This window comes from Budorcas taxicolor, chromosome 25 (genome assembly GCF_023091745.1).
Source record: "Budorcas taxicolor isolate Tak-1 chromosome 25, Takin1.1, whole genome shotgun sequence".
Taxonomy (NCBI): Eukaryota; Metazoa; Chordata; class Mammalia; order Artiodactyla; family Bovidae; genus Budorcas; species Budorcas taxicolor.
In genome coordinates this window covers 17,979,115-18,406,315 of record NC_068934.1, presented here as the reverse complement: position 1 = coordinate 18,406,315, position 427,201 = coordinate 17,979,115, and the positions used below count along the sequence as shown (strand labels likewise).

The 427,201-nt window shown below is 42.9% G+C and overlaps 4 protein-coding genes and 1 long non-coding RNA gene across 7 annotated transcripts; 1 reads left to right on the top strand and 4 right to left on the bottom strand.

Annotated features, from left to right (window-relative positions):
- Positions 1 to 13,552: 13,552 nt before the first annotated feature.
- KCTD21 (potassium channel tetramerization domain containing 21) lies at positions 13,553 to 28,727 on the bottom strand. Its single transcript, XM_052662070.1, has 2 exons — positions 28,695 to 28,727; positions 13,553 to 16,661 (listed from the first exon to the last, which is right to left on the bottom strand). Exon 2 carries the CDS (start codon positions 16,628 to 16,630, stop codon positions 15,848 to 15,850), a length of 783 nt encoding a protein of 260 aa, XP_052518030.1. The 5' UTR covers positions 16,631 to 16,661; positions 28,695 to 28,727; the 3' UTR covers positions 13,553 to 15,847.
- A 6,971-nt stretch (positions 28,728 to 35,698) lies between these two features.
- Positions 35,699 to 93,471, top strand: USP35 (ubiquitin specific peptidase 35). The gene is made up of 12 exons (XM_052662002.1): positions 35,699 to 36,371; positions 37,317 to 37,449; positions 39,002 to 39,131; positions 39,548 to 39,649; positions 41,268 to 41,426; positions 46,098 to 46,291; positions 88,947 to 89,040; positions 89,942 to 90,048; positions 90,505 to 91,039; positions 91,169 to 91,219; positions 91,415 to 92,119; positions 93,304 to 93,471. Exons 1-12 carry the CDS (start codon positions 35,699 to 35,701, stop codon positions 93,469 to 93,471), a joined length of 3,051 nt encoding a protein of 1,016 aa, XP_052517962.1.
- LOC128068793 (uncharacterized) lies at positions 92,531 to 97,761 on the bottom strand. Its single transcript, XR_008201513.1, has 3 exons — positions 94,879 to 97,761; positions 94,143 to 94,293; positions 92,531 to 92,972 (listed from the first exon to the last, which is right to left on the bottom strand). It is a non-coding gene; the product is annotated as an uncharacterized LOC128068793 (long non-coding RNA).
- Positions 97,762 to 97,910: 149 nt separating this feature from the next.
- GAB2 (GRB2 associated binding protein 2) lies at positions 97,911 to 272,262 on the bottom strand. The gene is made up of 10 exons (XM_052662003.1): positions 272,131 to 272,262; positions 151,198 to 151,498; positions 120,002 to 120,245; positions 106,604 to 107,196; positions 105,540 to 105,634; positions 104,252 to 104,516; positions 102,463 to 102,553; positions 102,107 to 102,209; positions 99,738 to 99,863; positions 97,911 to 98,951 (listed from the first exon to the last, which is right to left on the bottom strand). Exons 1-10 carry the CDS (start codon positions 272,209 to 272,211, stop codon positions 98,808 to 98,810), a joined length of 2,043 nt encoding a protein of 680 aa, XP_052517963.1. The 5' UTR covers positions 272,212 to 272,262; the 3' UTR covers positions 97,911 to 98,807.
- A 19,833-nt stretch (positions 272,263 to 292,095) lies between these two features.
- Positions 292,096 to 424,378, bottom strand: NARS2 (asparaginyl-tRNA synthetase 2, mitochondrial). 3 transcript variants are annotated; one of them, XM_052662005.1, is made up of 15 exons: positions 424,033 to 424,378; positions 419,061 to 419,170; positions 418,580 to 418,700; positions 412,707 to 412,847; positions 406,107 to 406,187; positions 362,382 to 362,476; positions 320,295 to 320,427; positions 315,625 to 315,723; positions 315,488 to 315,525; positions 309,753 to 309,819; positions 308,167 to 308,304; positions 297,990 to 298,087; positions 295,987 to 296,013; positions 292,540 to 292,722; positions 292,096 to 292,256 (listed from the first exon to the last, which is right to left on the bottom strand). In XM_052662005.1, the coding sequence occupies exons 1-14, from the start codon at positions 424,171 to 424,173 to the stop codon at positions 292,578 to 292,580; spliced, it is 1,434 nt and encodes a 477-aa protein (XP_052517965.1). In that variant the 5' UTR covers positions 424,174 to 424,378; the 3' UTR covers positions 292,096 to 292,256; positions 292,540 to 292,577. The 3 variants fall into 3 exon arrangements, with proteins under 3 accessions (XP_052517965.1, XP_052517964.1, XP_052517966.1); XM_052662004.1 differs by having other exon boundaries at positions 292,096 to 292,722; XM_052662006.1 differs by lacking the exon at positions 406,107 to 406,187 and having other exon boundaries at positions 292,096 to 292,722.
- Between the last annotated feature and the right edge of the window lie 2,823 nt (positions 424,379 to 427,201).

The following is a 427,201-nucleotide window of genomic DNA, read 5'->3' as shown; positions in this document are numbered from 1 at the left end:
CAGGGCAGGCCCCTTTTCTGTTATGTGCTGGCTGCCTGATGATGAAAGGCACATACCAGCATGGATTGCTTCTATTGCATTCAACATCTGCTGCTTCCCTCCCTCAGCACTGCCTGGCATCCTTTCCCTGTGGCAAGGACTTAGACGTGGGGTATATCTTTAGTTTAACACTGACTCCCCAGAGCCAGATACGCAGGAAACACTTGGTAATTAAATCGAATGAACATAACACAGTAAACTCCGGGAGTTGGTGATGGACAGGGAGGCCTGGTGTGCTGCGGTTCATGGGGTCGCAAAGAGTCGGACACAGCTGAGCGACTGAACTGAACTGAACACACAGAACTCTTCACAGTCTGGTCCCAGCATATATTTTATTTATTTATTTTTAAAGAAGTAATGTTATCTTTTAAAAAAATATATTTGTGTATTTGGCTGTGCCAGGTCTTTGTTGTGGCATGTGGGGTCTGTGATACTCATTGCAGCAGGTGGGATCTTTTAGCTGCGGCATGTAGGATCTAGTTCCCTGATCAGGGATCAAACCTAGGTCCCCTGCATTGGGAGCGTGGAGTCTTAGCCACTGGAACACCAGGGAAGTCTCTTCCCTTAGCCTCGACTCTGGTTAGTCTCTGAAAGTGTTAGTTGCTCAGTCGTGTCTGACTCTGTGCAACCCCGTGGTTGCAAACCACGTAGCCTAACATGTAGCCTAAACCCCATGTAGCCTGACAGGCCCCTCTCTGTCCATGAAATTCTCCAAGCAAGAGTACTGGAGTGGGTCGCCAGTCGCTTCTCCAGGAGATCTTCCTGACCCAGGGGTCGAACCCAGATCTCCTGCATCGAAGGCAGATTCATTACTGTCTGAGCCCAGTTAGTCTCTAGCTTCAACTAATAAAAATAGCAATATTGATCATTATCATGCATTCAGTGTATATCAGGTGCCAGTCATTGTTCTTAACATCTTATGTGCATTGACTTTTATAATACTTATAGAGCCCTATCAGGTGAATATAATTATTATCTGCAGTTGTCTGATGAGGAAATTAGAGAAGTGAGATACTTTGCTGAAGGCCATGTAGCCAGCAAGTGGTAGAGCCAGGACTTGAAGTCAGGCAGTGTGCCCAGACCCTTAAGTATTCCCACTCACCCCTTTTCTAGTGCCTCTGTTTCAGAGGCAGCCTTGCTCTTTCCAGTCTCAGAGCTGGGCTCTGCTAGAATATCTTTCCGTAATCTCTGGCTCTAGCAAGCTCTGTTTACCTTTTAAAGTACTGCCCAGATTTCATCCCTATTTCCACCTGCCTCTCCAACTAGGGAGGAAAGCTTCCCCTCTCTCCTCTTTGCCCACTTTACTAGTTGCTCCCAACCCTGACCTGAAAGCTCTCCTGAAATTGGGACCGCATCTCACATCTCAGTATCCCCAACCTTCAGCATGGTACCTGTATATGGAAGGTCCTTCGTTCATGTTTGTTGAATAAGTAACTGATCCCACTCTTTCACACACGAGGAAACAAGTCCAGAGAGGTGGAGGGACCTGAACACATCACAAAGCAAGTGAGAGAAACAGCCAAGGCCAGATCCCAGGTCTCATGATTCTCAGTCCTGCCCTTGTACACAACCATGCTGTCTGTGCAAGGAATATTTGATAAAGCCTTCAGGCATTTTGAGCCTTTCTTCATTCTGTCTCACATCTCACCCCAAAGCACTTCTTTGAGAATGCTGGTGGGAGAGTGAGTTTTGGCAAATCTTGTCTGGAAGTCATGAGGCAATAGGGACAAACAGACAAACAATCTTGGGATGTATTTTGCTGACCCAGTCTTTAAAAACAGCAGAACAAAACACTCCAAACTGAAGCTGTGGCCTCTGGCCAGCAGGGCACCAAGTCAACTTGGACAGAATTCACTAAATGGGTCTTCCTCTTTTTTTTATTAAAATGGTGGGGCCATTGGATAGGAAATGTTTTCTGTTTTGTCCGGATTTTCTTCCAGACAAAGCAAAAAAATATTAAAAATTTCACAAGGTTCTAGAAACTTCCAAATGTAAACTAGCTCTGGGCACGTCTTATCTCGCCCCGTCTCATTGTCACATGAGTCCATGTGGCCCAAGACATGGAACTCCCCCCCATGCTGAGGTCAGAAAAGGCTAGAGGAAGAGCTGATAACCATTAATCACAGTTAGCAAAAAATCAGAGAAATGATTAAGAAAACATTACACTCCTTTTATTAACTCAATTCCAGATGATAACATGGTGGTAGTGAAAACACAGGCTTTTAAGAAAGTGGACCAGGGTAGGAATCCTGGTCCTACTACTTAACAGTTGTGTGACTTTGAGCAAATTAGTTGCCTTCTTTGAGCTTCAGTTTTATCATCTATAAAAATGATTATAGTACCTGTCTATCACATGGTGTTGTTGGACTGAATGAGATAAAGCAAGTACAGTGCCCAGCATCATGTCTGATATGTAATGAGTGTTTAATTGATATTAGCTATTATTATTACTTGTACATAATGTCCTTTATGACTAAAATGCCTTTCCTTGCCTAGGAAACTTCTACTCACCATTCAGCACCTACCATAAGGGTATTCTCCTAGGTGAGGTATCTTTGTCCCCTGTTTCTTCTCCAACATGGTCCCTAGTTCTCTCAGCTCTCCCTCACCCCTCTCACCTTTACTCTTCTAATAGAGCAATGATCTCACTATGTAGAAATTATCTGTTTCTTTGCCTGTTGTGGACAGTGCCAGCCAGGAGGACAGACTCGGGTCTGTGCCCCAGTCCTGACAGTGCCTATACATCCTTAGAATAGAAACACTCTGAGTTTGGAAAGTGGAGGGTGGCAAAGATGACAGGTTAGGAAGACCTTGAGCTCACCTCCTCTCACAGGCATACCAAAATTACAATTACTTCTAGAGTAACTATCGATCAGAAAGACTAAAAGACTGGCTGAAAAGATCTTTTGCAATTAAAGGTATAAAGAAAGGACGACAATGAGATGTGTAGGAGGGGTGGAGACATGGGATAGTCAAGACCCATACCCCTGGGTGAGTGACCCACTAATGAAGGGTAATTACAATTGCAGAGGTTGTTTCTGGGGACCGAGGGGGCCAAGCCCCACACTGGGCTTACCAGCGCAGGGTTCCTGCACCAGGAAGATAAGCCCCCAGAATGTTTGGCTTTGAAGGCATGCAGAGCTTTCTTTTGGAGAGCCAAAGGGCAGTGGGAAATAGAGACTACACTTTTAAAGGATGCTCACAAAATCTTACACATTTTGGGATCCAGAGCAGAAGCAGAAATTTAAAAGGATCCTGGATTAGACCCACTTTCTGATCTTGGAGAGCCTCCCAGAGAGTCAGGAGGCAACAGGAGCTCACGCTGGAAACACAAGTATTTGGGGGAGTTCATTCTACCATGAGAACCCTGGTACTGGCAAGTGCCTTTATGGGATCCTTCCTCTAACTTACTAGTGCTTGGGTCTACTCAACACACCAGCAGGCCACCACTGGCTCTGAGACATCTTGCATCGCTCAGCCAGCTGCCCTGGGATCTGACAGCACGCCCCAGTGGGCTGACAAAAGCTACAGGACACTTGCAGCCAGCTGTGTCAGGAACTGCCCAACAGTGGGCTCACACCAGCTCGGGAGCCCCAGGGCCCTGCAGCCAGAGACCTCGAGGATCTGGCTCTGCCTACTGGCACTAGCTCTAGGATTCCCCTGGGCATTGTCCCTGCCCATCAGCAGGCTCACACCAGCACTGAGACACCTTGTACCACTAAGACTGCTGCCCCAGTCAACATTAACTTTGGGACACCCTGGATCCAGCAGAAAGATGTCAGGAGCTGGCTCCATCTGCTTCTAAGCCAGATGTCCCCAGGATACAGCCGCACCCTCCAGTGGGCCAACAGTAAGTTTGGGACACCCTACATCCAACAGAAAAGCATGTCAGGAACTGGCCCCATCCGCCAGCAGACCAACACTAGATCTAGGACCCCTGGCCCTGCAGCTTCCCACACAGCACCTGGCTCTACCTACGAGTGGCCCAGCACTAGCCCTGGGGCCCCAGGGTATGTAGCCAGCTGCTTCATGACCTGGCTTTGCCCACCAGCAGCTGACAACCTGTACAAAAGGCAGGGCATGGCAACCAGCCAGACCAATGGTCAGCAACTTAAAAACAATCATGTTTGCGTATATATGATTGTATAGCTACACAAAAACCTCATGGTAACTGCAAAAGAAGATCTGTAATAGATATACACATAGAAAAGAAAAAGGAATTCAAGCATAACACTACAGGCAGACATCAAATCACAAGAGAACAAAAGAAAGGGGAAAAAAGACCTACAAAACAAATCCAAACGGTTACCAAAATGGCAATAAGAACATACATATTGATAATTATCTTAAATGTAAATGGACTAAATACTCCAACCAAAAGACACAGTCAGGCTGAATGGACACATAAACAAGACCCATATATTTGCTGCCTGCAAGAAAATCACTTCAGATCTAGACACATATACAGATTGAAAGTGAGGGGATGGAAAAAGGTATTGAACAGGATGTGGAGAAATGGGAATCCTTGTGCCCTGTTGGTGGGAGTGTACATTGGTGCATTCACTATGTAAAACAGTACCACTACAATATTGTAAAGTAATTAGCCTCCAATTAAAATAAATTAATTCAAAAAAAGAAATAAAGTAAGTGGTGAGAATTAGTTAAAAATGAATAAATAAATAAAAATAAAACTGCAGTATGATCCAGAAACTCCACTCCTGGTTATTGGAGTGGATTGCCATTTCCTTCTCCAATGCATGAAAGTGAAAAGTGAAAGGGAAGTCGCTCAGTCGTGTCCGACTCTTAGCGACCACATGGACTGCAGCCTACCAGGCTCCTCTGTCCATGGGATTTTCCAGGCAGGAGTACTGGAGTGGGGTGCCATTGCCTTCTCCAATCCAAAGAAAATGAAAATATTAATTAGAAAATATATATGCACCCCTATGTTTATTTATAATAACAAAGGTATGGAAACAACCTCAGTGCCCATCAATAGATGAATGAATAATGGAACAATGATCTACCTATCCATCTATATCTATATGCATGTATAACAGAATATTACTCAGCCATAAAAAGAATAAAATCTTGCCATTTATGACAACATGGATGGACCTGGAGGTTTTGCTAAATGAAATAAATCAGACAGAAAAAAACAAATACAGTATGATTTCACTTATATGTGGAATCTGAAAAGCAAAACAAATGAACAAACATAACAAACAGAGTTGTAGATACAGGGAACGAACAGGTGGTTGCCTGCAGGGAAAGGGGAGAAGCTGAAGGAAAGAAATAGGTAAGGTAGATTAAGAAATGTAAACTTTCAGTTGCAAAATAAGTGAGTCAGGGTATGAAATATACAGTGTGGGGAATACAGTCAATAACTCCATAATGGTGAAATACTGTAACTATGCTTGTTATTATTAGGCCATGCTACACGGCTTGTGGGATCTTCATTCCCAAACTAGGAATCGGACCCAAGCCCTTGGTAGTGAAACTGTGGAAGTCCTAATCATTTAACCATCAGGAAATTCCTGTAACTAAGCTTATTTTGGTGGTCATATAGGCATTCCCTGGCCATGGGGCCTTCTCACTGGTGGAGGTGGTGGTTTGGAGCATCAGTTATGAAGCCAACTGCCTGTGTGCAAAATCCTCCTTCAGCCTCTTCCATGCTGTTTTACTTCTCTGTGCCTCGGCTTCTTCACTGTCCTAATTCAGCTAAGGATACCATTACAATGTATCAAAAGCTAGGTGTCTCAAACAACAAAACCTTATTTTCTCATGGTTTTAGAGGTTAGAAGTCTAAAGGCATCAACAAGGTTGGATTCTTGAGAGACCCCCGTCCTAGGCTTGCAGACGGCCGTCTTCTCCCCGTGTCTTCACAAGGTTCCCCTCATATGTCTGCCTCTGTCCAACTTTCCTCTTCTTAAAAGAACATCTGGGCTTCGCTGGGCCAGTGGTTAAGACTCTGCCTACCAGTGCAGGGGACATGGGGTTGATCCCTGGTCAGGGAAGATCCCACACACTGCGGAGCAACTAAGCCCGTGCACCACCACCATGTCCGTGCACCGCAACTAGAGCTGGGGCTCCGGAAAGAGAGAAGCCAGCACAATGAGACATCCACACACTGCAATGAAGCGTAACTCTCTCTTGCCGCAACTAAAGAAAGCCCGTGTGCAGCAACAAACACCCGGCATAGCCAAAAACAAATACATAAAAACGAAGAAACAAATGAGGTAGGGAGGAGCAGATGCAGCCCGCAGGAAGTTGACCCAGCCCTGCCATGGATTGGCTTTGGGGCCCTGGCCATTTTCCCCTACCTGTAAAATAAGGATGGTGTGGCAGAAGGGAAGGAAGCGAGCTTCCAGGGTCGAATTAGCCCAGGGGGAAGGGTATGCAGACCTGCAGTGCCATTGCCTCTGCTGGTTAATGTTGGATTTCATTTACCTAAGACAATTTCAAGACACAAGTTTATTTTATATTTTACCACTTAAGAATAAATGCCACTGGGGACTTCCTTGGTGGTCCAATGGCTAAGACTTTTTGCTTCTAATACAGAGGTCCTGGGTTCAATTCCTGGTCAGGAGACTGGATCCCACATTCCTAAACTTAAAGATCCCACATGTCACAGCTAAGACCCGGTGCAACCAAACAAATAAATATTTTTAAAAATAAGAATAAAAAAGAATAAATATTGTCAATTATAATTGAAATATCCTATCAATTGTTAAGTCTCCCCCTGATTTCAGAAATGTTGGAATGTGAAAAAATGTCTTAGAATTGATGAAAGAGTATGTCTTGTTTCTCTCCTTTTGGAAAAATCTACTGAAGGGGAACAGGCAAGGCCACTTGGTCTTCAGCCTCAGATTTTGGCCATTATTCAATATCAGATTTATGTAGAGAAGTAGGGTGGTGAGACACCTTCCCAACCGGTGCTCATCATTTGCAGAACTAGCTGAATTCATGGCTGGGAAACAGATCTAAAAAGCAGCATAGGCCTCAAGCGTTTGGTGCACCTCAAATAGTGAGCTCATGGCTTTGGGGCCCGACAGACCTGGGTACTGATTCCAAGGTTGCTAACTCTCCAACCAAGATGTTGAAAGAAGAAACAATACCCCCAAAAAGCAACCACAAAAAAACCCCCAACAAAACAAAAAACAAAATAAAAGCCAAAAGAAAAAAAGAAGAAAGGCTCCCATGTGCAAAGAGGGCTTTGCAAGATGTGGTGTGGACATGGGAAAGAAAAGGGCTAGGAGGCCAGGGTCCTGGGTCCTCCCTGGCCATGTAATTGAAACAAGTCCCTCCACCACTCTGGACCCATGTCCTTATAGGTAAAGCAGTGGAGTTCAGGCATTTATTCAACAAATGTGACCTGAGGAGCCCCCCTTGGAGGCAGTATGCTGAAGGCTAGGGATCTAGAGGTAGAGAGGTGGTCCCCGCTTTGGGAGTGACCCCGCCATCCAGTGCTCCAGCGTGGGGAGCAAAGAATTCAGGGCCAAGATAAGGGAGCCAGGCGCTATCCATGCATTTTCTCATTTCATTCTTATAATCACTCTACGAGGTAGGTAGCAGGTATTTTTATCCTCACTTCCTAAATGAAGTCATTGAGACTGAGAGGGATGGTGTTGCTTGCCAAGGTCACACAGCAGGGCCCGTATTTGGACTGGTCTGCTTGACCCAAAGCCAATTCTCTTTCTTCTTCACCTCTGGTGGTCAGATATAAATTTCCTCCTGTCACAACCTTCTCAGATTCTATGCCCAAAACAGCCAATGAATGTCACGTTTTGACAGTCCGTTCTCTTAGCAGGCAAGTAAGGAAGCCTCTCAGGAATGCTGGTGGAGGGGGTGCTCAGCTTGTCTAATCTGCCTCTCCCTTTAAGGATGTGGGGGTGCCGTGTTTCAGTGGAATGAACCTCATCCTCACAAAAGCTTTAGGGCTTCACGCTTCACTCAAGGGAACATTGGACTTCCCTGGTGCTCAGATGGTAAAGAATCTGCCTGCAATGCAGGAGATCTGGGTTCAATCCCTGGGTTGGGGGGATCCCCTGGAGGAGAGCACGGCAACCCACTCCAGTGTTCTTGCCTGGAGAATCCCCACAGACAGAGGAGCCTGGTGGGCTACAGTCCATGGGGTCACAAATTCAGACACGACTAAGCGACCAAGCACAAGGGAATATTAGTAGTATGACGTGATATCTGAGTGATTCCCCTTTGCTTGGTTGTTTTAGCCCCAGAAACACTTAATTACGTCCAGCATTTCACACTGGAAGATACAAAAGTTCCAGGACTGCTCTATCACTGAGTGTGTTCACAGGATGAAAAGGTGGCAGAAGACAAGCAGGGCCAGTCCAGTGCCAGAAGCCCCCTGACCACCTCATCAAAGGATTTTTAACTCTTTGCTCACATAGCCCCAGAGCTAGGAGGATCATTCTTCCATCCAACTCTGGCTGGAAGAGACTTCTAGCTGGTAGAGCTGACCTCTACCTTTTTGTCTTCACCCAGGGATGCTTTCTGACCCAGGACTGGGTGTGATTTGCCCGAGGTCACCTGGAACATTAGTGGAAAAGCCTAGATCAGAGTCCTGGCACTTGGAAGCCTAGTTCTGTTTTTGGCTTCACAACTGAGGGGAATTAATCCTGAAGGAGGGTTCAGACTGGGTTTTTGTCTTGACTTGGCCACTTAACTTGAATGAAATGATGTAGAATTCAATTCCATAATTGGCCACCCTGTGGATGAGTCGGTAAAGAGTCTGCCTGCAATGCAGGAGACCAGAGTTTGATCCCTGGGTCAGGAAGATCCCCTGGAGGAGGAAATGGCAACCCACTCCAGTATTCTTGTTTAGAGAAGCCCATGGACAGAGAAGCCTGGCGGGCTACAGTCCATGGGGTCACAAAGAGTCAGACACAACTGAGCAACTAAACCTACCTACCTACTATGTGCTAGCACTGTTCTTACACACGATGTGTTCACAGGCAAGTCATTGCATCCTCATCTATTAAGAAAAAGTCCCTCCTTTGCTTCTTCTCTCAGAGCCTTGTGGTGAGGATTAAATGAATAAAAGAGAGCAAACTGCTTTGTAAACGGTAAAGCAGCATGGACACTGAGGCTATCCCAGCTCTGTGGCCTACTCCACCTGGAGCAGGCACCTTAGCATTGCCCACCCGATTAAAATTTGTTTACCTCTCCCCCACTGCACACCCTGAGGCAGGAATGTGCAGGGTTCATCTCTACTTTCTCAGAGGCCCAACCCTGGGGTCGCTATACATTAGGCATTTAAAAGAGTATGTGAAGAACCAGACCGTGTGATTTGAGAATCTGATTTTCAGACCCACACATATGCCAACCAGAGGGCACTGAAAGGCTAGAGGAGGAAGGGCTCAGTGAGAGGGTGGCGGGGGGCGAGACGGGCATTCACTGTGGATGGACAGGGTTTGGGTCACTGGAGAGGAAAGCTGGGATGCTTCAAGCAGTAGGAGTGCCTCGGGCAAAGGTCAGGAGTTAGAAATCCGTGCAGATTGCGCAGGGGACACTGAGGGCATGAGTGAGTAAGATAGCAATGAAAGATACGGACAAAAGAGATACGTGTACCCCAGTGTTCATCGCAGCACTGTTTACAATAGCTGGGACATGGAAGCAACCTAGATGTCCATCGGCAGACGAATGGATAAGAAAGCTGAGGTACATATACACAATGGAATATTACTCAGCTATTAAAAAGAATGCATTTGAATCAGTTCTAATGCAGTGGATGAAACTGGACCCTATTTTACAGAGTGAAGTAAGTCAGGAAGAAAAAAAATACAGTATATTAATGCATATATATGGAATTTAGAAAGATGGTAACAATGATCCTATATGTGAGACAGCAAAAGGGACACAGATGTAAAGAACAGACTTTTGGACTCTGTGGGAGAAGGCGAGGGTGGGATGATTAGAGAGAATGGCATTGAAACATGTATATTACCATATGTGAAATAGATCACCAGTCCAGGTTTGATGCATGAGGCACAGTGCTCAGGGCTGGTGCACTGGGATGACCCTGAGGGATGGGAGGTGGGAGGGGGGTTCAGGATGGGGAAAACATGTACACCCATGGCTGATTCATGTGAATGTATGGCAAAAACCACTACAATATTGTAATTAGCCTCCAATTAAAACAAATTAATTAATAAAAAATAAAACCAAAGCAGAAAATGAAAAAAAAAGATATGGACCAAAAATAATGATGATGATGATAGTAATGCTTACAGTCATGGTAGTTAGTAATGTAGTAAGTCAAGTGCTTACTATACTCCTGGCCCTATTCAAACAGCTGAAGATGTAGTCCTCATCAAACCCTTGGAACAACACTATCAGTTGTAGATACTATCACCATCACTTTACAGACAAGGAAACAGAGAAGTTAAGTAACTTGCTGAAAGCCATATAGGCAAAGTAGCAAAGCCAGGATTTGATTCCAGGCAGTCTAGTTCTAGAATCTGTGCTCTTAAATAGGTTGAAGCCTGTCTGTAAAGAGCCAGGGATCTTTGGACTTTTTCTTGTGTTATAGGAAAAAGTTTGAGCAAGACTTTTGAGCAAGATGGAGTTTGAATAAATTTATCTAACTGGAATAAGACATGGTAAAAATGTCTTATTTCACAGGTCCCTCAAACATAATTGAGCACTTTCTGTGTGCTGGGAACTGGTGATACAAAGAGCCAGGCAGAGTCCCTTCCCCCAGAAGCACAGGGTTCAGTGGGAGGCATGGACGTGCGCTGGAGCAGGCTCCCTCAGGCTCTCCAGAGCCCACTGTATGCCTCTGTCCCTCCATGATCAATGACTTCATGTTGATGCCTTGAAATTGACTATGGTGAGAGTATTTACACCACGAAAATTGGCTGATGCTACAGATCATTGCTTTTCCCTGAGAGCTAGTTGTTAAATATTTACCAGTATACCACTGCCTGTGAACAGCTGCAGTATGCTGATAAAAGTCCACACCAGATAAAGGGTGGTACAAAGCGGGCTGGAACTAATCCTACTTGGCGAGCCAAGGAGGCAAGGTTTATGCAGTGTTGAAGGATGAGCTGATATGGAAGCAGCAAAGTAACGGCAGCCCTGGTGAGGTGTGGAATGGCCTCGCACCATCATTCTTTTGCTTCGTGAAGGCAGACTGTGGGTGGCAAGAAGTTTGGCAACCTATGAGATGCCGAACAAAAGGGTGTTTATTAAGCAAATTCAGTACTGGGTTTATTAATTTTGTTTATTTCTGGTTGTGCTGGGTCTTATTTATTTACGTGTTGCTGCGCTGGCTGTTCTCTAGTTGCGGAGCGTGGGGGTGCGGTGGCTTCCCTTGTTGCAGGGCGTGGGCTCCAGGGCACACAGACTTCAGCAGCTGTAACACATAGGCTCAACAGTTGTGGCCCCCAGGCTCTGGAGCATGGGCGCAATAGTTGTGGCACATGGGCTTAGCTGCGCCTGGGCATGTGAGATCCTCCCAAATCAGAGATCGAATCTGTGTCTCCTGCATTGACAGGTGGATTCTTTACCACTGAGCCACTAGGGAAGCCCAATAATGGGCTTATCAAGTGAACTAATTGGGGTTGGAGAGGGAGAAACCACGTCGCAATGCAGCAGGATCTCTAGAGGATTTGTGAGTCCACTGGGCCGTCAGACACGACTGAGCGACTGAACTGACTGACTGACTCAGTAAAAGAGAACCAAGGCTTTTGGGAGGGACTTAAGAAAGGGCTTGAACACTCTAGGGCTGTCAATTAATTGGAATGTTAACAAAGCCTTTGAAGTACTACCAAATACATATATTGGGATGGGAGGGTCAGGGAAGTTGGTGGGAAAGAGGACCAGGAGAGGGAGCAGTGAGATCAGACACACCTGACTGGGCGTGTACTTCCTGCCCAGAAGTCCGAGCCAGGCAGCGGCACCACTGAGCTTGTTGTGTTGTAGGGCGGGGTGCCCTGGATGCTCCGGGTTGCTCAGTGATCCTCTGGCTTCCACAGGGCAACTCTTCTCCTCAGGGCCCCGCTTGGTCCCTTTGCCCCAGACTGGGTAAGCATGCCACCAGACTGTCTCCGTGGCTGTCTGCTTGAGGCCACACTGTCCTGAAGGTTCTGAAGGAGACTGAGGTCACGGCTGTCCTGACAGACGGAGCTGCCAGAGCCAAGACCCCACAAGGCCTGGAAAGGAGCCTGGGCCCCTCTCTTTGCTGGGCCAGTTGTCAAGGTGGTTTTGCTCTGCAAGATGATCACGGGGTCTCATTTCCCTGCCAAACGCCCCGCCAGCCCTGAGTCCCCTGGGACGCAGGCAGACTCAGGCGGTCAGTTTGAACAGACTGCAGTTCAGGAAATGGACGGGCTGTGAGACTGTGTGATTTGAACACATGAGAAATTGGCTCAAGGCTGACCTTGACTATGCCCCCACTTACAGTACCATGTTTTAGGAATAATTTGTGCGACAAAGCTGGAAGTTTGGGGCGAACAGAGGTGCAGTTACAAAAGTTCCATGCTTTAGGCCACAGAGCAGTTTACAAAGCAGAGTAACTGCATCTCAGCCTGGGGGCCTGTGTAGGGCACTGGGATGTGGGCAAGGGGGCTGGCTACCTCGGCACGGGGAGCTCTGGCCCAAGGGTGGCATCACGAGCTTGTCCTTCAATAAAGGCAAAGGGCTTCAGGTGGTCCTGAGGGTGTGAGGTCTCAGGGAGTGGTGCCTGAGGTGACAGCTCTGCTGGTCTTCCACAGGTAGGGGTCCTGTTTGGTGGCCTCACCAAATGGACACACCAAAATGCCCTAGGGTTCCCTTGAGCACCCTTCCTGACCATCCCTCTGCATGCCCAGGGAATGAACAGAGAGCTGACAATGTCGTGCATCCAGAAGTGCTCTTTAGTTGGGACAAAGCTCTCACCTGTGCAAAAGGCTAAAAAAACTGAGTCCAGTTGAGATCACTGATCATTATCGGGTCTTGCTCAGGGCAGTAAGGGGCTCAGACAAGCACATACGTGCCTCCCAGTCCACCCTGACTGGTCCTCTTGGATGTGGCCACCTGCAGGCTTATTATCTGTTGCACCAAGCAGGTGGCTGCACACACCAGAGTGAGATGTGTGCTCAGTGAGTGCCTTGCATGCGCTGCCTGTGGCTCCCCTTCTGCTATGGCCCCGAGTGGACACTCACCCACCCTGCCTGGCTCCCTGGCCTTGGCTCATGGTGTTTCCTGCTACAGTGCAGCCTACACTCAGAGGCCCAGCTCAACCATCCATTAAGCCCTTTCTGAGAACTAAGTTCGCTTTTCCCCAAGTTCCCAAGCCCAGGGTGTGGCCCCCTAATCCTTTCTACACTGAACTTATCTGTGACTGTTCCCATCCTCAGGGCCCATATACCAGGTACCCCAGAAGGCTTGTTAAACTGTTATATGCCTGTGGTGTCTCCGGCACAACAATCCATTGTTACTTCTAAGAGAGCAAACATTTATTGAGCTATGTGCCAGGCCTAGCTAGGAATTTTCACATACACAACCAGGTCACATAACACTGGGAGGTGGGGTTGTCATCAGATGAGGAAACAAATCAGGGAGGCCCAGGGACTTGTCCAAGTTTACACAGCACGCGATGGAGCCAGAATTGAGACTCAGGTCAGCCTGATTCCAAAGCCAAGGTTTTTCCCCTTATACACAGACACAAAATAATAACAACCATTTATCATTTATACTGTATTCTCATATACATTATTTCATTTGATCCTCACAACAGCCCTGTGAGGTAGATAGGGTTATGGGTTACTGTTATGCCCATTTCACAGATGAAGAAACAGAGGTGGCTTAGTGAGGTGAGTGACTTGCATAAAGTCACACAGCAAATTAGTGGCTTCACAGGTCCTGTGCCTTCTCTAAAGTCAAGCTGCTTGAATTAAGAAGCACCAAAAAGATGGAGAAATACTTTTTATGAAAAGGAGCATGGGACAGTAGTGATTTATGAGATTTCTTCCTTAAACTGTCCTGCCGTGGTCACAGCTTCTGCCGGCTGGTCTGAATTGTGTTCTCCTGAGTGGCTTTCCCGAATACCAATAATCTGGTGGCCTGGGACAGTTATGAGACTCAGGGGTCCCACTGTACGGGGGGAAAGACCTTTATTACTTAAGGAATGTGGCCTTTCCCACAGCTGAGCACACAAGCTCCTTCCTCGGCCCATCCCCTGGGGTACCTGTGGCACCAGGCGTCTCTGGCTTTGTCTGAGGGCCCCTGCCTAGTGGGGAAGACTGTGGGACTTCCAAGGTCACCCTCATTCCAGGGATGAATCATAACGTGCAGTTTTGCGACTTGCACTGCTTATCACCCCTGGGAAGTGGTGGCTCAGGGTGTCTTGCCCTGGGTCTCACCCCAAAGAAGTCAACAGACTGGTTATGCACGGAAACAGTACCACATCCCTCAGAGCAGTATTATAGGTGCTGGACACTTCCTCCAAGGGCAGTGTTATGGTTCAGACCACTCCTGGGCTCCTTGCTATACACTGCCGAGACCCTGGTCTCCTTCCTCTGGGGAAGCAATCTTCAAACTTACCAGAAGAGGGTCAAAAGCTACGTAGGGTCATGTCTGGTGAGTAGGGAGGGTCACAAACAAAGTGAAGCCGTAAAAAAACAGGGATGACTTACAGGGACAGGGATGACTTACAGGGAATGTCAGGGGGTTAACCTTGGTTTTTAAGACAAATCCCAAGGGGAATCCTAACCAAGTATTCATATTTTCAGAATAGGTATGTGGCCTCTCAAAGTGACTATTCTGAAAAAGAAAATACACATTTGGGCGAGAAGAAAGGTCTACCAGGAATAGAAAATGCCTGTGGGAGGACAGATTTCAGCTCAAGATAAGGAAGGACTTTCTAACAGCCGACCATGATGGGCTGGTCGTGGGGATGACGGATGTTCTGTTGCTGAGAGTACGCAGGCAGAGATGGTTATCTCCTGAAGGTACTGGGGAGAAGCCCTCAGCCCCAAATGTGCTGGGGTGTGCTTGGGGTGGGAGAGCACTAAATGACTGTTGAATTATTTTCCAACCCTGAGAGTGCATAATATATTTGTTTAGAAGAATCTGTTTCAATGACACTTCAAATTCTTGGAGAAAGAAGTCAGGGATCAGGCCACATTTATGAAGTGCCTTTCATTGTAGTGGCTCCAGATACTTTCAAATCTTCACAGGGATTAGCAGCTCATTTCTGAAGCAAGGAATCCCCAAATGCCTAGGTTTGGCCCTGTCAAGAGGGACAGCCCCATCTTCTGAACACTGCCTGGAGACTCACTCCTCTATGCCGGGCCAGCTCAAATCCCGCCCCCACTACCTACTTCATTTCCAAGCCAGCCAAGCAAGCCCCAGTTCCTGGCCACGTCCCAAGGATGGAGGGGCAGGCAGGATGGGAATCTCTGGGGACTTCCTGTCCTGAGAAACCAGAAGGAGCCTCTTATTCTCACTTCACCCCCTCTACCAAAGGAAGGGCTGCAGGCAGTGCCTCATGGTACAGAGAGAGCTGGAGTCCAAGGGAAAAGTGCTGTTCTCTATCTAGCCAGGAAGTCCTACGGCCTCCTGTAGGACATGACGGCAGACTTCACTTACAGCAAACTGCCCATCTCCAGCTCAAAGCGGCAAGGAAAAAGGTGGCTGTGTCAAGAGGACACACAGATTCCTACGGGTGGACTGCATCGTGGCGGGGAATCAAGTCCTGCTATGCGATTAATGCAGATTAGTATGGTACCCTGCCTCACACCACCGGTGAGACACTCTCCAACATCCTGGCTTTGGGAAGACCCCCTCCAGTGTGGCTGGGGTCCTTTTACCTGTACCGTATTAATCGAATAATCTTATTGTTCATAAAATCCACAGCGTGTGGGTGAGAAGAGTCGATGCAGAAGCCATCACTCAGCGCGATCTTGAGCACCTCCTCCACAAAGACCTGGAAGCTGTTGATCTGCTTGTTGGCTGGCACCACCCAGAGCCTCTTGAGGTTCTGCTTGGTGTACTCCTCCTCCGGCAGGCCCTCCACGTTGGCCACCCAGTCCAGAGTCAGGTGGTTGGGGTCTTGCAGGTGGCTGGTGATGGAGGAGAGGTTGCCACTGGAGCAGTAGAAGAGCTTGGAGCCGAGGAGCTTGAGGAAGAGGCAAGAGGTGCTGAAGATGTTGGCATTGAAGACCTCCATGCTGGAAGAGGAGAGGCTGTAGATCTGGGGTGCCTCACGCACGGTGAAATGGACCGTCTGCACACGCTGGTTCAGCGTGATGTTGAGCATGGCGTTCTTCTCGGCCTTGGACAGCTCCACCTCCTTCTCCTGCAGGGCCTCAATCAGGGGTTGCACCTGGTAGAAGTCGGCCTCCCTGCGCAGCAGGCCCATCTCCTGGAAGTCCTCGGGCAAGTCCAGGTGGGAGGTTCGGAGGAAGTTGAGGATGTAGCGGAACACTTTGCCGTCACGGTCGATGAAGCAGTTGCCCTGGCTGTCCCTCTTGGTGGGCATCTTCCCGCTGAACATGGCGCCCAGCATGGAGTCAGGGAAGCTGGTCAGGGTTGCCAGTGAGGTTGTATAGAGCTTCCCCCCGACATTGAGCGTGATGGGGTCAGACATGGCAGGAAGGCTGGGGTGCAGGAAAATAGTCCTACAGAGAGAAAAGAAAGAAATGACTATTACCCAACCATATCTGATGACTTTTGGGGCTGGTATAACAAAATACTGGAGACTGGGTGGCTTAAGTAACAAACATTTATTTCTCGTAGTTCTGGAGGCTGGGAAGTTGAAGGTCAAGGTAGGGGCAGATTTGGTGTCTGATGTGTTCTAATATGGAGAAAGGGCAAGAGAGATCTCTGGAGTCTCTTTTATAAGGACAGTAATCTCATTCATGAGGGTGGAGCCCTCATGACCTAATCTCTCAAAGGCTCTACCACCTTATACCACCCCATTGGAAGCTGGGATTTCAGTGGATGAATTCTGGGGGACACAAACATCCAATCTATATCATCTGGGTAGTCATGGTTCTCAATTTCTTATTGTATGTCCTTGGAATTGAAATGAATGAATAACTCAATGAACAACTGGATGGGTAATAATTGTCACACTGTCTAAAGCATGTTAGGTTCACTAAGGGAGTTAAAAAAGAAAGAAAGAAATGAAAAGAAAAAACAAAGCCTGGGTCCCACCCTCCAGAGGCTGTTTTAATTGGTGTGGCATGTAACCCAAGCATTGATGTATTTTAAAGCTGATTCTAAATGTTCAGTTAAGACAGGGAACTACTGGTCTAAGGAAAGGCAGAAAATGTGCCTGGACTGAATGCTATGCTGGCTGCTCTTACGTACATTTGCTTACACACTATCCTTTGACATACACAATATCACCAGTCATCCCCACTGTGAGGGAAACTGCCAGGATTCACTCCCCAGGCTTACAGTGGTAAAGGGTCCTGCAGGATTCAAGCCCAGCTGCCTTTATATGAGACAGAAAAATGTATTCGTGCTTACTAGCCAACTACTGGGCCATTCTCGGTACTTAACAGACATTCTGAGGTGTAGAACTCCAAGCCCCATTCTCCTTCTGCTGTATCAATGTTGCCTTATTTATTCTTCTATCTAAAAGAATGCACAACAAATGGCTGTGATTAGTACCATTTCCATCTATCTTCCAGCCCACAATGGGTCACTCGGTCCTCGGGACTCCCAGTGATGCTCCTTCTGGATTCTCATCCGTCCGTGATGACCTGCCTGGCCATGAAGATGCCCTTGGCTCCTGATGGCCTGCCCTTTCCTACCATGATGGAACCCCAGGCTCCTCTGAACCTTGTAGTGCGGATGAGGGCCTCTGCCACCAAGCACCCTTCCTGAGGGCTCTTTAGCCACTCCTTAACAACTCTCCCCCACTATCCCCCCACTGACCTCACAGCCTCTAGTGTCCATGGCTGGCAAGTCTCCATCAACCTGAAGTCTTGGATTCTAACTTTTCTTTAAGGGTCTAAAAATCAGGGGATGTACTTCTTTTGCTCCTAACATGATACTTTCCCAGGAGTCAACTTGTGCAGTGAATTCAGGAATCTTTCCCTAATGTTAGGTGTGGGGGCACAGGTAGGAATCAGTCCCAGTGCTGCCTCTGAGAAGAGCCCAGGCTGGCAGAGGAGACCACAACCACAGGCAGTGACAAGGAAAATGACCAGCTACAGCACAGCGAGTAGAGATAATATTTCATAATAATGTTAAATGGTGTATAATCTATAAAAACCCTGAGTTGCTACGCTGTAAGCCCAAAACTAATACTGTATATCAACTCTACCTCAATAATAAAGAAATAATGAAATAAAAGGAAGGAAGGATGGAAAAAAGGAAGACCAATGCACCAAGAGCTGCAGGAGTAGGCCTGGAATGGATTCTGGCACGTTTACTGTCCAGATGGGAAAACTGAGGTCCAAGCAGGGGACTTCTCTCAAAGTCACCCAGCAAGGGTAGCAAGCGGGCCAGGGCAGTTGTCACCAAGCATCTGCCTTCTGGGGAGGCTGACTGCACTGTGAACCTGTGAGTCACTCAGTCGTGTCGACCCCATGGACTATTTGCCTCACCAGGCTCCTCTGTCCATGGGGATTCTCTAGGCAAGAATACTGGACTGGGTGGCCATTCCCTTCTCCAGGGGATCTTTCGGATTCAGGTATCGAACCTGGGACTCCCATAGCGCAGGCAGATTCTTTACCATCTGAGCCACCAGGGAAGCCCTGACTACACCGAGACCCCTCTACTCCAGAGGGTGGTGGCCATGCTGGGTGTGGAGGACTCTTGGCTGCCCCACCCAATTCTTTGGCGGGGTGGGGGTGGGGTGGATTCTGTCCCTGTCCAATGGGGCACTTTGATATTGCAGAAAGGCATTAACCATCTGGAGTGTCTGAAGAGAAACAAGCTCATGATGAAGTTACAAAATCATCAACAGAAGCCTGGAGCAGATGGGCTGCGAGACGTCGGTGGTGGGTGGGGTTGGGGTGGGGGGAAGGGGGTGTCCAACAGAGAAGGGTTGGGGAGGGCTCCTAGGAAGGGGTGGTTACCACACTGCTGAGACTTGCAGCCGAGGTGTATGCTTGGCCTGGGGCCCGAATCTGACTAATTTTTCCTCCAGCGGGTGCAGGCAGGAGCTGGACCCAGGAGTGGGCCAGCTGCTTTCTCATTCCAGCATCTCCTTTTCTTTCTAGATAGTAATCTGCACTTTCTACTTTCCAGTCTTTCTTTCTCTTTAAGGCCCAGGCTCTGTGAAGTGGCTGAGCTCCACGGAAAGGAACGCACAGGCTTTGGCGTGGCAGAGAGGCTGGGCTCTTTCCCGACAATTCTCTGGGCTGCAAACCCCATATCTCCTAAGTACATCAGTTCTGAAGAGCTCAAAGCAGGTGGGGAGGACAATCAGGTGCCACGGGGCATACCAGGGCCATTGGATGGGCACCCAAAGTCCTATTTTTCTGCATGCAAAGCAACAGAGCACCTGCCTTCCTGCCCCCGCACCCTGCTGTGCGGCTCCTGGTCATTCACCCAGGGCAGCACCGGGAGTTGCAGTCTGGGCTGAGGCTGGTTAGAAGGAGGTCTCCTGACCCCTGGAATACATACTCAGACATAGAACAGACTTATGGACACACTGGGGGAAGGAGAGGGTGGGACGACTAGAGAGAGTGGCACTGAAATACATGGTACCATATGTAAAATAGATAGCTGCTGGGAAGTTTCTGTATTGCGCAGGGAGCTCAGCCTGGCACTCTGCGACAACCTCGAGGGGCAGCATGGGGTGGGAGGTGGGAGATTCAAGAGGGAGGGGATATGTGTATACCATGGCTGATTTGTGTTGCTATATGGCAGAGACCAACAGAATGTTGTAAAGCAATTATCCTCCAATTGAAAAAAAAAGAAGGTAGGTCTGACCCCAGACTAGGGGCTCCCTGTGCTCTTCACTACAGACTCAGGGATCACAGAAGTCAGCCCTTCCAGCCCCTATTTCCTAGTCACAGTGCCCAGTGCCCACCGTGGCAAGTCCACAGGCTCGGTCTGAGAGCCACAATGACACAAGGGGGCAGGAACTGGCGTCCCAAGGCTGAGCAGCTTCACTGAGGGGGGCGGGGGCTTTCACCACTGAGCTCCAGCCCCACTGTGTACCCAGCTGCCTCTTAGACAGCCCACCTGGATTTTCTGTGGATACCAGAAGCCTCACGAAGAGTTCTCTTCCCCAGATCCTGCTGTGACTTCTCAGCCACCCATCTGCGTGAGCCCACAAGGCAGCCCTGACTCAGCATCCCTAACATTTTTCTCGACTGTCTCCTTGAACCTGTCCCTGCAGGAACTCCTGGAGCTCAGGGCTCACCCCCACTCCCCCAGCATCCTCACGTGGCTCCCTGCCTCCTTTCTGTCCACCTGCCATTTGCAGGCTGATTTTCCTGAAGCAGTGCTGCCTGCTCTGACTACTGTGTGCAATCCAATCTCACCTTCGATCCCACCTCTCCCCACACTCTATGCTCCGGCCGTCCTGACACCACAGCATCCGCCCTCCCCTGCCTTTGCTCTCCTTATACCGCCCTTCTTCACTTTTTCCACTTTCTCTGCGTTCAACCTATGAGTCACTGCCTCTATCTATCCCCAAACCTCCACTTTGCCAGCTCTCCTCTTGGGGCTTCTGGTCCCTTGCACAGCCCACCATTCCATCATGTAATCAATCATGTAATGATCTGCTTTGCATTTGGCCCTCCTCCCTAGCACTCTAAAGGTGAAGATCACTGGACATCGATATGCATAAAAAGAACCTCAACTCATATCCCGCAACACAGATGAAAAATTAACTCAAAAGAGGTCACAGACAAATGGACTGTGACTCAGCAATACAAGCCAACTAGCTACTGACACACAACACAGAAGAATCCCAAAAGCATCCTATTAAGTGGAGGAAGCCGGCCTCAAAAGGTCACATGGTGTATGATTTTATTTATACAACATTCTGGAAAAGACAAAACTATAGATACAGAAGTCAGATCAGTAATTGGAGAGGCTGGAGATAAGACTGGCTACAAAGAGACTGGAGGAATATTCCAGACTGACAGAAATATTCAATATCTTGATGTAGTGGTAGTCAAATGACTGTATAAAGATTACAGAAACTCATGTAACTGTACACCTAAAAAGGGTGACTTTTACTGCACATAAATTATGCCTTCATAAACTGGAAAAAAACCAAGATTGTGATTGTGTCATGAATAATATAATACACTGGGTTATGACCAGTTTTATATATATATTGTTGTGAAACTTTTGTTTCATTTGTGTGTGTGTTTGGGGGGGGGGGACTGGAAGGTGATATAAAGTGTACCTTCATAACATGGGTTATGATGAAACTTGTTTGTGCAAACCGCTGCCTGGTGTGTGATCTCTGTGACAGCGGTGACCCAGCTCCTGTCCCTGTGTGTTCACTGCCGAGCACACTGAGGGTGCTGGGGGTACTGTGGAGGGGCTGAGGGAGGAAGGGATGAACACGTACTGAGCATTCTACTACATCCTGGGCCTGTACACCCACCAGCCCTTTTAGTTCATATAGCAGCTCTACAAAGCGGCCATCGTTCCGTTAGGCAGATAGGAAACAAGAGACCCAGGAGACTGAGGGCTTGCCCAGGACACACGGCCAGGGAGTGGAAAGCTCACTCTCTTTCCCCTGCACAGGCTGCTGAGAGCTGGAACGGCAACAAAAGGCTGTTTCATAGCTTCCACAAGTTTGAGAATCCCTGAAGCAGCCTTTTAAAATAGTGCTAGGCAGCTTGCTTGGCAAGACAGCACCTACCACCTGCTGAGCACACACCTCCTGCTTGTATAATGCTTTGGTTAACATACAGTAGCATTTTATTTATTTTTAACAAAAATATATAGAGAAGTATAGAGAATGATATTGCTGTGCTGATTCTTTACCTGCATTACCTCACTTGATGTCTATACAAGCACCCTGCCAGACAGATGCTATTATTTCTGTTTTACAGATGAGGAAACCGAGGCTCAGGAAGGTTTCGAGATTGCTCAAGGTTACAGAGCTAGTCACTGGAGGAGCTGTGACCTGAATCCAGGTCGGTACGAGTCCAACACCTCTCAGTTTCCCCTTCCCACCCTGAGGCCCTAACATGAGCGGAAGGTGCACATTCCCTTATTCTCTGCCCAGGTCGGACTGGGGTAGGTCTTTTGGCAGCTAGTCTGTGGCTGGCCTGGGACTCTGCCCACTCACATCTGAGGATACGGGGATTGGCTCCTGGATGGCCTGGAGCCCCTCCATAGCTGACACACTGCAAGTCTAAACCCTACTATTTCAATAGCAACCCATGATCCCTAATGACAAAGCAGCAAAACACAAAAAGCCAGGTTTTTTTTAAAAGCCAGATTAGAAAAGATGAATGAGAATTACAAACCGAACCATGAAACAGGAGATAAAAGAAACTCCACCACTGTGTCTGAACAAATAATGTGTCCTAAGCAGGAGAATTTCCAAGTCTGCCTCTTGACTCGAAAAGAACCAAGAAAAAAGATCAGCCCATTTCCCTTTCTGAGAAAACCAGGAAATTATGCCAGGCGGATCCTCGGACCATCTGCCTGGGCAGGGAAAGTCAGGGGGCCTGGGAACTTGGGAGGTGGCTGGAATTCTCTCCTCCCTGAAATGAGTCTGTGGCCCAAATGAGGGGTGATGGATCTTAAAGCCCGGCCTGGTACCATGTGGAGGGCAATCCCAGTCTAGAGCCTGAAAATCACCCTGCTGCAACCTTTAATTGTAACAAAGAAAATAGAATTCTTTTGAGAGTGGGTGTCCTATAAGGAAGGGCAGTTAAGACACTGCTCTAGAGTCCTTTAAAACTATGTTCTTTAAAACCATTCCCGCAGGTCTCACAAGAGACACAGCTACTGCCTGGTGAGTACTTCTTAGGTACTTGCTATTAGACACATTTGTTCAGTTAATCCTTGTAACTCCCTTTGAGGAAAGCATTATCTCCACTTCATAAATGAGAATCTGAGGCTCTAAGAGGCAGGTGACTTGCCCAGAGATTCAAGCAGAGCCAGGATTCAAGCCCAGGCCCGTCTAACTGCCATGCTCTGAATGACCTTGGGAATTCAGCAGTCAAACCCCTTGCAGAGGTTTGGCACTTGTCCTCTCCTACCTCTTACCAGGTGCTCTCATACCTGCCACCTCATTTTTATTCTGACATGCATGACCAGTGAGTGCACAGAGAATCAACATTTCCTGAGCACTGAGGACATGTTCCCAGCTATGTGAGGCATTTTCCTGTAGACCATTTCACTGCAACACCACACTGAGGCTGTGAGGTAGGTACAATTATTATCTCTATTTTCTGGATTATAAAACAAGCACAGAACAGTGAAGACAGCTGCTTAAGATCACACAGCTAGCGGTAGCAGAGCTAGAATTCCAAGTGAGGCCTCTCTTCAAAGCCTGTGCTGCCCAGGGACTTCCCTCGTGGTCCAGTGGTTAAGAATCCACCTTGCAGTGCAGGGGATGTGGGTTTGATCCCTGGTTGGGGAACTAAGATCCCATGTGCCACGGGGCAACTAGGAAGTCCGTGCACTGCAATGAAAGATCCCACGGGTCAGTCCTGCAGCCAGGTAAGTAAATATTTTTTAAAAAAATTACACCTATCTTAAAAAACCCTTGTGCTCCCTTCGAAAACAAAGAGGCATATGCTTCTTTATTAAGAAGCATAAACAGGACTTGAATAAACAGAGACCTGTGATGATTCTGAGAGGTAGTATCTTAAAGCTATTCTTCCCTGGTGGCTCAGGCAGGAGATCTGCCCACAAGGCGGGAGACCCAGGTTCAATCCCTTGTCTGGGAAGATCCCCTGAAAAAGGGAGTAGCAATCCACTCCAGTATTCTTGCCTGCAGAACTCCATGGGCAGAGGAGCCTGGCGGGCTACAGTCCATGGGGTTCCAAGGAGTTGGACACGACTGAGCAACTAACACTTTCACTTCACTTAAAAATTAATTACAGTTGTTATGCTATTCTAATCCCACTCCCAAAAGTATTTTTTAACAAGATTAAAAAAAAGGATTAAATTCTTATTTTGGAAAAATTGGTGAGTGATAACCTAAAAGAGTATTTGAAAAAGTATATCTTAGTATAATGTATGAAATCAAACTTAAGGCAAAGACATTTCAAACTGTGGTATTAAGACAATGAAAAGGGGAAGGAATTTTGTAGTACACATGCTGAAAAGACTGATTAGCAATTAAAAAAAAAAAAATTGATCCTTACAACAACTCTGGGATGCAGGCAAGACAGATCACATTATCTTTATTTCACAGAAGCAGTGAGAATGAATCCTTGGCCCGGGGCTTTGTGTCCATTCTTGACCTCTGAGTCATGGTCTCTGGGAGGTTCCAGGTTTGGACACTGCTCAGAGGACTAGTCCTTTGGAGGCAGCCTAGGGTCTTCTCTAACCCGGGTCCTGAACAAGAGACTGAACCCAGATGCAGAGGTCCTAGGTAACAGGCCACACACTAACAGAGCCTTAGAACAAGCAAGGGCTTTCTGTGCAGCTCCCTACATTATTGCCCACTAAGCCTCCATAATGAAGGTACTTCACATGCAACCTACTCCTTTTACACACCGAGGACCAGCTATTTTAACAATCAATCTACAAGGCACTGATAATTATTTATCTTTTTATCCATCTATCCATCTATACATCTATCATGTCTCAGCTCTGCTCAGAGCCTAGAAATGATACCCCAAGTAGTAATGAGCACACTTGTCCCTGGATCTTGGTTTTTAAACCTTAACTCCTACAAAAAGAAACCATGGTTTCCTGGCGAAACTGGTGACTCCGGGACTTTGACCGGAAAAGTTCAAGGTGAGCCTGGAATATCTCTTTCCAGACAGCAAAGAAGACATCAAAGATTAATGTGATCAAGTCAAAAGAACGCAGATCTCAAAAGCTGTCATCACAAGAAAAAAAATTTTTTCGTAACTATCTGATCATTCTGCAATATATACAAATATCAGATCATAATTTGCTGTTTTTCTTGTTTAGTTGTTAACTCGTGTCTGACTCTTTGCGACCCCCCAGACAGTAGCCTGCCTGTCCATGGGGTTATCCAGGCAAGAATACGGGAGTGGGTTGCCATTTCCTACTCAGGGAGGTCTTCCCAACCCAGGGATTGAACCCATGTCTCTTGTATTTTCTGCACTAGCAGGGGGATTCTTTACCACTGCGCAGCTGGGAAGCCCTCTTTACTTACAAGAGGGAAAAACTTAACCTTTTATGGAAATATCAGGCTGTTATGACCTTATCCAATAATCAAATTTAGCATTCATGGATAGAATAGTAGGATTCTGATATCATATGCCTCCTAATGTGATGCAATAATAAGTACGCAACATTGCCAGAAAAGAAATAAAAAAGCAATTTGAACCTAGTTATTGCTAAATAAATTTAAACAGGTAGAGGGGCTCTATCTAGATTAAATGAATTGCTTAAAGAGATATAATTAAATGCAATGAATGAATGAATCTTGACTGCATCTGATTAAAAAAATATGAGATAATTTTTGACAGTTGCAGAAATTTGAATCTCAACTATTTAGTAGATAATAATGAGCTCTTGCTATTTTTCTTAGGTATGATAATGGTCTTATTGTTATGGTGCAGAATGTTATAATTAGGAGATAACATGCTTTAGAATTTAGGGGTCAAGTGTCAAGACATCTGTAACTTTTCAATAGTTTAGCAAAAAGTGTACATGTGTAAAAACAAAATTGTCAATGTGAATCGGTGCGTTGGTGAAAGGCTACTCCTTCAATCTTTCTGTATGTTTAAAAATTCTAAGAATATTTTTATTTTGAAGGAAGAGGGAAGAAAACAGTACTTCTTTGCTGCGACTACAGATGTAAAGTTCCAGTCAGAGTGCCTGGCCCTAGTAAATAGCCAGATTCCATAAATATTAGATGTTATTTCTACTACTAAGAAGCATTAGCATCTCATGATCTTCTCCTGACATCTTGGTGCTCTGGAGGATGAAGAAGCCAATCAGGGCTAAGCTAAATTAGCCCACAATTGGTGGAGGGCCACTGACTGTACATCCAAGTAGTCTTCCTACCCAGACTAAACTGCCCACACGAACCACAAAATCAGGCCTGCCTGTCTCCATGCTGAGATCCAGGCTGGGAGAAGATGGCTGTTTAGGCCTTGTTTTTCCCGCTTCCTTCTGAACTCAGTCTCTACTACTACAGTAGAAAAGAAACTCCTGTGATGGTTTACCAAGAATGTTAACAAAGAGGGGCCACTTCTGGGCCTCACAGATGTTTGTGGGAAGAGGAAAGTGCATGGGCTTTGGTGTCACCTGGGCCTGCATTTGAATCAGGCTCTGCCACTTCATTAGCTGTGTGGCTCTAGACCAATTCCTGGGCACATGGTACTGATCGTAACAACAACAACAACAGTAATAATAACGGCTGACGTTTACTGAGCAGTTACTACTATGCTATGCACTTTGTGTGTGCTTAGTTGCTCAGTCCTGTCTGACTCTTTGCAGCCCCATGAACTGCAGCCCACCAGACTCCTCTGTCCATGGGGATTCTCCAGGCAAGAATACTGGGGTGGGTTGCCATGCCTTCCTCCAGGGGATCTCCCAATCCAGGGATCAAACCCAGGTCTCCCGCATTGCAGGTGGATTCTTTACCGACTGAGCCACCAGGGAAGCCCTTTATGCATGTTAATTTCATAGATGAAGATGCTTATTGTCATCCCTACTTTACAGACCAACCATATCATGCCCTCTCCTATCTCTGCAGTTTGGCATCTGCTATCCCTCTGCCTGCACTGCGAAGAAAATGCCATTCATCTGCCAGGCCCATTGGCTGCAATTCATTCCTTCCTTCTTCGCATCTCCAGAGCATTTTATTCTTACCCCTTACCAAGGCTCACTTTCCTTAAGTAGACAGTTGCTTGGCCACCCTGTCAGGTTGGGGATCCGTACCCCAGATCTGTACCCCAAGAAGTCGGCAGGCAGGGGGAGGGGGAAAACTTTCCTCCCGTTTAGTCAGATCCATTTTCCTAGTCCCAGACTGTTATCTACCAATAGGGAGGTTTACCAATCTCTCCTGAATTTTTAAAACTTTCTATTTTGAAACAGTCTCCTGAATTTTCAGTTTGGAAAGTAAATATAAGAACTCCCAAAGTGTAGGGGATGCACAGAACACAGCTAGGTAAACTTCAAGGATGACAGCACTCAAAGTGAGTTAATGTGTCTCCCAAAAAACTAGAGCAGTCTTCCCCACCTTACACAGCCCACCAGATAAAGAGTCTGGCTCACAGCCCTGTAGACTATCTGGGGATACCGCCCTCCACCTCCCCTTCCTGGCCTCCCCACACCCAACAGCTGTATCTGTAGCTCTGCTTTGCCCAGTTCCTATCTCTAAAAGGCCCAAATGCTGTTTGCTCCATTATGTGCTCACCAGACAGAGAAGGTGCTTCCCAACTCAGATGACTCACTTCCATCTTTGAAGGAGTCAACCAACAGGGAAAAGTCAACCAACAGGGCTGGAGAAGGGAAGTCACCTGACCTGACTTGCACAGCAAAGTATTCTCTCATCTGGTGTAGACTTCCAACAATCATCACCATCCTCTACCCTCTTTCAGAATCTTCCTTCATCGTTTTGGCTCATCCTGAGGCTTCACCTTCTGGTTTTTCTCAGGCCCAACCACTCTTCCACGGTCTTCCTGCTCCTCACAAGAAAGATAATTTATGAACAAACGGCTTTCAAACGTACCTCCTCATTTCATCCTAACAATAAGCCTCGGAGGTTGGCAGTGAGGAAGCTGGTCCTGTCACACAACCTGTGAAGGACTGGGACATTTGTCATCTATCCCCTGCCATTCACTACAGATTAAACCTCTACCTCCCTGCACTTCAGGGAGAAAAGCAGTGCCTTGAGAGTATGGAGTCCTTGGGTGGTTTGCGGCAAGTCATTTTACTTCTCTGAGCCTCAGGTTCCTCAACTGTAAACAGATATGGTGACGTCTTCACAGGGTGTGAGTTGAATGAACTCAAATGTGTGACGCCGGTTCAAAGGTTGGGCTCTTTATTTTCTAGTCACAAGGAAAAGATGCTCCGTGCATCCACAGACATTTGCCCATCTGGGCACCCTCTTCCTCAAGTCGTATCAGTGATGCTGACACTGGGCTTTTCCAGGGCCGAGAGGGATCCCTTTCATCCTTCCGTCTCCACCCCTCCCTTCCCAGCGCTTTTCGGCTCATTCCACCCAATCCAACTCAGGCTTGCTTCCTTGGCTTCCTCTGCACCCATTCCCCAGCCCCTTCTCGGATCTCACGCGCGTTCCACTTGTTATCTAGAGACCCCGCCCCTCCTTGACCCACCCACCGGACTCCTCCCACAGTCTCGGCCCTTATTATCCGGGCTTTTCAGACTATCGCCATCCACCCAGGCTCCTTCCAGCAGCTCCGCCCCTTCTTCCCCATAAACATCCCCTCCCCCGCAGCCACAGGCGTTGCTATTCCCATTGCACGGATGAGAATGGCGAGGCTAGGGTAGGCTAGATGACTTCTCACGGTAGGACAGGTGTCCAGATGGGTCCGTGACCCCTCGCCGGCAGTCCCTCCACCCCACGCCCCCGTCCGTGCCGCACCCACCTCCAGCCCTCGCTCAGCAACCTCCCCTCCGCGGGCGGCCTGCGCAGCTTTGCGAGGGGGGTGGAGGGCCGGAGCCCAGCCCAGGGGCGTGGCGGCCCGGGACCCGCCCGCTCCTCTCTGGGACTTGTAGTCCTCCAATAGGCTCTTTGTAGCTCCGCGCGTCGGGCGTCGAACTTCATCTCCCGGGAGGCATTGCAGTTAGCCGGCCCGCTCCCGCCCCGCCCCCACCCGCGCTCAGGCCGGCTGGTCTTAAAGGGGACGCAGCTTGAGTGGCGGTTCGCGGGGTGGCCCCCGCTCGGCTCCGCCCCTTTTCCCGCACCTCGCCCCTCCCCCCCACTTCGCCCCGCAGCCCTGTGGCTACGCCGTTGAGTCGAGCTCCCCAGTTACAGACTTGTGCAGGGCCGGGTGGAGAGGTTGGGCTTTGCAGTGGAAGCAGCATCCCTGCCGTCTGGGACTTGGCGGCGGGCGCCCCCACTCCGGGGAAAGCCAAGGACCCGCCCTGACCTCGCCTGGCCCAGCCTGGCTCCTTCCCGGCCAGAGCTCCCCTCCTTAGGAGCTGACTCCTGAGGCCGGGGCCATCAGGCTTCCGAAGGTAAGGGAGCTGGGGCGTGTGTGCGGGTTGGGGGAGGGAGTGTCTGAACCATCCTTCTGATGGTTCTAGAGCCCGGACACGCGCGTGGGGCTCTGAGAATCCGGGGCTGGAAGGCGGGAGGTCTGGGTGCATAATGGGCCTGGCTGTGTGACCTTGGGCGAGTAGCTGCCCCTCTCTGGGCCTCCATCTCCTCCTTCATCAATTGTGTACATAGAGACCCCGCCCCTGCCCCCGCCCCCCTCAGGGTTGAGGGCACCGGCGCCTAACATATCATGAAGCTCACCGGCCTTTCGTGAGATCCGCAGCCCCAGTCTGGGCTGGGAGCAGGTGCAGTGGTATAACTGGAGGGGGTGGGATGGGGCCGAGGTGGGTTACAAACTGGGGGCGCCCAAGAGGCCACCTGCGCTTGGAATGGGCTCTGCTGTTCTCTGCATTCTCGGCCAGGGCGTACTCCAGCTACAAGAAGCCTTGTGAACAGGAGACCCCGGATATGTCAGCCTGGTGCCCGCCCTTCCAGAAAGCCTGGGGTTGGGTGGGGATGGGGGCGCGGCCATCAGAAGTGTGTGAGGGGCCCATTGCTTATGTGTTTCTGAGAAGGGAATATATCCCACCTCCTTCTCTTCCCTTCCTTAGTTCCCCTTCGATAAAACTGTAGGTAGCTTTTACTGATAACCTCTCCCCACCTCCTTTTTTTCCCCCTTTATTTCGGGGTGACAGTTTGGTGGCCCAAATGAAGGTCTCCCGGTAGTATGGCAAGGGGATCCTTCCCGGGGCTGCCTTGCATAGAAGTTCAGTTAAAAAAATCCAGAGAGGAATGCTGCTGTCCAGAGGCCTGAGGGACCAGGGATGGAGAGCTTCTGGGTGTTAGGAAGGACAGCCTGGTGCTCCCCTCTCCCCTCCCACAGGCAGCTCCAGCACCCAGGGGAGCCAAAGGAGGGAGACTGGCTCTGAGGGTCAAAGAGGAAAGGAAATGGGCTTCTCAGTGCTGGGCTGCTGGGGTGGGGGTGGCAGGGGGTTGCTGTGCGCGCTCCGGCATGTGAAGAGATTGAGTGAGACCCTGAAGCACCCTTCCCTGTCCCAGGAGATTCTGTGAGCTTTCTACCTCAGAGTTAACCAGGAACAGTCTTCTTTGTTTTCTTTTTCTTCAGCTCTGGTTGTTGAAGTCATTTCTAGAATGGCCCATCCAGTGACCTCTGTAGGGGCTCTCTTGGCTGAGGTTTTCAGATTCTCAGGGTTGTGGATATACACGACTGGACCTGTCCAGGGGGCGGTGAATGGACCAAGGGTCAGGCCTGTCCCTGGAAGGAGCTTTTCTAGCGACATCCTTGGTTTTATCTCATCTTGCTGTCATGTCTTTTGGTCACTTGGCACTCCTTCACCTCTGTGCCCGGTCCTGTGCTGGACACTGGGCACAGATAGGGGAACTGGACCTACTTCCTCCCAAAAGAGATCCCCACCTGGTGGGGGAGATGGATATAAAATCAATCTGGTTCCACTGCCGAGGGATGAAAGCAGTGAAGACGGCCTTGGGAGGCCAAAGCCCAGAGACTTGAGTTGCAGGGGGGATTTGGAAAGGCTTCCCAGAGGAGGGGTCATGTGACCTGTGTATTGAAAAATGAGTCAGAATTTGCCAGGAGAGAAAAGAGAGAAGCCCTTTCCCAGCAGAGAAAACGTCCCCAAAGTGTCGAGCAGGAAAAAGCCCACTGCCCAAATTCCTGTAGATTTACCACCACCAAATGGAGTTTGTCAAGTTCATCTCTAACCCTGCCCCATATTAGCTTAGTGTCACAGAAAAGACTTGAATGACAGGCTCAGGAGTTTGGACTTTACCTTGAAAGGGTTGGGGAAACCTTGAGGGTTCTGGGCAGGGGCATGGCAGGATGGAGTTTATTATCTAATGAGGTTGATCTGCGGATATTTGCAGGGTGAGTGGGAGAGACCGGGGAGGGATGGGGAAGTCTGAGCTGGGGCCCAGGGAGAGAGTGAGGCAAGGCATTGTGCACACATGCACAACACACAGGGTGCTTTGGGATTGATGAGTGATGGACAGTGGGTACATTCAGTCTCTATCATGTAGGAACAGAGGTTGTCAATACACCTTGGAAAGGTGGAGGGTCACTTAAGAGGGACAGTTAAAGGGACCTGGGCTTTCCAGGGGAGGGGTCGTGATTTTCTTCTCCTGTGTTTCCCACTTCCTGGAGCAAGCTGGATGTTGCTGGAACTCCCAGGCTGCCCAGGTCAGCAGTGAGAGATACAAGCCAGGCATGTGGGGAGGAGCCGCAGCACTGGCTGGGAAAGGCTAAGGAGTGAGCAGGTGGTCATCTCCCATCTGGGGCTTCATAGGCTCGAGAGGTGAAAACACCAGCCGTGACGGTTGTGGCCACGGTAGGGGTAGTAGCTGGACTATTTCTGAAACCTGGACTCTGTGCTCCTACACATGGCTCTAGTGGAGGTTGGATTGGGGAAGGAAAAATGGGGATTGGTTGAGAGGCTACTGCACTAGTCCAGGCAAGAGGTGGAAAGGAGCTGATACTGGGCGGGGCTGGAGCTCAGGAGAAAGAATGGAAATGATGAGTTGGCAGTGAGGGTTAACAGATGAAATTCCTTCCAGAATCAGCTGGATAAGGAGTATGCATCTCCTTGTCTCCAGACAGTATCAGTTTTGCTTCTTAGTGCAGATTTCCCAAGAATAGACTCTTATTTTTTCTCATCTATTATCCAGCCCTTGGCTCATCTATTATCCTTCCCTAGTGGCTCAGATGGTAAAAGAGTCTGCCTGCAATGGAGGAGACCTGAGTTTGATCCCTGGGTTGGGAAGATCCCTTGGAGAAGGAAACGGCAACCCACTCTTGTCTGGAGAATTCCATGGATGGAGAAGCCTGACAGGCTACAGTCCATGAGGTCACAAAGAGTCGGACACGACTGAGCAGCTAACACTGTATCTAGGCCTTGATGTGCCTGGTGACTTGAGGGATCTCATTTCCCTGACCACGGGCTGAACCGAGGCCATGGCAGTGAAAGCACCGAATCCTAACCACTAGCCCACCAGGGACCTCCCTGCCCTCTCCACCTCATCAGCAGTAGGCTGAGAATGGTCCCCATTTCTAGATGAGAAGGTTGAGGAGTCTCAGGAGGGACTCACCCAAGGTCACCTGGTGATTCTGAGGCAGAGAACCCGAGTCTTCTACTCTGATGCAGGCTTTTTTGGGGGAGGGCATGGCTGCTGTTTGCTGCTGCATTTGGCATGGGGTAGGTGCCTCTTGGGTCAGAGCCAGTGTTGATAGGGCGTATCCTCCTCCATAGCCTAGAAGGAAGGTAGTTCCCCACTCTCCCTGCAGCCCCCCCACCACACCGAGGAGCACTGGCAGTCTGCTTCTTCCTCCCCAAGAGAGGCCGAGTGCAGGTTCTAATCCCACCCTGCCAAGGCACGTCTTTGTCCCTTTTGGTTCTCAGCTTCCCAACCCGTGCCATGGGGAGAGCAGGCATTATTCTGCCTCCCTTCTGTGGCCTGGAATGGGTCAGGTGAGGTCCATGCCTCTAAAAACCCCGTTGCATGAATGCTTCCAATATATTGCTCAGTGGGTTCGTTGGTGACCATGGTGACAGCTGACCTCAGACTGCCTGCGTGGGAGTAGGGGCAGGTAGACAGGGCTTGCCAGAGTGGTCAGGCCACAGACTGCACAGAGGCTGCACGGCTTGCCTTGGAGATCACACCCTCATAGAATGGCTCCACTGACCGAGCTCCCAGCAGCCAGGCACAGACCACCTTATGAGGCAGGTATCAAGTAGAACAATAGGAAATTGCCAGCCTCTGATCCCTCGCTTTTTATCCCCATTTTACAGAAAAGAGGCTCATGCTATTATGTGGTCAAGGTCACACAATGAGTTGCAGGACTGAATGGGATTTATTCCAGGTCACACTTGAATGCAGGACTCCTCGTTCCTAATTTGATTTTCTTTCTACTTCCAGAGCCTTCCTTAGCGCCAGAACTCTATTTATGCCTGCCCTAGGTCTTTTTCCTCCACACATGATGTCAATATCTCATTGATTAGGATTTCTCCTTTGTTGCCTGAACACCAGCATTTCTCAGCATTTTGGGTTGAAAGTATTAAGTCCACTAGTCTGGAGGGTAGGGGTTTGGGGGATGGTCCGCAAGAGACTGCCCAGGAAAGAGAGGACCAGAGCTGAAGGCAGACTCATTTTTAAAGACACTTTTAAAGGCCTTTTGAGAGCATACCTTACTTACATTGGCACTCCACCAATGCATCTGTCTCCACCACCAGACTGGAATCTCCTAAGGGCGAGGACTTTGCTTCTAAAGCAAAAAGCATTGACACTTTCTGAGCACTTTCTTGTGCCCAGCACCATGCTAAGGCCTTTATATTTGTCTTCACAACAGCCCTACAGGGTGGAAATAGAGGCTCAGAGAGCCTCTATCATTCTGGATGGTAAGCAGAATGGATCCCGGATGACTCTCAAAGAATAGGGTCTAACACCATTCCAGGCTTGGGGGGTATGAACTTGTACTAAATGCTCAGGTCATTCTGAAGCAGCGACGCCAGCATTCAGGAACTGCTATCTGTGCCCTAGCTACACCCTCTAACCACAGTAAACTCCTCAGGGGCACCTACTCTGCAGTGACTGGTCCCTACCTGGAGGAGCTCACAATCTGGTGAGAGAGAGAGAAGTGAGTCCATTGCATTGTAACACTTGTAGTAATGGAGGTTTGGTCTCAGTGGAGAGCTAGGACAGAGAAGGGAGTGTCTCCATAGGGCCTGGCACATGGCTGGGGGTCCCACAGTATCTGTGGTTTTGAATAAAAGTTTCTGGCCTATCATCTATGAAATTTCTGGCATGTCTTCATACCTACTCCAGGTCTTAAGAGAGTAGTTTTTACTGACCCAATAAATTTAATTAAACAATTACCATATACTGAGCCTTATACTGGGTCCTGCCCGGTATGAGATTAAACAAAAGAAGCAAAGAAATGATCCTGCCTTTTAGGACCTGAACCTGTGGGAACCAGCATGAGAGTCAGGAATCACAGTGGGTCAGTTTAGGATGAAGTCTTCCAGAAAACAGCCCAAATGGAGAAGGGCAGAGGTTTGGCTCAGGGGAATAAGGAATAACTCTCAACACACACTCCATCTGCTCATTCAGCAGATCCCTACTGTGTGCCAGGCACTGTGCTAGGTACTGGGGATACTGTGGTGAACAAAACCTGACTTGGTTCCTGCCCTCAGGAATCTATATATTAATATAGTGCAGGAGGATGACCCCAACCAAGAAATCATGATTAGTGCTCTATAGGAGGATAGGATGCTGTGAAACTGTTAACAGGGGTGTTTGACCCATACAAGGATGTCAGGCAGGCCCTCCGTGAGGAAGTTGGAGCTGAGGTTTGTAGTGTTAGCCAACCAGGGAGAGGTGGGACAAGCAAGTGCAAGCGCCCAGTGGCAGGGAGGATACAGTGAGCCCAGAGTGAGGGGCTGATGTGGGCTGAGGCTCGGGAGGTGACAGGGCCCCCTTGTGCAGGGCTGAGCACAAAGACAAGGTGCTCTGCCTTGGTGGAGGAGATTCGAATCCATACAACCCGGCACTGTGTGATCCCAGCTACAGTGGACGAAGTGGCCAATGGAGGTGGCTGTAGAAATCCAGTTGAGGGTTGAATTCAAGCCTGGAGGTCCAGGGAGTTCTAATTAAGGTCTGGGTGTTTTAAGTGGGCTTTAGAGGAAAAACTAAGTGGGCTTTAGAGGAAAAACAGGACTTTGCCTGGTTGTATGAATATGTGTTCATGGTGGAGGTCTTGGGAGATAGGATGTTTCAGGCGAAAGGCACAGTGAACACAAAGAGGAAAAGGGTAGGTCATTTGAGAAAGAGCAAGAAGCTGACTGGGGGCAGAATAAAGTGTGCAGGGATCTCTGGAAGCCCTGTCAGCCCTCCCTTCCTGGAGGAGTGATTTGTGTGTGCACACAGCTCATCTTCCCGCAGGACATGACTTGGCCAGGGCTCTGGACAGCAGCTTCTAGATCCAGCTCTTACCTGCCTTGCCAAGAATGGATTAGGCGGTCAGGGAGGCCCGTGGGTGGAGGTGGGAGTGGGTGGGGGAGAGGCAAAGGGACGGAGCAAACGGGAAGACTCAGATGTTGCCTTTGTGAGATGCATCAGCAATAATTACAATTCACTGGGGCTTATTATGTGCCAGGCATTGTGCTTTTACCTCATTAGGATACCTCCCAGGGACGAACGCATCCTTGCCCCATTTCACGGATGGGGAGCTGGGCCCCAGAAAGGTTGAGCTGCTCGCCCCCAAGTCTCAGCACGCAGGGGACCACGTTGGGGGTGGGGGTGGGGCTCGGTCCTGTCGGGCAGATTGTGACCCTGCTCCCTGTCCCCCGCAGCCTGGCCACCATGGACAAGATCCTGGAGGCCGTGGTGACATCATCATACCCGGCGAGCGTGAAGCAAGGGCTCGTGCGGCGCGTGCTGGAGGCGGCGCGGCAGCCGCTGGAGCGCGAGCAGTGCCTGGCGCTGCTGGCGCTGGGTACGCGCCTCTACGTGAGCGGCGCCGACGAGCTGCCCCGCCGCGTGGGCTGCCAGCTGCTGCACGTGGCCGGCCGCCACCACCCGGAGGTCTTCGCCGAGTTTTTCAGCGCGCGCCGCGTGCTGCGCCTCCTCCAGGGAGGCGCCGGGCCGCCGAGCGCCCGCGCGCTGGCCTGCGTGCAGCTCTGCCTGCAACTGCTGCCCGAGGGGCCCGGAGCCGACGAGGTGTTTGCGCTGCTGCGGCGCGAGGTGCTGCGCACGGTGTGCGAGCGCCCGGGCCCCGCGGTCTGCGCTCAGGTGGCGCGGCTGCTGGCTCGGCACCCGCGCTGCGCCCCTGACGGCCCTCACCGCCTGCTCTTCTGCCAGCAGCTTGTGCGCTGCCTCGGCCGCTTTCGCTGCCCGGCCGAGGGGGAGGAGGGCGCTGTGGAGTTCCTGGAGCAGGCCCAGCAGGTGAGCGGGCTCCTGGCGCAGCTGTGGCGCGCGCAGCCTGCCGCCATCCTGCCCTGCCTCAAGGAGCTGTTCGCCGTTATCTCCTGCACAGGTGCGTGTGCCCTGGGGCCGCAGTGGCGCCCGTGCGTGCAGTCTTCTGCGTGGCGCGCCCCCTTGGTGGTGTGGTGTATGTACAGGGGTGTGTGGGGGGATGTGCCTTTACTTAGCAGGCCCCTCCTGAGCTCCTGCGGGTGGAGGTGGGGGCTCCGATCCTGTGGTCCGCTCCTCTGGCCAGGAGGAGTCGGGGGAGGGGGGTGAGTGAGTCAACAGGAAGCGGGGGATGGTCATCATGCTCTGTGGGTCAGGTGAGTTTCCAAGTGATGATTTTTGAGGCTGGCCTTGAGAGCTGGGCAGCGCCAGGCAGCAGGGGTAGGGTGCTCAGGGCAGGCAGAGCGATAGATCCAGAGACGTGATGGAGCCTGTACCTGTCAACTGTGAACTGTAAATCTTGGCTGTTGACAGCTGTGGAAATTGGACTGTAGTTTAAATGACTAAAATAAAATTTGTACCTCCCCTGATTATAGGGTTGTTCATAGGAAAGGAAGGGAATGCACCTGGCAGGAGGAGGAACCACGGCTGGGTGTGTAAGGACCTAGGTCTTTCATACAATTGGGCAACACATTTTGATGACTAATTTTTTTTTTAATGTCTATTCGGTTCACCGGGAATGTCCTCCCTCCCCTCAAGTCACATTGCCCTCCTTCCTGTTCTTTCCAGCGCCACTGTTACTATCTAAGGGCCTGGCCTATACAGGCATAGTTAGGGGTTAGTACTTTTTTCTTTGCTCAGCTCAGGGCCAAAGCAGTGCCAGTGAAGGTCTGTTGAGTGAATGAGCTAAGATGAGATAGAGGCCAGGATGCCGTAGGAGGTGAGGAGGAGGCCCCAGTGTGCTCTTTGTAGAGGGCCCCTAGTTCCTTGGCAACATGAAAGATATGGGGTGCCAGGGGAGGGGTGGGGCCCATCTGTCCTCCAAGCTCAGCCTCTGCCCCTGTTCCAGAGGAGGAGCCACCGTCTAGTGCCCTCGCCAGTGTGGTCCAGCACCTCCCACTGGAGCTCATGGATGGTGTCGTCCGGAACCTCAGCAATGATGACAGTGTGACGGACTCCCAGATGCTGACTGCCATCAGCAGGTGGGCTGAGAGACGAGTGGTGGTCAGGTCTCTCTGTGTGTCCCAGAAGCCCCTTCCGCTGGGTGGGATTGCTGGGCTAGATTTAGTGTCAGAGGGCCCAGGCCCTCATGCTTGTTCAGTCCATCCATCCTTTGAGCCCTTCCTGTGCCAGGCCCAGGGCTGCAGGTGGGAGACACAGAGCTTTGCTCTAGTGATGCTCTCGGGCTGGATACCAACTCTGTGACCCTAGACCAGTCAGCGGACTCTCTGAGCTTCAGTTGTCCCATCTGTAATAGCAGAGGTAGTGTAAGAAGTTGTTAGGCCCCCATGGGGTCCATGATAGGAGATGAAAGCACTTCATGAAGTGCTTTCTGAGTTTGGCAAGTATGGTAAACAGAGTTTGGGTACTTTTCCGCTCACAGAGCTCTTGCACATCCCCCACCTCATGTGAACATCATCATACCTGTGATCTAGCCACACCTGCCTGGCCGGTGATCTCAGAATATGACACCTACCCTCCTGCCTGCAGGCCTTTGGCTCTGCAGACTCCATCCGCCTGGCATCCCGCCTCCCCCTACCATTCTTTCCATTCCTGTGTGCAGATCCACTGTCTCCTCCATTGGGCCTTCCCGGATTCCTTGTCTTTAGTAGGTGAGAGAGTGGGCTCTAGAAATAAACTGCCTGAGTTCAAGTCTTGGCTCTCCCACTTCTTGCCTGTGTGATTCTGGGCAAGTTACTCAACCCCTCTCTGCCTCAGCATCCTCATGTGTAATTTGTAGTATAATTGGACCCATCTTACAGGGTTGTTGTGAGGGTTGAATTAGGTAAAATGAGATGTTACATCGTGCCTAGAATAGTGCTGTGGTAGCTCTTACTACCATATTTACTACTTCTTTGCTTTTCTTTGTAGTAGGAGCTTCCGAGTATAAAAATAATGATATTAGTGCTTTTTTTTTTTCCTGAGTACCTACTGTGTGGCAGCTTCATGCTCCATGCATGCAGGTGTTATTTTGTGCGGAGGTCACATGGGTTAATACATGTAAGGCAGAGCAGTGCCTGTTGCAGAATGAATGAATGTCATTGGTTAGCCATTATCTCTTAATCCATACAACAGCCCTGTAAGGTAGGTGTCGTCTCTATTTGACAGAGGAAGAAACTGAGGCTAAAGAGAGTAAGTGACTTGCTCCAGGTCACAAGCGAAGGTTTGCGGGAGCCAGAGCTTCTGGCCTGGGGGCAGTATTTCTCCTGCCATTGGGCCGCACAGTCCAGGCAGAGGCAGCTGAAAGCCCTGCTCTGCCACTGCAGCGCAGTGTGTGTGGGGTGAGGTTTGGGACATTGAGAGGGCCTGGCTTCCCTCCTGCCGGGCTGGGAGCCCCAGTCTCTGCCGGATGCCTGTGCTTGGCTCGTTTGTAGTCCCCAGGGTGTCCTGTTCATCTCCAGACCCCAGGGCTGCTCTGTGTAGGTGTGAGTCAGTGTGGGGGGGTCTCAGGTCAGTATGGCTGGTCCCTGGGCTGCCCGCTCCCAGGCGTTTGGGACTCCCCGGTCCTTGCATCACTGTCACTCCCCTCACCAGGATGATCGACTGGGTGTCCTGGCCCCTGGGGAAGAATATTGACAAGTGGATCATTGCACTGCTGAAGGGTCTGGCCGCTGTTAAGAAGTTCAGCATCTTGATCGAGGTTTCACTCGCCAAAATTGAGAAGGTTGGTGGGCCCCTGTCCTAGCCCTGGCCTCTGGCCTTTCCCGCTGGTCTCTTGCCAGGGGCAGTGCAGGTCTGGGAGGCAGAGCACTGAGGCTCCCACCCACGCTCACTGTGACCTGGGACAATTCACTGCTTCCCCTGGGCCTCAGGTTTCCCCCGTTCACGCCTCTGACTCTTCATTCAAGTGTGTGCGTCTATCACTTTTGGTCCATCCATCCATCTGATATCTGACCGTCTTGCTGTGCATTTCACCGGCTGTCCATCCACCCGAGTCTGTGAGCACCTCTGGGTTCTTGCTCCCTCATGGATCTGCTGCTTCGACTGTGGAGTCTCTGGCCCCCTTTCAGGCCTGTGGCTACACTTGCCCCTGGGTGGCCCAGGTCTGTGGGACTCCTGACCAGGGCTTTTTTTTTCCAGGTTTTCTCCAAGCTTCTGTATCCCATTGTCCGGGGTGCTGCCTTGTCCGTCCTCAAGTACATGCTCCTGACCTTCCAGCACTCCCATGAGGCCTTCCACCTGGTAAGGGCCCCTGCATGTTGCCCCGAGGATGGGTGGGTGGCCCTGCATCCCCCACTGGTCTGGCTAGAGGCCAGACGTGTTGTCTCTGTTGGGGCTTAAGGGGTTGGGGCTTGAAGGCTAAGACCTCCAATACCTGGATGTTAGCACTGGAAGAGACTTGAGATCCAATTTTACAGATAGAAAACTGAGGCCAAAGAGTGCGTGTGACACTCCTCCTGGGCCCTGAGTAGAGTGCCAGGCCTAGAATGAACGGCAGCGGTGTTTCTTGGGTGCAAGCTCTGTGGCAGACATAGTGCTAAAGACATTACCCATGTTCATTCATTTTACTCCCAGAGTAGCCCCAAGACAGAGGTTTCTGTCATTTTCTCCATTTTTCAACTGAAGAATCTGCAGATTAGGGAGATTAGATTGCATGTCGCAGGCACACTGCTGGTGAGTGGTACAGGGAAGATTCCAGCTGAGTTGGTCTCACTGAGTTGGTCTGACCCAATATAGGTTAGGAGTCCATCAGGAGTCCCGTCTAAACTCTGCTGTCCATCAGCACCCAGGAGGCCTGGCCTCAGCTCCGGGCCCTCTCTGCTGCTTTCTGGGCCCTCCCTTGGGAAGAGCAGCCCGCAGCCCTGCAGAAGGGGCCCGGGATTCTTGTGGCCCTTGATCAGTGCTGAAACATGCTTCCTGACTTGCGCAGTGGGAAGAGCAGCGAACCAAGGATTGGGGTTGCGTGGGGTTGAGTCTCAGCTCTGCCATTGATCAGATGTGGTGGCCTTGGGCCAGACACTTACTCTCAGTGTGGGTTGGGGGTAAACCCTTAGGCTGGTGGAACAGGGTTAGATGAGGTCACATTTGTCATAGCCTATTAGATACAAGGGACTTGAGATATATATATATATATATATATTTTTTTTTTTTTTTTTTCTCCCCATCCTTCTCCTGGGCTCTCCTGCTTCCAGTTTCTGTAGCCTGACTCTTCCATCCCTGGTACATTATGGTGTGGCTTCCCTATAGGTTTGAAAGTTAACACTCTGTAGTACAGAGGGAAAAAATGGGCTTTGGGTTCATACAGACCTGGCTCAGACAGCAACTTCTGCCATAACCCTTGGTGAAGTCCTTGGCAAATTACATAACCTGTCTCATTTACTTTCTTCATCTATACAATGGGGAGAGTAATCGCCACATGTCACTGTGAGGAGGAAGTGCTTCACACGATAAACGTTTGCTGCCACTCATCTCTGGCAGGGCTGCCACCAGCTGACCACACTGTGGCCCCAGCATCGCTCCTGGGTGACAGAGTAACCCAGGTCACTCTGGCCTTCGGGCTCTTCAGGGAGATCCATTGGCTGATACTCAATAGCTGGGGCTCAGGCCTGCCCTCAGCTGTGAGCAGGGATCTATTTGTCCCATTAAACAGATGAAGAGAGTGAGGCAGAGTATCCAAGGTCGTGTGTTGTAAAGAGTCAGCTGCCTGCAGAGCGTAGAGCCCCATGCAGGTAAGGGGCACAGTGGTCAGGTGGGCACACCTCCCTGCTTTCAAGAATCTCTGGGTGCTTCCAGCATTGACCACTGCCCCACAACTCAGGCGGGGAAACTGGTGCTGACTAACCCTCCTTTGCTGTCACAGCTCCTCCCTCACATCCCCCCAATGGTGGCATCTCTGGTCAAGGAGGACTCCAACTCGGGGACCAGCTGCCTGGAGCAGCTGGCGGAGCTGGTCCACTGCATGGTGTTCCGGTTTCCCGGCTTCCCGGATCTGTATGAACCCGTCATGGAGGCCATCAAGGTGAGTGACGGTCCCCACTGTTCCTGTACCCCACTCGGGCAGAGGTGCCAGTTTGGGCTTTGCTCAAGACCACGCTGCAGATTGGTGGCAGCCGTCCATGCTTTAGCCCTTGACTGTCTCCCATCGTCTCCCCCGGCCCATCCTGTGCTTCAGGCACCCTGAGCCACCTGCCATTCCCCTAGATGGATCTTCCTGTCTTAATTGTTCTGAGCCTTTGTATGTGCCAATCACTCTAACTTAAACTCCTCTCTTGTTCTGCCTGGACAGCTCCTGCTCCTCCTCCTAAGCCTTCTTGAGGGCTCTGCTTAAGGGATACCTCCCTCAGGAAGCCTTCCCTGATGACTCTGAATGACCCCCCACCCCAGCCCTGCCCCTTGGCTGGATCATGGCCTCTTTGAGCTTCCACAGCCCTAGTCCATCCCTCTGCCACACATCGTCACTGTCTGTGTGTCGGTCTGCTCTTAGACTGAGCGCTCCAGGAGCAGACTTATGCCCCACTCTGTGCCAGGCCCAGGCTGGGAACTGGGGAAGCAGGCATGAGGCAGATCAAATCTCCCTTTGAGAAGCTCACAGCCTAGTGGGGTGACTGACGTGTTTACTCATAAATCTGATCTAAGCAGGTTATGAAATGCATGTGAGAATCAGCCCAAGAGCAGTGAGGAGGCAGAGGAGGGACAGATCTCCTCCAGTCAGAGGAGGAGGCTGCAAGGAAGAAAGGGCTTCTGAACCCAGCTTCATCTGAACAGCTAGGAGAATAACCAGTGTCGATAGCTAGAGTCACACTTGCCAGTGTCTTCCAATGCATTCTGTCTTCTCTTGCTCACTAGAAACCTATGAGGCAGGTACTGATGTTGTTGCACTTTCGTAGATGAGGAGACTCTGAGAGATGTGGTATTTTATTCACAGTCATGGAGATAGTGAGAGATGCAGCCAGGGCCCAGGGTTGCCGAGCCCTTTCCCACTGCGTGATGCAGAGGACAGGTTCAAATGTGGGTGACGGATGTCCAGGTACGTGATGATCCTTTGAGGACGTCTGATCTGACTTCCATTTCTGTAACATAGCAGAAAAGTAACCTGAGAAATGTCCCATTGCAAAACACCCAGAAATGCTTGTTAAAATATAACAAACATCTTTTTAAGTATATAGCTGAGCTTGCAAGAGAGTAAATAAGGATCCACAGGGGCCAAAAAGGAAGAGAAAATCAAATTCCAGAGTGGTGAATGAGAAGTGATATTCTTTAGCCATGAGGTGGGGAGGCAAGTTGGGTGAGATGGCCAACCTCAGCCCCCACGGGGCATGAGCTGGTGGGGACAGGAGTTGAGGTTAGGGCCTGCCCCCAGGAGGGAGTTAATATCAAGGGGCCCCTGTAATTCGGGACCCAAGAAAGGCTTTACTATTAGCAAATGGTGTTCTAGAAAAAATACACATGGTCCCAAATAGACATCAAGGAAAGTTCTCTGGCTTGGATTGGGAAAAAAGACATTTGTCATCACTGGACTGCTCTCATGTGGTTTTAGGGGTTCAGGTTCTTATCTTTTTTTGCAGTTATGGGACCCCCTTAAGCTCAGGTACTAACACTGAAAGTGGTCATAAACTTGTAATACCCAAGGGTTGCCTAATAAAAGCAGACAAGAAACCGCTTTCAAGCCACAAAGATAAAATTCTACTAAAGATGAGTTTATAATCCCCAGATTACAAAACACACAAGGGAACAATCCACCATGAATGAGAGTAGGTAAACACAACCTGTCATTTACTTGGATTTTCTCAGTTCTTCCAATTGAGCATGAGAAAGAGTTTTTTGTTTGTTTGTTTTTAAACAGTCAGAACTAACCAACAGTAGAAGCAGCTCCCTTATTAGATCATGAGCTCCTTGGCACTGGAGGTGGTTGAGCAGAGGAGACAGGACTCAAACTTGTTGAAAATGACTGTTCCTGTGAGCTTCTGATGGGCAGGGACCGTGTCGTTTTGATCTGTGTGTCTAATAAGTGAGTGAATGAACAGGACTGTGGTGTGACATATGGTATCATGGAGGTGTGAACAAAGAGGGAGCACGGCCCTGAACTGGGCTCCAGGGGAAACTGACATGGAGGGAGATCAGGTTTTGCACACTGGAGGCTATGGCCTGATCCAGAGGGGCAAGGTGAGTCTGCAAATACATATGCAACTGGCTGTAGGAAGTTAAGCTCTCTAAGACAGGTGTAGATAGTGTGAGGGCCCCCACTTGAGAAGATTATGGAAAGTCTTCTGGAGAGGGTATATAGGAGTTAGACCTTGAGGGACAGGAACTGGGAGGAGGAGGCCAGGGGATAAGGTGTGGGAGCAAGAACGTGCGCGTCCGGTTTGGTGGTCATGTGTGGTGGAAGAGAGGCGAGACGAGAAGATGGGCAGAAAGTGAGGCTGAGTGACTGCTTGGTCCCGCAGATCTGGGCTTCTCAACGTCTCCTCCGAAGTACTTGACCCCAGAAGAGGCGAGTTACCCCAAGCAGCCTGACACAAGCTCAGGTTCTGTAAAATCTCAAGTCGTATCAAAGATTCAAGTATATACTTCATAATTAGAAACATCTGTTTTAATAGAAACATATTTTTCTTCCTTGGATTTTAGCTAATATAGATCTAGGAAGATGTGTGATACTTGTTGTATGGCTTTGACTACCTTTTGGTACAAGCCAGGTTGAGAGGCAAGTCTGCAAAGTATTAATAGGATTTATTGTTCATAAAATTCTTCCACATTTTATTCATCCTTTGAATTGCTGTTTTTTAGTTGCTAAGTCATGTCAGACTCTCTGCAACCCCATTGACTGTGGCCTGCCAGTCTCCTCTGTCTGTGGGATTTTGCAGGCAAGGATACTGGCGTGGGTTGCCATTTCCTCCTCCAGGGAGTCTTCCCGACCTCTGTATACAGGCACCTTTATAAATTCTGGAAAGTTCTCTCACTTAGGCAGTTGTGTTAAGTTATGGCAGTTTCTCTGGGGGCTGTGGTCCTTGCTGAGGGAGCTACGTTTTATGTAGATTTCTAGTAACAGGAGGAGCTTGAAAGTTATTTGAAAGTTTTTGTTTTATTCTCTTTATTCTCCTGTGAGTACAAAGTTACTTTCTTTGGGGAAAATGACATTTGATTTTTTTTCTAGTGTGGATATTTTTGCATTTTGTGGTGTTGGGGGAGCAGGGAGTGTTGGTTCTGTCTTTTTGTCCCTATTTGTTTATGTTTTGTGTGGGGTGGGGTTGGATTGGGGATAGTAGGAAGAAAAAAGAAGGGACTACAAAGTTACTGAGCCCTTAGCTTCTTTTCTTTGGGTTTTTCTGGTGGCTCAGCTGGTAAAGAATCTGCCTGCCAGTGCAGCAGATGCAAGAGTGGGTTCGATCCCTGGGTCAGGAAGATCCCCTGGAGGAGGAAATGGCAGCCCACTCCAGTATTCTTGCCTGGAAAATTCCATGAACAGAGGAGCCTGGCTGGCTACAGTCCATGTGGTCGTAAAGAGTTGGACATGACTAAGCACACATGCCTAGCTTCTTACCTCAGACACCTCCTGTATTTTTACTATCTGTGGGAGGTGACTGACTAATCTGATAAATTATCTGATAAATGATCATGGGAAATGAGTGAGAAAATGTATTAAACCACTGCTTGAGCCCTACCTTTTGCATTGATGAGGGCTTTCAGTGCTAAGCTGGTTTGAAGCTCAGGAACCTTAGACAAATCTAGGATCTGTGCTAAGATCTGGAAATAAGAACGGGGCTAGAGGAACTGTCGTGAATACCACTTAAATCTAGTGAATAATATTGCATTATTATGCTAGGGCGTTTTTCTTTAGACTGTGTCATCCTTAGAGCCAGCGCTTTGGTTATACTCTCTTCAGTGCAGCTGTCCAGTGTGAAAAAGGGTAATGAATGGTCAAGTGTGCTAACCCTGCGCCTGTGACCAAGGACTCATACCTCAGACCCCCAGGATCCTCCCACCATCCTGACTGTGGGATCAGGTTCCCAGGGCTGTGTGTGTGTGTGCGTGTGCGTGCGTGTGTGCATGTGTGTGTGTGTGTGTTGGTGACTAATTTGAAAAAGCTGACTGTGTGAACTTAAACGTGAAGACGGTGTAAATAGGAGCAGGCCCCATGAAAGTATAGCGTGCTGAACTGACATACAGTAGGAGTGTCCTCATTTGACAGATGAGCAAACTGAGGTCCAGGGAGGTTAACTGGCTGAGTCAGGCTGGCTTACTGACCACAGCCAGAGAGCTGTGAGCACAGGAGTCAGGACCAGGGTTGAGAGCTCAGCACGGCTGGATTGGGCCAGGGGGCCGGTGCTGTCATTGCTTAAAGTGTGTCTCATCCTGGGCTCATCTTAACATGTAATAAAGTCTTCATTTATAGCCTCTTCAGAAAATCCTTTCTCTATCTGGGTCTTGGTTTTTTTCATCTACGTAGTGAAGATTTTACCCCTTTCTAAAGGCAGTTGTGGCATGAAAGATCATCTCGAAGGCCCACATGTCAAGATGAAAACCTAGAATATGTTTGAAAGCAGGGGACTGTTCACACACATCTCTGTGACATTTTTTGGGTGGTGTGCTTGACCCATGAGTGATGGGCTATACTCCAGGGTTTCCTGGAGGAGGCGGTATTCTTACAGCTAACCCTGGTGCTCAGCGTCCCTCTGGCTTGTTCCTCACTCAGGACCTCCATGTTCCCAGTGAGGACCGAATCAAGCAGCTGCTGGGGCAGGACGCCTGGACCTCACAGAAGAGTGAGTTGGCTGGCTTTTATCCCCGGCTCATGGCCAAGTCAGACACGGGCAAGATTGGTTTAATCAACCTGGGCAACACGTGCTACGTGAACAGCATCCTTCAGGCCTTGTTCATGGCTTCCGAGTAGGTGCTGCTTTTATCTTTCTTGTCTGCCTCTGCCTCTGTCTGCTGGGCTTCCTGGTGTGTGGGGGTAGGGCTGGGGGTTGGAGGTGGGGGGCTCCTGCTGTGTATCATGGGCACAGTTCCCTGAGGTCTGTGGGTATGTGAAGGGCAGGTGAGAGCTCCCAGAGGGCTGCAGGCCATTGTCTAGGCAATAGGTCAAGACTTGATGGGAACTTGAGGTGGGGATTTGCGGGCCAGGCTGCAGCGGGAAGTGGGTCTGCTGTGTTGGTCGACATCACTCACTTTTCTCCTAGAGTCTGAGAGGGTGGACAGTGTCTTCCACAGTAGAACTCCCACTTTCCTTGGCATTGCTGCTGCTGCTAAGTCACTTCAGTTGTGTCCAACTCTGTGCGACCCCAGAGACAGCAGCCCACCAGGCTCCCCCATCCCTGGGATTCTCCAGGCAAGAACACTGGAGTGGGTTGCCATTGCCTTCTCCAATGCATGAAAGTGAAAAGTGAAAGTGAAGTCACTCGGTCGTGTCCGACTCCTAGCGACCTCATTGACTGCAGCCCACCAGGCTCCTCCGTCCATGGGATTTTCCAGGCAAGAGTACTGTAGTGAAACAAAATTGTTGTTGTCAGTGGGTACCTATTCAACTGATGACTTGCTTAAAGATCAATCAAGGTTTCAGCCACAGAAGCAGACATACTTTCCTCCCTATTTTCCTTTTTTAATTAATTTATTTATGGCTGTGCTGGGTCTTAGTTGCTTCTCGCCGGCTTCCCCTAGTTAGGATGAGCGGGAGCCACTCTGGTTGTGGTGCGCAGGCTTCTTGCTGCGCAGGTTTCTCTTGCTGCGGAGCACAGGCTCCAGGTGCTCAGGTTCAGTAGTTGTGGCACGTGGGCTTGGTTGTCCCGAGGCGTGTGGGCCTTAGTACCCAGACCAGAGATCGAACCCGTGTCCCCTGCCTTGGCAGGCAGAATCCCAGTCACTGGACCACGAGGGGAGGCACCTCAATTTTCCTTTTCTGTGTGTGTGTGTTTAAAAATGCACATAACAAAATTTACCATGTTAACCGTTTTTAAGCATACAGTTCAGTGGTGTCAGATTGTGTTCACAGTTGTTGTACAGCCATCACTACCATCCATCTCTTTAACTCTTTCCCTGTTGTAAATCTGAAGCTCTATGCCTATTAAGTAATAACTCCCCATATTCCCATTCTCCCTTCCCCACAGCCTCTGGTAACCACCATTATACTTTCTGACTCTGTGATTGTTGTCTCTGCGTTAAGTACCTCATATACAGTATTTGTCTTTTTGCCTTATTTCACTTAGTAAATATCTTTGAGATTCATCCAAATACAGCCAGTGCTTTGGTTATACTCTGCGTATCGCAGAATTTCTTTCCTTTTTAAAGGCTGGGCAATATTCCATTGTGTGTATAAACCGCATTTTGGTAATCTGTTCATTGGCAAAATTATGTGTTTTACCTGTTATGAACATGGGAGCACAAGTATCTCTTAGAGACCCTGCTTATGATTCTTTCAGATACATACCCAGAAGTGGAATTACTGGATCATTTGGTAATTTTGTTTTTTAGACTTTTTGAGGAACCTCTGTCTTGTTCTTCACAGTGACAGCACCAGTTTACATTCCTACAAACAGTACATAAAGGTATAGATCTCTCTATATCTTTCCAACATTTCTGTTTTTTTTTGTTATTTGTTTTTTTAATAAGTCATCCGATATCAATAACCTTAGATATGCAGATGACACCACCCTTATGGCAGAAAGTGAAGAGGAACTCAAAAGCCTCTTGATGAAAGTGAAAGAGGAGAGTGGAAAAGTTGGCTTAAAGCTCAACATTCAGAAAATGAAGATTATGGCATCCAGTCCCATCACTTAATGGGAAATAGATGGGGAAACAGTGGAAACAGTGTCAGACTTTATTTTTGGGGGCTCCAAAATCACTGCAGATGATGACTGCAGCCATGAAATTAAAAGACGCTTACTCCTTGGAAGAAAAGTGATGACCAACCTAGATAGTATATTCAAAAGCAGAGACATTACTTTGCCGACTAAGGTCCGTCTAGTCAAGGCTATGGTTTTTCCAGTGGTCATGTATGGATGTGAGAGTTGGACTGTGAAGAAGGCTGAGCGCCAAAGATTTGATGCTTTTGAACTGTGGTGTTGGAAAAGACTCTTGAGAGTCCCTTGGACTGCAAGGAGATCCAACCAGTCCATTCTGAAGGAGATCAGCCCTGGGATTTCTTTGGAAGGAATGATGCTAAAGTTGAAGCTCCAGTACTTTGACCACCTCATGCGAAGAGTTGACTCATCTGAAAAGACTCTGATGCTGGGAGGGATTGGGGGCAGGAGGAGAAGCGGACGACCGAGGATGAGCTGGCTGGATGGCATCACGGACTCGATGGACGTGAGTTTGAGTGAACTCCAGGAGTTGGTGATGGACAGGGAGGCCTGGCGTGCTGCGATTCGTGGGGTCGCAAAGAGTCGGACACGACTGAGCGACTGAACTAACTAACTAACTAATAGGTGTAAGGGTTTCCCTGGTGGCTCAGTGGTAAGGACCCACCTACCAATGCAGGAAATGCGAGTTTGATCCCTGGAGAAGGAAATGGCAACTCACTCCAATATTCCTTCCTGGGAAATCCCATGGACAGAGGATCCTGACAGGCTATAGTCCATTGGGTCACAAAAGAGTCAGACATGACTTATCGATTAAACAACAACAGTAACAAATGGATGTGAGGTGGCATGTCATTATGGTTTTTAATTTGCCATTTCTGTAATGATTAGTGATGGAGAGCATCTTTTTATGTGCTTATTGGCCATTTGTATCTATTCTTCGGCAAAAAGTCAGTTTAAATCCATTGCCTATTTTTGAATCAGGTTGTTTTTGTTGAGGTTTAGGAGTTTTTTTTGTATGTTCTGAATATTAATCCCTTATCACATACATGATTGGCAAATTTTTTTTTTTCCCAGAGCCTTCTAGGGTTGTCTTTTTACTCTGTGGATAATCTTTTTTTAAAAAAATATGTACTGCAATATAGTTGATTTACAATGTTCTGTTAGTTTCTGCTATATAGCAAAATGAATCAGTTATACATAGGCATATATCCACTCTTTTTTAGATTCTATATAGGCCACTGCAGAATATTGAGTAGCGTTCCCAGTTCTATACAGTAGGTCCTTATTAGTTATCTATTTTGTATATAGTAGTGTGCCTATGTCAATCCCCATATCCCACTTTATCCCTCCTCCTCTCCTTTTCCCTCTGGTAACTGATAACCATGACCAGTGTTGTTGTTGTTGTTTTTTACATCTGTGACTATTTCTACTTTGTAAATAAGTTCATTTGTACCATTTTAAAAGATTCTCTGTGGAGTGGATAGTCTTTTTTTTTTGTTGTTGTTGAAAGAGGTTGCTTTTTAAAAAATTTACTTTTATTGAGATATAATTGACATATAACGACATTAATTTCAAGTGTATTGTGTAGTGATTCAGTATACCATTAGTTGACCCTTGAACAACGTAGGTTTGAATTGCATGGGGCCACTTACATGTGGATTTTTTTCTCATGTTGGGAAAAGTTTTGGAGATTTGTGACAATTTGAGAAAAAATTGAAGGCAAACCTTATAGCCTAGAAGGTATGTCATGAATATATGAAATATCTGTTGATATATAAATAACATAAAAAGTATGTGTTAACTGCTGTGTTATCCTTAAGGCTTCTAGTTGACAGTAGGCTATTAGCAGTTATGTTTTTGGGGAGTCAAAAGTTATGCATGGATTTTTGACAGCATGGGGGTTGGCATCCCTAATCTCTGCATTGTTCAAGGATCAACCATATGTCTATACTATGAAATGATCACCATAATAAGTCTACTTAACATCCATAACCACACATAGTTACAAATTTTTTTGTTCTGATAAGAAATTTAAGGATTTATTCTCTTAGCAACTTTCATATACGATACAGTATTACTAACTATAGGAACTATGCTGTACATTACATTCTCAGGACTTTTATTTATTTTGCAACTGAAACTTTGTTATCTTTTGACCACCTTCATCTATTTCACCCATACCCAATCCTCATCTCTGGCAACCATCGATCTGTATTCTATATCTATGAAATTGTCTTTTTAGATTCCACATATAATTGAGATCATACAGTTTGTTTTTGTCTGACTTATTTTACTCAGTGTAATGTCCTCAAGGTGTATCTAATTGTCATAAATGATAAGATTCCCTCATTTCTTGTGCCTGAATAATATTCCATTGCATGTATGTATACCACGTTTTCTTTTATCTGTTCATGTGTCAATGGACACTGAAGGCTGTTTCCATGTCTTGGCTGTCGTGAATAGTGCTGCTTTGAGCATAGGGGTGCGTGTGTCTTTTTGGATTATAGTTTTGTCAGGTGTGTGCCCAGCTGTGAGATTGCTGGATCATACGGTAATTCTGTTTTTAGTTTTCTGAGAAGCCTTCAAGCTGTTTTCCTTCGTGGCTGCACCAACTTACATTCCCACCAACAGTGTAGAAAGGTTTCCACTCCCTCCTCCAGCATTTGTTATTTGTAGACTTTTTAATGGCTTTTCTGGCTGGTGTGAGGTGATACCTCCTTGTAGTTTTGACTTGCATTTCTCTGATAGTGATGTTGGGCATCTTCTCATGTGCCTGCTGGCCATCTGTATGTCTTCCTTGGAGAAATGTCTATTAAGGTCTTCTGCCGATTTTTCAATTGGGTTGTTTGTTTTTTTTGTTGAATCGTATGACCTATTTGTATAGTTTGGAGATTAAGCCTTCTTTCTTGTTTTTTAATATAAGCATTTTTAGTTATAAATTTCCTCCTTTAGGAGCACCACTTTTGCTGTGTCACATAAGCTTTGGTATGTTGTATTTTTGTCTTTGTTCATATCTAAGTGTTGGGATTGGGGGCAGGAGGAGAAGGGGACGACAGAGGATGAGATGGCTGGATGGCATCACTGACTCGCACATGAGTTTAAGTGAACTCCGGGAGTTGGGGATGGACAGGGAGGCCTGGTGTGCTGCGATTCATGGGTTCGCAGAGTTGGACACGACTGAGCAACTGAACTGAAGTATTTTCTAACTTCCCCTTGTGATCTTCTTTGATCCATTGGTTGCTTACAAGTGTGTTGTTTAGTTTCAACGATTTTGTGAATTTTCCAGTTTTCTCTCTTACTGAATTCTAAGTTTATCTTGTGGTAGTCAGAGAAGATACTTTGTATGAGATTTATCTTTTAAATCTATTGAGACTTAATTTGTAGCCAAATTTATAGTCTTTTCTGGACAAAGGTCCCTGTGCACTTGAGAAAAATGTGTATGCTTTTGTTGCTGGGTGGAATGTTTTTTTAATATGTGTTAAGTTTCCCAGTTTCTCTGTTTATCTTCTGTCTGGTTGTTCTGTTTGTTATTGTGAGAGGGGTCGTGAGGTCCCCAACTATTAATGTAGAATTGTCTATTTCTCTTTTCAATTTTGTTAACTTTTGCATTATCTATTTTGATGGCCTGTAATTAGGTGTGTACATGTTTGTAATTGTTATGTCTTCTTGCTGTATTAAACCTTTTATTAATATATAATGTCCCTTTTTGTCTCTTACTACCTTTCTTGACTTAAAGTCTGTTTTGTCTTACATTAGTACAGCCACTTCTGTTCTCTTTTGGTTATTATTTGTGTGGCATTTCTTTTTCCATCCTTTCACTTTCGACTTCTTTGTGTCTTTCTATCTCAAATGAGTCTTTTATAGATGTATTATAATTGGATGTATTTTTATCCATTCTGCCACTGCCAGTCTCTCCGGGTGAGAGAGTTTAATACATTTGCTTTTATTAAAATATTTTATAGAGTTTTTTAAATTTATTTTTTGATCCGAGGATAATTGCTTTACAGTGTTGTGTTTTTGCTGTACAGCAGTGTGAAGTAGCTGTATGTATACATATACCGCCTCTCTCTTGAGCCTCCCTCCCACACCCCTCCCTTCTAGGCCATCACAGAGCGCAGAGCTGAGCTCCCTGTGCCGCACAGCAGCTTTCCGCTGTGTTACACGTGGTGGTGTGTGTGTCTCAGTTCTGCTCCCTTAATGCGTCCCATCCTCTCCTTCCCCCACTGTGTCCACACGCTCATTCTCTACGTCTGTGTCTCTTTTCCTGTCCTGCAGATAGGTTCATCAGTACCATTTTTCTAGAAGGGAACCGACTTCTGCCATTGGGCTCGTTATTTTCCATATGCCCTCTAGCTTTTTTATTGCATTCCTGTTTTCTTTTGTGTTCAGTTGATTTTTTTTTTTTTTTTTTTTGGTTCAGTCCCCAGGTTGGGAAGATCCCCTGGGGAAGGGAATGGCAACCCACTCCAGTATTCTTACCTGGAGAATCCATGGACAGTGGTGCCTGGCGGGCTACAGTCCATGGGGTTGGAAGGAGTTGGACACAACTGAGCAACTAACAGTGCTACTACTGCTACTACCTTTAATAACATACAAAAACTCTGCTCCTTCACAGCTCTATCCCATCTCACCTTGGTTGTTGATGTCACAGAATTACATCTGTGTAATTGTGTGCCCTAAAACATAAGCAAGTAATTCTTTTAGATGCATTAGTCCCCTGAATTATGTGGAAGAATTTTGAGTTTCAAACCAAAGTTATAGTAATACTAGCTATTGCATCAATAATTGTCTTTTTTCTTTACATATAATCAATCACTCATGTATTTACCTTTGTTGAGACCTGTATTTTTCTATGTGACTTTAAAAAGCTTATTTATTTTTAGTTGATCGGTGATTGCTTCGCAATATTGGTTTGATTTCAGTTATACATCAACATGAATTAACCACAGGCGTACACATGTCCCCGCCACCTTGAGTCTCCCTCCCGCCTCCCTCCCGTTCCTACCCCTCTAGGTTATTATAGAGCCCCAGTTTGAGTGTCCTGAGTCATACGGCAAATTCCCCTTGGCTGTCTGGTTGCATATGTTAGTGTATCTGCTTCCATGCTGCTCTCTCCATTCATCTCAGCCTCTCCCTCCTTTCCCTCATCCTTGTCCATAAATCTGTTCTCTATGTCTGCATCTTCACTGCTGCTCTGCGAATAAGTTCATCAGTACCATCTTTCTAGATTCTCTCTATATATGTTAATATATGATATTTGTTTTTTCTCTTTCTGACGTACTTCACTCTGTATAATAGGCTCTAGGTCCATCCACCTCTTTAGAATTAACTCAGATGTGTTCCGTTTTATGGCTGAGTAGCATTCCATTGTATATATGTACCACAGCTTCTTTATCCATTCCTCTGTTGATGGACATCTAGATTGCTTCCATGTCCTAGCTATTGTCAATAGTGCTGCAGTGAACATCGGAGAATGTGTGTTTTTCGGTTTTGGTTTCTTCAGGGTATATATCTAGAAGTGGTATTGCTGTATCCTCTGGTGGTTTTATTCCTAGTTTTTAAAGGACCGTTTTTACTGTCTTCCATAGTGGCTGTATCAATTTACATTCCCACCAGCAGGGCAAGAGGGCTCCTTTTTCTTCATACCTTCTCCAACAGTTATTGTTTGTAGATTTCTTGATAATGGCCATTCTGACTGGTGTATCTCATTGTAGTTTTGATTTGCATTTCTTTAATAATGAGTGATGTTGAGCATCTCTTTATCTGTTTATTAGACATCCATATGTCTTTGGAGAAATGTCTGTTTAAGTCTTTTGCCCACTTTTTGATTGGGTTGTTTGTTTTTGTGGTATTGAATTGTATGAGCTCCTTGTATATTTTGGAAATTAATCCTTTGTCAGTTGTTTCATTTGCTATTATTTTCTCCCATTCGGAGGGTTGGCTTTCACCTTATTTATAGTTGCATTTGCTGTGCAAAAATGTTTAAGTTTAATTAGGTCCCACTTATTTTTGTTTTTATTTCCATTATTCTAGGAGGTGGGTCATAAAAGACCTTGCTATGATTTATGTCATACAGTGTTATGCCTGTGCTTTCTTCTAAGGATTTTATAGATTCTGGTCTTACATTTAGGTCTTTAATCCATATCTTTAGTCCAGGTTTATCTTTCTTTGCTGTTAGAAGTGTTCTGATTTCATTCTTTTGCACGTAGTTGTCCAGTTCTCCCAGCGCCACTTATCGAAGAGCTCTTTTTCCCATTGTATATTCTTGCCTCCTTTATTAAAGATAAGGTGCCCATAAGTGCATGGATTTATCACTGGGCTTTCTATTTTGTTCCATTGGTGTGCACTTCTGTTTTTGTACCAGTACTTACTGTCTTGATGACTGTAGCTTTGCAGTATAGTCTAAAATCAGGTAAGTTGATTCCTCCAGCTCCATTCTTTTTCCTCAAGATTGCTTTGGCTCTTTGGGGTCTTTTGTGTCTCCATATGAATTGTGAAATTGTTTGTTCTAGCTCTGTGGAAAATGCCATTGGTAATTTGACAGGGATTGCATTGAATCTGTATATTGCTTTTGGTAGTATAGTCGTTTTCACAATATTGATTCTTCCCATCCAGAAACATGGAATATATTGCTCCATATGTTTATGTTGTCTTTGATTTCTTTCATCAGTGTCTTAAAGTTTTCTGCAGACAGATCTTTTGTCTCCTTAGGTAGGTTTATTCCTAGGTATTTTTTTTTTGTTGTTGTTGCAATGGTAAATTGGATTGATTCCTTAATTTCTCTTTCTGACTTTTCATTGTTAGTATATGGGAATGCAAGTGATTTCTGTGTATTGATTTTATATCCTGTGACTTTACTTTAAATTCACTGATTAGTTCTAGTAGTTTTCTGATAGTATCTTTATGGTTTTCTATGTACAGTATCATGTCATCTGCAAACAGTGAGAGTTTTACTCCTTCCTTTCCAATCTGGATTCCTTTTATTTCTTTCTCTTCTCTGATTGTTGTAGCTAGGACTTCCAAAACTATGTTTCATAATAGTGGTGAGAGTGGGGACCCTTGTCTTGTTTCTGATCTTAGAGGGAATGCTTTCAGTTTTTCACCTTTGAGAATGTTTGTTGTGGGTTTGTTGTATATGGCCTTTATTATGTTAAGGTAGGTTCCTTCTATGCCCATTTTTTGAAGAGTTTTTTTTTTTTTATCATAAATAGGTGCTGAATTTTATTGAAAGCTTTTTCTTTATCTATTGGGATAATCATATGGTTTTATCTTTCAGTTTGTTAATATGGTGTATCAGATTGATTGATTTGTATATATTGAAGAATCCTTGCATCCCAACTTGATCATGGTGTATGAGCTTTTTAATGTGTTGTTGAATTGTTTGCTAGAATTATTATTGCAGTTTTTGCATCTATGTTTATTGGTGATATTGGCCTGTAATTTTCTTTTTTTGTGATATCTTTGTCTGGTTTTGGTATCAGGGTGATTGTGGCCTCATAGAATGAGTTTGGAAGTGTTCCTTCCTCTGCAATTTTTTGGAAGAGTTTCAGAAGGATAATAGACATTAACTCTTCTCTGAATGTTTCATAGAATTCACCTGTGAAGCCATCCAGTGCTAGGGTTTTGTTTTTTGGGAGATTTTTGATCACAGTTTCAATTTCAGTGTTTGTAATTGGTTTGTTCATAATCTCTGTTTCTTCCCGGTTCAGTCTTAGAAGGTTGAACTTTTCAAAGAATCTGTCCATTTCCTTTAGGTTGTCCATTTTATTAGCATATACCTGCTCATAATAGTCTCTTATGATCTTTTGTATTTCTGCATTGTTGTAACCTCTCCTTTTTCATTCCTAATTTTGTTGATTTGATTTTTCTCCTTTTTTTTTTTTCTTGATGAGTCTGGCTAATGGTTTGTCAATTTTGTTTATCTTCTCAAAGAACCAGGTTTTAGTTTTATTAGTCTTTGCTATTGTTTCCTTCATTTCTTTCTCAGTGATTTCTGCTCTGATCTTCATGATTCATTACCTTCTAACTTTGCAGGTTTTTTGTTCTTCCTTTTCCAGCTGCTTTAGGTGTAGAGCTATGTTGTCCATTCAGTGTTTTTCTTATTTCTTGAAGCAGGATTGTATTGCTGTAAGCTTCCTTCTTTGAAGAACTGCTTTTGCCACATCCTGTAGGTTTTGTGTTGTTGAGTTTTCATTGTCATTTGTTTCCAGGAATCTTTTGATTTCCCTTCTTATTTCTTCAGTAACCTCTTTGTTACTTAGAAATGTGTTATTTACTCTCCATGTGTTTGTGTGTTTTGCAGTCTTTTCCCCCTGTAATTGATATCTAGTCTCATAGTGTTGTGGTCAGAGAAGATGCTTGATACAATTTTAACTTTCTTAATTTTACTAAGGCTTGATTTGTGACCCAAGATTTTCTATGTGACTTTGAGGTTCTGACTAGCGTGTTTTCTTTTCACCTTGTTTAAGACTCCTTTGAGCCTTTCTGAATGACAGGTCTAGTGGTCATGAATTCCTTCAGCTTTTGTTTATCTGGAAATGTCTTGATTCTCCCTCACTTTTGAAGAAGAATTTTGCCAGATGTAGGATTTTTGGTTGACAGTTTTTTTTTCTTTGAGCATTTAGAATATATCTGTCCACCTTCTTATGGCCTCCAAAGTTTCTGATCTGAAAATCTACTGATAATCTTATTAAGGATCCCTTGTATGTGATGATTTGCTCTGCAGTTGCTGCCTTCAAGATTTTGCTGTTTGTCTTTTGAAAGTTTGATTATAATCAGTCTCAGTGTGGGTCTCTTTGAATTCTTCTAATGGATTCTGTTGAACTTCTTGGACTTTTACATTTTTGTCTTTCATCAAATTTGAGGAGTTTCCAATCATTATTTGTTTCAGATGTTCTTTCTGCCCTTTTTTCACTCTCTCTCCTCCTCATGGGCCTCCCACAGTGTACTGGTGCTTCTGATGGTGTCCCGTGGACCTCTTAGATTCTGTTCACTCTTCTTCAGTCTTTTTTTTTTCTGTTCCTCAGCCTTGATAAATTCCATTGTCCTGTCTTGAAGGTCACTGAGTTGTTGTTCTGCCTGTTCAAACCTGAAAATTTACCTCTGTTAAGTTTTAAAGTTCATTTATTGTACTTTTCTGCTCTAGAATTTCTTTGTTGTTGTCTTTTTGTTTCTGTTTTAGTTTTTCTCTTTATTGATATTTCTATTTTGCCCACAAATCATTTTCTTGACTTTCTCTATTCTTCTTTTAGTTCTTTTATCACCTTGAAGACCGTTGCTTTAAAGTCTTTGTCTCATACATCTGCTGTTAAGTCTTTTTCAGGGACAGATTTTGTTGAATTTTTTTTTTCCCCTCTGAATGGGCTGTACTTTTCTGTTTCTTGGTATGGCTTGTGATTGTGGAGCTTTGGACATTTGTTTAATAATATAGGAACTCTGGAAATCAGATTCTCCCTCTTCCCCTGGGTTTTGTTTTCTTTTGTCTGTTTAATTTTTGGTTGCACTGGGTCTTCATTGCAGCACGTGGGCTCAGTAGTTGTGCTGTGTCGGCTTAGCTGCCCCGTAGCATGTGGGATCTTACTTCCCCAACCAGGGGATGAACTTGAGTTCCCTGCACTAGAAGACAGATTCTTAACCAAGGGACCACCAGGGAAGTCCCTGCTTTTGTTTTTTATTGTTATAGTCTGTCTCTGTGCTCCAGGTCAGCCTGAAGTACAAATTTAATGAATTCTTATGTCTTTTCTGAAGCTTTCAGATGGGCATGTGCAGTCACTTTCTAGTTTTCCCCATATGTGCAGTTGTTTTTTAATGCCCTAGTCACTAATGTTTAGCTCGTCAAAAGGAAGAAATGAAGTGGTGAAGTAGGAAAGTGGGGAGAGTGCTGGCCTTCTAAGTCTCCTGGAAGTCATAATTTAGCTTGAGGTGGAAGGATTTGTAGCAGTGGTGGAACCTGTGACAGTGACGGCTGCCCATGTCTCTGTCGGCATCCGTGTGATCAGGAGCAGCAGTTGGAGCAGGAGTCCTCCATCCTAGGGGATGGAGTCCTTTTTACCCACCACAGCTCCTGCAAGATGTGTGAAAAATGCTCCAGGGACATGTGCGCAGCCGTGCCGCTTCTATGCAGAGAACTGACAGTGACTCCAGCTTACCCTGGAAGCATTTGCCTGGAAGTTGCAAGCCTTTAACACACTTCAGAGTTCCAAAAATAGTTACATTAGACAGATTCTGCCAGTACAGTTATTGTCGAGGTGGCGAGACAGTTTCCTAATACATCCTACTCTGCTATCTTCCCAGAATCCTCTTTCTTCTTTAGAGTAGGTTTGGTGCCTCAGATGGTAAAGAATCTGCACGCAATGCAGGAGACCCAGGTGTGATCCCTGGATCAGGAAGATGCCCTGGAAAATGGTATGGCTACCCACTCCAGTATTCTTGCCTGGAGAATTCTGTGGACAGAGGAGCCTGGCAGGCTACAGTCCATGGGGTTGCAAAGAGTCGGACATGACTTAGTAGCTAACTCTTCACTTAGGTTTACAGAAAATTGAGAGGAAGATTGATTTTCCATGCCCTCTGTTCTCACAGTTGCATTGCTTCCTGTTATTAACATCACTAACCGGAGTGGTACTTTTTCTTTTCCTGCTGAGGAGAAACCTACACAAAGACAAATTATAATCACCCAGAGTCCATAATTAACATTATGTTCACTTTGTAGTGTACATTCAGTAGGTTTGGGAAAATGTATAGTGACATCTATCATTATGGTATCATATAGCGTCTTTTAAAATTTATATTGGAGTATAGTTGATTTACAGTGTTGTGTTAGTTTCAGGTGTACATCAAAGTGATTTAGTTACAAATATACATATATCCATTCTTGTTAAGATTGTTTTTCATATAGCTTATTATAGAATATTGCTGAGTTCCTTGTGCTATACAAGAGGACCTTGGTGGTTATCTGTTTTATGTATAGTGGTAGTATATACTAGTCTCCAACTCCTAATTTATTCCCCCACCTTTCCCCTTTGGTAAACATAAATTTGTTTTTTATGTCTGTGAGTCTGTTTCTGTTGTGTAAATAAATTCGTTCATGTCATCTTTTTTTAGATTTGACATAGAAGTGCTGTCAAATGTCTCTATCTGATGTACTTTACTAAGTATGATAACCTCTAGGTCCATCCATATTGCTGAAAATGGCATTAGTCCATCATTTTTATGGCTGAATAATATTCCATTATGTGTATTTACCATTCTTTATCCATTCATCTGTTTATGGACGTTTAGATTGCTTCCATGGCTTGGTTTTTTTAAAAAAATTAATTTATTTTAATTGGAAGGTAATTACTTTATAGTATTATAGTGGTTTTTGCCATCCATTGACATGAATCAGCCATGGGTGTACATGTGTCCCCCATCCTGAACCCCCCTCCCACATCCCTCCCCACCACATCCCTCAGGGTCATCCCAGTGCACCAGCTTTCAGTGCCCTGATTCATGCATCAAACGTGGACTGGTCATCTATTTCGCATATGCTAATATACATGTTTCGGTGCTATTCTCTCAGATCATCCCACCCTCGCCTCTCCCACAGAGTCCAAAAGTCTGTTCTTTATATCTGTGTCTCTTTTGCTGTCTTGCATAGAGGGTCATTGTTACCATCTTTCTAAATTCCATATGTATGCGTTAATATACTGTCTTGGTGTTTTTATTTCTGACTTACTTCATTCTGTATAGTAGGCTCCAGTTTCATCCACCTAAAAAATTAGGGTTAGGGTGGATTATATTACGCTTCAGTTTCATCACCTTCACTCAAATGCGTTCTTTTTAATCTGAGTTCATTTCAGTTGCTCAGTTGTGTCCAACTCTTTGTGACCCCATGGGCTGCAGCATGCCAGGCTTCCCTGTCCATCACCAACTCCTGGAGTTTACTCAAACTCATGTCCATTGAGTCGGTGATGCCATCCAACCATCTCATCCTCTGTCGTCCCCTTCTCCTCCTGCCTTCAATCTTTGCCAGCATCAGGGTCTTTTCCAATGAGTTGGTTCTTCGTATCAGGTGGCCAGAGTATTGGCATTTCAGCTTCAGCATCAGTCCTGCCAATGAATATTCAAGACTGATTTCCCTTAGGATGGACTGGTTGCATCTTCTTGCAGTCCAGGGGACTCTCAGGAGTCTTCTCCAATACCACAGTTCAAAAACATCAATTCTTCTACACTCAGCTTTGTTTATAGTCCGACTCTCACATCCATACATGACTACTGGAAAAACCATAGCTTTGACTAGACGGACCACTCCTCCTGTGTGGTGACTGCTTATTCCTAGGTATTTTATTGTTTTTGATGCAATGATAAATGGAATTGCTTCTTGATTTCTCTTTTTGATCTTTCATTGTTAATGTGTAGAAATGCAACCAATTTCTGTGCATTAATTTTGTAACCTGAAACTTTACCAAGTTCCTTGTTGAGTTCTAGTAGTTTTCTGGTACATCGAAGATATTAAGAGGTGGCAAGAATACACAGAAGAACTGTACAAAAAAGAGCTTCACGACTCAGATAATCATGACGGTGTTACCACTCACCTAGAGCCAGACATCCTGAAATGTGAAGTCAAGTGGGCCTAAGAAAGCATCACTAGGAACAAAGCTAGTGGAGGTGATGGAATTCCAGTTGAGCTATTTCAGATCCTGAAAGATGATGCTGTGAAAGTGCTGCCCTCAATATGCCAGCAAATTTGGAAAACTCAGCAGTGGCCACAGGACTGGAAAAGGTCAGTTTTCATTCTAGTCCCCAAGAAAGGCAATGCCAAAGAATGTTCAAACTACCACACAATTGCACTCATCTCACACGCTAGTAAAGTACTGCTCAAAATTCTCCAAGCCAGGCTTCAGCAATACGTGAACTGTGGACTTCCAGATGTTCAAGCTGGTTTTAGAACAGGCATAGGAACCAGAGATCAAATTGCCAACATCCGCTGGATCATGGAAAAAGCAAGAGAGTTCCAGAAAAACATCTATTTCTGCTTTATTGACTATGCCAAAGCCTTTGACTCTGTGGATCACAATAAACTGTGGAAAATTCTGAAAGAGATGGGACTACCAGACCACCTGACCTGCCTCTTGAGAAACCTGTATGTAGGTCAGGAAGCAACAGTTAGAACTGGCCATGGAACAACAGACTGGTTCCAAATAGGAAAAGGAGTACGTCAAGGCTGTATATTGTTACTCTGCTTATTTAACTTATATGCAGAGCACATCATGAGAAACACTGGCTGGAAGAAGCACAAGCTGGAATCAAGATTGCCGGGAGAAATATCAATCACCTCAGATATGCAGATGACACTGCCCTTATGGCAGAAAGTGAAGAGGAGCTAAAAAGCCTCTTGATGAAAGTGAAAGAGGAGAGTGAAAAAGTTGGCTTAAAGCTCAACATTCAGAAAACGAAGATCATGGCATCCGGTCCCATCACTTCATGGGAAATAGATGGAGAAACAGTGGAAACAGTGTCAGTGAGAGTTGGACTGTGAAGAAAGCTGAGCACCAAAGAATTGATGCTTTTGAACTGTGGTGCTGGAGAAGACTCTTGAGAGTCCCTTGGACTGCAAGGAGATCCAACCAGTCCATCCTGAAGCAGATCAGTCCTGGGTGTTCATTGGAAGGACTGATGCCTAAGCTGAAACTCCAATACTTTGGCCACCTCATGCGAAGAGTTGACTCGTTGGAAAAGACCTTGATGCTAGGAGGTATTGGGGGCAGGTGCAGAAGGGGACAACAGAGGATGAGATGGCTGGACGGCATCACCGACTTGATGGACATGAGTCTGAGTGAACTCTGGGAGTTGGTGATGGACAGGGAGGCCTGGCGTGCTGCGATTCACAGGGTTGCAGAGTCGGACATGACTGAGCGACTGAACTGAACTGATGTATGGTGTTTAACGTCTTTTGCAATTGGATTCAGCTTTTTACCATGGAGTATGATGCTAGCTGTGGGTTTGTCATATATTGACTTTATTATGTTGGAGTATGTACCCTCAATGCTCACTTTCTGGAGAGTTTTTTTTAATCATAAATTGGTGCTGAATTTTGGCAAAAGCCATTTCTTCATCTATTGAGAAGATCATATGGTTTTTATTCTTCAGTTTATTGATATCATGTATCACATTGATAGGTTTGTGGATGTTAAAAAAAAATCCTTGCATCCCTGGGATGAATTCCAGTTGATTAAGGTGTATGATCTTTTTAACATATTGTTGGATATGGATTGCTAGTGTATTGCTAAGAATTTTTGCATCTATATTCCTCAGCGATCTTGGCTTGTAATTTTCTTTTTTTGTGATATCTTTTTCTGGTTTTGTTATCAGGGCGATGGTGGCCTTGTAAAATGAGTTGCAAAGTTTTCCTTCCTCTGCAACTTTTTGGAACAGTTTCAGAAGAATAGGTGTGAACTCTTCTCTAAATGTTTGATAAAATTCGCCTGTGAAGCCATCAGGTCCTAGATTTTTCTTTGTTGGGAGGTTTTTAATCATAGTTTCAATTTCAGTGCTTGTGATTGGTCTGTTTATATTTTCTATTTCTCCATGGTTCAGTCTAGGGAGACTGCGCCTTTCTGAGAATTTGTCTATTTCTTCCAGGTTGTCCATTTTATGGGTATACAATTGTTCATAGTAGTCTCTTATATTTCTTGATATTTCTGTGGAGTCAGTTATAACTTTTCTTTTTTCGTTTCTAATTTGACTGATTGGAGTCCTCTCCCTTTTTTTCTTGATGAGTCTGGCTAAAGGTTTATCAATTTTGTTTATCTTTTCAAAGAACCAGCTTTTAGTTTCATTGATCTTTGCAATTTATTTCTTTGTGTCTGTTTTATTTATTTCTGCTTTGATCTTTATGATTTCTTTCTTTCTACCAACTTTAGGTTTTGTTTGTTCTTCTTTCTCTGGTTGTTTTAGGTGTGAGGTTAGGTTGTTCATCTGAGACTTTTCTTGATTCTTTAGGTAAGATTGTATTGTTATCCACCTCCATCTTAGAACTGCTTTTGCTGCGTCCTGTAAGGTTTGGACCATTGTACTTTCATTTTCATTTATCTCTAGGTGTATTTTAAATTTCTCCCTTGATTTCTTCAGTGATCCAATGGTTGTTTAGTAGCTTGTTGTTTAATCACCCTATGTTTGTGTTTCTTAGAGTTTTTTTTCCCTGTAGTTTATTTCTAATCTCATAGCACTGTAATCTGAAAATACCCTTTATATGATTTTGATTTTCTTAAATTTACCACGGCTAGTCTTATGGCCCGGTATGTAGTCAATCCTGGAGAATGTTCTGCATGCACTTGAGAAAAATGTGTGCTCTGCTGCTTTTGCATGGAATGCTCTAAAAATATTAAGTCCAACTCGTCTAAAGTGTCATTGAAGGCCTGCATTTCCTTATTGATTTTTTGTGTGGATGATCTGTCCTTTGATGAAAGTGGGGTATTAAAGTCTGCCATGATTATTGTGTTACTGTCAATCTCTTCCTTTATGTTTGTTAGTATTTGCTTTACATGTTGAGGCGCTTCTATGTTGGGTGCATATATATTTATAATTGTTAAATCTTCTTTTTGGATTGAACCCTTGATCATTATGTAGTGTCTCTGTCTCTTATAACAAACACTCTTTCATTTAAAGTCTATTTTGTCTGATACGAATATTGCTACTCCAGCTTTCTTATGATTTCCATTTGCATGAAATACCTTTTCCCATCCCCTTTCTTTCAGGGTATAAGTGATGGTAGGTATGAAGTGGGTCCCTTGTTGTTGTTCAATCACTCAGTCATGTCCAACTCTTTGCGACCGCATGGACTATAGCATGCCAGGTTCCCCTGTTCTTAACCATTTCCCGGAGTCTTCTCAATCTCATGTCCATTGACTCAGTGATGCCATCCAACTATCTCATTTTCTGTCGCCCCCTTCTCCTCTTGCCCTCAATCTTTTCCAGCATCAGCGTCTTTTCCAGTGAGTTGGCTTTTGGCATCAGATGGCCAAAGTATTGGAGCTTCAGCTTCAGCATCAGTCCTTCCAGTGAATATTCAGGTTTGATTTCTTTTAGGATTGACTGGTTTGATCTCCTTGCTATCCAAGGGACTCTCCAACACCATAGTTTGAAGGCATCAATTCTTCAGTGCTCAGCCTTTTTATTGTCCAGCTCTGACATCCATATGGGACTACTGGAAAAACCATAGCTTTGACTAGACGGACTTTTGTTGGCAAAGTAATGTCTCTGCTTTTTAATATGCTGTCTAGGTTTGCCATAGCTTTTGTTTCAAGGAGCAAGTGTCTTTTAATTTCATGGCAGCAGTCGCCATCTGCAGTGATCTTGGAGCCCACAAAAATAAAGTCTGACACTGTTCCATTGTTTCTCCATCTATTTGCCATGAAGTGATGCGCCCGGATGCCATGACCATCGTTTTTTGAATGTTGAGTTTTAAGCCAACTTTTTCACCTTCATCAAGAGGTTCTTTAGTTTCTCTTCACTTTCTGCCATAAGGGTGGTGTCAGCTGCATATCTGAGGTTATTTATTGATACTACTTCCTGTAAAATTGATTCCAGCTTGTGCTTCATTCAGCCTGGCATTTGGATGATGTACTCTGCATATAAGTTAAATAAGCAGGGTGACAATATACAGCCTTGACATACTCTTTTCCCCATTTTGAACTAGTCCTTTGTTCCGTGTCCAGTTCTAACTGTTGCTTCTTGACCTGCATACAGGTTTTGCATGAGGCAGGTAAGGTAGTCTGGTATTACCATCTCTCTAAGAATTTTCCACAGTTTGTTGTGATGTACACAGTCAAAGGCTTTAGCATAGTCAGTGAAGCAGAAGTAGATGTTTTTTGGAATTCTCTTGCTTTTTCTGTGATCCAGCAGAGGTTGATGTTGGCAGTTTGATCTCTGGTTCCTGTGCCTTTTTAAAATCCAGCTTGTACATCTAGAAGTTCTCAGTTCACATACTGTTGAAGCTTAGCTTGAAGGATTGTGAGTATTACTTTGCTAGCATGTGAAATTAGTGCAAATGTGAAGTAGTTTGAACATTCTTTGGCATTGCCCTTTTTTGAGATTGGAATGAAAACTGACCTTTTCCAGTCATGTGGCTGCTGCTGGGGGCAGTTTAGTCGATAAGTTGTGTCCAACTCTTGCAACCCCATGGACTGTAGCCTGCCAGGCTCCTCTGTCCATGGGGTTCTCCAAGCAAGAATACTGGAGTGGGTTGCCATTTCTTTCTCCAGGGGATCTTCCTGACCCAGGCATCAAACCGGGTCTCCTGCACTGCAGGCAGAGTCTGTACCAACTGAGCTACAAGGGAAGCCCAACCAAGTTTGCTGGTATATCGAGTGCAGCATTTTCACAGCATCATTTTCAAAGCATCATCTTTTAGGATTTGAAATAGCTCAACTAGAATTCCATCAGCTCCACTAGCTTTGTTCATAGTGATGCTTCCTAAGGTCCATTTGACTTCACATTCCAGGATATCTGGCTCTAGGTGAGTGATCACATCATTGTGGTTATCCAGGTCATCATGATCTTTTTTGTACAGTTCTGTGTATTTTTGCCACCTCTTCTTAATCTCTTCTGCTTCTGTTAGGTCCATACCGTTTCTGTCCTTTACTGTGCCCATCTTTGCATGAGATGTTGCCTTGATGTCGCTAACTTTCTTGAAGAGATCTCTAGTCTTTCCTGTTCCATTGCTTTCCTCTCTTTCTTTGCATTGTTCTCTAAAAGGGCTTTCTTATCTCTCCTTACTCTTCTCTAGAACTCTGCATTCAGATGGGTTTATCTTTCCTTTTCTCATTTCCTTTAGCTTCCCTTCTTTTCTCAGCTATTTGTAAGGCCTCCTCAGACAACCATTTTGCCTTTCTTTTTCTTGGGGATCGTTTCTTGTGTAGAAAGCATATATTGGTCTTGTTTTTGTATCCACCCAGCCAGTCTATGTCTTTTGGTTGGTACATTTAATCCATTTACCTTTAAGGTAATTACTGGTATATATGATCCTATTACCATTTTGTTCATTGTTTTAGGTTTATTTTGTATAGATCTTTACCTTCTGTTGTGTTTCTTGTCTAGAGAAGTTCCTTTACCATTTTTGCAAAACTGGTTTAGTGGTGCTGAATTCTCTTAATTTTTGCTTGTCTGGAAAGCTTTTGGTTTCTCCTTCAAATCTGAATGAGAGTCTTGCTGGGTATTCTTGGTTTTAGGTTCTTCCCTTTCATCATTTTGAATGTTTTGTGCCATTCCCTTCTGGCTTGCAGAATTTCCGTTGAGAAATCAGCTGATAACCTTATGAGTTTTCCCTTATGTGTTATTTGTCTTTTTTCCTTTGTTGTTTTTAATAGTTTATCTTTGTCTTTAATTTTTGTCAGTTTGATTATGTGTCTTGGTGTGTTCCTCACGGGGTTTATCCTGCCTGGAACTCTCTGTTCTTCCTGGACATGGTTGACAATTTCCTTTTCCATGTTTGAGAAGTTTTCAGCTATTATCTCTTCAAATATTTTCTTGGTTCCTTTGTCTCCCTCTTCTCCTTCTGTGACCCCCTACAATGTGAATATTGGTGCATTTAATGTTGTCCCAGAGGTCTTTTAGTTCAGTTCAGTAACTCAGTTGGGTCCAACTCTTTGCGACCCCATGAATAGCAGCACGCCAGGCCTCCCTGTCTATCACCATCTCCCAGAGTTCACTCAAACTCACATCCATCGAGTCAGTGATGCCATCCAGCCATCTCATCCTCTGTCGTCCCCTTCTCCTCCTGCCCCCAATCCCTCCCAGCATCAGAGTGTTTTCCAATGAGTCAACTCTTCTCATGAGGTGGCCAAAGTACTGGAGTTTCAGCTTTAACATCATTCCTTCCAAAGAACACCCAGGGCTGATCTCCTTTAGAATGGACTGGTTGGATCTCCTTGCAGTCTAGCGGACTCTCAAGAGTCTTCTCCAACACCACAGTTCAAAAGCATCAGTTCTTTGGCACTCAGCTTTCTTCAGGTGATGTTAAAGGTCTGTTCGGCTGTCTTCATTTCTTTTCACTCTTTTTTCTGTATTCTGCTTTGCAGCATTGATTTCCACTCTTCTCCCAGGTCACTCATCCATTCTTCTGCCTTAGTTATTCTGCAATTGACTCCTTCCAGTGTATTGCTTATCTCTGTTTATTCTTTACTTTTTCTAGGTCCTTTGTAAACATTTCTTACATTTTCTCAATCTTTGCCTTCATTCTTTCCCTAAGATCCTGAATCATCTTCACTATCATTATTCTGAATTCTTTTTCTGGGAGGTTGCCTATCTCTACTTTATTTAGTTGTTTTCCTAGGGATTTATCTTGTTTCTTCATCTGGGAAATAATCCTATTTCTTTTCATTTGAGGTAGCTTTCTGTGATTGTGATTTTAGGTCTGGAGGCTAATGGGATTGCAGCTCTTATTTCTTCGTCTGCCCTCTGGTGGATGATGATAAGAGGCTTGTGCAAGCTTCCTGATAGGATGGACTGGCTGTGAAGAAAACTGGGATTTGCTCTGGTGGGCAAGGCAGTGCTCAGCAAAACTTGAATCCAATTGTCTGCTGATGGGTGGGGTTGTGCTCCCTTCCTATTAGTTCTTTGGCCTGAGGCGACCCAGTCCTGAAGTCTATATACCTCTATAGTAGGGCTCAGGAAAATAAGGTCTGTCACTGTTTCCATTGTTTCCTTACTTGTTTGCCATGAAGTGATGGAACTGGATGCCATAATCTTAGTTTTCTGAATGTTGAGTTTTAAGCCAACTTTTTCACTCTCCTCTTTTACCTTCATCAAGAGGCTCTTTAGTTCCTCTTCACTTTCTGCCATAAGGACAGTGTCATCTGCGTATCTGAGGTTATTGATGTTTCTCCTGGCAGTCTTGATTTCAGCTTGTGCTTCATCCAGCCTGGCATTTTACATGAGGTACTCTGCATAGAAGTTCAATAAGCAGGTGACAGCTCTGGGAGATGGTGAAGGACATGGAAGCCTGGCTTGCTGCAGTCCTTGGAGTCACAAAGCGTTGGACACGACTGAGTGACTGAACAACAACAACAAAAGTAGGGCTATTGATGACCTGCAAGAGGACTTATGTGGAGACACGTCTCCTAGGACTGCTGCTGCCGGTGCCCCCATCCCCATGACAGACCACCATTGACCCACACCTCTACAGGAGACACTCAGATACTCACAGGCAGGCTCAGTCTCCTGTGGGGTCACTGCTCCTTCCCCTGGGTCCTGTTGAGCACAAGATTGTTTTTTGTGCCCTCCACGACTCTCTGTTTTCCCCAGTCCTATGGAAGCTCTGCAGTCAAATCCTGCTGGCCTTCCAGGTCAGATTCCCTGTGGATTCCCAGTCCCTTGGCTGGATCTTCTGGCTTGGAAACCTAATTTGAGGCCTAGAACCTTCACAGTAGTGCGAGAACTTCTTTGGTATTATTGTTCTCCGGTTTGTGAGTTGCTGGCAGGTATAGAGTTTGATTTTATTGTAATTGTGCCCCTCCGACTGTCTTGTCGTGGCTTCTCCTTGGTTCTTGGGTGTAGGGTATCTTTTTTTAGTGGGTTCCAGTGTCTTCCTGTCAATGGTGGTTTAAAAGGTAGTTGCAGTTTTGTGCTCTGGTAGGAGAAGATGAGCACACGTCCTTGTATCTGCCATCTTGCACCAATCCTTTCATTGTAGTTTGGATTTGCATTTCTCTAGTAATTAGCGATGTTGAACATCTTTTCATGTGCCTCTTGGCCACCTGTATGTCTTTTTTGGAGAAATGTCTGTCTGGGCCTTCTGCCCATTTTTTGATTGGGTGGTTTGCTTTGATGATATTAAGCCTTATGAGCTCTTTGTAAATTTTGTAGAACAATCCCTTGTCAGTCACATCATTTGCAAATATTTTCTCCCAATCTGTGGTTTGTCTTTTCATTTTATTTATAGTTTCTTTTGCTGTGCAAAACCCTTTTAGTTTAAGTAGGTCCAATTTGTTTATACATTCTTTTTTATATTCTTTTCCATTATCACAGGATATTGAATATAGTTCCCTGTGCTATACAGTAGGACCTTGTTTATCCATTACATATGTGACAGTTTCCATCTGCTGAACTCAAACTCTCAATCCACTCCTCTTCCACCACTGTCCCCCTTGGCAGTCACCAGTCTATTCTCTATGTCTGTGATTCCTTCTGTTTCATATATAAGTTCATTTGTGTTATATTTTAGATTCCACTTAAAAGTGGTATCTTGTGATACTTGTTTTTATCTTTCTGACTTATTTCACTTAGTATGATAACCTCCAGTTACATCCCTGTTGCTGCAAATGGCATCATTTCGTTCTTTTTATGGCTGATTAGTGTATTCCATTGTATATATGTACCACATTTTCTTATTCCATTCATTTGTTGATGGACATTTATGTTATTTCCATGTCCTGGCTATTGTGAATGGTGTTGCTATCCACTTAGGAGTACGTATATCTTTTTGAATTATAGTTTTGTCTGTATAGTTGCCCAGGATTACAATTGCTGGATCATATGAGTGAGTGAGTGAGTGAAGTCGCTCAGTCGTGTCTGACTCTTTGCGACTCCGTGGACTGTAGCCCACCAGGCTCCTCCGTCCATGGGATTCTCCAGGCAAGAGTACTGGAGTGGGTTGCCATTTCCTTCTCCAGGGGATCTTCCTGACCCAGGGATCAAACCCAGGTCTCCCACATTGCAGGCAGACGCTTTAACCTCTGAGCCAATCACATATAGTAATTCTATTTTAACTTTTCTGAGGAACCTCCATACTGGTTTCCACGGTGGCTGCAGCAACCTACATTCCCACCAACAGGGTAGGAGGATTCCCTTTTCTCCACACTCGCCGGCGTTTGTTCTATGAAGGCTTTTAAAAGAAAACTGATTATTTATTTATTTTTGACTGTGCTAGGTATTTGTTGCTATGCATGGGCTTTCTCCAGTTACATCAAGTAGGGGCTTTCTGCTGCGGTGTCTTCTTTTGTGGCACAGCACTGGCTCTGGGGTGCTAGGTTTCAGCAGTTTCAGCACTTGGGGTCTGGAGCTGTGGTTGTGGCATGTGGCCTCTAGCGTGTGTGGGCTTCAGTAGTCGTGGCCCATGGGCTTAGTTGCTCTGTGGTATGTGGAATGTTCCTGGAGCAGGATTTGAACCCGTGTCCTTTGCATCAGCAGGCAAATTCTTAACCACTGGACCATCACGGAAGTCCCTGTAGATTTTGTTAATGATGGCCATTCTGACTGGCATGTGGTGGTACCTTATTTGATTTGTGTTTTTCTAATCATGGGGTCGCAAAGAGACAGACACGACTGAGCGACTGAACTGAACTGAAGAATTAGTGATACTGAGCACCTGTTTTACCAAAAGTTTTCACTTTCATCTCAGATTCAAAGAATTTGTTAACAAAATAAGCTATTTGTTTTATACAAATAATACAAATATTTATTGGAGAATTATCTAGCTTACTTTCAATATACTAACATTAAAAGAAAAGAGAAATAGAAACAGCAGAGGATACATCACCAAATTGGATTTTGACCAACATCCAGACTCAAACAGTGCTGGGAAGTCCTGTGTCACAGCACGTATGGAGTCCCAATTGGGGAAATGTCCCAAGTAGCGTGTCCACTCCATGGGTGAGGCTTAAAAAATTGCAGTTTGTGGTTCACGCTTGAAATCCTTGGATGCAAACTGATGTCATCGTCAATCTGCATAAAAGTAGAAGAGCTGTCAAGGTGACTAGAAGAAAGGCCAGCCAGGAGAAACAGGACCAGACATTGGACCATGGTGTTAGTGTTTCTATGAAGAATTTGGGCTCATAAAAGATAAGTAACATTACCTGAAAACATCTGACTATCTGAAGGCCTGTTTTGTCTCTTTTTCCTGGAGCACAGAGTGAGCGCCTGCTTTCTGATATCCACCCTGAATTCCTTTCAGGGAATGTTGAAGGTCAGCAGTGTAGTGGCCCTGATTTAATCTTCGCAGAGGCAGTCTGCTAGTGCCAGTTTCCAGTCAGCAGGGCCCCTTCATAGCCACAGAAACGACTATGCTTTGAGGGCACTTCGTGGCCATTGTGTCCCGTGGTGCTAGAAAGGCTCATTCCCAGGTCTGGAGGGGATTTCATTGATGGGCCACTCAGTGTGCTGTCACTGGACTAGGCCCCATGAATACCAAGAAGTCTCCAGGCCATGCCTATCTTATTAGCCTCTCGAACCAGGAAAATATTCTCTCTTGTTGCTTCTTCCCACTTCTGAAGTTACATTATTAAAACCATTGATTTCATAGGGAACTAAATCTATCCTTTTATCAGTAGCTCAGTCATATACTTGGTAATATGAGAGACAACAGTTTTCTGGAACAAGTGACATAGGCTAATATCAGTTCAGTTCAGTTCAGTCGCTCAGTCGTGTCTGACTCTGCGACCCCATGAATCGCAGCACTCCAGGCCTCCCTGTCCATCACCATCTCCCGGAGTTCACTCAGATTCACGTCCATCGAGTCAGAGATGCCATCCAGCCAGCTCATCCTCTGTCGTCCCGTTCTCCTCCTGCCCCCAATTCCTACCAGCATCAAAGTCTTTTCCAATGAGTCAACTCTTCGCATGAGGTGGCCAAAGTACTGGAGTTTCAGCTTTAACATCATTCCTTCCAAAGAAATCCCAGGGCTGATCTCCCTCAGAATGGACTGGTTGGATCTCCTTGCAGTCCAAGGGACTCTCAAGAGTCTTCTCCAACACCACAGTTCAAAAGCATCAATTCTTCGGCGCTCAGCCTTCTTCACAGTCCAACTCTCACATCCATACATGACCACTGGAAAAACCATAGCCTTGACTAGATGGACCTTAGTTGGCAAAGTAATGTCTCTGCTTTTGAATATGCTATCTAGGTTGGTTATAACTTTTCTTCCAAGGAGTAAGTGTCTTTTAATTTCATGGCTGCAGTCATCATCTGCAGTGATTTTGGAGCCCCCCAAAATAAAGTCTGACACTGTTTCCACTGTTTCCCATCTATTTCCCATGAAGTGATGGGACCGGATGCCATGATCTTCATTTTCTGAATGTTGAGCTTTAAGCCAACTTTTCACTCTCCTCTTTTCACTTTCATCAAGAGGCTTTTGAGTTCCTCTTCACTTTCTGCCATAAGAGTGGTGTCATCTGCATATCTGAGGTGATTGATATTTCTCCCAGCAATCTTGATTCCAGCTTGTGTTTCTTCCACTCCAGCGTAGTGTTAATCTCCTGGTTGTAGATCATGGAGCATCTGATCTTTATCCAAAGATTGACTACTGATATAAGAAACAAACTTAAAGTGTCCTTTTAACAACTTAATTAAATTTTAAACAATATAACAACAAGGAACTATATCTTAGAAATGAGTAACAAAACTGGAATTTAATGTTCATTGAAACATAAACATTTTTCATTATTAAGGGTATTAACCCTACAGCCAGGGAAGGCTTTATCCCATCAAATAAAAGTAAGTTTGTCAGGGAGTAGAGAATAGCTAAGTAGATGTTTTGGGCTTCCTATAGCCCCTGACTGTTTGATTTACAGCTATTGCTTACCCATTTTAAACTCCCCAATTTAATTGCACTCATCTTACAAGCTGGTAAAGTAATGCTCAAAATTCTCCAAGCCAGGCTTCAACAGTACATGAACCGTGAACTTCCAGATGTTCAAGCTGGATTTAGAAAAGGCAGAGGAACCAGAGATCAAATTGTCAACATCCACTGAATCATTGAAAAAGCAAGAGAGTTCCAGAAAAACATTTACTTCTGCTTTATTGACTACACAAAAGCCTTTGACTGTGTTAATTCAGTTTAGTCGCTCAATTGTGTCCAACTCTTTGCGACTCCGTGAACCACAGCACTATGTGGATCACAACGAACTGTGGAAAATTCTTAAAGAGATGGGAATACCAGATCACCTGACCTGCTTCCTGAGAAATCTGTATGCAGATCAAGAAGCAACAGTTAGAACTGGACATGGAACAATAGACTGATTCCAGATCGGGAAAGGAAAACGTCAAGGCTGTATATTGTCACCCTGCTTGTTTACCTCATATGCAGAGTACATCATGAGAAACATCATGGGGAAATAATGGAAACAGTGACAAACTTTATTTTGGGGGGCTCCAAAATCACTGCAGATGGTGACTGCAGCCATGAAATTAAAAGACACTTGCTCCTTGGAAGAAAAGCTATGACCAACCTAGACAACATATTAAAAAGCAGAGACATTACTTTGCCAACAAAGGTGTGTCTAGTCAAGGCTGTGGTTTTTCCAGTAGTCATGTATAGATGTGAGAGTTGGACCATAAAGAAAGCTGAGCACTGAAGAATTGATGCTTTTGAACTGTGGTGTTGGAGAAGACTCTTGAGAGTCCCTTGGACTGCAAGGAGATCCAGCCAGTCCATCTTAAAGGAGATCAGTCCTGAATATTCATTGGAAGGACTGATGTTGACTGAAACTCCAATACTTGTGGCCACCTGATGTGAAGAACTGACTCAGTGGATGAGATAGTTGGATAGCATCACTGACTCAATGGACATGAGTTTAAGGAAGCTCTGGGAGTTGGTGATCGACAGGGAAGTCTGGTGTGCTGTAGTCCAGTGGGTTGCAAAGAGGCAGATACGACTGAGCAAGTGAACTGAACTGAATTTAGGAGTAGACTATTGCTGTGTTTTAAGGACATGAGAATAGCAGTAGTCTGAGAGTGCTGGGAAAGCTTGAAGGCAGGAGGAGAAGGGGATGACAGAGGATGAGATGGTTGGATGACATCAGTGACTCAATGGACATGAGTAGGAGCAAACTCCAGGAGATAGTGAAAGACAGGGAAGCCTGGTGTGCTGCAGTCCATGAGGTGGCAGAGAGTTGGACATGACTGAGCAACTGAACAACAGCAAAGCAGAATGAGCTTTATCTTCAGTGCTTTATCAGAGTACCATAATCTTCAGAGATCACTGTGAAATAATACTTATTTACTTTACCAAAGGGATAAGATATTTAAAAAAATAAGATTTTAAAAACAAATATAAATAACTTAAAGGCAAAGGAATTCACAATCTGTTATCAAAGCTGCATTCTAAGAAAACTTTGTTTTCTTAACAAATTTCAGTCTGGTACCATGTTACTGTTAATAACAAAATGTGTTTATCTGGTTTATTTTAGAAAGTCTTTTCTATAAATCTTGAAGAAGTAGCAGTATTTTTGCAAAGGCATCAGAATGAAACCATAGAAGGCATGTATAAAATCTGATTATGTTACACTTGACAAAGCAACCTGGTCATTGCTGTGACACATACACTGTTATATGAAAAGTAGATTTTAATTGACAGCATTTTATCAGAACATATCAGATCTTTATGAATTCCACATAATTGTAGGATATGTATATTAGTAAATCAGCCATACAGTATAACCTGAGATTTATCACTCCTCCAACAGTACTTCTCATGTAATTTAACATGTCAAATGAACCCAGGTAGTTTAATATCTCTCTTTGGGATGTCTCAGGGGCCCTCTAAAGCACCCCAAAGTCAGCTAGAGATCAGAAGAACTTCATTATATGCAGAGTACATCATGAGAAACACTGGGCTGGGTGAAGCACAAGTTGGAATCAAGATGGCCAAGAGAAATATCAATCACCTCAGATATGCAGATGACACCACCCTTATGGCAGAAAGTGAGGAGGAGCTAAAAAGCCTCTTGATGAAAGTGAAAGAGGAGAGTGAAAAAGTTGGCTTAAAGCTCAATATTCAGAAAACTAAGATCATGGCATCCGGTCCCATCATTTCATGTCAAATAGATGGAGAAACAATGGAAACAGTGTCAGACTTTATTTTGGGGGGCTCCAAAATCACTGCAGATGGTGACTGCAGCCATAAATAAAAAGACGCTTACTCCTTGGAAGAAAAGGTATGACCAACCTAGAGAGCATATTAAAAAGCAGAGACATTACTTTGCCAACAAAGGCCTGTCTAGTCAAGGCTCTGGTTTTTCCAGTAGTCATGTATGGATGTGAGAGTTGGACCATAAAGAAAGCTGAGCGCTGAAGAATTGATGCTTTTGAACTGTGGTGTTGGAGAAGACTCTTGAAAGTCCCTTTGACTGCAGGGAGATCCAACCAGTCCATCCTAAAGGAGATCAGTCCTGAATGTTCACTGGAAGGACTGATGCTGAAGCTGAAACTCCAATACTTTGGCCAGCTGATGCAAAGAGCTGATTCATTTGAAAAAACCCTGATGCTGGGAGGGATTAGGGGCAGGAGGAGAAGGGGATGACAGAGGATAAGATGGTTGGATGGCATCACCGACTCAATGGACATGGGTTTGGGTAGACTCTGGGAGTTGGTGATGGACAGGGAGGCCTGGCGTGCTGCAGTCCATGGGGTCGCAAAGAGTCGGACATGACTGAGCCACTGAACTAAACTAAGAATTTTAGGAAGTTTTGCCAAAACTACGAAAAGGGTTTATAACACTCAGTTAGATAGGATCATATAGGTCACTGTGAAACAGTTATTTACTTGGCCAAAGTAACAAAAGATTTTGAAGGTAAACATAGATCACTTTAGAGGTAAAGAAATTTAAAATCCATTATCAAAGGCAGTTTGATGTCTCAAAATTTGCACTATGCACAAAACTCTTTTCTTGGGGTCCATCTTCCATAAACCTCTGTTTAAAAAAAGAAAAATCACTTTGTTCATTTAGAAACAGATATCTGTAAGTCAGACCTTTTTATTTAATAAAATGTAATTTCATTTTTCATACTTTTCTTTTTAACTAAAAACACACATCCTACTATCCTTAAGCAACCCTGAACTGTCCTTTATATTAGAATACTGTAAATTGGTGAATGTAAATACCAGTGCTAATTTCTAAAAACATTTGCTTTCTTATAGAGAAAATCTCAGAGTGGCACCAAACATTAATAGTCCAGAATCTCTTTAGTTTCTCTGTAAGAGGAAGTTAGTGTGATTAATATTTTAAAATCTTATTTTATTTGGAAATGACCTAGCTATTCAGTAAACTTTCATCACTTAGTTTAGCACAACTCTAGAAATTCAAGTTACTCCAACCTGGAGAAACTATTTTAGACAGACATTCCTAAAGCATAATAAAGCATTCATAAATTAATAGAATTTATCTAAAAGCTCTTGTCTCATTTACATTTTTCTTTGTTTAAAAGTTTCTTCACTTGAGTTACTTTCCTTATGGACAAATTTAGCTTACATTAAATTACACAGTGTTGATGACTCAAGACATGCCTTAATTAGATTAGCAAATAAACATTAATGATGAGTCGCTTCAGTTGTGTCTGACTCTGTGACCCCGTGGACTGTAGCCCAACAGGTTCCTCAGTTCATGGGATTCTTCAGGCAAGAATACTAGAGTGGATTTCCATTTCCTCCGCTAGGGTATCTTCCTGACCAAGGAATAAAACCCATGTTTCTTATGTCTCCTGCACTGGCAGGCTTTATCACTAGAGCCACCTGGGAAGCCATGAAATATTTACTATTTCCCAGTTCATGGGAACCTGAAATTCATTTAGGTTGATTTCTCTTGTAACTGTTTGATTTGTAAACACTTACTTTGCTTTAAGTCAATTGAATTAGAGTTCATATGCAGATTAACTTCAGCAATATTATCCAAAACAAAGACACACTGAGACATACATAAATCCAGGCAGAGCTCTCATAGTTTTCCACTTGAGATTTAAAATGTCTCTTTGACCCCTCCCCCCAACCCTTTCTTTCTTAGCTTGAAGTTCTAATTTACCCAAGGCTGAGGTCTCAGGCAAAGTGGGCTGTGTATTTCAAAGACATACAAGCGTTAACTTCAAGCTTTTCCCTGTGTGAGTGCTTAGTCACTCAGTTGTGTCTGAGTGGCGGGCTTTAGCCCGCCAGGCTCCTCTGTCCATGGGATTCTCCAGGCAAGAATACTGGAGTGGGTTGCCATTCCTTTCTTCAGGGGATCTCCTGACCCAGGGATCGAACTCTGGTCTCCTGAATGGCAGGCAAATTCTTTACTGTCTGACACACCAAGCTATTTACTAGGCAGTGCTTTTTAACAGGCTAGCTGTTTTTTAACTGCATATGCAAAAAGAACCAGTTTTGCAGTTTCAAAGAGAAAAAAAATTTTAACCAGTTTTCTCCAGAGTCTAAAGAATATCATGGCCATCCTGTGTCAAAAAAAAAAAAAAAAAAGGTCATCTTTCTATAGTCACAGTTTTACAGCGGAAATATAGACCAAATAATGCTAAAATTGACTGTGATAACAAGGGCAGATGGGCTGATAAAAATCTTGGATTGCTCCCCTGGGGCGGTGAGGTCTTTGTTTGATCAGAAGAATCTGCAGGGGCAAAGAAACTTGCTAAAGTGGGGGAAGCTAGGCTCCTCATTCCCCTGATAGGGGAAGTTAGAAGGGAATTAGCTGATGGAGAGGGAGGCAGGGAGCTGGGGAGGTACAAGTCTGCAACTGGAAAAAGAAAAGAGAGAGGGCAGTGGGGGACACTGTTAGAGCTGTGGGCAGGTGCAAGGGAGAGCCTACTTAAAATGTGAAGATTTAATGCCAATTTTTTTTAATGCCAGTATAATTTTGGCATTGTACCATGGGCAATTGCCCTCACAAATCTCATAATTCCTTTCCCAGCTGTAACTTCTTAGACAATTTTAAATTAGCTTCATGTACCTTGCAGTAGGCAGAGAAAAGGATCCAGCGTCTCATCCAGAGTGTCACATTCTTATCCTTTTTCAGTCTGTGCGAGCCGCAAACATTCAGTAACTGCTAAGGGTTTGGACCACTTTTTAAGATTCCAGTTCTCACATAATCCAGTGAATATGTACCGTTCATTAGCTAATGAGCAATAAGGTGAATCTTGCCATCTGGGAATAAAAACTTCATCAACCTTAATCTCTTTCTTCTTGAAGAGAGGCATTTTGTTTCACAAATCCTACTCTGCACCAACTAGTGTCTTGTTTTCACTTTCCTCTCAGGTTCAAAGGATTTGTTAACAAAATAAGCCACTCCTTATATACAAATAAATAATACAAATATTTATTAGGGAATTATTTAGCTTGGTTTCAATATACTAACATTAAAAGAAAAGAGAAATGGAAACAGCAGAGGATACATCACCAAATAGGTAGGTTTTGGGGGGAAAGGTCCCAGCTAGTGCATCTGCTCCATGGGTGAGACTTTAAAAATTGCAGTTGTGGGTTCCTGCTTTTAATCCCTGGATGCAAACTGATACCATCAATATGTGAGCAAATTGCAGCTCTGGTTTCATGTTAATGCTATTTTTTTTGTCCTGTAAAACGTGGAATCTTGTTAAGCCTGGCGCTTGGTTGACCAGCACCCCTCCAGGGGCTCAACAATTTCAGAATTTGTCTCCAGTCTTATCTATGGTGCCTCAAGTCTTGCATTCACAGCAGGCAGTCAGGGCGCTCAAAGTCAGGGCAATGTCCAGGCAGGTGAAAAGCTAGGTCAGAGGCCTGCTCTGCTTTGTCTCTGAAGCCTAAACAAGACTATTGATTTAATTTCCCTAACAGCATTTTTCCATGCCACTGGCCATCTGTTTGTCTACTTTGGAGAAATGTTTGTTTTGGTCTTCTGCCTGTTTTTCTGTTAGGTTGTTTTTTTGGTTGTTGTTGAGTTGTATGAGCTATTTGTATATATTTTGGATATTAAGCCCTTGTTGGTCACATTGTATGCAAATATTTTCTTCCATTTTGTAGGTTATTATTTTCATTTTGTTTATTGTTTCCTTTGCTGTGCAAAAACTTTTAAGTTTGATTAGGTCTCATTTGATTTTGTTTTTGTTTCTATGGCCTTGGGAGTCTGTCCTAAGGAAACATTGGTACGTTTTGTATTCAGTTCCGTTCAGTTCAGTCGCTCAGTCGTGTCCGACTCTTTGCGACCCCATGAATCGCAGCTAGACAATGTTTCATGATCTTTGTTTTGAAGTCTGTTTTGTCTGATGAGAGTATTGACACCCCTGCTTTCTTTTCATTTCTATTTGCATGAAATATATTTTCCCATCACCTCGCTTTCAATCTTTGTGTGTCCTTTGCTCTAAAGTGGGTCACTTATAGGCAGCATATTGAAGGCTCTTGTTTTTTCATCCAGCCTTCCATTCTGTGTCTTTTGATTGGAGTATATTATTTTTGCCATTTAAACCTTGTTTTCCTGTTCATTTATTTACTTGGCTGTGCTGGGTCTTTGTTGCGGCAGGCTCTGTCTTTTAGTTGCGGCATGTAAACTGTTAGCTGTGGATGTGTGATTTAGCTCCCTGATCAGGGATCGAGCCCTGGCCTCTGCACTGGGAGCCTGGAGTCTCAGCCACTGGACCACCAGGGAAGTCTCCCTGTTGATTTATATTTCTTCTTTGTCCCTTTCTTTTTCCTGTTGTGGTTTGATGATTTTCTTTTGTATTATAGTTCCCTTCTGTGTGTGTGTGTGTGTGTGTGTGTGAATTTATTGTATGTTTTTGTGGTTACCCTGGTTTTCAAGCACGTTAACCCCTTGCTATATCTACTTGCCACAGACTGGTAGTCATACACCCCCAGGTGTAGTCACACTGGATTCCAGCCCCAGTCCTCTCCCCGCTTCTGATAGCGGAAGCCTGAGTTCCAGCACCCCGCCCCTGCCAGCCCCAGTGGACTTGCACGTCAGGCTGAGGAGTGCCTGGTGGTACTGCCTGTCTGTGCAGTTCTTCCTCTGCTCCGGCTGCCACGAACAGCCCGCTGCACTCTCCTCTGAGGCCACGAGGCTCCCCTTCCACCCTGGCTGATCTCCTTGCCAGTGAGGAGGCTTCCCAGGTTGCAGAAGTCTTTCCTCCTTTATAGCTCCCACCCAGTGGTAAACATCTCATCCCAATTCCTGTCTTGCTTGCTTGCTTTTTTCCCCTACCCAGTTACATGGAGGTTTGTGTGCTTTTTTTTTTTTTTTTTTTTTTGCCTTTTTAGCCAGTCTGAGGCCTTCTGTCAGTGTTCAGTAGATATTCTGTGAGAATGATTTCACATCTCTCCCTGTGGTCAGTACTTCTAATCCTGTAGTGTTGTTGTCAGAAAAGATGCTTGATATGATTCCAAGTTTTCTTAAATTTACCAAGGCTTGCCTTGTGGCCCAGCATGTGGTCAATCCTGGAGAAGTTCCACCTGCACTTAAAAAAGAATTTGTATTTTGCTTTTGGATACAATGCTCTCTGAATATCAGTTAAGTCCATTTTGTCTAATATGTCATGCAAGGCCATTATTTCTCTCTTAATTTTCTGTTTGGATGATCTGCCCTTTGATGAAAGTGTGTGGGGAGGGTTAGAGTCCCCTACTATTGTTGTACTACAGTTGGTTTCTCCTCTTATGGCTGTTAGCATTTGCCTAATATATTGAGGTGCTTCTATGTTGGGCACACATATTTACAGTTGTTGAATCTTGGATTGATCCTTTGATCATTATGCACTGTCCTTCTTTGTCTCTTATAACAGTCTTTATTCTGAAGTCTATTTTGTCTGATGAGCTACTCCAGCTTTCTTTTGATTTTTATTTGCATGGAATGCCTTTTTCCATCTCCTCATTTTCAGTCATATGTGTCCCTAGATCTGAAGTGAGTTTCTTGTAGACAAGGTATATATGGGACTCATTTTGTATCCATTCAGCCAGTCTGTGTCTTTTGGCTGGAGCATTTAATCCATTTATATTTAAGGTAATTATCAATATGAATGTTCTTATCGCCATTTTGTTGTTTTAACTTTGTTTTTGTAAGTCTTTTCCCTTCCCATCTTCTTTGCTTTCTTCTCTTGTGATTTGTTGACTATCTTTAGTGTAGAGTTTGGATTCCTTTTTCTTTTTTTATGTGTGTATGTAGTGTAGACTTGGTTTGCAGTTACTATGAGGTTTTTTTTTTCTTATTATTTTTTTCTAATTTTTATTTTTACTTTATTTTACTTTACAATACTGTATTGGTTTTGCCATACATTGACATGAATCCACCACGGGTGTACATGCGTTCCCAAACATGAACCCCTCTCCCACCTCCCTCCCCATAACATCTCTCTGGGTCATCACCGTGCACCAGCCCCAAGCATGCTGTATCCTGCGTCGGACATGGAAAGGCGATTCAATTCTTACATTACTATGAGGTTTTGATATAACAGTCTTTACAAGATTGTTTTTTAAGTTGCTAGTCTGTTAATTTCCCATGCATTTCCAATATGCTGCATTTCTGCTCTGCTCTTCTTAACGTTTGCTGGTCATGATATCATATTTGTGAGTAGATGATTTCTTACCTTTCTGTATGTTTGCCTTTACCAGTGAACTGTCCCATTCATAATTTTCTTATTTCTAGTTGTAGCCTTTTCTACTTAGAGAAATTCCTTTAACATTTGTTGTAAAGCTGGTTTGGTGGTGCTAGATTCTCCTAGTTCTTGCTTGTCTATAAAACTTTTGATTTCTCTGTCAAATCTGAACGAGAGCCTTGCTGGGTAGAGTATTCTTGGTTGCAGTTTTCTCCCTTTTATTACTTTAACTATACCATACCACTCCCTTCTGGCCTGCAGAGTTTCTGCTGAAAAATCAGCTGATAAAGTTATGGGGATCCCATTTTATGTCATTTGTTGCTTTCCCCTTGTTGTTTTTAATATTTTCTGTCTTTAACTTTTGTCAGTTTGATTAATATATGTCCCAGTCTGTTCCTCCTTGGGTTTATCCTGTATGGGACTTTCTCCTTTCCCATATTAGGGAAGTTTTCAGCTATTATCTCTTAAAATATTTTCTCGGGCCTTTTCTCTCTCCCCCTTCTGGGACCCTATAATGAAAATGTTGGTGTGTTTAGTGTTGTCCCAGAGGTTCATTTAGTGTATTTTCACTGCCTAAAAAATCCTCCGCTCTATCTGTTCATCCCCTTCCAACTCCTGGCAACCTTCTTACTGTTTTCATAGTTTTGCCTTTTTCAGAATCATACAATTGGAATCATATAGTATGTAGTCTTTTCAGATTGAGTTTTTTAACTCAGTAATATGCATTTAAAGTTCCTCCATTTCTTTTCATGGCTTGAGAGCTCATTTCTTTTTAGCACTGGAAACTGTCCAGTGTCAGGATGTACCACAGTTCCATTTATCCATTAACCTGTTGAAGGATATAGGGTATTTTGTTGCTTAACAGTTGGCAGTTATGAAGGAAGCTTGCATCAGCATACTTGTACAAGTTTTTGTGTGGACCTAAGGTTTCACCTTCTTAGGGTAGATACCAAAGAGTATGATTGCTGCATAGGATGGTGAGAGTGTATCTGGTTGTGTAAGAAACTGGAAAACTTTCTTCCAAAGTAGCTATACTATTTTACATTTCCACCAGCAATAAATGAGAATTCCTGTTGTTCCCCGTCCTTGCTAGCATTTGGTGTTGTCAGTGTTCAGGATTTTGGCCTTTCTTTTTTTAAAAAAATTAGTACTTACTGGAATATAGTTGCTTGCTGATGTTGCGTTAGTTCCTACTGTACAGCAGGGTGAGTCAACTCTATGTGTATATATACCCCCTCTCTTTTGGATTTCCTTCTCATGTAGGTCACCACAGAGCACTGAGTAGAGTTCCCTGAGCTATACAATAGGATCTAATTAGTTATCTTTTTTATACATAGTGTCTATAGTGTATGGATTTTGGCCTTTTTAATAGGTTGTTGTTGTTGTTCAGTGGCTCAGCTGTGTCTGACTCTTTGTGACCCCATTTACTGCAGCATACCAGCTTGCCCTGTCCTTCACCATCTCCCGGAGTTTCCTCAAACTCGTGTCCATTGAGTTGGTGATGCCATCCAATCATCTCATCCTCTGTTGTCCCCTTCTCCTCCTGCCTTCAGTCTTTCCCAGCATCAGTATCTTTTCTAATGAGTCAGCTCGTTGCATCAGGTGGCCAAAGTATTGGAGCTTCAGCATTAGTCCTTCCAACGAATATTCAGGGTTGATTTCCTTTAGGATTGATGTGGTTTCCTTGCTGTCCAAGGGACTCTCAAGAGTTCTCCAACACCACAGTTAGAAAGCATCAATTCTTCGGTGCTGAGCCTTCTTGGTGGTCCAACTCTCACATCTGTACATGACTGGGTGGAAAACCATAATTTGATTATATAGACCTTTGTCGGCGAAGTAATTTCGCTGCTTTTTAATACGCTGTCTAGGTTTGTCATAGCTTTTCTTCCAAGGAGCAAGTGTCTCTTAATTTCGAGGATGCAATCACTGTCTGTGGTGATTTTGGAGCCCAAGAAAATAAAGTCTGTCAGAGTTTCCATTGTTTCCCCAACTATTTGTCATGAAGTAATGGGACTGGATGCCATGATCTTAAGGTTTTTTTGAATGCTGAGTTTTAAGCCAGCTTTTTCACTCTCTTCTTTCACCTTCATCAAGAAGCTCTTTAGTTACTCTTTGCTTTCTGCCATAGGGATGGTGTCATCTGCATATCTGGGGTTATGGATACTTTTCTTGGCAATCTTCATTCCAGCTTGAGCTTCATCCAGCCCAGCATTTCACATGATGTAACTCTGAATAGAAGTTAAATAAGCAGGGTGACAATAAACAGCCTTGATGTACTTCTTTCCCAATTTTTAACCAGTCCATTGTTCCATGTCCAGTTCTAACAGTTGCTTCTTGACCAGCATGCACACAGGTTTCTCAGGCAGGTAAGGTGGTCTGTTATTTCCATCTCTTAAAGAATTTTCCACAGTTTGTTGTGGTCCACACAGTCAAAGCCTTCATTGGCTAGGCTTTATTGTAGTCAATGAATCAGAGGTAGATGTTTTTCTGGAATTCCCTTGCTTTCTGTACAATCCAGTGAATGTTGGCAATTTGATCTATGGTTCCTCTGCCTTTTCTAAATCCACCTTGTACATCTGGAAGTTCTTGGTTCACATATTGAAGCTAAGCTTGGAGGATTTTGAGCATGACCTTCCTAGCATGTGAAGTGAGTGCAATTGTATGGTAGTTTAAACAGTATTTGGCATTGCTTTTCTTTGAGATTGAAATGAAAACTGACCTTTTCCAGTCTTGCGGCCACTGCTGGTTTTCCAAATTTGCTGACATACTGAGTGCAGCACTTTCACAGCATCATCTTTTAGGATTTGAAATAGCTCAGCTAGAATTACATCACCTCCACTATCTTTGTTTGTAGTGATGATTCCTAAGGCCCACTTGACTTCACATTCCAGGATGTCTGGCTCTAGGTGAGTGATCACACTATCGTGGTTATCCAGGTCATCAGGATCTTTTTTGTACAGTTCTCCTGTGTATTCTTGCCCCCTCTTCCTAATATCTTCTGCTTCTGTTAGGTCCATACCATTTCTGTCCTTCATTGTACCCATCTTTGCATGAACTGTTTCCTTGGTATGTCTACTTTTCTTGAAGAGATCTCTAGTCTTTCCCATTCTATTGTTTTCTTCCATTTCTTTACACTGTTCATTTCAGAAGGCTTTCTTATCTCTCCTTGCTATTCTTTGGAACTCTGCATCCAGATGGGTATATCTTCCCTTTTCTCCCTTGCCTTTTGCGTCTCCTCTTTTCTCAGCTATTTGCAAGGCCTCCTCAAACGACCATTTTGCCTTTTTGCATGTCTTTTTCTTGGGGACGGTTTTGATCATCACCTCCTGTACAATGCTAAACCTCTGTCCATAGTTCTTCAGGCCCTCTGTCTATCAGATCTAACCCCTTGACTCTTATTTGTCACTTCCACTGTATAATCATAAGGGATTTGATTGAGGTCATACTTGTACGGCTTAGTGGTTTTCCCTACTTACTTCAATTTAAGTCTGAATTTTGCAATAACAAGTTCATGATCTGAGCCACAGTCAGCTCCCAGTCCTGTTTTTTGCTGACCGTATACAGCTTCTCCATCTTCAGCTGCAAAACATACAATCTAATCTGATTTCGGTATTGACCCTCTGGTGATGTCCATGTGTAAAGTCATCTCTTGTGTTGTTGGAAAAGGGTGTTTTCTATGACAGGTGTGTTCTCTTGGCAAAACTCTTGTTATTTAGCCTTTGCCCTGCTTCATTCCACACTCCCAGGCCAAACTTTCCTGTTACTCCAGGTGTTCCTTGACTTCCTACTTTTGCATTCCCGTCCCCTATGATGAAAAGGACGTCTTTTTTGGTGTTAGTTCTAGATGGCCTTGCAGGTCTTCTTAGAACCATTTGACTTCAGCTTCTTTGGCATTAGTGGTTGGGGCATAGACTTGGATTACTGTGATATTGAATGGTTTGCCTTGGAAATGAACTGAGATCATTCTGTCATCTTTGAGATTGCATCCAGGTACTGCATTTCAGACTCTTTTGTTGACTATGAGGGCTACTCCATTTCTTCTAAGTGATTGTTGCCCACAGTAGTAGATACAATGGTCATCTGAATTAAATTTGCCCATTCCCATCCATTTTAGTTCACTTATTTCTAAAATATCGATGTTCACTCTTGCTGTCTCCTGTTTGACCACTTCCAATTTACCTTGATTCATGGACCTAACATTCCAGGTTCCTATGCAGTATTGTTCTCAACAGCATGACTTTACTTTTACCATCAGACACATCCACAGCTGGGCATTGTTTCTGCTCTGGCCAGCCTCTTCATTCCTTCTGGAGTTATTTCTCCTCTCTTCTCCAGTAGCATATTGGACACCTGCCAACCTGGGGGGTTCATCTTTCAGTGTCATATATTTTTGCCTTTTCATACTTCTCATGGAGTTCTCAAAGCAAGAACGCTGGAGTGATTTGCCAATCCCTTCTCCAGTGGACCACGTTTTGTCAGAACTCTCCACCACGACCTGTCCATCTTGCCTTACACGGCAAGGCTCAGAGTTTTGTTGGGTTAGACAAAGCTGTGATCCACATGATAAGTTTGGTTAGTTTTCTGTGATTGTGGTTTTTATACTGTCTGCCGTCTGATGGATGAGGATGAGGGGCTTATGGAAGCTTCTGGATGGGAGGGACTGGCTATGGGGAAAACTGGGTCTTGCTCTGGTGGGAAAGCCATGATCAGTAAATCTTTAATCCAGTTTTCTGTTGATGGGTGGGGCTGTGTTTCCTCCTTGAAGTTTGGCCTGAGGCCAAGCTATGGTAGGTGTAATGGCAACCTCCTCCGAAAGGATTTATGCCAGCAAAGCTCCTCCCAGGACTGCTGCTGTCGGTACCCCTGACTTACCCTTCTGCCAGAGACTCTCAGAACCTCACAGACAGGTCTGGCTGGCTGTTGTGGGGTCACTGCTCCTTTCTCCTGGGTCCTGGTGGGACAAGGTTTTGTTTGTGCCTTTGAGGAGTCTGTTTCCCCAGTCCTCTGGAAGTTCTGTAATCAAATCCAGCTGACCTTCAAAGCCACATTCCCTGGGAAATCTCAGTCCCTTTGTTGGATCCCCTGCCTCCTGGTGGGTCAGATGGTAAAACATCTGCCTGCAATTCAGGAGACCCGGGGAATCCCTGGGTCGGGTAGATCCCCAGGAGAAGGAAATGGCAACCCACTCCGGTATTCTTGCCTGGACAGTTCCATGGACAGAGGAGCCTGGTGGGCTATGGTCTATGTGTTTGTGAAGAGTTGGACACAGCTGAGAAATTGACACTTGCCAGATCCCCAGGTTGGAAAGTCTGTGTTAGGGCCTAAAACTTTTGCAACAGTGTGAGAACTTCTTTGGTATAATTGTTCTCCAGTTTGTGGGTGGTCCACCTGGTGGCTCAATGGTGGGACAAATGGTGACCTCCTCCAAGAGGACTCATGCCACACGCTGTGCCTCCCAGGACTGCTGCTGCCAAAGCCCCTGTCCCTGCGGCTGGCCACTGCTGACCCATGTGTCTGCAGGAGACCCTCAAACACTCATAAGCAGGACTGTGGGAATCACTGCTCCTTTCTCTGAGTCCTCGTGCACACAAGGTTTTGTTTGCGCCCTCCACACGACTCTGGTGTGTATGAAGTTTGATTTTAAATGCAATTTCGTCCATCTTGCCGTCTTGTTGCAGCTTCTCCTTTGCCATTGGAGTTGGGGTATCTTCTTTGGTGGGTTCCAAAATTCTCCTGTTGATGGTTGTTCAGCAGCTAGTTGTGATTTTGTTCTCAAAGAACACGAGTGCACATCCTTCTACTCTGTCATCTTAATACAGTATGTAGTGGTATCTCGTTGTTTTAATATATATTTCCCTGACTGACATGATGTTGAGCATCTTTTCATTGCTTATTTGCTATTTATATGTTTGTGTGAGTGTGTGTATTTGTGTGTGTGTGTGTCTGTGTGTGATAGAGATGTCTGTTAAGATGTTTGGCTTATTTTTTTGATCAGGTTGTTTGTTTTCCTGTTGAATTTTAAGAGTTCTTTGTGTGTACTTATTTTTAACAGTCCTTTATGAGATGTGTTTTGTACAAATATTTTCTCCTAGTCTCTGGTTTGTCTTCTAATTCTCTTGATACTGTAACAATTATTTTAACTTTAATGAAATTTGGCTTATTATTCTGGTGATTTTTCTAAAAAGGTATTCACCACACTCAAGGTCACCAGGTTTTCTCTTGTTGTTTTCTAGGAGTTTTATACTTGAGCATTTTATGATCCATTTTGAGTTAACTTTTGTGATGGGTGTAGTGTTTGTGTTCAGATTAATTTTTTTTGGTGGAGGACGTTTACTTGTTCCGGTACCATTTTGTTGATCAGAGAGTGTCTCTGCCCCATTATATTGCCTTTGCTCCTTTATTAAAGATGACTTGACTGTGTATATGGGGGTCTGTTTCTGGGCTTTTTATTCTATTTATCGGTTTCCCTGTTCTTTGGCCAGTACCGCACTTCAGCATCTTTTTGACAAGTCTCAAAGTGAGGCTTGTCTTTGGCTGTGGGAGGAGCTCCAGGCAGTTTGTTCTCTCAGTTTCAGCTCTAGGGGATCGAGGTTGGAACTAAACTCCAGGACTTCTGACACCACTGCTGCTGTGCTTCTCAAGCTGCCTGGGGAAGGACTAGCTTTGTTTTGTTTTTGGATTTCCAGTCTGCTGTAGACTCCTACTTTTGTAGAATATAATGCAATGACTTACTAGGTGATGATCATGTGTCTGTATAACAGTGATGTCAAATCACTATGCAAGTTTCTAAATGCTCTCTCCGAACTTGCTTTGTCACAGCCTGCTAAGTGGACCACACTTTGATTACACTGCCCCGTACAGTGGGTGCAGGCGGGAGAGATGCCTGACCTGTATGCTCAGAGCTTTTTGTGAGAACAGGAACTCAGCTGGGGCCTGGGAATTGGCTTGCTCCAGGAGATGTGGTTGTCAGGAAGGGCTTCTTCTCATCTCCCGTAGGATCAGATGTGTCAAGAGCCCCAGCCTACTCCCACAGCGCCCTCTTTTTTTTCCAGCATATTCTTCACATTGACCCCTGCCTTGCTCATTCGAGGAAAGAGGAACAACTTGGGGGTGGTCCTAGGGGAAGGGACTCTGGTTGGAGTGGGGACCTGCTACTCTGGATGGTCTGAACACCATCACCCAGGGATGCAGGGCGGAGGGTGTGAGCGGCTGGTGGTGATATTGGCATGGACTCTGGAGCGTGTCTGAGAGTTCAAATATTAGAACCTTAGGACATTCAGATCTTGGAGTCAGGGGCTGTTAGAACTGGAGTTGTTCACCTGCCCCCCTGCCCGGCTTCTGGCCCAGAGTTGAGCTACAAGTGTCTGTCCTGCCTGTGGCCTGGAGGCCTTGGGTTGCCTCAGTGTGGGTGAGTTAGAGGCTCTTTGGGTGCCCCGGCTTAACTCTGGGTGCTCTGTTTTGAAGTTTCAGACACTGTGTGCTCCGTTTGACCGAAAACAACTCGCAGCCCTTGATGACGAAGCTGCAGTGGCTCTTCGCCTTCCTGGAGCACAGCCAGGTGAGTCCAGGGGGAGCAGGGTGTGGGAGGCGGGGGATGCTGGAGAGGAGGCCTGGTCTGATGCCTCGCCTTCATTGGAGCCTGCCTGCACCTGCCTCCGGGCCCCTGCTTGCTGTAAGCTGTTGGGCCCTCGTCCAGGCAGGCGTGGGTTCACGGGCAGACCCATGGGGCTGGCTCAGTGCCCTGACTGGGCAGGAGAGGGCTTGCCAGCGGAGCCCCCCGGTGTAGTGCTGCCCACATCGCTCCCGTCGGTGGTCCAGTCTGCCGTATGAGGTATTGCTCTGTTGGCCGGCTGTCATTTTGGAGCACTCACACTGCCAGGCACCCTGAGGGTTGTATGTTTTATTCACTGCTTCTGCCCTCATGGAACCTAAGGGCCTTGACCAGGCATCACACCAGGCCCTCTGCAGGGGCAGGGGCATGGAGGTGCGTCAGCCACAGTCATGCTTTCACAGGGCACAGTCTGGTGGGGAAGATGGACCTGTAGTTCTTAAGCCGAGAACGAGGCGTGTGTGGTTTCCACACAGGGTAGGGAGAGGTTGATCGTGAGGGGGATGGTAGCCCTTGGAGGACTGCATGGGACAGGGTCCCTGCATCTGGGACTTGAACTTTTAGCTAAGCTTCTGATAGGGGAAAGGGTGTTTCAGGCAGAGGGAAGGGCAACAAACAAGGGAAGAACAGACTCCTGGAGGACTGTTTCTCTACGTGGATGCCGTGCTCTTAGGCGGCATGGACTTGGTAGGATGGAAAAAGTCAGGGACGGACAGCTGGGAATGAATGGGGAGGCTGGGAATTTGGGGCAGTGACTCCCCAGAGCGACCCTCAGGCACGGCACGCTGTGGAGCTGGTTGGTGAGTGGCCCCCCAGCTCCTGACTCGTCTGTCTTCTGCTTTGGTTGCAGCGTCCTGCCATTTCTCCAGAGAACTTCCTGTCTGCATCCTGGACACCCTGGTTCAGCCCCGGCACCCAGCAGGACTGCTCGGAGTACCTGAAGTACCTGCTGGATCGGTAGGGGAGGCCGGGGCTCCGCGTCTGGAGAGGGTGCTGGGGGAAGCCCCGTGGCCCTGGGCGGCGCTGTCTCTTCCTGGAAACGGGTGTGGCCCGGCGCTTGTGGAAGGCTTGGAGAAGATGGGGACAGGAGCTGCGGGTGGGGGGACGTTCTGGAGGTGCTGACGTGAAGCATGATGGGGGAGGGTAAGTGTGTGTATGTACACTGTGCTGTGCCTGCCTGAGTGTGCACGTGTGTGTTTTCTCATCAGCACTCTGGGGGCACACATACAGCTTTTTGTGGCAGGTTTGTGAGCTTTATGAAGGTTAAGTATGTAGTGTGCATGCTTGTCCTGAGTACACGTGCACGGATGCCACCTAGTACACATGCAAGTGTGTTCCCTGTGCCGCCTGCTGCACGTGTGTAAACGTGTGTGACCCGTGCATGTGGACGAAAGCCTTTCCTCCCCGCACCAGGCTGCACGAAGAGGAGAAGACCGGGACGAGGATCTGCCAGAAGCTCAAGCAGTCGAGCTTGCCCTCGCCGCCCGAGGAGCCCCCCGTCCCGAGCGCCACCTCCGTGGAGAAGATGTTTGGGGGCAAGATCGTGACTCGGATATGCTGCCTCCGCTGCCTGAACGTCTCCTCCAGGGAGGAGGCCTTCACGGACCTCTCGCTCGCCTTCCCCCCGCCCGAGCGCTGCCGCCGCCACCACCACCATCACCACCACCACCGCCGCCGCCGCCTGGGCTCAGTGCTGCTCCCCGCGGAGGACGCCGGCGCCCAGGAGCCAGGCAGCGCCGGGCCTCCGCGGCAGAGGAAGCACTGCATCACGGGGGGCGTCCCCCCCACCATCCTGGACATGGAAGGCCTGGGCCCCCACGGCCTCGGGGGGCAGAGCGGGCAGGAGGAGAAGGTGGAGAGGGGGGAGAGCACAGAGGAGGCGGCGGCGGCGGGAGAGGAGCAGGGGGAGGAGGAGAAGGCGGAGGCAGAGGAGAAGGTGAAGGAGAAGGTGGAGGAGAAGGTGGAGGAGAAGGTGGAGGAGGAGAAGGTGGAGGAGAAGGTGGAGGCGGAGGAGAAGGTGGAGGAGAAGGTGGTGGAGGAGAAGGTGGAGGAGAAGGTGGAGGAGGAGAAGGTGGAGGAGGAGAAGGTGGAGGAGGAGAAGGTGGAGGAGAAGGTGGAGGAGGAGAAGGTGGAGGAGAGGGTGGAGGAGGAGAAGGTGGAGGAGGAGAAGGTGGAGGAGAAGGTGGAGGAGGAGAAGGTGGAGGAGAAGGTGGAGGAGAAGGTGGAGGAGGAGAAGGTGGAGGAGGAGAAGGTGGAGGAGGAGAAGGAGAAGGAGGTGGAGGAGGAGAGGGCGGCCCAGGACGACGAGGAGGAGAAGGTGGAGGAGAAGGAGGCCCAGGAGGAGAAGGAGGCGGCGGCCGGCCCGGGCCCAGGGACCCTGCAGAGTGCTGCGGCCCCCTCCGGGGACGGCTCCCGCTCGGTCCTGGACCTGGTCAACTACTTCCTGTCGCCTGAGAGGCTGACGTCGGAGAACCGCTACCACTGCGAGTCGTGCGCATCCCTGCAGGACGCCGAGAAGGTGGTGGAGCTGAGCCAGGGCCCGCGCTACCTCATCCTGACGCTGCTGCGCTTCTCCTTCGACCTGCGCACCATGCGGCGCCGCAAGATCCTGGATGACGTGTCCGTGCCCCTGCTGCTGCGCCTGCCGCTGGCCGGGGGCCGGGGCCAGGCCTATGACCTGTGCAGCGTGGTGGTGCACTCGGGACTGTCCTCCGAAAGCGGCCACTACTACTGCTACGCCCGCGAGGGCGCCGCCCGCCCCGCCCCGGCGCCGGGAGCCGCCGGGCGGCCGGAGCCCGACAACCAGTGGTACCTGTTCAACGACACCCGGGTGTCCTTCTCCTCCTTCGAGTCTGTCAGCAACGTCACCTCCTTCTTCCCCAAGGACACGGCCTACGTGCTCTTCTACCGGCAGCGACCCGAGGAGGGGTCCGAGGCCGAGCCTGGCTCCCCCCGCCCCCGGGCAGAGCCCACCCTCCACAAGGACTTGATGGAAGCCATTTCTAAAGACAACATTCTTTTCCTGCAGGTGAGCAGACCCCCACGGGCTTCCAGCAGCCCACTGGCTCCGATTAAGTGGCTGCTCCTTTCTCAGAGTCTTTGTCTTTTTCCTTTGATCCACTCACCTCACTCAGTGCTGGGGGGGAAAAAAAAATCAGTGGGCCAGACAGACCTCCTGCTCTAGAGGGACACACATTCAGTTCAGTTCAGTCGCTGTGTCTGACTCTTTGCGACCCCATGAACCCACAGCACGCCAGGCCTCCCTGTCCATCACCAACTCCCGGAGTTCACTCAAACTCCTGTCCATCGAGTCGGTGATGCCCTCCAGCCATCTCATCCTATGTCGTCCCCTTCTCCTCCTGCCTTCCATCTTTCCAGGCATCAGGGTCTTTTCAACACACATTAGGAACAACTGTTTCTTTATTAAGCTGTTGTGTGCTGGAGGGGCTCTGTGAGTAGTGGATACAAGCGGGTGGGGGAGGCCTTTGGGAGGGTTGCCCTCTCACTGTGCCAACTCCACTCCTAAGAGTCTAGGGTGGCATCAAAGTACTTAGCAACTGGAACAGCCAGGGCTCCGAGCAGCGTGAGGCATGCTGCCGTGAACAGCTGGGGTGGTCACACCTGGACCCTGGCCAGCGGCAGCTGGGTGGGGGACACTGGGCCTGCGGCCAGTGGTGAGGGGTCTCCAGGGCTGGCCCCAGTGCGGCAGGAGGGAGAGCTTTCTCCTCGGCAGAGTCTGTCCCTCCTGCTTTGAGAGGAAGGAAGCCCGCAGAGAGGTCCTGGTGGGGTAGGAGTTGACCTTTGAAGTCTCTGGACTGTCTTCTCCAGGTGCCACCTGAGGCCCCTGTCCGCTGTTCAGTCTAGTCAATAGAAGTGAGGTGCTGGGAGAAGTTCAGTCTAGTCAGTGGAAGTGAGTTCCTTTTCTCCAGGGTGCTGGGAGCTTATACTGGGAGGGGAGGAGGAATGGTTTCGAAACCTAGATACAGGATGGCTGTGGGTCCAGCCCTCCCATCCTCCGGCTGAGCAGGAGTATCCCTGGGGGGAAGCTGAGGTGCTCCCTCCCCAGGGGTGAAGCTCCGAAGGGCTGGGTGGCCGCAGCGGCGGGTAGGGACGGGGGGTGGGGGTGGGGGGGTAATGGTGGGTGGTGAAGGGAGCACTGTGGCTTTGGAGCCTACGTTTGAAACCTCCTGCTCCATCCCCATCTGTTTCCAGGAGCAGGAGAAGGAGGCGCGGAGCAGGGCGGCCTACATCTCCGCACTCCCCGCGTCCCCGCACTGGCGGAGGGGCTTTGACGACGACAAAGATGAGGACAAAGGCCCTCCCGGGGGCTGCAGCCCTGCAGGTGGCAGCGGTGGTGACTTCCACAGACTGGTCTTCTAATGGGAACCCTCGATCCACCCCCCCGGCCTGCTCGCGCTTGTGGGGTGCCACAGCCGACCTCGGGGTGGGGGGCCCAGGTCCCGGGCAGAGGCGCTCGGCCAGGTGGGGTCTGGGGGAGGCTGTGGAGGCAGCCCCTTCCAAGGCCGAGAGCGATGGAGTAGGGGCTGCCAGTCTCAGCCTGGCAGGCACAGAGACTCAGAGGCGGAGGTGAGACCCTCAGGCCCCGACGCTGGGATCAGCCCCCGTAAGACTTGCACCCGAGTTGTGGTCAGCTTGGATTAGCTGAGATGGACACTCTCTGGGCCTCACCCCCTGCCCCGTATTTGCCATCAAGCAGCAGTTCCCTTCCAGCTCCTTTCAGACAATCCTGTGTCTCTATAGTACAGACCCGAGGAGGGTCCCAGCCCCAGCATAAACAAGGGGCTGCGTGTCGCCCCTCCGGCCGCATCGTGCTTCTCCGAGGGGACTGAGGCGATGTGTGTGGGTGCTGACACTGTCCTCTTGTGAGGAGTGTAGGTGGGAAGCAGGCTGGCATGGGATCAGAGAGGCCCCCCCAGCCCCGCCGACACCGAGCCGCAATGCAGAGGGGACGGACGGCCCCTTAGCCCCATCTCCCGCCTCAGTGCCTGAGATCCCCCCCTTCTGGGTACGAGAGAGAGTCCTTATTTTACCGCAAGTATGTGTGTGTCTCACGACGTCTGTCCTGAGGGATGCTGGCTGGCTCAGCGCCTCAGCTATCGGTCACGGTCCCCGGGGCTGGTGGGGGCGGTCTGGTGAGGAGCAGATACTGCCCGCGTATCCCCTGACACTGCTGTACCCTTTCTAACCGGAGAGAGAACCAGGGTCTCAAACAGGAATAAAGAGAGGTTCTCTGAAGCCTTCAAAGCTGTTGTTCCCCCTGCTCTAGCCATGGCTTCTCGTGGTCTCTGGGCAGGAAGGCAGGGACACCCCCTTGCCCTGCTGACCTGCGTGCTGCACCGGGGAGGTGAGTGTGCCCTGCATGGAAGTGCTGTGTAAATGTGAGGCCTGGTGGGATGTGCCTGGAATGGGGGGTGGGGTTTGACTCTGGAGAGACGGGTGCACAGGCTGGGGCCGCCCGGACAGGACACTGTAGACAGATTCATCGATCAGCTCCGGGCTGCCTGGAGCTCGCGGCTGCTCCTACACTCCTTTCCTACCCCTGATAACCTGGGTGGGTGGGCTCAGGCCAGGAGCACAGCAGCCTGCAGCCCTCAGGGCCCGCCCATCTGGGAACCTGGCACAGCGACTGCCTGGCCGGGGGCTTCCTGGGCTACAGTGGAAGAGCTGAGCTTTGGCCCCAAAGCCCACGGAGCCCTGAGATTCAGGGACCAGTGCAGGTGGGCTGACAGGTCTGTCAGAGACCGAACGGTCATGCTTAGAACTCACCTTTGTGGTCCAGTGCGCCTTTGAAGAAAGATGAGCGGGCAGAGGTTGCTATTACTTCCATTTCACACACCAAGAATACAGATTCCAAGGTGAGGAGGATTCGCACTTGTTCTTACAGCCAGGAAAGGTCCCCAGTCGTCTCCTGTTGAGTGGAAGGTGGAGTGGCCGGGGATGGGGGCGGACTGTCTGGCCGAGGACCGGTGTCCTGTGAAGCCCGCTGCCCACCCCCCGGACGAGGCAGATGCCGCAGCCTCTCTGCTTGCTTCTCACGGACTTTATTGTCATCTAGCTCCGCCACTCCAGTAACAAGGGCCCTGCAAGCTCCAGGCCTGTACCATGTGTCCCCACCGCAAAAACAGGACGCCTGTGAACGCATTCCCATCCCACCCCAGACCTACTCACAGGATAAATACATGTTACAATTTTTTTTTAAAGAAAACAATAAATTAATAACTTAAGTGATTAGGCACCAACAGCAATTTGAAAAATTAAATGTCAATTTTAAATGGTAACAGGGCCAGAAACCTAAGAGCGGGCTTCTTCTAGCCCATTTTCTCTTCTTGATAAAGCAATGATTCCGTGAAAATGATTCTACATTTCAAGACACGTGTAACCAACAAACACGTAAGAACACACACCACCAAATACACGCCAGCCCCGCAGCAGGCGGCCCACTGGCCCCCCGAAGAGCTCTGAGTTTCGTAAGGCGGCAGCTTGAGCGCTCCTGTGCGCAGCCTCTGACCCTCGCTGTGTGCAGAAGGACAGACGGATGGAGAGGGGAAGGACACACCGACTTCCCTCCTGCCCTGCGCCCTCCTTCCAGTTTCTGGAGCTCCGTCAGAGGGCCGTGGGCAGGGCAGGGTGGGGTGGCCACAGCTGGGGGCCTTAGCCCCAGGGCAGGCTGAGAACCATTGTGCTTCTGTCCTAGGGATGGGATGCAGTTGAACAGTTTCGAATGTAAAAGTTACTGCAATCAGGTCTGGCCCTCGAGACAGGTCACAGAGCAGGCAGCAGCCACAGAAGAGGCCTCAGGGCCCAGCTGACCCCACCGAGGTGGGGAAGAGACACAGCTCCCTGCAGGCACTCCTTCCTGCCTTTGACCCCGCAGAGCGGGGGAGCTGGACCGGGAGGGGACAGCTGCTGCTCCTGGGAGCCCCAGGCAGGAGGGGGCTCTGCTGGCCGATGCAGGGCTTCCTGGGGTCTCCGTCCGCGCCAGGCCACTGCACTCAGAGGTGAACTCTGAGCCACCGACGGGAACGTCAGACACCTGGTACCTGGGGCTTTTGAGCCCCACGTCTCTGCCTTCAGCAGTCTCTGCTCCTCTTGTACTTCCTCTGGTCTCTGCTCCCACCTCCACCCTGAGGGTTTGGGGGTTGGAGGAACCAAGAGCTGGAGGGAGGCCTCCCTGGAGGTTAGATTTGAACACCTCCATCTCTCGGGACTCCAATCAGTCTCACTCACCTTATGGCAGATTCGGAAAGCACTGACATCATTAGGGCACCTGATGATCAATAGGGAGTGATACTGGGAACTGACGCATCCCTACCTGGGTCCACCTGTAGCCTCTGGGGTGGGGGTGGGGGTACCATTCAAAGCCCTGCCGTATGAGACTGTCTGCAGAGAGCCCTAAAGGGACACAGGGCTGGGCAGTGACCTACCAAACCCTGCCCAGGGTAGGCCACTGCCACCATCACCACTTCAGCTGTGCGAACACCAAGGCCTTGCTGCTGCTGAGGGTCTGGCCTGGGCCCATACTCCCAAAGGTCTCTTGTTTCCAAAGCACAAGTCTCTCCATCTTCCTCCACTGGTGCCCAGACCCACCCTCCTTCCTCTAAAAATCTGACCCTTCCTCCCCTCCGGCCAAGTCAGGCACCCGCTTTTCCTAGAAACCACATTCCCTGATCTGCACTCCTCCCCACTCCTGCCCACACACCAGCCTCCCGGAGAAGTGGCCTTGACTTCTCCGCACATCCCCAGCTTTGAGTCTCTCACGGCCATCACCAACGTGTCCTTGTCTTCTTCTTCTCATCGAGCGTGACCTTCTCAAACACAAAGTCTGACTAACTCCTGTGTCCTCAGTGTGCAGTCCAGACCTGGCCACAGCAGCCGCTGCCGTCACTTAACTGAGTTGATATGACTAGTGCTAGGAGGAGTTCTCACCTGTTGAGACCATATCTCCCAGGACGGAGTACAGTCAGGCCTCAGGCTGCCGAGGGTGTGAGTGTATGTGTACACACGCTCACAGGAGCAGAAAGGTGAGCAGTAGCCACCTCCCTTAGGCAGGGTCAGAACTCATTTCTTTCGGAGGAAAAGGCCGGTTCTCCCCAGGGTAGGATGAAACATCTGGTCTGCCCAGTTGCCTCTGAAACTTTTAAAAAATTTGGCCAAGAACTATAACATAAGTCTCCCTCCCCAGACTTGGGAGAAGGAGCCTGGGGTGATGCCCCCCTTCTGTCCTGGCAGAGGGTGACACCGACCTGGGGGCCTTTCCAGCCTTGCCGTCTCCTGTCCCTGTAGCCAGGCCTGAGCCCTACAGGGCACCTGGGACTCCACAGAGCAATGGGGGGTGACCTGAGCTGACCGTGCACCAGGCCAGGCCCCAACCTTTCCTGGGCCCTGCACAAACCTCAGTCGGAGGGCACAAGCCACCGGCCACCCTGCCACATCCTCGGGGCTCTGTTCTGTCCGTCAATCCTGGCAGCTGCCCTCTCCTGCCACCAGGCCAGCTGCTCCCCGACAGCGACGTCACCGCTCCCTCTCTGCTCAGCCTGCGTCTCCGCGGCCCTGCCGGGGGCTCTCTCCCAGCAGGTGCGCTGGGTGGACCTCCCAGAGCCCCTACAGCCCCCACCCCAATTCTCAGCCGCCCCCGCCGCGCCCCCAGTCTTACAGAAGCTCATTTGCTGCGCCGTCTCCATGCCAGTCCCAGGCACCCCCAGGTGCCTGCGCCCAGGCTGTCCCAGGGTGGCCCCTCGGTACTCCCACCCCCGCACGCCCACCCTGCACCCCGCGTCACCCCCCGCAGCTCCACCGGCCCTCCTCGCCATGCCGGCGCCCCCGCCCCCGCCCCCGCCCCCACCCCGTCGCCCAGCACGGTGCAAGCCTTGTCCAGAGCGGGGCCTCCGGGCGGGCGGGGTCCGGGGGGACGGCGCTCTGTCCCGGACGGCAGAGCCGGCCTGATGCTTTACGGCCCCAGGGGCCCAGCCCCACAGCGTCTGTCTCCCCATCTCCTGGGCTCTGAGCCCCGCTCCGTGTTCTCGGTGGCCGGCCGTCCCCAGCCTCTCCCTCCTTCCACTTCGCCCACTCCTGAGAGTGAGGGGCTGCCCCGCAACCCCTGCAGGGCTCCACTGCCCTTCCGTGTCTCGGGCTCCAACTCCTCTGTCCCTCAAGACGGCCTCTGACCTTCCTCCGCGGCTCCTCCGCCTTTAGGTGGCCTCGCCCCGCCTCTGCCAAGGAAGACAGGGACGAAGAGGTCCGCGTCCACACTGGCCTGCTGATCCTTGGGTGCCTGGTCAGCGGGACGATGTGGCCTCTTCTGGGACCGAGGCGGGGAGCCCAGTAGCTGGAGGCCGGACGGTGAGGTGCGGAATCGGCTCAGAGCCGTGGCCCCGCCCCCACACGTCCGGCAGATATTCGGGTCTGAATGGCAGGCGGACGCTTAAGGATGCTTTTTGGCAAGAGCTCTAACTAAGGTAGGATGGCCATTGCTGATAAAAATCAAAGGTGGACCCGGAGAGGGCAGAGGAGGTGCCTCGATCAGGCCCTCGCCTCCCAGGGGGAAGGGGTCAGGGTCCCTGATGCCAAGTGCTTTGAAGGCCAGAGTGGCAGAGGAGAGAGGAGGTGGGCAGGAGGGCGTGCTGGAGAGGCGAAGGGCGAGCAGCCAGGAGGCGGGCTCTGCAGAGTGGCCTCCGGGCCCCTCCCTGGCGCGGGCGTCACAGCTTGGCGCCCTTGGAGGGCTCCGAGGACTGCCGCACGTCTGTCCACTCCTGCATGGTATTCTGCAGGGCCTGGGTCTTCTCCTTGTCCACCTGAACGTAGTCCACCTTCTCGTCGGAAGCGACCGATGACGTGGATGGCTGGGGGACAGGCCAGGGAGGTGAAGGGGCTGTGAGTTACCGTGACGCGGGGAGCAACAGGTGGCTCTTCCCGAGTGGTGTCAGGGGCGAGGAGACGGGCTTCTACCTGCCTCTTCAACCTGTTTTTTCCCCCTCAAAGTGGCCTGTAGAGCCTGACCTCCGCCCTGCACCAGCCCTCCTCCTCCTCGATGCCACAGCCTCTGCCAACCCTCTTGCTGTTGCAGTTCTGAGGGAGCCCAGGCCCTTCCCTGGGTCCAGGCCTCCACCCACTCCCTGTGGCCCCTTGTCCAGGAGAAGGAATTGGCCGGGCGCCACCAAGTGCCAGCTGCAGGGCTCTGTGGGGGCACGTGAGCACGCACAGCCGCCCTGGGTGGGGGGACTGTGTCAGAGCTTCTGTCTGGACTGGGCAGCTAAGTGTGCTTCCGGGGGTGGGGGGCGGTGTGCTTTTCCCAGGCTGCACCCGGACAGCGCATTCTCAAAGAGCTCAGGACCGGGACACGCGACCCCCACATCTCAGCTCTGTCACGGGTTCACATGTGACCTTGAGCGGACTGTGACTGTGTGTGCCTGCATCTGTCCAATCGCACGGTGAGGGGAGGGACAGGTGGATGGAGGAGGGCCTGTGGGCTCAGGGTGCCTAGTGCTGAGGCTGAGGGCACATGGGCCCCGTGAGACTCAGATCTCAGCCCAGCCTGGCCGGACAAGGCCCCTGGCCTCCGGGACCCCTCCACCCAGGGCCCCAGGAGCTCGGCAGAACCATCCCCCCAACACTCCCACCCTAGGTACCTTGCGGTGGGGGCTCGGGGAGCTCGGCTGGAAGTCCAGGGCCAGATAATCCACACTGCCAGTGCTCTTCTTAGGCGCTGGGCTGTTGGTGCCGCTGGGAACGGGAGATGCAGACACGGGGTTTTGCTATCACAAAGGAGGGGAAAAACTGTTAGTAACTTCAGAAGTAGACTAACCCACCACCGGGGGAAAAACACACCTCTGGGAGTGAGAGCAGCTAGCTCAGCGAAGGCCTGCTCTGTGCCGGGGACAGCCCGTGTTCCTGTTTAGACCCTCACAGCAATCCTGTAGGCATTATTACTTCTCTTATTTTTTACAATGAATATAAAACTGGTTCAGAGAAGTTAAAGCAACTTGCCCATGGCTGCACAGCTGGTGGGCAGGGAGACGTTCCAGCCTGGGCTGCCCTCGCTGTGCCGCGCCGCCTCCTGCCTGGGCTGTCAGGCCGGGCCTCACCCTCCCTGCCTCCCAGACCGGCCCTTGCTCTCTGCCCTCAGAAGGGAGCCGTGCTCCCTGTGTGCTGGACCAGCCCTGCTTCTCTGGGGCTCCCACCACGGTCTGGAGCGGGGCAGTCACCCCGCAGCAGCCTGGCCCCCAGCCTGTCCCGGCTCCTCAGGGGTCACTAGAGAGGGCCCTCGTCAGCAGCTCTCGGATGACCCGCTGCAGGGCCAGTCTCCCCAGGCGCCGAGGCCAGCTTGTCTGGCTCTCTCCTGAGGACGCCTTCTCACGAGAAAGGCGACAGTCCTGTGCTGTGCTTCGGTTCCTTCACTTATTGGGTGGGTTCACGCTCTCACTGTGTGTCTCTCACATGTCTGTGTGTCCGTGTCTCTCACATGTCCGTGTCTTTCACATGTCCATGTGTCTGTGTCTCACGTCTATGTGTGTCTCTCACATGTCTGTGTCTGTATCTCTCACATGTCCGTGTCTGTGTCTTTCACATGTCTGTGTCTCTCACGTCCATGTGTCTATGTGTCTGTGTCTCTCACATGTGTCTCTCACGTCTGTGTGTCTGTGTCTCTCACATGTCTATGTGTCTGTCTCTTACAAGTCCATGTGTTGATGTGTCTCTCACGTTTGTGTCTATGTGTCTCTCACATGTCTGTGTCTGTGTCTCTCACATGTCTGTGTGTGTCTGTGTGTGTGTGTCTCACATATCCATGTGTCTGTCTCTCTCACATGTCCATGTGTCTATGTGTGTGTCTCTCTCACATGTCTGTGTCTCTCACATGTCCATGTGTCTGTCTCTCACATGTCTGTGTGTCTGTGTCTGTGTCTCACATGTCCATGTGTCTGTCTCTCTCACATGTCCATGTGTCTATGTGTGTGTGTCTCTCACATGTCTGTCTGTGTCTCTCACATGTCCATGTGTCTCTCACATGTCTGTGTCTGTGTGTCTGTGTCTCTCACATGTCCATGTGTCTGTCTCACATGTCCATGTGTCTCTCACATGTCTGTGTGTGTCTGTGTGTCTGTGTCTCTCACATGTCCATGTGTCTGTCTCTCACATGTCCGTGTGTCCATGTGTCTGTGTCTCTCACATGTCCACGTGTCTGTGTGTCTCTCGCATGTCCACGTGTCTGTGTGTCTCTCACATGTCCACGTGTCTGTGTGTCTCTCACATGTCTGTGCAGCTGCACCCTGGGGAATCCCTGTGGCCCACTCTGTGAGGCTCCCCCAACACGTGCGCTTTCCTGCCGCGGGGCAGACACTCAGTGGATGCTCATACTCCCATGCCTCCTCCCGGTCGTGGGGACAATGGGATGAGGAAATGAGGAGACCTTTTGCTTCTGAAAAGTTTTAACAGGACGGAACAAGGGGGTTAACTTGGGAAGCTGCCCCAGTTTTTCCCTGCAGGCGCCCCTGATGACGATTCTGAAACACCGTCTAACCGCCTGGCCTGTGGACCCTCGTGTGGTCCCCAGGGGACGAGCGCAGGCTTCCAGAGATAGCATTTGGGGTCCTTCGTGGTCTGACTTCTAGTCCAGCCTCCCCGCTGGCCGCCCCCACCTTCAGCCAGAGTTAATGACCGTGACTCTCCATGTCCCCATCCACACGGCCAGCTCTGCCCAAGGGCCCCTGTTTGCACACCCTGCTGTGATCGCCCATCCTGTGGGTGCGCCCCCATAACACCGCCTCTCCAGGGCACGGACCACACTGCCTGGGTCACAGTCGTGAGAGAGGCAGGCCTCCTCTCCTCCCTGAGGGCAGGGACTGCATCTTCCCTGCCTCTGATGGCAACTCCACAGTAACTGACACGTATGTGCTCCAGACAGACGAGTAGCAGGGCAGTGCCCTGGGGCCGGGGCGAGTCAGCGAGCTGGGAAGTGAGGAAGCGCTGGGTGGGCTCCAGGGGTCCCCAGAGGACTCACCATAGGGACGTAGTTCTCTTCACTGTCTCCAGAGTCGGTGCTGGTGATGCTCTGTGTGGAGATGGGGCGGCAGTACTGGGCGGAGCTGGGGCTGAAGGAGTGGCTGTTGGGGGGGAAGACAGGGAGTAAACCCTGGGTACGGCTGGCCTCCTGCCAGGCCCTGGACCCTACACCTCCGGACAGACCTCTGGCCTCCATTATCAGACTAAGATCTGACATGGAGAGGGGACTGTCTTCCCTTCGTCACAGAAGAGGCAGCCAAGCCCTGAGCTACCAGCAGCATCAGGAACGTGGTGACCTGTTCCACTCACCAACCCACTGCCCCGTTCCAAGCTCTCGCGTCCACAGACACTCACATGGCCCTGGACCAAGACCTGGTGACAGGGGACTTGAAGGGGAGCTCGTCGATGACGGTGTTGTTTCTCAGGTCAAGTGGTGTTGGCTTTGCTGCAGCAGGGACAGAAGGTCGATGCATTAGCCAATGATGACAAGGCCACACATACAGACCCTTACACGTAGCACACAAGTGTGTATAAAATCCTTCCTACTCATCCCAGTTATACATGGGGAGGCCCAGGCTATGTGAGGTTATATGATCTCTGCTCGTGAAGTCATGTCTTCAGATACCAAATTCTCTATTCCTCACACTGTTCTGACAGCAGCCATACTTTCAGATCTAAAATGGGCACATGGGCTGGGACAACATTTGTGACTGAGAATGAAAACAAGAGATGATATCTGAAACATCATGGAGAAGGCCACTGTGAGCCCCCCGCCACATCAGGGCCAGGACCGTGGAGCCTTCTACGGAAGAAGGTGAATGTCACAAGGCCCTGAAGGCTCCGATTCAAATGCTGAGCTCTTCATTCTCTGCTGACCAGACCCAAGGGGGCTTCTGTCTGCCCACTGACTCTGCTTCCCACCTTGAGTCCCTGCCCCTGATGCAGGCCTGCAGAATGAGGTCGAGGCAGACCTAGAACCTGAACTGCAGTTCTTCTTCCTGGTCTAAACGCACCAGTCAATGTCTTAGATGCTTTACTTCTGAACAAGCCCGGGAAGTAGGCATGACCATCCCCACTTCACAGATATGAAAACCAGAGGCTCAGGGAAGTCACATGATTTCCTCAGTCACACACCTAGGAAGCACATCTACCTGGTTGGAGAGCTCAGTCCTTCCTTTTATAGCAAAGTGTATCTTTTAATGGAATACTCTGTCAGTTCTACCTTTTCCAGCCCTAGAGCTAATAAAAATCTCTTATCCTTGAGTTGCACTTCATACACTATGAAGCATATTAAGATATATTATCTATGCCCTTCAGTGTCTCTAATAGGCATGTTTTTAAAAAATTAATTTATGTATTTTAATTGGAGGCTAATTACTTTACAATACTGTAGTGGGTTTTGCCATACGTTGACATGAATCAGCCACGGGTATACATGTGTCCCCCCGTCCCGCACCCTCCTCCCACCTCCCTCCCCATCCCATCCCTCAGGGTCATCCCACTGCACTGGCTTTGAGTCCCCTTTCTCGTGCATCAAACTTGCACTGGTCATCCATTTTACATGGTAATATACATGTCTCAATGCTATTCTCTCAAATCATCCTGCCCTAGTCTTCTCGCACAGAGTCCCAAAGTCTGTTCTTTATATCTGTGTCTCTTTTGCTGTCTTGCATATAGGGTCATCATTACCATCTTTCTAAATTCCATATATATGCGTTAATATACCGTATTGGTGTTTTTCTTTCTGACTTATTTCACCCTGTAAAATAGACTCCAGTTTCATCCACCTCATTGGAACTGACTCAGATGTTTTATACTTCCCACTTCACAGATGAGAAGCGAGGCACAGGGACAGAGAAGGATTCATTCACAATCACATGTTAGCAGGTGGAAGGGCTGCAACCTGAATCCATCCTTTAGATCCCTGCACTTCTGCATTCTGGTAGCTAGTCCCTATTGGGATGAATTTGGAGAGACAGTGTGTAATGTGTGTGTGTGCACACGTGTGTGTGTATTTGGGGTGGTTTAGGCTCCAGAGGCTGTTACTTCCTTGCAAGGCAAGTTTAGGATCCACGGGATCCCTAAATGAATGCACAGTCCCTGAAGAATGTCCAGAGCTGGGCTGGGGAAACCGTGGACTTACCCTTCCGGTCAGGTTTGAGGTTGCGGTTGACAGGGGGTGGCTGGATCTCACTCCCTCTGCTGGAGCCTCGGTGCAGAGAGAGGGCTGAGGAGGGGTAGCCGAGCGGGTCAAAGTGGTGTGGCCCCGGGCTCATGGGGATGTAGACACTCTGGGAGTTATCACCAGCTCGCTCCAAAGCCAGCAGGGTGGAGGAGCCTGGGTTCATGGGCACGTAGTTGTCCTCGGAATTGGTGCTGTCTGATCGACCCACGACTGCTTTCGCTGGCTAGGAGTGGAGAGAAATACTGCTGTAACCAGGGAGAGGAAGCAAGAGAGGGCAAGAGAAGACGGAGCTGGGTGCATTGTGAGGCTCTAAGGCAGACGCTGGGAAGACCAGGTAAGAGAGCAGGGAGTAGACAGGAAGAGACGAAGCCTGCGGGCCTCCTCTAGCTTCCACAGTCCCTTGGAGCTTGCTTATAATTTGTGATAAACCTTGTATAAAACATCCACAAGGCTTTCTGGCTGCCTGACCACATCAGAGGACAGCACAGGCCCTGGGTCACAGGTTTGGTTCAGGACCCGCCCCCTCCTCAGGTCCACCCTCATCACCGCAGGTCAGCGGCTCAGGCCCCGGGCAGGGCAAGGAGCCTCTGGGGGGCCTCGGCGCTGGCAGGCGAGGCCTGGGTGGGCATGCTTCCCCAGGGCAGCTTTCAGTGTGGCCGCCAGGCTGCAGTGTGGCCGCCAGGCTGCAGTGAGGCCATCCCCCTGGCCGCAGCCTTCCTCTACCTCCTGCCCTGTCTGCTGGACGCGCATACGCCTAAGCTGCTTTTGTGTACGATCTTCCCAGGGAGGCTGAAGACAGGCCCTTGTCGGTGTAGCTGGGCCCGACGCCCAGCAGGGCTGTCATCAACCCCCTCCTGAAGGCGGCCTGGGACGCCGCTCTGACACCATCCTTCTGTTGCTGAGCCCGACTCTGAGCGCCACCCCTGCCTGGGGTCTCATCCCCCGGTGGGACCTCACGGTTAGGGTGCTGCTGGACAGCCACATCCCAGCGCCTGCATTCCCTGCATTCTAGACCCTCCCTGCTCACCCTCGGTGATGAGCCTTCTTGTCTGGGGCACCTAAGTACACACATTTCTTCCAGACCAGGATACGTGCATCTTTCCAAACACTCAATCCAGGGGTTCTGAAGGAGGAAGCGAGGCAGGCTCCTAGGAGGTAGACGCCCAGGCTGTGGTTTCAGTTCCGTGGGCCTGAGCTTTGATCCACCTGAGCTGCCGAAAGGACCCCCTGATTAAACCCCACTCACCAGGAAAGCGCTGACTGCATCGCTCATGGACTCGGCAGACCGGCCGGCACTGTCTCCACCACGCTGCGGGTAGTCGTAGGACTCGCAGGAGGAAGCTACGGCAGAGGAAGGAAGACCCCTGAGAACTCAAGAGTTGGTCCCTGTGCTGACACTTTCCCACACCCTCCCCAGTGTTGCTCAGGATCGTAACTGCTACTCCAGGAGATACCGCTCTCAATTCCTAAGACAAGGTACTGCTTCTACCACATCACCCCTCAACTCACAAATTCCTCCGTTGCTAAGTATTGTCCAACTCTTTGTGACTCTATGGACTGTAGCCCACCAGGCTCTTCTGTCCATGGGATTTCCCAGGCAAGAATAGTGGAGTGGGCTGCCATTTCCTTCCCCAGGGGATCCTCCCGACCCAGGGATCAAATACATGTCTCCTGCACTGGCAAGGAAGCCCAGCTACAGGGTTATTAGCAAGACACAAAATGAAAGAGATTAATATTATTCTACTTTTTCATCAAACGGAGGTTACACGCAGAGTTGGAATACTCTCCGTGGGAAATAAGCGACAGTAGAATTTAAATACTTCAAATAGATGTTCAGACTTTAACCAGAGATGCAAATGTGGCTTAGAAAATATTTTGTAGATTTAATTTTAATAGCCTGTTGGTCCACAAAGGTTTGGCTCCAGTTTGGACTAGTCTTCTAAATTTATTTTTGAAATCTTTCATTTGATTTATAAATGAGTAAAAGACTATGATCCAGACCTCTAAACCCCTAATACATTGTAATGTGGTTAACCAAGAATGTTCTGTTTCCTTAGTGAAACAGTAACTTCTCTCAGGCAGGATCTGCTAAACTCTTGCCACTGTGGTGTTCACTAATAGCCTCCAGGGTTGGGGGCCCAACTAGGAAAGGTCTGGGGTGAGAAGATGCCTAAACCTGTGAGCATCCCTGACCTAGGTGGGCCTTAAGCCCCTGTGGCCTGGATGACTGAGAACTCGTACAATGCTGAGTCCCCTGTGCCCCCTCCCTTCCTCCCACCCGCTCTGGGTGCAGCCAGGGCTCACACTGACCTCGGTGAAGCCGGCTGTTGTCCATGGCTGGGAGGGTGTTACGCCTGGGGATGGTGGCGGCGGCAGAGACCGATCTGCTGCCTTCCCCGGCGGGAGGTCTCTGCTGAGGGCTGCCCCACCGAGGTGTGTCTGCCTGACTTGGCTTGGGGGGCCGGGGCGGGGGAGCTATGGCCGAGTTCCCAGGTGTGGCCACTGCCATGGCGTTGTGGTTCTTGTCCAGCGTGAACGTCCTAGGGATCTGGTAGGCCGAGAGCGGGGTGGCCGGAACGTCCACGTTGTCCACTAGGAGGTCCCCAAACTCCCGGCACAGGGTGCTGCTGGGCATCTTGAAGGTATACACGTCCTCGTTATCTGTTTCGGAGCCGGTGAGGCTGCCCTTGGTGTGGCCGTGGGCAGCCAGGCTCCGGGGGAGGTCGTAGGCACTGTCTCTGAACTCTGCGTTGTGCCGGCTTGGCTTCGGGAGGCTGTAGAAGCCGTGGACTTGACCGCCAACCCCGTTGACACAGTGCCCGTTGCCCTGGGCAAGTTTCTGCACGGCTGTGTCGCTCCTCATGAGGAACGAGGCCCTGGTGCCCTGAGAGAAGCTGGCACTCCTAAGAGACAGAAAGAGGGGGACGCAGGGGTTAGAGGAGGCTGGCAGGAGTGTCCACATCCCGCTGCAGTCACGTGGTGGGGAACAAACACAAGCTGAGGAGGCTGGAGGCCTGAGGCTTATCTGGACACAGTACATCTTCTCTCGGAGTTTCAGTAAATGCATCTGCAAGAATGGGGATTAAAATAATAACTTTGCAGCTTGTTTAGAAACTGGACTCTGGTGCATCTAGAAAGTATGTGTTCAGTGTTAGCCTTTGTCCCGTCCCCTACCCCCACATGGCTGTGATGAGCAGAGGTTGGTCTTACCTCCTCAATCAGACATCAACAAACTACTTGCATCAGCCACGTGTTCACCGCTTTAAGTGGCACCGAATATACGCATGTGTATACAAAGGCTGTGAGACAGTGGAAAGAACCCTTAAGTTGGTATCAGAAAACAGCAAACAAGTCATTTTACCCGAGTCTCAGTCTCCCCACTGTAGAACAAGTCAGCTGACATATTCTAAGTTAAATAGAAGTATTCAAATGTAAGCTATAGATTTATTTTCCATCGTGTTCACTGAGAGGCATTCAGAGGGGAAAATCTCTCTCCAGAAGACTAAAATACTATAGGAAAAATGTTTTCCAGTTTAGGAACTATACTCAGGAGAGGAAAGGTCTTCATTATTACTTTTTAAAATTCAGGTTTTGGGAAAACAAGGCAAGATTAAAAACGAAATGATTTGGGGGTGAAGGGTTTGTGAGTTCCATCCCCACCACTAATACATGCCGTGGGCTTCCCCAAGGAGGGACCTGGGAGGTCTTACACACTGAAGGCTTCTACAAGGTGGGACCTGGGGTTCTTATACACTGAAGGCTTCTACAGGTGGACCTGAGGGGTCTTATACACTGTGGGCTTCCCCAAGGCAGAACCTGTGGGGTTTTATACACTGTAGGCTTCCCCAAGGTGGGACCCGGCGCGGGGGGGGGGGGGGGGGTGTCTTACAGGCTGTGGGCATCCCCAAGGCAGGACTTGGGGGCCCTCCAGGGTCCTTTCAGGTCCATCTGGTTCTGAAAAGCCAGGACCCCTTGGCTGTACTAGCATGGCTTCCACACTGCGTTCTGTTCTGTGTAGGTCCCTCCAGAAATGAGGTGAAGTTCTGAGCAAGCAGAGATTCACGTCTGCTTTTCTCTCTCATAGGATGATTCTTCATAGGATTCCATTTGGGGAAAATAAAGGAATCAGAATTCTAGAATAATCCTGTACAGTGGTGATTCCCAGCTTTTGGGAGGCTATATGCCTCTTTAAGGATCTGATAAAAATCTCTTCTGGCACTTCTCACCAGAATAAGGCAGATCTCACACACATACAGATTTGCAGGCTAACAGAGGGATGGGCAGCCCTTAACCCACTGAGGCCAATCCATGGAGCCCCCGCCTTATACAAGCTCTCTCAGCTCATGGGGAGCTTGTTATTTGTGGATGTGGCCACCAGATGGTGATAGATATTAAGGCCCATCAGCTTAGAAAGCGGAAGGGAAACAGGTGTCTAGGCCAGGCTCTCTTTGTTAGTTAACCTGCATCCGTGACAGCCGGGACTGACATTGCCACACCGTTCACAACCCTCGTCCCTGGGCCTCCGTATTCTCTCCCTTTCTGTTCCATTTCACACACGTAAGCAAGCCAGCATCCCTGGCCTAGAGCACTGAACATCCAGCCTTCAGATCCTGGAGGGCCTGGGTCTGAGACCGGGGAGCCAATGGTAGACATCAGGGGCTCACATCTGTCTTTGATGCCTTTCATTGTGTCTTTTGGAGCTTCCAATTCTGGCAGATGCTCCCATCTGGATCTGTCCATTGAAAAAAACCTTTCCTGACATCTCACTTTCCATCTGGGCCAGGCCCAGTGGATACAGAGAAGCCTCCTGCCCTGGGGGAGGGGGCACCGTGGTAGAGGAGGTGACAAGCCTGCAAGCCTTAGTCAGGCCTGTGAATATGCGGCTGTTGACACATTTAGAGCAACCGTCCCCGGTGGTGGTGGTGGTGCAGTGTCAGGGAGGCTTCTTCAGCGATGTCACCCTGGACTGACTGGCAACTGGCCAGGCAAAAGCAAGAGAAGGGAAAAGGTGTTCCCGTAGAGGCAGAGGAGTAGAACGCCATCTGGCAAGTTCAAGAACCACAAGCTGTTCAGGCTAGAGCAGGAGCCTTAGGAGGTGGGGTTGAGGGACGACAGCGGAGGGCCAGTCCTGGGCTGAGGAGAACAGGAGTCCTTGAGAGTCTAGGGTGGTGAGGGGTGTGGAGAGCATCTCAGGGAGCCTGCAGTGTGGCCTTCAACACACTCAGCCGTGAGCTCATCTCTCTTCTGACTCTCCAGTTTGGGGAAAGGCACCAAGCCACTCAGGCCAAAGCTTGGGAAGAACCTTTCTCACTTCTCACTCCATAAGCACATCAGGTCCTATCAACTCCACCCCAGTTCAGGTCCTCCTGATTGTCTTCTGCGTTTAACAAAAGGGTTGGTAGCTAACTAGCCTCCATAATCATCTGCCCGGCTCTCTGGGCCTCTTTTCATCCCTCTCACGCTTCCTTTCCTAACTTCCCAGCTTAACAATTCTCAGTGCTGTCTCAGTGTCTTTAGGGTGATGGCATATCCCAGCTCCACCTTACCCGCCCAACCTCTTCTCCCCAGCTGCCCTCCTCAGGCTGGGATCTACGCAGTTGCCTCTCCAGGGTTCCGAGAAGACCCCAAGCAGCCAGGCCTCTGAGCTGTGTTTGTGTCTCTGGAAGGCCCCCTCTCCCATCTGGCAGCTCAAACTCAGCTCTGGCAGCACCTCTTTTGAAGCTGGTTCTCGCATTCCTCACCTCCCAGCACAATTACTTGCTCCCTCTCAGAGCAGGTAGCGACTGCTACCTGTGTTACACACCAGTTGCTTATTTCCTCCACCAGGCTGATTTCCTTGAGGAAAGAAACAGTGTTTTATTCATTTCCCTCTCATCAGCACCCAGATTAGTGCATGTCACATAGTGAATGGTGAATATGTGTTTGCTGAATGAACAAGCAAATAAACTTATAAACAGACACACAGGTAAAGAAAAGCCTTGGTGCTGCCAACCACTTTCCCCGAGCTTGGCCTGAACCCTTAGGAGCAGCAGATGGAAACTCTTTTCTCTTCAGAACATGGGAACCCCTGTCCCAGCCTCCTGCTGCCCCGGTGTCCCCTCTCCGGTTACAGAACTGCTCACTCATCCCTGAGCTCCTGGCCTGGGCTTGCATTATCTACCTTTTTCTGGAACGTTTCCTTGATGCATCACAATCTGACAAAGTGCCAAAGAAGCCTTCCTGCTCCTTCCTGCTTCAGTCCCTCAGACTTTCCTCGTGGCTTCACTCACTCTTCCCACTTTGCTCCCACAGCACACTTCGTGTTCCCTGCACACACTCACCTCACCCGTGTCTTGTGTGACAGTTATTTGGGTCTTGGTCCTTCTGCTTCTGTCTGGCCCTGTGTTTCCAGAAGGCAGGATACCACATCCCATCATCCCCAGGCACAGCCCCTGGCATGTGGTAGATGACACCCATGCCTGCTGAGGGGGCTGGTCATCACTCCAAGAATCGGGTCAGAGGAGCTGAACGAGGGAAACACACTTGCCCAAAGATAAGCACTCGGATGCAGTGCAGGTATTACCCTCATGCATCAGAAGAGAAAAACAGTAAATGGCAGAGATGGTGCAAGAAGATACTCGATCACAGGTGTATAGGGGAGCTCCCTGGGGACAGAGGGATGTTTGCCAGAAAATATTCCCCTGCGCCAGCAGCTTCCCTTTCCATTGCTGGCCCCCGCTGCTCTAGAGGCTGCTGGTGGGTGGGGCTATCCTGCCACCTCTGTCTGAAAGCAACTCCAAATTTCTCCCTCGGCTTTCAGAAATGCTTTCCCAGGTTTTCCCAGCCACTTTATTTTGCACTTTTTTTTTTTTTTTTACACATTTTCACACATTATGGAACATACAATTTCACTCTTTTCCACTCTGTGAGATACCAATTGCATTAACGATGAAAGACCCGGTTTGATTTTCTTTTACAACTTCTTCTTGTTCAGTCGGTAAGTTGGTCAAGTCATGTCTAACTCTTTGCGACCCTATGGACTACAGCATGCCAGGCTTCTCTGTCCGCCACTCTCTCTTGGAATTTGCTCAAGTTCATGTCCACTGAGTCGGTGATGACTGTGTTCCCATTTAAGGAAATCTTGTAAACACTTGTAAGTAAATTAGCCACCATTTTAGGGTTCTGTCCCTGTCACTGGCAATCTTGAAAGGTCATTTGGACCATCATTCTGCATCTGACTCATTCCAAATGGATCCTTCCAGTGAGGGAAGAAAGCTCAGAAAATTCTGTCTCACAATCTCTAAGAGGTGAGGTGGTCTTTGTATCTCAAACTTTTCTGGCTGCAATATTGAGCTTGCCTTCTCTCTGCAGTTACAGAAAAAAGCTGTATATGTGAAACTAACAAAGTAAAAGCTGTATATTCTGCCTTTGGTTAATCACAGCCACTAACGATCCATCACCAGTTAAATTCTCCACCGACATTTCTGATTTTGCTTTTTACCCACCATCTTTCTGTAGAAGAGTGCTACAGGGTCAGTGATGCTTCCATTTTGGAATTTCATCCCTTGAAATTTTGCTTCCCTCAACTCTTACCAGAATTATGGCTTTCCAGGACGTGTGACTTACTACATCACATCACTTGTTACAGGTTTAACAGCCTTAAGGTAGAGATTGGTTAATACTCACTAGAATCTAGAATGAGGTCCTAAGTGTGTGTGTGTGTGTGTGTGTTAAATCAGTTCAGTTGTGTCCAACTCTTTGTGACCCTATGAACTGCAGTCCGCCAGGCTCCTCTGTCCATGGGATTCTCCAGGCAAGAATACTGGAGTGGGTTGCCCTGCCCTCCTTCAGGGGATCTTCCCAACCCAGGGGTCGAACCCAGGTCTCCCGCATTGCAGGCGGATTCTTTGTTGTCTGAGCTACCAGGGAAGCCCGGAGGTCCCAAATACTAGAGGATAAAAATAAATCTAGTGAAACTAAATTGTTTCTAAAAACAAAAATGATTCTGCTTGCTTTGACAGCATCAGTTCAAAACTCCTTCCATTGCCAACAGTTACTATTTTGAATTATTACTTATTTTAGCTCAGTGGAAGAGCTGGATTTTTAGAACTGAAGTCATTTTAACCAGAATACATATTATCCAGTACTTAAAGAAACATTAGTGGCTAGTAGTGTAGTAAGAGTAATAAAAAATTCATGGTTTTATCTCTAGGATGCTTAATTTCTTGTAGCTGTTTATCAGGATCCCTCATAAATATAAAAGGGACAGAGAGAAGGCTGGTATTATTAGCCTCAGTAAATATGATTTCAGTACAGTAATCAATCAGGCATATTTACATCTGTGCTAGGCAGAGATGAATGAGCTGATAATCTCTCAAAGTCCCTACTCAAAAGTAATCCTGTGAGATTACTTTGGAGATCAAAAGAGGTAACTACTGGTAAAGTGCTTTGTAAACTGTTTGTCTCCAGAGTACCTAGTATGTAATGGAGCCGTGCATGACTAAAGCCCATCCACGCACTCGCCAACACCTGGCACTGCTCGTTTTTTGTTTTTTTTTTTTTACTGTAGTCATTCCAGTGGAGATTAAGCAAAACCTCACTGAGGTTTTAATTTGCATTTCTCTGATGGTTCAGCATGTTTTCATGTGCTTATTATTGGCCATTCCTATATCTTTTTTGTGAAGTGTCTCTTCAAATCTTTTGCCCATGCAAAAAACTTTGCTTGCTTGTCTTCTTATTAAGTTGTAATAGTTCTTTATGTATGCTAGAAATTAGTTCTCTGTCAGATATATGCTTTGAGCATTTTCTAGGATTTGTCGACTTGCTTTTTGTTGTTGTTTCACTTTTTTGTTTGCACTGCACAGCACGCAGGATCTTAGTTCCCTGACCAGGGATCATACCCTGTCCATTGTAATGCAAGGCAGATTCTTAACCATGGACCACCAGGAAAGTTCACTATTTTATTTTCCTAATGGGATCTTTTAAAGAGCAAAAGTTTTAATTTTGATAAAGACTATCAGTTTTTTCTGATTCCTGATTTTTAAATCCCATATAAAAATCTTTTCTTACCCCAAGATCACAGAGATATTTTCTTCTGTAAGTTTCAAAGTATTAAACTTTACATTCAGGTCTCCGATACTTTTTAGCTTTTGAGTAGTGTGATAGAAAGTAAAGGTTTTTAAAAATTCCTATATAGGTATCTATTTGTTGAAAAAACTTTCATTTCCCTATTGGCACCTTAGTTAAAAAAAATATATATATATATATATATATGTGTGTGTATATATATATATATGCATGCACACACACATACACACACATATATTCATTCTAACCCCTCCAGATTCACTAATTTGTTCCAGTGATTTATATGTTTACCCTTTCATTAATACAACTATCATGATTAACCTTAGTTTGATGGAAGGTCTTAAAATCAGGTAGTATAAGTCCTCTAACTTTGTGCTTTTTTTTTTTTTTTAAATCACTTTGGTTATTCACACTTTCACATACATTTTAGAACTAGTTTATCAATTTCTGTGAGAAAGCTTGCTTGGATTTTTATTTGGATTGCACTGAATCCACAGGTTAATTTGGGAAGAATTACCATTTTAATAATATTAACTCTTCCAATTCATAATTATAGTATATTATTTCCTCCATATTTAGGTCTTTAATTTCCCTCAGCAATGTTAGTGGTTTCAGTGAAGAGGTCTTGCCTGTCTTTTGTTAAATTTATTCCTAAGCAGTCCACTTCTTTGGGCATCATTATATAGATTTTTTAAGTTCTATTTTTTTTTTTTTTGTTGCTAGTAAGTAAAAGTTATTTTTGTATAGTGATCTGTTCTCCTGTGAATTTGCTAAATTAACTTATTAATTCTAGTACTTATTTTCTATATTCTTTAGGATTTTTAATATAAACAACCATGTTACTGGCAAACAGAAACTGTTACATCTTCCTTTCTGGTATTTGTGCCTTTTATATATTTCTTGTTCGCTTATTGAACTCACTAGGATCTCTAGTACAACTGTGAATAGAAATAGCGAGAGCAGGTATTGTTTTCTTGTCCCCAGTATTAGGGGAATATATTTAGTATTTTTCCGTGTAAGCTGTTCTTAGAAGTCTTAGTTTGAGATAATTCTCATCTATTTACAGTTTGCTAAGAAATATTTTTTATAAAGATGTATTATGTTTTGTCAAATCTTTCTTAGCATCTACTGAGGCGTATATATGCAATGAAATATTTACTTAGCCTTAAAAAGGAAGAAAATCCTGACACTTGCTACTATATAGATGAATTTTGAGGGCTTTATGCTAAGTGAAATAATTCAGTCACAAAAAACACTGTAATTCCACTGAGAGAAGCCTAATTCATACAGATAAAAAGTAGAATGGAGGTTGTTAGGGGCTGGGGGAAGGTGAAATGAGGCGTTAAGGGTACAGAGTTTAAATTTTGAGAGATGAAAAGAATTCCAAAGATTGGTTGCAGGAGTGTGAAAGTACTTAACACTACTGAACTGTACACTTAAAAACGGTTAAGATAGGACGTTTCCTATTATGCATATTTTAACACAATTTTTTGTTAAAGGAGAAAACAATCAGAGGAAGAAAGATACAATTACATCCAGGAGAATAAGAATAAAAAGAACAGTTGATCTCTCATCAAAAACAACGAAAGTCAAGAAGACCATAGCATGGCATCCTTTAGAATGCTGAAATAAAGCCATTTTTATACTCAGCAAAAATCTCTCTCAAAAATAAAGGTGATACTGTATGGCACAGGGAACTATATTCAATATTTTGTGATAAACCATAAGAGAAATATGAAAAAGTATGTGTATCATATTTGTGTATAACTGAACCACTCTGTACAGCAGAAATAACTCAACACTGTAAATCAATTGTATACTTCAATAAAATAAATCAAATAAAAGGTGAAATAAAGGTATTTTCAGATAAGTGAAAGCTGGGAAAATTGGTCACCAGGGGACTCACATGGCCATAAATGGTAAAGGAAGCTCTTCACGGGAGTCCAGTGTAAGGACTTGGCACTTTCACTGCCATGGGCCTAGGTTCAATCCCTGGTCAGGGACGATCCCCACAGACCATGCAGCATGGCCAAAATGAAATAAAATAAAGTTAAAAAAAAAAAAAAGGAACTTCAGGTTGAAGAGAAATAAAACCATGTAAAAACCCCACTAGATAATGTTTAGTATTTGTTTTCAATATACATATTTTTAGAAAAAAAACAATACTTTATAATTTTGAAGATATTTACTATTTCTGCTTGTCTTTCTTCATTCCTGCTCATAGTTTTCTTCTGGTAATACCTTGCTTCAGCCTTATTATTTCTTTAAATTAAATCTCCTAGAAATTCTCTTACTTCTTTTTCATCTAAGAATGTCTTGCTTTGTTTTCATTCCTGAAGGAATACTTTTGCAGAATTGAGACCTCTGGATTGATAAGAGTTTCTTTCCCTTTTCATTAATTTCAAGTGTGTTTTCTTTTCTCATATGGAATATTGTTATAATATGGGCTTTTAAATCTGTGTGTAGAAGCTCCAACATTTGTAATAATGAGGTTGGTCTCTGTGCTCGCCCTTGAGAATTAGTTATAGTTTGCTCATTTTCTGTATGCCCAGAAATTTTGGATTATATTCTGAATGCTGTGTAGACTGTGTTCTTTTATCATCCTCTGGAAAATACTGATGTGTTTGTTTTTGCAGGCAATCAACGTGGTTAGGTTTAGCCTCTTAAGTTCTGTTTCTCCTTTTGTGTGTGGTAGTAAAAAATCTCAGTTTAGTTCACAAAGCTCTTGTTATGCTGGTTTGAGTCTATCTCACACACGGGTTCCCTGGTGGGTCAGACAGTGGAGAGCCTGCCTGCAGTGTGGGAGACCTGGGTTCGATGCCTTGGGTTGGGAAAGATCTCCTGGAGAAGGAAATGGCAATCCACTCCAGTATTCCTGCCTGGAGAATTCCACAGGGCCTACAATCCATGGGGTCGCAAAGAGTCGGACACGACTGGGCACCGCACCGCTCGCACCGCTCCACGCCCACCCCCCCATCAAGATGAGCCTGAGACTTGAGTGGTTTTATATCCAGAATCAGGAAATCCCTTCTCTAGCTCTCTCCACTCTGGGATACTCCACTCTTCCCCAGCCCCCGAAGGGCTCCTTTTCTGGAGATTTCTGTTAGAGTTTCAGCAGCCTGCCCCACTGCACTGCTTTGGGAGGGGGCCCATACTCAGGACAAATCCACCAGAGACAGAAAATTCACTCTGTGTAGTTGCACCTTCAGAGTTTGCTCTGCTACATAAGCTGCTTCCTTTCATTTACAGAGTCTTTGGGTAATTATATTTTGCCTGGAGTTTTTAGTTGTAATTAGTGGGAGGGATAATCTATGGTGGCTTCTGCCACCATAGCGAAACTGAAACTTATATGTTCTTTTTCAAAGTTTCTTTGTCCTAAATTTCACCATCTCTTTACTCATTATCCATTTTCCCTCCCTGCCACAGATTAAAGCAATCAACACAACTATTTTAAAGTCTTTGTATGCTAACTCCAAAAACCGAGCTTATTTTGTTTCTATGACCTGAGTTCTCTTGACTACAGGTCAACTTTACAGTGTGTTCAAGTGTCCAGCAATTTCTCACTATCTACTGAACACTTGGGATGATATGTTATGGGAATTTCATTCAAAAGAAAAGTTATATAAATTGAATCTTGTTCAGTGTGGGTCCCTTTTTAAAAACAAATTTGTCCTGCTTTTTGATTGCTCTTCAGTGCCTTTATTTTTTTAAAATGTTTTGTCTGGAGTTTGTAATTGTTACAGTATGTTTGCTATCATGCACACCACTCTACTACCACCAGAAACTATATATCCCTCTAAAGATAGGTCCGTCTAGTCAAGGCTATGTCTTTCCAGTGGTCATGTATGGATGTGAGAGTTGGACTTTGAAGAAGGCTGAGCACCGAAGAATTGATGCTTTTGAACTGTGGTGTTGGAGAAGACTCTTGAGAGTCCCTTGGACTGCAAGGAGATCCAACCAGTCCATTCTGAAGGAGATCAGCCCTGGCTGTTCTTTGGAAGGAATGATGCTAAAGCTGAAACTCCAGTACTTTGGCCACCTCATGAGAAGAGTTGACTCATTGGAAAAGACTCTGATGCTGGGAGGGATTGGGGGCTGGAGGAGAAGGGGACGACCGAGGATGAGATGGCTGGATGGCATCACTGACTCGATGGACGTGAGTCTGAGTGAACTCTGGGAGTTGGTGATGGACAGGGAGGCCTGGCGTGCTGCGATTCATGGGGTCGCAGAGTTGGACACGACTGAGCAACTAAACTGAAATGACTGAAAGAAAGCGTCCTTCCCACCCTCCATTCCTGCTTGGAATCCTACAAACACTGTTTGAGTTTACTATTTTTAAAACTCTCCCTGAGATCCTACTCATCAACCTCTTGCTCCCTCACCCACACAAGTCAAAACAAAGACACAGAGAAAAGCATGACTTGGTCAAGGCCCCACAATCAAGTTGCTTCCCCAGATGTAGATAAGCTCTGTCTCATTCATTAATATCCACAGGCTATGGAGATAACATATTTCCATAACAGATTTGTTCAAATATTTATCATGCAACGATATGTGCTCTGAGTCCTGTCCCAAAGGATAGTAATGTATTAATATAAAAATGGAAGGGTGATTTGCAGTCTGCACTAGCATCATTTACAGTTTTGCAGAAAACCAGGATCTCAGGACCCACCGCAGGCCCACTGAATCAGAAGCAGCATTTCAACAAGATGCCTGGGTATTTCACGTGCACGTTCCTGTTTGAGAGACACTAATATAAAGTGCTCTGTCTTTCACTGAAACTATGAGTGTACAGCCTCTCATTCTTTACTCCCCTGTGATCCTATGTGTAGCTGAAGGGGTGGAGGCCGGGGAGAACATCTGGCAATATGTCCTGAGGACCTCCTACCTCATGGGTACCTCAGAAATGTTTTGCCATTTTATGTTCATTAATTATGCTCATGAGTTAATTATTCTCACTCTGCAGAGAAGGAAACTGAAGGTCAAGAAGGCTAAATAAATGGCCCCCAAGGTCACAAAGAAGTGGCCAGACCTGAATCTGAAACCATAACTGACTGAACTGCAGAGCCTGTAAAACACTTTGCATTCTACCTGGTCTGTGGTTCAGAAGAATTAGGTACTAACTAGTTCAGGGATCCTGGTTGATTCATTCTACCTCTGTAGAACTCAGGCCCTCATGCGTACACTGATGGAGGTCACCTGAACTAGCGAAAAGTTCACAAATGAATCATGCTGCTTGAGGAAAATGAGTTTTTTGAGGCAGATTTCAAACTGAGTATTGGCAGTGTGTGAAAATGACTCAGAAAACCAGAATCACAGAACAGCACAGTGTAGAGAAAAGAGTACATGACCAGGAAGGAGAAGCCTGGGTTCTGGTCCGACCTCTGTCATTCAGAAGTCGAGAGTCTCGGTTTCCTCACCCATGAAACAGGGAGAAATGATCGATCCTAGTGACCTCAGTGTATTTGACTGGTTTAAGTCTGATCATGCATGAAAATATCCTGTAATGTGATTTATCAATAAACCAGCTCTCTAACTGCCTTAATTCTCCTAACACAAATTAGTTATTTCTAAATTAATTAATACAGGAACGTGATTTGCAATCTGCTGGCCATGGTAGAATTGGGAACCAGTTCCGGCAAAGTCCATAAGCCCTGTGCTTTTGTTTATCCCAATGATGAGATAAAAGGTAATAAAAGTATACACAGGCTCTATGCCTGAGAGAGTTTTGCTGTCAGAAAAACGAAAACTTACTCTAGAGTGGGGAGTTCTTGCTATGACTTTCTGTGATGATGAAAATGTTTTGTATTTGCATGACCCTGTATGGTGGCCAGTGGCCACGTGTGGCCACTGAGCACGTGAAATATGGCTGGTGCAACTGAATAAGTTAATTTTCACTGCAATTTAATTGAAATAATTTTCTTTTACATTTATGCTGTTACAGACATCTTTGGCATCTATTTTCTTTCATCATTACCACAGTCACAACTGTTATTTATTTCACTGTGTCAGGTCTTAGCAGCATCATGTGGGACTTCTGTTGTGGCTCACAGACTCTCTAGTTGTGGCACGCAGACTTAGTTGCTCCACGGCTGCTGGGCTCTTAGTTCCCCGACCAGGGATCAAACGTGTCCCCTGCTCTGGCAGGCAGATTGTTATTCACTGGACCACCAGGGAAGTTCCCGAGTTTTATTTAATTTTAATTGACTCAAATTTGGATAGCCACATGTGGAGAGTGGCTGCCACATGGAACGCCACAGTGGTAGCAAAAGTGAGATACGGATTTACTCAACAATGTTAAGGTTTTATAGCTATACTGTTAGGGTCAACAAATGCACCGACTTTGTCTTTAATTCTGAAACTCTAGCTTCTTAACGCCTTTTTTCCAAATTAAACAAAATTTGTAAAGCAAGATTTTTGATAATAAAAGGATTCTTTGGAACCCACGTATCGTTATATAGCAACGTAGATGATACCCATAAAATGTGAAGGTTACCTAAACTAGAGCAGTGGTGTTTTTGTTTTATAATTATGTATCTGGTGACCTGGAAAGATGCAATGATAGTTTACTCCCGTGTCTTCAAAATTAAAAAGCCGAGGCTGGAAAGGGCTGGGCCCGCGAGCGGCGCTCGGGCAGCCTACCGTGTGCTCTCCGCCCTCCGGCTGATGCACTGGTGCAGGTACAGGTACTCCTGGGGCGCGCTGGCCGACAGGGCGGGCTGCACGTGGTTGGACAGCGCGGGCTCGAAGGTGAACAGGGTCGGCTGGCTGGAGTGCGACGGGGCCGAGGCTTTCCGTTCTCGGAGAAGGTGCTGGCTGGAGCTGCTGAGCTCCGCCGGAGAGGAGCGCGGCGCGTGCGGGGCCGAGGAGATGTTCCGCAGGGAGTCTGTGAAGAGAGCCAGGGCTGTGTGAGGGGAAGCGGAAGGGGAGGCGGCCCTCTCCCGGACCGGGGGGCGCAGCGCCCTCAGCACCTGCCCGCCCGCTGCCCCCTGCTGGCTCAGGCCCCCGGGGTCGCCCGGAGGCCACTATCGCCGGTCACCCCCTGCCCGCTCCGGGAGGCGAGGCCAGCCTCGCGCAAGGGAACGCCACTGCGCCCCCTCTCTCTGCGGGCTCCTGGGGCATCGCCTCCCTCTCAGCTACGCTGGCTTTACTAAATGAAGCTCGGCTTCCCGCAGACTTACGCGCCGAGGGGCCTGGGCCGTGTCGCCGCACTACCTGATCAAAGTGCGCGGAACGGAGCCGCCCGTCCCTCCAGACCGTCCGGGCCCCTCCGGCCTGCCCTTCCCCGTCCTCCCGGGACGATGCTGCCCGGCTCCCGTACTCGCCACTCTCTGTCTACGGGTTTTTTTTTCTTCTTAACTCTTATCTTTAACTCTCCCTGTTGTGTTAGAAAGGAAGCGAGGTATTAAAGACAGATAATAGTTTAGAGAGCTACACCCCAAGCCAAGGGCATTATTCATCTGGCTGGCTCTCTAGGCTTAGTCCAAACGCCTGAGCACGACATACAAGGCCTTTCACAGTCTGGCCTATTTCCTGCTTTCCTCCTCCCATACCCCAGGCATATGGAAGCTTCATCAGTCCGTGGGCACACCAGCCCCTTTTATGATTCTTTGTTTTGGTTTGTGCTGTTTCTTCCGCCTGGATTTTACTTCTTTAGCATTCATAGGCAAGCTTTTAAGACCCTACACAGATATCATATTCTCCCTGAAACCTTCCTGGACTCCATTGTTCTGGGTGCGAACAGCACGTGGCCCTCACTTCATTATATCCACTGTCAGCCTGCTTCCTTGCCTGGCCCATGGTGTCTAAGAGCAGTGACTGCTGATGTTACCTCTTCAGTGCCAACATTTACCTAATAAAGCCCAGGTACACAGAACAAGTTCTGAGTCTGTCTTTGCAGAATATGCAAGAAAAAAAAAAAAAAAGCATTCGGCATACAGTAATTCCATCAGCAAAACTTCTTGTTCAAAAGAAAGATTAAAGATGTCATTTCTGGCAGTGTGATGGCCAGTGGGGCTGATGTTTTAGTGGTGATGACAGGGGCTTTCCAGGGCTAGTGAACACTTCAGAGGGGACTTAGTTCTCTTTCTACCCCGTTATCTGACCTGTTTTAGCACCCTTCTCACGGCCCTCGGGGGGATCACCAGCTCTACAGCATTAGTGACTCTCCAGCCTTTTCTGATGCTGGACAGGTCAACTACTGCCAGCGTATAGCAGGAAACGCCATGGGCCTCTGGGGAAAAACTGTTCCATCGACAGCTCTGTCGACCTCCAAAGTGAATGCCCATTACAGGTCTTGTGAACTGGATGTCTGTTAACAGAATCGATGGCTTCGTTAATCCATTAGATGTGTGAGATGAGCTCTCTGATGGCAGAGGAGAGGGTTGACACCCAGGAGAGGGGAAGGCCCAGTGCCAGGGGAGACCCAGGGGAGGTGCCAGGGCAGCCTCTCGGGGGCATCCCACGCTGTCTGTGGTCTCTGGACCCCCCTCCCCCAACCAGCCCATCCAGGGGGCTTTCCTCAGCGCTCTGCCCACACCCTCCTACGACCTTACTCTCCCTCCAGAGACTCTCTGGGGCATCCTGTCCGCCCTCACAGCTTCAGCTATGTGACAACAATTCACAGATCTTAATCTCTGGCTTGGTTCTGTCTCCTGAGCTCTCTGTCCTATAACTGCTCCCCGTCCCTTCCTCCCCGCCAGTCCCCCAATCTGCCGGGCACCTCCATTCAGCTGTCCCACAAGCAGGTCAAGCTCAACCATCTCAATGGAACTCCTCCTGGATTCTGTATCTCAGTGAAGCACATCAACACTGCCACCCAGTCAGTTCTCCGAGACAGAAATCCAGGCATTATCTATCACCCTTCCCTGTTTCTCAATGACCACCTCATGTCATTATGCCTCTGCCCTGCTTAAAATGCATCAACAGATCCCTGCAATCCTCAGGATGACTTACAAAGATCTCTCTTTTTAAAACCACTTCCTGTTTATTTCTTCAACTATGCTTCTCACTTGAACTTTCTTGTGTTTCAAACAGAATTTCAGGAGAATACCAACCTCTTCTGCATCACTCCATACATTAGGCTATGAACTCAGTGACGGCAGATACTGTCCCTTCTGTAACAATTTTATTCCTAGAATGAAGCCCTGTCTATGACACAGCTCCACAATCATGTATTGACTGAATGTCTGAAGTACATAGCATAATAAGTCAAACCCCCTCAATACCATCCATGACTCCTCGTTACCTTCAGAATAAAGACCAGGTTCCTCAAACTGACAAGAATAGCCATTCTGTGACAAACAACTTATCCTGCCTTGTCACCCAATTCCTTTTTCATGTCCCCTGTGTTGAATGCTTGTGGGTCAAGCGTTCAAAGGAAGACGGACCCAGCCTCAATGCCTCCAGCTCAGGCTGGGGATTCAAAGGCGACCCAGTCTGTTTAGTCACAGAGGAGGAGAAATCATTTCACCCCAGTCTCAGTTTCCTTATTTACCAATCTCCAGAGTGTGGTTGTAAGGATGAAATGCAGAAAGGGTCAGAGAAAGGCTGCAAGCTGTGGTACTCAAAACGTGTTCCGTCGCCTCTGTTATCCCTGGTGCCTAGAACAGTCCCAGAACATAGTGGGTATTCATTACATATGTGCTGAATGAATAAAATAATTTTCTCTGGCACAAAAATCCATACATGCTTGTTTCTGGTGGTCAAAATCAAAGAGGTTTTTGAGGTCTGGTAATAAGATGGAGTAGGGGTTAGGATGAGTTGGGCCCAGAGACACTTGGAATTTCACTCTTCTGACGTAAAGCCACGTCTATGAAACCAGTTAGCTCCATAATGGTCTACAGCGCCAGGAAAGTTCTTCCAAAACTGTTTTGGCATGAAACCTTGCCAAAAATCCTACCTCAGCTTGCAACTTTAAACGACTTCTATCTGAACTCATGTGATTACTCCTTCATGTCTTTATGGGTTGAACAGTGTCCCCTCCAAAACTCATGGAACCTCAGAATGTGACCTTATTTGAAAATAGGGTCTTTGCAGATATAATGAATTAAAATGAAGTTACATGGGATTAGTGTGGGCCTTACTCCAGTGACTGGAGTCCTTATAAGAAAACAGAGACAGAGCCACACAGGGAGAACAACGGGATGTTCCCACACGATGGGATGACAGAGGTAGAGGCTGGATAAAAAAAAAAGGGGGCTATTCATACAAGGGAATATTATTCAGTCATATACATGAATGAAATACTAATAACATGCCACAATATGGACAAATCCCCAAACACTATGCTAAGTGAAAGAGACTAGTGACAACAGACCATGGATCACGTGACTTTGTTTATGTAAAATGTCTAGAGCAGGAAAATTCAGTCAGCAAGCAAACTAGTGGTTGCCTGGGAAGGAGGTGGGTTGGTAAGCAGGAATGGATAGTAACTGCTAATGAGAATGGTGTTTCTTTTTGAGGTTGATGAAAATTTTCTAAAATGAGACTGTGGTGATGGTTGCACAACCCTGGGAAATACTAAAACCACTGAACTGTACATTTAAATGGGTGACTTTTATGGTATGAGAAATTTTTGCTTAGAAGCTAAGCCGTGTTCGACTCTTTTGTGACCCATGGACTATAGCCCACCAGGCTCCTCTGTCCATGGAATTTCCTAGGCAAGGAAACTGCCATCCCCTTCTCCAGGGGATCTTCCTGACTCAGGGATCAAACCTTCATCTCTTGCACTGGCAGGCAGATTCTTTACCACCGAGCCACTAAAAAGCCCAATATGGGAAATATATCTCAGTAAATTTCTAAACACACACACAGTCGACAGCTCCTCAAAAAGTTAAACACAGAATCACCACATGACCCAGCAATTCCACTTGTAGGTATATCCTAGAAGTAAAGGAAACATACGTCCACAGAAAAACCCGTAAACAAATTTTCACAGCAGCTTTACTCATTATAGCCAAAGTGGAGACAACCCAAATGCCTATAAGCTGATGGATATACATAGAGAATGTGGCATATCATATAATGGAATATTATTCAGCAGTAGAAAGGAAAAAGTACAAATACATGTTACAAAATGTATAAACTGTGAAAGCATTGTGCTAAGTGAAAGGAAGCTAGATTCCACTTATATGAAATGTTAGAATTGGTAAATATTCAGAGACAGAAAATAGATTAGTAGTTGCTTAAGGCTGGGGGGATGATGGGAATAGGATGTGACTTCTAATGGGGACAAAATTTCTTTTGGGGGTCATAAAAATGTTCCTAAATTAGATTGTGAGGATGGTTGCGCAATCCTGTGAATATACTAAAAACACTGACGTGTATACTTTGAGTGATATATAGTATGTGAATTAAACACACACACAGGCAGAAGCCCTTTGCAACGTGTGCAGTGTAAAATATATGCAAGAGATTAACAGTCATCCAGTTAAACTTATGTGACCTTTAGTTTTTATTTCCTCTCTGAAAACTGAACACTCAGTAAATACCAAGCCCTTGCTAAACTCCCTTGAGAAAAAGACATTCCCTGCTTCCTACCTTCAGTTCCCTATACCTCCCTCCAACCCCACTGTAGAGGGTTCACCCCATAATCCTAGCAAGGCAGTGGGCAGCTCAGGTAAACAAAAAGCTAGCACTTACGGTTTGGGGTGAGAAGCCTCAAGCGGGTTGGAATGCCACCTCACAGTGTGTGGGCCTCATGCATGGGACAGGAGTCAGGAGACCAGGGACCCGGTTCCAACTCTGCCTTTATGAGATCGTGGGCAGGTCTCTGAGCTCTGGCTGCTTACCTGTGAGGTTGGGGGGATAAACCCGGGGCTGCCTACCCATCTCACTGGGCTGCTGTAAAGGGAAAATGACATAAGCTTGTGAAAACAAGTCTAAGCACTCATATAAAATGTTCGTTTAAAATTTGTTTTTATTGCCCTGGGTACCTTCTGAGCAAAGGAAAGAATGCTAAAAATAAAGGAAAACATTAGACAATATGTGGCTGGGCTGTTTTTGGTGTGTGCCTATCAGGCGGTTGTAATGATGTGTCTTGGGTCATTAGGAAGGTCAGTTACACAGCAAGAAGAAAATGGGCATTTCCAGACTTCTGGCCTGAGCTTCGATCTCCAAGTCTAGACGAAAGATAATGTCAGAAAACGCCTGAGTCAATTTGTTTTCTTTTCAACAGGGTTTTATTTTTTCCTCGTCTTCCTGGCTTCTTTTTAGGGCCCTACAAAATCACTCCCCTTCCTTTCCACAATCACTCATGGGAAGCCTGCCCAGCATAAAAACACTCCTCCCACCTTCTTGCAAAATTCTAGAACAGGAAAGCTCTGAAGGATTTCAGCAGAGGAGCCCAGCCCAGCCCAGCCCAGCCCAGCCATCCACTGGCTAGTGATAACAGGAGCAGGAAAGGGGCGGTTGGCGAGAGTTTCTGGAAAAGATGACTGGCCAAGTAATGACTGCTTCCCTTATCTCAATGCCCTTTTAAGCTTTATCCCCCTTCCCAAACCCTCACTCCAAGCCTCGGTGGGTCTCAGAACCCATAAAATGGCAGACCAAAGCTTATGCTGGAGCCCAGGCTGGACTCAAACCTGGCTCTGGCCTTGGACAGGTTACATAAATCTCTCAGAACCTCATTTGTTCAACAGGGAGAACACACAGTTTGCAGGGCTGCTGCAAGGATTGGAGATCATTTATACAAAGTATTTAGCAGAGCACCCCAGTATTCTTACTGCTCCGATTCCTAGGGGACACATGGAACTGACTGAGACCTTGACATTGGCCAAGGTATGGAATCGCTTTCCAAGTCACAATTATACCTTGTATAGATGTTATACGTGAAAGTAATAAGAACAAAAACATCTATATTGACTATAATAATTTCAGCTGCCATTTAGCAAGCACCTGCCATACGTCTCTAGTCCACCCTGTGAAGCAGATATTATTTCCTCCATTGTTTTTTGTTTGTTTTGTTTTATGGGGGGGACGGAGAAATTGAAGCGCAGAGACATTAATAATGAGTTCTGAGTCACAGACCTAGAAAGCGGCAGAGCCTAGATCTAAATGAGATCGCTTTGTCTTCAAAATCAATTCTTTTCAACCATGGAGAGAGAATTCCTACACAATCCTTATGTGGTGAATGGTGTTAGCTTTACGGGAGGCAGAGTCAAACAACAGAATGAGGGTCGAGGCCCAGCTCTGTCGTCAGCTGGCGGACGGACGTTCGGAACGCCATTTCACCTTTCTGAGCCCTGTTTTCTCTATTTATAAAAGCAAGGACTTGGATTAGATGAGGGATTCACATCAAAGTAATCTTTGGGAAACTTAAGAGAGCTGCTCCATGTAAGATCTAATGAGTTATATTTACACAGAGATTTAGATTCAGAACCAGTGGCTTGGTTTTTAATAATCTCTGGTTTTTAATTCTGGGGCAGGGGCAGAAGCATTAGGGTTGACTGAAAAATCAAGGGCAAAGCAAGCTCTGAAAGCCAAATGAAAGAGCAAATTCTTCCCCAAATCTTTCTTGGTATCATCAAACTTCCAAATTGGAAACCATCCACATTCTTCCTGGCCCTCCTTATCATCTGTTCATGGCCAATTCAAAAGGAACGGGTGAGCAACAGAAAGAGGCTAAAGTGGGTCAGAAACGTGGGAGTCCACATTCTCAGACGACTTTGCCGCAGGGCCTTGGACAAAATTTTTAATTTCTCTGCACCTCCTCTCCCACGCTGTCAAATGCCAAAGAGAAGGAACACTTTACAGGGTCCTTTGAAGGATTCAATGACATAAAATATGAGCAAATAGTAACTATTAAATACTAAGTAAATGGTTGTTGGTTGATACTTGTTACATTATGTCAATTGTTTCTAGAAGTAGAAAAGTGGTAAGATTCTGAGCGTTCTTACTGGGGAGAAGATGAGTAAGGAAAGAATTTTGCAAACAATGGTGTAGGATTTTATAGGATGAGTGATCCCTGGAGAAAGCTAAATGAAAGGCAAGAATCAGGTGGTGAGTTCTAAAAACAAAAGCCTTGGAGTTCTCCAGTGGTCTAGTGGCTAAGACTCTGCTCCCAATGCAGGGGGCCTGGGTTCAATCTCTAGTCAGGAAACTAGATCCCAAGAGCCACAAATAACAGGCTGCATGCCACAACTGAGGGTTTGTGGGGCACAAGGAAAGATCCTGTATGCTGCAATCAAGGCCTGGTGCAGCCAAATAAATAAGTAAATAAAAAAAAAAAAGGAAATAAAAACAAATAAAAACATCCTGTTGACAGGATGGCTGATGGCAAAATTGGATCAATAGATCCAGGTCATTTTAACTCACAATCACAAGCCTGAACTTATTTAGGAAGGAATAATCCTCAAAATCCTCTTGTAGACATCATTAAGAGAAGTTATTCTTACATTTACGGTCAAACACAATAAATCCCATAACACGGCAACTGAAAGGGATCCTGGTGTCCAGTCATTCATTTATCATCACTGCCCTCCTCTCTCACCCTCATATCTCTCATTTACAATTGGAGAAGCCATAGTCCAGAAAGGTGAGGCTACTTGTCCAAGGATATACAAGGGGTCAGATGTAAACTCTGAAATTAAAACTTAGCTCCTGTAGCCCAGGGGTCCTTCTGCAGTACCAGTAAAAAGATGTATCCATGTGAACAAAGATATATTCTCTATATTGGGGGGAGGGGGGCAGGGCAGAATCAAGTCAGGAGATCTGATGACCAAGACACTAGATAGCGGGATTACTGTTTTGTCACGAGTTTATATTACTCATATTTGCATGGAAAGTAAACATTTGCTGGATCAAACTACTGAAGACTAGTGTAAATAATTCCCCAAGTTCAAAAATATACGGCTCCTAATGTTTATAGAGACTATAAAGCGGAGGAAGAGAAAAGAGGATGCAGAGACAGGCAGAAACAGGGGACCCTGTGAGACCTTTCAGGGGCCAGACTTCCCCATCGCTCCCCCCTCCACCACTTCTGAGGAAGGATCTGGGAAAGAACACCATCCCAGAGATCCAAGAGCCAAGTCCGAGTGCCCTGACCTTGATGGATATGATCTCTCGGTCTCCCTTCGCAGAAATCGACCCTGTGCAGGGCCCGGGGTGAAGGCACTGAGTGGCTGCAGCTCACGGGCATGTCAGCCCGTCTCTGGCCACACATCCTTGCGTAAGGGGGATCTCATGTCAGAGACGGGAACCTAAGGCCCACAGCAAACGGCATGCTTTCTGGAAGGTCTCTGGTGAGAGCCAATCGTGCCTTCCTCTAAATCTTCGGCAGTGTTTCATTCTGCATTTCATGCTGGGAATTCACAATCTCTTGTCCAAAACTAGGCTGAGAGCTGTTAGAACTCAGGACCTAGACTGTTTTCTCCGACAGTGTTCAGCACAAAGCTGTGTGCCTACTCAACGTCCAGATCAGAACAAAGGGCTCAATAAACACATCACGGCAGCAAGTTTTGTCAGAAACTATCCTTTTTGGGTCAGAAGAAGGAATGAAGAGCTCCAGAATCCACAGGTCAGCTGCTGTTCGGGGTGAAGGAACTGTGATCACTTAGCGAGGCTGTCTGAGCTGTGCTTGCTTCTGGGTTGGGACTATATTTAGGCATGCATGCACTGTCCTGTCCACATCAGACAGATCAGGTTACGAGCTGCTTTCTCATCTTACCTGCCACGTGGACAGCACATCTCAGTTGTGACAGACCTTACTTGGTTGACTACTGACTGTGTTCCCCCCTCATCCCCAAATCTCTCATTTACAACTGGAGACACTGTGGTTCCTCCACAGAGTCAATCCATAAATGGAATGAAACACTCTGCTGTTTACTTAGGGTCATGAGGACTGATTGTGGGAACTCTGCTAAGAGCTGCAGGCCTGTCAGAAAAAGTGGCCCTGGTCCTTGCTCTAGGAGTTTATACTACAGTTGGGAAGAACAAATTTATGCTCAGGGCAGCACTTCTCCCTTCCCCCAAGGAACTTTGGGAACCCATTAGTATTCCCATGAGAATCAATCCATCTAGTGGGCGCCATAAGCTCCAACGTCAATGATGCATTTGACCTTTGTGACCTTTCCATTGAAATACTGAAACCGTATCGCTGTATTTTTAAACTAGCCAACTCCACAAGAGGCAAGTTTCCCCTTTCTCTGACAGTGGCTCTCACTAAGAGACAACTGGCCACCAGCATGAACCATGAGTGTCAGACGTTAATAATGGGAGTTTATCAAGAATCATTAGCAGTGGCAACAATCACAAGAACAATTCCTGGAACTGCTCAAGTCTGGATGGGGAGGCTGGGATTCTAAGAGCTCCAGCTTGCCGAGGGCATTCTCAGATCCACAGCATTACTTGACCCAGAACTGTGCCTTCAGGAGAGGCAGCGTGGTTCGGGGAAAGGAACATGGGTTCTGAAACGGGAATCTCAGCTGTGGAACCTAGGAACGGCATCTGAATCTGTGTCCTAACGGGTAGAATTGGTACTGACAGCTCCCTGTAGGTTTGGCCCAGGGACTCCAGAGGTGCCCCAGTGCCTGTGGGTCAGTGCTCTACAAAGGAGACCTCTCCCTCCACACTCCATTAGGGGGTCACCTGCTGTATGAACTGCGTGTGCAGACCTTCAGGGTTTGGTTATAGAGGCAGGACTGGTCCTCTGGCCTTCCCGTGGTGGCAGAGGGCAGCAGGCATAGAGCCTGGCAGGACTCAACTTCCCGCTGGCAGCTCTTTCTCAGCCACGGCCTCCAGTCCTGGGGTCATAACAATTTCCTAGCTTCGCCGCTTGAGCTTCCCTACTCATATTCCACTCTTGTGTCTTGATGCCTCAGCAATCCTCATTTTTTCCCCACTGGGATCCAAAAGGGAGAGTCATTTTTTTCTAACATCCCCAGGAGGGCCCACATACTACGACCATATGTACATGGATCTGAGTAGGCTTGCCAAGGCATATTATTATCACACTAGAACAGGAGTTGGCAAACTAAGGACCATAAGCCAAATCTGGTCCACTGCCTGACTTTATAAATAAAAGTTTTACCCCTATTCATGTACATATTGTTTATGGCTGCTTATATGCAAAGTGGAGTCCTTGTGACAAAGAACGTACAGGTGGTAAAGCCTACAATATTGACTATCTGGCCCTTCAGAGAAAGTCTGCCAGCCCCTAGACTAGTAATTCTCGGTCTGGTTTGTACAATCATGTCCTCTCTCAAAAATCTTAGTATCTAATTTAAGTTTGTCACTAAGGATACAGAAGTGGGTTGAAACCTAGACCAGTGAATCCTAAATTTATGCTTTGGAATAATCAAGAGAAAGAACCACAAGAAAAGCCAGTTTGGAGAGCTCATGAATATAATTATAAGAAATCATATTCATTTTCATTTTAGCACACCTTGGGGCACAAACAACAAGCTAGCTGCCAGTCAGCATACAGAATCAGAAGGTACAAGAGAATAACAGGAGTGATTTATGCTGCCAGACTTGGGAAAGAACACCAGTTGTTGTTTTTTTTTTTTTTCCTGATCCTTAACCATTTCTTCTTCCATATCACAGCTGCACAGATGTCATTTTCTGCATAGAGATCTTGTGTGTTTCTGGGGGTGCTGGGGAGGGGGGTTAGAGTTGCTTTACAATGTTGTGTCAGCTTCTGCTGTACACAGAAGCACATCAGCTATACATGAGTGTGTAGACATGCATATATATATCTCCCCTCCGTGGGTCTCCCCGCCCCCACCCCTGTAGGTCAGCACAGAGCACTGAGCTGAGCTCTCCGTGCTACACAGTAGCTTTCCACTAGATACCTATTTTGCACATGGTAGTTCCAGTCACTCTTTATCACATTACTTTGTCTCCTTTTCATCAAAGCACTTATTACTACGATTTCACCTCATGTGAGGCATCGCTGGTGCTTCAATATGGTGGCCATAAAAACACGCCTCTCAGACCTCCCGATGTGGGCAGCACACTCTCTAACAGCCCCAGCTGTTGGCCCTCCGCATCCCTTATCTCCCCCTGTGCTGTTCTCATCCACTGACAAAGAGTGGCCGGAGGACCAACACCAGCCTGTTCCCAGGAGGAAATGGGACTCCTTCCATGGGAAACCTTGGCTTGAGACTTTCCAGTGACCAGCCCGAAGCTGTCTTAGACCTGCACTATGCTCTAATCCTCCCTCCTTCCTTCTCTCCATCACAGGGGTCGGACCTGCAGCCCAGTGAGAGCCTCCTTCCTTTCTCAGTGTCATTCCCAGCATCCTTCACAGGCATCTCCCCCAGTAAGTCTCTTGCACATCTAAATGCATCTTGACAGCGGCTTCTTGGAGAACCTGAACCAACATACCCAGTGTCTAAAAGAGTTTGATGAACATCTGGTTGGCCCAGGTTCATTCTGCAAGTAAACCACAGACCCAGAATCACAGGCCAGTCCTCCACGCCAAAACCTTTTCTACCAAGAACAATCAGCTGAGAAGTATGCCCTTGGTACCTTTGTCCAGAGGGCCACTGCTCTGAGGAATCTGATGAGAAAATGTGTCCACCGATGACCAATCCCCATAGCTGGCCTCTGAGCTCTCTTTACAGTTATGTGGACTCTAGTGGGCATGAGGGAATGTCTTAGATTCAGAGAAAGCTGAAAATATGGTTTAGGACAATCAAGAAGAGCTGGCTTACGTTGAAAATAAAAGCAGTAAGAGCTCTGTGTGATACTCTCTTAAGGGAATGTAAGGGAAGACGCTACAAAGGCAAAGCCAGAGAAGGTCATCACAAAGGAGCAGAGACAGCAGTGGGTCTCCCCAGGTCATCATACGTGCGCTGAGGACCCCACCCAGGCCCTGTGACAGCATGAAGCAAGGAACAGTATCGGGAATTTCAGGGTACGGTTTAATTATTAGGAACATGCATTCTGGAGCCAGGTTGTCTGTGCCTGAATCCCAAGTTCTGTAATTAGTAGTTGTAAGAACCAGGGGAAGCTGAGCCTCTCTGTGCCTCAGTTTCTTCATCTGCAAAGTGAGACGAAGACAGTAAGGTCCCTACATATGAACCTTCAACCTCGAACTTTCAAAGGTGTGACTATGCATTCGTCTGTCCAATCCCGTAAGTTAGTTCCCCTGGCTGGTGTACGCCGTGAGCGAGTGCGTCCTCTACGAGTGGGGGTGCTTTTGTGTGCTTTACTGTACAGAGCACAGCAGCAGAGCAGCTTCATTTCCAGCTAGATCTGCAAGAGGATGACTCCACTGAACTGCTTGCTATGCAACCCGAGGAGCTTACTGATAAAGACCTGACGGAACTGGAGGCCCAGAGAAAGGATGAAGACAGACAAGAAGAATTAGTGAAGGGATTCACAATGCAGGAAATGGCAGGGGTTTTTCTTTGTCTGAGAAGGCACAGTCAGTTTTTGAGGCGCAAGACCCGAATATAGACCAGGCTGCGGCAGCTGTTCAGGACGCAACCCAGAACTACCGTGTCGTCTATGCTGAGAGAAAAAGAGCTACTACCCAGGCATCACTGTATCGTTTTTTTCAAGAGGGTTGACAGGGTTGACTCCAGCAAGGAACCAGAACCTGAGCCATCAACATCAGGCGTGAGTGATGCAGCCTGTCCCCGTCTCCTCCTGCGGACGATCCTACAGCTCTACCATCTCCCGCCTCCTCTGGTCAGTAACTCTTCTTGCCCGTTCACTTGATGCCAGCTCCTGTATGTCAGCTGCTGTACTGTAGCACTGTGCTTTTCAAGGTACTGGACTGTAAGATTAAAAATGTTTTATTTTTGTGTTTTTCTGGTATGTATTATTTGTGTGAAAACTATTACAGACTTATTAGACTATTATAGACTTATTATATAGACATAGTACAGCGCTATGTAGCCAATTGTGTTAGTTGGGTACCTAGGCTAACTTTGTTGCACTTATGCACAAACTGGACTTATTAATGTGCTCTCAGAATAGAACTCATTTGTATGGAGGAGACTTCACTGTAATAGATGTCTACCTCATAAGATTATGAGTTAAGATCTGTGAAATGCTTTGAACACTGCCTCCTACAAGGTAAACTCTATGTAAAGATCTCTCTTTGATAGTAGTCGTACATTTAAAGAGACACCTTTGTTTTCGAGCATCTCAGTAACTTAAGTATAATGCATTTCAAATTAAGAAAGTCAGCAAAGTTTGTATGGTAAACATATAAATCACACACAGTAAAAGTGTTTCTGAACTTAGGCAAAACAGAGATAGTGTTATTTAGAATGTTTTGTTTTTGGGGAGATAAGACTCTTCAGAGTCCTTTGGAGAACAAACCAGTCAATCCTAAAGGAAATAACCCTGAATATTCATTGGAAGGACTGATGCTGAAGTTGAAGCTCCAATACTTTGCCCACCTGATGCGAAGAGCTGACTCACTGGAAAAGACCCTGATGCTGGGAAAGATTGAGAGCAGGAGGAGAAGGGGGCAGCAGAGGATGAGATGGTTGGATGGCATCACCAACTTGATGGACATGAATTTCAGCAAACTTTGGGACACAGTGAAGGACAAGGGAGTCTGGTGTGCTGCAGTCCACGGGGTTGCAAAGAGTTGGACATGCCTGAGCGACTGAACAACAACAATGACAAAGAATAACATGCTATACACACTCAAAGGGCTGCTTTGAAGATCACAGAGAAGGCTGCAACAATTTATTAGCTATATACCCCACAGATATTTAATGTGTACTTATCATGTACCAATGGCTTCCCAGATGGCACCAGTGATAAAGAATCTGCCTGCCAATGCAGGAGACACAGGAGATGCAGGTTTGATCTCTGGGTCAGGAAGATCCCCTGGAGAAGGAAATGGCAACCCACTCCAGTATGCTTGCCTGGAGAATCCCATGGACGGAGGAGCCTGGCGGGCTATAAGCCATGGCATCTCAAAGAGTTGCAGACGACTGAGCACGGGCACAATACAGTGCTGTCAGGCACCAAACGCCACGCTGTATGGTTAAGTGGATTCTTATATAATCTTAAAGAGTGCTCAGAGATGGGAATACCAGACCACCTGACCTGCCTCCTGAGAAATCTGCATGCAGGTCAAGAAGCAACAGTTAGAACTGGACATGGAACAATGGACTGCTTCCAAATTGGGAAAGGAGTACGTCAAGGCTGCATATTGTCACCCTACTTATTTAACTTATATGCAGAGTACATCATGCGAAACATTGGGCTTGATGAAGCACAACCTGGAATCAAGATCACCAGGAGAAATATCAGAAGCCTCAGATATGCAGATGATACCACCCTTATGGCAGAAAGCGAAGAGGAACTAAAGAGTCTCTTGATGAAAGTGAAAGAGGAGAGTGACAAAGCTGGCTTAAAGCTCAACATTCAAAAAACAAAGATCATGGCATCCGGTCCCATCACTATGTGGCAAATAGATGGGGAAACAATGGAAACAGTGACAGATTTTATTTTCTTGGGCTCCAAAATCACTGCAGGTGGTGACTGCAGCCATGAAATTAAAAGACGCTTGCTCCTTGGAAGAAAAGCTATGACCAACCTAGACAGCATATAAAAAGCAGAGACATTACTTTGTTGACAAAGGTCCGTCTAGTCAAAGCTATGGTTTTTCCAGTAGTCATGTATGGATGTGAGAGTTGGACCATAAAGAAAGCTGAGCGCTGAAGAATTGATGCTTTTGAACTGTGGTGCTGTATAAGACCTGTGAGAATCCCTTGGACTGCAAGGAGATCAAACCAGTCAATCCTAAAGGAAATCAAACTTGAATATTCATTGGAAGGACTGATGCTAAAGCTGAAACTCCAGTACTTTGGCTACTTGATGTGAAGAACTGACTCACTGGAAAAGACCCTGATGCTGGGAAGATTGAAGGCAGGAGGAGAAAGGGATGACAGAGGATGAGAGGGTTGGATAGCGTCACTGACTTGATGGACATGAGTCTGAGTAAGCTCTGGAAGTTGGTGATGGACAGGGAAGCTTGGCATGTTGCAATCCATGGGGACCTGACTGAGCGGATGACTGTATGATCTTTATAATAGTCTTGTGAAGAATGACTTGTTTCTATTGTACTGATGTAGAAATTGAGGCTCAAAAAAGTAAACTGACTTGCCCAAGACCATGTTAAGACTGAACTCATCAGTGCTGTGGATTCATGTACTTATAATTCCAAGACCTGTGCTCTTTGCTCTTTACTAAATTGACCTTCCGAACTGGTGTGTATGGATGTATGTATATACACACAGATATGCATACATACATATATATTCATCACACAAGTGAGAGGTGAAGCCTGGGTTTCATTTCTAACCTTGCCAGTTAGCTGTATGATCTTGAGCAAATTAGCTCCCCTTTCCTGACCTCCAGACACTGTCATCTGAGGAGTGTGGAACTAAACACCCTCTAAGGGCCCTTTAAGAGCTCATATTCTAGAATTTTCTCAGTCTATGAAATCTACTCCCTTCTCTGTCCTGGCTGAGTGTTTTGGCTATTATGATTCACAAGTTATGAAGAATCTGTCCACTGATATCACCCACAAAAGGAGTGAGGAGGTGGGAAATAAACACAAACAATAAATAAGTGATAGGTTTATAAAATAAAGCTCAGGTCATTGGCATGTCCTGTCTTTTCAGATTAGCTAGAACATCATCCATTTCGAATTTTTCGCTTTTTTTTGCTGTCCTTTTTCATTGTATACCACTGTTTTATACAGAATTTTAGACTCTATGTACTGTTAATAAGGTTAGCATTTCTTGACGCTTCTTTTGGGCCACGCCCCCACCCCCAACAGGGAATTTCTCAAAACAACAATGTTTGGAAGTAAACTGTAATTTTCAAACTGTCATTTTATATAATTATAACTATTTAGAAAGTTATAAGCAAACGCTATAACCAAATCATTCATTCGAATCATCACTGGCCAGCTACTATGCGTCTCTACTGATGTGGTGACAGAAAGACAGAAGGGTCTCTCAGTCTCCCCTCATTCCCAGACTCTGTGCTCTAGCCTTGGCGAATTAGTTTCAGTTCCCTAAGCTCCTGGGAGCTTGAATATGCAGCCCACAGAGACAGCAAGAGAAAGCTGAACTTTGAGGTGGTAGATGTGTTAATTACCCTGATTGGTAGTCATTTTACAGTGTTTGCAATATATCAAATAGTCATGATGTACACTTTAAATATATACAGCTTTGTTAATTATAATTCAATAAAGAGATGGAAAAATAAATATCTGGTTATTTATTTCTATTTATGTGGGGAAAAAAAGAGAGAAACCTGAAGTAACTGAGAAAATCCTGTATTGATGGGTTTTAACCTAAGTTGATTAAAACTTCAATTTCTATCACTAGCCAGATAGGGGCTTGATATTGAAATTAAAGTCAGAAGTCTGAAAAAAACTTTTTCTTTTCACACTTGAGGTTAACCTCAATTAAAAAAAAAAAAATCTGTTAGTCATATTCTGGCATATAGCCAAGGCAGAGTTCAGTTAAAGTCTTCGTGAAGACTGAGGGCCCCAGAGTACCCCAGACTGTGGTACTACACACAGAGGAGGCAGGCAGTCACTAAGAAGGGCTCCAGGGGCAGTATGGCAGAAAGAACATAAGCTGGAGGACTTGATAAAGCTCGTGAGGTCACCGAGAGCGAGATCACGGCTTAAGCTCTTCTCTGGCACGTGACCCTAGAATGTGACCCAAAAACAGGTACTCAGCGTGCTGAGTGAGTGAACGTAGAACAGAAACTGGGTATCACCCAGCCACATGGGCAGTAGAGGCCAAGAGGAGGAGGAAGCATGTTTAGGGAAAGCAGAAGCGGATTTTCTTTAGAAATTCAGGCAGACCACTGGCCACCTGGAAGTCAGCCACTGGGTAGACGGGCTCCAGCCACTGGCTTACTGGTTCGGGTAAGAGAGGGGCTAAATAAAAGCAGGAGAGGGTACAGGCCTGGGTGGAATTCGAGATGACAGTCAGGCTAACAGGAAATGACTTAAGAATAGGAAAAGTAGACAAAATCCCAGGGCCGACCTTAGTTTGCATGCAAAATGAAGGTCAGAACTGAGCAAAAAGGATGAAGAATCCCAAAGCCCTGACTCCAGGCTGGGCTGCGGGGTGGGCCTCAATGGGAAGGCAGAGTCCGAAGGCCTCTGGCCGTGAGTACAGAAGCAGAGGCTGGGAGCTGGGTGATCCTGACACCACGTAACCTGTAGATCACCGCTCCCCAGACTTTTCCATCTTATGGAGGAGTGAAAACACTGCCTGTTTGTTTGTTTGTGCACTTTAAAAAACTGACACACAGGGTTCACAACTTTTTATTGTGAATATGGAAAAACCATTCTTTACTGCAACTATCATTTCACACACACACACACACACACACACAAGGACACTTTAACAAACACACACAGCCGTCAGAAGAGAATCTCTGAATAAAGGGAAGTTGTGAAATCTGACTACATTTAGTCTTATGAAAACTGACTACATTCTCAGTATGTTGTTTGTTTTTGTTGTGGACTGAGGACACTTTTCACAGCTCAGCACTGGTCTGTGGGACCTTGTTTGGCAATGTCTGCTGCAGACCAGTATTTCTGCACTGTGTTCCAGCCTTCCCAGGCCAAGGGCGAGAAGGAGGGGCAGGCCATCTGGGTCCAACGCCAGCTTACAGTGCTTGACTCCACCTCCCCTGCGACATTTAGAACAGCTCCTTCTTGGCTGTTTCACATACTGTGTCCACGTAAGATTTAGTTAACAAGCATTGCAAAAAAAAGGAAAAAAAGTTTGAAAATCACTGATACCCAAGCTCCTAGTGTACTGTTGAAGAAACCAAGAGCTACACACTGAATTCAATAACAAAGTTGAAATTAAAAACCAGGACTTTGACTCCCAATTCAGATCTCAGAGAAAGATGACTGTATCTACTGATTTTGCAGAGTTCAAAATCCTGGGCAGAACTCTACATAGCTGGATGTTTTAACCATAACCAAGAGCTTCGGAGGTCCAAGGTGACCTTACCACTAAATTCAAAGTCCTAATTCTACCTTTAGCCAAAAATTAGAGTTATGCTGGGCTTTGGAGTCTGATCTGGGACCAATTCCACAATAATTTATTACCCTCTTTTACTAAAGATAATTAGAAATATTCAAAGAACAGGAAAGGGGGGAGCATCTCATGGGATGTCTGGAAGTTATCCAAAGCTTCTGGTGTTGAGGAGCTGGGGTGAGGCGCTCTCATTTCTAACTGTCTGTGGGTTTGGCAGGTAACATTAGACTTAATCTAAGCTGGCTGGCTGGGGTGCTGAGGGGGAGTTTCTGGTACACAAGGGAAAGCAGGAAGGAGGATCAAGGCTTAGAACGAAGGGAAGAGGGTCAGGTTTCCTCTGTCTCCCTTTCCTCCTCCAGAGGGTCTGGACTTTGCTGCAAGTCAGGGCTGAAGCCTGTTCCAGGGCAATGCAAAAGTGTCTGTGTGGATTTTATGCAGTTCATGTCCCAGCTCAGAGCCTACTCTCAGGGTGACCAGACCCAGCTGTGGACAAAAAACAACAAACAAACAAAAAATCGAGGAAGGTCTGATATTTCAGGGTTATTTAGCATAACATTTTCTTTTTCAAAATAAGGCTTGAGGACTTCAGATCTGGCTGGAAACTGGTCTGGATGTTTATTTTCCTCATTGTCTCTGGAAAAAAAAGGGTGGGTGATTCAGACATCTGCCTCCGCCTCTGGGCTGGGGCCTGGGTCAGTCTTCACTCTGATCTTCGCTCCTCAAGGGACCTGTGTCAGTCTGGGAGGGAAGCTGCCTACCACCTCCCACATTTGCTCTAAGCTTCCCAAAAAGGTCCCCCAGAGGAGTGAGAGATCCGAACTCAGTTTAAACAGGCAAAATACAAAAGGTAGGGGAGGGAACAAGGGAGGAAAAGGTCCTCCCAGAAATGAGAAGAGAGACAGGGTGAGGTCTCCAAGAAAGGACCTCCCTTCTTCCCTCCCCAGCCTTGTCTACGCCCAGCTTTTCCCTCTAACCCCTGCTTCTCCCTTGGCACCACTCCCTGTGTGAGGGGGAAGGACCAAGGTCACCAGAAGGCATCTGAGTGGACTGCCTGACTCCATCACAGCCCTCCCTGCTGTGAGAATTCCAGCTGGAATAAGGGGGCCTGACCTTTCACGCACTAATCATTCTCCCTGGAGAGGAAGGAGCTGCTTGAAGACCCTGATAATATTCCTCCACTGGAGGTTGAAGACTTTCCCAAAAGCATATTGATGGGTATCACTTCATCTCAGAGGGAACCAGGACTTAAAATAATTCTGCTGTAGAGTTACTGGGAAAACTCACGGATCACTAGAAGTTTATGGCCCCTGCACAAGGATAACATGCAAATTCGTGAAACGTTTCCATATTTTATGGGGATTCCCTAGTGGCTCACACAGTGAAGAATCTGCCTGCAATACAGGAGACATGGGTTCGACCCCTGGATTGGGAAGATCCCCTGGAGAAGGAAATGGCAACCCACTCCAGTATTCTTGCCTGGAGAATTCCATGGACAAAGGAGGCTGCCAGGCTACAGTCTGTGGGGTCACAAAGAGTTGGACACAACTGAGTGATTAACACTTTCGCTTTTCAAATATTTACGAAATAATTAAAGGGGAGCAGGTTCACCCAAAATTTTAGTAGGGACAGAAGATAAAAGAACAGTTGGCTGGAAGGTCATCTTTCCATAGAGTTAGTCATGCAACTGTCATGAAATTCCTGCCAGGGAGTTTAAGAAGGGAAAAAGCTACAATAAGAGACAGGATATGGAGGAGGCTCTGGCCTTATTTCAAAATCTTCAAGAGTTGCAAAAGGGGCTCTGGCGATCTAAACTCCCTGAGCTTTAGTTCACAGTAGTTTGTTGGCTACTTTGAGATGGATCATGTTGTCTTGCTAATTTAGCCCTTTGAGATTAATATTAGTGCATAGATAGCACTTTGCATATGTATAGCTCTCAGTGATATATCAACTTCTTGCTTCTCTCTCTTGCTGGCTATTTTGTGATTTGCAAACAGCCACAATAGACAGGTCTGCGAGGCCAATATCACTGATGAACATAGATGCAAAAATCCTCAACAAAATACTAGCCATCTGTATCCACCAATACATCATCAAGATCATACACCATGATCAACTGAGATTCATCTCAGGTATGCAAGGATTTTTCAACATACGTAAATCAATCATTGAGATATACCACATTAAGAAATTCAAGAATAAAAATCATATGTTCATCTCAACAGATGCAGAAAAAGCTTCTGACAAAATTAAGCACCCATTTATGATAAAAACTCTCCAGAAAGTGGACATAAAGGGTACATAATAAAGGCCATATATGACAAACCTATACCTAACATAATACTCAATGGTGAAAAGCTGAGAGCATTCCCTCTAAGATCATGAACAAGACAAGGACGCCCACTCTCACCACTTCTATTCAGCATAGTTTTGGAAGACCTAGCTATAGCAATCAGAGAAGAACAAGAAGTAGAGGGAATCCAAACTGGAAAAGAAGTTAAACTGCCACTGTTTGCAGATGACATAATATTATACACAGAAGATCCGAAAGATGTACTATAAAACTACTAGAACCCATCAATGAACTTGGTGAAGCTGCAGGTTACAAAATTAATATACAGAAATCGATTGCATTTCTATACACTAACAACAAAAAATCTGAAAGAGAAGTTCAAGAAACAAACCCATTTACCATCACATCAAAAAAAAACCAAAAACAAAAACCTACTTAAGGAGGCAAAAGACCTGTATTCCGAAAACTAAAAGATGCTAATGAAAGAAACTGAAGAAGACATAAACAGATGGAAAGATATACCATGTTCACAGATTAGAAGAATCACTATTGCCCAAATGACAATACTACCCAAGGCAATGTATAGATTCAGTGAAATCCCTATCAAATTACCAATGGCATTTTTCACAGAACTATAACAAAAAAAATCTCAAAATCTGTACGGGGACACAAAGGACTTCAGATAGCCAAAGCATTCTCAAAAAAGAAAACTGAGCTGGACAAATCACGCTCCCTGACTTCAGACTATACTACAAAGCTACAGTCATCTAAACAGTATGGTACCAGCAAAAAGTATAAATCAATGGAATGGGACAGAAAACCTAGAAATAAGCTCATGCACCTATGGTACAGTAATTTATGACAAAGGATGCAAGACTACTCAATGCTGGAAAGAGAGTCTCTTCAACATTTGGTGCTGGGAAAACTGGATAGCCACATGTGAAAAAATGAAATTAGATCATTCTTTAACTCCATACACAAAAATAAGCTCAAAATGGGTTAAAGACCCAAATGTGAAACCCAACCCTATAAAATACCTAGAGGAAAACACAGGCAGAACATTCTCTGACATAAATCACAATAACATCTTTTTCAATCCATCTCCCAGAAAAATCGAAATAAACAAAACTAAACAAATGGGACCTACTTAAACTCAAAAGCATCTGCATAGCAAAGAAAACAATAAATGAAAAGACAATCCAAAGACTGGGAGAAAATATTTGCAGATGATGTGACCGATAAGGGATTAGTCTCCAAAATTTACAAACAGGTTATGACCCTTAACAGTATCAAAACAAACAACCCACTCTAAAAAATGGGCAGAAGATGTGAATAGACATTTCTCCAAAGAGGACATACTAATGGGCACAAGAAAAAGATGTTAAACTTTGCTAGTAATTCGAGAAATGTAAATCAAAACTACAATGAAATGACACCTCGTATCTGTCAGAATGGCTATCCTCAAAACACTCCACAAACAAAAAATGCCGGAGAGGGCATGGAGAGTAGGGAATCCTCTTACACTGTTGATGGGAATGTAAATTGGTACAGCGACTATAGAGAACAGTATAGATGTTCTTTAAAAAACTAAAAATCGAGCTGCCGTAGGACCCTGCGATCTCACTCCTGAGCATCTATCTGGAGAAAACCATGATCTGAGAGATCACACGCACCCCGGTGTTCACTACTACACGGTTTACAACAGCCAAGACGCAGGAGCAACCCACACGTCCACCAACAGAGCAATGGACAAAGCAGCTGTGGCGCGCATACAGAGCACTGTCACTCAGCCATTGAAAAGAATGGAATAATGCTATCTGCTGAAACAAGGATGGACCCAGAGGTTGTCATACTGAGTGCAGTCAGTCAGACAGAGAAGGAAAAGTATCATATATTCCTTACTGTGGAGTCTACAAATGATACAAAATAACTTACAAAACAGAAAGGGACTCAGAAAACCAACTTATGGTTGATGGGGAGGAGAAAGGATAGTTAGGGACTTTGGGAAGATCACGTACAGACTGCTATATTTAAAATGGATAACCAATGGGGACCTACTGTATAGTACGTGGAACGCCACTTAATGTTATGTACCAGTCGGGATGGGAGTGGGGTTTGGAGGAGGATGGATACACGTATATACAAGGCTGAGTCCCTTCGTGTTCACTTGAAACTATCACAGCATTGTTAATTGGCCATTCCTCAATACAAAACAAAAAGTTTAAAGTTTGATTTTAAAAAACAGGTCTGTGAAAAGGGATTCAGATCAATGAAAAGGAATCAGCGCACACAGTCCTGGGATGGAGTTAAAGCTCTTAAGATTCTAGACCCGGCGACACTGCTCCTTTGGGAATGTCAGTGCCTTTAAACCTGAGCTTTCTTACTTGTGCAACAGGGATCGTGCTAGCATCCCTGCCTCTCTTGTGTCTTTATGCTCAAAGGAGACTGCGTCTAAGTGTTTCTATAGGCTGTACAGTTCTCTAAAAACAACAGGGACTTAAACCATATTCTGTTCATCTTGACCTTCAGATATAAAAATCGTCACATTCACCAAAAGCCCTGCATGGAAAGCAGAGAAATACGCGGCTGCCACTCACACTGCACAGCTATGTACTTCCCAACTCCCCCCCAACCCCTCGGTGAGGGACAGTCGTCTCCACAGTACAGATGGTAGCACCTCCAACAGATGCTTATTCAACGTCTAGAGCACATGGGTAGCGGCAGCCAGTGTGCCTTTCAGAGCGCGCGTGAGAGTGAGGGGCTGGGCAGGAGTTAGAGGAAGGTGGGGACCACCGGGGACAAGAAGCTCTTGGCTCAGAGCATTTAAAGGGGTGCGGGCTTCCAAGCAGTCGATGACTCCTGAGCCCATGAATAATTCATCCAAGCTCTGCACTGGTAGCTGGTTCTTTTTGTGTGTGGGACATCTGGTCAGGGACAGCTGCCCATGACGGAGCCACAAACGTGAGGTCTCGGCTCCGCCTGCTCGTAAACACAGCTCAGAGCGGCTTTCTGCTCCGTGCTCGGGGGACTGAAGGCTGTTTTGATTCCCAGAGAAGGCAGGGTTCTCACTGTTGCTTGTGCATGCGTGTACACACACACGCACGCACGCACACATACACCCCCTCCTCAAACAAACAAAAAGCCAGCTCCACGTATATGACCTGAAACCCTGATATTCATTCTTGGAATTGTTTTTCCTTCCTGAGCGTCGTTCTTGGTTTCCTATCAGGAGGCTGTTTTCCCCACCCTTGGTTTGATATTCAGACTCTGCGTCACTCTTGGTTTGGTCTTGATACTAGGCAGGTTTTACCCTAAGCATTTTTGGCTGAAATATGTGAGGAATTGGAGAGTCGTAGCAGAAAGAAGCTGGGGGCGGCAAGAAGGATTAAAAAAAGACTCCATCTGCCACAGAACTCCTTCCAGCTTAAAGTGAAAAACACAAGTTTTTTTTTTTTAATGACAGGTCCCATCACAACTTTTTTTTTTTAAAGAAGCAAGGAATATGTACTTGAGGGAGGCTCTGTATGGGAAGGAATTTCTACAGGACCAACAGCAAGTGAGGGTATGGACTGCACGGGTCTTGGGGACACCTCTGCATAGAATACAATGTGAATCCTCCATTGGGAAATATGAAACTTGAGGGGCTGCCAGTGGTCTAAGGTCTGTGCTGATAAGCTCATAGAGAAACAGAACTGGTGGGTGAAAAGATTTTCTCTATTTGAAGAAAGGAAACTCAGACCTCAATCAAGTGACTTCTTCACATCATCCCAGAGTTGGGATGTGAGCTCAGGCACCCCCTCTCCCACCCACCACAGATTCACCAATAGAGATTGATGGCTGGATTAAAGCTCTACAAGTTACTAAATTCTTGGAATATTCCAGCCCAAGGATTTCAGCAATATGGACCGGTAAGGCAGGAAATGTAAGCCAGCTGCAGGACCCCAGTGGAAGGGGTCAAGGAGTGCTTTCAACCTAATATGTGGTATCCACAGGGGCGAAAACAACAGGGCTTGGTCTGGCTGATGTTCACATTCCAGGAGGTCCAGGGCAAAGAGACGGCGTGTGAGAATGCAGAGTCAGACTTGGGTTAGACTAGAATCCCGGCTCCATCATTTTCTAGCCGTGACCGTGAGTCAAGATCATTGCTACCTCAAAGGATTACTGTGCATTTCTAGTAAGAATGTATTTTACATACCCTGTTTTACAAAGGGCAGATGCGCAATACACAGCTCCTATTATTTCCGTTTGTGGTCACTGAGGGTTACCTATGAGTACAGGATGCGTCCCACATGAGGCAGGTGCGTAAGCCCCAGCAACAGGAGAGGTGCTGTGTTTAGGAGGAAGCTTAGGCAGATAAGGGTGCAGAGTCTGTCTGAAGCCGGCCAATGCATGGTTATGACAGACAAGAGCTTTAGTCCTGGAGTGTTAGGCATGGAAAAAGAAATAGCACTCAGGTTTTTTTTTTTTTTTTTTAATTTCAAAGAAATAGAAACACAGTTGATTAAATGAAATAAAGCACTTTAGCAAAAGTAGGTAGTCAAATGTTAACTTCCTTCCTGCTTTTCCTCATATCCTGATTCTAAAAGAAACACTGACTTAGATGATTAATCTTCCACTCCTTACCTGAGGGTTTTACAGATAAGATATACTTTGAGGAAAAGCTTCTAAGTTAAGTCAAAACCTATTATTTGGCTGAATCTTGTTACATACCAGATTCTACCCGAGGAAGAAAAGCCCATTTGGTTTCATCAGAAAGCTCTCACAAAGAATCCTAAACCTCTATCATGGACAACTAATATTCTTGCTCTGATAATTAACACACTAGATATCTATTAAATAACCCCTTATAAAAGAAGTTAAAAGTTAAAGGGAATATACTGTCTAACAGACAAAGCTGTTGAAAAATACTGACTTGATTACTTGTCGCCTCCTTAATATTCTCCCTCTTTTCCTTCCCTCACTGAGCTGGTGGTGTGTGGGCTGGTGCCTCCATCTGTGGCGATGCTTCTGTTACAGAACTTCCCTGGGACTGTCTGGTTATGTCTGTTCCCTCCACTAGACTCTGAGGTCCGAGTGTGGAACCCTGCTGTTCACCTTTATGGTCTGTAGCCTCAGTGGTTATGACGGGGACTGTCACGGAAGAAGTCTTCCATAAAGATCTGCTGAGTGAACGAACAATGTCTGAACGAACAAATGAATATGCCTACCAAAAGAAAGTAGGCCCAGATGATGCAGTTCTACATATCTGAATCTGAGTCGTACTTAAATTCTATATAGTAAAAGTAGGGATTCAGACAGTAACTGTTTTTAAAATATGTGATTTAAAAACAAGATATTTGTACCAGGAATAAATTTTGCTACATTTTAAGGATAAATTGTTTTTTTGTAGGGACACCTCTAATCCCACAAGAGAATAGTTCAAAGTAACTTGCTTTCTGGTTCCTCCCCAACCCCATTATACATATTTCCTAAAATCTGATGTATTCCTTGGACTTACTTCTCACATTTATGAAAGCTTTGAGACTAGAGGGTCTCTGGATTTTTTCTCCTGCTTTTTAAAAACCTCTTCCCTATTTTCTTCCTTTCTCTCTCTCTTTTTTTTTTTTTGCATAAGCATTTTATTCCTCCATCAAAAGTAAAATGAAAAACAAAATCCATAAAAGCTGTAATAACAAAGATTTGGTCAGGCAGAACCAAAAATTCCACCCAGGAAGCAAACATTATACCAAAGAATTTAAGAGTAAAATGGGGCTTCATAATCCTTCCTCAAGGAAGATCACAGAATTCCTGCATGCTAAGTCGCCTCAGCTGTGTCTGACTCTGTGCGACCCCATGGACAGCAGCCCACCAGGCTCCCCTGTCCACAGGACTCTCCAGGCAAGAATACTGGAGTGGGCTGCCATTTCCTTCTCCAGATACTTGATTAAATCCAATTAAAGATACGTACAACCTATATATTGAAAAATAGAAAATGTTGTCCAACGAAGTTAATGAAGGTCTAAAAGAACAGATTTACCATTTTATGTACTGGAAGGTTCAATATCTTCTCTAATTTGCCCTATGGGTTCAACACAATCCCTAACAAAATGAAACAGAATTTCTAGTAGAAATTGGTGAAAAAATTCAAAAACTCTTATGGAAATACAAAGAACCTATAAAATAATCTTTTAAAAATAGAACTATAAAAATTACAAGAATTGTTTTAGGGAAGCACATCTAGTCCGGGCACAATCAGCTACATAATTTGCAGAGCCCAGTGCAAAGTGACAAAGGCCCCTCGCTCAAAAATTAAGAACTGCAACACAAATAAATGTAAAGACAACTTGTGCTCATGGATTTTAAGAATCTGCACTGTTAAAATGTCTATACCACCCCGAACCATTTACAGATTCAGTGCAATCCTCATCAGGATTCCAATGGCACTTTTTACAAAAAGAGAAAAAACAATCCTAAAATTCATATGGAACCACAAATCATCCCACATAGCCAAAGAAATGTGGAGAAAGAACGAAATTGGAGGGGTCACACTTCTGGATGTCAAAGTATATTATAAAGCTATGGTAATCAAAACAGCATGGTACTGGCATATTAATAAAAAAACAGACACACAGACAAGTGGAACAGAATAAAAAACCCTAGTATATGGTCAATATTTCATAAAGGAGCCAAGAATACTCAAAGGAGAAAAGTCTCTTCAGTAAATGGCATTGGGAAAACCACATATTTACATGCAAAAAAAAATTAAATTAAAAACCAATCTCACACTATGCACAAAAATTAACTTGAAATGCATTAGACTTAAATGTAAGATCTGAAACTATAAACATCCTAATAGAAAACACAGAGGAAAAGTTCTTTGACATTGGTCTTGGCAACAATTTTTTTTTTTTTGTATGTGACACCAAAAGCACGAGTAGAAAAGGCAAAAATAGACAAGAAGGACTACATTAAACTACAAAGCTCTGCACAGTGAAGTCGAGTGGAGTGGCCCAGTCGTGTCCGACTCTTTGCAACCCTGTGGACTGTAGCCTACTGGGCTCCTCTGTCCACGGGATTTTCCAGGCAGGAATCCTGGAGTGGGTTGCCATTTCCTTCTCCAGGGGAACTTCCCGACCCAGGGCTTGAACCCAGGTCTCCCACATTGTAGGCAGATGCTTTGCCAAAACGAAAAAGCAGCCTCAGGAACGGGAGAGAAATACTTGCAAACCTCATATCTGAAAGGTGTTAATAACCAAAATACACAAAGAACTCATATCATTTGATAGCAAAATCTCAAATAATCTGATTAAAAAATGGGCAGAGGACCTGAATAGACCTTTTTCCAAAGAAGATATCTGAATAGTCAACAGGTACAGAAATGCAAATAAAGTCAAAACCACAATGAGATACCATCTCACACCTGTTAAATGGCTAGTGTCAAAAAGATTGTGGTAAGTGTGACCAGAGATATGGGAAAAGGGAACCCTTGTGGGCTGGAGGTGGCAATATAAATTGGTACAGCCACTATGCAAAACAGTATGGAGGTTTTACTCAGAAAATTAAAAGTGGAACCAAATAACCCAAGAATTCCACTTCTGGATATATCACTGAAGCAACTGAAATGACTGTCTGTAAGAGTTATCGGCCCCCTCATGTTCATTTCAGCATCATTCACTGTAGGAGTGACATGAAAACAACCAAAGGTCCACTGAGGAATGAATGGATAATGAAAATGTGACCATATATATGTATCACATTATATATACACACACACACAATTTTTTAAATTGGTGTATATTTGTTTTGTAATGTTGTGTTACTTTCTGCTGTACAGTGAATCAACTATCCATAATACACAAATCCACTCTCTTCTAGACTCCAAACCCATATAGATCACTGTAGAGTCCTGAACTGAGTTTCCTGTGCTATACCGCAGGTTCTTATTATCTTTTATATACAACAGTGGGCAGGTGTCAATCTCAGTCTCCAAACTTATCGCCCTTCTTTCCTCCATGGTAACCGTATGCTTGTTTTCTGTATCTGTGAATCAATTTCCGTTTTGTAAACAGGTTCATTTGTACCATTTTACATTCCTACCAGCAACAAATGAGGTGGGATGCATGAGCAAAGCATGCTTCTTCACATCCTTGCCAATACTGGTCACTGTCCATATTTTGATTACAGTCATCCTAGTGGGTGTGGAGTGTTATCTCATTGTGGTTTTGTTTCACATATCCCTAATGAGTAAGGATGTCCAACACCTTTGCATCTTCTCATGGGCTTACTGGTTATTTGTATATCTTCTCTGGAATAATGTCTATTCAGATCCTTTACCTATTTTTAAATGAGGTTCTTTTGTTGTTGAACTATTACTGAGATGTAATAGTTCTTTTTATATTCTAGATACTAGACCCTTATCAGATATGATTTGGAAATAATTCCTCCCATTCTATAGGAGTTTCTTAAAACTATTTTGCAGCCCTAAGTCAGACCTACTGAATCAGTACCCATAAATTTAAAAGATGAAAGTTTTCAGGGTGATTCTGATGACCCACCAGGTTTGTGAACAAATAATCCAGACCAGAGCTTCTCAAATTTCAATATGCCTACAAATCACGTAAGTATCTTAATACAATTCAGAGGGAGATAGACAATTTCCTTAGGATACCATGGTAATAACAGTTACAAACGTGATTCACTGATCAATGCTAAAATTAGTGGGCAAAATTTTAAGCAGAAATGGGGTATTTGCAGATCATTAAAATACTTCCTGCAAAATATTTATTAACTGTGAAAGCATAGGTAGCATCTTAACCAAGCGATGAAGGCAACACGACCAGCAATAAGGTATATTGATACCGTGTGTCTCCTGATACAACGTGCAGAGAAAAGCACACTACCTCTGTGGCAGTCTCCCCCAAACCTCAATCTAATCATGAAAAAACATCATACACATTCAAACTGAGGGAGGTTCTACAAAATATCTAGCCAGTATGCCTTAAAAGCGTCAAGGTCAAAGAAAAACAAAAGACTGAGAAACTGGCATCCCAGATTGGAGGCCCTAGAGGCAGAACCACCAAATCTAATATGCTATGCTGGACTGAATCCTGAACAGAATAAAGACACTGGTGAAAAACAAGTGAAATCCCAATACACTGCAACTGACTGTCTTGTACCAATCAACATTTTGACAAGTATACTCTGGTTAAGAAAGATGTTAAGGTTAGGGAAAGCTGGATGAAAGGTACATGGAAACTTGCTGTAGAATTTCTGCACCTCTTCTGTAAGTTCAACATTATTTCAGAATAAGAAACTTAAAAAAATATGCAGATTCTGATCCCGTAAGTCTGAGTAGAAGTCTTCTGTCTTCGTAACAAGTTCCCAGGAGAGGTTGATGCTGCTCGTCCATAAACTCCACTCTGATAGTAAGAGTCTAAATCAGTGGTTCTCAAACTTAACCATGTATCAGATTACCTGGCGGGCTGGTTAAAACACCTCCAGAGTTTCTGATTCATTAAGTCTGGGGTGGGGCTTAAGAATCTTCATTTCTAATGTGTTCCCAGAGGAGGCTGATGTTGCTGATGAGCTAGAAACAGTTTTCATGTTTTTAAAGGGTTCTAAGAAGTTTACAAAACAGGTATAGGAATCAGAGATTGTATGTGGCCTTCAATTATTTACAGAAAATGGATGCTGAGCCCCAGACCCTTGCCACTTGGTGTGAAGCCTTTAAAAGACTGATGCCTAGGTCCCACCCCTGACATTCTTAGCTAACTGATTTGATATGGATCCCTAGCATCAACATTTAAAAAATGTTCCTTTTTAATTCTGATATGTAACCAGGTTTAGGAAACTACTAACTTAGGCTTTCCATCTGCCACACACACAAAAAGAACCCTACTCCTCAATCACCCTAGAGTTGTGGATGAGTCCAAACAAATGGCAAAGAGCATTTCTGCAGCTGAAGCCTCACTTAAAAATGGGGAGCTACTCTTTCTGTGAAGGCTAACAAAATCTGAACACAAGTCAGAATTTCCCCCTTCTCCTGTGTCTGTTCCCAGGGAAATATAAAGAACAGCGGATTGTACATCAACAGTACTCAAGGAATCCCACACCTCCCCTTGCCAGAAAAGCGGCAAGTGTAACTGTGCACATTGTTCTGAAACAGGAGTGGATAGAGGATGGGTCAAAGAAGAGAGCAAGGTGCAAGCTGCCCGTGTGTGGGTGACAGGTTAACCAGGCACAGAGAGCTGGAGAGCTGAGGGGAGAAAGGGCAGGCCTGAGACACGGGGTGGCGCGGAGGTACCTGAAGAAATACCATCAAGCGCCTCGAGCTTCATCATAACCCCAACATGCCTGCTTTCCACATGAGCAGACTCAGGGCTAGGAGGACCTCTACCCTGTGGCCAAGCCCTTCAGACTCTTCCCCTCTGCCTACTTCTGCCCCACCTCAGAGGACAGCCTTTAGCTAAAGCCTGCCCTGCTGTTCAGGGAGTCTGAAGGCCGTCCCCTTGGCCCCAGGGGCCCAGCCACTGCCAGGAGGCACCTGGTTCCTGCTGAGAAGCATCTCGTACCTGTGCTCTCTTCTGCCTGGTTGAAGCCGCAGATCTGGCAGATGCTCTGGACCCACTTATTCATGTCCTCCTCCGTCTCGGCCACCAGGTAGAAGGTGCGCTCACTGGTCTTGATGTCGAACACGAAACTGTCCTGCAGCTCCTTCTTGTTGAAGGTCAGGCCTGCATCCACCTGCTCGCAGAAGTTCAGGTTGATGATGCGCAGGGGTTTCTTGGAGTGATCATTCTTGTAGTATTCCAGGACGTCGGGGTCACCACTCATCCGGCCGCTCCGCAGGATAAACCAGCGTTTCTTCCAGGCCTGAACGGGAAGGAGTGAGAGGAGGGGGAAAGTCATGAGTCAATTCAAAGCTTTTCACAGGTCCTCAGATATCACCAGGCTAAGGGTGGGGACTGGTGCACCTGCCAGCCGAGCGTGGCCTCTGTCTCCTTTTTGTGCTTTCCCAGAGTTTAAAAAACAGCAGATGACTTTAGTATACACATTAGTGCAGCATTTCATTACTGAAACGGGGTCTTATCACTATGAAATGAGATACGTCATTTCAAGAAGTCAGATGAGGACTAACACACTTTACACAATTATTCCATTAAGCTAGAATACAGCCTCAAACTCACAGGACTTTTAGTCAGGGTGGAACTTGCAAAGCCATAACATCTCAGTTTACGGATGGGGTCCCCCACTAAGACAGACTGAGTTGAAGCCACAACGTCACATACAGCAAGTAGCGGAGAAAAAAAGTTTCCAAGCTTTCAGTACCTGGTGCTTTTTACCCAATCATGATGCCTTGGAGGAACCACACAGAAACCCTTCTAAAACCTCCCTGAAGCACAAAACTTCAGAATTTCCCCCATCTCAGTCACTATATATAGTGGATAATACTATATCCCTAGTATTTATAATACAGCCCTGTACATAATAAGCACTCAATATATATTACTGAATGAATAAACTCCTTATGTCATGCCATATTATAGAATTTAACACTCAGTTACACATTTCCTTATGTTGTTTGTCTACATTCCCTGTCTTCAATGAGACCAAGTCATCTGTGAGCAGACATCACACAAAGTGGTAAAAAGATATCACAAATAAACAGAGCCTCGGGTGGAGTCTGTGCTTCACCACCGACTAGCTGTGTGATTTTCACATTAAGTTATTTACCTCTTTGGAGCTTGCTTTATCTATAGAATAGGATACCATCACCAACTGTCCTACCTACCTTATAGGGTTTATACTGCACACAAAGCACTATGATGCAACCCTGCTGCTAAGTCACTTCAGTCGTGTCCGACTCTGTGCGACCCCATAGGTGGCAGCTCACCAGGCTCCGCTGTCTCCAGGATTCTCCAGGCAAGAACACTGGAGTAGGTTGCCTTTTTCTTCTCCAACGCATGAAGGTGAAAAGTGAAAGTGAAGCCACTCAAGTCATGTCTGACCCTCAGCAACCCCATGGACTGCAGCCTTCCAGCTCCTCTGTCCTAAAGCGCCACTGATGCCAAGGATCTGACTGTCATCACGGTTCTTTAGACCTCACTGGGACTTCACTCCATGAATCCTGGCACCTTGCACTCTCACCTTCTGTCTCCATCCTCACTTCCTTCCACCTGCCTTGTTCCTGTGATCCATCATTATAATCCTTCTCTTGCTTCTCTTCCTCTCTTTATCTGGGAAACCATAACCTTTGACCAAGTCTAATGCTTAGCCTACTCTGCCTGTTTCCACTCAGCTGTTCAGAGCTGGAGAAAATCACACAACCACGCTGGCTCCTCTCACTTTAAGCTCAAGTGAGCCCTCCTGCTGCAGCAGCCTACTACACTTGTCTGCTCCCTGATTTTCTGTTGCTCTTGGCAGTCATCTGAACCTTGCCCTCTTTAAAGCTGTACCACCTCCACTCTTTGGTATGAGACTATATAGGCAAGCAGAAGAGAATCTACACATGTTCCATCCCCGTATTTACCAGTCCGCCTGCATTATAGCAAAGCAGTTTATTACTGTGCAGCATGAATGGTTCACCCAGTCTAAGGCCCACTTTCTTCCACCAGAGCATCACCCCCTCTCACTACATGGGGACAGCACATGGCAATCACTGCATCTTCCCTCCCTCCTAGGATCATTCCCACCAGGACACCAACTTGTCCCATCTCAGAAAAAAAGAAAAAAAAAGAAAAGTTTGACTTGATCCCACATTCCCTTCCAACTATGGCCCAGTTTTCTGCTCCTCTTTACAGAAAAACCTCAGAGATTTCTACAGTGTTAATCGTTGTTTCCTCTCCTCCCATTCTTTTCTTGGAAGCAATACAAGCAGGCTGCCCCCAACCCCCATCTCCTTCAACAGAGGTCTTAAAGACTTCAACACAAAGCAACGTTTGGATTTTACTTGATCTCTCAGCAACATCTGAGAATAGTTTACTATTCCATTCTCTTTGAAGCATTTTCCTCATTTGGCTTCAGTGCTCACTCTCAATTTTCCTACCTCCCAGCTTCTCTTTTTCAGCTTCCAGTTCTGGTTGCTCCTCGTCTCCCTGACTTCTAAAGGCTAGAACGCCCCCATGCTCAGTTCTTAGACTCTCCTCTTTCTATATCCACTTCTTAGGTTATTTTATTTCATTTCACAGCTTTAAAAGTCATCTAACTGCTGTAATTCGCAAATTTATAGCTCTAGCCCAAACCCATCTATAGAACTCTAGAGTCTCATACCTGCTCCTCACTAATAGGCATCTCAAATCTTTCTTTAAAAACATATTTTATTTGTCTGGCTGCATCAGGTCTTCGCTGGGGCATGAGGAAGCTTTGCTGTGTCACGTGGCATCTTTCATCAAGATACATGGACTCTCTAGTCGTGCGCGAGGGCTCAGGGGCAACACCGCTCAGGCTGGGCTGCTCCACGGCACATGGGATCGTAGCTACCCAACCAGGGCTCGAACCTGCGCCCCCTGCTTTGCAAGGCAGATTCTTAACCACTGAGCCATCTGGGAAGCCCTGGCATCACAAACTTCCTTTAAACCGAGCTCTTCCCATCCTCCGAGTCTGTTCTTCCCGCAATGTTTCCCATCTCAGTTACGAGCAGCTCCAATCTTCCAGTTGCTCAGGCCAAAAATCTGGATGTCAGTCATCAGCTCCCAAACCCAACAGCAAATCCTGTTGGTCTGAACAGTTTCAAAACACATTTACAACCCGGTCACTCCTCCACACCTCCACTGTTACGCACTTGGTCAAGTCCACTGTTCGGCCACCTTCCTGCTTCTATGTTTTCATCTGGCAATCTGTTCCCAACATGGAAGCTGGTGTCAATCAGAGCATAGCACTTCTCTGCATTAAGTGTCCTCTGGCTTTCCACTTCACTCAGAGCAGAAGCTGAAGTCCCCACAGTGGCCAGTGAGCCCTGGGCGACACCCCCTCACCCACAACTCTCACCTCAGCCCTGCCCCTCTCTGCCGCGCCCATTCTGCTTGAGCCACGCTGGCCATACACTCCTGCCTCAGGGTCTCTGCTCTGGCTGTTCCCTCTGCCTGGAATACTTCTTTGCCAGATATTCCCATTGCTTATGTACTCCATCAAGTCACTATTTAAATGTCACACTACTGGACAGACTGTTTTTCTGGCTGCCCAATCGTCACACTCTCTCCCCCTTACTCTGCTATGCTGATCTCACCAGCACGCACACCACCTACACCACCATATGGCTGCTGATTCTACCCAGCTCCTAGAATGGAAACTTCATGAGGGCAGGTATTGGTTCTTTTTATCCCATGCTACATTCTCCGTGTTTACAGTTGAGCCTGGCACATAGGTGGTTATCAATAAATAGGTACTGGATTAATTACTGAATCATTTTCTCCCATCCAAGTATTAAGCAGGCCCTTGCTTAATACTGATAACTGGTGTTGGAGAAGACTCTTGAGAGTCCCTTGGACTGCAAGGAGATCCAACCAGTCCATCCTAAAGGAGATCAGTCCTGGGTGTTCTTTGGAAGGACTGACTCTGAGGCTGAAACTCCAATACTTTGGCCACCTCATATGAACAGTTGACTCATTGGAAAAGACTCTGATGCTGGGAGGGATTGGGGGCAGGAGGAGAAGGGGATGACAGAGGATGAGATAGCTGGATGGCATCACTGACTCGATGGACAAGAGTTTGGGTGACCTCCAGGAGTTGGTGATGGACAGGGAGGCCTGGCGTGCTGCAATTCATGGGGTTGCAGAGAGTCGGACACGACTGAGCGATTGAACTGAACTGAAACCTGCTTAGCTTTCGCGATCAGATGAGATCAGGCACGTTTAGGGTGGTATGGCCGTAGACCGAATCATCTTCTTACATGAACTCCTGACAGAATCTAGAAGGTTAGGGGGATATAACTGGTGCCTAATAAGCTTTCAGTGGAAGTGAAGATTAAGGTATAGGACAGAGCTGAGGAAAATAGATGTAAGTTGCCTAAAATCTTGCCCAGGCCACTGTGTACAAAACTCCGTGTGCACTTGTGTGTGTGCAAGCCTCAGGTGCAAGTATATAATGTAAGTGTGTGGACAGCATGGTGAAGTTTTTTAAAGGTATTAAAGTGTGTGTTTCAGTTGATGTATCCTCCTGTAGGGCCTGGCTCTGTAGAAAGAACTGTCTCCAAATCACTGGGGTGCAGGTGCAAATGTAAACACACACACAGACACTGTCATAAACAAGAAAAAGGTGTTTGCTACAGATAACATCAGAGCCTGTCAGGTTCTGCTTGCAAGAAGTGGTGGAGGCTGATAAACGGCTGCATACAAAATGCAGATGAATTTATGACAGAGCAGGCAAAGCTATCTAGTCTGGTCCCAAATTCACATCCCTCTTCTGCCACAACACCCTCTGCTCCAACTTTCATGTATATATACATTTATTTTGGAAACCACATAATTCAGAAGCAAATATAAGCAACTCCCAAGAGTCTAGCTCAAAAGACAGCTTCTCCAGTGCCTCAGCTGCAATGGACCTCTACTTCCCCTGAACCTTCATGACACTTTTTATGAACTTCTCATGGCATGTCACTTTGTTTTACAACATATTACAGGTGTTTTAGTATTTGTTATTTCTTCCCAAGTAGACAATGAATAAAATCTCCTCCTGCTCCTCTCTGAATCTCCATGGTAGGTGTTTGCTAAACATTACTACCTTGAACTGCTCTTATCTCCTTGGCCTCATTTATGTTTATGTTTCCTCTCTGCCATCCATCTATCCATCCATCCATGCAACAAATATTTACTTAGTGCTTAATATGCTTCAGGGCCCTCCCAGGTGGCGCGGTGGTAAAGAATCTGCCTGCCAATGCAGGAGACACGAGAATGTGGGTTTGATCCCTGGGTCAGAATGATCCCCTGGAGTAGGAAATGGCAACCCACTCTAGTATTCTTGCCTGAAAAATTCCATGAACAGAGGAGACTTTACTAACTTCTCAAAGGAGGACAAAGGCATACAGATTGCTGCATTTACAGGGTATTATGTAAATGAAATAAAGCCAACAGAGAAGGACAAAACACCACATGGTATCACTTGCACGTGGAATCTAGAAAATAAACTAGTGAATATAACAAAAAGGAGACAGATTCACAGATACAGAGAACAAACTGGTGGTCACCAGTGCGAGAGGAAAGAGGGTAAGAGCGGTAGGGGATTAAGAGGTACAAACTATTACGTATAAAATAAACAAGCTACAAGGATATGTTGTACAACACAATGGCGTATAGCCAACATTTTATAGCTGTAAGTGGAACAGAACCTTTAAAAATCGTGAATCATTATGCTGTACACCTGTAAATTCTATAATATTGAACATTAACGAGATTGCAATTTTTAAAAAGGCATACAGATTAAAAAGGAAGGAAAACAATTGTCCCTATTTGGATGGCATGATTGTCCACATAAAATAATCCCAAGGAATTCAGGGGAAAAAACTCCTAGGACAAGTAAGCAAGTCTGGCAAGGTCACAAAATACAGGCGAACCTCACTGTGTTGAGCATTGCTTTATTATGGTTTGTGGGTGCTGCATATTATACGAATCGAAGGTCTGTGGCAACCCTGTGTCAAACAAACCTGTTGGTGCCACTTTGCAAACAGCATCTGCTCAATCTGTGCGTCTGTCTCACATTTTGGTAATTCTTGCAGTCATAGTGGTCTGTGATCAGTGATCTGATGAAGCTCAGGTGAGGGCATTTTTTAGCCATATTAAAAAAAAATAACTTGTATATGCACCAGGAAGTCAAAAACTTCAGATGACTGCAATATTTGCTTTATTGTGATGGTCTGGAATCTAATTTGTAATATCTTCAAGGTATGCATGACAAGATGAACATACAAAAATTGATTTGCTCTTGTATTCTATCAAATAAACACATGCCCGTAGAAAATGAAAACAATGCCATTTATTATCATAATCATTTAAAAAACACAAAAGAGGCATGAATCTAACAAAACATGTTCAATACATGTAGCTGAGAACTATACAATGTTGATAAAAGAAAGCTTAAAAACCTAAATGGAAAGGCACACCATGTTCATAGATTGAAAGACACAACGCAGTACGTCTCCCCAAATTGATGTTCAGATTTAACACAACTTTAATCAAAATCCCAGCATGAGTTTTTATGGATGTAGGTAAAAGTATTCTAAAATATACAGAGAAAGTACAATAGTTAAAACAACTTTGAAATAGTAGATAAAAGGGGAGAAACAAGCCCACTAGATTTGAAGATTTCAATAATTACAGTACAGCTACAGAAATCAAGACCATGTCTTACTGGCAGACCACAACCACACCGACACACACACACACACACACACACGGAACAATGGGATAGAATAGGAAACCCAGAGAAAGTGAAAGCCGCTCACTTGTGTCTGACTGTTTGCGACCCCATGGACTAGACGGTTCATGGAATTCTCCAGGTCAGAATACTGGAGTGGGTGGCCTTTTCCTTCGCCAAGGGATCTTCCCAACCCAGGGACTGAATCCAGGTCTCCCTCATTACAGGCGGAGTCTTTACCAGCTGAGCCACCAGGGAAGCCGACACAAGTATGTTCAACTGATTTCTGACAAAGGTGAAAAAGCGATTCACTGGAGGATAGCCTTTTCAATAAATGATGCTGAAGCAACCGGGCATCCATAGCGGGGGGGAAAAAGTGAATCTCAATCTAAGTCTCACACCTTATACAAACATGAACTCAAAAGGAATCATGAACTCAAATATAAAGTTATAAAACATTTAGAAAAAAACTGGAGGAAATCATTGGATCTAGTGCTAAGCAAAGAGTTCTTAAGACTTTTTAGAGCAGACACCAAAAGCATAGTCCATAAAAGGAGAAGTCTATAAATTAAGATTTCATTGAAATTCAAAACTTTTGCTCTGCAAAAGAAGAGGCTAAAAAGTAAGCTATAGAGTGGGAGAAAATATTTGCCAACCACATATTTGACAAAGCAGAGTATGGGGGACACATAAAAATTCTCAACACCCAACAGCTTAAAAAGGGAAATAGTCCAAGCAGGACATAAGCAGAACATGAAGAGACATTTCACTGACGAGCATATACAGATGGCAAATAGGCACGTGAGGAGTTCAACGTCATTAGCAATTCAGGAAACACAAAACCACAAAAAGATATTATCACAAATCTAACAATGGTTAAAAATTTAAAAACTTGTAACAACACAAAATGCTGGCAATAAGGCAGAGAAAATGCGTCACTCAAGCATTGCTGGTAGAATCTAAAAGGAGATAGCCACTCTGGAAAATAAGTTTGGCAGTTTCTTTTTTTAATTTTTATTGGAGCATAGTTGCTTTGCAATGTTGCGCTAGTTTCAGGTATACAGGAAAGTGAATCAATTATAGATACAGATATATCCACTTTAAAAAAGAATGGTCATTACAGGGTATTGGGTAGTTCCCTGTGCTACAGAGCAGGTGCTCATCAGTTATCTGTTTCCTATAGAGTGGTGTGTACATGCCAATCCAATCTCTCTGTTTATCCCTCCCTCCATTCCCTGGTAACCACAGTCTGCTTTCTACAGCAGTGCCCCTACTTCTCTTCTGTAAATAAGTTTACTTCCACCCTTTTTTTAGATTCCACATATAAGCGATATCATGAGACATTTGTCTTTCTGTGTCTTACTTCACTCAGTGTGACAACCTCTGGCTCCACTCACGCTGCTGCGAATGGCATTACTCTTTTATGGCTTAGTCATATTCCACGGTCTGCACTAACAGGCGTCACATCCTCTTTATCCACTCATCAGCCGGTGGCCCTCTAGGTTGTTCCCGTGTCCTGGCCATCATCAGTTCAGGCGCTCAGTCGTGTCCGACTCTTTGCGACCCCATGAATCGCAGCACGCTAGGCCTCCCTGTCCATCACCAACTCCCGGAGTTCACTCAGACTCACGTCCATCGAGTCAGTGATGCCATCCAGCCATCTCATCCTCTGTCGTCCCCTATTCCTGCCCCCAATCCCTCCCAGCATCAGAGTCTTATAAACAGTGCTAAAATGACCACTGGCATGCGTGTATCATTCTGAAACATGGTTTTCCCTGGCTATATACCCAGTAGTCAGACCGCTGGGTCACACAGTAGTTCTATGTTTAGGTTTTTAAGGAACTGTAACACTGTTTTCCATAGTGGTTGCACCAACTTACACTCCCACCAATAGTGTAGGAGGGCTCCCTTTCCTCCACACTTTCTCCAGCATTTACTATTTGTAGATTTTTTTTTGATGATGGCTATTCTTATTGGTGTGAGGTGATACCTCATTGTATTAACAGCTTTGACTTGCATTTTTCTAGTAATTAGTGATGTTGAACACCTTTTCATGTGCTTTTTGGTCATCTGTATGTCTTCTGTGGAGAGATGCTGGCAATTTCTTAAAAAAAAAAATAAGCATGCAACTGCTATATGACCTAGCAATTGTATATCTGGGCATTTATCCCAGAGAAATGAAGATCCATATTTATATAAAAACTTTCACATGAATGCTCATGTAAGTTTTATTATAATAACTCAAAACTGGAAAAATCTAGACTTCCTTCAGTGGGTAAGTGGTGAATAAACTGTGGTACTTCCCTACCACAGAATACTACTCAGCAATAAAAAAGAACAAAACATTGGCACATGCAAAATCCTGAATGAACTTCCAAAGAACTATGCTGGATTTTGTTAGAACCAGTCCCAGAAGGTTACATAATGTATCATTCCACTTAGAGAGCATTCTTCAAATAAGAGAATTTAGGAATGGATAGCAGACTAGTGGGGCTTCCCTGCTGGTTTAGTTGGTAAAGAATCCACCTGCAATGTAGGAGCCGCTGGTTTGATTCCTGGGTTGGGAAGACCTCTGGAGAAGGGATAGGTTACCCACTCCAGTATTCTTGGGCTTCCCTGGTGCCTCAGATGGTAAAGAATCATCCTGCAATGCGGGAGACCTGGGTTCAATCCCTGGATTGGGAAGATCCCCTGGAGAAGGGCATGGCAACCCACTCTAGTATTCTTGCCTGGAGAATCCCCATGGACACAAGGGCCTGGCAGACTATGGTCCATGGGGTCGCAAAGAGTTGGACACGACTAAGCAACTAAGCATAGCACAGCAGAACAGTGGTTATCACTGGTTAAGGAGAGGGCTGGAATGGGATGGAAGTGGGTGAGGCTACCATCATGTATAAATAGCTGGTGGGAACCACTGTACAGTGCAGGGAACTCAGCTCAGTGCTCTGTGATGACTTAGGTGGGGGTGGGTAAGAGCGAGGTTCCAGAGGGAGGGGATCTATGTATACATATTGCTGATTTGCTTTGTTGTACAGCAGAAACTAACAAAATATTGTAAAGCAATAATACTCCAATAATATTTTTTTTAAAGGAAAAAAGAATTGGCTGTGGCTTCCCTGGTGGTTCAGAGGTAAAGAATCCATCTGCAATGCAGGAAGCGCAGGAGTCACGGGTTCCTCTGTCGTCCTCTTCTCCTCCTGGCCCCAATCCCTCCCAGCAGCAGAGTCTCTTCCAATGAGTCCAGCCATCTCATCCTCAGTCGTCCCCTTCTCCTCCTGCCCCCAATCCCTCCCAGCATCAGAGTCTTTTCCAATGAGTCAACTCTTCGCATGAGGTGGCCAAAGCACTGGAGTTTCAGCTTTAGCATCATTCCTTCCAAAGAAATCTCAGGGCTGATCTCCTTCAGAATGGACTGGTTGGATCTCCTTGCAGTCCAAGGGACTCTCAAGAGTCTTCTCCAACACCACAGTTCAAAAGCATCAGTTCTTCGGTGCTCAGCCTTCTTCACAATCCAACTCTCACATCCATACATGACCACTGGAAAAACCATAGCCTTGGCTAGATGGACCTTTGTTGGCAAAGTAATGTCTCTGCTTTTCAATATGCTAACTTGCTTCAGTTGTGTCCAACTCTTTGCGGCCCCGTAGACTATAGCCCACCAGGCTCCTCTGTCCTTGGGATTCTCCAGGCAAGAATACTGGAGTGGGTTGCCATTTCCTCCTCCAGGGGATCTTCCCCACCCAGGGAAGGAGGAAAACGGGACGACAGAGGATGAGATGGCTGGATGGCATCACGGACTCGATGGACATGAGTCTGAGTGAATTCCGGGAGTTGGTGATGGACAGGGAGGCCTGGCATGCTGCGATTCATGGGGTCGCAAAGAGTCGGACACGACTGAGCGACTGAACTGAACTGAACTGAGAGCTTATTTGCTTTGCTGGACAGTAGAAATTAATAGAAGATTGTAAAGCAGTATGAAAGATTCTTTTGGTGATGGAAATGTTCTGGATCTTGACTGCAACAATACCAACATCTTTGTTGTCATACTGTAGCACGGTTTTGGAAAATGTTACCCCTGGGTGGAAAGTGGCACAGGTTACTTGGGCTATTATTTTTACAACTATATGTGAATCTAAAATTACCTCATAATTGAGAGTTTAATTTTAAAAACTTATCCACAAGAGAATTGGAATGTTCATAGGAGAAAAGTAAAGATCATGGGGAGAAAGGTTGTTCATACTTGGCGAATGATTATAACCAGACCTAGTTGTCCTCCATCTTTCCCACTCAAGGACAGAAATGGGCTCTTCAGGAATCACATGAAAATATGATTAAACTTTAGAGCACTCAGGGTCCTGAGCAGGAGTGAACTAAGAGTCACCAGCATTTCTAAACTTACTGAACCTCCTGCCAGATATAGAAAATCTTTGCTGCAATGGCACACATAATTCTCTGCCTTGGGGAAACATATTAAATAATGTACCAGCCAGCTTCTCCTATTTTCCTGTGTAGTAGCCAGGTTCCAAGACAGTCCTAATGAATCTCGTTTCCCAGTGCAGCCTTATGTGGTCCTCTTTCCCACTGAATGCGGATGAATAATAGGATACTGCTTAAATGAAAGTGTGTGACTTCCAAGGGTAAGGCATGAAGGACACTGTAGCTTCTTTCTTGCTCTCCTTTGGATCAGCTGCCATGTTGTAAGGACACTCAAGCAGTACAAAGGAGGAATGCACATGGTGAGGAACTAAGGCCTCCTGCCAGCTGTGAAAAAGAGTTATTCTTAGAAGCATATCTGTCAGTCCTAGTTAAGATCACAGCAACTAGAGGACCTTTTTGACTGCAATTTCATGAAAGACCCTGAGCCAAGTGCACCAAACTAAACTGCTCCTAAATTGCTGACTCACAAAATCACATTAAATAATAAATATTTATTTCTCCTTTAAGCCAGTAAGCTTTAGGGTAATTTGTTATCCTGCAATGAATAATGCATCTTACTTTAGGCTTCCCACGTGGCTCAGTGGTAAAGAATCTGCTGCCAATGCAGGAGTCGCAGGAGATGCGGGATTGATCCCTGTGTTGGGAAGATCCCCTGGAGGAGGAAGTGGCACCCCACTCCAGTATTCCTGCCTGGAGAATCCCATGGACAGAGGAGCCTGGTGGGCACAGGTCATGGGGTCGCAAAGAGTTGGACATGACTCAGCATGTATCATGAGAACAAGCACATTTTAATTTTCACTATGAGGGCCGTTTGGGTGTGACCAAAGGTATCCACTAGGGGGAAAGCCTCGTCTGTTTAGAAAACTAAAAGTAGAGCCTAAAAGATGGATTAATAGGCTAAAGGAACAGAAGAATCTAGAAAGAGACCCATACATACATCACCTCCAGATTTAAGAAAAAGATGATACTGCAGTGCTGTGGAGAAAAACAAAACGAAGCCAAACCTGTCTTTTCAATAAGTGGAATAGGTCAATTGGATAACGATGGGAAAAGATTCTTTATCCTTATATCATGCCATATGTGAAAATTAATCTCAGATCACTGTAAACCCAAATGTGAAAGATGAAATAACAAAGCATTTAGAGGAAAACAAAGGAAAATATGTTCATGACTTTGGGGTAGGCAATGATTTCTTGAATACCCAAAATGTACTAAGACAAGAGAAAAAGCGAGCAATTATACAACATTAAACTTAATTTCTGATCATCAAAAGATACTGCCAAGAGAGTGGGAGGAGATATTTGCAATACATATGTCTCATATTCAGAACACATCTAAAAAAGTGTACAAATTAGCAGGAGTAAGACCACTCAACAGAAAAACGAGCAGACACTATGCAAGTTTGAACAGACACTATACAAAAGAAGATATTCAAGTGGCAATAGACATAAAAGGATCTCAACTTCTTTACTCATTGGAAAATGTAAATCAATAACACTAACAAAACCACCAGAATGTTTATAATGAAAAAGACTGACAGCAGAAGTATGGTGAAGACTGTGGAGAAACTCTCACGCCCTGTTAGCAGGAATGTGAGTTGGTATAACCACTTTGGAAAACTACAGCAATGTTTACTCTAGCTGAACACACACCCCAGGGCCTTGGATCTACTCCCAGATGCCTACCTCAAATAACTGCATACACATATTCATTCAGACATATAAAAGTATGTTCACTGCAACATCATTCATAATAGCCCAGATCATGCCTGCCTTTCTGCATTCCTTATTTCAAGTGCTTGCTATCTATAGTCTGAACTATTTTCATAGCTTCCTAACCAGTTATTCTAATTTAATGCCTATAAATGGCTCCAGTTTAATCTTCCAATCAGAGAAAAAATCCAATCACATCATTTCTACTTCCCTATCCAAAAATCTAATGACTCCCTATCACTTGCATAGCAATGGCTAAGTCCTATGGCTTAGTTTTTTTTTTTTTTTAAGCTAAAATTTGAAAAAGATTTTCAATGTGGTAAAACATAACATAAATTTTACCATTTAAATGTATAGTTCTGTGGCATTAAGTATATATACACTGTTACAGTGTCACTGATATTATCCATCTCCAGAACTTTTTCATCTTCCCAACTGAAATTCTCTACCCATGAAACATTAACTTCCCATTCCTCCCTACACCCAATCCCTGAAAACCACTATCAGACTTTTGATATCTTTGAATCTAATTACTCATATATGTGGAATGACATAATATTTGTCCTTTTGTGACTGGCTTCTTTCAACTTAGCCAATTTGACTTACTTCACTTTATGGCTAATTCCTGGCATAACCCAGTCAGGTAGAAGAAACACTATTAATTCAGATCAACAAAAACTCAACCAAGGGGCACAAGTGCAGAGAAATAAGGAGAGCAATGAGAATGAGACAGTGAGGTAAGGAGAGAAGAAGATAGATGATTCAGACTGTGATAAGAAAAGCAAAGCTTGCGATTAGGGTGAAAGACTCTTGCTCTACAATCTTGGACAAACTTAACATCTCCCAAGCCTTAATAACCAAATATATAAAAGGGGAAATAACAAAACTAATAATATTGACTTGAGAATTAAATATGGTTATTAGGTGTGAAGGCAGCCAGGACCAAACTGCATGACACACGCCAAGAACACAGTTATTGAATCGAAAGCAGCCCAAGGACATTCTGAGGTCATGTAACTGGCAAAGGAGTTAACACCATGAACGATTCCCAGATTTCCAACTTATTTTTTCACCAGTAAGAGGCGTTATTTTGTCCTTTGTCTGGCCCCATACCACACAACAGCAACTCCTCTGAATTTCAGTTAGAAGTATCAGGATTCTTCCAGTCTGTTGGATTCAAAATCATCTACTTCCAATTCAAGTCTTCTTGCTACCTAACTGTTCTTGACAAGTCAATAGTTATATTCACTAAAACAAGCACAAATTCTCCTAAATGCTTCGAGGGATAAAGAAAGGAGGCAAGACCCAAACATTCCTTTCAAGTAACTTTCAATGTTTGCAACAATGCAGGGAGGTAAGACATGATCACATATCCCTAAAACAAAAAGCAGATTTTTATAAGCAACATAAAAGGAAATACAATACAAACTGGACCACTGAAGCAGAGAACCAAACCTTTAGGAATGGGCAGGAGAGGGAGCAGGAGAGAGAGAAAGAGAAATGAACATGGATGAATATGAACTGAAGAAGGCAGGGTTTGATATATGGTTTTGGGAAGGAAGGAAGGAGAAAAGGTCAGTTCTTATAGAGCACATAGTATGACCAAGACCTGGGTATGGGAAAATATAAGACAGGTTCAGAGAACATGGAATAGTCTTCTCTGAATGTGGAAAAGAAGGAGGAAAGGAAGAGTTTGGTGGTCCTGGAAAAGTCAACACCATCCTACAGATTTTTTTAAATTTAGTTTTTAATTGATACACCCTACGAATTTTTAATCTTTCCTTTATTGACAAGGGGGAGTCACTGAAGCGAACAGATCAGCAGAGAAATGATTACTACTGCTGTCCCCTTAACTGGCAGAATGAGGAAGACCGACAAGAGAAAGGAAAAACAAGAGGCAGGAAAACGAAGAAGTTGTTGCAACAGCCTGCAATAGTGAGAGACGATGGTAAGGGGGACAAGAACACAGAAGACAACGCAAGTCACTTTACTCAACAACAGGGCTCAAAGAAGTACATGGCATCAGGGTCCACCCTTGAGAAAGAACCTTCCATTTGCATCTATGATTTAGAGAACACCACCACCATCTCTGTTGAAATAGAAGTGACTGTTTTCCTTTTGTGCCCAAATTCAGTAAAACAAACAAAACAAAACTGTTTCACAACCACCCAGACCACAGATGTGCACCGTGGGTACACATGGCCCAGAAGTTGCATCATTCTGGCTTTAAGTGGAGAATTCATATCCCACATGAAGCTGTCTCTGTTCTTCAGATTAGATCCCAAGGTCTCCAACCGTGTAGAATGCAGCCATTACTTCTTCCTATTGAACTTGGCACCTAGAATACTTAGAGGGATCCCAATTTAGCTTCACACTGGCCAGGTCGCACGGAGCACTGTGCTCAGTTTCGGTGGTGTAAAGGGTCTTGAAATACAATGGTACCAGGATTTAGCGAGGTTCTGACTGGAGTCATGATTGTTATCTTTTGAGATACAAGGAGTTGATGCACAGCAGAATGGTTTGATGTGTTCTGGGTGATCCCACATACTAAAGCTCAACTAGGGTCAGCAGGGGCATGCTACAGAAAAGTAGATTTTTTTTTTTTACTCACTGTAAATAAGAACTTTCTAAAAGAGTGGTCCCAAGCAGGTCCTTTGGAAACTGAAGAACTACTCAGCATCAGAGATACTAAAGAGGATTTAGCCTAGAGCAAGGTTAGCAAACTTTCTCTGTAAAGAGCAGAGAGTAAGTATTTTAAGCCTCACAGATCAGACATTCTCTCACAACTACTCAGATCTATAGGGGCATGGAAGAAGTCATAGACAATTTGTAAGCAAACAAGAGTGGCTGTGTTCCAATAAAACAATTTAGAAAAAGAGGTGGTGGGCAAGATTCACTCGCTGTCCCCTGACCCAGACTAGAGGGAGGGAAGGAGATTCAAGCAGTATATCAGTAAACAGAAAGGACTAAGGTCTCTTCCCACCTGGAGAGCCTTATACATTTTTAACCGAGAAAATCTGACATGGTAACATCTCATTTAATCAGATTATTCAGATTCTTGGAACAGAGGGATATGTTCTTTCCCAAAACCAAGTATTAACTAGAACTCTCTTAGTTTCAGCCTTGACAGTTGAAAATATTTCTGAAACTCTAGAATCTTCTGCTTTGCCTTAAGTATTCTACCCAAGATAACAGAACTTTGATGACTAAGGACTTCTCAGAGCCTCAAACCATCTTTCCAGATACCAAATCTCACATGCCTTGTGGCTAAAGTTGTAGAAGGGTCAGGGCATTTCTTGGAAGAGGGTTTTGTGTAACTCCTGGAAATGGGCGTGTCCTTTCAACTTCCCTCTTTCTGATGAGGGTAAAGCCAAAAACTGCCAACAAACCAGGAGAACCCTGTTAAGTAATTAATTAGAATCTAACTGAGGTTACTGGTTGATGTCAATAAAATCAACTTACTAGTCAGGGACATTAAAAAAATAATACATCTTCAAAAAGCTCTTTGCTTTAAACACATTAAAAAAAAAAAACCACCTATAACACACGCACACAGTCATCACTCACACTTACCTCTTCCCTGGTGAAACTCCCAAGTGGTGATATGATTTGAGTTCCAGCTCAAACGTCACAAAGAGAGAAGAATTTGATCTGCCCTGTGAGTACATGATACACAACTATATCCCAACACACAGCAGATCACACTTATGCCCCATAACAGTTACGAGCAAACAGTTAAAGAGTCCAGCGGGTCCCATAACAGCCACACATTTCTAGAGGAACATTTCCTGAGAAAGAAGCTTCGTGCTATCCTTCCTCTAGGTATCCTTCAGCTCCTTTGGACTATGGTGACTTTTTTACACTCTGGAGGGGAAAAAAGGCACTGGCTGAGCTCCTGCTACATTCCATGTGCTTTCTATCCATTATCACATTTAATCCTCAAGCCTGTGCTACGAGGCAAATCCTTTTTCACAGGTGAGGAAAAAGAAGTTCATAGAATTTAAACAGTTTGCAGAGATAACAGCCCCAATCTTCTGGTTCAGTGGGTCAAGACTTAGGTCCAGAAAGAGAAGGAGAAGCTAATGCAGATGAAGTGCTGACTACATTTTCAGAAACACTGGCCACAGAGTTTATGAAAGGTCAAGTTCACAGTCAGTAGGTGATGGCTATAGAGAGATCAGAAAGAATCTAGCTCTCAGCTCTTAGTCCAAAGTTATTTCCAGTCCTCAAATCCAAATGCCTGAGGATCACAGTTATATGCTCTCAACTTGGACGGAGGAGCCTGGTGGGCTGCAGTCCATGGGGTCGCAAAGAGTCAGACACGACTGAGCAACTGCATTTTCAGTTTTCACTTTCATGCACTGGAGAAGGAAATGGCAACCCACTCCAGTGTTCTTGCCCGGAGAATCCCTGGGACGGTGGAGCCTGGTGGGCTGCCGTCTATGGGGTCGCACAGAGTGGGACACAACTGAAGCGACTTAGCAGCAGCAGCAGCATTCATCTGGGTAATAATGTTTCTGACTCTAACGAACCTTCTTTGCTTCTTTGGCACAGAATGAACTTTACCTTACTGTAAGATGGGTCCATTCCGAGGTCAGGGGCTTTTTTATCTCCAAAATTCAGCGCAGTGCTTGATAGATGTTATATACTATGTAACTCTCCAATGAAAGATACACCAAAGGGAAAAAAAAAAAGGGAAGAATGTCTATTTGCCCCCTCTTTTGGTGAAAACAAACAAAACCTCTCAGTTCTGTGGTATGCTCTGGGATTCTAACCTGGAGAAGGAAATGGCAACCTACTCCAGTATTCTTGCCTGGAGAACCCCGTGGACAGAGGAGCCAGTACGATCTGAGAGTAAGATTCAGCTCGAGGGCTTTTGTTCGTGTTATTCAGAGTGGGCGTTCTCTCTCACTGGGGAGAAGGTTGGGAGGACAGGAGCCCGAAGCTGCAGTGACCACCCTTTGGAGTCTAAGAACAACCGAGACACAGAGAGCAGAGTGAAATGGACCTGCGTTAAATGTGAGTCCTAAATCAAGATGATTTGGAAGCCAGGTTTCCTTTCTTGGCTTAGGTGTCTCCACAAACTCTTTGTTTACTTTAGGCAATTCAGGGCACTAGCTAATCAACACAGGTTTTAAGTATGTGAACTATTCTGGCACCCAGAACCAGTTTGTTATCAAAATGACAACTCAGGGGTCCTTTCCACATGCTCTTGTCAAATTCATTATTCAATCTATTTTTTACTTCCTTCGCTTTCAATTTCTTTTCCACTAGTATTTACTCCCCTTTTCCTTCCAGTTTTTCAATCAACACTTATTAGATGTGGACAAATGTTAGTACTTCCTAGCGCCAGCTAGCTCCTTTGAGATCCCATGGCCTGTGGGAAGGACAGGCAGGTACAGTACACAGGGCACTCAGTGGCTGAGGTCAGGGCTCCAACGGAGGGATGACAGAGCGCTCTCTGCGTGGAGGGGTCATGGCATGTTGCAGAGCGCAGATGCCGTCTGGATTGGGTTTCAAAGGATGAGAGGAGTTTTGCTAACTCTCTCCAGAAAAAATACTGGAGGAGGAACTTTCCAGGAAAAGAGAATAATACAAGTACAGTTAACTCTCATTATTCACCAAAGTTATGGTCTATAAAGTCACCACAAACACTGAATTACAAATACCGAATCATTTCTCCTCGAGGAAATTCAGGTTCCTGCAAGCCTCTGGCCACATCATCTTTACATAATCTTGTTTTATGCTTGTTTCTGTATAAAGGTGCCTTATTTAACATATACCGCTCATTTATTAATATTGAACTCGTGACTAACAGGACTGCAGCTCAAGTCTGATGAGTATCTAATATGTGTTTTCTCCATAAGGCACACGATGATCTTCTTGTGCTTAGGCCTCTGGAGAATAGTTCAGCACTCTGTTTGGGAGGCATTTTATTTTGGTTTAATTAATCAATTTTTTTTTTTTTTGCTAAGGAGCTCACATTTCTTTTTTAACATTTAAGTATAGTGGCTTCACAATGTTTTGTTAGCTTCTGCTGCAAAGCTAAGTGAATCAGTCACACACATATATATATTCCCTTTTCCTTGGATTTCCCTCCCATTTAGGCCACCACCGAGCACTGAGTTCTCTTGCTATATGGTAGGTTCTCATTAGTCATCTATTTTATTCATAGTAGCGTGCATATATATAGTGTGTATTTATAGTGTATACATAGTGAGTATGTGTGTGTATAAGCCACTCCCAGTCTTGATGATTTTAAATAGTAAAATCATCAAACAAAACAGTGAATAAAAATGGCAGGAAGAGGAAAAGGCATTAAAGTTATGTCTTTGAAGCTGAAGGATGAAGGACAAGAAACAGCATGGAAAGGTGACCACTGAAAGGAAGGCTAGAAGGCGATTTGTGGCTGCTTTAAGCAGGGTTTCACATGCTGGGCTTTACATATTTCCTGTAGGCCACTCATTTTCAAAATAAAATTTGATATAAAATTAAAAATTTGAGGGGCCTCTCCAGCGGTCCAGTGGCTGGACTCCGCCTTCCAGTGCAGGGGGTGCAAGTTTGATCCCTGGTTGGGGAACTAAGACCCCACATGCCTCCCAGCCAAAAAACCAAAACAAAAAACAGAATACTGTAACAAATTCAAAAAAGACGTTAAAAATGGTCCATATTAAAAAAAAAACAAACCTTAAAAAAAATTGAGAATTCCCCCACAGAACAATAACATACATTTTGTGTGCATATTCAGTCATGCCCAACTCTTTGCAACCCTATGGACTATAGCTTGCTAGGCTCCTCTGTCCATAGAATTTTCCAGGGAAGATTGGAGTGGGTTGCCATTTCCTGCTCCAGGGGATCTTCCCGACCCAGTGACCGAACCCATGTCTCTTGCATCTCCTGCATTGGCAGGTGGATTCTTTACCACTGAGCCACAGAGGAACCCCAATATACGTTTTAGTATTTATTAATAAACAAAAGCCACTAGGAATTCATTAACTCAATTATTTTACTAGCCACAGTATCTACATATTTTTTAAAAATACAAACATGCAAAACATTTATTCATTGCATAAGTAATGCATGGTGCCAGAGAACGTGTGTATTTTCAAGGACCCAGTCCATCGTGTTGGAATCACTGTCGTGCACCTAACGGAGCAGCCCAGGCAGAGGGAACAACATGTGCAACAGCCCTGAGGAGAAGGGAACGCTGGCTCATGGGAGGACCTGACCGCAGGGCACGGAGCAGAGAGACAGCCGTGGAGACCATCAGGAGGACGGTGCAGGGGCAGGGCGTGATGAAGCCCTGGAGGCCACTTTATGAAGTGCAGCTATTATCCTAAATAGGACAAGACTGGAACTTTTCCTGGTGGTCTGGCCAAGACTGTGCTCCCAATGCAGGGGGCCTGGGTTTGATCCCTGGTTAGGGAACTAGATCCCACATGCTGCGGCTAGGAGTTCACATGCTGCACCTGAAGATCCATGTGCCACAACTAAGACCCCAGCTAAGACCCAGTGCAGTCAAATAAATAAATATATAAATTAAGAAAAAAAGCCGATTTAAAAACAATACAGCAAGATCCCTCAATAGGGGTATATTAAGTAAACTGAATCATTAGAACTGAAGAAGCAAGAACAATGTGGTATGATCTGACTTTTATCAAAAACCCTGTATGTTTATGGATTCATATATGTGCATACCACCACATATACATGTGTGTACATATGGTTCACATATATAGTATATACACCTACACACTCAGTGTCTTACAAATGCTCAGAAAAGCATTCCAAACTGTTACCAATGGGTTCTTGGGGAGGAGAATGGGTATTCAAGAGACTAAGGGAACTTTCACACCCTAATCCATATACTTCTGTATTTTTAAATAAACAGACATGAGGCCACTGGATGGACTTTCATTTTTTTCGTATTTTACATTTCTTAAAGATCATTCTGGCTTGTAGCAAGTGAAGGGCAGGGTGGAAAGAGCATGAGTAGGGAGTTCAGACAGACAACTGGTGTCTGGATCAGGACCGTGACAAAGGATATATACCTTCAGGATTTATTTCAGAGGCTGAAATGGCTGACTCTGGTGATGGGCTGAATATGGGGGATATGGGAGAAAGAACAAGGGAAGTCTCTAAGACTTCCAGCTTGAGCAAGCAGGTTTTATGTTATGACTTACGGGGGAGAAGGGAGCCACAGCCACAATTCTCTATCCTCAGTGCATTCTATACATCCTATTTCTACCACATCCTCTACAAAGGAGTAAAATGAATTTGACACGTGTGAGAGGGAGAGGGTCGCAATCTGGAAAACCAAAGAGCCTTGTATCAGTGATTACATTGACTGAATTCTATGAGATTGATTCCCCAAAGACCAGGTCAGTCTTTTTGCAGAGGACTCAGGGAATCCATTAGTGAAATTACCTCTCCCATTGAGAAAACAGCAAATGAATCATTGCCAACCCTTTGCGTTTTGGAGGAACAAAGGTCATTTCATCGAAGGGTTTCCCTTTCATGTCCTTCAATGTTCTGATCTGAGTTGTATTCAAAGCTTTGAATTAAGCGAAAGTTGCCAGGGAAAACGAGGGCACAGATGGGGAAAGGGTAGACAAATAAGGCCCACAAATACAGTTAAACTGTTTCCTTTCCTCTAGGACAGAGGCTTCTCTCAGGCATCTCCCCTACTCCAAGTAAGAGAGAGAAGACAGCTTCACAGGTTTCTGCTTCCCTAAAGACCTGGTTTCGTGCTTTCTTAAGCAACAGTGGTATTTAAAACTCTCCTGGGTGTCAGGATCACTGAGACACCTGTTCATAGGTAGACACTCCCAGGTCCTAGTCTCAACAGAGATTCAGACTCGGTAGGTCTAGAGTGCGGTCCAGGGACACAAACTCCACACGACTCTATTCAACACTGCCCAAGGACCCCAGTTTGAGAAGCGCTGCACTACACTGTTCAAGACAGCCGGTTAAATGTCATAATTCGATGAGCTGTGCTGCAGAAAGCAGCGGGTCATGCAGCTCTGGGTTATACTTTGAACTCTGTAGTCAGTTAGCTGGGCATGGAGGGAACACTTCTATGCTGTGAGTCATGGTTTCCCCATTAATAAAGCACAAGTGTTGACTTTCTGGATCTCAGCTTACCTCCAGTCTCTGACATTTCAAGACCCCAGGAAAAGAGAAAGGGTTGGAAATGTCAAGTAGGGCTTCCTACTTGTACCAGAGTGACTCTCCCCAAGGTACTCGGACTGTGGATATACAAGAATAAGAGCGTAAGGTCCAGTGCTTTCTGGAACTGGCTGGTTATAAGCAAATATGGAAGAGCTACTCTTAAGGTACAAGATGAACCAGGCGTGGGGCCCTTCCGGAGCCTGGCTTCTGTTTCCTAATCGCAGCACTCAATATAAAAGCAGGGAAGTAATTCAAAGGATGGAAGGAGAGACTGAACCCAATTTCAAAGATTAACCCAGGTGTTCAAATAAACGCCCTGTCTACCCTCTGGGAGCCCTCACTTACATCAATCCAGCTGCCTGAACTATGTATATCTGAAAAGACACTCCCACACAGAGACTCCCCAAGGCGTCCATGTGATTTATTGGAAAGGCTTTTGTTTAATTTATAAGTCAGTATACACCATTAGAAGAATGACCTCTGGAGCTAACGTTTCTTTTTGTTTCCCCCCTTGTTTTAAATCGATATTACAGAGGTATATAATTTATATGCAATAAAATTCACTGATTTTAAGAGTTCAGGCCAATGGGCGGTGATGAATGTAAACACCATATAACTACCATCACAATCAAGACAGAACAATTCCATCATCCCAAGGATCTGTCTTCTCTAGCGTATCACAGTAATGGGACTATACAGTCAATATTCTTTTGTGCCTGTCTTCTTATGCACAACATAAAGTTTTATGACTCATCTAGACTGTTGCGTGAATCAGCTTTTAATTGCTGATTTTAACTGCTGATAGTATAACATCTTAAGGAGTTACCATATTTGTTTATCCATTCACCTGTTAACGGACAGTTACATTCCAGTTTGGGGCCACTGTGAATAAAGCAGCCAGGAATAATCACGTGTAAGTCTTTTTGTGAAAATGTCAATTCTCTTAGGTGAATACCTATAAGTGGAATGGCTGGGTCACATGGTAAGTACACACTTAATTTTATAAGAAAATGCCAAACTGTCTTACAAAGTGCTTGTCCATTATCAGTTTACACTAGTGATTTGTGAGCATTCTAGTTTTCCACAACGCTTGGCCATCAGAACCAATCTAGTGGGTAGGCAGTGGTGTCTCGTTGTGGTTTTAATTCGCATTTCCCTGATGACTAATGATGCTGAGCATTTTCCATGTGCTTATTGGTTGTTTATCTTCTTTTGTGATGTCTGTTCAAATCTTTGCCCATTTTTAAATTCACTTTTTGTTTATTATTGAGTTTTAAGAGTTCTTTATATATATTTTGGTTACGGTCCTTTGTCAGATATATATATGGAGAATATTTTCTCCCAGTTTATGACTTGAGTTTTATTTTTTATTTTTAAATAGTGTCTTTTAAAGAGTCAACGTCTTTAATTTTGTTCAATTTATCATTTTTTAAGTAGCTGAGGCTTTTTTGTGTCTTTTATTTTTTACCTAAGAAAGTCCTATCTCAAGGTCAGAAAGATTTTCTGCTTCGTTTTCTTGTAGAAGTTTTATAATTTTAGTTTTTATGTTTAGGTCTATGATCCATTTTGGGTCAGAGTGAGGTCCATGTCTTTCCACATGAATATATAGCTGTTCGAGCAGTGTTTGCTGAGAAGAAATATCCTTTCTTTATCAAGTTGCCTGAAGTATAAATGACATAAAATTTAAAATCTTTAAATTATACTTGATATACGTGAAAGTGAAAGTCACTCAGTCGTGTCTGACTCTCTGAGACTCTGTGAACTGTAGCCTGTCAGGTTCCTTTGTCCATGAGGATTCTCTGGGCCAGAATACTGCATGGGTAGCCCTTCCCTTCTCCAGAAGGGATCAAACCCAGGTTCCATCGAACCCAACCCAGGGATCGAACCCAGGCCTCCAGCATTGCGGGCGGATTCTTTACCATCTGAGCCACCAGGGAAGCCCTTGATATACACGGGGACCTGATAAATATATACATCATATCTCTTAATTTGCAAAAATTTCCTAGAAGTTGTCTACAACAACTTATCTTTACTTTAAGATGTGAGACTGTTATCAGATGGGAGAGATGGAGTTGAATGAATCCTGAATGTTGTACAGAGCATTTCACAGGGAAGGGGCAGAGACACAGTGGGGCTCTGGTGCCCTGAAGCTTTATTACTTTACAAGCTACTGTTGGCCACTTAGCTGATTCAGAGCTGTCTCTAGGTGTGGAAGTGTGTACTGACCACTTCAGAAAATAGAAGAACCAGGATCTTTCCATCTTAAGAGGTAGAAACCACTTATTCCATTTATTTCCAGGTATCCTCTCTTCCCGCATCTGTGTGAACAATGCAGCTGAATAAATATCAGAATCGAAAATTCAGCTCTCAGATAATTTTCCATCTCGAGGCAACCCGACTCTGTAATATAGGATCCTCTGGGGCCCTAGACTCTCCCAGAGTCTCAATCTCTTCCATGACTGCAGGACAAAAGTTTGCAGGTTCCTCAAGCACGTCTCAGGCTCAACCCTGGTTCCTTTCTAAATAAAGCTCTGTGATTGAAACCAACCATTTCTGACCTTAGCCCTTTTCTGAGAAAATAACGTTCCACTGTAGCAGTTAAAAATACAGAAGCAAGTCCAGCATTTTAATATCTAGACTGAATATTTCTATATTAAAAACCTTGCACCTATTCACCATGCCTGACCTCTACAGAAATTTGGTACTTTATTTTTGTTAGAACCTTCACCTTTTACTGTATCCTACACTGAAATGAGCTTTCCATAAACCTGGATATAACATGAGTCATTAATCTTAATAAATCAATCCCAACCAAATAAAAACCTACACACTTCCTAAAATAACACAGAGTGAAATTAGACAGGAAAATTTCTCTAAAAGGATTATAAGGAAGCAGTCTTTGTTTATAATAGCTCCAAGTTTCATCATGAACATTATTACTTCAGATGCAGAAGTATTTTGTAAGCTTCTTGAAGGTAGAGAAAAGATGCATGGTACAGTGGAAACTAGACAGGATTTAGAATCTGAAGATGTAGGTTCAAATTCCTGGCATCACTTACTAGTCATGTGACCCCAGTGAGTCACCTAACTTCTCCGAGCCTTAGTTTCCTCACCTGTAAAACAGAATGAAAGCCACCTTCTTAACATAGTTATGGAGAGAAAAAAATAAGGCAAGGTTTATGCTTTTAAATGCTATGTACAAATATAAACCTTATCTTCTAATTGTTTGGAACATGTGCTTATTATCCCTGTATTTGGCCATAATTCAGTGCAGGAGACCATCGTAGGTGAAAAAAGGATCTCCTGATGTCTATGTAGGAGATATAAGCGGCCAGTGAAATCACACACTCCTAAGAAAAGTTAGGTACAGCACCCCTATATAAACTCCTAACTTTGAAATGTTAACTTTCCAACTCGGTCACTAAGGATGCTTAGTGAACACCACCAACTCTCACATGCACCTGCAGTCCTGGAAAAACTACCCTTTTCCATACACGAAGCTGCAGCTATAACACATGGCACAAGGCTCGAGACAAGTGGTGGTTGAAGGCTACATGTCCTAAGCCACGGGCCTTCTCGGCTAACTTAGACTTGTCACTATTAATATCTTGGCTTCTATTAATACTCTCCCTTTCCCTGTGAGCTAATTTAAATCTGTTCTGTAAAGCTATTCTTAAACCGCACGTTCTGGAGCCTGGGCCTGGTTCCCAGCTACAGATCATAACTCTCCATTTTGGCTCTTCTACTTGCAGAAACATTAATAATAGGAATTTTGCCCCAGCTGATTCTCAGAGGAGAGGTGGCACTCTGTTGGAATTTGGGGAGGGACAAGTCTTTGTTATGCAGGACTGTCCCATGCCCCTCACACACACACACATTTCTACATCCCAAAGGGCGTGGTACTGCCACTGGCTGAAACCCACTATAACCTGACATCTACCTGTCTCTGCCACCTTGATCCCTGTTGACTTTAGTCTCTTCTCAAGTTAGAACGAGGACTGGGGACGTTCCCCTCTACATCTTGAGAAAAGGTTCTTAGCTTCTCCAGAGCTCCCATCTTTGTGGAGAGACAGATTAAGGCTCTGATACAAGATCTCCTGAGGATTGGGTTGCTGAGACCAACTGAAGGTCACTGTTGCTCTGCTGAGACAGTTTTAACCAACACAGGTTTTTATTCTCTTCAAGTCACATGAGGGTTGAGGGGCAGGGAGGCTCAGGTAATGGGGTGCATGCTAAGTCGCTTCAGTCGTGTCCAACTCTTTGCGACCCCATGGACTGTAGCCTGCCAGGCTCCTCTGTCCATGAGGATTCTCCAGGCAAGAATACTGGAGTGGGTTGCCATACCTTCCTCCAATGGGTCTTCCTGACCCAGGGATCAAACCCACATCTCTTATGTCTCCTGCATTGGCAGGTGGGTTCTTTACCATCTAGCACCACCTGGGAAGCTCCCAGGAAATGGGGAGCGACTGCTAATGAGTCAATGAGTATGGGACTCAGGGAGGTGGGTAACCAGAGAGTGGTGGGTCCTGAGAGAGGTCCCTACCATAGCTCAGTCACAGAAATCAGCTTCGTGCCATGCTGCCAATGACTAAGAATACTGACTTCCCTCCCAACTCCAGGCTTGGAAACACTTCTTTTTCCATGTCTACAAGGCAGAGGGTTATGCATCAACAAGATGGTCTCAACCCACTGAAGGCCACAATCAAATGAATGTCCCAGGTGTTTAATGTAAGCTCCGAGCCAGGCTGTCCCATGGAGGAGGAAGAAAAGCAGGAGGAGGAAACTGGAAAGGATAGATCATCTCCCTATAGTTCTTCAGTAAGAAAATACAGAAGGGCCAGCCTCTGCGGCTGAGGGGAGAGGGAGGGAGTTGAGGCGGTGGGAAGATGCTGCACTCTGGGGTAAACTGCAGTCGATGAGGGATCTTTCTCAGAACCAAGTCAGAAGTGAGTTCAGGCAAGTGTGGCTGCCGATGCGGCTTTGAACACCTCAGAAGGGAGGATGGATTTCTCAGGAGTGAAAAAGATGCGCTCTCTAGGAGTCAAAGAAAATGATAATAAGTTGAGCACTAGGCCTCCTTCTCCTACCAAACGCAAAGGGTGCTCTGATGAGAAGTCCAAGGATCACTCTAAAGAAAAAGGGGCCTCCAAAGAGTCAAGCGAGAAGGACGGCGGTGGGGATAAAACTCTCCAGGCACAGCGCTGCCAGTGGTAGCGGCAGCACCAGCTCTCCTCCAGCTCCTCTTCGGTACTGAGCCACCCAGGAAGTCCCAGCACACGCCCCAGCGCCAGCGCCATCAGCTCTGTGGCACCCTGAGCCGCACTCCTTCCCGGTATAGACAGGACAGAAGGAGGCATTCCCCTTCCAAATCGAAACCACCCAAGGGAGAAGGAAAGGACAGGAAAAGGGAGCCGTTCCCCTAAATCCACTAAGGTGCACACTGGTATGCTGACCAGGAATGTGCCCAGGGATCATGTTGAGACGATCCTCTCCAGCTTCAGGAAAATAAACATGATTGACATGCCTCCAGAAAGGATGCACCCTCATCTGTCTAAAGGCTACGCCTGTGCGCAGTTTGAGAATCCAGATGAAGCCCACAAGGCACTAAAGCACACAGACGAAGGACAAATGTGTGGCCAGGAGGATCATCGTCACCACTGGGCTGGGCCCCTGGCCTCGGCCACCTGCCAGGTGATTCAGCCTGCCAGAAGAATGCTGCCACCGCCTCCCAGGTGGCGCAGGTCACCTGAGGGTGCAGGAGGTCATGGTCCCCTCGGGCACGCAGGTCCCAGTGTGTGGTGATCCTACCCCCCACCTCGCTGCCAGGACATGAGCCCCTCCAGCTCCGACTCCGCCCCGACAAGCAGGGCTGCTGAAGCTCTGCCCCTGTGACTCACATCTCACTCGACTCACTTTTGTCACTTTTCCAGCCAACGGAGGATCGGTAGGAAAGAAATCCCTCACTTGGGCAGGCTTCAAAGGTGCGGGCAGCGACCGACACGTTTCCCCTGGCGTGGACTTCCAGCTGCAGCAGGGCTGTTGGTTTGGGGTCCTGCCTATTAAGACACCCCCTAGTTTTCTGTCTGGCCAGCTCCCACGCTTCTGGTGCCCGAGACTCAGCTTAGTGGCAAAGCCAGCAGGGATGAGCAGAGGGCTGCAGGTCGTGGTTCGGCCCCAGCCTGGGAGCGGGCTTTCCATCCCACAGATGACCCGGGGCCAATCTGGTGGCCCGGTCAGGCCCGAGCCTACGGGTCTGCAGGGTCCCTCAGGAAAGAGTGTGCTTTCACGCAGCTGCCCTTCCAGTTAGCCTGGCCCTGCTCAAGTCCTCTCCTGGCCTCTAGGGTCACATACCCACTGTTATCTGCCCCCAAATTACATGTGTCTTTTCACATGTACTCATGCGCACGGCATGCATGCACACATACCCCATGGCTCCCTTTCTCTCTCTGAAAATGGTGAGCGAGTTGAGAGCCAGCTCTGCCCCGTTGTCACGGAACCCCAGGCTGTGCTGGTATCCATGGGGATCTTACAGCTTACCTTGGCAGCCTTTTTGACTCTTATCATAGAGTCAGTACTACAAATTTTCTGTTCTGAGTTTTACAACTTTGTAGCATTCAACCATTCCAGTATTCTTGCCTGAAGAATCCCAGGGATGGCAGAGCCTGGTGGGCTGCTGTCTATGGGGTCGCACAGAGTCCGAGACGATGGAAGTGACTTAGCAGCAGCAGCATTTTAGATAATGTTGTGTTTGTACTTTATTGTGTAGAATAAAAGGGCTGTGTTTAATAAACCTAGGATTAGAGTGCAAAAAACAAGAAAAGAAAATACGGGAAAAGCAAGATGGAGACTATTTTCTGCTTTCTCTAAGCTGTGGGGTGTTCAGCTTAAGAATAATAACTAAATTCATTTACTCTATGTCAGGCACTGAACTATGCACTTTATTATATATATTTCATCCTTATAACCATCCTATGAGCAGCTACTATTTCTGATCCCATTTTAAAGATGAAGAAACTGGGGTATGAAGCAGCTAAGTAAACTTAAGAATAGATTAAAAGCTACAAAGTGTCAAAGCCAGGATTCCTGACTCTTGTCTTTGGGCCCTTCTTGTTAACCAAGGCTTCTTCTCTTAAACTCAGATCTCAGCTAGAGATGCCTACAACTTTTTCAGATCTGAAGTATTAAGACTCTCAGTGAGGGGGGCAGAAGCTAGAACTGAAAACAGGACATTCTGTGGTGGTTTAGTCTCTAAGTCACGTCCAACTCTTTGCAACCACGTGGACTGTAGCCTGCCAGGCTCCTCTGTCCATGGGGATTCTCCAGGCAAGAATACTGGAGTGGGCTACCATTTCCTTCTCCAGGGGATCTTTCTGACCCAGGAATCCAGCCCGGGTCTCCCACGGTGTGATAATACACTGCTCTGCGTGACATCTGTGTTTCTCGGCTGTGCTGGGTCCTGGCTGCCGTGTGCAGGCTCTTTGCTGTGGCACGCGGGCTCTTTAGTTCAGCCTGCAGGATCCTGACTCGCAGCACGTGGGCCCTTAGTGGTGGCATGCAGATCCTAGTTCCCTGACCAGGGACCACACACAGGCCGGGCTCCCTGCCCTGGCAGCACCACGTGTTCACCAGGAGTGTCCCTATGTCGAATCTTATAATGAGAGGAACTTTCAGTGGTGATTTGTCAGAAAAACTGGGTTCTATTCTTAGTCTACCTTTTATTGTGTAATCTCAGCAAAGTGCATGACCTCTCAAAGATGCATGAAGCTGTTTATCTCATGGAGTTGTAATGTTTATCTCACGAGGTTGTAAAGAGAATCAGGGGTGTGTAAGCATTAATGTGTCTGCTTTGGGACCATTTTGAAGGGTTTTTTTTTTAAGTTCTCCAAATGTTTGGATCAATACAGCTGCTGGATAAACTAAGTGTTACCCACCACAATAAAGCAGACAGTCCTGAGACCAGATCAGAATCCTGGATTGTTGGGAATATTAATAGCCACTCCGTTTTCTTTATACGTGAACCCTATGGAAAATATCCGATGCGACTCCTCTCTGACTCAGGTACTCAGGGAATGATTCCCTTCCTCACTTCTTCCCTGCACCGATCCCTCCCCTACTCCTACCCTGCGGCTTTGTGCTTTTATCATGAATTACAGGGGGCTTGTTACTCCAGAGGCTAAGGAATAATCCAGGTGCAAACAGAACAAGAACTGTCTGGGATTCCCCCATCTCAGGATCACTGAGGCTCACAAGCAGCACTAGCAGCCTCCCTATGGTTCAGTTCCCCATCCCCCAAACAGGCTGATTCATTTGTTCAGGGGACACCATGGAGTCCTGCCAAATGCAAATAGACTGACTATGGGGCATGTGCCAAGCTATGCTGGGAGCGGGCTCATTACTGCCATAGTCACTACAACAAATAACAACAAAAGCCTCTAGGTACAAATTAGCACACATAATAAACTTAATTCAAGAAACACTGAAGAGACCCTTAGTCACATTTTAATTCAAACAGCACTGTTGATCACAGAAGGGCCTGGTGGCCTCTACAAACTGAAAATAAGACACTGGTACAGATTAGCTTCTGCTATGCTTGGTGACCCTACCAAACTAAATTCACTTAGTACTACTACTGCTACACACACACACCCACACACACACAAATGTGAAAGGAGTGCCGGGAAGAGTGCAGAGTAAGTGAAAAGAACTCACAGTCTGGAAATTATGAACGGGGTCTGTGTTCTGTCCCAAACTGGATTATTCCTTACTTAGCCTCTGGACTTAGAAGTATCAAGTCCCATGTAATTTGTTCATAAAAGCACAAAGCCAGGAGGGAAGTAAAGGAATCATTCACTGAGCGCCTGAGTCAGACAGGAATCACATGAGGAACTTTACATAGGACTCACACGTGAACAGGAGTGGCTATTAATAGTTCCAACAAACCGAGACAAAACCACTGTGATGAGACTTGCAAACCTCTTTTCCAAAGTAATAAACATATAATGTGCTTCAACAGGGACGAAACACCAGCTGCAGAGACAAATAATAATAGCTAGCATTTGAGCACCTATACGATGTGCCAGTATTGTGCTAAACTCTTTACTCACGGACGCTGTCTGATTTTCAATACTCACAACCACCTAGGAAGTACATGATACTATCTTCAATTTGTGGATGAACAAACCGAGGTGCTTAAAGTGATTAAGCATCTTGTCTGGTCAGTCAACCAGGTTCAAGTCCCACCTCAATCATCTGCCTGTGAGACTTCAGCCAAATCCCTCAGCTTTGCTGGTGGCTCCAGAGGTAAAGAATCCGTCTGCCAATGCAGGAGACACAGGAGACGCAGGTTCGATCCCTGGATTGGGAAGATCCTTTGGCAAAGGAAATGGTAACCCACTCCAGTATTCTTGCCTGAGAAATCCCATGGACAGAAGAGCTTGCAGGCTACAGTCCATGGGGTTGCAAAAAAATTCAGACACAATTTAGGGACTGAACAACAGCAGCAGCAATATCCCAACAGTGAATGGAGATAAGACCAGTCCTCCCTGGCACTCACTGACTGCTGCAAGGACTACATATTACACAGAAGAGTGAAGTGTATATAAAAGTATTTCACCTTCTCTTAAGTGGACTGCAGTCAACGGCAGGCAGAGAGTATGGCACACGATCTTTTAAAAACCCTGGTGGCTCAGACGGTAAAGCGTCTGCCTACAATGTGGAAGACCTGGGTTCAGTCCCTGGGTCGGGAAGATCTCCCAGAGAAGGAAATGGCAACCCACTCCAGAAAAATCCCATGGACACAGAAGCCTGGTAGGCTACAGCCCATGGGGTTGCAAAGCGTCAGACATGACTGAGCGGCTTCACTTTCACTTTCAAGACACAGAGCACGAACTGAATGACTGTACATTCATCGTCACTACGAATGAGTAGATGCTACCAATGCAAATAGGAGTACAGTCATTGTGCACTCAAGATTTCAGATGAACAGAGTCTGCCTGCCTAGTCATCTTCTCAGCATATTCACTGAGCACCCACGTCTGCGGTCAGCGCTGTGCCGCCCCCCACGGAGGCACAGTGATGAGCATGAGGCCCTGGAGGAACCCAGCAGTGCGCTAAAGGGAGCAAAGGCGGCGGTGAGAGCCAGCACAGCTCGAGTGGGGACCCATCACGGCAGGCAAGGAGAGACTCAAGGAAAACAGGCTGGGGCAGACGGTGGAAAAGCTATAAATGACCCTCTAAGAAGAATTTCAAAAGAATCAGCCAACTGAAGGAGCTACCTTAGGAGAATCAGAGAAGCACAGTCACATGAGGAAGGAGGGGAAAAAAGGGCAGGTGTTGTTCATACCTCAGTCGTGGCTGACTCTGCGACCCATGGACTGCAGCGTGCCAGGCTTCCCTGCCCTTCACCATCTTTTGGAGTTTGCGCAAACTCATGCCCACCGAGTCAGTGATGCCATCCAACCATCCCATCCTCTGTGGCCCCCTTCTCCTCCTGCTCTCAGTCTTTCCCGGCATCAAAAGTCTCACGTGAACTTGAAGCCCACCGCTAAGTTCTGTTTAGGGCTGGCTGCTTATGCGATTTCTTCCCCTCTTACTCCATTCCTGTCGTCTTCTTAGCTTATACTGATATCATAAAAGTCTTCTTCTTCTTCTTTTATGCCTTTGGCCTACCTAGGTTACAAACGACCCTCATTTTAGAGGGTCTTCAGACAGGCATATTTCAACTTCTGTTTTCTTATCTGTTAGATCTTTATACCATCCCAAGAGTATCATGCACATAAAATGAGGTGTCATGTAACTGTTCAACAAGTAGATATCCACATGTAAAAGAATGAAGATGAAACTTTATACGGTATACAAAAATCAGCTAAAGATGGATTAAAGACTTAAGTGTAAGAGTTAGAACTATAAAACTCTTAGAAGGAAAACGCACAGGAAAAGCTCCGTGTCGGATCTAGCAATGATTTATTGGATATAACACCAAAAGCACAGGTAGCCAAAGGAACAAAACAGGTAAACTGGACTACAGAAAAAGTAAAGCTTCGGTGAGTCACAGGACATGGTCAAAAGAGTGAAAAGACAACCCAGGCTGGGAAAAAGAATTTTTGCACATCATATATCTGATAAGGGCTTAATGTCTAGAATATGTGAAGAACTGTTACAACTCAACAACAGCAAAAACTACCTCAGTAGAAAAGGGGCAGATGTGAACAGACATTGCTCCAAAGAAGATATGCAGATGGCCAATATGCGCGTCAAAAAATGTTCAACCTCACCAATCATTAGGGAAATGCAAATCAAAACCACAGTGAGATACCAACACACGTTCACTAGGATGGTTACAATCCAAAAAAAAAAAAAGAAGAAAATAACAAGTGAGTCAAGGATGTGAAGGAACTGGAACCCTTGTATTCTATGGTGGGAATGTGAAGTGGTGCAGCTGCTATAGAAAACAGTTTGGTGGTTCCTTAAAAAATTAAAAATAGAATTTCCATATGACCCAGCAATTCCACTTCTGGGTATATACCAAAAAAGAATTGAAAACAAGGCCTCAAACGATATTTGTATACCCATGTTCACAGCAGCATTATTCAAAGTAACCAAAGGGTGAGCGCAATCCACTGTCCATCTATGCATGAACGGAGAAACAAAATGCAGTCTATACATACAATGGAACATCATTCAGCCTTAAAAAGGAAGGGAATTCTGACACACGCAGCAACATGGATGAACCCTGCGAGCTGGAAGCGCAAAAAGACAACTCCTGTACAATTCCACAATTCTCTCTGAGTTTTGGATTTTTAACCATTAAAAAAAGAAGAAAAAAAGGATTAAACTATTCTACATTTCCTTTCAGCTGTGAAAATACGAACACACTGAAGGCTAAAAAGATTAAGAATAGGCTAGCAGAAAGGAAGCATTTTTGAGCACTTATTATGTGCAAAATACTGTGATGGGGCTGAGAGATTCACAAATACAAACCTAGAAAAGGAAGGCGATGATTTCTGATTTGAGAGAAACAAAGGTAGGCATCACCATGTAGGCTGTAGGTTACAGGAGAGCGTGATTAACTGCTAGGGGAAGTCCAGGAAAATCCACCAAAGAGGTGATAATTGAGGGGCCTTGATTTTTGAGGAGAGATGCGAGGGATTAGAAGGAATCAGTCAGGCAGAACAGAGGCAGAAGGACCAACCGGAGTCCTTACAGAGAACAGACGCACCAGCGAGGGCACAGTCCACAGCAGAGGTGGAAGCCAGTCTGGAAAAGCAGTCTGGGAGCTGATTGGTAAACACCCACAGAGTGGGAAAAGGAGCTCGGATTTTATGCAGTGAGGAAACACTGACAGCTGAAGCTGGAGAGAGACAAGATCGGACGTGCATGTCATAGAAACATCATTTTGGCAACAGTGTACAGGAGGGAAGGTTCAGGGCAACAGGAAGCTGCTGCGGTAGCACAGACAAAACAGGATGAGGGAAAGCAGCGGCAGAAGGAGAGGGAAGAAAGCTCTCTGCCCCACGCAGCTCCCACTGACACAGGCAGGGATGGTGCACGCACCCCAGGAGCTTGGCTCGTACACATATGGACCCTCAACCACATTCCTACTCTCTAAACGGTTTCTGACTATTTGCAAATGTCTCCAGGTCCAGGGCAATCACTCAAAGGGAGGAAACTGGCACAAAAGTTAATCTGTTTCAGCTGCGAGGCTACCCCTTCACCCCCTTCGGACGAGAAATAATGGAAGGCAGCAGTGAAAAAGAGCATCTGGCTGCAGCAAAGACCCATCCCTTCCCGCGCTGGAGCTGTTGCCTCATCCCTGGGAATCACGACAATCAAGAATGGAGAATCGTTCTTTTCATCCCTTCTCTCAGCATTATCCCTGCGACCTCACCCCTAACAATGGCAGGGTCTGTGTTATGTTTTCCCTCCATCGCCGCCCCCGCACCCCACCACGGTCCAGCGGAAAGGCTGTGCCCCAGGGACCCGTGAGGGTGAGGCTGCGAGCCTCACAGCCTCTGAAAGGGCTTCAGCCCTTCAGAAAGGGCTGCCTGAAGGAGCAGATTTTAAAAGACCCATCATTGGCTAGAGGGAATGGGGAAGACTGTCTCCCCTCCCTCTATGACATTAGCAAAAAAGATTTTCATGACGTTTCCCAGTGGTGGTAAGTGTGTGATTAAACAGACACCCCTGTCCATTGCTCAAAGCTATTTGCTGATATGATGTATTTGGAAAACAATTTGGCAGTATTTCAAGAGCCTTAAAATGGCTCATTCCCTTTTGTCCAATAATTCTCCTTTCTGGCAAGTGACTAAGGGAATAATTCAAAGGAAAGAGAACTGTACATGCGTGAAAACACACAGCATCAGAGGCCAAAAAAAGTGGCAGTTTCTTTTTATTGAGATTTTTTTTTTCTTCCCATGCCTACCTCTCTGACTTTCCCTTAGGCTCTGTAATGTTGATCTCTGCAAGAGAACCAGATATAATGACAGAAATTGCAACCTCTTACCTGAGTATACAACTTAAAGTAGACATGCTGTAAGAAAATTTACATGACTGACCAAACTCCGCAATGAGTTACATTAGAGGCTTTCTATTCATTTTTAAGGCAGGAAATTATTGTTAAAAATTCATTTAAGGTAATGAATTTATACATTCAGTATTCCGCCATGTACCCTTCCAGGCACTCTGCCAGGGGCTGAGGGACTGAATAAACAATAGAGACACAGTCCTTGATCTCAGAGCCTGGTGCCTAGCAGAAAGGTCAACAAGAAACAAGCAATGATAATAAAGCATGGTCAATATTATGATAAAGGTAGACATGGTGTGCTAGTGGGATGAATAGCAAGAGCGTCTTATCCTTACTGAAGGGATCAGAAAAAGCCAGGGGAAATAGTTAGGGAATTTGGACTTTATCCTCAGGACCAGAGAAGTATTGTAGTTTCCAAAAGAGGAGAGCTTATGGCTGGATTTCTGTTCTGGAAAGATCACTCTGGTTGCTGTGTGGAAAGCTGGAGAAGAGTAACTACGGTCAAGCACCATCAACTGGGAGGCTATTACAGTCCCAGTGAGGAGTGAGGGTGCCTTGGGCTGCTGTGGGGTAATGGAGAGAAAGAGGAGGCCACGCAAAGGACATATTTAATAGCTAGAATCAACTTCCTATTCATTGCTGGACTGTGAGGGGTGATACAGAAGAATGACTTCTAGGCTTCTGGCTTGAGCCAACTGAATGCAGCTTTCCCAGAGCACTAGGAAATTTGGTACTGGGTAGATGATACTGAGTATAATTTTAGACATTTACACCTGGAAGGTCTTCAAGACATTTTTGTGGCACTGAACTATGTAAGCCAAGGATTCAGTCCTCAAAGTGCTTACGTGGGCTGGAAATACAGATTTGGAAGTCATCAGCCTATAGGCCTGGTAACTGAGGCAATGGAAGTGGATATGATCATCCGTGTAACAAGGGTTTATTGAGCTCAGCACAGTACCAACTGCTATGAGACAGGGCAGAAGGGAAGAGTTTCCTTAGATCACTCCTTCCAGGATGCCTTCCCATGACCGTAGACTAATGGAAATACAACTGACCTCTGTTACTGCTTACATTTACCTATTTATGCTATACCACTCAAGAGGTAAGTCTTGGCTGGCTTATCTTGCCTATAGATTGTAAATGAGTTCTTTGCAAGCAGGAACCGCGTCTCACATCTCTTCACTTCCAGCCCACGGCAGCGTCTGGAGCAGAGTGTGTGTGTTTAGTGTTTGGAAACTGATGTTGTAATAAGGAAATTCAGCACAGATTACACTGCATTTCCTCTAACACCACTTGTTTTATAAACATTACACAGAAGGAGGGAGAAGACTATTTATCTGTTTTAACCAAACTTTTGCTTTTGGACAACTTTTCAAAAGTGTTCCGCTTGCTGAAAAAAACAGATGCGTTCTTAAATTGTGAAATTATTTCCACCTCCTGTCAAGTCTTTGGTCAGAGCATATACTAGGTGTCTGCTACTAAGCTCTGGACAGATCTGCAGCAGTCTTCCATGGTACCTGCCTAAGAGAAGCTCTTTTTCGCAGTACTCTTGACCCTGAGTGGTGCCTTATTAACACTTATTTATTCATGGTGTTGTGATGGAGGACAGTCTAAGAGACACAGAGCTGGCATCTGCCCACAAGTGTGCCTATAATCTCCAACAGCACAGATTACCAAGAGAGGTTTGGATAGAAGATACAGATAAAACATTCAGACTAGGTCAGATTAAATACTGACATTCCATTCAGACAGAATACTGAGTACATCAGAGCAGGGGAGAGAAAGGAAAAAGGAATGTTAAGGGAGTGTAATGGTTAGAAAAAGAGAAGGGCTGGACGGAAAGCAAAGACAAGTCTTTTGGGAGTCTGAGAAAGATAAAAGCACAATCAAACTCAGCAGCCTCCACACTGTTAAGGAGAGGGGAATGTCTGAGAGGTCACAGAAGGGGACAGGCTCTGTGCTAAGTGATTTCATGCAGTCTCTCACTACTGACTGCAATCCTATGAGGTAGGAATCCTTTGTCCCATTTTATGGATAGAGTAACTGAGGCCCAAGGAAGTAGAAGAACTTCATAAAGATCTCGTGACACTGAAGTATTTCCAAACCCGAAAGACGGTAAAGCCTCTGGATAAAATTCTGTAGGGTGGTTTTTCATTTTCACTTATGGTTGTAGCCAGTTAATTCAAAGTCATCCATTTTACAGCGATGTGCTGGAGTCAGCTCACGAAAGCTGATTGTTAAATTTTCAGTAATTCTGCAACTCAGCTGGCCTCATCTTAGTAATCTGAAATCAGTCGGTGGGAGTATTTACATCAAGGAAACCAGCAAATTCTGTAAATCAGGGTTATCTTTTTTTTTTTTTTTCTTTCTCAGAACTTGCTGTTAAACGTTGATCAGCACACTGCTGCTTGAGAACCTTAGAGATGGAAGGGAATGATTTTTATCTCACTTGCCAAGTCCCATCCAAGTCCTACCTATGGGTTCCAGTTGGACTGCGCTGAGAAGCGTTCTGAGACTTCTTTTGTGTTTATCTACCATAAAGAAACTGCTAAAACCGCAGAGATGTTTCTCATGGGCAGAGAGGGGGAAGTGGCAGCAGCCGTCCTTGTACCTTCCACCTCTGGCACAATCTAATGCTTTAAATCTAGAGATGGAGAAACAGAGACCTAGAGAGGGAAGGTCGTTTACCTGAAGCCACCTAGTGAACAGGGCAGAGTTGAGGCTAGACGTCAGATAACCCGATTTCTTGTCCAGTGATCTTTCTAGGCCAGCGCAGAGAGGGCGAAGTTGAGGCACTCTTACTTAGCTAGCATTAATCATACTGAGCAGCCTTTAGTAACGGTGGCCACCTAGCAGGAATGCCGCAGAGGGCACACAGGTATACAACAACGGGTGAACTGGACGGACTCCTGAAAGTCTATGATGCTAGGTTTCCAGGAACTCTATCTATCCTCATACACACCTTCTTCCTTACCACAGAAACTACTACCAACTTAAAGTGTGTGATTTCTAAGAATCTTACATGACTTAGCAACACCCTGACAACGACCACATTGTCAGCAGTCGAGAGATATAGAGATTATACTTAGAGGGTGATTTTACCAGAAAACATGAGCTGAATAATGCCATGAATAAAAAAGAAAATCCACCATTGCTTATTCCTGTGAGTTCCACTAGTAAATTATTCCTAAAGCATTTTTACCATTTAAACACTGTATTTTTTGAAGTAACAATGCTCAAGAATCAAGAGGTATAAAATGGCCAATAGAAAAACGTCTTCTTCCATCCTAACCCCAGCCACCCTGCTTTCTGCTTTGTAGAGATAATCACTGTTATGAGTTTCTTGTGTTTCAATCCAGAGACATTTTATGTATGCAACAGTGAATATGTATAATATTTCCTTTTTCATACAAATGGCTGTATACTATGATTCAGTATCATGACAGATAATGTAACTGAGGCTTCTTTTTTCCCACTTAAATTATATCTTGGAGCTCATTCCATATTAGCACCCAAAGAGAATGGAAGATGCTTCCTACCTTGTGAGACAGTCAGGTAAATGTCTTATCTAAAACCATCACAACTTGATGCCAGAGGAGGGCCAGCAAAAACAAACACCATTCAAATGAAAAAGCTACTTAAGCTCATGCTGATCAGCATTTCAGGGGATTTTGGTTTTACATTACTTTGGTTTTCCTTGTAAAAATGAAATGATACGTCATGGTCACAGGTCAACAAAATGAGAGTAGTAAACTCCATTGAATCAAATTTGTACAGTATCTTTTTCTGTGGGTTAAAAAATCTAAATGAAGAGCTAAAAGCTAAATTACGGTCATGAAAGTGTTCTGAAGGGCTTTCCTATAGGAAAGGAAATTATTACTTTAAATTAGCTTTGTCTTATTCCAAAAAAGATTCAGATTAATTATTTCATTATTTGCCTGTGAGGTGTCTACATTCTGCTCTGAGTTTCCTGAAGTGCTTGAGCTTCTCAAGAGTAACAGTTTGTTCATCTTTGTATTCTCAGATACAGACAGAGACACCAGCATAAACAGCGACCTCAGTGATTCTTGCTGAACAGATGAAATGATAGACGAGGCAATACTCAAGTCACTTGAGCACTGTTTGCTACCCTGAAACATGTCCAGAGAAGACACAGTTCTGACACAGTGAGACGAAGGCTAAGGAGAGACTGAACAGAAATGTATCTGGGCAGAGGACCCTGCCTATTTAACCACAGCCTATGCTCAGGATCATTCCTACTAAGCGCAAATCAAGTCTCGCTTCAGTCGTGTCCAGCTCTGTGACCCCATGGACTGTAGCCCGCCAGGCTCCTCTGCCCATGGGGGTTCTCCAGGCAAGAATACTGGAGTGGGTGGCCGTGCGCTCCTCCAGGGGATCTTCCCGACCCAGGGACTGAACCCGCATCTCCTATGTCTGCTGCATTGGCAGGTGAGCTTTTCATCACTAGTGCCACTTGGGAAACTACACCTCCTCTTATTATTCAATACAATTCTACAAGTATGTATTGAGCATCTGTGCTGGGTCCACAGTGGGAACTGGATACATCTATATCAGGGTCAATTTTTAATCCCTATATTATCATCACTTCTGTACACATCTAATTCCCACCACAGACTGAAACTCTAAAGGATCATGATTCAATCACCTTTGTATCTGAATATGGAATGGGATTGCTGGGCATTCGAAGTCTAATATATGAGCAGAATAGAGACCCATGTACCTCATGCTGGGAATCAGCAGAGAGGGGTGGGGGCAGGGGAAAGTGATTCAGGGATGTTTCTTGTGGAAGTAATAATATCAGAGACAAGTCTTAAAGGATTAAAAAAAAAAAAATTCCCAAAAGCAAATTCTAGGAACAAGAGATCAAAGATGGAAGAAAGAAAAAAAAATACTCTGAACATAAGGGGAAGCCATGATCATCAAAATGCATGGAGGTAGCAATACTCATGAAGTGTTCAGGAAACACTTTACTATTGAGTATTTCTAGAGCCAAGAGAGTCTCGGGAAAAGAAGAGAATGAAACAGTAGGTTGAGTCCCAATCACAAGGGGTCTCAGATCATTTAAGAAATAAAATGGTGAGGCCCCAAATTTTAAGTAGAAAAAATATGATATCAGGAGAAAAATTCAGGATTTAAGAGGAAGACAGAGCTGGGATTATATCCTAAACTCCTAATCAACAGCAGTGAGACTCTGGAGAAGTAGTTTAATTCCCTTGACATTTAGTATTTCCTTTATAAGGTGAGTATAATATATACCTTACTAAATTGAAATGAGGAAGAAATGGATGTTAATGAGCTTTATAAACTGGCAAGGGCAACATAAATATTAATTGTTGTTACAATCGTAAATTGTGCTTTGGGAAAAAGTCTTATAGCCTTGTTGAAGATTTGCTGGATATGAGAGGAAAGCCTAGAAGTGGAATAGATAGAAAATGGTGGTGGAGCACTCATTTGCTAGTGCAGATGCAGACAGAAACCCTGTTCCTTCACCTGCAGACCCAAGGCCCTGACCCCGAGCTCTTCCTGGAGCAAGACCCTCAGGAACAAAAGAATATACATATTAACCTCTAGACATTCATGATTCCAACAGACTGGACAAAATAAATCCTGGGTCAATGATTTCAATGGGATGACAAAATCAATTTCCTGTTGCAGAGTGTTTACTGGTAGCATTGCATCTTCAGTCTTTCCAAACATCAATCCATTAAGCAATCAGCCAAAAACACTAAGTCAGAGGGAGTCTTAAAAAGGACATTAAGTGTAAGATGTTAGTAACAGGGGAAATTGGGTATAGGTATGTGGGAACCCTCTGTACTATATTCTCGATTTTTCTATAAATCTAAACCTGTTTGAGGAAATAAAAGTCAATTTTTTGAAAGTACAAGTTCAGAGTTGTTCCCCCCACCCCCATAAGAGCCCCAAGCTGAAAACAATCCAGGAATCCATCCATAGGAAAACAGACAAACTATGGTGTGTACATGCAATGGAATACTAGTAAGCAAGAAAATGGAATGGGCTGTTAAAATAAACAACAACATGGTTGGTTTCAAAAGCATTATGCTGAGTGACAAAAGTCATGCACAAAAAAGTACATGCTGTAAGAGTCTATTTATATGAGATTCCAAAATAGGCAACAATAATTTACAGTGGGGGGGGGGGGAGAAAATATCAGAATGATGGTTGTTCCTGGAGGGTGGGGATAGGAACTATCCAGAAAGAGCATGAGAAAGCTCTCTGGAACAATGGTAATGTTTTATAGATTTACTGGTGCTTAAGTTAGTACATAGGTATATGTCTACCAATTCTCAGAGAACCACCACTTAAGATTTGGGCGTTTCACTCTGTAAACTTTCAGTTCAGTTCAGTCGCTCAGTCATGTCCGACTCTTTGCAACCCCAGGGACTGTTGCACACCAGGCCTCCCTGTCCATCACCAATTCCCAGAGCTTACTCAAACTATGTCCATAGAGTCGATGACGCCATCCAACCGTCTTATCCTCTGTCATCCCCTTCTCCTCCTGCCTTCAAACTTTCCCAGCATCAGGGTCTTTTCCAAGAATCAGTTCTTTGCATCAGGTGGCCAAAGTAAACCTTACCTTAAAGAAAAATACTGAACAAATCCTGGACTTTGGTTAATCAGTTAATGATATGCATGCTAAAATATTCAGGGAAAAATACAATGATTCCTGCAATTTATTTTAAATGCTTTAAAAAATAAGATGAATAATGGATCGACAAAGGGATTGATAGGGGGATAGATATGTAATGGTGGAATCTGGATGGTGGATATATGGGCATAAACTGTAAAATTCTTTGAACTTTGCTGTATGTTTGAAATTTTGCATTAAAAGGTTTTGGGAAAAATAAAGAACATTTTGGGGTCTTGTGTCTGGGTTGGGTGATTGAGAGAAAGAGATTATATCTAAGCTTATCAGACCACACTTATAGGCTCCTAAAATTAATAAAAATCCTTTACACTTAACTCTTTACATGAATACACAGTGTTTCTATATCTATCCTCATTTTATCCCCCAATTTGATTTATATATGTTTCATCTGTGATCCTTGAGAACTTCTTCATTTTAGCATTTGTCATGATTTCCTATTTTCATTCTGTGTCACTCTACTGGACTATCAAGAGCTCCTTAAAAGCAGCTCTGCCTTTCTTTTTTGACTTGGTGTTCCCTTTGCCTGGGACAATATCTGACATATATACAAGGCATTCACCCAACATTTTTCGGTTTATCCCATGAGTGACAAGGAGAGCCGACCAGGTCAATCAGTCCCCTTTGAAAGCCAGGTGGAAATATAGATTTCCCATAGAGACATGCATCCAAAACATATTCTATGGAAGTAATTCTGCACTTGGAAGGAATCAACTAGATGAAGAGGGACCTGTCTGTATTTCCTCTTTTAGTTTTCATCCTGACATATTGCTACCCAAAATACTTTCTAGACGACACCAGTGTGGCATATAACTGTAGCTTGGCTCACTCCACTGCCATCCCACTCTCCTCCTAGTTGAAAATAGTGGAAAACTAAAAAAAATCACTTTACAGACTGCTTGCAGTTAACCTACCAATTAGGCGCATTCACACAAGACAGGTAAGCTGGAAGTGGGATGACTGCCACTTGCCTCCTCTTGGCTATTTCTTGTGTCCTCTGGCAAGTAAGTACACAGATATTGATACTACAGTGTTTATGAAGCTGAGGCGTTTTTCAGTCTCCTGAGTGCCATGGGGCAGTTGCAGCAGGAGCTTCTCAAATGTGGCCTCCTAACTGCCAGATCACAGCAATGGAGCAAGGGAAGAGGGTTGGACTGATCACTTCAATGGTATTCTAGGGGTGGGCAAAGAGTGAGTATCATTTCTGGAGTCCTAGACCAGAACACACAGCTTTAGTTCTTGCTAACATTTGGTAAGCATCTAATACCTATGTTAAATTCCTTCCTGTTCAAAGTATCTGGAGTGGTTTCCATTTCTTGCACTGATCCCTGGGTATAAAAATCAAGAAATAAGTTTGAGTTTAAGGGCAGGCCCTGTGGATGGGAAAGGGATTGCACTTCAGGGTTTTTCCAAGTACCCATTCAAGTAAGTGTTGAACCCTACTTTGGGCTGAACACTTGGCTAGTGGCTGGCCCTCAAGAAACAGTGGTTTGCTTTAGGTAGAAGATCCATGCAATCACGTGAAAGAAGAGGTCATAGTGATGGACGTTTGAAAGAAGGAAGGAATGGTCAGAATGAGAGGTCAGATGAACTGGGTGGCTTTAAAGGAGAGAGAAAATGCTTATCCTGAGACCTCAACTCAAACACTAACTAAAACGGTTATTAGGATTTTATGCATAGCACAGATCTCCATTATCTCCTTTAACACTCCTTCCCCACCATCCAGTCCCTTTTCTGGGGCTTAATATTTGAGTGTTTCCTACGTGGCAGGAGCTCACATACATTTTCTCACTTAAACTCTGGAACACCCTACCAAGTGGGATCTGTTATTAGCTCCCTGACTTGCCTGAGGTCTCATAGTTATTAAAAGAGCAGAGCCAGCATTCAAACTCGTATCTTTTGATCCAAATCCTACATTCTTAAGGGATCACAAAGCCAGAATTTCACTTCCTCAGAAGACATAACATGTTTAAAAACGAACACTGTACAAATATGAGGAACTGTGATCCTTGTCACGGAAAACCTCTTTTTCCAAGTTTGAAGTCTTCAAGGTAAGAGGAACAGTGTCCAACTGGTTTGGGCCCTGGAAAGGGGCTGAGAGGTCCTCGGCTGGCTTAAATCAGACCGAACCCACGAAGGACAAAAGTGGTGAGGGGCAGAGAAGGAAGCCCTGTTGCTGCCACTACTGCGTCCTCACTAAGACAGCTCTTTCTCTCCCATATCACTGTTTACAGCCCGCAGGACACTATCCGGGCCTAATAAGTGAACGTGTCCATTGGGAAGGGGGAAACACACATGCCCCCTCCACGTACAAAGGGACATTTGTGTCAGGGAGTCTCACAGGCTGACACGCACCAAGGGTCTGCCCCTCCTCCCCGCACCCCTAGAAACAGACAAGAAAGGCAGCTTTCTGGTACCCACAATGGGGGGAGGCTGTGGCAGGGGAGAGAGCACACAGTCTCCAGAACTGCTGACTTGATTCATCCCCAACTGACACAATGCGGAGAGGAAGACTTCAGGAAATGGGCAGATTATGTCCAAGAAAAGATTTCCTGCAAGCAGTTAACGGGAAACTAACATGAAAAGCAAGGACTAAAAATACACAGGCTATTGGAAGCTAGCGGTGAGGCCCCAGGGCCCTGCAGTTCTTCAAGAAGTGTCTAAGGAAGCTACTGGCTAGAAACTCTCCCCGCCCACCAGCCTAGGAAGACCAACTTGCCTCTGGCTTTATTCCCTAGGAAAAGCTCATCAGGCCCCCAGTGTGATTTAAATTTCAGTCTAACATTCATCAAATCCTCATTGTATTCTAGGCTCTCTGTTCATTTAAGTCGTTACTACACAGAGGCAAGGGCCCTAGAGTCTTAGACACAGAGCCTGACTCAAATGACAGAGAAGGGGATAGGTAGTATAAATGATACCCGTTGTCTATGTGAATTTCGATTATCAAGGAATAAACCTAACAATGTAAGACTTAGGAAGATTTAAAGGGTTGGAAAACCTGCCGGAAGGTGGCTCTGGAATGCAGGAAATCTATTTGTACTTGAAGGCATTTGTAATGACAGATCAAAGCTTGGCTTGAACAGTGAGAAAACTAAAATGCAACTTGAGGAGACTAAAAATTAGCTATTACAGGGTGTTGTTTGTTTGATTTTTAAGAAAGAACGTTTCTGTAGATGTTTAAAGTCAGAGGCAGGCCCATGGAGTTCCCTCCGTGCCCTAGGGCCTGAGCAGAAATTTGAAGAGACGGAGTTTGTTTTCAGAGTCTTCTCTTTCTCCTTCTCTTGTTTTACTTCTAGAGGCCTAATTTTGCCAACTCTTTATTGAGCCCCAGCATCAGAGTACCCCCTGCAGCACTGAACAACAACAGATCAAGAATCTCAGTTTAAAAGGAAAAACACTTTCTACAAACATCAGAGGGAGGAGGGCAGTGCTGGGCGGCCTGCGACGCTAGCATAACTTTTGAAGGGTGTGTCACCCTGCTGCCTCAGGAATACACTCCTAACCGAGCAGTTTATAAGTTCTCACACCCAGAACCTTGGGGCCCCGACTACAAGAGGAAAATCTTATCACCAGTCATCTTTTAAACATGTATACTTTCAGGTTTATAATAAATACTCTGAGACCAAAAATCTTTCTGTGCCTTATTTTGGTACCCAATGGGAGCCAGATGTGAAGGTACACTGGAAAACAAAACGCAGGTGGTCCTACGTGATTAGAGTCTAGGGAGGCTGGGCAGGGAGAACAGAAAGTTGTTTTTGCCTTTTTTCTTTCTTTATTTTAACCAGGGATGATGATCTAAGACTTCTTTTGTTGTAAAAGCCCCTGGATGTCTTTGCTGTTGCTGCATTCGACGCCTCTGAGCGCTCCTTCTCTCCTAAATGCAGCCCCCAAATCCTTTGGATTATCTGACACCACCGCTTCCTGCATCTCTGTGCTCCTTTTCAGTCTTATGGGATCCTTTTAAGATCTACAATCCCCCAGGATTTCATCCTCAGCTTCCTCTTTTCTTACTCCCTATAGTCCTTGGTGGTTTAGATTCCACTCATTGCAGAGTTCTCCTAGACTTACCTTTCCAAACCACACTTAAGGAGCTCATGGGCGGCTGTGAGTAGAATTGGCACCTTTACCTCCATTTGATACCTTCTTCCTATTATCTGTATCAGAAGGAAAGGGGAGTTATTTTAACTGGCACCCTGAATCTCCTAAGCCTTGGTGAACTGCTTTCTTATATAAACAGATAATGAGGATTTTGTGTTTTGTCTCTGTGTGTCTGCACATCAAGTTTATTTTATAACTTGGAAATGTACGTACTGCACCTGTCATTTCATTGTGTGTGTATGCTCAGTCATGTACGACTCTTTGAGACCCCACGGGCTGTAGCTCACAGGCTCCTCTGTCCATGGAATTCTCCAGGCAAGAATACCGGAGTGGTTGCCATTTCCTTCTCTAGGGGATCTTCCTGACCCAAGGATCAAACCCTCATCTGTTGTATCTCCTGGGTTGGCAGGCAGATTCTTTTCTGCTTTGCCACCTAGGAAGGCCATATCTAAATAACAAGCATCATCAAAGAGTGAAAATTGGACAGGAATTAAAAATAGGGGAAAATCAAGTGGCCTAAGGGTGTGACAAACATGATGTTAAGAAATTCTTGGTTTTTGTACCATTGGAAATAAAGAACAAATTGGATCAGTGACTTAAGAAGTGATATAAATTAAACTAGAATATGTGAGCGACTACTCTCTGCTTCTAAAATCAGAGTCATGATGGAGAGAAGAGAGCCACTGGATCCACCTGCTCAGAGCCTGGCTGCAGCTCCCCTGGCATCACTTCTGAAGACTATGGCGCTAGCCAAGGGCGATGCTGGGAGAATCCTGGACCTGGCAACGGGGCTCTCCAATGACCTCTGCTACTAAACACTCCTGTGAAGCATTCACTTAATAGCTTCAAGTTCCAAGATCCCTACACATTCTTAGCATGTGGTCTCAGCAAGAGATCAGATAATGATTCATACCTCACTGCAGATTTCAGTCAATGGGTTTGATTTCCTTACCCGATACTATTTGCCTCTTAAGCCAACTCTCCAGAAAGTTGTAAGGACAGTGGTGGAATATACAAAAGGCACCAGAGAAGCAATCCTGCAATGGTTGCCTTTGGTTGCAGTCTCCCATGTGGCAGTGAGGGGGTAGGGCCTAACAGAAAGAAAAGGGCAAAATTCCTCTTAGCGAAGTCAGAGTCAAGACTTAGTTCAGAAGAGGCCAGAGAGGCATGACATAGAACATTGGGGAGAGATGATACACTTCACCCCCTGACAATTCATACTGCTCTCTGAGGAGGGAAACAGCAAGAAGGTGGAAGTTGGAGAAAACGGTGGAGGTCTGAGCAAAAGAAGATAAAATTCTTACCCATAGAAAAGCATAATTCAAATCATATTCCACCCCTATACTATATCAAATCCAGCTAATGGTTAGAAATAGGAAATGTTCTGTCAAAGAATAGCAATTGAGTTCCTCCCTACATTCCATTTCCTTCTCCAGAGGATCTTCCAGACCTAGGGATCAAACCCACATCTCCTGCATTGCATCTGACAGCTGAAAGGGAAGATATTTACCCCTGAACCTCCAGGGAATCCCCGCTTCGTACATTCCAGAGGGCGCATTCTATGAAAACTCTGAAATTTAGGAGCTCAAAATCTAGCTAAGAATCCATGTATATTTAAAAAACATAAGTAGCAGATAAACATTATAAGTCATAAGTGATATCAGGAGTTTAGAGCAGTGAGCAACTGCTGTGCTTCTGGGTGGTCTAGGAAGGCTTTATAAGCAACAAACCTGGAGCTGGGCCAGGTCAATGTCAAGGCTTGAACTATGCTGTCCTTCCTGATTGACCTTTATTCTTTGGATCAATCATCAAGGAACTTCTAAATATGCAATAACAACAGAAGCCACCAACAAGTTCATTACATGAGTAAGTAAAAGTACTTCGCAAAATGTAAAATATCGTATCACTTACATCTTTAAAAGAGTAAGATTATTTGTTACCGCCAGCATAATAATAGCATTTAACAGATGCACACTATTATACAAAGGATGGATAAAGAAGGTCTTATGGTAAAGCACCAAGAACTATTTTCAATATCCTATGATAAATCATAATGAAAAACAACATGAAAAAGTATATTTATATGTTTACCTGAATCACTTTGCTGTATAGCAGAAATTAACCTATACGTCAGTAAAATGTAAAAAACAAACAGCATTTAATGTTAATTGAATGTTGTGCCAGGCATTACATTATTGACTGGAAAACATAATACCTATTTACAACCTCTGTCTTCCTTTATTATAGTCTAGAAAAGCAGAAGGCTTGCTTTCCTAGCCTTCCTTCTAACTGTGGGTATCCATGTTTCACAGTTCTGGACAGAAAGACATAAGCAGATTATCTGCTGAGGGCTCCTGAGAAAGCCTTTGATTTTCATGCGACCATAAGGTTGAAAGCCAACACATGATGAATGTCTGAATGGGAAGATATACAGAATAAACATCCTTGATCACAACACTGAGTCTCTAAACCAAAGGCAGAAACTTCTTATTCTAGACCTGTAACGTGGTAATGCTATTTAACATTATTAAAGAACACAAGCAAACTCTGGGAGATGGTGAGGGACAGGGAAGCCTGGCGTGCTGCAGTCCATGGGGTCGTGAAGAGTCAGCCACGACTTGGCACCTGAACGGCACCACCACTATGTAAACCCCTATCAGTCAGCTAAATAAACTGAAAATATTCCTGACATACTTACCATATGCTTAGCGAAGGTTACAGAGTAGATAGGTGACAGAAACAAACTTCAAGCCCATGTCTGCCAGACCCAAACCCCTGACTCTCAACTACTGCACTAACAAGGGTGTAAGCAGTGTTAGGAAAACCTGGGTCTCCCAGTGACCAATCCTGTGTTTGTTTCAGTTGGAGGAAACTTTACATTTGAAAGAACAATGACACTAACTTCCTTGGCTCTCAGTTTAGGAGAAAAGGGACTCAACTTATTGATTTATACCAGTTATCGTCTCCTGATTCCCTTCTTGACAAGTCTATGACCTTCTTTCACTCTGATTTTCTTTCATGTTTGAAATCCAGAAAAACATTTACCTGCAAAAAATTTTCATGTCCCCTTTCTGCTTTTCTGCACCCATCTGGACTTTGGACATGGTCACAAATGAATTTTGTCCTTGTTTTCTATACAACAGACAAGTATCATTTCCACATGCATCTGATAACACTTAAAAATAAACAGCAGACTGTTTCTGGAGCATCTCTTATCATCCCCTTGCAACAGACCAAACTGGAAGATTATTCAGAGATATCTCAAAAAGCCTAAAACAACACTGAGCTGATGGGGACAGTGATCAGCTGTTGGCAGCTTGTTAGGGTTTTCATGGCTTCACTTGAGAGTGAAATGTACTCTTCCTCTGTGGTTATGACTGGTCATTAACAAGAGGATTAATGGGGCTGCTTTGGCTGTCATGGAAAGCTTAAGACATGTTCTTTATGTGGCTCCCTTCTCTGCAAAGTTGATGGGTCACCTCCCTCAGCCAATTAGCTAATTGTCTGAAATCACTCCTCATAGATCAAGAAACTCTGTCTGGTGAATGAACTTTGTTCACGCAAAAAGCAAGAGCCTTTTGTTTCCTTTAGAAGACCCTATTCAACTCTAAGGCCCCTTCCATCTACAAAATTCTAAATTCTACAAATGTGAACAATCAGTTCCAATGAATGAATCTTTCTGGCTTTATGACAAATGAATGTTTGTTTGTTTTTTTAAACTATGGGGGCTTTTTTTTTTTTTAAAGAAAAAATTGTTTTTTTAAATGCAGCTTCCTGACTGCCCCAGGTGTGAAACAGTCAATCAAAGCAGCAGCAGTGGTGTTGGGCATCATTGGTTGTTTCTCTCAAAGCCTGTCAGACTAACGTCATCCTGGATGCTTTCTATTCAGCAGACCAAGCAAGGTCTTCCCAGAAAAATCTAGACTGACTGCTCAATTCTAACCAAAATAAAGCATCAAATCCTAAAAGTTCAGGGCTATCTGGAAGACTGGTAGCTGACATAAACAAGAGTGAGTGGCCCCTTTTTTTGTGGCTAATTCTAGAAACTGGAGACAACTTCCATCTTTGGCCTGCTGGGAGAAGATGGGCTGAGAATCAGTCACTTTGCACTGGGGGGCAAGACACCCTTACTTACACCATTTACATACTGTCTCCCACTGACTCTTATTTTCTTCTTCCAAATACAGTGCTATTTTACTCAGATGCCATTCCCCCTGGTACTTAGATCTGTTTCTTCAAAAGACTAAAATCCCACAAGTACAGAAAAAAGGGAGAGCCCAAGTCTCCCGCAACTGAGAATATTGGAAAAACTTTACTGGAGATGTAATGTAAGAGCCAAATTAAGGATGGACAGAATTTTACTAAATATAGATGAGGGGAGGAGTAAAAGAAAGTTCCCCAGGGAAGAGATAACAGAAAGAGTACATATCATGTAACAGACACCATGCTTTCATATAAATTCTTACCTATACCTTATAATGACAATGCTGGAAAAGCCGGGTTCTCTCATAGCCTTTAAACACTTGACGAAATCTACCCCAGGTTACGAAGCAAAGAAGTGAATCCAGGTCTCAAACCCAGATCTGGCTCCCAATCATCTTTCCCACCACAGTACTGAGGAATGGAATGCAGAGGTGGCAAAGACGTGGCTCATTTAGGGGACGTGAGCTGAAATAACGTGGCGGGCAAGGTTACGGCAGCTTCTGAGTACCTGCTCTTTGGAAGTCACCCTTGGGGATTTGAAAAGAACCCCATAAGACAGACCCTACCAGTGCTTTCAGGTATAACCACAGTGAAACTGTTAAGCCCTTGACAAGAGAAATGAGACAGGTAGAGAGTAAGGTCGCGTCTTTTAGTAGTCATGGAGCTGATACTCTTGCTCAGGGCCATGATGGCTGCCTCTTTCACCGTCTCCATTTGGCAACATATTCAGATTGAACCTCAAAACTATCTGAGCCTTGATCCTACTGTGTACTAGCGGCGCAGGTCAGCATATGTCAGCATATACAAAAGGCAATGGTTATTCAAGGATATTCAAGACATCCTACATATCTACATTTTGAACTCTATATGGATTCTCCCCAAAATATCTCACAGTCTTTTTCCATTTACCAACATTATACCTTTTCCTGTTTCTCTATTCACAGGCTCTAAAATAAGGGCTAATTCATAGAAGTTGCTTATTAGAAGTTTACTGAAAAAATGATACATAATAGGCATTCAATAAGTGCTTGTTGAGTGAATAAATGAACTGGATGTTTCTGTTAGAAGTGGATGAGAGATGTTAAGCCACAGACTCAAGGTCAGAGGACTGGGGTACAATGTAAAGTAAAATGGTAAATGCAAGCTAGAGCCACCAGACAGGCTGGGTGCGCCCCAAATGCCAAGCATGGGAGTTTGACTCATTTTAGGCAACGACAAAGAGAATCCTGAATGTTGCTGAGGATGAAAACCTCACGCACGACTGTGGTGGGGTAAAACCCCAAAATGACTCCAGGTTTTCGGCTAACAGCCTGAAGGTACCAAACAGCTGTTGGGAAGACAGTGAACTCTCTGAAGGGAGAGGGTCAGCAAGATGGAATGAAAGCAGGATCCTTGTCTGTCTTTGCTTCACAAAGTTCCTCACCTTTCCATGATGATCGAGAAGATCTAAGTCCCGTGCTATTTTCTGATTGTCATCTTTACCTTTTGTCTCAGTCATTTTTCTCTTCGGAATCCTCTGACCACTCCTCACATTCCTGATGCAAGTTACTATTTGACTGGATAAGTGTAATAATGTGTCACAGCCTCAGAACTGTTTGAAATGCCTCAGAATTTCCAACCTCTGTGGGAGAGAAAGGCCAGTGTAAATATATTGTGTTCTTGTCCCTCTGGACAAGACAAACTTCGCCTACTCATTTCTGGCCAAGAGCCAAGGCTGAGTGAATTGCTTTCTTTCCGCCTACCCTACTAAAGCAAAGCAGAAATTAATACAGGGAGTATCTCACTGCGTGGCCCATGCGACTAAGAATGCACCTGCCTTTTGCTTTCCAGATGTGCCTACACACTAGCAAACACCATTAACTGTTCTGCTTGGAATACAGCCCAGTGCCTTTGCTTAAGCTCATCTTCACATCTCCAGGACCCTCACCTCACTCTCCCACTGTGCTGAAATTATACTCCTCCTTCAAGGCCTACCTTAAACTCTACCTCTATGAGGCTTTCTTTTATCTTTTAAATGAAATGCAAAACCTTCTCCACGTAAACCCCTTTGACACCCTGTCTGTTACAAATCACAACAAGACTTGTGAGATAGTTTCTCGTGAATGTCTTTTCTCTCACTCTATTCCATTCATAAGACATTAGTTTTGAGGCCAGGGGCTATGTAATTTGGACATCCCTTATGGTTCCAAATAGGAAAAGGAGTACATCAAGGCTGTATATTGTCATCCTGCTTATTTAACTTATATGCAGAGTACATCATGAGAAACGCTGGACTGGAAGAAACACAAGCTGGAATCAAGATTGCTGGGAGAAATATCAATAACCTCAGATATGCAGATAACACCACTCTTATGGCAGAAACTGAAGAGGAACTCAAAAGCCTCTTGATGAAAGTGAAAGAGAGTGAAAAAGTTGGCTTAAAGCTTAACATTCAGAAAACGAAGATCATGGCATCTGGTCCCATCACTTCATGGCAGATAGATGGGGAAACAGTGGAAACAGTGTCAGACTTTATTTTGGGGGGCTCCAAAATCACTGCAGATGGTGACTGCAGCCATGAAATTAAAAGATGCTTACTCCTTGGAAGGAAAGTTATGACCAACCTAGAGAGCATATTCAAAAGCAGAGACATTACTTTGCCAACAAAGGTCCATCTAGTCAAGGCTATGGTTTTCCCAGTAGTCATGTATGGATGTGAGAGTTGGACTGTGAAGAAAGCTGAGTGCTGAAGAATTGATGCTTTTGAACTGTGGTGTTGGAGAAGACTCCTGAGAGTCCCTTGGACTGCAAGGAGATCCAACCAGGCCATTCTGAAAGAGATCAGTCCTGTGTGTTCATTGGAAGGACTGACGCTGAAGCTGAAACTCCAATACTTTGGCCACCTCATGTGAAGAGTTGACTCATTGGAAAAGACCCTGATGTTGGGAGGGATTGGGGTTAGGCGGAGAAGGGGACGCCAGAGGATGAGACGGCTGGATGGCATCACCGACTCGATGGACGTGAGTCAGAGTGAACTCTGGGAGTTGGTGATGGACAGGGAGGCCTGGCGTGCTGCGATTCATGGGGTCGCAGAGTCGGACACGACTGAGCGACTGAACTGAACTGAGCTGTGGTTCCCAGTGCAGGGTTTGTACTTAGTACAAGCAGAAAGCTATCAAACACTTGCTGAAATGATGAAATTATTACTTTCAATGAACTTCCACACTTATTACTTCAAGGCATGATTATTCCTACTTTACAAATAAGAAAATGCAGGCCCCATAAAAGTGACCAAGAAAACCCGGTCAGAAAACAGATCAAGTTTTCTGCAGAAGCTGAGATAAAAGGCCCACGTAAGAGGATGCAGATTGACTCTGGACACTCTTTGGATAACTGCTCCCATCTTTTACTGAATAACCCATCGAGAACATAAACTGCTACATTTTTGGGGAATAAATTTGTTGATATGCATATCGAGCGAAGAAGAAATTCATGCAATCTGAACCAGTACGTCTATTTCCCAAAATTCATCTTAAGAAAATATCTAGAGATGTGGACAGATTTACACATGAAGAGGACCACTGCATCGTTGTTTAAGACAGTAATAAAATCTGTAAAATCCACTGCTTCCCAATTGACAGACAGAAAGTAAGTTTGTATCTCTTTCTTTCCAAATCCCAAAGAAGCACACAGGGAACAAATTACTACTTGTGGTTAGGGTAGAGAAAGAGAAATAAAGGGAGAAAAAGGAGCAGACCAGAATTTTTTAACACTTTCCAAAAGATGAAAAAATAGATGTACCTACATAAAACCCAAGTGACAAAAGGCCAGGCAAAGAAACATGGGGGAAAATTGCATGCAGTATTCAACGCTGCTCCTCAGTGAGGCTGGGAAAGGCTCCATGCTGAACCTTAGAGCATCACTGTCCAACAGAAATGTAATGCAGGCCACATACGTAACCCTGAAATTTACTGTTACGTTTAAAAAGTAAAAAGAAGTAGGTGAAATCAATTTTAATAACGTCAACTACAAATTGGCACTTGCCATCTACCTCTACAAGGATTAAATAATGTGCTGCTGTAGCCGCTGACTTTCAGTACCCTCTGAAAGGAGTTCAGGGTGCAGAAAAGAAATGAGGCACTCTTTGCTCTGGGAAAAACTGGTACAACAGGTCTTCAGATTTTTTAGTTAGGTATTTTCAGGAGCCAATTTTATGAGCCCAATTCATGTATTTCCTGTCTAGAAAAGCACTGAACTCCTTCATGGCGATGACTACTCCTCATTACCAGAGGAAGGAAACCTTCTGCAAAAAAAAAATGTGCTTGATTGCATGTACTCCCCGCGTCACCAAAATCACATATATACTGACCTGTACCTTACCTCCCTGGAGCAGTTTCTCAGAGCTATATGAGATGCTGTCTCCTGGGCTATAGTCCTTATTTTGCCCCAAATAAAACTTAACTTAAAAAAATGCACAATGTGAGAGCTGCAATTCAGCAGTAATATAGCCAAAATATCATCATTTTAACATATAATCAATATAAAATGAATTTTGAGTTTTTCTTTGAAATCCAATGTGCATTTTACACTTATAGCATATCTTAATTCAGATGAGCCAGATTTCAAATGCTCAACAGATCACACTTGGTTACTGGCTATTGCACTCCATAGTGCAGAATTAAGAGGTTCAGGAGAACAAGGTCAGGAAGAGGAGCAGAAATCAAAGTGATTAATTTCAGGGCTGCCTAAAAAACCATCTGGGCGAAGGTTTAACTCCTATGCCTTCTTTCTGAAAATACTACCAAGGATGCTTCAAGCAAAAAAAAAAAGATTTAAAAAGATGACATGGGGCGCAAGAAAGGAGATTTAACTCAGGACTTCAGGGAAATGGCAGCAGGCTTTGATAATAGAAATGAAACTCTCTGGACTTAAGAGAAGAATGTGTCAAGATGGAAGTCATTTCCCACAACAAACAGTATGAATAGGAGCTAAATGATGTGAGTAATCATAAGGTAAGGCAGATGCTTCTTTCTTCAGTCCACGAAAAAAAGGCAATTAGAAAATCCAAGGAAAACAAAAAGCAAAGACAAGGTATAAACATAAAGCAAAGAGAATGTGGCAAGTGATGTAATGTAGAAAAAGAATCTCTTTGATCTTGATGTTTGGAACATTCTGGTTTAAATGTCACAAGTTTGTATAGCTGAATCTTATTTTCTTCCTGTGAGTCAAACAATGCACTCAGTTCTGTTGTGATAAGTACGTAATTGTAATACTGCAAAATATACACACTAGTTAATTCTTAGAATCAAATCCACAGGTAAAACTTCAGACTTATTTTATAGATCTGAATGTAAATATTATTTAGCTACACAGTAGACACCTTAAGATAGGAATGGACTAATTTTCTCTTTTCACCCGTTGGAGAGTCGAAATATTCTATATACAGTAGGGAGGGAAAAACAGAATTTTAGGACTAAGTGGTAAGCTGCATAAGACAAGTTTGACTTACTGGCTTTAATGATTCAGTGATGCCTGTTTATGCAGGAAAACTAAGGTTCCAGTTATCTAGTGTTACAAACTGGGTTCATGCGTGAGCCACACTATGGCCATTAAATTATCCTCAGAATTTATAATAAGTGTTTTTAAGCTTAAAATGTTAAGTGAAACAAACTGTATCCAAATCTGTAGGGACAGAATGAAGCCTAGGCAAAAGGAATGAAATCTGAGCTACATTATGTATTAGGAGAGATTCAGGTTAGAGTTCAGTAACCAGGAAACTTCTAAGAGGCATGGGAATCTAGCTGAGACAAAAGTGCTACAAGTAGTCAAGGTTAAGAGTGAGGCACTGGCACCACCTCTGATCTAGCTCTGTCATTATTCCCTCTTTCCCAAAACACACAGTTTGCACTCACTAAATAGCCACAGATTTAGATCCTCAGGGGTACTTGAATGATTTAGGATGGCCAAGGAACCATCAAACGAGGCAGGGTAGTCAAGGGAGGCCTTTTAAATTTTTGTTTATCTATTTAATTATTTCTGGTTATACATTTTATTGCTTTATTGCTTAAACTTTTTATTCTGTTTTGAGGAATAGCCAATTAATGATGTTAATGCTAGTTTATTTATCATTTCGTTAGTAAATGGTAGCTTCAGGTGAACAGTGAAGGGATTCAGCCATACATATACATGTATCCATTCTCTCCCAAACTCTCCCCCCATCCCGGCTGCCACATAACATTGAGCAGAGTTCCCTGTGCTCTAGAGTAGGTCCCTGTTGGTTATGCATTTTAAATATAGCAGTGTGTGCATGTCCATCCCAAACTCCCCACCTGTCCCTTCCCGCTATACTTCCCACACCCACCTTCGCAACCATAAGTCCGTTCTCTGTTTCTATTTTGTAAGTAAGTTCATTTGCATCATCTCTTTTCTAGATTCCACATATAATGGATGTCATATGACATTTCTCTTCTGTCTGACTTACTTCACTCAGCTTTTTTTTTAATTCAAGTGTGCGCTTTCCTGGTGGCTCAGTGACAAAGAACCCACCTGCCAACGCAGGAGACACAGGTTCAATCCCTGGGTCGGGACGATCCCTTGGAGAAAGAAGTGGCAACCCACTCCAGTATTCTTGCTTGGCAAATCCCATGAATAGAGGAGCCTGGCGGGTTACAGTCCATGAGGTTGCAAGATTCAGACATGACTTAGCAACTAAACAACAACAGTTGCTGTACAATATTATACGTTCTAGGTATACACTATAGTGATTCACAATTTTTAAAGCCAGTATTATAAAATATTGGCTTTATTCCCTGTACTGTACTTGTAGCTTGTTTTATGCCTAACGGTTTGTACCTCTTAATCCCCTACTCCTATATTGCCCCTCCCCACTTCCCTTTCCCTACTGGTAACTACTGAGTTGTTCTCTATATCTGTGAGACCACTTCTCTTTTTGGTTATATTCACTAGTTTGTTGTACTTTTCAGATTCCACATATAAATGATAACATAAAGCACTTGTCTTTCCCGGTCTGATTTATTTCACTTGGCATAATGCCCTCCAAGTCCACCCACATCGCTGCAAATGGAAAATAATATTTTTTATGGCTAAGTAATAGTCTATTCTGTACACATCTTTTTTTATCTATTCATCTGTTGATGGACACTTAGGTTGCTTCCTTATCTTGGCAATGCTGCTATGAACTCTAGGGTACATGTATCATTTAGAATTAGTGGTTTTGTTTTTTTCATACATATACCCAGGAGGGCAATTGCTGGCTTATACGGTAGTTCTGTTTTTAGTTTTATTTAAGATACCTCCATCGTGTTTTCCACAGTGGCTGCACCAATTAACATTTCCACCAACAGTGTACAGGGGTCAAGGGAGATTTCTTGGAAGAGCTAAGCCCCAAACTGTAACCTCAAAGGATATGTAGGTTGGAACATGGTAACTGTGGATACCACAGAATCCTTAATGGACAAAGCGGAAGCAGAAACCAGCTCCCAGACTGAAGTGCTAAGGAGGCTCTCATGGAAGGGAAGGAATGAGGTCAGCTGGAAGACACGGTGACCAGAAGGTACTGGGAGACGCTGTCTTGTCCTCACCCCACCACCGACACAGAGATTGTTTTTCAGGACTGTATTTCAGAAGATGGAGGTGTAACTCACAAATGGGTAAACTGGGTTTCCGTTTTCCTCCCATCAGCCTATACTTGATCCTCTCTGTATGAGACCGACTGTCCTTTCTCCTCTACTTGTCTTACAACTCACATTTCTCCCCTTAAGTTTCTCACGAGCACATAATCACATCAACGACAGAACAGTTTGCTTCCAGGGACCAGGACAGTTTGCTTCCAGGGACCAGGACAGTCTACTTGGCAGCTGGTTGGACAATCCAGCAGGCACAATGACTACAGTGCTTTACTTCCCATGCTGGACTTTGAAATCTGACTGCCCCGCTCAGCCAAAGAGAAAGCAGTATATTTATTAAGGCACCTTAGATAGGTCTTTGTATTAAAAAAACATCCTGTATTAGTCTCAAACACCTTTTCTTTGCACTTTCCAGGAGCTGGGGTTTGAACCTAAAACTTCTCACTTCAAGTTCCATGCTCTTCTCTCTATACCATACTACCTCCTAGAAAGTAACGAAGAAGAGGGAGTGAATTTACCAAAGCTACATTGATGAAGAGCAAGAACTGAGCACTATAGCCTGTTATCTTCCCATTCCCTCCTGTATTTTTAAAAAGAAACAAAACAGTCCTGCTAAGCAAGACTCAGAGATTCTTCAAAGATGACAAAAGTGAACAGCCTTAAACAGACTTCTCTTTAAAGGGCAGGAGGGCACAGTAAATATCAGAGCACAGGGGACTTTTCTCCAACATGATTCTGTCCTGCCTAAAGGGAGGTTTTTGGGGAAAAGACTATTTCCCCAGTATGAGCACAGCATCTAAGAGATCCCACAAGGGGTAGTGAGTTAGAGAGGGAAAGGAGGGAGGCTGACTCACTGTTTGTTTTCCGAAAATAAAAACTCAAACCAAACACAGTGAGACTCAGCTATCCAGCTGGGTATTCGAAGGATTAACTGTCTGTGTGGCCAGGCACTCAACTTCATATTTCTGATGGACCAGCTGTAAAATGGGAAAAGAATTCAGAATATGGTTTCTGGTCAAGAGAGCACCAAGAGAGTTGTATTTATAGCTTCTGCAATACAAACCAATGCAAATGGCCTGACACAGAACCCTTGGCCCTAGGTCCCAACATCCTCACTGTGGATAAATATAAGTATGGGCTGGGGATATGAATGTCCTCAGGTAGTGTTACCTCACATTTTTACATCCTTTTCACAGGTTACAGCTGGGCATTTTATAATATAGATTCTACCTCAATGTTTAAAACAAAATGCCAGCATAATAGACTGGAAAGTATATGCATTTTGTTGTTGGGAAATTATGAGTTTGAATTGTGGTCGTATGACTTGAGCAAATTACTTAATCTTTCTGAGACTTCTTTTCCTCATCGTTAAAATGGGAACAATTATCTATCTTCAAATCTTTATTCAGAATTATAGTTTCTGATACATAAGACACTCAAAAGAGAATTTCCACATCAACCCTTATCTCACACCACATACAAAAATTAACTTGGACTGGATCGTAGATCTAAGTATAAAAGCTCCCAGAGGGAAACACAAGAGAAAAGTTTTTGTAAGACTGTGAGATTTAGATAAACAAACAAAAAATTATAAAAGAATAAAATAGACCATCAAAATCCAAAGCTTTTGCCGCTCAAATGGGATCATTAAGAAAATGAAAGGGCAAGCCAGCCCCAAGGAGAAAACACTCACATGTTTTCACAAAAAGAAACATTTCACATATTTCTAGCTTACAAAAACCTGGTACTCAGACTATGTTAAAAAACAAAAAAAAACTTACAACTTAATAACAAGAAGATAAATTATACCATTTTAAAAACAAGCGAAAGATCTGAACAAGGACAAAAGACCAGTTATCACCCCAAAATATGCTAAAGATTATTAGATATCAAGGAATGCAAATTAAAGCCACAATGAAATACTACTACTTGTAAAGCCATCAGAATGGCTAAAATTAAAAAGGCTGACCACACTAAGTGCTGGTGAGGGGGTAACACATCTGAAGTCACACACACACACAGTCGGTGGGAATGTAAAATGGAACAGACAACTTGGAAAACAGGCCGGCAGTTTTAGAAAAAAGTTTAACCAACAACTACCACATGACTCAGCCATTTGCAACCAGTCCATTCTAAAGGAGATCAGCCCTGGGATTTCTTTGGAAGGAATGATGCTAAAGCTGAAACTCCAGTACTTCAGCCACCTCATGCGAAGAGTTGGCTCATTGGAAAAGACTCTGATGCTGGGAGGGATTGGGGGCAGGAGGAGAAGGGGACAACAGAGGATGAGCTGGCTGGATGGCATCACTGACTCGATGGACGTAAGTTTGAGTGAACTCCGGGAGTTGGTGATGGACAGGGAGGCCTGGCGTGCTACAATTCATGGGGTCACCGAGTCGGACACAACTGAGTGACTGAACTGAACTGAACCCAGCAGAAGTAAATATATATGTCCACACACATGCAAATGAATGTTCATATCAGCTTCGTTTAAAATAGCCAGAAACTGCAAACGACCCAAATGTCCAGCCACAGGAGGTATAACCACGCAGTAGACTAGAACTCAGTGATAAAACAGACATAGGCAATGACATGGACGGGTCTAAAAAAGTCATGCTGAGAAAGACGACAAGCAAAAAACGCACACACTGTATCATTCTGTTCATAAAACGCAAACTAGATTATAGCGACAGGAGAACGCCTGCCGGGGGGCAGAGGGCAAATGAAAGGATAGAACACGAAGGGACCAGAGATGTCTTTGGGGGCTGACAGAGATATTCCGTATCTTGACTGTAGGAGTCACTTCATAGGTATTCACAACTGTTAACATTCAGTGAATTCATTCGGATGTCATTTATTGTGAGTAAATTACCCCTTGAAGTTGATAAGGAAAAAGTAAATTCTCTATGCTGCTACTCCTGCTACTAGAATCAAGGCAGAAAGTTACTATTGCCAATCTCACGGCCACACGGGACACAGAAAACGGTATACAAGTTGCTGAGGACAGGAACGGTACTGCAAAAACCTTTTTATTTACTGAGGATCAGTTCAGGTGTTGGGCAATGTGCTAGGCACTCTATACATACTCTATACACATTATTTAATACTCTGTAAATAATATTCAATATTGTGTAAAACTATCTTATTAATTCTAACAAGTTTGATGAGGTAGGCACTATTAGTTCTGTTACAGAAGAGGAAACAGGCTCAGAAGGAACTCATCAAATCTACCCCAGATGATAAATGGTTAGGTCTGGATTCAATGATGGATCTGGAATCAAACCAGGTAAGCTAGACTTCAAAAGACAATCATTTCCTACAGTGCATAAGGCATCCTCAGGAAGGCAAAGCCCTGATAGCCCACAGACAGGAAGGGTTCCTAGAGATTTTGTTCATCAGGACTGGCAGATCCTCTCAAGTCCTTCTCAAAGGGGCCTGAGAGGGTGGGAAGAGGGGTATGCCTCTGCTTGTGAGGCCAAGAAGAACCCTCTCACTGGGCTCCAGCATCTGCTGGTATTTTGTTAATTCTTGGCTCCTCCATACTCACCCACCCACTGGTTTCCCAGAGAAGAAAAGCCAAAATATCTTGGCTGAACAGGCGAATGGGTCACAGATGACAGAGGTAAAGAAAAAAAAAATCAAGAAGGTCTGTAATAAGCTTTTTAAAAGCAAAAACAAATTGCACACTTCCTCGTTCTGCATTTTCCTTATTCTCTTTGAGTTATCCGTCTTGTGAAACATTCTTCCGTCCACATTTTCGTTCATCACAATGGAAAATGTGAGGCCAATGGGTCATGCTGAAAGTTTAAATAAATTTACAGTCTTCCCATTTCAGATCAGCTATAACCCCAGTTCCCTCAAAGCCAGCCAATGGATCAAGAAGAAGGTGGCTTGAGCTGCAGAGAGTGGGCCATGGAGAGAAAACATGAGAAGCTCAGATCTAAAGGGGTATTTCAGTACAGGGACCAGCTCTGAGATGAGGGGGCAGAGACCTGAGTTCTGGGATTAGCACTGTCTAATCATCTGTGAGGCCCTGGCAAGTCACCCTCTCTCTCTGAGCCAATCTCAGAAGATTAGATTGGTCACATTTTTCAACTCAAAAACAAAGGCCCTCCATTTATAATCAGAAATAATCTTTCCCCTAAACCTTTTAAGATTCTCATGCACTTCCTCTTTGCGAATTGCTCTGTTGCCTCTTTAATTCCCCAGTAGCCAAGCTTTACTTTCTGAAATCTGTACTATAAAAACAGGCAGCTTTTCATTTATCAGCATACACTGTGACACCAAATAAAAAATCTTAAACTATATAGAGACATACAGTGAAATTCTGTGATAATCCTGAGTGTGTGTTAACTGATGGTCAGGGATTAAACGTGCTTATTAATGCAAATTGTGTTTGGGGTGGTTCCTCATTTCCATTCCTGACTTAGTGTGAGCTGCAATATTACCAAAGCTCTTTGCTCCCTCCTCACACAGGTTAAGAATTCATTCACACAGGGAGGTGTGCTTTTGTGATCATGTAACTGGCTTCTCCTCCCCCAGTCAGACTCTGCCAAATTGTTTCTGGTAAGTCAGCTTTGGAAAGTAAAAATTCCCTAGACGCTCTGGACGGGGTGTGAGAGGAAGACACATAGCCCAGCAGGGGAACTGAAACATTCCCCCTTGGGTTCATTTCTGTCCCAGGATGATGGGGGGAGGGAAGCTGCAGAAGAAGCTTTCAGAGGAAACAGACTTGCAGGACTTTTGCTGCAAACAGTCGGGTTCTGCATCCAGCTGTTGACTGAGGCAACTAAAACCACTGGAGAACAAGTGGGCCAGAGTTCTTGCTCCAAAAACAAGAAAGCAGCTCACTTCTGCTTCACATATTATAGCCTAAAACCTATATTCTAGGTGCCATCCCTGGAGCTCAATGCCAGTGTTGGAAGGCAACTTTGACATCATTAGGCCAGTGACCCGCCCACCCCCTTTTTAAAGAAGTAGAACTCTTCATTTGTACATCTAAAGTTTCATGCAGAACCATGATATATAAAAACAAAAACACAACTGCTCAGGGGTGAGGATGGGGGTACACACACGGGGAGAGTTCTGCCAGCTCAGCGGCCATCATTCCTTTCATCAGGCACCATTCTGGATTCCCAGGGCTGTAACCAACACTATTAAGTCTGCTGATGTATGCTGATTTGTGTGCGAATGGTAGGTCCACAGATTTGTGGAGTTTACAGATAAAAACATCGATGACCACACCTTTATTTTGACTCAGTAGGCTGGGGTGGGTGCTCTGTTTTCTTCCTTGGATCTTCTCCTTCAGTGATCTCATTAACTCTCAGTGCTTCACTTACCATTTCTACACGGAAGACTCAAACTGTACATTTTTAGACACAGAATCTCTCTACTGGGCAAAACAGTGTGTCTGTGACATACTGATGGGACGGGGCAAGCACAAATCCAGGGATCCATGTAGACAGGAATCTGGAAGTCTGGAGGCAGAATTCAAAATTCTGGACAGGTCTCTAGTTGTAAGAGAACTAGTGAGAGAAAAAGAAAAACAGGACTTTTTAAAGACTCCAGGTGCAAGGCAGGGACTCAGTCAAAGGAACAGATTTTGAGCAAGAGCCCTTTTTAAAATTGGGGGCCAAAGGCAGAGGGGGACTAGCTTTCAGGCTGACATGATGCCAACTTCTAGAGGTTCAGATCAGGTCCTTAAATTCTACCCCACCTCACTCCCATCGTGAGCAGAACTGCTTCACAGGTCTGTCATAAGCTCGGAGAGGACAGAGCCAAGCAAACCTTCACAGCTGAGAAAGTCCAGGTCCTACTTGTCCAGCGAGCTGGAAGCACGTGATGAGCTGAGAAGATGCAGGCCAGATGTCCCTAATCTTTTTTCAGGCTATTCAATGAGACAGATGCAGATCCCTATCAACCCTAGAGTCATTTCTCTCCTTATTGCTGCTATAAAACTGTTTTGTCCACAATACTGCTATGAGACCCTACGGTCCCAGGGAAGGTAAACCTCCTCCCATTCAGCCTTAGAAGTTGAATCCCAGTTGGTCTAAAGCAGTTATGCAAACCCATTCCCCTTTGCCAGGAGTGGGCCAAAGGTGGGCCTGTAACCTAGTTCTGACCAAAACAACAACAACAACAACATCAAAACCCAACTCCATAAGGGGTTTTTGAGGAGGGAAAGTACTTTTTTGGTGACATGCTTGAGCCACTGAAAGAACCCTGACACTTCCTGCCTCTCACTCTGCTAAATGAACACCAATGTCCTTGTGATTTAAGTCACTATTACTCAGATTTTCTGTTAACTGCTGCTAAAAGTTTTCCTGACTGATCTGCTGACCTACTTGAAAACCAGATGAGAACTATGAGCTCTGTATCCTGTAACCTTCATTATGCGGATATACAATGTTTTTTGCCTTCAGTTTTAGGAGGTTTACAGATTTTAGAATCCTTACTCTGGATTGATGGTTCTCAAAGTGTGCTCCCTGGACCAGCAGTATCAGCATCACCTGAGAACTTGTGATACTTGTTATTTCTTGATGATGATCCCAGACCTACTAAATCAGAAACCCATTCAATGGGGTCTTGCAATATGTATTTTACTAAGTGCTCTAAATGATCTGATTCATGCTGAACTTTGAAGAACGTTGTTCTGAGCCAAGCATTACTCAATTTTTGTGGATAGAAACGTTTATATCTGTACTGTCCAGTATGGTAGCTGCTAGCCACATGTGTCTATTGAGCAGTTACGATGTGGGCAGTGTAACTGAGAATTAGTTTTAATTTATCCTATAAATACCTGCCCACAGCTAGTGACACCTGTATTGACACTGCAGGTCTAAATAAACATAAGGGATTTTATATTTTCAAGTGGCTCCTAGTACCAAGTCACAAAATAAGCCGGCAGTTCTTACACTTTAGTGTGCATAGGTGGTCCCCCCTAACCTTTTTGGCAATAGGGACTGGTTTCATGGAAGGCCATTTTTCCATTGAATGGGGGGGTGGGGTGGTGGCGGTTTTAGGATGATTCAAGCACATTACATTTATTGTGCACTTTATTTCTATTATTATTACATCAGCTCTACCTCAGATCACCAGGCAAGATCCCAGAGACTGGGGAGCCCTGCATTAGAGGATTTTGTAGAACAGACTGTAGGTCCCAACATGTAGAACTGATGATTCAGGAGATTTTCCTAGGGCCTGAGAGTCTGTCTAGTTGGTTCCTAGGAGAAGGGCATGACAACCCACTCCAGTAATCTTGCCTGGGGAATCCCATGGACAGAGGAGCCTGGCTATGTGACGCTGATGGCGCCGACGCAGGGAGAGCACTTTGAGGCCCACTGGGCTTCTAGCGGCACTAGTGGTTGGGAACCCGCCTGTCAGTGCAGCGCGCATAAGAGACTCGGGTCCAACCCCTGGGTCAGGAGGTCCCCTGGCGGAGGACGTGGCAAGCCACTCCAGTATTCCTGCGTGGGGAATCCCATGGACAGAGGAGCCTGGTGGGCCACAGTCCATGGGGTCACAGAGAATCAGACACAACCGAAGCAGCTTAGCACACACGCAGCACGAGGTAATCAGACTTTCTTGTGCCTTCCTACAACCTGTATGAAAGCCACTTTTCTACCATTCTAACCAATGCTTTCCTTTGTGTTCATCAAAGTAACAAATTGGTAAAGTTCCCGGACAGTAGACGCTGGCATCTTCGAACTGTGTATATCCTACCGTGCACTCTGGCTCAATGCCCTGGGTCTAGCCGGCGCTTGATATTCTAAAAAAAATGACTGTCTCCTCAAAGAGGAAAAGTTCTGGAAGGGTCTACCATGTTCCAAAGACCATGATTATGTCCTTTTAATCAGGTGTCAGGCTGTAGGTTTCAAAAGAGATGCACAGAAAGGTTAAGTGACTAAGGTACTAGGCCCTATTTCTTATCTTTCTATATTTCAAATTATTATCTCATAAACTGTTTAAGTCTATTTGTAGAAATGATGTGTGTGTGTGTGTATGTGTGTGTAAATACTGAAAACTAAATTATTCCAGAATCAAAAATACTTCTGACGCTATAATGGTGGTATGAAAGGCAAAAGGACTGGTGATCTAGACAGGGTGCTCCACCTTCTCAAATAACACCACACAGAAAGCCGTCTCTGCCAAAGACCTGGCTGGCCAGCAATCCGGCTTTCAAGCAAGCATTAATGGGAAAGACAAGAATCAAGGACAAACACACAGGGGACTTTTCTGAAGGTCAGAAAAGCAACAATAAATACCATGCCCAGAAAAGCTTTTAAACCTGACCTTTTCCTCTGCCGAAGCCATTCGCCTTCCAGTATCTTCAATCTAATAGACTGAAGTGGGCTGAAATGGCTCTTAGGAGAGAGCTGGGGCTAGTCTGCTCCTTAATGCTGCCTCTCCAGCACTACTCCAGCAGCAGCATTCCGGGTAATTACATCATTACACCATAATGGAACACATGCAGTTCGAGTGAAACAGCCCAGCAGCTCCCCAGTTGAGGAGAGGAGAAAAAGGCTACCACTTCACCATCCAATTTCCATTAACCCTTCAGGTTCTGGATCATCCTCAAAGGCAAACCACCCTTACATAGGACTTTTACAACAGGGGCCATGGAGGTAGAGCTTAGCTGAAGACTAGGAGCCAAGTGTGTACATTCATGCCATGGAAATCTTTCACTAGAACAGCCATTAGGAGACTTGGCTACAGCTCTGGCTGTGCTATGAACATCTTATATAACCTTGGGGGAAATCATTTGCATCTTTTAGGTTTCAGTTTCCTTATCTATAAAGCACAGTAAAACTCTCAGAGGGTCCCAAACTGTCCTGGTAGGCAATTTGGGATTAGATCGAATGATCACAAGAGCTCTCCCAGCTCTAATCTATTATCTAAAAAGACTCCACCAATAGGGAAGGCAGAGAAGGAGTAAGAGATGAAAGGCCAACTCAATATGGTTTTCAAGCAGTTAATCAGATGAGGATTTCTTCCTCTACTCTGATCCATGTCATACTATCTTCATCAATATCCATAGCAACTTTTCAAAAGACCAAGGTCAGAACTCATTAATGTATCGTAAGACTGTCTCCCCAAAGAGAGAAAAGACACAAGAATACAAAGCATATTGGGACAGAAGCTAGGAAACCAAGGTCCTAGCTGTCACTGACTCCTTCTATAACCCCGAGTCAGTCGCTTAACCTTGGCCAACTCATCTTTAAGGCACCGTGGTGCAGGCGAGAGGGGTTAGAATTAGACCCTTTCAGTTCGAGCAGTCTACGATTTGAGATCTCTGAAGAAGTTTCAAATGTGCCTACTGGATACTGAGGCTGCAGGGGTGGGTCGGGGTTGGCACCAACAGCATGCTAAGAATGTCAAACCCTGCAAGACAGAAATGAGTTTTCTTATGATATTCTAAAGGTTTTCTCACAGACATGTCACAAATATTATCTAACAGATCCCAAGGAAAGCATTAAAACATACAAAGCTACATATTCATTGTATATCTGAGAATCTTCTCTTTCTAGGGTCCAAAAGGAAGAATATAAAAATGTGTTCTCTGCAGTTGTCTTCTGGACTTCATACAGAAGGGGAGACTTTGATTTTTAGTGGTAAGGTAATCTAGATATTCTGGAAGATCTTCCCAAGAAAACAATTTAAAAAGCTAAATAAATAGTCCTAAAAATTAGTTTTAAAAATGCGTCCCTGGCACTTCCCTGGTCCAGTGGCTAGGACTCCATGCTCCCAACGCATGGGGCCTGGGCTCGATCCCTGGCTGGGGAGCTAAAATCCAACTGCCACAATTGAGACCTGGTGCAGCTAAATAAATATTTTTTAATTAAAAAAGTAAACAAAAATGCAACATGCTGAGCTGTCAAGAATACTTGAGGGAATGAAAATTAAAGAAATCTGCACAGAGCAAAAATTAAATGAGATGAAAAGCAGGGGGAAACAACCCAGATGTCTGTTAATAAAGAAAGGATAAACAAAATGCATCTTACGCATATGATGGATTACTATCCAGCCTGAAAACAGGAAGATCTGACACATGCTATAGCATGGATGAACGCTGAAGATATTATACTATGTGAAATAAGCCAGAGACAGTGCAAATTTTCTATGGCTGCACTTATATGAGGTAACTAGAATAGTTACAATCAGAGACCAAAACTAGAACGGCAGTTGCTGGGGGCTGGAGGTGATGGAGTGTTACTGTTTAATGGGCACAGAATTTCAGCTTGGGAAGATGAAAATGTTATGGAGACGGATGGTGGTGGTGATTATATAACACTGTGAATTATCTAATGCCACTGAACTGCATACTTAAAGACTGTTTACATGGTTAAATTTATATTGTGTACCTTTTCACAATAAAAAATAATTAAATGAAAGCAGAAATCCTGGAAGGAAAGAGAACACTAAAGCCAACTTCTGCCCTGTGGCTATGTAACAAACACTAGTGACCACTGCAACGATCATTTATGGTATGGGCAACTGAAGATAAAGTCCGGGGCCCACCTTCATATAACAGTCTTACATGAAATCTCCTTTTAATTTGGGATACCAATGGACTATATACCCTCAATATAGAGATGAAGCATAAACAAATCCACAGCACTGAAAGGGACCACAAAGAAGCTAGCCTGTCTCAACCAGAAGAGGAGAAATGTCTCTCCTAAGGGTCCATAACCAAAAGCTGGCTCCGATGAAGATTTGTGATCAAATCCATGCAATCTCAAGTGAAGATCTACAAATAGTCCACTTAGCAATATTTTCAAGATACTGGCAAAAGCAACTCCTCATCCTTTCTAGTAGAATAAAGGTTTTACCCAGGCCTGAAATAATTCCCACAGATAAAAGTCCTAAGGAACATTAGATCTTAAAACAAAAGCAAAACAAAAACCACACATCCCAAAATAAGCCACATGAGGGACAGCCAAGAAAAGCAGAGCAAAATAAGATCCTCAAAGCCTTCAGATATTGAAACTAGAGACAAAACATGAAATATCTGTGATTTTTATATCTTAAGATTTAAGAGAAAGATTGGAAGAAACTTAGCAAGGAACAAGAGAGTATTGAAAAAGAACCATGCATATTTGAAAACATATCAAACAGAACTTCCAGAAATGAAAGTTATAGTTGAAATTAAAAAGTCAATGGCCAGGTTAAACAGCAGATTAGATACAGCTAAAGAATTAATTAGTAAATTAGAAGAGCAATCCAAAGAAATTCCATTGAATGTGACCAAGACATGAAGATTTTTTTTAAAAAATCAGAGTTTAATGGATGACAGTGCTAGAGGGGTCTAACATATATCTATTCTTTTCACTGAAGTTCAAGTAAAATTAGAAAGAATGGAGAAAGGCATTATTCAAACAGCTAGTGGCTGAGAATTTTTCCAGAATAACTGAAAGAACACCAAACTTCAGATCCAGCAAGCTCAACAAATGTCATGAAAGATAGATAAAAAACAACATATGATGATGAAATTTAAGAACATCAAGGACAAAAAAAGATATTAAAAGAGAAGCAGAGAGAGATCATCTACAAAAGAAGAGCAATTAGACCATCAATTGGCTTCTCAACAGCAAAAGGAAGATCTAGAAGACCACAGAAAAATATTTTCAATGTATTAAGGAAAAATAACTGTCAAGAGAATGAGGAGACAAGCCACAGACTGGGAGAAATTTTTGTAAAACAGAGATCTGATAATGGACTGCCGTCTAAAATATAAAAAGAATGCAAGACCTCACCAAAGAAGACACGTAGATGGCAGGTAAGCTATGACAAGATGCTCCACATCATATGTCATTAGGGAAATGCAAATTAAAACAATGAGATATCTCTACATATCTACTACAATGGCCCAAATCTAGAACACTGACAACACTAAATGTTGGTGAGGAGATGGTACCAATCAATAGGAACTCTCATTCATTGCTGCTGGGAACGCAAAATGGTACAGCTATTTTGGAAAACAGCTTGATAGCTTCTTCAAAAACTAAACATGCTCTTAGTTTATGATTCAGCAATTATGCTCTTGCTACATTTACTCATGAAGCTGAAAACTTATGTCCACATAAAAACTTGCACACTGAAACTTAGAGCAGCTTTATTCATAATTACTAAAACCTGGAAGCAACCAAGATGTCTATCAGTATGTGAATGGATAAACTGTGGTACATTCAGACAGTAAAATATGATTCAGCACTAAAAAGATATACGAATTAGTCCCAGCACTAGAAGAAATAATTATGCTACATGATAAAAAGTATTAACTAATGCTACTGTGGCAATCACAAAGAAAATACAAGTATCAAATCAGTGTGGGGTATACCTTAAATTTGTACCTCAAATATAATCCAATTAAAAAATACATGATCAAGCCATAAAAAGATATGAAGGAATATTAAATGCATATTACTAAATGAAAGAAGGCAACCTGAAATGGCGACATACTATGTAACTTTCTGGAAGAGACAAAATTATGGAGACAATAAAAGTATCAATGGTTGCCAGGGGGACAGGGTGAACAGGCAAAGCACAGAGGTCTTTTACGGCAGTGAAAAATACTCTATATGATACTATAAGGATGGATACATGCCATTATACATTTGTGCAAACCCACAGAATGTACAACCATATTGTCAACCATGGACTCTGGGTGATTATGACCTGTCGATGTAGTTTCGTCAGTTTTAACAAATGTACCACTGTGGCAGAGAATGTTGATAATGAGGAGGCTATGGAACTTGCCTGGTGGCTCAGATGGTAAAGAATCTGCCTGCAATGCAGGAGACCCGGGTTGGGAAGATTCCCTGGAGGAGGCATGGCAACCCACTCCAGTATTCTTGCCTGGAGAATTGCTGTGGACAGAGGAGCCTGGCGGGCTGCAGTCCAAGGGGTCACAAAGAGTCGGACACAACTGAGCAACTAAGCACAGCACACGCGTGGATACCAGCAGGGGTAACATGCGAAATCTCTGTAATTTCCCCTCAATTTTGCTGTGAGCCTACAAACGCTTTGTAAAAGTCTTAAAAATATTAACTATCAATGCATAAGTCTATAGCTAATGAAACTTTCAACAATGAAAGCAAAATAAGGCTATTTTCAGACAAAAACTGTGATTGCCACAGACAAACCCTTACTGAAGTCAGTTTTAAAGGATATATTTTAGGAAGAAGAAAAACAATCCCAGATGGAAGGTTTCACATGAAAGGAAACAAAGACGAGCAAAGATACTGATAAATACGTGGGAAATCTGAATTCTGCCAGTAGGAAATAAGATTACTACTTAATCTGTAAAGTTAGAAATAAAGGAGCTAACACTAAAATACTGGGTAACGACAGCGTAAGTTGGGAGGAATGACTGGAGTTTTTCTATGTTTCTTTTAGAAACATAGTGGCTCTCCAAAAAACATGTGCACATTTTAATCCCTGGAACCTGTGAATATTATTACAAGGCAAAAAAAAGAAAACCTGGAGCCGCCATAAGCTTAGAGAGGCATGGAAAAGATTCTCCCCTAGAGTCTTCTGAGGGAACACACCCTATGACACTTTGATTTTGGATTTCTGGGCCTCCAAATTGTGAGAGATTAAATTTATGTGGCCTTAACCCAACGAATTTGTAGTTATTTCAGACAGTAACCATGGGAAACTAACACAGAAGGTAAAGATGTTAACTTTAGACCAATCACATTAAAATTGATATGCTGATAAATCAGTTCTCACTAAATGGATTTATAAAAATTAAAACTGAGTAAAAATACTGACTTTTAAATAGGAAAGGGTTAATGTAAGACTCATACAGAAAGATAGAATAGCAGGAAAGAGAGACTTAAGCAACCATACGATAAAAATATACTATAAAGCCTCATTAATTAAAACAAACTGCATGGTCATATACAGATAGACAAATGATTGGAATTTAAAATATTATAAATCCACAAATGGGTACTAATGCATAAAATACTTAGTTTATGATAGAGGTGACATCTCAAATTCTGGGAAACAGGTAAATATTAGTGCTCAGTCGTGTCCAACTCTTAGCGACCCCAGGGACTGCAGTCCGCCAGGCTCCTCTGTCCATGGGATTTCCCAGGCAAGAATACTGGAGTGGGTTGCCATTTCCTTTTCCAGGGGATCTTCCTGACCGAGGGGTTGAACCCGAGTGTCCCGCTTTGCAGGCAGACTCTTCACCGTCTGAGCCACCAGGGAAAAAAGATATGAGATGGCATTTAAGATTTAAATGAGATTGTGACAAATTTGAATCTGTCCTAAGCACAGATCAGGATAAATTCCAAGTGATCAGAGATTTAAATGTAACATAAAAAGAAACTATGAAAGCAACAGAATAAAATGTAGTACATTTCTTTTATAACTTTTTATTACAAAGATGCCTAGAAGCCATAAAAAAATAAAAGATCATTAAAGTGACTGCACAAAAATCTATAAATCTTACATGGCAATACAAGCAAGTATGTGTAGAAGCATGCATACACAAAGCATGCTAACACATACACGTATAGGCAAAACAAGAGAACAAATGTTAAGCTGTGTGTTTGCTAACATTTGCGATTCCCATTATAAAAGGCCAATCTCTTAAATAAAGAGCTTCTACAAATCAATGAGACCAATAACTGTAGAAAATGAGCAAGGCATGTGACAGACTGCTCATAGCAAAGGAAACACAAATGATTTTTTAAACATGTGAAAAGATGATCCGCAATGACATACAAATTGAAACCATACTCGAATTCTATTTTCTACTCATGAGACTGGCAAAAATCCAGAAGTTTGACAACTATGTTGGTAAGACTGTGGAAACATGCACTCTCATATATTGCTGTGGGAGTGTAAACAGATCCAAACCCTCTGGAAGGTAATGTGGCAAAATTACATAAAATGTATCTAAATTACAACAGTATAGATCTTTTAACTACAAGATTCTTCTCTAGAAATTTGATCTAGAGACAAGCTAGTACACGTGCATAATGATATAGGTACATTTTGCAGACTTACTTAAAGGAGAAGACAGAAAACAATGCAACTGTCCATCAATAAACATTTAGTTATGGTTCCTTCAATTGATGAAATACCACCTGACTATAAAAAAAAAGAAAAGGGGGTTTCCCTAATAGCTCAGCTGGTAAAGAATCTGCCTGCAATGCAAGAGACCCCAGTTCGATTCTCGGGTCGGGAAGACGCACGGGAGAAAGGATAGGCTACCCACTCTGGGGCTTCCCTGGTATCTTAGATGGTAAAGAATCCGTCTGTAATGTGGGAGATCTGAGTTCGGTCCCTGGGTTGGGAAGATCCCTGGAGGAAGGCATGGCAACTCACTCCAGTATTCTTGCCTGGAGAATCCCCATGGACAGAGGAGCCTTGGCAGGCCACAGTCCCTGGGGTCACAAAGAGTCAGACACGACTGAGCAACTAAGCACAGCACATTAAATATATATGTACGTGTGTGTGCCCATATATAGTGGGAAGTAAACCCATGTATCAATATGGAATGAGTATGAAGACATACTAAGTAGAAAAAGCTAAGTACATAGAAAGTTGTGCTTTATTACTACCTGTATAACATAGTTAAACAGAATACTTATATACTTGTATCTAATAATTTGTATTAGAATATAGCCTAATATATGTTATAGGCACATATATATTGGGGAATTGGAATTGAGCTTATGGAGACAGGAGGATAAAAGGGAGACTTTTCATAGTACACTTTTCGAGTATTTGATATTAAAACCATGTGAACATATTGTCAATCACATTTAAGAATTTTAACAAGTATGAATAACAGAATACCTAAGATAACTTCTAATCATTAAAGAGTATAACTTCCAAATTAGTGGAGAGTAAAAATAAAATGAGGAAAAGTAAGGTAAAATACTCAATCCAAAGGACAAGAACACACATCACAACCCTAGATGGTTGAAATAAATCTAAATATTTCCATAATCACAATAAATGTAAATCAGTTAAACTCACCAATTAAAAGACAAAAACATTCTTAATGTTTTAACCATAACAAACGTGAATTAACAAAACTTCTGACTTGAAAGACAAAGACTGTCACGCTATATAAAACATAATCCAGTTATACATTGTTCTTAAAAGGGACTTCCCTGGCAGTCCAGTGGTTAAGACTCAATGCTTCCAATGCAGGGGACACAGGTTCCATTTCTTGCTGGGGAACCAAGATCCTGTACGCCACACTTGCGGGGTCAAAAAAAAAAATCAAGAGAAACAAAAAAGATACACCTGAAATATAAGAGCAATGGTAGGCTGAAAGTCACAGAATGGAAAAAATAAAAATTGCTTGAGGCATGTATACTACTCAGAAGAATGCTGGTGCAACCAAATGACTATCAAGCAAGGAGATATTAAAACAAAAGGTTAACTTTACACAGATAGGAGGTTCAAAGGTCCAGGAAGACACATAATTCTAAAACATGGCCTCAAAATATATAAAGCAAGAGCTATGATCACTGCAAGTAGAAATTGACAAGTCCATTATCATAATGGGAGATTTTATACAACCTCTTAGTAATAGATATAAAAAGGGCAAGGCTCCTTCTGCCCCCTCAAATTAACCTGCTTTGGACTGCTATACCATCACATTAGAAACAAAGTTTATCACTTATTACTGAGAAAATCAATCATGATGGAGAGACATGCTTCCTGTGACCAATATTCAAATAGAAATGGGAAATTACACATTATCCAAACATATAGCTACATACTAACACAAATGGCTTTGTCAGCACCTCTGTGTGTTTATGCTTCAACTTTTTAATCTGTAAGCTCCTCAAAGGAAAATATTGCTCTCTCATACATATTTGTATCTATCCCAGCATCAACCACATACTTGGTATATAATAAGTGTTCAGTAAGTGTTTTATTGAATCATCTATTGTGCACCCCTTTAAAAAAAATGCCTATTCATTCCAACATTTATGAAGCACCTCTTATGTACCAGGCACTAGGTTAAGTGCTGGGAATACATAGATGAATGAAACAATGTCTGTATTCCAGCAGAGGAGGAATATATTTTTTCAAAAACTACAAATGGAGACTATGCTGCTGCTGCTAAGTCGCTTCAGTCGTGTCCAACTCCGTGCGACCCCATAGATGGCAGCCCACCAGGCTCCCCCATCCCTGGGATTCTCCAGGCAAGAACACTGGAGTGGGTTGCCATTGCCTTCTCCACAATGGAGACTATAGTTTAACTATAAAAACTATTGATGGAGAGGTAGAAAGAAGAGCCCAGAAAAAGTACCTGGAGATCTGAGGGAAAGTTCTCAACCATTTAACAGGTATTTACAAGCAGTCACTATATTCCAGTGGAGAAGGCAATGGCATTGCACTCCAGTACTCTTGCCTGGAAAATCCTGTGGATGGAGGAGCCTGGTAGGTGGCAGTCCATGGGTTTGCTAAGAGTCGGACACGACTGAGGAACTTCACTTTCACTTTTCACTTTCATGAACTGGAGAAAGAAATGGCAACCCACTCCAGTGTTCTTGCCTGGAGAATCCCAGGGACGGGGGAGCCTGGTGGGCTGCCATTTATGGGGTCACACAGAGTTGGACATGACTGAAGCGACTTAGCAGCAGCAGCAGCAACTGTATTCCAGAATCAGACAGATGCTATAGAAGGGACATTTAAGTCAAGCCTTACCAAGCACATATGGGGGGCAAAGTCAGGCAGAGGACATTCAGGACAAGAAAGCAGCAGCATATGAAGTTGCAGGGGAAATGTGATTTGCTCAGGTAGCTTGGATAATGACTAGAACCTACATTCCCAATGTCTTTTCCATATTAATTCTTGACACTCATTCCCCTAGGACCCTATTTATTCCAGTAGAGATCCTTGTCTAGATCCAAGGCTTTCAACCACAATCCAAGATGAAATTCTCTTAAAATTGCAGCAGAGTATCCATAAGTTTAACTTAAAAATTTCACAAGATTAACTGCACTCAATACAACAAATGCTACTATTTCATTTTAAACAATGCTGCTTACAACTCACTAATACTGACTTCACCACTCGTTCATTGCTCTCTACCCCAGAAGACTCTTGAGAGCCCCTTGGACAGCAAGGAGATCAAACCAGTCGATCCTAAAGGAAGTCAACCCTGAATATTCATTGGAAGGACTGAGGCTGACGCTGAAGCTCCAATACTCTGGCCACCTTGATGCGAAGAACCAGCTCATTCAAGAAGACCCTGATTCTGGGAAAGATTGAGGGCAGGAGGAGAAGGGGACGACAGAGAATGAGATGGCTGGATGGCATTACTGACTCAATGGACACGAGTTTGGAGCAAGCTCTGGGAGATGGTGAAGGACAGGGCAGCCTGGTGTGCTGCAGTCCACGGGGTTGCAGAGTCAGACACAACCGAGCGACTGAACAACACGACCATTGTGTAAAACTCTTACTCTTCATCACAGTTCAAATGTGTTTTTCCCAACTGGAAGTGTATCTAATTCCTCACTGGACAGCCTAGGACGAGCCCTTTCCAGGCATATTTACTGAGCAACTGCCGCGTGCAGAGGAAACCCTGTACTAGGCCTCAAGTGAGGTGTGTGAGGCTAAGTTCTCCAAAGAGCATAACCCAAGGATATTCTCAAATTTTCCTGGGAAACTTTTCCCAAACTAGACACATTCACTTCATATCTACTGAGACAGAGTGAGATTTGGATATGCAAATGTTGGGAAAAGCTTCCCAGGTGATAGCAGCTTGATACTTTTACAAAACAAGTATTTGTTTCGCAAAGGAATAGACAGCAGACAAGAAAAATGAAACCTCAGGTAAGTAGAGGGACTCTCACCAGCGGTCAAAAAGCCACTAGAAGCAACAACTAGAATTCAGCTTATTGGATGCCCAGTCCATTTCAGAAAGTTCCCATTAGGAAAACTCTCTCTATTGGTGTTCCTTCTCCTTTTGTACTGACCTTTTATCAGAAATTCCCCAAGGGGGCCTTGGCTTACTCAGTGCTAATTAGATTTCCTCCACCTGCTCTGGGATTTAGAGGGCAGTGCTAATGCAGTGCCCTCCTTAGCTAACAAAGCCACTGGCATTCCCGGTATGCAGGGGCTGGCCTCCAGTTCTTTAGTCAACAGCAATTAAAGGGCTCCTATCCAAAGCTCAAGGAGGAAGACAGAGATGGGAGGGGTATTCCTCAAACCAAAAAGTCAAGTCCAGCCAAAGACTGGGATTGACTGTTACCGAAGAGCTGAGTGGAAACAGGGAAAATCTTGGGAGGTGGGAATGGAATCTGGGGGGCAAGCAAACTAACAGCTACTCATCATCCTCTCATTCCCCCAAGGAATGCAACCGCCACCCAGACGGAGGGATAAAGCCTCGAGCGGACAGGAGCCCTCACCTAAAAATAAGTTATCAAGAAACATTTCCCTTTCTCGTTTCAAGACAGGTCTGAACTGCTCAGCCAAGAATGGCAATCCCTCCCTCCCCAGGCATCATGTTTAAGTGAATATTCAGCCACTAACTGGCAGATACAGTCTGGATGTCCAGTTATTAACTGGTGTGTGAGTCTACACCAGACACAGTTTCTCTGGGTTTGATTTTTCCCAACTCTCAGAGTTGATTCTAAGATCAAACAGAAGAACAAATATAAAAATGTTTTCTAAACTATAAAGTGGCGCAAAAGCTTTAATATACTCACAATATAAACTCAATTAGATTCCAACATTTACTAAGTTCCTAGAACAGTGCTTATACAGATTTGGCACACAGATGTTATAACACAAATACTAGCTGTTAGATATTAAAAAAAAAAAAAAAACACAGAATTCTTACCTATGTGAAAATCAGACTGGCACAGAAGATAAGGTCTCCAAAAGAGTATTGTGAGTGCTAAGATAGAGTAGCACAAAGTGAGGAATAAGGAGTAGTTTATCCTGCTACTAAGGAATAGTGTTTGTCTGGCCAATTAACAGATTAACATTGTTCATTGATATAATTAATTTCCAACTGCTCTATAATAGGCTTGCTATCTGGAAAGATATCCATAAAAATCTGTCACCTCAAATTCTCAAAGCAAGGACTTTATGCATATTATTCTAGCCACCCCCCCCCCCAAATTACCTTAAAAGATACACGCAAAAAAAAAAAAAAAAAGAGCCCATTCAGTTCTCCCATGATTCTCATCACTTCTCTTATTTTGACAATGGAAATCCACATACACTTTGACCTAGAAATTCTACTAAAAATCGACTCTACAGCTACATCACATATGCCTAGAAGTCATTGAAATACAGTACTGGTGATTAAAAAAGCACGATATAATCTCAGCTAAATGTATGCAGACTGCTATGAAGGTAGTCACAGTGTGAGCAAACACTAATAAAAACTGGAACAAAGCATACTATAAAAAGCAGGAATCTCACTAATTATTTGTACAAAGTAAGAGAAGCAACCGTGGACTCGAATAGAAGGTGGTATTTCAATGAATATAGTAGTTCCCCCTTATCTGCAGTTTTACTTTTCTGGGGTTTCTGTTACCTGTAGTCAACTGTGGTCCAGAAATATTAAATGAAAATTCCGAAAACAAGCACTCCATAAGTTTTACATTAAGCACTGTTCTGAGCAGCAGGATGAAATCTCTGCCCTGTTTGGAATCTGCAACCATTGACAACATCTGCTTCTGAGATTCGATCACTGATGCTGACATGGCTCGATGACTCAGGATCCCACAAAGCAAACGATCCTCTTCCTGACATACTGTCATAAGGTCAACAGTGGCCTAACGCTTTGTCACAACACCTGTGTCATTCACCTCACTTCACTTCATCTCATTTTTCCCTCTCACATCATCACAAGAAGGGTAAGTACAGCATAAGAAGACATTTTGAGGGAGAGATGACATCCACATAACTTTTATTACAGTGTATTATCATTGTTCTATTACATTATTAGTTACTGTTGTTGATCTCTTACTGTGCCAAGTTTATAAACTGTGTTCACATACACAGTTGTATATGTTTAGGAAAAGACAGTATATATACAGTTTGGTACTATCCACAATCTCAGGTATCCACTGGGGACCTTGAAACATATTTCCCCATGCATAATGGGGGACTACTGTATGTACCATATAAGGAACTAATCAGAATACAAGTTATGACAAACCTAGATAGCGTATTAAAAAGCAGAGACACCACTTTGTTGACAAAGATTCATCTAGTCACAGCTATGGCTTTTCTAGTAGTCATGTATGGATGCGAGAGTTGGACCATAAAGAAGGCTGAGCGCTGAAGAACTGATGGCTTTGAACTGTGGTGTTGAGAAGACTCTTGAGAGTCCCTTAGACTGCAAGGAGATCCAACCAGTCCATCCTAAAGGAGATCAGTCCTGAATATTCATTGGAGGGACTGATGCTGAAGCTCCAATACTTTGGCCACCTGATGCGAACAGCTAACTCACTGGAAAAGACCCTGATGCCAGGAAAGACTGATGGCAGGAGGAGAAGGGGGCAAGAGGATGAGATGGTTTTACGGCATCGCTAACTCAATGGACATGAGTTTGAGCAAACTTAGGGAGATAGTGAAGGACAGGGAAGCCTGGTGTGCTGCCGTTCATGGGGTTGCAAAGAGTTGGACACATCAACTGAACAACATACAGAATAACAACAGAAAAGAAGAAAAAACACAAATTGTGTAAGTTTTCATCTTCAACTTCAGGCTCTAAAAGATCATCTTCAGAGTCAGGTAAAACGTCCCCAAGGCCAGGAAAACTCATCATCCCTTTTCGTCTCCAAGTGATTCTTTTAATCACTGGCACTCACTGCAGTAGAATCTTAGTCACCTCTGCTTTTAACATAGGGTTCTGTTGCCCATTACCTGGGTGTGCTTGCGGTGTGTATGAACTTGATAGTTAAGTATGTGTCTCTACTACTTTTGAGCCACAACTTAGTGTAGCAACATTTAAATCTAAAACGTAATGGAATAGCCAAAAATGTACCTCTGATCAGCTAACATGACCTATAGCTTCTTTTGGTTGCTAAAACTCTAGGATCTGAAAGTTGTATCTCTGTCACATTTTGTGGGGACATTTTCCTCCATTAGAAGAATCACATCGGGACAGATCATCTTACTGTTAAATATCTTCTGCTTTGGGCCAGAAACTTTCATCTGCAACACAGGTGCATGCGACACAAAATAAAAAGTGTTTTTGGGGTGGGGGAGGAAAAAACACATCTTACATGTTAGCGAATTACAGGAATGACAAAAGAATTTATCCGCACATAAAACTATACAGTTGTGAAAGCCTGAGGTTTACGAGAGCTATGTGGAATGTTATTGGGTTAACGGTTATTCTCAGAGGACGGGATTTAGGGGGTGAATTCTTGCTTTTTTTTTTCCTTTGAATTTTCCAGCATTTTTGATTAATAACAAACATGCTCCATTTTAACAAAAGTGATAACCATCCTGTCAAAAAATAAAAAATGTCATTGATCTGTAGATGCTAGTACAGAGCTACTGCCATGGCTTATCTCACAGGGTTGCAGTGCACAAAGTCAGAAGGACTCAGAACAGTACCCGGGATACAAAGCATTCCAGTGTCACCTGTTATCATACGGTTTGGTGAAATATAACAAAATGCAAGACAGGGCAATCTCAGCAAGGGTGTGGGGTGGAAAAGATACTTTTCTTTAAAAAAAAAAAAAATTTATTTTTTGCCGTGCTGGGTCTTTGTTGCTGGGTGAGGGCTGTTTCTAATCGCGGTGGGAGGGGACTGCTCTCTAGGTGCGGTGGGCGGGCTTCTCACTGAAGCGGCTTCTCCTGCGGTGGAGCAAAGGCTCTCGGGCTTCAGCAGTTCTGCGCATGGGATTAGTTAGCTCTGCAGCCTGCGGGATGTTCCCTGACCCGGGATTGAACCCCGTGTCCTTGGCTTTGGCAGGCAGATTCTTAACCACTGGCCCACCAGGGGAGTCCCATTTATTTTTCACTGAATACCACCCTGCCCAGATTCCTCAGAAAACAGAGTTCCAGGCCAAACTCACCTGCTTCCTCAGCTGTTGAACCGTCAGAGCAGAAGCACGGGGGGTGGGGGGTGGGTGGGGGGGGTGGGGGGGGGGGTGGGGGGGGGTGGGGGGGGGGTGGGGGGGGTGGGGGGGGTGGGGGGGGGTGGGGGGGGTGGGGGGTGGGGGGGGGAAGTCAGGTGAGGCAGGGTAAGGAGGAAAGCAAACACAAGGCTGTGTATTAATAAGCTGGCTACAGTTTAATATGAAAGTACAAGCAAGGGCATAATCATTCAGAATGTTCCAAGCTGAATGACACAGAACTACTGTAGCTAAGAACAGTGTCTGTGAGGAACGGAGGGGGAATGATGGGAGAAGGAAGGCAGACAACAAGTAACTCATCTGCTGGCTCCTTCCCCTCCCCAGCAGAGGTGTTAAGGGCCCCCACAGCCAGGCTGTGCTACCCCAACCCCTTCGGACAGCCCCTGGGGAAAACACACCCAACGTCTGAATGTGGAACTGCTAGGAGGAGCCAGAGCCTTCACGGGTCTGGTTGGATGGAGCTCAGGCCTTGGAGGGGCCGTGGCTGTCTCCACAATGGGCATGACAGAGACGTCACTCAGGGAGGTGAGACACCCAGTAGTGTTAGGAAATGAGGAGAAAGCCCCAGCAGCTGAGACTTGCCATTGAGCAGCCAAGTAAGGCCTGCAGTGGGGGAAGGGGGCAGGCGGAACCAAGGAAATCTACGCTGAGTCCCACACGACACACACACCTGTGTATAGAATGGGACTTGCACCACCACGTATGTGTTATTTTTTTAAAAAACATCAGAAGAAACTGTTCTTAGTCTATACTCAGCGGCCTAATGGAAAGGGCAAGAACTTGGAACCGGGAAATCCCATTCACTGAGTACTTGCTGTGAAACTTTGGGTGGGTTGCTCATCCGTATAATCAGGATATTACATGGTTATTGTGAAGATTAAAAGAGCTCAGGTGGCTAAAACAGATGTCAGGCTCTGACAGACACAGCTCTGCCTCTTACAAGCGAGAGGAGGATCTCTTTCCTTCTCTCACTGGAGCCTTCCTCCACGCTCCTCCAGGAGACCTCCGGTTACACGACCAACATCATTCTACTTAGCATTATTCATATTATGATCATTCACTACCCTGGAGGCTCCTCGGGAAGTGGGTTATTATTTGATTCTCTAGTGTCCCCTTTTGGGGTCCAGCATAGCTATGCTCACATGGGGTGGGGTGGGGGGCAAGTACATGATTGCTGAATGAAGTAGAACTCCAAACACCAATTCTTAAGGGAGACAACTTTTGTTATGGCTATTGGTAAAGTCACGGAAAGGATCCAGGCAACTTTTTAATAGTCTAACATCTGTTCTGTCTAGAAAGGTAGGCAAAAATAAAATCAAAGGCTTTGAAGTTAGGCAGATTTGCATTCAAACCCCTGTACCATCCCTACAAGGGTGACATTTGGGTAAGTGACACAAATCCTCTAAAACTTTAGTTCCCTTAAACGTAAAATGAGGACCCTACCGCATTTAATAGAGTTATTGTGAGAACTGAAATTATGTAATACAAACTATGCCTCGGGATACTCTTATCCCCCTACATTCACCCTGACCAAGGCTGCATAGTCCTACAGCTCCTAAGAGGTATCATCCTTTCCCTAACCTCCAAGGCACTGTTCTGCAGGAGAGACTCCACGAACCCAAGTGAGAGAATGATTTGTACAGCTATAATGATGACACAGTTTCTTTCCACTATATTCGAAGACTCATTCATTCATTTGATGAACCTATATCCTCTGGGAGGCTCCAAAGGAAGGACACTTGAGCCCTGCAAACAGCATCCTTCCACTTGTTTCCTTCTTTTCTGAAAACTTACCGTCAGAGAGAATAAATGGCCTGTCGTCCTTTTTAGGAAAAAGAAACTACTTTGAATTACTACTGGCATCTTCCAGGATATTGAGTACCTTCTCTGGTAGTGGTGCTGTTACAGATTATACAGACAGCAGAAATACAGCAGATTCAGCAGCGGTTCATTCTGTGTTTTGAACCTTTTGGTACAAGCTGACTTTCGGAGCACCACTGTTATTTCTACATTCAAAACAGCAGCAGAAAGGGGAGAGCTTTCTCAGCTGGTTAAGGATGAAAGTCACCAGCAGCAAAGACAGAAGGACCCCAGGTCCCTAAAGACTCAATGGATCCATTAGGCCAACCCTGGATTCTAATCTCTGAGCTTCTTTTACATGAGAGAGTAACACTGGTATGTTTAAGCTGCTGTGGCCAAGTTTCTCTTACTAGCAACCAAAGAATTCTAACTTACTGATGGTGGTCCACCATGTGGGCACCATCCACATAGGTACACACAGGAAAATCACCAGGTACAGGTAGTCGGGCAAATGTCCTAAGATGTAACTAAATGGCTTTATTTTGTGTGTGTGTGTGTGTGTGGTGGTGGGGTGGAAAAGAAGAGATTTTTGGTATGGGTAACAGGTATCTGCTTTTTTTTTTTCCTCTCTTCTTTTCATTCAACACACTTTTACTAAAGGTCAGCTCTGTGCCAGGCTTTGTACAAAATATCATCCTTTGTAGGTGGACAAAATGCTTTCACGTCAGCCACTCTGTTGCAGCTCCTACCCTCCCGCCTTTGCTTTAGACCTGCCAGGGACACTCACCGGAGGCGCTGAGAGAGTAAGAGCGTCGGTGACCCCTGCTGTGGATTGTCGCTGCAAGCACAAAGGCAATAAATAAGAAAGACACTGAAGTCTTAGTTGACAATATGGTAACAATGCTTCAGATAAATCTGACCAGTCCCTTAAGGTTCAGCACTGGATACTTAAACTGTGTTATTCCACTAGTGGCCCTAGTGTTAGGCCCACTCTATCCCTCTAAATAAAAAACTCTGAGAAGGAAAAGAAGAATTCCTCATTTCCCAGCTACTTGCCTAAAGAGAAAAACTATGGAGCAAAAAAAGGGACAAAAGACCAGCTAGAGGGGAGGGCGGTATGTGTAACCTGAATAAATCCTAACAATCTAAGTGCCTTAGTCCTGGGCAGAACGGCATTTAGAGATATTCCAGCAATCGGAGGTTAAAAAAAAAAAAGGGAATAATCTCAGTCTTTACTTATCAATGGGTATAACCCACCATTTTATCTTCTCATCATCAATTGCTACAATTGTTCAGGGTGTCTCACTTAGCAGTCTACCTACCCCAACCTTCTACACCCAGATTTAAATCTGTACTCTTCTCTTTCTTCTTTATCTTTCAACTCTTTTCTATGGAGATTCAGTGCATCTTTCTGATTTTTACATTTCTATCCCTTCAGTTTATTAGAACAAAGTTGAGTTTTGAGAGAAGACCCAGACAACAACAATCTGTCCACTTCAGCAACCAGGGAGAGAGTGGTGGGGAAACTATCAATACTGATGTGAATTCTGTTACCCATCCTATACAGTCAGATCTAAGGCTGCCAAGTGGTTGTCACGACTCCCTCCAATCAAATTAGGGACCCCAAGTCATAAAACAGAAAAGGTCAAAGCTTCTAAACATGGAGTTTAAAATTCTTTAATGTATACTGAAGGGGCCCAAGACAAGGAAAACTTTCAAAAACATAAACAATACTTAATACATGCAAACTGTTTAGAATGCAATGCCTGGCATGGCACTCAATTAATGGAGCTATTATCATGGTTTATGTTAACTAGATCCTTTCTATCTCCAGCTCCTCTGTTGTTAGAGTATCCATACATATTTCTATAATAGATCTACTATGTTGTATAATACAACCATCCCTTGGTATCTGGGAGATTGGTTCAAGGAGCCCTCAGTTCAGTTCAGTCGCTCAGCCATGTCCGACTCTTTGCAACCCCATGAACTGCAGCACACCAGGCCTCCCTGTCCACCACCAACTCCCGGAGTTCACTCAAAATCACGTCCATCGAGTCCGTGATGCCATCCAGCCATTTCATCCTCGGTCATCCCCTTCTCCTCCTGCCCCCAATCCCTCCCAGCATCAGTCTTTTCCAATGAGTCAACTCTTCGCATGAGGTGGCCAGAGTACTGGAGTTTCAGCTTTAGCATCATTCCTTCTAAAGAACACCCAGGGCTGATTTCCTTCAGAATGGACTGGTTGGATCTCCCTGCAGTCCAAGGGGCTCTCAAGAGTCTTCTTGGAGCCCTAATGGATACAAAATCTAGGGATACTCACATTCCTTACATTCAATGGAGAATTACAATGAATATAGTTGGCCTTCTGTATCTGTGGGTTTTTTCCATCTGTGGATACTGAGGGGTGACTACTGTTCAGTCTAAGGAGTGTGGTGGACTTGATAGCTCCCCTAAAGTCAGGCTCTTTTAATGCTTCTTTGTTGCCCCAGCCCAGTGCAGGGACTGACACAGCTGGTATCAACACCTGCTTGTTGAAGGACTTGCTTTTGTTAATTGAAACATTCCAGGCCCAGTTTACTTCCCACGAGACCCCTTGGCAGAGATCTGATACATCATGAGGTCCGACTGAAGTAATACCATATTAAAGTATGACCAACAGACCAACCTTGGTCACACATTCCAACCAGTGACTTAAAAAGTTGATCCCAATTTGGTCTTATAACCTCAAAACACCAACTTTCTCAATAGAGATTTTCTACACACTTGACTCCCCCGGGTGTCTCTCCATCGTCAAGACTTCCTCATTGGCTCTCAGAGAAAAACAAAAATTTAAAGACCAGGGTCTGTGATACAAACAATCTTATACTTATGACAGGTGTGGCTTTTGTTGTGCTGTTTCTGGACTCATTATGAAATGACGTCCCTGTCAACAAACACTTAGGAAGATGAAAGGCCTGGGTGGAGGGCAGATGTGAAGCCCTGAGTCCGAGTCTCAGGTCAGCCACTCATCAGATATGTCAGTCATCATATCTCACTAATCATCCATTTCTTAATGTGCAAAATGATGATTCATTCAAATATCTGCCAAATGCCCATTATCCACTAGACACTATTCTGAGTGCTAAAACTACAAAGATGAATAAGAATATCCCTATCTCCCAGGTTTGGATAATTCTATTGGAGTTGGAGAGAGATTGTATGCAACAATAATACAGTGTGGTAAGTACCATAATTCAAGGACACAGTTCTACAGAAGTACAAAGGTAAGACTCATTATTTCCTCTGAGTGGGTGGTAGACACAACAGGGAACTAAGAACTAAGGAAAAAAAAAAATCATGCTAGGGCTTTATTAATTCTGTGCATATACAACAGATAAAGGGGTGGTAGGAAAACGAATGCCAGAATGCAGTTGCTAAGTTGGATCTCAAATGAAGAACAGATCAAACCCACTGAGATATTGTTTTAATTGCAGTGTATACTGAAAATTCTATTTCACACACAGGGACATGTGTAACAAAGGGAAGATCATAAACCGTACAGTTTCCAATGTTCAGGCATTTGACTTAAGCTACTATTATGAAACATTCTCATCTACCATATTAGCTCTTTAAAATCAAAGGCTACAACTATTGACTGTGATTTTAAAGCAGTCTGACTTTTGCCTTTTAATCCAGATACAGTTTGAAGGATCCAAGGCTCTGCCTCTCTATAAGTGTCTCTATAGTCTCACAGACACGGGAGATGTTTTTGTGGTAAAATGCTTCATATGGAAAAAGTGTTTAACAGTACAGCAGATATGTGATAAAATGACAAAGACAGAGGCAACAAGAGACCAGTGATCATTAAACAACTTAACGACATATAGTGGTATCATTTCAAATGTGGCTGCTGATAGAGAGTCAAAATCTTCAGATTTATCGATCATGAGTTTCAGATCCAACCCTAGAAATCAGGTACAAATATATGAGCTAGAGTGAGAGGCAGAGAAAGGGCCCCAGACCTGGGCCACCCCAAAACCTGTGAAGCTTACGGAGCCAGTGAGTGGTGTGTCTCCATCGCTCTCTTTGACTCCGTGATTGGGGCTCCAGATTTTCTTTGGGGGCCTTGCAACTCTGAAATCCTGCCAGGAGGTCCTAGCTCTTCATTTAGGAAAGTGTATTCCATTCAGAAGCCACACACACAGACCCTCTTACCACATATACTCGGACACTCCCAGTCCTCATATCACCCTTTTGCCAAACCACCATCAGTACCTTGGAGGAAGTGACCACTGTGCCCTCCAGACTCATGCATTTACCCCAGTCTGATGGAACTGACAAGGGAAGCTTATTTAAACTCACATGTTTAAAAGATCAGTATGTAGTTATGATAAAGGGACATACGAGAAAAATGTTAATAGTAGGTGTGTAAACAGGACCAGACAGGCAGGGAGACTGTTTTCTCTTTAGAACTGTGCTGCCTGGATCATAGCAGTCTTTGCCTTAGACTGTGCTAAGGTGTGTTTGCTTCTTTGAGAGCTCAATTCATATACCCCATATATGAATCCAAGTAACAAAATGAAGATTCCTTAAGTGGAAAATCTGCCTTTTTTGGCACTAACCACAAGAGTCCACTAAAAATAACATACTTTAATAAAGAGATTTAACACTGATACAGTACTTGCAGGTACTCTAAGTCCTTTATATATTAGCTTATTTAATCCTTGCAACTAACCCTATGAACGAGGTTCTGTCATTAGCCTCATGTCATGGATGGATATGGAGAAGGCAATGGCGGCCCACTCCAGTACTCTTGCCTGGAAAATCCCATGGACAGAGGAGTCTGGTAGGCTGCGTTCATGGGGTTGGTTGCTGGGAGTTGGCCACGACTGAGTGACTTTGTTTTCACTTTCCTGCATTGGAGAAGGAAATGGCAACCCACTCCAGTGTTCTTGCCTGGAGAATCCCAGGGATGGAGGAGCCGTGTGGGCTGTAGTCTATGGGGTCGCACAGAGTCGGACACGACTGAAGTGACTTAGCAGCAGCAGCAGCAGCAGCAGCAGCATGGATGGATAAACTGAAGTATAGAGTATGCTGCCTCGTTGACAGTTAGTGGGATTCAAATACAGGCCATCCAGCTTCTGCTACAACTTTTTTGCTACTTAAGTAAAAGGCTGTGTTCAGAAATCTGTTTTCCAGTTTTAGGTCAACATCCAGGCATTTAATTTTGTTTCAGGGGAAACACATTCTTTGTCTACTACGGAATGAGACAAGGATGTCCTATAGGTCTGGAAGAACCTCGGTTTCAAGTTATAGACCCTTGTTTCTTTTCTTTTTGGCTGTGCTGTGTGGCTCGTGGGATATTAGTTTCCCAACCAGGGACTGAAGCCAGTGGTGAGAGCACTAAGTTCTAACCACTGGACCACCAGGGAATACCCATCCCACTCACCCAGGTTTCAAGTTCGACTCCAGGCTCCTGACAAGGCAGAGATGGAGTGGGTGTCCAGGGGAGGACAAGGAATGACATGCTGGTCAGGAAAGTGTAGCTTACTTCACTCTGAGAGCGTCCTACACTTTGGCGAAAAGAGGACCCAGCTTTAGCTCCTGGCTCCATCACCTGGATGTTTGGTGGTCCAGGGTGGTCAGTTTCTTAGCCTGCACATGTTTCTGGCTGAAATGGCAGTATTATCTACCTCGCAGGATTATATTAAAGATTTAATAAGAGGTAATAGACTAATGTTCAAGCTGGTTTTAGAAAAGGCAGAGGAACCAGAGATCAAATTGCCAACATCCTCTGGATCATCGCAAAAGCAAGAGGGTTCCAGAAAAACATCTATTTCTGCTTTATTGACCAGGCCAAAGCCTTTGACTGTGTGGATCACAACAAACTGTGGAAAATTCTGAAAGAGATGGGAATACCAGACCACCTGACCCGCCTCTTGAGAGACCTATATGCAGGTCAGGAAGCAACACTTAGAAATGGACATGGAACAACAGACTGGTTCCAAATAGGAAAAGGAGTACATCAAGGCTGTATATTGTCACCCTGCTTATTTAACTTATATGCAGAGTACATCACGAGAAATGCTGGGCTTGAAGAAGCACAAGCTGGAATCAAGATTGCTGGGAGAAATATCAATAACCCCAGATATGCAGATGACACCACCCTTATGGCAGAAAGTGAAGAGGAACTCAAAAGCCTCTTGATGAAAGTGAAAGAGGAGAGTGAAAAAGTTGGCTTAAAGCTCAACATTCAGAAAACGAAGATCATGGCATCCAGTCCCATCACTTCATGGGAAATAGATGGGGAAACAGTGGAAACAGTGTCAGACTTTATTTTGGGGGGCTCCAAATTCACTGCAGATGGTGACTGCAGCCATGAAATTAAAAGACACTTACTCCTTGGAAGAAAAGTTATGACCAACCTAGATAGCATATTGAAAAGCAGAGACATTACTTTGCCAACAAAGATCCATCTAGTCAAGGCTATGGTTTTTCCAGGGGTCATGTACGGATGTGAGAGTTGGACTGTGAAGAAGGCTGAGCACCGAAGAATTGATGCTTTTGAACTGTGGTGTTGGAGAAGACCCTTGAGAGTCCGTTGGACTGCAAGGAGATCCAACCAGTCCATTCTTAAGGAGATCAGCCCTGGCTGTTCTTTGGAAGGAACGATGCTAAAGCTGAAACTCCAGTACTTTGGCCACCTCATGCGAAGAGTTGACTCTTTGGAAAAGACTCTGATGCTGGGAGGGATTGGGGGCAGGAGGAGAAGGGACGACAGAGGATGAGATGGCTGGATGGCATCACTGACTCGATGGACGTGAGTCTGAGTGAACTCCGGGAGTTGGTGATGGACAGGGAGGCCTGGTGTGCTGCGATTCATGGGGTCGCAAAGAGTCAGACACGACTGAGCAACTGAACTGACTGAATAGGCTAATACACGCAAAAGTCACTTACTACGTAGTAAGTGAACTGTAATTCACACTGAACCTCCTTCCCTACTTTCACATTTCTTGCTTCCCACTCTCATTAGAGAGAGGAGAACAAATCTGCTTAGGAAGAAAAGCGAGACTATTCCTATGGACACTTGTTTTACTATTCAGCACCATTTGGGAAAAACTGCTCTTCATGCAGTGAGGACATAACTCAGTGGCGTGGCCACTCACACCCCACCCCACCTACAAAGGAAGTGTTCAGCCAAGTTCTCCAAAACCTGGCTGCAGCCCGTGATCCATATTAACATGACCCAAGCTGTTAGCATTCTTCCCCAAGACTTTTTAATTTGGGGTTTCAAGAACAGGGACCTTGCCTTCTGGGTCACAGAGACAGGAGCGCTAGAGGCTGCAGGTGACTTTCTTGCTTATGACTTAGAGAAAAGAAATCCAACCACAGACAAGCAGTCATGAGACACAGGGGGAGCCCTGGGGCACTGAAATCAGATTGCGGTAAATCAAGCCCTGAGAGTTGCCCAGGCATCCAGAACACGTCCTTCAATTTTCTGAGCTTCCTTAGTACCTTTCTAGCTTTCTGCTTTCGTTTGCCCGGGGTAGTTTCTGTCATCAGTCATTTAGAAAGTCCTTAAAGCATTAATCGGAGAAGGCAATGGCACCCCACGCCAGTACTCCTGCCTGGAAAATCCCATGGACGGGGAGCCTGGAAGACTGCAGTCCATGGGGTCTCTGAGGGTCGGACACGACTGAGCGATTTCACTTTCACTTTTCACTTTCATGCACTGGAGAAGGAAATGGCAACCCACTCCAGTATTCTTGCCTGGAGAATCCCAGGGACGGGGGAGCCTGGTGGGCTGCCGTCTATGGAGTTGCACAGAGTTGGACACGACTGAAGTGACTTAGCAGCAGCAGCAGTAAAGCATTAATTCATATTTTATGCCAGACTTTCTGCAAGGTGCCCTATGAACTCCCATGCAATCTTCACGGCAGCCCTGACAGGGAGGCACTGGTTCTTTCTCCCTTTTCACTCCAAGGGCATATCCACAACAGCGGGAACCTCTTTGTAAGCCTAGGGTCAGAGTACAGATTGATAGCTAACTCTCTGTAACCAAATGACACCCACACACCACACCAACCAGAGCTTATTCAGATTGCACCTCCTAGGTCACATCCCCAATTCAAAATAATCATGGTGGCCGGGGGAATGGCACTTTCTGACTGGCCAAACCTTAGTTAAGGGTGGATGGAGCCAGCATCCTCAGAGTCACACAGATGTCTTAACAGAAATTAAGGCACTGCTAGGATGGAGACAGGGGAAGTGGATCCAGGGGAAGCAGTCAGCAAGTGTTCACGACATACTTAAAAGGAAAAAGAGAATAAAAATGTTTTTAAGGCGATTTAGATTTCTGAACTATCTGATCAACAACTCCCTCTGCTCACATTACTGTCTCTTGTGATCTCATACTTCCTTAGTCTAATTTAGCACTATTTTCCTTCTGAGGCTTCAACTCTTCTCCACAGGGAAGCTAGTTAGTTTACCAGTGACTCTCTAAACACTCATGAGTGCCAAATTGAAATGTGGATTTGGTGAGATTATCAAGAGATCTCAAGGTGCTTTCCAGAAGCTATAACACTAAAACCTGATTAAAAGCATGTCCCATTTGACTCAATAAAATGTCCTTGGCTGTCTCCTTGCCCTGGCTTCCTCCTTAATAAGCATAAACCTGATATTAAGGGAAAATCAGGCTTCCCTGGTGGCTCAGTTGGTAAAGAATCTGCCAGCAATACAGTTGGTAAAGAATCTGCCGTCTGTTAAATTACTAAAGGATAACTCTGAACTTGTGCAGGCTTTATTTTATGCTTTGTTGGGTCAGGGCTATTTCAGTATTATGTTTATCAGTCCCCAAAGGTGCCCTTTGTCTGGGGATATAATCTTTAATTCTAAACTGCAGCCCTTTTAGGGTTTCATTGAAAAGTTTCAAGTCTTTATCATACCCTCCAACCTGACATATCTCTGCTATGTATGAAACCTCTCTTGTGTTGAGAAGCAGCTGAAATCTCAGTTCAGTTCAGTTGCTCAGCTGTGTCCAGCTCTTAGCGACCCCATGGGCTGCAGCACACCAGGCTTCCCTTCCATCAGCAATTCCAGTCTTCCAGCTGTGGTTTCCTCCCAGCTCCTGAAATTCTTTCTTGGTGGTGGTGGTGATCTAGTCGCTCAGTCATGTCCGGCTCTTTTGTGACCCCATGGACTGTAATCTGCCAGACTCCTTCGTCCATGGGATTTTCCTGACCCAGGGACTGAACCTATGTCTCCCGCATTGCAGGCAGACTCTTTACCACTGAGCCACCTGGGAATAACAGAAGTCTCACTTCTCCAAGTACAATTCAGAGGTCATCTAAATATGTGAGGGATGTTTATATGCAGGGGCTCTATTGCTCCCGTCTTCCAAGATTTTCCCTTTCAATTTCCAGCTGTTTCGTCAACCCCAAAGTCTTCAGGCAAAGAGTACAGCTTTCTATCTGAGTTCCAGCCACCCTGCCTTGTGCCTCCTGGGAAATAATAAAACCCTCAGAAGAAAACCCCTGTGACTGTGGCTCTCACTCACGCTTTGTATCTCTCCCTTATTTCGGGAGTCAAACCCTCTCTCATTTTTGTCTACTCTGGTTTCTCTTCAGTGACATCAGACGATAGTTTTCATATAGTCTGTTAAGAGCTTATAATTTTTTTAAGTTCTTATTTTGTATCGGGGTATAACGATTAACAATGTTGTGATGGTTTAAGGTGAATGGTGAAAGAACTCAGTGATACGTATTCATGCACCTGTCCTCCCCTAACCCTCCCCCATCCCGGCTGCCACATAACCCTGAGCAGAGCTCCCTGTGCTCTACAGTAGGTCCCTGTTGGTTATCCATTTTAAGTATAGCAGTGTGTACATGTCCATCCCAAACTCCCTATTAGAGCTTATAATTTTTTTTTCCTGCAGAAGATTTAATCTCATACAAGGTACTTTACCATTACCAGAATTGGAACTTCTTCCACTCAACATTTTAGGAAGAAAAGCTCCACACTCCTGCAAGAGAAACCATCTTCAATCCAGACATACAGGAAAACTATACGGAGAGAAAGTGTTTCAGGCACTCAGACCATACATCATTTAGTCACCTGACCGCTTAATTCCTTCAGAATGCTTCTTTCACTCTTACCTCACTCAGTTAATATGAAATACCACGCTCAAGCTTCCTGTTTTTAAAAACTTGGCCGTGTCAGGGCTCAGGTGCGGGATGTGGGATCTTTTGCTGTGGTGCACGGGCTTCTCTCTGGTTGTGCTGTGCAGATTCCAGAGCGTGTGGGCTCTGTAGTGTGTGACACATGGGCTCGAGCTGAGCTGTGCAGGCTCAGTAGCCCCTTAGCTAAATTTCCTATGCCCCCTCACCTCTTCCTGTCCTACCACACTCCCCTTACTCGGATGCTCCAAATGCTCTTTTACCCCAAAGCCACTGCCCTGGAGGGTCCTTCTCCCCGAAAATCCCTGTCCTGGGTAACTGAGAGGCTTCTTCCCGCCTTTTGGTTTTTGTTCAGATGTCAGTTTCTCAGTCAGAGGCCTTCTCTTTCTTAAACACACGTCCCCCTCTGGGCTCGACTTTTGCCTTCACTGCCCCTGTGCGCCTCCTCCCTGGTGAATTGAAGCCCCACTGTCAGGCACTTTCTCTCTTTCAGTTCCATGCCTGGTGTCTAGAACATGGCTGTATACACAGTAGGTGTTTACTAGGTATATTTTCATAAAAAAGCACTACATTTCATTATTCATGTACACAGTATATGCTTCTTCAAAGGCAGGGAACTTCTTTTATACTGTTGTATCACTAACACCTCATATTGAGGCCTTAAATACAGTAGGGACTGTCTACTGAACTAATTTAATAGGACCAGATATAAGACAGCACGCAAATGCCAAGTGACACCCAGATGTTTTATGATGCCTTCATTTGTGGCTTTCATTATAGATGTTTTGCAAAGATTTACTGCATTCCTGATTTATACTCTTACCTTCCACTCCTACGGTCATTTATTCTTCCAACCAACACATACATCTAATACAGTGAAAGAAAGTGGTGAACGCGGGCATCTAAGGCACTGACAGTGTGAAATAGTAATGACAGCGCATCTGGGGAATGGAAAACAAGCTGGAATCAAAAAGACAGACAACCAATAAAGATGAAAATGAAGGGAGTAAGCAGAATCAGAGCAGATGTTTCTAAGGATCTTGAATTCTTAGAAGCAGAGAGAGATCTTCCTTTAGATGTTAAGTAAGGAACCTGTATAAAAATGCAAGGAAAATCATTAAGATGAAATAGGACACAGGTATTCCAAACTATGGTAGGAAAAGAAAGAGAAATGAAGGAAATCAGATGAATTCAATGGAAGGGGGAAAAAAAAAGAAAACTAGACCAGCTTGTCTCTGGGCTTGACTTTGACCAGCAAAGCCAAGGTTTCTTGTTTCTTTTCCGTCTTTGTATATAGCTTTATGGTTCTGAAGTAAAGTGCGCATTTTAGACTCATGTCCATACGTTGGCTTCTGTCTGTTGCCGCTGAGGAAGGTTTCTGTGAGGGCCTCAGGTGAGCCCTGGTATCTGCTGGCCTGTGTGCTCCGCTTGTACATCAGGCAACTAAGTGCAGTCTAATGGCCTTGCTAGTTGGCTCCGTCATGTCCGACTCTTTGCAACCCTATGGACTGCAGCCTGCCAGGCTCCTCTGTCCATGGGACTTCCCAGGCAAGAACCCTGGAGTGGGATTACCATTCCCTTCTCCAGGGGATCTTCCCAACCCAGGGATCAAATCTGGGTGTCCTGCACTGCAGGCAGATTCTTTACCATCTGCGTCACCAGAAAAGCCCTTGAAACCTTGGGTCCTGGCTTAAAAATGAAAAAAAAAAAAAAGGACACTGAAGAGCCAAATGTAACAAATGGAGAAAGGTGGTTCCTAGAGAATTAATTATAATCCATGCCTCAGGGATGCAGAGCAAAGGAAAGAGGGCAACAGAATCAGCTTGTTCTGGAAAAGCTTGTTTTTGGGAGAGAAGACCCTGCAGGGAAGGAACAGGAGTAAGATACTCCCCCATGTATCTTGCCTTTGCAAGGACTTTTGCCTTGACTCCTTCCCTCTTGCCCTTTCTCTCTGCTTAGACTAAGATCAGCAAAAATACTGATTAATAATCAACGAGGCATAGCTGGAGACAGGTGACCTAGGAGCCCTTAGACGTGCCTGATAAGGAGCAAGCCACAGTGGCCTCTTCTGGGAGGAGACCGACCCTGAGATGCCCCCATCTTCAGGTCACTGGGTCCAAGTCTTGCTCTGGAATGCCAGGTCTAGCTTCCTTGCTATATTTCCCTGCTACATTAGTAGACATTCACACTATTATTCACACATTAGCAGACTTCACCTATTTCAGAAAAAAAGAACACACAGCAGGTCCCATATTAGTAATGGAGACAGAATTATCCTGATGGCTGTACCATGTCTGGACATGTCTAAACTATAAACACATCTATTTGGCAACAAAAGATGATAACTCTTCCAAGACTGCAAAAACAGTGAATGTTTTTTCTGGGACCTCTATTCACTCTGACCATGGGCTAGCTCTGCAAAGCATGGTCCACAACCCGGTATCTGTATTTTGGATATAACCAGGAGAAGTAGAAATAATGAAAACAATGGAAAGAGCAGTGAACAAAACTAGAAGTCCCAAGCCTGCCACTGACTAGCTGGAAGGCTGTGAAGGAGCGGATTTCTCTGAATCTCAACTTTCTCCTATTAAACAGGCCAAAGATTAAGCACTGAAGATATATTGCAATGCTCTATACATGTTAATTCCTCCTGTCAAAAGTGTTATTAATCAAAGACAATATATACAGAGTGCTTAATAAGTGCCACTTAGTAAGGCACTATTCTAAGTGCTTGGTAGTTTCTCTTCTCAATAAGGCAGGTGTTACTATCTCAATTTCACAGATGAGGAAATTGATTCAGGGAGGTGAAGAAGCCTGCCCAAAGTCACAGAGCTTGTAAGGGGAGGATCTGGGCCTAGAATCTAAGCAGTCCGTCTCCAGGATGTATACTTCTTATTTCTGAATACTGGTCCTGCTGCTTCTACCACCATTTGAACTTCAAAAAGCTACCATATTTCATTAATTCTAAAATCTTTCCTTCCTTAAACATTTTAACTTCAAAATCAGAATGTTTCTTACAAGGCAAGCTACAGTCAAGACACGGCTGTCAACAAGAAGGTACTTGGTTGTTATTTTTGGTGGTGTGACCACATCGGTACAACTCTGAACAAATAACTCAAGGTCCATTTCAGGGAGAAATGTGAATTTCAGTAGCTGTGAGAAGACTCTGATAAGATCTTCCAGTAAGCTCAAGAAGGTGCCAGCAGTGAAAACGGCAGAACACACGTCAGTGACTTGGGAGAAAAAATGATGAAACATTTTAAGACAAGGTGTACTATCAGTGCCCTTGATGACCCAGAGGACAACTACCAAGTATATGTATGAGTCAAAAAGTGATTCAAAGTTGGAACTGAATATCAGCAAGTTTTAGGAATCCTTTACCATATACTTCAGGTATATTTTTCTTTTTGTATATGCAAGAGAGTAACACACTATAAATCCATGTCCAAGTAAGTCTAAGAGTGCTCGTTTAAAAAGGCATTTTCTCATAAAATAAAATGCATAAAATAACAATGTATACTTAAATATATACCATCTCACACTGAAGGAACACTGAATAATAACGTTTTAAAGGCCTCATTTGAAAACTGGGATGATAAAAATGCAAAGAAAACACAAATAACACACAGCATTCAAAGGCCTTCTACAGACCGACTAAGCCCACCTTTGGCAGTCCTGGGTCCTCCCACTCTTCCGAATGGGCTAAATATCAATTATTACATATGTGGTTCCTTGAAGTCTGCCTACCCCTTTTTACTTCTGTGCCTTTAAACTGTTTCTTCCACTGAAAATGTTCCACCTCTGACCCATCTAAGACTCCTTATTTACTAAAAAGTGACTTTGAATAGTTCCTTTAATCTCTTAATTCTTCAGTTTTCTTATCTCTGAAATGGGAACCTAACTCTAGGTTTGATCTAAGGATTTAGTGAGCTAATGCATGTAAAGTGCTTAACACAATATTTAATTAATTTGTAGCCAGGCAGTATCATATGTGCCTGGAGGCTGAGTTTCAACACTGAACTGGTCTTAGGCACACAGTATACTTAACAGCAATGCCAGAACAAGAACCAAGACTTCCTCGTGCCCAATCCAGAGTTCTCTTTAGTTTAAGAAATGGCTCCCCTTCCCTCCTTGCCAATCCCAAATATTGATAGACTGGTGAGCAAGGTTCTTCTATTTTTCTAGAAGCCTGTTGTTCCTCCCGCTCCTTTCCCTTTATCAGATGTCCTAAACATGAGAAAAGGTAAAAGAAATTTGAAGGGTTCCATGTTTGAACACGCTGGACCATGCATGAAAAGGTTAAAAGGGTTTATCTTTCAGAGCCTTCGGTATGGTTACATACACAGAGTCTCCAAAAAAAGAGAAATACTGTGTGGAATGTTTCCCAAATTTTGCGATCCCCAAACCAAAGGCTGTTGCATCGCATATGTGAGGTCAGGCTATTAAAACCTATGCACACACCTTCACAGTCTCCAGGGTCCCCAGAGAAGGAAAGCTCTCATTCCCTAACATAACACATGAGTCCTTAGAACATGACCCCATCAACCTTGTAAATCCCACTACTCCTCCCTCGTATCAGCTCCATTCCGATCATTCCAGCACGTCAGGGGCCAGTTTCACAAGGTCTCCCTCTGGCTGAAATACCTTTCTTCTCCTTTTTCAGTCAGGTCCCTTCACTGAGACCTTCGCTGATCATTTTCACTCAGTTAACTGGACCCTCCTCTATTCTCACAGGGCACTTTGCTGATGTCTGTACTGCAGCACTTTTCTCAGTGGATCTCAATTAGTGGTTGGTTGATCAATTTCCTTCTAATCCAGGCTCTTGAAGGCCAAAAACCATATTGTTTACATCCCCAGTGAGAGGCATCCCACAGACACTCCGTACAAGCCTATACACTGCCTTAACCCTCTTCTGCTGGGACCTCCATATTCCAAGATCCACAAAAGGGAAGACTCAAGTTATGCTTTTTTTCACAGCACAATTCACAGGGATACTTATATTTTTAGGTCTAATGGACTTTCCAAGAACAGCAGTTAAGTAAGTCCTTGTGTATTGCACAACTCCTACACAGAACTAAGTCATCATGCGAGCAAATCGACCCAATCCTTCCTTTTTGCAGTCAGCTGTCATCGTGAGCCTCCTTAGACTCAGCCACTACAAACTTTTTTACAGCTCAGAACATTGGAAAATACTCTTCCTCCAATTGTAATAAAGTCCCTGTAGATTTGGGAGCAGAAAACATTTGATTTATTTGTGTCTACTAATAATCAGGAATTCCGATAGGATCCACGGTTATGAGATCAAAACTAGTGGTTATGAGCCATAATTCTTCTACTCACAGGGAAAGTTCTGTGGTTCTCAGATTCTCTACATGAATGCTTTTCAAAACATACATTTAATGTAACTTTGATCTGACTTTAGAAACAGGCTTCCAGAAAAGGCAGTAGGTCATTTAGGGAATTCTACTATTTCCATGGAAAGTAGGAAGAAGATAGATAATTCACAGACTGAAACACTGAAGACACTGGTGGTCCAGTGGTTAAGAATTTGCCTTCCAACGCAGGGGACATAGGTTTGATTCCTGGTCAGGGAACTAAGATCCCACGTGCCATGGGGCAACTAAGGCTGTGTGCCACAGCTGGAGAAAGCCTGATCACTGCAACGGAGATCCAGAATAGCCATAAAGAAAGAAGCGAACACTGAAGGCAGCACAAGAAAAGTCACAGCTGGAAGAAAAGCAATCAACGTCCTCTTCGCTTCCTCACACCAAAAGGGCTCTGAGGCGCTGACTACTCCTTTTTTGATACAATCCCTTGGGTGTCTTCTCTAGATGTACAAGCACTGGTCAAGACTTCCAGGTACACACTTTCTGAAATATGCATTTCTAAAGTCTGGGGTTCTATATTCTCTCTCTTCATTGATAGCAAACTAAACTGAGCATCATATTCCCAAGCTCTCACCAAGTTCATGTTACTAAAATATTTCCCACTGGGGCAGAATTAAGCCCATAGTAACAGGCGGTTTAGAAAGCAACGTTGTAACATGGCCAGAAAAGGACATGCTGAATAGCTTGCTTCTTATACAACCAAACACCAAAAAATTTCGGCTGAAATCTACCTTCACACTCATATTCTGGCACTGTCAGGTTGTGTCATGTTAGCCAAGACACATTTACACGGAAGTCGCTGCTGCTGCTGCTGCTTTTCACGACCCCATGGATGGCACCCCACCAGGCTCCTCCGTCCTTGGGATTTCCCAGGCAAGAGTACTGGAGTGGGGGTGCCATTGCCTTTTCCAATGGAAGTAGCAGGAGGAGCTAAAAGGGAATGAAGAGCTTTACTCCCAATCTGCTGGCTACCTGAGGCTCAGAGAGATTAGATAAACTGTCCAAGGTCTTATTAAACAGTAGAGCCAGGATCCAAACTCGGACTTGGCCCGCAAACACATGTGCTTATTCTATACAGAGAGGCCAGGCTGTTTGGGGCCAAAATTCTGCTTCCCTTCTTGTCTAATGGAGAAGACTTAGCAAATTTCCTAAGTTTCCCTATTTCTCAGTTCCTTATCCATAAAATAGAGCAAATAAAAGTGCCTATCTCTTAGGGCTGCTGTGAAGATTAAATGAGATAATACGTAAAAAATACATAGGAAATGCTCAGAACAATATCCCATATACATAAGAACAGACAAGTCTATCCACGAACAGGCAAATCCATATAAATATTTTATATACATACCTACATATACGTATGTGTGTGTTTGGCTCACAATATATTCTCAGAAAATAATTTCTTTCCTCTTGACTCAATCTTCTGTACCAATCTTCTGCTCTCAGAGCTATGGACATGCTTAGAGAACATAACTTCATGGTAAGTAATGCAATAATCCTACTCCCACAACTAGTCTTGCTTATTTTTGCTTTTAAAAAAAGAAAAAACTTAACTCTTGCCTTGCTTTAATGCATACTTTGGGCAGAAAAAGAATGAGAAACTCCACATACAGACACATGAACTAGGGATCTTGGTCAGAAAAGAATTTTCCTCTTAATATCTAGTTGAAAAGAATAAGGATGCTAATAGAATTCAAATCAATATTTAACGGGCATGTATTAAGCATGTGCTCAGTTGTGTCTGACTCTGCAACCCCATGGGCTGTAGCCCGCCAGGTTCCTCTGTCCATGGGATTTCCCAGGCAAGAATACTGGAGTGGGTTACCGTCTCCTCCTCCAGGAAGATCTTCCTGACCCAGGGACTGAACTCATGTCTCCTGGGTCACCGCACTGGTAGGCAGATTCTTTACCACTAGCATCACCTGGGAAGCCCCGGGTGTATAAACAGGAAGACAGGACTTATTAGTCTTTCCTCCCTCTCTAGCTGCAGTCTAGCAGGAAAGAGGTGTGCACATGACTTGATCATTAGCAGAATTTGTCTAGTGCTAGGCAAGAGTTTAGTCAACACGCTCTGGCAAACGGCATATATTTTACTGTGGGGGAAACATCTAAGGCTGACACGAAGCCTGAGTCCATGTTCTTCTCCATTTCTTCTTTTAGACACTCTGACAGAAGGAAGTTCTATTGTTCTGATTTTGTGACTTTATAAGAAATTAAGAAGCAACAGAACTTGGTGAGGTCCAGAAAATACAACCAGAACTAGATATATACTCTTCTTAGTAACCCTGTAAAATTTTCTATTTTAAAAGTAAATTAAAAAATTGATTCATAACTACAAAAATAGTACATGATATATTCTTTTTATTTAAAAAATTGAGAAAAACCATTTGGCAGCTCTTTAAAAAGTTAAACATAGAGTTACTCTATGACCTAACAATTCCACTGGGTCCTTTACAAAGAATGGGATGGGAAACTGGTTTCCATACAAATCACCCAAGCATTCATTTTAACAGTCACGTTAAACTGGTTAAACAAAATGTGAAATATTCACACAATGGAATATTATTCAGACAAAAAGGCATGAAGTACGTAAATGCTACAGCACAGATGAACCTGGAAATGATTATGTTCAGCAAAAGAAGCTGAACATAAAAGGCCGTGCAGTATATGATTCCATATATGAAATATCCACAATAGGCAAACCCACAGAGGCAGAAAGCAAGGGTGGTTGCCATGAGCATTGGGGAGGAGGGAATGCAGGATGGAATGGAGAATGGCTACTTCAACGGTTACAGAGTTTCCTTTTGGGGAGAGATAGCTCTGGAATGAATAGTGGTGGCTACAACCATGTGAATTATACTCAAAACACTGAATTGAACACTTTAAAGTGCCAAATTTTATGGCATGTGAATTATATCTTAATAGCGTAAAAAAGAAAAGAACTGAAACATTATAAAGTCAAAGTCCCTTTGACCATCTCTTCTCACCCAAATGCCCACAGGGTACCAGTGTTATCAGTTTCATATGACTCCTCCTTATAATACTTATCCCTCACTCCGCCTAGCAGAGGTCCTTGCACCCAGCAGGCATTCAGGCATTTGTTGCACAATAACTTCCTACAAGGGTAAGATAATGCTGTTTTGTTCTCTTAAGGATAATATAGATCCCTTTGTAACCACCATCACACAAATTCATCCATTTTAGGATCTGGCAGCTTTAGACAGACAGTTTATGTTAACACCACGCACATCAAGTGCGATAACAAAAGAGCACAGCACTTGCTGGCTCAAAGCTCACCAACCACAAATCCAGTTAATAGAAAACCCTGATAGGGACATTCATGCAAATAAGGAGGCCATTTGCATCTGTCCCCTCTGTTTACAAAGGATTTGGAACTGAAACTGGGCTTGGCAAGGCTATTATGCTGAAGCCCACAACAGCAAGCAGTAAATAAGTGATTTCTAACCTGGTCAAGTCCAACTTAAAAAGCAGTCTTACAGAGTCTCATAAAAGGACTCACTCCCAGAACACTACAATATTGTATTTCTAGTATTGTTTTTTTGCAGAGGTCTTTATAATCAGGGGTGCACAAAGTCACATGAACTAACTTTTTAACACATCCCTCAGAGGCTCTGATTTATTTAGACCAGAGCAGGCTGGCATCTGTATTTTCTAAAGTTCCCTAGGTCTTTTAGAAACAGTGTTAGGCAACTTCAGGAAGAATGGGATGGGCAACTGGTCTCCAACACACACCATCTAAGCATTCATGTAACAATCCTGCTAAACTTACCTGTGCTGTGTGCTCAGCCCCTCAGTCGTGTCCAACTCTTTGCAACCCCATGGACTGTAGGCTGCCAGGCTCCTCTGTCCATGGGATTCTCCAGGCAAGAATACTGGAGTGGGTTGCCATGCCCTCCTCCAGGGGATCTTCCCGACCCAGGGATTGAACCCAGGTCTCCTGAACTGCAAGCGGATTCTTTACCATCTGAATCACAACAGCTGCCAATCAGAAGCCGTGAGTGTATTCCCATTTTACTGAGGAGAAAACTGACACTCAAGGGTTCACCTTTTAAAGTCAGTAACAAGGACAGGGCAGCACTTCACAGTCCTGACAAACGCATCCCATCTTCCTCATATAGACTCTCCAGACTCCTTTTATGGTCCTGGAGCTGTGAAAATGTGGTCTGGTAGTGCAAATCTGGTTGATAACCAGTTTAGGTCATTTCACTTGGGACTTAATGTAATGGAGAGTAACTGCTTCACTATCTTTGAAATGCTTCCCAATTTGTGTTCCCTTGTTGACGCAGCAGTTTCTCATCATGTGCTCCATCTATAAAGTACATCCTTATTTGCAGCTAAGTTTGAGTTGGAAAGGAGGATGTGATACAAGAAGTCCCAGCCATGGAAGGGGAAGTAAAAGAGAAGCCCCCCTCCTCCCCACCCCCCACTTTCTGGGGATGGAAAAGGGCAGAACAGGTAGACAAACACCCAGTCCCCATTCACACACTCGCTCCTCACACACACATGGCTTCTTGTCACCAAAACCTGCTTCAAATCAGGGAGCAACGGAACTTAAAAATCCTCAGACTCCAGTTTCCCATACAGTAGATGTGGGTGGCCTTCAGGCTCCTGAAGCTGAAGCTTCAGCTCTGTGCCAGTATATGCTATGGGAGCAAGGGATTGGAGGCAGCGGCAGGCCAGAAAGAAGAGGTCGGGGCAGCACCACCCACTCTCTAAAGTCTGAGCATGGCATTCGGGGCATCTGGAAGCTGCTGAGAGACTGGTGGGCCAGCAGAGGTCTGCCGTTGGCACAAAGAGGCCTCAGTGCACAGGGACTTCGGGACAAATGTCTAGTGCCACCAACTCCATAGCGGCTTCCTGCACATTGTTCCCAAAGGACAGACACTATTAGTAACAACTCAACAGACAATGCCAGGATACTTTCCAAACTAGATGAAGAAGTAGAGGACACCACACAGACATCAATACGGATGGCCACACAGATATCCTCTTCTTACTCACACGAAGACATAATAAGCATTCTCACCAAGCAGTCAGTTCAGTTCAGTTCAGTCGCTCAGTCGTGTCCGACTCTTTGTGACCCCATGAATCACACCATGCCAGGCCTCCCTGTCCATCACCATCTCCCGGAGTTCACTCAGACTCACGTCCATCGAGTCCGTGATGCATCCAGCCATCTCATCCTCGGTCGTCCCCTTTTCCTCCTGCCCCCAATCGCTCCCAGCATCAGAGTCTTTTCCAATGATTCTGAGGGATTCCTGCCTGCAGTAGTAGATATAATGGTCATCTGAGTTAAATTCACCCATTCCAGTCCATTTTAGCTCGCTGATTCCTAGAATGTCGACGTCCACCCTTGCCATCTCGTTTGACCACTTCCAATTTGCCTTGATTCATGGACCTGACATTCCAGGTTCTTATGCAATACTGCTCTTTACAGCATTGGACCTTGCTTCTATCACCAGTCACATCCACAACTGGGTATTGTTTTTGCTTTGGCTCCATCCCTTCATTGTTTCTGGAGTTATTTCTCCACTGATCTCCAGTAGCATATTGGGCACCTAATGACCTGGGGAGTTCCTCTTTCAGTATCCTATCATTTTGCCTTTTCATACTGTTCATGGGGTTCTCAAGGCAAGAATACTGAAGTGGCTTGCCATTCCCTTCTCCAGTGAACCACATTCTGTCAGACCTCTCCAACATGACCCGCCCGTCTTGGGTGGCCCCACAGGCATGGCTTGGTTTCATTGAGTTAGACAAGGCTGTGGTCCTAGTGTGATTAGATTGACTAGTTTTCTGTGAGTATGGTTTCAGTGTGTCTGCCCTCTGATGCCCTCTCGCAACACCTACCATCTTACTTGGGTTTCTCTTACCTTAGGCATGGGGTATCTCTTCACAGCTGCTCCAGCAAAGCAGTCAGTAACAGGCACTAAACGTCAGCTATTTGTCACACACTGTTCTAGGCTGGTGAAGATCTGGAGGTAAATGACGCAACAAAATCTCTACCTGATCAAGTGAGACTTGCGGGTTTAGAAAGGGAAGGCGGCAGAGTTCTGAAGAATGAAGTATTTACTCACAAAGCTCTGATTAGGAAGATGAACTTTGAAAAGATTCAAAGGATATTGTTTATCTGGAAAAATTAAACTATTAACATGGCAGTTAAAAAAAAATGGCCACAGATTCTTTGACATTCCATCGACCAAGAAATTTTGAGTCTGTGTTTCCGTCCCTTGAAGTTGAGTGGGCCTGAGACTCCTCTGATCACTAGATTTGGCAAAGGTAACACTGTGTGACTTCAAAGAGGAGGTCCTTTAAAAAAGGCCATGAAGTGTCTATCTTGGCCACTAAGACCCTCACCTTCAGAGCCCCTGAGCCACCATGTACGAAGTCTGATTACTTAGAGGCTGCCATATTGGGAGGAAGCCCCAGCTTTGTGTAGAGGCTACTTCCAGACACTCTTAATCAACAGCCCCAGCTGAGTGAAGCCTCTGAGTCATGCCAGCCCTGCTGACACTTTTCAGATTCCAGTTCCCAGAAGCTGAGGGACCCTTTGCCATTCAAGTCTTCACAGCTGAGGTGCCAGACATTTGGGAGCAGAAAAAAGTCCTTCCCATGTCCTGTCTGAATTTTTGACCCATAGTACCTGTGAGCAAAATAGTGGTTGCTTTACGCCACTAAGTTTTGGGCATGCCTTATGTCCAAAGATTTATTATGAAGCAAAAAAATTGGAACAACAGATGAGAACTGACAGAAAACCAGATCAATGATATAAAAAAGATATGAAGCTATATTTTCTTTGATTGCCTAAGGCTGGTTTGAGAGAAACTGTTATCATGGGGGACTAAAGAAACTGGAATACTCCTTTGATTATTAAGAATATCTATTTTGCCTACAGCTGCTACAATAGAAAATGCCTCAGTTATTTGGAATCTTAGCAGTCCAAAAAGCATCAGGTAAGATATCACACTCCTGTGATGATTTTCAGCACGGAGCTAACATTCACGTGATGCCATTCAAGGTTGTCCAATGACTCATTTTTGCCTATTTTCCTTAGTGCATGGTGTATAATGGCTGGTTAGTAACTTTGCAGAATGATTGATAAGGTCTGAGGAGATATGGCCGAGACACTCTAGACAAGCCAAAGGGATCATGGTGAGGAAAGGGACTGAAAATGGGGTCCTGGCGGCCACTGGAGCCTCATTCCTCCTCCTCCCTCATCTATATACGTTCCTTCCACGTTCAACTGCCTGTATCTTTAGACCTTAGATAAGCAGTTCTCTTTACTTGAAATGTTCCTCTCCCATCTGCTTGATGAACTCCTACTCATTCTTCAAAGCCCAGCTCCACTGCCATTTTTGCTGTAGCTTTCTCTGCAGCCCCATTTTAAGTGAAATTAATCCTTCTGTTCCACTCTCCTGCAACACTTTCCACAACCCCGAGTACAGAAGAATGCTCTCCATTATATTTATTAAGTTTAGATGTCTATTTTCTTCGATAAACTGTGAGCTGCAAGAGAGAAAGGATGGTTCCTACTCGTCACTTCACTTCTTGCCTAAGTGCCTGTGTGCCAAACACTAGAGGTCAAAAGCAAACAAACAAACAAAACCTGCTGCCTTTGAGATACCCATGTAATTAAGAGGAGCAGTCCAAAAACACAGTCACAGCAACATCCTAAGAGCTGTACAGAGGAACGGGGAGATGGTGTGAGAATTTACATGTCCTTCAGGAGGGGACCTGGGAGTGGCACAAAGTAGGTGACATTCTAGGGAGGTCTTGCCACTGAATTGAGATGAGAAGCCTGCCCGGCGGAAATCTATGGAATTGGAGCTAAAAGTTCTCAGAAAGCAACTGCTAAGTGAAAGGAAAGTCTGCTCAGGTCTGGTCATTTATTCCCCTCCCTACTGCTGGAGAGTCCCTGTTCAAGCTATTTTAAGAAGCCCCTGCCCCTTTTTTCACACCCAAAGCCACTCAATCTTCCCAGCTGTATTAAAAAGCAACTAGTATCTGAACAAGCAATTTGTTAAAAAAAAAAAAAAGAGTCTTTGATACATGAAAATGTATTCAAACCAGTAGCCATCAAATACTCCAAACTACAACAAGGGATTACTTTTTCATTTGTCAGATTGACAAATATTTTCGATAATTATACTACCTGTTATCGAAGAAGAATATGGTATCAAAGAAGAATCAGGGAAATCAAAACTCCATCCTTTCTGAGTGGCAATTTGGATATAACAAAACCCATGCAAATAACTCCACTTTTTGAACTAGACATTCCATTTACAGGAATTTTTCTTAAGGATAAAAGTCTTTGCTATAAAGCTCACCAGACTGTTATTTAAAAGAGTGGAAAACAGGAAACTACCTAAAGGTCTAACAACAGAAAAGTCAAGTAAACACAGGACTGCGGGAACTGAAACAGTACCGTTTACAGAGGGCTTGCAATGTGCCCAGCACTATCATATTTAATGCCACAGCGATTTATAAAGGAGGCACTGAAGTGAATGCTGAGTGTGACTTTTCCAGCTGCACCAGGTTGGCAAACAGAGGCCACAGAAGAAAGAGAGCAGTCAATAACTGAGGCTGGGCTCATTCAAGATTTTATTAAGAAAGTATAGTGTGAAACCTTTTAAACCCCCTCTGTGCCCCTGCACTGCCCCTCCCCCGCCCACAGAAGGAGGAGCACCGGCGGGAGGGGGACCTGGATCCCCTGACCTAGCGCGCTGTGTCGTCCTCTGGGGTGGTACTCTCCCTACTCCCACAGTGAGCGTCTCTAAGTCAGTCAGCTACAGAGCTTATGGGTGCCGCACAAAAAAGAATTGGGACAAGAATTTTTAAAAACTGTAAGGCCTGGTGAACATCTGCTCAGGCAGCTGACTGACAGATCTGCACTGGATCATCCTGGACGGGGAAGGGAGGAACGGAGTGAGAAGGGGCACCAAGGCTGCCCCCCCAACGTTTGGCATGAACGTGAGTCCCCTCCGTCAGGAAGTCCCACGGACCCTGCGGACCTGAAGCCCTCTTGCCAGGTTCCCACCCAAGACAGCTGTCCATTAGGTAAGTGGACTCCAGCTGTGGAGTGCCAGCAGAGGGAAGGGTTGGCCTACAAGAAACTGAAAGAACGGAACACCAGGTTCCTCTCGGTGTCTGGAGAACACACAGTGGGGAAAAGCCTATTCTCTAGACAGCTTACACGTGTGGAGAGTGCACACAGGCTGTGCTGGTCAGGCAACCAGCACGTGCCATCAAGGAGGACCCAAGGGCAGCCGTGTAAGGGACAATTTACTCCTGGACCTGTCCCTCCAGCCCATCCCTACAAACCACCCACTGGAGCCGAGACAAGAGCAGGGAAGAAATACGCCAGACATACTGATATATCCTCCCACCCCCAAACTCTCTGAGGAGAGGAGCAGGGAAGAAGAGTAGAAAGACAGACCAAATCTACCTTTCCCCGCTTCACACCCCCAGAGTCACAAGTCTGGACAGTACTAGCAGTAGGAAAAGCTTTCAACTAGATAACAGTGAGATCTTGCAATAATGGACTTTCAGTAACCCAGAGTGACCGAGAAGCCTGTGGACTCTGCCCTGGGTCTCATCAGGGATCGGGCCCCTGGAGAAGCGCTCCCCAACCTTTTTGGCACCAGAGACCGGTTTCGAGGAAGACAATTTTTCCACAGACTGCGGTGAGGGCAAATGGTTTGGGGATGATTCAAGTGCATTACATTTATTATGCAATTTATTTCTCTTCTTAAGACATTAGCTCCACCTCAAATCATGAGGCATTAGATCCTGGAGGTTGGGAACCCCTGCCCTGGAGGAAACGGAGATTTTGACAAAGCACAATTGGGAGTTCTGGCTAGAGGAGGGCAAAAACATGCGTGTTTACAGTCCTCTGAGTTAAAATTATTCAATTAACTGGTTAAAGTTATCACTGTCTCCACTTCACAGATTATGAAATGAAAGCTCTGGAAAGATCAAGAAACTTGCTCAGGGCTTCCCTGGTAGTTCAGTGGTGAAGAATCTGCCTGCCACTGCCAGAGACGTGGGTTCAATCCCTGGGTCAGGAATATTCCCCGGAGAAGCCAATGGCTACCCAGTCTAGAATTCTTGCCTCGAGAATCTCATGGACAGAGGAGAGTGGTGGGCTGCTGTCCGTGGGGTCGCAAAGAGTCGGACACGACTGAGTAACTAACACAACACTTCTTTAAATTTCACCCACTAATGACTAATGAGAAAGAAGGACAGAGGTGATGGCATATAAATAATGTGGCCATACTTATTAAAAGCTAAATGAATGGCTTGCTAGACAAACTCACTGTGGGTCAAACAAAGAAAGGAATGGGACACAGAGCAGACAGCCTCCATAAGAGTAAGGGCTATATCCACATTTTAAACAAAAATATCCAGTGTTGCTAATGTGAATTATATTGATTCCAAAGTTAATCTGTAAATTTTTTTTGTTTTAATAATTGTAGAAAGGCTGTAAGAAAACATTTCTACATCATAGTTTTTGTTTATAGACATTTGGGTAACATAATAATAAAGATAAATTAGTTCAGCATCTGCTGCTGCTGCTAAGTCGCTTCAGTCGTGTCCGACTCTGTGTGACCCCAAAGATGGCAGCCCATCAGGCTCCACCGTCCCTGGGATTCTCCAGGCAAGAACACTGGAGTGGGCTGCCATTTCCTTCTCCAATGCATGAAAGTGAAAAGTGAAAGTGAAGTTCCTCAGTCGCTTCAGTCGTGTCCCACTCTTAGCGACCCCGTGGACCGCAGCCTACCAGGCTCCTCCATCCATGGGATTTTCCAGGCAAGAGTACTGGAGTGGGGTGCCATTGCCTTCTCTGAATTCAACATCAAGAACCCATAAAAAATGTTTATAAAGTGTCCTTACATTACACATGCTTGAGAAGCTCTGTGTTATGACACATTAGGGCTTTCCTGGCAGCTCAGACAGTAAAGAATCTGCCTGGAAGATGGGAGACCTGGGTTTGATCCCTGGACTGGGGAGATCCCTTGGAGGAGGGCATGGCAACCCACTCCAGTACTCTTGCCTGGAGAATCCCCATGGACAGGGGAGCCTGGCGGGTAACAGTGTCTGGGGTCACAAAGAGCCGGACACAGCTGAGCGGCTAAGCACAGCACACATGACACATTATGCCAAAGCAACCATTTAAAGCCATGTCTTAAAACCATTTGTGTCACAGGGAGATATTTTCAATGCTATACTAACTTAAACATACAAAAGATGGCACAGTCTTGCTCTGATTTTGTAAAATACACAAATCACATATAAACATAAGAAAAAAGAGACTAGGATATACAATAAAATGTTAACAATGTTTATGCTACAGTAGGAGTATCACAGGTGCTTTTTATTAATGTCTGCTTTTTTTTATAATATCCTGTATTTATAATAACTTTCTTATATTAAAATTTAAATATTATAAAAAATTCAATTTTTACAGCGTATCCCAAAGTTTCCATAAATTGCTGCTATAAGAAAAAAACAAAGCACCACACTTTCAGTCCAATTCTAGCTCAAGCTCTTTCTTCTCCAAAGAAATGTAACCAACCCTACAGTAATATTTGCTCAAAACTTAAAAACATATAAAGTCCTCTGGTGGCTCAGATAGTAAAGAATCTGCCTGCAGTGCAGGAGACCTGGGTTCGATCCCTGAGTCAGGAAGATCCTCTGGAGAAGGGAACGGCAACCCACTCCAGTATTCCTGCCTGGAGAATTCCAGGGACAGAGGAGCCTGGCGGGCTGCAGCCTATGGGGCTGCAGAGTCGGATGCGACTGAGCAACTAACACGACTACACTAAAAGCACAGAGTCCTTGTCAAGCAGTAACGCACTGCGCTTTAGGCACCCGGGCTACACGGATGAGCAAGGACCCACCCTGGGGAAAGCGCAGCCTGGGCTGCCAGCGGCGCTCGGGCAGAGTGGCACAGGAGCATGGAGAGGGCTCCACAGCTCATTCTGACGGGCCGACAAGGCAGGAAGGGCTGCCACACGGTGACGCGCGAACAGAGAGCCAAGAATGCATGAGGAAATGGGGGCAGATTCGTCAGCAAGTAAAACCGGAGTGTACGTCTTGTGACACTGGAATCACTGACCACACTGCACCAACCTCTCCTGGGCTCTTGTGACACTGGTCTTTGCCATTTGTATTGTCTGCCATTAAAACCCACGCTGCTTCCCCAGCAAGACCATGAACTCTGAAGGGAATACCATGGGCACTGCAGACCCATTATTCATCAACGATAGTGTCTTCAGATGGACTTCTAATGGGCACTGCACTCAACATACTGTAGCCTTTGTTGGTAGGCAAAAAAATTATGTATCTATTGAGCCTATATTCATATTTTCCTCTAGAAAATCATGTCAAAAGATCAAAGTAACAGATTCATTCTTATAGCCCTCAAAAGAAGATTAATCTCTTCACTACTGTATATAAAACTGAGCCCTCTCCCTTGCTTTTGTAAGTCAGCCAAGCTCCAACGAGTAGTTTCTCCAAGGTAGGCTAAGGAAAGATATACAGACTGCCTGTCCAAGAAAACCTTTCAAGTGTCCTGTGGTGATACTTAATGATACTTAAACGCTGTGACTTACCAGCTAGGGTGAAACTCTCAGATGATGCTCCATCTGATAACAGAATGAGCCTATACTGCCTACAGCTGTGAATAACTTGAAATAACATACACATCTAACCAGGGGAAATGTGTACATAAGGTATGGTATATTCACACATCTTTTTTTCCTTTGTTTTCACACATATGCTTATAAGACTTATGTACATGTCGAGAAATTTACTTTAAAATATTCCAGCAAAGAAACAGTAAAAGGGACAGATGAAGCCAATGAGATGAAGTCTTGATAGTATTTGGAACTGTGTGTGTGACCAACACAAAAGTAATAAGAGCCCCTTCAAGCCCATGAGGGTTTCTAGATACCATTTTTACTAAAAGAATTCTTACAGGAAACAGCTAAGTCCAAGTCTGGATCAGAAATGTACAAGATTGGCCTGGAACATCTTGTCGTTATCAGGTAACAAAGGAAACTATCAAATGCTAGCAAGGTGAGGTCAAAAGGACCCAGAAACCAACTTGAACAGGCTCCCATTAGCTAAAGATAGTACCAGCTGGACATCAGTAAGGACAACAACCAGAACTGGTTCAAATATATCAAATGTGTATAAATATGTCAGCTCATAATGCTACTCCAAAACACCTTAATCACTTTGAAAGTTATTAAATCCAATATTTTGACAACCGGTAGATAAAGAGAAGCAAACATAAACTGGGCGGGGGGGGGGAGGAGATAGCTGTAAAGCAAAAATGACAGTGACTTTGAATGCGCCTTGCTTATAGCTGGTGCTTACACTATAATGTAAAGGTTCATAATCTCGCAAAGGGAGACAGACAAAAGTGCAGCCTGAGAGTCCAAACTAGAAGTGAAAAAAGGTGCCATAGAAACAAGCCAAAAAGAGGGCTCACTTTGGAGGGGCCTGGGAGGTAGGAGACATCAGAGCTTTAAAGGGTTAGCATTTACTTGCAAGTTTTTGCATTTTAAGTCATTCTCAAACATGGGCTCCAGAATCACACATTAATTTTTATATCCCTTAGCACACAAGCTTCAGACAAAACCCCATGTGGTTTCATTTTCCTTCCTTGAGATCAGGTGACCTTTGAGATGTTCCTTTTGGGGAAAAAAAAATAACTCCTTACAATTGGATGTAATATCTAGCTTGGGCATTCCACTTACATTCTGTCATTGTAAACTTCAGGCCTAACTCAACCTTGAAAGGGATGTGAAGACAACCATGCTCATGTCCTAAATGCCTACGGAATAATTGAGAAATATAAACAAACATCAGACCCTACTGCCACATCCCTCAATATTAAAGGCCTACTCTAGCCTAGACATTGGAGAAGGCAACGGTACCCCACTTCAGTACTCTTGCCTGGAAAATCCCATGGACGGAGGAGCCTGGAAGGCTGCAGTCCATTGGGTCACTGAGGGTCAGACACGACTGAGCGACTTCACTTCCACTTTTCACTTTCATGCATTGGAGAAGGAAATGGCAACCCACTCCAGTGTTCTTGCCTGGAGAATCCCAGGGACGGGGGAGCCTGGTGGGCTGCCGTCTGTGAGGTCGCACAGAGTCGGACACAACTGACGTGACTTAGCAGCGCCAGCAGCAGCCTAGACATTATGCTAAAGTGTTCTTCTTTTTTTTCACATGTTATCCAGTAAATTCTCAAACCCAGAGAGGTTAGATGTATTTCGCCAGTTTTTACAAACACGGAAGTAGACTGAGAAAATCACCTCATTTGCTCAAGGACTCAGAGCCCCTTGAAACACTAAGACAGAGGTCTTCTGAAGATAAACAATGTCAGCACACCACTGACATTTCGCACTGGAGTGGCTGAGAGGCAAGAACTTACGGAGTCAGAGTGATGTTCTTCATTAATAAATGTCACCCTACCATCTAAGGACTACTTTTATGGACTCTTCTCAGCTTTCCACTTACTTCTCAATCCTCTGATTTCTGCTATAGATTCCTCTAGCCTGGATGGATTTCCACTGCCTCTCAAATGCCATGTACACTGCCCCCTACCCATTTTAATTTCCAAGTTCCTTTCTAAGTCCAAATCTTTTGAGTTCAACTCACATCCCCGCTTTCTATTCCAGCAAGCTCTTCAATCTTTTTCCAGGCTAAGAGCCCTCACCTCCATGAAACCTGTTGTCTGGACCACACCACTCCATATAAGGACATTGCTCTGTTTCACATGTATATTTCTGGTATCTGTAGCCTGTAAATTCCTTGAAGGCAGGGTTTAGTACTGATTTATCCCCTTCGGATGGTAAAAGATACAAAATACACTCTATAAACAAGTGTCAATGTTAGATTGGATGCAGGAAATCAGCCTGCTCAGGAACCTATATTCTCTCAGCATTTCTCATAAACTTGAGGTTACCATAATCCATTTTTCCCTTCCAGTTAGAGAAAGGTCAGCTAGAGATAGTCAGCAACATCAAAACTGTTTCATTAAGCAAAGCAGCAGGCGTGCCTTCCTGATTTGTACAACTTTACTCCCTCCGGTCCTTAGATCCCTGAAAGAACATTCCACTATCATTCAAGGCTGTGGAGATTCCATCCTGTTTTTTTTCTCTTGGATAAGTACTAGCAGTGCCAAGTACTAACAAATGAGTTTTTTAACATGTGGAAAGATACATATAACATAAAATTTACCATCTTAGCCATGTTAAAGTGTACAGTTCAGTGACATTAAATATTCACACTGTTGTGCTAACATCATCAACATCCATTTCAAGAACTTTTCATCTTGCAGAACTGAAACTCTGTACTCATTAAACAACAGCTCCCCATTCTTCCCTCCTCCTAGTTCCTGGCAAGCCTCTATGAATTTGACTCCTCTGGGTACTTCATATGAGTGCAATCACACAATCTGTCCTTCTGGGATTGGCTTATTTTACTTAGCATAATGTCATTGAGGTTCGTCCATATTGCATCATGGCCTTGTGTAAAAATTTCCTTTCTTTTTAAGGATGAATAACATTCCACTATATGTATATCCACACTTTGTTTATCTGTTGATAGACATATGGGTTGCTTCCAAATGAGGAATTCTGATCCAACGCTGGTGACAAGAAGCTCAGGAGACTGGCCCTGGAATGGAGCAGTCTCTCTGATGCTGTGAACACAAAGAATCAATCCAGTGATTAGGACCACAGCACACAAAACTGCTAAAAGGAATCTCCATATGGTTCTCTCTCCTAGGAACTGGGACTAGAAAGAGCTTTTGTTTAAATACTCAAATAATATGTTGGAATACAGCTGTGGCTGCCTAGGATGGTCTAGAAACAAATCCTGAATTCACTCTAGTTTCTGCAGACCTCCCTTTTCCCCTGTTCTTTTCTTCCTCTCAGCTTTGAGACATAATTGTAACACTGTGCTAAGCTTAAGGTATACAACATGCTGATTTGATAGGCTGCATACTTATCATATGCTGATACGATTTGATACGATTTCTATGCGGGCTTCCCTGGTGGCTCAGACAGTAAAGCATCTGGCTGCAACGCGGGAGACGCAGGTTCAATCCCTGGATCGGGAAGATCTCCTGCAGAAGGAAATGGCAACCCACTCCAGTATTCTTGCCTCGAAAATCCCATGGACAGAGTAGCCTGGTAGGCTACAGTCCATGGGGTCTCAGAGTCAGAGATGACTGAGCAACTTCACTTTTCACATATGCTGCAATATTACCACTGAAGCATTAGCTAACACCTGCATTCACATCACATTCTTTTCTGTGGCAAGAACCTTTAAGATATGCTCTCCTAGGAATTTTCAAGTGTGCGATAAACTAAAATTACAATGCTGCACATTAGATCTCCAGAAATTATTCATTTTCTGATTTGAAGTTTGTACCCTTTGATTAACATCTCTTCAATTTCCCCACCCCTTGGTCTCTGGTAACCAGCATTCTACGATTTCTGTAAGTCTGGCTTTTTTATATGCCATACATAAGTGAGATCACACAGTATTAGTCTTTCTCTGACTTATTTCATTCAGTATAATACCCTCAAGGTCTATTCATGTTGCTGCAAATAGTAGGATTTCGTTCTCTCTCGTGGCTGAATATTACTGTATTGTGTGTGTGTGGGGGGGGGGGTCACATCTTCTTTATCCATTGATCTACTGATGGACACTTGGATTGTTTTCATATCTTGGCTATCGTGAACAAGGCTGCAATCACCACTGTGGTATACATATTGCTTCAATATCCTATTTTCGCTTCCTTTGACTATATACTCAGAAGTGGAACTGTTGGATCATATGACAGCTCTATTTTTAGTGTGGTGGTGGTGGTGTAGTCGCTAAGTCCTGTCCGACTCTTGCGACCCCATGGACTGTAGCCCGCCCTGCCAGGCTCCTCTGTCCATGGGATTTTCCAGGCAAGAATCCTGGAGTGGGTTGCCATTTCCTTCTCCAGGGGATCTTCCGGACCCGGGGATTGAACCCCAGTCTCCTGCATCGCAGCCGGATTCTTTACCGACTGAGCTACGAGGGAAGCCCCCTCCATACTGTTTTCCATAGTGCTGTGACAATTTGCATTCCCACCAACACTAAAACAAGGGTTCCCTTTACTCTACAGTGGCAAGTACTCTTAATACTTGTCGTCTCTGGTCTTCTTGAGGAACAGCTGTTCTAACAGGGGTGAAGGAATAGCTCATTATGGTTCTGATTAGCAGTTCCCTAATGATTCCTGACCGTGAGTTCATTTTCATGAACTGTTGACCATTTTTGCTTCTCCGTCCACATGTTCTCTCTCACCTACCTCTCCCATAGCCCTCTACTTTCAACATCCTGCTGATGGTCCAGCAACACTGAACTGTTTTCAGTGTCCCTGGACACACACCACGCAGGTCCTGGCCATCTGTGGTGGCCTCCACTGTCGGTGGTCTCTCTGGCTGGAAAGCTTTCCTCTCTTGGCTTCCTTCTAGTTATGGGCATCTCTCAAGGAGGCCTTTCTTTTTCTTCTTTGTAATCCCAGGATTTGAGTGCTTGGCATGTAATGGCTGCTTGATAAATTACTGAACTAAAGTATATTTGTTACATTCACATTCTCTGTTGAGAAGACAAGTTTAAAGAAAGATTCAAGGTTCAATGGGATTACAGGTAATTTTTATTTATACTTCAATATTGTTCAAGCTTTCTAACGATGTGATGACCTTTCAAATTTTAGAAAAATTTAAGAACACTCTGATCAAGAATAAAGTGGAGGAATCAGTGTACCAGATTTCAAGACTTATCAAAAAGCTAGAGTTATCAACAGTATGCAGTATTGCAGAAGGGCAGACACATGGGAACCACGGATCAGTACAGAGAACCCAGAAACAGACCAACACAAATATACCCAACTACTTTATGACAAATGGAGAAGGAAACGGCAACTTGCTACCTATTCTTGCCTGGAAAATCCCATGGACAGAGAAGCCCGGCAGCACAGTCTTGTTAACAAATGGTGCTAGAGCAATCAAGCATCCACTCCCAAGTAATAATGATACTATTAATAGTAATAAAAATAATGACTAAAAATCTCAATCTAGGTCTCACATTTTATATAACAATTAACTTAGACCATGGACTTAAGTTAAAAATATAAAATCAAAATATTTGGAAGGAAAAACACAAGAGAAAATCTCTGCAACAGGGCTAGACAGAGTTCTTGTATTTGACCAAAATAATACAACTCATAAAAAGAAAAATTGGTAAAAAAGGCTTCATCCAAATCAAAAACTTCTCCTCTTCTCCCTGTCTGGTAGATGAAAAGACATGCTTCAGACTGGGAGAAAATATCTGCAAACCATGTACTGACAAGAACTGATAGCTTGAGCATATACAGAACTCTCAAAACTCAACAAGAGAGCTTCGCCAGTGACTCAGTGATGAAGAACCCACTTGCCAATGCAGGAGACACAGGTTTGACCCCACGTGCCTCAGGACAGCTGAGCCCGAGTGCCACAACTACTGAGCGCACGAGCTACAACCACTGAAGCCCTCGTGCCCTGCAGTGCTCTGCAGCAAGAGCAGCCGCCACAACGAGAAGTCCGCGAACCAGTGGTGAGCAGCCCCTGCTTGCTGCAACTAGAGAAAAGCTCATGCAGCAACGACTCAGCACAGCCAAAAGTAAATACATAAATAATTTTAAATATATGTAAAAATTTTTTTAAACCCCACAGTAAAAAACAGAATCCAAACAGATAACAGACAAAAGACTTGAAGAGAGACATCTGACCAAAGAGTAGATACAGGTGGCAAATAATCATGAAGAGATATTCAACAACATTGGCCGTTAGAGAACGTAACCGATGGGTGAGCAGTTAAAACGAATGAACTGACTTACATCCATGCCATGGAATGTTACCCGGCAATGAAAAAGAACGGACCAACTAGTGATACGTGCAACAATGTGGATGAATCTCCAGTGAATTACGCTGAATGAAAAAAGCAATCCTCCAGAGTTGTACTGTGTGAATCCACTTATATAAAACTCTTGAAAGAATATATTAACATGGAGAAGAAATCACAGGGTAAGGATGTGGTGGGTATGGGACAGAGCTAAGTTTAGAAATGTGGCTGCAGTACATGCAGACAGGTACTCCCTTAAAAGCTTCGGTTTTCTTTGTGAAGGGGTGGGCAGGGTCGTCCGCTAAGATTGAAGGGATGGATTAACTTCTACTCCCAGAATCTAATACAGTTTCTGGGACACAGATCTTTTAATAAATGAGCTTACTGAACAAACAAGTTTTCTTAACTCAGTTGTTCTTTAGCATCAATACACAATTTTCTCCAAACTAGCCACTAGGGGGCAGTGCTGCTGCCTATCTTTTCCCCTAATATTTTAACCCAGTGAAAACAACAGAACATAACCCGGCAGTGTGTTATCAACGTGTTTTTTTTCCTCCAAGAAGATATCGTTTCAACTTTACATCCCTGCATACGTGTGTGTTCACACGTGCATGCACACATACACATGCAGACTGTGGAATGATGGGAGCGCAGTTTCCTCTGTCAGCCTCTCACTGCAACCATACTATGTCACCCCCGAGGCAATACTCACCATTTCCCAGAGGTCATTTTTTTTGTAATTCCTCGAGGGCACACAACAAATAATGAACAGACCCTTTAAACTTTCTTACAGTTGATAACTTAGACCACACATTAATGAAGGAATCCCTAAAGTTAATCCTGGTAACTAACATACATTTTCCATAGCTTCAAGTTGACTTTTTTTTTAAACCCCTATACCTACCACCAATCCAAATTAAATAAAAAGTAGATTAAAAAAAAAGTTAAATGGTGTAATCTATTTCATAAACTTCTTTTTGCTTTGTTTCAGATTCCTAACACATTATTATAATAAAGATTTCTCAATCTATAATATCACATGGCTAACATATAACAGAATAAGCAACAGTTTGGGGGTGTATGTTTAGCCACGGGGCTAGAAAATCTCCTACTTTGGTTCTAGTGAACTTGGGCCTCTAATGAACAGAGGGAGCTGGGAGAGTTCTAACTTAGAAATTCTCAAAACCCCCAAAGAAAAGAAGATGTAAAGGAAGACTGTTTCCCAGGAGTTTAGGGTTACACAAACCAGCTCAGCTTCAACTAAGACAAGTGAACATCCACAGTAGGGGAGACTTCCAGTCATACCAACGGAACACATCACACCCTAGCCTAAGAAAACCTGTTACCAGTTTGGCCTTATGGTCTGGAGTACGAGGGAGATAACGAAAAGGCTGAAGTCATCTTATGACTTGAGGCTGTCAAGTACTTCAAAAGAGGGGAAAAGGTGCTTGACCCCAAAGCCTCCGACCCGGTTATTTTGAGCTAAAGTTGCTTGGAAACAAAAATACCCAAGAAATGGATCACCAGAGTCTGGGTGATAGAATTGAAGTAGTTATCAGTCAATGTAGATAAAGTGTCAAATTGCAAACTGTTTCAAAAACAAAGTTTCAAGGTTGTTCAGGGCAGTGTTCTCACTTGACAATTTAGTCTCATTTTTATTGGATACTTTATTCCACTAGCTGGTAAGGTATGGCATTACATTTTGATTGACAGTCTTCTGAAGCTCTTGGAGCCGAAGATTTTTTGTTTATTTTATACTTGTGAAAAGATTAATAGCAAATTACTCTTCTTACCTAATATAAAAATGCACCTTTGCTAATGAACTGATACGGCCCTCAACAGGAGAAAAGCTTTCCTAACAATTATAGTTCTTCGGTTACATGGACATCTCTGAAAATGAGCTTTAAAACTGAGATGAACACTTTACTGTCTCATCCCTACTATATTTAAAATCTGTGTCCACTTTTGAAAGTCATGTGCTAAATCCTTAGTCTTTTTTTTCCCCCAGCAGATGATCTAAATAAGAGCCTGATTTCATTTACATACACACTCACTTGCACTCCCCAACAACACTTCCTTTGAAAAACAGAATGTCACTTCCTCAATCCAGAGGCCAGAAGTCCCTCGGTTCTGATCTGGGGAGCCAAGACAGGAAACTCTGGTAAGCTTTTGCCTCTCCCCCTGTGGACAGCCACGGGCGCAGCTGACGGCGGGCAGGGTCTATTCAGAGCTCCCTTGATGCACTGCAGCTGGAAGGCAACAGCTCACTTCCATGCTGCGGGAACGATCCCAGAGTCCAGCACGGACAGGCAGTTTAACAAGAGCATTTCACAGCAAGGGAAGAGGAGGGGATGGGAGACCCTGGCATCTTTTAGCGACCTTACTTCTATTTCCAAACTCAGTCAAATAACCCAGGGCTGATTTCAGCCAAATCTCAGTCACTGGCACCATCTTGTACTTTGACCCCACCAAGCTAGGCATCTTTCTGGTGGGACCGGGGGGTGGAGGGACCAGACCCCTCACTGCTCACACCAGGCTGCACGACCCTCCCCCGAGTGGAGCCTCTCGCTTGAAAGGGAGTGGCTGTCCCGGTGATTTCAGTAAACACTGTCGGTTAGCACCACCTGGCAACTGAGACCCTTAATCTCTCCTGACCCCAGACGCCAAAGGGCTGTGCAACACGAAAGCCGGGCCAGTAGCCGCAGACCAAACTGCAGTGCCACCTTCGCGGGGTGGGGGGATGCATGTGAGAGACATACAGCATAAAGGCAAAGAAGGGGGACAAACAAATGAGTCACTTAATCCAAGGGCTGCACATGCTGCTGACGCCGCCCGTGATGCAGCGCTGTGGACTGGGAGGAAGCAGGCGGCCGCCGGGAGGGGCGGGCAGGGAGAGCGCGGGGGAAAGGGTGCGAGGCGCGGCGCCCTTTGTGGGGGGCCCGGCCGCGCGGCCCCTCGGCCTACGTCCCCCCCCCCCCCCTTCCCGCCCACTCCCCGAGCCCCGCAGGCTGGAGCCGCTCGGGGTCAGTACGGACCCCCGGGCCCCGGCAATCAACTCTTTTCGGTCTCCGAAAACAATCAATACAAACTTCAATACGCGGTTTAGTTTACGGGGAGGCTGGCCGGGGAGGCGCCGCAGCCTCAGCCTGGCCGCCCGCCCGCCCCGCCCCTCGGCGGCGCACCTGTGACAGGTGTGCAGCAGCCCCGGGTCGCGGGGCGCGCCGGCCGCTCCCGGCACCCCCGCCCGCGCCCCTCCCGCGGCGCCCGGCCCGTCGGCAGGCCGCGGCGCGCCCCTCGCCCCCGCCCGCACTCACATAGCGCCTCAACTTCTTCTCGGGGGGCGATTTCCTCAGCCAGCCGGTGCACACCACGTCGCCGCCGCCGCCGCCGCTCATGCTGCCGGCCGCCCGGAGCCCGCCGCGGGGTCGGGGACGAGGGCGCGGGCCGCTGGCTCAGCCGGCCGGCGGGGCGCGGCTCGCGGCGAAGGGGAGGGGCCGGGGCGGCCGGCGGCCGCGGGGCGAGGGCGAGGGCGAGGCGGCGCGGCCCGGCTGCCTCGCGCGCGCCCGCGCCTTCTCCCGGCCCGGCCGCGGCGGGGGCGCCCCGGCAGGAAGGGCGGCGCGCGCTCGCCACGCCCACAGCCCGCCGCGCCCCCGGGCGGGCCGCCTGCGGAGACGCGGCCGCCGCCTCGCGCCTCGGACCCAGCGCTCTCGGGGGCGCCCGCGGCCCGCCGCCTCGCGCCTCGGACCCAGCGCTCTCGGGGGCGCCCGCGGCCCGCCGCGCCCCCCGGGTCGTGTTTTCCTAAGCCTCGGGCAGTCAGCGGGGCAGGCGGCCGCGCCCTCGGTGGGCGTGGGGTAATGGGCATGGACTGCGCGCCCTCGATGGTGAATCGACCTTTCGCAGAGGGTCGTCAGCCAGGGGCCCCGAGGGCTGCTCCCCTGACATGTCCATTCCCCCTTCGTTTCAGGTTTCAGTGGGTCAGGTTTTGGCTGAAATGAGTGACTCGCTTTCCAAGGGTTTCATTAACTCTCTCACCCCCTTGGTGGGAGAAGAAAAAACAACATTACTACGTGTTGGGCTGGGCGTACGTTCCTTGCGTACATGATCTTCGTTACAAATCTCCAAATTGAGTGGGGTGTATTATTACCATTTCACAGATCGCCTAAAGCCTTGGCCGTGCAGTCAAGCTTCTCATTCTAGGGATGGTCGGGGTTGGGAGTGGTACTGCTCGTCTATTTAAAGGGGAGAACTGCTTTCACGTCCGCGTTAATTTAGGGTCCTCTTATTATCACAATGGAGCAGAACTGGCAACCCACTCCAGGATTCTTGCCCGGAGAATTTCATGGACAGAGGAGCCTGGCGGGCTACAGTCCATGGGGTTGCAAAGAGTCGGACAGGACTGAGCGACTAACACTATTATCAGAAAATAAAGTTCTGTTGGCTTCCACACTGCCTCTGAGAGAAGCAATTCAGTAGAAGAAAATTCTTACGATCTGTAGAATCAAGGAGGCAAAAATGAGTCAAAAATACTATTTCATAGTGAATTGGAAGGCAAGATGGTGCAGGGCAAGAAACGGGTCAAAATTTTTCAGTGCTCCAACTTATTGACACAAGTTACGAGAACTCTCTGGGGCTCCTATGATGCAGATGCCTCTTACCGCGTTGTGGAAGGGCTTAACTGAGATGGAAAACGCAGAAGCACATACCTGATGAATCTAGCATTTTGTGGGGAGAGAAGAGGGGGAAAAAACCCCCAGCAAAACCGGAAACCTTTGGTTAAAGGCTCTTTTCAACTCACAAAGTACCTTTACAAGCAGCGTTAAAAGGTTAGGCTCTCCACCAGCGTTCCTATTTCTTTGAAGAGTGGATAGTAACCCGTTATATTAATAGGGAACTGCTGCAGCACCGGAGTAGAACCGGTGGCATCTTGCACTCCAGAAAACATCAGACTAAGGCTACTTTGCTCAGTTCCCTATCTCTGTGCAGCAAAGCTAGCTGTTGCAAGCTGTTGGACATCCTTCTGATTTTACAGATCTTTGTTGGGTTGGGGGAAACAACCATTTCAGTTTGTAAAAGCTAATTCTAAGCTAATTCTATGCTTAGCTCTTCTAAGCACCTGGGAGGGTTTAGCAATCAGCAACCCTGGACCCAATTTTCACTGATTTTCTTCACTATCCAGTGTGCTGCTGGATATCCATGTAAAACCAGGACAATCGGGCTATCTCGGGGACCAGGGCCTTTTAGCTTTTCAACTGAGGGATACTTAAGACACATGTAAGGGCCACCACCAGAATTATAGCCATTTTAACCTCTGGCTTTAAGTACCTTCTATAAAACCCGTGACACAAATATCAAAATATTCAAAGCCTGCCAAATCAATCAGGAGGCGGTGACTCTTGACCAAAATAAAGCAATCCTCTGACTTCATTCACATCTGAGTCATGGTGCCAAGTCTCAGGGATTGCAGAGTCTGAGAAATCTGCATGGCTTGTTTGCAGCTGAGGTTTGTGATGCAAGTCAGGCATACACACAGGAGGCCTTATCTTTCCTTAGAAGAGTAGTCTTCTGTTATGTATCTTTTTATAGTTATAGGATTCAAGACAGACTGGGAGACTATTCAGCAACCATTAGTTGGGAGTTGGGCTGCACTTGGCCAGAAACTCTTGAGGGTCTTATTTGGTTTAGCTAAAGATGCCACCCACCTATATTTTATTTACAATTTCCTGTGGAAACATTTCGAGGCCAATGACAGGAGAGCCTTGAAATACAACAGAGTATCAGCTTCAGAAGTCTTCTCTGAACATGCCCCTCCTCCCCCAGGGGTTAGAGGAAGGGGCTCTTCTTGGTGCTCGCCCCCCTCCCCAATCTTTTCATTACTCAGTTGCCAGTACTTAGCTAGGGCTGCTCATCGGTGGAGGGACTGCTGCTGAGGTCCCTGGCTGCATCCCCATGTGGCTCAGTCTTCTGGCCAGGCCTAGAAACAGCCTTCGCACAGGACGTTCCGGTCCGGGCCTTTGCTAAGTCCTCTCCATTCCTTGCCTTTGTTGTTGTTGTTTTTTTAATGCTCCTTGGTTTTCACTGGGGAGGGATGGAAAACAAATCATTGGAACGATTTATTTAGATGAAGATCGGCGCCATCTATTGGAACCAGTTGGGACGACAGTCCCCCCTTCCCCCGAGAGGACGTGCATCACTAGTCTATAATTTAGGCAATTTTGATTAAAGACCACAGGTATTTCCTGGGGGAATTAATGACTCGCTGCAAGGAGTGCCGTTAATTCTGTATTCATTAAATCCCCAGGAAATGACCCATCTTATGAGGAGGGTTTCTCTGGAGGGGCACTGCACAGATTAGAGAAACCCACACCTGGGAGGAAAGCCGGAGCACCACGTTTCGCTCCCTCCCCTCCCCCCCACAGAGCCTGAGTTCTAAAGGGCACACTCTGCCTTTGAGTGTCCTCAGCGACAGCCTGCATCCGTGCCTGTCTGGGAGTTGAGGCTTTGTGGCTGGTGGCAGGTGCATGGCTGGTGGAACGCTCCCAGGAGCGGGCTGGAAGGAGAGATGTCCTCAACCGCACACCAGACCGGGTGATTAATACCGCCCACGCCAAGCCTGACGTCAGTGATCGGACTGGGGGTGGGAATAGATGTGTGTGTCCTAGCCCTTCTGCCTTTTCTCCCTTTCAGTTTAGTTGACAGGTTAATTTCTGCTTGCTTCTTGTCAAGGTCAGTATGATCAGCTGGGCCACCTCAGCTGGTGACTTTCAGGACACTTGTTTCTCAGACATGTTGAGGTGGCAGCCTCTCTAACACCCAGGTGCTTTAGCCCACTTGCTTCCCTCTATCACATTAATCTGACCTACTCAAATCAACTTTCAGCATTTGGGTGGGGACTGAGATCTGGAAGTGAGCTTGGAGTGTGGTTGAAGAGCTAACTGGATTTCCTCCCTGTTATACCCAATGCGAGACATTCTGGAAGTAAGCTTTCTTAAAGAGAAAAGTTTGAGCAAGTCGTTCCCCAGTTTCTCCTTTGTAAAGAATAAGAATCTGCACTAATTGCTTTAGGGCAGTTAGGTTCCTGGGACATCTCTGCTGCCATGGTGGTGACACCACAATATCCCCACATCAGGCTGCAAAATGAGGTATCATATTCTTGGAAGAACAAAGGCTGTCAAGGTCCCCGGGAAAGTGCCTTAGAACTCCAAACCCTACTTTTCAAGATGACCCCTTACCTCCTTCAGAGTCCTTCTACCTTGAATTAGGCCTTGAATAGATTATCTCAAGACCCCTTTCCCTAAAATTCATGTATCTAACCCCCCAAACAGTTGTTCATTCTTAAGGGTCACACTGCACCTGTATAAACTGGATTATCACACTATTCAAGTTCCTATTTACTTGTCAAAGAACTGTGAGTTCCCTGAAGGCTGGACTGCGTTTTCCTCAAGGTTTTTTTTGTATCTCCAGAACCTCCAAGCATGGTGCCAGGCATAAAATAGATGTTCAGTAAATGTTTGCGAATGAAGGAACCAGCCCTTAAAGGATGACAAGTGAGAGCTATGGACCCTTGGGCCATCCAGTACTCTCAGATCATTCACACCAGACAACAGTATCTGAGGTTACCTGTAACCAGCAGAAGTAAGTGCTTAAACCCAGAGGGACTGGCTGATGGGAGGGGCTGAGCAGCTGGAGGTAATTCTTTGAAGTTTCACTTGTTCACCCTTGGTTTCCAAATCTGCCATACAGATTCCCCAGATACCCCCGTCTGGGACTAAGAATTAAAATCATTTGTGGTTGATCTGGTGTCTGGCCTCGTTCTGACAATTTGACAGGGTGCTGTCACCTGTACCAACACAGTACTAGCAGGGGCTGGAGGAATCACCTTCCCTGACTCAAGCTGGGTGTCATAGCACAGTGGACCAGGAATGCCTTTCTTCTGCACCAAATGCAGGCAGAGCTGCTGTGCGGATTTGTTAGTCTTTGTTTTGCTGGGGATCCAAATGCCACAGGAGATTATCTAACTAATTCCACCAGTTATCCAAGATGACTGTTGGACTCATATAGCCAGTGATGGACTGGTAAAAGTTTAAAACCTGGCTCTCTGGTAGTGTCAGCAGTAGCCTTGATTTGTAGTATGTGACAATTTTTGTGCAGCAAATATGAACCTCCCCACAATTTTCTCCCCTATTAATGATTTTAAGCTGTCAACTTCATGTCTTTGAATACAGAGCTAAAAGATGCACAGTAATACACCTTTAGTATTTCCATCAAAAAGATACAATAGATATAATGCCAAGAGCAAACAGTAAAATGTATAAAAATAATTAGTAACTGATGAATTCTGGTTAGTTTTAAAATTAAGGTATCATTCACATACCAGAAGTATCACGCTTTTAACCTGTACAATTTGTTGGTTTTTAGTATATTCTCAAGTTGTCCTACCATCACTGCTATCTAATTTTAAAACATTTTCATCACCCCAAAAGAAACTCCATGTCTATTAGCAGTCACGTCTCATTTCCCCAACAGCATTTGCTGGCAACCACTAACTTACTTTCTGTCTCTATGGATTTGCCAATTCTGAATATTTCATATAGTCGGACTCATGTACCGCGTGGCCTTTTGTGTCTGACTTTTCACTTTGTGTAATGTTTTCAAGGTTCATTCATGCTGTGACATATCAGCTTTTCTTTATTCCTCTTTATGGCTGAGTAATATTCCATTAGAGCCGTGTACCATGTTTTACTTATATATACTCATCAGTTAATACATATTTTAGTTGTTTCCACTTTTGGACTATTATGAGTAATGTTGCTGTGAACATTCCTGTACAAGTTTTTGTGTGATTCTATGTTTTCACACTCTTCACTATACAGCTAGGAGTCAAACTGCTAAGTCACACTGTGACCCTGCGTCTAACTTTTTACAGAACTCTCTGCTTCCCACAGTGGTTGCACCAGTTTACATTTCAAGCAGCAGTGTGAGGATTCCAAGCTGTCCACATCTTCTCCAATACCTGTTATTTCCCCTTTTAATGATAATTTAATTTCAATGTTATTCTTTAGCAATCAGCTTGCAACACTTTCCATAATTTAACAATCCCTTCTCACAGGCTGGCATGAGCCAGCCCAGAACACCAGCACATACAGCCCTCCACAGAAAATCCCGCTGTGCTTCTTTGCAGTCACTTCCACTTCTTTTTGCTGACAAGAGGAATACTCAATGGATTTGGATTTCCTTCTTATATCCTTCCTATAGAAAACGGAAACAGAAAATCTCAGGGTATTTTTTCTCTTTCATTTCTGGAATTAAGAAGATTTTTGAATCCAGAGAATCACAAGGTTTTCAGCTCCCACCAAGCACTCTGGGCAGAACAGAGAGTTTCCCTCCTCCATTTACGTTGAGAAACAAAATGAAACCCAAAATGTATTTTCCTGACACCCAGATGTATCTTCTGGATGAGCTCTTGAGCAGTTGCTTCAACAGGGCAAACAGCTGTGGTCTGTTTCAACATAATTTGATGTAATCAGGGTTAATTTTGATGATGCAGTGACTCTGAAGACTGTTTTTTAACTGGATTACTGTTGGGTCAACAATCATGTGGCATTACATTTAGTGGCTGAAACAAAAGCCAGAATTAAAACAGCCTTCCCCCCAGCCCCCTTCTAAATGACAGCCCCGCTGGGATTAGAAATTATGAGGCATATGTAACACAATTAACTAAAAAAAGAAGTAGCTGCAGTCACATTACATGCAAGCTTCTCCAAGGTCCAGAGGGTCCACTGGAAAAAGAGCTGGAAATGTGTTTGCTGTTGTTGTTTTCTTTTCCTCGAGTGGTGAGAACATGTTGGCAGACATCATTATAACTTCGTATTTGGAACCGTTTCTGCAGAACAAAGTCTTTATCTTACTTTGAGGGATCTGGCTGTCAGTGTTTATGCCAGCCCAAAAACAGGGTCTGAGCTACTCTAGGCACACACACGCTTTATGTAGTCTCTTCCCACTTTTCAGTTTTGGCTAGTCTGAAACACAGCTAAGGCCCGTGACAAAAGCCATTCTTCAACAGTTCTGGAAAGCAGAATCTTCAAAAATAGATGTCTTGGGAAGCTGCCAAATGTGTTGGTTCTTCAAAATCTCTTTAATTCAATTTTGTAGTTCAAAAAAGATCTCATATGTATCCAATCCCCTCTGTAAATAAGTCTCCATTCATTTCTGTTTTTGTGCTTTAGGGGATCAAAAAACTTGAAAAGCAAAGAAGTCATCACCCTCCTACTGCACCTTATTTATTAGGAATTCCTCATCTAAATAATTCCCTGATCAACAAATATTCTGAAGTAATATGTAAGTGTGACAAAAAGGTAATGAGACAAAGAAAAACAAAAATTTTTTTCTACTAGTTTACTAGTGTCTTTTTTTAGTTGTAAAAGCAGATACCCATTTTAAATTTGCTTATGCCCCTACAGGGAGTTAACTGGTAAAAAAAAAAAAAAGGTATATCCCATGGAACCCAAGAAAAAGTTGAATGTGGCCTCAGGAAGAACAGCAACCAACGGCTAAATATAGCAAGAACTAGGCAGCCTGTGTGTGTGTGTGTGTGTGTGTGTGTGTGTCTCACAGCCCATATGGTTTTTCATTTCTGAGTTTTTTGCCTTTAGTTCTCTGTGTGTGTGTGTGTGTCTGTGTGTCTCTCACAGCCCATATGGTTTTTCATTTCTGAGTTTTCTGCCTGTAGTTCTTTCTCTGCACACTGCCTTCTCTGTCTCTTAATGGTACATGTGTGTGTGGGTGTGTATCTCAAGTTTTTGCCTGTAGTTCTCTCTCTCTGCACACTGCCTTCTCTGTCTCTTATGGTACATGTTGTGTGTGTGTGTGTGTGTGTGTGTCTCGAGTTTTTGCCTGTAGTTCTCTCTCTCTGCACACTGCCTTCTCTGTCTCTTATGGTACATGTTGTGTGTGTGTGTGTGTGTGTGTGTGTGTGTGTGTGTCTCGAGTTTTTGCCTGTAGTTCTCTCTCTCTGCACACTACCTTCTCTGTCTCTTAATGGTACATGTTGTGTGTGTGGGTGTGTATCTCAAGTTTTTGCCTGTAGTTCTTTCTCTCTGCACACTGCCTTCTCTGTCTCTTATGGTACATGTTTGTCTTATGGCCTCTAAGTTCCTGGTTCAAGCAACCAGTCCAGGCTCTCTGGTGTTCTCAACCCCAATTTCCTACGAGGAAAAGAGACTGGTCCACTTGGGGTCAGGTATCCACCCCTAATCCTATCAGCAAGGGAGGCTCATGTCCCCCCACCTGTTGGTGAGCCACCCACTGGCTAGCATAAGGGTGGAGGATTCTCAGGTGAAAGATGGGTTCAGTAACTAACTACATACCTTGAAAGGTGTTTAATAGAGACACGAACACCAATCTTGTTTCTTTCAGGACATATCCAGTATTTATCATCTGAAGCTCAGAGAATACTTAGGAAGGCATATATTTCTGTTCAAATACAAAATATGTTTATATTCATATATATATGTATATAAAACTTAGGGGTTTTACATACTTGTTACTCAGTTCTCAATAAAGATTTTCTGAGAACCTACTATGTATGACAAATTCAGCACAGGAATACTGAGGTAAGATCAAGGTCTTATTAAGAACTTCAAGGTACTTCTGGGGAGAGAAACAGATAAGCAGGTGTCTACAGTGGCATGTGGGCAAGGTTCGAGCACGAGAAATGATCAGCTAACTATAAGGAACAAACAGAAAGGGCTTAGGTTTTGCTTGTCTTCGGGCACCTCACAGAGAGGCACAAGAGTAGGCATCAATTAAGGTTTGTTCAATTAGATGATGTAAGCAGTAGCTCCTTCAATTTTTAGACAAGAAACTTGTCTAGATTTAGAGAGCAAGGTGGAGAAAACCACTAACTGAAAATATGAGTGACTCCCAGTAAGTTCATCTTAGGACTTGCCTCTGAATTTCTTCCATCAATCAAATACATTCATTCAACAAATATTCACCAGGCCCCTGCTAGGTACAAAGCACTTGGCGAGGTGCTGGCTATGAAATGATGAACAGCATGGAGAGGCTCATGAGAAGCCTACTAAGTCACTGTACTTTGGAAGCAGTGTCGGAGAGATGCCCTTGAAATTCACATTCAGTAACAGATTTCAACAACAAATTACGAGTTGAACTCATAGTTACTTCTCATTCCTGAGTTTTTGCTCTATGTTCAGGCAAGGCTGAAAAGGCTAATTTAAAAGTTCAATTTATGAAAGATTTTAGAGATATTTAGGGGAGAAAACCAGTTTGGGAGTGATATTTTAAGGAATATTTCCCTTTTGTCTAATGGACACATTTCCCTTTTTTTTGGACACCTAATTCATTCAAGGGTTATTTAATGAGTACTCACTATGTTCCAGATACTCTCCAAAGCACTAGACACACAAAGATAAATGCCCTCTCCTCACGAAGCTCATGTTCTGACAGAGAAGAAAAATGACAGCGTAAGACGACTGCTTCTTGCATATGGAGCATAATGGAGGGAGGGAGTCTGGAAGCCACTGGCCAACCCCTGGTATCCTGAGATGCAAGTACTACAAACACTAACACTAGTAATACAAACACATGAAAACACAGCAATCCTAGCTGCGTTCTGGAGTGTCACCACTCTTGAAATAAAACCCCCATGGCCTCGGAGAGTGTGGTTTGTTGTTAATATCTTGAATCTGGGTGACTAAGAGGCGACAGGTGTACAGCTGAGAAAGCCACCCAAGCCCAATCACAGGCGTGTGGAGACAGGCAGTGCTCAGCCAGGGTGCAGGGCACACTCCAGCTCAGCCAGGGTGCAGGGCACACTCCAGCTCAACAGGCAGGACAGGACTCTGTTGAGGGCTGCCAACCCACGAGAAAAAAGTTAATCAAGGGTAAAATGACAGTCAAAATAAACACCCGAAAGTTTCCATATGTATTTTTGTGGTTGTTGATCCATGAATAGCCCACTCCTACGCTTTCTGAGAAACATTAACCCAATACAAGAGCCTTCCAACACAAGTTAGTGCATCGGGTTAGTGAGCTGGGTTTTTTTCAATAAAGTTAACATGTCTGGTTGGGGGCAGGGGTGGAGAAAGGAAGGGGAAGCACCTGGATGTTGCTTTATTACAGGCAAAGGAGGAATCAGAGTGGGAGAGAAACACATCACAGAAAAACACGGGAGAGGTAGTGGAAGAGAAAGGAAGAGCGGGAGAGAGAGAGGTCGAGAGGTGCACCAGGGTCTGGGCTGCACGGGTTCCAGGGCCACAGCCTTCTGTGGGCTGGCTGTCCAGTCCTTGATAGAGAGGCACAGAAGTCAGCTCAAAGGTCCAGAGAAAACAGTCAAATTCTTCAATAAGCAGATCTGTGTAATTATTACTTTTTACTGTAGAAACATTTAAGACCTCACTGAAGGTTTCACACTAAATAGTGTGATATTAAACCATCTATATTAGAATCATTTGGGTTTCACAGGTGGCACAGTAGTAAAGAATCCGCCTGCCAATGCAGGAGATGCAAGAGGTGGCTCAGTGGTGAAGAATCTGCCTGCCAACGTAGGAGACGTGGGTTCAGTCCCTGGGTTGGGAAGATCCCCTGGAGAAGGAGATGACAACCTACTCCAGTCTCAGACTTAAACTGAAGAAGTATGGAAAACCACTAGGCCATTCAGGATATGACCTAAATCATAAATCAAATCCCTTATGATTATACAGTGGAAGCAGATCAAGGGTTAGAGCTGATAGAGTGGCTGAAGAACTATATGGATGGAGGCTCCTATTGTTGTACAGGAGGCAGTGACCAAAACCATCCCCAAGAAATGCAACAAGGCAAAATAGTTGTCTGAGGAAGCAAGACTAATAAGAGGTGGCAAGAATACACAGAAGAACTATAAAAAAAAGATCTTCATGACCCAGATAACAACAATGGTGTGATCACTCACCTACAGCCAGAAATCTTGGGAGTGCGAAGTTAAGTGGCCCTGAGGAACCATCACTATGAACAAAGCTAGTGGAGGTGATAAATTCCAGCTGAGCTGTTAAAGTACTGCACTCATTATGCCAGCAAATTTGGAAAACTCAGCAGTGGCCACAGGACTGGAAAAGGTCAGCTTTCATTCCAGTTTCAAAGAAGGGCAATGCTAAAGAATGCTCAAAGTATCACACAATTGCACTCATTTCACATGCTAGCAAGGTAATGCTCAAAATCCTTCAAGCCAGGCTTCAACAGTATGTGAACCAAGAACTTCCAGCTGGATTTAGAAAGGCAGAGGAACCAGAGATCAAATTGCCAACATCCATCAGATAATAGAAAAGGCAAGGGAATTGCAGAAAACATCTATTTCTGCTTCGCTGACTAGACTAAAGCCTTTGACTGTGTGGATCACACCCTGTTGATGAAGGTGAAAGAGGAGAGTGAAAAAGCTGGTTGAAAACTCAATATTAAAAAAACTAAGGTCATGGGAACAGTGACTGACTTTATTTTCTTGCACTCCAAAATCACTGCGGACAGTTAACTGCAGCCACGAAATTAAAGATGCTTGCTTCTTGGAAAAAACGGTGTGACAAACCTAGACAGCATATTAAAAAGCAGAAATTTCAATTTGCTGACAAAGGTCTGTAGAGTCAAAGCTATGGTTTTTCCAATAGTCAGGTACAGATGTGAGAGTTGGACCATAAGGAAAGCAGAGCAACTAAGAACTGATGCTTTCAAATTGTGGTGCTGGAGAAGACTCTTGAGAGCCCCTTGGACAACAAGATCAAACCAGACAATCCTAAAGGAAATCGACCCTGAATATTCATTGGAAAGACTGATGCTGAAGCTGAAGCTCCATACTTTGGCCACCTGATGCCAAGAACCAACTCACTGAAAAGACCCTAATGCTGGGGATGATTGAGGGCAGGAAAACGGGGTGTAACCGAGGATGAGATGGTTGGATGGCATCACCAACTCAACGGACATAAGTTTGAGCAAACTCAGGGAGATAGAGAAGGACAGGGAAGCCTGGCATGCTGCAGTCCATGGAGTCACAAAGAGTCAGACATGACTGAGTGACTGAACAACAATTAGAATTATTCAGGGTGACTGTTAAAAGAATGCAAATTGTGAGCTGTTCCATCCTAGACCTTTTAGGTGAAACAGACTTTCCAGGGTGATACCAGGATAACCTGAATTTTTAATAAGCTTCCCAGGTGATTCTTACACGTAATCAGCTTTGGCAAAGATTATACGAAAGGGGCGTCCCTGAGTCATGGGAGCACCTCCTATTTATCTCTGTATCCACAGAATGGAGCACCACACCCAACACAGTGAGCCTACAGAACTGAACTGAATGCACCAAAGACATTTTGAGAGAAAAGTCACTCCATCCCATATTCTGAAACAGCTGATTCCATTTTCCCCCATACATTTCTAGTCCATGGACATAGCTTTTATACTGTTGTAATTCCAAAGTACAGTTAAAATTTCTTTTCAACACATTTTCTCTTATAATTTCTATGGCTATAAAATATTTCATTCAACGTGCAATAAATATATTTGTTCATACAGATTTTTTTTTTGAGTTTTGAAAGGGATTCCCTTTCTAAATTTTACATTTGTGTAGTGTTTTCAATTTATGAATGCTTCCCTGGTGGCTCAGAGGTTAAAGCGTCTGCCTGCAATGCGGGAGACCTGGGTTCGATCCCTGGGTCAGGAAGATCCCTGGAGAAGGAAATGGCAACCCACTCCAGTATTCTTGCCTGCAGAATCCCATGGACGGAGGAGGAGCCTAGTGGGCCACAGTCTTCGGGGTTGCAAAGAGTCGGACACAACTGAGCGACTTCACTTTCACTTTCCATTTATGAAACCCTTTCACATAGTCTTGTTTCTCACAACACTGTAAGTTAAATATCATCCTCATTTTGCAGGTGCATACACAAACTCAGAGATAAAATGGCCTGCTCAAGGTTCCACAGCTAGAACGCAGTATGTCAGACTCCAACCACAGTCTTCTCCCTCTACATCTAATACCCCTTCCAGGACACCAAACATTCAGCACACTTTCTGGCGGGAATCTGACCCCACAGTTTCCTGACGGAGAAACCTGTAACGGAGGATGTAGAAGACGGAAATTACATTTAAAGAGATCACTGGCCAGCCGTACCCTAACTGTATAAGGCATCAGTTCCTGCCTGTTGCTGCTGCTGTCGCTTCAGTCGTGTCCGACTCTGTGCGACCCTATGGACAGCAGCCCACCAGGCCCCTCTGTCCATCGGATTCTCTAGGCAAGAATACTGGAGTGGGTTGCCATTTCCTGCCTGTTAGGGAAATGCAAAAAAAATAAAATAAATAATAGCAGTAGAAATCTTCGGTGAAAGAACTTACTGTTCTTCAACAGCAAATTTATAGATGACCCAAGTCTATTTCTGCAATCGTCAAATAAAGGGGGTTGGGACTGTCCTGAACATTGTGACACTATTAACTGAGCTTTTCCCACAGCATAACAGGAGGAGGAACGATCACTATAGGCTATAAGATGACAGGAAGGAGGCACTGGAGATGTTAAGCCCTTCTAACATCATGACTGGTGTCACAGGGTGCTTGCGTAGCAGCTAAGTGGACGGTGCAGGGAGGCATCCCTCAACCAAGAGAAAGGCCCGCTTTCAGGATACACTGCCTGGTGAACACCCTAGTGGCAACCCTTCCGGGAAGGACAGACTGTCCCAACTGAGCAGCTACAGAGTCTATTCTGGAGAAGAGATGGCTGAGAAGGAAGTGTGAGGTGGTTTCTAATGTATTATATTTGCATGCTATGGAGAAACAGGTTCTATTACTATCAGGTCACAATCAAGATTTCTTCAACGATTAAAAAAAAAGCTATCTCTTGGGCTTCCCTGTTGGCTCAGTGGTGAAGAATCCGCCTGCCAATGGAGAAGATCGGGGTTCAATCCTTGATCCGGGGAGATCCCACAGGCCTCGGAGCAACGAAGCCCGTGTGCCACAACTGCTGAGCATGTGCTCTAGGGCCCAGGAAGCCACAACTGCTGAGGCCTGTACGCCCTAGAGCCCGTGTTGTGCAAAGAGGAAGCCGCTGCCCTGAGAAGCCCACACACCGCAGCTAGGGAATAGCCGCCATTCGCTGCGGCTAGAAGAGAGCCTGAACAGCAGTGAAGATCTAGCACAGCCAAAAATGCAAGCATACACAGAATTTTTTAAAAAGTCATCTCTTAAGATAGACAGTTTTTACTCACTGACGGTTCAGTGGGTAATTAGAAACTTGGAAAAATACAGAGGGGAATAATTTATATATTACATACAGGGGAAAGGATATACGAAGAGATTTTTCAAATCTGGGATCACTGGAAAACAGCAAACCAGCGGTTCTTGTTGAGCCAGTGTGCAGAGAACATTCCGCACATGACAAAAACCAGGTTCTGCGAAATATAGTTCTCACTGTATATATATGTATTTATAGCATGGAAAAAAAAAAAAAACCCAAAAACTTTGCTACAAGGGCCCACCAAGTTTCTATTCTCAGAGTATCATCTTGAAATATCAAAGGCTGGTCACTCTGGGGAGGATATTAATAATTTCTATCAAAGCTCTTTCATCTACCTTCCTATGTATATTCTAAGATGATCCTAAAGGAAAGGTAGGAAAAGTATGAACACAGCCTCATTAAACAGGGAAAACACATAGTGAGCTTAAGTACACCGCTGGGTCTGGGACTCTATATTCCATTTTCAATGTTTCTCTTTACTAGAATGTATTTGGGCTTAAGCATCATTTTCCATCACATTCTTAACTTTCTTTTTCCTGTACAGAACAAGGAAATCAGAGGCCAGTGTGCTCTGCACTGGGGCTTAAGATGCAAGATCATGCTTTCAGTTTCTCTGGGGGCTGAGAGTGGTGAGCTTTCTTTGTAGTCTTACTCTCCAGCATTATTAGGAATTCCTAATAACCAATATCCATTAACAAACAAGCTAATCTAACCAAACAAATTTATGGTACAGTAAGCTACAAAGGAATGAGGTCCATAATCTATTGTGGATATGTTAAAAATATATATAGTAAACTGTAAAACAATGCCCACATGATAGCCGTATTACTAATAACAATTATGAACAGTAAAATCATTGCAGATGGTGACTGTAGCCATGAAATTAAAAGACACTTGCTCCTTGGAAGCAAAGTTATGACCAACCTCGACAGCATATTAAAAAGCAGAGACATTACTTTACCAACAAAGGTCTGTCAGTCAAAGCTATGGTTTTTCCAGTAGTCACGTATGGATGTGAGAGTTGGACTATAAAGAAAGCTGAAGAACTGATGATTTTGAGCTGTAGTGTTGGAGAAGACTCTTGAGAGTCCCTTGGACTGCAAGGAGATCCAACAAGTCCATACTAAAGGAGATCAGTCCTGAACACTCATTGGAAGGACTGATGCTGAAACTGAAACTCCAGTACTTTGGTCACCTGATGAAAAGAACTGACTCACTGGAAAAGACCCTGATGCTGGGAAAGACTGAAGGCAGGAGGAGAAAAGGACAACAGAGGATGAGACGGTTGGATGGTATCACCGACCTGATGGACATGAGTTTGAGTATGAGTAAGTTCCGGGAGTTGGTGACGGACAGGGAAGCCTGGCGTGCTGCAGTTCATGGGGTCGCAAAGAGTTGGACACAACCAAGTGACTGAAATGAACTGAAATGAAAGATGTAGTTGAAGTCATAAACTGTTAATTCAATGACTAGCTGCCTGAACGGCAGTTTAAGAACCATCGAAATATCAGATTTCCTTATAAAAGTCTCCCAGAAACTACAACACAGTGTATTAATAATGGCTGTAAATCCACCGGATTCCAAACCAAGCGTTACAGGAGCCAGCTGGAGTCTTAGATGATCCAAGGGGCAGTCTAGGGCTCCTGTCAATGGTAGAATGTCTCAATTTCTGGAGGGGTGCTGACCACGATCTAACAAGACTCATCTTACAGAAATCCTACTGAATCATTTTGACTCAGGGTGATTAAGGATGCTTTCCACTCTTTCCTTAATGCTTTTTCCATTTTTTTAAAATAGGTAATTTATTTTTGGCTGCACTAGGTCTTTGTTGCTGTACAGACTACTCTCTAGTTGTGGTGTGGGGGCTTCTCATTGTGGTGGCTTCCTTTCTGCATGCTCTAGGGCACAGGGGCTTCCTCTGTGGCAGCATGTGGGCCCAGTGGTTGGGTTGAGTGGGTTCAGTAGATGTGGTGCACTGGCTTAGCTGCCCTGCGGCATGTGCAACTTCTTGGACCAGGGATTGAACCTGTGGTCCCCTGCACTGGCAGGAGGATTCCTGACCACTGGGCTACCAGGGAAGTCCAGCTTTTTCTATTTTTTAATTGGAATATAAACTGGGAAGAACTACAATCAGATATTACTCCCACCTCTTTTTTTTTTTTTATACATACTTTAGATTGCAGACTGAATACAAATATTGATCAGAAGCCAAAAAACCCCAGACATTTCTTATCAATTCAATCCAGGCCAATCTGTCTTTCAACTCTGCATTTTTATGTTCTTGCCTCACCACTTACTAAAATAAATACATGAATAAATAGCAATCCAATTCAAATAAGCATCTTTCATCTATAATTATCTGAAGTAAGAGATTTAAAGAAGGGTAGAGTTAATCCATCTCACCAATTGCATCTTCAGTGCCTGTTCAGTCATGCTTGAATGTCTACATTCAATTTACAGAGAATATAAACGTACAACACTGTAGAGGGATGTTTCTGGCCAATCCCGTTTTACAGGGACAAAAGGTCAAACAGTCCCTTTGCTGTTCTGTGACAGAGTCTCTGGGCTCGGTCAGAGGCTGGGAGAGCTGTGTCTAGATCTGGAATGGATCACTTACACAATTAAGTTCTTGTCAGACCCTCCTACCCATAGTCACCCCCCACCAAAAAAAAAAAAAAGAAAAAAAAGACAGCAAAACTTCCCCAGGCAGGAGGATAAGCAGATGGAAAGTAACTATTTTTCTCCACCTACTTCAAAATTTGAAACAAGAAAGGGAATTAATGATGGAAAAAACATTTCTAAGTTTTAGAATACATTCTTACTTGAGTTACTATTCTGAGGAAATGTTTGGAAATCTTGGGAAAGCAGAATCTGATTTTTTTCCTCATTGGAAACTGGTTATTCAAGAGAAAATAAACACCCTCAGATCACCTTTTAACTCACAGATTAAGTCCTATAACAGAATAGACCATCCTTAAGTATTAAATCCATACCTTTATTCATTATACACAGAATTATACAATGCTGTTTCTGTGTAGAATTTGGATATTCACATATAAGCTGACAAGTTAACATTTAAGTTTTTTTCCGTTGATGCTGCCTGCAAGGAACAGTTTAGTTTTGGCATTCCCCCCTACCCCCTTTTTTGGACATGCTGCAAGGCACGTGAGATCTTAGTTCCCTGACTACAGATGGAACCTGCGCTCCCTACAGTGGAAGCACGATTTCTCAAGCACTGGACCACTAGGGGAAGTCCCTGCTGCTACTGCTACTGCTGCTGCTAAGTCACTTAAGTCGTGTCCGACTCTGCGACCCCATAGACGGCAGCCCACCAGGCTCCCCCATCCCTGGGATTCTCCAAGCAAGAACACTGGAGTGGGTTGCCATTTCCTTCTCCAATGCATGAAAGTGAAAAGTGAAAGTGGAGTCGCTCAGCCGTGTCCGACTCTTAGCGACCCCATGGACTGCAGCTTACCAGGCTCCTCTGTCTTTTCCAGGCAAGAGTACTGGAGTGGGGTGCCACTGCCTTCTCTGGGGAAGTCCCTAGTTTCAGCTTTGCACCATCCTTATCAGACATCAGTACTTACTGTTTGTTCACTTATTGGTAAAATGTAAGTACTGAGTCAAAGATGGGAAATTACTAGGCTGTTACATAAGTGGCAAGTGTTTGGCTTCAACCAGATACTCGTTATGTAATCAACTGTGAGAGAAAAGAATGAATGAGTGTGACAGTTTGGAAATACACTCCTGGAGACTCAAAAAGATAAGGAAGAACGTATGTTTGATGCCTTGAGAAGGAACCCTTTCTACCTCACATACACAACACACTGAACACACTTAAGTCTACTGTTAAACGACCTTATTATACATTTGCAGAGACCAAGTATGTACTAAAAAAAAAAAAATCTAAGTCAGACTCTAAATCAATTATTGTTAGTGACTAGATCCTTAGAATTGACATCCTTTAACATGATAGCTCTGCAGCTGAAATAACTGGAGGCCACAAGGATGATCTTATTTGCCTAATGCTCCACAGTTAAGCTAATGGTGGCACTGGGGCCAGAAACCGGGGTTTCTCTCATTCAGTTTTCTATCACTGTTCTTTTTGATGCCCAGCCCTCATGTTAATTACCATCACAATTCTATCTGGTTCCTCAAAAATACCTGCAGGTATGATTCCTAACAGCCTTGGAAACTATTACTGCATCCAGGTTTCAGGCCTGTGAATATTTGTGATTCTTGCACCACAAAATAGTATCAAGACTTAAAATGCCAAATCAAATTAACTGACGTAATGAATGTTTTAAAATAGTTTCTCTATTTTACCTTCCAGGTCTACGGCTAAATATCATCTTTTCAGAAATGCCTCCTCTAGCAAGCTTATCCACGATTGTCCTATTCTTTATAACTTTTATGCATGCGTGTGTGCTAAGTCGGTTCAGTCATGTCTGACTCTTTGTGACCCTATGGACCATAGCCCACCAGGCTCCTCTGTCCATGGGGATTCTCCAGGCAAGAATACTTCAGTGGGTTGCCGTGCCCTCCTTCAGGGGGTCTTCCCGACCTAAGAATTGAACCCATGTCTCTTAGGTCTCTTGCATTGGAGGGTTGGCTCTTGAACACCAGTGCCACCCTGGAGCATAGGTCACATTTTGAAACAATACATTTGTTTACTTATCACTGGAATATCTTCTCTAACAGACTGTAAATTCCATGAAAGCAAGGGTCAGGGCACTGCTATTTATTTAGCAACTAGCACAGTTTGTGGCATGTAGAATAAGCTCAGATAATACTTGCTGACTAAACAAATGAATTTATCTCACTATCCCATGGTTAAAACAAGTCATATGGAAGCCATAATTGTCCCTTTTATGCTGTCCCAAGGCTTCCCAGGTGCTCAGTGGTAAAAAAAATCCACCTGCTGATGCAGGAGATGTGAGTTCAATCCCTGGGTTGGGAAGATCCCCTGGAGAAGGAAATTGCAACCCACTCCAGTATTCTTGCCTGGGAAATCCTATGGGCAGAGGAGCCTGGAGGGCTACAGTCCATGGGGTTGCAAAAGAGATACAACTTATTGACTTGACAACAACAACCCAAACTTGATATCTAAACCCAAGGATTAAAGTTCCAGGGAAGCAGATTTTAGCTCAGCAAAAGCAACCAATTAGATTCAGAAATGGAATGAGCTGTTTTGTGGGTACTGAGCTCTTTGCCAAGAGGCTGCCAAGGTACACAGATCCCACTGCTTTAGGCAGAAGTTATGACCCTGACAACATCTTAGTGTCTCCTATGACTTCCAACTCTAGGTTCTGCAGTTCTTTCCAAATGTTTGATTTTGAGTTAGGTGCATACAGAAATTCATTAGGAAATAACCTAAGAGAAGTTATCTAATGAGACTTGGAAAATAGATTATTCACATATGCATGCCTTTTTACAATTATTTGATGCATATGAATTCTGAGTTCACAATCCGCCATAAGTCCATGTACCTGTACGTCAATGAAGACTAAAAACAGAGTTAAAAAAATCTGGGTAGCATTTTATGGTTTTAAACACACACACACTTTTATATAATTACCATATCAAGTCTGTGAGGAAAATTATACCTGAGCTTATACAGGGTAAATGGCTGATCCAAACTCATAAATGTACCTGCTAGAACCATCAGGACACAAACTCCCAAAGTCACTGATCTTTCTGACTCCAAATTATCCACCCTTTAGATTTAGCTATATATCCTCTTCTTGGATGAAAAATACCTTTCTTCTAAATTCAATGGGAAAAGGCCAAATGGAATTTAAAAACCTGTTTCTTTTCTTTCATAGGTATCAAGAATCTCTTTTATTGATAATCAGAAACATTACAAACATTTAATATGAACAAACTGTAACATGACAGTGATTAGTTTGAACAATTAATACATCTCATTAGCTTTTATACTTAAATAGCAACAGTTATTAAATGTGATTTTTTTCACATAGTCTGATGAAAAATATTTCAATTCACAATAGCAAGTTTCTTAACTCAAGATTCAAAAAAAGGAATATTTTCTTCTTTAGTAAAGCACTGAGAATAAGATGGGAATTTATCACAGGTTAAATGGCAAGGGAGAAAAGGTCCAATAGCATTTTGTTTTTAGCCAGTAGTTTCTTGTCAAAGGTCACAGAGAGCAGTGGTCTACGATTAAAGAAAAAGGAAAATACACGTCATCCCACCCTAGAGTTTGAAGGGACCTTTGAGACCATCTAGTTCAATTTCTTCTTTTTTCTTATTTGACGTAACAGCTTTGAGATTTTATTTGCTATAAATACCTATTGAGAGTTCATGTTTCCAAGAAATGCCTTCAACTTTCTAAGAAAATCATGATCACATGTATTTTTCAGGCATCTTCTGGCATGACAATTATATATCGAAAACGTTTGCAATTTTGTTCTCCTATATGCATATTTATGTGCAATACCTCTGGGACAGGGTGGTTTTCCTTAGTCAGTCTTCCAGCTACAAAAGACACGAATGAGTAAATCTTGGAAAAGGGATAACATCCTTGATATTGTCAATTCCTAAGATGCACTGCAGATAGCGTTCAAATCCCATCCCAAAACCTCCATGTGGCACAGATCCAAATCGACGGAGGTCCAGATACCTGATTTTGAAAAACAGAGTATCATTACCTATAAATGCTTCATTTAAGATCAGACGTTATGAAAGAATTTTATGTTTCAAAATTATCTTGCAGTCATTTGTGCTCATCACATCACTGGGGCAGACCAGTCTTTTCACCTTACAGACAGATGAAGGACACAGAGGAGTTAGAGTGATCTGTCCAAGATTATGGAGACGAAATAGCAGCAAATCCTGTCATGCATTCATGGGCTTTGGTCACATGATTCTAAGTTTTTGTTTATTGGACACTTATATACAGAAAACTTGTCTCATTAGGCTACAGAAAAATTCCTAAGAACTGTATTATTTTTCTTTAAATACACTCCTCTTCTGCTTCTTAGTATATCAATGATAATGTTCTTTTTTTCCGTATCAAAATCATACTGTTCAATATATACAGGAGGGTGAAGCAGTTTGCCTCATGTATTACAAAAAGATATTCCCTTCCTACTAGTCTGTAAGCTACATGAAGGGCAGGAACTGCATGTTATTCAACCTTTATCTCCAGTGACTACCCAGAAACAGATGCTTACTACGTGGAGAGTTATTGTTTGAAGGTATAATAATATACTCAGAGGACTGCAGTAAGGAAAATCTTCAACTCCTCTGCTTTAAGCCTGGTGGAAGATGTCCAGAGTCATTTTTCTGAAGGCCATCCATGCACATTCTACTCCCACAGTAAGACTACATGCTAGAAAATGGTACATTCAGGATTCAAACTCAGATTCCAATATACCAGCCCAGGATACAGTTATTTTATGAAAAGAAGAGAAAGAAGACTCTATAACTCTTTTTATTATGTCATTTGATGGTGGGAATTCCTGAATTATATAATACAGATTAAAATAAATTTATAGTTTCTTGAATGATTTGTAAAATATACAAACATACAGCATAAAACTTAAACACCACAGCTGGTAGTCATTTGGCTCTTTAAGAGTAAAGACTATAACCTATTCCCCCACTATTAATAACAATGACTACATGTATTGGTATTTTAGCTAATTAAGTACTTCTCTTTCTAAAATAAAACTACAACTAGTTGAGTTACAACCAAGTGAGACATCAATAAGAAGTAAGTTATCTAGGATAAAACCTGAGATTAGTAAGCACGATCAGGAATAATGGAAGGAACACAGTCTGAGTAACTGAAATGTTTGATAGCTGAATTAAGTTTATAAGGCATGGAGGCAGAACATACTTTGATTTAGTGAGAAAATGAGATGAAAGGCATATCATACCACCTGCCACAAACACCTGCAGGATCTGAGCTGGCTGCCAGAAGTCCAGTATCCAGCTTTGGCTGGCTTTACATTTCTCATACACAGATTTCAGAACACTGGCATAAATATCTGGAAACTTAATTCAGAAGAAGCATTCTGCCTGTAGTATTTTTCTTATCTTTGCTTTGATAGATGGAAAGATTTATTTCTAAAAATAAGTTTTCAAAAGAACCTGTATTTGTTTGATGGTTGCTATATTGGTTCTATAGAAGAGATGGTAAAAATTGTGGAACTAGTTACAGATTTCATTTGCATGGGGCATGTAGAAACGGGAAGTGAAAAAATTCTTAGACACCTGGGGTAGCTACACACTCAGTGTGGTAGATCACTAGCAGAGATCACAGACTTGAAGATTTTTAAGGTCATTTCTACCTTTAAGGTACCATGATTACCACAGGAAGCAGATTCCAACTGTTAAAAAATAAAATTCAATGAGTAAATTAAAAAAAAAACTTTATTCTATGATTCATCAATCAGGCAGGATCCCACCTAGCAACAGAAAAGAGCTCTGAAGAGCTCTACAAAATGATTTTAGGCAGAAGGGGGCAGGACAAGGAAGTTAGTAACAAAGAGTGAGTGGTTTTAGGCAAGGTCATCTTCCTTTAGGAGATGACAGGTGTCCGTCAGACAGACGACCTCACTAGTGTTGACCAGGTAATTCTAGACTCTCTGGTTCAAGATTCCACTTCTGGGAGATGTTGAAATTATAATTAAATCAGGTATTAAGTCTCAGTTTGGGGATGTGAGCTTAGCACAAGTGACTTCATTTTGGGCCTGTTGTCTGTTAAAATAATCAATACTTACATTTGGAGATGTTAAGAATTTGAAAACTTTAGTTGGGAAAAAAGTAGTATTGAAATGATTAATAAAGACCAGAAAAAGTCTAAACCAATGATTAAGATATATCTAGTTATATATATAGAGAGAGCTAGTTTTTAGTTTTTATATACTATGAATAACATCTTGTAGACAGAAAATAAATTGAGGTAAAATGCGTAAGTGTGACAATCAGTTTCATCAACCTAACAGCAAAACTCAGCACTAAAGGAGGAAAGGTGGAAAGAAATTAAACTTCTACTCTGTGTAGATACTTAACTTATATTGCTTCATTTCATCCTTACAAAAATCCTATGAATTAGATATTACCATTCCATTTTATAACCAAGAAAACCAAGGCTCAGAGAGATTAAATATGCTGAAGTTCATTACTGATAAATAAGGCAACCTAGGGCCATTACTTGAACCCAATTTCAGGCTTTTTGCATCTCTGAAATCTAGTTCCATTACCAAAAGGCAAGTGTGTAATTTGATCTTTCCCTCTGCTGAGGACAGCAAAAGAGTTAATAATATGGTTGATACTATTATACAAGATCCTGAAAGAATCTTATTACAGAAATATGAATAAATAAATAAATAAGTTGTATATACTGAAAAGTACTTGAAGAAGGGATCTGCAGAAGGAACAGCAGAACAGCTTAGGTCTGCAGAAAGATGATCTTCCCTAAGCAGCTTAGATTTCTATAATTGGTGGAGACCCCAGGCATCACTTAGCTCAAGCCCCTAACTTCACACATAGAGAAAATGAGGCATAATGGTTAAGAACAAAGTCCCAGTTCTATGCTTCTGTGTGCTCTTGGTTAAGATAGTTAACATCTCCAGGTCCCAGGCCTGGATGGATAATAAAAAGGGAGTAAGAATGGCAACTAACTCAGGGGGTATTGTGATGATTACACAAAACAATATCCATCAAAAATTTAACATTGTTATCTGGCACACAATTGGCAATAAATAAATGACAGACATTATTATTACCACTTTTCAAAGATTCAAAGGGAATAACTAATCTCAGGACCTGTTCATTGTTTTAACCCTCTTCTATAGCACCCTGGAAATATATGTGAAAACTATGTAACATTCAGACCCACAGCCAGAACAAGAGTCATCAGGGGTTATATTCTTACCATTGGTAGGCTTCTGTCAGTCCTAATCTGTAAAAGGAAAGTAAAATTCTTTCAGAGAATGACAATAAGATCAATATACTAACCACCAGGCATTTATTTTGGGTTATGTGCAAAGTGCTCTTTATAAAGAAGTAAATACCAAAACTTGTGCTCTTAAATAATAATATATAATACAGTTGAGGAGCTGCACCTTTATTAGGTGGTAACAAAGGTAAGAAAACCAATATTAAAAAAACCAACAGTCCAATATAATCAAATAACAAATGCTATGGAAAGAAAGCAAGGTCCAGAGCCCAAGAAAGGGGGTTCATCTGAGATAAACTTACTGTCCTGTGACATAAGAAAACCACTATTACTACTTCGTAAGGATGTCTAAAGGCACACCCAGACAAGGGATGTACAGACACAATTTTCTTTCCATAATAGTAAAATAATAATATAGATTCTGAGGATACTTCATAATATGGTTGCAAGTTGTTTTTTTGCCAATTTGAGAAATGCTAATAAAATTTAAAGTTCGTAGTACTCATTAAAATTAATTTCAGTCCTTAAAAATGTCTGGGACCATGGCGTATCTCAAACTGATCAGGATTATGAATAATTCAAACATGCAAAAATATGAAAAACATGAATTGAAGTCAAAGACAGATCCCGGAGATAGGGAAACACATATATCCACTTAATTAGGAAAGCTAAATTTGGACATTATCAGATATTAGGTAAACATTTAATGTTATGAGGAAAGGTTTCCTGAAGGAAGGAAGCAAGTACAGAAAACAGACCAATTAATCTTTCAACAGATGAGATTTCTTGCCATGTGTGATTTTTATTGTGCTTTAAAAGAAAACCCAGAGAATCTTCAAATTCTTTCCATCTAAGGAGTTTTACTGTCACTTCAATTCCACAATTTTCCCAGAACTTCCTAACACTATAAAAAATACTAAGGAGTTAGTAGTCTAGCTGATAAAAAGAGTCCTCCCAGAGCATATTTATCCCCTTTCTTCTGGATGCTAACCCAAACAGAGCAGTTCGGATGACTGGAATTACAAAACCAAATTACTCCACAGATTTATAAGTTGGGATTTTGGAAAAGCAACAACTTTTTAAGCACTTCTCCATTAGGAAGAGGAGGCCTTACAAATGGCTAATTTAACAAACATGTCAAACAATCAAGACTTTTCCAGATTACTATGAAACCTAGTATTATCTGGAGAGAAAGATTATGCCTTCAACATGGGAAAGTCTTTTTTTTAAAAAAAAGTCTGGCACAGTAAAAGTGGAAACCATGGAAAACAGAGGTTTATAACCTTGGTTAGTTTAGGAAGTCATTGTGGTTTTTTGGCAGACCATGCATATACAGGAGTGGTAGTTCAATTAGAAACATGATTCCCCCACTTCTCATCTCCGAAACATTTTCTGTGTGTTTATGGATACATTTCCCAGGTCTCAAACAGTAGGTAAAAGTTATTCAAATACTTAAATCAAGATAGTTACATAGTAGAAAACCTGAGGAAGGAAAAACTGCTTATTCTAAATGCTAGCTTAGCAGATAATTTTAGTTTCTTTCTTCTTCCATCTTTATCCTTTCCCTGGTTTAGAGCCTGTCTTCACGATTTAGTTAAAAATCACAAACACAGAAAATCCCAACAACTCCTTTTCCCCCAAAAACACAGAGAAAAAGGAAGAACAAACTTTAAGGGGCTTTAGTCACCTTTCCTTTTTCTATCACTAACTTTTAAAAAAGCTATTTCTATAGGGAGAGACATATACAAATAGTGGGCAAAAAAACCCAAAAATCATTGTGTTTCATATAACAGCTCTAAGTTTTCAGAAAAAGAAGCTCAGAGAGGTTAAGTAATAACTTGCTTACGTCCACACAGAATCTGAAATTCAGGTCTGTCAGGTACTAAGACCCACCTACTATTCTGTTAGTCTGCTATTACTGCCTTTGAGTGCCCCATTCCCATTTTTTAAATTTCCCTTTTTCTAGTTCTGATCAGTACCTGGCCAATCGCTGTTCTAAGAAATGGTATCGTTCCTCTCTGAGGCTTCCTCCAAAGAGTTCTCCAACTCCAGGAACCAGAAGATCAACAGCAGCAACCTGAAAAGGAAAAAACTCACGAACACCATTCTGTTTTCAGACCATCCCAACAATGTCAGCTTCTGAAGCAAGTGGAACTTACAACATTTTGATGACTGGCTGTTTAACTGCTTACAGTTAAACAGAATCTTATTTATGGTAGCTGTTCATGTCTCCTGTTTTAATACTAAATGTTTAATTATTATGTTTAGAATATAAAATGCAGGTGAACAGTTCCCCCTCTGGCACCATTTATGTGGTATACTTAACAAAAATATGTTTTCTGTACAAATGTGGTAAAAATGTTAGTCATAAAAAAATGTGGAAAGTATTAATAATTATAAAAATATTTTAAAACATCTATCATCATGCAGAGGCCATTATACGCTAGCGTATTTTCTTAGGTTTTTTCTTTGTATGCTTAAAGAGTATAACAGAGATCAAATTACATATAAAACTCACCATTCTCATTATCTTAGCCAACAAAATACAATAAATATTTTTCCTATGTTAGTAAAAATACTTCACATACTTAATGTTTTAATAGCTGCACAGTTTAATGTTTAGAAGTATCATAGTTTATTTAACAGCTTTCTGTTGAATATTCAGAGTGTGTGTGTCTTTCATAAATAATGTGGCAATGATGTTTTTCTTTAATTTGAAGTATGCTAGTACATGAAAAATATGCTCTGATTGTTAATCAAATTAAAACAAAGAGATACCACTTTGGTCTTATCAAAATGGTGAAGATAAACAATATAAACAAATATAGATTAGAGAATGCATCAACTAACACTCTCATACCTCTGATACAAACTTTCTGGTCAGCAACTGGGCAAAAGATAATCAAAAGCTTTAAAAGTGCAATTTGCTTTGACTCAGCAACAGGAGTTCTAGGAATTAGTTCTAACAAAATAATCAGAGATGCAAAAAAAAAAAAAGAAAAAAAAATTAAACACACAGAATATTTACTACAGTATTGCTTATAATAACAAAAAATTGAAGTGTACATCAAGAGGAGACCATCAGATAAATTTTAGACATGGAAGAAAAAAGACTGACATCTCTAATACATAATGAGGTGTAAACTGTGTTGCTATGATTTCTTTTCTTTTATTCATATTTTCTTATTTTCTACAAGAAAGGTGTTATACTGTTGTAATAGAACAACAAAAAAATTTTAATAGGGTAAAATGGTGGCTTGATGTTTTAACTTGTATTTCTTCACTTACTAGTAATATTTACATTTTTGAGAATGTTTATTTGCTATCTATATTATTCTGTGACTTGGCAATTCTTTTTTGCAAGTGGGGGGGGGGGACAAAGAGGTGTCAGGTAGACATTTATAAGGCCAGTAATAAGAAGGCACAAAACTCAGAAAGATTTAATTCACAAATAAAAATTAGGAATCCATGAACTTTGGAATGAGGTTCATGACATTGTACAGGAGAAAGGGATCAAGACCATCCCCATGGAAAAGAAATGGAAAAAAACAAAATGGCTGTCTGCGGAGGCCTTACAAATAGCTGTGAAAAGAAAAGAAGCGAAAAGCAAAGGAGAAAAGGAAAGATATAAGCATCTGAATGCAGAGTTCCAAAGAATAGCAAGAAGAGATAAGAAAGCCTTCTTCAGCGATCAATGCAAAGAAACAGAGGAAAAGAACAGAATGGGAAAGACTAGAGATCTCTTCAAGAAAATCAGAGATACCAAGGGAACATTTCATGCAAAGATGGGCTCGATAAAGGATATAAATGGTAGGGACCTAACAGAAGCAGAAGATATTAAGAAGAGGTGGCAAGAATACACAGAAGAACTGTACAAAAAAGATCTTCATGACCTAGATAATCACAATGGCGTGATCACTCATCTAGAGCCAGATATCCTGGAATGTGAAGTCAAGTGGGCCTTGGAAAGCATCACTACGAACAAAGCTAGTGGAGGTGATGGAATTCCAGTTGAGCTATTTCAAATCCTGAAAGATGATGCTGTGAAAGTGCTGCCCTCAATATGCCAGCAAATTTGGAAAACTCAGCAGTGCCCACAGGACTGGAAAAGGTCAGTTTTCATCACAATCCCAAAGAAAGGCAATGACAAAGAATGCTCAAACTACCACACAATTGCACTCATCTCACATGCTAGTAAAGTAATGCTCAAAATTCTCCAAGCCAGGCTTCAGCAGTATGTGAACCGTGAACTTCCAGATGTTCAAGCTGGTTTTAGAAAAGGCAGAGGAACCAGAGATCAAATTGTCAACATCTGCTGGATCATGAAAAAAGCAAGAGAGTTCCAAAAAAACATCTACTTCTGCCTTAATGACTATGCCAAAGTCTTTGACTGTGTGGATCACAATAAACTGTGGAAAATTCTGAAAGAGATGGGACTACCAGACCACTTGACCTGCCTCTTGAGAAGTCTGTATGCAGGTTAGGAAGCAACAGTTAGAACTGGACATGGAACAACAAACTGGTTCCAAATAGGAAAAGGAGTGTGTCAAGGCTGTATATTTTCACCCTGCTTATTTAACTTCTATGCAGAGTACATCATGAGAAACGCTGGGCTGGAAGAAACACAAGCTGGAATCAAGATTGCCGAGAGAAATATCAATAACCTCAGAGATGCAGATGACACCACCCTTATGGCAGAAAGTGAAGAGGAGCTAAAAAGCGTCTTGATGAAAGTGAAAGTGGAGAGTGAAAAAGTTGGCTTAAAGCTCAACATGCAGAAAACGAAGATCATGGCATCCAGTCCCATCACTTCATGGGAAATAGATGGGGAAACAGTGGAGACAGTGTCAGACTTTATCTTTTTGGGCTCCAAAATCACTGCAGATGGTGACTGCAGCCATGAAATTAAAAGACGCTTACTCCTTGGAAGAAAAGTTATGACCAACCTAGATAGCATATTCAAAAGCAGAGACATTACTTTGCTGACTCAGGTCCGTCTAGTCAAGGCTATGGTTTTTCCAGTAGTCAAGTATGGATGTGAGAGTTGGACTGTGAAGAAGGCTGAGCGCTGAAGAGTTGATGCTTTTGAACTGTGGTGTTGGAGAAGACTCTTGAGAGTCCCTTGGACTGTAACGAGATCCAACCAGTCCATTCTGAAGGAGATCAGCCCTGGGATTTCTTTGGAAGGACTGATGCTAAAGCTGAAACTCCAGTACTTTGGCCACCTCATGGGAAGAGTTGACTCATTGGAAAAGACTCTGATGCTGGGAAGGATTGAGGGCAGGAAGAGAAGGGGATGACAGAGGATGAGATGGCTGGATGGCATCACGGACTCGATGGACATGAGTCTGAGTGAACTCCGGGAGATGGTGATGGACAGGGAGGCCTGGCGTGCTGCAATTCATGGGGTTGCAAAGAGTCAGACACGACTGAGCGACCGAACTGAACTGAACTGAAATTCCCCAGGCATGGGCAAAACTCGAAATTCCCTTCATCACTACTGCTGGATTTGAGGCTCAAGTTATTTTGATGCAGTTTGATTCACAAGCCCCAGCAAGGGAAATTCATTAGATACTCCTTGGTATTTAAGTCCTAAAAGATAATGCTCTTAAAGTGCTACACTCAATATGCCAGCAAATTTGGAAAATTTATCAATGGCCACAGGACTGGAAAAGGTCAGTTTTCATTCCAATCGCAAAAAATGTTCAAACAATTGCAAACAATTGCGCTCATTCACATGCTCAAAATCCTTCAAGCTAGGCTTCAATTGTACACGAACTGAGAACTTCCAGATGTAAAAGCTGGATTTAGAAAAAGCAAGAGAATTTCAGAAAAACATCTACTTCTGCTTCATTGACTATGCTAAAGCCTTTGACTGTGTGGATGACAAAAAACTGTGAAAATTCTTAGAGATGTGAACACTAGACCACCTTACCTGCCTCCTGAGAAACCTATATGCAGGTCAAGAAGCAGCAGTTAGAACCAGACATGGAACAATGGACTGGTTTCAAATTGAGAAAGGAATATGTCAAGGCTATATACTGTCACCATGCATATTTAAGTTTTAAGCCGAGTACAGCATGCACAATGCCAGGCTGGATGAAGATTGCTGGGAGAAATATCAACAAACTCAGATATGCAGATGATACCACTCTAATGGCAGAAAGTGAAGAGGAACTAAAGCGCCTCTTGATGAAGGCAAAAGAGGACAGTGAAAAACCTGGCTTAAAACTCAACATTGATAAAAACTAATATCATGACATCCAGTCCCATCACTTCATGGCAAACAGATGGGGAAACAATGGAAACAGTGACAAACTTTATTTTCTTGTATTCCAAAAACTCTGCATATGGTGATCACAGCCATGCAATTAAAAGATGCTTGCTCCTTGAGACCCCATTGACTATACAGTCCATGGAGTTCTCCAGGCCAGAATACTGGAGTGGGTAGCCATTCCCTTCTCCAGGGGCCTTTCCTGACCCAGGAATCAACCAGGGTCTCCTGCACTGCAGGAGGATTCTTTATCAGCTGAGCTACCAGGGAAGCCCTCCTTGGAAGGAAAGCTACGACAAATCTAGACACAGAGACATCACTTTGCTGACAAAGGTCCGTATAGTCAAAGTTATGATAGTTTTAGTAGTCATGTCAAATGTGAGAGCTGGATGATAAAGAAGGCTAAGTGCCAAAGAATTGATGCTTTCGAATTGTGGTACTGGAGAAGACTCTTGAGAGTCCCTTGGACAGCAAGGAGATCAAACCAGTCAATCCTAAAGAAAATCAATCCTGGATATTCACTAGAAGGACTGATGATGAAGCTCCAATACTTTGGCCACCTGATGTGAAGAGCTGACTCACTGGAAAAGACCCTGATGCTGGGAAAGATTGTGGGCAGGAGGAGAAGGGGGTGACAGAGGATGAGATGGTTGGATGGCATCATTGACTCAACGGACATGAGTTTGAGCAAACTGAAGGAGATAGAGAAGGATAGGGAAGCCTGGTGTCAGGCAGTCCATGGAGTCGCAAAGAGTCACAAACCACTTAGCAACTGAATAACCACCACCATCCCTTGGTTGAGTATTCTTCCTTCCAAGTTGACTTCACAATATGTAGTCTATTGAGTGTACATATCCAATGTTTAAAATTTTATGATTTACTAAGTAACACTGATACAATTTTTAAAATTAGAATACTACTAGGTGATCCTGGCATCTTATCAGGGACTGCTGGGCAGTCATTTGTCCTAATCACACATGGCTGAATGGAATGAATGGACATTATTTTCTGTGAAACAAATAGCCTAGCTGAATATTTGCTACCAGCCTTTGGAGGAATTGCTTAGGACTCAAATTCATGGCATGTGACATTTTGCATGTTTGCTTAGATTCACTTCATTTAGACCCACAATCTGTCCCTTTCAAATGATGAAATGTTTGGTCATTTATAAGTTATTCTTATATGTTCAAATGAGCAAAAACTTAGGCTATCTGAAATCAGAAAATTTTAGAGCTGGTTAGTACACTGTAGGTCATCCAGTACAATTCTCTAATTTTTATGGCAGGAGAAGCTCAGGCTCAGAGAATGGAAAGACATGCCTAAGGCCATACAAATAACTAGTCCATACAAATAACTAGTAAGAGAGCTGGCTTTCAAACTAAGCACTAGTAACTTCTTAGTCCAGTGTACTTTTCATTATAACATTTGTTCATACCACTATTAAAATTATTATTTTTTGGAGAGGGTGAGGGGAAGAAAGAAAGAAAAAGAAACTATAACTGTAAAAATATACCATATTACTATGCATTACCTCTGGCCAAATGTTATAAGCATAGGTTAAACATTCTCCTACACCCCTCTCTTGACTTCCCAGAGAAGGCAACTGTGAGACACACCTGTTCCAATATTTTTAGATTGCACTGCACCCTTTGCACAAGCTCTTGGAACCCTGCTCATAATCTGTTACTACATCCCTACTGAAAGAAACACAGAAGTCAGTTAGCTGACCTAAAGCCTGTTCACTCACCACTGAAAAAAATAAAGTAGGGATGGAAGCAGACACTTTGTTTAAGTGAGCTGAAAAGAAATCTAGGTTGCATAAATCAATGTTGTATATATCAGCAGACTAAGTAAGTTATATTTTAATAATTAGCTCCGAGAAGCTATAGCACTGCATAAATTACAAAAGTATATGAAAGTTTATTATAATACCTTCAGGTTTCAGGCTGTGAGATCCCATTAGAGAGACTGTCATAATGAAGGCTTCCTGGTACTTCTAAAGGTAACTGTGACTGCAGTCTATGAGAGAATTGCCTTTCAAGGAATCTTATGTAACTGCATTTAATAGCAACACCCTGCCCACCCCCCCACATACACACATTTTAGCAATACTGTGCTTTAACACAATAAAGACAATCAAAATTTAGAAAGAAAGAGGACTTCACACTTATTGACTATCTACCATCCCAAACACTGTGCTATGCATTTTTCATATTATTAATTATGAATTAATTCAATCCTCATAATTCTGGAAAATATTATCATCTAATTTTTACAAATGGAAAAATAAAACTCAAAGAAATTAAATGGCTTACCTAGGATCACATAGATTATAACACAAAGACCTGGGACCTGAACCCAAGGGTGCCTGATTCTAAAGCCTGGGGACATTCTTATTCCATGGAGCCAACATTCAAAAAAAATTTAGAATAAAAGCTGCTCTTTAGCTTCCCAGGAACTTCCCTAGCAAATCAACTCACTCACTATTTGTCTGTGTGTGCGTGTGTGCGTGCGTGTACACATGTGCGCTGCGTCCTGTCCGACTCCTTGCGACCCCATGGACTGTAGCCCATCAGGCTCCTCTGTCCATGGGATCTTCCAGGCAAGAATACTGGAGCAGGTTGCCATTTCCTACTCCTGGGGATCAAACCAGTGTCTCTTGTGTGTCCTGCATTGGCAGGCAGATTCTTTACCACTGAACCACCTGGGAAGTCCATCACCAAATAGATATCAGGTGCCTGCTATGTCCCAGGCATTATGCTAGGCAACAGGACACATTCATAAGTGAAAAAAAAAAAGGTCCTCAAGTCCTTTGGCAGAGAGAAAAGTGTCACTAAATAAACAGTTATACAAATAAATGTAACACCACAACCATGTTAAGAAATAGGATGGACTAAGTTAGTAACTCCAGGTTTGCAGTTTAAAGTGGTACACTGTGGTTCAGTGCATCTCTGACTCAGAAGAGAGGGTCAAGGAAGGCTTCTCTGTGGAAATGATTACTGAGAAGAGGTCTAAGAGTAAGCAAAATTACTCAGGTGAAGAAGGCTGTTCTTAATCTAGGGAAGGCTATGTAAAAAGGTCCTGTGATGAGGGAAAACCCTGCCTACCTATCGGAAGACGTGAGAAAGCAGCAGCCAGGCTACACTGAGGCTTGTAGGCCAAACAAAGAATCCTGACGTTTGGCCTAAGAGCAGTGGGAGGCCACTGGACGGCTTTGAGAAGAGAGAGAGTGTGACCAGATTTTCATTTTCTAAAAGTTCAAGCTGAAATGGGGAGAATGAACTCAGAGGAGGACAGAATGGATGCAGGCAGAAGACTGGTTAGGAGGCTACTGAAGTAGTCCTGGCAAGATGTGATGGTATGTTAATCCAGAAACATGAAAGTGGAAATAAAGAGAAGTAGATGGATTAGAGATTTATTTAGGAGTATAGAAATGACAGTTTCAATATGTGAAGTGAGAGAGGAGAACATTTAAAAGATGACTCAGGACTCTGGCTTACACAATTAGATGAACACTGAATTTTCAAAGAAAATCAAATTTTGTGGGAGAAAGGGAGAAGGAGTGAAATCATAGGTTCAGTTTGGGGTATGTTAAGTTTGAGGTGGTTTTACGATGTATAAATGGTGGTAAGACAAGTCCAGAGCTCACAGGAGAAGTCTGGATTCAAGACATGAATTTCTGAGTCGTATGAAAATACACAGTGAGTTGTGGGTAAAGATGAAATCATCTGGGGAAAGAAAAGCCCTGGGGAGAAAAGGATGGAGGCATGAGGAATTCCAGCATCTAGTGAAAGAGGATGAACCTGAAAAGGAGACTGAGAAAGAATACTCCACTAAGAAAGGAAGAAAACTAGGAGAACACTGTCAAAGAAGTCAAAGGGGGAAGAAGTTTTAAGAAGAAAGTTCTAAATAGTGCTGAATAATGCTGAGAGGTGAAGTAAAAGACTTTACAAGTCTGTTGGGCTTAATAATAAGACAATTATTACTGCTCCCAGAGCTTCAGTGGTACAATTAGAGGGAATGATAGTGGTCTGAATATAAATCACATTAGAAGGCGGAGGAATGAGTGGTATATACTGTGGTGGTTATGAAATATTCACCATCCTTAAGAAGACTTTAATTTGAGAAAGGAAAATTTATATAGAGACTACAAAAAAAAGACACAATGCCACTAATTAGTTTTACTGATCCTTTAAATGCCATAGAAATCCAGAAAAGGCAGGCTCAGGGTGACTGGGTAAGCTAGGGAAGTCATCACAGAGCAGGAAAACCTTAAGCAGAGTGTTTTTAAGTGCAAAACTGAATGACTGAAAAGTGCTCTACTGAGGGAAATTGAGAGGAATACACTGTGTGTGTGTGCTGGGGGAGAGAGGTAGAAGTGGGATAGGGTGGAGTGATTAAAAAAAAGGCAAGAGCTACAGACAAGTTCCTGTGTTTTGTGACGTAAGCTCAACACTGAACAGACAACCTGCAGCTGGATAATCCACTCCCCAGTTACGCTCCCTTTTTTTGCTGCCAACCTGTGGGCCTATTCATTTCTCATAACTGATTATACCAGAGACTTGGTAGGGAGAAGGGAAAATAAGTGTCATAAATCAACTGTGTTGCTTACTGCACTTGGATAATGCTGGTGAAAGGTAGGGATATGTAAAATCAGTGGCTAACGTGTAATTTTATATTTGTGACTTCTGAGGTAGTGTGATAAAGTGGAGAGGAATACAGACTTCAGAGCCAGAGGGAATCAGGTTTGAATGAGAACTCTATCACTTTCTATCCATGGAGCTGAGAAATGCAATTAGTGTTTTTGCACTTCACTTTTCCATATGTAAAACTGGAAAAACATCGAGTTTCTTGGCACATCTTCAATTGTGATTTGTGACTTAAGAGATAACATGATAGTATGTGCTTCATACTAATTGGTGGCTCCTACTGTTTTAGGAATGCTGTAATATGAGCAAAGACAGGAGAGACATTCAGATAACCTTGTATACCTAAGATGAGGCAACTTTATTTATTAGGGGGTCCTGATCTACATTTTCCTACTGGTATTTATCTAAAAACAAGTGAAAAGTACAAGACAGCAAAGTTTACATTTAGGACCTTTTCTGAGATAAACATATTTGTCTCATAGATTTTTATAATTAATGCTATTAAAAACTATTCAATACATATTTAAAGAGTAAAAAATATTCTTATTTTATGTTACTGCCAATTTTGTGAAGGAGAGGAGACAAAAAAAGAGAAAAAAAGGAAAATACCAGAAATATAAAAGCCAACTGTAGTTGAGGGAAAAGAACAGAGGACAAGAAGAGCTAAAGAGGACAGACAGACAGAGACAAGATAGGCAGAGAAAAGAGCTGGTCAGCAGAGGACCAACCAAGAGGAGAATGCGCCCAGACCTCTTCGACCCCTCCACAGCCCTCCCCTCACTACTTCTATTTGATAGTCAAAGTACTCTAAGCTGCCTGCTACGCCAAGCCAGCTCTTCCTTTGTCTGATAATGCCATACCATCATCTCCCCCTACCGCATGTGGTCTCCTAATCAGTATTTAATTTGATAGGAGACTGGGCATATTGCTATACACTGCTCTAGGGCTCTCAGTAATTTAAAAATACAAAACAAAACGCACCTACATTTGCATCTGCTTAACTGAGAAGGACACCCTACGACAGAAATGAGGGAGTGTGCTTACAGAACACTGGGATCTTCTTTGGAAACACATTTTTAGAGGAGCCTGTGAGAAATGTTATCATTTTAAGAGAGATAAAGAGTGAATGATATAATTTAAGAAAATATGCCAAAGGATAAATTAAATTAAATCAAGGGGAAAACCTCAGACTCTGAGATGACTAACCCCGATTTATTTAGTGTGTTTACTTACTGTGTGCTGAGGGCCATCTTCATTATCCCTCATGTAGAACGGCTTGAGTGCTAATGGATAATTAATGACAAAGACTGGTATGTCGCCACAGTGCTTCACCAGGTATTTTTCATGTTCAGTGTGTAGATCAGTACCCCACTGTAATGAGAAAAAAGAAATTACCAAAGGAGAAGACAGAGCTGAAATATACAATGCAGGACCTAAAAATAACCTTTATCAGTGTCAAGGGCTTCTCTTCCCTGAGGATCAGGGATGTATGGAACCGTCTGCTGAGGTTACACAGATAGAGAAACTAGAGAGAGATGTGTGAACAGAACATTCAAAAGCCTGGAAAGATGAAAGCTGGAACTAGTAGATAAACACTGCACTTTCTGTGCCCCATCTGAGGGAGCAGCATTTAGCAGACAAATAGGAAGACACAGTATGCTTTCCACAGTGCATAAAAGCTGATTCAGATTCATAATTTTTATTAATATTGGCCAGAGCTTCTTCTACAGTTACTGTTCCTAAGTTTCAGGAAATTAAATGATGAGAGATAATGTTCCTGATACTGAGTCCATCTTTGGCTAGCTGGCTTCTCCCAGTGAATTCTTTTTTTTAAGAGTCAACTAATGTATCAGGTGCTCTTTGATGAATATTTAATAACACTGTTCATCTATTTATTCAGCAAAAACTAATGTGCCTATTAAACCCCAAGTACCATCTAGGTACTGAAAATAGTGGTAAGGAAAACAAAACCCCTAACTTCATGAAGCTTCTAGGGTAGAAAACAAATATTAAATTAAAAAATTATACAAGGAAATCAATTGATTATAATTATAATAAGCACAGGACACTCATAACTTAAGAGAAAATCTAACCTAACATCTAACTTAAGAGAACATCTAACTGGGAATAGAACTGGTATAAGCAGTAGTTTCAAGACAAAGGTATTATATTCTTAACATTATCTTATTAGTCCCACTTGTCTGGCAGTATCTTAATTACAGGAAAGAAGCACTGGCAGAGAAATGAGGAGACTTGCCTCTAACATTCTGTGCATGGTCACTAGATTATGCTGTCTTTCCAGACCGATATCCTTGCCAATAAAATTAAGGAGTTCTTGGAAAAAGCAAAAACACAAAACTCAAGTGTTCTTCAAAGTGGATCACAAATTAGAAGCCTCTATAAAGTTCAAAGGAAAAAGAAACCTGTTTAATGTGTTGCCTAGACTTATTTGATCAAATAACCTCTTTTGTCTATCAACTGATAACATCATTCAGAAAATACTTTGAGAAACACTGAACTAGTTGATTGCTACACTGATATTCTATTCTATATTCTACGATATTTCTAAAGAATTTCATCTTTAAACTTGGAAAACTTCTCTATAACTGCTTTTGTCACTGCTAATCCAAATGATATGATTCTACTTCAAAAGAATTTTTCAGTCTATATATGTCAACAAGGTTGGGCAAACATCAAAAAAACCCAATGTACATATATGAAATACTGCATATTGCTAAAAAGAGAAATAAGGTTATTTTAAAGGATTCTTAATGAAATCAGATAAATATGAGAAAGAAATTTTCATATATATATACTACCTCTGGAGTGAAGGTGAAGTTCTGGGATGCCTGCTTTAAGATCTCCACTGCCTCAGTGTAAGAAATGCTGGAGAGAGAAAGGGTAAAATCAGAAAAAGGTCTATATAATGGTCTGTTGTTAATTAGTGCATCTGAAAGCTGTAAAAGGCTTATTTTCATACTGTTTTTCAGATCACACATGAATATCAAATGATTGCTGGGTTATCAGGAATGATTATAAAAAATGATTACTGATAATCAGGAATTATGGCTGATTTAATCTTATGAGAGTCTGAGCAGTGTGAAGAGAAATGGCCATTCAATAATCACACTTGTAGTGTACACAAAGAAGCTAGTCACTCAAGAAAGTAAAGATTTTTTCTGAATTCATGTTATGCTAATGCCTGAAAAGGTGTGAAATACTGAGACTGAAAGAGGAAAACTCTCTCCTGAAAGCTATCATTCATTCACCCAACATATACTGAGCATTTACCGTGTTCTAGGCATCATTCCAGGCACTGGAGATCCAGTAAATAAAAACAAAGACCCTGCCTTTATGGAGTGTGTGTATGTGTATAGAAAGATAAATAAACCAAACTAATATAATGCCAGGGAGCTACGGGTACTATGAAGATAAACAAAGCAAGGTAAAAAGGGGGTGTTTGGTGTACTATTTTAGATAAGATGGTCAAGAAAGGCCTTGCTGAATTGGTGACATTTGAACAGAATCCTGAATGAAGTAAGGAAATGGGCCATATAAATATCTAAGGGAAAGTATTCCAGGCAAAGAGAACAGTGAGTACAAAAACCTGCAGTGAGGAACAGTTTGGCTTATTCAGGGAACAAAAAAAAGCCAATGTGACTACAGCATATTGAATAAGGGGAAGAATGCCAGGAAATTAGATGGGAAAGGTAATGAGAGGTCAAATCCTACGAACTCTTTCAGACCATGGTAAGGGATTAATGATATATTCTAGTATTGGAAGATTGTTCAGAAAAAATACTACTGGTTACCTCAGTAAGAAAGCACCATGCTAAAGCAAGCCAAACTAAACATTTAACAGTTTGAATAGGTGATATATGCATATGGTTAAAAAAACCAAGATGAATAAAACAGTATACATCTTCATTCCACCCCTTTCACATAGCTACCTAGTTCCTCTCCTCATACACAATCATTGTTACTGGTTTCCCGTGTACTCTTTCAGAGGGCTTAATGCATCTCTAAGCCAATACTAATACTCAATCTCCCCTTTTTACAGATGGCAGCTGTAGCGTCATACACAGTCTTTTACATCGTTTCTTGCTCAATATCTTGCAGATATTTACACATCAGTATATAAAGAACTTTACCTTTTGAACTATTACATAACATTCCACTCTGTGGATATATCCTAATCTCAAACCAGTCACCTACCAATGGGTATTTCAGCTGGTTCCAATCTTTTGTTATGGCAAATCATGACCACATATGTCTAATTTATGCTTCCCAGACAGCTCAGTTGGTAAAGAATCCTCCTGCAATGCAGGAGACCCTGGTTTGATTCCTGGATTGGGAAGATGCCCTGGAGAAGGGATAGGCTACCCACTCCAGTATTCTTGGGCTTCCCTGGTCGCTCAGCTGGTAAAGAATCAACCTGCAATGTGGGAGACCTGGGTTCAATCCCTGGGTTGCAAAGATCCCCTGGAGAAGGGAAAGGCTACCCACTCCAGTATTCTGGCCTGGAGAATTCCATGGACTGTATAATCCATGGGGTCACAAAAGAGTTGGACACGACTGAGCGACTTCCACTTCACTTCACATGCTCACACAAATTTTGAACGTGGGGAAAACAGAACTGTTGGGTTCTAGGGTACTTGCATCTTGGACTTTTTATAATTCTGAAAGACACTGCCAAAGATATCATCCATTCCCCTTTTATAGGGTTACACTGATTTATGCCCACTAGTAGTATATGAAGGTGTTTCTCTATCTCCTCTGCAACAGTATTTTGCATGATTAAAAACAAAAATCTACAAGCTTTCTGAAGACCTGTGAGCTAAAGAAATAACTTACCCAACCCAAACTTATTCTCTGAAGCAAAAACAAAGTTCAAATTTATAATAACTAACTGGAAAGAGCTGTGTTATAAAGTACAAACAGACCTACCGAAGCTATGTTTTGAGTGATAGGTTTTTTAAGATGGAAATTCTATTCAAAAGAAAATCTAGTATTAAATAACAGATAAAATCTATGTTAGAATGGTGTTGGTGTTGACAGTAGTAATGCTTTTTAAATGAGCATTTTATAGGAGGGAAATTGAAGCTTAGAGAGGTTCAGTAATTCGCCAAAAACCACTCATGTAAGTAAGAAGTAAAGCTTAATGTGCTGACTCCAGAGTCTAAGCTTTTAACTCCTGAGATAACGCCTAAACCACCTGCAGTTTCATATGTTCTACTGAAACAAAACATAATGGGCCCTGGGTTCTCCCTCTGACTCTACCACTTACTAGCTATGTAAATCACTTCATCTCAATGATTTACATCTTTATTTAAAAAAACCTAAAAATACAAACATTAAAAAATTAGGTATTTACACTTATAAAATGAGGACACAGGGCTATACTGTCTTAAGTTTTTTCCGCTTAGATATTCTACTGTTCTGTTCCATCAATTACTTGATATGGTCTATTCATTATACTGAGAAATATAGGAGCAGTCAAAAGGGGAAGCACCAGAATCTTGAACCATTGATACGTTTCAGGTACAACGTCACGAAAAAAAGACTCATGTCTAAATAGCTCTCCTTATTCTAAATGTTCTGCGATACTCTGCCTATACCTTAAGTTGAGGCAGAACTTTCAAGTTTAAATTACAGCTCTGACACTGGATATCCCTGATGGCCTTCGGCAATTCTACTTTTTCTTGGTTATGCATGCGTGCGTGCTTAGTTGTGTCTGACTCTGTGTGACCCCACGGACTATAGCCGGCCAGGCTCCTTGGTATGTACAGGGAATAATATTTCTTCTCCTTCCCAGAAACTATTTCCGAAGTGCTTTGAACTCTGAGAATCATGCAATTTACATATTCCCTCTGACTGTTCCATCCCCTTTTTGTTTCTAGCTGCTGGGACCTCTCTTATATGCTAATGAAGTCAACAATGCATTTCATAGGATTTCATAATATTTTAACTAACGTCTTTAGATGTTTTATAGGAGGGTTTTCAAATTATCGAGTTTTTGACGTATTGCTTAAGCAGCACTTGGTGATTTCAACAAAATTACTCAAGTTATCACTTTTGAGATGAGAAAACTGAAACTTAACTACTCAGAGTTGTTGTGAAGATAAAATGAACTTCAGTATATGTAAAGTTTATCACTGTCTGATACACAGTAAATATTCAATAAATGGTGGATATTTTCCCTTCATCTAAGATCTTACTCATTAGATAGGAGCTGGATAACTTCTCTTAAGATCTGCCTGATTCTCTGTTACCAGCACAGATTCCTCGAAATGCCCAATTTATTTCTTTATCTTAATTAAAAATTTTATCAAAATGCTTATGTCCAGAACTCTCCTGTATATTCCAGATCTGGACACTCAAACTGCCTACCTGACATCTACAAACGGACATCTGAATGGATCTCAATCATAATGTGACACCTCATGGGATGAGCCTGTTATCACCTCTCTCTCTTCCCACAACCCCCCTGCTACTCCTTCCTCTGTCTCCATTTCCATAGCTATGTAAGTCAAAGGCCTCCAAGCCACTCTCTTTCTCACTCTCAGCAAATCCTGTTTGCCCTCTCTTTAAAACCTATCCTGACCTGGACCATTTCTCTCCCCCTCCACTGTCACCATCCTGGTCTGTGATTGCTAACTTTATGTGTCAAGTTGGCTGGGCTGCAGTACCCAGATATTTGGTCAAATATTCAGGATATTTCTGAGAAGGTGTTTTTTGGGATGAAGTTAACATTTAAATCAGTGGATCCTGACTAAAGAAGACTCCCTCCCTAACAACATCTAGTTTGAAGGCCTTACTAGAGCAAAGAATGGCCTCCTCCAAGAGAAGGAATCTGCCAGCAGGCTGCCTTTGACTTGCTCTTCCCTGAGTCTCCAGCCTTCAGAATTTGAATTTGCCTAGTCTCTACAAATACGTGAACTAATTCCTTAAGATGTTCTTTTCCCACTTACCCATATAGCTAGTTCTCTTACTCTCTCGAGAGCTTTACTCAAAGATCATCTCAGTGGGATCCTCCCCACCATGCTATCTACCATTTCTATCTCCTCATTTTTCCTTTGTCATATCTTCTATCTCTTTTTTGGTTTCTCCCCCCTTAGTATTACTCATTTTCACAGATTATATATTTCACATTTTTATCTTATTTCTTGGCTATTATTATCTCCACCAGGAATGTAAGCTCAGTGAAGGCATGGAGTTTTATCTGCTTTGTTCATTGCTTTAAAAGCAGTTTTTAGATGCTAGAACAATGCATGGCATATAGTAAATATTCAATATACATTTAAGTAAAGAAAAAGTCTCCAAAGCCTGCACTTGTACTTCACTGCCCTTTGCTTTTCTACCACAGGGCTCCTGACTCTTCCCTCCTTTGCTATTCCCACATTTGCTGCCTTGTTATTGGTTCAGGGTCAACAATTCATCACTTTTAACTTGAGTCTGCAGGTCTAGGTTGCTACCTTATTCTCAGCTCGGTCCAGTGTGCCAAGTTTTTCTTATTTCCCTCCTCAAGGATAGGTTGGATTCTTTATTCTCTTAGAACAGAAACCTGCTAAATTTAAGATGGCAAGGGAAAAATGATACTAACTACTTTGAGAGACAATCTTTTATTCTTCAAAGTATCAACCTTGCTTCCTTGATACACTGTAAATACCCTGAATACTAAGTTTTTTAAAATTTGTTTTAATTGGAAGATAATTACTTTATAATATTGCAATGGTTTTTGCCAAACATTAACATGAATCAGCCATAGGTATACGTGTGTCCCCCCCATCCTGAATCCTGCTCCCCATCCTATCCCTCTAGGTTGCCCAGAGCACCAGCTTTGGGTGCCTGCCTTCATGCACTGAACTTATACTGGTCATCTATCTTACATATGGTAATGCTGAATCCTAAGTTTTATGGAAATTGTTTGTATTAGATATAAGAAGTTATTTGCTGTTTTTCCCTTATCAAGTATGTGTTTCATAATAAACTGTGAAAAGAACAGCCTATCTGATTAATATGACTGGTTGACTAAACAACCAGTCCAATATCAAATGCTATATAACAGGATTACAGTGAAAATGAAGCAATAATGTATGTGCAGTATTTACAGTATGAATTTTTAGGTTTTAAAAAATTGGCTTAAAAAACAGTTCAGAATATATTTTCAGATTTTAGCGAGCAAAAGCAAAGAAAAAGAAAGAAGACTGAAATAGAGAAAAACAGAGAGGCAAACATTACATGTATCTTAAAAGCATACTTTTTAATCAAGCTAGATTTTGATTACTAAAGAATTAGTCTGAATTGCAGTAATACAGCTAATAATTACCATGTTCATTTATCTTGCTAAGATTTATTCATTATTTATTCATTCAACATTGATTATCAACTATGAACCAGACACAAGAGCTATAACTATCATTAAAATACAAGTGTCCCTTGAGTCTAGGAAGTATGATAAGCAGATAAACAAAAAGAATTTAATACATAATAAATTATGATAAATGATGATAAATTATGAATAAAGTTCAGAGAAAATATAACATCTACTTACACTAGAAAGTTGTTTTTTAGCATATGTTCTAATCTGTCCTTCGTAAAAAAAGAGAAAAAAGAAAATTTATTAAATCGAATTAGAGTCATTGTATGTAATTAACACAGTCAGAAGGCTTTATCCACAAAACTAATTACCTTTTGGCCAGGAGCTATGAATTTGTGACAGAGTTCAACATCTTTAGGACAATTTGAGAGAACTGTCATTGCTGTAGTCTTGAAGAGGCTCTCCATAACCTAAGAGAAATGATACAGAATTGCCTGACATGTAAGTTTCATGAAAAAACCAGCTCTGCAGGGACTACTCTCCAGGTTTTAGCAACTATAAAGCCATTAGGCCTCTTACTTTCTGAATATACTGCAGCAAGCTAATTCAGTTTCCAGACTGATTAAAAGAAACATCACAACTTCTCAGAGTAGGAGGGAAAAAAAGAAAGAAAGAAATGTCTGAAGTTTTTGTGAACAGTTTCAATAGTAGTAATGAAGTGACCTGTCAAATGAACAACTAAAACAAATTGAGCCTCAATTTCAGTCTACTTGCTTGTATAATCAGAGCAGTAACGGTACCTGTTTTATAGGACTGCTGTGAGAATTAAATGAGATAATACATGCAGAAGACTTAGCTCAGCACCCAGTTCAGAGGAGCACACAACCAGCATCAGTTGTGAAGAGTGGAACCTTCTGAAAAGTGCTTCATTCAGTCATTGATAAATGAAAGTAAACTTTAAGATTATAGAAGCAATGAGATCTACCTTCATCCAAATACATACATTTTTGCTTTGCTAAAGTATAAAGTAAAAATAATATAGATCAAATATGACACAAATCAGTATATAAGATTTCATTCTACCAGCGGTGCCTATAAGTCTCTCAGGGAAAAATTTGTTCTGAGAAGAAAAAAGTGACTGGAATGGAAAATATTTCTAAAATATTTTTAATCCAAACTAAAATTCTTGTTTTGAAGTCAATGAGATCATACTGTGATTTCCAAATGTGTCTCCATAAAGAAATACATATTAAGTCCAGGCTGCCCCACCTGGAGAAGGCAATGGCACCCTACTCTAGTACTCTTGCCTGGAAAATCCCATGGACAGAGGAGCCTGGTAGGCTGCAGTCCATGGGGTTGCTAAGAGTCGGGCACGACTGAGCGACTTCACTTTCGCTTTTCACTTTCATGCACTGGAGAAGGAAATGGCAACTCACTCCAGTATTCTTGCCTGGAGAATCCCAGAGACAGAGGAGCCTAGTGGGCTGTCATCTATTGGGTCACACAGAGTTGGACACGACTGAAGCGACTTAGCAGCAGCAGCAGCAGCAGCCCCACCAGACAGTTGTCTCTCTTTCCTCTCTGAATCACCAGACACCCTACCAATGCTGCAAATACAGTGGGGCTATATAAGTGTCTGAGTAATTTAATCGATCAGCTACAGGAAAGAACTTAATTATCAAATATCAACTAGTTAGATTTATGTATGTATATAAAATATTTTGGGCTTCCCTGGTGGCTCAGTTGGTAAAAATTCACCTGCAATGCGGGAGACCTGTGTTTGATTCCTTGGTTGGGAAGATTCCCCGGAGGAGGGCATGGCAACCTATTCCAGTAATCTTGCCTAGAGAATCCCCATGAACAGAGGAGTCTGGCTGGCTACAGTCCATGGGTTTGCAAAGAGTCAAACACAACTGAGCAACTAAACATACACATAAAATATTTTATACTTCTCTTTATATTATTTTATATTATACATGTATTTTATAGAAAAGTAAGGAATAACTTGACCAAAGAAGAGCAAAAGGAGGCTGAAGATGTTTTACTTTGAGGCTATATCACCTTCAATCCAGCAGAGAGATAAAGAAATTACTAAGTAACTAAATGATTTATGAAGGGTCATCTCTCTCAATCACTGAAAAAAGCCAATGTATTTTGGGAGTAATAAAACACATAAATTGGAGAGTATGCTTACACTATTGAGAGACAAAATACACCTATTTGCAAGATAAAGACTGTGCCACTAGGCTGGTAAAACAGTATCTTTGATGAGCAGTATATTTCCATTTGAAGAAGAAAACCACTGGCTCTTCTAACCTTGACTTTCAGACTATGTTTTATGAATATATTGAAGAAAACAGAAACTTATCTGAAGAGTTAACATAATCCTCCGAAGTTTTAAAAAAAATATATTATTCAACAGCACTGAAATATCAATAGTACTATTTAAGTGTTTATACTTCATAAGAGGAAAATATCCCTTGTTACAATACTGATTTAATATTTAAGAGACTGCTCTTCATCAAGGTATTATTTCCACAGAATTCAATTTATCAAAGGCAGAAAATTAAAAGAAGCAGAAGATTACTTTGGGAGGAACATATTTTTTTCTTTTATCTTTAGAAAAGATTTATATTTCAATTAATCAAACTATTCAACAGTGTATATGCCTGGAGTATCACTCAGTGGAGTAGCAAATAATTAAGAATCATTTACAGAGTACATAATTATAGAGCAAAGATTATAATGTTTAATTAATTCTAACATAACCATGTCTATTGTCTTTATGAACTTTCCCTCTGGTTTTATGTTGGGGCAGTGGAGAAGCAGGAGGTAAAAGGTGTGGTTCCACTCTCTACAATACTCTCATTGCCTGAGCCAAAGAATAATAAAGAATTGGGTGGTGAGCTAAAACTAAAAGGTGATTAAGGAATTTTACTGACTCCATGAGGCTCATATTCTGAATCCCTAAACCTGGAAAGGCGTTACTCAACAGTATTACTATCAACATTTTTGGCCAGACAATTGTTTGTTGTGGGGGAAGAGGCTGTGCACTGTCGATGCTGAACAGCATCCTTAGCCTTTACCCATGAGATGCCAGTAGCAACCAGTCTTCCCTACTCCTCCGCCCACTCCCTGGTAGGGACGAAGAAAAATGTCCCTGGGGAACACTGCTCTAGAGAAATCAGGGAGAGACAGTAAAGGAGTATATGTAATTAGACACTGTGGGGTGTGGCCAGAACACCCCCTCAGGACCAAGATCTTTATCTGCTGGGAATATTAACTGCTGATGTTTCATAGTTGGGTCCTTCTTCAGCAACTGTCCAGACCAAGAGTGCTGTCTTACCCACCCAAAGTTACAACTCGTCCCAGGCTATCTCGTGTCCAATGACTGGCTAACAGGGGGAGGCACTTGCTTTCCCATGGGACAACCATGAAGGGCAATTCTAGCTTCCAAGGTCCTCACAGAATTGGCAAAGGCCTCTGTAAACACATCACAGTTCAACTTTTCCTTCTGTTCAGTGGTGCTGTCTTCCTTTCCTTTCCAGATACTTCTCTAAAGAGCATTCCCCAGTACTATCTAGTACTATCTACACACAAATCTTTGCTTTAGGGTTTATTTAGTAGGAAATCCAACTTAGGATAATAAAATTGTGACTCCATTCTGTTAAGAGGAAAAGGTAGTATTTCTGTTTTAAGTAGAATTGGGTCATTTACTGGGTGAGTAAGAGTAGAAATGAATAGAAGAATTGATACAAATTTCTAAAATAAACATACTGTAATTAGAAAATCAAACTAAGATATTAACCAAAATGGTAATGGAGAGAGAATTCATATTAACAGTTAACAAATTCTGGGTACTTACTAAGTATCAGGAACTATCCTAAGTGCCTTATAATATTATCTGCCTAAGTAGGTATTATTATTCCCATTTTCTGGATGAAGAAATTGAGGCTCAGAGAAATTAAGTCCCATGTCTAAGGTCACACAGTAAGTGATGGAGCTAAGGAATCAAATCCTGGTCCATCCAACTCCAGAGCTATGTTCTCTCTATTGATTATGGCCACAGCCTCCTGAAAAGTCTCCCATCCCTGTTTTTATCTCCTCCTAAATTATTCTTCATCATTCATCGTTCTTCATCATGCTGCTAGATAGATATTTCTAAACTGTAACTCTGACCCTGGCCTTTCCTCATCAGGAACTCTCTCTCCTCTATCTTTTGTATTAAGTTCAAATCCCTCAGCATGGCATTTAAATACAAACTCTTTCTATCATGATCTGACTCTTGATTATCTCTCCAGCTTTATTCCTGTTCCAGAGTTCTGGCAGCTCCTGTGGATGCTTTCTCATATTATAGCTATAGACATGTTTCTCTAACTATAAAGATGCTTTGTTTATTTGCTTAGCAAATACCAAAAGCTACTATTTACTAAGCCTGCTTTATGCCAGACCCCATACTTAGTGCTTTACACTATATACAGTCTTTCATCTGTTGTTGTTGTTCTACTTGGTGACTACTAACTTGTGTCTGACTCTTTGCGACCCCATGGACTATAGCCCGCCAGACTTCTCTTCCATGGGATTTTCCAGGCAAGAATACTGGAGTGGGTTGCCATTTCCTTCTCCAGAAGATCTTCCCGACTAAGGGATGGAACCCACATCTTCTTCACTGGCAGGCAGATTCTTTACTACTGAGCCACCACTGAAGCCCACTCTTTCATTTACTTCTCACAATAACCTAATAAAAGAGCTACTATTTTTCTCATTTTACAGGGCGGAAGCTAAAGATCACTACAGTTAGGTAATACAGCAAAGTTAATGGCAGAGTCTGGACATGAACTGAAACTGGTATGACTCCTGTACTTTAAACTATTACACTAACAGCATTTGGTAGATGTTCATTAAATTAAGTAGTTCTCTATCTTCTTCATTCTGTGAACACCTGTAAGGCACAAATGTCCGAGGTAAAAATGTATACAGAAGCCTTTTAATGTCACAGATGTCTGGTATTTAGAAACTGTTTTAAAACCTGAGCACCTACCTGCATGAGATCTTGCAGGCTCTCCAGAAAAGAAATCTCTGCTTCTACCATATAGAACTCTGCCAGATGCCTCCGGCTCTGAGAATTCTCTGCTCGGAATGTTGGACCAAAGGTAAACACTTGAGTAAAAGCTCTGCAATTCAAGATTAACAGTATAAAAATAGGATTTACATGATTAATTCTAAGTTTTAAAAATATTCAGTGAATGCTTAAGGAAAAAAAAGTTTTGTGCCTCTGTCTTGTCCACAAATCCACACATCTTAGCTGCTATATTTCTTTAATGGGTGATAATAATAGTTTCATTAAAAATGTTACATTTATAGAAACCATTTTATCCCAGAGGAATTTGCAAATGTTTTACAAACCCTACAGCTTACTAAATATAGACTTATAACCACTTCTGGGTGCACTCCATTGCAGCTGCCTTAAACAGCAGACAAGTACATTTCACAGCAATTGAGAACAAAGTCAAAGACAAATACCATAGCCCAAGAAGCCACACAGAGAATCTAGACAGCAATAGTTAAAATCAGAATTTCATGTGGATGAGGTGAGTCAAGCATTTTCTAAATACGTGAAAAAGGAATATCAGATACGCATGGCAACTTGCCTTGTTAGGCTTACTCAAATCCTTTACGCCCACTCAAGAGTTTCATTCAGTGTTGAATGACCCCTGACATTTGAGGGGTGGGGTGGATTTTGAAGAACTATTTTAACTGTGGTTTTCAAGAAGGACTATAGTTCAACAACATAAATGGAAAAAAAAATAGTTTTTTTCATGTCCTGCAGAGAAGTGGTCATGATACCTTCATTCTTTAATATTTATAGTGTCCTTCATATATGAGAAAGGTTAACAACTGGGACTAGATCAAGCATGTATGAACAAATGAGTATTTCATAAGGCTATGTAATCTTTGAATTATAAGGTTTGGTTAGAGCAAAACAAGAGATTTGGGGCTCCTTAGCTGTTATCCTCAACACTCTTCATTTGTCTGTCATCAGTCAGATAACATTAAGATCAGAAAATAGTACAGAAAACAAACGGGTTGTAGATATCAGGGGTTTTGTTTTGTTTTGTTCTTTAAGTAAAGATACTCTAGGAAATTAAACAGTAAAACAATAATACTGCAAATTATGACATTTATTTTTTCTTTCAAAGGCCATTTCAGCTAAGGCCTAGTTGGTAAGAAGCTTAGGAATTTATGTTTTGGTTCCACAGCTACCTTCCTGAGACCACAATCATTTAACCTCTGAGAATCCTAGTTTTTCACGGAAAAACAAACAGTAAAAACTCAGGATTACTACAGTAACCTCTCCCAAGATTCAGATCCAGACTCTCCTACTAGAATGTTTCTGAAAACACTGACCCTACCTTGTCCAAAATGAAAACTCCTGTTCCCCAAAACAAACGAAAAATAAAATAGTGAACAATCCTGGTTTTCCTTTTACATTTTCCCCAGTTCTATTAATCTCAGTTAACCCACCTCAGCACCCAAACCAGATCCCCATCCCTCCCTCACTGCTCACACATTTCCTATCACAAAATTGAAACTGTTCACACCTAGGAAAACTCTTGCAAATCTAGAGACTACTCCTTCCCCCTCCCCAAGGTGAAGGTGAAGGTGAAGGTGAAGTCGCTCAATCGTGTCTGACTCTTTGCGACCCCGTGGACTGTAACCTACTAGACTTCTCCGTCCGTGGGATTCTCCAGGCAAGAATACTGGAGTGGTTTGCCATTTCCTTCTCCAGGGGATCTTCCCAACCCAGGGGTCGAACCCAGGTCTCCCGCATTGGAGGCAGACGCTTTAACCTCTGAGCCACCAGGGACTTTACTTGGCTGTGCCAGGTCTCAGCTGCAGCACATGGGATCTTCAATCGGATCTTTGTTGTGGCATGCAGGAGCTTTCAGTTGTAGCATGTGGGATCTACTCCCCTGATAAGGGATCGAACCTGGGCGCCCCCCAGCATTGGCAGCATGGAGTCCTAGCCACTAGACCACCAGGGTAGTCCCTAGAGACTCTTCATTTCCACAGATGCTATCTTAGTGTCATCTCTTGTGTCTGGCTCCTGCCTTTCTTCCACCAGTCCCAAACAAAACTCCCAAGGTAAGTTTTCAAATTCAAATCTGACTATATATCAGCCCTAATTTAAAAACCTTCAATGGTTGCCCCCGGCTCAACAGTTAAAATTCAAACTCCTAACTTGGACTGGACCTTCCTTCCCAAAGCCTTTCCTCTAATATACTGAGGACACTCTCCTTACATGCCCTGCATGCCTTACGGCCTTTTCATTGGCTATCTTCTGTCTGTAGTGCCGAGGCCCTGTTCCTCCCTCTCCAATGGCAAATCTCCATCCATCCTTCAAGAATTGACTTAAATATCACTTTTTCTTACCATATGTTCCCCAACTTTATTGTTTCCTCCTTTATATGACTAACATTTTGTTTATGTATTTATTATATAAAACGTATCACTTAGAAATATAATTATGCATTTTGTATCATTTCCCCTCAAGAAACTGTGAAATTTTCTAGAGCAGGAATAATGTTTTATTCATTTTTGCATCTCCAGTGCCTATGATAAAACAGGTGCTCTAGTTGAATGAATGAGCAATGATGATGATGACAGGCTTCCTCAGCTGTGAACTGGAAAAGCACAACATCCTCACAAACAATAACATTACAGATAATGCACAGGAAAATACTCAGATGTATTTTACTGTGGCTGTCACACAATAACTAAAATGGATCAGAAAATTTAGGTCTGTCCCACCAATAAATTAAAAAATTACAGGTCCAATATATGACTATGCAATCTCTAGGAAAGGCTGGCAACAGTATATCTAAATAAATAAAGTGACATTTTTTTCTGGCACTGTATCACAAGAAATTGAATATACAGCTGCGCACTACTGACAGAGAATATTCTACTGAGATTTTCTAGGGCATAAATAGAAACTCCATGGTACAGGAGAAATTTACTTTGAAGGCTCTAAGAAAGACTTCTAAGAGATGGACAGCGATCATCCTGAAATAGAAGGAAGGCCAATGGGATTGCTGTTCAAAAGTGATACATTATATGTATCAAGGTTACTAGATACAGAGAAAACAGTGATATCTAAAAGTACTACAGATTCAAGTCACAATGGCATCTGCTTCTCACATGGATAGGGAACTCTAAGATGAGCAGCGTCAGTGATTTTTACCAGTGGTTAATGATTTTCTCTTGCAATAAATACAGAGGTGCTTCCAAGGTGGCTCAGTGGTAAAGAATCCACCTGCCAGTGCAGGAGACGCGGGTTCCATCCCTGGGTTGGGAAGATCCCCTGGAGAAGGAAATGGCAACCCACTCTAGTATTCTTGCCTGGAGAATCCCATGGACAGAAGAGACTCATGTGCTACATGACTCTTGCAAAACTGTCAGACACAAGTTAGCAACAAAACAACATAAAATATAGAAGAAGATCGGGGATTTTTATTTTGGTAAGGATCAGATTCTAATTGTGGTGCCCAAAAGTTAAGTATTTCTCTAATAGAGTAAGTAAAAATCAATGGTCATGGTGCTTCCTCTGAATTACCAGAAAGATAAAATGAGCTGGAATGCATGCTGAAAATTTCCCTAATTTTGCATCTAGTCTTTAAGCAGATAAATATTTAAATAATTCAGTAAAGATCACCCTATGCAAGCATCCAGTGTTTTTTTTTAAATTATTTTTTAACTGAAGGATAATTGTTTTACAGAACTTTGTTGTTTTCTGTCAAATGCATCCAGTGTTTTACAGTAAAGTAGCTGTAGCAGGAGGAGGAGTGACAGTGGTCACCGTTAGCAAGTGCTCCTTGTGGACCAACCATTAGTTGTGAGAACCGCACAGTTAACTCCTTTATCATTAACTAAACATATATTGTTACTACTATTTTCCAGGCAAAGAAACTGAAGTTCAGAGAAGTTAGGAAACTTCTCCCAAAGTTATCGAGTCACAGCCTAATAAGTGGTGGAGGCCAGATAGCCTTAATTGTGATATTAAATTATTGATGCTCATCACCAAACATGGACAAACCCAGGAAACAGGTGAGAAAAGTTTGTAATATGTGCCTGCCCCTGATCCCCTTTCTTAAAGATGGCTAGGGTGAGTGGTTTGGTTTATTGTGAATAGCTTATTTATGTGTTAAAATCTTAGCTCTCTAAAATAGGTTGCTGTCATGCAAATAATGAGAAGATAAATTTTAATCAATATTTTGTAACTTTCAGCAGGTCATTCAGCCTTTCTGGTCTTCAAATTCTTACATGAGTGGGAGACAGGGGCAGTTTGGCATTATTCTCTAGTATCTTTTACAATAATTTTGTTTCTTGGTCCCTGTGAAATTGCTACGTTTTAAATTTATGCTGATTTCCTTTTTTTTCTCTACCTTCCACACACATGAAAGTGGTTTGCAGCAAGGCTTGGCCCAAGCAATAGTTAAAATAAGATCTGAGAACAAGGCTATTTCTAAAATAAGATACAAAACCAGGTGAAAGGCCAGTACTGCTGTGAGAAGAAACTAGCAGAAAAAATACTCAGCACTAAGAAATCATTCTTGTGCCAAATTATGGAGAGAGGAAAACTATATAAGGAAAGTCCATGAGCTTGGAGTTGATATTTAAGATAACAAAAGTACATTCAATACACATCAACTAAGATAGCTACAAAAACGGCTTTTTAAAAATAAAAAGTAAAGTTACCAAAAATAGATTCTACAAAGGCCATTTTCTCCCTTGTGTGGAGTTTTATGAAGCCCTAAATTGGCAAGTGGATTATTATGAAATAGTCACTGATTGCTTGGCCATTCATTCCTTCTGGCCCTAAAATTTAAGAGCTAATCTTTATATTTTGAAAGAAAAGAGGAATTACTGTTGTTTTTAGCTGAGGAAGAACTCATCATTTAGCATAAAAGGGATCAGCAACTTTCCCTAAGCCCACCCACTTCAAACCTTCTATCACTTCTCTACTTCATGCAGGAAATGTTCATTGAACTCAAGTGAACTCAAAGACAGCTTTAAACAGGCTTTTAAAACAATCTTTGTCAAGTGGTATTCCCATCATCCAGAAAACAATCACCTTCACCTATTTTGCTACTGCTTTGTACCCACTGGGTTAGCAATACTGTAACATACTTGTCATTCATTCACTGTTTCTACATGCCTAACAGAGTGGACACCAGGCACCTCCTTTTCAGCTTTCCCCTTTCCTCTATCTTGCAATAATACACTTGGTGAAAGGGTTTATAAAGAGATGGAGCTCTCACCACTTCATTAATTCTTATCAGGACATCCTAGCGAGGAGGCACTCTAAAATCTTAACATGTCTTCTCTATCATTACTGCTAAACATTTCTGCAAAATTAATTTTGTTTATTATGTCCTGTTCTTATTGTTTAGTCGCTAAGTTGTGTCTGACTCTTGTGACCCCATGGACTGTAGCCCACCAGGCTCCTCTGTCCATGGGATTTACTAAGCAAGAATACTAGAGTGGGTTGCTATTTCCTTCTCTAGGGGATCTTTCCAACCCAAGGATCAAACACATATCTCCTGTATTGGCAGGCGGGTTCTCTACCACTGAACTACTAATATGTCCTAAGTATCTGATTTAGAACTGAATTTGAAGTCCAAGCAAATTTAATCTTAATTGTAGGATGAGAGTCAAAGTTTGATAGAGCCTGACAAGAGTCTTGCTAAAGGGAGCGGAGAGTTGCCTTTGATGAGCATGTGAACTGGGGGAGGGATATTCAGCAAAGGGACTATAAATCACACAGGTCCTGAGGTAGGAGAGAGAGAGCCTGACATCTTTAAAGACAGAAGTAGGCCAGCAGCAAGACGAATAGTAAGAGATGAGGTCAAAGAGATAGGAAGGGATCAGGATCAGAACACAGAGGGTGGTCCCTGTAAGCCACTGTAACGAGAGTCTGGATTTTATTTACTACTCCTTGAAATATCTAACACTGTATTTTTCTGTTTTTCTGACCTCCATCTCTGCATCCTACATTCTACACTAGCTGTTCAACAAACACTGCTGCTGCTGCTGCTAAGTCGCTTCAGTTGTATCCGACTCTGTGCGACCCCATAGACGGCAGCCCACCAGGCTCCCCCATCCCTGGGATTCTCCAGGCACGAACACTGGAGTGGGTTGCCATTTTCTTCCCCAATGCATGAAAGTCAAGTTGCTCAGTCATGTCTGAAGGAGTCTTTTGGGCCTATATCACCCCCTGTCCAGAAACCTTCCACCCCCTTCACCTGCCCAGAAGACTTATCACCCACTGCCCAACTACAAATGCCATCTCAACTAAAAAATACCCCAAACATCCCACCTGATTAACGTTTCCCTTATCGCTTCCACAAGCCTCCCTACAAATATGGAACCTCCCTGATCCCTCTCCACACTCAGCCTGGTCGTTAGACTGACTGTCGCCCCTCCTTGCCTGAATAAAGGTAACCTACTTCTGTTAAGGTTGTCTTTCCTCTTTCTGCCTTGGCCCGAACTATACCTTACAGTGTCCGACTCTTCGCGACCCCATGGACTGTAGCCTACCAGGCTCCTCCATCCATGGGATTTCCCAGGCAAGAGTACTGCCATTGCTTTCTCCCCAACAAACGGTAGCACTCTTCAAACTTAGTCCGAGAACCTCTTCTTTTCCCCCTGTATACATTTTCCCTAAATGACCTCGCCTCAGTCATTTAATTAATTTTCAATTAATGACCTGTTGGCACACACAATTCACCAATTTGTATCTCTGGCCCAGACTTCTCTAAGTTCTAGAAGCACACATTCAGCTCTACTCAATCTTTCACTTGTCTCAAATAGAACTCACGCCTCCCTGACCCCTCACACTGGCTTCAGTCTTCTTTCAAGTTTCTACGTCTATCCTCCCAGTAGGTATACCACGTACTACTGTTCACAGAGTCTTTCAAATTTTTTTTAAAAATGACATATATGGATGTGACTATTTGCTTAATGTTCATCTTTTTCACTAGACTATAAATTTCATGAGTGACCTTATCTATTTTTTGATTCATTACAATATAACCAGTTGTTAACCCAGTGCACAACACACAGCAGATAATCAAAACTTGTCAAATAACTCATTTTCTGTAAAATACGCTGATGCACATACTTTGAATCTTTGAAACAGCACTGGATGGGGGCGAGGATAGAGGAGCAAGAAGAGGAAGACAGTAAACAGAATATCAATTACTAAGCAAAAAATTCTGCTATTCCCTGAAATAATTTTTCATAGAAGGCAATAGGAGATAAAAGAATCATTTTTGAAAAGACTCCTCACATGTTAGTTTTCGTTCTATAGGCAACAAGCACACTTTTGAAAAGTACTGGATCAGAAGAACTTCTCTAATTAGCAAAGATTTTACTTTTTGAGAAACTAAAATATAACCACACACAAAAAAATCTCCCTAAGTCTCACTCTATGTAAACGGAGAAGCCCTTGATGTTCTGGCTTCTGCCAGGGTGAATACCGACAAGTTCAAACAATTATTGTCATTTCATCATTCCTGCAATGATGGACTTTTCAGAGGATGGACTATATTTAGAAAATAGCATGTTTCTCCAGGATCAAATTTTGCTAATTATTTTTTTTTGGCTACTTTATTTAATTGAAGGATAATTGCTTTATAGAATTGTGTTGTTTTCTGTCAAACATCAACAAGAATCAGCCATAGGTACACCCATGTCCTCTCCCTCCTGAACCTCCTTCCATTCCAGATTGTCACAGAGCCTTTGTTTGAGTTTCCTGAGTCATACAGCAAATTCCCACTGGCTATCTATGTAACACATGGTCATGTACGTTTCCATGTGACTCTCTCCATATAGCTCACCCTCTCCCTCCTCCCTTCCCCCCAGGTCCAAAGGTCTGTTCTCTCCATTGCTGCCCTGCAAATAAATTCATCAGTACCATCTTTCTAGGTTCCATATACAGGTGTCAGTATACAAAATCTATATTTCTCAGCATTTCTGATTTACTTCACTTTGTATAATAGGCTCTAGGATTGTCCGCCTCATTAGAAATGACTCAAATACGTTCCTTTTTATAGCTGAGCAATATTCTATAGTATATATGTAGTACAGCTTCTTTATCCATCATCTGTTGATGGACATCTAGGCTGCTTCCATGTTCTAGCTATTGTAAATAGAGCTGTAATTGACAGTGGGGTACATAAGTCTTTTTCAATTTTGGTTTCCTCAGGGTATATGTCTTGGGGTAGCATTGCTGGGTCATATGATGGTTTTATTCCTAGTCTTTAAAGGAATCTCCATATCGTCTTTCATAGTGGCTGTATCAATTTGCATTCCTGCCAGCAATGCAAGAGGATTCCCTTTTTCTCTACACTCCTGTAGACTTTTTGATAATGGTTATTCTGACTGGTGTGAGGTGGTCTCACATTGTAGTTTCCATTTGCATTTCTCTAATAATGAGTGATGTTGAGCATCTTTTCATGTGTTTATTAGCCATCTGTATGTCTTCTTTGGAGAAATGTTTGTTTAGGTCTTTGAGAAGATAAACAAAGTTGACAAACCATTAGCCAGACTCATCGAGAAAAAAAGGGAGAAAAATCAAATAAAAAAAATTAGAAATGAAAAAGGAGAGGTTACAACAGACAACACAGAAATACAAAGAATCTTAAGAGAATATTATGAGCAACTATATGCTAATAAAATGGACAACCTAAAGGAAATGTACAGATTCTTAGAAAAGTTTAACCTTCTAAGACTGAACCAGGAAGAAATAGAAATTATAAACACTGAAATCAAAACTGTGATAAAAAATCTCTCAAAAAACAAAAGCCCACGACCAGATGGCTTCACAGGGGAATTCTATCAAACATTTAGAAAAGAGCTAGTGCCTATTTTTCTGAAACTCTTCACAAAAATTGCAGAGGAAGGAATACTGCCAAACTTATTCTACGAGGTCACCATCACCCTGATACCTAAACCAGGCAAAGACAACACAAAAAATGATACTGACACACGCCAGTATCACTGATGAACATAGATGCAAAAATCCTCAACAAAATTCTAGCAAACAGAATTCAACAACACATTAAAAAGCTCATACACCATAATCAAGTCGGGTTTATTCCAGGGATGCAAGGATTCTTCAATACACACAAATTAATCAGTGTGATATACCATATTAACAAATTGAAAGATAAAAATCATATGATCATCTCAATAGATGCAGAAAAAGCCATTGACAAAATTTAGCACCCATTTATGATAAAAATGCCTCAAAAAATGGGTAAAGAAGGAACCTACCTCAACAGACTAAAGACTATATATGATAAGCCCACAGCAAATATTATTCTCAACAGTGAAAAACTAAAACATTCCCTCTAAGATCAGGAACAAGACAAGGATGTCCACTTGTACCACTATTCCCCAGCTACAGCAATTAGAGAAGAAAAAGAAATAAATGGAACCCAGATCAGAAAAGAAGAAGTAAAACTCTCACTGTTTGCAAATACTATACATAGAAAACCCAAAAGAAACTATCAGAAAATTACTAGAGCTAATCAGTGAATTTAGCAAAGTTGCAGGATACAAGGTCAATACACAGAAGTCATTTGCATTTCTATAAACCAACAATGAAAAATCAGAAAGAAAAATTAAGGAATCAATCCCACTTACCATTGCAACAAAAACAATAAAATATCTAGAAATTAACCTCGTAAGTAGACAAAAGAACAGTTTATACAAAATTATAAGACACTGATCAAAGAAATCAAAGATGATATCAACAGATGGAGAGATATTCCATGTTCCTGGGTAGGAAGAATCAATATTGTGAAAATAACTATACTACCAAATGTAATCCACAGATTCAGCATGATCCCTATCAAATTACCAATGGCATTTTTCACAGAACTAGAACAAAAAATTTCACAATTCAAATGGAAACACAAAAGTCCCTGAATAGCCAAAGCACTCTTGAGAAAGAAGAATGGAGCTGGAGAAATCAATCTTCCTAAGCTCAGGCTATACTACAAAGCTACAGTCATCAAGACAGTATGGTACTGGCTGATTGCTTTAATTGTGTATTTGTCCTCACATTTTCAACAAGATACCACAACCATCTTTTCAAAAAAGGTACACATTTTGTTAAATGCATCTATTCGTTCCTAGATTATCCCTCCTGTAATCTCTCATGTTTAGTAGTCCTTGTACTGAGGATCATGAAAGAGAACATACCAGAACTTTAGGTACATGCATCACATAGTATTTACATGTTATTTAAGTCTATGAAGATTTCAAAGGTTGCCTTTTCTGAAATCTTATACTATAGCCGAAGATGAGTCATTATGACACTGAATTATCAACAGTGTCCTGGGCCCAAGTCTTGTACTGGTGATCCTTACTTTTTAAAGGTCATCATAGTAATTAATCCAAAGCCTGTAATCCGAAGACCTAAACTGAAATTCTGGCTACTCCACTTATGAACTAGCCCAGTTAACTTCTTTGAGACTGAATTTTTCTATGTGAAAATGAAGTTAAGTATACATTTGTCATGGGACTACTATAAAGATGAAATGAAACAAAATATGCATAAAGCTTAATGTAATGTAAACTTAATGTAGTATTAATTAATGTAATTAATATGGTAAGTGGTTCAACAAACAGGTAAGACTGGTTTTTTTTTTTTAAGTTTTTTATTTTTTTAATTTTAAAATCTTTAATTCTTACATGTGTTCCCAAACATGAACCCCCCTCCCACCTCCCTCCCCATAACATCTCTGTGGGTCATCCCCATGCACCAGCCCCAAGCATGCTGTATCCTGCGTCAGACAGACTAGCGATTCAATTCTTACATGATAGTATACATGATAGAATGCCATTCTCCCATATCATCCCACCCTCTCCCTCTCCCTCTGAGTCCAAAAGTCCGTTATACACAGCTGCGTCTTTTTTCCTGTCTTGCATACAGGGTCGTCATTGCCATCTTTGGTAAGACTGTTTTTTGGTTTGTTTCTGTTTATGTCTCCTTTCTTTCCAAAGGTCTATTGTTCTCATTTCACTGGTCTCAAAATCTCTTTATAACTTTCAATTAGTGCAAAAGAGATTTTGTTTATGTAGGCTATGTCTACCAATATTTACTATTAAAACTGAGAAATTTTTAAACATTGTTCATTTAAAAACAAACAATACACCCATGTCATAAAAACATCTTTTTAATAAAACTTTATAAGAGGAGTGGCATTGTTTTATATTTTTGTAAATTTTCTTCATATCTGGCTTAATAGAAGACAGCTGGATTCTCATATCTGCTTATGCATTCAACCCATTGTGTTATCATATGATAACTGGAAAACTCACTGTATACTCACGAAAGAATAAAAATAAAAAGAACAAATACTGGCTTAGTATTACTATGAAAACAGTTTTCATTTCAAAGGACTTTCTGAAAGGGTCCTGGGCGGGGGGCAGACAAAACTTTGAGACCCATCACATTAGGCAGTGATTCTTAATAAGCAGTACTAATTCTGGGTTCTACCTGTGGAAACTTACATTCAGAAAATCTAGGGAGAGTTCTGGACATGAGTATATTTTAAAGTTCTACATGTAATTACTAAGTGAACTCCTGATTAAGCACTACTACCCTAAAAAATGGTTAAGATCACTAATCAATATATTTTTTAAAAAGTTTGATAGCTATCATTCTTTAAATGGATATAATATATGCTGGTGAGGATGGAGTGAACTCCTTGTACATGCTGGTGGGAATGTAAAATCGTGTACTTACTGTGAAAAAGTCTGGTGATCCCTTAAAAAGTTAAAAATAGAATTATCATATGATCCAGCATTTCCACTCTGGAGTACGAACACCAAAGAAATGAAAATAAGTGATCAAAAAAACCCCTCCATGAGTGTTAGTCACTCAGTTGTGTCTGACTCTTCTTGACTCCATGGTCTTGTTAGGCTCCTCTGTCCATGGAATTCTCCAGGCAAGAATACTGGAGTGGGCTGTCATTCCCTTCTCCAGGGGATCTTCCCGACCCAGGTATCAAACCCAGGTCTCCTGCACTACGGGCAGATTCTTTACCATCTGAGCTACCAGGGAAGCCCTCTCTATGTGGATGTTCAAAGCAGCATTTTCACAATAGTCAAAAAATAGAAACAATTCAAATGTTCATCAAAGGATTAACGGATAAATGCTGCTGCTGCTGCTGCTGCAGCTAAGTCACTTCAGTTGTGTCCGACTCTGTGCAACCCCATAGACGGTAGCCCACCAGGCTCCCCCATCCCTGGGATTCTCCAGGCAAGAACACGAGTGGGTTGCCATTTCTTTCTCCAATAACGGATAAATGAGATATGGTATATTTATATGATGGAATATTATTCAGCCATGAAGAGAAACAAAGTATTAATATATCCTACAATATGAAGGAACCTTGGAAACATGATGTTAAATGAAAGAAGGCCAATACAAAAGGCCACATACGGTATAATTCCCTTTCTGTGAAATATCCAGACTAGGCAAATCCAGAGAAACAGAAAGCAGAAGAGTGGCTGCCAGGGCTGGGAGAAGAGGGAATGGTAAATGACTGCATCATCGGTATGTGGTTTCCTTTTGGGGTGATAAAAATGTTCTGGAATTATATAGTTGTGTTGGTTATACAGTATCACTAAAAGTAAATTTCAGGTTATATGTATTGAAGTCTATCACAACAGAATTTTTAAAAAGAAACTAATTGTCCAATAGGCACTTTACACATGTTTTATTTCATTCTTGCTTCTCTATGAAGCAAGTGATTTCATTTTATTTACAATGGAAGAAACTGAAGCTTAGACATGTTAAGTAACGAGTGCAGAGCAGCACAGCAAAGGTAGTTTTAGCCAGAGCAATTTGGCTCCACGGCCCACTTTCTGCTGAGATGCATGTGTGCATTCTTCAAAGCTAACAAAGTGCAGCACAGACGAGCAATGGTCCCACAACCCCACAAAATGCTGCCATGTGCTCCAAAAAGAAGCTTTGTACCTTTAATGTCACCATTATTTGAGTGGATTTTGCCCCTCTATACAAGGTCATTTCATTCCTGGTTGCTGTTTCCGATATACCTTTCTTCTTCCACTTGCTATCTCTGCGTTGGCCACTTCCTACCATGTACAGCTCCTTTTGTCTCTTAGGTATCACCTATAGCTCCTCCTTAGTGGAAAGGGGACAGTCATTTATAAGCTTTGATGGTCAATCAGGATACTTTTTCATTCCATTTTAGGTTACAGAAAAGGATAACACATAACACTATAACAGGGTAACACTGTGGGTCCTAAAAGGTTGAACTTGAGTTAAAATGAAGTTTTGTTAGAAATGCTTAAATGATCTAGAACAGTGGTTTTATGACTTTAGCATGCATTAGAATCATGGAGGGTTTGTTATCACACAGCTTGCTGGACCCCACACTCAGAATTTCTGCTTCAGTAGATCTGAGGGTAGGCCTGAGACAACTTCCAGGTGATGTTGATGCCCCTGGTCCAAGGGTAACACTTGGAGAGCCAGTGTTCTAGAGTGGTTCTCAATCTTGGCTGCACAGAATAACCTATGGTACTTCAAAAAACAATGCTGATGCCCCAAAAAACCAATTAAATCTGTTTATCTGGGAACTTGCACTAAAATCTGATGCATCTGTATTTTTAAAAAAGCTCCTTAGACACTGTAACCACTGATCTAGACCTTCTAATTGTTAACTAGGATTGAAGGTAAAAGGTACAAATAATACTCTTGTGGTTTCACAAAAAGGGTATGGTTTGTATAAAAGCTAGGGGGCTACGAATGAAATAAAACGTTTCTAATATTCTTGACAGATTCCAAATCAGAGCTTGGTATATGAACATAAAAGCACACAGGGAGTATGGCACACTAGGAATAGAGGCAAGACCCTTTCACAGGAGCACTTAGCCTATAGACATAACGCAGAAACATCTCTATTTCTCTGCATCCATTTTCCCCAAAATGGAACATGAGGAAAGAGGTCAATGGAGGACAGAGTTACTGGGCACTCCTCTGAACCTGTTTCAGTGCCCAGTTATACATATTCTGTTTATCCCACATCTACTACTCTACCAAGGGCTTCCCTGACGGTTCAGCACGTAAAGAAACCATCTGTAATGCAGGAGACACAGGACGTGTGGGCTTGATTCCTGGATTGATAAGATCTCCTGGAGGGGCAAATGGCAACCCACTTGAGTATACTTGCTTGGGAAATCCCATGCACAGAGCCTGGCCGGCTATAGTCCATGGGGTCACAAAGAGTCGGACATGACTGAGCATGAGCACAATGCTGCCCTGCCATACCGGGCCTCTTTCCCCCTCTTCTGATAAAATAACTCTTTGAAAGGCATTGATGACTTTAGAATTATTCAGTAAACCATGCTTGCACCTTCTGTTAACATTCCATCTATATAAAAATGCATAACTCTCAGAATCAGGCTTTTCTAGGCTCTTTACTCAAAATGAGTAAATTTAAGCCATTTTATTCATCATCTTCTGAAGAAGAGAATGAGTGAATTGTTCTCCAGTGGTCGTGGCTCCCTGAGAAAGAATATCCAAAACAGATACACAATGAACAGGACACAGCCTTCATCTTCTGATTTGGCTTCACTGATATATATGTCTGTAAAAGCCACAGTGAAACAGTGAGTGCTGCATAGAAACTAAAAAGAAATATTCTTAATGGTATATTAATAGATCATGGAGTGATCTACACAAAAGGTAAAGAGACTTTGGATTGAACCATCTGAGCAGTTGTTTTCAAATTCCCAATTCATACTTAACTCTTTAACAGCTCTCTATAAAATCCATTATCAAATCAAACACGTTTTGGCTACAGGTGAGCATGCATGAAAGTTTTCAGACACTTCTTTGTATGTTGTTCCTTTTGTTTAGTTGCTAAGTCATGTCTGACTCTCTTGTGAGCCCATGGATTGTCACCCACTCTTCTGTCCATGGGATTTTCCAGGCAAGAATACTGGAGTGGGTTGCCATTTCTGTCTCCAGGGAACGTTCCTGATCCAGGGATGACACCCACACTTCCTGCATTGACAGAAGGGTTCTTTATCACTGAGCCATCCGGGAAGCCCACTTTCTTGTAAAGTAGTCCCACTATCTGCCTAGAGTTCAAATGTTTTCACTGAATCTCACACTACACTGTCTGAAGAACAATCAGAAGGAAAGTACAGAATAGTCCACCCAGTTGAAGACACTAAGAAAAGTCACTTAACGATGTTCCAGAAAAAAAAAAAAAAAAAAAAAAACAACTTTAGGTTTTTATCTTTACTTCCCAATCTCCATAATTCATCGGTACTAAATCAGCTTCTTAAGGGTGAAAAAAGGATGGCTCAGGTTTTGTACGTTCTCCAAACTGTACGTTTATGTGGCACTTCAGTTTACTATCCTATGAACCTGTCTCAAGTGCAAAACATAGATTTTATTTTTTCAGTGTAGGGATGTACTATGGGAGATCAAGTGGGGGTTGACATCAGGAGAAATAAAAATAATATGAACATCAACCAGTACATGTTACTAAGCTTGTTACCAATTTCTACTGCAAGAAAGAAGCAAAATGCATGGCTGAGTTTCTTTATAAGCAATTTCACCTAGAGCAGCAAAGATGAATTTTCTCTTTATTTTGTAGAAAAAGAAGTAAATTTAATTTGGTAAAGTAAAATACAAAGAAATGTTTCAGTGGTTTTCATGCACATAGTTTACAGGTAAATTTTTAAATTTTTAATTTTTCTTAAAAGATACTAAATTCCTGAATTCATACAAAGAAGAATTCATACCAACACCAAGGGAATGAAATGAAAATGAAATTCTGCTTTCATATAACAAGGGTACTTTAAAATATCTAAACAGATCCAACATAATATTACCCCAAGTTTGTTAATGCATTTTCTCTTGAGTGACTTTTTTCCCCTCAACTAGAATAGATTGATGAAATACATTAAAATTACAGGTACAATTCAAGCCCACAGATCATATCAGCCAAGAAGAAAAAGATACTGCAGCCTAGAGTCTAGCTATGTGTCCTTTATCTTATAGTTGTCATTCTCTACCATGAAATCATATTCATTTATTTCTTCAATAAATATGTTTTAGGCTACTGACCAATATGGGCTTCCCTGGGGGTTCAGTGGTAAAGAATCTGCCTGCCAATGTAGGAGACGCAGGTTCGAACCCTGGGTTGGGAAGATCCCCTGGAGAAGGAAATGGCAACCCACTCCAGTATTCTTGCCTGGGAAATCCCAAGGATAGAGGAGCTTGATGGGTTACACTCCACAGAATTACAAAAGAATCAGAGAAATAGTGACTAAACAACAACTAATCACTATAGAAAACATAGACATAAATTGGACATGGCCTTTACCTTCAAGGAACTTACAGACTATTAACAGTAGGGACATCACAGACCTAAATCTTCAAGCTACAATTATAAAATTCCTAAGGAAAGAAACACAGAAGAAAACCTTTCGCATTTTTTGGAATAAAATACATGAATCACATAAGGAAAAAAACTGATAAAGTATACACCAACAAAATGAAAAAACTTTGATCTTCAAAAGACAGCTAAAAAGATGGAAACAGACGACAGACTGGGAGAAAGTAATTACAATGCATAAATCTGATACAGGGCTAATATCCAGAACATATAAAGAATTCTTACAACTTCACAAACAGATGGAAAGATATACTGTGTCTTTGGACTGGAAGAATCAATACTGTTCAAATGGCCATACTACCCAAGGCAATCTAGGATTCAATGCAGTCCCTATAAAATTACCAATGGCATTTTTCACAGAACTAGAACAAATAATTTAGAATGTGTATGGAAACAAAAAAAGACCCTCACTAGCCAAAACAATTCTGAGAAAGAACAGAAGGAATCATGAAGAACTGAAGGAATCATGCTCCCTGGCTTCAGAATATAATACAGAACTGCAGTCATCAAAACAGTACGGTACTGGCATAAAAACAGGTACACAGCTCAACAGAGCAGGAGAGAAAGCCCAGAAATAAACCCACACGCTTATGGTCAATTAATCTACAACAATGGATACAAGAATACACAATGGAGACAAGACAAGCTCTTCAATAAGTGGTGCTGGGAAAATTGGATAGCTACATGCAAAAGAGTGAATTTAGAACTTCCCTAACAGCATATACAAAAATAAACCCAAAATAGATTAAAGATCTAAATATAAGACCAGATACTATAAAACTCCTAGAGGAAAACTCTTAGAACACTCTTTGACTGAAGTTACAGCAATAATTTTTTGGATCTGACACCTAGAATAATTGAAATAAGAGTAAAACTGAACAAATGAGGCCTAGTCAACTTGTAAGCTTTTGCACTGTGAAGGAAAGCTAACAGAACAAAAAGACAACCTATGGAATGGGAGGAAATATTTGCAAATAATAAGACTGACAAGGGATTAACTTCCAAAATATATAAATAGCTCAATATAAAAAAATAAAAACCACCCAATCAAAAAGTGGGCAGAAGACCTGAATAACATTTCTTCAGACATACAAACAGCCAACAGGCACTTGGAAAGATGTTCAGTGTCACTAATTATCAGAGAAATGCAAATCAAAACTACAATAAGGAACCACCTCACACCAGTCAGAATGGCCAGCCCCAAAAAATCTACAAACAATAAATGCTAGAGAGAGTGTGGAGGAAAGGGAACCCTTCTACACTGTTGGTGGGAACGTAAATCTGTGTAGCCACAATGACAAAAAGTCTTGAGGTTCCCTAACACACTAACCATTGAGTCACTATGTGAGCCAGCAATGCCAGATCTGGCGTATATCTGGAAAAGACGGTAATCTGAAAAGATACATGTACCCCAATGTTTACAGCAGCATTATTTACAATAGCCAAGACATGGACGTGACTTAAATATCCACTGACAGATGAACGGGTAAGGAAGACGTCACACACACACACACACACACACACACACACACACACACACACACAGTGAAAAACACTACTCAGCCATAAAAAGAATGAAATGATGCCACTGGGAGCAACACGGACAGACCTAGAGGTTAAAAATACCACAGGAAGCTATCTATACATGAACTCTGAAAAAAATGAGAGAAGTGAACTATTCACAAAACAGGCATAGAAAACAAGTTTATGGTTACCAATGCGGAAAGCAGGGTGATGGGGAGGGACAAATTAAGAGTTTGAGATTAACATATACATTCTACTCCATACGAAATAAACAATGAGCAACTACTGTATAGCACAGGGAACTATATTCAGTATCTTGGCTTTTGAGCTGTGGTGTTGGAGAAGACTCCTGAGAGTCCCTTGGACTGCAAGGAGATCCAACCAGTCCATTCTGAAGGAGATCAGCCCTGGGATTTCTTTGGAAGGAATGATGCTAAAGCTGAAACTCCAGTACTTTGGCCACCTCACGCGAAGAGCTGACTCATTGGAAAAGACTCTGATGCTGGGAGGGATTGGGGGCAGGAGGAGAAGGGGACGACCGAGGATGAGATGGCTGGACGGCATCACTGACTCGATGGACGTGAGTCTGAGTGAACTCCAGGAGATGGTGATGGACAGGGAGGCCTGGCGTGCTGCGATTCATGGGGTCGCAAAGAGTCGGACACGACTGAGCGATTGAACTGAACTGAACTGAACTGAATAACCTATAATGGAAAAGAATCTGAAAAAGAATATATATATTCAGTTATATATATATAACTGAATCACATTGTTGAACCGTTGAAACTAATACAACACTGTAAATCAACTATACTTCTATCAAGAAAAAGAAAAAGAACTCATAACTCAATAAGAAGAAGACAAACAGCTTAATAAAATTGGCAAATGAATTCAAAAGACAATTCCTGTAAGATTTATAAATGACCAGTAAGCACACACACCCACCAAATTTAACACTATTATCACAGACATGCAAATTAAAACTATAATGAGATACCATATACTTAGTAGACCGATTAAAAAAATACAACACTGGACTTCCCTTATGGCCCAGTGGTTAAGAATCTGTCTGCCAATTAGGAGACACAGGTTCAATCCCTGGTCTGAGAAGATTCCACATATCCCAGGGAAACTAAGCCTGTCACAACTACTGAGTCTGCGTTCTGGAGCCTGAGAGCCACAAGTACTGAGCCCAAGCGCTGCAACTACTGAAGCCCCACAGCCAGTGCTCTGCAGTAAGAGAAGCCACTGCAAGGAGAAGCCGCCACACTGCAACTAGGGAGTAGCCTTCGCTTACTACAACTAGAGAAATCCCATGCACAGCAATGAGACCCATCACAGCCATAAATAAATAAATAAAAATATAATACCAATGTTTTTCAAAGATGTGGAGCAAACAGAACCTTTATACATGGTTGGAGAGTACAAGAATTTCAGAAAACTGTGTGGCAGTTTCTTCTAAAGTTAATCATACATTTATCATACAACCCAGAAACTGTTAGGAATTTACCAAAGGGAGATGAAAACTACATGAATATAATGGACATATATACATGAATTTCCACAGAGCTTCATTCATAATAGGACCAAACTGGAAACAACCCAAGTGTCTACCAAAAGATGAATGAATTAACAAACTGTATGTCCATGCAATGGAATAATATTCAGAAATTAAAAAGAACAAACCAGGGCTTCCCTGGGTGGCTCGGTGGTAAAGAATTCACCTGCCAGTACAGGAGACACGGGTTCAGTATCTCATCCAGGAAGATCCCACAGGTGCAGGGCAACTAAACCCGTGTGCCACAACCGTTGAGCCTCAACTACTGAGTCCATGTGCCGTGACTACTGAGGCCCACAGGCCCTAGACCCTGTGCTCGGCAACAAGGGAAGTCATGGCAATAAGAAGCCTGTGCACTGCAACCAGAGAGTAGCTCCCACTCTCCCCAACGAGAGGAAAGCCTGCACATCAACGACTCAGCTCAGTCAAAAATTTAAAAAAAAATTACAACAACAACAACAACAAAAAAACACTGGATGAACTTCAAAAGCAATACGTCGAGTGGAAGATGACAAACAGAGAAGAGTTTGATAAATGAGATACTGCTGTCTTTGTTCAGTGGTTCAGTTGTGTCCGACCCTTTGTAACCCCACGGACTTCAGCACACCAGGCTTCCCTGTCCTTCAACATCTCTGGGAGCTTGCTCAAATTCATGATCATTGAGTTGGTGATGCCATCCAACCATCTCATCCTCTGTCATCTCCTTCTCCTCCTGCCTTCAATTATTCCCAGCATCAGGATCTTTTCTAATGAGTTAGCTCTTCACATCAGGTGATCAGACTACTGGAGCTTCAGTTTCAGCATTAGTCTTTCCAATGAATATTCAGAATTCATTTCCTTCAGGACTGACTTGTTTGATCTCCTTGCAGTCTAAGGGATTCTCAAGAGTCTTCTCCAATACTGCAGTTCAAAAGCATCAATTCTTCAGTGCTTAGCCTTCTTTATGGTCCAACTCTCACATCCATACATGACTACTGGAAAAACCATAGCTTTGACTAGATGGACCTTTGCTGGCAAAGGAACTTCTCTGCTTTGTAACATGCTGTCTAGGTTTGTCATAGCTTTTCTTCCAAGGAACAAATGTCTTTTATTTTCATGGCCGCAGTTACCATCTGCAGTGATTTTGGAGCCCCCCAAAATAAAGTCTGTCACTGTTTCCGTTGTGTCCCCATCTATTTACCATGAAGTGATGGGACCAGATGCCGCGATCTTTGTTTTTTGAATGTTGAGTTTTAAGCCAGCTTTTTCACTGTCCTCTTTCACATTCATCAAGAGGCTCTTTAGTTCCTCTTTGCTTTCTGCCATAAGAGTGGGATCACCTGCAGATCTGCGGTTATTGATCCCAGCAATCTTGATTCCAGTTTGTGCTTCATCCAGCCCAGCACTGTGCATGATATACTCTGCATATAAGTTAAATTAGCAGTCAAAGGCTTTAGCAGTAGACAATGAAACAGAAGTAGATGTTTTAAGATACTATATGTTACCATTTATATAAAATATATAAACATAAATTAAATATTATAAAAAACTATTTATATGAAATTCTAGAAGAGGGAAATCTGATGAGAGAAAGCAGATCACTCATTGCCTAGTACACAGAGCTGGGGAGAGAGACAAAGGGCAATGAGGGACTTTTTTTTTAGGTGATAGAAATATTGTACGTTTTTATCACAGTAGAGATTACAAAGGTTTAGACATTTTTCTAAACTTATTGAATGGTACATTTAAAATGAGTGCATTTTTATATGCAAAGTTTACTCAATAAAGTTGATTAAGAAGCAACAGTAATGAAAAGGGTTTATCTGTACATCGACATTCCATTACTTACTATTGAAATTATAACCTTATCCCAGCTATAGTATAAAAGGTGAAGTATCAACCTGTTGGAACCACAGAAAGGGCACAGCAATGATTTACTTAAAGAACAAAAGAGTCCAGAACACAGAGATGCCTCACTGTAACAGGTTATGTTGACCTAATCAACATAAGAGGAGCACACCTAATCTGCTCTTAGTTTATTTCTGATTTGGTCTTCAAATTATGACAAGTAACTAATTTTTGTGTCCTAGTCCCTTCCTTCATTCCAGGCACTGGTTTTTGTCTGATGTTCTGACTTGTCTTTCAAGTCCTGAATCCTGGCTGACTCTCAATTTGTCCAGATCCTCTGCTAGGTGTAAACTCCGTTCTATTACTGTTGCAAAACAACTTGATTCCTAGCTATCAGCTATTCTTTCTGGCTACACCACCCTGGCTTCTTTCTTTAGCTAGCCTTTCATAATCACTCCGGGTTCTCCAGGTCCCAGTTGTCATCAGTACTGCCAATTCAGCACTTAGCATTTCAATGTCAAACTGTGAAAAACACTGGGCTTCACACACACTCTAATTTTCACAACAGTTCTCCAAGGTGGCCATTACAATTTATCTTTTTGGTTAGGAAGTGGAGGCTCAGACATTAAGCTTACAAAACTAGTACATAAGGAAGCTAGAATTCCAACTCAAACCTCTCAGAGGTTTGTTCATTTCTTCAATTAACAGAACCATTCACTTAATGAATTCAGTACTTCTGGGCAGGGGTAACATTATCTTAGTAGCTAATTAATTCATAACAGCACTGGTAAGTCTCTACATGTCAATCAACAAGGCTGTTTCATATTTTTTTAACAGCTTCCCTGGTATCCAACACATTTCCATGTCAATAGGGTGAACGTGAAAATTACTGCTGAGTAAATGAGTAGCCATAGAAATTTTCAGATAGAAGAAAACAAACCTGGGAAAAAGAAGTCAAAATGATAGAAATTCTCTGTTCCCAACCTAACTTAAATTCTGCAAACATGCAACCAACACAGATTTCCCCTTTTTCTCCTAAAAATGTAATTAAAGCCACCCAGGCAAAATAGAATTTGAACAAGATTCTATAGTAATTGAAAGAAGTAACATCAGTCTTGCTTTTTATAGCTCCCATACTGTCCATATTAGTCAAATTACTAAGTATTAATTTGATGTGTCACTAAAGTAACCTTCCAGGCAATGCATATAGGCACTGCATTTCATACACAATGAGTTCTATATCACTGTCAAAGGATTGACTGAGAATTTTTTTTTAACTCACAGCACACTTGCTTATTTCAAAAGCACTCAATATTTCAGATATTCTGTCTGCTTAACTGGAACTCAGCAAGCTAGGTAACAGAAGAGTAGGGCTACTCTCCTGTACACTTGAGATAAAGAAAAGGCAGGTTAGCAATCTTTCCCACAAAGAACTCTAAACAGGTAGAGAACCCAGTGCTTAGACTTTCAAGGTGGTATACTGCAGATCTAACACATTTAAACACAGGAACTAAATCATCATGCAAATAGTACATTAACTAGTAATTAAAGAAAAGCAAATTAATACCTTTCAAGCTAGTAAAAACTGAGGTCAAATAGTGCACAGATATTTATATTCACTCCTTCCTGAGAAAACCTCAAAATAATAATTTACAAAATTAAAAGGAAGAAATAGGAAAGGGGCCTTCAGTGGACAAGAGCTCTCCCACACACCTTTGGAGGACAGAAAACGAATGGCTAAGTGATGACCAACGTGTCAAAACATGGAAACCATTATCTGGAACACACAGGGAGCACACCGCAGCAGAACAGACAGCCTGCACAAAGTACCACGGTGGGGCTGGTGAAGGGGGAAATGGAAACTCACTGAGCCTGCACGTGGGCATGTCAGCCTTCTCCCCTCTCCACCTGAGTGGCTGGACACCACGTGTGGCCACTAACCGGGCCACAGAGGGTCGTTCTCAAGAGCAGTGGCTCTCGGCATCTCATCACTAGGGAGGTCTGCTGGGGCCTACTCCCATTGCTCTGATCCAGCAGTGTTTGCCAGGTGCTGAGAGGAGAGGAGAAAGGGAATTTCTTTTTAAAGTGATGAAAATAGTATATAAAGTTAGTGATGAAAGTTGTAAAACTGTGTGATGGTAATAAAAACTACTGATTTGTACATTTAAAAATATTTTTTATTTTAATTAATTTTTGTTCTTGAACTGTCCATTTTTAAACGGTGAATTCTATGGTATAGGAGTTATATCTCAGTTAAATTGTTCTTTAAGAAAAATCATTCTCTTGACCTTTGACCAACTTGGGAGTTGGGGATGGCAATCAAGTCTCTGAGTGTAATGTAGTCAAACTTCTGTATTAGCAGTTTGTCCATGTGTGTGGTTCTTCACCCATGAATCCAACCAGGCAAGATAGTGTAGCACTGTAGTATTTACTTACTGAAGAAAAAACTCTTGTGTAAGTGGACCTGGACAGTGCAAACTCAAGTTGTTCAAGGGTCAGCTTGTATTCAATTGCACACAAGTCTCAGGGCTTCCCTGGCAGCTCAGCTGGTAAAGAATCTGCCTGCAATGAAGGAGACCCCAGTTTGATTCCTGGGTCAGGAAGATCTGCTGGAGAAGGGATAGACTACCCACTCCAGTATTCTTGGGCTTCCCTGGCGGCTCAGCTGGTGAAGAATCTGCCTGCAATGCAGGAGACCTGAGTTCAATCCCTGGGTTGGAAAGATTCCCTGGAGAAGGAAAAGACTACCCACTCCAGTATTCTGGCCTGGAGAATTACATGGACTGTATAATCCATGGGGTTGCAAAGAGTCGGACACGACTGACAGCCTTTCACGTTCACTTTCTCTCACAAAAGGCCATCAAATAGATTTGAACTATTAAATCACATCTCTCCTTTGTCATCCCTATGCTCAATACATCCAGTTTCTTCAACCATTTCTTTAAGACACGGCATTCATATCCCAGTTATCCTGGCTGTTGTCCTAAACTCAGACAAGATACACAGTCATAACCTTTTCATACAAAGTTTAACAATAGATTCTAAGTATTTCCTAATGGACAAAGGAACAGGAGACAGAAACTAGTCATCTAGCTTTTGAGGATTTGGATAAATAAAATTCATTCAAGAATAACTATCAAACACAACATGAAAGTACCAAAAGATGTCCCATTGCCAGATACAGATTAACATGTACTGAAGTAACTAAAACATTCTTTCTACACCACAAAATGCTCTGGAATAATGGTAAGAAAAAGCTGCATTAACCAGGTTTCTGTTGTTCCAAGAATAGAAAAGCAACAGAATACAAACCAAATATAACAGTCAGTGATCATTAAATATAAATAACATTTTAAAATGCACTCTTATGTAATCATTCCACTGATAAAGTTAGCTCTAAATTAAATTCAACCTAGACAAGGTGAAATTCCCTTGCCATATGCTCTTCTTGCCCTCAGGACAATCTTTTTTACAACAGCTACATTTCTAATTCCTTATTTAGTGTCTGCTTTGCTCATTAGACCGTGCAGGGTCAGAAAGGTTGGAATCATACCTTTCCTGCTGCTCTCTATCTCAGCAACTAACCTAGTGTTAGGCACACAGTGGGCTCTCAACAAATGTTCAATCAAATGAAGATTGATTTTTGAGCCCTGCTTCATATAAGTGGTAGTAATAGAAACCAAGACAACAAAGAGGAACAAGATATAGTTTGAGGAATTTACAGGCTAATAGGAAGATAAAGATACAAACAGGTAATTTCAACATTTTTAAGTAAATAAAATTGATAGAAACCCTCTTCTAACAGATATTTAAGTCTTTATTCTGTATCAAGTAACAGACTTACACACTTAAACACAGTTCCTAAATACAAAAGCTCAGAGTCTTAGCTATAGAGAAAAATGATTCTAGAGTCACAAAATAGGTAAGAATAAAGCAACATGCACACACAAAAGAAGGGCATTTAAACAGGAAAGATGTGGTGGTGGTGGTGGGTACAGAGGTAGGTAGGGATTCTGGGTGAGATCACTTTTAAGCTGAGTTTAGATTGATGTGCAGCGGTTAGCTTGACAAAGTCGTGGGGGAAGGACATTCTAGGTAGAAAGAAATAAACAACATATGCAAAGGCAAGTGAAACAGGATGATGTGATTAGAATATTATAAGCAGTTTAGGACAGCTGAAGCAAGGGAAGTGGAAGCAAATGACTGAAAGAATGCAAAGGGTGTGGGGAAAGAGGCTTGTGAAATGATATCCATACAGCTGCTGTGACGAGGACAGAAGGATGGCAGTGACATTTTCTCTGATACAGGGACTTCAGAAGGAAAAAACAGATCTGGAGAACAAGATGCTGAATTTATTTTTTAACATCTTGAGATGAGTACCTGACAGCCAACCAGAGAAAACTGGCGCTAGTTTACAGGTGGGAGCTGAGCAGAGATTCCAAGTTCGAGAGATGAACTTCACCATACTATTCTTTGACTACCGCCTTGTATTTTTCCAAGTTTTTACTCAAGTATGTCCTCACCAACAGTTCTTCAGTGAGACGTCCAATTCTGTAAGCCTACCCTTTCTGCCAACATCATTATCTACTTTTATTTCCTCACTTCTCTCCTTAGTAAAGCACAGACTCCATGATCTTTCATTATAACCGTCTGTACTTAGCTACTTTCATGATACTCATTTGGTAACATCCAACCCTGATTAATCCACATATTCACATTCTCCACTCATACCCGAGAAAGCTAAATATTCCTAATAAGAAGTCTCTGCATTTTCTGCTCAATTTGCTGGAAATGCTCATCCCCTGTCTATATTATACAAATAATGAATGAAGTTCTTGAGTCATTCACATCAATAGTCTGTTAATTCATATTTCCATTACACAGGGATAATTTTTAACATAACTAATACATTTGAAGTAATCTATGTGTTTTAAGGTCCCACAATCAAGAGAACAACATAATCATCATCACTCACACACATTCAGGAAACGAAAAGGTAATTAAAGATTTCAAAGTTTCATGGTTATATCATTTTCATGAATAGAGTAAAAGCAGAGATGAATGTACATTTAATTGCTGTTGCAGACTAAACTTTACAGTAGAAATGGTAAGAGGAAAAATTTTGAAGGATGAGAATTTGTGTTCTACAAATTCAGTTTAACAATACTTACTAAATCACCCACTATTGTCTAGGACATAAGGATGTTTAGAATATTTATCCATGAGACAGGCATATGAGAACAATTACAAACTGGCTAAATGTTAAAGACAATAGAAACCTTTTTTTTTTCCTCTCTAGGATATGAAGTGATAATCATTATAAAAGAATTTAAAAAAGAGAAAAATAATCTCAGTTGAGAGAAAAACAGGGAAGAAGTCAAGGAGGAAATTATACTTCAGTCGAGCAGATATGAGCTAATATGGAAAAAGCAGCATTAGAGGACGAATATTAGAAACACAGAGATACATGAAAATGCAGAGCAGGAATAAAACAGCCAAAAGATCTTGAAAATCAAATGAGTATCAATTAACAAAGTTCAGATAAGTAGCTAAATATTAAACGTATGAAGAATGAAAAGACATATGGGATGGGAAGACAGTTTCACACCCAGTTTTAATTGGTACCTCACTTTAAATCAAGTTCACATGCTGACATATTGCCCCAGCCACTTAACAGGATGAGCGCATTCTGAGTAGGAATGTTTCATGGCTTCTGAGCTCAGCATCTGAACTGATGAGATAAGCCAAGGAAATAAATGAGTTTAGGAGTGCTCATACCAGTCACAAAGCAGCCAATTAATCACGCTAGAATGAAATCAATTCAAAGACCAAACTGATTTTTTCTTCCCAAAAGAGAAATAGCCCATTTTTTCTCACTATCAAAGTAATAAACACTAGTTTTCCAAATGTGAAAAAAAGTTAAGTTTAAGGGAGACAATAAAAATGAGCAGAGATACTCACTGCTTACAAGTTGAATACTGGTGCATGTTTTCCAGACTTTCCCCCATATATACATGCACACACATTGTAAATAACCTCATGAGCACATTTTTTCTCTTTTAACAACACGTTGTAAAGCTTCATCAACAATTTTAATGGCTGTACAGTAATCCATTCTTTAAACGAATCATAATTATTAATAATTAATCCCAAGTTTATTGTTTTAATTTTTTAGTTTCTCTGTTGAGCAATTTTAGCTATTTCTAAAAAGTAGTATTCCATGACTTTTATACTTTCTTAGATGGCTATAACAACTTAAAACAAACTGATGGCTTAGAATAACAGAAATTTATTTCATCTAGCCTGTGGAAGCTAAAAGTCTGAAACTGAGATGTTGGCAGTGCCTTGCTTCTGCTTGATTTTAGGGAAGGATACTTCCTTGTCTCCTCCTAGTTTCTGACGGCTCTGAGCAATCTTTAGCATTCCTAGGCATCACTTCAATCTCTGCCTCTGCCTTCATATGGTCTTCCTCCCATGGTTGGATCTTAACTACTAGTTATCAGATTTAGGGCCCACTTTAATCCAGCACTTTAATTTGATCACATTTGCAAAGATTTTATTTCCAAAGAAGGTTGCATTCAGAGTTCTTGTCTTTTGGGCAGACACAATTCATGACATTACAGAATCATCCAAGAAACATAAATATCTACTATTTTTTTTTCCTAACAGAATAAACCCACTGAATTCTTTCATGAATCTAAGAAAATATGAGGTTTTAGTGATCTTACGTTTTCTGTATATTGAAACATTCTGCTATCTCATCAGCCTAGAAATTATTATTCATCAATTATTCCTAATAAATTTAAAAACAGTAAAATGTTTTGAGAACAGAATGATGGATGTCTCAGATACACAGTGATAAGGGAGAAATGCACAGTGAGATCACCTTCCGTTTTCTCATTGCAGTATATGAACTATCATATCAATTTTTAAGATATTAAAAAAGCCCAGAGACACTATTCTTATAGTCTTTTCTGTAGTTTTCAAAGAACATCGTTGAGAACTGAGATTCCTTATTTTTCACTCAAAATGACAAACATTAAGAAAAATGATAAAGATGCTTCATGAATACTGAACAAACCAGCAAAGGAAAACAAAGAGACAGATAGTAACAATCCAGTCTCTAACAATGTTCGTAAAATTGATTGTGTACGTGAAATCTCAGACCATGAGGCTTTAGATAACAATATCCTAAATCAATTTCACAGACACAAGAACTGGTAACTGAATTCTACAATCCTATGGGCAAAAAGGAAACATGGTACTTTCATCTAATAAATCATTCCATAGCAAGGACTGCATCATACAATAATTTCCAATACAAACTTGGACCGTACTATTCTGCTAAAAGGATATGTGACAATATTCTTTTTCTGTTTTAAAATACTTAATAATGTTTTTCTTTTAGTTTTATTGAGATATAATTGACATGCAGGATCATAAAAGCACCTTATAATGACTTAAATATTTCAATAAAATGATTACTACAATAAGTTTAGTGGACATCCATCATCTTGTACATGTCAGTTCAGTTCAGTCACTCAGTCGTGTCCAACTCCTTGTGACCCAATGGACTGCAGCACGTCAGGCCTCCCTGTCCATCACCAACTCCCAGAGCCTACTCAAACTCATGTCCATTGAGTTGGTGATGCCATCTAATCATCTCACCCTCTGTCATTCCCTCCTCCCGCCTTCAATCTTGCCCCGAATCAGGGTCTTTTCCAGTGAATCAGTTCTTTGGATCAGGTAGCCGAAGTATTGGAATTTCAACTTCAACATCGGTCCTTCCAATGAATACTCAGAACTGATTTCCTTTAAGATTGAATGGTTGGATCTCCTTGAAGTCCAAGAGACTCTCAAGAGTCTTCTCCAACACCACAGTTGAAAAGCATCAAGTCTTTGGCACTCAGCTTTCTGTATAGTCCAACTCTCCCATCCATACATGACCACTGGAAAAACCATAACTTTCACTAGACAGACCTTGGTTGGCAAAGTAATGTCTCAGCTTTTTAATATGCTATCTAGGTTGGGCATAACTTTTCTTCCAAGGAGCAAGCGTCTTTTAATTTCATGGCTGCAGTCACCATCTGCAGTGATTTTGGAGCCCCCCAAAATAAAATCTCTCACTGCTTCCACTGTTTCCCCATCTATTTGCCATGATGTGATGGGACCAGATGCCATGATCTTAGTTTTCTGAATGTTCAGTTTTAAGCCAACTATTTCACTCTCCTCTTTCACTTTCATCAAGAGGCTCCTTAGCTCTTCTTCGCTTTCTGCCATAAGGGTGGTGTCATCTGCATATATATATACACACAGCCTTGTACATATACAAAATAGAAAAAAATTTTTTTCTTCATGATGGGAACTTTTAGGATTTACTCTCTTGACAACTTTCATATACAAGACACAGCAGTGTCAATTATATGAATCATGTTGTACATTTCATCTTATAACTAGAATTTTGTACCTTTTGACCAGCTTCAGCCAATTTCTCTTTCACTTTACCCCTTGCCCCTTGGTAACCACAAATCTAATCTCTTTCTCTACGGGTTTGTTTATCTTTGATATAAGCTGACTTACAGCACTAAGTTAGTTCCTGGTGCACAATATAGTGATTTGGTATTTCTACACATTACAAAATGACCACCACATTAAGTTGAGCTACCACTTGTCACCATATGATATTACATTATTACAGGTAACATCCCCTACTCTGTACATTTTATTCCCACGGCTCATTTATTTTGTTAACTGAAAGCCTGTATCTCTTAATGCCTCTTCCCTATTTTACTCATTTTCCTACCCCCTCATCTCTGGCAACTACCTGTTTGTTCTCTGTATCTGTTTATGACTCTGTTTATGTTTAATCTGATTATTCATTTGTTTTGTTTATTCATTTGTATTTTAGATCTGACATATAAGTGAAATCATACAGTATTTGTCTTTCTTGGATTTCTGTTGTTTATCATAATAACCTGTTGGTCCATCCATGTTGCAAATGGCAAGATTTCATTCCTTTTTATGGTTAAGTATTACTCTATTATATACTATATCACATCTTCTTGTTCCAGTCATCTGTCGACGGACATATGTAATTCTCATATCTTGGCCATAGTAAATAATTCTGTAATAAACACAGGGGTGTATATATCTTTTCAAATTAGTGTTTCTGTTTTCTTTGGAAAAACACCCAGAAGTGAAATTGTTGGATTGGATGGTAGTCCTATTTTTAATATTTTGAGGAATCCCCATACTGTTTTGAAATGGGACTACCAGACCAACTTACCTGCCTGCTGAGAAATCTGAATGAAAATCAAAACACAATCATTAGAATCAGACATGGAACAACAAACTGGTTCCAAATTGGGAAACGACTACATCAAGGCTATGTACTGTCACCCTCCTTATTTAACTTATATGCAGAGTACATCATGCAGAAATGCCAGGCTGGATGAAGCACAAGCTGGAATCAAGATTGCTGGGAGAAATAATAACCACAGATATGCAGATGATATGACTCTAATGGCAGAAAGTGAAGAGGCACTAAAGAGCCTCTTGATAAGGGTGAAAGAAAAGAGTGAAAAAGCTAGCTTAAAATCCAACATTCAAAAAACTAAGATCACGGCATATGGTCCCATCATTTCGTGGCAACAGATTGGGAAAGAGTGGAAACAGTGACAGATTTTATTTTCTTGGCCCCAAAAATCACTGTGGATGGTGACTGCAGCCATGAAATTAAACGATATCTGCTTCTTGAAAGAAAAGCTATGACAAACCTAGATAGTATATTAAAAAGCAGAGACATCACTTTGTTGACAAAAGTCCATCTAGTCAAAGTTATGGTTTTTTCAGTAGTCATGTACAATGTGCTGGAATCAAGATTGCCCGGAGAAATATTAGTAACCTCAGATACGCAGATGACACCTCCCTTATGGCAGAAAGTGAAGAAGAACTAAAGAACCTCTTGCTGAAAGTGAAAGAGAATGAAATAGTTGGCTTGAAACTCAACATTCAGAAAACTAAGATCATGGCATCCAGTCCCATCACTTCATGGCAAATAGATGGGGAAACAGTGGAAGCAGTGAGAGATTTTATTTTGGGGGGCTCCAAAATCACTGTAGATGGTGACTGCAGCCATGAAATTAAAAGACGCTTGCTCCTTGAAAGAAAAGCTATAACCAACCTAGACAGCATATTAAAAAGCAGACATTACTTTACCAACAAAGGTCTGACTAGTCAAGGCTATGATTTTTCCCGTAGTCATGTATGATGTGAGAACTGGACTATAAAGAAAGCTGAGTGCCGAAGACTCGATGCTTTTCAACTGTGGTGTTGGAGAAGACTCTTGACAGAGTCCCTTAGACGGCAAGGAGATCCAACCAGTGTCCTAAAGGAAATCAGTTCTGAATATTTATTGGAAGGACTGATGCTAAAGCTGAAACTCCAATACTTTTGCCACCTAACACGAAGAACTGACTCACTGGAAAAGACCCTGATTTGGGGAAAGAATGAAGGCAGGAGGAGAAGGGAACGACAGAGGATGAGATTTTTGGATGGCATCCCTGATGCAATGGACATGAGTCTGAGTAGGCTCCGGGAGTTGGTGAAGGATAGGGAAGCCTAGGGTGCTGCAGTCCGTGGGGTTGCAGAGTCGGACAAGACTGAGCGACCGAACTGAACATGTACAACGTGAGAGCTGGACCATAAAGAAGGCTGACTGCTGAAGAACTGATGCTTTCAAACTGTGGTGTAGGAGAAGACTCTTGAGAGTCCCTTGGACAGCAAGGAGATCAAAGTAGTCAATCCTAAGGAAATCATCCCTGAATATTCATTGGAAAGAGTAATGCTGAAACTGAAGCTCCAAAATTTTGGCCACCTGATGCAAGAGACTACTCACTGGAAAAAACTTTGATGCTTAGAAAGTTTGAGGGCACGCAAGTACGTCAAGGCTGTATATCATCACCCTGCTTATTTAACTTATATGCAGAGTACATCATGAGAAACGCTGGGCTGGAGGAAGCACAAGCTGGAATCAAGACTGGGAGAAATATCAATAACCTCAGATATGCAGATGACACCACCCTTATGGCAGAAAGTGAAGAATTTCTAAAGAGCCTCTTGATGGAAGTGAAAAAGAAGAGTGAGAAAGTTGGCTTAAAGCTCAACATTCAGAAAATGAAGATCATGGCATCTGGTCCCATCACTTCATGGCAAATAGATGGGGAAACAATGGAAATAATGTCAGACTTCATTTTTTGGGCTCCAAAATCACTGCAGATGGTGACTGCAGCCATGAAATTAAAAGACACTTATTTCTTGGAAGGAAAGTTATGACCAACCTAGACAGCGTATTAAAAAGCAGAGACATTACTTTGCCGACAAAGGTCCAACTAGCCAAGGTAATGGTTTTTCCAGTAGTCATGTATGGATGTGAGAGTTAGATTATAAAGAAAGCTGAGAGCCGAAGAATTGATGCTTCTGAATCGTGGTGTTGGAGAAGACTCTTGAGAGTCCCTTGGACTGCAAGGAGATCCAACCAGTCCATCCTAAAGATCAGTCCTGGGTGTTCATTGGAAGGTCTGATGTCGAAGCTGAAACTCCAGTACTTTGGCTACCTGATGTGAAGAGCTGGCTCATTTGAAAAGACCCTGATGCTGGGTAAGACTGAGGGCAGGAGGGGAAGGGAATGACAGAGGATGAGAGGGTTGGATGGCATCACTGACTCAATGGACAGGAGTTTGGGTGGGCTCCGGGAGTTGGTGCTGGACAGGGAGGCCTGGTGTTCTGCAGCTCATGGGGTTGCCCGACTGAGCAACTGAACTGAATTAAACTGAAGAGAAGAAGGAGGCAACAGAGGATGAGATGGCTAGCTGGCATCACTGACTCAAAGGACACGAGTTTGAGCAAACTCTGGGATATAGTGAAGGACAGGGAAGCCTGAAATGCTGCAGTCCACGGGGTCACAAAGATTTGGACACAACTTAGTGACTGAACAACAACAACAATATATTCTTTTGCATAGTGAATGCACCAATTTACATTTCTGGCAATAGTGCATGAGGATTCCTTTTTCTCCACATACGTACTAACTTTTGTTATTTGTTGTCTTTTTGATAATGAGCATTCTAACATGTGTGAGGTGATATTTTACTGTGGTTTTGATAAACATTTCTAATGAGAGTGATGTTGGGTATCTTTTCATATGCCTGTTAGCCATCTGTGTGTCATTTCTAGAAAAACTTCTATTCAGGTCCTCTGCCCAGTTTTTTATATTGAGTTATTTTTTTTTAATGTTGAGTTGTATGAGTTCTTGGTATATTTTGGATATTAGCCCCTTATCAGACATATCATTTCATGTATCTTCTCCTTTTCAGTAGGTGGCCTTTTCGTTTTGTTGATGGTTTCTTTCATTGTGTAAAAGCTTTTAGTTTGATGTAGTTTTTGTTTATTTTTGCTTTTTAAAAATAACTTTGCCTGAGGAGACATATCCAAAATATATATATATATATATAATGCTGAGTCCAATCTCAAATGCTTAAAGTTTCTTCTGTAAGTTTTATGGTTTCAAGTCTTATATTTAAGTCTTTAACCTATTTTGGGCTTGTTTTTGTACACTGTATGAGAAAATAGTTCAGTTTTTCCAACAGCATCTATTGAAGAGGCTGCCCTTTTCCCACTGTACATTGTTATCTCCTTTGTCATAGAGTAACTGACCATGTAAGTGTGGATTCATTTCTGGGCTCTCTATTTTGTTTCAGTGATCTACATGTCTGTTCCAGAATCATACTGTTTCGAATACTTTAGCTTTGTAGTATAGTTTGAAATCAGGGCATGTGATACCTCCACCTTTGCTCTTCTTTCTCAAGACTGCTTTGGCTATTTGAGGTCTTTTGCTTCTATACAGATTTTAAAAATATCTGTTATAGTTCTGTGAAAATCATCATTGGGATTTTGATAGGAATTGCACTGAATCTGCAGATTGCCTTATGTAGTATGGTCATTTTAACAACAGTATTTATTTTTCCTTGTGTGACAATATTTTTTCACTGTTCATGACAATCATAGATCAAAATTTACTTGATATGCTTAATAAGTGGACAAATGCTTAAAGGCAAGTGTGTACACGAAGTTACTTGGAAGGAAAAAAATAACATGCAGAAATGAAAAAATTCACTGATTTGATCCTTCTAACTGGTGTTTAGTAATTTAAAAACGAAAATGTTTTGCAATTAAACCTCTCTTCAATAAAATTAAGAGGTATCGAAGTTATTTTTGATAATGTGCTGCAAGAACCAAAAGTAATAATAAGCTAGAGCCTATTAAAGATATATCTGAAATTTGAACCTATATTTAAAGTACAGACATATTCCAGGATCATACATGGCAACTGATACACAGCTGGCTACATTCAAAAGGGCTTCTATTTGAAGTACTTTCAAAACCTAGAAATGTAAAGACAAGAATCTGGGTTTAGCCATCATATTCAAGAAAATGAAAAAAACCACAGAATGAGAAAAAATATTTGCAAATCAGGTATCAAATTCTTATATGATTTGATATCTGATATCAGATAGATACCAGTTTATCTGTTATCAGATATATATCAGTTTATCTGATAAGAGACTTATATCTAGAATATATAAAGAATTTTTATAACTAAATTATAAAAAGAGAAATAACTAAAATAACTGAAAACACGAACCAAGGATTTAAATAGACATTTCTCCACAGACGACATCTGAATGGCCAACAGGCATGTGAAAAGATGCTCAACATTAGTCATGGGGGCAATGCATAATAAAAACCATAAAGAGACGTCACTTCACACTCAATGAGTATGTAAGTCCCTCAGTCCTGTCTGAATCTGCAACCCTGACTATAGCTTGCCAGGCTCCTCGGTCCATGGAATTCTCCAGGCAAGAATAATGGAGTGGGTTGCCATTCTCATTTCCAGGGCATCTTCCCAACCCAGGGATGAAACCTGGGTGTCCTGTGGCACAATAAAAGACATATAATAAGTACTGGCAAGGATGTGGAGAAATTGGAATCTTTATACACTGCTGGTGGGGTTTTAAGTTTGGTGCAGCCACTGTGAAAAACAGTCTAACAGTTCCTCACATGGTGAAACTTACCATGTGACCCATCATTTCCACTTCTAAGTACCCATCCAAGAAAAATGCAAACATGTTCACACAAATACTTGTACTCAAACAGTCATGTGAACATTATTCATAATAGCCAAAAAGTAAAATCAACCCAAATTTCTATTACCTGCTGAATGGATAAACAAACGTGCTACACTCATAACATGGACTGTTATTCGGCAACAAAAAAGAATCAAATACTGATACATGCTATGACACTGACAGTCATTGAATGTATTATGCAAAATAAAGTAAACCAGTCACAGAATGCTATATATGGTGTGACTCCATTTATATGAAATATCCAGAATGGGAAAATTCACAGACACATAAAGCAGATTGATTACTGGTGCCTAGGGTGGGAGAGAGGATGGTGACTGCTAATGGGAAAAAGCCTCTTTCCGGGTGATTAAAAATATTCTTAGATTATAGTGATGTTCAAAAACTTGAAAATATACTAAAACCCACTGAATGGTACATTTTAAATTGATGAATTTTATAATAAGTAAATCTCTCAATAATAAAATTCTTAAAAATCTGGGTTTGCTGTATTTAAATACTCATTGAAATTCTAATAAAGTTGATTTTCACCATTCCTTTATTTTTACTTCAGCAAACTATTCATAACATGGCTTAAAAATATTTATTAAAAATAAGGTTCATTACTCCCAGATGGTAAATGGTGCTGAATATTTTCTTGGTACATTGAGGATTAGTCAATCTTCTTAAATAAGTATTTAGATTGTTAGTAATTTTTCATTAGTAAAAAGTTGATTTCAACTTTTTTTTTTTTTTTTTTTGCTCATCTTTACAGAAATTGTCAGATCATTTCCTTAAGAATAATTCTCACTGCAAAAGTATTTCTCTAGAGAGGCTGTACTAGTTTATACTTCTAATAGCAATGTTCAAAAGAAAAACATCAGTTTTATCCTGAAATATGCCTGACTTTGTGGCTTTGTAAAAATATATATAAAGGGAAAAAAACACCTGCAACAGAACTAAAAATCACAAAACCAATAAAGAAAACAATAATAATCAAGAATCCTTTTAAATACATTAGGCCAAGGCTTCCTCTAATTCTGGGTTTAAGTGACAAAAAAATGGAAAACTTTATTACATGACATCTCGTAAGTATAAGTTTTACAATTTAGGGCATTTCTAACTCTTTCAGAACAGACACTCAACTTACACTGCACTATTTCTAGGCAGACTGTAATGAAAACACTTAGCTTTCGTTTATTTAAAAAACATTTATAGCTATGTCCGCTGAAAGGGCTTAATATCAATAACCCCTCAGCAGCAGCAAGATACTAGTGACTAACTCTTATTTTCTAAATATCATTTTCCAAGAAAAGGAATCAGGGCTTTAGAAGAAATGGCCGATTCTGAGATCAGGGTAGAGAAAATTAAAAAATATGGTTGGGATAACTGCGAAAACATGAAGCAACCAAGATGTCCTTCAGTAAGTGAACAGAAGGATAAACCATGGTACTTCCAGTTAATGAAATACTCAGTTCAGTTCAGTCGCTCAGTCATGTCCGACTCTTTGTGACCCCCATGGACTGCGGCACTCCAGGCTTCCCTTTCCATCACCAATTCCCAGAGCTTACTCAAACTCATGTCCATTGAGTCGGTGATGTCATCCAACCCTCTCATCCTCTGTCGTCCCCTTCTCCCACCTTCAATCTTTCCAGCATCAGGGTCTTTTGCAATGAGTCAGCTCTTTGCATCAGGTGGCCAAAGTATTCAAGCTTCAGCATCAGTCCTTCAAGTGAGTATCTTTACAACCGACTGGTTGAATCTCCTTGCAGTCCAAGGGACTCTCAAGAGTCTTTGCCAACACCACGATTCAAAAGCATCAATTTTCCAGCACTCAGCTTTCTTTATGGCCCAACTCTTACATCCATACATGACTACTGGAAAATCCATAGCTTTGACTAGATGGATCTTTGCTGGCAAAGTAATGTCTCTGCTTTTTAATATGCTGTCTAGGTCTGTCATAGATTTTCTTCTAAGAAGCAAGCATATTTTAATTTCACAGCTGCAGTCACCATCTGCAGTGATTCTGGAGCCCAAGAAAAGAAAGTCTGTCACAGTTTCCATTGTTTCTCCATCTATTTGCCATGACGTGATGGGACCGGATGCCATGATCTTCGTTGTTTGAATGTTGAGTTTTAAGCCAGCTTTTTCACACTCTCTTTCATTTTCATCAAGAGACTCTTTAGTTCCTCTTCACTTTCTGCCATAAGGGTGGTGCATCTGCATATCTGAGGTTACTGATATTTCTCCCAGCAATCTTGATTCCAGCTTGTGCTTCATCCAGCCCAGCATTTCATATGATGCACTCTGCATACAAGTTAAATAAGCAGGGTGACAATATACAGCCTTGATGTACTCCTTTCCCAATCTGGAAGCATTCCATTGTTCCATGTTGAGTTCTAACTGTTGCTTCTTGACCTGCATACAGATTTCTCAGGAGGCAGGTCAGGTGGTCTGGTATTCCCATCTCTTTACGAATTTCCCACAGTTTGTTGTGCTCCACACAGTCAAAGGCTTTGGCGTAGTCAATAAAGCAAAAGTAGATGTAATACATCAATGTAATGAAATACTACTCAATGCTAAAAAGACATGAGCCATCAAGCCATGAAAAGATATGGAGTATTAAATATTAATGCATATTACTAAATGAAGAAAATGTGAAAAGGCTACATATTGTATGACTCCAACTCTATGACATTCTAGAAAGGGCAAAACTTTGGGGGCAGTTAAAAAATCAGAGATTGCCAGGGATTAGGTGGGAGGGAGGGAAGGAAAGAGGGAGGGATGATTCGCAGGAGCATACACTTTTAGAGCAGTGAAACTACTCTGTATGACATCACTTCTCCAAACCTATAAAACATACACTACAAAGAGTGACCCCTACGTAAATGATGGACTCTGAGTAACAGTACTGTTTCAGTGTAGGTTTATCAATTACAGAACAGTAAAACAAACTAACAAAGGAAAAAATCTTGGTATCTAACAGTACCAGAGAATAAGGAGGTACTTAAAAGACAAAAGGACAGGGGCATGTGGAAGGGGTGCAAGAATTAAAATACAGCAATTCCCAACAACTGAAACAATCTGAGCAGTAAACTAAACAGCAGAGCATTGAAATACAGCCTAAACCATACATCAGTCCATCCTGATAGAACAGACGACACAAATAAATAAATCAGAGCAAAGAGACAAAAAATCATTCATACAGATTAATTGTCAATACTGCCCTCACCGCAGGACATGGTGCATAATTCCATTTCCCACTTCCCAACCCCTCACTCCTACCTCCAGTAAGTATGGGTACACTCAGTAACTCATTTTCAAAGAACAAAGCAGAGAAAAAGAAAAACAGTACATTTTCAGTGGTGAAACTTGGCAAGTAACACAAGCAATGAATGTGAACGGCATCATATTGATACCAAGTCCTCCCTGACATGATACATGACAAGAAGAGCATTTCACTTCTGTGGTATTCTTTCCACTCCCATGGCTTCCCCGAAATTTAAGAAAAACATGAGAAAAACCCAGACTGGCATACTTTCTACAAGCCATGAAAAATAAGGAAAGTCTGAGAAACCGTTATAGACGAGATGAGACCAGGGAAACCTGAAAACTAAATGTAATTCCCTGGTGGCTCAGATGGTAAACAGTCTGCCTGCAATGTGGGATAGCTGGGTTCGATCCCTGGGTTGGGAAGATCCTCTGGAGAAGGGCATGGCAACCCACTAAAGTATTCTTGCCTGGAGAATTCCATGGACAGAGGAGCCTGGTGGGCTGTTGTCCATGGGGTTGCGAAGAGTCGGACACGACCGAGCAGCTAAGCACATCCTAAAGTGGATCCTGGAAAAAGGCACTGACGGAATGCCAGTGAAATCTAAATGAAGTCTGGAATTTATAGTTAACAGTAGTGTATTAACGTCGGGTTCTTAAGTTTTCACAAATGTACCACAGCAACGTGTTAAGATGTTAACAATAGGGGAAATTGGGTGAGAGGTATACAAGAAGTCTGAACTATCTTTGCAACTTTTCTACATTTAAAAATTATTCAGGGTTTCCCTGGTGGCTCAGTGCTAAAGAACCCGCCTGCCAACACAGGAGACACAGGTTCCATCCCTGATCCAGGAAGATGCCACATGCTGAGGAGCAACTATGCCCCTGCACCACAACTACTGAGCCTGCGCTCTAGAGCCCTGGAGCCGCAATTACTGAGCCTACGAATCACAGCTACTCAAGTCGCATGCCCGGCAGCCTGTGCTCCGCGCCCGGAGGAGCCACCGTAATGAGCAGCACATGCACTGCAGCCAGACAGTTGGGCCCGGCTCTCCGAAACTAGAGAAAGGCCCGTGCAGCAACGAAGACCCAGCACAGCCAAAGATAAACAATAAAAAAGATCATTTTTAACAATGTTATTTTAAAAAATTATTAAAAAATAGAAGTTTATTTAAAACAACAACAAAATTAAACTTTAAAATAGAGCCATAAACCCACTAGAGCAACATAGATATCCTTTTAGAAAATGTTAACCTTCTAAATATAGTGACCATTTACTCCATTTTAAAAGTCTGTTATATAAAATTTAGAAAAAAAATGCTAAGGAAAAGAAGACTAACAATTTCTTACTGGAGACTGAATCACGCATTAATCTTAAACACGATGTACTGTGTACTAACAGTACTGAAACTGTATTAAGCTAGGAATATTTGACTGCCTCTGTCAGAAATAACTTCATAACACACTAATAAATCCCTCATATTCTGTCCATTTAATCTTCTGTCAAGTTTCACAGTACCGTGTATTCTGTGGTTCACTGTACTCTACTCGTAAAGGGGGAACATAATCCACTACTGATATTATAACAGAAAAACTTGGCAAACTTACACTTTTCCCACATTATGACACATTTGAGGGAAATAAACCTTTTCTCTAGTTTATAGATAAAAAGAAACGATTAATGAAAGGTTGTTAAGAAAGGTTATCCTAAACTTGGATAAAGCTAATAGGGAGATAGGACATCCTTCCAATATAATACAAGGCTACGGACACACTCAAAGGTTATTTAATTACCTAAGAGATGAACTTTGCTCCATTATTCTATTTACTATTGAACTAAATAGCCCAGATTAAGTAAAGTTACATGTTAACTTATAGATTTTTGTCCAGCAGATGTGCAAATCATTTCTGTTAGGTAGAAGAGAAAATTCTAAAGGTTAGAGTTAGTTGATCTGCAGGATATCAGCTACTTTGTAACTAATCTAGCAATCTTATTTTAAAATTCCTTTATTAAACTGCCTATTAATTCACAGCCTCCCAAATGCTCTTTGAACTAGTCTTACTATTTTACTTATTTCCTCAGTAATTAATAACCAAATAAAATATTTGATACATATTCACTTTATATTTCTATGAATGTTTTAAAGTTTTAAAAATTATACTGACATGCACAAGAAACTTTCCATGACATGTCTGACATGGCCTTTCCCACAAACAATTCTGCAGTTCCTACAATCTCACAGAGCTATTATGATAATAGTTTTTCTATACCATATTCTGATAATATTTTCTATTATTTGGTCTCTGTAATTATCAAATAGTATCTTTCTTTCTCAAAGATAAATCAGAAAAGAATCTAAGTATATATTATTTTCAAGACTATCTTTATTCCACCACTGACATTCTTTATCCTGCCAGTAAAGTCCATCAAAAAAAAAAAAAAAAACAACACAAATACTATTTCCCCTCAGCTTTTCCATCTGCACATTTAAAAACCAATGGGAAATACATAAAGATTGCCTATTTTCAATGCAGCCATTTCCTAAAAAGGTTTTTAAGTCTCAAGCTCTGTGAGAAAACAAAGATATTTATATTTGGGTAGAGATTCAGTACTTGTTGAGTCAGCATTAAGAAAATTACCCACAGAATCACAGAACATAAAATTTAAAGAGTAAAGATTTTCCTGTTTAATCTCTAAAAAAAAGGAAATTGCACTGAAAGGATTATAGTGACTTTCCAGAGATTTGAAGACTGGCTAAAATTAATGGGATCTGACTTCTAATACTTTTTAATTGGTTACACATCATGATGATTGTGTGAGTTAATTTCCTTTATTTAAACCATAATTTTAAAAAGTTTTTTCTTCCATCTGTTCCAAGTACCTCTCTTATAATTTTCAGGTGTGAATTATAACTGTTTTCACTTTCATAAACATGATTAATTATACTTATATTTTGATTATATGTTTGAGATGTAAGCCAAAAAGATTAGTACAAAGAAAAAATAAATCACTTCATATTTCCAAAGTTACGTTCTTCACCAAAAAAAGTGGATACTACCCTGATTTTTTCAGTAAGAAATCTGGATATTGTCAAAGTGTCAATCTAAATGTACTTTTAGTGAATTGATGTGGACTAACCACAAACCTTAACTTCAATTTTTAGGTTTTAGCACCGGGAAAGGAAACATTATTACACTCTCACCCAACCCATAAACAGTAGCCCATGCCAGTAAAAGAAAAAACTCTGTACCCTGACATCACTTCAAGATGAAGCTGTCCTGAGACAGTTAAGAACACAGGAATATTGAAGAAATTCTCCTCAGGCACCTTTATTTTGCTTGAAGGCTGCAAAAGAAAACAGAGGCCAACAAGAAGCTATTACATGTTGTGAACTGCATTCACATTTCTGTCACAACTAAAAATCACAAAGCAATTTAAAATATATGAGGACAGCTCATTCTCATGAAAAAAGGCAGTTTTCAGTACACACTTAAGAGAGAAAATCCCTGCTTGGTAAGTGCTAAGGTCAAGGAAGTTTGCTCCGTATTTCTGAAATGCACAGCAACTAAAGGGCAAAGTACTTTGGTCATAAAATATACTCTTCCCTAAAACTGATTTTGATTGAGGGGCAAGCTGAAGCAAGAAATTATGTTTTAAATGTGAAGCATTAGACAGTCTTTCACTATTTTGACCCATGATTAAAATTTAACTTTCACAAGGGAATAGCCTCTAAAAAATGTCTTGTCATATTATTAAATTGTTAATAATAATACATTTAATACAGATTTTAATAAACACATTATAAACCACAAACATGTTCGTTTCACTTAATCTTTATGACAACTAGGAGATAAGAAAAGCCAGACCTTATCTTTCAAAGATATGATGAACATTTACATTTAAAGATTTTTATGAACTTGTAATATAGAGTGATTAGTCCATTTGAAACTGGTCAGAAACAAGCCAGTCAACATTTATTGACAGTTAAGATAAAAAGTTATTTGGAGGTCATGCATAATTTAAATAGTATAATTAAGAAACCTTCTGTATCAAGTGATGACTATTATATCCATTTGGAGTGAAGGAAGATAATTTACCTACTCTTATATTTCAAATTGTGATCTGAAAATGTTTCAGTATAATGGTGCACTAAAACAAATACTGTAAAAGCAACCAAGCCAATATAGAATTTTCAATATAGGAGGTAAGACTCCTTTTAAGAGGTGGAGTACCAACTACTGAATTATAGAAACAAATGAAATGAAGGTATCTTATTTAATTCCCTTGGTTGTTCTAAAAATACCGCATATTGTGTATGGGTATGTGTGTGTATGAACATGACTGTCGTTGTTCAGTTGCTAACTTGTGTCCTACTCTTTGTGATACCGTAGACTGTAGCATGCCAGGCTTCCCTATCATCCGCTATCTCTGTGGAGTGTGCTCAAACTCATGTCCACTGATGCTATCTAACCATCTCATCCTCTGCTGCCCTCTCCTCCTTTTGCCTTCGAAAGGAGAATGAATGTGATAGCTAGTATAAAATTATCAAATGAAATTATTAATTTATTTTGTAACTGCCTATTATTTTTAAAACTTAACTTTGATCTGGTCCTAAATGCCCTATTATTGCTTTTTAAAAATGCATCTTTGAGACTCATTATCACTTAAACTATATCGTTTCCAAGGACTTAAGTACTCAGGACTAAAATATCTGACTTACGTTAGGATTTCAAAATAAAAGATGTGTTCTCTGATATGTCGTCATTATTTACTAAATGATTACATTTCAAGTAAGGCCCAGTACGTTTGTATGAACATTATACTTTTTCCTTTCCTTCACCTCTTTAACTTCTTTCATCTGTAATTTGTACGGGTGTTTTATTGACTTCTCTAAAAGTGGTTTCTCTCATTTTGTGTATATGTAAAAAAATCTAATACTTAAGAGTTGATTTTACTCTCATTTATTAGCATTTGTACAAAAGGAAATCTGAGTTTCTTACAACTCTTAAATTCAACTGTTTTAAAGTTACAAACATATCACTACTTCATTATGACTTCCAGTGTCATATGAAAACATTTACTTACTGAAATGCATACTATTTTTAATAAATTACTTCCTTTTAGTTCTCCTTTACATTACAATAAATGCACTACAGCAACCTTTAAGAGCTTCTGTATGCTTTAAGTTATGCTATCTATAAATTTTATTTCAGGATATTAAAGGGAAATTATAAAACATTTCTTTTAAAAAGTAATTGCTGAGAGATATCAGCAAAAATGGTGGGGCAGGTAGCTTCAAACTCCAACCCCTCCACAGAAAAACTGAAAATAATAAGTAAAAACTGTAAGAATCAATTATGAGAACTCTGGAAATCAGTCAAACATGGGTTTCCCTGGTGGCTCAGATGGTAAAGAATCTGCCTGCAATGCAGGAGACCTCAGTTTGATTCTTGGGTCATTAAGAGCCCCTGGAGAAGGGAATGGCTTTCTCCAGTATTCTTGCCTGGAGAAATCCATGTACAGAGGAGCCTGGCAGGCTCTCATCCCTGGGGTTGCAAAGAGTTGGACACAGCTGAAGAACCAAACAAATGTTGATTCAAGAAAGAGGAAATTTAAAAATGGTAGACTCCACCCAACAACAGTACGCTGTGAACTCTTCAAGTGCACATGGACATTGTTCAAGACAGACTAAATACCAGAACACAAAACAAGTCTCAATAAATCAGATAACTTATCTTCTTTGTATATAATGGAATGAAACTATAAATGTAAACTGGTACACTTACTTGGGAAAAGAGTTTGGTGGTTTCTTAAAAAGATAAACAAGGAATACTATATATACACAATACAAATTTTACTTCTAGGTATATGTCTAAAAGAATTAGAACCAAGTATTCAAAGAACAATATATTGAAAGTATCAAACACCATCATGAAGTGAGATTGATCCCAGGGATGCAAGGATTTTACAATCTCAGAAATCAATCAATGTGATACGGCATATTAACAAACTGAAGAATAAAAATGATAAAATCACCTCAAAAGATACATAAAAAGCTTCTGATAAAATTCAACATCCATTTGTAATAAAAACTCTTCAGAAAGTGGGCATGGAGGGAACATACCTCAACATAATAAAAGCCATATATGACAAACCCATAATGTCATATTCAACGGTGAAAAACTGAAAACACTTCCTGTAAGATCAGGAACAAGACAAGGATGCCCATTCTTGCCATTCTTATTCAATGTAATTTTGGAAATCCTAGCCACAGCAATCAGAGAAGAAAAAGAAATAAAAGGAATCCAAACTGCAAAAGAAGAAGTAGAACTGTCACTGTTAACAATGACATGATGCTATACATAGAAAATTCTAAACATGCTACCAGAAAACTGCTAGAGCTCATTGATGAATTCAGTAAAACTGCAGGATCGAGAATTAATACACACCAACTGTTGCATTTCATATACTAACAAAGAAAGATTAGAAAGAGAAATCGAGGAAACAATCCCATTTACCATCATATGAAAACAAACAAAATTCCTAAGAATAAACCTACTTAAGGAGGCAAAAGACCTATACTCTGAAAACTATAAGACCACCAATGAAAGAAATTGAAAATGACACAAACAAATGGAAAGATAAACCAAGTTCTTGGACTGGAAGAATCAATATTGTTAAATAGGGTTATACTTCCCAAGGCAATCTAGAGATTGAACACTAAGCACTACCAAATTATCAATGGCATCTTTTATAGAACTAGAAGAAAAATATTTTCAATGGGTATGGAATTACAGAGAAGACCCCATGTAGCCAAAACAGTCTTGAGACAGAGCACAGCTGGAGAAATCACACTCCCTGGCTTCAGAATATAGTACAAAACAACAGTCATCAAAACAGCACGGCACTGGCACAAAAAGGACACACAGATCAATGCAGCAGGACAGAAAGCCCAGAACAAACCCATGTGCTTACAATCAATTAATCTATGACACAGGAGGCAAGGATATCCAAAGGAGAAAAAACAATCTCTGCAATAAGTGGTGCAAGGAAAATATATACATGCTAAAGAATGAAATTAGAACATTCTCTAACACCATATACAAAAATAAACTCAAAATGGACTAAAGACCTAAATGTGAGAGCAGATACTACAAAGCTCCCAGAGGAAAATATACACAGAATATTCTTTGGCATAAGTTGCTGCAATATTTTTTTTTGATTTAATGCATAGAGCAATTGAAATAAAAGCAAACACAAATGACACCTAATCAAACTTGTAAGTTTTTAAATGAAAAGACAATTTATGGAATGGGAGAAAATGTTTGCAAACAGTGTGATCAACCCGGGATTAATTTCCAAATGCACAAACAGCTCAATATTAAAAAAGAGAAAACAGAAAAAAATTAAAAAATGGGCAGAAGGCTTAAATAAAGATTTCTCCAAAGAAGACATACAAATGGCCAACAGGCACATGAAAAGATGCTCAATATCACTAAGTTTTAGAGAAATGCAAATCAAAACTACAATGAGGTACCACCTCACACTAGATAGAATGGCCATTATTTAACACTCTACAAACAATGAGTTCTGGAGAGGGTATGAAAAAAAGGGAACCCTTCCACACTACCAGTGGGAATGAAAATTGGTGCAGCCATAGTAAAGAACAGTCTGGAAGTTCTTTGAAAAACTAAAACTAGAGTTAATATATGATCCAGCAATTCCACTCCTGGGCATATATCTAGAGAAATAAAAAACTCTAACTTGAAAAGATACATGTACCCTAATGTTCATAGTGGCACTATTTACAACAGTCAAGACAGATGAATAGAAGATCTAGTGTGTATGCGCACGCGCACACACACACACACACACACACACACACACACACACACACAGAGTGGAATATTCCTCAACCACACACAAAAAAGAATGAAATGCCACTGGTAGCAAAATGGAAGGATTGAGCATCTAATAGTACTTATATGTGGAATCTAAAAACATGATGTGAATAAACTCACTTACAAAACAGAAATACACTCAGAGACATAGAAAACAAACTTATGGTTACCAAAGGAGAACAGGTAGGGAGTGATCAATTAGGAGTTTGTGATCAGTGCAAAGAAATAAAGGAAAATAACAGAATGGGAAAGACCAGAGATCTCTTCAAGACAATTAGAGATACCAAGGGAACATTTCATGCCAAGATAGGCTCAATAAAGGACAGAAATGGTATGGACCTAACAAAAGCAGAAGATATTAAGAAGAGGTGGCAAGAATACACAGAAGAACTGTACAAAAAAGATCTTCATGACCCAGATAATCACAATGGTGTGATCACTCACCTAGAGCCAGACATCCTGGAATGTGAAGTCAAGTGGGCCTTAGAAAGTATCACTACGAACAAAGCTAGTGGAGGTGATGGAATTCCAGTTGAGCTATTTCAAATCCAAAAAGACGATGCTGTGAAACTGCTGCCCGCAATATGCCAGCAAATTTGGAAAACTCAGCAGTGGCCACAGGACTGGAAAAGGTCAGTTTTCATTCCAATCCCAAAGAAAGGCAATGCCAAAGAATGCTCAAACTACTGCACAATTGCACTCAACTCACACGCTAGCAAAGAAATGCTCAAAATTCTCCAAACCAGCTTCAGCAATACGTGAACCATGAACTTCCAGATGTTCAAGCTGGTTTTAGAAAAGGCAAAGAGGAATCAGAGATCAAACTGCTAACATCTGCTGGATCATCGAAAAAGCAAGAGAGTTCCAGAAAAACATCTATTTCCACATTATTGACTATGCCAAAGCATTTGACTGTGTGGATCACAATAAACTATGGAAAATTCTGAAAGAGATGGGAACACCAAACCACCTGACCTGCCTCTTGAGAATGCAGGCAGGTCTGTATGCAGGTCCGGAAGCAACAGTTAGAACTGGACATGGAACAACAGACTGGTTCCAAATAGGAAAAAGAGCACATCAAGGCTGTATATTTACACCCTGCTTATTTAACTTATATGCAGAGTACATCATGAGAAACGCTGGGCTGGAGGAAGCACAAGCTGGAATCAAGATTGCCGGGAGAAATATCAATAACCTCAGATATGCAGATGACACCACCCTTATGGCAGAAAGTGAAGAGGAACTAAACAGCCTCTTGATGAAAGTGAAAGAGGAGGGTGAAAAAGTTGGCTTAAAGCTCAACATTCAGAAAACAAAGATCATAGCATCCAGTCCCATCACTTCATGGCAAATAGGTGGGGAAACAGTGGAAACAGTGGCAGACTTTATTTTGGGGGGCTCTAAAATCACTGCAGATGGTGACTGCAGCCATGAAATTAAAAGATGTTTACTCCTTGCAAGGAAAGTTATGACCAACCTAGACAGCATATAAAAAAGCAAAGACATTACTTTGCCAACAAAGGTCCATCTAGTCAAGGTATGGTTTTTCCAGTGGTCATGTATGGATGTGAGAGCTGGACTGTGAAGAAAGCTGAGTGCTGAAGAATTGATGCTTTTGAACTGTGGTGTTGGAGAAGACTCTTGAGAGTCCCTTGGACGGCAAGGAGATCCAACCAGTCTATCCTAAAGAAGATCAGTCCACGGTGTTCACTGGAAGGACTGATGCTGAAGCTGAAACTCCAATACTTTGGCCACCTGATGCGAAGAGCTGACTCATTTGAAAAGATTCTGATGCTGGGAAAGATTGAGGGCAGGACGAGAAGGGGACGACAGAGGATGAGATGGTTGGATGGCATCACCGACTCAATGGACAGGAGTTTGGGTAAACTCCGGGAGTTGGTGATGGACAGGGAGGCCTGGCATGCTGTAGTCCATGGGGCTGCAAAGAGTCAGACATTACTGAGTGACTGAACTGAAATGAGATTAACATATACACACTCCTATGTACAACATAGATAAACAACATGGACCTACTATACAGCATGGGGGACTACACTCAAGTGTCTTAGTGGAAGAGAATCTGAAAAATAACAAATATAAAACTATCACTTTTTTGTACATCTGAAGCTAACAATACTGTAACTATACTTCAATTTTAAAATTGTTATAAAAAATAAAAATAAAAAACAAATATTCAAATAGATACTTGACATTAATGTTCATAACAGTACTGCTGCTGCTGCTACTAAGTCACGTCAGTTGTGTCCGACTCTGTGTGACCCCATAGACGGCAGCCCACCAGGCTCCGCCATCCCTGGGACTCTCCAGGCAAGAACACTGGAGCGGGCTGCCATTTCCTTCTCCAGTGCATGAAAGTGAAAAATGAAAGCAAAGTCGCTCAGTCGTGTCTGACTCTGCGCAACCCCATGGACTGTAGCCTACCAGGGTCCTCCATCCATGGGATTTCCTAGGCAAGAGTACTGGAGTGGCCTCATAACAAAGGTAGAAATATTGATAAGTGGACAAACAAAATGCAATATATATAAACAGTGAAATACTATTTAGTCATAAGATGGAATGAAGTATTTATGTATGCTAAAACATGGATAAAGCTTGAACACCCTAAGCTAAGTAAAAAACATTTTTAAAAAGGCCACATATTGCATGATTTCATTTATATGCAATATCTAGACTAGGTAAATCCATACAGACTGATTGGTGAGAGCCATGGTCTGGGGAGCCATGGTCTGGTGGCTCAGACAGTAAAGTATCTGCCTGCACCGGAGACCCAGGTTCCATCCCTGGCGGGGGAAGACCCGCTGGAGAATGAAATGGCAATCCACTCCAGTACTCTTGCCTGTAGAACCCCTGGACAGAGGAGCCTGGTGGTCTGCAGCTCATAGGGTTGCAGATTTGGACACAACTGAGAGACTAACACTTCATTTTCATGGTCTGGGGAGAAGGGGGAAATGAGAAGTGACTACTTAATGGGCATGGGGTTTTCTTTTGAGGTAATGAAAATGTTTTGCAACTTAATAGGTGTGGTAGCTGTATTAACACTGTAAATGTAGTAAATGCCACTGAAATGTACCCTTTAAATAGTGAATTTATATTGTATGAATTTCAACTTTTTAAACACATACATAAACCAGTAATTATTGAACCTGATAGGGTCAAACACTAATATGGGATTGCAACTTTAAAATTCACAGTCTAAATACTTCCACTGTAATGAAGAAAGAATAAGAATATACGCATTAACTATCTAACTTAGTGATTTTGCCAGTGGGAAAGGACCTCTTTAACAAGATCTTCAAATTGCAACATTGAAGTTAAGGATTTTATTTAATAAAGGAAGATATAAGAAGTCAGCAGAATAACAGATTAGGGATAAAATATTTTCAACATCTAAAATTGACAAGTGATTAATGGGTAGAAAATATAAGGACCTCCTTGAAGAAAACAAGAAAGAGAAAATAAGCTGCTCACCACCTGGACAATGGGTATGAAAAGCAGATTTACAGTAAGGAAAATTCAAAAGGTTAAGATGTATGAAGCACTCAAATTCACTATGAATTAGAGAAATACAAATTAAAACAAGGCATTTTAAGATGAATTCATTACATATATCTGGCTCACAAAGATTAGAAAGCTACATAATATCAAGTGCAGAGGTACAGTCACTATGTAACAGGCAGATTTCTATTAATAAGATGTGTTTCAAGATTCTCAGCCCTGGTTTATTCAACCACTAAGCCAAATATTGATGTGAAGAGATTTTACAAATTTAATTAAAGTTCCACATCAGAAGTCCTCAAGATTTGGAAATTTCCTGGCTAGTCCTTTAAAAATAAAAAATTTTAAGTAAAACGTTTTCTACAGCTGGCTGTAGGAAAGTCAGAAATCTGAAGCATGAGAAGGATTTGAAATGCTGTTGCTCACCTGAAGATAAAGACATATGGAAAGGTGCTTAGAGCAGTTTCTGGGAGCTGAGAGGAATCTGGCTAGCAGCTAGCAACAAAATGGGAATCTCAGTCCTATATACAATCCTATAGCAAGAATGGGTTTGGAAGAGCAAGCTCCAGATGGCAGCACAGAATGCTTAGAGAGCTGATACACTGGTTTGTATATCAAACCAGTGAGACCCTGAGTTGAGAGACTGATCCCAGCCATGTGATTCTGATTACTGAGCTATAGAGCTGTGAGCTAATAAAGAGGTGGTATTTTACCGCAAGTTACAAACTGATAGAAAACTAACTCAGAGGAAAAAAGGAATGCTGAGGTAATGCCAGTATAGTATAAACTGGTACAGTTATTCTGGATAACATAGTGAAATTAATCCATATACCCTATGACCGAGGAATTTCTGGATATACAGTCTAGAGAAATTTTCATACAAGTATATTATGGAATATGTAGAAGACTATTGCAATTTTTTTTTTTTGGAGGGGGAATATAACTTATAATTGGAAACAACCTAACTGTCCATTACTAGAAATGGTAAGCAAAATGTAGAAGGGAAATATAAAGAATATTGTGTAGCAATGACAAGCAAAAAACAGATAAACCTAGAGTAACATAAATAGAATTTCAAAACAGAGCTAAATGGAAAAAAGTAGAAAACAGAATAATATAACAATAACTCTATTATCATTAATGTAAATTTAAAATATACACACAAAAAATCACTCATATTTTATGGGGTTATATTCATAGTAAAAAGACGTATCAAAGAAATTAAGGTGAGTGCCTCCAAGAGAATATAAGGAATGGAAGTGGTGACTGGTATAAAGCAGAAAAGATAAGGCAAGAAAAAGATTATGCTGGATGGTATTTTATCAGCTTGGCATTACTGCTCCCATCTAAACTGAGGACTCTGTTTCCTAGAACCCCCAATCCTGCACGGTTCCAGGCTACAGCTGGCCTTCTATTGTTGAAAAGGAATGTGCATAAGATTTGAGAGGAGAAAATGGAACTGAAGTCATTACTCTCAGAAGACTGTGGCAGTCTAACACAGTGACACACTTAACCACGGTGCTTGGTGACCTCTTAACTTTCAACTTGTCCGCCTTACTACCGACCAACAATAGCTCTACGGCAACCACCAAGTGCTGGACGGCAGTTACTACAGAGTCAACTGTGTTAGATTAATTGCATTAATGTCTCCAATTTGTCACACCTCTCTATTTCAACCCCCTTGGCATATTACACACTACCCCTGAGCCTGGCCACGTGACTTGTTTTGGTCAATGGCGTGGTAACAAAATTAACACAAATAGTGGCCTGAAAACCTGCTTGTGTAGTTCACATTCTTTCTTGGAGCCAAGCTACCAAAGAGATTCACATCCTGATTAGCATAATAGGGAAATTTGAGAGGTAAGTGGAAAAGAGATGAGTCATCTCACACAAAATCATTCTAGATGGCCAGCTCTCAGCCAACCCATCCGCTGACTAAGCCCAACCCAACCAACCACTCAAATGACCTGTAGACTCACAGAAGAGAATAAACAGTTTTGCTACACTGTGATAGGATACAAGGACCTTGCAGAGACCAGTAACAACTGTGTGCTGTGAATGAAAATTACCTCTAACTAAACTATTTTTCTGAGGTTAAAAAAATAATCATTTAGATACAGATACTTCTACAAAAACAACCATAGCCAAGGAGTATATAAGCATCTAACAAAGAGTATCCCCATTTACAGAGAAGGAAACTGAGACACACAGGTTAAGTTCTTGTCTAACATGACAAAGAGAATGAACCAAGGTGGTCAGACTCCAGGACCTCTATCCTTAACAAAACATTCTTTCCAGGATTCATAAGAAATGCAATGGTTGTACTGAATCAGTAACAATGGTGATTCTGGGGAAGGAAATTAGATTACTGGGGAACAAGGTGTGACGGAATCCTCCTGCACTTTGAAATAGATACCTTCTGAACAATAAACTATATTACCTATTCAAAAACTAAATTTAAAATAGCTTATTTCTTAAAAAGTGGAACTCTGAGGTATTATCAGCAAGTACTTAAAAAGTATACTGGTTTTATACCCTGTGTATCCTTTATCACATAAACACTAACACTTTAATCTTCTGTCAGTGGTGTGGATTACTTTAGTAAGCACCAACAGGAAAATCAAAAAGCCAAGAACAAAGTACGAAACAAAGTCAAATACCAAGAATATAGGTGGTTAGTAAAATCTAACACTGCACTACTTATAACGAAAATGGGCTTCCCAGGTGGAGCTGGTGGTAAAGAACCTACCTGCCAATGCAGGAGACATTAAGAGGCATGGGTTCAATCCCTGGATCAAGAAGATCTCCTGGAAGGCGGCATGATAACCCACTCCAGTATTCTTGCCTGGAGAATCCCATGCACAGAGGAGCCTGCCGGGCTACAGTCCATGGGGTTGCAAAAGTCTGACATCACTGAAGTGACTTAGCATGCACACGCACAAAGTCTAACACTGCACTATTTTTAATGAAAACAGAGTTGGTGCAGGACAAAAGATGAGAAGGTCAAAATATTGAGTTCTTTGAGTGCATACGAAGTTGCTTCAGCTGTGTCTGACCCTTTGCAATCCCACGGATGGTAGCCTGCCAGGCTCCTCTGTCCGTGGGATTCTCCAGGGAAGGAAGAATACTGGAGTAGGTTGCCATGCCCTTCAACAGGGGATCCTCCTGACCCAGGGATCAATCTCATGTCTCTATGTCTCCTGCATTGGCAGGCAGTTGTTTACCACTACCACCACCTGGCAAGTAATTGCTCCATAAATGCTTGGCCAAAAGAGTGCTGAAAAGTGTGAGTGAGGGGATCAGCAATCAGCAGCACAATGAGCCACAAAAGCTTCTAGCCAAGTGCCATGGCATTGCTGGCCTAAAAGATATCCTTGGTGCATATTTAACTTCACGTCTGTTTTCAAACATAGGTACTGATAAGCAGAAATAAACTATTTCTTATATTAATGTATTGCTGATAAATAATTCCTAGCAGAAGCGCAAACAGATGTTTACTGTAGTTTTTCTTTAATATCACCATCATCTTAATACTGACAAGTATTTTAAAAAACACAAAAGGTGCAGAATGTATTTTCTGCAATATGTACTTGTAAGTTTAAAGTACATTAGAGGAAAAGTTTCATTTTCTTTAGAGATGTAAACTGTGTGACCACTATGAATCCATCTCCTTCCTATCTACTCCCACTCAAAAACACATAATTTGTAGATATCCTATATAATTAAACATCAGTTTTGACTAAATATAAAAGATATCATCTATCCTCTGCCTACCCTCCCAATACCAATTTCCTAATTCTGACATCAAACAAAGATTTGGAAAAGATGATGAGACAGTATGATCAATGTCATCTTCTGATCACCAAAAAAAAAAAAAAGCTCTTCATCTTTTTTCGGCTTTCTCAAGACTGTGCCTCATCTACTTCTAAAGGAGGCATCTCCCAGTATATTCTCTCATATAATCTTCCGCTCACTTAACAAATCTTCAGTGACCTCTGGGACAGCTTCATATCCCACCCAACCCCTCCACCCCCATCTCTTTTATTTGGTATAGAGACCTCAGTTCCCTGATTAGGGACTGAAATCGTGCCCCCTGCATTTTATCCACTGGACCACCAGGGAAGTTCCTCTGTCTCTCTTTATGCTTTCAAGTCGTAAAATCATCCAAACCTACATTAAGCACTGTGAGAGTCATAAGTAAAAATTAAACATAATATAAAATGCTATGCCTTATTTATTTTTAAATAAATAGAACTTATTAAGATCTGTTTTGTCCTGAAGCAAAGCACTGAGGTGGGTGGCAGTATTTGGCTGTTTACAGTATTATTCTGTTCTTTTTCATGTTTAAACTTATCCAAAAAAATTGATCAATATTTACATTTCTTAAAAATGTACAGCATATTATTGTGTGATCCCCACAGATGTCAATACTTTTCATTCTACTTCCCTCAAGCATAAAATAAATTATCTTACTTTATTCAGGTTCTCTGTTTTCTCTTTTGTCTAATTACTAGCATCCTATAAGTTTAAAGCTGTAGTATTTTATCCATATGGTGCATTGATGCATCATATGCATATGATCCAGTCTCAGGGCTGCACTGTGGATAGGATTATTATGTATTTCGGAAAGGGGAAAAAGAGTTGTAAAATTGAAAATAACTAACTTAAAAATAAACTTTCCAAATCTGTGATTATATTTCTGCCATACTTTAAAAAAAAAGAAAACAAAATAACTAAACTAGTCTAAATAAAAAGTAAAAAATAAAAAAAAAATTAAACTGTTTAACACCCTGTCAAAAAACCTATAATGACAAAAATAAATAAGCCTGAGGCAAGTAATGAGATGCCAAGGTACTCTGGTTGGTCTAAGTTAAAAAAAATACACAATAAATGAAAGCTCTGATTCCAAAAATTTATTTCACTGAATAATAATAATAAACATACATCATCATATTCTACTGTTTTTCCCAAATAAAATACTAAAGGGTTTTACTACATAGTAAAGAAATATGTTGAAGATGGCATAAGAAGGGCTAAAAAAAATTACCATAACATTATTATCTTGATATTCCTTGGGAAAAAACATATATTCACATCACACTATCTGCCACAAGGTAGATAAAAATTCTGCCACTTATTTCTGATTGACACAATTACAGATGGTCCCCTGCCGTCTGAATTACAAATTTTTGACTTCATGAAGGCATGAAAGCAACACATTCAGTAGAAACCATACTTCAAAATGCAAATTTTGCTCTTTTCCCTGCTAGTTTGATACTCATGACGCAGGCAGCAGCTGCAACTTTCTGTCAGCCACTCGATCGTGAGGGCAAACAACGGACTCCCTTACAACTATTCAGTAGCCACTTAACCACGGGCTTTCCACTTTCGGCACGATATTAGATAAATTACATGAGATATTCAACACTTTATTATGAAGTAGGCTTTGTGTTAGATGATTTTGCCCAACTGTAGACTGATGTAAGTGTTTTGAGCATGTTTAAGGTAGGTGAGGCTAAGCTGTAATGTTTGGTAGGTTAGTGCGTTAAATGAATTTTTTACTTAATGCTATTTTTTCAATTTACGATGAGTTTATTGGGATGTAACCCAGTTGCAAGTAGAATAAGGTCTGTATATGGTCACCAAGATGTCTAGTACCCCATACATTAGTGATGTGAGAAAGTATCTTTATATATTTTCCCATGAACGTGGGTCTATTTCTGGGCTTTCAGTTTTTTCCCACTAGTTTGTGTACTGATATCACACTATTTTAATTTAGATGCTTTATTGTGCATTTTAATACTTGGTTACTCAAGCATTTTTGAACACTGGATTCCTTAGCATTACTACGAATGGAGACATTTCCAAGGTTTCCCCACTGATAAATAAATTTGTGTCTCATTTCAAATATGGATATTCCCATACTTCCAGGTTCTGCTTCATTTTTCAATTGAATAAACATTTACAGAGTGAACTACTATGTGCCAGGTACCAGGCTAAATACAGGAATACAGTAATGAATAAGAGACATAAGGAATTCCAATATTTTTAGTTTTATGGATCAACACTGTGAGACAAAAGTGATTTAATAAGAAGCTTTAATCTAAGTTTTCGAAACTTGTGAATATGTCTAAAGGAGGTTACACTGACAAAGTCTTACTTTATTCATTCATTTATCAATTGGTCTGTTAATAGCCTGAAGGAACTTACAGAACTTTCCCCAAGTTTCCTAATGGCTGAATAAGGAGGTAGAAACCATGTGATCCATTGAAAATGACTCACAAGCAGTATCCTGGCCAAGTTTGCTGAAAAGCCAGTTAATACCATACCCATCTAGTAGAATGGCCAAAACCCAGAAGACTGACAATACCAAATGCTAGATGTGGAGCAAAAGGAACTCTCATTCATGTCTGGTGGGAATGCGAAATGGCACAGGCACTCTGGCAATTTCTCACTAACCATACTTTTGCCATATAACCCAGCAACTGCATGCCTCGGTATTCACCCAGAGTTGAAAATATAGATCCACATAAAAACCTGCACACAGATGTTTACGGAAGTTTTATTCATAATTGCCAAAACTTGGATGCAACCAATATGACCTTCAGTAGGTGAATAAATAAACTGTGATAAATCTAGATAATGGAATATTATTTCAATGCTAAAAAGAAATGAGCTATCAAGCCATGAAAAGACATGGAAGAAACAAATACATATTACTAAGTGAAAGCAGCAAATCTGAAAAGGCTACATACTATATGATTCCAACTGAATGACATTCTGGAAAGCAAAACCATGCAAATAGTAAAAAGGTCAGTGGCTGGAAGGAGTTAGGGAGGTGAGAAGGATGAACAGGTAGAATACTGAGGTGGAGGATTTTTAGAGCAGTGAAACTACCGTGTATGGACGGTACTACAGTGGTGGATGGATCTCACTATGCATTTGTCCAAACACTCAGAGTGCACAACACAAAGAGTGAGCCCTAAGGTAAACTACGGACTCTGGGTGACAATGATGTGCCACTGCACTACCATCAGCTGTACCAAATGTACCCCTGTTGTGAATGAGGCTGATAATAGGAGAGGCTAAGCATGGGAGGGGGCGAGGAGTACATGGGAAATATTTGCATCTTCACTCAATTTTGCTGTCAACCTAAAATTGCTCTAAAAACTAAAATCTGTTCTAGAAAGTCAGTGAACATATGGATCTCTATGATCAATATGATATATATCCTTCATCTGCCAAGAGAAATGATTTCTTCTCTATCAGTCTCAGCAAATGTAAGGAAGAGAGACATAAAGAACTCTTCAGATAGAATACCTGTAGCACCAGGAAGCTTAGGAAGTTGTTTGTATTCATACAGGGTACAACAGGATCATTACTCTGGCTTCTTTACGGCAAAGATAAAACTCAGAAAGAGGAACGTGGGGTTTTTTTGCTTTTATTTTTTCATACTTTGTAAATGGGCCCAGAGGTTTCAGAATTAAATGATAAACTCAATAAATAAATACTGAAGAACAGGGCTGACTTAATTATTGCCATGCTATTGTAGTATACTTCAAATTTCAAAGTTTGATGTACACTACAACAGCAATAAAAATATAATCTCACTTGATAAAAACAAAAAATTAAATTTCTAAACATATTCAGTCTAGAAAAAGCACTTTCTGAATGCAGGGGTAGGGAGGTTTAAGTCATTTAAAAAACTGATGATAATTTATATTTGAAACAAAGTTTATTTCTACTAAAAGTAGTTTGCTGCTGCTGCTAAGTCGCTTTAGTCGTGTCCGACTCTGTGCGACCCCATAGACAGCAGCCCACCAGGCTCCCCTGTCCCTGGGATTCTCTAGGCAAGAATACTGGAGTGGGTTGCCATTTCCTTCGCCAATGCATGAAAGTGAAAAGTGAAAGTCAAGTCGCTCAGTCGTGCCTGACTCTTAGCGACCCCATGGACTGCAGCCCACCAGCCTCCTCTGTCCATGGGATTTTCCAGGCAAGAGTACTGGAGTGGGTTGCCATTGAAACAGTCTATTTCTACTAAAAGTAGTTTGCTGAAATACCACTAAAAATTTGCTAATGTGATCTTTTTTTCTATAACTTTTCTGTTGTGACATATAACATGCTAATGCATAAAAGGAAAAAGTACATCTCACTGATTTATTACAAAATAAATGCCTATGCAACCACCATTCAGATCACAAGACAGTAAAGGAATAGCATCTGAGAAGATTCCAGTGTCCATTCCTCCAGCAATTCCTCTTTCCTTCCCAAATCTGACTGTTAATCTGGCCACTAAAATACTATACGATTTTTCTAAGAATAATAAAAGACTAGAGATCTCTTCAAGAAAATTAGAGATACCAAGGGAATATTTCATGCAAAGATGGGCACAATAAAGGAAAGAAATGGTATGGACCTAACAGAAGCAAAAGATATTAAGAAGAGGTGGCACGAATACACAGAAGGACGATACAAAAAAGATGTTCATGACCCAGATAACCATGATGGTGTGATCACTCACCTAGAGCCAGACATCCTGGAATGTGAAGTCAAGTGGGCCCTAGGAAGCATCACTACAAACAAAGCTAGTGGAGGTGATGGAATATTAGCTGAGCCATTTCAAATCCTAACAGTTGATGCTGTGAAAGTGCTGCCCTCAATATGCCAGCATATTTGGAAAACTCAGTAGTGGCCACGGGACTGGAAAAGGTCAGCTTTCATTCCAATCCCAAAGAAAGGCAATGCCAAAGAATGCTCAAACTACCACACAATTGCACTCATTTGACATGCTAGCAAAGTAATGATCAACGTTCTTCAACCCAGGCTTCAACAGTAAGTGAACCATGAACTTCCAGATGTTCAATCTGGATCTAGAAAAGACAGAGGAACCAGAGATCAAATTGCCAACAACGGCTAGATTATACAAAAAGCAAAAGAATTCCAGAAAAACATCTACTTCTGCTTTATTGACTATGCCAAAGCCTTTGACTGTGTAGATCACAATGAACTGTGGACAATTCTGAAAGAGATGGCAATACCAGATCACTTGACCTGGCTCCTGAGAAACCTATATGCAGGTCAGGAAGCAACAGTTAGAACTGCATGGAACAACGGACTGGTTCCAAACTGGGAAAGGAGTACGCAAGGCTGTATATTGTCACCCTGCTTATTTAACTTATATGCAGAGTACATCATGCAAGATGCTGAGCTGGATAAAGCACAAGCTGGAATCAAGATTTCCAGAAGAAATATCAATAACCTCAGATATGCAGATGACAACACCCTTATGGCAGAAAGTGAAGAGGAACGAAAGAGCCTCTTGATGAAAGTGTCTAAGAGGAGAGTGAAAAAGCTGGCTTAAAACTCAACATTAAAAAAATGAAGATCATGGCATCTGGTCCCTATCATTTCATGGCAAACAGATGGGGAAACAATGGAAACAGTGACAGACTTTCTTTTCTTGGGCTCCAAATCACTGCAGATGGTGACTGCAGCCATGAAACTAAAATACGCTTGCTCCTTGGAAGAAAAGCTATGACCAACCTAGACAGCATATTAAAAAGCAGAGACTACTTTGCCAAAAAAGGTCCAGCTAGGCAAAGCTGTGGTTTTTCCAGTAGTCATGTATGGATATGAGAGTTGGACCATAAAGAAAGGTGAGTGCTGGAAAATTGACACTTTTGAACTGTGGTGTTGGAGAAGACTCTTGAGAGTCCCTTGGACAGCAAGGAGATCAAACCAGTCCATCCTAAAGGAAATCAGTCCTGAATATTCACTGGAAGGACTGATGCTCAATCTGAAACTCCAACACTCTGGCCACCTCATGCAAAGAACTGATTCACTGGAAAAGACCCTGATGCTGGCAAAGACTGAAGGCAGGAGAAGGGGACAACAGACAATGAGATGGTTGGATGGCATCACTGACTTGATGGACATGAGTGTGAGCAGGCTCTGGGAGTTGGTGATGGACAGGAAAGCCTGGCATGCTGCAGCCCATGGTGTAGCAGAGAGTTGGACACAGCTGAATGACTGACGTGAACTGAAGAGTAACAAATTAAACCCAAAGTTAGCAGAAAAAGGAAATAACAAAGATAAGAATGGAAAGAAAGTAAAGAGAAACTAAAAAGATGATAGAAAAACAATAAAATCAAGACCTGGCTTTTTGAAAAAATAGAGAAATGGATAAATTCCTAGGAACATACAACTTCCCAAGACTGAAAAAAGGAGAAACAGAAAATCTGGATAAACAAATTACTAGTAAAAAATATCGAAACAATAATCAAAAACCTCCCAACAAAGAAAAGTTAAGGACTAGATGGCTTCACTGGTGACCTATATTAAACCTGAAAAAAATAATACCAATCCTTCTCAAACTGTTTAAAAAATAAGACAAGGGAACACTTCCACACTTGCTTTACAAGGGCAATATTACCCTGAAAAATACCAAAGCAAAGCAAGGCCACTGCAAGGAAAGAAAATTACAGGGCACAGGTGTAAAAATCCTTAACAAAATATTAGCAAACCAGATCCAACTGGACTTTGAAAGGATCATACACCATGATCAAATGGGGTTTATTCCAGGGAAGCAAAGACCATTCAATATCTACAACTCAATTAAGGTTTTCTCAATAGACACAGAAAAAGCATTTAACAAACTTCAACATCTTTTCATGATAAACTCTCAACAACAATGAGGGTATAGAAAGAATTAACATCATAATAATAAAGGTCATAGGCAATGGCAACCCACTCCAGTACTCTTGCCTGGAAAATCCCATGGATGGAGGAGCCTGATGGGCTACAGTCCATGGGGTCGCTAGGAGTCGGACACGACTGAGCGACTTCACTTTCACCTTTCACTTTCATGCACTGGAGAAGGAAATGGCAACCCACTCCAGTGTTCTTGCCTGGAGAATCCCAGGGACGAGGGAGCCTGGTGGGCTGCCATCTATGGGGTCGCACACAGTCGGACACGACTGAAGCGACTTAGCAGCAGCAGCAGCAGCATGACAAGCCTACAACTAACTTCAAACTCAGTGCTGAAACGCTGAAAGCCTTTTCTCTAAGATTAAGAACAAGATTTGGAAGACCACCATCACCACTTTTATTCACGATACTCCTGGAAAACCTAGCCAGAGCAACTAGGCAAGAAAAATAAAGCCATCAGAATCAGAAAGGAAGAAGTGAAACGTCACTATTTGCAGGTGACATGATATTACATATAGAAAATCCTAAAGATTGCACACACACACACACACACACACATAAAGTTGGAATAAACAAACTCAATAAAGTTGCAGGATACAAATATATAAAAATCTGTTGTATATTTATATATGAACCACTATCAGAAGGAGAAAAAAAAAGTCTCATTTACAGCTGCATCAGAAATAATAAAATACCTGGGCATAAATGTAATCCAGGGGGTAAAAGACCTCTGAAAACTGAAAACACTGAAAACTGAGACACTGATGAAACTGACAACACAAACTAACCGACATTCTATTCTCATGGAAAGCTAACGCTGTTTAAACGCCCATGGCATCTAAAGTGACCTACAGATTCAGTGTGATTCCTGTCAAAATTTTAATGGCATGCATCACAGAAACAGAAAAAAATCACCTCAACATTTGATGGAACTACATAAGAGCCCAATTAGCCAAAGCAAGCTTGAAAAAGAACAAAGTTGGAGGTGTCATGCTTTCTGATTTCAAACAGTATCACAAAGCTATCAAAACAGAATGGCAGTGGCATAAAAAGAGACCTCAATGGAACAGAAGAGAGCCCAGAAATAAACTCATTATATAAGATCAATCATTTTGTGATAAGAACATACAATGGAGACAAGGTAAGTCTTTTCAGTAAATGGTGTAAGAAAAACTGGACAGACACATGCAAAAGAATGCAATTGCACTCCTAGCTTATACCATACACAAAAGTTAACTGAAAATGTATTCAAGGCACAGAAGTCAGCCCTGAATTTAAAAAAACAAACAAACAAAAAAATTGAGCTTTTGAATATAAGACCTGAAACCATAAAACTCCAAGAATTTTAACAGAGGGAGGAAAGTTCCTAGACATTGGCCTTGACAAGGTTTTTCAGATTTGACACCAAAACCAAAAATGAACAAGAGAGTTTATTTGAGACTATATCAAACTACAAACTTTCTGCACAGCAAAGGAAATCACCAACAAAATAAGAAGGCAATCTATAGAATGGGAGAAAATATATCTGATAAAGGGTTAATATCCAAAATACATAAGGAACTCATACAACTCAATAGCAAAAAATAATACATAAGAAACTGAACTAAAAAAATGGCAAAAGGACCCAAATAAAAAAATTTTTTTTCCCCCAAAGATGACATACAGATGGCCAACAGGCACACGAAGAGATGCTCAACATCACTAATCATCAAGGAAATGCAAATCAAAACCACAATGAGATACCATCTCACATCTGCTAGGATGTGTAGTGTCAAAAAGGTAAGAGATAAATGCTGGGCAGAATGTGGAGGAAAGGAACTCAGGCTCACTGCTGGTGAGAATATAAACTGACACAGCCACTATGGAAAACAGTATAGCAGCTCCTCGTGAAATTAAAAACAGAACTACCATGTAACCCAACAACCCCACTTCTGGGTCTATATCCCATAGATTTCCAAAGGAAAGAAAGTCATTATCTCAAGGAGAGATATGTATTTGCATGTTCAGGAAAGCATTATTCACAAGAGCCATGGTATGGAAACAATGTGTCTGTTAGTGGGTGAAGGAAAGAAAATGTGAGACACACACACACACAGGCTGGCACACATACAAACAATGGAATATTATTCTCTCTTAAAGAAGAAGGAAAAAGGAAATCCTTGTCCTTTACAATGATAGGATGAACCTGGAAGGCACCATGCTAAGGGAAATTAGCTTGACAGAGAAAGACAAATACCTCAAATGTCTCACAATATTACTTAAATGTAGAATCTAAAAAAAGAAAAAGGTCAAACTCATAGAAACTGAGAATAGAATGTTGTTGCTGGAGCTAGGTGTTAGGGAAAATAGGGAGAGGTTGGTAAAAGGGTAAAAACTTTCAGTTATAAAATGAGTAAGGTCTGAAGATCTAAGGTACACATAGTGACTATAGCTGATAAGCACTATACTATGTAAGTAAAACTTACTTAGGGAGTAGAAAGTAAGTGTACTCCCTTTCCAAAAACAATAAACATGTAGGGTGATGGACATATTAAGTCAATTGAGGGACTCCTTTCTCAATGTGTAAGTATACTAAATCACCACACTGTAAAATTATTTTAAAATTTTGTCAACTGTATCTCAATAAAGCTGGGGGAAAAAAACCTTTATATTACTTTTCTCTTTCTGACTTAATATAATCATATAGTATATTTGATTTCATTCACTCAAAACTGTAGTTGTGAGTTTTAACCATGTTGTCTGTTACTGTAGTTCATTCATGTTTACCATAGTAGGGTATTCCATTTCATGATTTTATTACAATGTATCTATTCTGTTGTCAGTACACATTTGGATTGTTTCCAGCTTGAAACTAATATGAATTATACTGCTATGTACATTTTTGTAAATATCCAGTTATATGCATTTCTATGCAGTAGAACTCTTGAGTAATTGGGCATGCACATCTCTGACATCAGCAGATTATGCCAAACTACTTCCCAAAGTAGCAACACCAATGTCCTTTTCCACCAGCAGTGTATAAGACTTTACACTGCATTATATCGAAACAGTGATTCTCAGTATGTGATTTGTGGTTATCTGGGGTTTCCCAAGATTCTTTCAGGAGGTTTGTAAAGTCAAAACTATTCTCCTAATATTAGTAAGTTACTTGTCTTTGTCATTGCGTTGATACTTGCCCTGATAGTGCAATAACAGTGGCTAAATCTGCTGGTATCTCAGTTCAAATCATGGCAAGGGACTAAACTGTACTATAGTCATTGTATATATTCTTCACCACTAAGTGCTCATAATGAAAAAACTAAAAGCCAGACTAAAGAATGTCTCCGAAGAAGCTGTTTCAAAAATTATTTTTTTAAGTCTTTACTGAATTTGTTACAGTATTACTTTTATGTTCTATTTTTTTTAGCCGGGAGGCATACGGGATCTAACACGTACTCCTTGCATTGGAAGGCAAAGTCTTAACCAATGGACCACCAGGGAAGCCCCTCAATAATTACTTTTATTAAATACTGATCTTTAGTACATGCCTTTCTAATATCTGATGTGACAAAACAGGAAACACACATAAAGCCCCCGTGCTGCATGGTGAAGTGCGACTGTTGCTGCAAACAAAAGCACCTGGGTGACTGCACTGAGAGCTGAGCAAGCTGCTTCACGTGTGTGCTTAGTCGCACAGTCGTGTCCAGCTCTTTGTGACCCCATGGACTGTAGCCCGCCAGGATCCTCTATTCATGGGATTCTCCAGGCAAGAATACTGGAGTGGGTTGCCATGCCCTCCTCCAGGGGATCTTCCTGACCCAAGGAGCGAACCCAATCTCCCACATTGCAGGCAGATTCTTTGCGTTATGAGCCACCAGGGAAGCTTTATGGACACCATTTTTTACTTGAAAGGCTGACATGGTTATTTAGTCTTGAATATTTCAGTAATGTTTTCTCAAAAACAACTGAAGGGAGACTACTGCCACAAGGAACACTACTGATGGATTTTTTTTTTTTTTAACCAAGGATAAAATTTGAGCTCTGAAGCAAAAACTGAGATTTTGAAAAATGTGCATCTGCCACTGTGACCATGATAGCATTCCAGGCTTCACAGAATTTCATGATGAGACTGATATTATTGAATACAAGTGTTTAAAAACCTGCATAATTTAGGGAATCAGCACTATGCAATTAACAAATGATTAATGCTACAAAATTACACATAAAAGATTCACTCAAATTTTAAGCTAAACCAAAGGATTTCAGTGTAACAAAGTATGAAAGCATGAAAATATATTTGTTATAGTATGAACTGGGAAGAGTATTTCAGCCAGCAGAGTGGTCAGTACCTTAAGATACCAGTACAGATTCCACACTGTAACTAATCTTTAAGAAACCATCATTTGCTGAGTTGTGGAACAGAATCAAAGAACAGGCACAACCATCTAAAAGGCTATCAGAACACTCCTTTTTCCAGTTACATACCTACACGATGCTACATTTTAATATACTTCAACCAAAACAACGTATTGTAACAGACTAAATGCAGACGCAAATAAGTGGATACAGATGTCCCGTACTAGACAGACAGTAATGAAATGTGCAAATATGCACAAAAATACCACTCTTCTAATTTTTTCAGAAAATATATTTATCCACACAAATATTTTACATATGCTAAAATATAATGAACTGATGAATTTTAGGTGGAGTAATAAATATTTACTAATATTTTTTTCTCAGCTTTGATGGCTAATATGGCAAATACCAACAGACTATACCTCATGGTCCCCCATAACTTTAGTGTCAAGGGGCCTGGGGAACTGCTGAACCAAAACAATCTCTTTGGGATCGCAAAGAGTTGGACATGACTGAGCGACTGAACTGAACTGATCAAAGTTTATTCGTGAACAATATAACCCAGTCTTTCTCTGTACAACAGAAAAAAATTTTGCTAAGTTGTTTTGTCAACAGAAGACAGAAAATGCAGAGCCAAGAAAAGGGAACCCAAGAACTACGAAATATTCTTAAATGTGTTTCCCCAAAAAGCTTCATATTATGGGGCTCTGAAATCCTGTGTCTTTGCGGTCTTCCAAGAAAACACGTATTTTTGAATTGCTCTCCAGGTATCTGACACAAGTCTGACTCTGTGTCCTTGTAAAGCATGTAGCAAGGAGAGTAAGCAGCAGTTAGAGTGGAAATCAGTATTATCAGCAATGGAAATTTTATTTGACCTCCATAGTTACTGAAGTACCCACATCCTATTTTACCTCTTCCCATCTTCTACTTGGTCCCCACCTCCCCGTATTTTCCCCTATTCCATTTACTCATAATACCAGACAGGAAAAATTGAGAAGAGAATGTACAAAGAGGAAACATGGCACAGAAACTTAAGAGGTCTCAAATCAAAACAGCAGGCCCTTGCCGTGTTTCCCCTAAGCTTCAATTTCCTTTAAAGAGCATGAAGGAAAGAGACAGCACTCACCGTCTGTAAGTTCCACATAACCAGTGAGTATCTGTTTTCTCTCCTTACCCCAACTAAGGGTTTATAGACAGGCTATGCCTTTTGTGATACAGATAATACAGAATCAAAGAACCTTTGAGTTAGATGAGACCTTAACAGAATGTTCCTTTCATTATAAAAGAAAAGACCCTAAAGCTGAAAAATGTGTTAAAATGTTAAGCCAAATGTCACACACAACCAGTTTTTGGCAAAACCAGCAGCAGATTCCAAATTTCTCACTTTCCAGTACAATCATCTCTCTGATATATGAGGTTGCTCCCCTATTTTCTTTCCCTGTGCAATAGGAATATCGCTATTGGATTCAAAATGTTTTTTCTAAAAAGTGTTAGTCTCTTTTAAGTATTGAAATTCTGATCATATAAAACAAAACACAGGAACTAAATACAGTCCCCAAAGATATGTGGGTTTTAAGTTTTATGTTCCGCATTGAGCTATGTTTCAAAGGGGGCGGCCATCACGCTATAGGAATCACCCTTTCATGCCATCAAATTCCATCTCATAGATGAAAACTAACGCCGGGGGGAAACAGGCTCAATTAACTGCATCCTCTTTGGTTTTGTTAGTTTTGAGATGCTCCTGTTATTAACAAGCCATGTAAGTAAGCCTTTCACTGATCTAACAATTTCCAACAAGTCTTACTGATGTTTCCATATTTCCCAGTTGCTACAAATATGTGTATCTTGGTGTACACTGAACTTCTGGTATAAAAATAATCTTCCTCAAAATAAGGACCCACTTGCATTCCAGAACACCCACTAACTAGAACACCCACTCTTAGCCCTGAGAAAGGATTCATTTTGGCAACTATTTGATCAGTAGGAAAGGAAATTAGCTTAGATTGTTTGTAAACAGTCTGCCTCCTTGCTGAGCAGCCTGAGAAAGAACCAACATGGAAAGAACAAAGACACACATCTGGGGAGCCTGCAGGATCACAGGGCGACACTGGGGCAAAACAAAAGGTGAATAAACAATATCGCCTCCTTATTATTATTTTTTTTTTTAGGAAAGAAACACAATGCAAATTGCCCAGTCAAATTTGCTCCCAAATGTAAAGGGGTCAGGGAAAACACATCAAACATTTTCTTCACTATCATTCAAAGGATTTTGGCTTATTAGTTGTCAGGCTGGGGCTACAGAGATGAATATATGGTCCCAGTTCATTAACTACCCTCTTATACCAATTTTCTAGCTTTCTGTGAGAAGGGAGATCTGCTGTTCACAATTCCTCAACCACTCATACAAATCAACTGAATGAACATTTCCTCCCACTTCAGTGTGCTAAAGGTAAAAAGTGAGATTCTGGGGAGGAGGAGGTGAGAGGGAATTATTCAAGTAGTGAAGGCAAACTTGGAATATTGCTTATTAGAAAAATTTCCCTTTAGCCCTCATGGATCATGAAACACAGATTTCAGATGTTTTCTTCAACACCTAAAACTTTTTTTTGGTCTCTTCCTTTCTATTTTTACTGTTACTTCAGTAGCTGGTGAGTTATCACTTTATACCTAGATTTTATGCCAATGGCTACTATCTCCTACTCCCCTCTTCTAACCTGGTCTTGCTGCTTTCTCCCTTAAGTCTTTTCCAGGCTTATAAACCTCACTGATTTTGCAGTGCGTCCTCTGCTCTGTCCTAACCTATCTTACCTTTTCAGGCTTCTTTCCTATTATTCTCCATTAAAAACACCCACAAAGAGAAAATCATGTTGACAGTACTCTTCAAACCTAAGTAATCTCCAGTCATCCTTCCCTTGAGTGTTTGCAGATGCTGTATTTTTCCCCTGGAATGCACTTGTGCCTCTCCCCATTGAGAAAGAATGCTTTACCAATATTTTACCGCTTAATTATAGACTGCTTTATAATGTTATACAACTCTGTATGTCTCCATCTCTTCTGCTGGAATATAAGGTCCTTACTGGCAGGGACTATCTTATATTACTTTTAACCTCGCTAAAGGACCTGGCTCCGACTAAACACACTAGGCATTTAATAAATATTTAAGAAGCAAAACTGCAGTAAGTATCAAGTTGTTTAGTTGCTAGGTCATGTCTGCCTCTTTTGTGACCCCAAAGACTAGAGCCCGCCAGGCTCCTCTGTCCATGGGATTTCCCAGGTAAGAATATTGGAGTGGGTTGCCATTTCCTTCTCCAGGGGATCTTTCCAACCCAGGGATCAAACCCACGTCTCCTGCCTTGGCAGGCAGATTCTTTACCACTGAGCCACCTGGGAAGCTGCACTAAGTATCAAGAATCCTCATTAAATTTCCTCCTATGAAAGCTAATCACTTATCTCCCACACCTCCTCTCAATATAAAAATTGAATCCAACCAACTATAACTAAGATGATAGTTTCTTACAGTTGCTATGAAATGTACAACAGGTTACTGACAACTGGACCAGAAAAACTTGGTCATCCTTCACCTCTGGCTGTGGTACTGAGAGATAATATACAAATTTCATCATTTGATGCTGTTTAAAAATCATCCAAAAAAAGTTCGTATCATGTGGGGGGATCAAAGTGTCTCTCGAGTCAAAAATGCCATGGACTGCTCCCTTCAAGGATGGTATCAGCTTAGACTGTTTGTAAACAGTGTGCTTTCCCACTGAGTAACCTGAGAAAGAACCAGGAAAGAACCAACACTATTTCCATCAAAAACCCATTCACCCAAACAATCAAATGGTTCTGGTCCTAAAGAATATAAGCTCAAAAGGCTTCCTAGTATTTATAAAGCTGACATTTTCACTTATGAGCATTTAACTGAATTCTACTGAATTTTAATTCGTGTACTGACAACATGCAAGTTCATGTTAAAAAGGAAAATCCACTTTCCACTTTATTTAGCAATGGAAACAACCATTTGTAGAAAAAAAAAACCCCTCCATATTAATAGTTCAAAAGGTTGGCAGCAGTCCTGATCTAGTTAACATAACTACTTCTGGGAAAACATAGGCCAAGAGTAGAGATAAGAAAAACAAAACAAACATGTGCCCTGGTACTGACATGCAAAAACTACTTTTTAAATATATCCAGATTCCAATCACAGTTTAGAATCTATGGTTTCAAGTCTGGTCTAAACTACTATCATCTGTTCACCTGGATTATGGGATTAGACTCAACTGGTTTTTCTTCTTCTGTACTTAACCACCCACCATTTATTCTCCATACAGCAGCCAGAATGATCTCATTAAGACACTAGTGATTTACATTACTCCTTTTCCTAAAACTCTCCAATGATTTGCCATTTCATGCAGAGTTAGAATTCTTATAATGCCTGCCAAGTCCTGTGTCCAAGATTCCTAGCGGAAATGTTTCTGATTATCACATGAAGAAGGGGAGCGCCTGCAATTTAGTTGGTCCTCCCAGAGTTTCAAATAGCCCATGGAATATTCGTTAGTGAATTATGTGAATTTTGTTCTTTCATTATACTCTGAATTTTCCAGAATGCCTCCTTCATGTAAATTAAGGGAAGGCTGCACTTTGATATAGGACATTATCAATAATTATTCACCATTTCACAAAATCCCATCACAATTACTGTTTACAGCATTTGAGTCAGCAATATACACACATGCTTAAGTCCTAACTTATAACTCTTAAAGTCAGACACTCTACATAATCACTACTTGTATTCTAAATTGTCATACATAATGAAATATACTACTTTCATTTATGTCTTCTTTATATTAAGTTAGAAACATGGCATTATTTTCTTTAAGTGCTTATATTATCTGTATTTCATTTCAGAGGAGAAAAGAGATTTTATTTGTATAAATATATACAACATATTACAAATATATAAAATAGAGTGTTTCATCTTATCATGTCCCTGCACCACATGCACTTACTCTCTCACCCCTCATCCCCACTATTCTTCCCAGCGTTCACCATGCTCCACCCACAGTGTCCTTCAGGACTACTTCTTGAAAACTTCAGGCAGTTCCAGCCACAGGACCTTTGTACCTGCTGTTTCTTCTGACTGGAATGTTCCTTCCCCAAGTATCAACATTACTCACTCTCAACTCCAATTCTCACTATTCAATAAATAGTACTGCATGCCATAAACTGTGGAAAAACATCTGCAACAATATACTCAATGAAAGACTGATACCCAGAATATAAAAACACTGATATGCAATATATAACACAGATAAACAACAAGGACCTAATCTGTAGCACAGGGAACTACGCTCAATATTTTGTAATAACCAATAAGGGAAAGGAGATCAGTCCTGGGATTTCTTTGGAAGGAATGATGCTAAAGGTGAAACTCTAGTACTTTGGCCACCTCATGCGAAGAGTTGACTTCTTGGAAAAGACCCGGATGCTGGGAGGGATTGGGGGCAGGAGGAGAAGGGGACGACAGAGGATGAGATGGCTGGATGGCATCACGGACTCGATGGACGCGAGTCTGAGTGAACTCCGGGAGCTGGTGATGGACAGGGAGGCCTGGCGTGCTGCGATTCATAGGGTCTCAAAGAGTCAGACATGACTGAGCGACTGAACTGAGCTGAACTGAACTGAATTAGGGAAAGGAATCTGAAAAAGAATATATATATATGTATAACTGAATTATTTTGCTGTATACCTGAAACACAATATTGTACATCAACTATACGTCAATAAATAAATAAAACCTGCAAAAAACAAACATACAAAAAAATAATACAATAGAAAGTATTACAGAAGAGGAAACGAGTGGTCAATAATCGTAAGAAAAAAAAAATCTCAATTTCAATAGTTATCGGGGAAAAGCAAATTAAAATCACATCAAGATCCCATTTTACATCCATGAGGTTTGCAAAAGGTTAAGACTGAAAATACTGGATACTGGAAAAGATGTGGAACAGCACACCCTGCTGATGGGAGTTTAAATTCCTCCTTCCCTCTAAAAATAAAAATTTACATTTGTCTAGTTAAGCTGAAACTATGAATAGGTACTTCCACTATTCTGTATGTACACCTGAAGGCATACTGGAATTACCTAGAAAGCCTCAAGAAAATACAAATGCTTGAGTCCTATTTCCCAGAGATTCTTATTTAATAGAAATATAATACCGAGGGGAAAAAGCTCATCCGAGAAAAACAGTATGATTCCATTTGCGTTGAGAACCATTCAAATTGAAACAATATTTTTCCTAGAGATCCATCCATATGGCAAAACTATTTTTTTTAAAAAGCATAAGAATAAAAAACACAAAATCAGCATAGTGGGAAAAGGCGGGAGATGGAACAGGGAGGGCAGAGTGGAGGATCAAAGGACCTTATAACGCCCTATTTCTTCAGTTTAGTATTTAGTGGTACAATTGTATGCCTTATACTGCACAGAGCTTATACTAATAGGTTATTTATAAACATAGAAGTGCAGTACCCATAGTTCTTGCCAACACTGCTGCTGCTGCTGCTAAGTTGCTTCAGTCGTGTCTGACTCTGCAACCCCATGGACGGCAGCCCACCAGGCTCTGCCGTCCCTGGGATTCTCCAGGCAAGAACACTGGAGTGGGTTGCCATTTCCTTCTCCAATGCATGAAAGTGAAAAGTGAAAGTGAAGTCACTCAGTCGTGTCTGACTCTTAGCGACCCCATGGACTGCAGCCTTCCAGGCTCCTCCGTCCATGGGATTTTCTAGGCAAGAGAACTGGAGTGGGGTGCCATTACCACTAGCCTATCAGTAAATGTTGTTAGGATCCTTCCCCCCAAAAAATAAAAGCTTGTCTTGAAAGAATGATCAAAAGAAAGGACAAGGATGCATTACTTCAATGTGGTGCTCATTCTTAACAGTTGTCTGTACCTAATAAAAAGAGTCTTATTTAATCTCAGAACTTTAGCCAAAGTACTGGTATCTTTTCTCAAAAGCTCACTTCAGATAAAAATCATGGTGTGACAAGCATTTACTTTCCAGCTAAACAGATCTTTTTTAAATTACACCTCTGGCCCTTATTGTGTGACTTTTGAGAAATTCTACCTTTGTCAGATTTCCCCATGTTAAAAAAATTTTTTATTCATTCAACAAATATTTATGGAGAAACTATAATGCATACAATATTAAACAATAATGAACTAGATACTCATTGTTTCTGCTCCTCTGAAGGCAAACTTATTCCTACTTCAAAGGGCTGCTGAAAAGATCCTATAATACATATAAAGGAACTTGACATGGCGCCTGAAATATACTTGGTACTCAATATATGCTACTTCTCTTTCTGCCTGGATTACTTAAAGCTAATGAGGTGGATTCTTCCTTTTAAAATCCTAATAGTTTAACATTATAAAAAAAAATCAATAAAATAATATATATGACAAAGAAATAGAAGAAAACAACAGAATGGGAAAGAAAAGATATCTCTTCAAGAAAATTAGAGATACTTTGCCCATTTCATGCAAAGATGGGCTCAATAAAGGACATAAATGGTATGGACCTGACTGAAGCAGAAGATATTAAGAAGAGATGGCAAGAATACACAGAAGAATTGTACAAAACAAGATCTTCATGACCCAGATAATCACAATGGTGTGATCACTCACCTAGAGCCAGACATCCTGGATTGTGAAGTCAAGTGGACCTCAGGAAGCATCACTACAAACAAAGCTAGTGGAGGTGATATAATTCCAGTTGAGCTACTTTAAATCCTAAAAGATGATGCTGTGAAAGTGCAGCATGCAATATGCCAGCAGATTTGGAAAACTCAACAGTGGCCACAGGACTGGAAAAGGTCAGTTTTCATTCCAATTCCAAAGAAAGGCAATGCCAAAGAATGCTCAAACTACCACACAATTGCACTCATCTCACACGCTAGTAAACTAATGCTCAAAATTCTCCAAGCCAGGCTTCAGCAATAAGTGAACCGTGAACTTCCAGATGTTCAAACTGGTTTTAGAAAAGGCAGAGGAACCAGAGATCAAATTAGCATCATCCACTGGATCATTGAAAAAGCAAAAGAATTCCAGGAAAATATCTATTTCTGCTTTATTGACTATGCCAAAGCCTTTGACTGTGTGGATCACAATGAACTGTGGAAAATTATGAAAGAGATGGGCATAGCAGACCACCTGACCTGCCTCTTGAGAAACCTATATGCAGGTCAGGAAGCAACAGTTACAACTGGACATGGAAAAACAGACTGTTTCCAAACAGGAAAAGCAGTACGTCAAGGCTGTATATTGTCACCCTGCTTATTTAAGTTATATGCAGAGTACATCATGAGAAACACTGGGCTGGAAGAATCACAAGCTGGAATAAGACTGCTGGAAGAAATATCAATAACCTCAGAATTGCAGTTGACACCACCCTTATGGCAGAAAGTGAGGAAGAACTAAAAAGCCTCTTGATGAATGTGAAAGAAAACAGTGAAAAAGTTGGCTTGAAGCTCAACATTCAGAAAACTAATATCATGGCATCTAGTCCCGTCAGTTCAGTCGCTCAGTCGTGTCCAACTCGGCGACCCCATGAACCACAGCACGCCAGGCCTCCCTGTCCATCACCAACTCTCGGAGTTTACCCAAACCCATGTCCATCAAGTCGGTGATGCCATCCAGCCATCTCATTCTCTGTCGTCCCCTTCTCCTCCTGCCCTCAATCTTTCCCAGCATCAGGGTCTTTTCAAATGAGTCAGCTCTTTGCATTAGGTGGCCAAAGTATTGGAGCTGGAGTTTCAACATCAGGCCTTCCAAAGAACACTCAGGACTGATCTTTAGGATGGACTGGTTGGATCTCCTTGCAGTCCAAGGGACTCTCAAGAGTCTCCTCCAAAACCACGGTTCAAAAGCATCAATTCTTCGGCACTCAGCTTTCTTCACATCCAACTCTCACATCCATGCATGACCACTGGAAAAACCATAACCTTGACTAGACAGACTTTGTTGGCAAAATAATGTCTCTGCTTTTTAATATGCTGTCTAGGTTGGTCATAACTTTCTTTCCAAGGAGTAAGCATCTTTTAATTTCATGGCTGCAGTCACCATCCGCAGTGATTTTGGAGCCCAGAAAAATAAAGTCAGCCACTGTTTTCCCATCTATTTGCCATGAAGTTATGGGACCAGATGCCATGATCTTCGTTTTCTGAATGCTGAGCTTCAAGCCAACTTTTTCACTCTCTTCTTTCACTTTCATCAAGAGGCTCTTTAGTTCTTTTTCACTTTCTGCCATAAGGGTGGTATCATCTGCATTTCTGAGGTTACTGATGTTTCTCCTGGAAATCTTGATTCCAGCTTGTGCTTCTTCCAGCCCAGCGTTTCTCATGATGTACTCTGCGTATAAGTTAAATAAGCAGGGTGACACTATACAGCCTTGATGCACTCCTTTTCCTATTTGGAACCAGTCTGATGTTCTATGTCCAGTTCTACCTGCTGCTTCCTGACCTGCGTATAGGTTTTTCAAGAGGCAGGTCAGGTGGTCTACTATGCCCATCTCTTTCATAATTTTCCAGTTTATTATGATCCACACAGTTAAAGGCTTTGGCATAGTCAATAAAGCAGAAATAGATGTTTTTCTGGAACTCTTATTTTTTCCATGATCCAGCAGATGTTGGTAATTTGATCTCTGGTTCCTCTGCCTTTTCTAAAACCAGCTTGAACATCTGGAAGTTCACGGTTCACGTATTGCTGAAGCCTGGAGAATTTTGAGCATCACTTTTCTAGCGTGTGAGATGAGTGCAATTGTGTAGTAGTTTGAGCATTCTTTGGCAGTGCCTTTCTTTGGGATTGGAATGAAAATTGACCTTTTCCAGTCCTGTGGCCGCCACTGAGTTTACAAATTTGCTGGCATATGAGTACAGCACTTTCACAGCATCCTCTTTCAGGATTTGAAATAGCTCAACTGGAATTCCATCACCTTCACTAGCTTTGTTCGTAGTGATGCTTCCTAAGACCCACTTGACTTCACATTTCAGGATATCTGGCTCTAGGTGAGTGATCACACCATTGTGATTATCTGGGTTGTGAAGATCTTTTTTGTACAGTTCTTCTGTGTATTCTTGCCACCTCTTAATATCTTCTGCTTCAGTCAGGTCCATACCATTTCTGTCCTTTATTGAGCCCATCTTTGCATGAAATATTCCCTTGGTATCTCTAATTTTCTTGAAGAGATATCTAATCTTTCCCATTGTATTGTTTTCCTCTATTTGTTTGCATTGATCACTGAGGAAGGCTTTCTAATCTCTCCTTGCTATTCTTTGGAACTCTGCCTTCCAATGGGTATATCTTACCTTTTCTCCTTTGCTTTTCGCTTCCCTTCTTTTCGGAGCTATTTGTAAGGCCTCCTCAGACAGTCATTTTGCTTTTTTGCATTTCTTTTTCTTGGGGATGGTCTTGATTCCTGTCTCCTGTACAATGTCATGAACCTCCGTCCATAGTTCATCAGGCACTCTGTCTATCAGATCTAGTCCCTTAAATCTATTTCTCACTTCCACTCTATAATCATAAGGGATTTGATTTAGGTCATACCTGAATGGTCTAGCAGTTTTCCCTACTTTCTTCAATATGAGTCTGAATTTGGTAATAAGGAGTTCATGATCTGAGCTATAGTCAGCTCCCGGTCTTGTTTTTGTTGACTGTATAGAGCTTCTCCATCTTTGGCTGCAAAGAATATAATCAATTTGATTTCAGTGTTGACCATTTGGTGATGTCCATGTGTAGAGTCTTCTCTTGTTTTGTAGAAGTGGGTCTCATCACTTCATGGCAAACAGATGGGGACACAGTGGAAACAGTGGCTGACTTTATATTTTTGGGCTCCAAAATCACTGCAGTTGATGACTGCAGCCATGAAATTAAAAGACACTTACTCCTTGGAAAGAAAGTTATGACCAACCTAGACAGCATATTCAAGAGCAGAGACATTACTTTGCCAACAAAGGTCTGTCTAGTCAAGGCTATGGGTTTTCCAGTGGTCATGCGTGGATGTGAGAGTTGCACTGCGAAGAAAGCTCAGCGCCGAAGAATTGATGCTTTTGAACCATGGTGTTGGAGGAGACTCTTGAGAGTCCCTTGGACTCCAAGGAGATCCAACCAGTCCATCCTAAAGGAGATCAGTTCTGAGTGTTCTTTGGAAGGCCTGATGTTGAAGCTAAAACTCCAATACTTTGGCCACCTGATGTGAAGAGCTGACTCATTTCAAAAGACCCTGATGCTGGGAAAGATTGAGGGCAGGAGGAGAAAGGACGACAGAGAATGAGATGGCTGGATGGCATCACCGACTTGATGGACATGGGTTTGGGTAAACTCCGGGAGTTGGTGATGGACAGGGAGGCCTAGCATGCTGTGGTTCATGGGGTAGCAAAGGGTCGGACACGACTGAGAGACTGAACTGAACTGAAAGTATTATAGAGATATTAGTTGATTTAACATACTTTACAAATGTTAGATGGGTCCTCATCTGGCTCAGTGGTAAAAAACCCACCTGTCAATGCAGGAGACACAGGAGAGATGGGTTCAGTCACTGGGTTGGGATAGATCCCCTAGAGGAAGGCGTGGCAACCCACTCCAGGATGCTTGCCTGGGAAATTCCATGGACAGAGAAACCTGGTAGGCTACAGTCCATGGGGTTATAGAAGAGTTAGACACCACCAAGAAACTAAACAATGACAACCTTTTACCTGGATTATCTTTTTTTGTTTTTAAGTAATATATGCATATGATCAAAAATTCAAATAATATAGAACAGGGGGCCCCATTTCCAGGGGTGAGTGTACTATGAGTACCTAACTTCTAGATATGTCCTAGGCATCTTTGACATCCAAAAACTGTACTTCCTTAATAGAAATAGAAATCCTCAACAGAAAAATAAATGACTAGTCAAAATCTTCTTTTACAACTGAAGGATAGTTGATTTACAATGGCTTCAGGTGTACAGCAAAGTAACTCAGTTATATATACATCCATATCTATTTTTTCAGAACCTCTTCCCTTACAGGTTATTACAAAATATTGAGTACAGCTCCCTGTGCTTTACAGAGGTCCTTGTTGTTCCTGAAAATGACTGGTCTTAAGGCTGAAAGTTGTACAAAATTAAAAGAACCCCCAAGTATCACCAACAAGCATACAAATTTTCCACCATTGTCAGGTAGTATGGAGGGCAGTTTTCCCCATAAGGGCCTTACAATCTAGATGAGGAAACTAAACTAACGTCAAAGAACAACTAGAGGACACAAACAGCTAAACTACTAAATAGGAAATGACAACTAAACAGGGGTTGGAAGAAAAGAGTTGCTTGGAGAAGAGGTTTGACTTGGGTTAGCCCTCATGCATTCGAGAAGGAAATGGCAACCCACTCCAGTGTTCTTGCCTGGAGACTCCCAGGGACAGGGGAGCCTGGTGGGCTGCCATCTATGGGGTCGCAGAGAGTTGGACACAACTGAAGTGACTTAGCAGCAGCAGCCCTCATCCTATATAAAAAGATTAAAAGAAACAGGGAAGAGTACTGAAAAGTGAACACATCAAGCAGAACTAACGTGATGTGTGCCATAAATAACTTAGCCATAAGAATTCACAAGCACCAAAATTCCCAAGGCCAAGTAAGTTCTCATTACCACTTCTAGAATGCACAACAGTTTGGAAGAGAAGCCTTTGGTGTCTACATCAGCCTGCTTTTGTGAATACATATTACATTTTCCTTACTTTTGATTAGCAATGTTAAGTTTTCATATGGTGCAGTGGTAAAGAATCTGCCTGCCAATGCAGTATTCTTGCCTGGAAAATTCCATGGGCAGAGGAGCTGGGTGGGCTACAGATTATAGGGTCGCAAAAATTCAGACATAACTGAGCATGAGAGCACGCATAGTGTTATTCACATTTTATAAGTAGGACGTTGAGAACCGTGGCAGTAAAAAGTAGTCCAAAAACGACTGGCTTTTTCTTCTTCTGGCATGACAGTGTAGGGAGTTTCACAGACCCACTCCTCAGTGAAATCGGTGAAAGTTTTAAAATAAAAAACAACAACAACAACAAAAACCTACCCCCATTCCAGCCTTCTAAAGTCCCTTAAAGTGGTCCTAAGTGCTAATGGCAAATGAAGAAACATGGAATTCAAGAAAATCTACTAGAACTTGGTAAGGACAAGGAACTTCAGTGGTGTCTATAAACGACAATCTTGCTCCCACCGTTCCCCATCACAGCTAAGCAGGACAGAATCTCCACTCCAGACTGATGCCAAGGACACAGGGTTCTTCTAAACCCTGGCTCTTAGGCAGAGAACTATTTCAGCAGGATGAGCACCATAGCATGCCGGCATTTCTCATCTTGCCCATAGTTACTCAATGCTGAAGCTACACAGAGTGTGAGTGTGGCCGAGAGGTAGCAGCTCCCTTCTTCTGCCCAGTCCCTGCTCCTGGAATGGAGGCTTTACCTTTGGTGAGGAACTGCTAAGAACACTAGACCCAGATTCTCTTGCCCCATCTCAAACCAACGAGGCCTGGGGCTGTAGCCACCACTCAACTGAGCACTCAGCTCCTAAACTGTAATGTCACTTTCAGAGAAGTGTCCATTATTCCTGCCCTCAGCCCTAGAGCCTGATTCACAGAGTCACCAGGGCTAGAAGAAATCATAAACCAGACTTCCAAGTCTCTCTCCAAAGGAACCGACTTCATTAGCAACAGGGTGTAGTTAAGCTCCAACCTAAGGGTTCTCTTAAAAACTGTGGTTGCAGTGATAGGCCACTGGGAAGAAACTGATATTCACTGGAGATAAAGGCTGAATAAACTGTAGATCTGCTAGTTTGCAGAAAGAAATGGAAACAGACAGGTAGGAAGAGATCTTTTGGGGGTCAGAATAAATTTCAAAAACTGACCTTAGGAAGCATATCTTTAAAGTTGCCTGAATTTGACTGCAATAGTCTGTGAAGCAACCTATGTCCGTGAACACTGTCGAAAACAAAAGAGCAAGCAGGTGTAATTAGTGGAGTTTAAGAGCTGAGTACGGTCTGGGAAAGAAATAGCCAAAAAGAGTCCTGCCAGAATCAATGTTATCCCTGGATGGTAGTGGGCATACCCCAGGCTGTACCCACTGAGGGGCAACACTGAAGACTTCACACTGCGGGGGGTGGGGAAAAGATAGATTTGTATCTAGAATAAAGAATTCCTATAACTCAACAACAAAAAGACAGATCAGGCAATTAAAAACTGGGCAAAGGACTGAAACAGATATTTCTCAAAAGAAGATATACAAATGGTCAACAGCCACAAAATGATCTTCAACATCCTTAGACATTAGGGAATGGCAGATGGAAGCAACAAGATAACCACTTCCCATCCATCTGGATGGCTATAATCAAACTGAAAATAATCAGCACTGGTGAGAATACAGTAAAAGTGGAATTCTCAGATATCACTGCTGGGAATATAACATGCTGCAACCACTGCAGGAAATACTTTGGTAGTTCCTCAGTAAGTTAGACACAGAGCATAAACATGTGACCCAGCAATCCCACTCCTAGAAATATATTCAAAAGAACTGAAAACAGGTGTTCAAACAAAAATGTTAACATGACTGTTCACAGTATTAATATCTGCAAAAACCAAAGGTGGAAACAACCCAATGAACATCAATGAATGAATGGTTAAACAAAATGTGATATATCCATACAATGGAATATTATTCAGCAATAAAAAAATAAAATTCTGATACAAGTTAACTGAAGGCAGACACAAAAGGCCATGCACTGTATGATTCCATTTATATGAAATATCCAGAAATCCACAGAGACAAGAAGTAGATGTGAGATTACTAGAAACTGGAGGTAAAAGGGAATGAGGAATTTTGGCTACAGAGCTTCTGTTGGGGTGCTGAAAAATTCTGGAACTATATAGCAGTGATGGTTGTACAACACTGTGACTATATGGTATGAACAGTTCATTAAAAATGGTTACAGTAATGTAGTTTATATTACGTAAATACCCACAATAACAATAAAAGCAAAACAATCTAATGCCAAACTTCAGTACACAGTATGAGAGTTCCCACAGTATAAGATTCAGATATAAAACTACACACTTCACAGGTTCCATTTAATAGACTTTCAATTTATTCTTCACTTTTAAAAGTATTTAAATGTATAAATGCTAGACCTGAATACTGTTCCTATTATGTAATGTATTACTCCAAGATTTTCTCAGCCTAATTTAATTTCATAATATGCGATTATTCAGCTACCACATTTTGGCATAGAACTGTAATTAAAAGCTTAAATATGAATCACATATAAATATAAATTGTATCTTATCAAAAGAAAAAGGCAAACAGAAAATCCACAGTGAAATACCACTTCACACTGTCTGGTATTGCTGTAATAAAAAAACAAGAAGAAGAGCAATAATAAATGTTGGCTATACTCAGGAGAAACTGGAACCTTCATACACTGCTGCTGGGAATGTAAAATGACACAGTCACTTTGGAAAACGGTTTGGTGGTCCCTCAAAATATTAAACATAAAGCTACCATGTGATCCAGCAATTCCACCCAAGAGAAATAATATCCAAATGTTTTCACAAGTGCTCACAGTAGCATTAGTCATAATAGCCCAAAGGTAGAAATAATTCAAATATCCATCAATGCCTAAATGGATATATAAAACACTAGACATCTATACAACAGAATACTGCTGCTGCTGCTAAGTCGCTTCAGTCGTGTCTGACTCTGTGTGACCCCATAGACGACAGCCCACCAGGCTCCCCTGTCCCTGGGATTCTCCAGGCAAGAACACTGGAGTGGGTTGCCATTTCTTTCTCCAATGCATGGAAGTGAAAAGTGAAAGTGAAGTCACTCAGTTGTGTCTGACTAGTAGCGACCCCATGGACTACAGCCTACCAGGCTCCTCCGTCCGTGGGATTTTCCAGGCAAGAGTACTGGAGTGGGTTGCCATTGCCTTCTCTGACAACAGAATACTAGTCAGGTATAAAAAAGAATCAAGTACTGTTGCATGCTACATGTATGCAACTTTGTGCTAAATGAAAAAAACCAGACACAAAAGGCCATATGTAGTATGACTGCATTTATATGAAATACTCCAGAAGAGACAAATCTATACAGAGTGGTTGAGTGGTTACCTAGAGCTTGGGGTGGGAACGAGAAGGGACTGCTAATGGGTAGGTAGTAAGTTTCAATACGGGGTGATGTAATGCTCTAAAAGAAAACTGTGAGGATGGCTGCATAGCTCTGCCACTGTACTGAAAACCATGGAACAGTATCCTACACCCTACCTTTATTCTTTATGATTCACCAATATAAATCTTCTAATCTTCCATCCAGAGCCCAGTGAAAACCCCCACACTTATTTCAACTGCTTGACTCTGCGCACACTGTTCCCCTACCTAAAATACTCTCCCTAGTGTACAGTAGAGGGGGCTTCCCTGGTAAGCGCAGATGGTAAAGAATATGCCTGCCATGCAAGAGACCCAGGTTTGATCCCTGGGTCAGGAAGATTCCCTGGAGAAGGGACTGACAACCCACCCCAGTATTCTCACCTACAGAATTCCATGGACAGACCATGGGGTCACAAAAAGTCGGACACAAATGAGCAACACACACACACACACACACACACACACACACACAAACACGGTACAGTTAATTTACATACTTATTTTGAAGATGTTTCTGATCAAGTCAGTTCTCATGATCCTAATTATCCTCTAGATTTCATACATACCACTTAAAACTGGTAACACTGTAACGTCAAATATATACATAAAGCAGTTTCACCTTACTTCCTATCAATGTTTAGATTTTGCCAGAATCTCTAATTCATGCTTTTAATTTCTTTTATCTTCTCAGAGATAAACCACTCACTGCAGAATCATGAGAATCAAACGTAATCGTGCTCAACTAGGGCTCTAAGACAAAGAGGAAAAAAGTGTACGACCAGGGACTGTTGTAGGATAAGCAGCATCAAGAGTGAACGAAGAGAGCCTCTCTGGTGGCCCAGTGGTTAAGAACCTACCTGCCAATGCAAGGGACATGGGTTCACACCCTGGTCCGGGCAGCTCCCACATGCCAAGGACAACTGAGCCTGTGTGCCACAACTACGAAGCCCATGCTCTAGAGCCCACGAGGTGCAACTCCTGAGCCTACATGTTGCAACTACTGAAGCCTGAGTGCTCTAGAGCCCAGGCTCTGCACCAAGGGAAGCCACTGCACAAGCCCACACACTGCCACTGGAGAGCAGCCCCCCACTCAACCCAGCTGGAGGGCAGCCCCCGCCCGATCCAGCTGGAGAGCAGCCCCCGCCCGATCCAGCTGGAGAGCAGCCCCCGCTCGATCCAGCTGGATAGAAGTCCACACAGCAATGCAGGCGCAGTGCAGCCAAAAATAAATAACAATTCTTTAGGAAAAAAATGAATGAAATGCGCACTCCTTTCTCTATCAAATCCTGCAAACTCACCTGCTTTACCAACCAGAAGTGTGACAACATCTTTATATCATCTCCTTCTCACACTCTGAATAAACAAAGCTAATTCCACTATCTAAAATTCCTCAGCATGGCCCTGAAGAACTATGCACATAGAACACTTATTTGTTTTACTGTTGTTTAGTCACTCGGTTGTGTCTGACTCTCTGTGAGCCCATGGACTGTAGCACGCCAGGGTCCTCTGTCCATGGGATTTCCCAGGCAAGGATACTGGAGTGGGTTGCCATTTCCTTCCCCAGAGAATCTTCCTGACCCAGGATCAAATGTGAGTCTCCTACACTGGCAAGTGGATTCTTTACCACTGAGCCACCAGGGAAGCCCTCTCATTTATTAAGCTTCAGAAATTCATTTTTCCCTTTCTATATATTTATACTTGCCTTGTGTTGGTTAGAGTCCAAAACACACATGTTCTAATCATTTAGACTTGCCTGGAGGATTTCTCTGGTAGTAAAGCACTTAGCTCCAAATTTATCTTATTTAAGTTTGCTACTCAAATATTTTTTATTTAATTTGGGCCTAATAATTCCCTTCATACTTGTAAAAACTCCTTTTAAAAATTTTATTTATTTTTTAATTGAAGGATAAATGCTTTACACAATTTTGTTGTTTTCTGTCAAACATCAGCATGAATCAGCCATAGGTGTACCTATGTCCCCTCATGTCAGGACAACTTCTTGTAGTGAATACACTGTTCGATTACATGAAGAGAAAGCATCATTACCAAGAGTCAGAACATACTGAACCACAGACAGTAGTTTTATACAGGTCCTGTCATTTGATGGAATCACCCAAATGTATAAAGAATTTTGACTTCCCTCAGAGACATAGAAATCAGTGAATAAATACAAAAAGCACCAGTCAACAACATATATTTCTCTTTGTATGCTGTTATACTAACTGGCCAATGATTTTAAACAGGCTGTCTAACTGGCAAGTGAAAGGCTTTCAAGTGCCTACAAGTAAGAAAAACTGGTAACTTTTAAATTTCCTGCAACAAGTGCAGGCTAACAATGCCTGGCCCATAGAAGGAGCTCAAAAAATAATTGCTGAACAAAGGACTGAAATAAAAGCCTTCATGAGGTATAGAGACTAAATCATTTTTCTGAAAAATACATTTTCTAAAGACTCTGAAAAGAGAAAATATTCACATGCATACTTTTCTATTTTAGTTTATCCCTTAAAATAAGAATTATACCCAAAAATGTTAACTGGGGCTTGAATCTGTATAAAAGATATCTTAGAATTTTCATTTATTTCTTCAAATTTCTCTAGCTTATCACTTCACAGTTATCAAAAAGGCAAATAGAGTAGTAAATTAAAATTCCACTCCTTTCACAAAGGAGGCAAGAATATACAATGAGGCAAAGACAACCTCTTCAATAAGTGGTGCTGGGAAGAAAACTGGACAGCTACATGTAAAAGAATGAAATTAGAACACTTCCTAACACCATACACAAAGATAAACTCAAAATGGATTAAAGACCTAAATGTAAGACCAGAAAATATATAACTTTTAGAGGAAAACCTAGGCAGAACACTCAATGACATAAATCAAAGTAAGATCCTCTATGACCCACTTCCTAGAATAATGGAAATAAAAACAAAAGTAAACAAGTGGGACCTAATTAAACTTAAAAGTTTTTACACAGCAAAGGAAACTATAAACAAGGTGAAAAGACAGCCCTCAGAATGGGAGACAGTAATAGTAACTGAAACAACTGACAAAGGATTAACTTCCAAAATAGATAAGCAGCTCATACAACTCAACACCAGAAAAACAACCAACTGAATCAAAAAATGGGAAAAAGACCTAAACATTCATTTCTCCAAAGACATACACATGGCTAACACATACATGAAAAGATGCTCAACATCCCTCATTATTAGAAGAATGCAAATCAAAACTACAATGAAGGTACCACTTCACACTGGTCAGAATGGCCATCACCAAAAAGTCTACGAACAATAAATGTTGGGGAGGGTGTAGAGAAAAGGGAACCCTCTTGCACTGTTGGTGGGAACGCAAATTGATACAGCCACTACGGAAGACGGTATTGAGATTCCTTAAAAACTAGGAATAAAACCACCATATGAGCGAGCAATCCCACTCCTAGGCATATACCCCAAGGAAACCAAAATAGAAAAAGACACATGTATCCCATTGTTCACTGCAGCACTATTTATAATAGCTAGAACATGGAAGCAACCTAGATGTCCATCGACCGATGAATGGATAAAGCTGTGGTAAATATACACAATGGAATATTACTCAGCCAAAAAAAGTGAATCAGTTCTAATGAAGTGGATGAATCTAGAGCGATTATACAGGGTGAAGTAAGTCAGAAAAAGAAAGATAAATATTGTACGTGAATGCATGCATAAATATGGAATCTAGAAGACGGTACCAAGGAATTTATTTGGAGGGCAGCAATGGAGAAAAAGACATAGAGAATAGACTTAGGGACACAGGGAGAGGGGAGGAGAGGGTGAGACGTATGGAGAGAGTAACATGGAAACTGACATTACTGTATGTAAGACAGACAGTCAATGGGAATGTGCTGTAGGTCTCAGGGAACTCAAACGGGCTCTGTATCAACCTACAGGGGTGGGATGGGAAAGGAAACGGGAGGGAAGCTCAAGAGGGAGGGGACATATGTATACCTATGGCTGATTTACACTGAGGTTTGACAGAAAACAACAAAGTTCTATAAAGCAATTATCCTTCCATTAAAAAAATAAATAAAAATTAACTTCTTTAAGTCATAATGTAAGTAATATAGCTGGTTGCACAGAAAATTAAAGAAGTATGAATTTCCTATGTATGTTTTTTTAAGGATTATTATCAATAAACCTTCAGGTTCTGGTCATGGTCTATCCATATAACTCTCATTAAATTTAAATCAACTCTCAAATGAAAAATATTAGCAAGCAATATATCCTCCAAAGTGGGATGCACAACTTACTTCAACTTGAAACAGTTCTCCAGCCCCCTCACAGTCATTGGATGTGATTACTGGAGTATGAATATGCACAAAGCCACTGTCCTGGAAGAAAGAGAGAAACCACTTGTCTCAGTACATCTGTCTGTGAAACAGTTCCAAGAATATACACCTTTTTATATGATTAAAATAGCACTAAGAGAATGTCACATCAAATTTCTCCTTAATCACACAACTAAAACTACTGAAATATCAAATGGAATGTTTATTATGCCCAAAAAATATTATTAATAAATCCAAACTAACTTAGACAATATCTAGTCCAACCTCCTCACTTCCAAGATAAGGAACTGAGGCCCAGAGAAATTTAATGAGAGGCCAAAGTCACACAACTAGTCAGTGTCAGAGCTACAACTGGAACCTGGGTGCTCAGGCTGTCTCTTTGGTGCCATTTCTTCTCGCTTCTCCAGCATACTGGTAGTGATTTACCACACACTCACTCACTCAGGCTAATGCACCATGATGTTGCCCACATTACTAAGGGAATACAAAGTGATCAATATTAAGTTCAATTATTTTGGGATAAGAAATTGTAACAACTATAAAAAGGAAAAAAAATTGGGAACCAGGGACTGAAGAAACAAAGAGCAAGACAGGCAGAAATATTATTTAGGAAGTCTACAACTAAACTGCTAGCACAGTGCACTGCACGTGGCGGCGGCAGGAAGATTCTGAGCAGCAAACCTTAAAGCACCCAAGCGAGTCTTCCACTCTGAAGTCTGAGACTATCTCCATTAGTGAACCACAAAAGCTGTTACTAGTAAAATTGAAATAACCCAGCAACTTCAAAGTTGTACTTTCATTTTGACTATGGATGTAGGTAAAAGGTTACAATCAGCATAAATGTTGCAAGGTAGGGGTGGGAGCAGCTATAGTGAATTTATGTTGCAAAGGCAGAAGAATATGTGTTTAACAGACACATTTTGCTCTTGAAACCAACATAATAAATTCATATATATAAACATCTGTGTGCTCAGTCACTTCAGTCGTGTCCAACTCCTTGCAATCCCTTAGACTGTAGCCCTCCAGGCTCATCTGTCCATGGAATTTTCCCAGCAAGAATACTGGAGTGGGTTGCCACGCCCTCCTCCAGGGAATCTTCCTGACGCAGAGGTCAAACCGGCATCTCCTGCACTGCACACAGATTCTTTATAGCCAAGCCACTGGGGAAACTCATATACATGTCTAATCTCTGCTACATTCTGCCGGTCACGGGCGGAATGTAAAATATGTCAGTGCACTACCAGGGGCCTCCCATATTTGCCCCTTCCTTCCTAATAAGACTGAATTCAAGTATTGTGGCTAGGATACAAAGCATCCAGCCAAGTACTTGCCTTATGAGGTAGAATGATTACATTTTCAAGCTATAAATTAGGAGTTTTAGGAAGTATTCAAATATGTACTTAATCTGAGAACAACATTCGGAGAAGTGCTGCAGAGAGCACATTACAGAGAACAAATGAAACAGAATCAATAACATGACTGCATTAAACTTTTATCTCCCAGGAGCCAAGAATTATGGACATGAATCATTTATTCCACATGAATGCAGGCAACTATGAGCATGAGTGCAGTAAACAAAGAAAGGAAGTGAAAAATCCAAAGGAAATGAGGGTGGCGAGAGGGAGGGGAAAGGGAGGAGAAAATTTAACGGCTGAATGTAATTGCCAGAGTTAGAACTGGTCAACTGCTTCAAGAAACAATGCTGTAAATCGTATGGAAATAACTGGATGGGATTTAAAAAAATAAAAATTACTCAAATAATGCTAAACCTCCCAAAAGGCGTCACCAGCTTTTTAAGTCTAAACAGTGCTAGCAAGGCCTATCATATCTAAGACTATAACATTACCACCAAAAGTTATAAAGAAGGTACAAAGGAATAACAAAGGTGAGAACAAAGTCCAAAAATGAGAAAGTGAACAGCAAAGTAGGAAAATAAATAGCAAGGGTACTGTCAGCGGCTGCCTCCAATGGGGTTCCGATATCAAGTACTTATCCCATCCCATAGCAAAGGGGTTCCTAACGAGAGATACAAATGCCAGAGAAGGGGGCAAAAATAGTGGCCCAGTTATTTAGATCTCACCCACCACCTCTAAATATCTAAGTATTTGGACAGATACATATTTCTACAATCAGATATGATAAAACAATGAGTACTTGAAAATTAAAAATTTGTGTACTAAGGCCCATATGTATTAGTCAAAGACTCATGGACTGTTTTTAACACACAAAAAACAAGTATCATTATTTAATCAGACTCAACAGAAAAGAAACAGGACAGCAATTGCTGGCCGCAGGCGCACCACTGGCAAACAGTGACAGCAGGAGGAGACCAACCAACAAAACAAAACCCAAAAACACCCCCATAAAAAGCAGTTGCGGGAACTCAGAGACACAGCAGTCCAGGGTCATTTAACCCAGCGTCAAAGAACACTCCCCACTGTGACAGGCTTTGAGGCACTGCCATGCTGAGAAGGAAACAATCTGATACTCAGAGGAAGAAACTCAACTCACCAAGAAAGGGCAAACGTATTAACATCTTTTCAGGAGCCTAAAGTAACAAACATAGAAACAGCACCCAGTACAGAATAATATACAACTATAATTTAGTATGTCCTATAACACTCATACACAAGTGGGTAACATCTTTAAGGGGAATATCAAGATTATGTTTTCTAGGGCCTTACAATTACAATTAAAAAGTGAATTTTTAAGATTCAAAAGTGCCTATCTTTATAAACATGTCTAACACTGCAAAAATCCATTATTTTTAACCACCTAAAAGATCCCTGGGTTGGGAAGATTCCCTGGAGGAGGGCATGGCAACCCACTCCAGTATTCTTGCCTGGAGAATCCCATGGACAGAGGAGCCCGACAACCTACAGTCCATGGGGTCACAAAGATCAGACACAACTGAGCGACTAAACACAGCACAAAATGTTTTTTAAATTTTACTTTGCTGATTCTTTGATTTCAGAGTTTTATAGTTTATTCTCTCATGTAAAAATAGTTTATCTGTAAAAACTTCAGATAATAAACAAATGTGTTTAAAAAAAAAAAGTGAAATGCATGAATTAGGAAAAGCCCACTTGTTAATGGACTGCCAATACCACCACCTAGTGGCCAGAAATCCATAAAACTTTCAGAATTGAAGCAGGTCCACTGACCAATAGCTGAAGACAAATGGGGGAAAATACTTCTACACCTGAACAAATTTTCTGTTTGTATAGTTCAAGCATTACTGAAAAGCCACATGGGAGCTGTGTGAGAAAGCTTATGACAGTATATGAAAATGCACCTCTTTAAACAATAATGGGATGACACTGTATAATGTGATTTATTTTCCTTTGTTTATTCTTATGCGTTAAAGCCATGCTGTTCTTTAGCTGTCACACCAGAAATTCTCTCTTAAGGAGCTCTGCAAAGAGCGAGAATTTTCTTGTGCTCTATAGCAGGGCTGCACGTGCACGAAGTTGGATGCTGTCCAAGGGAAGGGTATGCTGTCAGACAATCTTCCCAAATGAGCTGGATGTGGAGAAGTGCCTTACGAAGAGTTCCAAAACTACATAGAATAATACTGAACTTTATCTATTGGCTCACTCTTGCCTTTGGAGCCCTTCCATCCACCACATGGGAGGAGGGTCTCATCAATTGACCAACTACATTCCACTGTGGCTTTCCTGGGTTGGGAATAAATGGCTGAAAAGCAAAGCTAAATGCTATACATGTCTTTAGTCATTAGATCAACCTACTTGATCATCAATAATCCTTTAAAATTAGTGCTTACGGTATATAAAATCTCTGTGACCAAGATGGAGAAACAGGAACTAGATTTACCCTCCTGTTTGAAACAATCAAAAAACAAAACAAAAGAATCCACAAGCAAACCACATGGAACGACAGTTTTCAAGACACTGGACATCAGAAAACAAAGGAGAGTGCACCCTGAGAGACAGGAAACAAACATAGTGAACCCCTCCAGCAGCCCAGCTTATTGCTTTAAGATTTCCCAGATGACAACAGGAAGCAGGAATAAATAAAGCAGAGCTCAGCAGATTTCCTGAGTTGAAGAGACAGAGCTGAGAGTCTGAGGCCAAAATGGCAGGAATTGACAGGACCAAGTCCCAGAGAGCAGAGAGGTATGCAACAACTCCAGAGATGCACAGAGAGTCACCCTGGAGTGTGGATCAGTATTGTTCAAGTGGAGGAATGATCAGCTCACCCATGTGAGGAGACCATCCAAGGCCAGGGAAAGAACCATCCAAAACGATTAGAGGAAACAGTGCCTATTCCCACAGTCAGGTTGGAAGATCTTGTGATTCACAAGGTATTGGTAGACTGCTCAGGAAGGCTTTGCCTCAGTAGTGGGGAATAACAGACCTAGACTGAGCACTGCTTCGGATTTACCTGAAAGTCAAAGTGTCAAGTCACTCAGTCGTGTCCGACTCTGTGACCCCATGGACTGCAGCCCACCAGGCTCCACTGTCCATGGAATTCTCTAGGCAAAAATACTGGAATGGGTTGCCATTTCTTCTCCAGGGGATCTTCCCGACCCAGGAGTCACACCCAGGTCTCCTGCATTGCAGGCAGATTCTCTACCATCTGAGCCACCAGGGAAGCCCAGAAAAAAGGCTTCCCTGATTGGGAATTGACCCTGGGCTGCAGCAGTGAGAGTGCCGAATCCTAACCACTAGACTACCAGGGAGCATACAAATCATAAAAGCAAGATCCTTCCAGTAACTTAACTACATACCAGAACAGAACATAAGAAGCTTTATAAATATCCAGCAGCCAGCAAGATAAAATCCACAAGGTCTGGCAACTAATCAAAGATTAGCAGGTATAAGAAGAAACAGGAAAACATCATCTCTAATGAAGAGACTCATCAATTAAAACTGACTCATAACTGACTGACATGTTAGGACATAAAAATGGTTACTAAACAGCTATGAAAACCATACATAGTTTTAACTAAAACTGCTCAATATGTTCAAAAAAGTTAGTACAGACGTGGAAGACCTAAAAAACTAAAATCCCTGATGTCTCCAAAGAAGACATACAGATGGCTAACAAACACATGAAAAGATGCTCAACATTGTTCAATATTAGAGAAATGCAAATCAAAACCACAATGAGATATCACCTCTACTGGTCAGAGTGGCCATCATCAAAAAGTCTAAAAACAGTAAATGCTGGAGAGGGTGTGGAGAAAAGAAAATGCTCTTGCACTGTTGGTGAGAATGTAAACTGATACAGCCATTATGGAAGATGGTATTGAGATTCCTTAAAAACTAGGAAAAAAAATACCATATGACCCATCAATCCCACTTCTAGGCATATACCGTGAGGAAACCAAAATTGAAAAAGATACATGTATCCCATTGTTCACTGTAGCACTATTTACAATAGCTAGAACATGGAAGGAACCTAGATGTCCATCAACAGATGAACAGGTAAGTTGTGGTACATATACACAATGGAATATTACTTAGCCAAAAAAAGTGAATCAGTTCTAATGAGGTGGATGAACCTAGAACCTATTACACAGAATGAAGTCAGTCTGAAAGAGAAAGACAAATATCATATTCTAAGACATATATACGGAATCTAGCAACATGGTATGGAAGAACTTATTTACAGGCAGCAAAGGAGAAACGGACATAGAGAACAGACTTATGGACATGGGGAGAGCGGAGGAGAGGGTGAGACGTGTGGCAAGAGTAACGTGGAAACTTACATTACCATATGTAAAATGGAGAGCCAATGGGAATTCGCTATATGGCTCAGGAAATTCAAACAGGGTTCTGTATCAACCTAGAGGTGTAGAATGGGGAGGGAGATGGGAGGGAGGTTCAAAAGGGGGGGGATATATGTATACCTATGGCTTATTCATGTTGAGGTTTGACAGAAAACAACAAAATTCTGCAAAGCAATTATCCTTCAAGTAAAAAATAAATTAAAAAAAATTAAATTAATGATTTGAAAAAAAAAAAAAGGCCCAAATCAACCACTTATGAAACCTATAATGTATGGGGTGAAAAATGCACTGAACAGGAACAACAACAAATCAGGCATTGCAGAAGAAAAGGTCAGTAAGCAAAAAAACAAAAAAGACACAGTAAAAGAAACTATCCAAAAGAAACACACTGGGGGAAAAGAAGATTTAAAAAAAAAAAAAAAAAAAGAACATGAGTGAGCTATGGGAATATCATCATGTGGCCAAATATACACAGGTAACTGAAGTCTCCAAAGGAGAGAGGTAACATAAAAAATATGTAATGAAAAATGACTGAAAAACCTAGTGAAAACTGAAATGTACTAGAAAAGAAATTCAATGAACTCCAGACACAAGAAGCATTAAAAAGCTGTGCCAAGGCACATATTAATCAAGTTGCTCGAAGTTAGTGATAAATAGAAAATTTTAGATCACTCAAAGAAAAAAGTACCACATAATAAAGCATGCTTGGAATAAATAACCAGAAGACTTTTCAGGATACTACGCCAGTGTTAAACAATTATTCAACTTCTTCACCAGAATGAACACGGAGAAGCAAAGCTCCTTACCTTAAAGAAAGAATGGATAGCTGCTGTGGCTTCACTGCGAACCCTCAGTACAGAACCCAGAACATTAGTCCTACACCTGAGGTGAGGATATTGTCTCAGATATTCCAGAGGATGCCTCTCTTTATATTTAACAGGGAAAGCCTGAAACAACAGGAAAAACAAGTGAGAAGCTAACAAAGATACTGCTTTATAAAATCAGTTTACAGGGCATTTGTTAAATAGCAGTCTTTTAGTATAAAACCAAGAATACACAGAAGAACTATACAAAAAAGATCTTCACGACCCAGATAATCACAATGGTGTGATCACTCACCTAGAGCCAGACATCCTGGAATGTGAAGTCAAGTGGGCCTTAGAAAGCAGCACTACAAACAAAGCTAGTGGAGGTGACAGAATTCCAGTTGAGCTATTTCAAATCCTGAAAGATGATGCTGTGAAAGTGCTGTCCTCAATATGCCAGTAAATTTGGAAAACTCAGCAGTGGCCACAGGACTAGAAAAGGTCAGTTTTTATTCCAATCCCAAAGAAAGGCAATGCCAAAGAATGCTCAAACTACCACACAATTGCACTCATCTCACACGCTAGTAAAGTATTGCTCAACATTCTCCAAGCCAGGCTTCAGCAATACCTGAACCGTGATCTTCCACATGTTTAAGCTGGTTTTAGAAAAGGAAGAGGAACCAGAGATCAAATTGCCAACATCCGCTGGATCATGGAAAAAGGAAGAGTTCCAGAAAAACATCTATTTCTGCATTATTGACTATGCCAAAGCCTTTGACTGTGTGGATCACAATAAACTGTGGAAGATTCTTCAAGAGATGGGCATAGCAGACCACCTGACTTGCCTCTTGAGAAACCTATATGCAGGTCAGGAAGCAACACTTAGAAATGGACATGGAACAACAGACTGGTTCCAAATAAGAAAAGGAGGATGTCAGGCTGTATATTGTCACCCTGCTTATTTAACTTCTATGCAGAGTACATCATGAGAAATGCTGGGCTGGAAGAAGCACAAGCTGGAATCAAGATTGCTGGGAGAAATATCAATAACCTCAGATATGCAGATGACATCACCCTTATGGCAGAAAGTGAAGAGGAACTCAAAAGCCTTGATGAAAGTGAAAGAGGAGAGTGCAAAAGTTGGCTTAAAGCTCAACATTCAGAAAACGAAGATCATGGCATTTGGTCCCATCACTTCATGGGAAATAGACGGGGAAACAGTGGCAACAGGGTCAGACTTTGGGGCTCCAAAATCACTGCAGATGGTGACTGCAGCCATGAAAATAAAAGATGCTTACTCTTTGGAAGGAAAGTTATCACCAACCTAGAGAGCATATTCAAAAGCAGAGACATTACTTTGCCAACAAAGGTCCATGTAGTCAAGGCTTTGGTTTTTCCAGTTGGTCATGTATGGATGTGAGAGTTGGACTGTGAAGAAGGCTGAGCGCTGAAGAATTGATGTTTTGAACTGTGGTGTTGGAGAGACTCTTGAGAGTCCCTTGGACTGCAAGGAGATCCAACCAGTCCATTCTGAAGGAGATCAGCTCTGGGATTTCTTTGGAAGGAATGATGCTAAAGCTGAAACTCCAGTACTTTGGCCACCTCATGTGAAGAGTTGACTCATTAGAAAAGACTCTGATGCTGGGAGGGATTGGGGGCAGGAGGAGAAGGGGACGACAGAGGATGAGATGGCTGGATGGCATCACTGACTCGATGGACGTGAGTCTGAGTGAACTCTGGGAGTTGGTGATGGACAGGGAGGCCTGGCGTGCTGCGATACATGGGTTCGCAAAGAGTCAGATACAACTGAGTGACTGAACTGAACTGAAGATGCTTTCCTTCTCGTTTTTTTAACATAACTGAATATGGTGCACATGAACACATTAGTACAAGGGAGTGAAATCAGAGATATGGGTTTGAATCCAGCTCGACTTCGTACTAGCTTTCGGATTTTGGACAAAATTACTTATTATCAGATAGCTAATATGTTACTTACCAAACTTCTATCCATTAGCTATCAATCACTATTTACAAACAGAGATTAGGATATAATCTCGCAAAACACTCCTGGAGAAGGAAATAGCAACCCACTTGAGTCTTCTAGCCTGGAAAATTCCACAGACAGAGGAGGCTGGCAGGCTACAGTCCACAGGGTTGTGAAGAGTTGGCCACGACTGAGCAAATGCAAAACACTCCACTGTTGGGCACACAGTTTAGAATATTGTAGATATTAAAGATTACGTTTTCTACAGCGGTATACACACAGCTGGTACTCAATTTTAAAATCACCATAGCATCTTGAAAGTCCACAAAAACTCATGATCTATTAGCACTACTTATCACCATTTATCAACATGTGCTGCTGTTTCAGAACACAGGGGAGGGCCAACAGCTTTCTGTCATCTAGGGAAGTATATATTCATAAAAATTTTAAAGGAAATTTTGACCCTACCTAGAAAAACTTTCCTAAAAACTATATGACCAAAAACAGCTTCAATAAGAAAGCTAACAGAGAAGTGAAGTAAAAGAGCTACTGTTGCTCAGTTGCTCAGTCGTGCCCAACTCTTTGCAACCCCATGGACTGCAGCATGCCAGGCTTCCCTGTCCTTCACTATCTCCCAGAGTTTGCTCAAAATCATGTCCATTATCAGTGATGCCATCCAACCATCTCATCCTCTGTCACCCCCTTTTCCTTCCCTCTATCTTCCCCAGCATCAGGGTCTTTTCCAATGAGTCAGCTCTTCACATCAGGTGGCCAAAGTATTGGAGTTTCAGCATCAGTCCTTTCAATGAATATTCAGGATTGATTTCTTTTAGGATTGACTGGTTTGATCTCCTTGCTGTCCAAGGGACTCTCAAGAGTCTTCGCCCACCATAGTTCAAAAGCATCAGTTCTTCGGCACTCAGTCTTCTTTATGGTCCAACTCTCACATCCCTACATGACTACTGGAAAAACCATAGTTTTTCCTTGCACCTTTGTCAGCAAAGTGATACCTCTGCTTTTTAATACACTGTCTAGGTTTGTCATAGCTTTCCTTCCAAAGAGCAAGTGTCTTTTAATTTCATGGCTGCAGTCACCATCTGTAGTGATTTTGCAGCCCAAGAAAATAAAGCCTCTCACTGTTTCCATTGTTTCCCCATCTATTTGGCATGGAGTGATGGGACTGGATACTTTGGTCTTCATTTTTTGAAAGCTGAGTTTTAAGCCAGCTTTTTCACTCTCTTCTTTCACCTTCATTCAAGAGGCTCCTTAGTTGTTCTTTGCTTTCTGCCGTAAGGGTGGTGTCATCTGCCTATCTGAGGTTATTGATATTTCTCCCAGCAGTCTTGATTCCAGTAAGTGATTGATCCAGCCTGGTATTTCACATGATGTACTCTGCATATAATTTAAATAAGCAGGGAGACAATATTCAGCCTTGATGTATTCCTTTCCCAATTTGGAACCAGTCTGTTGTTTCATAGCAGTTCTAAGTGTTGCTTCTTGACCTGCATACACCTTTCAGGAGGCACAAAAGGTGGTCTGGGATTCCCATCTCTTGAAGAATTTTCCAGTCTGTTGTGATCCACACAGTCAAAGTGCAGTCAATGAAGCAGATGCTTTCTGGAATTTTCTTGCTTTTTCTATGATCCAACGGATGTTGCCAATTTGATCTCTGGTTCCTCTGCCTTTTCTAAATCTAGGTTGTACATCTGGAAGTCCCCAGTTCACATACTATTTAAGCCTCGTTTGAAGGATTTTGAATAGTTCCTTGCTAGCATGTGAAATGAGTGCAAATGGTGGGGTAGTTTGAACATTTTTTGATATTGCCCTTCATTGGGATTGAATGAAAACTGACCTTTTCCAGTCCTGTGCCCACTGCTGGGTTTTCCGAATTTGCTGCCAGACTGAGTATAGCACTTTAACAGCATCATCTTTTAGGATGTGAAAATCTCAGCTGGAATTCCATCACCTCCACTAGCTCTGCTTATAGTAATGATTCCTAAGGCCCAATTGACTTCACACTCCAGTAATGGTAGCCTATTTTAGAGTTATCTATTCCTTTTAGGCCTGTGCACACACTAAATTGTGACGTATAGAAATAGGTCCCATACCTACGAAAGTGACAATATGGTCAAATTAACAAGAATCTGGGGACTGCTAGCAGGCTCAGAGTTCCCTAATGTGTGAATACTTACAAATGACACTGAAATGAGGGGGAAGAATAGGGGAAGGCATCAATACTCACCAAGGGAAAATAATTTACGAAAAGTAAAACACAGGGCAAATTTTTAATAATGAAACCTCTCTAAAAAGCAAAAATAGTAATGGTTACCATTTTCATTCTTCTGAGTTTCAAATTATTTTCACAGTCTATTTTTCAGACACCTTCATATCTGATTCTTAATTTTAATGTCAATTAGAACTTCTTAGAATATTGTTCAAAGACATTTTTTTAATTGCCTATTTTCTTTCTTGTTTTTATTTCTTCCAGTTATCCAAAAGAACTAAAAATGAGCTAAAATAATGCTATTTCCCTGTATTTCCTCACTTTTTGTTCATTAAATATTTGAAGATGAGTACAGATAAACCACAGGGGAGTCAAATGGCTAGGACATAAACTTCAGCTATGCCACAACATGACCTAATGCAAGTTATTGTGCCTGGTTGGGCTTCATTTCCTCCAATTAGAAAATGGATTAATGATAATCTATGAAATTATCCCCTCTGACCTCTTTGTGGCTGTTCAGTTGTTAAGTCATGTCCAACTCTTTGTGACCCCATGAACTGTAGCAGCCAGGCTTCCCTGTCTATCACAATCTCCCAGAGTTTGCTCAAACTCATGTCCATTGAGTCGGTGATGCCATCCAACCATCTCATCCTCTGTTGCCCCCTGCTCCTCCTGCCTTCAATCTTTCCCAGCATCAGAGTCTTTTCCAATGAGTCTGCTCTTTGCATCAGGTGGCCAAAATGTTAGAGCTTTACCATCAGTCGTTCCAATGAATATTTGGGGTTGATTTCCTTTGGGATTAACTGGTTTCATTTCCTTACTGTCCAAGGGATTCTCAAGAGTTTATAACCTCTTTATCAATCTATAAATAAAAAGCTACCACCACTCCAGTATTCTTTTTTTTTTTTAACACTACAGTATTCTTGCCTGGAAAATCCAATGGACAGAGCAGTCTGGCGGGCTACAGTTCATGGAGTCACAAAGAATCAGATGTGACTGAGCTCACACACACACTAACAGGAGAGTGTTCCAAAAACAAGAATAAACATGTCTTAATGTAGCATTTATCTTTGTTCCGCCCAAACATGACCACACTCTAGCACTGTCCAATAGTATTCCCCGTGATAAATAGAAATGTTCTGTATCTGTGCAATGCAGGACAGAAGCCACTAGGTGCATGTGACTACTGAGCACTTGAAATGTGGCTAACGCCACTAAGGAAGGCAATTTTTTATTTAATTTTGAATCATTTGATATTAAATAGCCACAGGTAACTAGTGGCTACTGCGCTGGATGATACAGTTCTAGATAATGGAAAAGTCATTTCAAGGCACAGCATTCCTAAGAACTGTTTGCCCTGGTATGTCTTTGTCATTGTAGCTGACTAGGCATGCTTGAAAAAGCGGCAAATTTCAACAGTGAAAGGCACCACAGAGATGCATGGAGTAGTATCACTTAGCTCCTACTCCTAAGACTCAACCATTTACATGAGTACTTTCTGCTACTCTTTCTACATTCCTCAGTCTATAGTCCGTGTCAATTATCTAGGAAGTCATGATCGAAATGATCCAAGTGCCATCTTCCTAATGTTACACATAAAACACTGCTAGTTTTAAATTAAGCCATTTTAAAAAACAGCCTCCGTAGAAGTGTTATAAAACATACCTTGGCATCACAATTGCCAACAACTTCAATTTTTTCTGCCTTCAGTTCCACATTTTGCTTTTTGGATGGGCTTTTTACCAATTGTCCCTGAACTTCCACGGAACTCCCAAAAGCCAGTTCTCTACAGTAATGAAAAACCAACATAAACAAGATCTTACAAGTAGCCCTCATATTAATACAAATCTTGCTATCAAAACACTGAAGTATTTAATGATAGAAGTTTACCCTTAATTGGGTTAAGAACTACATGTAGTTAAGAAAGAAGCAAAGGATAGGTAGGGGATATTGTCACATAAAAATGTTAAAGAAAACAATCTTGATTCTATGCATTTGGACTTGAGCATCAATGCTATGAAAAGCAGATCTGCTTAGAAAGCTCACTGAGGGGCAATATGAACACCTGGATGATAGAAATGAGGAACAGAGGAGATGAAAAAACAAACAAAAAACACTCAAAGTATTCTTAAAACAAAAACCTCACCTACTGTCAAAGCTTGAATCTGCTACAACCTGAAGGCTTTCCAAAGATGACCCATCATTTACGTGCAGGAACAGGACTTCCTTCTGGGAGCGGACTGAACGAATCCATCCCTGATGAGAAATATTTCTAAACTTGAGTTTAAAACACAAACATTTAATATTTTCATTACATATACACACAGAAGACTAAGCGAAAAATGAAAAAAAATCCTCATAACCCTGGCTGAACAAATCAATTGCTTTTATAATAGCTCATCCACATGCATATATAATTTTATATGGTCCTTATCATAGTGAAATATAGCTTTGGCATTCCACTGTTGTTTCATTAATAAAGCTCAACATTTTGAATAGATGCCCCAAATCCCATTCGGTTCATGAGCCTAATTCACATAACCAATCCCCTAATATTCCAGGTTTTCTCCCAGCCCCTAACCCCTCCCCTACACAACAGGGCACATATCTTGGTTCCTTTCTCCTTTTGTATCAAATTCCCAGAGAAATTATGTACAGACTAGAAAGGTCTTCATGGGATTTTTTTTTTTTCCAAAGTATCACACAAAAAGAGTTCTCAAGAAACTTAGTATGAACACATACTAAGTAAAACATAAACTTTCAGAGACACTCTGAATTTAAGTGATAGGTATGTATGAGGGCTTCCCTGGTGGCTTAGTGGTAAAGAATCCATCTGCCAATGCAGGAGATGTGGGTTCGATCTCTGGGTGGAGAAGATCTCCTGGAGAAGGAAATGGCAATCCACTCCAGTATTCCTGCCTGGAGAATCCCATGGACAGAGGAGCTTGGTGGGCTACCGTCCATGGGGTCACAAGAGTCAGACACAACTTAGACACTAAACAACAAGAATGTATGAGTACAAATGGAGATGTCTTCAAGTAGACCAGTAACAGTAAAAACAGCTCTCTGAGAGATGACAACCAACTTACATTTAACTAGCCTAGAAGTTGAGAATATTCTAGCAGTCTTTCAACAATTATGAAACAACTGATAGTGTCTGATTAACCATTTAAACACTGGGAAACTATGACTGGCTATTAAACTTGGGGAAAGTGGTATGCTCCTACTTAGAAATTGTATACACCCTGGCTTTCTTTGTATCCTCAGCATACCCTGTAGACATTGTTATTCAAGCCCTTTTATTACTTATTTGCATGTCCATCTTTTGGGGGTTTAGCAACCACGTTTGTAGTTTGCCTTGAAGGCTATTGTCAGGGACACAGTAGAAATCCCACAAGTATTTTTCAGTGGAAGAATATTATCATGTACTGAACACCTACTATGTGACAGGCATTTTACTACCTTCTTCATATACTGTCTCAATCTACTCCTCACAACAGCTCTATGGATTTTTATTAGTCACATCTTACAAGTGAAGAATTGAGGCTCAGAGAAGTTAAATAACTTGCATAAGGTCACACTGCCAGTAAAGGATAAAGACTGAATTTGAACTCAAGTCTACCAGGAAGCCCTTGATCTTTCTCCAGGGCTATACTGAAAAAAGGTAAATTACTTCAGTCTCATGCACAAGGCCCTTCATAACTTGGAGCAAGGCCAATTAACAGTAATTTCCAAAGCACCACAGTCTTGCTTTTTACTTGTTAGTAAATGTTAACATTTATGCAACACTGTTTAATGTGCTTCTGTTCTACTTCACTCTGTGAAATAAGGACTACCATCATCTCTATTCTTATAAGAGGAAATTGAGGTTAAGAGCACATAGCAACATGCCCATCACTAACAAGCTACCAAGTGGAGAGATTTAAATGCAGGCAGCTTGACCACAGCTCTGTCAAACTGCTATATTCCATTTTGCTCTTTAAAAATATTTATCTACTTAATCCTCACAAGAACTTAAAAGAAAGTGAATATTATGTTCAGTTCAGTTGCTCAGTCATGTCCAACTCTTTGCAACCCCATGAACCGCAGCACGCCAGGCCTCCCTGTCCATCACCAACTCCTGGAGTCCACCCAAACCCATGTCCATTGTGTCACTGGTGCCATCCAACTCTCGCATCCTCTGTCGTCCCCTTCTTCTCCTGCCCTCAATCTTTCCCAGCATCGGGGTCTTTTCAAATGAGTCAGCTCTCCGCACCAGGTGGGCAAAGTAGGGCAAAGTATTGGAGCTTCCGCCTCAACATCAGTCCCTCCACTGAACACCCAGGACTGATCTCCTTTAGGATGGACTGGTTGGATCTCCTTGCAGTCCAAGGGACTCTCAAGAGTCTTCTCCAACACCACAGTTCAAAAGCATCAATTCTTTGGCACTAAGCTTTCTTCACAGTCCAACTCTCACATCCACACGACTACTAGAAAAACCATAGCCTCGACTAGACAGATATTTGTTGGCAAAGTAACGTCTCTGCTTCTTAATATGTTGTCTAGGTTGGTCATAACTTTCCTTCCAAGGAGTAACTGTCTTTTAATTTTATGGCTGCAATCACCATCCGCAGTGATTTTGGAGCCCAGAAAAATAAAGTCAGCCACTGTTTCCCCATCTATTTGCCGTGAAGTGATGGGACTGGATGTGATGATATTAGTTTTCTGAATGTTGAGTTTTAAGCCAACTTTTTCACTCTCCTTTCACTTTCATCAGGCTTTTTAGTTCCTCTTCACTTTCTGCCATAAGGGTGGTGTCATCTGCATGTCTGAGGTTATTGACATTTCTCCCGGCAATCTTGATTCCAGCTTGTGCTTCCTAAAGCCCAGCGTTTCTCATGATGTACTCTGCATGTAAGTTAAATAAGCAGGGTGGCGATATACATTATCATGTTAGGGATGAAGAAATCTATTCAGAGAAATTAGGATAACCTTATTAAACACTCAAAGTTACCAAGTAGTGGAGCTGGAATTCAAATACAGTTCTTAGTTCAAAGGTCACATTTTTAATCAATAAATTCTTTTGAAATGCTCTTTCCACCCCATTCCCCCTTCCTCTCCCCAGGAACACATCCTTCAGGATTCAGCTGAAATGTCACCTCATGCAAGAAGTCTTCTTTGACCGCCTCACACTCTTAAAAACTTCCCTCTGTCTTCCCAAAGTTTTCTACAGAAATACAGCTAATACTTATCATATTGTTATAATTTCTTGTCTTAGCCATCAGACCAGGGCTGTATACAATACAAAGTGAGCCACATATGTAATTTTACATGTTTTACTGGTTACGTGAAAAGTAAAAAGAAATGACTAAAATTAATTTCAACAGTATATTTCATTGAATCCAAAATATATATCAACACGTAATCAATATAAAAAATACTGAGCTACTCTGCATTTTTTTTTGCTCTTCAAAATTGGTGTGTATTTTACAACTACATTACCACTCAATTCAGATGCTTCTAAATTAGACTGTTTTTGCTGTTATGTAGTCACTAAGTTGTGCCGGACTCTTCGCGACCACAAGGACTGTAGCCAGTCAGGCTCCTCTGCCCATGGGATTTCCCTGACAAGAATACTGGTGTGGGCTGCCATCTCCTTCTCAACGGGATCTTCCCCCATCCACAGATCCAATCCTCCTCTCCTGCCTTAACACTAAGCCACCTGGGAAGCCCCCAAATTAGACTGTACAGCACTAAAACTGAAGCCTGCTAACCTAGGGAGTAGGTTCTGTTCTTCCTCCTCTGTAGACTACCACACAGAAGGTATCATTAATGTATGCTGAATTAACAGCTGAATGCAAGAAAATGTTTTGATTTGTATTAAAGAAACCCATGAAAACCAAAGAAACACAAAGAGAGGGAAACTGGTCACACAACTAGAAATCACGGATATGTGAGGACAACACAAATAACTGTATGAGTGTTACAGCAACCTAATAAGTCAAACCATCTTGCTTGCTTGGTCTGCTCCTTTAAGCAGGAATCTTCTGTGTGAAGCTCCTGCAAATATTATTAACAAGAGAAATGTTAGCAGCTAACATTTACTGAGATGGACCACTGTCCTAACTATTTTATAACTAATCTTTAGGACTATGAACTAAGGACTATTATTATCTCCATTCTTATAAGAGGAAATTGAGGTTTAGAGAACATAAGCGATATACCAACCATTAACAAGCGACTAAGTGGCAGAGATCTAAGCCTAGGCAGTTTGACACCAGAGCTCTTTCAAACTGCTACGCTCCGCTTGTTTTCCTAATTTACTGCATGTATGTGTGTGTGTATATGTGTGTGTGTGTGTGTGTCTGTCTGTCTGTCCCCACGGACTGCAGCCCGCCAGGCTCCTCTGTCCATGGAATTCTCCAAGCATGTACACTCCTTACACTCCATTTGTTCCAATTCGGTGTGTGTGTGTGTGTGGAGGGGCAGGGCGATGGACTGCAGCCCACCAGGCTCCTCTGTCCATGGGCTTCTCCTACACTGCATTTGTTTTCCTAACTCAGTGTGTGTGTGTCCTAATTCAGTGTGGGTGGGGGTCCCAGTGGACTGCAGCCCACCAGGCTCCTCTGTCCATGGGTTTCTCCAGGCATGAACACTGGGGTGGGTTGCCACTGCCTTCTCCACCTAATTTACTAAACACAGTTACATGCGAAGCCCTGAGGTAGTTAAAAGTTGAATAAACGGTATGTTTGGTTGACCAAACGTTTACTGCCAACCATGTGTGAATGCCAAGACGGGTAACAGACAGTTCCTGCACTCAAGGAGCGTTGTCACTGTGAACACACGGCATGAGGGACAAATGAAAAGAGGTTCGTTCATTTTTCTCTATGATTAACAGCACCCTGCGTCATGAAAGCAAACTTACAGCACTTTTCAGGCACTGAAACAGTTTTCCGAAAAGTAACGGTAACCAAGGAAAGGAGAAAAACGTGGACACACGCTCGCCTGTATTTTCTAACTTTCCCCGCCGGTCGTTCTGTCCACCGACAAGCTGAGAAGTGGGTGAGCAGGCCAAGCTTAGAGGCGGATACGCCACATCCATCAACGAAGACAAACCCGCCCCCTGCCGACACACTGACCTGGACCTTAACGCGCTCCCCGTTCGCGTTCTGGACCCCCAGAGCGCCCCGCACGCTCACTCTGGCTGCAGGTCTGTGCCTCGGGCAGGGAGCTGAGGAGCAGGAGCGCAGGGCTCGGAGCAGGCACCGCGCCCCGAACATCGCGCGGCCGCCCCAGGCCCTCCTCGGGACCAGCCCTGAGGCCAGCGCGAGCGGGCTCTGCCGGCGGGGACCCTCTCTCCTCCGCTCTTCCGGGCCGCAGCCCTACACTCCAGCGCTCCAGAGGCCCCCGCGGGCTTCCTTCCCCTTCACGGGCCTCCGTTCGGTCTCCACAGGACCTCTGCTTCCCGAAAGGGCGGAACGGAGACCGCTCATTCAGCGGCGAATGGAGATGAGAAAGCGCTCCCTGTGGGCGCCGGGAACACCTTACAGACTCACTCAGCTTCTAAACTCACGCCCCGAGCGCGGGCTGAAACACGTGCCGCGGTCGCCCGAACGTCACCACGCAAACGTTCACGTCACCACGCTACGAGGAGGTTCCGAGGGAGCATGCGTGCTTACGACTCCGTTTAAAGAGGCGCTGGGGCGGAGGAAGGGGCGGGGTCAGGAGCTGAGGTGGGCGGAGCTAAGACCCAAGGGTTGTAGAGATTAGCAAGGAACTAAGTAACCTACCGGAGAAGGCAATGGCACCCCACTCCAGTTCTCTTGCCGGGAAAATCCTATGGGCGGAGGAGCTCGGTAGGCTGCAGTCCATGGGGTCGTTAAGAGTCAGACACGACTGAGCGTCTTCACTTTCACTTTTCACTTTCATGCATTGGAGAAGGAAATGGCAACCCACTCCAGTGTTCTTGCCTGGAGAATCCCAGGGACGGGGGAGCCTGGTGGGCTGCCGTCTCTGGGGTCGCACAGAGTAGGACACGACTGAAGCACCTTAGCAGCAGCAGCAGCAGCAGCAGGTAACCTACCTAGGCTGACGTCTGACAGTCTTCGTTTCTAAAGCTTCCAGGTGAGGAGCTTCCCTGGTGGTCTAGCGGTTAAGACTCCGTGCGCCCAAGCCAGGAGGCTCAGGTTCATCCCTGCTCAGGAAATTAGATCCCGCATGCAGCAACTAACGATGCTGCACAGTCGCCAGCGGCAACTAAGACCCAGCGCAGCTAAATCCATAAATTAAGTAATTTAAAAAAAAAAAAAAGACGTCTTACTCAAACTAAGTGAAACACTGATTTTATTTTTTTTTTTTTAATAAAGCTTCCAGCTGATGCTTAGGAACACAAAGTGAAAGAGAAGGAGTGACTGATGGAGAAAGAAAGCGACCAGAATACTTGAAATGTTGAGAGGATTAGCGTGACGATATCGTAGCTGAGTGCGGAAGAATTGATGCTTTTGAACTGTGGTGTTGGAGAAGACTCTTGAGGGTCCCTTGGATGGCAGGGAGATCCAACCAGTCCATTCGAAAGGAGATCAGCCCTGGGATTTCTTTGGAAGGAATGATGCTAAAGCTGAAAGAAACTCCAGTACTTTGGCCACCTCATGCGAAGAGTTGACTCATTTGAAAAGACTCTGATGCTGGGAGCAATTGGGGGCAGGAGGAGAAGGGGACGACAGAGGATGAGATGGCTGGATGGCATCACTGACTCGATGGACGTGAGTTTGAGTGAACTCTGGGAGTTGGTGATGGACAGGGAGGCCTGGCATGCTGCAATTCATGAGGTCTCAAAGAGTTGGACACGGCTGAGCGACTGAACTGAACCGATAAGCAAGGTGAAAAGACAGTCTTCAGAATGGGAGAAAATAATAGCAAACGAAGCAACTGACAAAGAATTAGTCTCAAAAATATGCAAGCAGCTCAATACCAGAAAAATAAATGACTGAATCAAAAAATGGGCCAAAGAACTAAACAGACATTTCTCCAAAGACGACATACAGATGGCTAACAAACACATGAAAAGATGTTTGTTGACATTTTGATGATAGCCATTCTGACATGTGTGAGCTGATATCTCACTGCTGTTCTTATTTGCATTTCTCTAATAGTGATGCTGAGCATCTTTTTATGTGCCTGTTAGCCATTTCTATGTCTTATTTCAAAAAGTCTATTCAGGTCTTCTGCCCATTTCTTACCGAATTTTTTTATATTGAGTAGTATGAACTGTTGATATATTTTGGATATTAATCCGTTGTTGGTCATATTATTTGCAAATATTTTCTCCTAGTCCATAGCGTGTCTTTTCATTTTGTCGATGGTTTCCTCATTAAGCTTTTAATTATACCTCACTTATTTTTTGACTTTCTTTCTCTTCCTTAGGAGACAGATCCAAAAAAATATGGTATTTGGATTATGTTTGGATTATGCTGGTTTATGTCAGTGTTCCACCTATGTTCTCTTCTAGGAGAACTCTTTCCAGTTTCAGGTCTTATATTTAGGTCTTTAATCCATTTTTATTTTATTTTGTATATGGTGTAAGGTATGTTCAAATCTCATTGTTTTACAGTAGGTGTCCAGTTTTCCTAGCACCGCTTATTTCCAATGAAAGAAATAATGTCCAAAGAAGACATCCAAATGGCCACCAGGTACAATATCACTAATCATCAGGGAAATGCAAATCAAAACCACAGTGAGATATCATCTCATACCTGTTATTATGGCTATTATCAAAGAATAAGAATTAACAAGTGCTGGTAAGAATGTGGAGAAAAGGAAACCCTTGTGTACTGTTGGTGGGAATGTAAATTGTTGTATCTACTATGTAGAACAGCATAAAGATTTCTTGAAAATTATAAATAGAACTAGTGTATGATTTAGCAATTCTACTTCTGGATGCTTATCTGCAGGTAACAAAGACATTAACTTGAAAAGATATCTGAATTCCCGTGTTTACTGAAGCATTATTTATAACAGTCAAGACACGGGAGTAACCTAAGCGATCATCAAGAGATGAATAAAGAAAGTGTGGCACACACACACACAGACACATTTACACATACATATGTATACACATACAATGGAATATTATTCAGTCATAAGAAAGGAAACCCTGCCATTTGTGACAACACACATCGACTTTGAAGGGATTATGTTAAGTGAAGTAAGTCATACAGGGGAAGACAAATACCATATGATCTCACTTATATGTAGAACCAAAATATAGACATAATTTTTGATTCCAAATATAAGTGTGTATATATATAC

Coding starts and splice junctions, on each gene's coding strand:
- KCTD21 (XM_052662070.1), bottom strand. CDS start 16,630: ATGTCTGACCCCATCACGCTCAATGTCGGGGGGAAGCTCTATACAACC.
- USP35 (XM_052662002.1), top strand. CDS start 35,699: ATGGACAAGATCCTGGAGGCCGTGGTGACATCATCATACCCGGCGAGC. Junction 36,372..37,316: donor CGCCGTTATCTCCTGCACAG/GTGCGTGTGCCC, acceptor CCCCTGTTCCAG/AGGAGGAGCCACCGTCTAGT. Junction 39,132..39,547: donor CACTCGCCAAAATTGAGAAG/GTTGGTGGGCCC, acceptor TTTTTTTTCCAG/GTTTTCTCCAAGCTTCTGTA.
- GAB2 (XM_052662003.1), bottom strand. CDS start 272,211: ATGAGCGGCGGCGGCGGCGGCGACGTGGTGTGCACCGGCTGGCTGAGG. Junction 151,499..272,130: donor AGAAGAAGTTGAGGCGCTAT/GTGAGTGCGGGC, acceptor CTTCCCGTTCAG/GCCTGGAAGAAACGCTGGTT. Junction 104,517..105,539: donor ATGCAGTCAGCGCTTTCCTG/GTGAGTGGGGTT, acceptor CTCCACTCCTAG/CCAGCGAAAGCAGTCGTGGG.
- NARS2 (XM_052662004.1), bottom strand. CDS start 424,173: ATGTTCGGGGCGCGGTGCCTGCTCCGAGCCCTGCGCTCCTGCTCCTCA. Junction 320,428..362,381: donor CATCTTGAAGTGATGTCAGG/GTACAGAGTTTT, acceptor CTTGAATTGCAG/AGCTTTTACTCAAGTGTTTA. Junction 315,724..320,294: donor GCCTGCAAGATCTCATGCAG/GTAGGTGCTCAG, acceptor CATTTCTCTTAG/GTTATGGAGAGCCTCTTCAA.